The 576,716-nt window shown below is 39.2% G+C and overlaps 1 long non-coding RNA gene and 1 pseudogene across 1 annotated transcript; both read left to right on the forward strand.

The window, feature by feature from the left end:
* The first annotated feature begins 59,158 nt into the window (after nt 1-59,158).
* LOC141937781 (uncharacterized) lies at nt 59,159-429,285 on the forward strand. Its single transcript, XR_012627063.1, has 2 exons — nt 59,159-59,310; nt 429,201-429,285. It is a non-coding gene; the product is annotated as an uncharacterized LOC141937781 (long non-coding RNA).
* Nucleotides 248,275-249,871, forward strand: LOC141937829 (uncharacterized; annotated as a pseudogene).
* Nucleotides 429,286-576,716: the final 147,431 nt, after the last annotated feature.

Below are 576,716 nucleotides of genomic sequence, written 5' to 3' on the forward strand. Positions count from 1 at the left end.
AGGGGATAGACATGTCCCATGGTCCCTAACCTAGCGGGCTGCTTATTGGGCTGGAGGGTTGAACCCTTTGAACAGAGGGGATCCCCTGGCAATCACTGGCACAATTGATCAGTTGTTAGAAAGTGGACACAAAGCAGCCTCCCTGCAAATGATACATGAAAGGAAGTTAGTTCTCGGATGCAAGTCTCCAACGATGCTGCCGGTAGATCCAGAAATCATGACTTTTTTGATAAAGGGACTCCCAGAGTCACTTAAATCTATGGGGATTGATCTCCAAAGGACCATTGCGCCACTAGGCCCTGCAGAAAAGCTGGAGAGTTTTCTGGAAAGCAAGAGATATGAAATTAATGCTTAACAGATTCACCTTTTAATCATAGCTCAACTCCTTCCTACTCAAATCATAAAAAGGGGTGGACGTGGGGAGAAGAAGCACAGGAACTGGTGGATTATAGTAGAAAACATGGTCCTCTGAAAACTCTGGAGGAGAAATCGAGAGGAATCCATCAAGTAGGAGCTAAAGATCTACTCCTTTTTGCTAGTAAAACTGTAGCTGCTCCCACTGACCACGCCACTGTTGCTTACTACTCCTGTCCTAAAACAGGGTGGGGAGGACAGCCCATGACTTGACAACAGTGGTGGGCTTTAGGCATTAAAAAATGAGTTCCCAGGGATATAATGGATAGTTTACCAGTAAGCTGAACAAGTTGGTGTTAAAGTGATATGGTCCGAAACAACATGCACAGCACTAACAGAAGAATAGAGAAATCTTTCCTGTCATGCCCATGCCCCCCTCCCCACCTCCAGCCCCACAGAGAACACATTCGACAGGGAAAAGTGGGCAGGGAAACTAGAACCTTCACTTCCTAGTGGTGTGCGGGGGAATGGAGGATGGATTTATATCCGACAGCTCACTAAAACTAGTAGAGGAGACTTATTGATTACAGCTATTGCAGGTCCTAAACGTGCACTCATAACCTTTTTAATTGATACCGCGCACAGATCTCTGCCCTGACTGAGGAAGATGCACAGAGGTGTGGAGTGATTCCTTCTAAATGAAGCCTTTGTGTCTTGAATGCTTCAGGGACAACAGAGGTTATGAATGTTTCTCCAGTAAAGCTGACGTTGCTGGGAGAGGAAAGCATGGTCACTATTAGCATGGTAGCTGGGGACATTCCAACTAACATGTTAGGAATGGATGCCCTTAAAGGAAGGGGGCAGGAGGATTCAGAAGGATTGCTGTGGACTTTTGGGACATCGCAGCTGAATATCAGGCTACTTCAAACTGCACCCCTTCTGCCATTTAGCAAAGTAACTAATGTTAAACAATATCCCCTCCCCCTGGAAGCAAAGAAAGGCATCACACCAGTTATGCAGGAAATGCAGGAGCAAGGAGTGGTGATAAATACTTATTCTCCTTTTAACTCTCTGGTGCGGCCAGTGAGAAAACCTAACGGGAAGTGGAGGCTCACAGTAGATTTTTGGAGGCTGAATGCTAACACAGACCCTCTAACTGCTGCAGTCCCTAATATGGTCAAACTGGTAATAACAATTCAAGAGAAAGCTCATCCAATTATGGCAACCATAGATGTTAAAGATGTGTTTTTCATTATACTTTTGCAACCAGAAGACAGAGATTGTTTTGTTTTTATGTGGGAGGGAGAACAATTTACCTTGCCAGAGGGATACAAACATTCCCCTACATTAGCTCATCATGCTTTAGCTCAAGAGCAGGAGAAAATACTGAAAGCCGAAGGCATAGCTGTCTATCAGTACATTGTGGATATTGTCGTGGGGGGAGATAAAGAAGAGGAGGTGGGGGCAGTCCAACAGCATATAATCTTTCATTTGGAGAATTTGGGTTTGCAAATTCCCCCAGAAAAAGCCCAAAAGCCCTCACAAGAAATAAAGTTTTTTGGAATTTGGTGGAAAGGGGGAATGACATGTATCCCACTGGACACCCTCACTTCCCTAGATCAGATTAAAATGCCTGAATCAAAAAAGGATTTGCAGCACGCTTTAGGGTTATTGGTGTTCTGGAGAAAACACATCCCGGACTTTTCTATCAATGCCAGACCTCTTTATGATTTGCTGAGAAAAAGGCCCAAATGGGAATGGACTACTTCTCAGGAAGAAGCAATGCGACTGTTAATTTTTGAAGCAACAGGTCACCAGGCTCTTGGTCCTATCCACACTACAGATCCTTTTCGGGTAGAATTGGGGTTTGCCAGAACCGGATTGTCAGTACATATTTGGCAACATGACCCTGAGTGTCCAACCTGCCCTGTACGATTTTACTCCCACAGCTTTAAGGATGTCAAGTACAGATATACTGCATGGGAGAAAGGTTTGTTTGTGATTACCCTGGCTCTCATAGAAGTGGAAAAAAATTACACGTCAGCAACCAATCGTGTCCCTCCTGATGGGGTGGCCCAGAGAGCCTTGGTACGAAAATCATATGCCCAGATTGAACACTATTGTAACCTTTTCTCAGCGACTGAAGGAGCTTTAAAATACTTAGCTATCCAAGAAACAGAAAGCCTGGATGGCAGCCAGGACAAAGCTATCTCACTCATTCAGGTGGCCCCTCCATTTTCCCATGATCAGTCAGTGAATGATTGCTTTACCGACGCTTCTGCAAAGCGAAAAGGGAAAGCGTGGAAATACTGGGCAGTAGCTCTCCACACTGCTACTGATGAACAGATAATAACAGAGGGAGAAGAGAGTGCCCAGGTAGGAGAATTATTTGCTGAATGGAGTGTTTTCCAGCGTAAAGCACAAACCACTTCCCCTGTCCACATTTACACTGATTCCTACGCAGTTTTTAAAGGATGTACTGAATGGTTTCCTTTCTGGGAGCAAAATGAATGAGAGGTTAACAGAATTCCAGTGTGGTAAAAGGACAAGTGGCAAGAAATCTTAAGCATTGCTAGCCAAGGGAACTTTGCTGTGGGATGGGTAGCTTCTCATCAAGTAGATGGGGGCTCAGCAGGGAAATGGAATAACAAAGCTGATGAATTAGCAAGACTAAATCCTGTACAAAAGGACCAGATCGCAGAAGATTGGGAGCGTTTGTTAGAATGGTTGCATGTAAAACGTAATATGTATTGTGAAGCCCTTGCCTGAGGCTGGCCTGTCACTAGGGAAATGTGTAAAACCTGCATATCAGCCTGCAAACAATGCTGTACATGGCTTGAAAGACACCCCTTAGAGGATGACCCTCTGCATTTAAGAGAGGGTAAAGGCTTGTGGGATGATTGGCAGGTAGATTATATCGGCCCCTTTAAGAAATCAGGGGAAAATGCTTTGTGCTGGTGGGAGTGGAAATGACATCAGGACTAGTCCAAGCCAAAGCTTTCAATAAAGCTATGGGAAAAAAACACTGTGGAAGCACTGCAAGAATGGTTTGGAACTTTTCCAAAACCACAAGAAATACAATCTGATAACGGCTCCCACTTCACCGCCAGAATTGTACAAAATTGGGCACAAAGTGAGGGGATTAAATGGGTCTTCTGCACTCCATACTATCCACAGGCTAATGGCATTGTACAAAGAACAAATGGTCTATTGAAAAGACTTTTGAAACCACGGGCGGGAAATGGGGATGTCCACCTATGAGAAGCTGTCAAAGGTGTAAATGACAGATGGGGGGTAAATGGATGCCCCAAAAAAGGCAGTGGTGTTTTGCCCAAAGGCTCCCTCGTTAGGTCCCTCATTAAAGGGACCAGATAATTCTAGGAATCCAGCTCACTTCCCAGGACAACCCGTTTTGGTAGAACTTCCCACCGTGGGAAGTGTACCACTGGTTCTAAAAACCCCACTGAATGCATATACATGGGTAGCTTTCGATGCCCTAGGAAAGGAGCATCGGATAAATACTCACTGGATAATTCCGTCATTCTAATTTTCTGTCTGGATTTAATTTTTCCTCAGAGAGACAAGTTCTGTTGTTTTATTGTTGCAGAAGAACTCCAAGGGACACCAAGAATAACATGAATCATGAATCATTTAATTGGATTGGTAGTACTTTTCTGCATCTTCCACTAACTGTGAGAGATGAGAAACCAGGCCTGCAAGAAACTAAGAAAAGCAGCCTGAGAAAGCAAAAGTTGAGGCTGATTGAAGAAATGCCTCAAACACTCGCAAGACAAAACTATGAGTCACAGGGTGCATTCTGTGGAGGTCGAAGCTGATAAGGCTGCCCAAATAACACAGGATACAGCTGGAGGAGGGAGCCCTGTGAAGACAGGACGGCTCTGCTCTGGTGCACCTGGACAAATTTCAAGGGCCATCTGTCCGGTGAATGACCTTTGCTTCATTATCCATGAAATGCATATTAAAGTTAACACCCCTCAATATGCTAACTAAGGCTAACATGACCATGCTAATTACATCATCCCATGAAACACCTTACGCCTCCCCGTCCATGAGATACATAGGTATGTGGGTTGACCTAGGGGACGGACCCAAGGAAAGTGGGTATAAATCAAGGTGGCGGGGGGGGGGGGGGGGGGGGGGGGAGAAATGGGGCGGGGAGGGGGGGCTGGAGAGTGCAGTGAAGCGAAGAAGATGGATGCAAGCGAAAAAGACGGCTGCCTCCTGGAACCCTTGCTGGCGGGATCAGCGCAGAAACCCAGACCGGTGATCTGTATTTCCCTGTTCCCTCTCTCTCCCCCTTTTCCTTTTCCTATTAAGAAATGCAAGGCATATTGTATTGCTTGCCACAACTTGCTATATACTTAGCCAATTTTTGTGTGTTCAGTTAGTACATTGTGGGTAGTTAATAAATGTTTGGACTTGGAGACTTGTTGTCCGCTCTATTGGGGATTTGCGAATCTGAGTTACTTGTCTCCCTCATCTGAGCGGGACCTGTAACCAAAAGAATACAGAATGGCCATGATCCCAAGCTACCATTAAAAATACTAGCACTATAGGACACTATCCCAAAGACTGTCTCCCAAACTTAGCCACTGTAGTAACGCATGATACTGAAGTGTACCACCCACTTGAATGGGAATGGGACAGAAAAGATTGGGTCCGTGTCCTGACTGGAACGATTGGAGAAAAAAATCAGGTGAGATGCGGAAAAGTGGAAGGTTCTCTTCATGAGAAAGCCTCCTCAATTACCATCTCTGGAAATCTTTTGGATCCAAATTCCAACATCACTGCAGAACTCTGTCCTACTACAGAATGGAAATGTAACAAGCAGGATTTTCTCATCGTGTGTTGCTGTCAAAAGAATGTTGGTAATTATACCCTAGACCCAGGTACCAACAATGTTGAAATGACCAAATAATGTATTAAGGAACAAGGGGATTGTTGGTATAACTTTGTTTTGACTAAGCCAGTCTATGTGGTGTGCGATTGGCGACCTAATCCACCAGCTGGAGGTCTATCAGGCCTAACATTTAAATTCAAAATAAATGCTAGAACTATGCCTCCGGTGGTGTTTGTTGCAGTAGTCACACACATTGGCATAGACACCCTCTTCACACTAGCTAACAAAGATAAAGTTATACCTTCTTTTACAGTGGTACAAGGGGACGACATCACAATAAAATGCAGATTGATCACCCAATCCCTCACTGAGCCCACAAACAGTTACGGAACTGGACCACATGGCCCTATTTTGTTGTGTAAAAATCAAAACCTAGATTGTTGGCTAAATTTAAGTGCTGTGCAGTACTTCCATAAAGTTATGTGTGGCAAAAATAACACTAAATACTGGGAAGAACTCAAAATAGGTGTTGTAATGCCTACTACCCAACCAATTGTTGTGCTTAGCCCAAAAATCTTTGGAATTGGGCCATACGTAATCAGAAATATGGGCCAACAACAAATATTGTTTAACCTGGCATGGTCTCTCAAACAAGTTGAATTGCTGATGCAAAACAATGTTTCAGAAATTCAGCCTGCTTGCTCACCTTTCCTAAAGACTTCTTACAAGGGATGGACAACCCAGCTGCAAAAATGAACTCCTCACACGAGACAAACACAGAGAGACCTAACCGGTGTTTTGGGCACAGGATTGGGAGTTTTAAATAGTAACGATTCAGAGGTAATAATGAACAAATTGGCTACCTCAATTAGCGATTTAGCTAACTTACAACAGCCTTTGTGATCTTCTTTATTGACTGTGGAGACTAACCAGTGGCTGTTGTTAAATATATTACCAAAATGGGAAGAGGTAAATGTAAAGGACCATGAACTGATTGCAGACGCATTTGGTGTGATCCAAAATAACCTTTCTTTGGCTCTCAGTTGTATCCAGGCTCAACTGTGGATGCAGTCAGTAGTCGCCTCAAGAGAAAGTGAAGAAGGCACTCTCCCCACTGAAATTAAGAAAATAATTTGGCACAGTGCCACTGATTTTGAGAAGAAACTCCAATCCTAGTGGAATCTGGTAAACTTTACCTATGATTCCATCACAAACACAGCTACAAGCTTTGTGCTTACCATATATAAGGCCACCATATACTCCATTTATCCTGTCATTGCATTAGGGTTGAACCATAACAGAACTATATCCTTTTGAGCACAGATTGTGAGACCAAAAAGTGGATGAAAAATGGCAAACTGTCGATCTGGAATGTTGCATTGTACAAGAATAACAAGGATTTATCTGTGAAGGCAATGCAATTGAGGATCAAGATATTTGTTTAGATATTGAACAAAATATTTGTCATTTCAAGACTCATCCTGATGAAAACCCTGAAACAGTACTCATATATATTGACAAAGGCTGTGTATGCTTGAGATCTGTTTGTGAATTTTTTATCTGTGGATGAGGTAGTTGTAGAGCCTAAAAATTATTCAAATTTTTGTGTTTGTAATTCTACCGAAATTATTGGATGTGACTTTTCCTATTTAGCCCTGGTCACATCTCACCAGTTTTTGCAATCTAATTACATGCTGATTTATGACCTGCTGCCTGCACGCATTGGTATGAATCTCACTTTGGTAAAGCAATTACTACAACACAAGAATTTGATTAAGATTTTGGAAAAAAATAGGAACAACAGACAGAAGACCTTACTAACTGTTAATCATAATGTGAAAGAAATACACCAAGTTTTGGAAAGAGTGCAAAAGGATGCAGAACCTAAATGGTGGGACACACTTTTCGGAAGGTCGTCTACTGCTGTAGGCATCCTGAACGGGTTGTGTCACCCCATCCTGTTTCTCTTGATACTGGTTTTGATCAGTTTGGTTTTGTCAGCAGTGTTGTATATCATAACCTGAGAATGATGAATCGCTTAACACGCTTGATGTCTGTATTGAACACATATAATATTCTTGATGTCCCATCCAATATGGATATCCCCAAATCAACTGATGTTTTAAAAACCCATTAATTTCTTTTATAAAGAGATTTGATAGTGATCGTTTTAACAATTTAATTTTTGTAAATTGATCACTTTTTGTTGTGGTCTGAACTCAGCCAGTAGCCATCGCCACATGGACAGTTGTTTACTTCTCCCCCCAGTGAAATACGGGAGGGACAGAAGAAGAAATTCATAGGTTGAATAAAAAATTTAGTAATAGTAACAAAATCAACAATAACAATAGTAAGTTCAAAATGGATAAAATGCAGCAGTGACTTACCGAGCGCGGTGACAGGTATGCAGCCCATGCCCCACCCCCACCCCAACAGCGATCCAACCACACCAGAAAATCCTGCCACGCTGACCCAGAAACCGGGTGTGAGAGAGCACACATCCACCTATATACTGAGCATGACGTCCCATGGTATGGAATACTGCAATGATCAATCCAGACCCAGTCCTCTAGCTGTGCTACCTTTCAACCCAAGGAAAGTTAACACTATCATGGCCAAAACCAGAACACTGTTGTTTCCTTTCTTTATTCTCTCCCTCTCCCCCTGTCTCTCTTTCTCTTTATTTTCCTTTTCTTCTTCTTCTTTACTATGCTACCACATGCGGTCCTGACGTTCTGATGACCATGTTGAGCCACAGGGTGGTGTAAGTGTTGGTCAGAAGATCAGCATTGTCTCAACATTGTCATTAGGGACATGGACAGTAAGGTAGCTAACAACTGCCTGTTTGAAACACAGTTACCAGTACCAAGAGTGGAATGCAGTGCAAAGGTTCCTGAATACAGAACTGTGTGGTATAAAGAGTGCAGTGCTGTTCCTTGGTACCTAAGCCTAGCCGGAGCCATTAGAGATAACCACATAGCTACTGTCAAAAAAGATGGATTGTTACTGTTGCCTTAACATCGATGAAGAAATCATGAACTTTAGATGAACTTTGCTTCATTATAATACCAAAACAAACCTCCTGGTTGAAGGCTACCTGCTTCTAAGACTGACCACGCCTCGGACACTTCCCCCCGTGCATGTGTGGTAGCCTTGCTTGAGAAAGGCAGAGATCCGATAATTGAATTCTGAGAAGGACAGAGATCCCTGAGGCAGAGGAGGAGCAAAGTGTGTTATCAAGCATAAAAGATGACTTCTTGGCAATGAAACTTTGAAGCTTCCCCACCAAGAATCATGACAAATGACGATGGAGTGCTGACTGGACCCGGGACTGTTAGGACGTCTTGAGATCAGCGGTGGTAGCTATAATGTCTCTTTCTCTTCTTTCTAAACTTAACTTTACTTTTCTCTTTCTTTCCCCCATCTCTAACTATTGCGTGCCGCTTCATGGGCAACACAATAAAGATTCAATGTTTGATTGATGCAATCCCCTTTGGTGTTGGTCGCCTTAATTTTGCACTTTTGAGATCATAGTAAATGAACCATCATGAGTCCACCGAGTGGACTGTGACAGTAGGACAGTGAGAAACATTACTACATCTTTAAAACACCTTCCCCCACAGAATCACAGAATCATCTAGGTTGGAAAGGACCTTGAAGATCATCTAGTCCAACCATTAACCTAACACTGACAGTTCCCATCTACACCATATCTCTCAGCGCCATGTCGACCCTACTCTTAAAAACCTCCAGGGATGGGGACTCCACCACCTCCCTGGGCAATACATTCCATTGCCTAATAACCTGTTCTGTAAAGAAATACTTCCTGACATCTAGTCTAAACCTTCCCTGGTGCAACTTGAGGCCATTCCCTCTTGTCCTATTGCTTGTTACTTGGTTAAAAAGGCTCATCCCCAGCTCTCTGCAACCTCCTTTCAGACAGCTGTAGAGGGCGATGAGGTCTCCCCTGAGCCTTCTCTTCTCCAGACTAAACAACCCCAGTTCCCTCAGCCGCTCCTCGTACGACATGTGCTCCAGACCCTTCACCAGCTTCATTGACCTTTTCTTGTCTGTGTCGCCACGTTCTTGCTGGTGGTGCTTTTGAGGCGAGTGGAGACCATGGCTCAGGCTACAGGTGGTTGACAAGTACTATCAACCGGTGGTTCACAGGTACTATCTGATCACCCTGAGCTCGGTGGGCAGCGACCAGGTCGCTGCCCTCCCACAGGGTTCTTATCACCAAATTAACGGTGGGTGGTGCTGGTTCTGGCCACGCTAACTAGGAAGCCCTCCCAGCTCATTACCGAGGGGTGGGTATGAGCTGCTCTCCTCGGCGAGTGACCGTTGGTGTGTTTACACCTCGCTCGAAACAGGTGCCACTGGCCCTGGGCTCTGCCCACAGCCCACGCCTCCTCAGTTGCCCGCCCAGCAGCTTGCCAGTCTCCTTAGAGCTGGCTAGCTGCCTTTCTGTCTTCAAAAAGATTCAAAAGGCCCCCCAAAAAAAGCTCCTTTCTGGTCCCTTTTGCCGCGAAACCCCCCAGTATGGGCTTACCTGCACTGGAGCTGCTCTCCTCGGCGAGTGACCGTTAGTGTGTTTACACCTTGCTCAAAACAGGTGCTACCGGCCCTGGGCTCTGCCCACCCCTCCCTTTTCCCAGGCTCAGCTCTGCTCCTGATTTCTCTACCTCCTCTCTCCCCATCACAGGAGCCAGGGAATGGGAGGGTGTTGTGGGAGGATATCGGACCTGCACAACTCTATGAGAGTTATAACAAGCAAAGCCATTTATTTTTCCAGTAGTACATACTTATGCTCTCGCCAAAGCTCTTACTTCATAATTAGCAAATCAGCAATTAGACAGTTATCAACCTTTCCTCCTATCAGCATAAGACCACTCTAACACACGCTGTGCAGACCAATCAACTTCTTGTTCACGCGCTGTTCACACGGCGGTAACTTCTCACAGTTCAGTACTTTTCCACAGTTCAGTGTTGCAGCTGTCCGTTGTTTTCCCCTGCCACCTTGGCACAACTCAGCAATTTCTTATCTTTCTCCCAAGGCCTGTTTCTCATCAAAGCCTAGCTGTTGATTCAGAGGCTGTTCAAGGCTGACAGGCCAACGTCTCCCGCATGTCCCCCTTCTTTGTTTTATAGCTGCACCTGGAAGACTTGTTTCAGAGCTTTATTAATTAAGGTTTAGACAAACTTAAAAAAACACAGTATACCTAAAACAATTCTACAAAAGGCTAAAAATAAAAATAGCAGTTACAGGTATTAGTTGAAAAGAGTAGGACAGTCTTTGACTAAGTATTACAAAATAAGGAAGATACAGAATAGCACACTTACTTAATGGGGTACTAACATTCAGATCCACAGTTGCTGGAGAACCCTGGATGCAGCGAGAATTTAGAGTACCCTTCCTCACAAACCAGAAATCCTACGCGATGCGTCCATCTGTAGGTGAGGCATCCAAAATCGCTGCAAGCAGGTCCAGCCTCTAGATCAACAGGTCAAAATAACTGGCAATTTTCTTTGAGCAGAAACATCTGATTTCATCCTCCTGTTGGGTACCACCCAGAACCTGGCCACCACTCAGGGGGAAAACCAAGGGAGTTTCTAATAAGGTTAAACACTTGAGTTCTTAATTCTTAATATAGTTAAACAAAGAATGATGAATACACACATTCTTATAGCATTTCATCCTTATTAATAACTACATTTTGTCTAAGCTACATCTTTCACTAGTGACTAGTAAGCCTATATATTTCATCAAGGAGTTGCAACTACTGTTAGCATTTTCTCTTAAAAGAGTTGGCAACTGTAGTGTGATTAAGGACAGACATAGTGTATTTTGTCCTATTGCAGCAGCAAGCATTAACCATACATTCTGCTTAAATGATCAGTCGAAGAGACCGCAAACTGTCAGCACAGGGGCATCCACAACACCCACAGCTGGCTCCTGAGTATCCACCAAAAACTGCCTCTCACGCCTCAGGTATGGTCGCACACACCTTGCCGGTAACCACCGGGGACCGTGACCTGTGGAGACACAAGCATAACCTCTTCCCCAGGTTATTAAAGGATATGGTCCTTCCCAGTTACCACTTTCCAGGTTTTTTGCTAACACTTGAGCCTTGCCCTGGACTTCTTGTTGATCTGGTATCTGCAATGAGAAGTGTTGCAGTATTGATGGCACCTGTGAGGCAGGGGAAATGTTTAAAAAGTTCATGACATATAATGCCTTATTTAGCCTTTTGTGAGGTGTAGATAGATACCCTCCATCTGCCCCTTGTAATAGTTGCTTTAGCATGCTATGTGTACGCTCCACAATGGCCTGTCCGGTCGGTGAGCGGGGAATGCCGGTCAGATGCTTGACTCCCCACTGTATGGCAGGACACAAACACCGCTCCAGAAAAGGTATCAACAGACACATGTACATATTTTAATGTTCCAAATGCAACAAAGTGAGTGACGTCAGATTGCCATAATTCTGAGGAGGTGAGTCCTCGAGGGTTGACACCACTAGCTGTTGAAGAGAGGGAGTCCTTCTGTCATTCAGGGCAAGTTGCAATGATGTCTTTAGCCTGACGCCTTGATAAAGAAAACTGTTGTTGTATTGCCCTGGTGTTTTGGTGGAAATAATGCATGTGAAAGCCGTGCTTGCTTGAAGACATTTGTATTAGCCACTGTAACATGTGCATAGTAACTGGAACAATGATACACACAGGTTCCTGACCAGCAAGTAATAGGTGCTGCCTACCTTTCATGATCAGTTTGGCAAATATTTCTGGATGAGTAGTGACTGTCTTGTGCATTTGGTGTGACAAAACAAAAACCAAAACAAAACAAAAAAAAAATCCATTCAACAATAACAAGATGGTCACTAAGTGTTTCATCCTACTGAAACAGCAGAGCATCTGGCTGCTCTGAAAGGTTAAATAATATCAGTTGATACAGATGGCTGGGCACACATTGCCATGCTTGTGTTTCTGAGATGGCATTAGCTACATGGTGGAGATCTTGTTTCGCTTTCTCTGTAAGTACTCTGGGTGATGTCAGTGAAGGATCTCCTCGCAAAATATCAAACAAGCTATGCAGATCATCATTAGTTAGGCCCAAAAACAGCGGTATCCAATTTATGGCTCCCAACAGTTTCTGTAAATAATTTAAAGTCTTAACATCAGTTTTAAGTTTAACCTGTTGCGGGACAATGGTCTGTTCACAAATTCCCCAGGTACTGCCACGGCGATGATTGCTGTACCTTTTCAGGTGTTATTTGTCACCCCATTTGAGATACTGAGTCTTTGGTTAAAGCAAGAGGCTTTTCCATGATCTCCTGTGTTTCTGCTGCTATAAGGATGTCGTCCATATAATGATATATAACAGCCTGGGGGACCTGCATTCTAACAGGGCTCAAAGCCTTTGCAACAAACCACTGACATATTGTGGGACTATTTTTCATGCCTTATGGTAAAACAACCCAGTGGTACTGTCTTGCAGGTTCACTAACATTAATACTGGGAACAAAAAAGGCAAATTTAGGTGCATTATCTGGAAGCAAGGGAATGGTAAAGAACCCCAGTCCTTTAGATCAATTATTACAAGATGCCAGTTTTGGGGAATCATTTTTGGGGAGGGCATTCCTGGCTGTAACGTACCCATATCCTCCATGGCATCATTAATGTGTTGGAGATCATGTAAAAGTCACCATTTACCGCTTTTATTTAAAATAAGAAACACCAGGGAGTTCCAAGGACTGGTGGTAGGTACGATATGTCCTGCACTTAATTGTTCCTGAACTAAATCATTAAGGAGGTGCAACTTTTCCATTGGCACTGATCGACCCACACAGGTGATTCTGTTTTCCAGGTTAGTTTCAGGGTGGGTTTAGGGGTGGGTTGTGCTTCAGTGGTGATTAAGAAAAAATTTGATCCAATTTGAGTTCCCCATTGAGCCATACAGTCACAACCCCATAATGTAAGAGGGGTTTCCAATATAAATGGATGAATATTTGCTACCCGGTTTTCTGGGCCCCTTACATGAATGAGATCTTTGCTTTGAAACATTACAGCATGACCACCAACCCCAAAAAGCACTTGAGTTACCCGAGCTAACGGCCAATCTGCTTGCAGATATTACGGTCACATCCACACCAGTATATAAAATGCCTGTCAGTTCAACAGATTCTTCTGCTTTGGTGAGGGCACATTTTACCAGAGGTCGACCTTGTGTCACTGTCTGAGCCCAAAATATTTGAGAAGTACCTACTGATCCAAATCCTGAGTCACCCAGGCTTCTTGGCATACTATTAGGGGGAGCCACAGTAAAATAAAGAAGCTGAGCAATTTTTGACCCTTTTGTTACTGAACACGGGGGTCCAGGGGTGCAGGCCATAATTCTGATTTCCCCTTCATGATTGGCATCTATGACCCCTGCTAAAATGAACAACCCCTTTAAGGTTGTAGATGATTTTCCCAGTAATAATGCACTCTTTTTTTTGGTTGTTTTTTTTTTTTTTTTTTTTTTTTCCCAACAGTCTATATACTCCTGTTGGTATCAAGGATACTGTGGTATCTAATAATGTTACTGACTCGGAGGCTGCTATGTCCACGCCTGATCAGTATCGACTAAATTATTATAAACCACCACTGATTGCAATATTTTATTAGTGCCTTTTTGTTTACACTTGTGCCTGGAGGTCCCCCTATCTTCTTCCAGCATTTTAAAAGACAACCTAGGGGACTCTTTTTGACTATTCCCCCACTCTGGCTGTTTCCCATCTCGTCTACTTTACCTTAACACACTACCTGATTAAGCTGACAATATTCCCCTCAGGCAGATGGTACGAGGGTGCACTCTCCCCACAGATTACGCACCTACATTCAAGACAACAATTAACACAGAATTACTGCCTCCCGCTAGAGGAGATATTTCACCTATGACACTTAAAACACTGAGCACGAACAAACAGGCAGCCCCAGTGACCTAGCGGGCGGGCACTAGGGCGCTCTGTACTAAGGAATGTTCACTCGTCCTGCACTACCCCCCTACTGGTACAGAGTCTTCCCTCTGCTTCGTTCCTCTCTGTCCGCTTCCCTCACGGGATAACGGAACTGTGGGTCAGAGAACTCCGCACTCTGCAGCTGCAGCTGGGCTGCATCTCACACCCACACAACAATCACACAACCACACAAAGGGGCCCCTTGCACTTATTATTCACACAACATAAAATGACAAATACTACAAACATCAAAACACCATTAAGAATATATAAAACCATTGCTTGTAGATTATGTGGTGTGTCCAGAAAATTTCCCCTTCTTTGTTTTTAAATCAAGGCTTTCGGTGTACTATCAGAAAGGTTTAAAGTTAGTCCTTTTAGAATGGACAAGGGACTCCGCATACAGTGTCAGCACCTTCTGTAAAAACTGTCGCTTTTGGTGTTTGGGGGAGGTGGGACGGACAATCGCGTGGTGCCAGATGGCCGCAGGCAGTCGCTCCATGGCGGGGAGGGCTCAGGGAGGCCCGGGGCCACCGCCGCCAACTCTGCACTTCAAGAGTGTCCGAAACCAACTTCCAAGTGGTCACTAGCTCACTGGCATGCTGATCCCCCTTGGAAAGAGCATCCCACAACTGTTCACCTATTTCAGCTCATTTTGCTGGTTCAAAGGCTGTGAGGGTATCAGCAGGATAGCCGTGGTTTCTGCACCCTTTAAGTAACCTTCATACAGAAGTTTCATTATAAGTTATTGAAGTGCTAAGGCTTGGACAATAAGCCCAAGCCAGAGTTGACCTATAGATGAATCCTGTACATTTTATAACTGATAACCATTGTGCTAATAGGTATTATACTAAGTTATAGCAAACCAACTATTCTGATGTAAAAGGTGGGAATACTGAAGCTTGAGCAACAGGCCCTGAACTGAAACTGCTAACTCTGTATGTAGTCATTAGTGAAATATGCATAGAAGATGTAGCTTAAACATCATAAAACATGTCTATCTTGAATGTATCCTTATATTTCTTTATGTGTGAGCAAGATAACGGAGCCACAGAAACAGTTATCTGACCTTGTGACCTTGCTCATAAATTAATTAGACCAGCAGGGAAACTCCCTTAGCTTCTCCCTTAAGCCCTGGCCAGGCTCTGGGGGGAACCTAATGTGAGATGAAAACCAGATGTTTCCGCTTAAAACAAAGGTGCCAGCTATTCTGGCTTACTGATTTCAGGTATATAAGGCTGGGCCCGCTCACAGCGACTTTGGAAGCCTCACCTACGGGTAGACGCACCGCGTAGGATTTCCCACTTGCCGGGACAGGCTCTCCAAATCCTCGCTGTGACCGGGGCTCCCCAGCGACTGCGGATCTGGATGATGGTAAAGTATGCAAGTGGTGATGGATCTTTCTTAATCACTATTGTCTCTCTCAGATAGTAATGATTTGATGCATTACCCTGTATTTTCCTATTTGTTTAAGCGCGCTACTTTGTCTTTTCTTACTGTATGTTTTCTATATTATTCTGTTATATTATTTAGTTATTCCTAGTAAATACACCTGCTCTTTTCACTCTGGTGTCTGAGTTGAATTGATATCCCTGATCAGCAAAACAGTTATCCCTCTCATAGAGTATAAGTTATCCCTCTCTTAGAGAGTATATGCAGCAGGAGTCTGACAGTAGCCATCTCCTCTGCGGACATGTTCTTCCCCATGCTGCCCCCGATTGATCACCTCTCCCATGTGATTTTCCATCGATCAACTGTTTTCCATCCTCCCTGTCACAGCCCCACTGTAGAAAGTATCTCCAATCGGGGATCCTCCCGCAGCATCTTCTGCGCTCCATCCTGGGACATCGGGGTCACCATTTGTTGTGGGACGATATCGGACCTGCTCAACTCTATGAGAGTTATAACAAGCAAAGCCATTTATTTTTCCAATAGTACATATTTATGCTCTCGCCAAATTAGCAAATCAGCAATTAGACAGTTATCAACCTTTTCTCCTATCAGCATAAGACCACTCTAACACGTGCTGTGCAGACCAATCACCTTCTTGTTCATGCACTGTTCATGCGGCGGTAACTTCTCACAGTTCAGTACTTTTCCATAGTTCAGTGTTGCAGCTGTCCGTTGTTTTTCCTGCCACCTTGGCACAACTCAGCAATTTCTTATCTTTCTCCCAAGGCCTGTTTCTCATCAAAGCCTAGCTGTTTTTCAGAGGCTGTGCAAGGCTGACAGGCCAATGTCTCCCACAGGAGGGTGCGGTCAGTCCTGCTGCTTCATGCTCCTCAGGAGTGGTGGGGGGAACCTCTGGCATTTTCTTCCACTACTCCAGCCTGGTTCCCCTCTCATGGGAGACAGTTCTCTATGAACTTTCTCCAATGTAAGTCCCTCCCATGGACCACAGCATTTTCCTAGCTGCTCTGGGGTGGGTCACTCCTGTATGTTGCAAACCTCCCAGCTCCAAACTGCAACAGGAGGGGCTTCTTGTTCCCATAGAGTCCTGGCCTTCTTTAGACACAGTCACCTGCTCCAGTGTGGGGTCCTTCACAGGCTGCAGGTTGGCATCTGCTCCACCGTGGACCTCCATGGGCAGCAGGGTGTGTGACCCTGCTATCTCACCAGGGGTTGCAGCAGGTAGTCTCTGCACTGATGCACCTCCCCCCACTTCCTCCTCCTTTCTTCCATTGAGTTTGGTGTTCACATAAGTGTCTTCCTTGCAACTCGTCCTCACAGCTCCCACTCCTTCTCCCAGGTTCACAGAGGTGCAGCCACTGTCACTAATTGGGTCAGCCTTGAACAGAGATGGGCCTGACTTGGAGCTGGGGAGCTTTGAGAAGCTTCTCACAGGGGGCTATCATTGCAGACCCCTCCCCACTAACAACCCACACACACATACACACAAACCCAAGACAACGTTCCCTCCAGCATGTTGACTGCACTACACAGCTTGGTGTCACCAACAAACTTGCTGAGGATGTACTCAATCCCACTGCCCATGTCATCTACAAAGATGTTAAGTAAAATTTAGATTACCTAGTAATCCATCTAGTCTGTATTTAGGAAAAGCTCTTAGATCCATTTATTTCAAAAATCAACACTTATTTCAAATATTTTAGATTAAAATTGCAAGAAAAAAATGCAAGAGCAGAAAGCTCATGTCAGCTGTCTTTATTATATCATCCACAAAACATAATGTAATTTAGGGTGCATACAGAAACATACAGAAGAATATTCAGTACTTCATGTTGCAGAAATTTAACTTTTTGATAATTTATATTCATCTTTTGTAGGCAGATTCTTCAACAAGATAAATTGATAGAAACAAAAGTGGTTAACTGAAATTTGTAAGAAGCCTTATAATTCTTAGCATAATATTTAACTGAAAAAAACTAAAAGGCATAATACTTATATATTGTAATATGTATTTATGTAAAAATGCTTTTTTAAAGTTGTCCATCTGCAGTGTTTGCTACTATTAATAAACTGTCCATCTTCTTTATATTTACACATTTATTTTATGGAATGATAGGCAGAGCACATAGCTGTCTCTAATGTCAATAATATTTCATTTTCAAAAAAGAAACCATGCCTTAACTATGACATTCCAGTAAATCTTTCAGAAATGTTAGTGGGGGTTTTTTCTTCTTTTGTGTTTTCTTTTATAACAAAAAAATATTTCTAAAAAATGTGCTGCTTGTTTACTTGAAAATCCTTAAGTGAGAACTAACACCAGTGTTTGAACTTGTGGATTCATTTTGAACTTATGGATTCAATTTCTTCCTATCTGTGCAATAAACTTTTTTCTCTGTTGTCCACTTTAGTATATCATAATGCTAAACTTACACGCAATAGTAAGAATACAATTATAGGCTAAAAGACTACAGCTGTATCATTTAGTGACCCATAAGAATACTGTCTTAGCCTTCATTTACAGACAGAAATGTTAGATACTACTGCTAACTACTACTACTAGGCTGTGGCTAAGGTGTAATCCTTTTAGATGTCAAAAGGTGTGTGTGTGTGCCTATGTGTGTACATGCACATATACATGTGCCATACTCTGGCACATAGGACAGCGTTCCAAAGACTGACATGTACTTCTCAACTGTACCCCGTGGCAGACACAATACAAAGTGAAAACACATAGGATGAAGCACCGGGAGACATTTTCTTTCAGAGAGCTACCAACCATCTGTGAGCACCTGGAAAAAGTCAAAACATACTTCTACCCTACATTGTTTGGGGAAAATATGTAACGTGTTTTTCTTATGCCTTCAATAAAAGAATATCTGGAAATGAGTTTAGTAGATCTGTTGTTATAGTATCTCATTTAATTCATGTTATCAAGCTTGTAAAGATACATGAATTCACAATCTGACATGATAAAATTACCTAATTGATTGCAATCTCTGTGAGATAAAGTTAAGGACTTATTATTCAGAGAAAAAAAATACATTTAAGTAAGAAATGAAAATGGAACTTTTCTACTAATTTTTTTCAATTTACAAATAACTAAATAATGTTTAAACACTAAGCATTTATAGGTTTAGGTTTTGATTTTTCCACCAGGAGGAAAAAATAAAACAACAAAAGAGGAAAACAAAGAGTATTCTAACCATTTGGATTTTACTTTTAAAACCAAAACAAACAAAACAAAACAAAACAAAGCAAAACAAAACAAAACAAAACAAAAAGTAAAACGAACCAAACCCCAAACATGACTACATACCTCATCCAGCTATATTTTAAGAGTAAAGATTTAACTATGATAGACCTTTGAACAAAATGCCTTAAGAATTAAGAGAGGTACACAAGATCTTTCTAAAATGTTCAGCGAAATATTTAAGGGGGAAGAATTTATGCAATGACACTCTACGTAGTGGGGTTTATTGCTGGGTTGTACACACCTACCACTTTTGCATGCTTCTTTGAGGTGTCTTTCAAAGACCTTACTACCTCCTACAAAAATCTAGTGTCTTAACACAGGGCTTAGATTAAATTTTGGCAATAATGTACCTGAACTATAGAAACTAGAGTAATTTTTTAAATCAGTCCTTAGAGACTGATGATTAAATGCAAAGAAAAATGTAAAAAATTATTTTATTACTTTTGTCGCTGGATCTTCCAAACACAGAGAAGAAGCCTTTCTGCATGAGTTTCTACAAAAAGCTTTTGTTATATTTTTACTTTTAAACTATATCTCAGGAGACGCAGAAACATACCCACAACTTAATTATAACCTAGCTGTTGCCACTACAATTAAGATCTCAAATATCTTTTAAAAATTTTTGAATTTTTTTTCTTTAGGATCTTATAATGGGTAATATATAATCACCCTGGAGAACAAAAAAATCCCAAGCATGGTATCAGGATACTACACCATAGCATGTGCTAATTTCATTATACTAGTACACAGTGACAGTGTGGTTTGTGCACTTTACTAGGTTATTACTAGGATGCATATTAATTTGTACGTGTATGCATGTTCAGTTTCAGTGGCTCTGGACTGAAAAAGACAACAAAGTACTTTCTTTAAATAAGTTAAAAATCATATAGCATTTCTACAGACTGCATAACCCAGTACTGCAGGAAACTTTAACTTTTTCTGATTTTTAAACCTCTGTACATTCATGCCAATTTTAATAGTTCCATTCATATGTTTCAAGTTGACACATGAATGTTTTGCTGCACCAGGCACTTAACTCTTCTAATCCTGAGTGTATTGTACAATAAAAAACTTCAGTCTGACCCAAAGAAGGGACAACCAGAGAAAGGAGCCTTAAATTCTAAAATGTATAGATGTCATCTAAGATCTTCGCAATAGTTACTCACAATTTGAGAGCAATGTATTTTGTAACTTATAAGTGTACACATAAAAACTGCAATTAAAAAAGTAATCAATTGCAATAACATCTGTATTTTTCTTTCTTCATATGTCAGTGTCATTTTATTTATGTGAGTAAAACCAATAGTCAATTTAGAAAATAATCAACAAGAAGTAGAAAAGTACAATTTAGAGGCAGGAAATATCCACGCTAATTGCAGGATGTTTTCTCCTTGGGAATCAACTCATTTTTATGCTGGGAAAAGAGGCAGAAATTATTTTACTTTGTCAGAAAGTTATTTCCCTTGGAATCCATAGGTATTGAAAGATAAACCAGATCAGAATCACTGTTTATACTGAGTCTTATGAAACTTGTAACATTACATTATTATCAATCTAAAAATGTTTAAACAATAGCACGCATTTAAATTCAGAGCAGAAAAAAATTGTGCACAGTGTTCAGAGCAAGTGTTTAAGTAACACAGCACCATATTATCACCTCAATATTATTAATACTGTGTTGGTATATGCTAATATGCGTTAGACTTTAAAGAAACAAGAGTGTATAACATAGGTAAACTTAAAATGAGTGTAATTTATTTAGGTGAAAAGATTTCAGGAAAGAATATCTGTTGAGTAGAGTTGGGAGTTAGCTACACACCTATGCATCAGATGTGGAATTAAGAAGAAATCTATGAAGCATAATCAAGGACAATTAAAATTATTTTATTATGGGAGCGAGCATATTTCTTACAAAGTAGATGTTACTTATTACAGTAAAGATGAGGTAATTTTGGTTAAAAAAGCTGTAAAAAGATTTATTTGTTGAACAACCTCTAAAATAAAAAGACATAATTCTCCTTTTTATCTGAAATTAAAAATTAATGGGATACTACCAATTTCTTAGATACATAATAATAATTGTTTTCTTCTTTGGATAGTTATGAATGGCTGGTGGCAGAAAGAAACTTTGGTCCAAAAGACTTTGAATTGATTTAATATGAATTGAACAGCTAGATCAGTTGCAAACAATCAAACAAACAAAACTAACTGTAATTTATGCTTTTTATTTCAAAAAGATTTGTTTTAATAAATTAAGAAGCTAACTAGTCAAACTAATTAATTAAGTTAGCTGGACTGGAATACAGAGGAGTTCAAAACTCTGACTGGAAAATGTAATACAAAGGGGAAATTTATATGGAATGGTTCAGCTATCAAAATTAACACCTCACAGAAGATGTTAAGAATAAACAACGTAAGAGAAGCTTCTTACGTAAGAGAAGTGAAAGGACTAGTCACGAAAGAAAGTAAGCTAAGTTTTGGGTTAAAGGGAGATTTGCCAGAAGTAAAAATAAATGTTAGCAGAGGTAATCTTTTAGCTGATCTTCAGCTATGAAGTGCTAAGGCTTGGACAATAGGCCCAAGCCAGAGTTGACCTATAGATGAATCCTGTATATTTTATAACTGATAACCATTGTGCTAACAGGTATTATGCTAAGTTATAACAAACCACCTAGTCTGATGTAAAAGGTGGAAGTGTTGAAGCCTGAGCAACAGGCCCTGAACCGAAACTGTTAACTCAGTATGTAATCCCTAATGAAATATGCATGGAGGATGGAGCTATGATGCATGTATCTCTCCCTTCCTTTGTATATGAATAGAGTAACAGAGTCATGGAGACAGGTGTCTGTCCTCAAGGCCTGATGTGAGACCTTGTGCATAATCCGATCAGATAAGCAGAGAAATTCCCTTAGTTTCTTCCTTGAGCCCTGGCCAGGCTCTGGGGGGAACCTAATGTGAAATTTAAACCAGATATTTCCCCTTAAAACAAAGGTGCCAGCTATTCTGGCTTGCTGATTTTTAGCATATAAGGCTGGACCCACTCACAGTGACTTTGGAAGCCTCACCTATGGGTGGACGCACCGCGTAGGATTTCCCACTTGCCGGGACAGGCTCTCCAAATCCTCGCTGTAACCGGGGCTCCCCAGAGACTGCGGATCTGGATGATGGTAACGTATGCAAGTGGTGATGGATCTTTCTTAGTCACTATTCTCTCTCTCAGGTAGCAATGATTTGATGCATTACGCTGTATTTTCCTATTTGTTTAAGTGCACTATTCTGTCTTTTCTTACTGTATGTTTTCTGTATTATTCTGTTATATTATTTAGTTATTTCTAGTAAAATACGCCTGCTCTTTTCACTCTGGTGTCTGAGTTGAATTGATATCCCCAATCAGCAGAACAAGCTACAAGAATAAAGAAGGGTGAAAAAGAAAAAACATTTCTTAAATAAGCATATTCAATGTTAGCTAAGTAAACTAAATTAATATATTTTTTAATTTTTAATAGTGATGGTCATGTTGAACACTGAGACAAAGGCAATGCTTCTAATGAGAAATAAGAAGTATATCATCAAGGTGAGCCAAACTGCAAGACACTAGTGCATTCAAAGTCAAAGGGCTAGATGTAACTCCATATCATAATTCTTTAAGAATCAGCAGATGAATTCATAGGTGTAAAGTAAAAAATTGTAATAAATTGCTCATGTGGAAGGTAGTGGTGGAGAAATTACATGACTGGCAAATATAAACCAGGTTACATTATATATTGATTCAAGAAGAGGAAAGAAAGATTCAGATACTATAGGCTCATTATTCTCTTTAAAAGATCTTGCCGGACTATATAAACTAAATGATAATGTTGACAAAGGAACAAATGGATATAACATGAGTATTAATAAAATTAGCCTAGGTATTAGATGAAAATTTGCAGTCATCAGAGCAACATACTTGAGGAACAGACTTCCCACTGGAATGAGGAAGCAAAACTATTATCGAATTTTAAGATAGAGCTTGATTTCTTTATGAATAATATTGCATAATGTTATTGTATGTGATGAGGAAAGAACTTAAGGTCACTCTAGTGTAGTGCACTTAATCTCCAAATCTGATTGTATGTGATAAAAATGAATTTAAGTCCCTTCATCTTAATACATCATATTTCCAAGCCACAATCTAAAATTCTCACCAGGAACAGTGTTAAGTTATTCCTTAAGGAAAACAATCCCCAAAGTGAAAACTGAGAAAGGCATTATATACTTATGTAATTGTACGTGAAAGCAGTCACCTACCTCTGACACCAAGGTCCATATAAAAAGTGTTAAGGGAAGGACAACTGTAGTAAACGTACTGCTGTATTCCCTGGTTCTGCCTCAGTCTTATCTGACATCTGTTTTAATAGAGAATAAATAATTTTTTCCAAATATCTCCAGTAAGATACATGATGCTTAAAAAAATATTTAGAGGGAACAACATTCCCATTGCAAGAATTTTTGGTTAAGTTAAAGGATTAATTTGGCTGCTGAAAAATATAATACAGTTCCAATGCTAGTGACCTGGATGAGTACTTAGGAAATAAAATGAAGTATGTTTGGCAAGAAAGATGTGAAAAAGTAACAGAGAGTTTCATATCATAGAGGGCTTTATTAGATCATTAATACTGGACATTGTTTATTATCTAAGTGTAATATGCTCTGGGGAAAAAAAAACAAAACAAAACAAAAAAACCACAACAAACAAACAAAACCAAACAAAAACCAAACAAACACTTGATTTTGGCTAAGCCAGGCTAACATATTTTTTCTGTTTTTTTAATAAGTGAGAATGATATAGTATACCTCACATTTGCTAGTAGCCATGGTTAATGATTATGCTAGTAGCTGTAGTTGGGAGATGGTCCTGAAGGGTATAGGGGTCCAGGAAGGCTGGACGCTCTTTAAGAAGGAAGTGTTTATGGCTCAGGAGCAGGCTGTCCCCAGGTGCTCTAAGAGGAGCAGGCGGCAGAGAAGACCACCCTGGCTGAACAGGGAGCTTTGGCTGCAACTCAAGGAGAAAAGAAGAGTTTACAGCCTTTGGAGGAAGGGGCTAGCCACTCACAGTGATTACAAAGATGCTGTGAGGCTATGCAGGGCGGAAGTCAGGAGGTCCAAAGCCCAGCTGGAAATCAATCTGGCTTCAGCAATCAAGGACAACAAGAAATGTTTCTATAAGTATGTCAATAACAAAAGAAAGACCAGAGAGAGTCTCCATCCCCTGCTAGATGCTGAAGGAAACTTGGTAACAAGTGATGAGGGGAAGGCTGAGGTACTTAATGCCTTCTTTGCCTCAGTCTTTAATAACAAGGCTAGTTGTATTGGGGGAATCCAGGCCCCTCAGCCAGATAATAGAGACTGGGAGAACGACCCCCCCGCAATCCAGGAGAGAGTCAGTGACCTGCTACATCACATAGACACACACAAGTCTATGGGACCAGATGGAATACTCCCGAGGGTGCTGAAGGAGCTAGCTGGGGTGCTCGCCAAGCCGCTTTCCATCATTTACCAGCAGTCCTGGCTGACCAGGGAAGTCCCGACAGACTGGAAATCAGCCAATGTGACGCCCATCTATAAGAAGGGTCGGAAGGATGATCCAGGAAATTACAGGCCTGTCAGCTTGACTTCGGTACCCGGGAAGCTGATGGAGCAGCTCATCCTGAGTACCATCACACAACACATGCGGGACAACCAGATGATCAGGCCAAGTCAGCATGGGTTTATGAAAGGCAGGTCCTGCTTGACAAACCTGATCTCCTTCTATGACAGGGCGACCTGCTTATTGGATGAGGGAAAGGCTGTGGATGTAGTTTACCTTGACTTTAGCAAGGCCTTTGACACCGTTTCCCACAGCATTCTTCTGGCGAAACTGGCTGCTCGAGGCTTAGATGATCGCACGCTTTGCTGGGTAAAAAACTGGCTGGATGGCCAGGCCCAGAGAGTTGTGGTGAACAGAGTTAAATCCGGTTGGAGGCCAGTCACGAGTGGTGTCCCCCAGGGCTTGGTTTTGGGGCCACTCCTGTTCAACATCTTTATTGATGATCTAGATGAGGAGATCGAGTGCACCCTCAGTCAGTTTGCAGACGACACCAAGTTGGGTGGGAGTGTTGATCTGCTCGAGGGTAGGGAGGCTCTGCAGAGAGATCTGGACAGGCTGGAGCGATGGGCTAAGGCCATCTGTATGAAGTTCAATAAGGCCAAATGCCGGGTGCTGCACTTGGGTCACAACAACCCCCAGCAGCGCTACAGGCTTGGGGAGGAGTGGCTGGAGAGCTGCCAGTCAGAGAGGGACCTGGGGGTGTTGATTGACAGCCAGCTGAACATGAGCCAGCAGTGTGCCCAGGTGGCCAAGAAGGCCAATGGCATCCTGGCCTGTATCACAAATAGTGTGGCCAGCAGGGACAGGGAAGTGATCTTACCCCTGTACTCGGCACCGGTGAGGCCGCACCTCGATTACTGTGTTCAGTTTTGGGCCCCTCACTACAAAAAGGAATTGAATTACTTGAGCGTGTCCAGAGAAGGGCAACGAAGCTGGTGAAGGGTCTGGAGCACATGTCGTATGAGGAGCGGCTGAGGGAACTGGGGTTGTTTAGTCTGGAGAAGAGGAGGGTGAGGGGAGACCTCATCACCCTCTACAACTACCTGAAAGGTGGTTGCAGAGAGCTGGGGATAAGTCTCTTTAACCAAGTAGCAAGTGGTAGGACAAGAGGGAATGGCCTCAAGTTGCACCAGGGAAGGTTTAGACTAGATGTCAGGAAGTATTTCTTTCCAGAACGGGTTATTAGGCAGTGGAATGGATTGCCCAGGGAGGTGGTGGAGTCCCCATCCCTGGAGGTGTTTAAGAGTAGGGTCGACATGGCGCTGAGAGATATGGTGTAGATGGGAACTGTCAGTGTTAGGTTAATGGTTGGACTAGATGATCTTCAAGGTCCTTTCCACCCTAGATGATTCTGTGATTCTGTGATTCTGTATAACCAATCAGTATCTAATAGGCATGTTCTGGAAAAGTACTAATCTCTGATTTTTGTGTATAAAAGGAGCATGAAAACCTGCTGTTGGTGTGCCTGATTTGTGGAAAAGTCCACTGAGCACCCAGGCCTGAATAAATACAATATCTCTCCTGAATGTGTTAAGATTGGTTCATTGCATGCCGAGCACGAATCTGCTTTTCGGGTAACAGGAACACCACTGGAAGACCTTGAATTCTTCTGATTTTATGTCATGGTCTTTCCTCTCCACTTCCTATTCTGAATTTTTGTTTGTTTGTTTTTTTCTTTCATGCTTCCTTTCACAATCCCCAGACTCAACTATCTTCACAGTGTATTACATGGAATGTGTTATAAATAAATACTGCAAAAACGTACCTGTATCTTGGCCTTTACACGTTGCTTTCCACGCTCTCTATTCAGTCTCACAAAGGACCATACTTGTAGTAACATGTCTCAGGGTTTAACAAATCCAGGCTCCAGTTAATAAGGGAATATAATACTAAAATAGTGGTGATATTTTATCAATCATGACTGAAAAGAATGAAGCTACAGAATTTAGCAGATTTCCTTACTTCTGTCAATTTTTATTCTTAACATCTGGTATCTTCTGCTCCTACATGATAAACAACATATTTTCAATGGTTACTTGACTTCTCCAAAAGAAAGATTGTTTCCAAGACAAGTAATTGTGTAGCAAAGGCAGTAAGTGGACTCCTGCATCTCATCTCTTTTCAGACTAAAGACTGTGAAACTTCTTCCCAGAGTTGCATGTGGCTTTAAGCTGTGCTACAAAAAAAGGCAGTAATGTTCTGTTGGTAGCTAGGCATAACACCACACGTGGGTCAGTAACAAAAAAGATGGAGCAGCCTCAGTCTCTGTGAATACAGGAGAAACTACTGTGATTCAGCAAGAGGTTCAGCAGCACGGTCTTCCACAAGAATGAAGATACTTCCAGATGAATTGATGTTTTTCTGTTCAGTAAAAAAGGGAAAATACAAAGCTATCATGATGGTATAGTGGAAGCAGCCTTAACCTACTCCCAGAGTGTTCATGACTTACAGAACAAGCAGGAAATACATATATCAAAGTAAATAATTTTTCTTTTCCATTTAAACAATTAATATGACATTCACACAGATAATTGCTATCCATTCCTTTCATGTATGATTACTACACTGTTTGTCACAAGCTCTAACATGAGTCTCATTAACCCTTAAAGTCTCCCTTGTTGCTTAAACTTTTACCTTTTTATTTCTTCAAGTCATTTTTGAATTTCCTCATTCCCAGTGTCACATCTAATTCTATCCTAAGCTTTGCAACTAAGATTTAAAATTTAACATTATTTGCTTTGTTCTTTCCTGTTTTGTTTTCTCCTGGTGCTTTGACCTCCACAGAGATTCAGTGAAGCTTCCTGTATTCCAACAAGTTTAGGTTTTGATTTTATTTTATATTTTGGTATTTTTTCATTTTTTAGTACTTTATGAGCAAAGTTAATGTCTGTTTTTCCAAGGAATCATCCTTTTTCCTATGCTTAGCTTCAGAAACAGAAGTAAAATATCTTGTATTCTTGATAGCAGCTGTAATCAGCCTGTTTATAAGAGATTATTTTCATTTGCTTGTATGCAAACCTTACCTGTTAAAGCACAGAAACATCTACAGGTAAATGGTGGATTACGTAAGCCTAATATGAAACAAGTTACAGAATTGTTGGGAAAAATAATGAGTAAAATGAATAAAATTATTTGAACATGACAGTCAATTATTTCTTACTTCATGCTTTCCCAAACGGTTTCTTTTCATATATGATATTATCCAAATGTAATGCACTAAGCACCTGGAGCCAAATTTGCTTTTGGCACAAATTGATATCACTTCAGTTCAGTCGCAATACCTTGATAGAGGCTAACTGAAGTGACATCTTAGAAAAAATCATGTAAAAATGTTGTTGACTTCAGTAAGAAATGAATTACACCTTTAAAAGAGCTCTTCTGAAAAAAATAATCAGAAACAATTGGATAAAACTAATTTTCTTTACTTAAGAAGGAACATTTGCAGAAATGAAGAAACTTATTCAGTGCAAGTGAAAACTTATTCCAAACCCACAAAGCAAAAATAATTATTTCTTTAATCAATGTTGTCATGATTTGTTCATCCTTAATGCTTTCTTTCCTAACCCAAAACTTAACTCCTAGAACAGTTGAGGCAGATGATGTTCTGATTTGTTTTACCAGCTCTGTAAAGCCCCAAATTGCAAAATATACTATCAACACCAGACTTGCAAGTATATTCATCTGTATCATAATTTCCATTCAAAACTGAGACTTTAGCTATTGTTTGATGACTGTGTCTCTTTCTTTGTGTATTCCTGATGAACTCAGAAGTGCTACACAGAAGTTGTCATCTAGTCATCCACAATAGCTGTTCAAGAACAGACTGCAGTGAGAGATAAGTTTAGGAGAGTGAATTTTCAGTTGTTTATGGAATTAATGGATAAGACCCTCAGGAAACTTCCCTCAGGGATTAAGGAGCTGAACAGAGCTGACGTGTCTTTAAGAACATTATTCTTAGAGTGAAAGAGTTCTCAATTCCCACATGTAAGAAATCAGGCAAGGAAGGCAGTAGGCCAGCATAGCTGAGAAAGAACCTCCTGGTCAAACTCAAGTGTAAGACAGAAAATAATGGACAGTGGAACCAGGGACTTATATCGTGGGTAGAATGTAAGAATGCTGCTCAGATGTGTAGAGATGGGATCAGGAAAGCTAAAGCACGGTTAGAGTTGAATTTGGTGAAAAATAATAATAAGGGATTGTACAGGTACACTGATTAGCAAATGAAGATTAAAGAATATGTAACCTGCAATAAATAAGACAAGAGAACAAGTGACAACCAAAGTGGAGAAGGTATCATATCCTAGTCTGCATAAAGGAAGTGTGGCCAGCAGGGCAAAGGAGTTGATTCTCCCTCTCTGCTCTGCTCTCATAAGACTCCACCTGGAGTACTGCATCCAGCTCTGGCATCCTGAGCACAAGCAAAACATGGACCTGTTGTAGTGGGTCCAGAGGAGGGCCATTAAAATGATCAGAAGACTGGGACACCTCTCCTGTGGAGAAAGGCTGAGAGAGTTGGGGTTGTTCAGCCTGGAGAAGAGAAAGCTCCAAGGAGACCTTATTACAGACATTCCATATATAAAGAGGCCTTATAAGAAAGATGGAGAAAGACTTTTCACCAAGACCTGAAGTGGCAAAGTAAGGGGAAATGGTTTTAAACTAAAAGAGGGTAGACTTAGATACAATATAAGAAGAAATTTTTTTACGATGAAGGTGTGAAACACCATCAGGTTACCTGGAGAAGCTGTGGATGCCCTATCATTGGCAGTATTCAAGGTCAGGCTGAACAGGGCTTTGAACAATCTGCTCTAGTGAAATGTATCACTGCACATGGCAGAAGGTTTGGACTAGATGGTCTTTGAATATCCTTTCCAACCCAAACCCAAATTTATTGAAAATTAAACATAGAGCTTGAGGGGTCTAGAGGAAAGTCATATGATCCTGTGATAAGCTCTCTATTGTGTTCTGACAGAACTTAAAATTGGATTTTGCAATGTCCCTTTACAGTTGTTGCAGCAGCAGATAGTAGGTGGCTTTCCCCACATGGTTTGATTAACTTAATAACATGCATTAAATGAGTTAATATTGATATAACTGGTAGACTTTCTGTCCCTGTGGCAAATGACTTGTTACTGCTAGATTAAAGTTAATAAGTACTACACTGTTTTTGATCAAATGATCTTACAAGAGTAACTACAGTATAATACTTATCTTTATTTCTGAAATCTGCACAATTCTTGCTCATTTGGCTATGGAAAAAAACTTCAAATCAATTATCTTGACATGAAATCTCATGAAAACAAAAAGATAACTGTGAATGAAGAGAGATCTTTTAGGAGATTTCAAACATTTGTTAATTACTGTCTTAGGTTTTTTTAAATGACTTTACCTGACATTTATGAGGAACATATGTATAAAAAAGTATAGATGTGGATGGTGTCAAGGTGGAATAGAAGAGGCATTCACATCTTAGACACAATCATAAGTCTTAGAAAATTTTTCTCAATACCTTTTAAGCTTTGTGTTTGATTTTCAAGAGATTTGGCCAAGCATTAAAATATTTGGGTGAATGACATTTGAGTTTTCCACATCTTCTATACTTTTATTTTTTAAATATTTGAAGGTGTTTCTCTTGTTTTCTGTAATGTTAGTTGATAAACCACAAGGCAAAGTCCTTAAAGAGTCCTTAAGAGGATCATACTCACTTCCTTTTAATAAAAAAAACCCAAAACCCAAAAACAAACAAACAAACAAACAAAAAAACCCACAAAAAAACACCCCAAAACTACTATAAGGTAATTTCTTTTACATCTGTTGTGCAGTATACCAAAACAAAAGAGGTGAAACTATGTTTTAAAACTTCACACTAAAATAGATGTAGTATATACCAAACATTTAATATTTTGATCTAGGACTCCTAACATAGGACTTTCATGCCTCTGATTTTTGGAAAATGAGTGTGATCCTCTTTTTAGACATGCCCTGAAGTAATTATGTCTTTATCAATAAATACAATAATTTAGCATGGGTCATCAGTAGGGACTGGTAGATAAAAAGCTTCTAGAAAACATCAATGCAGAGCAATGTGTTTAAAAATTTTTAAAAAGGTCTGTAAGTGAAGTTTTAGATGTGTTGAGATGCAGTTGAGCAATTTCCAAGCTTTTTCACAGCTTAGTAAATCATTTATACAGGCAACCTTAACAGAAAAACATCTTTCTAAATAACATAAAATATATTGATTGTAGAATGCTTTACCTTTCTTTAAATTTACACAGATCCAGTAAAAACTTTGCTTTATACAACTGCTGTTGACTAACAGCTTTTATTCTGCAGCCTTAATTGCAAGCATTGCAAACTTGGGAAATTTGAAAACAAGGATCAGAAAGTTTGTTCTTCCAGTTGTGAAAAATTTAAAGAAGTCAGAATCTTAAGGGAAAGGACAACTATTTAGAATAAGATATTTAGAGATAATTGCAGAGAATGAATAGTGAGAGAAGAAATAAAGCTGGAGTTAAAACTCTTTTTTCTGATAATTAACCTCAAAAGTTAATCTGTCTTTTATATTTAACTATAAGTAGGCATCCCACATCAAGTTCCATTCATTTTCACAGTTAGAATTCTTAAAAAAATATTATAATTTCCATGAAAAAAATGAAGCTAGGTACTGCTGTATGTATAATGAGTGGGATTAGATTTTACCTTTGAGTTATGTATCAAAATTTATGAGCTTTGAACTAGCAACTAACTGTCACATTACAATTCCTGTAAAACATTTAGGTTGACAGCTTTTAGACTATTTCATTCAAAAAAGGAAACAAAAAGTGCAGATAAGTAATTTAAAAATGAAGAGTGTTTGTGTTACTGATATTTTTACATGCTCTAAAGAGGGAATCAATGGCAGAGAGCATAATGAGATAGTGCAAATTGTAATCTTTCATATCATTTAAATAAAGGCTATGACACAATCAGGTAATTACAGAAATCTAAAAGCCATTCCCTATTCAAAACTCTGGAGTAATATTGTATTGATACCTGGAAAAAGTATTTTTATATAAGTAACTGAGTGTCAGCTAAACAAAGATAGTGAGTAAAACACAACTGGTGACTTAAATTTTTATCTGTGCAAAGTATACATTAATTCATGCCATGTCAAATATAGTACTTCATTGTCTTTCAGTATGGGTTCCAAGAGCACATATCAAATTCATAATATACAGGGGATGTACACTGACTGAGAGTTAAACTAGTATTTCTCCAACTAAGGGGGATAAAACCAATAACATTGAAATGTTTTTGAGATATAATTCAGAATTACACTCCTTCCTATTTATATTGTACGATAAATTATTATCATTTTCATTCTAAAACAAAATCTCAAAAAAAAAAAAAAATTTCAAGTTAGAAAAACCTCACTGCAGTAGAAAATTAAGGAGGGGGAGGGAAAAACAAAGTTGTTGATTGAAATAGAACATGAAAAAAATGTCAATGTTTTATGTTTTTAAACAAAAAGTCAAAATAATGGAAAACTATTCTTTGATTCCGCAGCCTTCTGCTAAATCTTGATATTAACTGCAGATATTTTCCAGTGCTCTGTCTCTAAACAACGTGGATCATGTGAAGGAGTTGGGCAAATATTTTGATTGCAGTGTCTCACTGGGACCAGCATAACTCCACTTTCCTGTAGGAAGTGTAACATATCCAAGAACCATGTGTAAGGGACTGTATTGGACTGTATCTGTCTCAACATTGCTGTTGCACCACCACCACTTCCTGGCCTTGGCATCCTGTCGCTGTGGAGGAGTACATTCTGAAGGAGATGAATTGTCCCCGACAAAACCACGACATCCGCCTGAAGTTAAATCGGAGTGAGGAAGATGTGCAGGCCGGCACGACCAGCGCGAACACCTGGGCATGCACGCATGGAGGACCACGGGGTGGCACGTATCACAATGAGCTCCGTGGAAATGGGCAGACTCTTTGGAGAAGTCATGGGGACTGGGACAATAAAAGGACTGCATACTTCTCTCTCTGGACCTCTCTCTCTCACGCTTGTCATCACTCTTGTCACTCTTGGAGCTTGGAGCACCATCACCTGCACCGAGACCAAGCCAATGGTACATCGCTGGATTCGTGGTGGTGGTAATTAATCTCGCTGCATCTCTATCGTTTGCTTGCTTAGGGATTCTGATTTTTCCTTTCCTTTTCTCTCTGTCCTATCGCTATTACCAGTTGTTTGTATAATGAAGTTCACAAGGTTGTATGGCATCAGACCTCGTTTGTGTCTTAATCTCACTCTTGGGATTGTTTAAGAACCCTCACCGATATCAGATCGGTACACCATGAGATCTGAATTTTCAAGTAATACTATAGTCCTGAAGAAAAATTACACTCTCTTTGTACAGTTTTTGGTTTTCATTATAGAGAAACTGTAAGGTGAATTATCTGTACTTTTGAAATTTTATCTGAGAGAAAAATTAATGAATAGTTATGTAATAGAAAAAGACAAGAATTGACTGTGCAGAACTTTCTTCATCTTCAGATGTCTTCAGTTTGAACAACATCCATACTCCATTTTATTTTTTTGAATGTACTTTGCCCACCACATAAGTGCCCAGAGTGTTCTCTTTTCTCCCATGGTAAAGGGAGCAGAAGGTTTTGATCTATTATCTTTGACTTAGCCTCTGGTTTTGACTGGGAACTCTGGATAATGAAAAGTATTTTGCTGTGATGATTTTTCTTTGAACTCTGAAGAAATTCATCCAAGCTGTTGTACGGAAATATGACAATGAGTCCTCTAAAGACATTCTTATTTTTTATATCTATTTTTGCAAAATCAAAAATACTCATCGAAAGGAACATGCAAAAGTATTTATCTTTATTTTTTTATTATTCTTTCTCTTAAATATTATTTATTTCTTATAATATTAAATGGTATATATCCTTCCAGACACTGTGAATTCCATACTTCTGTCAGAGCTTTCATCACATTTTTAAAACCCAGACAAAAATACCAAAGGCATAAGACCCTTTTAATTCTGCAATAATTTGATTCCATTTGTGTATTTAAACTTGCAGTGGAAATCTAACCTGATGGGCTCCTGTGAAATATAGAGATGGATGAAAACATGTTAACTCTCTTCCTTGTGCCACAGGACTTGCCTAACATTTCTACCTAACTCATCAATAGACATGCAAAAATTAAGAATAATCTATTATGGCTAAACATTTCAGTAATCCACACCATTCAAACAATCACTGAGATTCTTTTGAATGGAAGGCTTTTCACAAATAAGGGAAAAGACAGCTTTCTTAATTTGTGCAGAGAGGTGGCCTAGTTAATCAGCACTGACTACCCTGGCTTGGTCTCTCAGTAATTAAAGTGCTTTCTAATGAACACTACTAGCTCTGTTGCCCCCATGTTGAGGTCAGGCTGGGAGATAGTACACATCTAAAGCAGGATTCTTTCTCACTTGAATACACAGGGATTTCTTCTCACTTGAAAAATCATAGTTGAATTAATTGAAACAGAAAAAAGCATTTTTGTCTGCATAGTCTTTTATCTGCAGGGCCCCCTGGGTCTCAGTGTGGGGAAATATCACTGGAGTGAACATCTTTTAGTGGGAGTAATCATGAGCATCATGAAGTGCTTGTCAGAATGGAAGACAGAATGCAATTAGGTTGGATTTACAATCGGGCCAATAATTACTATTCAGATGTCTCAGCTGTATGGAAAATAGAGGATTCTGAACTGTGACTTTTTTGTTTGAATGTGGGACATTTTCCTCCCTTTCTTGTTCTTTTTTTCTTTTAAATATTTATAAAATATGTCAGTCGTGATGCAGCACAGCTGAATAATTGTCATAGAGTCAAATGCTTGCAGATGGTTAATGGAAACAAAGAATTAAATGAACAGCAGTAAAGAAACCCATGCAAAATTAAAGAATCCTATTGCAAATTTAAAGGGCCATTTGGTTTCATAAAAAATCAAATAATATGAATATGTTATTCTCTGCATGAAAGAAATGATGTTAAATTGTTTTGGGACCTGAAAAATGAGCAATCAATGGTGTACTAATGAAATTTGTGAAAAATCATGCACTATTGAAATATGCAGTAATTGCCACTTAGAGACTACAGAAGAAGACCTGATTTTGGCAACTTCGTTACTTCCATTTACTTAAATTTTTGAAGTATAGATTTAAAACATGGTAGAGTCCTATAAAAAAATATAGAAATGATGATTAAACTAAGCAGTCTTTACCCTACCCAAACCAAGTTTCCTGCTTCTGAACGATTTTTTTGAGAACATCTTATCAGATGCAAGTAACTCAACATTTCAGTATAGCACCAAGTACAGAATCAATTTCCACATAGACCGGCAAGGTCTTAGAGTTACATTATGAGACTAAGCTCTCATCTGTCTGACATTTTTGAAAGATATAATTCATAAAACCTTTGTAAGGAGCAAAGTTATTTTTCTGGTACAAAAGTACTTATGATACCACTTAGTATCACTTGGAAGTGGATTTAAGTTAAAGATACTTTAAAACAGATTTCAACATTTCAAAACATTGTATTCTTTGTAAACTCTTCTTTATTTTTCATCTCTCTTTCCTCCTTTCCCAGTAAAGGCTGAAAATTTCCATCACAAATATTATTTCAAAAGCTTTTTTCTCAATCTAAAAATAATTATAACTACAAATAAATCAGATGTGTTAATCATACACCATCAATTGTGTTTTGATAACTGAAAATACTTTGAGAAGGGATTTTCCTCATCTAATATATTAAAAAGGAAATTTAAAGTAGTCACTTGACACAAAACAGAAACAGCAACTGCCTCCAAAAATATTTAGTAAAGAAAAAAAAAACCTTAATAACTACTATTAAATGATGGGCTTTTTTCCAAATATCTGGACAAATTATAGTACAACTTATCTTGGACTAATCATAAAATAAAAGCAAATACAAATTTTTATGTTTCCTTCTTGACACGTACCTTTGAGAATGTTAAAAATATACCTATGATTTCTTGTCTGCTATAATTCCTGCAAAGTCAATGAGTTGTTTATTAAATAGAAGCAGAGATGAAAATATTGATCTTATTTTTCCACTCTAGTAGGTACAAAGCATCTTCTCTCAAATTCTTTTGAATAAGTACATTACACTAGCTATCTAACAGAATTTAAGGTGAAAGTTTATTTACCTTTCCTGTACAGAGTTTAAAATAGAAAATAACTAAGGAATGATGAATGTTTCATTGTAAATATATTGCAAATAAGCATTTTGCCTCTCTGGATTTTACTTATAGACTTAATGTCATTTCCCAAATGGTATTGGCTCAAATATGGAAGCATCTGTATATTTTTCACCAGAATTCTTCACGTTATTCAATTTTTAAATGACAGATATACAGTCCTTGCTATGAGAAATCAATCTTTCACAGAAAATAAATGTGGCAGAATAAATCATACAATACATATAAAATTGTAGGCTTTTGCTGACCTATTATTCTTTATGAATATGATTTTGAATGCTATTTCTAGCTGTATGACTATTATTTTGAAAATGTAATTTGTGATATATTTTTGATCTTTTTAATGGAGCTGGGATTTTTTCTTATAAACCATGATATTTTTCCCCTATGCAACACTACAGTTTATTAAAAAAAAAAAAAAAATACTCTGTTAAAATGCTTTCTGTTTCATAAAAGAGAAATGAAGACGGCTTTTGTCCAGCATTTTACATCACAAATTGCAGATCTTCGTAAGGAACATGTATTCAGTAGTTTCATATGAATCCTCTACCTCTTTAATTTATTGCCAATTACAAATAGAGTAGGATAATGAGAAACAAAAAAGTTTTAGTGAGAAAACTAAAAACACCTTCCCAGCACCCTTCTTCCCAGGCTCAACTTCACTCATGACTCTTCAATCTCTTCCCCTGCAAGTGGATTCAGGGGCATGTGGAACAGGGGTAGTCATCAGTTCATAACAATTCCTCTCTGCCATTCATTTCTCCTCACATTGTTTCCCTGCTTCAGTGTGGGATCCCTCCCATGGGAGACAGTCCTTCACAAACTGCTCCAATGTAGGTCCTCACACAGGCTACAGTTCTTCACAAACTGCTCCAGCATTGGTCCTTTCCATGGGGTGCAGTCTGTCAGGAATGGACTGCTCTAAACTGGGTCCCCCATGGGCCACAGTTCCTGCTAGAAGACATGTTCCTGTATGAACTCCTCTCTATAGGCAACAGCAGGTCTGTCTTGGAGCTGGCTGAAACTGGCTGTGTCTGACATGAGGGCAGTTCCTGGTCTCTTCTCAGAGAAGTCACCCCTGCAGCCCCCCTCCCCTACAAAAACCTCACCATGTAAACCCAGAACAGACGCTTTTCTACCAAAGCTGTTTATCTTTTGAGTAACAGCTTTTTGGAATAGAAGTTCTGAACTCATCATTGAAATAAGTGGTTAGTGTCTCCAGCTTACTGCTAGGCAGGAGGGAGGTGTTACTCAATAACCATCTGAGGCTATATCACCACAGTTATTTTCAGATAAGCTGCATTAAGGTTCTGAGTATCTCTGTGTGTTTAAAGCCACAGAGGTGAACTTCCAGTACTATATTTTATTTTTCAATATCTGGAATTATCATTTAAATACAGATTCATCACACAATCTACAATATTCACAGACTTCACTTACATCACTAAAAGAATTCCACACAACAAAGTCAAAATAACATCATCACAACACCAAGAAAGGTGGACAACTTACACACTGTTTCTTGCCTCTTCACCACAATTTTCTCATATCTGGAAAAATAAAATTAAAATTTTAAATGTTTAATGGAATTCAGTTACAAACCTGCAATTTTTTGTAGATCTATTACATCCTATATACCGAGCATCTGGTGTAATATACACTAATTAAAATTAAGAGGAGTTATTTTTGAAAAGATTTGTGCTTTCTAGATGCATTTTTAATGGGGTTGAAACATTCACTTACAACACAAGAGTCTCTGGGGAATGCCATTGAACTCCCTTCCAAAAATTGTAGGAGACATTGTAGAGAAAGCTTTACTAAAATGTAACTAGTATAACTTGACTTACAACTGTTTTCTTATCCTATTCACTAAAATAGAGTTTTTAATTTGCAACATTGATTTCCAATTTCTATCCCTTATAAAAAAAAAATCTCAAAATCAATTAAAAATTATGAAGACAAATTTGGCAGGAAGTGTAAAATATTTAAATGAGCACTGAAACTTGCTTATCATCTTTTATTTATATCAGTCAAGTATCATACTTTTCAATAATGGAGATAAGAGAAAGGAAAAGATGCTGAAAGTCTCTAGGAAAGTAAAAGTGTGCTTTTATGACCAAATACTGTACTAATACAGATAGATTCCATTGGTTATATAACATATTAGCTTGCACTTTGGTTCTATGTTTCTTTCTTAACACCTCTCTTATCTAATTGTAGATCAGTCTAATCAACTTTTGCGCTAACAGATTATAAAATAAATAAATAAATGCAGATAAATTAATTACAATGTTATAGAATGCACTAGAGAAATAATTTCTTTTTCTAAAACTTCCCATTAAGAATTACTGCATGGGGAACTATTATTGTATTCAACTGTAACATGCCCAAACTCTCATGGGTTTGGCATCACATCATAATCTTCACTGTAATTGAAAACATAGTCAATACCTTCTGGTGCCCAGGTGCCTGAAGATCTCAAAGTACTCTACAAATATTAACAAAACCCCTATGAGGACATTTAAAGGATGTCTAGTGTTATTTTTACCTTTGCTATAATACAGTCATCTGGATCAAGAAAACAGAACTTTTGTAGGGATGGGTGACGTTACACAACAGTAATAGACCTTGAAGAGAAGCATAGTACTGCATTAATTTGGAATTCCCTGGTAAATTTAGATAAAGAAACTTCATTTAATCAGAGTTGAAAATTGGCTACAATTAAGGCTAATATGTTGACACATCTGAAAAATGTCTGAGGTATTAGTAATCATGAGAAGTGTTATACAAGTTTCTCTACTGTTACAAGAAATTACATGCATGAATTCCCTAATGTTTAAGGCAAAATTACACTGATTCTCTTCATGCCAGCAAACAGTTAAAAATCCACTGGATATGTTTGTGATAGAAAACAGCTTCATCCTGCTTCCAATAGCTGCATCTGTCTCTTAGTAGGATGTCACCACAGGAGCAGACAGGAGTTACTTCGTTTAAACATACAGTCATTGTTAACCTCTATAACGCATCTGCCTTTTATAACGTGTTATGTTAGTGAGTTATTGAATTACATTCATGCATTAATTCCTGTTTCTCCGAGTCAATTAACACTTCTGCAATTGCTAAAATTGTCTCTGAGAGGAATCTGGGTTGTTTTTCAAATTAGCCCTCTAGCTTTACACAGGCTGTGTAAATACATAATACTGCCTCCAAGTTCTCAAATCTCTTGCTACTTGCTGCATATATCTATGACATTCTCTGGGACATCTTCTGACAGAATTCCAATCTCTTTGATAATAACAAATTGCATGAACTGTAATAGCCTGAGGCATTTCTAGTCAGGCCTGAAAATTAACTAAATCTATCACTACAATGTGTGTCATTAAAACATCATTTCCTGTCATCGTCTGCCCAACAGTAGGGTCAGCAAGCTATTTTTAAAACACTTCTAATGCCCTCCACCCTCCCACTGATATCCCAGGATTTTTCTTATATACACTTGATCAATCTTTTCAGAAAAATCTGTCAGTACTTTCATTCAAGTTCCCAAATGATAGACTAATTTGCTTAGTTTATTATTAAATATAGAGTGCAAAAGAGTAGAAAAAATGTCCAGAATTTTCCCATCTCCAATTTTACACCAAAACAGTTATAAAAGACAATTCCATAGCAGCTATCTCTTGCAAAATACCTGTTTCACCTCTGGATATTTATATGTACACGTAAGGATGAGCACTTGAGGGCATTCACTTTCATTGTTGAGTTTTCTTTTTCTTTTTTTTTTTTTTAAAAAAACTTTCTGATTTTTTCAGATCTTAAAAAAGACTGTCTCTAGAGATCAATCCTTTTGCTGAACACCTCAATCTCCTGGTGCTCTATTGTTCCTCCTTTCATTTTGGAATGTCACACTGTACTTTCTTCATTTTGTTGTGTTCCTCTTGTAACTATGTATTTCACTTGATAGATCTGAGGAATTTTTTTTCCTGTAGTACACTTTTTGTTGACATCTTGTATTAAAAGGCCAGCTTCTAAAAGTAAATCATTTTCGAGAACAATGTCTTTCCTGGTTTGTGTCTGTGATAAGGTTCTGATACAAAAACTTTAGCCATACAGTCATATTAACTTGACAGTGCCATTTTTATTGTTTTATCTCATTATTACTTAGTTGCAATGCCCGCAACCCACAAAAAATAATTTCTTTTGACAAAATACTAGGGCCTGATACATCCTCCCAAGATATATATTTTTGTCTGTATTTCCCATTGATACATAGTGGTTAACAACTGCATTCAATTCTTATCACCTCCAGAATCTGGACCTAAATTTTCTACGCCCTACTTGTTCTCAGTAAAGTCAGGTTTGTTTGGTTCCCACATTACTTAGATCTGTAGTGAACATACTGTAGATGTGAATTTGATTTATGACTTCCTGAGATGTTACTGGAAGCAAGGGGTTCTACTTACTATTTGTGATAACATTCCTTTCATAATTATAATGTGGGAACAACAACTTCCTTCTCTTGTTTGCAGTACATCATAGACCAACCTATCCTTAGCCTGAGATGCTCCTCTAAACATCTGTATTACCTCTTCAAGCCGCTGGTGACTAAAGGCTGCAGTAAGTATCTCTATCTAGTTGACATATTTCTATATAGGTTTCTGAAACATGTCGAAATTCTGTTGCATTTCCTTCAGCTACTTATTACCCACTTTCAAACCAGTCACCTCTCTAAACATTGGTCATCAATAATTCTTTCAGGTTTATGCTAATGTCTCAATAATCTCACATCTACACTTCTATCTATTCACTTCTGGTACTTAATTATCATATTTCTTCTTCTCCATTCTACATTCCTCGTTTGATGTACCCAGTCTGTTCTTCAATATCAGAATAATTCTATGTATAAACTAACACAGATTCTATTTTTTCTTTGATATTTAGCTATGGTTTCTCAGATACACATTCTTACATTCTTTTTGAGCAATCAAGTTCTATAAGATTATCCAGTTTCCATGATCCCTGTGTTTATATTGTTAATACTGTAATTTTCCACTCTTATCTCTGCTTCAGGTACAGTCCAGTTTCATTTTTCTTTAGTAACAATATCTAATCTTGATGAGCATCTTTATTCCACTGGTCTACATTCTGCAATGTGTATGCCCCAAGTTTATGTGTATGACACACCTGTCTGTGCGACTTGCACTCATTGTGAGGATCCATTGCTCTTTGGAATGGTGGTTTGTGATACAGAGAAATTATCTACCAAAATTAGTTACTGTCACAAGAAGTTTACTGTTCACCAAAAAAAGCTTCTGGGGTTACCAGGAACTAATTTTATTCAAATTTCAAATTATTCATAACTCCACACTCTTTTTTTAATATATGTGTAAGAAAATATTTCCTCTTTGCAAATATACAGCAGACAATGCATTACCAGTATTCTTGAGAAGATTTCAGAGGATAGCCTCAGGCTTTGAGCATCCTCCAGTGTTCTGCTGAAAAACTCTCTTTAATCCAATTTGTTTTCTAAATTCTTATGTTTTCCTGCCAAATTAGGACACTTACTGCTCTACTTCTCTGATCAGGTAATTTGAGCTTCCTTACCTTATAGCTCTTTTAAAACATGTTTTTTCCTTTTCTGCTTCTTTGGCAGAAGGAGAGAAGGCAGTACATTACCACTTCTGTGTTTGCTTTGGTATTGATGGGAGGCATTCTTCCAGACTACAACAAACCTCTTTTCTTAAAATATATTTTAATATTATTTTATAGCAACTCCTTTTCCCTACCTTAAAAAATAAGGGTTGTCTTTGTATTCAATTTAAATTTGTCAGTAATCTGCTGTGTAGGTGTCACGTCCTGCTCAGATGAGGGAGACAAGTGACTCAGATTTGCAAATCCCCAACAGAGTGGACAACGGTGAGACAAGTCTCAAAGTCCAAACATTTATTAACTACCCACAATGTACTAATTGGACACACGATAACTAGCTAAGTATATAACAAGTTGTGGCAAGCAGTACAGTATGTCTTGCATTTCTTAATGGTAGTGAAGGAAAAAGGGGAAAAAGGAAAGGAGGGAGATAGAGGGAACAGGGGAATAGAGATCACCAGTCTCGGTTTCTGCGTCGATCCCACCAGCGAGGGTTCCAGGAGGCATCTGTCTTCTTCGCTTCACTGCACTCTCCGGGCCCCACCCCCTTTCCTCCCCCTCAATTTATACACACTTTCCTTGGTCAACCCACATACCTACATATCCCATGTACGGGGAGGGGTAAGGTGTTTCATGGGATGATGTAATTGGCATGATCATGTTAGCCTTCGTTAGCATATTGAGGGGTGTTAACTTTAATATGCATTTCGTAGATAATGAAACAAAGGTCATTCACTGGACAGATGGCCCTTAAAATTTGGCCAAGTGTACCAGAGCAGAACCGTCCTGTCTCCACAGGGCTCCCTCCTCCAGCTGTATCCTGTGTTATTCAGGCAGTTTTACCATCTTCAACCTCCACACCATCCACACCGTGACCGTAGTTTCCTCTTGTGAGTGTTTGAGGCATTCCTTAGGTCGGAGAGCCTCAACTTTTATCTCTTTCTCAGGCTGTTTTTCTCAGTCTATGTTTCTCGCAGGCTTTTCATCTCTCACAGTAGCCTGTGCTTTTTGCAGCACAAAAAAATATCCAGGAAACTATAATATGGGGGACAGATAAGGGGAAAAACAGAGACAATTATTAAAAGATGTTCTCTCTGGAAGATGGAGTCTCACAAAATTGCACATATAACTAACAATCACCTCCCTCTTTAATTCATTAATAATGAAAGTATATTACTTAATAATTCCTTTGATGGAATCATCCTTACTGGATAAAAATCCAGATTTGCTATAAGATTATATTCATGTATATTATATGAACAGGTATTATAAATTATATAAACCACAAGCAATTTTTGTTCCTACAGTATAGTGGTATATCCCAATTCAGATAACTGTCAAGGAAAAAAAAAATAATTTTTTTCACTATGTTGGTTGTGTGTTTAAGTTCTATTGACTTTAGGGGTACTTAAGCATATGTGTAAAAGAAGAGTTCTGAAAGACTCATTATATGGCTTGAGATCATATAAAAAATTGTGAAGTATTATTGGCTTTTTCTCCTACAACTTATGTGTGTAGTTTTGTAGAGATACATATCAATATATCTCATTTAATGATGTTAAAATTCTCTTTCTAACCAATATTTCATTTTTTGTAAAATATTCTGACTAATATGAGGCACTAAATTACTATATATATTTACCAATATATATAATTTAATAACAGCATATGTTAATCATCAATATATTAGTTAAAAATCTTTATCAGACATGGCACAATTCTCACTTGACAGTATCTGCCTAGAGAAAACAAGAGTGGACACACAATGATAGTGAGTTACAGTTTAATCTAAAAGAAAGGATATACTTTATCAAGGTCAAGACAGGGAAACTAGCAAAATAATACAGAGAAGCTTTATTAGTACTGGACATGCTATCCTTGTCCTCTCCACAGTAAACAAATGAATGAATAAACAAATAAATAACAAAGATTTACATTTGTTTCACTGTCTACTAATTTCTACCTTTCATGCAGGAAGTTTCACCTAGAATCAATTAAAGAGATAGTGGGAATTCAGAAAGAGACATAGATTGTCTAAAATAACACTCACTGCATATGGTTGAACTTTGTTATTATTCTTAAATATTCCCACAGACTGAAAATAATAAAATTCCATCAAATGGAATAGAAACAGAAAAGAAGAAATTATGTACTTAGAAAAATGAGTGTCCACAAAGATTTTGCATCTATTCATTAACACTCTGATATAACTTGAAAAAGAACAAATCATTCTTGACATTCTATATACGACGATAACAGTGAGTCCCTCACATGAGTCACACACATCAGCAAGCAGACAGAATGGAATGTTCTTTTGCTGAGTACAATATTGTTCCCACAGATCGCCTTCCATGCATGGATAAGAATACATCTTTAGAGACTCATGTACATCAAATGAAGGAGAATAAAACCTATTAAATATTGCATAATGCATACAATATTGCTTGTGATTTAGCCTAGCTTTTATCCTATTTTAGTTCATAGAAACTTCCTGTCATTTATTCCTTTCAAAATTACTTTTTCAGAATTTCTCTCCTAATATGTATGATTTTTAAAAATCACCAGTGGCATAGTACTCATGAACTCTTTTCACATTTTAAAAACAGATGTGCAAGAAACCAGACTATTTTGAAGGTAACTAGGGAAGTTCTGAGTATTATGTCTTCCTAGTATGCACATATGATATATTTTCTTTTCAATCAGTGTAATCTGATTTAAGTTTCATACTACTTTATGATACCCAGCTAAAACTTAAAAGCACTGGCTGGCTGGACCACCTAATACCCTGCAAAGTGAATAAATTCTCCAAAGTAAGCCTTTTGCCTCTGCAGATATTTAAAAGAAGTTTTAAGCTTTCAAATCAGAAAAAAAAAAAAAAAAAATGCAGAGCAATCTTTCATTTGCGGTCTCTGACTGCAGTTTATAAGCTCTTTGGGACATTATTTTGTTTCTTAAATACATTCACTTTCTGCAAGGTAAGTGTACATAATTTACTGAGATTTATACTTACTTAAACTGTTTTTGCATTGTACATTTATGCATTTCTTCAGATTAAGTTCATTCAAGAAATTTGAGAGTGGTTGTTCAGAAGCGCATATGTATGAGTGACCACATGATTCACCCTGTGTCACATTTAGACATTTGTGGAAATTGAAAATTATGAATCCTTAAATTCCAGATATCCTGTTTGTATCAGAAAAAGGATTAAGGTTAAAAGTACAGAGTAGCAAATCATATTGTATAGTTGACCTTCTCTGAATAGGAAAGGCAGTTTTACAGGTCTATTCAGTCATAAAGCTTTGTTTCCCCTCATTTCTTCCTTTGACTATGACTAGTCATGCTCATATACTCACTCTAAAAAGGTATAGATAAATTTGTGAACCAGTTTTTCAGTCACAGATCCAGTGATGATTCAGATTTAGATTTCTTCACACACTAGTTACAATAAATTTAAAATATGAGGCTTGAAAATACCCTAAGGCTACCTTGATGATATTTATCCTGAATGGGTTGGCTAATAGAAATAAACTTATTTGTAGGGAGACACCAGTGTATTCAGCATTAGCTATCTGGAAGTGGGTTCAATTATGGAATCATAGTCACACATTTCAATGAATTTCTAGAGACATTGTCTGTCAAAGCCCATAGGAAAAGTAGATTCTGTAGAAATAGTTTTAGTAGGTTTAGTTTTCCACCTAAGACACTTTATAATAAATTATCATTTTTAATACTTTAAATTTATTTGTTTACAACAGCCAACTTTATTAAGCCCAAGAATTGTTATAACAACTTGTTATCTTAATTGTCCATCATTTAATGAGATGCTGCAGCACAGAACATTCATTTCTTGAAGATAGCAGCCACAGAATCACAGAATGGTTGGGTCTGGAAGGGACCTCTGGAGGTCTAACCCCTCTGCTCAAACAGGGCCACCTTGAGCCTTTAGCCCAGGACCATGTCAAGACAGATTTTGAATATCTCCAAGGATGGATACTCCATAATCCCTCTGGGTAACCTGTGTCAGCGCTTAGTCACCCCCACAGTGAAAAAGTGTTTTCTGATGTTCAGATGGAGTCTCCTGTGTTTCAGTGTGTGCCCATTGCATCAAGTCCCATCAGGGGGCACCACAAGAAATAACCTGGCTCCATTTTCCTTGCATACTTCCTTCAGGTATTTATATCCATGGGTAAAATCCTCCTGAGTCTTCTCTTTTCTAGGCTGAACAGTTTCCACCATCTCAGCCTTTACTCTTGAAAGAAGTGCTTCAGTCCCTTCATCATCTTGGTGACCCTTCATTGGACTCTCTCCAGTATGTTAATGTCTCTCTAATACTGGGCAGCCCAGTACTGAACACAATACTCCAGGTGTGGCCTCACCAGTACTGAATAGAGGTGAAAAGTCGCCTCCCTCAAACTGCTGGCAATACTAATAAAAGACATTCAAATATTTATTTAAAGACTCAATAGAAGCCTATGGACAACCGCAACCTTAAGGCACTTCTACCTGTGAAAATATAGACAATTGTTTTTACACCCATGGAAGTAAGGAGAGAGTTCTGATAATTCCAATTCCATCATTGGACAGTGTTGCCTAAATTTCCTTAGCATCTTATACTGGGCACCTCTATTCTTCATTCAGTCTGATTCTGCACTGACACATGACACAGACAGTGCCACAGTTTCTGGTCACATCTAAATGGCACACTGAGCTTTGGAATTTCAGCACTGAAATGCACATTAGCCATGCATAAGTCGGTGCCCAAACTCAGTCAGAGACTGTAAAAAAATAAAATTTATGGGTAAACACAGTCAGAACTAATAACTGTGAATACAGACAGAACTACAGGCTTCCGAAGCAGTCCATGAGCTCTGAACTAAAATCAGTGATGTCTTCATTTGCTAGATGTTTTCCTTTTTACAGGTGTTAGAGAAATGCATGACCATTTGAAACAATGGTTACCTGAATGCACCTGATGAATGACTCTTACAGTATTTCTTACAATGAGATCAGCACTGACTATACTTTTAACACATTTGAATCCTGAAGAGATTGTAACAACCCACTACAATCACAGAAAGAGCAGTCACCATTTCAATTACACAGTGTTGGTAAAAGTGTACTAGCAGATTACCACCATCATCTGCCACAAAGCAAGGAAGGTGAAAGGACAGTGGTGAGTTGACCTTGCCTGGTTGCATATACCTGTCCCGATCCAATGTCGGGGGAGGTTTCGATACGATCCCAAGAGCGAGATTAAGACACAGGTTTTTATTATTAAAGAAGTGAAGAGGGGTAACGATAGGACAGAATGGAAGGAAAAGACAGAAATAAAGCAAGGATGCGGGATAGGACTGCAAGAATAGTCACCACCATGGATCCAGCGACGTCCCGTTGGTCCTCAGTCTTCAGTTCTTCGGTGGTGGGTGCACATGGATCTGGCTTCGATGGTGGATGCACACTGAGCAAAATTTTCTGCTGCCTTTTTAAGTTCATCGTATCCGCTGATTAACATATCTGCCCACCTTTAGGTTTTTTTTCTCTGGTCCCACAGGTTTTGTTGCATCTGACTTCAGGGCAGGAACGTTTGCCTCTTGTCAGTTCATTAGCAAGGCATGCATGGGGTCTGGCCTACACAATAGAGCCACAAACAGCTACAGGATGGGGCCAGCTCAGCACACCTCTGCCCCTTTGAGGCTTGTGTAAAGAGTCTGGACTATGTAACCGCAAAGAAGTGGGGGGTGCATCCTTCAATACACTCCTGCTTCTCTGGGCAACATTCCCCAGACCAATTCACAGGCCGCAGCAGCTTCTCTTGGAGGTTTGCACAGACTCAAGCAAGCTTTGAGACAGTCATATGACATTCAGTCTCTCACAACACCCACCAAGCCTCACTCTTACTCCTCCTCCTCTTCAGCAGCACAGGGAGAGAAAATATGATGACAAAGCTTGTGAGTCAAGATAAGAACAAAGACATTGTCCACCAACTATCGTCACAGGAAAAACAGACTTGACTTGGGAAAGATTAATTTTATTTATTGCCAATTACAAATAGAGTAGGATAGTGAGAAACAAAACCAAAACTAAAAACACCTTCCCAGCACCCTTCTTCCCAGGCTCAACTTCACTCATGACTCTTCAATCTCTTCCCCTCCAAGTGGATTCAGGACCATGAGGAATGGGGGTAGTCATCAGTTCATAACAATTCATCTCTGCTGCTCCTTCTTCCTCACACAGTTTCCCTGCTCCAGTGTGGGGTCCCTGCCATGGAAAACAGTTCTTCACAAACTGTTCCAACATGGGTCCTTCCCACAGGTTGCAGTTTTTCAAGAACTGCTCCAGCATTGGTCCTTTCCATAAGGTACAGTCCATCAGGAACAGACTGCTCCAACCTTATCCCCCATGGACTGCAGCTCCTGCCAAAAGCCTGCTCCAGCACAGGCTCTCCATATGTTGCATCTTCCTTCAGGTTATCTCCACCTGCTGTGGTATGGGGTCCTTCATAGGGTGCAGGGGAACAACCTGCTTCACCATGGTCTTCTCCTTGTGTTGCAGGGGAATCTCTGTCCCAGCACCTGGAGCACCTCATCCCCCTTTCTTCACTGACCTTGATGTCTCCAATGATGTTTATCTCACATTGTTCTCATTCTTCTTTCTTCTAGCTGTTGGACCACATTTTTTACACTTTCCTAAATATTTTATCACAGAGACACCACCGGCATTTTTGATGGGCTCGGCTTTGGGCAGCAGAGGGACTGTCTTGGAGCTGGCTGAAACTGGCTGTGTCTGACATGGGGACAGTTCCTGGTGTCTTAAAGAAGTTACCCCTGCACACACATCCCCCTTGCTACCAAAACTTCACCGTGTAAATACAAGTATTTTGTTAAGTGCAAATGGCCACTGCCATATTTCTCTTTGCTGAAAATTTTCTCCTATTTTGTAATGAAATCTAAACTATTTCTATTTTTATATTAAAAAAAAAAATTCATTAAATCAATTTTTTTTTTCAATTTTTTGTGGTACTGGAAAAAAATATATGCATAAGTGATTTGAATTTTGAAATGCAAAGTCAAGATACAGTTTGAAACTATTTGCATTTTGCTATCTGATTTTTCTTTCAACTATTTTTTGCTGTAGCACTAAAATAGGTCTGACATAAATTTTTGTGCATCTTCTCACAGCTATATAATAATTTTCATGCAGGAAAAAGTTTTTTTATTGTGGGGTTTTTCCCTGGAACATGTTTATTTGGGCTATATTTTATTTATAACATAAGCTGTATATTTTATTAAACAAACTAAAAAAATATTCAGTAACTCACTTCAGCATTTAACCTTTACTTTCCAAGGTTTTTAAAAGGTACTGGTTATTAACTACCAAATGGAAAATATGATGAAAAATAACATTGGCATATTTAATATTATGAGCTAGTTGTTATTCTTTCACTAGAAAATTTAGTCTCTTTTGACCACCTGTGTTCAAAGATGTCATAGTTGAAAACAAGATGCTTCAAAACAGGTAACAATAGGGGCTTGAAGTTACTTCTATGTATGGAAAGACTGAAAGGACTGTGACTATTTAATTTAGATACACAAGAAATTAAAGCAGATATAAGAAGGTTATACAAAGTAATAAATGGTGTGGAAAGAGTAAGTTCAGCATCCCCATTTACCCTTTCACATGAGGCAAAACCAGAGATTTTCAAATGGCAGTTATTTCAAATTGCTAACCAAGTGCTTTCCTAAATGAGATTGTTCTGTGGTCTGAGCAGTATGGCATTCAAAATGCAATACAATTTTACATTTTCTTTCCGTGGAAAGTATTTGCAAGTACTTTGTAACATTAGTAACAGAACTGGATATAAGTAGTAACGGAGAGAGAAAATAAAATAATAGGTGAGGAAGAACAGAGATCTTCCATCTGGGATTTGCAATGAACTGATGAAACAAAGTAGCAGAGTTACACAAGAAAACAAGTTAAGATCACACAAATTATACAGTACTTTCACATAAAAAACCCCATACTCTTCAAGATGATAGAGGAAAAGGCAACGAAAGGAACAGAAACAGAAACAGAAAAAGACAGGATATTGGAAACACGATGAACTGAAAGAGAGCGTTGAACAAATGGAATTTCACCCCAGCATAAGTAAAAAAATCCGTGGAGGGACGGCTCTGCTACAAAGCTTTGGGAGGCACATAACATTCACCAGTGAGGAATACCTAGACCACTTCAAATATTCAGGGACTCTGATGCTTTTAAGTGACTATCTGCTCCTTTTACAGGATAGCTTTCTTTACAGACTCACCTAGCATATATTAATTCCAGTAGCTTCCTGTGATGGGTTGAGCTGGCTAGCCACCAGGTGCACACCAAGCTGTTTTATCACTCCATCTCCTCAATTGGACAGGGGAGAGGAAAGGCTCCTGTGTCAAGATAAGGACAAGGACATCACTCAGCAATTACCATCACAGGTGAAACAGACTCAGCTTGAGGAGATTGATTTAATTTATTGCCAATCAAAAGTCAGAGTAGGAAAATATGAAGTAAAAACAAATCTCAAAACGTTTTCCCCCCACTCCTCTCTTTTTCCTTGGCTCAACTTCACTACCAATTTTCTCTACCTCCTCTACCCCAAACAGTACAGAGGGATGGGGAATGGGGATTGAGGTCAGTTCATCACACGTTGTCTCTGTTGCTCCTTCCTCTTCCTCATACTCTTCCCCTGCTCCAATGTGGGGTCCCTCCCATGGGAGACAGTCCTTCACAAACTGCTCCAACGTAGGCCCTCACCATGGGCTGCAGTTCTTCACAAACTGCTCCAGCATGGGTTGTTTACGCAGGGTGTACTCCTTCAGGAATGGACTGCTCCACTGTGGGTCCCCCATGGCATCACAGTTCCTGCTAAAAAACCTGCTCCAATGTGGGCTCCTGTCTCCAAAGGGTCACAGATCCTGCCAGGAGCCTGCTCCATCATAGGGTCTCCACAGGATCACAGGGCATATCCACCTGCTCCAACTTGGTGTCCTCCACAGGCTACAGGTCTGCTCCACTGCTGACCTCCATGGGCTGCAGGGGGACAACCTGCCTCACCATGGTCTTTACCACAGGCTACAGGGGAATCTCTGCTCTGGTGCCTGGAGCACCTCCCTCCCCTCCCTCTTCAGTGAGAGTGGTGTCTGCATAGTTGTATTTCTCACATATTTTCACTCCTCTCTTATGGCTGCTGTTGTGTAGCAGTTTTTACCCCTTCTTAAATATGTTATCACAGAGCTGCTACTAATGTCACTGGTTGGGTCAGCTTTGGCCAGCAGCAGGTCCATCTTGGAACTGACTGGCATTGGCTCTGTTGGACATCAGGGAAGCTTCTGACATCTTCTCACAGAAGCCACCCCTGTAGTCGCGCCCCTGCTACCAAAACCTTGTCATGTAAACCCAATACACCTTCTTGAAGTTGAAAAGTGATGAGACTGGGGGCAGAAAAATAACGGTTATGGTATGTTACACAGTTCTGAGCAGAGCCTTTTCCTTCTAGATTTCTGAAGAGTTATTACAATAATAAATTATTATTGTAGAGCCTATGAATATTAATTTTAACCTTAGCCTTAGGATTTGATTTTTCTTTCTTCTTTTCCTTTTTAAACGTTCTAAATTCTGTTCTGCTGAAACTTCCAGTATTCATTCTGGCTTTTTCTTTTAACATATTCAAGGAAGGAGACATTTTGTCTGCTTGTTACATCATTTATATTCTTTTGAGTTCACTTCACTTATGGCACCACACAATTTCAAGGTAACAAATTAAAATACAGCACTGTGGTAAGTTGGCCTTGTCTGACAGCCAAGCACCCACAATGATGTTCACTCACTCCCTTTCCTGCTCAAGCAGGACGAGAGGAGAAAATAGGTAGAACAGGAGCAAGAAAGCCTGTGGGTTTAGGTACATAGGGAGATTGCTTACCAGTTACTGTCACAGACAAAACTGACTCAACTCAGGGAATTTAGCTTAAATTATTGTCAATTAAATATGAATATTTGAGTATTGATTCAGGTATTGGGAAACAAAACCACTTCCCCCCCCTGCCTTTTCTGGGCTTAGCTCCACTCCTTCATTCTAGACCACTCTCCTTCCTTCTGTGAAAAGGCTATTTGCTACACTGAGTGCCTTCAGTGAGGCAATGGGAGGCACCAGGTAGCCTCACAGTCATGACTTCATGTTTTCTCTCCACTGCTCCTTCTCACTTTCTCCTTTGGCATGAGTCCTCCATGAGCTGCCGTTCCTGTCAGGAATCTCTGCTTCACCATGGAGAACATCCTCCCTCTCCTTCTTCACTTGGCCTTGACATTCACAGGGCTGTTTTTCACACTTCTTTCCCTCACTCCTCACTTCCAGGCATCATTTTTTCCTCTTTCTTAGATACATTTTCACTAAGGTACCACCAGTTTGGCTGAAACTCAGCTGTGTCCTGCAGTGTGTCCTTTGGAGCCATCTGGAACTAATGTCCAGCATGAGAGAAGCCAAAGCTTGTAGAAAAGTGACATAACCAAGCTCCTCTTTGTTTCAACATCAAGTCCAACTGTATTAACATATTTGGCTGCATGCTTTACACTCAACTATGGATGCCATTGTACATGGGTCTGCAGGCCAGCTTACTGAGCCTGGCCAGAGGCCCATTACTGTCCACAGGGTGACACCATCACAGGAATTAGAGAGATAAAGGTGAGTCAAGATGAAAAATATAAGTTTCATTTCAAAACAGGAATAATCAGCAGACATGTTTCAGTCTGACAACCAGAGAGACAGGAAGGAAAAAGTCCTCTGGAGTAAAATATTTCTGGGAGTGTTCCCTGAGCTGAAGAGACCCTTGTCTTTGTTCTGAGTTGCTGTGTGTCATGAGTAACAGTCACCAGTAAGGCTTAAAAAAAAAAAAAAAAAAGAAATATGGCAGTTCCAGTTCATCTGCAATTGTTAAAACTTTGCAAACAAATGATATTTTCTGAAACAATGTGAATAATGTATAAAAAAAATAAATAATTTGGAGGTTCCTGTTCATCTGTAATTGTTAAAACTTTGTGAACAAAGAATGATATTCTGTGAAACAACGGGAAGAATGCTTTGAGTGGAATTTAATGTTAGTGATAATATTTGTTTCCTAAGGAAGAAAACCAACATAGAAGTAGTTAGTATGCACAGTATATTGATATTTTTAGGCCAGCAAAAACCGAGATTCAAAGCCTTCTAAAATTATTTCTATTTAGTAAGAAATTAGTCATGTAGAATATGGATATTTTCATAGCATTATTCATTTATTTATAAAATATATGTGTGCAAGTTCTCCTTAGAGACAGCAGAAACAAAACCGTATGTGGGTCATGGTCTTTCTGGGAAAGCCTCAGGCTAACCTCCTTTACTCTCTCACAAGAAACAGCTTTCTTGTCATGCTCCTCTCCTGGGAATTGTGCAGGATTAGGGACAAACTACAGATTTTCAGTTGACTATTCAAGCCACATTTTTATTTCAGCTCTCAAGTTTGACCCACCTGTACCCACAGTCCCCCTCAGGCTTCATGATTTTGCCATGTGCTCTCAGCAGCCTCAGCATCCTTTCTGTCTGCTGCTGTCTGTAGTAAAGACGGGCACCTGTTCAATCTAGTACTGTCTATCCTTGCTTCCCAAATTCCTAATGGTAGATAACACCTCAGCTTTTATTTTTATTTTTTGTTAAATTCAGGTAAACTCTGGCTTTCAACCAGAGGTTTATGTCTTTTTTCTTTTTGACACTGTAGTCAGGGTAGTCCTGTGATTGCACAGTTTAGTGCTTCACCTTAACTCACACAGTTCATTGGGACTTGTAGAGGGGTTAGTCAGCAATGATATGACAATGACAACAAAGTCTGCCCATCTGTAGATGTATTCCCTAGATATTTTAGATCTGTAATTACTTTTTTCTCTTCCTTCCACTCCACCTTTTATTCCCCTCCTCTCTTGCATTATGAAGTTTTTTGCTTTAGATCACCTCCCGCTCTTTCATGCCCTTACTACAGCACAGTATAGTTCCCTTTATTGGATTAGCTCTGATGGTCTAACTATGTTGTCAAAGGGCCTCTAAGAGCACATCCAACTGAATGAATTTTTTTATCCTTAGTTTCACCACCTGATGACATAAACCAAACTGACATAAGCACTTTTTACTGGCAGCGTATCTGTGTACACTGAGGAGGTTTTACCTGCTTGACTATATCAAAAAGGTGAAAAGATTTTTGGTGGTTTTTTATCCCTAACTCTGTGATTGAGACCAAGACTCAGACTCTAGCATTCATGGCTTTCTATATTATTGGTCTTCCTGTAACGCTTTTTTCTGTATTTAGTAAGAACCATTATCTTAATTTGTTAAATCTGAATTATTTGAATTGAATATTGAATTATTATTTCTACTACATCTTCATCAGACTCCAAGTGAGTGCTATTTATTCTAGATTATTTTTGTTGCCAAAACTGATTTTTTATTTAAGTGTCAAAGCTTTTTAAACACTTTGTTTTTCAAATTAACGTCATGTTGACATTAGTTAGCTTTCAGTTTGTGGCTGACTTTATAAGGAAGGAATAAAGAAAATATGCTATGTGCTAATTAATAGTTCACTATATTTCTTACAGTAATGTAGAACAACTACCTGTCCTGGTTTTGCTGGGATAGAGTTAATTTTCTTGAGCTGGGAAAGAACATAGCCGGAGTACCCGACCCGAATTTCAATCAGGATAGAGTTAACTTTCTTTGAGCTGGGAAGGGGCACAACTGGAGTGCCGGGCCTGGATTGGCCATTGGAATATTCCATGTCATGTGACATTATGCTCAGTATATAAAGGAGGCAGGTTTTCAAGACTGATATTATGAACATGTTCTTCTCCATCCCACTGGCAGTAGAGTGCAGACCACACTTTGCCTTCACCTGGAGGGGTTTCCAATACACCTGGAATCAACTGCCCCAGGGGTGGAAACACAGCCCCACCGTTTGCCATGGACTGATCCAGACTGCACTGGAACAGGGTGAAGTCCTGGAACACTTACAGTACATTGATGATATCATTGTATGGGATAATACAGCAGAAGTTTTTGACAAGGAGAGAAAATAATCCAAATTCTTCTGAGAGGCAGTTTTGCCATAAAGTATGATAAGGTCAAGGGATCTGCACAAGAGATTCAGTTTTTAGGAGTAAAATGGCAAGATGGATGTCATAAGATTCCAATGGAGGTGATTAATAAAATACCAGCTATGCCCACACCAGCTAACAAAAAGGAAACACAAGCTTTCTTAGGTGGTGTGGGTTTCTGGAGACTGCACATTCCAAATTACAGTCAGATTGCCAGCCCTCTCTATCAAGTGACCCAGAAAAAGAATGATTTTATATAGGACCCAGAGCAACAATAAGCTTTTAAACAAATTAAACAGGAAATAGTTCATGCGGTAGCCCTTGGGCCAGTTCAGATGGGTGCATTGAGCACCAGTGTCCACTAAAGCCTTATACTGCTGAGGATCAGATGCCAGGCCATTGAATCCACATGGATCAATAAACTTGATTGTTCCTTTCCTCTACCTGGCTGGAGGCAGGGCCCCTCCAATGTTGGTCATAATACCCACTAACAACAAATGGGTTAGTGTGCTGTGCACAGGTTTCAGACTCATCTTGATCACTCACTTCTTGCGAATACAAATCAGAAGTTCTTCTCATAGGATTGTGAGCAAAGTCAAACTTCCTGCTCTGTTTGGGCACTTGATTAATGGAAACTGGAGCAGTATTTCTCCTGAAAGAATCTTGTTTTGTACTTGTTCCTCCTTCCAACTCACATACCGGCTCTTCTAGGAGGTAGGTAGGTTTTCCATCCCATTTCTTCATGTCTTCTCCATAGTCATGCAGGTCATGACACAGCTTCCCCCGTGGTGTATATCGGTTCTCTCACGTGGAGAAACGACTGCTCCTAATACTCGAGATTCTAGTCTGTGCAGGTGGGGAGTAGGACATGTCCTCTTTAAATTACTGGAAATCTTGAGATAATTTCTCCACAGCTGTGATGAGGGAGGAAGAGAGACTTTCTTCATATTGTCGTAGTTGGTGAGCCAATTCATCCACTGTTGGTCCCTCTTCGTCTCTTCAGTCCATTACTGTTAATGCATGGACATATGATGAGGGTGTGCTCTGTACAAACTTTGGCCACATGGCCCAGGTGCATTGGACTTCATCTGGATCTGTGGGTAGCTGTGCGTTATCTGGGTCATAGTAAACCATCTCCGACATGGCTAGCTCCCTCAAGCATTGAATGCCTCTCTCCATAGTGGTCCACTTACTTGGATGACATAAAAAAATCTTTCTTGAAGGGATAGCTCTCTTAGACTTGACAGATGTCGCCTCCAGAGACTGAGATTTTGTCTGTCCTTTCCAGTGGCTTTGTTGATGCCCCCATCCCTAGACAGGGATCCTAGATGCCTGGCCTCCCTACTCTCTAGTTACACACTATGGCCCTGTTATCCCAACGTCAGTGCAGTCAGGTAACGAGTTGTTCACCTAGATGATGGATGAAATCTTTTCTTATGTCTTGCATCAGGGATAAGGACTGGGTGACTATCACTGCCTCTGCACCCTCCTCCTCTTCTCTTGATGGGCCTGGTTCATCGTCACCCTGTGCACTGCAAAGGGATTTTCTTGTGCATTTCTTCTTATGTACGGGGGCAACTGACATCGTCATGGATTGTTTCTCTGGTTCAGCTGCAGCGCCTGTCCTCAGGGTTACAGTGGCTGCAGTTTCTGTTGCTTTGTTACCAGATCCAGAGCCATTCTCTTCCTCTTGAGGGTGCTGAACAGTGTTTAATAGCATTCAGTAAGCATGGGATAAGCCCCAGCACGTTGCAGTGACCTGTGTCTTTTTGGAATTACCAGAGTGACAGCATAATTTTTCCAAATATTTTACTAGTTCCTCAGGATTCTGCACCTGTGAAGGAGTGAAGTTCCAAAACACCGGAGGTGCCCACTGTTCTAGGTACTTACCCATGCTACTCCACACCCCCAGCCACTCATAATTCTCCAATCTTGGGGTAGATTTCCAGGTGATGTTCTTAAATAGTTACTTAAATCTGAACAAAACCTGAACCACATTCAGGAACACACTAGCTCCTAGCAGTAAGAAGACCATGTTAATGTCAACATTCCAAGGATATCTGAAATTCCTGAATATCTCAAACTCAGTTGTAAAAAGCCCCAGGGCTGATGAGTGCACCCTATCATAGATAAGCATAACATAGTACATCAAAAACAAAATCTTAACCCAACTCTCACAGACAGTAAACAACAGCATGGGAAATACATATGACAAGTGAGGTGATAAAATCTTAAGGACCCAAGCAATTAACATTATTACCCATTCTGTCATTATCTCAAACCTCAGTGCCCCATGTTGGGTGCCAAAATACTGTCATGGTTTGAATTCAGCTGGTAGCCAATTGCCACATTACCAGTTCTTTACTTCCTCCCCCCCACCTCCCTGGTGAAATTGGGGACAGAAAAAAAAAAAAATCATATGTTGAATAAAAAAAAATAATTTAGTAATAGTAAGAAAACAACAGTAACAATAGTAAGTCCAAATGGGTAAAATACAGCAGTTGCTCACAGACCGGAGACCAGTATGCATCCCGCCCCAGCAGTGGTCCTGACCTCACCAGAAATCCCATTGCACCAACAAGGAAAACGAAACTGAAAATCGAAACTGGGCATGAGAGAGCACATGTCCGCCTATATACTGAGCATGACGTCACATGATATGGAATACTCCAATGACCAATCCAGGCCCGGCCCTCTAGCTGTGCTACCTCTCAGCCCAAGGAAAGTTAACTTTATCCTGGCTGAAACCAGGACACCTTTTTACCTTTCCAATCACACGCTTCTGCTTGTTACTTGGCATACACTGGCTTTACATTCTTGCTGTATCATTTCATTAAATCATTTACTGCCTTCCTGCAAATTTTTCCTGGTTGTCTAGAGGGCAAGAAATCTGTAAGTTTCCACACTCCCTTCTTAGCAATCTTTGCTTCTCTAGCATGCTTCCCATGACTGCTTAATATCTTCTTTCCTTTGATCTGGTGACTTCAGTGTTTAATTTAACCTATTTACCATTTTCACAGAATCACAGAATCGTCTAGGCTGGAAAAGACCTTGAAGATCATCTAGTCCAACTATTAACCTAACACTGACAGTTCCCAACTACAACATATCCTTAAGCGCTATGTCAACCCTACTCTTAAACACCTCCAGGGATGGGGACACCACCACCACCCTGGGCAGCCCATTCCAACGCCTAACAACCCGTTCTGTAAAGAAATGCTTCCTAATATCCAGTCTAAACCTTCCCTGGCACAGCTTGAGGCCATTACCTCTTGTCCTGTTGCTTCTTACTTGGTTAAAGAGACTCACCCCCAGTTCTCTGCAACCTCCTTTCAGGTAGTTGTAGAGGGTGATGAGGTCTCCCCTCACCCTCCTCTTCTCCAGACTAAACAATCCCAGTTCCCTCAGCTGTTCCTTGTACGACATGTGCTCCAGACCCTTCACCAACTTCATTGCCCTTCATTGGACACGCTCGAGTAATTCAATGTCCTTTTTGTAGTGAGGGGCCCAAAACTGAACACAGTAATCGAGGTGCGGCCTCACCAGTGCCAAGTACAAGGGTAAGATCACTTCCCTGTCCCTGCTGGCCACACTATTTCTGATGCAAGCCAGGATACCATTGGCCTTCTTGGCCACCTGGGCATACTGTTGGCTCTTGTTCAGCCAGCTGTCAATCAACACCCCCAGGTATCTCTCTGAGTGGAAGCTTTCCAGTCACTCCTCCCCAAGCCTGTAACGCTGCTGGGGGTTGTTGTAGCCGAAGTGCAGCAGCCAGCATTTGGCCTTATTGAAACTCCTACAGTTAGTCTTAGCCCATCACTCCAGCCTGTCCAGATCTCTAAGCAGAGCCTCCCTACCCTCGAGCAGATCAACACTCCCACCCAACTTGGTGTCATCTGCAAACTTCCTGCAAGTACACTCGATCCCCTCATCTAGATCATCAATAAAGATGTTGAACAGGAGTGGCCCCAAAACCGAGCCCTGGGGGACACCATTCGTGACCAGCCGCCAACTGGATTTAACTCTGTTCAACACAACTCTTTGGGCCCAGCTATCCAACCATTTTTTTACCCAGCAAAGCGTGTGCCCATCCAAGCCAGGAGCAGTCAGTTTTGCCAGGAGAATGCTGTGGGAAACGGTGTCAAAGGCCTTACTGAAGTCAAGGTAAACTACATCCACAGCCTTTCCCTCATCCAATAAGCAGGTCGCCCTGTCGTAGAAGGAGATCAGGATTGTCAAGCAGGACCTGCCTTTCACAAACCCATGCTGACTGGGCCTGATCATCTGGTTGTCTTGCATGTGTTGTGTGATGGTACTCAGGATGAGCTGCTCCATCAGCTTCCTGGGCACCGAAGTCAAGCTGAGAGGCCTGCAATTTCCCGTATCACCCTTCCAACCCTTCTTATATATGGGCATCACATTGGCCAATTTCCAATCTGTCAGGACCTCCTCGGTCAGCCAGGACTGCCGGTAAATAATGGAAAGCGACTTGGCAAGCACCCCAGCCAGCTCCTTCAGCACCCTCGGGTGTATCCCATCTGGTCCCATAGACTTGTGTATGTCTATTTGTCGGGGGAGGCAGTGGGTCTGCCTCTAGTCGAACTGTAGAAGAATTTAACCTTGACGAGATTCCAGTGTATCCATGAGAGGCCAGAAAGTCCCAATAAGTGCCATGGAAACAAGATTAGAGAACTAAGATAAGAAGAACTGTCCTGACCGTTCAGGCGAGAAACTATTACCCAATCATGAACTGTTAGTTACTAAAGTAAACCAGTCCTGTATGAACACCTACTTTGAAGAAGGTTATAAAAAGACTTGTTAGAACAATAAAGGTGCTTTTGCAGCCATTTTGGTCATTTTCACACAATCTGATGTTTGTCATGTCCGTCTCTACTGTGACATCTATTGATGCAGTAGGTCACTGACTATGTACTCCTGAAGCGGGGGGGGGTTGTTCTCCTAGTCTCTGTCTTCTGACTAAGGAGGCTGGATTCCCTCAGTACAACTAGTCTTGTTATTAAAGACTGAGGCAAAGAAGGCATTAAGCACCTCAGCCTTTTCCTCATCACTTGTTACCATGTTTCCTCTTGCGTCTAACAGGGGATGGAGTCTCTCCCTGGTCTTTCTTTTGCTGCTGACATACTTATAGAAACATTTCTTGTTGTCCTTGATTGCTGAAGCCAGATTAATTTCCATTAATTTCCATTAGTTTTTCTCCATATGAAAACAGAGACAAGTCTTCCTCAAATTTACTGGCTTGCAAATCAGTGCACAGTGTTGTTCTGATCACTGATGACAATTTTTATTCTTCTTGTGATGAGATAATGTGCTCCTACTCAATCCCTCTTCTTCTCCTGTTCATCTTTGACATGTGTAGGATTCCTTTGTTCCAAATCTCTACTTTGTTTGACAAAGTGATCTCATATCCAAAATGATCCTGAGGGCTTTCCAAAAACTATCACTTTCTTGTTTATTCACATTAGCCAGTAAAGATTCCATTTCAGTTTTGCCAGTACATGTACTACACAAACCAATGTTTACTTTTACTTCCATTTTCTCAGTATTTATGTCAAAATATCCTTATATACTGTAAGTCTAGATGTAGACCAGCTATCATAGGAGAAATTTACCAGTTTGAGTAGGAGCATTCTTATACTATTAGGTAGAAATTCATCAGGCAAACAGTGATGTCATGCAGTGGTGAGCAGGTGCTTCTGCAAGCCTGACATATTGTCAGAAAACCAGATCTGCTTTATTGTCTTGCTCCAGCTGTCATGAATGGTACCCTCAGACAACACTGGCTTAGCCTGATATGTTACTTTTTGGTTTTGCTAGCCCTACAGTTTTATACTCTCAGCAATAACAGCAGTTTTCACTTGAGTGTCTCTTAGGCATTCTGAACTACCTTTGGCTGGTTTTAGTAACCTGACTCATTATTAAAAATAAAATAAATATATTTCCTCTGAAAGGAAACAGATTTTATTGAGTTGTTGTAGGTTTCATCTTGTATTATATTTTGGCATGACTTGCTGAATAATCTCATAGAGTATTTCAGCTCCTCTCTACTTGTAACACAGCAATTTCTGCATCATGCTGTTAAAAAAGTAAAAAGAGAAAATAAACTAATGCAATGGTCAAGAGTCTATGAATTTAGAAATCATTACTTTCAAAAGAGAACTTAAAGATAAGCCTGATAATGATTTTAATAAAATGAAAGGTGAAATTGTATCTTAAGGAAATAAGTCAAGTTAGAAAGAAATATACTTTTCCTACATTTCTTTCTTCTTTTTCACTTTAATCACATAATGTAATCACTTTGGAAAAAAGACTTTCACTAAGATTAAGTACACTGCCCTTTCTTCTTCTCCTTTCATTACAACTAAAACAATTTGTCCTCAAGCAAAATACAGTTGTCAGATAACTTATGATTTAGTCCTTAATACTTTTGTAGGGTTGGTGCATTTTTTCTTCAGTAGATAATCTTGTTTTAGTTCAGTTGTTCACAATAGCAAATACCTTTTTTAATTAGTAAATTAAAAAAAGATTTTCAGAGCTCCTTATCTTTCTAGTTTTGTTATCTTATCTGTGCATGTCTTGAAAGGAGCTAAGATAGGTATAATGCTAATTAATTTTGTATGACACTAGAGCTGTTAAGCCAGGTATTCGAATACTTTTCCCAATTCAAATGCATTCTAAAGCTTAAAGTTATTAGTGGTAATGACTAATTTAATTTACTTTGTTAATTAAACTATATTTAATTCAGTTACATGAAGGTACTTTAATAATCTTTGAAAATACGTACAACAATAATATCCAGGGATTTAAGGACAATACTGTGTTTCAAATATTGTTCATTACATTGTAGAATTACAAAGGGATAATGGCTTCTAGAATCCTCCATGAGCCTCTGTAAAAGATGATGATTAAAAACAAATCACAAAGCAAACAATGAAGGGTAAAATTAACATATAAAATGTGATTTCTGATTGAACAAGGAAACCTAGACGACAAAGTTTACAGCTACAATAGTAATAGAGAGCAGTGAAAGTAATTTTCAAAAGGAATAAATTAGTAGCTGGCAGAAACAAAAGATGGGGAGTAGAGTCGAAAGCAGAGTATAAACAAAACTTAGTTATGTCAAAGGTTGCATGTTTCCCTCAAAGTTTTTACATAAACTGTACATATGATAGGTAGAAAATGTAGACATTTCTGTTACTAACTTTTTCTGCACATAGTGCACATGTGCTCATATTGAGTCCATGCATATACATCTGAAAAATGTAAACCAATTTTTCATGTTTAATGAAAGCTTGAATATTTTATTAATTAGTAACAAATAAAACTCAATGCATTTGTGAGCAGCAAGCTGTGATTTGGATGCATTGGCTAATGCACATATCTTCGGTGCAGTGTTCCACAGGTATTAAGCTACCTGTTTTACTTGAGCAAACCAAAAACTCTTACACTCAAGAGTAAATGGTACAGACTCTTGATAACTGTGCAGAAAGAACAATGAAAGGCTTCATTTTGTTGTCAATATGAAATTCTCTTTCCCTTGGGTAGCTATTTCTGTTTTACATCTCCCATTCTCTTTTTTCTGTAAAAAAAGAGTCCGAAATACAAAAGGAGAAGGCCCATTCATTACCCTTAACTTTCCTTTATTAAATACAATTTTAAAAGACAGAAATTATATGGAGTTTTGTACATAACAAAAGTACAAAATATCACTGAGAAAGAGAAATAAGTAGTCACGTCTGGTACAGCTCTATTGAAATTTTGTCTCACTTTCTAGAAGCTTGTTAAAAAAAGTTACACATTCTGAGCAAGTTCATAGTTGCATAAAAGGATGCTTGAGAATGTCAATAAAAATTTAAGAAATCTATGTGTTTATAGCTTTATCAAGTGTGTTAAGTGGAGATGATATATCTAGAAAAAAAAAATAAAAATCAATGTCAGAAAATGGAAATAACTTAAAATTCAAAGAAGAGTATATAATCAGGTCAATGGAATAGAGTTAAAAAGAGAAACCAGTGAAGAAATGAGCACTATGTGTGGTCTAAACACAGTCATTGAACACAAAAGAGTCAGCAAATAACCTTTAGAAAATTAACAATGAAATATGAGAGTGTCACAAATATTTTTGTCCTGTCAAGCTATATTTTATATTTTTAATTTATTTGAAATACAGCAATTAGTCTACTTCAATTTTTAGTTACAGTAATTGGATGGATTTATCATATAGTCACAAAGGGTAAGGTTGTGGCTTAGCCCTCTATAGGTAAGTGTAGGGAAATAAAGGAAAAGTGTAAATACCATTATGGTCTTATATAGGCAGTATAAGGGAACACTGGCTATTTCATAGGTTTATAATTTTTAGCAACATCGAAGTGTGTGATCTGACTCCCATCTTTACATCAACAGAAAATAAGAGGAACTGTCCTAGGCCTGAGGTGCACTTTAAGGAATACAGTATTGAACTAACTTTTCTATACCCAAGAGAGCTCAGAATACAACCTTGTTTCTTACCACCCACTGTTACTGTTATCTGCTTTGTAGTCTAAAAACTATCTGCATACACACCAACGAAAAATATGCAAAATATCACATGCATCCCAGTGATTCATACGACAACATGAAGATTTTGTAGTGGTAATAAAGGAAAATCCATCACACATCACATTTTGAATTCAACACACTTGCACTGAACAACATTTCAAAACATTGTGTTTATTCCTTGGCATTATCTAATGCCAAAAAACCAGTATATTCTGGTTTTATATCAGAGTATATGAAAAGAAAAACTAATTTATATGATTTGCTGCAATCTGACATTAATCAGAACAAGAACAATCTAAAATAACTTCCAATATCTCCATTAAACATCCTTTAAAGTCATATGGAGACACTAGAAATATACGAAGCATTTTTCCCTTACATTCAGCACAATGTAAGTCATTAGCAACTACTTACTGAAAATGAAAACGACCCTTTCTGAGGAAGATTTCACTTAAAAGAATTTAAGACCCTGTGATGAAAACATGTGAAGTGCATATAAGAACTTAATGTTAAATTCTGGCCAGTAGTTGCTTAACATAAATTGGTATTTATATGAATTCTTAAACAAATAATACAGATATTGAGATCCCCATCTTAATTTATTTCAAGACAACTCGTTGTTTGAAAGATATGTTTTTGTTCATGTATTTCTACATGTCAAAGAACAATATACCTGAAACTGATTTTGAAAGCTGACAATCTAGTCTCCATGAAATAAATGTGAATATTGTAGGCCACATTGAAGGAGACTGGACATCATATGGTAGGACAAGGGGTAATGGTTTTAAACTAAAAGTGGGTAGATTCATACTAGATATAAGGAAGAAATTTTTTATAATGAAGGTGGTGAAACACTGGCACAGGTTGCCCAGAGATGTTGTAAATGCCCCATCCCTGGAAACATTCAAGGTGAGGCTGGATGAGGCTTTGAGCAACCTGATCTAGTTGAAGATGTCCCTGATCGTTACAGAGGGTTTGGACTAGATGACCATTAAAGGCCCGTTCCAACACAAACCATTCTACGATTCTATGATCATCTAAATCTGATATACTGGATTGAATACCACTATGAAATTAAAGTGGAAATCCAGCATGGTAAAGCAATTTTCCATAATGTCTGACTGTTCTGCCATAACTTTTATATGTGTCCATGAACGATGATCAAGAAATTGATCCCGCTTTAAAAAAATAAAGTGTGAGGAAACCTTTCTATTGTCATGCCAGTGAGACCTGAATGCTTTAATGTACAGGTTCACCTGGTAGTTACCTTGCATATAGATAACCACTGCACAAAGCAGGCAGCTCAATTCACACCTCTAACAAACCCCCCAGACTCCTTTTCCCAGATGTCCCACAAATTAGGCAGTAAAGTTCCCCACATTTAGAAGAATCTCATCAAGAAAGGCATGAATTTCACTTGGGGAATATACACACTTGATCAGGATGTGTGCCTTGCCATGTATATAGAGAAGAAGAACCACAAAAGGAGCAGCAAGAAAGACTAAAAGGGGAGGGGTAGAAAGTTCTTAGACAATACTGATCCAGGCAAGCTGTACAAATCTTAGTGTCTCTTTTTTGGTCTTGTGGGGTTTTTTTGGTTTGTTTTTTTTGTTTGTTTGTTTTTGGTTTTGTTTTTGTTTTTGTTTGTTTTTTATTTTGTTTTGTCTTTATGACTAACAATTTTTTACAGAGTATACAAGAGGAAAATATTGTTGCCTTTCTTTCCTAGTTTCAAAATAACATATATGTGTATAACTATTTTTATATGTATGTGTATGAGTACTTGAACAAGAATAACACTGCACTTCATTTGTACAAAATAGGGACATGAAGAACACTGTACAATACAACAGACGTATTTCAGTATAATAATTATATGTACCTACTGTACAGCTGATGAATGCATCTGAGACAGTGACATAAGCAGATAAATATTTCAGATCAAGCTGTATTATAGGGCTGAATAATAAAATTATAATACTTGACATGACTCTTTTCTGCCCTGCAAATACTCCCTATCTTATTTTTTTGGTTTGGTTTGGGTTTTTTTTAAATATGGCTTTGACTGTAGTGAATAACATGCTCATTATAATGTCTACCAAAACACTGCTTTGAGTACTTCTACTAAATTATTTACAATAAAAGACAAACTGAATGTATGACTCCTTCACATTATTGATGTGAACCCAGAATATGTTACATTTAGCGGCACTGAAGTTCATCTTCCAACATGTTGTTCAGACTGCCTAAAGCTGAAAAAAAAGCACAGGTAAGTAGTACTCTTGAAGGTGTTTAATTTTTTTTAAAATACATACAGATGCTAATAATAGGGTTGATATGAAAGCAAGGCAGATCTCAATGGATGAGTATTTAACTAAGCAGATGTAAGCATCCAGTACTCTCTGACCAAGTTCTTTTAGATATTCCACATGTAGAGGGTGTAATCATTAATATCAAATTTACTTAACTGAAGATAGTTGATGTTCAGTCATAGGCTTGCCAAGCTGATGAAAGGAGCTTTAAACTAAAGTTGCCAGGGGAGGAGAACCTCAATCCATCCCACTCCTACCAGTTTGATGTCAGTGCCAGCAACAGATGTCCAGAGCCTGAGGAGGGATCACAGGTCAACAGGAAAGCACCTGAAGAGCAGCACAAAATAATTCTAGACAGAGAGTCAGCTTCATCAGGGGCCCAACTTAAATGTCTCTATGCAAATGCACGGGAAATAAAAAAAAGGAGCTAGAGACATGAGCATGCCTGCAGGGCTATGATCTTATTGGCATCACAAAGATGTGGTGGCATGACTCCTATGTGTTGGAATGAAAGGATACAATCTCTTTAGGGAGGACAGGCAGGGCATGTGTGCATGGGGGGGGGTTGCCCTCTATGTCAATGACCAGCTGAGGTGCATGGAACTCTGCTTGGGGATGGATGAGGAGCCAGCTGAGAGCTTATGGATCAAGTTTAAAGGGAGGACAGGCACAGGAGACATTATATTGGGGGTCTGCTACAGGCTACCCAACCAGGAAGACTGAGCGGGTAAGGGCCTCTATAGACAGAGAGAAGCAGCCTCATGTTCACAAGCCCTGGTCCTCATGGGGGACTTCAACCACCCTGATACCTGTTGGATGGACAACACAGCAGGATGTAAGCAATCCAGGAGGTTCCTGGAATGCATTGATAACTTCCTTCTCCAAGTGATAAAGGAGCAAATGGGGCAAGGTGCTACGCTGGACCTTGTTCTCAAAAACAAGGAGGGGCTGGTGGGGAGTGTGAAGCTCAAGGGCAGCCTTGGATGCAGTGACAATGAAATGGTGGAGTTCAAGATCATTAGGGCAGTAAGGAGGGCACTCTGCCCTGGACTTCAGGAGAGCAGACTTTGGCCTCTTCGGGGATCTGCTTGGCAGAGTATCATGAGAACCCTGGAGGGAAGAGGGGCCTAAGAAAGCTGGTTAATATTCAAGGATCACCTCCTCAAGTATCAGCTCAGGAGCACAGCAAAGAGGAAGTCAGGTAAGAACATCAGGAGGCCTTCATGAATGAACAATGAGCCCCTGGACAAGCTCTCACAGAAAAAGGAAGACTACAGAGGGTGTTAGCAAGGACAGATAGCCTGGGAGGAATACAAAGAAATTGTCTGAGCAGCCAGGGATCAGGTTAGGAAGGCCAAAGCACTGATAGAATTAACTCTGACCAAGGATGTCAAGGGCAACAAAAAAAGCTTCTATAGGTATGTCAGTGATAAAAGGAAGACTAGGGAAAATGTGGGCTCTCTCCAGAAGGAAATGAGAGATCTGGTTACCCGGGATATGGAGAAGGCTGAGATAGCTCAATGACTTTTTTGCTTCAGTCTTCACCAGCAAGTGCTCCAGACACACTGCCCAAGTTGCAGAATGCAAAGGTGGGGACTGGGAGAATGAAGAATGGCCCACTGTAGGAGAAGATCAGGTTTGAGACCATCTAAGGAACCTGAAGGTGTACAAGTCCATGGGACCTGATGAGGTTCATCTACAGGTCCTGAAGCAACTGGAGGTTGAAGTGGCTAAGCCACTATCCATCATATTTGAGAAGTTGTGGCAGTACTGTGAAGTTCCCACTGACTGGAAAAGGTGAAACATAACCCCCATTTTTAAAAAAGGTAAAAAGGAAGATCAGGGGAGCTACAGGCCAGACAGTCTTAACTCTATGCCCAGCAAGATGGTGGAGCATATCCTGCTGGAGACTATGATAAAGCACATGGAAAGTAAGGAGGTGATTGGTGACAACCAGCATGGGTTCACTAAGGGCAAATTGTGTCTGACAAATTTGGTGGCCTTCTACATTAGGGTTATGGCATTGATGGATAAGGGAAGAGCAACTGATGTCATCTACTTGGACTTGTGCAAAGCATCTGACACTGTCCTGCATGACATCCTTACTGGAGAGACAGATTTGATGGATGGCTCACTCAGTGGATAAAGAATTATCTGGATGGTTCCCCTCAAAATATTGCAGTCAACAGCTCTATGTTCAAGTAGAGAGCAGTGACGAATGGTGTTCCTCAGGGGTTTAAACTGGGACAAGTGCTGTTTAACATCTTTGTTGGTGACATGGACAGTGTGATTGAGTGCACCCTCAGCAAGTTTGCTGCTGAAAACAAGCTGTCAACATGCTGGAGGGAAGGGATGCCATCCAGAGGGACCTTGATAGGTTGAGAAGTGGGCCCATGCAAACGTCATGAAGCTCAACAAGGCCAAGTGCGAGGTCCTGCAGATGGGTCAAGGCAACCACATGCACAAATACAGGCTGGGCAATGAGTGGATTGAGAGAAGCCCTGCCAATAAGCATTTGGTTATATTGATGGAGGGAAAACTGAATATGAGCCAGTAATGGGTGCTCATAGCCTAGAAAGCCAGCCATATCCTGGGCTGCATGAAAGGAAGTATGACAAGCAGATTGAGGGATGTGATTCTCCCCCTCTACTCTGTTCTCATGAGACCCCACCTGTGTCACCAAAATGGGATAAAAGAACTTATCGACACCAATTTGATGTAGATAAGCAGACACTCTTCTATTAATGGCCGGGTACGCAGGGGAGTCATCTCACCAACAACACACACCCAACTCATGTAGCATGCTGATTATACTGGATACAGTAATGCATATTAATCAAGTTCTCATACATAATCATGCTAATTCCTGTAACTCATTTTCATATTCCCACCTCTTTCCGGTCATACGCACTTGAGTCTTGAAATGAATCAGGGTGCCGCTTTTGTGACTACCATGGACTACTGACTCAAAAGAAAGACCCCCCAATGTCCTTGACTCAAGGAATTTGGCTCACATTGCAATTTTAATGTGCTTCGAGGTCCTTTCACAATACAACTTTTAAAATACCTAGTCTCCAGGACTATAAATCATCCTTACCAAACAGTCTAACAATGGTACCTCGTCTAGCAGCGTAACTGGTTGTATGGTTACTTTAAACTAAATACAACATCTCTATGACTACTTAAAACATTACACCACTATCTTTTATAAAAACTGATATTTCTGTGAGATTCCATTTAATTGATTAGTCTTAATCATTTCTTATCAAAATCACCAAAAATCATCAACTCAAATTAATAACAAATCAGTAACAATCAGTAACACCTGGAGTACCGTGTCTAGCTCTGGGGTCTGCAAGATAAGAAGGACATAGTCCTGTTCAGGCAGGTCTAGAGGAGGGCCACAAAGATGATCAGAGGGCTGGAGAAGCTGCCCTATGAGAACAGGCTGAGAGCGCTGTTGTTGTTCATCTTAGAGAAGAGAAGTCTCTGGGGAGATCTCATAGTGGTCTTCCTGTACTTAAAGGGAGCCTACAGAAAAGATGGAGAGGGATTCTTTTTCAGGAAATGGAGTGATAGGATGAGGGTTAATGATTTTAAACTGAAAGAAGGTAGATTTAGATTAGATATAAGAAAGAAATTCTTTACTCTGAGGGTGGTGAGACACTGCAACAGGTTTTCCAGAGAAGCTGTGCATGCCGCCTCCCTGGAAGTGTTGAAGGCCAGGTTGGATGGAGCTTTGAGCAACCTGATCTAGTGGAAGGTGTCCCTGCCCATGGCAGAGGGGTTGGAAGTAGATGATCTTTAAGGTCCCTTCCAACCCAAACCATTCTATGATTCTATGATCCTATTTTACATGGGATTTCTGTTTTAGAAGAGTGGTACAAAATATACAGAAAACAAAATAAAAATCTAACCTACACTTATCAAAATATAGTAATTGCAATACAGAGTTCAGTCACCATACCAATGTGACTCCCATTACTGGCCTCTACAGCATGCTCATCATTGCAGCTCTGGGTGTCCCCAATCACTAAGAAGACATAGGTGGGTTAAAACCAGCTCAAGACGGTTGCTCTCTTTGAAATTCTTTTGTTAGTTTTCTGGGTTTTATGCTCTGTGTTGGGCTGAGCCATATATTCATTTCCCCCACAAACCCCATACTGGTCTGGCTAACTCAGGGAGACATTTACACTCATTTAATGAACTCAAGGAGAACCATTTACACCACCACTGATCCACTCAACTGTTGATAGATGTTTACCTAACACAAAGTCACCCTCAGGCCCCTTTTGTGTTGAGATAAAGTGAGCTTCTTTGCAACAGCTGTGGTAAGTCACACCCTGCATTATTCTCTGAGCTTCACCAGCACACCAACCTACCCATCTCCTCTGAGCCTTCTTCCATGGTAGGGTTTTACTGGTGAGTCACAGCAGAAATTAATATTTTTTCCTTTAATGCTTTCTCTACTAAGCTAGACAGGTTGTTAAATTTGAGTTTTAATCAGCAAGAATAATAAAGACACTATTAAAAGTACCAGAACTCATGAAAAGATAGAAAATCATGACCTGTTGTTCAGGAAAGTGATGTAATATTCAAAAGAAAAAAAAGCATGAAAATGCGTGCATAATATGGGACGAGGTTACTGAAGTAGGACAAAAAATACAGTGCCATGTCCTTTGCCTGACAAATTTTTGTGGTGACAAATGGATATGAGTAGCTTTCAGAAAGCTGGGATACTTAGTTAGTATCTGTAGTATCTATACCTACCTTCTTGCTTCCTCTAGCTAAATAACACTGCCTTCCTATGTCTATCCAATCTGGGGAATAGTCACCAGTTTTATTTGGTGAACATTATTATGTAAAATTTTTAAGATAAACACAGCTGAAGAAGAAGTGAAGCAGATAACAATTCGGATTTTAAGCACAAAAATACTGTTTTCCTGTATGAACTTTGAGCTATTAATTATCTTATGTATCCAACTAGTTAAAGTATTTTAGGCCATGACAAAAATATGATCTTACATACATGCATATATGATTTTACATTATACCATTAGACATACGAATAATAAAATCTGTAATTTATGAAACAAAGTTATTAGATATAATTAATAATTTGTAAAAGCACATTTAATACAGATCAAAAACTTGATATTTTATAAAAAGAGTAGTGTAAAAAGCTCCCATGGTAAACAACATGAATAGAATAGAATAGAATAGAATAGAATAGAATAGAATAGAATAGAATAGAATAGAATAGAATAGAATAGAATAGAATAGAATAGAATAGAATAGAATAGAATAGAATAGAATAGAATAGAATAGAATAGAATAGAAATTCAGTTGGAAGGGACCTACAATGATCATCTAGTAACCACTTCATGACTGACCAAGTTAAAGCATGTTATTAAAGGCATTGTCTAAATGCTTTTTAAACACTGACAGGCATGGGACATTGACCACCTCTCCAGGAAGACTCTTCCAGTGTTTGATCACCCTCTTGGTAAAGAAATGTTTCTTAATGTCCAGTCTGAACCTCCCCTGATGCAGCTTTGAATCACTCCCAGGCGTCCTGTCACTGGATCCCAGGGAGAAGAGATCAGCACCTCCCTCCCCACTTCCCTCCTCAGGAAGCTGCACAGAGAAATGAGGTCACACCTCAACCTCCTTTTCTTCAAACTAGACAAACCCAGACTCCTCAGCCACTCCTCATAGGACATGCCTTCCAGTCCTTCCACCAGCTTTATTGCCCTCCTCTGGATGCATTCAAAGACCTTCACATCCTTCTTAAATTGCGGGGCCCAAAACTGCACACAATACTCAAGGTGGGGCCACACCAATGTTAAATACAACCTCTTTTGACCAGCTGGCTACACCGTGTTTGATGCACCCCAGGATATAGTTGCACTCTTGTCTGCCAGGGCACACTGCTGACTCATACTGAGCCTGCTGTCAAACAGCACTCCCAGATTCTTTTCTTCAGGGTTGCTCTCCACCCACTCTACTCCCAATCTATACTTGTGCCTGGTGTTACTTATCCTAAGTGCAGTCTGGCATTTGTTGTTGTTAAATTTCATGCCATTGACGATTGCCCAATGCTCCTAACTATGCAGATCCCTCTGTAAGGCATCTTTTCCCTCAAAAGTGTCAACGGCGCCTGCCAGTTTGGTATCATCAGCAAAACTGTTAATGGTGCATTCAACTCCTACCTCCAGATCATTGATAATTGATAAAAATCTTGAACAGAACTGTCCCTAGAATTGAATACCTGAGGAATACTGTTGGTGGCTGACCATCAGCCAGATCTAGTGCCATTCACTACACCCCTCTGAGTCCTGCCGTTCAGCCAGTTTATCACGCAGCGTACTGTGTGCCTCTCCATCTCACAGTTGGACAACTTGTCCAGAAGGTTGCTGTGAGAGACAGTATCAAAAGCCTTAGTAAAATCCAGAAAAGCTGTAACCACCACATTCCCTTCACCCACTAGGTGGGTGACCTTACTGTAGAAAAATATCCTGTTAATTAGACAGGACTTTCCCTTTGTGAATGCTTGTTGACTGTGACTGATGATTGCATTATCCGTTAGATGCTTTTCAATAGCAGCCAGTATGTTCTTCTCCATATTTTTTCCAGGAAGTGAGGTGAGATTAACAGGCCTGTCGTTTCTTGGGTCTTCCTTCATGCCCTCTTGTAAATTGGAATAACACTGGCTAGCTTCCAGTCAGCACAGACCTCCCCAGACTCCCAAAACCTATGGTAGACGATTGAGAGAGGTTCTGCTGTAATACCCACTAACTCCTCCAGTGCTCTGGAATGAATCCCACCAGGCCCCATGGACTTATGAACACTCAACTGATACAACTGATCCCTTACAATTTCAGTGTCCACAACTGGAAACCCACTGTTCCCACTGAGTCCTCCAAATCAGAGGACTGGGCAGCCCAAGGTCTATGACTATTATTAAAGACTGAGACAAAAAACACCACACTGAATGCCTTCTCTTTCTTCATTCCATTAGTCAGATGATCATCTACATTAAGTATTGGTCCAATATTTTTCTTAGACCTCCTCTTGCTATTAACATATTGAAAAAAAACCTCTCAAGGGATTCTTTGAAAATAGAGGGAAGGGAGATGGCTATTTGCTTGTTCTGTTTTGATTTCAAAACTAGTTTCCATAGTCAAAAACTCCATGTTTTTTGGACAGCTTAGATCTGACAGAGAAAAAATGGTAAAAGTTAAACTTCTTTAATATTCAGCTTGAATTCTGCCATCATTCAATAGCTGGCTGGTATTAACTTGATCTTTCCCACAAAACTGATAAGGAAACTGGGAAATGAAACAACAAAATAATAAAAAAAAAAAAAAAACAAAAAAAAACAAACTAATAAACCCCAGAGAGGTGAAATGGGAATTCAAATGCAATATGTTTTAGTAGACATTATATACAGATGCCAGTTTCCAATGTTCTCTGACCAGGTTCCTGTAGATCACAGAATCATTCAGGTTGGAAAAGACCCTTTGGATCATCAAATCCAACCATCAGCCCTACTCTACAAAGTTCTCCCCTACACCATATCCCCCAACATCTCATCTGAACGACCCTTAAACACATCCAGGGATGGTGACTCCACCACCTCCCTGGGCAGCCTATTCCACTGTCTGACCACTCTTTCTGTGAAAATTTTTTTCCTAATATCCAGTCTAAACCTCCCCTGTTGGAGTTTAAAGCCATTCCCTCTTGTTCTATTGCTAATCACCTGTGAGAAGAGACCAGCACCAACCTCTCTACAATGTCTTTTCAGGTAGTTGTAGAGAGTGTTGAGGTCTCCCCTTAGCCTTCTCCTCCTCACACTAAACAGTCCCAGCTCCTTCAATCGCTCCTCATAGGATTTATTCTCCAGGCCCTTCACCAGATTTGTTGCCCTCCTCTGCATTCTCTCCAGCACCTCAATATCTCTCTCATATTGAGGTGTCCAAAACTGGACACAAAACTCAATGTGTGGCCTCACCAGTGCAGAGTGCAAGGGGGACTATCACCTCCCTACTTCTGCTCACTATTTCTAATACACTGCCAGCTCATGTTCGGCTGCTAGTCAATTAGAACCCCCAGATCCTTTTCTTCCAGACAGCTCTCCAGTCACACCTCCCCAAGCCTGTAGCAATGCATGGGGTTGTTGTGGCCCAAGTGCAGGACCTGGCACTTGGCCTTGTTGAAGCTCATCCCGTTAACATTGGCCCACTGATCCAATCTATCCAAGTCTCTCTGTAGAGCATCCCTATCCTCATGCAGATCGACACTCCCGCTTAACTTGGTGTCATCTGCGAACTTACTGATGATACACTCTATGTCCTTATCAAGATCATCAATAAAGATGTTAAACAGAAATGGTCCCAACACCAAGCCCTGAGGAACACCACTTGTGACCGGCCACCAGCTGGATTTAACTCCATTGACCAACACTCTCTGGGACTGTCCATCCAGCCAGTGCTTGATCCAGCAGACCGTACGCTCATCCAGGCCATGAGCAGCCAGTTTTTCTATGAGAATTCTATGGGGAACTGTGTTCAATGCTTTTCAAAATCCAGGCAGAAAATATCCACAGCTTTTCGCTCGTCCAATAGTCGGGTCATGTTGTCATAGAAGGAGATCAGGTTTGTCAGGCAGGATCTGCCTTTCCTAAACCCATGCTGACTAGGCCTGATCCCCTGGTTGTCCATTATACGACTTGTAATGGTACTCGAGATGACCTGCTCCATGACCTTCCCTGGTACCAAGGTCAGACTGACAGGTCTGTAGTTTTCTGGATCCTCCGTTCTGCCTCTCTTGTAGACGGGTGTTACATTTGCTACCCTCCAGTCCAATGGGACCTCCCCAGTTAGCCATGACTTCAGGTAAATCATGGAAAGCGGCCTGGCGAGCACATCTGCCAACTCTTTCAGCACCCTTGGGTGTAATCCATCCGGTCCCACAGATTTGTGTGCATCCAAGTGGTGTAGCAGGTCCCTGACCACTTCCTCTTTAATTGTGATGACCTCATTCTGCTTCCCCTTCCCATATCCCAGCTTATGAGGCTGGGTGTCCAGGGAACACCCAGTTCTACTGCTAAAGACTGAGGCAAAGTAGGCACTGAGCACCTCAACCTTTTCCTCATTCTTTGTTACTGTGTTCCACTTTGCATCCAGTAAAGGAGGGAGATTTTCCCTAATCCTCCTTTTGTTGTTAATGAATTTATAGAAATATTTTTTATTATCTTTAACAACTGTAGCCAGGTTGAGCTCTAGCTGCGCTTTGGCTCTCCTAATGTTCTCCCTGCACAGCTTCACTACATCTTTATAGTCTTCATGAGAGACCTGCCCCCTCTTCCAAAGGCAATAGATTCTCCTTTTTTTCTTGAGATCCAGCCAAAGGTCCCTGTTTAGCCAGGCCGGTCTCCTTCCCCGCCTGCTTGTTTTTTGGCACACGGAAACAGCCTGCTCCTGTGACTTTAAGACTTCGCTCTTGAACTATGTCCAGCCTTCCTGAATATTCCAACCATGGAGGGTTTAATGTTTAATACTCTTATAGTTGATGTTACATAGGTTTTCTGATTTAGTGAAGTGATACAAAAATATATTACAGAATCGCAGAATCACAGAATCACAGAATCATCTAGGGTGGAAAGGACCTTGAAGATCATCTAGTCCAACCATTAACCTAACACTGACAGTTCCCATCTACACCATATCTCTCAGTGCCATGTCGACCCTACTCTTAAACATCTCCAGGAATGGGGACTCCACCACCTCCCTGGGCAATCCATTCCACTGCCTAATAACCTGTTCTGTAAAGAAATACTTCCTGACATCTAGTCTAAACCTTCCCTGGTGCAACTTGAGGCCATTCCCTCTTGTCCTATTGCTTGTTACTTGGTTAAAGAGGCTCATCCCCAGCTCTCTGCGGATGATAAAAAGTCAGATAAAGTCAGTTTCCTTGCAACAACTGTGGTTGGTCAAAGCCTGCATTATTCCCTAAGCTTCATGGGCATATCATGTGACCAAAATGGGATAAAACAATTTATCGACACCAATGTGATGTAGATAAGCAGACACTCCTTTATTAACGGCCTGGTGTGTAGGGGAGTCATCTCACCAACAACGCACACCTAACTTGTGTAACATGCTGATTATATTGGATACAGTAATACATATTAATCAAGTTCTCATGCATAAACTTGATAATTCCCATAACTCATTTTCATATTCCCACCTCTTTCAGGTCACGCACACTTGAGTCCTGAAAGGAGTCAGGGGGCTGCTTTTGTGACCACCACGGACTACTGACTCAAAAGAAAGACCCTCCAATGCCCTTGACTCAAGGACTTTGGCTCACATTGTGATTTTAACATGCTTCAATGTCCTTTCACAATGCAAGTTTTAGAACATCAGGTCTACAGGCCATAAATCGTCCTTATCAAACAGTCTAACCATGGTACCTCATCATTAGTCTTATTCTTTGAATACAAATCTGGTTAATGATTATTACTAGTCCATGTGGCCTTAGCCTGGGACTTTAAAAAGTACTTTGTAGCAGCATGACTGTTAACATGGTTACTCTAAATCATTCCTGATTTAAATTCAAATCACCAAAAATTATTAATATCAGCTCAAATTAATAATAAATCAGTAACAATCACACCTGCCCATGTCTTCTGAGACTACTTCTGTTGTAGCGATGTAATGGTCAGTGAGCTACTTTCCACCCCTAGGAGTTCAGTCACTCACAGCAGATGAATTAAGGATCGTATCTGAATGTGGTCCTGATATCTCGAATTTGCCTACAGTCTCCATGACACGGGCTAAAACAAACCTCCAGCATCTTCTTGTGCATGTTTTTTTTTGTTGTTCACTGAATGTGCATTCCACAGATCCCTAAAATATCTGTATGATTACTGCAAAAACAGTATTCTTACCCTTATCTAGCTAAAACTCACTTCTTCACCCACAGACAACTTCAGAAATGTTCTGCATAGGAGAAACAAAGATAATAAAATATAGGATCTTGTATAAATAATGCATATTTTCTGAATGTTATGAACTCTACCGGGATTTTGTTCAAATGTGCAAGAGTTTGGGTATTGCTTAAAGGACACAGACAAGAGTGTTGGTACTGTCATTGTAAATTTCCTTCAGGAGGAAGTCTCAGTGCTGTTCCATTTCCTTTTCTGACCTGATCCTTCCCAGTGTTCAATGCAATTTATAGCTATATCAAGGTAAAAGATTTTTCTGCTAAATCTGTAGGGCAAGGATAAGTCAAGAGTACTACCTAACATAGCCCCATATATTGCAACAGAAGAAATAATTTTTTTTACAATTTAGAATGAATTATTAAGCACCACGAGAAAAAGCTTTACTTTAATTCATTCTTCACATTTGTTCCAAGTATTACAGCACTTTACAGTACTTAATCTTCATACAAAATGTGTTTCTTCATACTCCCTTACCTTGCAAGTGAAATTGCAATCTCCCTCCTACTCAAGTGTGGTTTGATTTCATATTCAGTACAAAAATCAGAACAGAAAGGGAAAGTTAACACCACAAAAACAGTATTTGAAAATAACTGAGATTGTTGCTTTCATTAATAATTACTATAGCTTTTTGGGGGCTTTGTTTATTTTTGTGTGTGTGTTTTTTTCTGTGTTGTGACTCAGCACTAATTAGGAGATTTCCCATTTTCAGGGCATCTCTGTAATCATACAATACCAGGGTTTTCACTCACTGTGGACTCAGACACCAAGTTCCTGAACAGTTTAAATCTACAGAAAATTCTGTCTAGAAACACCCTGGCACTACACTGGAGAGACATGGAATGAATACATTTAATTTCACTGTTACATACCTTTGAAGCTCAGGAAAGCAAACTTAAAGAGAATCCAGATTTCAAGACAAATTATCATAAAAATGTGTAGTTTTAAGGGAGAGAAAATGAGATTTGCAATATTACAGAACTATTATTTCTAAAAAACCCTAAGTTTTAATCACTGAAATTCAAGACAAGAACTTTTCACAATGTTACTGTTTTTTATGTTATTTAGCAAAGACAGAATTGAGTTTATAGCTGAATTTAAATATGTGGGTAAAATTTAAATGTATAGGTAAATTTTTTTCAGTTCCAAGCAGTTAAAATGAAGCGGAATGGTTAGAAGACAGTAGTAAAGCTAAATCAATGAATTTCAGTTTTCAAGTTTTATCTAGTATAGATAATCAAGCTTGCTAATTTATTTCATGCATCCTGTTTACAGAGTAACAATTTTACCAAAATAATTTTCTCACTGCAAAGTAGAATTCACTAGTGATATTAAAATAAAGATACATTTATTCTTCCAAACTGTTTTCTACAATTATTATATCTCAATAACCTCAATTAGACTTATGGGATCCTTAAAGTTCACAATGATCTCTTAAAAAGCCTAACTCTGGAGGCAACTGGGAACACTTTCATTATGAAATGCATTTTTCATCTCAAGCGGGGAAGAACTGATATGAACAGCAAGGAGGCTTAAATAAACTTTATACTTTTCAAAAGACCACTCTTAAAGGAGGAACTTAAAGACTTTATTTAAAAACATGTAGTTTTCATTTTTTGCTTTTATGTCTATGATAGAAAACATTAACGATGTTATTTTGAATATTAACCCATTTCATTACAAAGCATTTTTTAATAAGTAATCTGTTTTGCTGGACAAATACATGCTTTCCTTTTAGGAAGTTTATATACCCTGAAGGAAGGGCCTCTTCATCAAGAAAAGTGACCTCTGGTCACAGAACACTCTTGTTCTGGTGTTTGTGAGATAGTCATTGCTAAGGAAATGTTTAGTAAAATCAAACATATAGTCTGGTAGTTAATGTGTTAAATATAGAGACAAATTTTCTAAATGTTTAACTCTTTAGATAAACTCAAAGTAGATCCTAAGTGGACTAACAGATATGGTGAAGTAAGTTATCTTAGTTCACGTATGTGGGACATACATTTGAAATATGTTTACCGAAATATATTTATCAAAAAATAAATCACCATTTAAATGAAAACTCTTGAATTATGTTGACAATTTTTTAAACAATAAAAGTTTTCAAGTAAAATGAAATTAATCACTGAGAGGTTCCACTGCAATTTAGGATTCCTGGTAGATCAGCATCTTTCATAGGCATCAAGAATTTGATCTCTCCTCATTACAAAACTGTCTGACTTCTCTAGACAGCCAAAGAGGGAAGCAGAATAGAAAATTCAATCCCCCGAACGACAGCAAAACAAAGAGGTGACAGATCAGATGATGAGTGTTATTCTAGTTCATCAGATTAAGAGAAAAGGAGGTGGTAGGTCCCTCACTGGTTCTTTAAGGAAGAAATCCTGAAATATTTCCCCAAAAGTGGTGCATACCCAAGCCTGTCACACCTAAGACACTCCTTGGTATCAAGCATGCTGAGCAAGCTGTCTACTGCACTTCTGGATGTCATATACATGCTGCCCTGGTGTAACTGAAGGGTGGATATTGTAATCTATGGGTTTCAGACTCAGCACACTGTTTATCTGTGCACAATATCTGCACACAAAGTTCAGGAGGTACCAGATGATACCCTAAGCAGCTCATCATCATAATTACAATTATTGCCAGATTGTTGCACTGCACATAGTCTGACATTCAGAGGTACCCAATGCATAATCCAAAGAAGGAAATTTCTTGTGAAGCATGGCACAGTGTTGAAGATGTAGCTTAGATAGTCTCTTAAAGTGGGATAAGAATATCTAAATATTTTAAAAATTAAGTTGACGTTTTTACCTCTAAAGTTCTCTAATGATTAGCCTTGTCCAAGGCTGGCACTGGTTTTGCTTAACATGGTACTAAATTTATTTGAGCCTCAGAGCATGTCAGGATCCTAATTCCAAGCCAATCAAGTCAGACAATTGGAGAGTCTGCCATTACCTCAATAGCCTGAAGAAAAAGTCTCACAGTTAACTGCAGGTCAATAACATAATCATGATCCTTGGAAAGCATGAACAGTTTGACTTTCACTCTAATTGCAAGAAAAGCCTTCCCAATTTTTTGACAAAATGAACAAAATCTTAAAGGTGTAAACACCAGCACCTGACTACAGGCAGTTCATGTTCTTAAGAAAAAGCTTTCATTTCTCCAGTATGCATAACATTCACATTACAGATCTGATTGCATTGTTGCCATGCTGTCCAGGCCACCAACAGAAAATAAAGCCATAGGAAGCAGGACCTGAGCCTTCACTAACATGAGGTCATACAATGCACCTAGATAACTGGTCATATATTAAAAGAAGCGAGATCTGAAATCTCACTTAGTCTTTGTAAGGAGGATTATAAATACATCAGTAACCACATAAGAATTTATTGAAAAAAAAAAAAATAGTGGTTAAAGATAATGTTCACCATAGTAGTTATTTTTCCAAATATCAGTACAGCACAGAATTTTCAAAAGAATGAGCTTGAAGCAACAGGTAACTTCACATAGGCTTATTTTCCTAAAGAGAAAATGGTATTATATCTCTCCTGAAACTAGAAGAGAATCTTAGGTTGTATCAAAGGGGTCTTTATACAAATGGCTGTTGGATCTTGCTTTAAGTATAGGGCATGTCATGTACCACATACAGCAGTGTTGGGGAGGTGTTGAGAAGATCCTAAAGTCAGAGTTCCAAAGTGCTATGCATCTCCTATCACTAGTAAGAACAGGACCTTCGCCTACATTCAGGATACATGTCACCATTCTGAATAATTACAAGAAAAAGAGAGACTACATGATTCGATCTTAACCACAGAAAAATTATTGTATTCAAAGTACAAACAAATTACTCTGGCATACAGTATTCTCAGTGATAGGCAGCCACTATTACTACTCAAACTGTAAGACCCAAAAAAGTGTCTTTTTTTCCTACCACTTGATTGTCACAATTTCACAACCACTTGTGTCTGCAGGTGCTAGAAATAGATCTGTAAGTATATAACTGTAAGGCTTACATTTCCTTTAAAAATGATCTGTGCATTTATTAATATCTAATAATACTAAACCTGTCTCATCACTACATGCAGAGATATACCTATGTTATAGAACCCAGAGAAAAGCCAGTTATGCTGAAACAGAAGAGGGAATGTGGGATAATAACTTACTTAACTCACAGTATTAACACTAACATAATTCTTCAGACCAGAATCTATTCAAGTAGCTCCACTATTAGAAGGACTGAGCTGCCTTGACCTAGTTCTCAAAGCCAATGCCATATTTTCATCACAGATTATTTTTCATGTCTAGTCTGTACTAGTCCCAATCTTTCCTTCATTTGCCATCTCCTTAATGCCTCCTACTCAAAGCAAAATCTAGACCCTCGGGGAACTTGTGCCACTTCTGCTCCCAATGGATGGGCTTTGCTCTTTTCCCTCCATTTATTTCCCATATAGCAGTTGTATATACACTGTCCGCTTGCTGGGGGATGGCTTTTAATTCAAAGAGGGTGGACTGTATTAGGGCATGGTGCTACCATCATGGTACTGCCTCTGAACAGCCTTTTTTCTTCATGTTTCTGCCCTCACAGTTATCCTGTCTTCTTTCATGCCAAAGGCTGCTGTGACAGCAGATATCAGGACAACAAGAATAATAATACTGGAATATTTTGAGACAAGGATGATTTGGAATATAATTTGTTTTCAGTCTTTGCATTCATATAATAAAGAAAAAATGCTCAAAATATGGTAGTGTTCCAATACTTAATAGAGGCAAGTTTTCTTGCATATGATTCTCTCGAAAAGTGAAAGTATAATGTGCTTCATTTGAGTCTGAGCTTTTAGGACGACATTATGGAGAAAGGCTTACAATAAGTTTGAGGATACTATCCCTTGAGATAACACAAAATCCTAGGACATAACTACAGGGATGAAAGCTCTTTGGAATGATTAAGGAATAATATAGCTAAGACAGTATAGCATAAATTGAAGTTTATTGATTCAGATGATTACATGAATTGCCTGCACACTCTGGAATCAAATCAATGGACATCCGTTTGATTGCTGTGTCACTGAACCAGTAATAATTTGCTTAAGCATTAGGCTAAAGAAACAGTAAAAATGTGTATTCCAGACAGTATAATTGTTTCTTAGAAATAATGTGATACACTCAATACAGTGATTCTTTAGGGTCTTAAATTATGAAGATTATATAACAGTTATATATAATCAGATGTTTCTGAACTGAAAAGTTGCTCTGCAATGAAGGTTCAAATATTTCTCTTCATATGAATCAAGAAGCATTGTATATATTGTTTGTGATTCTTGACACTACAGTATATATACCTATACTTAGTCCACTTACATGAAGTAGATAATACTGTTCAATTTGTACTTCATACCATAAGTAATAAAAGGCACAGAACAGAAACCCCCTTGGTATTCCTGCAGTTACATTTGAGAGACCAGGGGGAGGAAGAGCTTATAAAAAGCCTTAAGATAGGTAAATCAACATTGTTCAATAATGAGTAATGAAGCATATAGGTAACAGAAAAGTGGGTAGCCTGCACAAGCTATTAGAACATTTTGGTGTTTCTCACCCCCAAATTACTTCTTTGTCTTCTTCAATTTTTGGCCTATCAGGGCACAATCTGATATGCTGTAAACCATGAAAATTTAAGGACCAAAGAGAGCCTGTTCTTTTTTTATTATTGTTTAGTTTGATACCATTGAGAAAAACAGGACTTTCCTACATGAAAAGTGGGTGTAAACAGCAAGTGACAGCACAGTTCCAGCAACAATTTTCAGTCTTTTTGGATAAATCTAACCTAGGGGTAATACATTATGAGGGTATGGATTTAGCACCAATGTCAATGAGCAAACCTGTGTTTCCTATATTTTGGCAGGAGAAGCAACAGTACTACTTAAAAATGGGCTTTGAAGTGGGTATAAATATTAAATATTAAATCTATCCACAAAACATGACAGTAGGAACAAAAATTAGTACATATAGCTATATAGGTACAGGATAAATACATTTAGAGAGTGTGGAATGGATATATAATTAAAAAAGACTGGGTTTGATATGGGTTTTAAAAATAGACATTTAAAGCAATTAAAAGAACTTGAAGTAATCTGAACTCTGAATTCAATTTTTCTACGTGGTGTGATTTAAAAACTGTATGTGTACATACATACTTTTCTAATAACATGTGTTCATTTACTTTACTTCAAATAGAGTCATGTGCTCTTAAGTGTTTCCCAACATACATACATACATACATTTGGGCCCAGTCCAAATAAATCCTATTGAAATACACTTATGTTGAAGCAAATTTCAAACACAAAATTAATATGCCATCTCAGTAGCTATTAAAAAGAAGTTGCCGTAAGCATAGAACAGAGGAGGTATAGTCATTTCAGGATTTATCATCACCACAAAGATCTGAAAGTCTATTGCACTTTTTTTGGCCTTCTGACAAAATCTTTAAATCCACATGAAAAATATGTCTAAGTAAAATAAAAAAGGCATTTAATTTTAAGTGTTGTAGTCCTATCTTTATGTAGTATGCCATTTTTTTTCTTATCTATAAACAATATAAAAGATAAATAAGACTCTACCCATTTTATTTTGAAATTACAAAACTAAGAAGTAGCAATATCCTGCACTACATATTATATGAAAAATTACCTTAAATTCCAGACGAAAGACAACTGGACATCCAGTTTAACAATGTAAGGGTACCTAGCGCTTTTCAGTCAAATAGCTGATTAAGTATCAGTAAATTATTCAACAGGACAAATTAAGGAAATAGAAGTTTGAAAGAGAAAATAACATCTAGGACGTCATCTACTACTATTAGCATAGTAGTAGACTGCAGTAGATAAAAAAATACTACTTGCTTACAGGTAAACTAGCAATGATCATCACACAGTAAGTATTTTTTATAATGTGGACTGTTTGTATTAAGAAAATATATGGAAATAGCTTTCTGTTACATGCCACAAAGTAGGGAAGGAATAGCTTCTGAAGAAAACCAAAAGGGATGAGATTAAAACCAGTACATTTGACAGTGCTTAGTGGAATAGAAATATGCTAAGCAAGCCATGGAAAGGATTAAAGTAAGGGAGGCTGAAAAAGATAGAAGAATATAGTGCAAATCTGAAAAAGTCACAAGAGAAATTCTTTTAAAACATATTGATCATATTAAAAAGAAATACATTTAAATCATCCTGTGTAAATACTGACAAATCGCATAAATATGTAGAAAGTAGACCCAAGCGAATAATTAAAACTGTGAGAAAGACACTGAGCATCATGTCTCAAGTCTTCATTCAGTGTAACATTAACTTTCAGATTAATGGAAGCCAAATACTCTTCATTAAATTAAGCTTTCTAATGGGCAATACCAAATCAGTAGCAAAACTGGAGTAATTCCAGGAGTGTTTAGAATGCCTTCAGTTACTTCAGTGTGCAATGTTTAAGAATTTGATTCACAAAGTCTTGATATCAAAGGGTCTGTTCACTTTAGAAAAATTACATGGTGCATCTGTTACTTTGAAAACACTGGAAGTTAATTCTGGATTGTTTAATATAACATTTTATTCAAATTTGGATGTTTTGGTGGTCGAGCAATAACAGTTGGTGAACAAACCTAGGTATTTCTAAAAAGCAAAATGAAGGGAAAGATCACAGTTTTTAGTTTACATATAATCAACATTGCCAATTCCATACATAAATAGTCATAATGACTAGTGAACTGGAATACAAAGTTCAGTATGAGATGATACAACTGTTTTATATCCTAAGCCATATTTCTAAAATTAGGATTATATTTCCTTAATATCCTTGTAGATCGCATATTGCTATATTTTAGCAGCCAGAGCTATTTCACAGTCAGTGAGGTGCTTTGGCCTTGTTTACTGTGCAGCTAAAGATATTACTTAAATAGTCAATGGCTTCAGCTATCTGTCTCCACATTCAATGTTAACAGACTTCTTACAGAAGACCTTTGAGTCACCACAGAAAGAAAGACCTTCTTTTCACCCCAGTCTCAAGAATGACATGAGAAAATGTGCTAGTTCCTATGTAAATCCTGAGGCATGAGTGTAGGTTATTACATAATACAAATTTATCTTTCAATTATTATCAGTACATTTGGTCCAGAATTTGGAAAATAATAAATTTTACTGCATTTTTTTTCAAATATTTATAGTTTGTTCAGAACTTTCTTTCAGAAAATATAAATCTAATTCTTTTTAAAAGCCGGTTCTTCTTCTACCAGTTATTTAAGTGCCAGGAGAGTTATAAGAAATAAATTTTGAAACATTTTAATTTTTCTTTTTTTAATACTGTTAGAAGAAATGTGGATTTTGGTTCATTTATGCTAAATCATACAAGTAAACATCAAATAATTTCAGTTCCTTGGATTTTTTTAGATTTTTAGCTAAATAGGTGAGGGTCTCTTAAAATTAGGAATATTTGTACAGAGACTTTTTAATTAATATGTCTGTATACCTTAGTGATCCCTAATGTGACAGGTCCTGCTGTAATACTTTGTGCTGTCCTTCAAGATACTTGTATAATTCAGATGCTTAGAGTTTTCATGTTTAAACAGTTCTACACATTTTAAAGAAAGAACAACTTTTTACACTTTAGTAGTACAGTGAATGACCAAAATGGGCAAAATCCAGCTGTGATAGATGCACTCCTCCTGTTTGAACTAACTGAACTTTGGTCCAGGCAGATGCTCAGCAAGTAAGCCTAACCAAAGTTAATCCTATTGTGTGAGGCTGTCAGTGAGGACTCAGTACCAAACCCAAAAAAGTGGTTTGGCTGGAGACTGGACTGATAAGTGGCAAAAATTACATGAACAGAACAGAAAATCTAACTCCAAATCAACCACTTTACTCCATAAATATCTGCAGCCATCAGGATCCTTTGAGCCCTCCCCCTATGCAGCTCACTGCATGACAGTGAGCTCTCCTTGAGTAGAGATGCCTCTTAAGGTTACCCCTCGAGGCTGAGAGATGCCTTTCCTGACACCAGACATCGATGGTTAGTGACATTTCTTACATACGTATAACAATTAAGATATGTACAGTAAATTTAAACAATAATCTTTGTATCCCATACTAACTTTAAGTGTAGTAAATAGTACTGACTGCTAATCAATCTGTATTTTACGTGCTTTAATATATTGATTAAAACTCAATAAACTACTAGATCACATCTGTTTGAGTGATCTCTGACTCTTCTCCTGCAACACCAGCCTTACATACCAAGACTGGTTTTTTCCTCTGTTGTGATGATTCTAATAGTTTCTGTACACTCTCCTGAAATCCCATTTTAACACTGATTATGATTCTTTGACAACACATACCAAAGTTATTGAGATGTCCTTAAGGATTATGGTACTTTATTAGGAGACAGGGACTGATTTTTATTCCTATCCTGTATTTGTATGATTCACAGTACAATTAACACTTTTTTTCTACCTGTTGTCCTTAAGGACTACTACTGTTAATAACAACAGTAACTATAATAATATACAAATAGTAGTAATACATAAAATTTATTCTTGCAAGCACGTTCCTGTGACTGTTCATAAATACTAAACACTACTCCTTTATACTGTTCTACAAATATTCCTGTAAATAAGAGGATATATGCTGACAATGAAAACTGATGCATAATGAAGAGCTATTTTTTGTTGTTCCTCTGAAGTACTAGTTTTTGAAATAATTTCTTCAGATATATCCCTTTCATGAGTGCTTATCAAAGGTGTTGTCATAGTATCACCCTGTAATCCACAGGCTCATCATCAAATTCAGCAAAAAACTCACTTCAGTGATGTAGCAACAGTTTGAAGGTCATAATAATCTCTGAAGGTCAATTTCCTGAAGCAAGCTTCAGAGCTTTTGCTACATGCAGGGGTGAACTTGGTGTTTTGCTGCAGCCTACTTCGATAAGGAGCTAACTTGTGAATAATCAAGAAATATTTCTCAAATACTTCTAAACTCCACTTTCCTAATCCAAATGTGTGATAGGGTGCAGCCAATCATGGTAATTCATCTTGGAACAAGTTATTATCAGATAGAAATCATGGTGATAGGCTGAAAGGTGCTGGAGACTTTAAAGACTTCAAATGTTTTTTCGAATAGAATATGCACTTTTCTACTTGACTGCTTTCCCATGTGTCATTTATGTGTTGCAGCAGCCCCTTTTCTCTCCAAGGCAAGTGAGTAAATTGGGGGGAGAGAAACACCAGCCTCATCTAGAGACTCTACCCCTATCTATCACTCCCTAAAAATTTGTAGCCTCTGTCCTGGTTTAACCAGGATAGGGTTAAGTTTCCCCAGCAGTGGGGGGGGAGCTCTAGCCGGGTTATTCAGATACCGTGCGGGTGTCACATCCTGGCAGGTCACATTTCTTGGTGCGGGAGCGCGGTGCGGGTGGTTTTGTACATCTGCTCCTCTCACTGCTGTATTTGGTAGATATTTTGCTCTGTTCATTGCTATCACTATTACTGTTATTGTTGTTGTTTGTTGTGTTGCTATTGCACTGTTGTATTAAACCTTTCCTTATTTCAGTCTTGGGGCTTTGTATTTCACTCCCTTTGTGGGGGAGAGGCAGTGGCCGTGTGGTCTCAGACCCCGGCAGGGGCTAAACCATTACACCTCTCACCCAAACACTGTGCATGCAGATCTCTCTATCACAGTGCAACCTGTCCTTGGCCTGTATGTTTGATCTTTTAGCCTGATGGAATTTAGGATGATCTCCTGAACAAACAGTATATAAATTAGTTTACTAGAACAGAGATGGGAGCAATTAGGGATCAGTGGAAACATTACTAGCAAACTTTGTGTTGAAGTTGAGAGCCTTCAACTGCACTTTAGAAGTTTCTCATATTTGTTTTTACCTTAGACTATATCTACACAAGCTTTTCTGTCTCTTCCCCCATCCCCCCTCCCATTTCCCATGGTCACTGACTAATACCTCAGTGCAACAGTCATAGAAATGGTTAAAGTCGATGCTCTGACATATCATAGGTGAATAAACTGGAGGAGACCTTAGGAAGTCTCTATTGTAACCTCTGCTCACAATGTGGTCAGTTCTGAGCTTAGATCAGGTTGCTCAGGACTTCATTCAGCTGGGACTTGAAACCCTTCAAGCATGAAGAGAAGCTGGAGAACCTCTGTCCAACATTAATAATTTGCTTAATCATCCTTATAATGATTTCCACCCCACCCTCCATATGCGTTTGGAATCTCCTCTACTTCAGTTTACCCCTGTTTTGTCTCATTCTCCTACCAGGTAGAGCTGTGAAGAATTGGGCTTTGTCCCCTTTCCAGGACATCTGCTTCTCAGCAAGTAAGGTTGTTCTCAAGACTAGTCTAGAGACATATCACTCCTCAATAACCAACTCCTAGATTTGTACATAAGCACAAAAGAATGGTATTGTAATACATCTGAAAGGAAATCTCAGAGCAATACAAGAATATTTGTGAAAAGGGCAGCCATTAAGAAAGTTTGTTTTACTACCTGTCTAGAAATGAAAACAAGTTCAATAGTCTGACCTCTATTATTTTTTTCATTTTAAGAATAATAAGAATAATATTGAGAAGGATTTAACTTAAGAAAGTTTAGCTTCTCTCTAAAAATTTTGTTTGTGTAGCTGTGCAGATATAAAAATTAACTGTGTACAGTTGCACTGACAGTGCTAACACAGCAATTACAATCAACAGGACTTTTAAGTCCAAATCTGTAGGTGAACTTCACCTCTTTAGTCAAGTGTTTGAGAACCTTTCCCATTCTCTGTTTTTTGAGCAAGTTTGAGACACCATGGGGAAACACTGAACATGAAAGCATTCAGAATCATAAATTTTATGCAAGAGGAATGCCTGTTAGAATATCTGGTCCATTTTTCTGTCAGAACATGATATTTTCCCATTTTACTAATGTTTCATCCTGTGTAATTTTAATGATTAGATTTTAATTAAATGTCAGCCTTACCTGTCTGCGCATGTAATTCCATTTCTGCATTTTCAACAGTTACTGCTACAAATGCATTTAAAAACCAAGCCTTTCTGAACAAAACTGACAAATTAAGCATGTAAATTAGATTTGTTCAAGCAGTTTAGATTTACACAGGACATATGCTTGTGCAGAAGAGTTCGCCTGTCCCACTTTCACTATCCAACTGCACAAGGATTTTCTGAAATTTTTAGTCTTTCCTTAGACAGAAATAACACAAAATCCTAAATTTTCATAATACCTTACATTGTCATATATCTTCCATCTTATTTTTTTGCTTTAATAACTTTGCTGAATAATTGGTTTCCCTGTTTTTCTTCTCTGTCCTTCAAATATTTGTAAGCTATTATGAAGTACTTTGAGCCAGCTGGTTTCTCTGCCAGAAGGGAAATGGTAAAAGGAATAATGAAAACAGAATAGTAGGTCTATTTTGTACTCAGCTGAAGAGTCCACATACCCAGTTCTGACTGGTCTTTCAGGATAAATTAATCTCTTAATTTTATACCTCCTTTAAGTTTTTCTGAATGAAATTTTTCTACAGTTAATCAATAGGAGTTTGTTGCTGTTATGTTCAAATTTTGTGTAAAGGATGCTAATAAGCCTGTTCCTTCTGGGGCTCTACCACTCAGTCCTGAGTGAGTCACCATGTTAATGACACAATGAAACTCAGGAGTTTGTCTACTCAGAGAATTTCTCTTAATCAGTAGTGCATGATAGCTGATATTTTAGTAACCAGTCAAACAGCTAGCTAGGTTTATCAAGTGGACTAAATGTTACTGCAGATGAATGATAAGGCTGTGTATGTATACGTACTGAGCAATTACCAGATTTCATCCAGGCATGAGTCCCCCTATACAGGACAGAGATTGTAATTTATAAACCACTGTTACTCCTTGCAGTCAAGTGCCAATGATAGGAAGGGCAACTAATACAATTTAATTTGTAACTGAAGAATGATTTTTATTATACAGTACCTACTCTCAATAACCCAGGCAAAGTAAACCATTCCTCTTCATCAAAACCTTATTTCATTGTGCCAGTCACATCAAGGACATTGTTGCATGGCATGGGATCCATTTCCATTGCAAATAAGCTGCAGTCGTCATAAGTAGTCATGTGTTTCTTTCTACTACACATCTAAATGATATTTCATACAATACAGGAGATACAGTCATGACTTCATTTGGTATAGTCCATTGTAACTTTCCTTTATTATGACAAAGAAATTAGTGGAATTACTACAGTCTGAAAACCATGCAAATAACTATTTTTTATTTCTTTTTTGCAAGTTTTAAAACCTACCTAAACCAAAATAAAATCATAACTGTGAAATTTAAGATTTTTGCATTATAAATTATAAAGGCAGATTAAATTACTGAGTGCTTTATAGGCACAGCAAATAATACCTCACAATATCAAATATCACTATACTACCCTTAAAGCCATAACATTTAAAGATTTCTGTTAGACATGTCCCAGTTTATTATGTTAATGTTAAATTTATTTTAGTCATAATTTAATTTAAATTTCTGACTGGTTTAATTTCTTTAGCATTAAAAGGTTGCATGTATGAGATCAGCCCTAAAAACAAAAATACTCCATTTTTTTTAATTCTTTAAAATAATTTAAAATAACAAAACTTCTCAAAGGAATTAATCTTCAAACATGTCAAGATACTTAAAATATTAATCACATTTAGTAATTAACAAATTAACTTTGATTTTTTGCCCTTCCTGCCATTGACATTTGAGAAACTATGGTCTGCAAGCTACAATTTCTAACCTGAAAATAGCAAACCACTAGGAATATTCTCTGAAAATGGATTTTAAATGTTACTTTTCCACAGTAATTCACCATAACTAACAAAAACCAACTGCTTTATTGGATGACCTGAATAACTTCTTCTTATTTCAGAAAAGGATATCAGACCATGATAATTCTTACCAGTACGTCATTATTTTGATTCTTTATGAAATAAAGAAGATGGGAAATGAAAGGATCAACTTATTTTAGGGAGGTCAGAATCCTAGCTACCACATTCAAAACACATTTTGTTTCTTCAGTTGTGTATCAGCATCTTCAAGCTAGTTTATTCTCCCCAAACTCTTGAACTCTGCTTGCAGTCAAATCTACATCTTTGTAGCCTTGTAGAGTTAAACAAAGTGTGTAAATTTGGAAAAGCTCAGTCTCTCCAATCTGCAAATCCATGTGAAGGGAGTACTCCATGTTATGATCAACACAGTAAGACCACGCTTCCAACAGAGTGTCACACTTAGTGAGACCATGCCTCCAACGGAGTGTCACACTTAATCAGCCTAGTGACTCCTGGATTAAATTTGAGGCTGAGGGTGGACACCCTTGAAACTATTTCTCAGGCCCCCAATTTATGCTATGCTTTCTTGTCTTGCAGACACCTCATAGGATGCAGATTTTCTAGCCTTTCTAAATAACCTTATAAACTCTGCCACTAGAGGATTAAAATAGTTCACAATAATGCATGGATTTTGTAGCTATAACAGTTGTGGGATTGAAATCCATAAATAATTTTAATAATTTTTGTTTATGAAATGGAGAATTAGGGTACAAGACTGTATTGTGATCAATTCACAGTCTATTCACAGATGTCTAATGGTCTAAGAGCTCGAACAATGCTGGCTTGAGATCCTGATTCAATGCTTCTATATTGTAGTTCAGTGACTCTCAGTATCAGTTATTTCTGACTGAGAAATTCAAATACAGTGAAGAAAACCTGAAAACATAGAAATAATTAAGATTGTTGAAAACTGTGTGTGTTCACATCCAGTAAGTGAAAGTTTTCTGCAAGTTTACTTTTTCTGTATTTTGCATACAGTGTTTAAGAATACTTAAGGTGACACTTCTGCCGAAAATGCAGCGTAGTCCTTGTTGCAGACGAAAATATTAACATAGTAATGGTTTTAGCATCAAGTCAAGATTTATTAATGACTAGCAGCACTTAATCATTAACCAATTTAAAGATTTAAAAAATAATTCAGTAAAATATGTTATAATTAAAATAGCAACAACTACAGATTTGAAGATGACAAGATTCACACTAACTTACTATATGGTACCTTAAATCAATATTTACATGCATGCATATTCACAAACACAAAACATACAGTCAAAAAGACTTGGAACCACTAAAATAAATATGTATTCACACTCATGAAAATAACTGTGTATGCCCAAACACATTAGCAAGCAGAGAGAGAGGGTGGAAGAGAAACTAGATTGAAGTTAAAATTTCCCTTTTTTTGAGTTTAGAGTAAATACTCACAATGCATTGGCATTCCTCAGCAGGTGGTAATTAAGACTCGAGGGGATCGACTTCGCCCTGGCCTCCCATTGGCTCTAACGGTGGACAGTACCTCAAGGAGTTGATACATGAGAGTTGTCCTGGCTCAGGGGAAGTGCTGGTCACAGGCTCACTGCAATCCAGGAAAGCTCAGAGTCTCACTTTGGGTTGCAATTTATAGGGTCCAAGATAATTGACTTTTGTCAGATGTTTATCACTCAGGCCTAGCTGGGGCAGTGGGTTGTTCTGGTGTTCTCACCAGGTACACAAGAGCTTGATGGATGTATAATTCTGTTATTGTTTTCCTTCAACCTCATCTGGGTACTGATGTACCAAGCTGACAGGAAATGATGGACTGTTATAATCACTTCAAAGGAAAGCAGGAGCCAGATTCGTCAAATAGGTGCCTTAACATTCTGGTTCCCAACCATTAGTAGTCTTTACCTCCCCAGGTTGCTATGACCCAGAAGAGGGTTGGAATCACACCGAGCACCCAGCAACACATCAAGTAGAGAGTAGGGGGGAGTGTAATTGCATCACCACAGTCCTTCTCTTAATCCTAACTATGTGCTCTTAGTGTCTATCTCTCACTTACTCAGCAATACTCAGACTATAGCCCTAGTTCAACCACAACCATCAGAACCTAATCAAAAGAGAGGGTCAGGATGTGTGGCAAGGAATAGAAAATGAGGCTAGGGCCAGCATTTTCAGCAGTACTACAAAGTTAGATGAACTACTTCTGTTTAAAAGACCATAGGACATATTTTTCCCTTCAGTTATCTCTACTAAATTACTCCTAGTGGTAGCCAGCACAGTCCAAGAGCATCAAGATGCTTGGTGTTACACTGACTAGCATGCTGGGGAAGCTTCCTGTGATACATTGCCCTGCCAGGAGGCTCTACGTATGCCTGGATTTTTGTTTGGTTTGTTCTCACTACTCATTTTTGGTGTTCATCAGAAGTTATGAGAACTATGGGATTTTGGATCAAAATAAATCTTCCACAGTAATGTTTTGTTGCAAGCGATTCTAGCAATATTAATGTGAAATGGCCAGAAAGTGTCAGGATTACTGAATGTTTTGACTCTCTGACCTCTTCTGCAATGTGAAACATTAGCCTCATAGATCATTATAGCCATTTTGAGAAGAGAGTCCACCCTTTATTATCAAACTTATACAGCCTTTTTCTGGGAATTGGAAAAAAGCACTGACTATATGTAGAGTAGTTGCAGAATGAAACTGAATGTGATCCATGATCATATCTTTCTACTGGGGGGGGGGGGGGGTGGGGGGGCAAGAGGAAACATGAGATTAGAAACACACAGAAAGGTGAAAGAGGAGTCTTGCAAAGTAGGGTATTAAAAGCTATTTCCCTAGCTGCACAGTGTGGAGAGAAAACAGAGTTTCTGAAATTAAAGAAAAATATCATATAATGCAGTTAGTAGAATCCTGAGAACTTTAGGACATAGATTTAGACATTCTTTTCAAGATAAAAGGCCTGGATTTAACCCTCCTGCAAGTGACCCAATTGTTTAAAGAAATTTTGATTTTTTTTTTTTTTAACCAATGTTATGGGCCAATGCTGAATAAATTCTTAATTTTGTTACCTAACTTAAAGGTGTTAAAGCTAGATGAGTTAATCTGTGTTTCTTCATAATAGTAAAATTAGAGGAGATTATTTTTATTTTGTCATTTTTCATTTGCTTCTGTTTCTGAAAGGTCCTGAAGGTGGTTTTTGTTTGTTTGTTTGTTTATTTGTGGTTTTTTGTGAAATAGTTTCTTTATATCTGGTCTTTGTGTCCTTTTTTGGGTGTGAATATAGATTGGTAAGTCATCTTGATTGCATCATAAGTGCTCATTTAAACCTTTTGCCCTTTAGTGTGACAGATGTCAATTTGAAATACAAAGGGAAGCATGTACTGGGAGAAAAGAACGAGTGAACCATGTCCAAAGTGTCATCTCTATACTATCCAAGTAAATATGTAGCTCTTCCTTTGTTTTTAAAATCTCATTTCCCAAACCTGCTATTTTCAGCTCACTTAAAACTTCAGAATTAGATATTTCATAGAGTATATCCAGAATTGCACAGTCACTCTTTATCACCTGAGGATACTGGGACAGATGAGAAAATTGTTGAGTCCAAGAAAGCTGCAAATGACTATGCACGGGTAGGTGTTATTATTTGTGCACTTTTCTTTTTCTGAGGTACATAAAGGATCAGACTGATAATTCCACGAGACGAATATATGGAAGAAAGAAAATATTATCTCCTCCAAAGGGGAATATGAGTGATGCCCAACACAAAAAGACCATTAGATAAGAAATGAGTGTGAAAAGAAAGAATGTGATAGAGTAATTGTGAGCTTTTTCAAGGCTGTTCTTATGTGGGGAAATTTATCTTGAGTTTCAGCCTAAGAATAAGAAAAAGGACTGGTCTAACAGGGAAGATAGGCTATGCTCAGTTTGACAATGTTATGTTCTGCTTGACAGGATTGTGCCAGCGGGTCTGATCATGAATGCCATGTTCTCTTATAATCATGCATAGGGTGTCAAAATATAAGTGTGTGCAAAAGAAAATAGTGGAAATTAGTCTAGAATGACTTTACATTTCCATGCAGCCTGAGCTGTGTGATTTGATTCATAAGTAGTCATGTTGGCACAAAGCTGTGGACTTAATGAAAATGTGGTAGAGAAAATTTTTTGTAGTTCTTTTCCCCTGTAAATGCTGCAACAGAAAACATATTTCTTATTCAGTTTATCTTATTTTTAAGGAAATTATGTAGAATGAGAGAGAGATACAGAAGCTGGCTGTCATCAGAAAGACACATGCATATAAACCTTGAGGATGCTGGGCTCTAAAGCCCAGAATATTCCAGTTAGATGTTGCATGTTTGCATATTTCCAAATATTACTTATATTGAAAATTTGTAATTCAGGAGAGAACAAATAACAGCAAAGGGAGAGGAAAAGCCTCCTTGCAAATAACACCTACTAAAAGAGGCATTCTCTTCAAATCAATTGAAGGGACTCTTGAACTTCTATCACTGTTAACTTTCTTAGACAAGGCCAAGCAAATTAATATTTCCCTCTGTTTTGGGATCAGTTTTATCCAGCTTGGATTTCTAATTTGGTATCTCTAAAGTGAGAGAGAACAAAAATGGGAAATGAGTCATACTTTGTCAAGCTGTCAGCTATCCAAGTACTACACTCACAGTGTATACATGCTCATTACAGAATTATTAACATTTGGAAGATCAATTCTCCACCATAATTTCGTCATTAGACATATCAAAAGACAAATGACATGTTCATGGTTTCTGTAGTCACCTCTAGTTTTTAATTCCAGAACCAAAAAAGAACAGTATCTGTATTGTGTTTTCAGTCTTTCAACTACAAAGAGATACATGGTAAGCAGTCCTGATAGAATTCAGTAAGAGAGAAGAGGTGGAGAAAAGGGTTGCCTTAGTACCATGACAAAGGCACTTCACTGAGAGGAAAAGCTGGAGCACATATTGAAGAAAATAGTGAGAATATAGCAGAGATTGTGGAAGGAGAAACTTAGGCTGACTTTCAAGAAAACAGAGAATTGTTGCAATACTGAAACAGCCTTCTTGAAACTGAAATACAGAATAATGTTCAACATCAGTTATGTTCAAACTTGTTAAGCACGTACAAATTAAGTCCTGAAGTTGCACAAAACATTTGAATGTAACAAAATATTTCCTTAAACTTAAAAATTAAATACATTTGATTTTGCAGTTTAAATTTTTGAAACTCATTTTTTTCAACATCAGTGACCCTAAGGTTTTTAGACTATTTATCACTTATTTTCATTCTTACTAAACACCATAACTTCTCGGGCTCTCATCTAGTATATTTGTACTTGCATATTTTTCTCTGGTAGCTTCTTGCATTACAAGACTGTCGCCCCTTCCTTACATATTCCTGCAACCGACACTGAACACAGCAAGGCTGCAGTTATAGCCTGTTCTGTAGCTCACTCCCAGTAGACACCTCTGACATTAATGACATATACTGATGCTGGGAGTAGAATTAATGGAAAAACAATTATTGCGTCTAACTATCCCTAACTGTGAAGCAACTGGTAGCTTTTCTCATTAAGCTCAAAATGTTTGTTTGAATTTTGAGAGTTTCTAGTTGACCAAATCTCTATTTAATTTCTTTCCACCAGAAGCTCCCATAATGCTTGACCTCTTTTCAAGTTAAATCCATCTTTACTTCAGTAAGCTCTAAATGAATAAAACCCACAATGACATCTCTGTATATGTACAGTCCTTACCTTGCTATTACCCAACTTCTTTCAACAAAATCCATACTATTAGATGTCCAAACCTTATCATCTTCCTAAATCAAACAGTGACACAAACACAGCTAACCTGTTTTATCCCATTATTTTCCAGGCACCGTTCAGACACCTTCCTACCCACAATGCTGTCATATATTCTGTATGTGGTACTGCTAATGATATGGAAGATTGATAATAATCTGAAATGTCCAAAGATCATTTTATGTTTTGACACTAATAAATTACATGTTTACAAAAGATTTATCTGTAGCTGCACTGTTCAGTGCTTCTCCTTTTGATACAACTCAACCACCTAGCATATCTTAGACTAAATTACACTGTTTTGTCTACGCTAAACTTTAAGGACATCTTAGAGTATTCTAGAAGATGCTTTCTATCAGCTCACCTTTAAATCCTCTTCAATGATTATATCACAGTAAAATGCTTGACAGCAGAATATCAAATTGTGTTGAAAAATTAGTATTCAACTAACATTTCAATAAATAAGTTGTGTTAGAGAAACCTCATCTGGAGCTATGTTTGAGAAACACCAGCTCATATTATTGTGCTTTATGGAGCCAAAGCTTAATGTTAGGATACTGACTTGTCAGTTCTTAAAATAGAAGACTATATCACCAATGGACTCCTAAACCGAAAAAGTTTCTAAAAATTATGCCAGATGGACAAAGCTTGTGGTGAATAAGTTTGTAAGATCTGAAGAAGACAGATGGTCAGCAACTCTAATAGCTATACTAATGTATTTATCAGATATGATCCAGGTATAGGGGGGCCAAACAAATTATCTACTGTTGCTGATCTTGTTTAAGCCAAAGGTTGAACAGAAACAGAGGCGCTTCATTGGACTGAAAGGGATGAGGCCCACCAATTTCTGTAGTTAACAGACATGTGAATGCAATTTAGCTACTCTGACAAATATTACAAGCTCAGTCAAAGACACCATGCAGTTCGAGAACACTGTCAGCCCCTTAACACTACATTTGGAAGAACAGGTGATCATTTCCAACTGAGACATCTGGAAATAGTTTTCTGTGGATGCCCATTGCAAAGCTGAGACACACACCTTTGGAATGCATAACAAAACATATTTATTGCTTTTTTACCTGACTTCATTAAGCTCTAATGGGACAAATGTATGAATGAGAGAAATTGGAACCATTTAAGCTACATTGTGAAAAAATACAATAGTATTCTTTCAACAGAAACACGTGTATTTAGATAAAATCTCACTTCTTTGAGTCAATAGTTGCAAAGTTGACATAGGTATAGGTTGTAACGAAAGTGTAAATCACCAAATGCACAAATTAAAGTTAAAAACTTTATAATTATTGTTGTTGCTGATTCTATTTTTTGGCAGACAAAATGAAAAAATTAGTAATAATTACACAGACACATTAAATAATGGATACAGATCAGCTACAACCAAAAGAAGTACATATAGTACCAGTAAACAAGCTTCAAAAAAGAAACAAAAAGTGCCGACTATTAACTGAATGCAGTCAGATGCAAGTGAAGCTAATGAGACCAGTAGGAATGAGCAAGGCTCCAGACAACTAATAAAAATACACAATAAAATCAGACTGGGATAGCTTGAAGCATACAGAAGGGGACCACCCAACCTCCCAGACTAGGTTATTCTGTACATGAGAGACATGAAACCTGAGATGAAGCGGGTAGACTAAGAAGCAAAAGTAATAAACATGTCAGAAAATAAAAGCCATGCAGATACAAGAATGACACAGAATGAAAGTAATCCAGCAGAGGGGAAAACATTTAACATGTGTGAAAATGTCAAGCGCTTCTTTTGCATATGTCAACTAAACAATCACAAACCCTCAAAATGTGTATATAGACAGAAACTGACACTGAGCAGACCACTGAATTGGTTTGGGCTTCTGTGCAAACGACAGAAATAGAGGTAGTTTAAATGCTCATCACATTATCTATGGAGAAGCTTAAAAGGCCATAAGAATCAATATTAAAAGAGGCATTAGTCTGTATCACATCAGAATCAGCAGAGAAAACATTCGACAAGGAAACACTCTTGAAAGCATGTAGGATCCACCAAACTGGCAAAATACAGAAGTTCCCCTTCAGGCATCCAGAACAGGTACTTATTGACTCAAAAGGAACTTACTCCATGTTTAAAATATACTCCTGTAAAATTGACTGAACATCATAAAGAGCTACTCAGAGAGATGGAAGTCATGTCAATAGAATCAACATAGACCTAATAGAAATGATCATTAAAAGCAAAATAAAATTAGAGATGTGTTTAAAAGAAATGGTGTTTTCTAAGTTATTGTACAAAGAATGAAAAATCACTGAAGGATCACAGGAAGGTATGAAACGGTTTTGTAGTATGATAAAAAAATGGTCATAGAATACAGTTACATGAAGGACGATGCTGAGAACAAAGCAGATTCCCTGCTTTATATTGTCTCTCTTGTATCTTATTGACTGCCATTTCTCTTCTACTGGCAGTAGATACAGCTGAGGAGCTGAGTGTTGTTGGCAAAACTAGAAAAGTATTTTGAAAGGACAGGAATCTTCCAGAAGCCTTCATCCCCAAGTGAGGATGTGACATAACTACTCATAATCAGGTGAGCTGGAAATGCAGACAAGGGTTGATTCACATCCTAAGAGCCCCACACAAACAAGTAAGTACTATGGATCCAAATATTTAAATGAAAATAGTCTTGCAAGCTTATATGTTCAAACTGAGCACTTTGAGTCATTTGTGGGAGGAAAACAGTCTTGTTCTGAAAACCATTAATAATAAAAACAATAAAATAATAGTAATAGTAATAATAATAAGTAGTAGTAGTAGTAGTGGCAGCAGTAGCAGTAGCAGTAGTAGTAGTAGTAGTAGTAGTAGTAGTAGCAGCAGCATTATTTTACTTTTATTTAATTCTACCTTTTTAACTTGTGTGACTTTCTCATATATGATGGCAGTAGCCCAGGGATGAAAGCCTGACTTTCCCTGGGGTCATAAGCAGTTAGTGATCTCTGAATGCAGGAGCACACTGTAACTGAGTAGTAAGACAACCTAATCTCATAGTGACAAATGTGACACAATCCATAGGGGTAGAATTTCAAGAGGAATGTCCCTGTGGAACTAGTCCCTCAGCTACAGACCAGAACCATGAAGCAAATACATCTGAAGAAATAAATAACAACAGCTATTTGAACTTTCACAAACCACAGCTAACAATTACCTATCACTAGTCAAGGAAGTCTGAACATATCTACTAGGGCTGTCGTCATAAAAAAGGTATCCTTTTGCATGTCATTGTCCAGCATTTATTGTGATACTTGTTGAAAGTAGGGTTCCCCAACTTACCATATAGGTAGAAATACACTTATTTCCTCTATAGCAAGACCTTGAAATTCATAAATAGGAAGAAATCATTTTTGAGGGACATGGTGTACCGCCATGGGAGATATTCCTGCTCATGCAGTGAGATCTGCTTACCACAAACATAACCAACAACTCTACCTTGGCTTACCCAATAAAGATGGAATTTTGTCTTTTGCAGTATTTTGCCCTGGAAAGGCTCTATGTACTCAGGGTGAGTTACTTGTTCTGAAAAAAACCCTGCAGATTTTTATAGCTGAACAAAACTGAAGAAAACAAATAAAACAATGTTCCAAAGTCAACTTGTCCTTGAAGTTCTTCAGGTGAGATAGCTCTAAGCCTGAGTACCAAGGAATGAGACAATACTCTGTCCTGGTTTAACCAGGATAGGGTTAAGTTTCCCCAGCAGTGGGGGGGGAGCTCTAGCCGGGTTATTCAGATACCATGCGGACGGACGTCACATCCTGGCAGGTCACATTTTCCTGGCGCGGGAGCGCGGTGCACTCGTGGTTTTGTACATCGTGCTTCCCACTGCTGTATTTGGTAGCTATTTTGCTCTGTTCATTGCTATCACTATTACTGTTATTGTTATTGTTGTTGTTGGTTGTGTTGCTATTGCACTGTTGTATTAAACCTTTCCTTATTTCAGTCTTGGGGCTTTGTATTTCACTCCCTTTGTGGGGGAGAGGCAGTGGCCGCGTGGTCTCAGACCCCGGCAGGGGATAAACCACCACAATTTTGGCGCTCCAACATGAGGCTGGAGAAGACTGAAATAAGGACAAAAGGAGAAGTGTGTTAGAGCAATCTGTTAGGTGTAATTTTTTCTGGTTTTACTTGTATTGTTTGATAAGCGTTTACAATGTTGGCCAATTTGCTTGCGTGGTGGGTCTGGATTAATCCTTATATCCCCCATGTGTTCCCAGTGCTGGTGTTTGTTCTCGGTGGAAAATGTATCAAGGGACTTGTTTTGCTCTACTGGTTACTGTCTGCTTATAATGGGCTCGTTTCGCTGCTTGTGGGGGTGAACCGATACCTGTTTGCTGCCTGGTCTTTTGTTTGGGGTCTCAGCCCCTCTATGGGTGAGCCAGGGGAAGAGATTCTCTCGGTTTTTGAGAGTTTCAGCTATCTCTGGAGCCTCCTGGCCAGTGTGTTTGCAGCACAATGCTTTCTAAATGTCTGCCAGATCTTGTTTTGGGCCATGCGGTACGTCTCCAACAATAGCACCACCCGGAAACCTGCCCCGGGGGCAGATAGTTATAAATGGCTAGGTATGTGGGAGAAGATGGGCAAGTACCTGAGTGAGTGGTCACCCCCAACGTTCTGGGATTTTACTCCCGAACAAGTGCAGAGTCCTGATAAACTGGTGGAGTGTTTGAAAAAGGTGTGCTGCCAATCTGACAAACCCCGGGAGATGCAGCTTGCTGCGATGTGCTGGGGGCTTGCCCATGCTTACCGCATCGCCCTTAACACTGATCACTGCCCTCAAGGGGGAGAAAGAGCTGCAGGGTCTGAAAATGAGCCTGCTGGTACAGCAGCTGGGCCAGGGGGACAGGCAGTGCCAGTACCGGTCGCCTCCACCAGCATAGCAGCTGAGCCGAAGGGACAAGCAGTACCAATATCAGTTGCCCCGATACGGAAAACCAAATATACCAAAAAATCCCCTCGCAATGTACAGGGTGATAATGAACCAGGCCCATCACGAGAGCAGGAGGAAGAGCCGGAGGTAATCATCCGATCTCTATCCCTCAGTGAGTTGCGAGATATGCGGAAGGATTACAGACGCATTGCAGGCGAGCAAATTTGCACCTGGTTGCTCCGGTGCTGGGATACTGGAGCTGCTGGTTTGGAATTGGAGGGGAGAGAGGCCAAGCAGGTGGGACATTTAGCCAAGCAGGTTGGTATAGACAAGGCAATAGGGAAACAGGCTCAAACCCTCAGCCTTTGGAAGTGACTCCTGCTCGCTGTGAGGGCGAGGTACCCCTACAAGGATGATTCTCTATGTCGGTTAGGCAAATGGACCAACATGGAGAAAGGCATCCAAAACCTCAGGGAAATGGCTGTGTTTGATATGATCTATGGTGATCTGAATGATGAGCAGTCACCATTGGATCCAGATCAGGTCCCTTGTACACAGCTGATGTGGCGGAAGTTCCTGCAAAGTGGACCGGAGGGACATTCCAAAGCATTAGCAGCAGCATCCTGGTGGCGAGACAATCAGACAGTGGATGAAGTGACTATGCAGCTCCGGCACTATGAGGGAAGTCTCCCTTCCTCCCAACATGCTTTGGTTTCAGCCGTAGAGGAACTGTCTCAGAGGCTCCAGAAAATGGAACAGGACATGTCCTATGTTTCACCTGCACGGGCCGATGTCTCAGCCATTAGAAGCAGGCGTTTCCCCACCCAAGAGAAGGGCGTTAGAAGGTACACACCACGGGGCACCCTGTGGTTCTTCCTCCCGACAATGGGGAGAACATGAGAAGGTGGCATGGGCAGCCCACTTCCGCCCTAGCTGCACGAGTACAGCAACTGAAAGGGAAGACCACCATGAAAGGGGAGTCTTCCAAGAGAGATGCAGCTCCAGTGTCTAGTCAGAAACCCCCCAGACAGAATAGAATGGCCAACACTATGCTTGACCCTCTTGAAGGGACCAGGAAATCATTCCTGCAGGAGTCACTCTTAGATAAAGTGAGTGATGGTGAGCAGGATTAGAGGGGCCCTGCCTCCAGCCAGGTGGAGGAAAGGGATAATTGGATTTACTGGACGGTGTGGATCCAATGGCCTGGAACATCAAACCCACAAGAATATAAGGCCTTAGTAGACACTGGCGCACAGTGCACCCTGATGCCATCAAGCCACAGTGGGGTTGAACCCATCTGTATCTCCGGAGTGACAGGGGATCCCAACAGCTGACCCTATTAGAAGCTGAAGTAAGCTTAACTGGGAAGGACTAGCATAAACACCCCATTGTGACTGGCCCAGATGCCCCGTGCATCCTAGGGATAGATTACCTCAGGAGAGGGCACTTTAAAGACCCAAAAGGGTACCAGTGGGCCTTTGGTATAGCTGCCCTGGAGGAGGTTGAGCAATTGTCCACCTTACCCGGCCTCTCAGAGGATCCCTTGGTGATGGGGTTGCTTAAGGTTGAAGAGCAGCGAGTGCCAACTGCTACCAAGATGGTGCACCGGCGGCAGTACCGTACCAACTGAGATTCCCTAGTCCCCATCCATCAGCTGATCCGTCGACTAGAAAGCCAGAAGGTGATCAGCAAAACTCATTCACTCTTCAACAGCCCTATATGGCCAGTGAGAAAGCCTAATGGCAAATGGAGACTAACGGTGGACTACCGTGGCCTGAATGAAGTTACGCCAGCGATGAGTGCTGCAGTGCCGGACATGCTAGAGCTCCAGTATGAGCTGGAGTCAAAGGCAGCCAAGTGGTACGCCACGACTGACATCGCTAACGCATTTTTCTCCATTCCAATAGCACCAGAGTGCAGGCCACAGTTTGCGTTCACTTGGAGGGGTATCCAGTACACCTGGAATCGATTGCCCCAGGGGTGGAAACACAGCTCCACCATTTGCCATAGACTGGTCCATACTGCACTGGAGAAAGGTGGGGCTCCAGAACATCTGCAGTTCATTGATGATATCATTGTATGGGGGGACACAGCTGAGGAAGTCTTTGAGAAAGGAAAGAAGGTAATTGAAATCCTCCTGAAGGCCGGTTTTGCCATCAAGCGACAGAAAGTTAAGGGGCCTGGAAGGGAGATTCAGTTCCTAGGAATAAAATGGCAAGATGGGCGTCGCCACATCCCAATGGAGGTGATAAACAAGATAACAGCCATGGCCCCACCAACCACCAAAAAAGAGACTCAGTCTTTTCTGGGCACTGTGGGGTTCTGGAGGATGCACATCCCAAACTACAGCCTGATTGTGAGCCCTCTCTACCACGTAACCCGCAAGAAGAACGATTTTAAATGGGGCCCAGAGCAACAACAAGCCTTTGAACAAATTAAGCAGGAGATTAACCAGGCAGTGGCTCTCGGGCCAGTCTGGACAGGGCAGGAGATTAAGAACGTGCTCTACACCGCAGCCGGGGAGAATGGCCCTTCCTGGAGCCTTTGGCAAAGAGCAGATGGGGAATCCCAAGGCCGACCTCTAGGCTTTTGGAGCCGGGGATACAAAGGCTCTGAAGCTAACTATACTCTGACTGAGAAGGAGATACTGGCAGCGTATGAAGGAATTCGAGCTGCCTCAGAAGTGGTCGGCACTGAGACACAGCTCCTCCTGGCACCTCGACTGCCGGTGCTGGGATGGATGTTCAAAGGAAAGGCTCCCTCCACGCATCATGCAACAGATGCCACGTGGAGTAAATGGGTTGCGTTGATAACACAACGGGCTCAAATAGGGAAACGCGACCCCCCAGGATTAGTGGAAATGATCATGAACTGTCCAGAGAGCAAAGATCCTGGAATGTCACCAGAACAAGAGGTGAAACGTTCTGAGGAGGCCCCACCATATAATGAGCTGCCAGAGGAAGAAAAACGATATGCCCTGTTCACTGATGGGTCTTGCCGCACTGTGGGAAAACATCGACGATGGAAGGCTGCAGTGTGGCATCCCACACGAGAAACCACTGAAGCTGTTGAGGGACAAGGGGAATCGAGCCAGTTCGCAGAGGTGAAAGCCACCCAATTGGCTTTGGAGATTGCTGAGCGAGAAAAGTGGCCGAGGCTCTATATCTACACTGACTCGTGGGTGATGGCAAGTGCCCTGTGGATGTGGTTGCAGCAATGGAAACAGAACAACTGGCAACGCAAGGGCAGACCTATCTGGGCCGCTGAAGTATGGCAGGACATTGCAGCCCGGGTGGAGAACCTCGTTGTGAAGGTGTGCCATGTGGACGCCCATATACCCAAGAGTCGAGCCACTGATGAACATCAGCATAACCAGCAGGCAGACCAAGCTGCTAAGATCGAGGTGGCTCAGGTGGACTTGGACTGGCAGCGTAAAGGTGAACTATTCATAGCCCGGTGGGCCCATGAGACCTCGGGCCACCAAGGCAGAGATGCAACATATAGGTGGGCTCGAGATCGAGGGGTGGACCTCATCATTGACACCATCGCAGAGATCATCCACGGATGTGAGATATGTTCTGCAATCAAACAAGCCAAACGGGTGAAGCCCCAGCAGAATGAAGATTGATGGATGAAATATAAATATGGAGAGGCCTGGCAGATCGACTACATCACACTGCCACAGACCCGCCGAGGCAAGCGCCACGTGCTCACAATGGTGGAAGCAACCACTGGATGGCTCGAAACTTATCCAGTGTCCCACGCCACCGCCCGAAACACCATCCTGGGCCTTGAAGAGCGAGTCCTGTGGCGACACGGCACCCCAGAGAGGATTGAGTCGGACAATGGGACTCACTTCCGAAATAACCTCATAGATGCCTGGGCAGAAGAACACGGCATCGAGTGGGTCTACCACATCCCCTACCACGCACCAGCCTCTGGGAAGATGGAGCGCTACAATGGACTGTTAAAAACTACATTGAGAGCAATGGGGGGTGGAACCTTCAAACACTGGGACACACATCTGACAAAGGCCACTTGGTTAGTGAACACAAGAGGATCTGCCAATCGAGCTGGCCCGGCTCAGTCAAAACTTCCACCTGTTGTGGACAGGGATAGAGTCCCTGTGGTGCGCATGAGGGACCTGCTGGGAAAAATGGTCTGGGTTAGTCCTGCGCCAAGCAAAGGCAAACCCATCCATGGGATTGTTTTTGCTCAAGGACCTGGGTGCACCTGGTGGGTGATGCAGAAGGATGGAGAGGTCCGATGCGTGCCACAAGGGGACTTGATTGTGGGTGAAAACACACCGTGAGTTATACTGTGCTTTTGTTAATTTTTCTTTGTCAGTGCTAATTGCTAAGTGGCAGCTGGATGTGACGCACATGGTATAGAATAAAGGGGTGGATTATGTCCTGGTTTAACCAGGATAGGGTTAAGTTTCCCCAGCAGTGGGGGGGGAGCTCTAGCCGGGTTATTCAGATACCGTGCGGGTGTCACATCCTGGCAGGTCACATTTTCCTGGCACGGGAGCGCGGTGCACTCGTGGTTTGTACATCGTGCTTCAAACTGCTGTATTTGGTAGCTATTTTGCTCTGTTCATTGCTATCACTATTACTGTTATTGTTATTGTTGTTGTTGGTTGTGTTGCTATTGCATTGTTGTATTAAACCTTTCCTTATTTCAGTCTTGGGGCTTTGTATTTCACTCCTTTTGTGGGGGAGGGGCAGCGGCCGCGTGGTCTCAGACCCCGGCAGGGGCTAAACCACCACATACTCATGCAACTGCTGATTGCAGATGTCAGCTGTCAGGTGAGAACTTTAAACAGAGTACCTTTTACTCATGGAAAAGTCTACTAAACTTTTAGCTGGAAGGAAATCTTCATCAATACCCGATTTCTTTGGACAAACTCAAATGTGAAATATCTATTTTCCAGACCTTCAAAAGAATGCATACTTGAAACTCAGGCTAAAGTATCAACATATTGGATATTCACAAAATTTCAAATATTTTTGCTATTAATAAGCAATTTAAAGTCAGATCAGATGCATGTTTTTCATTCCTGCTGAAATCTGTGAAGGCAGTATTTAGCCCCAGACCTGTACCCAGAGCTTTTTTTCATCCAGAAATTTGAAAGATTTTCTGCTAATATTTCCACTCCTTTGAGCAGGATGAATTGGGAGCTGAAAAGGTGCACTAGGATGCTTTTTCTTCAAAACAAAGGACAGAAGAAGAGAGCTAGTCTTTGAACCCTAATGGACCAGCAGAATAGGTTATTTGTAGGATAAAATCAATCAGGTGTGACAAAGGAGGAAGGCAGAATAACAGATGATTAAAAAATTATTAGTCCTCTCAGACTTCAGTGTAGTTCAGGGTCAGTTCTGGATGAGGGATTAGGTGAGCAATTATATGTGAAACAACTCACTTTAAAAAAAAACCAAAACAAACAGCCAGCCACAACCTTGTTATCCTTGTGATTATTCTATGGTTTATTACAGAAGGGATCCTGGAGATTGCATACACAGTCTGGAATCTGTCTTCTTGACCAGCTGTGAATTCCATCACACCAGGAGGCCTCAGCTGCCACTAAGTGTGCATTAAAACCTCAACATTAAGTATCATGCAGCAGGGAGAAAAAGGCAGAATTGAATACATCACTCTTCAGCAAAAATGATTCACCCAGCTCTTCTGTCTTACGATTTGATGTCCATAGTGGACCTGAAATATCAAATAAAGATCATTTGCTGGTAACACAGAAGAGAGTGCCTAAAGCATATATCATCACAGGAGAGAATCTGGCCCAGCATTTACTCTCTGGTGTGCCACATCCAGCATGTGGCTGTCCAATCAAGCAGATGCTTGGGTGAACTGCTGTAACAGTTGGCACATAATCAGCAACACACAAAGTGTGATGCCAACAACAAGCAGCTTTCATGGGTCATACTCAAAAATTTCTATTGAATATAGCTAGAGAAACACCTGTGTTAAACAACATCCAGGATGAAAAATCTACTTTTCAAAATGCACTGAAAAATTCATCCAAGCTTCAGAGACTGAAAAGGGCCCCTATTGCCTTTATTGGATGAAAGCAGTACTTTCAAGGTCAGAACTGTTCTCTCTCATCTGAATCTCAGTGGAAGAACTTCTTATCAAAGAACATTAATATATGACTGCAAAATCATTTGCTTTGGCTACAAATGAACAACTGCTCAAGTGTTTTTTGCCTGAGCTACTTTGTCTACTTTATGCCTTATGATATACCTCATGTGGTCAGACATGACCAAGAGGATTGAAAACTGGCTGTAGTTTTCTGCACTCTCTAGACTCCTAGCTGGACTCCTGGCACCCTAGAAGAGCAAGACAAGACGCAGAACCATACAGAACCTCCAGTGAGATCCAGTACGGTGAGAAGACTCACACCCTTTACCTCTTTCTTCCCTGTTCGTATTAGGCATGTGGGTGCTCTGTGGTGTGCAGCACTTTCCACATTTTTGCCTCATGTGAAAAAACATGCCATCATCAGAAAATGTTAACCTTTCTTCAGGAGCACTGGATTCTGTGGAAATTCTTTCCCTCTGGTGATGGAGGCAGTCATTGTTATTGTCTACCAGGAAAAATTGACTAAATGTGATTTTTCAGTATCATCAGCCACATGCTGTTCTTATCCTCAGAGTAGTTACGTAAGCATAATCTTAACATGATAACAATTATTATTATCTAATAACAATGCAAAAATAATATGCTGTTGACCATATGAAAAAGCTGTGTGGCCTGTTTCCCATTCCAGGAACAGTAAAATCTCTGTTCCTTCACTGGAGGAAGGGCTTACAGTTCCACCTACATCCACTGTTTTCTGTGGTCCACAAATAAGATGAGAGATGTTTTTGGATTTCCCTCTTGTATGTACTGGTGACTGGTCCCACAACACCAGAAATACAAACTGCTTTCCATGCAAGCTTTCCATGCCAGTGCATTCTCACATTCCCTTCCTACCTCTTGTTCTATAATTACATTAACATGCCATGTTATGTTAGAAAAAATATAGATTGGCTTCACACAGTACATTATATCCACATCTTTATCATCTTTTTTTTCCAAGATACAGCTGAAAAAATGTGTGCCTTCTGCTTACATGTAGAAATGGGCAACCCAATTAAGAAATCTACCAATTGGAATTTTTTTTTATTGTGTTTGGCAGGACATCTGTGCAGGTTTGAACTCGGCTGGCAGCCAGATGCCACGTGGCCAGCTGTTCACCTCCCCCCCCCCACCCCAGAAATAGGGGAGGGACAAAAAGAAGAAAATTCATAGGTTGAATAAAAAGAAAGAATTTACTAAATATAACAAGAGAACAACAGTAACAATAGTGAGTCCAAAAAAGAAACGGGTAAAATGCAGCAGTGGCTTACTGAACACGGCAACCACCCCTCCCCCCCCAGCAACAACGCTACCGGAAGAGCAAACAGCGCAAGCCCAAGCCCAAGCGAAAGCCCGCGCAAGAGAAAGTCTGCCCACCTATATCCCTGGGCATGACATCACACGGTATGAAATACTCCAATGAAAATTGACTCCATCCTGGTCGAAACCAGGACAGTCTCCACCCTTTATTCCGTACCATTGACGTTATGCTCAGGTTTCCAAATACATCTTAAGGAATCACCACCCTTTAATTTTTTTTTTTTTTTTTAATCTCACAGATATCATTCCCTTAGTCTATGGGCCATCATTCCAGAATGTCTGCTGAGTTCATTTAGTCCATGACTTTGGGTTCCATCTGTCATGACAGTCTTTAAGGCTGGAGGAATGAGGTGGAGTTGGCTCAGTCGGTGGAGCAGGAGGCTTTGGATGTGGCATGGGGATGTTGCAAGGCACCAATTGCAATAACAGGGTTATTTGACAGTCCAGTTCATTGGCTATTCTCACCTAAAATCAAATCTCCCTGAGGCACACATCAGATTTCTCCATCCTTCTGCATTACCCACCAAGTGCACCCAGGTCCTTGGACAAATACCACGCATGGGTTTACCTTTACCCAATACAGGAGTAACCCAGACGGTCTTCCCCAATATATTCCTAATGCGCAATACGGGGGCTTTATCCCCATCCATGGCGTGTAGGAGGTTTGATTGAGCAGGGCCAGCTTGCTTGGCAGATCCCCTGGTATTGACTAACCAGGTGGCTTTTGCTAAATGCATGTCCCAGTGTTTGAAAGTTCCACCACCCACTGCTCTCAGTGTAGTCTTCAGCAATCCATTGTATCACTCAATTGTCCCAGAGGCTGGTGCATGGTAGGGAATGTGATATATCCACTCAATGCCATGTTCTTTGGCCCAGGTGTCTATGAGATTATTTCAGAAAAGTGACCCATTATCTGACTCCATTCTTTCTGGCGTGCCATGCCACCATAAGACTTTCTCCTCAAGGCCTAAAATGGTGTTCCAGGCAGTGGCATGGGACACAGCACAAGTTTCCAACCAACCAGTGGCTGCTTCCACCACTGTAAGCACATAGTGTTTGCCATGCCGAGTTTGTGGGAGCATGATGTAATCAATCTGCCGAGCCCCCCCGTATTTATATTTTGAACATTGTCCTCCATACCAGATGGGCTTTAACCATTTGGCTTGCTTGATTGTAGCACGTCTTACATTCACGAATTACCTGTGCAATAACATCCATACTTAAGTCCACCCCTCAGTCACAAGCCCATTTATATGTTGCATCTCTTCCCTGATGGCCTGAGGAGTCATGGGCCCACGAGCCATAAACTGTTCACCCTTATGTTACCAGTCCAGATCTACTTGAGACACCTTAATCTTAGCAGCCTGATCCGCCTGTTGGTTGTTCTGATGTTCTTCAGTGGCCTGGCTCTTGGGTACAGGAGCATCTACATGGTGTACTTTCACAACCAGATTCTCTACTCAAGCAGCAATATCTTGCCATAATTCAGCAGCCCAGATGGGTTTGCCCCTGCACTGCCAGTTGCTCCGTTTCCACTGCTGTAACCACCCCCACAGTGCATTTGCCACCATCCATGAGTCAGTATAGAGGTAGAGCACTGGCCACTTTTCTCACTCAGTGATATCCAAGGCCAGCTGGATGGCTTTCACCTCTGCGAACTGACTCGATTCACCTTCTCCTTCAGCAGCTTCAGCAACCCATCGTGTGGGGCTCCATATGGCTGCCTTCCACCTTCGATGTTTTCCTACAATGTGACAGGACCTGTCGGTAAACAGGGCATATCACTTCTCATTATCCAGTAGTTTATTATATGGTGGGGCCTCTTCAGCACGCACTACCTCTTCCACTGACATCATTCCAAAATCTTTGCCTTCTGGTCAGTGATTACTTCAAATATTCCCGGACAACTGGGGCTCTCTATTCGAGCCCGTTGTGTGATTTATACGACTCATTTACTCCATGTGGCATTGGTTGCATGGTGTGTAGAGAGGACACTCCCTTTGAACACCCAGCCCAGCACTGGCAGTCGGGGAGCCAGGAGGAGCTGTGCTTCAGTCCCAATCACCTCTGAAGCAGCTCGGACCCCTTCATATGCTGCCAGTATCTCCTTTTTTGGTTGGAGTATAGCAGTCTTCTGATCCTCTGTATCCCCGACTCCAAAACCCCAGGGGTTGACCCCGAGTATCCCCTGGTCCTCCTGAAATACAAATCAGTTCTGCTCCTTTAAAATTTGATGGCATTGAACACCAGTGTCCACTAAAGCCTTATACTGCTGAGGATCAGATGTGCCAGGCCATCGAATCCACACGGGCCAGTAAACTCGGTTGTCCCTGTCCTCTTCACGGCTGGAGGCAGGGCCCCTCCAATGTTGGTCATAATACCCGCTAACAACAAATGGGTTAGTGTGGTGTGCAGGGGTTTCAGCCTCATCTTGATCACTCACTTCTTCTGAATACAAGTCAGAAGTTCTTCTCATAGGATTGTGAACAAAGTTGACCTTTCTGCTCTGTTTGGCCACTTGATTACTGGAAACCAGAGCAGCATTTCTCCTGAAAGAACCACATTCTGTACTTCTTCCTTCCAGCTCACATACTTGCTCTTCTAGGAGGTAGGTAGGTTTTCCATCCCATTTCTTCATGTCTTCTCCATAGTCACTCAGGCAATGCCACAGCTTCCCCCGTGGTGTGTACTGGTTCTCTCAAGTAGAGAAACAACTGCTCCTAGTAGCTGAGATTCTAGTCCGTGCAGGTGGGGAGTAGGACATGTCTTCTTTACATTGCTAGAAATCTTGAGATAATTTGCTCACAGCCACAATGATGGGGGAAGAGACACTTTCTTCATACTGTTGTAGTCAGCAAACCAGTACATTCACTGTTGGTCCCTCTTCGTCTTTCCAGTCCATTACTGCTGACGCATTGGCATATGATGAGGGTGTGCTCTGTACAAAATTCCTCCACATGGGCCGGGTGCATCAGACTTCATCTAGATGTGTAAGTAGCCGTGCATTATCTGGGTCATAGTAAACTGTCTCCTGCACAGCTAGCTCCCTCAAGTATTGAATACCTCTTTCCATTGTGGTCCACTTACTTGGTTGACATGTAAAGTCGTCCTTGAAGGGATACCTCTCCCTCATACTTGACAGAAGTAACTTCCAGAGACTAAGATTCTGTGTCTCCTTTCCAATGGCTTTGTCAATGCCCCCTTCCCTAGACAGGGATCCCAACTGTCTGGCTTCCCTGCCCTCTAGTCCATGTTATTGGCCCCGTTATCCCAGCACCGGAGCAGCTAGGTAACGAGTTGCTCATCTGGATGGCAGCTGAAATCTTTTCTTATGTCTTGCAACTCACTCAAGGATAAGGATCGTGTGACTATCACTGGCTCTGCCTCCTCCTTCTGTTCTTGTGATGGGCCTGGTTCATCATCATCCTGTACACTGCGAGGGGATCTTCTTGTGCATTTCTTCCTCTGTATGGGAGCAACTGACACTGTCATGGGTTGGTTCTCTGGTTGTAAGGGACTGTGTTGGACTGTGTTTGTCTCAACATTGCTGCTGCACCACTACCACTTCCTGGCCTCAGCATTCTGTCACCGTGGAGTATGCTCTGAAGGAGATGAATTGTCCATGACGAAACCACAATATCCACCTGAAGCTCAAACAACAACATCCTTAGCAGTGTCTACCAAGCTGCACCTGCACGCGAGCCAGGTGGAGACAAAATCGGGGTAAGGAAGAAGTGCAGAGGCTGAAGGCGCCGCAGGTCAACCCCCTGCCTGGACGACCATCGTGAACACCTGGGCATGAGTGCATGGAGGAACACAGGGCGGCACGTATTACGACAAGCTCCATGGAAATGGGCGGACTTTTCAGAGAAATTGTGGGGACTGGGGCAATAAAAGGACTGTGTACCCCTCTCTCGGGACTCTTGTTCTCCCTCTTGATTTTGATGATCCTTCTGGTTCTTGTTCTCCTTCCTCAGAACTGGGACTTTGGCGGAGCTTGGAGCACCATCATCTGCATCGAGACTGAGCCAACAGTACACCGCTGGATTCGTGGTAGTGGTAATTACTCTTGCTGCATCTCTACCGTTTGCTTGCTTAGGGATTCTAACTTTTCCTTTCTTTTTCTCTCTGTCCTATCGCTATTATCTGTTGTTACGGAAAATAAAGTTCACCAGGTTGTATGGCATCTGACCTCGTTTGTGTCTTAATCTCGCTCTTGGTATCATTTAAGAAGCCTCCCCAATATTGGATCGGGACTCTGGTTCAGCTGCAGTGCCCGTCCTCGGGCTTGTAGTGGCTGCAGTTTCTGTTACTTGGTTACCAGGTCCAGAGCCCTTCTCTTCCTCTTGAGGATGCTCAACAGTGTTTAATAGCACCTGGTAAGCAGGGACTATGCCCCAGCATGTTGTAGTGACCTGGACCTCTTCGGAATTATCCAGGTGACAACATACTTTTTCCAAATATTCCACTAGTTCTTCAGGATTCTGCACCTGTCCAGGAGTGAAGTTCCAATACACTGGAGGTGCCTACCATTCTAGATACTTGCCCATTCTACTCCACACCCCCAGACACTCATAATTCTCCAACCTTGGGGTAGGTTTCCAGGTGATACTCTTAAATAGTTGCTTAACCCTGAACAAAACCTGAACCACATGCAGGAACACACTAGCTCCTAACAGCACAGTAACCATGTTTATGTCAACATTCCAAAGATATCTGAACTCCCCAAATTTCTCAAACACAACTGTAAATAGCCCCAGGACCGATGACTGCAGCTATCATAGATGAGCATCACATAGTACAACAGAAACAAAATCTTAACCCAGCTCTCACAGAAGGTGAGGTACAACATGGGAAACATGTATTGCAAATGAGGTGATAAGATCTTAAGGAGCCAAGCAATCCACATTTTACCCGTTTTGTTGTTATCTCAAACAAAAAAAAAACCTCAGTGCCCCACGTTGGGTGCCAAAACTCTGGAGGTTTGAACTCAGCCGGCAGCCAGACTCCACGTGGCCAGCTCCACGGTGAAATAGGGGAGGGACAAAAAGAAGAAAATTCATAGGTTGAATAAAAAGAAAGAATTTACTAAATATAACAAGAGAACAACAGTAACAATCGTGAGACCAAAAAGAAATGGGTAAAATGCAACAGTGGCTTACTGAACGCGGCAACCACCCCTCCCCCGCCAGCAACAACGCTACCGGAAGAGCAAACAGCGCAAGCCCAAGCCCGAGTGAAAGCCCACGCAAGAGAAAGCCTGCCCACCTATATCCCTGGGCATGACATCACATGGTATGAAATACTCCAATGAAAATTGACTCCATCCTGGTCGAAACCAGGACAACATCATTCAGCAATTCATCTTTGATCAGGTTCTGCCACTGTTGGTGGCTGACAGAGACTGCTTTATCACTAGTCTCTAGAAATAGGAAGTGAATGCTCCTAACCTAGCTAGCATCAAGCATGGTTGGCTTGATAAGCACTTTCTGCCTGTGCCTGGGTTCCCCCCTACAATTCAGGTCTAGTCAGAATCTGTGGGTTTTTTAGAGAGCAATTTATATCTCTCCTAATCACAAAATGGAGTTTCTATGTCAGACCAGAGCACTTGCAGTATGTCAGAGAACCATGAACCTGAGAAGATCCTGACAAAATAGAGTTGCTGGGTAATGATCCTGTATGTGGCCTGATCCACCAAATTCCAGTGCTCCGTATGACCCCTCTTTCTCCACCTCACAGCCCCAGAGGGTATAACTGTGGACCTGGAAGAAGATAAAACAAGAGACAGACTTTGTAGGTGGAGTAATTCTAGGTACCATAGGTCTTTAGCAGAGAAAACAGCTGTTTGTGAATTGGGGGGAAAGAAAGGACTCCTGATCTGTTTGCTAAACTGGGAGAAGGAACCATCAAGTTTGGAAATCTATAGAATAATTTTATTTCCAGCCCCACTTAATGCTGTTCAGTGCCTTTTGCTGACAGCAGTTGGAGACCACAGTGCAGGAGAAAGATTACAGAATTTTCTTGGACAATATAAGGAAGTAATAGCTCTTAGCAGACTTAATCCTGGCCATACATAACCTATGCCACATTTTCCCCATAGGTAAAATGAACTTCAGTAAAGTAATTAATGAGTATTGATAACATATTGCTCATTAAAAGAGCTCTTCTGAATTGCCTTTATAGTGTTTTGAGGGTGTGTATCTCTGCATACACCTCACACAGTATAAACACACATATGCCATACATAGGTCCTCTGTGCTAAATTACAGAACCATGTATTTAATAAAGTCAGCCTCTCATTTACCTTCCTCTGAATACTTCTGAATACTTACCAACTTCTTTATCAATTGCTTCTAATTTTCCAAACTCTTGATACCTTAATTTAAACAATTACCATTAAAATCCATAAATCAATAAATTCAATTAAATTCTAGCCATAAAATCCAGACAGGATGTGTTTTCCAAGAAAGAGTATCAGACAGTCCAGAGCTATTTGAAGGTATCATGAAACTCATAATTTCATCTAAATTTAGGACTTCAACTCCTACTAGTTATTGAGCTTCTTAATAAATTCCTTAGCTTTCAGTTACAGAAGGATTTTTTTTTTTTTTTTTTTTTTAACCAGTAGAACATTATGTTAAGCTGTTTTTTAGTTAGGGTAGCATTTTCTGCTGTTTGTTAACCCATGGTCGCATCTGGCTTCTTGGCAAGTTCTGTCAACAACTGACAGCTTAGGACTAGCATGTCTGTCAGATGGTAAGGCAGCTGCTGATGCGCTGTGCCTGTATCATTTCCCCAGATGTCTTTCTTTTTAAAATTCCCCTTAACTCTATGAAATCTGTACACCTATTTGTAAACAGATTACCATGTACTTTTATGAAATAAGGATGATAGATTTTTCAGTAATTGACTTTTCTGTACTTTTTCTGATGAACTGTCATAATTAAAGTTATCCTTGAGCTTTATTTTATTTACTTAAGACAGGTTCCGATTTATGATATATCAATTTCATTTGCTGTGTTTTCATGTTTTGAGGTTATGTATATTTTCCTAAGTGTTTAAGGGTAACACAGAAGTTAATGTATTCTAAATCTATAGAAGTTATAAGGTGTTGGACATCCCAGCTCCTTTGAAAATGAATTAAAATTTAAAAAAATAATTTGTAATCCTGTATGGTCATTTCAGCTTGTTTGTGCTCCAGAGATAGATTATCATTACTCATCCATGTATTTGATGTTGAATTGCATGTCAATTACTGGGATATTTGTCTGCCTGTTACAAAACTTAAGGCTGTCATCAAGGCATTGCTTTCCAGTTTCCTCATAGCAGCAATATTTCTGCAATGAGGGATCTTTAGTCCACATCATTCTTGAAACATTTTGTTTTTCTTTAATGTGGAATGACCCCATTAACTTACACTATAGTTTTCAACCCCACACATTTAGACTGTTAGATCAGTTGCTAAAAAATTATGTGACCTTCCTTCTTACACTCCATGTGGAAATCACCACAGGAGCAGATCACTGAACCAAAGACAAGCAAACAGTGCTGGACACTTGCCTTTTCATAAATCTGTACCTGAGGTCAGTCAGCAGCTTTTCAAGTTGATATTATGTAGCCAGACAGCATGAGGCGTAAACCAGCTGAGATGCAAAGGTAGTGAGTGACCTTTAGACTGTGTATTGGATTTGGTTCATCTGTTTTTATGCTCATTGACAAAGGAATGGTGAAAAGGCACCAAATAAGCACAAGCATCTCAAAATGAGGTGCCAAGAAAATTATTCCATGCTTGCTTTATCTAGAAAGCATTCTTTGTAGTCTTTCTTATTTCTAGTCAACCATTTAAATAAAATACAAAATCAGCACAGCAAAAATTCTCTTTTCCATCCCCCAAAGCAAAAATTGTTGCTTGACACCAGTATGGATCTCTTATGCTGGTTCATAGTGGTCGCCACGTTGATGGAGCACTGAAATTTGAGAGGCATTTCTTGAATTCCATGAAACATTAAGGGAGTGACTTGCAGAAAACAGACTCTGCGACTCGAATAGAGTTATAAAGCAGGTATGTTTACTCCAGCACCGGGATGCAAGGGGATTTCTCCACAAAGCTTGCACACCCACAGCACTTTTTACCAAAAACTTATAGAGTGTGGATATACATATCCATTGCATTACACAATACAAATATACATATGCATCAGTAAGGCTGGGTTAGTTCAAAATGCTGGTGTCAGCAGTTTATGTTCTCTTTGCACCTGCGCATTCCCTCCTGGTGGGCATCTTCGGGGGTCTTTGGGAGGAAGGCTCACAGTCTTTCTCACCTTGTACTTTTCCTCAGAGCATGCGCAGATTCTCTTAGCCAATTTCTTGAACAACAAGAGTGGTTCCCACTAGTTTACCACCTTTATCTTATCTAAAAGCACCAGTCTATTAATTTCTACTGCCCATATATGGCTATCTATCCATAAACTTGCTAAAGTACATCTGCTTTCCAAGGACATAGCTCTTATTTTTGTCGAACATAGTAATTCTTGGTAAGTTTCCACAGAACAGTCAGGGCAAGCAGGATTATTAAGCAATATTCAGAAATCATTATAAGTTGCTATAAGTTGCTATAAGTAAATAAGTTGCAAAGTAGGTGATCATTTCCTTGTATCAGAAGGGGAAATTTCTACCCAAAAGAACTGCCTAGGTTGTTGACAAATCATATAGGTAAAGCTAATTAATCTAACAATGCTATACGTGGGAAAAGAAAAAAGAAAAATATCTCTCTCATTGGCATTGTGAACTGGTTGTTTGAGAGAAATACCATGGCTTGCTTTCCTATTTAAAAATAGAAACAAACAACTCTGAATTGACTACTGAATTTCCCAGACTGTGAATTGCACTTGCAAAGAAAGACTTCCAGCTACATTTTCTTTGCTGACATATATTCAGAAACATTTAGTCTCAAGAATTACTCTGTGTCCTGGTTCAGCTAGGATAGGGTCAAGTTTCCCCAGCAGTGGGGAGGGAGCTCTAGCCGGGTTATTTGATACCATGATGACGCCAGGTCCCAGGTCCAGGCACCCAAGCGTGGGAAGAGCAGGGGCAGCTTTTGTCCAGGTCGATCCCCCCACTGCTCTATCCGTGCAGTATATCTCTTGTTCTGTTCATTATTATTACGGTTATTGTTATTGTTGTTATTCGGTTTGTTGCTGTTACACTGTTGTATTAAAACTCTCCTTATCTCAACCCCGGGGTTTGTATTTCACTCCCTGCCCTGTCTGATCCAAGGGTGGGGGAGGGGCAGCGGCAATGTGGTCTCGGGTCCCGGCAGGACCTAAACCACCACACTCTGACATTCTCCTAATGATTTTAAATGTGATGTAAGCAGATACAAATTTATGTCTTTCTGATTTGGGGTTTTTTGGGGGGTTTTTTTGTTTGTTTTTTTTTTTCCTTGATGGTGGAATTAAGGACAGCTGGTCAGGAAAGCATTCAGCTATGACTATATTCACATAAACATTTTAGCCCTATTTACAAGTAGAAACGGTAGTGTTCTGATACTATTTGCATTCATAAAGATAACTTACATAGCAATTTACATATTCAGATTACAGAACAGCTATTAATTTTTTGACAGTTTTAAAAAAGTTCTCAAAACTAGTCTTCCTAAATAAAGACATCACAAACATCAGAGACATTTGGCTTTCACTTAAGGTATGGCTATGAACTTTCTGTCCTTTTTAACTGTGTCCAGTAATTGTACTAAATATTTGAGGAAAACAATCCCCCTCAAAAACCCAGACTGTTTTGAACTCATTAACTTTTTAATTTATGCTTTTTCCACAAAGTATAAATTAGACATTGATTTGAGGCAGTTCTTGCTTTTTTCACTCATATTTATCTTAGTAAACCTGATGCTAAGGTTCTATTATACTGGAATCATGAAAAAGCATCCCTCCCAAATTCCATAAAAATGTAACTCTCTTATAAATTGACTGTTTTGTTTGAAAATTTATTAGACATGTAAAATGTTGAAGTATTTTACAAAACAGTAACTTAACTAGTCAACTAGAGTTTGCTTTAGGTTCAGCACATGTAACTCATGCCAGTAAGGCTCAGCCATTTCTTCAGACTGAAGTGATCCCTTGCCCAGAAGTTAAATCCAAAAATTCACAGTGTTGGGTGTTGTAGCTGTTGTTCAACAGGAACTTCTGAGAATTTCAGCTGAGGGTAGTCAAAAGTGAACATAAAATATTAAGGAGCAGAATTTGAATCTGACAATAACACAGAAAGAATGATTAACTTCACCCTATAACATTATCTGAACTTTGTGGTCCTAAGAGTCAGGTCAAAAATTAATGTTAAAAAGAAGATTTTTCCAGTTATATTTCCCCAGGCTTCTTTGAAGAACACTTAAAGTTCTCAATGTTTGGACATTCTTTCTTCCACCTGCGATCCAGAAATTATAAACAAAAAATAACAAGAGGAATATTTAAAAAAGTTAAAGGAAAACATTCATCTGCCATTGATTCACGTTTTGAGTAAAGACTGATTGATATAATTCTAGCTAAACCGCTTCATTACATTCTTCTCATATTATATATTAATGAAATTAAAAATTACAGTTATTCAGAAAAATTATTTAAAAACCATAGAATGTGTTGATCATTTAACTACTAAGCCCACATATATGTAGGTGTGGTTGTGAGATGTATTAATGAATGATAACTCTAGAGACTGTTTTTACATTGAAATGTTCTACTATAGTCTGAGTTATGTTCCCTTCTGCTTCTTTCAAGATGTCAAGGGAGTTGCATTTTGAGCCATACCCTTTCACTCCTTTCCCCAGTTTCAGCAGAACTGGAAACGTCAGCCCCAGGGAAGTTTGGTCTTATAGGTGTTTGTTTGTTCATTTGTTTCTTTTTAGGGGATGCTCTGGAGAGGACTTATTTCTCATGCTGTAATATAAAGGAAAGATTAGTGAAACTCTGTGTTACAATTGTTCACTGGGTATTACAGCAAAAAAGAATCTAAATAAATTGCACCTTAAAAAATATTCTTTCTACTCTCAATTCTACAAAATTTTTTCCTCTTAGTTTTTCATGTCATGATTTCATTGGCTCTTCAGTTTCCCAGAATGATAGAATTTTGTTTCTCAGATTAAATCAGAATACCCTCAGACTTTGGTGCTGGTTAGCTTTATTTTGTTTTCACTGAAAAGAAAATATTTTTCATAGCTTAATTTTTCCCCTCCATACACAGGTAACTGAAATCTGTAATCAGCTCCCTAAAAAGGCTTTCCTGATGGCTTGTCTATTTGTGAAAGATGTTCAACTTTAACTATAATTTAATTTAAAAAAAAAAAAATATATATATATAACAATTGGTTCAAATTCCTGTCTGACTCAACTATTATTCAGCCAGATATTTCTTTTATTGTAACTTCTTTTCAGTTTATAAATCCTAACCTTTGTCATACTTTTCACTTGAAATACCCATCCAGATCATGATTCTGATAAATTATTGGTAGTGGATAAGGGAAAAAAGTTAAGATTACATGTATGACGTGAATTTCCTCTGATGCATCCTTCTGTCAACCATAGGATTAAGGAAGACTTGATATAGAGGAGTCACTGTATTTTATAGGTACCAGTGAGCCCATATTTCACAAATTGATCTAGAACCTGGTTTACCCCTTTTGGTTCTTTGGCCTTCTTGTTTGTGCCAGCGTAGCAAAGTAACAATGTTTTCTATATTCAATTACTCCTTCCATAAAAAAATATCTCACATACCTCAATGACATTTTTTTTATATTGTTTTAAACAGAAAAAGAATATTTCCCACTCATCTTCTCTAAAAAATTATTAATTTAATAGACCCATAGATATCTGTCCTCTCTCTTATATGTCTTCTCAGAGCTTGGTCTCTTATACAAAAGTGGTCTTTGGACACATGCAAAGGTATAAAGTTATGATAATGCAAAGAGAAAATATTTATGTTACTGTTGCTCACCAAATATACCATTTCTGAAAAATAAGTTGTATTAAAAAATACTTTAGATGTAGTTTTCAACTAAGAAAACAAACCAAATCGCATTTCAAATGAAAATTAATGATACATTAATATTAATATGATGTTGTTTTATCAGACAAGATTGCAACTTGTTGATCCTTCCATGTTGTCAAGTTTTTCCAAAATGTCTACTGCTCAAGGGAAGTATAACTTAAAAGTATTTTAGAAATTAGGAAGGACAGAGGTTCAACTAGTAGGAAAAAGTATACATGTTTAAAAGCTGTTGGTATAGGTACTGGAAAAAACATATTCACTAAAACTCTTCTGCTAAAAATTGTTTTCTCTAAGTGAAAATGTTTCACAAGAATATGTCAAATTCACTTATGTTAGCAGAATCCTTATTGTATTATATCAATACATTAGTAACATTAACATGATAAATATAAATCATATTTAGAGATAATACCAAAACATGAATAAACAGATAAAGAAAAACTTAACATTGAAAGACCTCAGTGTTATTTAAGTTAATAATTTCTGAGTCTAAACTGTAAATTCCTTGGCATTTTTGAAAAAGAACATTGTAACCCAGAAAATAAGTAACTTTGTGAGAGGCAGAAGAATTTAATTCTGACTGCTTCTCTAAAATTTGTAAATTAGGACACTGGGTACCAGTGACAGATGAATATTCCTCAGTAAGAATGACACACAGTTGATATGCAATCCCTTTACTTTAAAATCATCTTGTTTGTCAGAACAAGAGAATTTACAAAAAAAAAAAAAAAAAAAAAACCAAAAAAAAAACCAAACCAAAACACCCAAACAAATTGCATTAAACAAAATTGAAAACTCATCGAAAGAAAGAGAGCAAGGAAGAGTGAGAGTAAGAACAGGAATTCCTCTTTTCCAGATGGAATTGTAAGTCTGAAAAACTCTAATACACAATGATACCAAGAAATAACCATTTATCTTCCCTGTGTTAACAAGTGGTTTTAATAATCTTTCTCTATTCATTATTGTAATTCATAAATGAAAGAAAAGAATACATTTTAAAATGTGTAATATGTACCCATTGTCAAAAATAGCAAGATGAAAATGAAAAAATATGCAAGATGAGTACGGTTATTACAAAAAAAGCTCTATAGTTTTTCTATTGAAACAGTGTTTCAATTAATACTGGGTTCCATACTATCATAATAGCTGTTTAGAAAAATACCTATGTAAAAGCTATAATCAGCCATTACTCTTTACTACATTACAGTTATTGCAAAATCAGTTCCAACAACATATACTGCCACTCAAAAATGGTCTTTCCATGTACCGTAAACTGGAATATTTGCGCTTATCACATACCCAATTTAGCATTTCAGATGTTTTTTAATCAAAGCTGTAGTTTTCTGAGCTATCATTTCATACCAAATGGTTAAACATTGTAAATGAAAAAGTAGATGCTAATCAGTGGTTCATATTGAGTGGAGAATGGGGAGGAGGAAAGATGTTATATTCAGGTACAACCACATTTTCTATGTCATAATCATCTGCAAAATAGCATTTATCTAAGCTCATTGTACAACGAGCTCTAACGTTTACCGGGCAAAGCTTTGGCATCACAACAGGATTTACTGTGTCTCTATCAAGGACAACACACTCACAGAGCAAGCAACAGTAACCTAGGGATTCCAGCTACAAGAGGAAATGCAGGTTGCTATGTAACAATTCATGCAGGTTTTGCAGCAGCAGATGGACATTTTGAATGGAATTGATGCCCATTTGGCTCTTGTTCCTTGCATTTCCAGAAGTCTGAGTTTTAAAACAAACCAGACATGAAAGGTGTTGAGCTTGTAGAACATGACTCTGAACATATCTGATCCTTCTCTCTCATCTTTGAGGTACTAGATAAAGTCACTCATGTTCCTACTTCTCCAAAGGTCAAAGCCCAATGCATTCCATGTACAGAAGACTTAACTCTCTTCTCTTCCCTCTGTCATTAAGTTTAATTTGAATTTACTGAGGTAGAGTCATGTTGTGAGACATGCACAAGGATGCCTATGGCTCATACAGACCATTTTGAAATCCGTGGGTCATGCTGTGACCTTTATAACCCATTTCACTGCCTCCACAGAGGATTAAATTAGTCAGCTTCCTGATCATTGCTGTAGACCTTCTGCATGAGAGTATGGGAGGAAAGCATGATAAAAAATGGGAAAACACAGGAAAACTGACAATAAAACAGAGAGGTGGGCACAGTACCTGAAGCCATCTGCTTGTAACCTGCATTTAAATAACTAGATAGATATCAATTTGACAATGACACTTCAAAAATTCTTGTGTTCAGTTTCTTGGTTATGTACATGTAAGATTCTATGGCATGCAATATCAGTTAAGCGTGCTTTCCTTGGTCTGGTTTGACAAATACAGGAGAGATGGTTTTTAGATTCCAGAAGCATATGGCTTTTGGAAAAAAAAAAAAAAAAAAAAAAAAAAGGTCTTTGCAAAGAGTAAGAAGAGAAAGGGGACACAAAGCATTTCCCTTCTTTCAAGCCATATTTTGGCATATTTACCTTCTGTGTGAACACAGCTATCTGATCTATTCAGCCTGAGGTGCTGGTATTATAGAACAGGCTCCAAATATATATAGCCATATACACAGCACAGGATGTGTCACACCTGTATAGCAGAGGTTTGCAATTTCTGTTATGGAAGGCTGGACAGAGGACAACAATTTGGCTGATATTACTAATAGTACTATCTTACTAACAGATTTACTGCTTTATCTCATCATAGCACATCATTTATAAAACTGTTTAGAAACAGATACCTTCCTGAACCTTGTAATGATGGACTAAGCCACACTAGCAGCTCTCATAACATACTATGTGAAATCATTCCCTTCAAAATACTTTAATTTCATGAAGCTGGCAGGCCCAGTGCTCACAGGCCTTTTAAGAATCACTTTCTGTCTCCCATATTGTTTCTTGTTATTGCCTTTCATCTTATGTGCTTGCCTCATCACTATCTGAAATGAATCTGAATCTTGACTTTCATTCTGTAATCCTTTTTTACTACTCTGACAGCCAAAAGATACTTTCTTATTGGCTTAAACTGAAGTTAAGGGAATGCAAGAGAGTCCTCAGATGGAGTAAAGCTGACCCTAGCAGAATAGTAGCCATGTTAAAAGGGGACTTCTAACTCAAGCACTGATTGGGAAATGACCCTAGAAGTTAATGAGCAATTGAGAGCCACAGTGAGGCTATTCTAAACTATATCAGGGAACATGATAGTCCTTGATTGTTCATTGTATTGGGAAATTTAGTGACTCTTGCTGGTTTTCTTTGTTCTGTTAAATTCACAGAATTGTGCAAAATAACTTCAAACCACATTTCAGAAAAACATGAACATACTTTGCCATCACTGTGAACTTCCCAGGAACCATATAGAAACAGATAACACACTGAGCTAGTGTCCTGCAGTCCTTGAATCAGGACTAGCTAGCTTAAGCCTGACAGAGTTTGTAATGTTCATGTAGAGTACAACTGTTACTCACTTTTGTCTGTCATACAGACCGAGATGAGAAGATGTTCTAGAAACTTTGATATGCAGTTTAAAGCAGGATACGAGCAAGGTGACTCTAAACTGGATCATTTTAACTCAAAAAATTAACTACTTCCCAGAATCCCAAATCTCAACTCCACTTAGTTGCTATACAAATCCTCAAGTATTAAAAGTCATAGATGTTTCACTAAAAATTTGCCCTAGGAGACCAGAATTTGCTTCATAGCATTCATACTCTTGCCTTGATCCACTTATAGTGCATCTTCTTTCTTTTGCCTAAGAAGATATTTAATCCAAGTCATATTCTACAATCTCCTTTTCTTGAGGTTTATATTTGACCAGGTGTTGTTTGATCAAAACTGACACACCTAAGGATAAGGATGTCTGCAAAGTACATATAAACCAATTAAGGTCAGGCATAGCTGTAAATATAAATATCAATGTCCATTTTTATATACTCAGTGGTTAGACCACTCTGAGAAAACAATGATGCCTAGAGGGAATTCACATCCACACACTAGCTGACCAACTGGGATACACAGTAGCCATTTGGTCAAAAATACGAGTCACTATCCCTGAGTGAGGGACCAAGAAATGTTATAGCTACACAGTGTAGATTTCTTACATTCTCTGATGGGTGGACAGGGAGCAGTGGGTTCTAACTAAACTTTGCAAAAAATGTTGATGTAATTTACATTAACATCAAGTTTGGTAGAAATGCACTGATAGTCTTGAAAGTAATAACTAGAACCAAGACAAGCAGGAATCCTAGTTGGCATCCTGGCCCTTAGAAAATGACCTCAACAAACACATTATTGAATCTTGTTCTACTCCATTTCCTTTCTCCCTGGTTGAATGAATGCAGTATTTCTAAAATCACAGCCTTGACAAAGTAGCTTGTCTATTCTGTCATTCAGCAGCCACGGCACTTGGGAGTGCTAGATGGGAATAGGGAATTTGACCACTCTTAACCAGGGAAAATATGACTTTTTGCCTTCAGTCTATCTGACAAGAATGGACAAAATTTAATTGTTCTGCTGTTGAGGTTCCTGTTCAGGAGGAGTGATTTCTTCAGGTGTGTTTGAAATCTGAGGAAAAAATGTTCAAATGTACAAAGACCTTCATTTCAATCTTCACCAAATTAACTAAGCTCCAGAAAGGGTGGAGATAATTTGAGACATCTCTTTCCCTATCACTTCTTTTTTGACCACCTCCAAACATTTTCTTGTTCAATGTGTTGTGGGTTTTTAATTTACTTTAATTGTGTTATATACTAATTCTTTCATACATTGCTTTATAAAATGCAATATCATAGAACACTGTTCATACATAGAATAATAAAATGTGTCCTCCTTTTCATACTGATATGCTCACACATTGCTTTTTAACATGCTTTGTACAATTATTAAAGTTAAATAATTAAAATTATTATGTATTCTTTAATAACTATTTAAGGAACAAAGACTTCCATAGTTCACTGAATATCTCACTTCAGAAAGAAATGATCTGAAAGTGATTAAAAAGCATGAGTCTCTCAAAGGGGAGTTATTAGAAGAAACACTATTTCAAAGTATTAGTAATTCTGAAAATGTAGTAAAATTCTAGCATCTGAAGAGGCACTTGTTACTAATTGCATCCAATTCTGGTTTGGTTTTGGGTTTTTTTTATTATGTTACCTGACATAATAGTGCCTAAGAGGTTTTACTCAATGGACAAGCACAATATTAGTACCCTGTCATGTGCATTAGTGTAAATCTGTTAATACCTGCTAAGTTACTTCCAACTTTTACTAACATCAATAAGAGTAAAACACGTTTTTATATAAAATTTATCAAAAATAAAAGACAAACAAAATAACCGTCTACTAATGGATTTATTAATGAGCGTGTGCATGAAGAGGAATTCCAAGCAAAATTGTAATCAATATATTAACAATTCACTGAAAGAACAAAAAACCACCGAGAAATCCTTTCCAGCTCCAATATATTCTACCAAAATGCCCAGTGTCATCTCAATTGGCTAAAGTTCTGTAAAGCTACATCATTTCATTTCTGTGGTCCTTTGTGTTGTGGTTTCACCCTAGCCAGCAACTAAGCCCCAAACAGCTGCTCACTCACTCCCCCCCAGTGAGAAGGGGGGGAGAATCAAAAGAGTAAAAGTGAGAAAACTTGCAGGTTGAGATAAAGGCAGTTTAACAGGTAGAGCAAAACCTGTGTGTGTAAACAAAGCAAAACAATGAATTTATTCACTACTCCCTGTTGGCAGGCAGGTATTCAGCCATCTCCAAGAAAGCAGGACTCCATCACGCATAATGGTTACTTGGGAAGACAAACACCATCACCCTGAATGTCCTCCTCTTCCTTCTTCTTCCATCAGCTTTTTTTTAAGCATGACATCATATAGTATGAAATATCTCTTTGTTCAGTTGGGGTCATCTGTCCCAGCTGTGTCCCTTCCCAAGTTCTTGTGCTCCCCCAGCCTATTTGATGGCAAGGTGGTGTGAGAGCAGAAAAGGCCTTGACTGCTCAGGAATAACAAAAACATCCCTATGTTATTAATGCCGTTTTCAGAACAAATCCAAACCATGCCCCCATACTAGCTACTATGAAGAAAATTATTCCAGCCAAAACCAGCACATTCTCTACCCCTTATTCTATATCATTTATATCATGCTCAGGTCCCACACTATCCAATACTTCCTTAATAACCACCCACCCCTTCCCATCCTGTCATATAATACATAGATATAATTCCCCTAGTCTATAGACTGCTCCTGTAAAAATGTCCATAAATGCCTATAAATGTCCAAAAAAATGTGCATTGAGTTCATTTACTCCATGACTTTGGGGTCCATCTGTTATGGTGGTCACTCAGCACAGGAGATGTAGTGTGTCATATGGAGTTATTAGGCAGCACAATCAGCTCAGGACAGGTCACTGCTGAATTTGCACTGCTTCTTGTGAGGTTTGTCCTCCATTGGTTCAGGTGGTTAGTGCTGTAGTAATTCCCATAACATGCAACTCAGATCATGAGTTACAACAATTTAAATATCCATTACAGTCTTCACCCCTGGTCACTTTGGGCCAGGTTATAGGGTTTAACATTGTAATTAATTCCTCCCTTTGTTCCTAGCCTGGCTAGAAACAAAGGGTTCCTACTATAGTAATTCCCACAACATTCAACTCAAATCCAAGGTTACAACAATTTAAAGGTATCTCCATTACAATCTGCACCCCTGGTGGACCAGACCATAGCATTTAACATTGCAATAAACTCCTCCCTTTGCCTCTGCTCTGGCTTGGACTTATCCAAAGGCTGCAGTCCCTTAGGAGTGTACGTGCTCCAAGTGGAGCCTTATCTATGAGTCACAGTCTCTTCAGGACCATATCAGCTGTGGCATAGACTTATCCACAGCCACAGCTGTTTTGAGGTGCACCTGTTCCAGTGTGGTCTAATCCAATACCTGCTACAGCATGGCCTTACCCACAGCCATGATCCCCTCAGAAGCGAACCTGCTCCAACATGGCTTTACCTATGGCTGCAGTCCTTCCAGAAATGTATCTGCACTGTCATGGGCTTATCCATGGCCACACGCTTTGAGGTGCTCCAGCATGACCTCATGCACAACTACTGATGCTTCAAGGTATACCTGCTGTAGCGTGGACTTATCCATAGCCAGATGCTTCAAGGTGTACTTTGTCCAGTGTGGATTTACCCTTGGGCCACAGTCCCTTCAGAGGTATACCTGCTACAATACAGACATAACCACAGCCACAGACGCTTTGAGATGTACCTACTCTGGCATGGGCTTATCCACGCCACAGATGCTTCAGGGTGTCTTGTTCCCGTGTGGATTTATTCACAGATCACAGTCCGTTGACTGGAGTTCACATTGGAGTTCCAGCCTGTCCAGTACAGCAGCACAGAAACAACAGTGATGCCCTGGTTATCTGCCAACCCAGGCATTGCTGTTATCAAAATATTTCCAAGCACAGGAGACTAAGATGATAAGCAGTACTGTAAGCAACAAAAGCAAAACCAGCCACTAACGAGCACTAGACTCTAATATACAGTAAGGCAAGCAAGTCTCATGGCAGGGACAGGAGCCTGTCAATTCATAGCTAATCAGTAATAACAGCTATAAATTTGACCTAGCACAATCCAATCAAACCTGCTGTTATCTCAAACCCTTCAAGACCCACATTGGGCACCAAAAAAGAACAGCTTTTCCAGACAGGTGTCACATCCTTCTCAATTTTGGAAATTTGAATGATCTGTTCTATATCTAAATCAATTCTATACAGATAGCTTCAGTACTTTGGTACTGAATAATCACTGTTACTAAAAATAGAAGAAAATATATTTTCTTGCTAGAAACTAAAAGAACAATCCCCAAAGGTTTTCATAAATGATTTTTCTAGATAGAGATGCCTAATTATTAGTATTTCACTTTTCAAACTATTTCAGATCTCAACTAAAGCAACAGCTTTTCCAAGGAATTCTTACACAGGACAACTGAGTTTGGAAATTAATGGTAATAATAAATTTGTGTAAAACACTACAAACAGCTAGTGCATGCAAGAGCTGGAAACCAGTCTTCTCAATGATCACTACAAAATAATTGCTTATGGTGGAGAAAACTTTCCTAGGTACCATCTAGCTATCTAGAAGGAATAAGCTGGTTTTATAAAGTCATATTTATAATTAGTAATACTAGATAATGCTAAATACATCAATCCAAAAAGCTGAAAGTTCCAGCTATGGTCTTTTCAATAGATGTCAGAAAGATATTTAACAGTACCAAGTGACATAATCTGTTTTCTTTATTAGAAAGAAATGGATTCAATTTTAAACTTTTTCACAGACTATATATTTCTTATTGGATAAAATCTTCTTTCTTACTATGTAGTGCTATTTACATTTACAGCAGTATTTACATGATCAGTAATAACAATAGTTACGATTGTCCCTAATTTTCTTATGTTCTGCCTTTTAAACTGACACTGATTTTCTGGATACTACTGATATACATTACCACCATTACTTTTTAATCTACTACAAGTACACAGGCATGTGCAGGGTTCTGTCAAATTTTTATAGTTTGATAAGATCCAGATAGATCTGAGGAGGAAATTTGAACTATGTGTTTAAAAGAAAATATATTTTGGAAAATCTTCCTTGACATCCCAGGCAGCCTTGATAAGCAGTGTTACTGTATAGGAGAAACTCTTGTTCTCAACTCCATGTAATGCCAGTGGGAAGCCACCTACATAAAGAAGTTGCATTCTCTTTAAATTTTTAGCCTTGTTAATTGAAATCCATGGACATAGTTACGTTGAACTTAACATGAGGCAGTCAGTCAGTTCAGTAACTAAAAGCAAATCATGAAATTATGAATTTGACATCAAACTGATAAAAATTTGTGGTCACTTAACAAAGGTGCACTAAAAGGTCAGGAACTTTAGTGTTCTCCTCTATCCCTCCAGCTGCAGGGAATGATGAGGAAAAAAACAGGAAGATGCAGCAGATCAATACCTGGCTCCATGACTGGTGTTACCAGCAGAATTTGGGGTTTTTTGATCATGGGTTGGTCTACCTGACACCAGGCCTGCTGGCAACAGATGGTGTACACCTGTCTCAAAGGGGGAAAAGGATCTTTGCACAGGAGTTATCAAGGCTCATTGAAAGAGATTTAAACTAGTTTTGCAGAGGTAAAGAAATAAAAACCGGCTTGCTAGAGATAAGCCTGGGAGAGACACACTAATTTTTGAGGGACGGTGTGCTAGCAAGGTCCTTCAGCCTGCTCCATGATGTGCTGAGTACACGGAGCACATTTGAAATGTCTTTATGTTAATGCCTGCAGCATGAGGAATAAACAAGAAGAGCTAGAAACCTTGGCCCTGTCCCACTGCCATGACACTGTTGGTATAAAGAAAACCTCATGAGATGAGTCCTGTGACTGGAGTGCTGGAGTGCCACGATGGATGGTTAGAGGCTCATCAGGAGGGATAGGCAGGGCAGGTGAGGTGATGGCGTAACACTGTATGTAAGGGAGGGGTTGGATTTTACGATGCTTGCAGTTGGCAACGATACAATTGAGAGTCTTGGGGTAAGGATGAAGGGGAAAGAAAATAAAACAGATATTTCTGTGGGAGTCTGCTACTAACCATCCAGCCAGGACAATGACATTAATGAATTATTCTACAAGAAATTAAGGGATATTTCTAGATCAACTGTTGTTGTCCTTATCGGTGATTTTAAGTTCCCAGACATCAACCGGGAATATCATACAGCTGATACAAAGAGGTACAAGAAATTTCTGAAGCATGTTGAAGATAACTTCTTGGTTACTAAGCTACTAAGGAAGCCAACTAGGAAAGGTGCCCTCCCAGATTTGTTTGTAAACAGAGAGGGACTTGTGGGCAACATGGTGATGGATAGCTGTCTTGGTCACAGTAACCATGAAGTAGTTGAGTTTCAAATCACTGGTGACAGGAGGAAAATAACCAGCAAAACTTTGACCCTGGATATGGGAAGAGCTGACTTTGGGCTGATGAAGGAGCTAGTTAATAAAGTCCCCTGTGAATATGTTTTTGAATGTATTGGAATTCATGAATGCTGGTCACTTTTTAAAAGCTATTTCTAAAGAGCACAGGAGCAGGCAATTTCAAACTGTTAGAGTTCGAGCAAGGAGGGCAGAAGGCTGGCTTGGCTGAGCAGGAATCTTCTAGAACTTATGAAGAAAAGGAAAGTGTAGGATATTGGAATCAAGTACAGGCAACATGGGAGGACTACAGAGATGCTGTTCACCACTGTAGGGAGAAAATTCATGTGTTCAAAGCTTGATTAGAGTTCAAGATGGCCTGTGAAGGACAACAAAAATGGTGGTTTTAATCATGTTAATAGCAAAAGGAGAATAGAATCAGAGGTAACATTGCTCCATTGCTTGATGTGCTCGGTTTGTGTGCGTGGCAGAGGTTTTTGGTAATAAGGGAGGGGGTACAGCAGTGGCCCCCTGTGAGAAGCTTCTTGAAGCTCCTTCAGCTCCAAGTTGGACCTGCCTCTGGACAAAGCTGAGCCAATTAGTAATGGTGGCCACACATCTGTGATAACATATTTAAGAAGGGGAACCTAAGAGGGGGTTAGGGAGTTGTGAGGAGTAGTGAGGACACTTATGCAAACACTGAGGTCAGTGGAAGAAAGGAGGAGGAAGGAGGGAGGGAAGCGCTGGTGCAGAAACCCCTCCTGCAGCCTATGGTGAGACAGCAGGTCACCCCCTTGCTGCCTATGGAGGTCCATGGTGGAGCAGAGATGCACCTGCAACCCATGGAGGACCCCAGTCAGAGCAGGTGACTGCACCCAAAGAAGGCTAGGACTCTATGGGAAGAAGCCCCTGCTGTTGTAGTTCGACACTGGGAGGATTGCAAGACATGGGAGAGACCCACACTGGAGCATCTTGGAAAAATGCATCCCACGGGAAAGACTCACGTTAGAAAGTTCATATAGGACTGTCTCCCATGAGAGACACCCCACACTGGAACAGGGGAAGAATGTGAGTCCTCCTCCTGAGGAGGAAGGAGCAGTTGACTGACCATAACCCCATTCCCTGTTCCCTGTGCCACTGGAGGGGAGGAGGTAGAGAAATCAGGAGCAAAGCTGAGTCCAGGAAGAAGGGAAGGGTGGAGGAAGGTGTTTTTAAGATGTGGTAATGCGTCTCACTGTCCTACTCTGTTAAATGTTTTCATTAACATTTGAATTAAATTGATGTTCTTTTTCTTCCCCTAATGAGTCTGTCTTTTGTCCATGACCTTAATGGGTGAGTCATCCCTCCCTCTCCTTATATCGATTCCAGCATCTTTTGCTTTATTTCTCCTTCCCATTCCTTAGGGAGAAAGGGTGAGTGAGTGGCTGTGTGGTACTCAGTTTCTCTCTGAGATGAAACCACAATACTTGATGAGGTTGATCACCTCACAAATAGGGACATAGACAAAGCAGAGATGTTTAATGTTTTCACCTCCATCTTCAACACTGACGATGGGCCCTGAGACTCCTGGAGCCCTGTGTTGGAAGACCATGACTGCGGATACAATAAACTCCTAGCTAACCCTGAACTTGTTTAAAAGTAGTTCTTCCAGATGGATGCACATAAATCTATGGGGCCCAATGGGATTCATCCCAGGGTACAGAAAGAGCTGGCCCATGACATCACGGGGCCTCTCTCCATTATTTTTCAACAGTCTTGTGAATCTGGAGAAGTCCCTGTTGAATGGAAGCTGGCAAATGTTGTCTCAAATTTCAAGAAGGGTAAGAAAGAAAACCTTAATAATTACAGGCCTGTCAATCTTATTTCAGTGCCTGGTAAAATTATGGAGAAGGTTATTCTGGGAGTTACTGAAAAACATTTGAGAGACAATGCAGTCAGTAGTCATAGCCAGCATGGGTTCATGAGGGAAAAGTCCTGCTTAACTACCTTAATTGCCTTTTATGATGAAGTCACCCATCTAGTTGACCAAAGGAAGCCAGTAGATGTAGTGGTTTTGGATTTTAGCAAAGCTTTTGATACTGTCTCTCACATTATCCTTCTGAATAAACTGTCCAGCACACAACTAGACAAGTCCATAATACATTGCGTGAGCAATTGACTAATGAGTCGGGCTCAAAGGGTTGCAGTAAAAAGTGTAGAATGGAGGGCCCTGGGAACTACCGACCTGTCAGCCTCACCTCTATGCCTAGAAAGATCATGGAACAGATCCTCCTAGAAGCTATGCTATGGAGGACAGGGAGATGATTCGAGACAGCCAGAATGGCTTCAGCAAGAGCAAGTCTTGCCTGACCAACCTAGTGGCCTTCTATGATGGAGTGACTATATCTGTGAACAAGTGAAGAGCTATGGATGTCATCTATCTGGACTTCTGTAAGGCTTTTGACATGATTCCCCCCAACATTCTTCTCTAAATTGGAGGGATATGGATTTGGTGGATGGACTATTCAGTGGAAGAGGAATTGACTGGATGGTTGCATCCAGAGAGTAGTGGTCAATGGCTCAGTGTCCAGATGGAGATCAGTGATGAGTCGTACCACTCAGGGGTCTGTATTGGGACCATTACTGTTTAGTATCTTCATCAGTGATGTAGACAGTGGGATTGAGTGCACCCTTAGCAAGTTTGCTGGCAACATCAAGCTGAGTGGTGTGGCTCACATGCCCAAGGGACAGGATACCATCCAGATGGACAGGGACAAGTGTGAGAAGTGGGCCCATGTGAAACTCATGAGGTTCAAAAGTTCAAGGTTCTGTACATGGGTCGGGGCAACCCTCGGTATCTATATGGGCTGGGGGATGAAGGGATTGAGAGCATTCTTGTGGAGAAGGACTTGGTGGTATTGGTGGATGAAAAGCTAGACACAAGCCAGCAATGTGCATTTGCAGTCCAGAAAGCCAGCTGTATCCTTGGCTGCATTAAAAGAAGCGTAGCCAGTAGGTCAAGGGAGGTGATTCTGTCCCTCTATTCTGCTCCAGTGAGACATCACTCAGAGTTCTGCATGCAGATCTATAGCTGTCAGTACAGGAAAGACATAGACCTGTTAGAGCAGGTCCAGAGGAGGGTGGTAAAGATGATCAAAGTGATGGAACACCTCTGCTAAGAAGAAAGGCTGAGAGGGTTGGTGTTGTTCAGCCTGGAGAAGAGAAGGCTCCAGGGAGACCTTACTGTGGCCTTTCAATACTTAAAGGGGCCTTTATAAGAACAATGGGGACAGACTCTTTAGTAGGGTCTGTTGTGATAGGACAAGGGGTAGTGGTTTTAAACTAAAAGAGGGTAGATTTTGTTTGGACATAAAGAAGAAAGTTTTTATGATGAGGGTGGTGAAACACTAGAAGACGTTGCCCAGAAAGGTGATAGATGCCCCATCCCTTGAAACATTCAAGTTCAGGTTGTATCAGGCTCTGAGCAACCTGATCTAGTTGAAGATGCCCCTGCCCATTGCAGAGGGGTTGGTCTAGATTACTTTTAAAGGTTCCTTCCAACCCAAACTATTCTATGATTCTATGATTCTAAAATGCTGAAAGGCTTCAAGGACAAGACTTATGAGGAGCAGCTGAGGTCGCTTAGTTTGTTCAGCTTGGAGGAGAGATGACTGAGAGTGACCTCATCACAGTCTACAACTTCCTCAAGGGGGGCAGTGGAGTAGGAGATGCTGATCTCTTCTCTCTGGTGACCAGCAATTGGACACAAGGAAATGGAATGAAGTTGTGTTATAGGAAGTTCAGACAGGACATTAGGAAAAGGTTCTTCACTGAGAAGGTGATCAGTCACTGGAACAGGTTCCCCAGGGAACTGGTCATGGCACCAAGCCTGTCAGAGTTCAAGGAACATCTGGACAATGCTCTTAGTACATGGTTTACTTTTAAGTAGTCTTGTGAGGAGCAGGGAGTTGGACTTGATGATCCTTACAGGTCCCTTCTATTTTGAGGTATTCTGTGATTCTATGATACCATGTACTTTTACAAACATAAAAAAAGTCCAAATAGAGAGATGTTTGTAGCACAATATTCATAAATTAATGTTAATGTGTGCTATACTGCAATTGCCACAAGAAGAGTGCTTGAAGGGGCATCTTGTAACAGTCATGAATACTTCATTAAGTGGTGATAGGTAAATATTTAGAAATATTTTACCTTGTGTTCATAAAAATTCATGTCTCATAATGAGGGGTTATGAACACCTGTAAATTTACTTTGAAAACATCATGGCTCATGAACATTTAATCAACCATTCTTCTAAATTATTTTTTTTTTTAATACAAGGTTCAGTGCTGGTCACCTAATGGTAAAAAAATAATAAAGCATAACAGAAATAGAAATGGCTCAAAGCGGAAAATGAGAGTAGTGGAGACTTAACATGATTGTGATACCTTACATAGGGACTGAGAATAATTGGTAAGAGAAGAAGGAGTATAGGCAAAGTGTAGAAAAAAACAAATATAGAGAATACATAGATTTCATTATACCTGAGAACAAAATTAAATTAATGGTGGTCTTCTTAATCAGTGAAAGTAAATATGCCTGGTGCACTACAGCTAGCAATAATAAAGAAAATTGTATTTCCCAAAGAACACTTTTGGATGAACAGGAGTAGAATGTGAAATCACACTTGTGTTTTATAATACAAAATGCTGCTTCTTTAATATATAATGTGATCCAGACCACTATAAAATTTTATCGCCTTTCCATTCTTCACCTTAAAATATTGAGCACTTGGATATTTTATAGGAGTTAATAGGTTTCATTGAGATGTAACCAAGGAACTTGTGTGTATTGGCAGGGATTAATCCAGTATGACACATCTGATCTACATGACTGAAAAGTCTCCAGAATGTCAATGGATATATAACATCATTAAAACAACTACGCAGCAAATGTCTCTAAGGGCAAAGTACTGCCACTGCTCAACACATCTAATATAAAACCAACTAGGAAAAGCAGAAGAATTTGTTAGCAAAAGCAAAGCAGTACCTAATTATTCTTCAGAAGAGCTGTACTTGTACCAATAACATCAAAAGAGTCATGATATATTAATCACTACTTCTTTTCTCCAAGAAATAGATGTCTCTTGAGGGTTCATCACGAAGCTGCTCTAGAGTGAATGGTTACAGCTGTCCTTGCCAGATTCCAGGTTTAGGTGTATATAGATAGCATGAAATGCAAAGGGCTGCAGGAGATCGATGAGATTAAGGTAAAGCAGTAAATACTCATACCAGCCACAGTAAGTCATTCCTGTGAAATAAACTAAAGCAAGCCAAATAAGAGAATGTGACAATTACCTGCTATTTACACAGTTACTTAAAAAGTCAATTATAAATTCCCATAAATAAAGGGACTTTCATGACAATTAGAATTATAATCTATGAGATAAAGTAATTCCTTTAATCTCAGTTTCAGTTAATCTCAATTTCAGATTTACTGTCATCAAAGGTGAGCACAGCATCAAAATTCTATTGTTCATCAAAACTTCATTCCTAAGCTTTATTTCCAAGAAGTATTTGAGAGTGGCAAAGAGAAATTGCACAAAATGGTCATAAATAGCTATAAATATAGCATGGTCCTTCATAAGCACAAGTACATAACATATGGCAGCTCCATAAATTGAATAACATATTGTCCTTGTTTTATGTAGAGAGGGAGTAGTAGAGCTATTTTGCCTAAACAAAGAGAGAAATTAAGCCTTAGTAAAAATAAGAATTCCAGAAAATAATTTTAGGAAAGTTACTGCTGCCTTTCTCTTCCTTTAAATTATAGATTATGCTTTATATGTTGGACACATATGTAGCCCTTTTTTTCTCAGTAAAATACATTGAATTCAGGAGTTCCATTACTAAGTGCATTAAAAAAAGATTCCCTACATTACTCCATTTAATCATGTTAAACTGTAATTACAAATTATTATTATAATCCAGTGAAATGGAAAATTTAATAGTTTTGGGGACTTGATAGTTTACTAGATTTTAGAAATTTGTGTATTCCTATTTATATCCCCCTGTCATTGTGTTTCACTGCCAAACTTTTTTAACAACATAGGACAAGTAGCAGTAGTATCGGTTTAGTAAAAGTCCTTCAGCAGTTGTCATAAAGCTGGAGAGATAATCACAATTATTCATTAGCAATATATGTAAGAAAAAATGCACATTTTCTGGTTTGTTTTGGAAAAAGCTTGGGATGCTGAGGCTGCAGACAGGGACCATATGGAGACAGCTGCTCAGGCCCTAGGAAAGAGCCATCTGATGCCAGCTAGCTTTGTGACTGGGGCAATTAACCACAAAGAAAACCTTCAATTTTGAGTTTCAGAGCTAAACTGTAACTCAGTTGGGATCTCTGAACCAGGAGGTGCCAGTGTGCCCATTGACTTCCTGTGCCCCTGAAAGGTGAGCAGCTGTGCCATCTACCCACCTCTCTGAGCCATGGTGAGGTGCAAGAGTGAGAAACAGCTCCTTATTATGGGACTCAACTCAGCACCACATTTAGATGAGGAAGGGTTCATTAAATTTATACTAACTCTGACTGTTCTGTATGTTCTTTATTAACAATACAGTTGTTTTTGAAGGTTCAGATGTCGTAAAAATACTTTGGTAAAACATTGAGGTAAAGTTATGTGGGAGACATCGGCCTGTCAACCTTGCGTCTGAATCAACAGCTAGGCTTTGATGAGAAACAGGCCTTGGGAGAAAGATAAGAAACTGCTGAGTTGTGCCAATTTGGCAGGAAAAACAACGGACAGCTGCAACACTGAACTGTGGAAAAGTACTGAACTGTGAGAAGTTACCGCCGCGTGAACAGTGCATGAACAAGAAGGTGATTGGTCTATACAGCGTGTGTTAAAGTGGTCTTACGCTGATAGAAGAAAAGGTTGATAGCTGTCTAATTGCTGATTTGTAAGTAAGAACTTTACCAACAGCATGCGAGAGCATAAGTATGTACCACTGTAACAATAAACTCTCTCTTTCCTTCTGTACTTCACGGAGAGTCCGTGCTGCAGTTGCCACAAATGGTGCCCCATGTGAGGCGGCGATAAGTGTGATCAGCTTGGATCACTCCAGTGGCAAACCCCACAGAACTTAAGAGCTGCTGAAAGGAAGCAGGAGCAAGCATCAATCACCATTGCAGCATGAGCAAGGTGAGCTGTGGGGAAGAAATGGGTACTTTAATATCCTCAGAAGAAAATTCAGTGCTTGTGGAATCGCTGGAGAACAACGAACATGTTATGAGCGATCCAGACCGAGGGGCCTCATGTAACAACAAGCTGCAGCTGTGTTCAAGGACATAAACAAGGCTGAGACGGCCTGAGAAACTACATTCCTGCCCAAAAGATAAAGAAGTTGGAATGTTGAAAACAGGGGGCCTACCTGGTGGGAGAGCAGCGCGTGGACACCACACCGGGACCAATCATAGAGGGCAAAAGGGTGCGTGAACAAGTAGCTTTAGCCTATTAGCAATAAGATAGTGGCACGTGAAGCTTTGTGATAGTGTATAAATTGCTGTGTATCCTTTAATAAAGTGGCATCAACTTGATTACATTGATCGTCTAAGTTGTGTCCAGGACTTCTGCGCCAGCAAGCGGTTCCCAAACAAGGACCTGCAACAGCCTCATCGAAAATACATGGGACTTAAACCCTGGGGAATCGGGACCCTCTCGTCGGTGCTCGCCCGAGCAGGAGAAGACGGTCCGGAGGGGGCGGAAGCCAGCCGTAGCAGGTGCTGCCCCGGCGCCTGGGAAGACGTGCGCGTAATCGTCGTAATCGTCGGGAATCTGGTCCTGATCAGGTGAGTGGCTGGGGAGGAGATGGGGTCCACGCTAAGTAAAGAAGAAGCGGCAGTGGTTAAGCTCCTCCAACATATACTCTCTAAGAGAGGTTTATCTTATGATGAGGGGAACATGAGGAGGTTGCTGTTGTGGGCTCAGCAGCACGATTTATTCCCCTCAGTGACCGCAGCCCTTGAAGTAGCTACTTGGGAAAAGATCGGCACGGCACTGTGGGATGACATTAGTTCAGGTTCTAAAGACAGTAGGAAACTCTGCACCGTGTGGAGATTGGTCCTAGAGACTCTGAAAGAACTGAAAGCGGAACAGCAGACCACTGCCTCTGCTTTCGCTGCCTGGTCAGCAGAGGCAGAAAGCGCTAGCGCTAAGGATTCCGCTACTGCTAGGACGTTCGTGGGATCCCTTTTCCCCAAGGCAGCTCCTAAAAGGAGGGACGGGAACGCCTCACGCGCAGCACCTGTGTGGCAGGGAAGTCAAGAGCAAAAATCAACAGATTCACCACCGCTTGAGTCCACCCCCTCAAACTCAAAAGAACAATCCCCGGAGCGCCCCGCCCCGCCCCGCCCTGCTGCCGCTGCCTCGCCAGAGGACGGCGCCGACCCGGCCCTGCCCCCGTCCTCGCCCCCGTCACCCGATCAATGCATGAACAATCTCATTATGGTTTACAAGATCTACACTTGCAAGAACTAACGAGAAAACTAGAGCAACTTGAAATCCGAATGAAGGAATCGGCTCAGCCTATTCTTACGGCACCGCCGCCTCCCCCTCTTCCTATTAACCCCTTTTTTCATGACACTGGGGGGGGGGGTGGTCGGCAGGAAACAGTGGCAATCAGGCCGCGGCCATCGTCGGCTCAAATGGGAGGGGGGGTACTGGGAGAGGTGGGTGGTAATGGTAATCCAGCACATCAATGGCGGGGAGTTATTCGGGATGCTATAATAGAGGGGCAGTTTAACGATCCTGGACCTGTGGTGTTTCAGGTAACAGTAACGCCACAAGGCAATGCGTGGGAGGCCTGAGATTGGAAAATGATTAAGGAGGCAAAATTAGCAGTAACACAATATGGGTTAAAATCACCATATACTAATTCAGTAATTCAGCATATTTTTACATCACATTTATTAACTCTGTATGATGTGCGCATGATTATACAAACCTTACTAACAGCTTCCCAACAATTGCAATTTTTTCAACGTTGGCAAGTGGCCTGCGAGGCTGTGGCAGCCACACCCTGTCAGCAAGGAGATCCTCTATATGGGCTGCAAGCTCAAATGCTGATGGACGCAGGCCCCTTTTGCCAGCCCAGATTGGCAAGCAGGGTTTTAACCGGAAGTGTTACAGTTAACCCAAGAATTGGCCCTAAAAACGATTTTAGCCATGCATGATGAAAAGGCGGCGCCAGCATTTAAAGGAATAAGACAGGGACCCACGGAGCCCTATCCAAAATTTGTTGGTAGACTGCATGCCGCTAGTAATGGTAATCCTGACTTAAATGATGAAATGAAAGTTAAATTTCTTGATATGCTTACTTATGATGATGCTAATGAGAAAACTAAGAAAGTCTTAAGTCTCTTACCCTCCTGCGGCCGAGCCCGGCACTGCGCTCTCGCCCCCCCCCCCCCCCCCCCCCCCCCAAAAGCAGCAGTTTTTACAGAAGCTGCTGACACTGGGATGCAGCACCCCTTGTCTGTCAACACCACATAATCAATAAGCAATGGCTATATATATTCTTAACAGTGTTTTGATGTTTGTAGTGTTTGTCATTTCATGTTGTGTGAGTAATAAGTGTAAGAGGCCTCTTTGTCTGATTGTTTTGCGTGTGTGAGACACAGCCCAGCTGCAGCTGCAGAGTGTGGAGTTCTCTGACAGAGCATCCTAGTGCCCGCTCGCTGGGTCATTGGTGCAGCCTGTTTGTTTGGACTAAATGTTTTAAGTGTCATAGGTGAAATATCTCTTCTACCAAGAGGCAGTAATTCTGTTTAATTGTTGTCTTAAATGCGGTTTTTTGTTTTACTGTGTTAATTGTCTTGAATTTAGGTGCATACTCTGCGGGGAGAGTGCACCTTTGTACCATCTATCTGAGAAGGATATTGTCATAAAAATCATTTACAACCTTACAGGGGTTGTTTGTTTTACCAGAGGTAATAGATGCCGATTATGAAACGGCAATCAGAATTATGGCCTGGACCCCTGTACCCCCATGTTCAGTAACAAAAGGGTCAAAAATTACTCAGCTTGCTTATTTTACTGCGGCTCCCCGTTATAGGATGCCGAGAAGCTCGGGTGACTCAGGATTTGGATTAGCACGTACTCTTCAAGTATTTTGAGCTCAGAACAGTGAGACAAAGTCGACTTCTGATAAAATGTAACCTCACCAAAGCAGAAGAATCTGTTGAACTGACAGGCATTTTACATACTGTGACTGTAATATCTGCGAGAAGATTGGCCGTTAGCTCGGGTAACTCGAGTGCTTCTCGGGGTTGGTGGTCATGTTGTAATGTTTCAAAGCAAAGATCTCATTCATGTAAGGGGCCCAGAAAACTGGGTAGCAAATATTTGTCCATTTTTATTGGAAATCCCTACTACATCATGGGGTTGTGACTGTATGGCTCAATGGGGAACTCAAATTGGATCAAATTTGTCTTAATCGCCACTGCAGCACAGCCCACCCCTAAACCCACCCCGAAACTAACCTGGAAAACAGAATCACCTGTGTAGGTGGGTCAGTGGCCCTCGCCAATGGAACAGTTTTGCCACCTTACTGATTTAATTCAGGAACAATTAAGTGCAAGACATCTCGTACCTACCACGAGTCCTTAGAACTCCCTGGTGTTCGCTATTTTAAATAAAAGTGGTAGATGGTGACTTCTACATGATCTCCAACACATTAATGATGCCATGGAGGATATGGGTACGTTACAGCCAGGAATGCCCTCCCCAAAAATGATTCCCCAAAACTGGCATCTTGTATCTGAAGGATTGACTTTTTTTTCCATTCCCTTGCATCCAGATGATGCACCTAAATTTGCCTTTTTTGTTCCCAGTATTAATGTTAATTAACCTGCAAGACAGTACCACTGGGTTGTTTTGCCACAAGGCATGAAAAACAGTCCCACGATGTGTCAGTGGTTTGTTGCAAAGGCTTTGAGCCCTGTTAGAATGCAGGTCCCCCAGGCTGTTATATATCATTACATGGACGACATCCTTACAGCAGCAGAAACACAGGAGATCATGGAAAAGCTTCTTGCTTTAACCAAAGACTCAGTATCTCAAATGGGGTGACAAATAGCACCTGAAAAGGTACAGCAATCATCACCATGGCAGTACCTGGGGTGGAGAATTTGTGAACAGACCATTGTCCCGCAACAGGTTAAACTTAAAACTGATGTTAAGACTTTAAATGATTTACAGAAACTGTTGGGAGCCATAAATTGGATACTGCTGTTGTTGGGCCTAACTAATGATGATCTGCATAGCTTGTTTGATATTTTGCGAGGAGATCCTTCACTGACATCACCCAGAGTACTTACAGAGAAAGTGAAACAAAATTTCCACCGTGTAGCTAATGCCATCTCAGAAACACAGCAAGAACGGCTTTCACATGCATTTTTTTCGCCACCAAAATGCCAGGGCAATACAAAACCTGTTTTCTTTATCAAGGCCTCAGGTTAAAGACATCATGGCGACTTGCCCTGAATACCAGAAGGACTCCCTCTCTTCAACAGCTAGTGGTGTCAACCCTCAGGGACTCACCTCCTCAGAATTATGGCAATCTGACGTCACTCGCTTTGCTGCATTTGGATCGTTAAAATAGGTGCCATCAATATTGCATCACTTCTCATCGCAGATACCAGATCAACAAGAAGTCCAGGGCAAGGCTCAAGTGTTAGCAAAAAACCTGGAAAGTGGTAACTGGGAAGGACCATATCCTTTAATAACCTGGGGAAGAGGTTATGCTTGTGTCTCCACAGGTCACGGTCCCCGGTGGTTACCGGCAAGGTGTGTGCGACCATACCTGAGGCGTGAGAGGCAGCTTTTGGTGGACACTCAGGAGCCAGCTGTGGGTGCTGTGGATGCCCCTGTGCCGACAGTTTGCGGTCTCTTCGACTGATCATTTAAGCAGAATGTATGGGTAATGCTTGCTGCTGCAATAGGACAAAATACACTATGTCTGTCCTTAATCACACTACAGTTGCCAACTCTTTTAAGAGAAAATGCTAACAGTAATTGCAACTCCTTGATGAAATGTATAGGCTTACTAGTCACTAGTGAAAGATGTAGCTTAGACAAAATGTAGTTATTAATAAGGATGAAATGCTATAAGAATGTGTGTATTCATCTTTCTTTGTTTAGCAATATTAAGAATTAAGAACTCAAGTCTTTAACCTTATTAGAAACTCCCTTGATTTTCCCCCTGAGTGGTGGCCAGGCTCTGGGTGGAACCCAACAGGAGGATGAAATCAGATGTTTCCGCTCAAAGAAAGTTGCCAGTCATTTTGGCCTGTTGATTTAGAGGCTGGACCTGCTTGCAGCGATTTTGGATGCCTCACCTACAGATGGACGCATAGTGTAGGATTTCTGGTTTGCGAGGAAGGGTACTCTAAATTCTCGCTGCATCCAGGGGTCCCCAGGAACTGCGGATCTGAATGTTAGTACCCCATTAAGTAAGTCTGCTATTCTGTATTTTCCTTACTGTTTACTAGTAACTGTAACCACTGTATTGTTTCTAGCATTCTGTGAAGCTATTTTAAATATGCTGTGTTTTTTGAAGTTTGCCTAACCCTTAATTCATAAAGTCTCGAAATAAGTCTTGCAGGTGCAGCTGCAAAACAAAGAAAGGGGAGATGTGGGAGGTATTGGCCTGTCAGCCTTACACAGCCTCTGAGCAATAGCTAGGGTTTTGATGAAGAACAGGCCTCGGAAGATAGATAAGAAACTGCTCAGTTGTGCCAAGATAGCAGGCAAAAACAGCGGACAGCTGCAACACTGAACTGTGAAAAAGTACTAAGCTGTGACAAGTTACCGTCGCGGTAGGGCGGAATGTGCCAGGGAATATGGGAAATTAGTTCAATTAACCTGTGAAACTGATAATGGACCAGCCTATACCTTTCAAAAATTTGGGGTTTTTTTGTCAACTCTGGGGTATACATCACATCACAGGTATACCACATTCCCCCATGGGGCAAGCCATAGTGGAAAGAGCGCATCAAAACATTAAAAGAGCTTTTGCAAAAACAAAAAGGGGGAGAGGTCTTGGCTGCTGCAGAACCACTTGCAAAAGTGGTGTATGTGTTAAATTACTTATGGCTCACAGGTGATAGGGAGGAACCACCAGCAGTAATACATAGTATGGGTCTGAAATCCGGTATAAGCCAGTGTGGAGATAGTGCTTTTGCTCACTACAAAGATGTTGCTACAGGAGAGTGGAAAGGACCTGTGGAACTAAAAATGATGGGTCGAGGCTATGCCTGTGTTATTACCGATACCAATACTAGATGGGTTCTGAGTCGATGGGTGTGACCCTGGAAAAAGGAAGTTAAGAAAGATGAAACAGAAACCAAATGAGATATTAACTTGGAGCAAGGGTTATGTTTGTGTTTTCACAGATGCCGGTTCTCGCTGGGTTCCTGCTTGGTGTGTTCGGCCTGTATTGGAACCTGCCTCAGGGTGAACGATGGGTGGTCTCACAACCAAATACCACCGCAAGCCCTGAAAATCCGTTCTCTACATGCTTGGTAGAAATACCTGTGGATACATGGCCGAACCCACTGCAGTTTTGGCTTAGCAAACAAACTAATGCTACTTCTTTAGCTTTAAGTCGTCTTTTAACTGATGTTGATAGTGTCAGACATGCTACATTACAAAATAGAGCTGCGATTGATTTTTTGCTTCTAGAGCAAGGACATGGTTGTGCTGAATTTGAAGGAATGTGTTGTGTGAATTTATCCGATCATTCAGAATCTATTTTTAAAAGCATTCAGCAATTGAATGATGGAGTCAAACGCTTAACAGAAGATGATGGCTTGGACTGGCTGACAAGGATGTTTAAAGGTTGGGGATTATCTGGTTGGTTGATAAAATTAGTCAAAACTGTAAGAGTAGTCCTTTTGATTGTAGTGACTGTGCTTTGCCTTATAGGCCTTCTGCAAAGGGCCCAGCAGAGGACTGTTGGTGCAAAATTTTTAGCACAGGAACAAAGGGTGGTCTGGATCACTCAAAAACAAAAAGGGGGATTTGTGGAATTGTTGGAGAACAACGAACATGTTATGAGCGATCCAGACCGAGGGGCCTCATGTAACAACAAGCTGCAGCTGTGTTCAAGGACATAAACAAGGCTGAGACGGCCTGAGAAACTACATTCCTGCCCAAAAGATAAAGAAGTTGGAATGTTGAAAACAGGGGGCCTACCTGGTGGGAGAGCAGCGCGTGGACACCACACCGGGACCAATCATAGAGGGCAAAAGGGCACGTGAACAAATAGCTTTAGCTTATTAGCAATAAGATAGTGGCGCGTGAAGCTTTGTGATAGTGTATAAATTGCTGTGTATCCTTTAATAAAGTGGCATCAACTTGATCACATTGATCGTCTAAGTTGTGTCCAGGACTTCCGTGCCAGCAAGTGCTTTCACTGATGGAAAGACTGTTAGTTAAAAATAAGGTCCATATTAACCCGCAAAGAGACTTTTACAGTGGATAGTAGCAGAAATACCGGGACTTAACGCGGTTACTATATTCACTGTTCTGATATGGGATGAAGCAGGAGTAAGATTATGGGACTATGCAACCCGAGGGAGTCAGGTTACAGCAGAACTCTTACACGCACGGAGAACTCTTTTTGAGATAATAAAAGGACAAAATAATGAACACGGCCAGGCTGTTAACACAGAGAATGAGAACACAGAAGGCAAGGACGCATATTTTGAACCTCGGGAGCAAGATTTATATGCTGAGTCTCTAGACTGTGATAATCTTTTATACCCTGACACTATAAATCCTAAAAGAGAATCTGACCTGTGTCCTCCCTTAGCTGGGGATGATCCGTGGGTAAAAGTGAGGCAAGAAGCTTTGGAGCAAGCAGATATGGACATGGCGAGGAAGATTATTGCTCCTGTAATTTATAAGCTGGGACGTCAGACATGTTGGGAAGGACTGCAATTTTCTGTTATCAAAGATCTTAGAAAAGGAGTGATTAATTTCAGGATTACATCTCCTTATACTAATAACTTGCTGGGCTCGGTAATGACTAGTTACACCTTGACTCCTAGAGACTGCAAAACCTTAATGCAATTAATATTGACGGGAACCCAATATGATTTGTGGCAGTCAACGTGGCATAGGCTTGTAGAAGAAAAACAGCTACAATATCTAAACCTGCTGCCTGGTGATCTTGCAGCAGTTCTTCCCTTTGATGCCTTGGTGGGTAAAGGGGAGTGGCGTGATCCTGCCCAACAAGAACAGGATACGCCATGGCATGTGTTGGATGATATAAGAGGTCTGGCATATTGAGCATTTTTACAGGTACTTGAAGTCGGCAAACCTATGAAATCATTTACCGACATTAAGCAAGGTGCAAAGGAGCCATATATGCAGTTTATTGATCAATTGAGAGAAAGTTTGGACAAACAGATCCCTAATGAGGACGCTCATCAGATGTTGCTATTGAAACTAACAGTTTCTAATGTTAATGCTGACTGTCAGAAAGTGTTGTTGCCATTGGACAACCTGAGACTTATTCAAATGATAGAAACATGTAAAAGAATTGGCACTGTTGATCACAAAATGGGGTAATGGCTGCTGCTATTGCTACTCTTAATATGAGACAACAGATCTGTTTTGGGTGTGGACAAACAGGCCATCTCAAAAAACAATGTCCAAATCAGCAAAAGCAGGTTAAAGCTCCTAATGTCTGCCCGCGGTGTAAGAAGGGTAGACATTTTGCAAAGGAGTGTCAGTCCAAATCTGATAAAGAGGGGAGGCCAATTTCGGGAAAACAATCAAAGACCGCGGGCCAGAATCATGCCAAGACACAAATCAGTCCGGTAAATCCCCAAATGCATCTGAATTATGTGCAGCCACCCGAGGGAGTGCCGACATGGACCTGGCAGCCTCTGAGTCAGTAATATTATTAGATACCATGGTTTCTTTAATACCGACAGGAGTATATGAACCATTGGGAAATGGAAGAAATACATTATTACTGGGAAGATCATCTACAACCTTACAGGGGTTGTTTGTTTTACCAGAGGTCATAGATGCCGATTATGAAAGGGCAATCAGAATTATGGCCTGGACCCCTGTACCCCCATGTTCAGTAACAAAAGGGTCAAAAATTGCTCAGCTTGTCTATTTCACTGCAGCTCCCCCTAAGAGTATGCTGAGAAGCTTGGGTGACTCAGGATTTGGATGAACAGGTACTCCTCAAATATTTTGGGCTCAGACAGTGACACAAGGTCGACCTCTGGTAAAATGTGCCCTCACTAAAGCAGAAGAATCTGTTGAACTGACAGGCATTTTAGATACTGGCGTGGATGCGACCATAATATCTGCGAGCAAATGGCCACAGCACTGGCCGTTAGATCGATAACTCAAGTGCTTTTTGGGGTTGGTGGTCATGCTGTAACGTTTCAAAGCAAAGACCTCATTCATGTAAGGGGCCCAGAAAACTGGGTAGCAAATATTCATCCATTTATGTTGGAAACCCCTCTTACATTATGGGGTCGCCCTCCCCAAAAATGATTCCCCAAAACTGGCATCTTGTAATAATTGATCTAAAGGATTGATTTTTTTACGATTCCCTTGCATCCAGATGATGCACCTAAATTTGCCTTTTTTGTTCCCAGTATTAATGTTAATTAACCTGCAAGACAGTACCACTGGGTTGTTTTGCCACAAGGCATGAAAAACAGTCCCACGATGTGTCAGTGGTTTGTTGCAAAGGCTTTGAGCCCTGTTAGAATGCAGGTCCCCCAGGCTGTTATATATCATTACATGGACGACATCCTTACAGCAGCAGAAACACAGGAGATCATGGAAAAGCTTCTTGCTTTAACCAAAGACTCAGTATCTCAAATGGGGTGACAAATAGCACCTGAAAAGGTACAGCAATCATCACCGTGGCGGTACTTGGGGTGGAGAATTTGTGAACAGACCATTGTCCCGCAACAGGTTAAACTTAAAACTGATGTTAAGACTTCAAATGATTTACAGAAACTGTTGGGAGCCATAAATTGGATACCGCTGTTGTTGGGCCTAACTAATGATGATCTGCATAGCTTGTCTGATATTTTGCGAGGAGATCCTTCACTGACATCCAGAGTACTTACAGAGAAAGTGAAACAAGATCTCCACCGTGTAGCTAATGCCATCTCAGAAACACAAGCATGGCAATGTATGCCCGGCCATCCATATCAAGTGATATTATTTAAACCTTCAGGAGAGCCTTATGTTCTGCTGTTTCAATGGGATGAAACACTTAGTGACCCTCTTGTTATGGGTTATGGATTTTTTTTGTCACACCAAATGCACAAGACGGTCACTACTCATCCAGAAATGTTTGTCAAACTGATCATGAAAGGTAGGCAGCACCTACTATTACTTGCTGGTCAGGAACCTGTGTGTATCATTGTTCCGGTTCCTATGCACATGTTACAGTGGCTAATACAAATGTCTTCAAGCAATCATGGCTTTCACATGCATTTTTTCCACCAAAACACCAGGGCAATACAACAACAGTTTTCTTTATCAAGGCGTCAGGCTAAAGACATCATTGCAACTTGCCCTGAATGACAGAAGGACTCCCTCTCTTCAACAGCTAGTGGTGTCAACCCTCGAGGACTTAACTCCTCAGAATTATGGCAATCTGACGTCAATCACTTTGTTGCATTTGGAATGTTAAAATATGTACATGTGTCTGTTGATACCTTTTCTGGAGCAGTGTTTACATCCTACTATACAGTGGGAAGTCAAGCATCTGACCGGCATTCCCCACTCACCGACCGGACAGGCCATTGTGGAGCATACACATGGCACGCTAAAGCAACTATTACAACAACAAAAAGGGGTAGATGGAGGGTATCTATCTACACCTCACAAAAGGCTAAATAAGGCATTATATGTCATGAACTTTTTAAACATTTCCCCTGCCTCACAGGTGCCATCAATACTGCAACACTTCTCATTGCAGATACCAGATCAACAAGAAGTCCAGGGCAAGGCTCAAGTGTTAGCAAAAAACCTGGAAAGTGGTAACTGGGAAGGACCATATCCTTTAATAACCTGGGGAAGAGGTTATGCTTGTGTCTCCACAGGTCACGGTCCCCGGTGGTTACCAGCAAGGTGTGTGCGACCATACCTGAGGCGTGAGAGGCAGCTTTTGGTGGACACTCAGGAGCCAGCTGTGGGTGCTGTGGATGCCCCTGTGCCGACAGTTTGCGGTCTCTTCGACTGATCATTTAAGCAGAATGTATGGGTAATGCTTGCTGCTGCAATAGGACAAAATACACTATGTCTGTCCTTAATCACATTACAGTTGCCAACTCTTTTAAGAGAAAATGCTAACAGTAATTGCAACTCCTTGATGAAATGTATAGGCTTACTAGTCACTAGTGAAAGATGTAGCTTAGACAAAATGTAGTTATTAATAAGGATGAAATGCTATAAGAATGTGTGTATTCATCTTTCTTTGTTTAGCAATATTAAGAATTAAGAACTCAAGTCTTTAACCTTATTAGAAACTCCCTTGATTTTCCCCCTGAGTGGTGGCCAGGCTCTGGGTGGAACCCAACAGGAGGATGAAATCAGATGTTTCCACTCAAAGAAAGTTGCCAGTTATTTTGGCCTGTTGATTTAGAGGCTGGACCTGCTTGCAGCGATTTTGGATGCCTCACCTACAGATGGACGCATCATGTAGGATTTCCGGTTTGCGAGGAAGGGTACTCTAAATTCTCGCTGCATCCAGGGGTCCCCAGGAACTGCGGATCTGAATGTTAGTACCCCATTAAGTAAGTGTGTTATTCTGTATCTTCCTTATTTTGTAACACTTAGTCATATGCTTTATGGCAGTGATGAGAGTGGTTGTGTGAAGAAGACGTGTGCCGAATCTGATTCTGTGTGCATCAGTGGTCAGTGTGTGCCTAACAGATGGCACTGTGATGGGGATACGGACTGTGAGGATGGGTCTGACGAGAGTGCTGAACTGTGCCATATGGGAACATGCCGGGTAAATGAAATCAGCTGTGGTCCTCAGTCAACCCAGTGTATCCCAGTGTCCTGGAAATGTGATGGTGAAAAAGACTGTCCTACTCTTTTCAACTAATACCTGTAACTGCTATTTTTATTTTTAGTCTTTTGTAGAATTGTTTTAGGTATACTGTGTTTTTTGAAGTTTGTCTAAACCTTAATTAATAAAGCTCTGAAACAAGTCTTGCAGGTGCAGCTATAAAACAAAGAAGGGGGAGATGTGGGAGACATTGGCCTGTCAGCCTTGAACAGCCTCTGAATCAACAGCTAGGCTTTGATGAGAAACAGGCCTTGGGAGAAAGATAAGAAACTGCTGAGTTGTGCCAAGGTGGCAGGGGAAAACAACGGACAGCTGCAACACTGAACTGTGGAAAAGTACTGAACTGTGAGAAGTTACCGCCGTGTGAACAGTGCGTGAACAAGAAGGTGATTGGTCTGCACAGCGTGTGTTTGAGTGGTCTTATGCTGATAGGAGAAAAGGTTGATAGCTGTCTAATTGCGGATTTGCTAATTATGAAGTAAGAGCTTTGGTGAGACCATAAGTATGTACTACTGGAAAAATAAATGGTTTTGCTTGTCATAACTCTCATAGAGTTGTGCAGGTCCAATATCCTCCTGCAACAAGATTGTCCTACTCTTTTCAACTAGTAACTGCTGTTTCTATCCTTCTGTGGAACTATTTTAAGTATGCTGTGTTTTTTGAAGTATGCCCAAACCTTAATTGATAAAGCTTTGAAATAAGTCTTACAGGTGCAGCTGCAAAACAAAGAAGGGGGAGATGTGGGAGACATTGGACTGTCAGCCTTGCACAGCCTCTGAAAAGCAGCTAGGCTCTGATTTGTTAACTATGAAGTAAGAACTTTACTGACAGCATACAAGAGCATAAGTATGTACCACTGTAACAATAAACTCTCTCTTTCCTTCTGCACTTCACGGAGAGTCCGTGCCTCAATTGCCCCAAAGGTACTTAATCAGGAGGTTTCTTCCCTTCATATTCCTAAACCTATTTTTTCATTATCACCCAGAGCACACTGGCTTGAAAAAAGTTAAGAAGAACAAAATTTTAAAAGATATTGTGTTCTTAGCAGAAAAAGCTATGAATAGCCCTGGGGATTAAATAAATATATCTGGTAGCCTGGAGCAAACAGACAACTTTATCTATTCTAGGATGTATATGATCAATAACAGAAAGTAAGGTCTGTGAATGATTGTCTTGTGCTGTTTTCACTTCTATATAAACCTAATGTGAATTCTGCATTTCTGTCAGTGCAAAGTTCACAGTTTTTTTTTTTCCAATCTGTTTATATGTCTGTAAACATAGGCCACCAATATCCTGATAACTAGGTTTCAGTTAACAGGTCATTCATCTTAATCTTGGAAAGTAGGGCTCGGCAGGATTTTCCCCCAAGATAGCCACCTGCTTTTCTTTCTCAGACTAAATATAACAGTTGAAATCTTGACAATTTGCACAGGTTAAATGACAGAAGAGGGGAAGAAGATGAGATGAACTGGCTTATAAAATTAGATGGTTCATAAATGAAAAGCTTTATAAAAATGTTAATTTTCAGAACTTACAAAATAATTTTTTTTGTTTTATTTTTTCAAGTAGTTTTTAGTTTACTAGAAAAAAAATGAAATATTGGCTCATGAACAAACTCTTCATAGGTTTGCCAAAAAACCTTTAAATAATTTATTCACTGTAAAAATCCAAGTCATAAACAGTTATGATTTCAGTGAGTTGTTATTTTAATGAAATAAAATTTTCAGATATTCTTCAATCAGTTCTGAATCAGATCATTCAATCGATCTTTATATTATCTGATGTAAATTTAAATATTCTGTTTCTCAACATGTTCCTCTAATGCTCTTTGTCAACTATTTTGAAATCTAAAGGTAATTTATTCCCTTGTGACTAATGCTCAGAAATAAAAACACAATGTTATTTGCTTGTGTAGGCAGATGGGGCTTTGTGCTTCTTTATTTGCAGATATAGGTTCTAAAAATACATGTGGTGAATTTTTGCTTAAAGTACTGCACTCTCCTTGCTTTCAGCAACATTTTTCTTTCTTTCCCAAAATATAAGGGGAGAAATTTTACTGAGCTGCAAATATAAATTTATTTTTCTATATTGTCTCATTATTTTTCATTTTATTTCTTGCCAATTTACAATGAAAATTGAATTAAGTGTAGTTCTTTCATGTTGCTTATAATTATGCTTGAAAATCTAAGTAGGGAAACTCAGTATATTAATTCTAAACTACAGATTACTAGACCTTCTAATCTAATTTTATTCAAATTGCTAATACTCTTCCAAGGTTGCTTTACTTTGCAAGTGGATGCTAAAGGCATACTTAAAATCCTTCAGGTCACTTATAAAAGGGTTGCAGTTTTTTTATTTAAGTGATATGCTTTAGCATTTTAATTTTTCTGACACAAGTCAAGTTGATTAATAAAAACTGATAACAATAACAAATGACAAACAAAAAGTGTAGTACTTTCAAGAAATTAAATTCAAGTTAATATATATAAAATTTCCCAACATAAGACAGGATCTTCATTAAGAGTTTTATCAAATAGGCTGTCAGTAATTTTATTCACAATAATTCACAGTAAAATTACTGCCAGTAATTTTATTCACAGAGTTTTCTTAAGTCTTTTTTAATTATTTCTGCTATTCCAGTTTAATTAGATTTTATTTGCTCTTCAATCAATTGTAGTCTGCTTTGATCCACCAATAGAAGTGTCTTACACAAAAGACACTTTATTTAGAATTGTGTTTTCACACTCCAGCTTTATTCCCACCCTCTCATCTGCTCCTGTTTGTTTTCTCTATCTCTCGTTTGTTGTCGTACCACATTCATTCCAGCTCTGATCTCCTTATTTCCTTGTAAATCCCACCCAAAATCCATAATTCAAACATGGTAATGATTTACTTATCAAATTTTTAAATGTTTATTTTAGGAACCTTTAATTTTTTTTTTTTTCCCTACAGCAATTATAGTTACAATTACTGCAGCACTATATGAATACAATCATCCTCTACAGCTGTTTTTATATTACGACTATGAAAGCAATTTTTTTTTGTCAGACCTAGTGGTCTTATTTCATGAATGAGGATATTTAGGACCCATTGCAGCTCCAGATATGTGGATGTCTTTATATCCTATTAATAAGAGCAGACAAAAACCTGATGGTTTCTGTTAAAAATCAATGTGATATCAATTTACTATAAAGTTTCTGGAATTAAATAGCATGAGCTGAGAAGTTAAACTAGAGTTTGGCAGCACACTTTCTTCTCAGAAAACACTGTCAGCTCTGTAACTCACAGAGAGTGCAGTTTTTCTTTAACCTCCATAGAAATATGAATTAATAAAAATCTGCTCTTTCCATGAATGTAACTATAAAAATGAATACACAGAACGTTTGCCTTTAGCAAAAAGCCAACACAATTGTTGTTGGTCAATAATCAAAACCTCTGCTATTTAAATTAAAAAGAAGAAGACATAATTAAGGAAGAGGTTTCTTATTATTCATTGATGTTATAACAGTAAAGGATGTGATCTCCCTAGCAGTAATGCTAATGTTTACAATTTCGTGGCATGTTAAAATTTGGATAAAATATTCTACAATAATTAAGATTGGTAAAATCTCTTAATTTTGAAAAAAAAAAACCCACTGAATATTTGTGTCAATTTAAAATCCTATAGAAAGCCAAATACTTTACATTTATCATGGGAAAACACTACTTTTCCCGTTCTAAATATCTTGCTATAAATGTTCCCATGTTTCAGTGAAATTATCCATGCACATGTGGACATGTCTATTACACTTATAAATCAGTGATCTCCTTAGGAGATTAGTAAACTCCTTAGGAGTTTTCAGAACAAGGACTGTTCCTCAAATGGATTTGAAATCACTCTGCCAAGTACCCAGATCCCAAACAGGGTAAAAAATTAACAGGGCACTAAAGTGCTCAGAGGGGTAACTGTGAGCAGAAATCTGACTGACCTGGGAGCAATGAGGTTGGATGTTTTTGCTTTAGGTAGGAGATGAAAGGATAAGTCTTAAGAACAGTTGTGGTTTTGGGCATCCCTATTTTGTCTAAGTCCTGCTTTACTGGGCCGAGCCTGGGGTATCACCCCTCACTCATTGCAACAGAGTTAGATTACATGCAGGACATCTTACTTCTCAAATATACGTATCTCATGGTAAGTGGATATGGGCATTATTCCAGAATCTTTCTTCAACAACGATTATATTCTCTTGAGTCTATAGTGACATATTCACAGCTGCACCACATTCCACAGAAAAAAGTTTAAAGCTGTCCTTTAAGAAAGACAGATTAGGCAATTACTTCCTGTGGTGGTTTGACCTTGGCTAAATGCCAGGTACCCACCAAGTCACTCTATCACTTCCCCCCCCTTCCCCCTTTTTTCTCAACAGGGCAGAGAGGAGAAAGAAAATAAGATAGGAAAAAACCCCCAACCCTTATGGGTAAAACAAAAGCAGTTTTAAGGTAAGCAAAACGAAGCAAAGGTCTGCGCGTGGAAGCAAAAAGAAAACAGATTTATTCTCTACTTCCCATTAACAGGCGATGTCGGGCCTTCTCAGGAAGCAAGGCTCCAATACGCGTAGTGGTTGCCTTGGAGGACCAAGGGTGACCCCACCCCCTTCCTCCTTTTTCCCAGCTTTATACTTGAGCAGACGTCATATGGTCTGGAATATCCCTTTGGTCAGTTCGGGTCAGCTGTCCTGGTTGTGTCCCCTCCCAAGATCTTGCCCACCCCGTCCCACTGTGGGGGGGGAAATGTCAGAAAGAGCCTTGGTGCTGTGTAAGCACTACTCAGCAGTAGCCACAACACCAGTGTGCTATCAACACCCTGCCAGCTCCCAACATAAAACACAGCACCATGAGGGCTGCTATAGGGGAAAACCAATTCTGGCTCAGCCAGACCCAGTACACTTCCAAAGATTAAATACTTGGTATTTACTCATTAAAAAACTGGTAGTGATTAAATATTGTTCTTTGTGACCAGAATATTATTACTGAAGGAAAACAACCAAAGATAAAAAGTTCAATATATATTTGGGTTTTTGTTTTCCTACAAATCTTCTTGCGTTTGGTAACTTTTACAGAAAAAGCACATCGTACTGTAAGCATCATTATTGTGTACTAAGTACCCAACTGACAGAACAAGTCTAAAGTTGGTCAGAAAAAAATAAAAAGCAGCAAAACTAAAACTTTAAATGAATGACTGCTTAGACAGGATTTAGTTAACATCCCTTCAGCTGGCCCACTTTAACAGTCACATAATCCTTAATATAACAGCACTCCTGAATGAGGCCTGGGTTAGTACATATGTTCGATAGAGTCACAAGCAGTACTTTTGTTCTCATATATGCTTGACAAATTCATGTTGGAGGGCAATCATATTTTTATGCAACTATTGTATAAAGACTTATTATTTCCCTGTGTCTTTCTTAAAGGTTCACTCTTCCATAGTTTGTTTTTGTGCATGCACAGCATAATGAGTAACCTGAGTCAAATTTTCCTAAGTGCCGTATACCATAAGGATAAGAATTTTAGAATTCTTTTTTCACCATTAATATTTTGAATTGCTAAACAATTCATCACAAACACATAAGTCCTTACATTCTTATTCAAACAGATTTCAATTTTCAGTGCTGTTTAATAAGGTTTTCTTGGATGAATAAAAATTTCAGGATAGAGATTTCAGTGATATGTTTGTTTCTTTCTCGAGGCTCTATCAAGGAACTTTCTCCTCAAAGTAGACAGTAGCAGTAACAACTGAATAATAATGGAGAGTCATGCAGAGAGTGTTAAAAGCAATTCTCAGAATCACAGAATCACCTAGTTTGGAAAAGACCTTGAAGATCATCTAGTCCAAACATTACCCTAACATTGACAGTTCCCAACTACACCATATCCCTGAGCGCTATGTCGACCCGATTCTTAAACACCTCCAGGGATGGGGAATCCACCACTGCCCTGGGCAGCCCATTCCAACGCCTAACAACATGTTCTGTAACAAAATATTTCCTAATATCCAGTCTAAACCTTCCTTGATGCAACTTGAGCCCATTACCTCTTGTCCTACCACTTGTTATGCTTTAAAGAGGCTCAACCCTAACCTCTCTGCAACCTCCTTTCAGGTAGTTGTAGAGGGCGATGAGGTCTCCCCTCAGACTCCTCTTCTCCAGACTAAACAACCCCAGTTCCCTCAGCCCCTCCTCCTATGACATGTGCTCCGGACCCTTCACCAGCTTCGTTGCCCTTCTCTGGACACGCTCGAGTAATTCAATGTCCTTTTTGTAGTGAGGGGCTCAAAACTGAACACAGTAATCGAGGTGTGGCCTCACCAGTGCCGAGTACAGGTGTAAGATCACTTCCTTGTCCCTGCTGGCCATGCTATTTCTGATACAAGCTAGGATTTACTTGCTTTCTTGGCCACCTGGGCACACTGCTGGCTCATGTTCAGCCAGCTGTCAATCAACACCCCCCAGGTCCCTCTCTGACTGGCAGCTCTCCAGCCACTCCTCCCCAAGCCTGTAATACTTGTGGCCAAAGTGCAGAACCTGGCATTTGGCCTTATTGAAACTCATACAGTTGGCCTTAGCCCGTCGCTCCAGCCTGTCCAGATCTCTCTGTAGCGCCTCCCTACCCTCAAGCAGATCAACACTCCCACCCAACTTGGTGTCATCTGCAAACTTACTGAGGGTGCACTTGATCCCCTCATCTCGATCATCAATAAAGATGTTAAACAGGAGTGGCCCCAAAACCGAGCCCTGAGGGACACCACTCATGACTGGCCACCAACCAGATTTAACTCCATTAACCGCAACTCTTTGGGCCCGGCCATCCAGCCAGTTTTTTACCCAGCGAAGAGTGTGATCATCCAAGCCTCGGGCAGCCAGTTTTGCCAGGAGAATGCTGTGGGAAATGGTGTCAAGGGCCTTACTAAAGTCAAGGCAGACAACATCCACAGCCTTTCCCTCATCCAATAAGCAGGTTGCCCTGTCATAGAAGGAGATCAGGTTTGTCAAGCAGGACCTGCCTTTCATAAACCCCTGCTGACTGGGCCTGATCATCTGGTTGTCCCACACGTGTTGTGTGATGATACTCAGGATGAGCTGCTCCATCAGCTTCCCGGGCACCGAAGTCAAGCTGAGAGGCTTGTAATTTCCCGTATCATCCTTCCGACCCTTTTTATATATGGGCGTCACATTGGCGAACTTCCAATCTGTCAGGACCTCCCCAGTCAGCCAGAACTGCTGGTAAATGATGGAAAGCGACTTGGTAAGCACCCCAGCCAGCTCCTTCAGCACCCTCAGGTGTATCCCATCCGGTCCCATAGAGTTGTGTATGTCTATGTGATGCAGTAGGTGACTGACTATCTCCTCCTGAATTGTGGGGGGGTCATTCTCCCAGTCTCTGTCTTCTGGCTGAGGAGGCTGGATTCCCTCAGTACAACTAGCTTTGTTATTAAAGACTGAGGCAAAGAAGGCATTAAGCACCTCAGCCTTTTCCTCATCACTTAATGCCATGTTTCCTCCTGTGTCCAGCAGGGGATGGAGGCTCTCCCTGGTCTTTTTTCTGCTGTTGACATACTTATAGAAACATTTCTTGCTATCCTTGACTGCTGAAGCCAGATTAATTTCTAGATGGGCTTTAAACATCCAGATTTCCACCCTGCATAGCCTTATAGAGTCTTTGTAATCACTGTGAGTCGCTAGCCCCTTCTTCCAAAGGCCGTAAACTCTCCTTTTTCCCCTGAGTTGCAGTCAAAGCTCCCCGTTTAGCCAGTGTGGTCTTCTCTGGTGCTGGCTGAACATTGCAAATCTGAAGTCTGGCATCTGTCTTTTATTAATTTCCATTATGAAAAAAAATTCATAGATTCCAAAGTCATTTAGGCCTTGCAACATCTAAATACATTTAAGTAGTAAATTCAGATGGCATAGCCAAATTTTTTAGGAGGTTAAGTGCAAGTATATTCAAAGATAAACCCAAAGGGTAATTCTCAGAAACACCTGGTAGGTTTGTTCTTATGTCAGTAGTTTTCTTTATGTATGTCATGATTGTTGGTTGAGTAAGAACTGCTTGAGGATGAAAAACCTGTCCGGACAGGTGAATATCTTCTAAGCATAACTCCTGAAGCACTAAAGATTACTAATGTGCTTCTGAGTACTTTTTTGTAAAATCTGAACAAGAAGTATTTGATCAGTCTTTTTTTATTTGTTTTTAATTTTAAAATTGCTTTTTACTTTTTCTTATATCATTCAGTAACAAATATGTAAGATTAGAAGTGTTTCATATGTGCTTCTACAGTGCTTAGCACAGCTCGACCTCTTGTGTAATTTGAATGCTAAAATAAATAAAACTAATTCAGAGTAATACTAATAACATTGTTAATGGAGTGCTAGATTTGTGTGATCCTGTCCTGATACTGAAATATTCTAAGAGATGCTCAACTCACAAGAATCCTGCTATCTTTCATTCTTAACTGCTATGGTCCAACTTTAAGTGCAAAACTTGAATAATTTAAACGATTTTCATATTCCTCTGGTATTTTATCAGCTCAGAGATCTTTAAGAAGATAATAACCTTTTTCACTGAAAATGTATCTTTATTTGCATTGGGGATACAAGCATTTGACACTTTTAATGGATCATACAGAAATTCAAACATCAATTTAATTTCTTACCAGTCTTTTCAACTAAACCATTCCTTTGCTATGGAGAGTTCTATACAAGTTCATCTGCTTTCAGGAACTGGTCCCAAAAGTAACTTTAAATTCTTAATCTTTTATTGAAAAGATCTAAAAGTGTCCAAAAATATTTCTAGGATCCAAACCCAGAGAATAAGGAGGAAACTGAAGCTGGTTCCCTGATAAAGTAGATCCTTTTCAATTAGTTCATGAAAATAGATGAATTTGCAGTTTCCACAGATGAGTTATATTAATCTTTTTTTTATTCCCCTTTATACTGAGAAACATATATGATTTAAGCCTGATTCAAAAGTTGATTAAGGTTTAACTTCTGTGGTGCATTTTATATTGATCAGACACTGTGTAAGGCCATAGTGCCTTGATTTAGGGACATCCATGCTTACTTAAATTCCCACATCTTTCCAGCTGAACATTCCCTATCAGTTAAGTGAGCTGGAGTTAAATGAATAAACAACCCCTGAGTGAAAATTATAAGAGGTATTTAAAACATTAACCAGTTCCTTAATCTAGTGTATAACACAACTGTATTACTAGGTGAGAGAAGCAAGTCAAACAAGATCCATAAGGAAAGCATTAGAGTGCAAGGTACACTATCATTATTCAGCTGTGCAAATCATGTTTCAAATAACACCTTGATTATGTAACACAGTTTTGTCTCTTCATTTCAAAAAGCATAAAGTAGCCTGGAAAGGCTTAATTTTCTAGGCAATAAAGTTCATAAAATATAGCACAACTGGTGTTTTGTAAAACTTGCAACTAAGCTGAGACTTACTTCTGAAAGAAAAAAAAAAAAAAAAGACTTGATGAAGTTTAAACAATACAGATTTACAAAACTATAAGAAGCACATTTAGGTTCAGTGAAGATTCATGATCTTTCTTTCTGTGAGAACTATTTACCATAAATCTAAAAAGAGACGAGTATAAAACAGACAGAAAGAGGTAGTTCATTGAGAAGTATATGACTAGTCACACTCCATATTAGAGGAAGAAATACTATGTATACTTCACTGCTTTTATTTTGCCCTTGGCATTTACTTATGGCTACTGTTGAGGACAGTGTACTGGATTGAGTAGATGTTTGACATGACCCTTTATGTACTCATCCTTTCTCATCCATCCAGTGATCTTTTTGTACTGAGACAGAGCAAATGAGCTAGGGAAGGAACTCTTAATAGTTGCATGACCACTTGCACATCTTATGGGAAATTTTGTCAAAAATATGTGTTTCTTCATCAGAATATCCTAACAACCAAATAATTATTTGAATGCTATCAGATGCTAGAAACTTGAACTACTACATGCACTTTCTATATAAATTTAACTGTCACTAGTTTAACAAGTAACAGCTCTGCTACCACTTTTTCTTTTCAGGATTTTTTTTCTTTTCCTTTCCACGAATTTCTTTCTTTGCAGAGCAGTAATGATGTCAACACAAAAAACTGGAAATCTACAACTGCCACTCCACAAACTGGCACAGACAACAGAGACACTTATAGAACCCATATAACCATGTCCATGTCATAACGATAATGTTTGCCATAGTAATAATGATAAAGACAAGCACCATATTTGAGAAGTAGTGGCAGACTGGTAAAGTTCCCAGTGCCTGGAAAAGGGGAAACATAACCCCTTATTTTTAAAAAGGAAAAAAAGGAACCTCCAGGGAACTACAGGCCAGTCAGTCTGTAGCAAGATCACAGAGCAGATCCTCCTGGAAATTATGTTAAAGCACACGGAAAACAGAGGTGATTGGTGTCAACCAACATGGCTTCATTAAGGACAAATTGTGCCTGACAAACTCAGTAGGCTTCTATGATGGGGTTATAACATTGATGGATAAGGGAAGAGCGATCGACGTCATCTACCTAGAGTTCTGTAAAACATTTGACACTGTCTCACACAACATTCTTTTCTCTAAAATGGAGAGTCATGGACTTCACAGGTAGACCATTTTGTGGATAAGGAATTGGCTAGATGGTCTCACTCTAAGAGTTGCAGTCAACGGCTCAAATTCCAAGTGGAGAGCACTGACAAATGATGTTCCTCAGGGGTCAGTGTTGGGACCAGCGCTGTTTAATGTCTTCGTTGGTGATGTGGACAGTGGGGCTGAGTGCACTGTCAGCAAGTTTGCTGACAACACCAAGATGTTGACATGCTGGAGGGAAGGGATGCCATCATCAGACTAGAGAGGTGGTACTTAAAGGGTGTCTACAGGAAAGATGGGGATGGACTCTTTATCAGGGAGAGTAGTGATAGGATGAAGGGTAACAGTTTTAAATGGAAAGAAGAAACACATTTGCAGTCCTATGACTATAACTGAATAATAGTGAATCATTATTTTCACAAGCCAAATTACATCAAAGGTTTATTGTTTATAAAGCAGTGCATTCAAAATTATGTACTTTATTGTACATATTGGGTGTGGTTTACACTTTGCTCTGCCATTTTGAAGTGTTCCTTTTATTTATTCAACTTACCTGGTTTATAGTGTGGCTGAACAAGCTGTCAAAGGGTTGCAAAACCATGGATTGTGTTTGGAACAAGCTGGAAGGCTGAAATTGTCTCAACACTGAGTCAAATATATCATGGAATTACACTGAAATACCTATTTATATCTGGGAGGTACAGTAGAGATTCCCTGGGGTTTTTTTTATATAAATTATGGAGTGACAGTACAAAATGAACTTATACAGGACACAGAACCTAAAGCTTTATGAAGTGTATCCTGGCTGGTGCTTGACCTGGCTTCAAGCACAGGATCAAACAGAGCATTATTTGAAGAACAGGTCTAAGAGGCAGATGGAAGACATCCTATTGGTGTTAAGCAGATCACACAGGTATGGCACCACTTCTAAAACAAATTCCATCAATATTCCTCAAAGGTATCTTAAGCTTAAGTAGGTGACTGAGTATCATTAAAGTCAATTCTTTTCTGGTATAATGTGCTCTACTGAATCAGAATTTTATCTATTGGAGAAGTCCGAGATTGCTTAACCTTTTAGATTATAAATATTTATGTTATGTTATTATAACAAGTTAATGAAATAAAATCAGATAAGATTAAAATACCAGCAGCAGTATCTCACTTCATATTTTGGTAAACAAAAATGTCACTTGAGAGTCATTATACCCTGTAAAGCAAGTTAGATTGTAACTTCCATATGATGACTCAAAGATTTTTGGCAGTTGGTAACACTTAAATGGGGAATCTGGTGAAAATATCACTTATTGCACTACCAAAAAAACCCCAAACACATATATCACAGCACTTTAAAAAAAAAAAAAAAAAAAAATCAGCAAATAAGGTGATCACAGCATTTAATGGAGAATTGGAATATATTCTCCTGATTGTCAGGGAGAAAACTTGTGGAATATTCAGCCAGAATCTAGGTGAAATCAATTCTTACATGTTATGCAAGAAATTGCATCCCCCTCATTCAGCTGCTGTCCTATGCACAGTGACTCTGAATAGCCTAAAGGCTTTTAGCATGTGCTACATTGTTACTGTCAAAGTCCAAAAAGCAGAGCCAAAAGATGCAGAGCAACAATATTCAGCTTTTCTCCTCTTTTGATGAGGGGTTATTATGTCAATAGATAGTGATTTGGGCAATTCACTATAAACTATTTAAAATTGTGTTTCTAGTCTGAAACACTTGTCTAGTTTCTAAAACAGAGACTCAGAAGTTCCTCTACAAGGTAATTCCTTCCCTTGATCTCAAGGTGCATTGATGGTAGGTATGAATGTGCTAGGTTAAGATACCCTCCGCTAAACTACCTCCACTCTAAATATTTAATATTAACCTGGGCTAAAGTAGTTACTAGCCTAGAACAAAATTTGTTGATCTCTTACACCTCTCACATAGATGAGTCAGCAATCAGGTGTAGATACATTGTGATAGGAGAAAAAAAGTCAGTGTCATCAAATTAGTATCTGACAGCTATGACAGGAACAAAGGGCAGAAGAAGAAATGAAAGAGTATTCAGTTAATACAGAAATCTACTTCCTTCAGGGCGGGTTGTCAATATCTGCTGGACACCATTTTTCTGGCATGCCATGGAAAAGGAAGGAAGGGAACTCCATTGACTTCAAAAGTTCAGCAGTTCCCATCAAGTGTGAAAGGCAAATGTTCCTGGAATCAGCTGATTGGAGAAGCAGCCAGCAACTTCTTGACTAGTCTGTTAGCAGGCTTTCCAGGGAGAAGAACTGAGTCAGACCTAGGTCTTATCCACCAAACTTTGACCACCATGCTCCTGTGGGACAGGAACACTTCCTGAGAACACTGCTAGGGTAAAGTGTCAGCTTGGTTTTTAAGGCAAACTTAAGTTAGGATGGTACTCTGCTTCTTGATGTAGAAATGATTCTTGTTTTCCTCACCTCTAGGAAATGAAATTATTAGTTTGACTAGACTCTGAGGTTTTAGGCAACTACATTTTGGTCAAAAGAATCAGGTTTAAGAGCTGGTAAAAGAACTTATAAATTGCTTCCTTTTACCAAGGGTTTAATTTCTACAGTGGTCTGAAAGAAGTGGCTTTATGATCAGACTGTATTGGCAGCCATTGTGTGACAGACCTTTTATACACAATTCAAGTTTCTTTTCCTTGCGTACTGGAGAACATACTCAAATATGTCTTTAGAATAAGCTTCAGGTTCTGGTACCAGAAGGCTATCTTACTAAACAGAATATTTTGTACAGCCTTCATAATGTCAACAAAATGCTGCCTTAAGTCCAATAAGCAGTAGATTTATTGAAAGTGACTTGTGCAGTCAGTATCTGGAATGAAACAGCTAGTTTCATCTTGTCCAGTTTTTACATTACTCTTCATTTTCCCAGGGAACTACAAAGCTAAAACACTCTCAGTAAAACACTTCCTTGTAAAATGATCTATCTGTCACTGAGAAGAAATACATTTTCACTGCCTTAGTATTAGAATATGCATCCTTCATTTTATTTTAATTCAGCCACTGGACCCTAATGATCAAAGTCATTTCAGAAGGTACTATCAATTATAACAGCCATCTCATTCACAAGTGAAGGATGAGGCTTTTTCGCTACTACTTAGAGACCAGTGATAATTCCCAGACCTCTGTACTCTTATAATGCTGTACCTTTTATGTGTCCCTTCCAGTTTTATAACTCCTGCAGTTTTATGACTTTTTGCAGACCTTGGTTATAATAACTTCATATTTTTGATGCCAGCAGTCCCAGGACAGTCACAATCCTATCAATCTGCTTTCATCTACTTTGATTAATTTGATTGTACAGAATCCTGACTTTTACAAGGAAATTCTGCAGAATATAGATTGGATCTAAAAGAGTTGATTTTCCTTTATGAAGTGGGTGCAGCACATTACAGATAGCAGCAAACTATGTTGGAAACAATATTTACTTAGCATCTTATCAACTCTTTTGATACTCTTCATCAAAATAAGTGGAACTGCCCTTGGATATGTTTCATATGTTTATCTTCTGTGTATAGCATTAGCATTAGTAGCTAAATTTGTTGTGTGAAGAAGAAAGTCATTAGCAAATATAATTAGAGAAAATTGTTGTCTTATATAAGGAAGGCACACTCATGACTAACTTTTGAAAGCTGGACATTTCTACTAAGTCTTCAGCTTCCTAATAATCAAATAAGGACACTTAGCTGTCTCAAGATGGCAGCTGAAGCAGGCAAGATGCTAAACAAATGCTGTGTTAAACAACGAAGACGAGAGGAAACACTGGAGACAGGATGTCTGAAATTCTACTCTGAGTTGGGAGTGGGAAAAGTGAACAGATAGTAATGACCAACCTTTTGGATTCTGCAACACCTTTCTTCCCCCCCCCCCGCCCCGAAATAATTATCCGTCTTTTAAACTTTTTTTTTTTTTTTTTTTTTTTAAAGAGTTAAATAATATAGCTCTCACAGAGTGAGGCTGTGCTACTACTCCCCCCTAGTGGTAATCCAACTAGCTCAGTTCTTCCTTTTTGCCTGGCTGGGAACATGGTAAAACCCATGTGTGCTTTTCTTATTTAGGTTATCTTCAACCTTTTTTGAAAAAGCTCTGTTCTATTGAAAATATTTTCAAGATTAATAAAGCAGCTTCTTGTATTCACCACAGAATATTTTTCTCTGTTAATTACAAGGGTCTCTAAGATCTCAATAAGTTTTAACAGCCTTCAAATTACCATGTAGGGGAGAAGACAATCTAGTCTTCCTCAGCAGAGGTCATGGCTACATAGTATTGCAACCCCTGTATTGGATCTCCCTTGTTGTCTAAAAAATGTGCTTTATATCTTAACTTCCTTTTTTCATCCTGTATTCTACAACATCTCAAGAGGTGTAAAGTGCAACCCTGTAAAGTGCAACAAATAAACAACTCTAAAAAGATAAATATTTTAACATTAGGAAGAATATGACTGTAATCTCAAATGATGTGTAATGCTAGTACTACTTGATAGAATGTCTTTAAATAAATCAGTGTTGCTAGAAATGTCTCCATAAGAATAGAATTATTTGTGCAAATTTGTTGTCAGACAAAGGGATTGTAAGTTCTTCAAAAATAAAGCCACTTTTTACTAACTGTCTGAAGTCACATATTCAAAACACGTACTAACCAGTCCAGATCATTTACTAGCCACCTTGACAGCCTGTTTCCCTCTCCTCTCCTATAATGCAGGGTTACAAGCTGCATGTGGCAGAAATGAAAAAAGGCAATTCAGAAATTGTCTATTATTGCTGTTTACATATATTTGTTTAGATTGTTATTATGATAACAACCAAGATGTCCTCTCTTTTCACCATGTTTTCTTATCAATATGTGTGCCCAAACACCAGGAAATCATGGTCCTGTGCAAGCACAACTCTAACACTGATTTTGAATCCAACTATTTCTGTTATTTCATTATCCACTGCACCTTTTGCAAAACACTCTGCCACACAGTATTTTAAATGGAAAAAAGGTAAAACAGTAAAATTACCTCTACTCACTCGCATAACTTTAGTTAGAAACATTTTTTTCCTCCTTGCTAATTTTAATGAGGTTCTCTTATATAAGACATGATACAGGAACTGCTAGGGTCTAAGCTAGAACTCTGCATTATCTTTATTACCTTTAAAGTGCTTAACTTTCAAGGATAATAACAAAACAGAATATTTATAAATCTAACATTTAGAAGCCATGAATTCCTTTCTTCTTTTAAAAAAAAAGGTCAATTCCTAGTAACAAAGTTCGAACTATTCGTTGCATCTAAAACCCCATGTGCTTGCCAGTTCAGGTGCAACCTCTGTGCAGTGTATTTAAAGACAATTACATGATCTGTTTTTTCATTTTTTTTTTCAACTGAGACACTGTTGGATGAAAAAATATTATTTTTTAATTCAAGATAAGAGTCCACTACTTTATATTCTTTGTATAATGGCATTTTGCCCTTCAGGTAGCAATTATTATGTTGTAAATTATATAAAATGATTGTTGTCAAAGAGTTGCTCAGAGAGTATAACCATGAATATTGTTAAATACCTACTGAGAATGAATAGTGTGTATTCTACAAATTCTCTCCTACATTGGCATGAACTGAATTTAGATGTACATCACAGAAGATATATAATCTTTATTTTTAATTCATGTGTACTCTTCCCTATTATAGTCAAGAAGGAAATATAGTTAATCCAAAGTATCATAGTAACTGAACTGAATACTAGTATAATACTAGTAACTGAAGACTCTCCATAGCCTAGCAAAGGTGTCTAAGAGTGTATCTATCTGATGCGTAAATACATCATCACAAATGTGTAAGATCTATATCTTTCACGTGCATATAAATAAGATATATATATAACATATAGAAAGTCATATATATATAAATATATATATATATATAAATATATATATATATATATATATACCTGAGCACCTCCAAGTCTACCCTTGGCTGGTTTTATTGCTCAGGGAACAAACTGTGAGTTATTCTCCTCTATTAAGTTAGTGGATATGCTGTGTTCACTTGGACTTAAAGTCATTGCAGATGTCTAGTTTTGTTGGCTAGCAAGTAAGGAAGATAACAGAACTCCACTCATCAAAAATTAAAACTTTCTAGCTCTAAATTGACAATATTTTCCCACACCCCAGCCCACCAAAAATACAAGAAAAAAAAAAAAAAAAAAGGGCAAAAGAAAAAGCTAGAGAAAAAAGATCTTTTTCACACATTTTAAACTGAAACAAAAGTTTTCCTATGGGAGGTGGGGAAGACACAAAAATTCACTGTTGTCTGGACTACCTATTGCCCAACTGTCAAAAACAATTTCTCTACTTTTATATTTAAAATGCTGGCCTGTATCTAAGAGGTTTTGAAGGAAGTAAAATAGGAATAGATTTGAAATGACATATGAGTATATTTGGTAGTCTACATATGAGGATAACCTAATCCAAAATCATAAATACATAAAAAAAAAGAAGCCATGCATTTTCATTTTTGTTTTCAGCTTCCTGACAGCTGTCTGAGTGCTTAGAAGCAACTGACAGTACAAATAACTTTCTAGGTACTGACCTTGAGAACCTAAAATTGAAAAATGTAGTAGGTCATCCAAGTCTCCTGTGACCAACTAACTTTGAAGATGTCTCCAAGTATGGTCAATGGTGAAGGCTCTAAGAAAAATATAACGAACTATTATATCAAGAAACTATTATATCAGCCAGCAACTGGATCTTGCATTGTCAGCGTCACACCAGGGCACAGCTCATGGATTGATCTACCGATGCTGAAAGCAACTGTGGACAGAGATTGAGATAATACTGCCAAACCTATTTGCAGTCTTTGACACAGTAGATCACAGAGCAGGAGTATCACTCCTACATGACCTACCTATCAGAGGCAGACAACCCAGTACTGCAAGTTCTCAACACAATTAAAGATGTAAAAACTAGACAGGATACCTCACTCTTAAAGCTCTTCCATGATATTTAAAACCCATGCCATACCACACTATGTGACACCATGCCATGCCACATCCCCTTCAGCTACAAGAGAGAAACAGAATATATGGGGGAGATGTCACTTCAACTCACAACTTCATGATGATAGTATTCATCTGTGAGTATTAATTATTGGTGACTTCCAATAAAAAAATCGTTAGTAACCAGGTGCCTAAAGCAATTAAAAATGGTGGCAAGAGAATCAGATTTCAGCCTGGGAAACAAGAAATTAATGGGATTTTAGGACAATTAGGGGCTTTTTAGATTTTATGAGACAAGTAAATTTTATTCTATAATACAAGAGTTTACTAAAGCATTCTGAGAATAGCAGTGGTTATCATTAAGGGCTTGTAGAAGATGAGTTGCTAACTAGAGAAAACAGAATATAATACTGTTTTTAATGAAGGGACTAGAGCAAGCTGTACATCAGCATAACTTTGTACATGAGAGAAAATTACCAGAGTAGCAAGGTGAGTTGTGCTCTATCACTCTATCACTCCCCCCTCCTCAACTGGACAGGGGAGAGAAAATGTGATGCAAAACGCATGGGTTAAGATAACAACAGGGAGATCACTCACCAATTACCGTCTCAGGCAAAACAGACTCAGCTCAGGCAAATTTATTTAATTTATTGCGAATCACATCAGAGTAGGATAATGAGAAATAAAAACAAACCTAAAACCAACTTCCCCTCACCCTTCCCTGCTTCCCAGGCTCAACTTCACTCCCAACTTCTCTACCTCCTTCGTCCAGATGGTAGAGTGGGATGGGGAATAGGAGTTGTGGTCAGTTCATAGCGCTTTGTCTGTTGCTCATTCCTCCTCACGATCTTCCACTGCTCCAGCATGGAGTCCCTCCCATGAGATACAGTCCTTCATGAATTTCTCCAGCATGGGTCGTTGCCATGGGCTGCGGTTCTTCACAAACTGTTCCAGCATGGGTCATTTCCACAAGGTGCAGTCTTTCAGGAAAAGACTGTTCCAGCACGGGTCCCCCATGGTGCCACAGCTCCTGCCAGGAGCCTGCTTCAGCACAGGCTTTCTATGGGATCACAGACTCCTCCAGGGCACATCCATCTGCTCCAGCATGGTGTAAGGGACTGTGTTGGACTGTTTGTCTCAACATTGCTGCTGCACCACTACCACCTCCTGGCCTCAACATCCTGTCGCTGTGGAGGAGTACGCTCTGAAAGAGACGAATTGTCCCCGAAAAAAACACGACATCCACATGAAGCTGGAGCAACAACATCCTTGGCAGTGTCTATCAAGCTGCACTTATGCGCAAGCTGGGTGGAGAGGAAATCGGGGTGAGGAAGATGTGCAGAGGCTGAAGGCACCGCAGGTCGACCTCCCCTGGCACGACCACCAGGAACACCTGGACATGCGCACATGGAGGAACACGAGGCGGCACGTATTACAATGAGCTCTGTGGAAATGGGTAGACTCTTCAGAGAAATTGTGGGGACTGGGACAATAAAAGGACTGCATACTCCTCTCTCGGGGATCTTGATCGTGATTCTTGATGATTCTTGCTTCTTTGAAATCATCACTTGGAGCTGGGACTTTGGTGGAGCTTGAAGCAAAGGCCCCATCACCTGCACTGAGACTGAGCCAAAGGGATGTCGCTGGATTCGTGGTGGTGGTAACTAATCTTGCCGCATCTCTACCGTTTGCTTGCTTAAGTATTCTGACTTTTTCTTTCTTCTCTCTGTCCTATCACCGTTATCAGTTGTTACGGGAAATAAAGTTTACAAGGTTGTACGGCATCTGACCCTGTTTGTGTCTTAATCTTGCTCTTGGGATCATTTAAGAACCCTCCCCAATATTGGATCGGGACACATGGAGTAGTCCACAGGCTGCAGGTGGTGTGTGCTCCACCATGGACCTCCATGGACTGCAGGGGAACAACCTACTTCACCATGGTCTTCACCATGGGTTGCAGGAGAATCTCTGCACCAGCATCTGGAGCACCTCCTTCCCCTCTTTCTTCTCTGACCTTGGTGTCTGCATAGTTGTTTCTCTCATATTCTCACTCCTCTCTTGCACAGCAGTTTTTACCCCTTCTTAAATATGTTATAACAGAGGTGCTACCAATGTCACTGGTTGGCTCAGCTTTAACCAGTGGCAGGTCTGTCTTTGAGCCATCTGGCACTGGCTATATCTAACAGAGGCGCAGCTTCTGGCATCTTCTCACAGAAGCTATCCAGGTAGACCCCCAGAACCAAAAACTTGCCACATAAACCAAATACAGGTAGGTAGCTAAGTATCTAGCTGTAAGAATAAGTTTCTCAAGAATTCGAAATTGTCAGGAAAAAGTAGTGTTACTCCTGCCTTGTGTCGTATTCTAGTAAAGTAAAAGGTATTTCAGATAGAGAGGATTAGGATGTGTTTTGCCCTTTTATTTTAGCAGTTTTTTGATGAAAAATCAGCTAGATGAACTTGCTCTAAAGTAGGCACAAGGTTTAAATACTTACATACTCCACAGAAAATATTATTATTACATCTATTTGGAAGAGGCTAAGTACTTTTGAACAGAGGGTTAAAATTAAGAACTGTTTTTATAAATTTGATAAATTATCTAAGAAAATATTGGGTGATGATAAGCTCTTATTTTATATATATATATATAAATGCATAGGAAGCAGCATCAAAATAAGTTGGAGAGTAACTGATTGCAACAGTTTTGAAAAAAGCTACCTGGAAGCTATAATAGAGTAAATCATCAATGTAGACCATGTTATAGGGGAAAGAAAAATAAATTAAAAAAAAAAAAAACCACACAAACAAAACCAGCCACAATTGTTTGTGTGTACTAAAGGAAAATATCTGTCACATAAATAACATTATATTTTTCTATTCAGTATATATTAGTTAAAGAAAAATATCTTGCTTAAAAGGCTCTGACCTTTAAAAAAGACGTGTTACTGAAGACAATTCAGTGGTCAGAGGTTCACTAAAAATACTATGAGGAAAAGAAATAAATAGATTTGATCTTCAAGATCATAGTGAAGATCCAATTGTATCTAAATAACTTCAGATTTCCTTAATCAGACAAAAACAAAAAATTATCTTTTAAGATCTTCTTCAATGCAAATTCATCAGATATACCTAATTTCCATTCACTGCTGCTGACAAAGAGTCAAGACCTTTAAGAAAATCTAGTTACGAATAAAGAAAATATGTTTGAAGAATGAAATAATTTTTATTAGAAAATAAATTGCTTTGAAAAACTAACTATGAATTTATTTCACTTTTCAGGGCAAGTACATAGTCCTTACAAAATCCAGGTGGCCCAAAGCATTGGATTCTTATTTGAATCCTCTTTAAGCAGAGTTAAATGAGGAGACTCATTTTCATTTAACTTCCAGTGTGTTCCTCTGCTTTCAGTTTGCTGGAAAGCTTTAATCTTTCTCCTATGCAGAAGATCCTGTCATGTCAAAGTTAGATGACTACAGGTCATCATGTAATTCATACCTCTGAATCTGTGTGTCAAGGTTATGCACAAATTCCAGCTGGTACCTTCTCCATATTCTGGTCAACATAAACACATCAGGCTCTATTCCTTTCAATTAAGATCAGGTTTCTTTGCCAATGCAAGGCCTAATTTTTAAAGTAATTAAGAGATGACTCTGGCTACTTCTAAGACTGTCTTCTGACCTTTGAATTACTTCAACAGTTGCTTTTTTTTTTCTCAGGCAATACAGGTCATGAGCCAGAATGAAGCATATAACAGATAAGGGTAGAAAATTTTCTGATGAGAAGTTTACACATAGGAGGACAAAAAAAACTTCATGAGGTAGTCAGGAAAGTGCACCTAAGTCTTCTATAGGTAATGGCATTCATGTTTTCTCTTCTGTTTCCTCCCCAGATTCCCCACCACATCCAAGATGCAATTAGCAATAGAGGGAAAGGAAGTTGAGGTGTGACTTTGGAGAGACTTTGTTTCTTATAGGAAATTCTTATGTAAAGGACATTCAGCTGGGCAGTTGACAGATAACTAAATAGACCTGCCTTAGTTCTTGACCAGTGCAGCAAATTGAAGCACAGGAACTCTCATGAGCTGAAGTATAATATCCACACATTTGTTGTGCAGTAATTATTTCTCCATTTAACAGCATAATCCACTGTTACATATATAACAGGAGTAAAGAACAGAGACTTTAGTGAATTAAATTTATACACAGTAAAAGAAAGGAAGGGAGCAATAAATTGTTCATTTATGCCACTCGCATATTCCATGAATGTCATATCAAATATAAAGAAAAAAAACTAACTCTCACAATTTCTTTTAGCTGCTGACATGCCTTGTTCAGAAATAATGTTCTTAGTTGTGTGATTGCAGCCACTCACCCTACTTCATACACCCACTGCTGCAAAGCAGGAACAGCAAATTAGACCTGCTGTGTATATTGCATTTTTTCTGTAACATCGCCTATAAGCTCTGTAAGTAAAGTTTTGCTCAGGAATAAAATATGTCCTCACTACTGTTGTCCTGGTTTGAGTGAGTGGCAGAGGTTTTTTGGTAGCAGGGAAGGGGGTTACAACAGTGGTTCCCTCTGAGAAGCTTCTTGAAGCTCTCCCAGCTCAATGTTGAACCCACCTTTGCACCAAGACCAAGCCATTTAGCTGTGCCTCTGTGATAATGTATTTAAGAAGATGAACCTGGGAGGAGGAGGGGGAATTATGAGGAGAAGCTGAGAGGAGAACATCTACGTGAACACCAAGGTCAGTAGAATAAAAGAGCCGAAAGGGGGGAGGTGTGCCGGAGCTGAGACTCGCCTGTATCCCATGATGAGACAGCAGGACTGCCCCACCCTGCCACCCATGGACGTCTATGGTGGAACACGTACTGATTTGTGGCCTGTGGGGCACCCCACACTGGGACAGGTGACTGCATCTGAAGAAGTCTGGGACCCCATGGGAAGAGGGCCCTGTTGTTGCAGTTCGGCACTGCGAGGATTGCAACACATGGGGGTAACCCACATGCCTGTGGGAGTGACTCATGTTGGAGCTGGTTTGTGGAGCACTGTCTCGCATGAGAGGGGGACCCCACTGGAACAGAGGTGGAATACCAGAAGTTCCCCCCACACCCAAGGTGGAAGAAGCTGCAGGGCTGACCACACCCCCCATTCCCTGCCCCTTACACAACTGGGGGAAGGAGGTAGAGATATCGGGAAAATAGCTGAGCCCAGGAAGAAGGGAGGGATGGGGGAAGGTGTTTTCAAGATGTGATAATGCTTCTTACAGTCCTACGCTGTCTGTTACATGTTGTTGTTTTTAATGTCTGTCTTAAATTTATGTTCTTTTTTTTTCTTCCCCTAACAATCCTGTCTTTTGCCTGTGCCTTAAAGGATGAGGTCATCCCTCCTTGTCTTTTCCTCAATTTAATGGGTCTTTTGCTTCCCGTTTCCCAGCGCTGGGGTGGAAAGGGAGCGTGAGAGGCATCTTTACTTATTTTCCCCTTCTCAGTGCTGGGGGGGGAAGGGGTAGTGAGCAGCTGTGTGGTGTTCAGTTGCCCTCTGAGCTCAAAACACAACAGTTGTGAAGAATGTGAGTAAAGTTGGAGTTACTCCACAGAAACTGAGAGCAGAATTTAGTTTGTTGTCTTTCCAATCCTTAAAAAAATATTCCAAGGGGGATCATATTTACAATAGAATGGCAGTCATGCCAGTCTGGCTGCTTTTCAGTTTGTTGGTTGTTCTGAGTAATTGCTCTGTGGGCTACTCATGTCCAGAGAGAGAAAAAAACCATGCTTTAATGGTTTAATAAAACAATAATAGAAAGTACAAACAGGTAAGGCACAATACAATTGTTCACCACCCACTGACTCATGCCCAGCCCATTCCCAACTAGCGAACCCAAAGAAACCCAAGATCCCACAGTCACAATCCCAGAAGCAAGAGAGAACCCCCATCCTTCCCGGCTGCCCTTCATTAATATACTGAACATGACAGTTTGAGGAAGAGAAGGCTAAGGGGAGACCTCATGACTCTCTACAACTACCTGAAAGAACATTGTAGAGAGGTTGGTGCTGGTCTCTTCTCACGGGTAATTAGTGACAGAACAAGAGGGAATGGCTTTAAACTCCAACAGGGGAGGTTTAGACTGGACATTAGGAAAAAATTTTTCACAGAAAGAGTGTTCAGAGAGTGGAATAGGCTGCCCGGGGAGGTGGTGGAGTCACCATCCCTGGATGTGTTTAAAAGTTGTTTAGATGAGATGTTGGGGGATATGGTGTAGGAGAGAACTTTGTAGAGTAGGACTGATGGTTGGACTCAATGATCCCAAGGGTCTTTTCCAACCTGAATGGTTCTGTGATTTTGTGATTCTGTGAATATTCTATTGGCCAATTTGGGTCTGGTGCTCTGGCTGTGTCCCTTTCCAGCTTCTTGTACACCTATGCATAGACAGGATATGGGGGGTTGAAGACCTTGATCTTTTAGCAACAGCCATAAACATCAGTGTGTTATCAGCATTCTTCTCATACCAAATCCTATACTGAATACAAAACTATTCTAGCTACTAACAAGAAAAATTAACTCTATCCTAGCCAAAATCAGGACACTGGTACAGCTGATCATTACATTTAACCATTGCACGTGTAAGTATATTCGATGAAATGAACAAACCTGTTTATTTTTATCCTTTATAAATATTTCTTGAAAGACATGAATATAAGAAATTGTTTATTGAGAGAAATTCTAGGAACTGGATGCTGTGACTGGGTCAGTGAAGGGTATCTGAGACTAAAGAAGTAATATTCTGTTTCCACAGTTCACTCAGCACCTGGTGGTTATTTTCATTGAGAAGAGATTCATAGTGAATTTTGCTTAACAGTGCAAACATTCATCTCAGTGGGACAATATTCAACTTTCTGGAAATATGTTAGAGTGATTGGCCTATTTTTCTTAGGTTGTTTTATGACATCTCAGGATAGATCTGGTAGGGAACTATTTATGCCAGTATACTGCTGACGGAGATTAGATTACGGGTATGTGTGAGAAGAGGTTTGAGAAGCAGCTTGATTAGAAAAGGACCAAAAATGAAAAACTTTGTAAGAAAGGCCTATATTGTCCCTTCCTGATTCTGAAAAATAAGGAGAAGTGTAAATTACTTCTTTCTGATTCTTAATTTCTTTAGTTAATTCATAGGCAGATAACAGGTTACACTGTTAAAGACACGCATAACATGTGACCCTCTGGTTGCATAATGCAAACTCACATTTTTGCCTATAAAAGTTAAATGTCTTCAGTGTGGCTGCATCTCTACCACATTCTGTTTGCTCCAAATTTCCTGCTGTATTCATATGTTGTCCCATAGCTCTCCCGTATAAGAAACTATGGGTGACCAACACACGTATTGAAGCATTACAACTACAGTACTCCTTTGCTATGGTTTTGGTCCATGTCAGGCAATGTAGTGGACTGCTCTTGAGGACAGCATGGGTTAGATTCCATTCCCAGTACATAGTGTAGATGACAGCACACTGGTTTGGATGGAGGAAGGTATTTAATGACCTTGTGGCATAATGCTACTAGTGTGTGTGTGGGCAGTTCAAACTATCCCCATAACCCTTCCTCAGTTTAATCTGAGTTAATTACTTAGTTTCATCCAGATACAGCCCTGGGCAAACCAGTCTTAATAAACAGGAGAACTGAGGAAAAGTTGGGAGCTAATAGGCAGTGTAGATGCATCCCAGAGCAATATTTGTGGTTAGAACAATGTTCACTGCCATCACTGAGCACACTAAGACATATAGAATCATAGAATCACAGAATCATCTAGGTCGGAAGGGACCTTGAAGATCATCTAGTCCAACCGATAACCTAGCACTGACAGATCCCAATTATACCATATCACTAAGTGCTATGTCAACCCACCTCTTGAACGCCTCCAGGGATGGGGACTCCACCACTGCCCTGGGCAGCCCATTACAACGCCTAACAACCCGTTCTGTAAAGAAATATTTCCTAATATCTAGTCTAAACCTTCCCTGGTGCAACTTGAGGCCATTACCTCTTGTCCTATTGCTTGTTACTTGGTTAAAGAGACTCATCCCCAGCTCTCTGCAACCTCCTTTCAGGTAGTTGTAGAGGGCAATGAGGTCTTCCCTCAGCTTCCTCTTTTCCAGACCCTTCACCAGCTTTGTTGCCCTTCTCTGGACACGCTCGAGTAATTCAATGTCCTTTTTGTAGTGAGGGGCTCAAAATTGAACACAGTAATCGAGGTGCGGCCTCACCAGTGCCGAGTACAGGGGTAAGATCACTTCCCTGTCCCTGCTGGCCACGCTATTTCTGATACAAGCCAGGATGCCATTGGCCTTCTTGGCCACCTGGGCACAGAGTGCTGCACATAGAGTTCTGCAAAATTGATGAAATGAATGTATGGAAGACCAGAATGATATGTTAACAGCATAATTAAGAACATGTCTAAATTCTGAAGAAAAAAATGAAAATTTGTGCAATATACAGACATTTGAATTCTCTACTGAATTTTCTCATTTAATTGATTATATCATCACGAACAGAAAAACAGTTAAAGAAGATGAAAGAATGAAGAGAATTATCTGGACAAGAGAGATTCTATCTAGACAGAAAATTGAAATTCAAACCATGCTTTTCTCCAAATTCGTAAGAAACAGTTAAAGACAGCGATTTGTTTTCCTATTTGGAAAAATGACAAATCTGTACATACTACCAAAAGCAAAAAAAAGAGTATTTTCTGATGCCTCTGTTGACAGCACAGTACCTACTCTCTATTTTATTACTGATGGTGGCTGTGTTCCAAGTAGGTGTTGCAAGTGTTATCGATTTACCAATAAGTAGAAGAAATTGTGTTTGATTTAATAGAAATATAAAATCATAAGAAATATTTAGTAAAAATTTTTGTTTGTTGTGGTTTGTGTTGGCAACCGATTGCTGCTTTAGAGTCACCTACACAGTCCCATACCAAGGCCGAAGAGATTGGTCATAATCATTTAGTAGAAACGTTTGGAACCTAAGTAACCAAATACAAACTGATCTGTAAGTTGATTTATAATATATAGATAGGACCAGAAGAATACAAGTAGTTATCAAAGTCTAGGATTAATAGAAACTTGGGGAAACAACCGTAACAGCTTACAAGTACTTGCCAAGGAAACTGTGTTTGTGTATGAAGCTGTGTCCTTGGGAATTGTGTTTGTGTATGAAACTGTGTCCTTGGGAATTGTGTTTGTGTATGAAACTGTGTCCTTGGAAATTGTATATGAAAAGTTCTATATAAGATGTGTGATTTTAGTGCTTGGTGCGCGTTGTTGGTGAGAATACTCCCCTGCGTGCCCGGCCGTCAATAAAGAAGTGTCTGCTTATCTGCATCAAATTGGTGTTGATAAGTTCTTTATTCCGGATTTTCGGCAACAGTTTCTGGCGACCCAGATGGGACCTCGCTGAGAGAGACCGGAGGAATCGGGGACCTGATCGGTTCCAGCCGGCACCGAGGATTTCTCAGGGATACCCATCAATCCCCGATCCGTAAGGCTCTTCGCGACGTTCCCTGGATTTTGGTAAGACACTTCTTTTTGTATTAGGAGTGGGTTAGAGTCCCACTTAGGAGAGTGTGTTAGAGTCCCACCCTTGGAAAGTGGGTTAGAGTCCCACTTAGGAGTGGGTTAGAGTCCCACCCTTGAAAAGTGGGTTAGAGTCCCACCCTTGGAAAGTGGGTTAGAGTCCCACACAGTGGGTTAGAGTTCCACTGTATAAGCCTGCCTGTCAGACGCGGCGAAAGCTGCGCAGGGTTGGGCTAGAGGATCCTCGTGTATTGGAAGCCTAGGCGTCTGCCCGTAAGACATAAGCGAAAGCTATTGCAGGGTTGGACAATTGTGGATTGGGAAACAAGAGAACCTATATGCTATAGCGTTCTCAAAGGAAGTGTCTCTAACACAAAGTTAGAAGTTTTACATGTGTATGTAAAACTGTTTTGGAGAGTATTGTATAAGAATTTAAGAATTGTATAATATTGTGTTATATACCTTTATATATAGTAACAGTTGTGGAAAGGTGTGAGTGTGTTTGTAAGTGTGAGACGTGCAATTGAGCATGAAGCGAGTGCTGAGCTCAGATCTGTGTTTCTGTTACTCCGCGAGGAGTACAGCCAGAGAAAAACAAAGCGACAGATTTGAGTGATTAATTGTGTATTGTATTGTAAAGTGATTTATTATGGCATCTAAGTGGACTCATTTGTTTAAAAGTAAAAGTATGGGTAATCTGACTGCAAATGACAAAGTTCCGAAAACTTCTCCGTTAGGATGTTTGTTAGCACATTGGGGAGATTTGCATGATGATTTGCGGAAGAGTCAGATGATTGAATATTGCAATCGGTGGTGGCCTCTGTATATTTTGGAAGATCAGGAAAAATGGCCTGTGAATGGGACACTGAATTATAACACCATTCTGCAGTTAATGCTGTTCTGTAGGAGAGAAGGGAAATGGAGTGAAGTGCCATATGTTGATTCATTTTTCTATTTAAGACAGAGGAAAGATTGGCAGAAAGAATGTAAGTTGATTAGTAGGGATAATTTAGTAATGGCTATGACTTCTGACGATAAAAAGGTGAAAAAGTGGTGTACAACATGTGAGTTGGGAAAAGATTGTTTAAAGAAAAGAATTGCTTCTGCTGAAAAGGATGAAGGGCCAGAATTAGATATATCCCCTCTGCGGAGAGAAAGGCATCGGGGGCAAGAATATAGGGAACAGGTAGAGGAACCAGAGAGTAGTGGAATAGAGGATGTGGAGGAAGGGCCGCCTGAGATTGTAATTCATACTCCTGTCTCCCGAAGAACTCGGCAGCAGGTGCAAACAATAGCTCCTCTACAGCAGGGCGTTGGTAATGATGGGCCAGTGTATGTAAAAGTGCCTTTTTCAGTTACGGATTTGATGGCTTGGAAGCAGGCAGCAGGTATATATAGAGAAGATCCTGAAAGAGTAGGCAGAGTGGTAGATACTATAATCAGAACACAGAATCCGGACTGGAGTGATTTACAGGTGATCTTGGATAATTTACTGGATGATACAGAAAAGCAGATGGTATTAAAGGCTGGCAAAGCACAGGTAGAAGTGGCTGTATTGAGTGGGACAACAGGTGGAACAGTAGAGCACAATTTTCCATCTGGGGATCCGCAGTGGGATCCAAATAATGTAGAGCACAGAGAAAGGCTGCATCGATACCAGAAGTGGATTTTGCATGGAGTTAAACATGCCATGCCTAAGTCTCTGAATTGGTCTAAATTATATGAGGTGAGACAAGATAAGAATGAATCTCCCTCAGCGTTTCTGGAGAGATTGAAAGAAGCAGCCCGAAAATATACTGACTTAAGAGTAGAAACAGAGGCGACTCAGGTACAATTGGCTTTGATTTTTATGGGACAATCGGCACCAGATATAAGAAAGAAACTCCAGAAACTTGAAGGAGAGGATTCAAGGAGTTTGAATAAAATACTAGAAGCAGCATGGAAAGTATATAACAACAGGGAAAAAGAGGAAAAGAAGACCAAAGAAAGTAGATTGTTGGCTGTAATGACAGGGACAGCAGGCAGAGGAAGGGGCAGAGGAAGAGGACGAGGAATTGGTGGAAGGGGAGGATTTATGAATTATGGTAATCAAAACTTTAATACCCCCTTAGGAGTGAATCAGTGTGCCTTTTGTAAACAAGAAGGGCATTGGAAGAGAGACTGCCCAAGAAACAGGAATGCTCAGCAAGAAATAGCCAAATTGATGGTTTTAGATGACTGAAGGGGACCGGAGGGGAACCCAGCTGAGCCTCTGGTTGTAATTAAGCTGGGAGATAAAGAAGTTAAATTTTTAGTGGGTACGGGAGCAACATTTTCGGTATTGAATACTTGTAAAGGAAAAATTGGAACAAAACCAGCAAACATAATAGGAGCAACAGGGAAGGAGGAAAATAGGCCATTTCTGCAACCCCTGGATTTAAAATCTGGAAATAAAATAATTACACATGAATTTTTGTATGTACCAGAGTGTCCGATACCCTTGTTAGGAAGGGATTTGTTATCCAAATTAAATGCACAGATTGTTTTTGAAGAAGGAGAACTTTTCTTGAAAATACCTGAATCAAAAACAGGAGAAATCCTGATGATACAGGAAAAAGTGAAAGAGCAAGAAATTCCACCAGAGGTGGATTCTGCAGTGATTCCTATAGTATGGGAAACAGATATTCCTGGCAAATCAAAATTGGCAGAGCCTGTGAAAATAGATTTAAAAGAAGGTGCAGGGACAGTGAGAATTAAGCAATATCCAATCAAACCAGAAGTTAGACAGGAGCTGAAGAAATTAATTGATAAATTTTTGGAGTACAAAATTTTAGAAGAATGCGAATCTGAGTATAATACTCCTATTCTACCAGTTAGAAAACCCTCAGGTGAATATAGATTGGTGCAAGACTTGAGAGCAGTAAATCAAATAGTCAAGGACATGTATCCTGTGGTGGCAAATCCTTATACATTGTTAACAGCGTTAAAGGAGACTCATCAGTCGTTTACAGTGCTTGATTTAAAAGATGCTTTCTTTTGTATACCTTTGAAAAAGGAAAGCAGAAAATTGTTTGCTTTTGAGTGGGAAAATCCACAGACAGGACGAAAAATGCAGTTGACATGGACAAGACTACCCCAAGGATTTAAATATAGCCCAACGATTTTTGGAAATCAGCTGGCAAGAGAGCTTGAAATTTGGAAACAGGATAAACCAAGGCCTGGACATTTACTTTTACAATATGTGGATGACATACTGATTGCCACAGAAGAAAGATTTACCTGCATACAGGTAACAACAGACCTTTTAAATTTTCTGGGACTGAATGGGTACAAGGTATCTCGGAAGAAAGCCCAAATAGCCTGCCAGACTGTGATTTATCTGGGCTTTGAAATTTCAAAAGAGCAGCGACAATTAGGAAAAGATCGCAAAGAAACTATTTGTAGTATACCTGAGCCGAAAAATATTCATGAACTCAGAGCGTTTTTGGGAATGGCAGGGTGGTGTCGCCTTTGGATCATGAACTACGGTCTGATAGCTAAACCATTGTATGAGGCCCAGGAAAACTCTCCTTTCGTATGGGGCCCACAACAGCAAAAGGCTTTTATGGAACTAAAACGCGCCTTAATGTCTGCACCTGCTTTAGGACTTCCGGATTTAACCAAAGATTTTCAGTTGTTTGTCCATGAGAAACAACGTCTGGCGTTGGGTGTGCTGACTCAGCGGATAGGAAGCTGGAAACGACCGGTCGGATACTTTTCCAAACAACTGGACACAGTGAGTAAAGGGTGGCCGAACTGCCTTTGAGCAGTGGCTGCAACAATGATGCTCATACAAGAAGCTCGGAAATTGACTTTGGGAAGAACAATAACAGTCTATGTCCCACACATGGTGATAACTGTTTTAGAACAAAAGGGGGGACATTGGCTGTCTCCGAGCCGAATGATGAAGTACCAGGTAATACTGACTGAACAAGATGATGTGATTCTAAAAACAACTAACCTGGTAAATCCTGCAGTGTTTTTAAGTTCTATACAGGAAGAAGGACAACTGGAACATGACTGCTTGGCTACTATTGAGTATGTTTATCCCAGTCGAGACGATTTGAAGGACATACCATTGGAGCGACCAGACTGGGAACTGTATACAGATGGTAGCAGCTTTATGGAGCAAGGGGTCCGATACGCTGGATATGCGGTAACAACAGACACCACAGTTATAGAAGCAAAGGCATTGACGGGTACCACATCAGCTCAGAAAGCAGAACTTATTGCTTTAATTCGAGCCTTAGAACTAAGTGAAAAGAAGAAAGTAAATATTTGGACAGACTCAAAGTATGCTTTTGGGGTAGTACATGTCCATGGAGCTTTGTGGAAAGAAAGAGGATTATTGTCCTCCCAGGAATCAAATATTAAGCATCAAAATGAAATTTTACAATTATTACAAGCAGTTCAAAAACCAGATCAAGTAGCAATCATGCACTGTAAAGCACATCAAATTGGGAACACAAAAGAAATTGTTGGAAATAATTTGGCTGACCGAATGGCAAAGAAAATAGCAAAGGAACGAGCATTCCAAATGGCATTAATTCCCTCCAAGACAGTAACCCTTCCTAGAGAAAAGCCAAAATACTCGGTGGAAGATGAGAAACTAGGTCAATTTCTGAATGCCAAGAAAAATTTAGCTGGATGGTGGATAACTCCTCATGGACGAGTAGTAGTTCCACCTTTATTAATGAGAGAAATAATGCAAACCAAACATCAAGAATGTCATTGGGGAACAGAAGCTCTAGTAACATCTTTACAAAAACAAGTTATATCAGTGACGATGATGGACATGGCTAAATTAATAACTGCAAAATGCGAAGTATGTTTGAAAAATAATCCAGTGATCAAGAAAAGAGTTCAAATGGGTAGGTTAAAATCTGGTACGGAACCCGGCGATTATTGGCAAGTAGATTTTTCAGAATTACCTAGACAAAATGGGTATCGATACATCTTGGTGGGGGTTGATAATTTTACAGGATGGCCAGAAGCTTTTCCCTGTCGCACCACACAAGCAAAAGAAGTAGTAAAGTGGTTACTACGAGAAATAATTCCAAGATTTGGAGTTCCTATTGGAATTTCCTCTGACAGAGGTCCACACTTTGTTGCAGAAGTAGTCCAAAATATTAGCAAAATTTTGGGCATCACTTGGGACTTACATACCTCATGGAGGCCACAATCCAGTGGAAAAGTAGAAAGAATGAATCAAACTTTAAAAAGACAAATAAGCAAAATCTGTCAAGAAACTAATTTAAAATGGCCTCAAGCGCTTCCATTGGCATTGTTACGAATTAGAGTACAACCAAAGAGTGGAACCTCAGTCAGTCCTTATGAATTATTGTATGGGAAACCTTATAAATCCCCAGAACCAAATCCAAACATGCATGTGAAAGGGAAACAAGATGTGTATAACTATTTACTTTCTTTAGGAAAAACTTTGACTGCAATTCGGAGCGCAATACTGTGGAACAGACCATTATCCCTTGAAAATCCTGTGCATGACTTTCAACCAGGAGACTATGTCTATGTGAAGACGTGGACTTCCGAACCTCTGCAAGAACGCTGGAAGGGACCTTTCCAGATACTGTTAACCACCTTTACGGCTATCAAGATTGCAGAATCAGATGCTTGGATACACTATACCCGGGTGAAGAAGGCGCCCACTCCATGGAAGATTACTAGCCGTGACCCAAAGACTTTAAAACTGACTCTGAAACATGTCTAATTTTTTATATCAGTTTGTGATTATTCTCCTTGTGTTAGCTAAGCAGGTGATACTGGTGTGGACTGATTCGGTGGTGAGAAACAAAAGACAACAAGACACAGAACAATTGATCAACATTCCCAAAGAAATGCCTGAGGAAAATTTGATGTTAGGATTGATTAAGGGATTTGCCAACTTGCAGAATGTTACACAGATTACTGCTTGTTTGCCAATACCAAGAGCAGTAGGTGAATCTATTCCTTGGGGAATTTTAACTATGAATTTGACCAACCTGGAACATAAAAATGAATCCACTTATTGTGAGCAAAGGCCAGTGACTCAATGGAAAGAACAGGTGAAAGTTATCAGAAAACAATGGAAATCAGTGGGCAGAGAGGCAGATTGTCTAAAACTCTTGAACCATCAGTTTACACCAACGACTCATCTAGAAGCAGGTCCAGAACAGGGATTGTTAGGGTGGTGTTCATACGATGAACAGATTAAAAACAATGTGAGTAGAAACATTATGGAATGGCAATGTAACAAAACTGGTCAAAGTACACAAACACAAGCACAGTGGAATTCTGTATGGTCGATGTCCATATTTTCTCAGTTTCAGTACATGGCTAAAACTCCCTGGTGTTTTACTTGGGACGGTACTTGGATTAAAGGTGTACTTGCAATTCTTCCTTCAGTAGTAGATAAAGGTACTACACGAATAGAAAAGGAACATGTAGTACCATGGTGGAAGTGTGAAAAGGTATATGATTGCAGCAATGCAGACTCAATAATTCAAAGAATTCCTCCCTTAGCAACTGCTCTGAAGTTTGGTTGTTACTGTCGAGGTTTTCATAATAACCTCACTTTGACAAGCATATTCACGCCCAGGAGAGGATACTTTTTCAGTTGTAAGAAATCTACCATTCAAAGTCCAGGACATTTGGTTTGGGCATTAAGTGATGGAACCTGGACAACTCACTTGCCAGTAGATGGTAAGGTGAAACAAGTTACTTTAGGCATGCCGACATTGTGTCCAATTTGGAAGAAATCGCCATTCAAAGGACCTTTAGAAGATTTAAGATTAAAACGAACCAAGAGGTCTGAAAAAGATGATGACACATGGAATGAACCATCAACAGGAGTGAAAATTGGCTGGGCTTTAGAGTCCCTTTTGAACCCTATAGCTTCATATAGAAACAGAGAATGGCTCTATCAGTTAACAGGACAAGTAGAAAAATTGGCTAACGTCACAAGGAAAGGATTTAAAGAATTAAATATTCAATTACAGGCAACTTCCCGAATGACGCTTCAGAATAGGATGGCATTGGACATGCTTCTGCTAAAGGAGCATGGAGCATGCGGATATCTTAAGGATAGCCCAGATCATTGATGCATTCATATTCCTGATGTGACTCAGGATGTAGAACATGATCTAGATCTCTTAGGCAAAATCGAAAAGGAAACAGAAACGATTCGAGAAGATATGTCCGAGGATTGGTTGGGAAAGATTTTTAGTGGATTAGGATGGAACCTGAGCTCTTGGCTGAAATCCCTAATCAAGACCTTGTTTTTGTTGTTAATTGTCTTTGTGATGATCATGTTAATTTATGCCTGTCTTAAAAGACAGTTTATTAATAGACTTGCAGCACACCGAAGAATTATGAGAGAAGTACCACATATGCCACCTGGATAAAGTCCATCACCAAAAATATGGTGAAACAAATACTAACTTTGAAAATGAAAATTAATAAAATGTGAAAGTATTGAAATAATATTCAACACTTTCAAAGGGGGGAAATGTTATTGATTTACCAATAAGTAGAAGAAATTGTGTTTGATTTAATAGAAATATAAAATCATAAGAAATATTTAGTAAAAATTTTTCTTTGTTGTGGTTTGTGTTGGCAACCGATTGCTGCTTTAGAGTCACCTATACAGTCCCATACCAAGGCCGAAGAGATTGGTCATAATCATTTAGTAGAAACGTTTGGAACCTAGGTAACCAAATACAAACTGATATGTAAGTTGATTTATAATATATAGATAGGACCAGGAGAATACAAGTAGTTGTCAAAGTCTAGGATTAATAGAAACTTGGGGAAACAACCGTAACAGCTTACAAGTACTTGCCAAGGAAACTGTGTTTGTGTATGAAGCTGTGTCCTTGGGAATTGTGTTTGTGTATGAAACTGTGTCCTTGGGAATTGTGTTTGTGTATGAAACTGTGTCCTTGGAAATTGTATATGAAAAGTTCTATATAAGATGAGTGATTTTAGTGCTTGGCGCGCGTTGTTGGTGAGAATACTCCCCTGCGCGCCCGGCCGTCAATAAAGAAGTGTCTGCTTATCTGCATCAAATTGGTGTTGATAAGTTCTTTATTCCGGATTTTCGGCAACACAAGCACATTATTTCAATCCAAAAACATATAAACCTCAATTATGATATATTATTAAAAAGTAGTTAAGTAATGTTTAATACACAATATTTTGGAATATAATGTATAGTCTGATAAGCACATCATATAAATCACGTTTTGGAAAAAAAAAACTGATAATGGAATAATAATCAGGTGAAATATTTGTCACAAGAAATAGTAAGCATTTTTACATTAGTACTTTTTAATTACATTGTTTTAATTTTTATTTTACATTGCACAGTGTTTTTCATTTTATATCAGCCAATTAAAGTGTATTGGATAAAGTATTGGAAGCTTTCATAATAGATGTTCAGATCTGTTGATAATTAACTGTTTCTGATTAGAAGATCATATTTAAGTTCTGTGTTTTCTATTACTTGCTTTTTAGAAAATTTTCATATATATATATCCTTTTTTCTTCTAACTTTTTTCTTTTTTGTTTTCTCTTTTTTATTATCTCTTTTCTCTTTCTTCAAGAATTGATGTGTTATGTACTAATGATTCAAGGAAATGATCACCTGCTTTGCAACCTATTTACTTATAGCAACTTATAGCAACTTATAATGATTTCTGAATATTGCTTAATGATCCTGCTTGCCCTGACTGTTCTGTGGAAACTTATCAAGGCTACTGAGTTCATCAAAACAAAGCAGTTTTCTGTGGAACCTTACCTAGAAATGCAATGTTCAGCAAAAATAAGAGACATGTCCTTAGAAAGGAGATGGGTTCTAACTAGTTTAGTCTTCGTAGTGAATAGATAGCCATATATGGAAGGTAGAAACCAATATACTGGTGCTTTTAGATAAGATAGAGATGGTAAACCAGCTGGAACAACTCTTGTTATTCAAGAAATTAGCTAAGAGAATCTGCACATGCTCCAACGAAAAGTACAAGGTGAGAAAGACTACAAGCCTTCCTCCAAAAGACCCCCAGAGACGACCACCAGGAGGCAACGCGCAGGTGCAAAGAGAACATAAACTGCTGACACCAGCCTCTAGAACTAACCCAGCCTTACTCATGAGTATGTATGTTTGTGTTATGTAATCCAATGAATATGTATATCCACACTCTATAAGTTTTTGGTAAAAAGTGCTGTGGATGTGCAAGCTTTGTGGAGAAATACCCTTGCACCACGACGCCAGAGTAAACATACCTGCTTTATAACTCTATTTGAGTTGTAGTCTGTTTCCATGAACCACTAACTAGATGTGACAGTAAAATTTGAGGACTAACCCCTAATTTTGTGCAGTTCTGCTGTAATAGAATGATCTATTTTCATTTAAAAAGGCAGTGATGGGGTGTCTCAATCCAATGTCAGGGGAGGTTTCAATATGATTCCAAGAGCGAGATTAAGACATAAATGAGGTCAAGCGCTGTACACCCAAGTTTTTATTATTAAAAGTGAAGAGTGGTAGTGATAGGACAGAATAGAACTAAAAGACAGAAATTAAGCAAGCATCTGGAATGGAGTCTCAAGAATAGTCACTACCATGGATCCAGCAGCATCCCGTTGGTCCTCAGTCTTCAGTTCTTCAGTGGTGGGTGCACACACAGCAAAGTTCTCTGTTGTCTTTTAAGCTCATTTTATCAGATGATTTGCGTACTAAACAAAGAGAGATGGGTATTCCACAAACTCATTTCCATGAGAGACAAGGAAAAAGGTGGAGCGTGGGTTCTGCTCATACATTGAGGGGAAACAGGGTGCACCACCCATTGTTCAGTTGAGTCAGTGGTTGCACTTGCCCTGCCCACCTTTTTTTTTGCCTCAGTTCCCACAGATCTGCTGACTTCATGCTTCTTGAGCAATCATCTGGCTTCTGGGGCAAAAATGATCCTCCTCTCAGTTCTTATCACTGGTGAAATTGCAAAGTCGTTTGCAAGGCATGCATGGCATCTGGTGTACACAATAGAGCTGCAAAGTATCGGGCTTACACAAGGGTACATTCTTTGATACATTCCTGCTTCCTTGGGTGACATTCCTGAGACTAATTACAAAGGCCACAGCTGGTCGTTGATGAGGCATTACTTACACCACCCTGTAACTCAAAGCACACACAAGCAAGCTTTGAGACAATCATTTGACATTTCAGTCTCTCACAGGAGGAGTGTTTCAATTTAAGCATCATGCCAGCAATAAATGCACAGGTTATTAAACTGTTCTTACTGTTATGTTGACAACATTTTGGTAAGGTGAAATCCACATCTCCTGTGCAAAGCCTAGTTTTCTAATTATGCATGACTCCTTTATACAATGCAGCACCTATGATTAAATCTGCAGTGATGACTAACTCAGAACTCTCATATACACACCCCAAATCACAGCTGAAAGGGTTCGACCCCCAAGGACTGGGCTGTAAATGAAGCAATTGGTTTTATTCTTCAATACCAAAAACTTATAGGACTTGAGGGAATATCTTAGCACCTATGATAAAAATTATGTTAATGCATTTCCAGAATCACTAGACTTCCATGTAACTCAGCAAAGAAAACAAGAAACATTCAATACAGTCATACAGACATGCAAAGTTGAAGGACGAAAGAACATTTTTGTTTATTTTTCCAGGAGTCTTGTACATCCTACAGACAATAAAGCACATACTATTCTTTATTAGTTGCCTTTAGAAAAAAAAAAAAAAAAATCAAGCTACTATGTACTGGTGAAGTGTTTCATTGGTAGCCCCCATTCTGAACTTTCAGGCAAAAGGTTTTCAATTCAGGTATCTTCAAGTTAAGGAATTTGAACTTTACATAAATTGTAGAAGATTACTGAGACATGTCCTTGTCCATCATATCAATGGTATAATAGGAGTTTAAAATATGTCAATGAGACAGAAAGCAGTTAGCATTTTCTATGAATAAGTCTGTCCTTCACAGTACTGAGTGCTCCTGTGCTTTTTTGCATACAGTCCTTGTTCAGCTTCTGCACTTTTCAGCTCTGTACTAGGTTCATTTTGAGCAACTGCTACATCATTTCTTGTATGCCAGAAGTGTGTTATATTGTTACTGATTGTTACTGATTTGTTATTAATTTGAGTTGATGATTTTTGGTGATTTTGATAAGGAATGATTAGGAATAATCAATTAAACGGAATCTCACAGGAATAAAGGTTTTTATAAAAGATAATGGTGTAATGTTTTAAGTATTCATAGAGATGTTGTATTTAGTTTAAAGTAACCATACAACCAGTTACGCTGCTAGACGGGGTACAATTGTTAGACTGTTTGGTAAGGATGATTTATTGCCCTGTAGACTAGGTGTTTTAAAAGTTGTATTGTGAAAGGGCCTTGAAGCATGTTAAAATTGCAATGTGAGCCAAATTCCTTGAGTCAAGGGCATTGGAGGGTCTTTCTTTTAGGTCAGTAGCCCATGTTAGTCACAAAAGCAGTCCCCTGACTCATTTCAGGACTCAAGTGCACATGACCGGAAAGAGGTGGGAATAAGAAAATAAGCTACAGGAATTATCATGTTTATGCATGAGAACTTGATTAATATGTATTACTGCATCCTATATATTTAGCATGCTACGCAAGTTAGATGTGCATTGTTGGTGAGACGACTCCTCTATTCACCCAGCCATTAATAAAGCAGTGTCTGCTTATCTACACCACATTGGTGTCGATAAGTTCTTTTATCCCATTTTGATAACAAAATGACAACTCTGACATGCAAAAATGTTTGCATAAAATCTAAAAAAGATATAAGGGAAAATGTTTCACAAGACTGTTCTTTTATTTCACACTTTTTTATATATGCAACTTTTATAAGTATGTTAATAATTTGCTGCTGTTGTCACCAAAACGGAATAAAAGAACTTATTGACACCAATGTGATGTAAGTAAGCAGACGCTTCTTTAAGACAAGCAGACACTCTTATGGTCATGGAATTGAATGCAATTTTACTCATAATTTATTTCTTCTACCAGGAATAAATCAACATTATCATCAAGAAAACAACCAGCAAGATAAATAACGTGCCAATTAATGATGTTATCCATGAACTTGAATTCCAACCTAATCCACTAAAATTTTGTCTATCTAATCTTCTGACATAGCTTCTCTAACTTTTTATCTTCTTCAATTTTTTCTAGTAATTCTAGATCATGTTCTATGTCTCGTGCCACATTTGATATATGTATTCAGCAGTGACCTACTCTATTTTTGAGGTATTCACAAACTCCATGCTCTTTAGCAAACATCATGTCTAGTGCCATTCTGTTTTGCAAAGTCATTTTTGAGGTTGCCTACAACTGAAAATTTAATTCCTTGAAGCTTTTTCTTGTGACATTAGTCAGTTTTCCTGTCAATTAGTTGATACAGCCATTCCCTGTTTCTATATGGTTCTACGGGATTCAAAAGGGATTCTAGAGCCCAACAAATTTTTATTCTCATTGAGGGTTCATTCCATGTGTCATCTAAACTTTCTAAGAATCCTTTAAAGAGAGATTTTTTCCAAATTGGGCACAACATTGGTATACCTAAAGTAATCTTTTTTTTTTTTTTTTTTTTTTTTTTTTTTCATACAAGGGCAGATGCATTGTCTAGGTTCCATCACTCATTGCCCAAACTAAATGTTCTGGACTCTGAATTGCTGATCTTCTACAGCTAAATATTGTTCCTCTTCTGGGTATATATGTTTTGGTTAAATTAAGACCATTTTTTTTTAAGTCCTCAGCAAAGACACCTATGTCTTAAGGCGGCAGCTGAAGGAGCAATTCTCAGAATTATTAGGTCTACATGGCTGTAGTTATATACTTCCTCACATTTCCACCAAGACACTAAATTTTCCTTTTTTCTCAGTGTGATTCCTTTATCATTTATTGATGGTAAGGTTGCAAAAGTTGTCCCATTCCAAATAAAACACTAGGGAGTTCTAGCCATATATACTGAAACAGAGAAAATGTAGTCATGGACCATATAGTATCCTATTGAACCTCCTCCTCCTGTGTAGTCTGATTGGTTTTGTCACACTTCCATTCCATGATGTTTCTACTTACATTGTTTTTAATTTGTTCATCATAAGAACACCACCCAATAGTTCAATATCTTCCTATTGTTGTGAAAACACAATTTAACAATTTTTCACAATCTGCTTTATTTCCTGGGGACTTCCATTGTTTCCTGATAATTTTCACTTGTTCGTACCACTGAACAACAGTCTTTTTGTTCACAATAAATATTCTCATTTTTGTGTCTTAAATTGGTCTAATTCATTGTTAAAATTCCCCATGGAACAGATTCATCTACTGCTCTTGGTATCGGTAAACAAGTAGTAATTTGTGTTATGTTCTGCAAATTGGAGAATTCCTTAATTAATCCTAACATCAAATTTTCGTCTGGTGTTTTGTTTGGGAAGTATATTAGCTGTTTTGCTTCTACTTGCCTTCTATTCCTCACCTTTAAGTCTAACATTTCCTCATAATTCTCAGTTGCATTTTGTCTTTTGATCGTTACCTCAAACCAGAATTCCACCAGCATCAGTTTCCAGATTAAAATCAAATCTAAACCAATTTCCAATCAATATATAAAGTTAGACATATTTTAGAGTCAATTTTGAAGTTCCTAGATTCCTACTGACGATCTTCCAGGAAGGGGGCACATTCTTCACTCTAGTATAGTGTATCCATGTATCCGATTCTGCAGTTTTGATATCTGTAAAGGTAGTCAGCAGTATTTGAAAGGGTCATTTCCAGCACTCTTGTAAGGGTTCAGAAGTCCACATCTTCACTTAGACGTAGTCTCCATGTTGAAAGTCAGGTACTGGATTTTCCAGGAATAGAAGTCTGTTCCATAGTACTGCATTTCGAATTGCAGTCAGGGTTTTTCCTAAGGAGATTAAATAATTATACATGTCTTGTTTTCCTTTTACATGTATATTGGATTCAGTTCCAGAGATTCATATGATTTCCTATATAGCAATTCGTAAGGACTAACTGATGTGTCACTTTCTAGTTGTACTCTGATTTTCAACAATGTCAATGGAAGTGCCTGAGGCCGCTTTAAATTAGTTTCTTGACATATTTTGCTAATTTGCTGGTTTAGGGTCTGATTCTTTCTTTCTACCTTTTCCACTGGATTGTGGCTGCCATGGTGTATGTAAATCTCAAGTAATTTCTAGAGTTTTACATACACTTTGTACTACTTCAGCAACAATGTGTGGGCCTCTATCTGAAGAGATCCCAATACAGACTCCAAATCTCAGGATTATTTCTCATAGTAACCATTTTACTACTTCTTTTGCCTGAGTGGTATAACAAGGAAAGGCTTCTGGCCATCCTGTAAAATTATCAATCCCCACCAGAATATATCGATACCCATTTTGTCTAGGTAACTCTGAAAAGTCTACTTGACAATAGTCTCCTGGTTCTGTTCCAGATTTGGGCGTACCCATTTGGACCCTTTTCTTTATTACTGGATTATTTTTCAAACACACATCACATTTTACAGTTATCATTTTGGCTAATCCTAGCATTTTGACTGATACTACTTTTCTTTTTTAAAAGGGTTAGCAAAGCCTCTACACCTCAATGACATTCCTGATGTTTTACTTGAATTATTTCTCTTGTTAGAAGAGGTGGTACTATTACTTGTCTATTAGACGTCACCCACCATCCAGCTAAATTTTTCCTAGTATTCAATAATTGCCCCAATTTATCATCTTCCGAATATTTAGGTTTCTCCTTTGAGAGAAGTACTGTTTTGGTTGAAATCAACACCATTTGCAATGTTAGTTCTTTTGCTGTTCTTCTGGTAGTCCTATCTGCTAAATTATTTCCTCCAATTTCTTTTGTATTCCCAACCTGAAGTGGTTTACAGTGCATGATTGTTACCTGAGTTGGTTTCTGAACAGCTTGCAATAATCGCAAAATTTCACGTTGATGTTTAATATTTGCTCCATGGGAGGAATAATCCTCTTTCTTTTCACAAGACTCCATGGACATGTACTACCCAAAAGCACACTTTGAGTCAGTCCAGATATTTACTTTCTTCTTTTCACTTAATTCAAGAGCTCTAGTTAAAGCAATGCGTTCTGTTTTTTTGAGTCGAAGTGGTGCTAGACAATGCATTTGCCTCTATGATTGAGGTGTCTGTTGTTACCGCATATCCAGAGTATCGAACTCCATGTTCCACAAAGCTGCTGCCGTCTGCGTATAACTCCCAGTCAGGATCTTCCAATGGTGTGTCCTTCAAATCCTCCCGACTGGAGTACACATGTTCAGTGGTAGTCAGGCAGTCATGCTCCAGCTGCCCTTCTTCCTGTGTAGAACTTAGAAAGACTGCAGGGTTTATCAGATTAGTCGTTTTTAAAACCACATCATCTTGTTCAGTCAGGACCACCTGATACTTCATCATTCTGCTTGGGGACAACCAGTGTCCCCCCCTTTTGTTCTAAAACAATTATCACCATATGTGGGACTGTTATTGTTCTTCCCAAAGTCAATTTCTGGGCCTCTTAAATAAGCATTATTGTAACAGCAACTGCTTAAAGGCACATAGGCCATCCTTTACTCACAGTATCCAACTGTTTGGAAAAGTATCCTACTGGTCTTTTCCAACTTCCTATTCTCTGGGTCAGCACACCTAGTGCAAGATGTTGTCTTTCATAAACAAAAAACTGGAAATCTTTGGTTAAACCTGTAACTCCCAGGGCAGGTGCAGACTTCAGAGCTCGTTTTAAATCTTTAAAGACCTGTTTCTGATGTGGGCCCCATATAAAGGAAAAGTTCTTTTCAGTTTCATACAATGGCTTGGCTATTTGTGCTTTATTTCTGGATACCTTGTACCTGTTTAGTACAAAAAAATTTAAAAGTTCTTTTGTTACCTTTATGCAGGTGGATCTTTCTTTAGCAATCAGTACGTCATCCACATATTGCAAAAGTAAGTGTCCAGGCTTTCGTCGTGAATCATCCTGTTTCCATACTTCAAGTTCCTTCGTCAGCTGATTTCCAAAAATGGTCAGGCTATTTTTTTTAAATCCTTGGGGTAGTCTTGTCCATGTCAATTGCATTTTTTTTTTTTTCATCCTGTTTGTGGATTTTCCTACTCAAAGGCAAACAGTTTTCTGCTTCCCTTCTCCAGAGGTATGTGAAAGAAAGCATTCATTGAATCAAGCACTGTAAACCACTGATGGATCTCTTTTAATGCTGTCAACAATGTATATGGATTTGCCACTACAGGATAAATGTCCTTAACTGTCTGATTCACTGCTCTTAAATCTTGTACTAACCTATATTCACCTGAAGGTTTCCTTGACTTGCGAAAATACGACTCCACAACCTATAAGGTTATAAAGTAGGTATGTTTATTCAGCGCTGAGGCGCACGGGGAATCGCCTCACCACAAACGTGCGCACCTCTCATGACACCTTGTCTTGGCTTTATGCTACAAAGCATCACATATTCATAATATGCCTATACATATGCATGACCTATCCCTGCTTTGTATTATAATGAGCCTGAAAGTAATTTTCATATGTTCTGTCCCAGTCTCCTCCTAGTTGCGTCTGCACAGTGTGTCCCGGTGGTTGTGGGCTGGGGTCGCAGAGATGAAGTAGCTCCTCTTCTTCACTGTTGAACTTTTTACCTCTGTTCCTTGCGTAGTCTCTATAGCCTCCTGGACTCAAGCCAGACCATAGGGTTGGTTTTGACCAGTTTTTAGGGCTGTCTTCCTATTCCATCAGGAAACATTCCCTCACAGCTTCTATTAATCAAGGTTTCTATATTGTTCTGTTCTCTGGCCCATCAACTATGATCTATTATCCTACTTAATCTTAGTTATCTTTTAACTAATGGGCCTCTAGCCCCTGCCTGATCTCTTAAGTCTTCCATCTTTATCTCTAAACTAAGTTATATCTTCATTTCTTAAGTGCCTAATTTCTATATCGTATTTTAATTTCCTAGTTCCCCATCTCATCCTAACCAGTAAAAGTGGAGTATTATATTTAGATTCACATTCCTCAAGGATTTTATATTCCAGAAATTTGTCAATCATTTCTTAATTCCCCACCTAACTTCTGGTTTAATTGGGTAGTGTTTAATCTTTACTGGTCTTGCACCCTCCTTCAATTGTATTTTCACAGGTGATGCTAATTTTGATTTGCCAGGTTTATCTGTTTCCCATACTGTAGGCATTACTGCTAGATCTACTTGCTGTGGAATTTCTTGTTCTTTTACTCTTTCTTGTATCATCAGGATTTCTCCAGTTTTTGACTCAGGTATTTTTAGGAAGAGTTCCTCTTCCTCAAAAACAATTTGTGCATTTAATTTGGACAACAAATCCCTTCCTAACAAGGGTATCGGACATTCTGGTACATACAAGAATTCATGTGTAATTATTTTGTTCCCAAATTTCAAATCCAGGGCTTGTAGAAATGACATATTTTCTTCTTTCTCTGTTGGTCCCTTTATGTTTGCTGTTTTCATTCCCAGGTTCCCTTCACAGCTATTCAATACTGAAAATGTTGCTCCTGTATCTACTAAAAATTTAACCTCTTTTTCTTCCATCTTAATTATAACCAGAGGTTCAGCTGGTTCCCCTCCAGTCCCCTTCATTCATCTAAGATCATTACTCTTGCTGCCTCTTGCTGACCACCCCTCGTCTTTGGACATTCTCGTTTCCAGTGCCCTTCTTTTCTACAAGCACACTGATTTATTCCTAGGGGTGCATGAAAATCTCAGTTCCCAGAATTCACAAATCCTCCTCCAAAGTTCCATAGGTAGGTCACTTTTCCTGATCTTCCAAAACGTATAAAGGTCACCAATAATTACAATACTCTATCATTTGATTTTTGTATAATTCATCATGTATTTCTCCCCAATGTGTTAACAGACACCCTTATGGGGAAATCTTCAGTACCTTTTCATCAAAAGCCAAATTACCAACACTCTTATTCTTGAACAAATGTGTCAGTTTAGATGTCATTTCAAAGTATTTTAAAATTCAAACACACTCAATCCCTCAGTCTTTCACTTCGTTCTTCTCCGGCTGGACCTCTCACAGGATAACAGAACCACGGATCCAAACTCAGCACTCTCTTCATGCTTATTTGTATGTCGCAAACTCATACAAACACCACTATTTTTTTTTCTGATATTTTTTTTAATACCAAAATACAAATACCAATGAAAACCTATAGCATATAGGTTTTTCCGATACACCAATTTGTCTAACCTTGCAACAGCTTTCGTTTATGTCTTACGGGCAGATGCCTAGGCTCCCAATCCAAACAGGTAACGTTTGTCCAACCCTGCGCAGCTTTTGCTGTGTCTGACAGGCAGACTTCCCAAACCAAGTCAAATAAGAAGTGTCTTACCAATTCCAGGGGGCATTGCAAAGAGCCTTGTGGATCGTGGATCGATGGGTATCCCCGAGAATTCCTCAGTGGCACCTGGAACCAGTCTGGTCCCCAACTCCTCCGGTCTCTTTCAGTGAGGTCCCAGCTGGGTCACCAGAAACTGTCACCAAAATGGGATAAAAGAACTTATCGACACCAATTTGATGTAGATAAACAGACACTCCTTTATTAACGGACGGGTGCTCAGGGGAGTCATCTCACCAACAATGCACACCTAACTCATGTAACATGCTGCTTATATAGGATGCAGTAATACATATTAATCAAGTTCTCATGCATAAACATGATAATTCCTGTAACTTATTTTCTTATTCGCACCTCTTTCCGGTCATGTGCACTTGAGTCCTGAAATGAGTCAGGGGACTGCTATTGCAACTACCACAGAGCACTGACCTAAAAGAAAGACCCCCCAATGTCCTTGACTCAAGGACTTTGACTGACATTGCAATTTTAACATGCTTCAAGGCCCTTTCACAATACAACTTTTAAAACACCTAGTCTACAGGACAATAAATGGTCCTTACCAAACAGTCTAACAATGATACCTCGTCTAGCAGCGTAACTGGTTGTATGGTTACTTTAAACTAAATACAACATCTCTATGAATACTTAAAACATTACACCATTATCTTTTATAAAAACCTTTATTCCTGTGAGATTCCATTTAATTGATTATTCCTAATCATTCCTTATCAAAATCACCAAAAATCATCAACTCAAATTAATAACAAATCAGTAACAGTCAGAAAGACTCTCAGTGGAAGTTGCAGGGTGTGATTTGCTTCACAACACTGAAAATCACATTACTCATGTATATATAAAAATAGGACTCTAAATGTCAAATTTCAATCTGATTAAACTATAGGTAGATTATCACCTGTATCTGTACAGGAATCCAGGCCACTCTTTCAACATACCCACCCAAGAAGTAAATAAATCTCTTGCTTGTAGTTTCATAATACTAACCAAATCACCTGTTTCTTGATTTAGTCATGCATCAAATAAAGGGGTTTGTTCATTACCTTGCACTGTTGTGTAAAATGTGAGTCTTTTCCTTTCAGGAATCCAAGATAAGGCTGAGAAATATTGTTAGCGAATGACAGACAGTTTTTACTTTATTAGTGGCTTTATGGGATTCAGGGTGCTTTTTACACCAACTTCAGACACCTCAGAAGAGCTCCATTCACAGAAGTTGAATGCTAAACAGAGTTAGAAAATGAAACTTTTTTGTCTTAGTTGTCACCCAAAATTGAGATTCCCTAGCCATTTTACAAAATGTAAGCACGCTTTGTTTCCATCAAACTTTCCTCAGTGTTTCTCTTCTGCTTGGTTTCTATCAGTCTTTCCTCAGTGTTTCTCTTTGTCTGTGTTATTGTTACCACAGAGACTGGAGGACCAACAGCACATAGGGTTTCAATATACAAGAATCATTGTTTTCTTGCCAGGTAAACTTCTGTAAATGCTTATCCCTTCTTTACCCCTAGAGTTGCAACCCTTCAAGCTCCTGCTTCATTCTTCCATCTGCTTTACCCATGTGTTTTCAATAGAAAGAACAAATTCTCACAACAGTTTCTCTTCTGCTTTGTACTGCATTCACCCTCAGCTCTTTCAGCCCATATCACCATCTTCAGTGGGAACATCTGTTGCAGATGAAAGTATTAACACTGTAATGATTTAAGAGGAAGTCTAGATTTATTAATAACTAACAACACTTGATCATTACAAAATAATTCAGGAAATGTTATAAAAACAGCAATTTATCTACAGATTCTAAGATGACAAGATTCACAGTAACTTACTTTATGGTATCTTAAATTTATACATATGTACATGTGCATACACAAACACAAAACGTACAAACACAGAGACAAAAGTATTCAGTTCAGTAGAATGAAGTATGTACCCACACACACCAGTAGGCAGAAAAAGAGTGGGTGAAAGAGAAGCTAACTCGAAGTAAAATTTCCCTCCTCTTGAGTTTACAGTAAATACTCACAATGCCTTGGCATTCCTCAACGGATGATAACTGAGACTCGAGTGAGTTGACTTTGCCCTGGCCTTCCATCAGCTCTGACAGCAGATGACAGACACCTTAAGGTTTTTGACACCTGAGAGGCATCACTGCTCAGGGGAGATGCTGGTCACAGGCCCGCTGCGATCCAGGACAGCTCAAGGGGTCTCCCTTGTGATTGCAATTTATAGGGTCCAAGATAATTGACTTTCATCAGATACCTTTTATTCACACCTAGCTCGAACAAAAAGGTATTCTGGTGTCTTCCAGCAGTTGCACAAGAACTTAATGAATGTGCAACTCTGTTATTGTTCCCATTTGACCACACCCCAGGCACAGGTGTGCCAGGCCGTTAGGAGATGATGGGCTGTTGTAACCGTTTCGGATCAATCAGGAGGGCAGGAGCCAGGATCGTTAAAAGGGGACCTTAGTTAGCATTCTGATTCACTAGCAGTCCTTATCTCCAGATTGGTGTATAGCTCAGGAGAGGTGGGTGGAATCACACCTAGCATCAAGCAGCCCAACAAGGAGGGCTGGGGAAGGGTGAGAATTGCACCACCACAACATCCTGAGACACTTGGCTAAACAATGACAGTAAGGAAAGATGAAAGGGAAAGGAAGGGAGAAGAGAAAGGAAGGAAAAGAGAAAGAGTGAGTAAGAGAGTGAAAGAGAAAGAAAGTAAAAAAGAGAGAGAGAAAGGTCTTGTAACATGAAGGACATTTTCACAGCACAAAAATCTCCAATTCAGACAAACAAAAATATAATCTCTTCATATACTAGTTAAATTATTTTACTTATGGAAATGTTTCACCTTTTCACTGAGTTGTTGATGCAGATTTTAGTTGCAGATCAGTTATTCAAATTCAGAAATTTGGTTTTGCTTCCAAGACTAATGTTTGCTAACTACCAAGACTATCTGTTTTTCAAGTAGAGAACATGACTTTCTCCATCCAATTATTCTTGCAGAAAAAAAAAAAAAATAAAAAAAAAAATATTGTGTTCCTCTTGATACAAGGAAATGATCACCTGCTTTGTAACTTATTTACTTATAGCAGCTTATAATGATTCCTGAATTTCTGCTTGCCCTGACTATTCTGTGGAAGCTTACCAAGGACTACTGTGTTCATCAAAACAAAACAGTTTTCTGTGGAAACTTACTAGGAACTACAATGTTTGGCAAAAATAAGAGACATGTCCTTGGAAAGCAGGTGTGTTCTCACAAGTTGAGTCTTTGTAGACTATATATGGACAATAGAAACTAATAAACTAGGGCTTTTAGATAAGATAGAGGTGGTAAACCGACTGGAACAACTCTTGTTATTCAAGAAATTGGCTAGGAGAATCTGCATATGCTCCAACAAAAAGTACAAGGTGAGAAAGACTGTGAGCCTTCCTCCAAAAGACCCCCAAAGACGACCACCAAGAGACAATGCACAGGTGCAAAGATAACATAAAATGCTGACACCAGCCTTTTGAACTAACCCAGCCTTACTCATGCATATGTATATTTGTGTTATGTAATCCAATGAATATGTATATCCACACTCCGTAAGTTTCTGGTAAAATGTGTCGTTGGTGTGCAAGTTTTGTGGAGAAATCCCCTCGCACCCTGCTGCCAGAATAAACATACCTATTTTATAACGTTCCCCGTGTTGTAGAATTTGTTTCCGCGCATCATTCTTAACAAGAATATATGTTACAAATTAAAAAATACAGGAACATGACTTTGCAGTAGAGAATCTCATTCATGAAATAATTACTTGCAAAAAAACCCAACCCACAAGTAGCTTTAATAGTAAAATAAATCCACAGAAATACTGAAAGAATGTGTTTGTAATTATATCCATGTTCCTCTTTCAAATCACTTGTAAATAGAAATATTTTTCTTTTAATTGTCTTCTTTCTCATAGTGTGACTCAAATGTAACAATACTCTATGCCTCTGCTTTCATTACTTCCATTTACATGACTCTACAATAGCAAAAAAAGAAAATAGTTACCGTACTTCTGTCTTCTGTGTCCCTGAAAAGACTGCTTCTTCTGTCCTACCTTCCTCTTCTTACCCAATCAGTCCTGCTCATATCCCTGAGTGCACCTACAGTTTCCACATCTTAATGATTTTTCCTATGCTTTCAAGTTGCTGCTCTATCACCCCATTTCAGCTCCTGATCCATTCAGCCCTCCCCTCTTTGTGAACAAACTTCTTTGTTCTTTTCACCCACAACCATCTCAGTCAATTGATTCAGGTCTGATAGAACTAAAAATGGGCCAGATAAAACTAAAATAACAGTAATGACAACATTGGTTTTCTGGGTTTTTTTGGGTTTTTGTGTTTGTTTGTTTGTTTGTTTGTTTGTTTTAATTTTATTGTGTGCAAATGATAACGTATGGTTCCATCTTCCAGCTGTTGTTTAACATTCTGGAACAAATACCCAAATATCCCTACATAGCTGAAATGTTAATTTCAGCTTCAGTTAATTTTCCCTTCCACTAAGATAAAATCATAACGTAAAAGAAAAGGTGGTTTACATAAGTCATCTGCTTTATGTTATACGGTCTAGCCAGTCTGATCTTAGTTGAACACTTTGGTTTACAAGGTAAACAGGTAAGACAAAAAGCATTTTTGGGCAGAATGGGATCCTTAGTCTTAGAAGAAGTATCATATTTTTCATCATTCCCCTATGTAGTGGACTGTGCTGTTGAAACTAGCACAAATCCATATTTATTATACTTCACTACAACATTAATGGATAGAGTTATATAGCATATGTCTTGAGGATAAATTATTTCAATTATTTTATTCTGAGGAACAATGAGAATTGCACCGATGATGCTCAAGCAATAAGAGCAACAGCATTCTTTTACTCTTTAGACAATATAATCTGTGATTCAGAAGTCTTTATACATGTAGTTTACTTGTTCACTTTGGGGATTTAATTTCTGCCCTTGCACACCAGACTACTATATGCCTTCTTCATGAAATACATAGCCTTAAAAAATGAAACTCACAACCCATCTAAATAAATAGCTGTATGTATGAGCACTTTTTGTCAATGCTAGGTTAAGGAAGGCTGGTGAAGATGTATTACACTAGGTCTTTATTCCTCATCAAGTGAAATAACAGAATCAAAGTTTTTACTTTATATATATGTTAAAAGAAAACTTGTAAACAAAACAGACATATAATACATGAGAAGTATCTGGCAGAGTTTACACAAACACACAGAAAAAAAGTAAATATGAGAGACACATTGAAATGAAGTGTTCCTATCAGTACCCTGGGAACTTGTGAAAACCTGTGAATATTACAATGACTTAGCAAAAACAAGCCTACCCATCTAACGAGGGGAATGCATTCCTACTAGTGAAATATGTATTCAAAGGGATAAGAAGGCTCTTAGAAAATTTCAACTTCCTCAACAGGGAGGGGGGACTTGATGGAATCCCATCTTGGAAAGTCTTCGCTGTCTGTGGTTGGAGAGCACCAAAACTTGTTACTATCACAAGATGGATCATAAATTGGAGTTAGTGTAGTGTATGTGTGTACAGCTGTACTATGACTAGAGACTTGGTTTGTCGTCATCTGGTATAACTTCTAGGTTTACCTTTGTTATGCCTCAGGATCAGGAGATATGAATTCTTCAGAATGATATGCATTGGCACATAAAAGGCCCAGGTCAATAGAAGCAGTGGGGACCAGCAAATAAAGCTGAATCTTTGAAATGGAGACCAAAAGTAAAAGAGGAAATTGCTAAAAAGTAAAGCATGAATTTATTTTGGTACAAGGTCAGGCACAGGTCTTGATCATTCTCATGAAAGTCAGAAAGCTGTATTTATTTTATACATATATATAATAAATTTATTATATATATATGTATTTTGATATAGCAATAAATAATGCTAGTTAGTTTGCTTACATAATGCTTTCTCAATTACCATTAGATGCTGATCTACTTCCAGATCTAAGACCCACTTCATTGTTAATAGGTCAGCCACACTGTTAATATGTTAGCTACAAAAGATATATGGAAACAATAGCTTAAGGTCTTTCAGGAAGAGATATGACCTCAGGACAGAAAATGGTTTGACAGTTCTAATATCTCTCTGTGATGAATACTGGCAAATACATTCATTCATTATTTTTATCTAATGTGTGCAGTTATAGAAGCAGCAAAGGACAAAGTGAGGGTATTATTAGACTGAAAAATGGAGGAAAATATCATAACAAAATTAAGAGAGAAGAGAAATAATGAATATGAGAAAGAATTAAACATGTGTGGTTGAATCTTCCTTTGTTGCCCAAAAGGCTCAGTTGAAGACAAGGCTGAGAAGACTTATGTCTGATTCTCTGCTCCATTGACAGAGTATGGCAGTGCAGGACTTTGCATTAATTTCTGCAAAGATGGCCTGTGAAAGCTCTTGTAATTAAACACCTTTAGCTTAAGTCTGTTGTTAAAAAAGTAAAAAGAATAACCTGCCTTTTATCTCCATTTTGGCTGTTTGTTCTGCAGTTAGGCATGAGCAGGAGATAATAACAATAGACAAATAAATTAATTTGTAAGAGTTTGTCTCTGCTAGTCCTAGCAAGAGGAAGATACATTTTGTCCTGTTGAGATGGCTTCTTGCAAAAGATGAATTTGTTTTAGAAGAATTATATTTAAGGTTCAAATGTTCAGTGTTTTCCAGGGTGAGAAAGGTTGGGATTTTTTTCTCCTACCTGTTAGGTTAATAAAATGATTTGTTGCTGCTTTGCTAGCTTAGAATTTAAGTAAACTTTTAAAATGCCTTAGGAAGGTACTAATGATCTCCATTTATAAACCCTGAAAAAATGGCAATACAGTTGTAATGTAGATTATACATTTAGTAGAAATTGCAATGGATATATACATCACAAGGTTAATTTTGCACCTGGAGAATCAGGAGACTGAAGCAGGTGTCTCTGAAGTTTCTGTATATCCAGCACTTTCTCTTTTGCACGCTGTTTTGCAACTGCGCACTTCACACATGCATATTCTGTGCCAGTGGATTTTTGTCCTGCATAGGCATAGCTCACCTCACAGAGAAGTATACAAGAAATAATTAGGATGTGGATGATCTGAACTATCAGCAACTTTAAGTGGAATTCATATGATTTCTAATTGACTGTGGTATAAAAATGTCCAGGACCTGAATGTTATTTATTTCATGAAATAACTAAAAAAAAAAAAAAAAAAAAAAAAAAAAAAAAAATCCCTTCTTAGTAATGTTGATCTTATGTAAAATCTATATTTAATAAACAGGCAGATTTTAATTTTGCATTTCAAGCATGTAAAAATAGTTCACCTCAGAAATTAGGACACATGAAGGACAAGGACAGATTGAACTGTTAATTTTAAAATATTTTTTAACATTGTGTAGTATTGACAGTATTCAGGATTCATTCATATGTGTCCAACAACCAGAAATGTAATCTTTGTGTCTTATCGTGTGATGCGTTATATTACCCACATAAAGAAAATAAACCATATGTTTGAGTTTAAAATTAATTAATTATCATATAAATTAATGCTAGGTTTAGTTTTTGGAGATAATATTCATCAAGAGAGAAAAACATTGACATTGGGCACCTGTTCTGTTGGAAGATTAACATTGTACAAGTGGTAGGTTATTTTGATTTAATTCCAAATGAAATTAGTGGCCTGAATTTGCTTTACTAAATTGAAGCAACTCTTCTAGAAGATAAATCAGAATCAGACTCTGCTGCCTTCAACCATTTTGCTTATGCATAGCTCAATGCAGGAACAGTACCAGTGCTCTTAATGCAACCATTTATATAATAAAATACTATTGAAACTGAATTAAGCAATGGCACCATTCTCCTGAAGAGAGGTATTTAAAGTGCAGATCAGCATTTACTTCCACTGTTTCTGAGGCAAAACCACTACACTTCTTGCATACTTGCAATCGTTTGTGCATGCTAGTAATTGGTATTACAACCAAAATTATCATAATTGTCATAAACTCTAAAATCTAGGAAACTGAAATTTACTATTGTAATATTGCGTTTTATCATGTGAGAATAAAGGTGTCTCAGACCAGCAAAGCTGTGAAATCATCAGTAAGACAATTATGGCAACTGTCTTGAGATCTGGACTCACAGTAGGGTTGCCTCAGATTTTAAGGACTGTATTTTATTTTCAGATTTGCTATATGAAGAGAGAATAGGATTTGTTCAAATGTGAGTGGATCAAAGTTGAGGAAGTGGCTGAGAAACAGTGACTGACTGGAACAAGAAGGTGATGGAAACGAAGTAATTATTGGAGTTTGAAGACAAGCATAATCCTGGTAAAATTTTAGTATTGATTAAACAAGAATGATGCCCTCAAGTTTTCATGACACCTCTTTGTTAGTATAAGTCACCACTCAGTGAATTATTGTTTCAAAGAATGTAAACCATCTGGAACAAATTACCAGACATATCTCCCTTCTCTGCTGAATCTCTATGCTTGAACCAGTTCATAGCCTTAGATCATACTCAGCTGAACCAGGCCAATGGAGAAGCTGTTGAAGAAACTTAGAAGAGATCATGAGATGCAAAGCTGTCCACGAAGTAGACACAATTATTTATCTATTTATTATTTATTTTTTTATTATTAGGAAATAAGCAAAAAAATCCTCAGGAGAAGAAATCAGTATATTACTAGTGAATATGTCAAAATTCATCAGTTGAGGATCCAGCTGAGACAGAGGATATTAATGTATTTTTCTATTTAAATGCATTGTTCAAACCATAAGAATTGACTGTAACTTTTTACTGTCCCTGCAGATTTTCATACCTCATATGTGGTCTTGTAGGAGATCACACAGACTACTTACATTCTTAGTGTTTTAAGAAATTACTGTCACCAAGTTGTGAGTTGCTGCCCTCTTAGCAGAGGTTTTTGTAATCAACAGTGTGAGCTGGTTACAGTCAGGCAAATGGTAGTGATTGATTTACTCCACTGCTGTTAGTTTCTGTCACCTCCACTGGAAGTGACTGCTATCTCTGATGTGATTTAAGCTACCTGTGTCCTGCTGAAACAGATCAGTTGTTCTCACACAGTCAATGCTGCATTCCAGGATAGGTGTGGAAAGTAACTTGTGACCAGCTCTGGAGAGAATCCAAATGTAATGAGTGGTAGCCTCCTAAGTATTTTCAAGTATATCACAAAAAACCTATCAGGCACTGACCTCTCACCAGGGGAGGAACCTCAATACTTTTGAAGTCATCAAGAGTTTTGCTACTGAGTGCAGCAAAGATTTGTCTAGGCATGTTATTTTTGCAGCCACTTCAGTTATTAAACTGAAAAGGTCTCTTCAGAGAAGTATAATTCAGCCATGTGCAAATTTTACTCAAAACTACTAAGTGAGAGGAGGAAGCAAAATTCTAAATCATCAAGTTATAATTTAAAGTTGAAATCCCACTCTGATTATACATTAATACCTGTAGATTAAAAATATGAAATGAAAATGATGTATCAGTCTGGGTTAGCTGTTGAAAAAATAGAATTGTTTCACAAAGCCTATTGGAATGAATTAAGCCTCAAAGTTGTGCATAGATAAGACTTTGGATTCCTTCCTCCTATATTTTCTCTCCTCCTCTCCTTCAGTCCCTAATACTCTGTAGTGGTTCCAGGTGTTATAGGATAATGTAACATTTCATTATACATTCAAACAGAAAGCACAGAATGTAATATAATGGAAAAAAGAATCATGGTTTAGCATAGTTTTTCTTGCTCTTTTTTAAAAATTCACAGAGCAGTTTGCAAATATTATTGACAGCATTTTAAATTCTAAATGCCCACTTCATTCAAGGAAAGCTGGGTAGACCCCTAACTATGCATGTGTCCATGAACAGTAAGAACTGTTTTCTCCAGGAAAGTTAGTTTCACTTCATGACTGCCTTTGTGATACATATTTATCATGATATTATGTGCAGTCTGATATTATATTTATGTACCAGGAGTAAAACTGAGCTCTCACCTAAATTTAAGAAGTTCTTTTTTGGTTATAATTGGAAGTAAATTTCTGTCCCAAATAAGAGTATTCCTATCATTCATCTGGATAGAAAGTTCATTTTTTTCTGTTAGCTTCCTTACTCTAAAGAGAGTAGATCAACTGATGGGACATTAATGAACCTCTGAAATGCTCAGAAGACTATATTACATAAAATAAAGGTATCTTTTAATGATGCAGAGTCTTCAAGAAGGAAAACACTCCACACAGACATGATTTTAATGAAGAATGACATTCCAAGTCATGTGATTCATATTTTCTTTCTGTTGTTCCAGTAGGAATAGCTGCTCCATTTTTTTGACTTTGTCTCCTCGGGTTTCAGAATTGAAGTTTACCCAGTCAGTGCCTTTAACATTAGCACTGAATTTTCTCAGAGCTCACAACAACAGCAGCTAAAGGCTGTGAGTGATTAACTGATCACCCTTTAAGTAAGCAAATGTGACCAAAGTCACTTAATGAAATAGATAATTCATGGATATTTACAATGCAGCTCTAATAGCACTACCATTACTCTTGCAACAGAAAGCAGGGCTCACTATTGAATGAATGGCTGTTGAAAAGCAGTGATCAGCAGGGAGAAAGGAAGATATTTTCAGCTACAGCTGCATTTCACACCCCTTACTCTACCTCACTGCTCCTGTATCTGTCATAATCCAAATTTCATGCCAAAATCCAAATTCCTCATTTAGTTACACCAATGTTCCTGCATTAACTCCAGCTGGCTTCCACCATGCTAACTGAAGCTGTGTAACTGAGAGAATATGGCTCAGTAGTTGGTTAGATCAGATTCTGCCTTCCCACTGTGTAAGGAACTGTGTTGAACTGTGTTTGTCTTGACATTGTTGCTGCACCACTACCACTTCCTGGCCTCAACATCCTGTTGCCATGGAGGACTACACTACAAACTGAACCTGAAGAAACCACGATATCTGCCTGAAGCCAGAGTAACAACATCCTTGACAGTGCCTACCAAGCTGCGCTTGTGCGCAAGCTGGGTGGAGAGGAGATCAGGGTGAGGAAGACGTGCAGAGGCTGAAGATGCCGCAAGTTGACCTCCCCTGTCACGACCACCGTGAACACCTGGGCATGCACGCATGGAGGAACATGGGACAGCACATATGACAATGAGCTCTGTGGAAATGGGTGGACTCTTTGGAGAAATCGTGGGGACTGGGACAATAAAAGTACTGCATACTCCTCTCTTGGAGATTCTTTGAAATCATTGCTTGGAGCTGGGATTTTGGCAGAGCTTGGAGCTTGGAGAAAAGACCCCATCACCTGCACCGAGGCTGAGCCAACGGGACATCATTGGATTTGTGGTGTTAGTAACTGATCTTGCTGCATCTCAACCGTTTGCCTGCTTAAGTATTCTGACTTTTTCTTTCTTCTTCTCTCTGTCCTATCGCTATTATCTGTTGTTATGGGAAATAAAGCTTACAACGTTGTGTGGCATCTGACCTCATTTGTGTCTTAATCTTGTTCTTAGGATCGTTTAAGAACCCTCCCCAATATTGGATCGGAACACACTGCTGCCAGCTGAACAGAGGGAAAAAACAAGGGAAAAAAAGCTCAAGCATCATTGCTATCAATGTTGGTTTTTCACTGTGGAACAATATCAACAGAAGCTGCCTCAGTAGTTCAGAAGGGGAATCTGTGAGGAGGAGTGGGAGTTGTGAGAAGGAGTTGTGAGGAGGTCAGTGGAAGACAGGAGGAGGATGGGGGAGGTTCACAGGAGCAAAGACTCCTCTGCAGCCTGTGGTGAGAGGGCAGACTGTGCCCTTGCAGCTCATGGAGGTCCACGGTGGAGCAGACACCCACCTGCAGCCCGCGGAGGACTCCATGCCTAAGCAGGTGTCTATGCCCAAAGAAGGCACTCTGTGGGGAGCCCCTGCTGTTGTAGTTTGACACTGGGAGGATTGTAACATGTGGGAGGGACCCACACTAGAGCATCTTGGGAACCATTGCATCCAGTGAGAAGGACTCACATTAGAGAAAGTTCATGGAGGATTGTCTCCCATAAGAGACACTCCACGCTGGAACAGGGGAAGAACGTGAGTTCTCCTCCTGAGGAGGAAGGAGCAGCGCACTGACTATAACCCTGTTCCCTATCCCCCTGTGCCACTGGAGGTCAGTAAGTAGAAAAATCAGGAGCAAAGCTGAGCCTGGGAAGAAGAAAGTGTTGGGGGAAGGTGTTTTTAAGATGTGGTAGTGCTTTTTACTATCCTATTCTGTTTGTTGAGTGTTGTTGTTGTTAGTGTTTGAATTAAATTGATGTTCTTTTTGTTCCTCTAGCAAGTTTGTCTTGCCTGTGACCATAATGTGTAAGTCATCCCTCTCTGTCTTTATCTCAATTTAGGCACCTTCTGCTTTATTTCTCCTTTCCACTCCTGAGGGGGAATGGGTGACCGAGTGCCTGCATGGTGCTCAGTTGCCCTCTGAGCTCAAATCACGACAATTTCTTTCAAGAAGAACACCTTTGTAACTAAGAATTGTATTAATTTAGTTTCTGATGAACAATAATTCAGCTGCTCTACACAGTATGACTGAGGATTTTACAGTACCTGGCTAGTCTGCAGTTCTAGTGCTATGAATGTTTTATATCATCAAAGCATTAATCTGAAAAAAAGAAGAAAAAAAAAAAGAGAAAAGGAAAGCAGGCAGGGTTTATTTGGTTTTGTTTTTTTCCTCCATACTCTAGCTTTATAGCTTGTATATAAGTACTGTTGTGCAGGGACAATGGTTTAGTGCTATTTGCCGTGAATTGCCTGTTTCCCACTTCTATCAAGAGAAAATTTCTGAAGTTTTGAAGGACAATCAATACCTAAATATCTATACATACATTCTTTTTTTTTTTTTTTTTTAATTCTAAGTTCTTTAGGTATCTCAACATCTCATTCACTGAAATTCCAACATATTTTTGACAAACTTAGTTTTCTGCTATCTTGTTATTCTTACCCAAATGTTTTAACAGTTTTATTTACTTCTTAGATGCAAGCAGATTATCTTATATTGGGATACATCTGGTAAATTAGCTGTTCCGTGGATAGATAAACCTTTAATATCTGTCACTGGGTCTGCTTTATTTGATTTTGGATATCTATCTAATTGCTTATAATTACTTGTCAGAGGCATCAACTGATTCTTTGAAAGTGTACTTGAACTTGATGTATTTGATTTTAAGCCCTTGACTGGATTTTCCTGATATCTACTGTAACTGAGCTGTGATTGAAACTCATTGTAACTTATGTTTTCCTTGCACACAGATAAGCTCTAGAAAGTGTGGCCAAGATTTATTTGATTTTCAGATCATCTACTACTGTACATAAAAATTATTCCTAGATTTTGTCTGTTCTTCTGTGAGAAGAGTATGCTTGATACACCAAACACTGCCAACTGGAACCTATCAAAAGACAATACTTTACTTACTGTTGTTACTTTTCATGTACTATGTTGGGCTAACAATGTGAAACAACTATTTGTTTCCACCACCAGTGACATGCAATCTTTGAATTTTCATGTTATTGCTTACATTGAGTGGAGACTTCTGTTCCTTTTCTTTCTTTGGTATTCTTTTGTTTCCAGGGATTTCTGCTGCTGTTTCTTGCACAAGAATATTGTCACCAAACATGAAGAAAAACTTTTTATGTAGACAATTCTGTAAAGCCAGTAAAATAAATGGAGTTAATGGATGCTGATTTTGCCAAATGCTTTTGCAACTAGTAAAAATATTCATTTTTTGAGACCTTTTTTTTGGTTAAATTAAGAATATTTGTCTTTATTATTAAGAATTCTGTCTTTTCCTATAGTACAAGCTTAGCAAGATGCTCAGTGTTTGTGCTCTGATTGCAGTGTTTCTGCCGAATATCCCATTACAGCTATTGTCCTGCCACAGTAAAGATCATTTGAGGGGCCCACCTGAAGATCCAATATTGTACAGGAGGAAAGAATCTGTAAACCATTCTGAGATAAGGTTCCATGCTTGCTCAGAGAGAGAAGAACTAGGTGACCAGGCTAAAAAAAAATATGGATTTCTGGTTCCCACGCTAAAAGCTAGAGTTTGCATTACAACACCATCATTTCTGGGGAAGCTTGCACACTTCATAATAGATAAGTAGTAGCAAAAATGAAGGGAAGTGTTTTCCTTTAAAGTAAAGCTACAATAGATTGTTGGGAATTTACTCTTGTGAAGATCAAAGATTTATTTCCCAGCCAGGACAATAATTCCTTGACCTAAATGAATGTCCAAACCTTCCACCTCTTTTGAGGGTGAACCTCAAGGGCTATTCTGTGGTTTTATTTCTATTCATAGATAGATAAATATATGCAAGTATAACTGGTAGAGATAACACATAAATATTAGAAACTTTTTTTCCATGAATGATCTACTTAATTGGTTAGAGGAAGTTGCTTTTATAGCATTATAGTCTATAGGCTGACAGAGAAGCTGACACCACAGCCACTGGAATATTATAAAAGAGTATTATAGGACATTACCTACAACATGGATGTATTCCTATTATTTTATTACTAACTTAAACTAAAACTTTTGGCTCTGAATCTCAAATCCTTGTCTAAACTTAATCCTGACCCAGACATCTTTCTTGGCTTCTAGTGAAACTTGAATGTACTGCTTAATCCTGCCATTTAAAAAAAAAAAAAAAAAAGAACATAAACTGAGATCTGAAAATTGGTTTTCCTGAAGACCAACCCCATTACTCAAGGATAATGCTATTGTTGCACTTCACTAAATACCAAGTAATATTAAGGCAGTTTTCACTTCAACAGGTGTTTCCAGGGATAACTATTAGTGTGCCCTCTGGAGTTTCAAATGTAGAGCTACATTTTAATTCAAATAAAAATCCTATCTGTTAATATATTTCTTAATAATGTTTATAATTTTTGTCCATGCATGTTTCCAAATATACTCTAATCTTTCATTCAAAAGCCTTAGGATTTTATGGGAAACTTTGAGTACATTTATGAGGGAGATAGCATTCCAAAACTGTTCTGAGAATTACAGATTCCTGCACTTATCAAGCATACAAGGTATCATAGATTTTCTCCATAATTTTAAGTGAAGAACTGTAATGTACAATTTCCTTTTTTGAGGGTCTTGATTAGGAAATGCACTGTGCAGACCTCTTAGGCAATGAAGGTTTTAATGCATACCGTAATGCCTCAGCAACTTTAATGATGCAGTGCATCTACTATTCAGTAAAACAGAAAGAAGCTGCCCAGTCTAATAAGTAGGCAGGGTTGGTTTTTTTGTTTGTTTGTTTGTTTGTTTTTTCCCTTAAGGCTGAAACAGAGTAAACTGGTGTTGGAAGTGTGTGAAAAGCAAAACAGCAAAAATGCAAAACTCACATTTCCTTAACACATGGTGGCCAGAAAAATCACAGGACGGGATGGCGATCCTCTGATTTGTGTTGCCATGACACCAAGGAGGAATGCAAAGCCAGATGGAGACTGTGCGGTCCCATTCTTCCACTTTTCTCAAGGAATATTTGACATGACTATGCAGATTTATCTCTTGCTCTTCCCCTTCTCTCAAGGACTGTTTTGCAGTACTCTGCAGACCTTATCTCTCATTCTTTCTCTTTTCTCATAAAAACAATGCACACCTTGCACCAAGGAATGTGCTGTGTTGTTACTCAAGAAACAATGGCTTGAGCACAGTCCCACCCACTCACACATACATACTTAGATAAATACTACCCCGAGTTTGTATCTAACTCAGAGGGACGATAATCTGATACCAAATTAGAGGGACAGATGGACAGGTTTGTGCTCCTCGCCCCCACCAAGAAGAGACGCCTTTTGGTAAGATTTGGGTCCTCAGCTACATCAAGTCATTACCCAGGAATTAAGCGTGTGTGATTGCAATTGAGGTTTTTGTATGTAGTGCTATATAGCCAACCTGCAGTTTGTGCATTTATCGTAGGCAATCTCAAAGAATCTGTAAATGTTGCATAAGAATAAACGGTACTATTCATGAACCTGACTGCTTCTCTTGAATGCAACCAGACCTACAGCATTCGGGCTGTTCGTGCATCTGGTGTCAGGCCTACAGTCATGGCCCTACTCGGCATACCTATTAGATAAGTCCAGCCACCCCTAGCCCCTCTAATCTCTGAGGACTGGCTAGAATGCAAGGGGATTCATCTCTTACCAAATTAATAAATTACCTTAAATACAACAACCGGAATGATTATTTTAACTATACCTACCCTAGAAAGATGACATCTAAAGAACCTGAAAAAACTGTTGATGCATAAAATATCTTTAGGGAACTATTTCCATCTTTGATGTATGTATCTTGAGAATTTCAGAGAAGAAAATAATTCTAAAGCATTTTCTTGAAATAAAAGTTGAAATAAAATTGAAACCTTAAGCCACTATTTTAGACTGCATTGACAGTAACAGTCCAGATATATTTTCTCTATATAAGTAAACTTTGTAGTTTTTAGTATGCTTCCCATCCACTCTATATTCAACCCTATTATATGCATCTTTCCTTCTGACACACTACTTATAATATGCTTGACCTCCTAAAACACGCATATATGATTGATGCCATCTATTCTCTAAGCAGTTATTTTTACCATGAGAATCTATCTGTAACATTCTTTCTCCTAGTAGGTGAAATGCATACAAAGTTTAGCCTATTATAGAGTAAATTAATGCAGTTTACAGATTATAAAAATATATTCCATCCGCAAATATGTTTATTACAAAGTTATGTCTTATCAGAAATTTAAAGAAATTATATCTTAGGTATAACAGGACTAGGTTTTAATTTTTTTGAAGTAAATCTAGAGCTACTACAGATCAAGCAATTATACTGTTACTGTGGATTCCACCTCATGTAAAGAAAATGCTACTTATATATATTAGGTATCTGTGCGGTATTTTCTTTATTTGAAAATTAAAATGATGCCAAAAAGACATATTTGCCTTTTTGTCAATGACAAACCATATACTTTTTATTAGCTACTGGAAAAATCATAACAAAATAAACTAAACAATCTAAAAAGAGATTTTTAATTAATTGTACAATTAAACATGTGGTAAATTTAAATCAAATTGTCTTTTTCTTAAATGTGCTCTTGTCATTCTGTTTGCAAACTCAGTAAAAGCACTAGATCAATTCAATGAGAGGCCTTGTTCCATACCCCATTGTAAATTCACTTCTTGACTATTGAGACTGATAAAGCAATGCTAGTGAAAAATTAGTTATTTTGTATGATTTTTTTATAAAATAAAGTGAAATTGAATGCAATTACTGGTTAGTATTGAAATTGTGCATTATTCCTGTCTAGAAAGACATAAAAAAGACCTTACCCCAAAAAATTTCTTAATCTAACTTCTCTTCCTAATGACAGAACAGGCAACTGATATTCTGTAAAGATTCTATAAGACAGGGAAAACAAAATCAAGACCTCTGGCTCATGCAACATCCTTCTTTCAACCCTGTGTAGAATTTAAAATGCAATTCATAACAGATTAAGGTCAGTGGATCCTACGCTATATATGCAAACAGTCTTTGAAATTTAAAGTAATTGTTACACAGTGAATGTTGTCCTGGTAAATAAATATTAAATAAAAACTTTTCTGAATGGTAAAATATTCATGGAGTGACTGCAGTATCTTTTCTGTAGCTGAATTAATTAAAGTAGGAGAAGAACACATATATAATACCTAATGCACAATTCACTATCATATACAAAAAATTGTAAGGTGAAAAATGTATTCGTCAGGGTCAGTGCTTCATATCTGTATTAACCCGTACAAATACTGAGTACATAATGGTTTAGGCATTTCTTATTCATTGTAAAAAATAGATAAGTCCTTTCATGGCCGCATATTTTTTTATGATCATAGCGTAAAAGCATTACGTTTACTTCATTTTTATCTATATGTTCAAAGCAAAACCAAGGGGTTTTTTGTTGTTTAGAATGTTTTCTTGTAAAATAATAGTATTACTCTATCAACACTGGTGGACAGACGTATTTTTCAACATTGTCTTACTTTCAACTTGTCTTACAAATAAAGGTTACCAGATGAACACAAGTTATCCACAACATGTATTTTCAGCTAGGAGGCAGATAATTATTGCTCACTGCAAAAATAATGTTATTCTACTTGCTCATGTAAAACGAACTTTAAATGTCACTTTACAGCAATAAAGATTACACAATACAGTGCAATCTTAAAATATAGCAATTACACTGAGGAACTTTTCATTAACCTAAAGGTCAGAGGCGAGAGATGATCACCAATTCTTGCTAATACAAACTTAAATTGGTTTAAGCTAAATGTAATGATCTAATAATCATGAAAATGGGGACTGTAAAAACCTAACAGCTATTGTGGTACATTTCCAAACAGAATCATGCATTCTGTAAACATAGTAAGAACAATGTCACTTCCAGCTCCTGCTTTCCCTTGCTATTGGGTATTTCTTTTTGTATATTCCAGGAAGAATCATAGCACTTAATGTAGCTGCTCCCCATTACAGGCTAAAATTACCTTTTTTAATAAACTAGCGGCAGCTTTTTAACAATAAAATGTATCATTTCAATTAAAAGAAACAACGACAAAGTGATCTTTAAACATTAAAAGAAAATTGCATTTTCAAACACAAGTGCTACAATAACTCTAAACACATTTAGTTCATAACATTTAGCACCTTATAGAATGCAGCAGTAAAAGTAAAGACAACAGTTTAGTCATTTCAAACTGTAAGCCAAAATATGCTGTCCTTGAAGTTCTGAATATCCCTTTCAGTGCAATGCAGACAATTACAGAATCACAGAATCACAGAATTGTCTAGATTGGAAAAGACCTTGAAGATCATCCAGTCCAACCATCAACCCAACATTAACAGTTCCCAACTACACCATATCTCTCAGTGCTAAGTCGACCCGACTCTTAAACACCTCCAGGGATGGGGACTCCACCACCTCCCTGGGCAGCCCATTCCAATGCCTAACAACCCATTCTGTAAAGAAATACTCCCTAATATCCAGTCTAAACCTTCCCTGGTGCAACTTGAGGTCATTGCCTCTTGTCCTATCGCTTGTTACTTGGTTAAAGAGACTCATCCCCAGCTCTCTGCAACCTCCTGTCAGGTAGTTGTAGAGGGCGATGAGGTCTCCCCTCACCCTCCTCTCCTCCAGACTAAACAACCCCAGTTCCCTCAGCTGCTCCTCGTACGACATGTGCTCCAGACCCTTCACCAGCTTCGTTGCCCTTCTCTAGACATGGTCAAGTAATTCAATGTCCTTTTTGTAGTGAGGGGCCCAAAACTGAACACAGTCATCGAGGTGCAGCCTCACCAGTGCCAAGTACAGGGGTAAGATCACTTCCCTGCCCTGCTGGCCACACTATTTCTGATACAAGCCAGGATACCATTGGCTTTCTTGGCCGCCTGGGCACACTGCTGGCTCATGTTCAGCCAGCTGTCAATCAACACCCCCAGGTCCCTCTCTGACTGGCAGCTCTCCAGCCACTCCTCCCCAAGCCTGTAGCGCTGATGGGGGTTGTTGTGGCCGAAGTGCAGCACCTGGCATTTGGCCTTATTGAAACTCATACAGTTGGCCTTAGCCCATCACTCCAGCCTGTCCAGATCTCTCTGTAGAGCCTCCCTACCCTCAAGCAGATCAACACTCCCACCCAACTTGGTGTCATCTGCAAACTCACTGAGGGTGCACTTGATCCCCTCGTCTAGATCATCAATAAAGATGTTAAACAGGAGTGGCCCCATAACCGAGCCCTGGGGGGACACCACTCATGACCAGCCACCAACTGGATTTAACCACGTTCACCACAACTCTTTGGGCCCAGACATTCAGCCAGTATTTTACCCAGCAAAGTGTGTGCCCATCCCAGCCACGAGAAGCCAGTTTTGCCAGGAAAATGCTGTGGGAAACAGTGTCAAACCCCTTACTGAAGTCAACATAGACAATATCCACACCCTTTCCCTCATCTAATATCACTAGCTGCTTTCTCTCTTTTTCCTTCTTTTTTTTTTTTTCTTCCATAAATACATAGATTTCATAGAGTTCATGGTTATTTCCAATCAAGGATTTGACTGACGGGCCTATATTCATTGACGAACAGCTGTAAAACAAATATTGACCTATGGTGAAGGCAAAAATAATTATACTACATCAGACAAAATTGTGTGCAAGTTTACTTTTAATACACCACGTATCAAAGCAACAGAAAAAAACTTTTAGATCTTTATGTATGCTGTGTAATTACTCAAAAGCCAAATACAGGGAAGGAAGTTTCTAAAACATATTTGTCTAATATAGCTAGAGAGAAAGTAGTTATGCTATGTCACATGCTCTTTTCTGAATAATTTAAGCAGTGCTATAGCAGTCTTGATAATCAGAAGAGATGATCAGAAAAAGTCAGAGATTAGAGCAAAGCTACTTTCTCAGGTGATTTTCTCCCATTCCAAAAAACCATGCCAGCAAGATAACCACTGAGAAAAATAAAATTGAGCTTTGGGAAAACCTGTTCTGCCAACTCTTTACTAGTCTGGAATTCCATGAGTTCTAGGCTTTTTCCAGTTTAAGCACAGACTACTGTAGCAAAACTAATAGGCAGCTTCCTCATAAATCCTAAGAAAAACAATTGGTAGCAATATATTTCTCTAGCAACTGTAGAATATGTCCACTCAAAAGCACATTGGGTGTTAAGGCCCAACACTTAAAGGTCATTAAACAGCATGCTAGAGAGACACTTACCACCTGTATTTGAGAGCAGGGTGATATCATTTCATTTCCATATGCATCCTGGAGATTGCTTGCAAGATCACCCTTTAACAAATGGAAATATGATGGCCCTAGCTCTGAAAGTCTTGCTTCAAAAAGCAACATAAGACATTTGAGCAAAATATACATACATAAAATGTTTGCAAGATTTCTGTTGTTTCTAAGACTTACGATCTCTGACAAAAAAAAAAAAAAAAATGGTACTACTGATCTTAAGTTGCATTTTTCTATAAATCTTAAACATTAAGATATATGGGCCAGAAAATTATTTCAGTAGTAAATTAGACAGTGAATTAAGGAAGCACAATCTGCTTAACAAATCTCCATCCATATGTACACATCACCGTTCCTCTCTGTGTTACTGCATCCATGTCACAGCAGATAATACAGTAGAGGCAGGAAAGCAAATCTTGTCTCTGACTTTACCTGGACATTTTCTACCTTCACATGTAGTAAGAAAACCTACCCTTATCCCATAGTAAACTATTTCACTATGAATAGTTCAGGATCCTTTGATTAGCCCTGAACTGACTTACACCTTGTAAATCAAATACACTTGGGATCATACCAAGGGAACTAGTGCACAAGGTATGCAATGGCTTGCATATGTATCAACAAACTGTTCTTCCTGCATCAGGTGGCAGCCCACAAACAGTCACTGCCTTGTTTCCAGGTACAGGCATAGCTATTGTGTGTTTTGTCTCACCTTCATAGCCAATGATTATGACAAATTGCTTCATAACATGGATTGGTGATAGACATTTGCTTTTCAAAGTTTCCTGTGTTTTATTCCAAATTAAAATACAGTGCAATGTAACTTGGTTACATAGTTCTGGGTAGGTGAATGACTCTCACTTGGATTCAGTCATGTGATAAAATGATCTTTTGTGTTGTAGAGAAGTTTTAATTTTGATGCACTGTACGAAGACTTTCAGAACTCATAAATAAGTTTGTAAAGGGTGAACCTGACTGTGCTTCTGTTTGTTCAGCCTTGGCAAGACATGTTTCTGAGAGATGAAGTTTTTCTTAATCTTCTATCCTTTATTTCCAGGGCTTCTTAGGGGGCTTTTTTTCTCATAGAACTAGCTTATTTATTTGAGAATAATACCTAAAGTTGAAGAAAATAGTACTTTATAATAAACACAGCAAAAATATCATCTTCAAATGCACAGAAGTGATTCTGTTGATGTGTGGGAGAATATCTGTGCTTTTTTCCATTTCTTTTTCCCTGCTTCTGCAAGTATCAGTTCTTTGTGCTTATATGCATTAAACAAATTAGCAAGATGTATCACTGAATTAAAATCTATAATATTACATAAAGTTGTCAGGTTTATGAGCTGCTGGGGAGGATGAATAACTAATATTTCCAAGTCATAGTGCCCAAGACTGTACAGATACATATAGTTGACAGTTCTCACAAAATTTTGCATTAGGATATAAGATTTTGCACAGGAGTTTGTACCACATTACTTTCTAGAAAAAAAAAAAAAAAAAGGTTCTTTTCAACCACAATCAGCAAACAAGCTCTTTTATCATGCTTCTGCTAATCCTGTGTACATTACCGTAATTTATGACAACATGTTGTAGACATAGCTCACTTTTTATGTAACTCTTTGTGATGGTTTAGCCCCTGCCGGGGTCTGAGACCACGCGGCCACTGCCCCTCCCCCACTAAGGGAGTGAAATACAAAGCCCCAAGACTGAAATAAGGAAAGGTTTAATACAACAATGCAATAGCAACACAACAAACAACAACAGTAACAATAACAGTAATAGTGATAGCAATGAACAGAGCAAAATAGCTACCAAATACAGCAGTGAGAGGAGCAGAGGTACAAAACCACGCGTGCACCGCGCTCCCGCGCCAGGAAATGTGACCTGCCAGGATGTGAGTCCGCATGGTATCTGAATAACCCGGCTAGAGCTCCCCCCCCCCACTGCTGGGGAAACTTAACCCTATCCTGGTTAAACCAGGACACTCTTAGTACAGTTTTCTGTTGTACAATTGAAGTTCTCCTGATCTGAAGTCAGGTCATTCATGTCACAAATGGGACATTATTTTAGGATATGGAGTCTTAGCTCATTTTTAAGATACTTTGAAGTGAGCATCCAAAGTACAGTTACTTGGAAAAGAGTGCAAATAATATGAATTAGGCTGTAGGAGATGAGAAATGTACACATTTAGAGAAAATGCTCAGAGTTGGGGAAGTTTATTTTTCTTATTAGGTATAATATTGATATGTTTATGTTGTAAAATCAGTAGAAAAATATGATCTACTTATCAGCATCCCAATATCTGCATACTGGAAGACAGTGTTCACAGTTTGCCTGGGTTTATCCTGGAACCACATATTGTCTTTTTTCTTTGCAGGCTTTGATGTCTAAAGCAGCACAAGAATGAGTAAACTTCTGTTCTTTCATAGGTCCTTTAATTTAGTGGATGTCCAAAATATTCAGGGGAAAAGCAATATGCAATGAACAAAGAGGACTGACTTAAAACCGAGAAATTTAGAAAGTATGAAAGTTACTACTCTGAAAGGAGAATAAGAGTAGTATTCAAAGAGAATATGAAAAAATGGCTGTGTATGCACAACTATGGGAAAATATTTTAGACTGCAAAATTGTCACAGGTTTGAAGAGGCACCAGCCTTTTTCTCCAAAGGGGGGAATGTAAACTTACATGGGTATGTGAAACACATTTAGGAATATGCAAACCTCTGAGAAGGTTACATCTTTGGATTTTTATTTTTTTTTTTTTTTTAAGAACTGGAGAAGATCCAAGAAAATCATTAAAGTAACCAATAATTTCATAAAAAATGTTTGAAAAAAACACAATGAAACCCCCTTCAATCTCTCAGCAAAGACAATAAAGAAAAGATTTAAGGATGATGTCCACAAGTCCAGAACGTACATAGATAAACAGCAAAAGCTCTAAATCTGCTACAGTGAAAAAGATTTCTGCTAATTCCAATAAGTTAGACTCTAAATGCCTGTCTTAAAGGGCTGTGTTAACATAACAAATCACAAGTGTACTCTTGTAATTTGTCTTGGATGGTTCTAGTATTCTCTAAAATTAAACATTCAATAATATGGATCTTGTGTTATTTGTAATTCACGTTAACTTTCCCTCAAAAATAACTGTAAATCTTTCTTTAAGATTTTATTTTGTCTTTTTTTTTTTTTTTACTTCAACAGAAAAAGAAAGAAACATTTTGTGCTTTATTTTGACAAAAACAAGATGATATGTATCAATTAATGCTCTGCTTTAGCAGTTATCCTGGATTAGTCGATTTCTGTGTACAACAATAATCACCTCAGAACACATGGCTTAATTGTAGCTCCCATGGATTATGAATGGAAACAATTCATGAGTAACAGTCATTGTATTATGCTAGGTTGTTTTGACTTTTGCAAATGTAAAATGTTTTCTCCCTAAAAATCTACCTATATAACATGAACATATACCAATGCACTAAAAGGTGCATAAAAGAAGAAAGGTAAATATGAAACAACATCAGAATCAGAACTGCTATGAAGCTTTAATATATGACTAGATGTCACAAAAACTGCCCTCAAGGATGTCTACACATACCTCTCGTTTAAACTATAGTGACAGGTTTTCAAATGGAGAGAAGAAATCATACACTTTCAGTATATGTGACTTTTCTTACAGATGGAAGAAACTATCAAATAAAAAGGGACAAATAGTAGTTCCAGAAAAAAAAAAAGCAAAGTGTGGTGGTGTTTCCTGTTGGCAAACAGAAATAACCCAAAAGACAGGTAGATAAGGTAGCATTAAAACTATGTAGTTCTGCCATACTTATCATCAGTAAAGTGCTTTGAAGCTCAGTGGCATTACCACCATACTTGAGGAAATACTCACCACACTCAGGGAATGAGGTACAAATGACATTAATTGGCTTGGTGTTTAACACCTTCTGTGTGGTGAACATGGACCTAAGTTTATCTATTTAAAGTCCCAAAGGTATTGTACGGAGGACAACAATTATCTAGCTCACTACATTTGCAGCACTATGTACTACATGTCATCAACAGTCATGATGAGGTTCCCAGAAGAATGATGTGTTTTATCTCATGCAATGAATGACAGGGTTTTGTGTTTATTTTAAAATGTTGTATATGTATCTGAATTGCTCAAAGATCTAGTGGAATTAGAATGGTGTTTATCAGAAAATTCAGTACCTACTCTTGGTGTTAAACCTGAGAAGTAACTTCTACTGCTTACAAGCTTGTTTGTATAGTGATTGTGTAGTTATAAAAATTAATTAAGCTATAACAATTACGATATTTTCTAGTCAAGCTGTGATTACAAAATGTAGAAGAGGAAAAAAGAGAAGAAATTATATTTGTTCAATATATAAACAGGGAAAACAGACTTGTCTAAATCAAGCATAAAACACGACTAGGTAACACCATTCAGTGGTCAGCCCCTCCAGCTCATACACAAAGCATTCTTAAGGAGTTACATACAAGACTTCACTTCTGTGGATAACTTTCTTTCTGCAGTCAAAAATACATGATAAGAGGATTAAAAATTATTTTTCTTTTTCTATTTTTGTAAAGACGGTGGATTTTTAGTTACAGGAGAGTCCGAAATCATTACAGCAAAAGGAAATATGCAGACAGATATATTAGATGCTTTTAATTGCTACAGTGAGCTGTGTTTAACAATATGTGACTTATTCTATGGTTTAGTGTACACTTCTTTCTTCCTTGAAATGGATTAAGTTAATCTTGTTCAATGGGGACAGTATCCTGCATTAAACTTGTATTTGAGTTAAAGCTGTCAGGATAAGGATGTTTGAGATGACTATTTTTTTCCAAATAATTAAATAATGCAACTGATCAAATAGCAGGCACTTATAAGAACGTTAAGGGCACCATTCCTGGTCTAACTACTCTTTTCTTAATTCTCCTGACACAAAATACATATAACATCTGTCTTGAGAAAATTCTTTCATAAAAGTCGAGTGCACAGATGTACAGATGTACAGAAATACATATGTGTCCCTGGTACTGCCAAATAGTCTAAATGTACTAAATATTAATTCTCTGTTCTCACAAATATTAGTAAAAATTTGTCTTTCCCATTTGTTACATGGTTTATTTGCAGTCATCAAGTGCTATATTACCTGACATACAAACATTGGTACAGTATAAGATTTTTCCTTTAACAATACAAAAATCATCTACGGTGCATTGAAAATGTATCACTTCTTGTTTAGGGCTTCTAAGCTTTAATCTAAATATTTTCTATCAAATGTTCCTTAAGTACTGTTAGAATATAGCAGCCTGGTTTTGCACTTACTTTGCAAGCTGGTCAGAAGGTTTTTTCATAATATTAACACCTTGAAGTTCAGACCTATATTGTATGGGCAGAAGTGGAAATGGATTTCATTTTACTTAATGAAAGGGTACAAACACGATTGTCTCTTTTCAGTTTATTGCTATTTTCTTTTTCTATATCTCAGTGAATGTGATCTCAATTATTTAACCCAATACCATAAACTACTCATCTGGAAAAAAAAAAAAACAAACAGGGACAAATAAATTAAAATACAATCACATAAGACTATGGTAATAGCCATGTCTAGTACTAAGGGTTTCATATGTTTATGCTCAATAAGTTCTCCTAGTTCATCTGGACAAACTTCAGTTTAAACCTCCTGTTCCGGGTACAGCTGTTGTTTTTTTTCATTTTTCATTTCTGTATTATGTAGAGAGAAGAAAGAAAAACCCCTTCTATTTACTCTTGTTCAGTTTCTGATGGTCAGAAGTCATCTGAAAGAAGATGCCCCTACTTAGTTATTTGATACAACCCATTAATTATACAAAATTTTCTTCTTTAATATATAAGAAATACATTTATTTTTTTTCCATTTATGTTTACTTTTCTGCTTACTAGTGTGATTATTCACTTTTGACAGTTCTGCAGTTCACAGATACTGTCACAGGCTGTTAACAAACAATATTTAAAACAATACCAGTTACACCAGACAAAAATCCATTCAAATTCTGATCTTCAGACACAACACAGTCAAACACATATTTATTCAGCAAAGCATTAAACTTCTCTTCATAACCTGCTCTGTGTTACTCAAGGTGAGTCTTCTTTTTACTTAGCATGTATGTACAGATTGCATTATGGAAAAAAAAAGTAATAATAATCTATCAATTGCATAAGCGATTTTTGAGGAATAAGAGTTTCCAGGTTTTGGCTGAGTTAATAGGAGACAGCAAATTTTACAATGTATATACCCCTACTTGTCAGTCATCTACTCTGTTGGACTTCTGATCAAGAGCTCTTTTCTAATGTATTATTTATTTTCATGTCACAGAATCACAGAATCACACAGAATCACACAGAATCACCTAGGTTGGAAAAGACCCTGAAGATCATCTAGTCCAACCATTAACCTCACACTGACCATTCTCAACTACACCATATCCCTAAGCGCTATGTCAACCCTACTCTTAGACACCTCCAGGGATGGGGACACCACCACTGCCCTGGGCAGCCCATTCCAACACCTAACAACCCGTTCTGTAAAGAAATACTCCCTAATATCCAGTCTAAACCTTCCCTGGCGCAACTTGAGGCCATTACCTCTTGTCCTATCGCTTGTTACTTGGTTAAAGAGACTCATCCCCAGTTCTCTGCAACTTCCTTTCAGGTAGTTGTAGAGGGCGATGAGGTCTTCCCTCAGCCTCCTTTTCTCTAGACGAAACAACCCCCAGTTCCCTCAGCTGCTCCTCATAAGACCTGTGCTCCAGACCCTTCACCAGTTTCGTTGCTCTTCTTTGGACACACTCAAGTAATTCAATGTCTTTTTTTTTATTGAGGGGCCGCGTGTCCTTATGGTGTCGACTAACAGAGATGCAAAAATTACAGGAAATCACATTCATAAAGACCAAATTAATTACACCTACCTGTAGGAGAGAAGCAAGTTGACATTGGCCTGTCAGCTCTGTGCAGCCCCTGAGAAGCAGCTAGGCTTTGATGAGAAACAGGCCTTGGAAGAAAAATAAGAAACTGCTGAGTTGTGCCAAGGTGGCAGGGAAAAACACCGGACAGCTGCAACACTGAACTGTGGAAAAGTACTGAACTGTGAGAAGTTACTGCCGTGTGAACAGTGCGTGAACGAGAAGTTGATTGGTCTGCACAGCGCGTCTTAGAGTGATCTTATGCTGATAGGAGAAAAGGTTGATAGCTGTCTAATTGCTGATTTGCTAATTATGAAGTCAGAGCTTTGGCGAGAGCATAAGTATGTACTACTGGAAAATAAATGCCTTTGCTTGATAACTCTCATAGAGTTGTGCAAGTCCATTATTCTCCTGCAGCTACCCATCCTTGTCATCTTGAAAGATAATATTTAAAGTTTAGCCATCATAAATGCATACTCCCACACACTTGTATATTTCATCCAGTCTTTCATTTTCTCCTAAGGATATGTCCTATTCATTGGGAAACCCATCTATAAAGAATATATCAGCACTAACAGCAACCTTTACTTAATCAACTTGTTGATTCTATACTCCCAAAGCTATAATTATATTTTATGTGCTTTTTACAGCAAATACTCCTCTTATATTTGTGTGTTTATCTTTTGGTGAACACTCAGAAAAAGTGTTATCTAATTTCCTCAATACCATAGTAAATGAAGTTAAAAAAAATTGTTCCCTATGCATTCCTCTTTTTTTAATTTCAATTATTTTTTTTTTATTTTAAGGTTGCTTTAGGGTTCACCAATTTTATATTCGCTAATTGGCTCTACACACATCTTGTAGCTTTCATTCATCCAGTAACTTTTTAAAGGTTTTTATATTCTTAGTGTCCTTACATTGCACATGCCACACATGCCTTTCCCTTGATAATTTTGACTTTTTTAATCATCTAGTTCAGCAGTGTTCTTCTTCTAGCTTAATTCTCCCCATGATGCAATTTTGCTGTGGTTTATATATGATGCACATATATCATGTGTGTTTTATTTTGTAAGTCATCATATCTCTTCTGTTACTGTTGCTGATTTCATTATTGTGTTTGACCATTTTTCAATAATCCCTTCAGCTTCTAAAATTTTAACATTTTAATAACAGTCACCAAATCACACCTGTTTTTCTGCTATTAACTCTTGCAATAACCTTTAAAATTACTAGCATATTCTTGTTGTTTTGGTTTTCTCATTATTTTCACTTCATCATGAATGAATTCTCCTGATCAGTCATGAATTGCTATTCATTCTCAGAGACTCCAGGAATTAAGGGGACATTTGAAAAAGGTGTATTGTATAATCTCAGGTTTTAAACAAACATTTTATTTCTTGTTAGGACATACTCCAAATAACTGACCTGCACAATAACTGTCATAGAAGCAGTTAACATTTTTTTGTAGCATGCTCTGGGGAATTAAATTTTATTTGGTCTTTCTTAGATATTTATCCTTTAAACACTGAGTACATTGTTATGAGTACATAGTACTGTTTAAAAAAGAGGAATAGTCTTAAGAATGTTTTGTAGCTTAATTAATGTTTTCTCCTCGAATATTTGAAAGATATAAACACCAAAGAGAGAGAAGAGTCAATCAATATATTGCTTAGGGTAGGTAAAGGTGTAATGAGATGGAATTAGGGAAGGAACATAAAGTTAAAGAACAATAAAATCTTTCTGACTCTGAGAACCACTAGCCTGTGAAATTGTTTCTTAACGAAAAAAGGTTAAGGAATTATTTCTTGAGACAAAAAGAAATATGTGGGCACAGCTTGAAGAAATGCTGTAGAGCAGAGGCAATGTCTTACTGAAAGAAAAAAAGAGCAGATAAACATTTTCCATCTTCATTTTCATCTGTGCTTTTTCAGTTTCAGTATTGAATGCTAAGATGTTTTTGAAGAAAACAACCTTTCTTCAAGCTGAAGTGACATGAAGGAGTCATTCATGGGTTTCTAGTCATCAGATATTGTCATTAAATCACTAAGCTCCATAGCATTTAAGAGTCTTTAACTCCTCTAGTCAGTCGTTACATGACTGGTGAAGACCAAATACACCATTAATACTAAATAGATATCAGTGTTTTAAATTTCATACTGCAGAATTCAAAATGTCACTCATCCATAATTCAAAAGATGTTTAAGGACATCAATTAATGGCTTGTAGCAGCCCCCTAATCCATGAGCTACAGTCCCACATAGGATTAAAGGCCAATGTAATTCAAATGAGATTATAAGGGATGTAACAATTGTATCTGAAAACATGAGAAAGGTAAAAGCCTTTCAACTTGATCCTAAGGAAAAAAAAAAGACCCTGTTTACATGAGTATGTAATTATTTTGTATGACACTACAGATCACAGTTAATAAGACAACAGGAGAATAAATTTGTCCTTGAGGGTGGAATACAGATTTACATTTAGGATATGTTTAGTGACTGTCCTACAGAACTTAATTCCATTTAGTCTGCTTTGACAAATTCCTATAAAAAAAAAGAGTTTGTATTCCAAGTCTAATCTATAAACCTTGCTGTAGTTAAATAGTCTTCTCAACATGGGTCCTGCAGTATTGTATTGACAATGCAGATCCTGGTTAAAGGATATTTAGGATATTCGGTTCTCACTACTCATTTTGTATCTTTGCTAAGTTGCAAGGTATGTTGAACAAAAAAAAAAATAGTCTTAAGAATCAAGTGCTTGTCAGAAAACACAATTATCAGAGGATATGTCTAAAAAAAAAGTAAGGCAGTTATCTGTGACTCAAAGAGTATTAATCAACTGCATCGGATCAGTGAAATACTGTGGATCAGTGAATTAAGTATTATATTATGTGTAGAGGCAAAGAACACTTTGTTCAACATATTACTGCTATAACAGATATTTAAAAAAAGATCCTAGCTACCCATTTAAAATAACTACCTATAATCCAGAATTCCCAGGGGAAAAAAAAAAAAAAAGAAAGAACAAAAAGAGAAAAAAAAAGTTGCTCACTTTATAAACAGTGTTAAAAACATTACTTATGATGACAAACCACAGGAATCTGGACTTAAAATCAAAAATATTTTTATTTATGCCAAGGTTTGTTTGCATTATAGAATATGTGGAATGAAACATTTATGAAAACAAATACGAGATTGCTTATTTTTTTATTATTAATTTTGTTCAAATTCTGTTTTCATTTGTATTGTGAATACAAGTAATTCCCCTAAAATCAGTAGTTTTATCATGTTATAAGATTGGTTTAACTATTACATTGTCAGTTCACATTGCATTCATACATGTATGTGGACAAGACCTGGCAGCCTCAAGCATGTATAAATTAACCCTTTGGAATGAGCACTTCTTTTGGATGACAAACTGTGTCATCTGAGATTCTCTGCATAGCTGCCCAGAAAACAGTCATTTTGCACAAGTTTGCTGGAGGAATGTAGCCATTTGCATAAAAACAGTGTCCACACTTCCATTTGCTGACTGAATTCTATCTGTTAAGTACTTCTCTCAGCTCAGAAAAACTATTTTTAGAAGTCTTTTCCTCCTTTATTTTATTCATATACTTCAATAATATTGTATTCTAGCCACTGAAAATAGTACTAATCTGAAGACACATTCATCTATCACATGATAGTGAAATTCCAGATTGTGGGATTTTAAATCAATTTTACTCTTATTAGAGATGTCAAGGTTAAAATTAATGTATGCTTTCTATGACACAAATTAATTCACCAACCATAAAATACTTATTATCAATCTCTGACTGCTATCTCAGTCTAAGACTTTGTCCAATTCAGTTATCACATTTCCCTACAGATTTCTACCAAGCTAATACTATAATTCTATGCTAGTAACACTAAAGTTGCATTTGGGGAAAAAACAAAACCAAAAACAATGACAAAAAACCCCACAAACAAAACCCCCACAAACAAACAAAGAAAAACAAACAAACAAACAACTCTATTAGGTCTAGCTGCACTGGAGTTAATTTTCCCCATAGCAGCCCTCATAGTGCTGTACTTTGTATTGGTAGCTAGAAAAGTGTTGATAACACACCAATGTTTTGGCTACTGATGAGCAGTGCTTGCACAGCATCAGGGCTGTCTCTTCAACATTCCCCTCTCTCACTCCCAAAGGGCAGTAGGCTGGAGGTGAGCAAGATCTTGGGAGGGGACATAGCCAGGACAACTGACCCAAACTGACCAGTGGGATATTCCATACCATACAATATCTGCTCAGCAATAAAAGCTAAGAGGGAGGAGGTGGCAGGGGGCATTCGTTATTACATCATTTGTCTTCTGGGGCAGCCACTACATGTACTGAAGATCTACTCACCGGGAAGTAGTTACGCCTCACCTGCTGATGGGAAGCAGAAAATAAATATTCTCTTTTCCTTTGCTTTCATATGCACCCTTTCCTTTTTCTTTATTAAACTGCCTTTATCTTGACCCATGAACTTTTCCATCCTATTTTCTCCCTCTCCTGTCCTGCTGAGGAGGGAAGTGATAGAGTGCTTTGGCGGACACCTGGTGTCCAGCGAAAGTCAAACCACCACAGTCCTTTTTGGCACCCAACATGAAGCACAAGACAACAGCAGTTCTCTATTAACTGTGCTATAATTATAGTGTTTATCAAGTGACAAGCTTCTGTGCCCCAAAGTTTGTTGGCTGCACTGCTTATATATTTATTTTACTGAGCTTAGGAACATGTTAGTACAAACAATGACTATGTGGTTTGCCCTGGCACTAATGGCCTTATTCTGCTGGGGAAGTTATCTTGTGGAGAGGATGAGGGAACACATCTTCTTATCCCTACCCAGGACTGATGTGGGTGCTTTTATTATGCAGTCTCCCAAGAGACTTGTTCACTCTTACATGAGCTGTTTAACACTGTTAATTAAGACTGTTAACATATTATGGGTTTTGTGGAATCTGGTGTTGTCCTGGTGTAAGAGAAGACAACTTTTGGGTGAGGCAATACTGAAATGTGCCTTGAGACAACTAGTTCCTGGGTGGCAGGTTGTGTGGAGGGATTTGGGCAGTTATCACCTCCCACAGCCTGGGATTTTATACCTGAACAAGCATGCAAACCTGGCAAACTGATGTGCCACCTGATAGAAGGGTTTCTTGCCTACCCCAATGGAAAACAGTAGCTTCTAGCATAGTACTGAGGCTTGGCCTGTACTTACAGAGCCACAGCTGAGTACTGTCAGAGGACTGTGGTGAAGGTAGGGACCCAAACCACCACTGAGCATGACTTGACTCATAGCAGGGTGCAAACTACATCTGAGGGCATGATAGTAGAGATAGGGACCAAAACTGCATCTGAGGACATCATGGCTGAGACAGGGACGCAAACAACACCACCAACTGAAAAAAAAAAACAAAACAGTCTTAATATTTTGGGTTTTGATGGTAGAAATTATCAAAATATACGGAATAGTTGGTTTTTTGGAAATTCAGAAATACATCATTACCTAAAACATTATGTCAGACAGGTAAATTAACAGTCATATGCCTAAAACATTCACAAAAATATTAATGATTTGCATTGCCTGTATTATATTATCACTAACCTTCAGATTATGCACAGTGACAGTAGTGTTGTATAATATGAATTTCTAAATACTAACAGAGGCTTGTTGCAGAAGCTGATAATGTTGTAACAGGACCATCAGGTATGTTTTCCTTACTGATTATAGATTGGTTGAAGATTGGTAGTTCCTGCGACAGAAGTGGAAAAAGCCTTGACAGAAATTCTGAATGCTTTGAATATTCTGGTCTGCTCTGTTTATGTGTACCTTTAGTGCTGTCCACTGAAGTAAAAAATGTGGTTGGCCCAAAGAGCATGAAGGACATATCTGTGTGACATATTTTCTTTGAAGTCATTAAATTAATAACTGTCCTCCACCTCAGTGAAACAGTCAGTGTCCTTTTCACAGTGCATACATGTCTCTCAGGTATTATTTGGACCATTTCCACTGTGCTTAGGAAGGGTAATAAATATTGAGTAAGAAGTAGCACTTTTAATATGTTCTCTCTCATTTACAGTTTGTTTTTTTCCTTAAATCTCTTAACTTTCTAGAAAGGATGCAAGACTTTCTACTGTAGTAAGCAAATCACCAGCTGTATCCTTGTTATCTGTCTTGATTGATGCAACACATTCGTCCCTTTCCTGTCTGCTAGGAATCTTCTTTTCTGTATTTGACTTGAGCTGTCCTCTGAGAACCTCTTTTGTAATATTCTGAAAGTTTCATTCGTTGTTTCTCTGCTGCTGTGCTGCTGAGGTTAATATTGTCTCTGGAAGACCTTGAGATGTTAATTCTAGCTTTGGTTGCATCAACACATTCCTGCTTGCTGAGACCGCTTGTTTCCTGAGCTGACAGGAGGCTCTTTGCATAATATACAAGTTGCTGAAAATTCAGCAACCACAATGTCATGTTATTGTAAATCTAGTTATTAGCTGGGCTCCCATTTTTAAAGACAGAACCTTGGCTACAGTTGCATTGATCTTAACTCAGTGTGGAGAGTTCCTGAGTTACTCCCTAAACTTTAGGTCACATCACCAAATCACATAGACCCATTTATGAAAAGAACTGAGGGAAAGATGCAAGGTAAGCAGCCATAAAAATAAAACAACAAAATGTGTGAGTTAAAACAGACGTCTGAAAAGGCACTCTGCGGTTTCCAGGAGTATGCTGCAATGTGACAAAAGCAATATAAGTCTTGTGAAGTATTAACATGCATTTTATCTTTCATTTTATCCCTGATATAAGTTAGTATAGAACAGAATTTTTTCTCACTGCTTATGATGATGACCAGCATAGGAAATACTTTTATATACTTTGGAAAACAGAATCAACATTTATACATGAAAAAGATAGATAACTATTAAACAGATGGCTAGATGACCCCATGTTTGAAAAAATGTTTTTTCCCTTTTGGTTCTGTCTGAATGTGTGAAGGAAGACCTAAAGGAACAAATTGTTAGAGCTACTGACATGCAAAAAATATGATTTTTTCTCCCTTTATTTCATTTTGGGTTTGGAAATCTTTTTCATGCTGAAAATAGTAATAGCAGACATTAAGCTTAAATACATATTTTAAATGTTTTATTTCCATTTTGAATACACTTTATTTTTAGCTAGAATGAAAATGAAAATATGGTCTGGATTTTATCTATTTATTTTTAAATGAGCTTTTTCATTCTGAAAATATTTAAAAGTTTTCAATATCGTTTAATTAAAAAAAAAATTATTCAGTGACAAATTCCCATGCAAAGTTTCCTTTCAACAAGTTGAGTTCTTCTAATAAAACCACAAAGTTAATCCTGATCAGCTCTGATAATCATCATATTAGTTAATGTATTTCTTATGGAAATAAAGCTAGTGGTAAAGCAAGGTTGCCTAGCAGAAGTGTTGGTGTCATTTTTGATTCTATTTCTGAAAATTCCAGGTGGACTGGATGGTTCAGCCTCTGCAGATTTTTCAGGATGCTGGAACATGGACAGGTTAGCACAAGAATTATGACTCCATGAACACCTTAAAGGTTCTAGCACAGGTGGTGTTTTGCACTGGGACATGCTGGTTCATTACGATCTCAGGAATAAAGACACTCAGACCCTGTAAAGTACCATTTAAAATGCTAGAGCTAACACCATAAAGAAAGAGAGCACAGATAATCTTAGGTCCCTTCTGGAGGATGTGTGGGTCAGAGACATTGACTGAACCATGCAATCTACAATCACACACTCAACTGAAATATGTCTCTAACAGCATGTCTGGTAAATTTGATGAGATAGATACCTATTTTAACCAACCATATATTTTTCTCGCTGCAGGTTGCTTGCATCTGTAGTGTGTCATGATTTCCAGTGTAGTACTAGCATCCAAAAACAGCCTATAAATAGTGCTATAGAAACAGTAATGTTGCGGAATAAAATAATGTCCAAGTACTACATACTACTTACCATAGTTCGAGAATCCTTAGGAAGAGAGGAGGGAAAAGAAATTGAACTTTAATTACACTGGATTTCACCCCAACTTTGAGCAAAAATTCTGTTTTAACAGTTTATTCTGTGACCTCTAAAAACAATACTGTTAAATGTTTCATGTTTCATTTCTCCATTTAAATATTCAGACTATGCTACTTTACCTACCTCTGAAACTATCATGAGGATTAGAGTCCATTTTGTCCAAATAGTTCAAAATACTTAAGAAATATGAAATAGTATTAATATAAGTCTGTTCTTGCTAATATGTATAATACCATTAGAATAGAAGGACTTAGATTATTTGTTTTAAAAATGCAATGAAAAAAAAAAAAAAAAAGAAGTATTTGTGCAATACAAATTTCCTACTCAAATGGAACATTTAGTCACTTGCATAATGCAATGTGAATCACTCTGTTACATGAAAGGCTTTCCAGAAAGAGCAAAAGCTCATTTCTAAGGTAACTTTTAAAAGGCCAGCAGTTAAATCTCTGATTTCTGGACAAAATTTAATGAATAAATACCTGCTACCTGGAAGATCTGTCCAGATTAGAAACCTTAAATATTTAGTAGGGTTTGGAAGAAAATTGCTATTACCAACTGACTGCAGCAACCTGCTAATAGTTAGATGTATAGCTAGTGAACCTACCAAGTAAAACACTTAGGAAATATAAGCAGTTAAATAACATTCTCTACAGGCTAACATACATAGCTGCCTTCATTACTTACTGAAGTTTCAAATAACTATAAATGTCTTCTGATTTGATGAGAAAAATGTGTTTATTTCTGTAATGCATTGGTAGGTGAAACCAAACATTTTAAAGGAGCATTTTTCCATGTATTTTTATTCAAAAATAAAATTAAGGTTAATTTAATGAAGTCTAGTAAGACAGAGAATTGTCAGATACATTCTTAATGCAGAACATATAATGTTGAAAACATATATCTTTTCTGTAACATTCTAATGAGGAAAGACACAAGAAACAGCTTTAGCCAACTGATGGATCTTCATAAAGGTAGCTTTGCACAGAGATTTTCAAAATTCAGGGACAGACGCTTTGCACAATCTTCAAACCACAGTCTAGAGCTAACATTTCCAGAGGGCACAGCACATTTTATGAGACCCCATTTAGTTTTGGGTCACTAAACCCTTATAAATGAACTCAGATGCATTTTTAATAAACTTTCAAACAATGTACAAAATCTGACTCTTTTAATAAGAATTTTACTTAGGAGATTTTTATGCATTTTAAGAAGCTCACTTTTAAAATTATTCAAATTTAATACGTAAATCTTACACCAGAAATGTCCTTCCAGATCACATTTAGAATCTGATTCCTGCTAAATTTTATAACTCCATAATCCCTTCTTTTTAATTCTAGTTGTTTTGCTAGGAATTGAGGAGCTTACCAGATCAAAATAAATATCCCATAGAGATCAAAGTAACAGAGGAAAAGTTTTAAGCCAGTTTAAGGGAGTATAATGTTAAAAGGTGGGTCCTAAACCAGCCATGTTGCCACATGAAGAAGAGTAATTTATCACATTAGAAATTATGCTTGCTATATCTTTTTGAGATACTCAATATAAAAAATAAATTCTTTTTCATGGGGCGTGCTATTCATCCCTTCATATCTCTTCATGCAATACTGTTCAAATAGGCAGACCTGGAGAATAGTTGATCTTATCCCTAAAAGGAAAATATATGCACTGTTTACCCAGCTGAATAAAGTGGTGTAGCTATGTACATATGCTTGATGATTTCAACCTGTCTTTGCAAACTGAGTTGCTGAAATATTTTCCACACAAAACAATGTTCATCAGTTAGCCTTCACAGAGAAGGGAAAACAAGGAGATATTCTCTGACTCACTGTTACAGAGATATACCAAAGTGGCTTCACACAGATAAAAAACTTGAACAAACTTTAATTTATAACCAAATCCAAACAACCAAAACCAATGAGACAACAGGGGTAATCAAAACAACATTCCAATAACATTTAACAAACTATAGATTCTATGTTCCAGTTTGGGAAGTTATTACTGGACAACACAGAAGTATGATGACATATAAGAATGATGATTCCAAAGTGTGCCCACACTCACTCACTGAAGCGGAAATCTCTCACTCAAGGGTACCCAGAAGATGTAATCCCTCACCCAGAGGGGTGAGGGCTTGCTTAAGGATATCCAGAAGTATTCACTCATCAAAGGGTGGGGGAGTGAGGGCACTCAATCCCAGAGTTTCTTTGGGTGGTGTCCCAGACCCAAGGGGAAGGCTTCCAATCAGATCCACTGCTCCAAGGAGAACCACCCAAAGGGGGTCTCTGGTGGGGGCCCCATTTTATAGCCTGGTTGGATCTGAACTGTGGTCATATTGGTCATATGTAGTCATATTGATCATATGGGGTCATATATGACCAGTGTTCCAGAAACTTTTTTTGACTGAGGTGTTTCATTGGCCGAGGGCCTTGTCTGTGGACCAGGGGTCCTGCCTCCCTTTTACTGCCATGGAGCAGGGTGTGTGGTGGTCTGCAGTCTGCCAGGGTCCATACATGACATCATCTACACTGTGTCGCCAGAGGCACGAAAGTGCTGGCAGCTGCCATGTTAAAAGCCCTAGACCCTGCAGGTGGTGGTGGTAGGGGGAGTTCCTGCCACACTCACTGTAGTTGGATTCAACAGTTCAGACCAGTAGCAACAGTACTGTGTTTTCATAATTCAGCATATCTTCAACACATCTAACTGACTTTGTTACCACAGGCTAAACTAGAAAAGTATATGTACTGAAGGCAATTATAAGACGTCACAAAGATGTCATGATGACATTTCTTGAATTTTCCAGCACAATCACGATGTTATATTTGTTGCAGTGAAATAAAAAGTCTTCCTTCTGCAATATGAGGATGTGGCAAGAGCAGGTAAACTCCAACTAAATGGAAAACACAGGACACAGAGTGAAAGATCACTATTTTGCAGGAAATAGTTACTTTTTTTTTTGCAGGGGGAAGGAGGGAAAATCGGGGAATTCTGTAAACAACAGAAACTCAGCAACCATATTCATTTACAAGTGGTTTGTTGGTTTGGTTTTTTTTTTTTTTTCACATGGCTATTGTCAGAAGTGCCTGTAATCTCATGCAGATGTGATATTGATCTTCCTGATGTTCACTGAGCAGCCAAAGGGGAAGCACATTACCAGCTACAAACTCCATCAGTCATAGTGTCCTTAATAACAACACTTAAATAATCTCTCTTGTATTAAGTTATATTGTATCTCTGGCTAGAATTCAAGACTGAACAGAAAAGGGTCCTTTTGAAGGAGTGGTTCTGTGGCCACTGTGATCATTTAAGGAAAAAGATTCCTGCTTTCTTTAGAGCTTTGTCTACATTAATTAGTCTATATTAAGCTCATTAACTTGATTTAATCCAATTAATTCTACTGGAACAGAAAGAGAAAGAAGGCCTTAATTTACTTACAAATATCAAAGAAACTAAGTGTGTTAACAGAGTACTATATGGTTTTAATGCAGGAGTATAAAATCCAGACAGTTAAAAACTCATATTAAAAGTCAGCATGGACTCTGGGACATGAAAAATTTTGTGCATTATTTATTGCATCAATGATTTCTGCATAATGGTTTATTATTATTTTGTAGGATAACATGCTTTAGCACAATGGGCCAAACTGTAGCTTGATGTGTACATCTTGATGTGGTTGTGTGTAGAACTTCTCTGAAGGTCATGATGTTTGCCAGAAAACAAATAAACTTCTTCTGTTTAAAGATGTATTTTTTAGATTATAACAGCCATCACTTTTTGCTCAATAGATGAATGTGACATCAATATCAAAATTTAAAAAATAAATATCAAATTACTATTGTTAGAGTATTCCATATGATCTTACAATGTCAGTTTCTTGGCATCTCCAAAGAAACTGCTTAGGTCCACCAGAATAAAGACAGAACAGGCAGTTATTTCCTTTAGCTGTTATTTTGAAATCAGTTGTGTAGGCTTTAAGATTCAATTTTAATAAATAGCTAGAGCACATATTGTAACCCATTATCCCTTTATACATGATTTTTTTTTTTCTGAATAACATTTCTTTGTTGAAGGTTTTGGAACACCTGATGTTGTGTAAACCTCAAGAATAACACTGTCAGTGTCAAAAAAAATGTAGTAGGAGATGTTGGACTGCACAGTACTAAATTAAAATACCACAGTCCACACTGAGCTTCTTGAGTCAAGAGCAGAAGAAAGACCAGGGAGAGCCTCCATGCCCTGCTAGATGCAGGAGGAAACATGGCAACAACTGATGAGGAAAAGGCTGAGGTGCTGTACAAGTTGGTCAGAAGATTGTCTCAACATTGCCATCAGGGACATGGAGAGTAAGGTACCTGACAATGGCCTGTTTGAAAGACAGTTGCTGATCCCAACAGTGGAATGCGGTGCAGAGGCTCCTGAATACAGAACTGTGTGGTACAAAGAGTGATGTGCTCTTCTTCAGTGCCTAAGCCTAGCCAGAGCCATTAGAGATAACTGCATAGCTACTGTTAAAAAAAAATAGATTGCTACTGTTGTCTTAACATTGATGAAGAAATCATGAACTTTAGACGAACTTTGCTTCATTATAATACCAAAACAAACCTCTTGGTTGAAGGCTACCTGCTTCTAAGACTGACCACGCCTCGGACACTCCCCCCCGTGCATGTGTGGTAGCCTTGCTTGAGAAAGGCAGAGATCCGATAATTGAATTCTGAGAAGGACAGAGATCCCTGAGGCAGAGGAGGAGCAAGGTGTGTTACCAAGTCTAAAAGATGACTTCTTGGCAATGAAAATTTGAAGCTTCCCCACCAAGAATCATGACAACGGACAACAGAGTGCTGACTGGGCCCAGGACTGTTAGGATGTCTTGAGATCAGCAGTGGTAGCTATAATGTCTCTTTCTCTTCTTTCTAAACTTAATTTTTCCCCTTTTTTTGCCCCATCTCTAACTATCGTGTGCCGCTTCATGGGCAACACAATAAAGATTCAGTGTTTGATTGATGCAATTCCCTTTGGTGTTGGTCGCCTTAATTTTGCACTTTTGAGATCACAGTAAATGAACCATCATGAGTCCATCCAGTGGACCGTGACAGTAGGACAGTGAGAAACATTACTACATCTTTAACACACCTTCCCCCACCCCTCCCTTTTCCCAGGCTCAGCTCTGCTCCTGATTTCTCTACCTCCTCTCTCCCCATCACAGGAGTCAGGGAACGGGAAGGTGTTGCGGGAGGATATCGGACCTGCACAACTCTATGAGAGTTATAACAAGCAAAGCTGTCTATTTTTCCAATAGTACATACTTATGCTCTCACCAAAGCTCTTACTTCATAATTAGCAAATCAGCAATTAGACAGTTATCAACCTTTCCTCCTATTAGCATAAGACCACTCAAACACACGCTGTGCAGACCAATCAACTTCTTGTTCACGCGCTGTTCACACGGCGGTAACTTCTCACAGTTCAGTACTTTTCCACAGTTCAGTGTTGCAGCTGTCTGTTGTTTTCCCCTGCCACCTTGGCACAACTCAGCAGTTTCTTATTTTTCTTCCAAGGCCTGTTTCTCATCAAAGCCTAGCTGCTTTTCAGAGGCTGTGCAGGGCTGACAGGCCAATGTCTCCCACATCTCCCCCTTCTTTGTTTTATAGCTGCACCTAAACTTAACTTTTCCCCTTGTTTTCCCCCATCTCTATCGCGTGCCACTTCATGGGCAACACAATAAAGTTTCACTGTTTCATTGATACAATCCCCTTTTTTTTGGTCGCCTTAACTTTACACTTTTGAGATCATAGTAAATGAACCATCATGAGTCCACCAAGTGGACCCTGATATTAAACTGACGTCACGGGCAGGATCCTGAAAGACAGGGGGATGCAGGTTGTGTGTGGTCTGTAACAGGGGAAGAATGTTTCATTCCAGCCATACCTGGCCCTGCAACCAAAAGGGTGAGAGGTGTCCAGAAAGCAAGGGGGGCGGTTCAAGATTCCTGCACACCACACACACCTAGGTGTATTGCACCTCAAACTCAAATTGAGGGCTCTGTCTATTGGGAACCAGTACAAGGATCTCTTAGTGCAAAAGGGGGAACTGTCCTCAAATAGATGAGGGTGACTACCCAGGGAAGTTGAAGGGACAAGCAGAGAAAGTCTGCACTTGTGTGTAACTAAGTTTTGACTCCCCGTGGTAGATTTTGGTCCCTTCAGTCACTCAGGGAAGAATGATGCAGCAGTGACTGCATGTGTGTGTAACTAAGCTCAGCCTCCCCGAAGTGAGTTTGGTCCCTTTGTAATAAGAATGACTAAAAAGGATGATTATCAAGACTCTCTATCAGTGAAAAAAATCTTAAGCTGTTCTACGGACTCTTGGCAAAGTATGGAGCTCAACCCTCCCCACCCAGGGAAGACTGGGCTCAAGATAATTGGACATATTTGCAGAATGTAACAGACTGGGTGATTTCTTTACAGAATGAGGCTAAAATAAAGTCAGGTCAAGGCAAAGCAATAATCTGTGCAGTTCTGGGAGCCAGCCTGGTCACAGCTGTTAAAGACCACTTTAAGCAGCGTAGTCATGTAAAACAAATCATAGAATCGCTTGGAAAATCAGTGCAACTTTTGCAGAAAACAATCTCCAACCTGGAATAGCAGTTAGCAAAGAAAGAAGAGCAGTTAGATGAGAAAAAGAAAGCAATTTGCTTGTTAAAACAACAGATAGAGGAAAAAGAGGAGATAGAGGAAGAAAATCACCTGTTAAAAGATGCCTTAAGAGAGGAATATTCAAAGACTGACGAATCGCTGGGTGAGGTAGAAATGAAGATGAGGGAAATAAGTATTTGGCAAATAAGCCCGATGTATCACCAAAAGGAACTAAAGGAAGTGAGGAAACGCTTCAGAGAAACCCCCCGAGTGAGACCTTTGATTAAAACAGAATATGCTTATATAAATGATGAGGATAATGACCCTCATATTACAACTAAAGAGATACCATATACTCCCAATGAATTGGCCAAAGTGAAAAGAGAATATGGGCACCTTCCTAAAGAATCCAAAACAGAGTATGTGTGGTGTGTATCCTTAACCGGGGGGACTGGGGTCATGGCGTCTTTTTAACAACAGGGGATAGACATGTCCCATGGTCCCTAACCTAGCGGGCTGCTTATTGGGCTGGAGGGTTGAACCCTTTGAACAGAGGGGATCCCCTGGCAATCACTGGCACAATTGATCAGTTGTTAGAAAGTGGACACAAAGCAGCCTCCCTGCAAATGATACATGAAAGGAAGTTAGTTCTCGGATGCAAGTCTCCAACGATGCTGCCGGTAGATCCAGAAATCATGACTTTTTTGATAAAGGGACTCCCAGAGTCACTTAAATCTATGGGGATTGATCTCCAAAGGACCATTGCGCCACTAGGCCCTGCAGAAAAGCTGGAGAGTTTTCTGGAAAGCAAGAGATATGAAATTAATGCTTAACAGATTCACCTTTTAATCATAGCTCAACTCCTTCCCACTCAAATCATAAAAAGGGGTGGACGTGGGGAGAAGAAGCACAGGAACTGGTGGATTATAGTAGAAAACATGGTCCTCTGAAAACTCTGGAGGAGAAATCGAGAGGAATCCATCAAGTAGGAGCTAAAGATCTACTCCTTTTTGCTAGTAAAACTGTAGCTGCTCCCACTGACCACGCCACTGTTGCTTACTACTCCTGTCCTAAAACAGGGTGGGGAGGACAGCCCATGACTTGACAACAGTGGTGGGCTTTAGGCATTAAAAAATGAGTTCCCAGGGATATAATGGATAGTTTACCAGTAAGCTGAACAAGTTGGTGTTAAAGTGATATGGTCCGAAACAACATGCACAGCACTTACAGAAGAATAGAGAAATCTTTCCTGTCATGCCCATGCCCCCCTCCCACCTCACCCCCCACCCCCCCGCCCCGCCCCGTGGAGAACACAGTCGACGGGGAAAAGTGGGCAGGGAAACTAGAACCTCCACTTCCTAGTGGTGGGCGGGGGAATGGAGGATGGATTTATATCTGACAGCTCACTAAAACTAGTAGAGGAGACTTATTGATTACAGCTATTGCAGGTCCTAAGCGTGCACTCATAACCTTTTTAATTGATACCGCGCACAGATCTCTGCCCTGACTGAGGAAGATGCACAGAGGTGTGGAGTGATTCCTTCTAAACGAAGCCTTTGTGTCCTGAATGCTTCAGGGACGACAGAGGTTATGAATGTTTCTCCAGTAAAGCTGACGTTGCTGGGAGAGGAAAGCATGGTCACTATTAGCATGGTAGCTGGGGACATTCCAACTAACATGTTAGGAATGGATGCCCTTAAAGGAAGGGGGCAGGAGGATTCAGAAGGATTGCTGTGGACTTTTGGGACATCGCAGCTGAATATCAGGCTACTTCAAACTGCACCCCTTCTGCCATTTAGCAAAGTAACTAATGTTAAACAATATCCCCTCCCCCTGGAAGCAAAGAAAGGCATCACACCAGTTATGCAGGAAATGCAGGAGCAAGGAGTGGTGATAAATACTTATTCTCCTTTTAACTCTCTGGTGCAGCCAGTGAGAAAACCTAACGGGAAGTGGAGGCTCACAGTAGATTTTTGGAGGCTGAATGCTAACACAGACCCTCTAACTGCTGCAGTCCCTAATATGGTCAAACTGGTAATAACAATTCAAGAGAAAGCTCATCCAATTATGGCAACCATAGATGTTAAAGATGTGTTTTTCATTATACTTTTGCAACCAGAAGACAGAGATTGTTTTGTTTTTATGTGGGAGGGAGAACAATTTACCTTGCCAGAGGGATACAAACATTCCCCTACATTAGCTCATCATGCTTTAGCTCAAGAGCAGGAGAAAATACTGAAAGCCGAAGGCATAGCTGTCTATCAGTACATTGTGGATATTGTCGTGGGGGGAGATAAAGAAGAGGAGGTGGGGGCAGTCCAACAGCATATAATCTTTCATTTGGAGAATTTGGGTTTGCAAATTCCCCCAGAAAAAGCCCAAAAGCCCTCACAAGAAATAAAGTTTTTTGGAATTTGGTGGAAAGGGGGAATGACATGTATCCCACTGGACACCCTCACTTCCCTAGATCAGATTAAAATGCCTGAATCAAAAAAGGATTTGCAGCACGCTTTAGGGTTATTGGTGTTCTGGAGAAAACACATCCCGGACTTTTCTATCAATGCCAGACCTCTTTATGATTTGCTGAGAAAAAGGCCCAAATGGGAATGGACTACTTCTCAGGAAGAAGCAATGCGACTGTTAATTTTTGAAGCAACAGGTCACCAGGCTCTTGGTCCTATCCACACTACAGATCCTTTTCGGGTAGAATTGGGGTTTGCCAGAACCGGATTGTCAGTACATATTTGGCAACATGACCCTGAGTGTCCAACCTGCCCTGTACGATTTTACTCCCACAGCTTTAAGGATGTCAAGTACAGATATACTGCATGGGAGAAAGGTTTGTTTGTGATTACCCTGGCTCTCATAGAAGTGGAAAAAAATTACACGTCAGCAACCAATCGTGTCCCTCCTGATGGGGTGGCCCAGAGAGCCTTGGTACGAAAATCATATGCCCAGATTGAACACTATTGTAACCTTTTCTCAGCGACTGAAGGAGCTTTAAAATACTTAGCTATCCAAGAAACAGAAAGCCTGGATGGCAGCCAGGACAAAGCTATCTCACTCATTCAGGTGGCCCCTCCATTTTCCCATGATCAGTCAGTGAATGATTGCTTTACCGACGCTTCTGCAAAGCGAAAAGGGAAAGCGTGGAAATACTGGGCAGTAGCTCTCCACGTTACTACTGATGAACAGATAATAACAGGGAGAAGAGAGTGCCCAGGTAGGAGAATTATTTGTAGTATGGAGCGTTTTCCAGCGTAAAGCACAAACCACTTCCCCTGTCCACATTTACACTGATTCCTACGCAGTTTTTAAAGGATGTACTGAATGGTTTTCTTTCTGGGAGCAAAATGAATGAGAGGTTAACAGAATTCCAGTGTGGCAAAAGGACAAAAGCAAAAGGGATACACTCGAGGTTCCTGAAGCAGCTGGCTGGGGTGCTTGCCAAACTGCTTTCCATCATTTACCAGCAGTCCTGGCTGACCAGGGAGGTCCCAACAGATTGGAAACTGGCCAATGTGACACCCATCTATAAGAAGGGTTGGAAGAATGATCTGGGAAATTACAGTCCTGTAAGCCTGACGTCGGTGCCTGGGAAGTTGATGGAGCAGCTCATCCTGAGTACCATCACACAACACATGCGGGACAACCAGATGATCAGGCCCAGTCAGCATGGGTTTATGAAAGGCAGGTCCTGTTTGACAAACCTGATCTCCTTCTACGACAGGGCAACCTGCTTATTGGGTGAGGGAAAGGCTGTGGATGTAGTTTACCTTGACTTCAGTAAGGCCTTTGACACCATTTCCCACAGCATTCTCCTGGCAAAAATGGCTGCTTGAAGCTTGAATGATCTCACGCTTCACTGGGTAAAAAACTGGCTGGATAGCCACGCCCAAGGAGTTGTGGTGAATGGAGTTAAATCCAGTTGGAGGCTGGTCATGAGTGGTGTCCCCCCAGGGCTCGGTTATGGGGCCACTCCTGTTTAACATCTTTAATGATGATCTAGACAAGGGGATCGAGTGCACCCTCAGTAAGTTTGCAGATGACACCAAGTTGGTCGGGAGTGTTGATCAGCTTGACGGTAGGGAGGCTCTGCAGAGAGATCTGGACAGGCTGGAGCGATGGGCTAAGGCCAACTGTAGGAGTTTCAATAAGGCCAAATGCCGGGTGCTGCACTTCGGCCACAACAACCCCCCGCAGTGCTACAGGCTTGGGGAGGAGTGGCTGGAGAGCTGCCAGTCAGAGAGGGACCTGGGGGTGTTGCTTGACAGCCAGCTGAACATGAGCCAGCAGTGTGCCCAGGTGGCAAAGAAGGCCAATGGCATCCTGGCTTGTATCAGAAATAGTGTGGCCAGCAGGGACAGGGAAGTGATCTTACCCCTGTACTTGGCACTGGTGAGGCTGCACCTCGATTACTGTGTTCAGTTTTGGGCCCCTCACTACAATAAGGACATTGAATTACTAGACCGTGTCCAAAGAAGGGCAACGAAGCTGATGAAGGGTCTGGAGCACATGTCGTACGAGGAGCAGCTGAGGGAACTGGGGTTGTTTAGTCTGGAGAAGAGGAGGCTGAGGGAAGACCTCATCGCCCTCTACAACTACCTGACAGGAGGTTGCAGAGAGCTGGGGATGAGTCTCTTTAACCAAGTAACAAGCAATAGGACAAGAGGTAATGGCCTCAAGTTGCACCAGGGAAGGTTTAGACTGGATATTAGGAAGTATTTCTTCACAGAACGGGTTGTTAGGTGTTGGAATGGGCTGCCCAGGGAGGTGGTGGAGTCCCCATCCCTGGAGGTGTTCAAGAGGCGGGTTGACATAGCACTTAGTGATATGGTGTAATTGGGATCTGTCAGTGTTAGGCTAACGGTTGGACTAGATGATCTTCAAGGTCCTTTCCAAACTAGGTGATTCTGTGATTCTGTGACAAGTGGCAAGAAATCTTAAGCATTGCTAGCCAAGGGAACTTTGCTGTGGGATGGGTAGCTTCTCATCAAGTAGATGGGGGCTCAGCAGGGAAATGGAATAACAAAGCTGATGAGTTAGCAAGACTAACTCCTGTACAAAAGGACCAGATCACAGAAGATTGGGAGCGTTTGTTAGAATGGTTGCATGTAAAACGTAATATGTATTGTGAAGCCCTTGCCTGAGGCTGGCCTGTCACTAGGGAAATGTGTAAAACCTGCATATCAGCCTGCAAACAATGCTGTACATGGCTTGAAAGACACCCCTTAGAGGATGACCCTCTGCATTTAAGAGAGGGTAAAGGCTTGTGGGATGATTGGCAGGTAGATTATATCGGCCCCTGACATCAGGACTAGTCCAAGCCAAAGCTTTCAACAAAGCTATGGGAAAAAAACACTGTGAAAGCACTGCAAGAATGGTTTGGAACTTTTCCAAAACCACAAGAAATACAATCTGATAACGGCTCCCACTTCACCACCAGAATTGTACAAAATTGGGCACAAAGTGAGGGGATTAAATGGGTCTTCTGCACTCCATACTATCCACAGGCTAATGGCATTGTACAAAGAACAAATGGTCTATTGAAAAGACTTTTGAAACCACGGGCGGGAAATGGGGATGTCCACCTATGAGAAGCTGTCAAAGGTGTAAATGACAGATGGGGGGTAAATGGATGCCCCAAAAAAGGCAGTGGCTTTTTGCCCAAAGGCTCCCTCGCTATGTCCCTCATTAAAGGGACCAGATAATTCTAGGAATCCAGCTCACTTCCCAGGACAACCCGTTTTGGTAGAACTTCCCACCGTGGGAAGTGTACCACTGGTTCTAAAAACCCCGCTGAATGCATATACATGGGTAGCTTTCGATGCCCTAGGAAAGGAGCATTGGATAAATACTCACTGGATAATTCCATCATTCTAATTTTCTGTCTGGATTTAATTTTCCCTCAGAGAGACAAGTTCTGTTGTTTTATTGTTGCAGAAGAACTCCAACGGACACCAAGAATAACATGAATCATGAATCATTTAATTGGATTGGTAGTACTTTTCTGCATCTTCCACTAACTGTGAGAGACGAGAAACCAGGCCTGCAAGAAACTAAGAAAAACAGCCTGAGAAAGCAAAAGTTGAGGCTGATTGAAGAAATGCCTCAAACACTTGCAAGACAAAACAATGAGTCACAGGGTGCACTCTGTGGAGGTCGAAGCTGATAAGGCTGCCCGAATAACACAAGATGCATCTGGAGGAGGGAGCCCTGTGGAGACAGGACGGCTCTGCTCTGGTGTACCTGGACAAATTTCAAGGGCCATCTGTCCGGTGAATGACCTTTGCTTCATTATCCACAAAATGCATATTAAAGTTAACACCCTCAATATGCTGACGAAGGCTAACATGATCATGCTAATTACATCATCCCATGAAACACCTTACGCCTCCCCGTCCATGAGATACATAGGTATGTGGGTTGACCTAGGGGACGGACCCAAGGAAAGTGGGTATAAATCAAGGTGGCGGGGGGGGGGGGGGGGGGGGGGGGAGAAAGGGGGGTGGGTCCTGGAGAGTGCAGTGAAGCGAAGAAGATGGATACAAGTGAAAAAGACGGCTGCCTCCTGGAACCCTTGCTGGCGGCATCAGCGCAGAAACCCAGACCAGTGATCTGTATTTCCCCATTCCCCCTATCTCCCCATTTTCCCTTTCCTATTAAGAAATGCAAGGCATATTGTATTGCTTGCCACAACTTGCTATATACTTAGCCAATTTTTGTGTGTTCAATTAGTACATTGTGGGTAGTTAATAAATGTTTGGACTTGGAGACTTGTTGTCCGCTCTATTGGGGATTTGCGAATCTGAGTTACTTGTCTCCCTCATCTGAGCGGGACCTGTAACCAAAAGAATACAGAATGGCCATGATCCCAAGCTACCATTAAAAATACTAGCACTATAGGACACTATCCCAAAGACTGTCTCCCAAACTTAGCCACTGTAGTAACGCATGATACTGAAGTGTACCACCCACTTGAATGGGAATGGGACAGAAAAGATTGGGTCCGTGTCCTGACTGGAACGATTGGAGAAAAAAATCAGGTGAGATGCAGAAAAGTGAAAGGTTCTCTTCATGAGAAAGCCTCCTCAATTACCATCTCTGGAAATCTTTTGGATCCAAATTCCAACATCACTGCAGAACTCTGTCCTACTACAGAATGGAAATGTAACAAGCAGGATTCTCTCATCATGTGTTGCTGTCAAAAGAATGTTGGTAATTATACCCTAGACCCAGGTACCAACAATGTTGAAATGACCAAATAATGTATTAAGGAACAAGGGGATTGTTGGTGTAACTTTGTTTTGACTAAGCCAGTCTATGTGGTGTGCGATTGGCGACCTAATCCACCAGCTGGAGGTCTATCAGGCCTAACATTTAAATTCAAAATAAATGCTAGAACTATGCCTCCGGTGGTGTTTGTTGCAGTAGTCACACACATTGGCATAGACACCCTCTTCACACTAGCTAACAAAGATAAAGTTATACCTTCTTTTACAGTGGTACAAGGGGACGACATCACAATAAAATGCAGATTGATCACCCAATCCCTCACTGAACCCACAAACAGTTACGGAACTGGACCACATGGCCCTATTTTGTTGTGTAAAAATCAAAACCTAGACTGTTGGCTAAATTTAAGTGCTGTGCAGTACTTCCATAAAGTTATGTGTGGCAAAAATAATACTAAATACTGGGAAGAACTCAAAATAGGTGTTGTAATGCTTACTACCCAACCAATTGTTGTGCTTAGCCCAAAAATCTTTGGAATTGGGCCATACGTAATCAGAAATATGGGCCAACAACAAATGTTGTTTAACCTGGCATGGTCTCTCAAACAAGTTGGATTGCTGATGCAAAACAATGTTTCAGAAATTCAGCCTGCTTGCTCACCTTTCCTAAAGACTTCTTACAAGGGATGGACAACCCAGCTGCAAAAATGAACTCCTCACACGAGACAAACACAGAGAGACCTAACCGGTGTTTTGGGCACAGGATTGGGAGTTTTAAATAGTAACGATTCAGAGGTAATAATGAACAAATTGGCTACCTCAATTAGCGATTTGGCTAACTTACAACAGCCTTTGTGATCTTCTTTATTGACTGTGGAGACTAACCAGTGGCTGTTGTCAAATATATTACCAAAATGGGAAGAGGTAAATGTAAAGGACCACGAACTGATTGCAGACGCATTTGGTGTGATCCAAAATAACCTTTCTTTGGCTCTCAGTTGTATCCAGGCTCAACTGTGGATGCAGTCAGTAGTCGCCTCAAGAGAAGGTGAAGAAGGCACTCTCCCCACTGAAATTAAGAAAATAATTTGGCACAGCGCCACTGATTTTGAGAAGAAACTCCAATCCTGGTGGAATCTGGTAAACTTTACCTATGACTCCATCACAAACACAGCTACAAGCTTTGTGCTTACCATATATAAGGCCACCATATACTCCATTTATCCTGTCATTGCATTAGGGTTGAACCATAACAGAACTATATCCCTTTGAGCACAGAGTGTGGGCCCAAAAAGTGGATGAAAAATGGCAAACTGTCAATCTGGAATCTTGCATTTTATGAGAATAACAAGGATAGATCTATGAAGGCAATGTGATTGAAGCTCAAAATATTTTGTTCAGTATCTAGACAAAGATCTTGAGCCTTAATTACAATCCCTCACTTTGGTTTAAGCAATTGCTACAACACAAGCATTCGATTGAGATTTTTGAAAAAATTAGGAAAAACCAACAGAAAACCTTAATAACTGTTCATCACAATGTGAAAGAAATAAACCGAGTTTTGGAAAGAGTGCAAAAAGATGCAGGACATAAATGGTGAGACATTCTTTTTGGGTGGTCACCTACTGCTGTAGGCATCCTGAACAGGTTGTGTCACCAAATCATGGTTCTCTTGATATTGGTTTTGATCAGTTTGGTCAGCATTATTGTATGTCATAAACTGGAGAATGATGAATCGCTTAACACGTTCGATGTCTGTTTTGAACGCACACAATATGCTTGATGTCCCATCCAACGTGGATATCCCTAAATTAATTGATGTTTTAGTTTGAACAATTTAATTTTTTGTAAATTGTTTGATCACTGTTGTTTCCTTTCTTTCTTTTCTCACTCTCCACCCCCTCCCTCTCTCTCTTTCTTTTCTTTTTCTTCTTCTTCTTTACTATGTTACCACCATGCAGTCCTAACGTCCTGACAACCATGTTGAGCCAAGAGGTGGTTGTGAGAGCATGAAATGTCATATGACTGTCTCAAAGCTTGCTTGAGTCTGTGCAAACCTCCAAGAGAAGCTGCTGTGGCCTGTGAATTGGTCTGGGGGATGTCGCCCAGAGAAGCGGGAGTGTATTGAAGGATGCACCCCCCCACTTTGCGATTGCACTGTCCAGACTCTTTAGACAAGCCTCAGAGGGGCAGAGGTGTGCTGAGCTGGCCCCATCCTGTAGCCATTTGTGGCTCTAGTGTGTAGGCCAGACCCCATGCATGCCTTGCTAAGGAACTGACAAGAGGCAAAAATTCCTGCCCTGAAGCCAGATGCAACAAAACCTGTGGGACCAGAGGAAAAAAAAAAAAAAATAAACAACTAAAGGCGAGCATATATGCTAATCAGTGGATATGATGAACTTAAAAAGGCAGCAGAAAATTTTGCTTAGTGTACATCTACCATTGAAGCCAGATCTGTGTGCACCCACCACCAAAGAACTGAAGACTGAGGACCAACGGGAGGCCGCTGGATCCATCCATGGTGGTGACTATTCTTGCAGCCCTATCCCGCATCCTTGCTTTATTTCTGTCTTTTCCTTCCATTCTGTCCTATCGCTTACCCTCTTCACTTCTTTAATACTAAAATCCTGTTTTGGGTATATGTCATTTGACCTCGTTTGTGTCTTACTCTCGTTCTTGGGATCATATTGAAACCTCCCCCGACATTGGATCGGGACATTAAATTGGTGTCACGGACAGGATCCCTAGAGATGAGAGTGCTGTATTGCCTCGCTGTGTTAAGTGGGACCTCTCAGGAACATCAGGGGGTGGGTTCATGTTGTGCTTGGAATTTACGTGCTGCCTCCCTGAGAGGACCGCTTCCCTGCTTTATACATGAACAGGGTTCTCAGGGAACAGAAAGCATCTAATGAAGGTGCGACCTCCTAAGAGTGAATAGGAGGAAGAGTGGATAGTAATATTGGGGGTTTTTGTGTGTGTTAATTAAGGTGTGTCCTCCTCAGAGAGAAAAGGGGAAATTTGGATATTAATGTGTGGCCCTCTCTGGACGATGACCCCTTTGTGTTATTTTTGTGTGTTAGATTAATGTGCGACCTCCTGAGAGAGAAAAGGGGCAACTTGGATATCAATGTGTGGCCCTCTCAGGACGATAGCCCCTTTCTGTTATTTTTTGTGTTAGGTTAAGAGCTGTGGCCTCCTGGGAGAGAAAAGGGGAAATTTGGATTTTAATGTGTGGCCCTCTCAGGATGATAGCTCCTTTGTGTTAAAAAAAAAAAAAAAAAAAAAGAATGGCTGCCCGGAAGGCAGCCGATGCTTGTGATTATGTCCCCTCACCAGTCGAAGTGTTAGATAAATTATATGACCTTTTGGAGGCACATCAGTCTCGTCCCTCACTCCAGGGGCAAGATTGGGTGAAAACCCACTGATTTCAACCACAGAGTGTAGTGGACAGGATAAGGGTGTTGCAGAAGGAAGCCAAGGTTAGGAGGGAGAAAGGAAAAGCTATAATTTGTGCAGTATTGGGAGCAAGCCTGGCAGCAGCGGTGGAGGATAGAAAGCAGAGGCTTTGTCAAGATGATACTGTAATTGACTCCCTGCAAATGGTAATAAAGACCCTGCAGGAACAGTTGAAAGAAAATACACAGTTGCTGGAAGAGGAAAGGAACCAAAATGTGATATTAAAGGAGGAACTGAGGAATCAACTTTTGAGGGAGGTAGATACACAGGCGGAGGTAGAGATGAAGCTTTCAGAGAGGGGGATACAGCAAATCTATCCCCAAAGAGATTTGCAGAAGGCAAAGGAAACTGTAGAAAGCCCCGCCCATGCGTACCTGCTGGTTAAAACAGAGTATATGTATGAGGATGATAACAACCATCCTCAGGTTGTCACCAAAGCAGTCCCATTTACAGCAACTGAATTAGCAAAGTTGAGAAAAGATTTTGCAAGGACTGCGAAGGAATCAGAGACAGAGTATGTGTGGAGAGTGTCTCTGTCAGGGGGGGATGGAATCTTGTTGTCAGAGAAGGAAGCGGAAGGATATTGGGGTCCAGGTGTGTTTCTAACTACTGGTAATCGCCAGGCCCCGTGGTCGTTAACTTAGAGAGCTGCGTACTGGGTTGGAGGGCTGAACCCCTTGGAGAGGCGTGATCCCCTCGCCATAACAGGTACAGTGGATCAGTTAGTGGAAAGTGTGCAGAAGGCAGCCTGTCTCCAGATGATGTATGATCAGGAGCTCAAGCCTAACCAGGGCTCCCCGATGATGATGCTTGTGGACCCAGAGAGGATGTCTCCCCTGATATGAGGACTTCCTGACTCCCTGAAACCCATTGGCATTCAATTGCAAGGGAAGATTTAAAACAACCCCAATGCAGAAAGGATGATGGCAGCTCTGGAGGGGATAGTGACCCCTGATCATTGGTGGATGGGGAGGAAAGTATGGACATGGGGAGAGGTAGCCCAGGAATTGATTAATTTTGGGAGAAAATATGGCCCCATTGGTGGATTGTCCCAAAGAACCGAAACTAGGGTTATATGGGCAGCAGAGCAAGTTAATGGGCGGCAACCATCACTTATGATGGGCCAAGATTCGGGGCTGCTCCGAGGCAATAACCGAAGAAGAGGGAAGCCCCTAACTCGACAGGGCCTATGGCATCTAGGGCTTCAGAAAGGCATTTCCTGGGACTTGATGGACAGACTCCCAACCCCAAAATTAGAAAAAATCATGCAGGAATGGTCAGAGCGAAAAGTCACTTTTGGACCAACCCCTAATGCTCCACCCTTGATAGACTTTGAGAAGGAGTTGGCCAGGGAAAAGAAGGTGGTGGGAAACTAGACCCTCCATCCCCCAAAGGTGGAGGGGGGAAAGGAGGATGAATGTTTTTAAGACAACTCATTTTGAATATAAAAGGGGATTTACTGATTACAGTTGCTGTAGGACCAAGGAGAAGGCTGGTAACTTTTTTAATTGATACTGGGTCACAAATCACTGTGCTAATATGGACCAAAGCAGAATAATGTGGAGTCTCGATTCCATCTAAGAACTTAATTGTCTTAAATGTCCTGGGAAAAACACAGTCAATGCCTGTTACTTTGGTGACGCTATGGCTACCAGGAGAGGAAAACCCTGTCAACATCATGGTGGCCATAGGATCTTTTCAGATGAATGTTTTAGGTATAGATGTGTTAAAAGGCAGGCAGTGGCATGACACTCAGGGAAACTCGTGGTCTTTTGGCATTCCCCAGATCAGGTAATCAGTCAAGATGCCCTGGGCGGAAGTGCGCTTATTGCAAGTGGCAGCTACCCTTCCCCTCTCCAAAATTACCAATGTGAAACCCTACCCATTGCCATTAGGGGCCAGGAAAGGCATAACCCCAGTGACTGAGGATCTCAAACAACGAGGAATTCTGGTGTTTACCCATTCCCCGTATAATTCATCAGTGTGGCCAGTATGCAAACCCAATGGAAAATGGCGATTGACTGCTGACTATCGGTGTCTGAATGCAAACACTGGCCCCCTGACTGCAGCTGTACCTAACATAGCCGAATTAATCACAACCATTCAAGAACAGGCCCACTCCATCTTAGCAACTATTGATGTGAAAGACATGTTCTTTATGGTTCCGTTCCAAGAGGGTGATCAAAATCAATTTGCTTTCACTTGGGAAGGGCAACAGTATACCTTTACCTTCTTGCCCCAGGGATATAAACACTCACCTACCCTGGCCCACCATGTCCTAGAGCAGGAATTGGCAATAATTCTGTCAGAAGGGGAGATCAAGGTCTACCAGTATATCGATGACATATTAATAGGGGGACATATCATGGCCTCAGTGCAGACTATGCAGGATAAAATCATCAACCATCTGGAAGAAATAGGCCTCCAAATACCCAGGGAGAAAATTCAAGCTCCTGCCAGTGAGGTTAAGTTTTTAGGCGTCTGGTGGAAAGGAGGGTCAGTCTGTATTCCTCTGGACACCCTCTCAGCATTAGATCAGGTAAAGATCCCAGAAAATAAGAAAGAGCTGCAACATGCCTTAGGATTATTGGTTTTTTGGAGAAAGCATATCTCGGACTTTGCAATAATTGCATGACCCTTATATAACCTGTTGTGGAAAGGGGTGGCTTGGGAGTGGACTCTAGCCCACGATGAGGCATTGCAACTGTTGGTGTTTGAAGCTAGCGCCCATCAAGCTTTGGGTCCTATCCACCCCACTGATCCTGTCCAGTTTGAATGGGGGTTTGCATGCTCAGGATTGTCAGTTCACTTTTGGCAAAAGGGACCAGATGGTCCTACCCGCCTGACTGGGTTTTACTCTAGGAGTTTTAAGGATGCTGAAAAATGGTATTCCAGTTGGGAAAAGGGTCTGTAGTGAGTTTGGCTCTTAGAGAAGCAGAGCAGACCATACGCCAACAACCTATAATATTGAGGGGACCTTTTAAGGTAATTAAGCCTGTGTTGGCAGCATCTCCTCCACCTGACGGGGTGGCCCAAAGGGATACCGTAAGGAAATGGTATGCTAAAATTGAACATTATTGTAATGTTTTCACAATCACTGAAGGTACCCCTAAGGTGTTTAGCATACAGGAAGAAGTGGGAAACCTTCTGGACAGGGATACTCCTCCTCCTTCAGTTGTCAGAACCGCCCCGCCCTTTTCCGAAGAATTGAAGAACATGTGGTTCACAGACGCCTCTGCTAAGCGAGAGGGCAAACAGTGGAAGTATCGGGCTGTAGCTATTAATGTGGATACTAAAAAGGAAATAATTACTGAGGGCGAGGGTAGTGCTCAAGTGGGGGAGTTGGTAGCAGTATGGAGTGCGTTCAATAGCGAAGAAAGGACGAGAACTCCAGTGTATATCTACATAGATTCATTTGCGGTATTCAAAGGGTGAACAGAACGGCTCCCTTTTTGGGGACAGAACAACTGGGAGGTAAACCGGGTGCCAGTGTGGCAAAAGGAGAAATGGCAAGAAATCTTAGATATTGCCAAACGTGGGGATTTTGTGATAGCATGGGTGGCTTCCCACCAGCAGGATGATACTCCTGCAAGCCAGTGGAATGGAAAAGCTGACGAGCTAGCCCGGCTGGCTACCTTGCAGAATGCCCAAATAGCAGAGGATTGGGAACGGTTGCTAGAATGGCTACATGTGAAAAGAAAACACTCTGGGGCCAAGGATCTTTATTGTGAGACCCAAGCCTGAGGCTGGCCAGTTACCAGAGAAGAATGTAAAACTCTAGTGTCTGCTTGTGAACAATGTTGTATCCGCTTAGAAAAACATGGCCTAGAAGATGATCCCCTGCACTTAAGGGAAGGGAAAGGGCTATGGGAGGCCTGGCAAGTGGATTATATTGGCCCTTTCTGGAAATCAGAAGGAAAGCATTACGTGCTGGTTGGGGTAGAGATAGTGTCTGGGCTGGTCCAAGCTGAGGCACTTGCTAGAGCAACGGGGGAAAACACAGTGAAAGCTTTGAAGGGGTGGTTTGGCACCTTCCCCAAACCGCATTCAGTCCAATCAGACAATGGTTCCCACTTCACTGCCAAATTAGTCCAAGAGTGGGCAGCTCAAGAGGGGATTTCATGGGTGTTTCATACTCCATATTATCCACAGGCAAACGGAATTGTGGAAAGGACAAATGGTTTGTTAAAGCGCTTCCTTAAGCTACATAAATCAGGATGGGCCGAGCAACTGTGGGATGCGGTGACTAGTGTTAATAGTCGTTGGGGAATGAATGGATCCCCAAAAATTACACCATTCTGTCCGAAGGCCCCAACATTATGCCAGCCCCATATGGCCCTGATCCTCCTAAAAATCCATTACACTATCCAGGCCAACCAGTTTTGGTCAAACTCCCCACAGTGGGAGCTGTGCCCCTACTGTTGGAAACTCCGATAAACAAATATGCCTGGAAAGCAAAAGATGCCTACGGAAAGGAACATAAGATTAACACAACATGGATTATTCCATCTTTCCAATTATAACCCACTTGCAGTTCTCAAAACGAACCGAGAATGCTTTTCTTTCTTCTTGCAGGTAAAACCCCATGGGGAACAATATTTTGAGCCACGACAGGAGATCCTTATGTAAATTTAAATTCTTGTATGATACTGATGTTCATTGTCTTATTAATATTTTTAGGATGTATTGTCTATCATCACAGAAACTGCTTTGGGTGACTGTTCTTCTCTCCCTCAGTTCCTCGGGAGGCTTCGGCTCTCTAAGTGCTAACCAAGAATGGTGGGTTAGCAATTTGAGTACAGTCCATAATGGGACAAGATTCTGGACTGAGGATGCTGATCCCTGGCAACTCCATTTTCCTGGAAAAGGTATTTATTGCCTTAACTGGACAAAAGAGAAAGGAGTACGAGTCCGGGAAAGTGTTTGTGAATGGGCTTTATCCCCATGCTTTGATTGTTATGACCCCTATTGCAGACCCTATGATTGTTCTAAATACCAAGGGAGATGGAACTGAACACATGTAAAACTCACAATAGTTGGGTAAAATGTCCTTCCCCTACAGGGGAAGGTTGTAAAGCGGTAATGCAAGATCGGTTCTTTGACATGCTGTTTGGAAATTGTCTACATGCCAATAGTACAGCTAAAAACCATGTAGTGCAGGTGTTTCAGTGGGCCACCTGGAACCCCAATGAAGTGATTAGCAGTGCTCGAGAAGCTATTTATAATTTGAATCACATTATTCAATTACAACCTGTTTTAGAAATTATCATCAGTGAGATCGTTCGTGCCCTGGATCTATTAGTAGACCAGGCCACACAAATGTGAACTGCAATATTCCAACATCGTATGGTTCTCGATTACCTGTTAGCTGAAGAAGGGGGTGTTTGTGGTAAATTAAATGATTCAAACTGTTGTTTAAAAATTGATGACAATGGTCAGGTGGTCAAACAAATAACTTCTGAGATTAGGAAACTAACCCATGTCCCTGTTCAGACCTGGAAAGGTTGGGAATTTGATCCCTTCTCATGGCTTCCTGGTGCACTGTTGGTTAAGCATATCTTGTTTTATATGTTATGTGGCTTGGCTATGGTAGTGTTTTTACCTTGTTTGATTCCATGTTTTATACAATTGATTCAAAGCATTGTATCGAACATGCAATTTGTCTCTACCGCTTTGCCCGATGGCATTAAACAGATTCGTGCCATACGTAAAAAGGCACCATCTATCATACAGGTTGTATAAATGCATGCGTTCTTTCTCACTTACAATGGCCACCATTCCAGTCACGGGGTGGTATAACAACCCACTACCTTATTTGGAATAAGCATAGCAGTGAGCTACCCATGAAGGTGCCACAATTGACAACATACCCTTTTGGTGGTTACTCTGGTAGCTCTTGCTATGCTTTCCCTTGTGATATGTATGTGTTGGTCTTGTAAGTGTCCATGTAACCCGTTTCACAGCTGTACTTGTTTTTGTGGACAACCATCTTCTCCCCCCAATTCCCAAGGGCTGGGACCATGTCCTTACGCCCAGCCTGGGACACATTTTGGTTAAACATGTGAAGTGCTAAGGCTTGGACAATAGGCCCAAGCCAGAGTTGACCTATAGATGAATCCTGTATATTTTATAACTGATAACCATTGTGCTAACAGGTATTATACTAACTTATAACAAACCACCTAGTCTGATGCAAAAGGTGGAAGTGTTGAAGCCTGAGCAACAGGCCCTGAACCGAAACTGTTAACTCAGTATGTAATCCCTAATGAAATATGCATGGAGGATGGAGCTATGATGAATGTATCTCTCCCTTCCTTTGTATATGAATAGAGTAACAGAGTCATTGAGGCAGGTGTCTGTCTCCAAGACCTGATGTGATGAATGTATCTCTCCCTTCCTTTGTATATGAATAGGGTAACAGAGTCATGGAGACAGGTGTCTGTCCTCAAGGCCTGATGTGAGACCTTGTGCATAACCCAATCAGATAAGCAGAGAAATTCCCTTAGTTTCTTCCTTGAGCCCTGGCCAGGCTCTGGGGGGAACCTAATGTGAAATTTAAACCAGATATTTCTGCTTAAAACAAAGGTGCCAGCTATTCTGGCTTGCTGATTTTTAACACAGAAGGCTGGGCCCACTCACAGCGACTTTGGAAGCCTCACCTACGGATGGACGCACTGCGTAGGATTTCCCACTTGCCGGGACAGGCTCTCCAAATCCTCGCTGTAACCGGGGCTGCCCAGTGACTGCGGATCTGGATGATGGTAACGTATGCAAGTGGTGATGGATCTTTCTTAATCACTATTCTCTCTCTCAGGTAGTAATGTTTTGATACATTACGCTGTATTTTCCTATTTGTTTAAGTGCACTATTCTGTCTTTTCTTACTGTATGTTTTCTGTATTATTCTGTTATATTATTTAGTTATTTCTAGTAAAATACGCCTGCTCTTTTCACTCTGGTGTCTGAGTTTAATTGATATCCCCAATCAGCAAAACAACATGTTACGTTAGAATATTGTTAACTGATACTGTTATTGTTACCTTTATTATATGTTTGGTTAGACTATAGTTAACCATTGTATTAATGTTGTTTTATTTGTTGCATGGTTTGGCCTTATTACTGGTTTTGCCATGTATTATTCTCTGCTTTATTCAATTAATTCAATATGTTGTGACAAATATGCAATTTATAGCCACCTCATCACTGGACAATGTTAAATATATCCATGCGGTGTACCAGCCAAAACCTTCAGTTGTGAAAATTGTATGGACAGATGTTTTTCCCTGTTTTCTTTTGCTATGTGATTTTCTCATGTTAATGCTTCTTCTTCTTGCTATATTTTTTTTTCATATTTTATACAATTGATTGCTATTTCATTGGATTAATTATAAAATGCTCTTTTCTAGCCTTTTCTAGACAACTCTCCTTTCCTAAAGCCACCATGGGTCCTAAAGCAATCTTTGAGCCAAGAGGTGGTGTGACAGACTGAAATGTCATATGACTGTCTCAAAGCTTGCTTGAGTCTGTGCAAACCCCCAAGAGAAGCTGCTGCGGCCTGTGAATTGGTCTGGGGGATGTCGCCCAGAGAAGCAGGAGTGTATTGAAGGATGCACCCCCCTACTTCTTTGCGATTGCACTGTCCAGACTCTTTACACAAGCCTCAAAGGGGCAGAGGTGTGCTGAGCTGGCCCCATCCTGTAGCCATTTGTGGCTCTATTGTGTAGGCCAGACCCCATGCATGCCTTGCTAATGAACTGACAAGAGGCAAAAATTCCTGCCCTGAAGCCAGATGCAACAAAACCTGTGGGACCAGAGGAAAAAAAAAAAAAAAAAAAAAAAAAACAACTAAAGGCGAGCATATATGCTAATCAGCGGATATGATGAACTTAAAAAGGCAGCAGAAAATTTTGCTCAGTGTGCATCTACCATTGAAGCCAGATCTGTGTGCACCCACCACCAAAGAACTGAAGACTGAGGACCAACGAGACACCGCTGGATCCATCCATGGTGGTGACTATTCTTGCAGCCCTATCCTGCATCCTTGCTTTATTTCTGTCTTTTCATTCCATTTTGTCCTATCGCTTACCCTCTTCACTTCTTTAATGCTAAAATCCTGTTTTGGGTATATGTCATTTGACCTCGTTTGTGTCTTACTCTCGTTCTTGGGATCATATTGAAACCTCCCCTGACATTAGATCGGGTCAGTGGTGTAAGAGTCAGTCAGATCAGCATTGTCTCTAACATTGTCATCAGGGACATGGACAGTAAGGTACCCAATAACGGCCTGTTTGAAACACAGTTGCTGATCCCAAGAGTGGAATGCAGTGCAGAGGCTCCTGAATACAGAACTGTGGTACAGAGAGTGTAGTGCTATTCTTTGGTACCTGAGCCTAGCTGGAGCAGTTAGAGATAGCTGCATAACTACTATCAAAAAAGATGGATAGCAACTGTTGTCATAACTTCGATGAAGAAATCATGAACTTTAGATGAACTTTGCTTCATTATAATACCAAAACACACCTCCTGGTTGAAGGCTACCTGCTTCTAAGACTGACCACGCATTGGACACTCCCCCACACACATGCGTGGTAGCCTCGCTTGAGAAAGATGGAGATATGATAATTGAATTCTGAGAAGGGCAGAGATCCCTGAGGCAGAGGAGGAGCAAGGTGTGTTACTAACCATAAAAGAAGACTTCTTGGCAATGAAAATTTGAAGCTTCCTCACCAAGAATCACGACAATGGACGATGGAGCCGGGACTCTTAGGACACCTTGATATCAGTGGTAGTAGCTATAATGTCTTCTTTCTAAATTTAACTTTACTTTTCTCCTTTCTTTCCCCTAACTATCATGTGCCACTTCATGGGCAACACAATAAAGTTTCACTGTTTGATTGATGCAATCCCCTTTGGTGTTGGTCGTCTTAATTTTGGACTTTTGAGATCGTAGTAAATGAACCATCACATGTCCATCGAGTGGACCCTGACAGGTGCTTAAAGCCTTCTTGGAGTCAGTCTTTAATAACAAAACTACTTGTACTGAGGGAATCCAGCCTCCTCAGCCAGAAGACAGAACCTGTGAGAACGATGCCCTCACAATCCAGGAGGAGATAGTCAGTACCCACTGCATCACATAGACATACACAAGTCTATGGGACCAGATGGGATACACCTGAGGTTGCTGAAGGAGCTGGCTGGGGTGCTCGCCAAGTCGCTTTCCATCATTTACCAGCAGTTCTGGCTGACTGGGGAGGTCCCAACAGATTGGAAGTTGGCTAATGTGACGCCCATATATAAAAAGGGTCGGAAGGATGATACGGGAAATTACAAGCCTCTCAGCTTGACTTCAGTGCCCGGGAAGCTGATGGAGCAGCTCATCCTGAGTACCATCAAACAACACGTGTGGGACAACCAGATGATCAGGCCAAGTCAGCATGGGTTTATGAAAGGCAGGTCCTGTTTGACAAACCTGATCTCCTTCTACGACAGGGCAACCTGCTTATTGGGTGAGGGAAAGGCTGTGGATGTTGTCTACCTTGACTTTAGTAAGGCCCTTGACACCATTTCCCACAGCATTCTCCTGGCAAAAATGGCTGCTTGTGGCTTGGACTGGCATATGCTTGGCTGGGTAAAAAACTGGTTGGATGGCCAAGCCCGAGGAGTTGTGGTGAACAGAGTTAAATCCAGTTGGCGGCCAGTCACAAATGGTGTCCCCCAGCACTCAGTTTTGAGGCCACTCCTGTTTAACATCTTTATTGATGATCTTGATGAGGGGATCGAGTGCACCCTCAGTAAGTTTGCAGATGACACCAAGTTGGGTGGGAGTGTTGATCTGCTCGAGGGTAGGGAGGCTCTGCAGAGAGATCTGGACAGGCTGGAGCGATGGGCTAAGGCCAACTGAATGAGTTTCAATAAGGTCAAATGCCATGTTCTGCACTTCCGCCACAATAACCCCCAGCAGCGCTACAGGTTTGGGGAGGAGTGGCTGGAGAGCTGCCAGTCAGAGAGGGACCTGGGGGTGTTGATTGACAGCCGGCTGAACATGAGCCAGCAGTGTGCCCAGGTGGCCAAGAAGGCCAATGGCATCCTGGCTTGTATCAGAAATAGTGTGGCCAGCAAGGACAGGGAAGTGATCTTACCCCTGTACTAGGCACTGGTGAGGCTGCATCTTGGTTACTGTGTTCAGTTTTGGGCCCCTCAATATAAAAAAAAAAGACTTTGAAATACTTGAGCGTGTCCAAAGAAGGGCAATGAATCTGATGATAGGTCTGGAGCACATATCTTATGAGCACCAACTGAGGGAACTGGGGTTGTTTAGTCTGGAGAAGAGGAGGGTGAGGGGAGACCTCATTGCCCTCTACAACTACCTGAAAGGAGGTTGCAGAGAGCTGGGGAGGAGCCTCTTTAACCAAGTAATAAGCAACAGTACAAGAGGTAATGGCCTCAAGCTGTGCCAGGGAAGATTTAGACTAGATATTAGGAAGCATTTCTTTACAGAACATGTTGCTAGGCATTGGAATAGGCTTCCCAGGGAGGTGGTGGAGTCCCCATCCTCGGAGGTTTTCAAGAGGCGGGTTGACATAGCACTTAGGGATATGGTGTAGTTGAGAACGGTCAGTGTGAGGTTGATGGTTGGACTGGATTATCTTCAAGGTCTTTTCCAACCTAGATATTTCTGTGATTCTGTGATTCTTTTTAGATCTCACAAAGGAAAATACTCTTTTTCAGTAGAGCTCAATTACAAGAAAAGGTAGTTACTGTATTTCATTTTAAATTGTGTACTATAAAATAGTATTTGCTGTGCCTTTATTTCAAAAACCTATATAATTTTAGACTTGGAATTACCCATATTAATCTAGAATGTAAATAGTGTTAGATTAGTGGTTAGATTAGTGAAGGTAACTCCATTCAACTCTAATTCACCTTCATTAGTTAACAAAAGCTTTACCTCTATTATAATTTTAGTTTGTTCCTTAATTCAGTGTACTGGGTCTGGTTGAGCCGGAATTGGTTTTCCCCTGTAGCAGCCCTCATGGTGCTGTGTTTTATGTTGGGAGCTGGCAGGGTGTTGATAGCACACTGGTGTTGTGGCTACTGCTGAGTAGTGTTTACACAGTACCAAGGCTCTTTCCAACATTTTCCCCCCCACAGTGGGACGGGGTGGGCAAGATCTTGGGAGGGGACACAACCAGGACAGCTGACCCAAACTGACCAAAGGGATATTCCATACCATATGACGTCTGCTCCAGTATAAAGCTGGGGAAAGGGAGGAAGGGGGTGGGGTCACCCTTGGTCCTCCAAGGCAACCACTACGCGTATTGGAGCCCTGCTTCCTGAGAAGGGCCGACATCGCCTGTTAATGGGAAGTAGAGAATGAATCTGTTTTCTTTTTCCTTCCGTGCACAGACCTTTGCTCTGCTTTGCTTATATTAAAACTGCTTTTGTTTTACCCACAAGGGTTGGTTGGTTTTTTTTTTTCCTATCTTATTTTCTTTCCCCTTTTTGCCCTGTTGAGAAAAAAGGGGGAAAGGGGGGGAAGTGATAGAGCGACTTGGTGGGTACCTAGCATTTAGCCAAGGTCAAACCACCACATTCAGTAATAAGAATTAAACAGAAATTAACTGCAATTTTAAGACCAGGAAAAAAACATACCTTTTCAGTCAGTAAACATGAACTTTAAGTGGATAGGATTTATTTTCAGCATTTTGTTCTTTTAAGTTTGTAAGATCCTTGTTAATCTCTGAATTGTGTTATGGATCAGAGCTGAAGGTAATAAAAACATATATAAAGAACTTTTTCCCCTTGATATTATTTTTTTCTTCTTTTGATACTGTGTTTATTCTTAAATGAATCATTCATGTCCAGCATGCAGAATGAGTATGAAACTACAGTTTACTCTAAACCTCAGAAAAGTAGGAGACTGCATTTACTTGTTGCCCCTAACTAATCTGTTTACAATCTCAGTCTAACACTTTGGGAAACATAAGCTACAAGAAGAAGCCAAGTTACATATAATCATTCCTGTGGGAGTTCAGTGGCACTATGCTGTCACAGATGAAAGTATTAACACTCATGATTTAACAGAAAATCTAGATTTATTAATAACTAACAACACTTGATCATTACAAAATAATTCAGGAAATGTTATAAAAATAGCGACTTATCTACAGATTCTAAGATTACAGGATTCACACTGACTTACTTTACAGTATCTTAAATCTATGCATATGTACATGTGCATACACAAACACAAAACATACTAACACAAACAGAGACAAAAGTACTTGGATCCAGTAGAATGAAGTATGTACGCACACACACCAGTAAGAGTGGGTGAAAGAGAACCTAGCTCAAAGCAAATTTTCCCTCCTCATGAGTTTAGAGTGAATACTCACAATGCCTTGGTTTTCTCTACGGGTGATAACTGACCAGGGTTTGGTACCTGAGAGGTGTCCCAGCTCAGGGGAGATGCTGGTCACAGGCCCACTGCGATCCAGGACAGCTCAAGGGGTCTCCCTTGTGCTTGCAATTTACAGGGTCCAAGATAATTGTCTTTTGTCAGATCCCTTTTGCTCACACCCAGCTCGAACAAAGTATTCTGATGTCTTCCAGCAGTTGCACAAGAACTTGAATGTGCAACTCTGTTATTGTTCCCATTTGACCACACCCCAGGCACAGGTGTGCCAGGCCGTTAGGAGATGATGGGCTGTTGTAACCGTTTTGGATCAACCAGGAGGGCAGGAGCCAGGCTCATTAAAGGAGCATCTTAGCATTCTGATTCACTGCCGTTAGCAGTCCTTATCTCCACAGACTGGTGTATGGCCTGGGGGAGGTGGGTGGAATCACACCTAGCACCAAGCAGCCTGACAAGGATGGGCAAGGAGGGGTGAGAATTGCACCACGACATATGCCAGATTATACTACACACGGTCCTTATATTTCAATAAAATGTTTGCCTCCTGTTAGCAACTTTTGGACATGAAAGAATATAAGACCATTAATATTGATATTACCTTAACTAGTAATTTCTGTTAATTTTCCCTTCCTAATATGTTGTCTGTATAATTATTATTTTAATGCAGATTTTAAAATGTCCAAAAGCGAGAAAGTAATTTTGTAAAATTCTCACCAAACCTCTTTATACCAAATGAACATAACAAAATTAATCATGAAATATAACTCTGTTTAGGGCAAAATTCAAATAATTCTTTACGAAGTGAGTGATTCTGCTTGATTCAGTGTGCTTTGATTCAAACCTGAAAAAAATGTGTTATGTTTGTTATTTGACGCTCTTTTGTATAGTGTGAGAGACTGAATATCTGTCTATGACTGTCTCAAAGCTTGCTTGAGTCTGTGCAAACCTCCAAGAGAAGCTGCTGCGGCCTGTGAATTGGTCTGGGGGATGTCACCCAGAGAAGCAGGAGTGTATTGAAGGATGCACCCCCCATTTCTTTGTGGTTGCATTGTCCCGACTCTTTAGACAAGCCTCAAAGGGTCAGAGGTGTGCTGAGCTGGCCCCATCCTGTAGCCACTTGTGGCTCTATTGTGTAGGCCAGACCCCATGCATGCCTTGCTAATGAACTGACAAGAGGCAAACGTTCCTGCCCTGAAGCCAGATGCAACAAAACTTGTGGGACCAGAGAGGAAAAAACCTAAAGATGAGCAGATATCCTAATCAGCAGACTTAATCCTAATCAGATTAACTTTATCCTAATCAGATGAATTTAAAAAGGCAGCAGAAAATTTTGCTCAGTGTGCATCCACCATCGAAGCCAGATCCGTGTGCACCCACCACCGAAGAACTGAAGACTGAGGACCAACAGGACGCTGCTGTATCCACCCATGGTGGTGATTATTCTTGCAGCCTTATCCCACATCCTTGCTTTATTTCTGTCTTTTCCTTCCATTCTGTCCTATCATTACCCCTCTTCACCTTTTTAATAATAAAAACCTGGTTTGGGTATGATACGGATAAATGATTACTTGTTTTAAGACTTATTTACTTATAGAAAACTGCTTAGCAACTTCTTTACTTACTTATAGCAAGTTACAGTATTACTTATAGTATTTTTTAATATTGCTAAGAATCCTGCTCGCCCAGACTGTTCTGTGGAATTTTACCAAGGACTACTATGTTCATCAAAACAAAGCAGTTTACTGTGAAAATCTACCAACAACTGCAGTGTTCAGCAAAATATCATGTTTTTGTCCTTGAGGAACAGGTGTGCTCTAACTAATTGGGCCTCGGTAATGAGTAAAGATAGCCATATATGGATTGTAGAAGTTTCATTGGTTCCCTTAAATAAGACAGGATGAGTAAACCGGCTGAAAAACATTTTTGTTGTTCAAGAAATCAGCTAAGAGCATCTGCACATGCTCTGGGGAAAAGTGCAAGGTGAGAAAGACTACGAGTCTTCCTCCCAAAGACCCCTGGAGACGACCACCAGGAGGCAATGCGCAGGTGCAAAGATAACATAAACTGCTGACATCAGCCTTTCGAACTAACCCAGCCTTACTCATGCATATGTATGTTTGTGTTATGTAATCCAATGAATATGTATATCCACACTCTATAAGTTTTTGGTAAAATGTGCTGTGGGTGTGCAAGCTTTGTGGAGAAATCCCCTTGCACCCCGGTGCCAGAGTAAACATACCTGCTTTATAACTCTCTCTGAGTTGTAGAGTCTGTTTTCTGCAAGTCAACTTTAAGGTGAATATTAATATGATTTACCTCCTCCTGATGGGGTTCACTTTACTCCTGTGTAGTCTCTTGATGTTCATTTGCAAAGCTGATTAAAAAAAAATCTGAATTAGGATTACAGTAAATGAATCCACATAACAAATGGCTGCATGCAATGGAAGTCAGTACTTGTCCCACAGTTAATAAATTCTGACCTCAGAGCAGTATATGCACGAGGGACACACAAACAGAGAAGACTGCAGAAAACAGCTAGACACAGACAGAAATTATCTGGCAAGAGCAGAGGAGAAAAGTATGGAGCTTAGATGTTCAGAAAGCCCCTAGCATTTAGTCAAGGCTTTTTTTTTTTTTCCATCACATATGTATTGCAGTTTGTTCAACCCTTTCCTGAGTAGAAAAATTGGACTGTGGAGATCCATAAACTTCGGCATTTTTTTAAACTTTTCCTGTTAATCTTTACTATTTGCTCAAGCTTTTTTCTGTTAACTGTTAAGACACCTGCCCTCAGGTCCTCTGTGGAACACTGCTCTGAGTTCACAGGTAGCTGGCTGTGGGCCAAACTCACTATTTCTAGACAGTTTTTACTCTGATTTACTCCCTGGCCTGCAATGTGCTCCTTATTGTTTCCATTATAATTTCTTTTTATTTAGTGTATTGCTTCCTCACTGATTCCATTTAGGTACTCATTCCAAACTGATTCTCACCCCAAATACACACAGAAAATCTGTCAAACCATCATTCGTTACTATTGCTTGTGCACTGTAATTATCCCCTCATTCATGTTTCTCTTGCATACTTAGAGTGCAAACTCTTCCAGATGGGGACCTAGACATTGATATGTGCTCATACCCAGAGAGGAGCTGTCAGATTTTATTTTTGAAGTACTTAAGAGTACTTGATTCTTTCACTTTTATATTAAAAAAATACAAAATATTTATGGCAAATTCCTGAGTCTTAGTAATTTCCACAAAGAAATAGTAGTGCCAACAGTATCTAACAAGGAGTCTTCCTTAGCACATGTAAGGCATTTTTACTGAATCACTGGCATCTTTACACAGCCATACATCCTGCTGGTGCTGTTCTTTTATACAGTTTGAAACAATCTGGATCACAAGAAATCACATGAAAATAGAGACAGCGTATTTTGAAAACTTGACTCCAATTAAAAAAAATATAAAATCCATTACTGGTCAAATGTAACAAAATAGTTCAATTTCAGAAGACTGAAGAGGTGTCTGGAAACTCTTTTGTGTATTCCCTATTTAAAACATCTTAAGGGTGTGAAGCAGTAATAGTCAAACCAAGTATTATTTGCATTTATGTTATCCTTCCACCTTTGCTGCTGAATATTTTAAATAGTTATAGAGCAGATCTACAGCAGGAAGCTTAATAGGGATACTGTTTCCATAACAACAAATAGGATTTCAACAAAACCACAATACTCAATGGTTACTGTTCTTCACAGCACATAAAAGCAGTTATTCAAAATTACAAGCAGTGTGACACTGAAAAAATAAATTAAGACAAAACGTGCTAACAATTCTGTTCCGTATTTTGTAAATATTTAACTCATAAATACTTGAGCAGAAGCGATAAGAACCCAGAAATTTACTGTATTGTATATGTTAAGCTAAATCATGACTTGGGAGAGGAGAGGGTTTTTTCTTATGTACAATTAAATGAAAAGACAGTAACACTGAGACAAGCCACAGAAACAAGCCATCTAGTTAGGTATAAATTGGGTCACACTATGGATAAATGAAAGGTCTAATTCTGCCTTCAGTGAGAGTCTTTGTTTTTAACTTTTTAATTTGCATTCATGAAAAAGGGTGTTCATATTTTTTGTATCTTTTCAATTTTATGATCTTTATCAACTACATTATACTTTGTACACTTTGTTTTATTCTGAAAATGCCAGGATTTACTACATGTTATTTTATCTCTAGTGTATATATTTTTCTTTTCTTTTCTTTTCTTTTCTTTTCTTTTCTTTTCTTTTCTTTTCTTTTCTTTTCTTTTCTTTTCTTTTCTTTTCTTTTCTTTTCTTTTCTTTTCTTTTCTTTTCTTTTCTTTTCTTTTCTTTTCTTTTCTTTTCTTTTCTTTTCTTTTCTTTTCTCTTTTCTTTTCTTTTCTTTCTTTTCTTTTCTTTTCTTTTCTTTTCTTTTCTTTTCTTTTCTTTTCTTTTCTTTTCTTTTCTTTTCTTTTCTTTTCTTTTCTTTTCTTTTCTCTTCTCTTCTCTTCTCTTTTCTTTTCTTTTCTTTTCTTTTCTTTTCTTTTCTTTTCTTTTCTTTTCTTTTCTTTTCTTTTCTTTTCTTTTCTTTTCTTTTCTTTTCTTTTCTTTTCTTTTCTTTTCTTTTCTTTTCTTTTCTTTTCTTTTTTCTTTTCTTTTCTCTTCTTTTCTCTTCTTTTCTCCTTTTCAACATTTCAATTTCTGTTCATGTTTTCATATAATAATACTGCATGTTGATGAGTGATGATGGGAAATTAAAATAAGAATATTTTAGCACCATAGGCAGTCCTTCTGCTGCTTGGGTTTTTTTCAGGGAATAACATTTATGTTGAATTGGTAAATAAAATTACACAGCTTTGTAGTATAACCTTTATTTTCTATCTTACTTATTATGAAATGCACAGTTTAACTGAGTTTAAAAATTTAATAAGATCTGACTCATTAGACATTTCCCAATGCAAATTTCAGAAATACAACCTACTTGGATGATTCTAATATCATACTGACACATCAGAACTAAAGTAGCCATACCCTTAGTGACATTTGAGGGCAGTTTGGTATGAAAAAGGTAATATTCGGTATCTCTTCAATTAATAGAAATGTCAGCTACTAGTGTTCCTTCATTAGAACATCAGATTTCAGGTGTATATTTTTGGATCTGATTTCACCTGGTCATTATGGGTAAGATGAAACTGACCATTCTGCAGAAATCACTTGTTCACACTCAGCCTGGGGAAAAATGCTGGGAAGTCCTCGAAAAGTTCTCAAGTTCCTAAAAACAAAAAGAGATGGAAGCTCTTAGAAAAGGGATTGCAATGACATTTTATGATACTAACCATGACTGGTCTATTCCTACTGGGCTTCTACCTCCTAAACTATATGTCGCAAAGAAAAGTGGGAACCACTATTGACTTCTCTCTTGTTTTCTGCATTCACAGTATCACATGGTTCACATAAAAAACTTCTTGATATTCAAGCAGTATATTAGTTATGCTCCTGTCAACACAGTACAGAGGCCTCATGATTGCACAAAAACAGATAATCAGGAAATAGGAACTATGAAATGTTGACAAAGTACTATGCCAAGATTAATCACATTCCCACATCCTAAAGGAAATAGTGAGAAGAAGAAGAACATCTCATTTTGAATAGTGGAGTTGTTTTAAAGAGAGTCAGTGAATTCTACCCACAGGTTTTGAACTCTGTGAGATATATCACAAGAGCATCTCCATTTAAGAAATGGATCAAGGCATTCATGAAATTTTTGTCTGTAGTATGAGTGACAATAAGAAAGGCCTGAAACATTTAGGAGTGTGTTGTGAAAGATGTAGTAAAACTGTGCAAGGAGAACATTAGGAGAGCCAAAGCGCAGCTAGAGCTCAACCTGGCTACAGCTGTTAAAGATAATAAAAAATGTTTCTATAAATTCATTAGCAACAAAAGGAGGATTAGGGGAAATCTCCCTCCTTTATCGGATGCAGAGAGAATCATAGTAACAAAGGATGAGGAAAAGGCTGAGGTGTTCAACGCCTACTTTGCCTCAGTCTTTAGCAGTGGAACTGGCTGTTCCCTGGACACCCAGCCTCATGAGCTAGGACATGGGGAGGGGAAGCAGAATGAGGTCAGCACAATTAAAGAGGAAGTGGTCAGAGACCTGCTACATCACTTGGATGCACACAAGTCTGTGGGACCGGATGGGTTACACCCAAGGGTGCTGAAAGAGTTGGCAGATGTGCTCGCCAAGCCACTTTCCATGATCTACCTGAAGTCATGGCTAACTGGAGAGGTCGCATTGGACTGGAGGGTAGCAAATGTGACACCCACCTACAAGAGTCGCAGAAAGGAGGATCCAGGAAACTGTATAGATGTCACTTTGACCTCGGTACCAGAGAATGTCATGGAGCAGATCACCTTGAGTGCCATTACAAGTCATATAATGGACAACCAGGGGATCAGGCCTAGTCAGCATGGGTTTATGAAAGGCAGGTCTGCCTGACAAACCTGATCTCCTTCTATGACAAGTTGACCCGACTGTTGGTTGAGCAAAAAGCTGTGGATATTGTCTACCTGGATGTTTGAAAAGCATTCAACACAGTTCCCCATAGAATTCTCATAGAAAAACTCACTGCTCATGGCCTGTATGAGCGAACGGTCTGCTGGATCAAGCACTGGCTGACTGGATGGTCCCAGAGAGTGGTGGTCAATGGAGCTAAATCCAGCTGGTGGCTGGTCACAAGTGGTGTTCCTCAGGACTCGGTGTTGGGACCATTTCTGTTCAACATCTTTATTGATGATCTTGATAAGGACATAGAGTGTATCATCAGTAAGTTCATAGATGACACCAAGTTAAGTGGGAGTGCAGATCTGCGTGAAAACAGGGAGGCTCTACAGAGAGACTTGATTAGATTGGATTAGTGGGCCAACGTTAACGGGATGAGCTTCAACAAGGCCAAGTGCCAGGTCCTGCACTTGGGCCACAACAACCCCGTGCATCGCTACAGGCTTGGGGAGGTGTGGCTGGAGAGCTGTCTGGAAGAGAAGGATCTGGGGGTTCTAATTGACGAGCAGCTGCACATGAGCCAGCAGTGTGCCCAGGTGGCCAAGAAAGCCAACGGCATCCTGGCTTGTATTAGAAATAGCGTGACCAGCAGAAGTAGGGAGGTGAGAGTCCCCCTGTACTCTGCACTGGTGAGGCCACACCTGGAGTATTGTGTCCAGGTTTGGGCACCTCAATATGAGAGAGATATCGAGGTGCTGGAGCGAGTGCAGAGGAGGGCAACAAAGCTGGTGAAGGGCCTGGAGAATAAATCCTATGAGGAGCGATTGAAGGAGCTGGGACTGTTTAGTTTGAGGAGGAGAAGGCTGAGGGGAGACCTCATCACTCTCTACAACTACCTGAAAGGACATTGTAGAGAGGTTGGTGCTGGTCTCTTCTCACAGGTAATTAGTGACAGAACAAGAGGGAATGGCTTTAAACTGCAATACGGGAGGTTCAGACTGGACATTAGGAAAAAGTTTTTCACAGAAAGAGTGGTCAGACAGTGGAATAGGCTGCCCAGGGAGGTGGTGGAGTCACCATCCCTGAATGTGTTTAAGGGTCGTTTGGATGAGATGTTGGGGGATACAGTGTAGGGGAGAACATTGTAGAGTAGGGCTGATGGTTGGACTCGATGATCCCAAGGGTCTTTTCCAACCTGAATTATTCTATGATTCTGATTCTGTGATTCTGTGTTATTTAATATAGGCATCCCAAGGTTCAAATTCTTATCATGATACACTGATTTTAGCAAGGCAGTTTACAGATTACCACATGACACAATGACCACAAGAAGCAAAAGTCTGGCATTGTGAATATTGACAGTGATCAATTTAAATTCATTTTGAAATAAATTATTGCTCTGTTAACAAGTTGGAATATGATGTGGACTAAATTACTGGCAAGACAATTTCTGTCATATATTTCTCAGTTCAAGGTTATGTGAAATTTAAATTGTGAGAATTAATTTGGTATTAAGAAAATCTTGTGATTTGACATGCAGAGCAATTTAAAACAGAAAAATAGAGGAAGGCAATTAATAAAGGCTCTTAAAATTACTGAAGATTATTTAGCAAATGCAGCAAAATATATATAGTATTAAGCAGGAAAAAAAGAAGAAGCAAAATTTTGAGTCATAAGAATAAAGCTGAGTTAGTAGCAGTTAATTTTAAAAACTAGTAAAATCACATTTAAAGTATTGAACACTGCTCATGTTATTATGAATAAAAATATACCATTGAGAACTTCGATTAACTACATTTGGCACATAATGTGTACCCTAAGCAAAAGCCAAACAACTAAGTTTAGCCTTAGCTTTCATTTGGGCTTTTTGTTTCTATGTTTATTTCATTTCTGGAACAACAGTAATATTAAAAAAAAAAAACAAAACAAAACAAAAACAACAACAACAACAACAAAAACCCAAACAAAAAAAAAACAAACCCAAACAAACAAAAAACCAACAAAACAAACAACAACAAACAAAAACCCCTAAAACAAACAAACAAACAACAACAAAAAAACCACACACCAAAACCCAAAAGCAGACAATAAACAAACCTAAAAGCCAAAAGTCACATATTTGGAAGGAGTAATTAATTCATTTAGTTTTATTTATTTTATGATAAACAGGAAAAGTGGCCACAAAACTTGAACTATGTGAAAAATGTCTCCATCAAAATAAAATTCTTTGGTCATCTGCTACTTAAGAATTAAGCTAATCATTCAGCTACAAAGTTCTGAGAACACTTTTTTTTTTCATACATCATCCTGAAGGAATACATATAGAAAATGGAATGGTCTGGTAAAGAACTTAGTAAAATTCAACAGGTGAAAAAAAACAACACCTAAAAATACAGCCAAAACCCGAGAAAACTGCAATTGCACTATCTCCTGAATTTCTCATCTAAATTTCTAAACAGCACAGAATGGTAGTTTCATAAAACACCAATTTGTTGTGTATCCACTTTGTGTGAAACTAAGGAGATATAAGAGGAGACATATTCTTGTTTTCTCTTAACAATTTTAAACAACAAATTTTAAGACCTGAACCTGTACCAATTAATTTTGATGAAATAAACCAAAATCTCTCAACCAAATATTAACAGATCACATAAAATTACTAAGCAGGGTTAGAAAAAAGAGAGAAAAAAAAAATCTTAATAACAGGATTTTACATAAATAGTTGCTAATACAATATCTACTTCCATTTCTCCCCAAAGAAATAACAGCAACCTGAGAAATTAATTAAATTGCTCAAAGGATAAAAAAATGAAATCATAGCACTTGTCATCCAGATGTAGTTACTACACACTCTTAATCAAATATACACTGCTTCAGAAGGTACTTGAAAAAGTAACTTGTTATTAATAAAAAAGGTGACTATTGTACTTGAGAAAGATTAAAAAAAATAGATGGAAGAAACTGACACTAAACCCATGATACTTTAAATTTAGATCTCACATAAAACCCTGAATTTTCACTGTTCCTGGAGAGGTGATTATTTACTGCATAGTTAAAATACAATCTAGGTTTTAGCTTAGCTATGTATACATAAGTCATAAATGTTTTACTAGGTAATGAAACACACTGAGTCTGAAGAAAGAAAAAGCAACAAAGCAGTTTATTCATTCTTGTGGACAGGAGGGTGAGAGAAAAAAAATTAAAAAGAAAAAACATGTCAGGTAGTCAAACAGCTAAAACCTCTAATGGAAATCTCACATACAAAGAGAATATCACAGAGAACTGGAAAGCACATTGTCTTTGGGGAATACATTAATCTTGGAATTCCAAAATAATGTAAAGCAGTGGTCTAAAAACATTTAACAGATGGCAAAAGAGAAATATAGACTTAAAAAAAAAAAAAAACACCCAACCAAAAAACAACAAAAAAACCAACAAAACAGCAATCAAGGTAGACACAATATTTTAAAAAAGAATCAAAAACTCATCTGGTAGGAGACATACAGTTTCAATGATTTCTTTGTTCATAATGAGTTTGGAAAACCAAAATAAAGCAAAAACCAACTGTATTTTGACAGGTCCATGATTAAGAAGATAAAGATACTAGGAAAAACATATTTTAAGAACAGAAAATTGTTACAGAAACTTCAAAACAAAGCTATATTAATACATTGGCCATTACAACAATAAATGTAGATGAAGCATAATGAAAACATGAAAAGTCCAGAAAACAAGTCAGATCAGGAATTTTGCCTACTGATATATCTCATCTAGAATACTGTATGCAACTCCTGCTGGGGAGACAGAAAGTTTTCCTTTTCTTATTCAGAAAGATTAAAAAAAAAAAAAGAAAAAAAAAAAAAAAAGAAAAAAAAAGAAAAAAGGGCTTAGGTTAAAAAAAAAAAAAGGATGCTCAATTTAATTACAAATACAGTCTTTCATAGGAGAAATAGAGGCAAAACTGAGGATATTTCAAGGCAACCTTTAACAAAATAGTGGTGAAACCTATCGTTGTTGGTTTATAATTTTTTATGGTAACAGGTCTCTATTAAAATATGTACAATGTATCCCACCATCTGGTTCTCATCCCTGATGTTTTGGCTAAGCAGATTTGAAGTTTACTGTCTAACCCCACAGTCTCCCAACTGTCATCCATTACTTGCCTATTATTGAGATGATATCTGTTTTTAGGACACAGAGGCAGCAGTTGCTGGCAGGTGATTCTCTGCTTCTGGTTTATAGCTTTCACAGAGTTGCCAGTTAGAGGCAACACAAATGTGCAACCAGCTTTTTATTCCCTTTCAATAGCAGGTGACAGATCATCCTATTACCCAGAATTTAGGGGTTTATAGAGTTACAGCTTGGAAGGGGTGTATTAAAAGATTGAATAAAAAATTGAAACTGGCTCACATGTCTGAATACTGATTCAGTAGCTAATCACTAAATATACTGTGCATTTTTGGAAATAATATTACAGAATTATTTATTTATATGTGCTTATGGAGTAAAGGACAGCCAAAAAAGTTCTCCACGTCTAATTCAAAAGGTCCAATCTCAGGGCATAATATAAATGAAGATGTCTGACAATCAGGACTGGATCATTTTTTGCAGAGACAATACTGGAGTTTGTGTTCAGTTCCAAATTTGAACTTTAAATGGAGAAAATTGAATCCAGTTATCCAATTTGGCCTCACCTCCTACTGGGACTTTTCCCACCACTGGAAACCAAATAAATCAAACAATTTGTTAGTAGCGCAACTACTGCACAAGTGACAGCTACAAGAATACATCGAATTGTTTTTTCAATATTCTTTAAGAACAAGTATTTCTGCAACAATTATTTAATTTTTTTTTTCAAAAATAATATTTTTAAAAAGTCCAGGGTTTTGTTTGTTTGTCTTTTAAAAATTATTTTATAGGGGGAAGAACACCTATTTCTTTCTAAACAGTTTTAGATAAGCTGGGATTTTTTACACATTCATCTCTAGTATTTCTGATTATTTTCCTTAGTTCTGTTTTATACCTATTAATTTAAGGGAAGAGAAGAAAAATTATTATGAATGATATGATACAGGCTTTTTATGGCAAAGTCAAATAGGTAACATCTTTATTACCTATGTACAGAATTTATTTTTTCCTGACAAAGTATAATCTAATATACTTCTCTTTACCGATTTTGACCCAGTCCATGCAGCTTCCATGTTTACTGTTTGAAAACAATCTGTCATTTTACAATACCACATTGAACCTTATACAGTCAAAACCACTAGATTTGTCAGTAGCTCTTTCAGCCTGAAGTTTGCCTTCAAACATGAAAAACAAAAAATAACTACTGTTCAGTAGTATTGGGATAAAAGTACTGGTATTTTCTTAATTCCTTGTCCATATCTTGTCAGGCTTACTTGGCTACTTCATGAAGTCAGAACGAAGATCCTCTCTGCTCAGAGTTAAATCTGAAAGGATGCTTCCAAGAGGCATATTGGGTGAGATTTTCAAAGATGAAAGATGAGAAAGATTCTGAAAATCCATATGAATCAAAAATCATAATTTAAACCTAGCTAGGAATATTCTTACATTACAATATGCATCTATAAATAACTGATTGAGCTAGCTGTAATGAAACAGAGAAAGCTTTATATGTTGGCTAATTCACACTGTGTCTTCAAATGAAAATTAAAAATGTGAGTGTCCTCTAACTTGATGCAAAGTTTGAGAATGTTAAAGTTCATCTTTCAGTTATTACTGCTAAGCTCAAAATATAGCTTAAATGGATTTTCCAGTCTGTGATGAAATTTTTAGCTTTTTGGTTTCTTAGCTCTTCCATGGGGTCACTCAGAAGAAAATGAGTTTAAAATTTTGAAATCCATTAGATTACTGAAAACAAATGCATGGTGTTTTGGTTACACCTGTAAAATAAATTTTACTTGACTTGGAAGCAAAGGTTAGATTCTTTCCATCTTATATTTTGCAAATGGCTCCACCCTACCTCTAAGTACCAGACTTTTAGGGCAAACTTTGAAAAGTGTGTTGACTAACTTCTGTAAATATTAAGGTTTTTTCAGGAGTTTTCTGAGACATGAATCATTGAACCATCTTCAGACATGATTATGACAATTGTAGAAAATCCACACAGCGTTCCCTGCTGCCTGACTGGGAAGGTCCTGCCTGCGAGAGGGGAGCCCCCATCTCTCCCAGGTCCTCAGGACCACACCCTAGCTCCATCTTTGCTGGTGGTTAAAACTCAGTCCAGGGACACCTCTTTAGTTGGGTTGCTGATGTAGACACCCAATGCACAGAGCAAGTCTGGGTCTGATTCAGATTAAAATAAAAGTTGCAGACACGCTTGTGAACAGCAGTCTTATGGATCTGTTTTATTTCTTCTGGCTTTAGATTAGAAAATCCTGATGAATAGAGGAATTTTTCTGAGTGGCAATTGAGGTCATTTGATTGCAGAATTTATGAAACTACCAGAGCAATTTGTTTAGTCAGTCATATCAATCTCTGCAAAGACTGAGACAAGACAAGAAAAATTAATCAATCTTAAGCCTTATTATGCATATTTCTCTCTCTAATAGTTTCCAAAGGTCTTTTGCGGTACCACAAGAATACTAACTACATAAATTATAAAATAAATAAGGAGCTAATGCTGAAGGGGGAGGGTGGGCGGGCAGAATCAAAGCATAGTTTTATATTTAAAGAAGACTGGAGACAGATAGGAACATATTTTTGTCCCAAGTTGGAGTTGCCCAGAGATGCACATCAATCAAATCAGCAAATCAAATACACCTCTTTATGGACACTGATACCCTCTTTAATAATTCATCACTATGTCTCAAAACAAGTGCATGCCTTACATTGCATACTGTCCATGTGATTATTTGGATTTTATTTCAATTTACTGCTTAGTAATAACCTCTTAATCACTTAGGTCATTCTCTTATTTGTTTTCACCTTATTTTCAGTTCAAGTCCTCTCATTTTCAATGTTTTCTGTCCAAAAGAGCTTACTGGTAATGATCTTCCCTTTACAGATCCTTGTTCATCAGAATGATACTTAGCCTAATAATTTCTTAAGGTGCCTGTAACAATCTGGATGCTCTTCAACACACAATTTGAATAAAAGTTATTTCTGATCTCACTCTCTTTGTCATGGTTCTTTTACCCTAACCTTCCTTCTGAGCCATGCATGTATATGGGAGCTACATTCAGGATTTGCCTGTCATGCTGCATAGCAAGGTATCATGTAGGCAGCTGGATGTCATAGATTCACAATAGCTCTTACAGCTCTGGAAAAAGACTCATATCAAACAATGTGCAAATGATGACAGTCTGATTTATGACCACCTTAACATTTTCTGTCCATAGATTTCAGGGGGTTTTTTTCTGAAAAAAACCCCTCCAGGAATCCAATATTTGAAAACTGTTCATGTAACACAGGAGTAGTAGTTAGAGGTTTAGAGCTTTGTCACTATTTTTCTCCAAAAGTGACTAATTCAGTAGATCTATTTGATTCTTTACCTATGATTTTCCTTTCAAAAAATGAAAGAGTTTTGAATGTTCTTTTATTTTGTCTTTTTTTTTTTTTTTTTTTTTTTTGACAGTCATGGCCATATTTTCATTCTAATAAACTTTAAAGCTGATAATAATGAACTTTATCCCTAATTTCTCTAACAGCCTAACAGTTATTCTCATCTTTTTTTTCTCATTTCAAAACTAAAAAACTTACTTTTTAAGTACTGGTATGTTTAAAACTTACCATTCTCTTGACAATTTAGATAGTTTGAGAAATACAATGCTTGTTTCCCTTATTGTCACATTTCTTGAAATATATAATGTGGATAAATCTTAGATGATAATTTGAATTTTGGACATTTCATACAAACTTGATATAAAAAATCTTCTGAGATTCTGCCCTGAATTTTCATGTTTCTTGAAGATGCATTGTTTTAGGGTATTTGATGGATTTGTTTTGGTTTTGGTTTTGTTTGTTTTATTTTGGTTCTTGTCTTTTGTTTTGATTTTTTTTTTTTTGACAATACTATTCTACTTCTCCTAATTTATAAAAGATCTTTTGTTTGGAAGAAAAAATTCCTCACCTCCCTGTCTTTCTCCCAGAATCTGAAAGTCCAGACTTTGCCAGTTTTCTCCTATCAATTTTTTAACTTCAAGTTAATAAGAATAGATCAAGCCTACAGGAGAGGAAGAAATACTTTGCTCTTTCCTATTCCATAATCCTCTTAGTCTAATAACAGTGTTGCCAAAGACATAGTTTAGAGGCTTCAATAATCACTCTTTAACTTCAGATTTGATTTATGAAGAGTAAGTAAATTAGAGGCATCAGTATTATGTATTGAAGGTGATAGAGAAAATATCATCAAAACATCTTCTAAGTGGTTATTTACTGTAGCAAGATGTAACCTATTGTACTCTGGCAACACACAAAAATTTACCACCTCTTCAAACATCCAATCATTTTTGAAACCACATGTAAATAGAACCTTAATATAACGTGAGCTTGTTGCAGGATCAGACAGTATCACCCTATAATGCCATTCTATTATGTCTGGCTTAAAAAGAAGGGAGACTATGTTTAAAAACTTCACCTTCTCTTTGCTATTTATGTGGTGTTTCTAGTTGTCTTTCAGACAAGAGTACCTTACTCCAGGTATTTCCTTAAAGCACATATGAACCAAATAGACCTTGAAAAGTTTATACAGGTCCTTGGTACATCTGTACGGATCAATGTATCTTCTCTTACAGTCTCCTCCAGTGAATCAGCTTATAGTTAAAGATTAGATCATGAGGAACATGGCCTCATAATAGTGGTTTTTGCTAAAGGAACTTGGATTAACACGTAGTCTCATGTCTATAATGCTTCCTGCTGTTTCATCTTGCATGGACTGAAATTATTTCCTCCTCCAATGCATCTCTGACTGCAAAAGTCTAGGAAGCTCCAAGATTTGTAATGTTCTAAGGAAATCTATAGCTAATAAATGCCAGATATTACTGGGGTTTTTTTTGTTTGTTTGTTAAAATATGATAGTAAATTCATTAGGAATTGATGGAAAATAGTTCATTTTCTTTGCAGTGTAGAATTAATGTTTCTTCTTTGAATACCATTTCAAAGAAGCACACTCACAATACAAGGAAATGATGACATGACCTCTCTCTAGCAAATTCATGCTAAATATTCTTTACCAAATTAACACTGAATTGCAAGAGCTGAGGAGGTTTGATCAATTTCAGCCACTTATTTTCAAGGTTGAGTTAATTAGATTCTTCGGGCTTAGTTTTAAGAACATAATTTGGGACTACAGCAGATTGTAAATGATTCTGTTGAATTTTATTATAAAAAAGATCCACTGCTTCCTAATTGAGTGGGTATTAATAAAACAACCTAAGAGAATTAGATTTTGTTAAAGTACTCCCAAATGTTTTCACCACTCACTGCCCTGTTTTCAACAGAAAATAAGGCATTTCAAACTGCTCACAGATGAGAAACAAATGGGAATGAATAATTCTAATTGTCTAGTCAGATAGATTCCTGAGACATATAATTAGAAATTATTGGAATAATTTTTAATAAATTACATTGATTATGCCTAAGAATGTTTGCACAAGCTTTGTGTGTCAATTTGAGATAAGCTTGTTATTTGAAAATCCCAAAGGTCAGAATTAATCTAGGAAACTTTTGAGTGAATCCCTAGCAGACATCGTATGTGAAACTTTGTCTTTCTGTTATAATATAAAGAATCTATAGAAAAATAGGGCTATTTCAGGAGGAAGATGGAAGGCCTAAAGCAAACTTTCAGAATTCAGATAACATAGATGATGAAGTCAGAGTAACTAGTTGAGGTGATTAAATGGGACTCTGCAACTGGGGATGAATACAGAGAATTTATTTGGTATTTTCAGGAGCTGATTTATGTTTTCACACCTGCTGTGTGGGACATGAGGAAACCTATCTAAAGGTACTGCATCATGTTGAGAAACAATATATTTTTAGTTAGCTCCAAGAGGATCATCTTATAACATCAATGGGGATAAACAGCCTTTAGTGTCTAAAGAACAGCCTAACATTTTGCACATCCTTTTGGAGAAATCAGTTAGGGATGCTGGATGCAAATATGGTCCTGTTATGGTAGAAATTTGATGGAAATTGCAAGAAATCTAATATGATTTCTGTTGTGACCAGCTGCAGAACATTTTTTTTCCTCTTTCCTTTTTTTTTTTTTTCTTTTAACCCCTGTAGGTTGAAAATTGTTTGCTAAGGGATATTAGGAAAGACTCAGATGATAAAGATTCTTACCTAGGTTCCAATGGCAGAATTCCGGTCATGTGCCTTAGGATTACTATATGAATTTAAAAGTGTGATAGATATAGCTGACTGACACATTAAAGCATAAAGCAATTTGGCATAAAATAAACCCCCTTGAATTCCAGCTTATCCTCAGATGTCAGAGGGGCTGGGGGCGTTAGGTTTAGATTCTTTAGATTAGTCCAGTCGCGTTCAACTTACTGAACTATCAGGATTATGAACACACTAATAGCGAACTGCACTTTCAGTTTAGTTGCACTCCATGGACTCACACGGCCAGACTTCAAGAGTTTGACGGCACCCAATGAGAAACTTACAGCTAGCTTAACAAATAATGCAGTTTATTAAAGCAACAGAAATACAGGTTCTTATGGATTGCACTGTCTGCAAAAGCATGTGCAAATATTGAAATTATAAATAATACAGTGCATGAAATTAAAAAGTGACTCTATATACAGAGATTTCTAAGTTTTCCGAGCGAGCACTTAGAATAGTCCAGATCTTACCCAAAGGCATCCCTATGGGGGGGAAAGAGAGGTTCAGCCCGCCAACTGATCCAGGAGTCAGAGGCAGTATCTTCCCTGACTTGTTCACAATGACATCTTCCCCCAACATTCCCCCTTGCTCAGGCCATTTTTATACAATTTTTTATCTTCAAGGTAGAGTTTGAGTGACTCTAGTCATACATACCTTTTTATGATTATCATAAGTGTTGTGATTATGATTAGTGTAAGATTCTCTCACTTTGCTTTTAAAGGTATAGATTAACAAAAATTCAGAGCACAAGCTCAGTGAGGGGTGGTCACACTTTGGAGTCAGGTAGCCTTTGGGATGAAGGTGTGTTTTGGTATTATAATGAGACTATAATAAGCAAAACTTGTGCAAAGGACAGCATTTTCTCAGAATATGACAGACTATTGGTCCAGGGTGGAAAATATGCAGCTTATTAGTACCACAATACCATAAATTTCACATATCTGCAGTGACTCACAGTGCCTGGCCATGGAGTCTTCACTCCAGTTCACCCTCCATGCTATTTTGCAGGCAACATCATCCCAGGAACCACTGTGGAATAGATTCCTTGCATACCAGTTGTGCTCCACCCTGGAAGCTTCTTCGATGTTATACGTTTCCTTAATGTGTGAACAATGCTGTACCTTTAATATAGGTTTGATTTCTAAGTCACCTCCAGTAATTATTCCACACTGACACAATACATATTCAATATGAAGAGTTTATATTTTAGGCCTATTATGATTTAACAAATTATCTTCTCCCTATTTGCTTGGACAACTAGTGTTTCGCATGCAGATAATTGAATGTTCTATATGAGATCTACAGCTAATGAGTTAAAAAAAAAAAGCTAAGCTTGAATTAAATGCTGTGATAGCTAACATGGTTTTGGGGGTCCAATGTTACACCTACAAAAAGACCTTTGACAGCTCTGTGATGAAGAGTTCTGATGAATTATCACTGACTTCCTTACATTAGTTTGAAGTACATAGCAGAACTTAAAGAGTTAAATTATATTTGTAAAATGCAAAGATCAAAAATATTTATTATGATTCTTCTATCTGATCTGATCTGATCTGATCTGATCTGTGAAGATTATATTCTGAACAACACCAGTAAATACTGCTGTAGAAGTGCCATATTTCACTGTTTATGAATGGAAAACCCAGCCCATCAAGAGAAAGATTCTAGACGTATGGTGGAAGTATGTTAGTTTTAAATACTTAACACGAAGGAACTGAAGAAATTTGTTTCTGGAATCATGATGCTTCTAGATTAGGTAAAGAATTCCTTAGCAAATACTCAAATCACCCTCACTGTAAAAAAACCCATATGAATGCAATGTAACATTCTAAAATACTATTGACATGTTTATGTGTAAAGAAGCTCCATTTATTCATATGATAAGACATTTTCTATAGCTGCTTCATTTTGGTTTTAGTTGCAGATCCCAGAAATATGGACCACAGTGATGTAAGGGTAAAGGTTCTCTGTTTTTAATCTGGAAGTACTGAGTCTGAGCCTTTTTTGCAGGAGTACTAAACCCTGGTCATTGTCTGCCCTGCTACAAACATGTTCATCTGGGCTAAGAACTCGAAGGCATCTGGATGTGGTACTAACTACACAGGCATGCCATGTATTGCTGGCTACAAGAGACTGGCATGCTTTAATTATGCTAACCAGGTTTTGAAACTAAAGGTTTCTGCAGATACAAGAGGGAATATCAACTTATAAAGAGTAGATACTGTTGGGCAGTTGAAATCTCATGATGCTTAATTTCAGATAATCCAAATCCACTGAGACATCTTTCTTGCTAATGAAAATGCTGAGGATGTCAACTATGCACAATGAATCCTACAGGGGTGGATTGAAGAACGTGATGCACATAAATAAGAATTCATTAACTCTCTATATATACTAGCTATTGGGTTACTGCAGTTATATTGGAGTATTTGGGCACTTACTCTTGCATGATTTATTTAGCTTACTGGCAGAGTTGTTAGAAAATTAACAAGTGAATCCATACAATAGATCCAGATAAAGCATGTGGTAAAGTGGGACAACACCCAAGCTAATAGCTGTGACAAAGCTAATTTCAGAGTTTGGATAAAGTTACCCAGCTGTTTTGCCAAGGCTGAAAGCTCAAATAACAAAAGAATTTTAATAGTTAGGAAATGATACTATAGAATAAAACAGGATTCAGTAGTTTCCATGAATTATTAATAAGGAGAAATAGTTAAGCTTTGAATAAATTATACTGTACTTAAACTGTTTTTTGTTGATTTCTGAAGCTTTGTTCCTTTTAGAAATAAAAACATTTTGTTTAATGAGATTATCTGATCTCCTTATCTACAAGTCACAGTTCTTGACAGGAAACCTGGTGGTAGCCAGTGAGGTTTGATGAGTTATTATAAGTAGCTGACATTGAGAGAAAGGTGTGATTCCAAGTAGAAGTGAGTAAGAAAAGGGTCTTCTATGTGGAGAATATAGAAGAGTCCTGAAAGACTTGAAAATGTTTCCCTTGAATCAGGTTGTAAGCTACAGCCACAGCTTTGTTGTGCACAATTCCCTCCTCTCTGCTACTTGATTTCCAAAAGAAAGAAATATTTACATGAGACTTAGCAAATACATATTTTAACCACGTTCCTGATGTAAAAGATTAGTGGACAGGGACTGTGGTTCTCATTACAGTTGTGCAGTCTAGACAAAGCTTCACAAACCAGAGTGATAAAAAAACAAAAAGACCCTCAATCTCCTACAGAACAATTAATTATCTAAAATGTGTTTTTTCTCTTGAAATGAAAATATTTGCTTTGTTCTGAAGGTTTTCTGTAACACAAATTTTAAACATAACATAAATTCAGAATTGAATTTAGTTCCCATTTAATTTTCTGGTTTTACCTGCAATACACTCATGCCCCAAAGTACCTGCAGATGAGAGTTTCTAGAAATAAAGCCTGTTAATTTCTACATTACCTGTGTGAGTTTTAGCTGGTCATTTCTTCTATTTTCCTTTTTAGCTAATCCACTTTTCATTTAAACATACAAATACATAACTACATTTTACATAAGAACCAGTTTACCAAATTATTTGGAGTTAGGCACTAGAGGGGCTAGGTGCCTTATTCTCAGAAGTAAATAATGCACAAAGCTGTGTGGCTCTTTAGACTGTCATTGTATATATATTCAGATCTCTCTATTGTTTAAAAACTAGGTTGAGCTGTAGATAAGGAACTAAATATTTTCATGTCTCATCTTCTCGTGACAAAACCTGTAATGAGAACTGGGAACTGCACAGCTTGAGTCCATTCCTGTGACAGTTACAAGGGGAATAGTAAATGTCAGGAACAAAAACTTACTGTTTTAGGTTTGTAATCATGACTGATGGAGGTCAGGTGCTGCAATGAAATGTGTCCTCACCATCACATAAGTGCATTTTAAAACAAATTTGAGACCTAACACCAAAGCAGAAGGAAGATGAATAAGTTTCAGGAAAATTATTACAGGCAATACAGTTAACATCGCAGTTCTTAATTCATGGAGAATTATAAAGCAGTTCTTAATTCACTGTAATTAAATCAAGACATGGTTACTTACTTGTATGTACTTCTGACCTGAGGTGAAGGCCAACAGTAGAACAAACAAAAGAAAATAAGGCAGATGAAAAAGCCATGGATTAAACACATAGTTTCTTTACTTTGTGAAATCTATTCAAAATCATATACTTTGTTAATCCTCCTGCCTAAAATACATAAGTGAATTTGTAGGACAATTAAAATGAAATTGATTTAATTTCCTGGTTTTCTAATAACTCTGGTTTTATTACTAGGTTTAAGTTTCTGAAATCAGTGTTCTCTTAGTTCTTTTCTATACTAATAGATGAAGATTTTTAACGTTATAGTAAATTAGTTCACCCTAACTGCTAAAGTGATGACAGATCAGAAATGGGAATGATATTTTTAAACTTTTTTTTCTACTTATTCAAAAAGCTTGTGGATAATCCTCTTTATCCACTCTCACTTCTTCTCTGTTTGCTACAAAGTAAAAGAATTCCTTGGTAGAGTACCAGCAATGTTCCAAAGCTTTAAAGTGTAATAGTGAAATAGGGCTGTTAAGTCATTTATCACAAAGAACAAGAAGACTAACAGACAGCGGAACCAGAGGTACGATGATATCTTAGAAAACTAGAGATTTCTTAAACATTGCTGCAAAGGTGTTAGACACCAGTAATGTGTCAGTTTGAAAAAAAAGTAGGTGTCTTGATTAAAGCATGATTATCATTTATTAGATGGAAAAAGAAGTATTCATTCTTTCAAATTTCAACTGCAGTGCTTTGGATAGCTGTCTGGAGGTAGGAACTTGTGCCTATATACAGAGTTAAGTGAAGGGAGTGGCTTTATGCATAAGCCCTTCATTGTGAGCAGCTTTAAAGCTGTCACTTCTTTAGTTGCTAACACAACTGTTTTAGAAGTCTGTTGTCTTGGGTCTGCTAAAACCAAGCCATGAAGAAATCCTCATGTGATTTATTGCAGCAGGAGTAGGGAAGAGCTGTTTAGATTGTAACTGTACATGCAACAATGTAGATGATGTTCTGAAATCCACCATGGTGAGCTACCTCATGTACCTTTAACTACGAAGTGTCTACCCTGTTTCCATTGCTTTTCCTGATCCTGATGGTTTCGAATACAGGTATGCCATGTCAAATGCCATGACATCTTCAGAAAGGAAATCCAAGCTGTTGTTTTCTCCAAGAAAGCTGTCACAAAATGCCCACTCTCTACAGAGGTCCCACTGGGTTTTCATCCCTGGGCTGCTCCATATCTCACCAATTCACCCTCTGCAAACTGGTTAAGAGTATATCTCAGCAACTCTCATTCCTTGTCAAGACCTTTTCCAATACAAAAACCTCCTACTTGCTTCCAGTAAGCTATCTGATGAGCTAGTTGCTGATGAACTGCTCTGCCCTTATTTTTCTTGGTGAAGAGGTGACAAGTACAGCCATTTCTTCCTGTCTTTTCTGAGAAACAATGTTACACTGTCCCCTATTAAGCCATTTCTTTCATAAAGATGTATCTCCATATTATCTCTCTGACTTTTAAACTATCTAGATGATTGCTTTAAGTTACATCGACAAATAGTTTTCTATTTCTACATGGGAGTACAATTCAATCTGTGTTTGTAGAATTTTTCATATCTTCTGTGGGCCATACTCAGAATCCTAGAAAGGTTTGGGTTGGAAGAGACCTTAAGGGTTATCTAGTTCCAAGCCCCCTGCCATGGGCAGGGTCACCTTCCACTAGATCAGGTTTCTCAAAGCCCCACCCAAACTCACCTTGAACACTTCCAGGGAGGAGGCATCCACAACTTCTCTGGACAAACTGTTCCAATGTATCACCACCCTCACCATGAAGACCTTTTTCCTTACATCTAATCTAAATCTACCATCTTTCAGTTTAAAACCATTTCCCTTGTCTTATCACTATACTCCCTGATAAAGAGTCCCTCGCCATCTTTCTTGTAGGCCCCCTTCAAGTACTGGAAGGCTGCTACAAGATGTCCCCAGAGCCTTTTCTTCTTCAGGATGAAAACTCCCATATCTTTCAGCCTCTTCTCATAAGGAAGGTGCTCCAGCCCCCTGATCATATTCATGGCCCTCCTCTGGACCTGCTTGAGCAGGTCCATGGCTTTCTTACACTGTGGGCCCCAGACCTGAACACAGTACTCCAGGTGGGGTCTCAAGAGAGTGGAGTAGAGTGGGAAAAACACCTCCTTCGACCTGCTGGCCATGCTTCTTTTTATACATCCCAGGATACAGTTGACTTGAGCTGTGAGTGCACATTACTGGTTCACAGTCAGTTTTTCATCCACCAATACCCCCAGAAGCTTCTCCACAGGTCTGCTTTGAATCCACTCATCTCCCAGCCTGTATTTATGCTTGGGGTTACCTTGACCCAGGTGCAAGACCTTGCTGTTGGCCTTGTTGAACTTCATGATGTTTGCAAGGGCCCACTCTCAAGTCTGTCAAGGTCTCTCTGGATGGCATCCCTTCCCTCTACTGTGTTGACCACACCACACATGTTAGTGTCGTTGGTAGACTTGATGAAGGTGCATGGGAACTTCACTGGACTGCCACAACTTCTCAACCACAGAACAAGGTGCTCTGTATCTGAGTGTAAGTCTAGATTTGATCCATTAAGTAATTACTCTGTGACATTTTATATCAAATCTGAAATCAAACTTATTGCTAGAAGTTTGCATTTCATGAGTTCCAATCTTTCCCTTCCCCCTCAGTAATATATATATGTATAAAATTACAAGTAAGGCTGTTCTGTCACTGAAAGCAGCAAACTCATCTTTTCAAATCTCACATAAGCCAAACTAATGAAGTGACCAGGTCTCAATTTAGAACAATTGCTTGTATTGAAAGAAAGTTCTTGCAGCTTACCCAAGCTGATGGTAAATGAAATTACTTAATACTAATTTATTTAATTACTTCTTCTAAATAAACTTATAGGGAACTACTAAAAGGGTTTTGTTGCACTCTTCTGGCTTTCCCAATATAGCTCACCACTAACATTACCTTTGTGGCAAATGTTATTAGAAAAGTCAGGTCCTTTTACCTTGCAGTATCTGATAGCTAGATTGATTGTTGCTTGGACAGAATATAACTTTTTTTTATTCTAGACAGGAAACTGAAACACCTAGTGTTATTTTTGTCCTCTTAGTCTCTAACATAATTTTTTCTTCCTTTGTACAAGGCACATGTTTCTTATCAGGCAAGCAGACATACAATAAGGGTATCTTCCTGAACTCTGTATAAAGAAATTACATGTTTTGCCAATCAAAACCAAATCCATCAATATGACAGAAAGAAACAGGAGAGATAATTTAAAAATCTCTAGCCAATCCTTATTATCCTTTAAGACCCCTAAAACTTTCTTATAAAATGAGGAAGTTGCTGAGATCACATTCTCACATAAATTCTACTGGGCTTAGATTCAGTTAATTTTAAGTCATATATGTCGTGCTTGGTTTGTGTGGAGAGATTTTTGGTAGTGGGGGTGGGGGCTACAGCAGTGGCCCCTGTGAGAAACTTCTTGAAGTTCCCCTGGATCCAAGTTGGACCCACCTCTGGCCAAGGCCAAGCCAAGTAGCGATGGTGGCCGTGCCTCTGTGATAATGTATTTAAGAAGGGAAATGGGAGAGGGGGTTGGAGGGACTTTGAGGAGTTATTACGAGAAGGATACCTATATGAACACCGAGATCAGTAGAAGGAAGGAGGAGGAAGAGGGAAAGGTGTGCCAGAGCAGGGACACCCCTGTATCCCCTGGTGAGATGGCAGGGCCACCCCCTCTGCCACTCATGGAGGTGACTGGTAGAGCAGAGATCCACCTGCAGCCTGTGGAGGACCCCACACTGCAGCAGGTGGCCACACTAGGCTGAGACTGTATGGGAAGAAGCAGCCCCTGCTGTTGTAGTTCGACACTGGGGGGACTGCAACACATGGAGGTGAACCACACCGGAACATCTCAGAAAGAATGCATACTGTGAGGAGGACTCATGACAGAGAAAGTTTGTAGAGGACTGTCCCGTGAGAGGGACGTCATGTGGAGCAGGGGGAAGAACATAGAAGAGTGTTTCCCCTCCACCTTGGAGGAGGAAACGGCAGACTGACTGCACCCCCATCCCCTGCCCCTGCGCTGCTGGGGGAGGAGGTAGAAATATTGGGAAAAAAAGCTGGGCCTGAGAAGAAGGAAGGGGTAAGGGGAGATATTTTAAGATATGGTAATACTTCTCATTGTCCCGTCCTGTCTGTTAAGTGTTGGGTTTGTTAGTGTTTGAATTAAAATGATGTTCTTAGTTTTCTTCTTCCCCTAATCATCTTGGGTTTTGTCTCATGTAAATGGATGAGGGACACTTCGCTGTCCTTATCTTGACTCCTGAGGCTTTTTCTTTCATTTTTTCTCCTTCCTAGCACTGGGGCAAAGGAGTGAGTGAATGGCTGCATGGTGCTCAGTTACTCTCTGGGCCTAAACTATGACATATATATATATAAATCAAATTATACATTTAGGAGGTTATCACAGTACAGATATACTGTGTATTGAATTCTACTCAGTATCTTCTTAATATTTAACCATGACTAATCACTAACTCTCTCTTCTGGTAGACATCCTCTTGGGTATTTAATAAATAATGTCAAACCATACTAAGATATTTGATATACTCTCCTTACTTTTTTTTTTTTTTTTTTTTAAACTTTCCAGCATTGGCATATCTACTTCTTTATTCTGAAAATTGGAATACTTGAGAGGATCTCAAACTATCTGAAAGATCAGAGCATTGTGACCTGAAGATTCTTTCACATAATTTTATACATGTGAAATGTTTAGAATTTGCTAATATCTTTTAATTTCAATTGTAAAAATTTATTTAGATTTCCCTTCCTGTTGTGTTGCCTATTTCATTCCAGTATTTTCTTGATTAAGTACTCTCATTCTCTTCATACCTATCCCACTAAACTTTTTGTTGAATGGTCTACTTTGTCCCAATTCTGGGACAGCTGAAGTGTTTCTCCTCACACTTCAATATCATTTATTCTTCAATTTCTTTTTCCATTTCCTTGTTTGTTTTCTTCAGATCTGTTCCACTCAAGATTATTCCTTCTCTACATGAATTTTTTTTATGCTACTGGCAAATCGATTATTAACTGCATTTTGTTGAAACCATACATATTTTAGCACTTTTTTCCATAGTCTTCTAATACTTACCATGTAATGCTCAAACTAACAATATAAACATGATGAACCAATTGGACTATTCACAAGTAATTTCAGTCTCTCAACTTTGAATGTCCATACTATGTTGTTGGCATCATTAGGTGTATGTAGGGAGATTAAAATACAGAGTGAGCAATGTAGTGTACTTGTAGTACCTCAGGAAGATTAAACAAGGAATGGGAGCCTGAAATTGAGCCTTACAGCTCTTTACAGAGCACTAAGAGTCTGGACAAAAAACAATTCAATGGTTTACCAGCAAGATATACTGAGTGTTGATACTTCTCAATGTATAGAAAAGCAGAATGCTTTTCTGAATCCAGGTCTTCTAGCTCAGCCAGGCAGGAAATACAGGGTCAAAACTCTGGTGGTCCATCAAACTTCTGTCTAGGAAAGACAAAATACAGTGAGAAATGCAAGATGTCCTCCAGAGCAAGGGAAATATCACACACTTTGGAACTTGGTCAGATCAATGAATAATTTATTCATATTCAAAATTAGCATTCACATGTGTACAACACAATATATGTATAAACCTTGCTATTTCAGAAATACGGTATCAGCAGTTGAGGGTAGCAATAGTCCTTAGGGATATACCCACAAGAAAAAAATATGCTGATTAATACCGTTGTATAGCTTATTTCCACTTGAATCATGTAAATGGTAATGTTAAATGTAATCAGGAAATGTTTCCCCATTTCCTGTAGCTGTGATTTTCAGTGCTTAACAGTTTTCATGTTATGATAAAGTGATATATGTAGATGGGCCACATAGGCACAGTGTGAACTCAGAGGCAAGCCAGACCTCTACCTACAGTTTCTATATGCCTTTTAGACCACACTTTAGCCAGGAATTACCTGGCTGATCCATCTCAACAGAGGTATTTCAGAGCAGGGCAGTGAAACACCATCACACTATTTCCCTGAAGACAGAGTTGTTATTAATGACTCTATCTTAGTGCCACAAACAGCAGCAGTTATGGCAATCACTCAGATTTACACATCTTCTGTACAACCGTTTGCAGTAAGAGAGAGGTTCAACCCTGTGGTGCCAGGTGCTGAAGCCCCCTGTGTCCAAAAGTTCAGTTTTGTATCTAGTTGTTTTGTGTAATGTTTCGTTTCCCTTATACATTTAATCAACCATAACTTGTTACAGTTTATGCTGCTAGACTATAGCTCTATTAGCCATTGAAGGCTTGTGCCAGAAAAAACAGTGTCAGGTTCATCATTGTGCTTGGACAACAAAAATAGCTGCACATATTGAAACTGCTAACAACTGATTGAGAGCAGCATTAGGGTCAGGATAACTAATTCTCAACAGCTGTTGAAACACTCTACACATGTGTACTAGCAGTATGCTAAAATACCAAATACCATGCAATAATGCCAATAAATAAGGTTACCTGATAGTTTTTAAATTTTCATGTATGTTCTGGCCTTTCTCCTCTTTTTCATACAGAAGATTCTAGTCAGATGTTCACTCTCAAACAGAACATATAAAAAACCTGACTGAAAAAAAAAAAATCTGGATTTTTCATGTTTGCTACAACAGGATAATCATGTGGTATTTTTACCCGAAAAGCAGATTCATGTCCGGCGTGCAATGAACCAACCATGACACGCTCAGGAGAGATATTGTAATTTATTCAGGCCTGGGTGCTCAGTGGACTTTTCCACAAATCAATCACACCAACAGCAGGTCTTCATGCTCCTTTTATACACAAAAATCAGAAGATAGTACTTTTCCTTAACACACTTATTAGATACTGATTGGTTAGTGATTATCATACAATTATAATACGGCTCACCTAATGCTTCTAATATTATGCATGCTCAGGGGAAGAGTCTTAACCTGTGCAGAGGTCTTTTTGACCCGTGGGTGAGTTTTTTAGTATTATAATGAAGGCAGCTTACTTTAAGGACACCCAAAAGTTGGTTTCATTGCCACATTAACTGATTGATTAATCACTTTGTCAAGTTGTCAAATAACTCATTCTCAACACAATTCTATACATTGTCTTTATGGTCCAGGATGTTCTAGTCATTTTCTAGGCTATGGCTATAGGCTAACAAAGCCTATTCTTTACAAATTTCAATGTCTCACCTGACCAATCCTATGATTATCCCCAGGTGTGCAGTAGCTATTGTTACTAGCATAATCATTAACCATGAAATTTAGCAAATATGAAGTATACTATATCAGTATAGCTTCAGATTATCTCACATTAAATTACAGAACAGGTAGTTGGGTATTATGGTGATGAGTCAGTTATCTTTGAATTTTATAAACCTTTTTTTTTCAGCATTAGAAAGAAAGCAATGTTTCTGAGAAGTTTAATGCTGTTTCACAGGAACAAATTCTGGCTGTCTTCACAAGATCTTGTATTTGAGGATTATGAACATATGCATTATACATCACCTGATGTCAGCGGAACATAGCTGGGTTTTGAGACTCCAGGAAATTTTTAGAGCAGTTATGAGATAAGCAAATAATTAATCCAAGTGAATCTTTCATAGCTTCTTGTAAAGGTTGATATATATATATATTCCAGGTCAATTTATAAAGGCATTAATGAAAAAAAATGTTGATTTTAAGGCCAAAAAAAAAGCAGTATATTGTGAATCATAATTATGGAATGTACTTAAATCTTGTCAAGTTCTTGGGTTTGTTTCTTCTTCTTCAGAAATTTTAAAAGGTTCCTGACCATAAAGTGCATTGTTTAACAAAAGTATATTCAAATTCGTTTTGGACAGTATAGAAGAGCAGTAAGACTTCAAAAGATTGAAAATGTAAATGAGAAAACAGATAAATGCAGATTTATTGAGAGCAAAATAAAAACATCCTTTTGTTGTCAGAGAACAGAAAAGCTGAGAACTAGGAGAAATTAGAGAAAAAAAATCTTTTGGTTTTTAATCCAAACCTATGTGATTGGAAACACATTTTAAAAAGTATTTTTAAATACTTTTTAAGTATGTTGATTTCCATGTGGGCAGAATAAGCAGTGACTGATAATTATGTTACAACAGTCCTGGGTATAACTGACAGATTTTTTCCCCCTGGAAAACTCTTCCATAAAATAAATAAGAAAGAGTTTGAAGAAAAATCCAGTGTGATGCTATGTATTATGCTACATTTACAACTCTGTTGTAACCACTGCAATCTTAATTCATTAATATGATACAAAAATGAAATTAAAAACAACTTGTGTTTTAGAGGAAAACAGAAAAAAGAATAATAGATATTGCTATATCTCAGGCCAGGTTATATATGTTTGTTGCAGTTTCAAATGGAATATTATTATTACCTAAATTGGACTGTCTAGTCTTCTAAGAAAAAAAAGGAAGCACTATAAAATATTGTAAAAACAACTTTGCAGCAGAACCTTAAAAATGAAATATACTTGATAATTTCATACATGACTTGCAGCCTTCCCTATCTGTGGCAGAAAAAGAAAAATAACATTCAGAAATGTGTTTTCCTCTTCTAAAGATTCTAAAGAGGTTTTCATGTTTATGCAGCCTTGAAAGTTAACTCTTTCCCTTTCCTGTTCTCTACAGTCATTTTCTCTTAATTTGTTTCTTGGCTTTGTCCTCTAATTTTCCTTTGTTCCTTTATTGGCTCTCTTCTTTACTCTCTATGTTGCAGACTGTCATGACTCTTAGAATTTGATCATGTGGTGACAAAAAATACTTTCTTCTCAATCCTGTTTCTCTTATTCTGTGGCATCCTATCTGAACCATTTCTGTTGGGTTTTTTCAGTGATAATGATGTTTGCTTTCTGAGACTTGAACCTTGCATGCTTGAGTTGAAGTCTGTCTACTTGTTGAAAACCATTCTGGAATGCCAGAAGGATAGACTTTGCTATTTTAGGCTGTTGGGGATAGTGTACCGTAAGATTTTGGGCAAAATATAGAGATTTTTTTCTCTTACTAAATATAGATGTATTACACAAAGCAGAGGTGTGAGATCTTAAAATGAATATGCAGCAGAAATATTTCCAAAACCCCACCTTGAATCTGGGCATAGAACAGACATGTCAGGAACAAATTTCTCCACTCATTCAATTTCTGAGTCAGATGAGTGCATTTATTACTTAATGATACATAGTATTTGGTAAGTCTTTCAAAGATCCACAGGCCTTTGAATCTCCATGCTCTTACTGTATTCTGACCTTTAAAGTCACCAAACCTTAGTTCCACTGGAACAGAGAAGACAGAAGACAGGCACTGTCTGCAGGGAGTCAGTGACAAACGCTTTATCAGGGTTTAATTAGTTTTTCCCCTTTCCATGTGAGGATTCAATACACATTTGATATCACATTGTATTGAAGGACTTGGTTTACATGAGCTCAAGAGACTTTTGTGGGGCAATACATCACTCAGTGGCAGGGTGAAATCGAAGAAAAACATCTGAAACACAGTAATATAAAGAGGATATTTAAAACAAGTAATTAAACATTTGATACATGGATTTCCACTGTTATCCTTCAGGTTGTGATACTGACACCAGAGCTAACCTCACTTCTTAATTACTATATCTCACATATAGATATAGTGATGTTGAAAGTTATGTCAACAATTCAAGAAAATATAAAGCAGAATAATGCTAAGAACTATCTTTTATTACCACCACAGACCTGCATCACTAGACTCAAAGTCAGTATGATCAAGCTCTCATATTTGTGCAGTAAAAGAATTTATACCACTACAGGAAGATCTGTGCACAAAAAATATCTTATTTTTTGCCTATTTGGCCTGCTTTCTCCTTAAGAACGGTGACTGATTGGAGCTATACTGGAGCCAGTTCAAAGATAGATATTTTTCAGACATCTCTTTCTTACACAATCTTACACTGTTAAGAACCCCAGGGGTCTTTACAACTTTATGGTTATGCACAAAATACTTATCAATAAAGTCTACTGTAGTCTGGTATTAAAGCTTTAAATGTCCTAAGATAAAGATTTAAAGGCTGGCAAGATCACAGTCACAGGTACTCCAGATGCACATATCTTGTGCTTTATATACTCCAGTCCTCATCAGTACTCTCCACTCCTTATTTATAAACTGAATCTTGGTACTATAGTATCATGGCTCTGTTCTTTTCTCACAGTCTGGCAACTGCCTTGCTGAATCAAAGGTCCACTAAACATGGATCAGTCACCAGAAAAATTGAAATTCAGGCATTATTGTACAGACATGGAGAAGTAGTCTGAGGATCAATTAAAGTGAATAGAAAAGATCCCAAAGGGCTTTGGCTGTATATAATTAAATCTTAATTATGACTAAAAGAGTACTCCCAAAGAGGTTTTAGTTCACTAAGGATCTAGGGAGTGGACAAATATGTCTCGTGGTGAAATCTGTCTTTATTAGTGCTATGATCTCTTTCTAGCACAGTGGTCCTCAGCAGGCTATGGTGAGTATGCTTCGTCATCCATTAGTCATTTAAATTAATCATTCCTTAGAAATAATAAAATTCTGATGCATCACAGGACACTGTCACAAAATATTATACCTTGTCTCAGCTTTTAAAGTACATCTATCAAATGAAGCTAGGGGAACCAGGAGTGAAACCAGGTTGAACACAAATTAAAGCATCCTTGCATGGCAGGAAGTATGGTGCCAAATAATTCCTGCCAAAGGATGTTGTGAAAAAATTTTCCAGGAAAGGCTAGGCAAATTCAAGAAACAGAAATCCAGTGGGGGTTACTAAGGACAGAGAAGTCATGTTAGGCTCATATATCCTAAGATGAAAGCAATTATAGATTGTGAGAGAACTAGACAGTGGGGAGAGTACCAGCTCCTGTTTTTTTCCACTCATAGCTGGTTATGCTCATTTAGGAGACCTTGCAGACCTTTGCTTCTCTATGCAACATGAGGAATAAAATATGATAATTTTTCACCTAAGTGGAACTATCAGGCAGATAATTTGGAAATATTAACATCAGCTATGTTTAAGGTTGAGAAATAATGAATACTAAACAAAAAATATTGTATCTTTGTAGATGAAAGTTTTCTTTAAAATATCTGGTAATTTAAAGAGGGAAAATGGAGTCTAGACTCATATTGCAATGAGATTCAATACAAAAGTAAAATCTACTATGATTAAGACTCTATCATGTAACTCAGGACTTTTATAAAATAATCAGAATTTTAAAACTGCTGCTACAACTTAGGGGAAGAAATGCAGTTTGAGAAGCTCTGAATCAGACTAATAGCAATTTTATCTAATGACTTAGAACAGTGTAGGGAAACAGTATCGATGAAGGTTGTCATTTAATATGATCCACATCTTCCCATGCAAACTACATATCAGCATGAGACTTCAAACCTTACTGATATTCTTCTTTCTGTGACTATTTTTGACAGTCTTTTCTTCCTGATATTGTTTAATGCAGAGATTTAGGTGTCTTTGTGGCATTATTTGTAGTTAAATTAATAGACAAAGATTACTTCCCTGATGTTTGTTTACTTCATAAGTATTTGTACTCAATTACTAGTTACTTTTTTCCTTAAAATGGCCTCTGAAGTGAAACTTTGGTCTTCAAGTTCCTTCATTGTAGAAATAAATTTTAAAATCATTTAAAACCTAAATATAATCTTTAAATTAAGCTAGATGTCAGCTCCATAAGAAGAATAACATAGTGTGGTGGTTTAGGCCCTGCCGGGACCTGAGACCATGCTGCCGCTGCCCCTCCCCCACCCTCGTACCGGATGGGGCAGGGAGTGAAATACAAACCCTGGGGTTGAGATAAGGAAAGTTCTAATACAACAGTGTAACACAGACCAAACAACAACAACAACAACAACAATAACAATAACAATAATGAACAGAACAAGAGATCTACCGATACAGCAGTGAGAGAAGTGACCGCACAAAAGGGCGTCTACCAAACTTCCCACGCTTGGACGCCCGGACATGACGTCAGCATGGTATTGAATAACCCGGTTACAGCTCCCTTCCCACTGCTGGGGAAACTTAACACTATCCTAGCTGAACCAGGACATAATCCACCCCTTTATTCTATACCATCTGCATCACGCCCAGCTGCCATTTAGCAATTAAAAATACAAAAAAAACAATTAACAAAAGCACAATATAATTCATGGTGTGTTTTCACCCAAAATTGAGTCCCCCTGTGGTACGCATCGGACCTCTCTATCTTTCTGCATCACCCACCAGGTGCACCCAGGTCCTTGAGCAAAAGCAATCCCGTGGATGGGTTTGCCTTTGCCCGGCGCAGGACTAACCCAGACCATTTTTCCCAAGACATCCCTCATGCGCACCACAGGGACTTTATCCCCGTCTACAGCACGTGGAAGTTTTGACTGAGCCGGGCCAGCTCGATTGGCAGATCCTATTCTGTTGACTAACCAAGTGGCCTTTGCCAGATGTGTGTCCCAGTGTTTGAAGGTTCCACCCCCCATTGCTCTCAATGTAGTTTTTAACAGTCCATTGTAGCGCTCGATCTTCCCAGAGGCTGGTGCGTGGTAGGGAATGTGGTAGACCCACTCGATGCCATGTTCTTCTGCCCAGGCATCTATGAGGTTATTGCGGAAGTGAGTCCCATTGTCTGACTCAATCCTCTCTGGGGTGCCGTGTCGCCACAGAACTTGGTTTTCAAGGCCCAGGATGGTGTTCTAGGTGGTGGCGTGGGACACTGGATAAGTTTCAAGCCACCCAGTGGTTACCTCCACCATTGTGAGCACGTGACGCTTGCCTTGGCGGGTCTGTGGCAGTGTGATGTAGTCAATCTGCCAGGCCTCTCCATATTTATATTTCATCCATCGATCTTCATTCCGCTGGGGCTTCACCCGTTTGGCTTGTTTGATTGCAGCACACGTCTCACATCCGTGGATGATCTCTGTGATGGTGTCAATGGTGAGGTCCACCCCTCGATCTCGAGCCCACCTGTATGTTGCATCTCTGCCTATGTGGCCCGAGGTCTCATGGGCCCACCGGGCTATGAACAGTTCACTTTTACGCTGCCAGTCCAAGTCCACCTGAGCGACTTCGATCTTAGCAGCCTGGTCTGCCTGCTGGTTGTGTTGATTTTCATCAGTGGCCCGACTCTTGGGTATATGGGCGTCCACATGGCGCACCTTCACAACGAGGTTCTCTACCCGGGCTGCAATGTCCTGCCATACTTCAGCAGCCCAGATGGGTCTGCCCTTGCGTCGCCAGTTGTTCTGTTTCCATTGCTGCAACCACATCCACAGGTCATTTGCCACCACCCACGGAGTCAGTGTAGAGATAGAGCCTTGGCCACTTTTCTCGCTCAGCAATCTCCAAAGCCAATTGGGTGGCTTTCACCTCTGTGAACTGGCTCAATTCACCTTGTCCCTCAACAGCTTCAGTGGTTCGTCGTGTGGGATACCACACCACAGCCTTCCATCGTCAATGTTTTCCCACAATGCGACAAGACCCGTCAGTGGGCATTTCGCTTCTCCTCCTCTGGCAGCTCACTATATGGTGGGGCCTCCTCAGCACGTTTCACCTCTTGTTCTGGTGACATCCCAGAATCTTTGCTCTCTGGCCAGTTTGTGATCACTTCCAATATTCCTGGGCGGTTAGGGTTCCCTATTTGAGCCCGTTGTGTTATCAATGCAACCCATTTACTCCACATGGCATCTGTTGCATGATGTGTGGAGGGAGCCTTTCCTTTGAACATCCATCCCAGCACCGGCAGTCGGGGTGCCAGGAGGAGCTGTGTTTCAGTGCCAACGACTTCTGAGGCAGCCCAAACTTCTTCGTATGCTGCCAGTATGTCCTTCTCAGTCAGTGTATAGTTAGCTTCAGAGCCTTTGTATCCCTGGCTCCAAAAGCCTAGAGGTCGGCTTCGGGTTTCCCCAGGTGCTCTCTGCCAGAGGCTCCAGGAAGGGCCATTCTCCCCGGCTGCGGTGTAGAGCATGTTCTTAATCTCCTGCCCTGTCCGGACTGGCACGAGGGCTACTGCCTGGTCAATCTCCCGCTTAATTTGTTCAAATGCTTCTTGTTGTTGCTCAGGGCCCCATTTAAAATCGTTCTTCTTGCGGGTTACGTGGTAGACAGGGCTCACAATCAGGCTGTAGTTTGGGATGTGCATTCTCCAGAACCCCACAGCGCCCAGGAAAGACTGAGTCTCCTTTTTAGTGGTTATGGGGCCATGGCTGTTATCTTGTTTATCACCTCCACAGGGATGTGGTGACGCCCATCTTGCCATTTTATTCCTAGGAATTGAGTCTCCCTTCCAGACCCCTTAACTTTCTTTCGCTTGATGGTAAAACCAGCCTTCAGGAGGATTTCAATTATCTTCTTTCCTTTCTCAAAGACTTCCTCAGCTGTGTCCCCCCATACAATGATATCATCAATGAACTGCAGGTGTTCTGGAGCCCCACCTTTCTCCAGTGCAGTATGGACCAGTCTATGGCAAGTGGTGGAGCTGTGTTTCCACCCCTGGGGCAATCGATTCCAGGTGTACTGAATACCCCGCCAAGTGAACGCAAACTGTGGCCTGTATTCTGGTGCTATTGGAATGGAGAAGAACGCGTTAGCAATGTCAGTCGTGGCTTACCACTTGGCTGCCTTCGACTCCAGCTCATACTGGAGCTCTAGCATGTCCAGCACTGCAGCACTCATTGCTGGCGTAACTTCATTCAGGCCACGGTAGTCCACCGTTAGTCTCCATTTGCCATTAGGCTTTCTCACTGGCCATACAGGGCTGTTGAAGAGTGAATGAGTTTTGCTGATCACCTTCTGGCTTTCTAGTCGACGGATCAGCTGATGGATGGGGACCAGGGAATCTCAGTTGGTACGGTACTGTCGCCGGTGCACCATCTTGGTAGCAGTTGGCACTCGCTGCTCTTCAACCTTAAGCAACCCCACCACCGAGGGATCCTCTGAGAGGCCGGGTAAGGTGGACAATTGCTCAACCTCCTCCAGGGCAGCTATACCAAAGGCACACCGGTACCCTTTTGGGTCTTTAAAGTACCCTCTCCTGAGGTAATCTATACCTAGGATGCACGGGGCATCTGGGCCAGTCACAATGGGGTGCTTATCCCAGTCTTTCCCAGTTAAGCTTACTTCAGCTTCTAATAGGGTCAGCTGTTGGGATCCCCTGTCACTCCGGAGATACAGATGGGTTCAACCCCACTGTGGCTTGATGGCATCAGGGTGCACTGTGCGCCAGTATCTACTAAGGCCTTATATTCTTGTGGGTTTGATGTGCCAGGCCATCGGATCCACACTGTCCAGTAAATCCAATTATCCCTTTCCTCCACCTGGCTGGAGGCAGGGCCCCTCTAATACTGCTCACCATCACTCACTTGTTGTAAGAATGACTCCTGCGAGAATGATTCACAAGTCCCCTCAAGAGTGTCAGGCATAACGTTGGCCATTCTATTCTGTCTGGGGGATTTCCAACTGGACACTGGAGCCGCGTTTCTGTTGGAAGACTCCCCCTTCATGGTGGTCTTCCCTTTCAGCTGCTGTACTCGTGCAGCTAGGGTGGAAGTGGGCTGTCCATCCCACCTCCTCATGTCTTCTCCATGGTCGCGGAGGAAGAACCACAGCGTGCCCCGTGGTGTGTAGCTTCCACTGCCCTTCTCTTGGGTGGGGAAACACCTGCTTCTAATGGCGGAGACATCGGCCCGTGCAGGTGGAATATAGGACATGTCCTCTTCCACTTTCTGGAGCCTCTGAGACAGTTCCCTTACAGCTGAAACCCAGGCATGTTGGGAGGAAGGGAGATTTCCCTCATAGTGCCGGAGCTGGCCAGCCACTTCATCCACTGTTTGAGTCTGGGTGTCTCGCCACCAGGATGCTACTGCTAATGCTTTGGAATGTGCCTCTGGTCCACTTTGCAGGAACTTCTGCCACATCAGCTGTGTGCAAGGGGCCTGATCTGGATCCATTGGTGACCGCTCATCATTCAGATCACCATAAACCATATCAAACACAGCCAATTCCCTGAGGTTTTGAATGCCTTTCTCCATGTTCGTCCACTTGCCTAACCGACATAGGACATCATCTTTGTAGGGGTACCTCTCCCTTACACCAAGCAGGAGTCACCTCCAAAGGCTGAGGGTTTGAGTCTGTCTCCCTATTGCCTTGTCAATGTCAGCCTTCCTGGACAAAGATCCCAGCTGCCTGGCCTCTCTCCCCTCCAAATCCAAAACACCAGCTCCACTGTCCCAACATTGGAGCAGCCAGGTGAAAATCTGCTTGCTTGTAAGGCAGCTGAAATCCTTCTGCATATCTCACAACTCACTCAGGGATAGAGATCCGATGATTACATCTGGCTCTTCCTCCTGTTCTCGTGCTGGGCCTGGCTCATCTCCATCCCCTACTATGCGAGCTGACTTTTTGGTGTATTTCATTTTCTGTATCGGGGTGACTGATACTGTCACTGCTTGTCCCTCTGGCCCAGCTGTTGTGCTGGTGGAAGCGACTGGTACTGGCACTGCTTGTCCCAGCTGCTGTACCAGCAGGTTCACTTTCAGATCCTGCAACCCTTTCTCCCCCTTGAGGGCAGCGAGTAGCGTTAAAGGTGACATGGTAGGCATGGGCAAGCCCCCAGCACATCACAGTGAGTTGTGTCTCCCAGGGTTTGTCAGATTGGCAACACACCTTTTCCAAATACTCCACCAGTTTATCAGGACTCTGCATTTGTTCAGGAGTGAAATTCCAAAACGTTGGGGGTGACCACTGACCCAGGCACTTGCCCATCTCTTCCCACACACTGTGCCACCCACAACTATCTGCCCTCGGGGCAGGTTTCCGGGTGGTGCTATTATTGGAGAAATACCGCATGGCCCAAAACAAGATCTGGCAGACATTCAGAAAGCATTCTGCTGCAAGCACACTGGCCTGGATGCTCCAGGGATAGCTGAAACTCTCAAAAACCGAGAGGATCTCTTCCCCTGGCTCACCCATAGAGGGGGTGAGACCCCTAACAAAAGCCCAGGCAGCAAACAGGTACCGGTTCACCCCCACAAGCAGTGATGCAAGCACATTATAAGCAGTCAGTAGCCAGTACAGCAAAATAAAACCCTTGATGCATTTTCCACCACCACCAAACACCAGCACTGGGAACACACAGTGGATATAAGGATTAATCCATCCCCACCACACAAGCAAGTTGGCCAGCATTGTGAATGTTCCTTATCAACCAATACAAATAAAAACAGAAAAATTGCACCTAACAGATTGCTCTAACACACTGTTTCTTTTTGTCCTTATGTCAACCCTCTCGAGCCCCACATTGGGTGCCAAAAAGGCTGTGGTGGTTTATTCCCTGCCGGGACCCAAGACCACGCTGTCACTGCCCCTCCCCCACCCTCGTACCGGACGGGGCAGGGAGTGAAATACAAACCCGGGGGTTGAGATAAGGAAAAAATTAATACAACAGTGTAAGAACAACAAACAGAACAAGAACAAGAAGAAGAACAAGAAGAAGAACAAGAAGAAGAACAAGAAGAAGAACAAGAACAAGAACAAGAACAAGAACAAGAACAAGAACAAGAACAAGAACAAGAACAAGAACAAAGATAGTAATAACAATGAACAGAACAAGAGATATACTGATACAGCAGTGAGGGAAGTGACCGCACAAAAAGGCATCTACCACCCGGACCTGACGTCAACATGGTATCGAATAACCCGGCTAGAGCTCCCTCCCCACCGCTGGGGAAACTTAACCCTATCCTAGCTGAACCAGGGCACATAGTTATAGAGGAAGAACAAAGCAAGAGAAGGAAATAAGCTTTGAGGAGAACATTAGAAAAAGACCAAATTTTAGCTTTCTAAATCAGAGTTTTATTTATAAACTTTTATCTGGTAGTTGTCATTAATTTGTTTTATGTCTATTGGGATCCTGACATGTTGAGGCCTTTACAGAAGACAGTATTCCCAAAGAATGCTGCTTCAGCATTACAAAAAGAGGTAGCACACAAGTGACAGTACACCTTCTTCAAATAATAATCAAAGGAACCTTGACTAGAGAGGCATTGAAAACTGGTGAAAGATAAAGCTCATTGTAGTGTTCAGAAAATTTCCGAAGAAATTTCATTTTAAAACATCTAAAAAGACTCAAACTATAATGGAAAAAGACACTTCACATATGTCAAACAAAACCAAAATTATCTATGTTCTTTCTGATTTTCTGATTTATATCATTTCAGTCTTTTATTTTTACAAGTACATTTGTTTACTACAACATAGATTCCACTCTCCCATGTGCTTGCAGTTCTGTAGTTCAGACCTGTTGTAGCAGCCATAAATGTTATTGAGTGACGCTAGGTTTAGATGTTTGCACTATGATCTATTAGATAACTACAGGTGTGCTAGTTAAGTGCAAATGCCTGGGTGAAAATAACTATGCAGATCTAATAATATTGGGATTAAATTCACTACATTTTTTATAGTTGTCCTCATTTCATTTGACCATTAATTTTATGAATATTTTCATTCATGTGTTTAATAACTTTTGCATTATTTTATAATCAGTGAGTACAAGTGAGTATCAGTTCAGTGTGTGTATTGATATGGGTAAACAAGGTTATTATAGTAGCATCTGGTTTTAATATCTTTTTTATTGTCCTGAAGTCAGCTTGGGAAAATATTGAAAGCAGGTTTTCTAATTAGTTTAGCAAGAGCTTAGTTTCCTCCTCAAACTTCTAGTTGAAACTTTTATAGTATTACGCACTATTGTTATCAAGATAAAAATCAGTACTGAAATAATTGAAGCAATGTAGTAAAAAGTAACATTTTGAAATAAAATTTAATCTTAACATGATGTAAAATATTTCTGATCTGAAGCTTCCAAAATCATTCATCCATCTATCTAAATTTTTACACCATATGACATTACATTTTACTTCCATATGACTTTTTATAAAGGAAAATTACTGTTATCCAGATACATTTTTCATTTTAATAACTAGAGCTTGGTTTTATTGATTTTGATTGGCTTAAAAGAAGAATCAAGATAAGGTCTTCTTCATATTAGATAGAACTCCACCTTCTGCTAGAGAGCTCATACTAACAATAACTTCCAAAGAATTTTAGATCAACAGAGCTAATTCTCTGGATCCTCCCATTTTGGGATATTACTTATTTATACCATTTTTCCCAGCAGACAGAGGATCAGACCAGAGATAAACTTCATTTTTATATATAGTACATTATATATATTAATAAAATAAAATACACAATAAAATTATATTTTAAATATAATTTTAAAATATATATTATGTAGTATTAATAAAAAACATATTAATAAAATAAATAAATGATAAACAATATATGCACATTAATAAAAATTTAAACTTAACTTTTTCTTATTTTTTAATTTATTCTCTCTTAGTATAAAAGTACCTCAGCTGTAATGTCCTACTTCACAATGGGCTTACACTTCCAAATCCAGTCATGTAATAATATGAATGTGGACATCATCTAAAAGTATACATTTGTTATTAATGATCTTACCCTTTCCTGGCCTTGAAATCTATTGATGTTATTTGATGTGCACAGAGTCTTTAATCTCTTAATTACCTGAGAAGTGATGTTCCCATTTTTTTTTAGGTAAATGAATTTGAAATTATTAACTTTTCAGATCAACTGTCACAGTAAACATTTTCTATTATTTACAATGGATAAGATTGTTTTTTAATTAAAATGACAGTTGTGGTGTTACTCATTAGAAAGTGGAATAAAGTCAACTCTGAGGTTTTCTTGTGATGTTGACAGTTTAATAACCATTTGTTGCTAAATCTTTTCTAATACTCTGACATTTTTGAGCAGCTCTATTATTTTAAGGCTATATGAGGATATGATAAAGAATTCATCTGTCTATTTGTAATTATTGTGGCAAAGTGCTAATATGTGGATTATGTTTAAATTATGTAAAAGGAAGATGGGGGAAGGAAGTATTTATGCTTGTTTATTTGTTATTTAGAGGAATTTTTGTTGTAGCACTCATCTTCACAGAGTCTGAATGCCAAAGTTTTCATGTTTTTTATACATATAATACTCATGTGCACTTAAAATAAGAAAGTGCTTTTACATTTTTTTAAAAAAAACACTTTTAAAAAAAGTGTTTCCATGAGTCAGCAATGTGTGCTTGCAACCCAGAAAGCAAGTCGTATCCTAGGTAGCATAAAAAGAAGCATGGCCAGCATTTTGAAGGAGGTGTTTCTCCCCCTCTACTCCACTCTCTTGAGATCCGACTTGGAGTACTGCATACAGCTCTGGGACCTCCAGCACAAGAATGGCATGGAGCTGTTTGAGTGGGTCCAGAGGAGGGCCACAAAAATGATCAGAGGGCTGGAACACCTGAAGAAAGAATGAAGAAAGTATGAAGAAAGTCTGAGAGAATTGGGGTTGTTCAGCCTGGAAAAGAGAAGGCTCCAGGGAGACCTTATTTTTACCAAGGCCTGTAGTGACAGGGTAAGGGGCAATACTTTGAAACTAAAAGAGCATCAATTTAGATTGGATATAAAGAAGATTTTTTTTTATAATGAGGGTGATGAGACACCAGAATGGTTTGCCCAGAGAAGTTGTGGATGTTCCATCATTGGTAGTGTTCAAAGTCAGGTTGGATGGGGTTTTGAGTCCCTGCCCCTGGCCAGGAGGTTGGCCTAGATGATCTTTAAAGGTCCCTTCTAACCCAAACCATTCTATGATTCTATGTTTCTATGAAAAATACCTATTTTAAAAAATTTTAAGAAATGGGGAATTGGTACATAACAACATTGGAGGTCTTTAGGTTACCAGGGCTTTTAAAATTAAAGAACTAAATGAAAGCAGTTTTCACCTGTGAATTGAGCTGCTAATGTCAGCCTCACTCTTAGTGGAAAAGTGTCCACAAGTTCAATATAGCAGACAGCTATTGTGTCAGTCTCATTAAAATACCAAATACTGAGTGGACTTGAAAGTGATCCAGTAGTTAGTTCCTCCAAGTTTTGATTTACATTTGTTGCTAGAGTAATTCCATGTCATACCCTGTTTCACCAATAAATCAATATCCTCAGTCTCTTCTATCTACCCAGCAACTTTCATAAACATTTTATTTTCTTTTTTTTTGAAAAATAAAACAATTTTGTCCCACACCAAGCTTTACATATTCATACTCTTACTGTTAGGCACATGCAAGATGCAGTAGTATCATGCAAAAAAAGATCCAAATGTACAAAATTATTCCACTATCCACTCACAAAGTTGCATGCAAACTGTCCTAAGCATAGATTTCAGACAGTTTTATCTGCAGTTATGTGTTTGATTGTCTGTTTTCTACTTCTATCTAGCCCAGATTTGAAATAAATATTTATCTACCTAAAACAGTCCTATCTAGCTTTACAAAGTTAATATTCCTCCTTCCATATTTTTAGATTGGAGTAAGACGTGATTTTATTTTATCCCTCTTTCATATGAGTTTTGAAGAGTGAATAGTGGGTGTATCAAATCCTGACCTTATTTCACACGACTATATATCTACTGTTTTATAATATATATAAATCTGAACTTCTATGAATTTTCCCATCCCTGTGTAGCTGCTCTCTGGAATTTCATCTCCAAACAGCAGCTGCAGCTCCCTCCCTCTGTGTTGTCATTAACAAGTAGTCTTGCTTTTGTTTTAAAGAGGAAAAGTGAAAGGCAATTTGTGTTTTATATGGTACTTCTCAGGTCCTGAGACGTGTCCAAACTATAAAGGTATTCAGTTGTGGAAGAAATTTTAAAGTCAGAAAAAGGTTCATTTTCTGTCTGTAGGCATAAAATGCAGTATACTGACTCAAAATCAAATGTCGCTGTTTTTATGTATTCATTCAATATTCAGGAAATCAAATCTTATCAGACTTGACACATTTGAGAACTAGGCAGGTATAATTCCTGTTGTCTCTCTCTACCCTTTTCCCCTTTGTTAATCTCTTTTTGAATTCCGATTCTAACCCCAGGAAGAAAGCAGAAGCACAGCATAGTTACCATTTACAAAGCCATGAAAGTCATGAGGAAGCTTGGTTTATTAATTCATTCTTTCTTAATATGCAGCATGGGTGAATGTGTGCTGAAAGACATTGCCTAATAAAAAGAAGTATTTTTTCCCCACAAAATAAAATTAGGAGAGTGAAAATAATTGTCTCTCAAGCAAGATGATTATCTGGTTTGTTTTTGATTAAAAGTGCTGAGATCTTGGCTGTAAATATACTGCATCAATGGTGGAGTGCTACAAGATGATGTTGTTTGCATATTGTAGCTTTGTATAGCACTTCAACAACTGAATGTAATATTTTTGCTCTATATAACAGAACTATGTATTCTATAAGCAAAAACAATGGCCATAAATAGTCTGAGGCTGCAAACAGTGAAGAGACATAGTGATGTTATTTTCAGGAAAAGAGAAGACTAAAGAAAACCAACATTGCTAACAGATTTAAATCAAATATGACCTGCAGTCTACATCTGAGATTGTTGTCTTAATGTTTTTTGAAATGTCTAAATCTAATCTCCAATTTTGTCAAGATATTGAAGTGAGTGCATCTGTCATTTGATGGTATCATTTAAAAGCTGTGAATAATCCTTAAGATTACTTCCTATTTCTGATTCAGAGAAATAGAGAGAATGACCAAACTTCCAGGTTTTGCCAGAATTGTCCTCTCCAATATGATTAACAACAGTAGTCTGATAGGAAAATGAAAATTTTTAACGTACAAAATAATGAAGAATAAAGAGTCCAGATGTTTAAACCCCAACGAAACTTGAAGTCAAGGCAGAGATTTGTAGGGAGTAATAATGAATACATATAATGTAAGTGAAACAAACAAGAAACAGATTTTTGCTTTCATTTTAATACTGAAATGCAATATTTCATTTTCCATCTAACTTTCTGTACAGTTATTTATTTAATGAATAGTGTCTCATAGAGAAGGAATAAAATGTTCCATAGAGGTATTAGTATGCAGATCATAATCAAATCATATAAATCCAGCTCTCTATCTTATATATCAGCATACCATCATCAATAAATGCAATAGAGGATGTATAGAAAGAGGAAGAGAGGGCAAATTCTTTGGAGATTTATTGAACAGGTAAACCTGGGAGATTTGAGGAACAGACTATGAAAAGCAAATCTAAGGAGGATACAGTTTTGCAAATATATGTATGCAGGCACAAATTCTACTGCAAATTGTCTGTCTGGCTTTACATTATGAACCACTGAGTCATTTTAGACAGGGGAGGATAACAAATGCAAATGCATTTTAGGAATGCTGCTGGAATGATGATTCCCTGCTTGCATTGTTTGGTGTTTTAATTGATATGAAAATCTTGATTATAGCCTCAAGTACTGAACAAATGATGATGTACAGCTATTCTTATTTTATAAGACTCACATTTGTAATAAGATCATTTTAAGCTTTCAGGTTTCTGCACCGTATGTTTAGGAATTCAATGACCATATGTTCTGATTTGAGGGGTAAAAGTACACAATCAAGCTTCAAAAAATTATCTGAAAATGTATTATATTTCAGCTTAAGAAATTTGGAAGAAATGCTACCTGAGATGACTGATCAGTGAGATGATCAGTGGCCTGATCCCAACATGTTCTCTCCCTGTTGTGGATTTAACACTGAGTGACTATTGCCTGACTTTAAAATATGAACTGCAGAGCAATTTTTTAAAGGACATAATAATAAATGTAACAACATTACCAGAATACTGCTGGAATGTTGACTCCCTGCTTGTGTTGTTCAACATTTTAATTGATCTTAAAATATTGATTATACCCCCAAGTCCTGATCAAATGGTAAAACAGGCTATTGATATTTTCTCAAATTCAACAATTAACAGTAGAATAATCAAAAGATCACTTTTCACCTAGGTTTTAGAATTTAGGATGAGACTCATGCTGTCTGTTTTAGGTGGCCAGCCCAAGTTTTGCTAGTCTTTGTAAGGAGCTGCTCCCAGTTGACTGATTAACATTCCGTGATGGACTATCCAGTCAATGGAAACATTTAAGTCCTTCAGAAAATTAACTCCGTATTTCTGCTGAGAACATGCTAGGCACAGGAGTATATCTACTATATCACCTTGTGTGATGTTTCTTTCCAACTTCTATGTCTTAAGTATAATACTGATACAGAGAAATGATTACTTGTTTTAAGACTTATTTACTTATTTACTTATAGAAAACTGCTTAGCAACCTATTTACTTACTTATAGCGAGTTATAGTATTACTGTGGTGGTTTAGTCCCTGCCAGGGTCTGAGACCACGTGGCCGCTGCCCCTCCCCCACAAAGGGAGTGAAATACAAAGCCCCGGGGCTGAGATAAGGAGAGGTTTAATACAACAGTGCAACAGCAACACAACAAACAACAACAATAACAATAACAGGAACAGTGATAACAATGAACAGAGCAAGATATCTACCAATACAGCAGTGAGAGGACCAGCTGCCCAAAACCACGCTCTCACCGATTCTTCCCGCGGTATAGCGCCCCGAATTGATGTCAGCATGGTATATGAATAACCCGGCTAGAGCTTCCCCCCACTGCTGGGGAAACTTAACCCTATTCTTGCTAAACCAGGACAATTACTTATAGTATTTTTTTTAATATTGCTAAGAATCCTGCTTGCCCAGACTGTTCTGTGGAATTTTACCAAGGACTACTATGTTCATCAAAACAAAGCAGTTTACTGTGAAAATCTACCAACAACTGCAGTGTTCAGCAAAATATCATGTTTTTGTCCTTGAGGAACAGGTGTGCTCTAACTAATTGGGCCTCTGTAATGAGTAAAGATAGCCATATACGGATGGTAGAAGTTTCATTGGTTCCCTTAAATAAGACAGGATGAGTAAACCGGCTGAAAAACATTTTTGTTGTTCAAGAAATTGGCTAAGAGTGTCTGCGCATGCTCCGGGGAAAAGTGCAAGGTGAGAAAGACTACGAGCCTTCCTCCCAAAGACCCCCCGAAGACGCCCCCCAGGAGGCAATGCGCAGGTGCAAAGAGAACATAAACTGTTGACATCAGCCTTTTGAACTAACCCAGCCTTACTTATGCATATGTATGTTTGTGTTATGTAATCCAGCGAATATGTATATCCACACTCTATAATTTTTTGGTAAAATGTGTAGTGGGTGTGCAAGCTTTGTGGAGAAATCCCCTTGCACCCCAGCCGAAGTAAAACATACCTGCTTTATAACTCTATTTCGAGTTGTAGAGTCTTTTTCCATGAATCAATACCTTTTTTAAGTTTTATTGGAGTTTCTTTCTATACATATCTCTGGGCACAGGGACGAATTTCTCAAACGATGACTTGTAGACACTTAAGTTTAGGCCAGGGAGACTGAGAAAAATACTTTGGTCTGTCTGAAGCATGTCTGAACTACAGCAATGTGTCAGGTCACTCAAGGTCCCAAAATATGAGTCCTTTTCTGAGTAACATCATTGTCATCCTGAAACAGAACCTCTTAAAAGGCTGCATTCCACAGCTTATTTCCACCTATGGCATAATGTGAGAAAGATCATCGACGTGACTGGAAGCCTAGAGGTAGGTGTGGCAGGAAATCTAACTCTTGATGGGTTCAATTCACAGCCTAAGAAAAAGCACCATCTAACAGATTAAATGAAGGAAGGGAAAATAATTTGCAACCATTCTGCACTATAAAACCAAAACTAGTGTGCTCAGAAACAAGGGACTGCCTACTGCATCTGAAACCTTAATGGGAGGCAAGAGCTCTGGGATCCAGTTTCTGCTCCAAGGATATCTAGGGTTTTTTGCGTTTGTTATTGAAGTTTTTTTTTTTTTTTTAATATTCTATAAATCAAATTAGAATAAAACAAAATAAAAATAATAATTAAAAAAAAAAAAAAAACAAGGACTAAAGGTAAAGAGAAGAACATAACAAAAATTGTACAGCTACATAGTTGGCAATGACTGAGATCACTGATGAAAGGTTAAAAGGGACAGAGGAAAGTATGTAGCGACAAAGGACAATTGTGAGCACATTAGCACCATTAAAACTTTTTAATCCACAGGAACCCAGCAACAGTTTCAGTGTATGAAAGATTAAAACCATGGAAACAAACCAAGGAACAAAATAAAGTTTCCTAAAAACACAGACTGCAGAAGAAGCAAGGTGGGAAAAATGTAAAACATATTTCAAAAAGGAGGCTAAGAAAATAAGCCTCAATATCTTAACTCAGTTGCATACATGTCTTAAACATGTATACAGTTGTTTTATTATAATACAGAAAAATACTGATACAGGACTAAAACTACTGTGGGAACAGAAGAGATATGTAAGTCACCTTTCTATTTTGGGAGAGATAAGAAGGAGATATTTTTATAGTATCTGCTTTGATTTTCTTAACTCTTCCCCAAACCTCCTTTCATACCTGTAATAGGATATGAGATCCTAAGATACAGTATAAATATTTCTTTCAAATACAGGGAGAGAAGGAAATGATGGATGAAGATATAGGAAGTATTAATAGAATCTGGGTTTATAACCTAAAAATGTGGACAAGTGACGTTAAGTTCAGCTGCTAATACATGATTTATAGTTCATTTTTTGCTATTTAGAATTATGACACCAACATCTCCACAATTTCTGAGAAGTAGTTTATACACTTACACTCTAATATTTAAGGGTCAATAAAAATGAAAGGAATTTTCATCAATATTACTTTCATTTTATTTGATTGAATTACTTCAGCAGTACTTTACAATTTTACAACTTATCAGGCCAAGCAATAAAAAATTATACAGAAAGTGACACTGTAGCATACTTTCATTTTCAGTTTCAGGTTTGAATGAGCTTCCTCTGCATGCTTTTTTCAGTTTTTCCTAGCAATAAAATAAAAAATGTAAAATGAATGACTAATCAAAGATATTTATAATATTTGAAACATAATTTTAGGGTACTTTTTAAATTATATTAGAAAATTCTTTACAATGACTAGTTTATGTAAAGAACTCTGGACAACACCAGCCTGCTCTACAGCACTGTGAGTACCAGCACTGTTTTCTTATTCTTGACTCTATTTGTTTGTACATGTGGTCATTTACTTTGCTAATTCTGCAACTTTGAGAACAGCAAATAATTCCTATAAGACCCAAAGTCAAGCCATGAAAAGCAAGCTGTCCAGACAGATGATAACTTAAATTTGTAGTTTCTTGCATCCCAAACATTGTCAGTACACAATTTTGACATTTGCATGTCATATTCCTGTAGGCTTCAAAGTAGTTATAAGCAGAAAAATGACCCTATATAAATGTCCCTGTATCTGTGGTTGTAGAAGTCCTTCCCACTTATTCCTGTTCTCTCTGCTTCATCACTTATCACCAGCAAGATAGATGTTAAATTCCATTCCAGATTCTGTACTTTGGAAATGGTGATGGGAGGGAGAGAGGGGTGTGAAAAAAGAACTACTTGGATCTAAGGGGTCATTTTATGCTTGGATGATGGATAAAGTCATTCAGATTGGAGAGGAGTGGTCTGGTTACTACTGAGCCACTTAATTTCATGTTTAGTATAAACTTCATGCAGAGCAATGAGCTATAAAATTACCAAAGCGATGCCACAATTAGCTTTTTCTCTTGCTGGTCTGCTTGATATTTGAGAAAGTGTATTTCTTTTTGCCAGTTTTATTTAAATGCAAAGATTCATACAACACAAAAATTTATCAGACCATCTAGTTCTTCACTCTTCCAGTTCTTCACTCTTCCAAGGTGAAATTGTTTCCTGCTGTATATCTACCAATGCACTGTCCCAATAGATGTATAGTTTAGTCTCATTTTAAATATCCTCAGGGTTGTTATTCCACGGCCTAGTAGATCAAGAAGCTTTTATGTGAAATTCAGCTTGAGTTCTACCTTTCTTAATCTCATCGCATTGCTCAAGATTGATGCACCCTAAACTAATGTAAATATTTCTTCTCTTACCCAGCAGTTAAACCTCTCCAGGAGTTTGGGCTGTCATCACGGTTTTTTATTAGTTATTACTCACAAATACTATGGAGGTAGCCTCAAAGTTTGACATTTAATCACAGGAGAAGATATTAAAAGTACTAGCTGTCCAAATCCAATATTGGGGAGGGTTCTTAAATGATCCCAAGAGTGAGATTAAGACACAAACGAGGTCAGATGCCGTACAACCTTGTAAGTTTTATTTCCCGTAACAACTGATAATAGCAATAGGACAGAGAGCAGAAGAAAGAAAAAGTCAGAATACCTAAGTAAGTAAACGGTAGAGATGTAGCAAGATTAATTACTACCACCATGAATTCAGCGATGTCCCGTTGGCTCCGTCTCAGTGCAGGTGATGGGGTCTTTTCTTCAAGCCCCAAGCTCCGCCAAAGTCCCAGCTCCAAGTGATGATTTCAAAGAAGAAAGAATCATCAGGATCAAGATCCTTGAGAGAGGAGTACACAGTCCTTTTATTGTCCCAGTCCCCACGATTTCTCCAAAAAGTCCACCCATTTCCACAGAGCTCATTGTCATATGTGCTGCCCCATGGTCCTCCATGCACACATGCCCAGGTGTTCATGGTCATGCCGACGGGGAGTCAACCTGTGGCATATTCAGCCTCTGCACATCTTCCTCAACTCTTATTTCCTCTCCACCCAGCTCACGCGCAAGCACAGCTTGGTAGGCACTGCCAAGGATGTTGTTGCTCTAGCTTCAGACAGATATCGTGGTTTCTTTGGGGACAATTCATCTCCTTCAGAACGTACTCCTCCACAGCGACAGGATGCTGAGGCCAGGAATTGGTAGTGGTGCAGCAGCAATGTCGAGACAAACACATTCCAACACAGTCCCTTACACTAGTCAAGGTTCTGTTCCAACTGCAGACAGTAACTACTGTTATCCATACGGGTAATAAGTGTTCTGAGTGTATACATCCAGTTTTCATCTCTTACTGTACTTACAATCCCACAGAATACATTCCTTCAATTTTCCTTTCATACTTTATTATTCTTACATTTATTTCATTCTTTTTTTCTACATTATGAACAGTAAAACACAAGCTAAAAAGCCAAATTGCACAGTTATTGTTTCAAAGACGTTATACGCTAAAACGATAAGTGACATATGAAAGAAGTTACAGAGTGAAAGACCATCTACTGTACAATTTATGTGCTAAAGTTGTGTAATATAAACTGACAAATAACTCCCAGCTTCACCTCTTAACACATTAACTCCTTCTCAATTTCAAGAGTGAAGTGGAAATCAAACAGTTGGGCAAGAAGAGCACTATGGTAAGTCAGGAAAGAATTGCTGTGTGCCTAGGAATGACTGTAGAACTGGTGGTCATGGCCAGTAATACTGATCTTGGCTTTTGTAGTGTGGACCAGGTGTTAAGACAGATCAACAGATTAATAAGACAAAGTTAACACTGGCTTTGGAGGCAAGGAGGGGATTACTGACTTTAAGATTATAAAAATTCAGAGGAGACTGGAAAGGGTGACAGGCTCAGGAAATGGGAGTCTTATTTTTTCTTACACATTGAAGGAAAGTTAACACTTGGGAGTATCAAAGAAAGGGTATTCACAGTAATCAGATAGGAGGTGATGAGGTCTGATGTAAAGGTTTTTGGCTAAAATAAAAATTCTTGCAGGACTAACTCCAAATCAGAGAGAAAACAATCCCACTGAGGATGACAAAACAATCCTTGAGAAATGGAACCAGGGTCCACGAAGGCAAGTTCCTTAAATGTTAGTTAATAATACACATGGCAAATGGAGAAAAATGTTCCTCCCTTCTACTAAGTGATGACCTGGTTTTGCTTAAGTGGCCCAAATCTTTTAATAACTTTCTCTCCACAGTAAGCTTTTGGAGACTCATATCTAGTTTCAGTACATACCTGTTTTCGAACATTACCATTATGTGCCTTCAAAATGACTGCTTCCCTTTTCCAGGAGTCTTAAAAACCCTTTTATTCTGAGCTAAATCTCTTTCACTACATGTTTTTAATCATTCTGTAGCATTAGGTTTCCAATGGATACTAAGAAGTCCCTCTAATGTAACATAATTTGTGATTGTCATTAAGATGTTATTTACTGTCTCACTGAGATCATAAATCAAAATGTTGGCGATGACTAAATGTTACATCATTCCAATAGGCTCCTCTTAAGTTCTGACTATTTTTTAAAGGTTTTTTTTTGTTTTGTTTACAGATTTTTAGTATGCCTGCAGTCTACACCAGCTTCAATTTGATTCACAGTAGATGTATGTACCCATCTATTATGGGTATGTATGGATGTGTACTGTTGGTGGGTTTTGTGGGTTTTTTATGTTTTCATCCTCTGTTCTTGTGTTTTTCTTTTTTTTTTTTTTTTTTTTTAACTGATGACTGTTGACCGTTTTGTCTGCAAGAGCCTTCAGTTCCCTCGTTCATTGTAAATAGTTGCAATAATGTAAAGTGGCATCTCAGATTAAGAGAAATATTTCATTTACTCAATATGGAGCAGATTGTGACCAATATACAGCTTCTGCTACAGGTAGGAAGAAAACCTGCATTAGAGCAGAAAACGTAGATGGGCTTTTAGACCATATGGTGTTGCTGTGCTCATTCCTTTTCTCATTGACTTCCTGCATGCTACAATCCTCTCAATTTATCAGAAAATAGCACTGATATATTTAGCTTAAAACTGAAGGAATACACTGTATGTAGACTCTTTGGCCTACATCTTAGGATAAACTGACTTCTTTTCTCTGTCTATTGTTAAGCCTAACAGGTATATACTTCCTACCCAGAATGCTAGTACACTTTGCAAATAATCATTGTCTGTATCCAAACTCAACACTACTTACCTGATGGAAATTAACTGAAAAAGAGACAGGGAGAACTTCAGTGCTTTTTCTCTGGAAAATGATGCAAAGTTGAACTTTGAATAAAGATGAGTGAGTAATGATGAATGAATTCTCATAAAACCATTCCTCCTTTTCTGCAGTAGAAGTCATTACTGTCTACAGCTGGGTTAGGTATTGGAATTTACAGGCAGCTCCTCTTTAGGATTTATTAATTTACAGTTATCATTTTGCAGCTATACTTAAAACCACTGCTTCTGATGGATGAAAGGAAATAAGAGAAAAAAGAAGTACACATCTAAATTCTCCTTTGTGACTCCATCCGAGGTGCAAAGATTGAACTTATGGTGATCTCAAAACACCATGAAACATGCATAGAGACAAAATATATTTAGCATTTCTGTGAAGTAACTCCTTTCCAACCTTGTACCTTTTGTTTGAGACCTCTTACACCTTTTATTTTCTATTTTTAAATAAATAAATCAATAAATCAAAGGGAGAAATGGAAAAATTAATATTAAACCGAGTCATACTGTCAGTATAGTCTGTAAGTGTTCAAATATACATCCTCTCAATGTCCAGACATAGCTATTCAGAACACACAGCCTTTCACTGCAAAGTAAATGCAACTTTTTCAGTGAGACAATGCAATATATCTGTTCTGTCCATAGTATGTATTGTGTCGTGGTCTCTCTCTGTGACTGACCTCCAGTTATAACTTACCCGTCAATGAAAAAAACACTTTTGAAATGAAAGAAAACATCCTTTGAGCTCAGAGCAAAGTAAAATGTAGGACTGTCTAAAGCCTGCCCTGGTTCTGGCACCTTTACAAGATGCTTCACTCACACAATCTATCTGCAGGCTAAACTACAAAACCCAGTAATGCATTTTTGCAAATATTTTGATGGCTGATTTAGTCTAAGAAATACAAAGAACAATTTAAAACACCTATACATGAGATCTAAAGTAAAATGTTATTTATTGTGTAAGAACTGGATTTTCAAGAGTTAGTGAGATTGTTGTTAATAAGGGTAACCTCTGAAAAATGACCCAACTAAATTAATGTGACATCTATAATACAGGTGAAGTATGATTATTTACAGAGTTTGCCTTTTGTGCACCTGAAGAACAGTGAAAATAGGGGATTTTACCATGGAACAGCCAGTTAAACTGGGAAATTCCACTTCTTCAGTGGGATAACCAGAAATATACAGTTAATGCATAGGATCCCTTGCAATCATCTATCATATCACTCACTAATAGGTCATTTCAGAAAGCAGCATGTTAACTGAAAGACTTTAACAGTCTTAAGTGAGTCCTTATTTTAAATCTTCTTTAGTTCAAAGTTCAGAATTTATGGGCTTGGCAGATCACCAATACAATTTTATTTCTAACCTTCAGTATCAGAATTCAGAGGTTATTGCCTTAAGAAATAAACATAGCTTTTTCATTCTAACCTAAGAGTCTATCTGCCACCTAATAAGCAGCCAATAAATCTACCCAAAAATCAGAAGCTAAAGAAAATGTCTGTGCATATGTAATAATGGCATAGTAACAGTAATAACAGGATATAAAAATGCTTTCACTAGGACAGCAATAATATGATCTCTTAGAGTTAGCACCCACAAAGAGTTCAGCGGGGAATTACAATAAATGGTGTTTTGAAAACAATTATTAATAACAACTGAATTCTATAGAAAATACAGAATTAATTTCCTACCAAATGTTATTATTGACTGAGAACACTAAATAAAACCAAAATGTTTGCTCCACAATTCAGATTAATGGACAAGGAGAAGCCCTTCATCCCAGGGGGAAACACTGCAGTACAATTTAGACAACATAATATTTATTTTGCAGGTAGCTATACATCTCTTTTCTAACTGTAAATACATGTGTAGTTGTATGTATGTTGATATACTCATAATGTAAACTTCATATCTGTTTCCTAATCATGTTGACAATATTCCAGTTGATATCAACCCCAATTCTTTCAGTCTTAACTCTTTCTGCTTCTCCAAATATTAATCCTATTTCTTTTTACCCATTTTTTCACTAAACACTAAGCCCTTTTCCAAACCACTTCACATAGCTGTACCTTTTACATTCTCCACTTGCACCTTTTACATTCTGAAATCTGGCTTTGCTCCTTGCTTTTTGTATCAGCTAAATTCACTGATCCTTCAACCCCCAAACAGCCATCCTCTGTCCTGTTTTCATCTATTAGGCCTTCTTTTTTTCTGAAAGGTCTCTACTAATTCCATCTTCTTTCTATCCTAAAGAGAGATATTCTTCTGCAGCTATGTCCCATATGCTGGCCTTAACTACAGACTCCCTGACTACTAACACAGTTATGCTTTCCTTTGTCCTTTTTCTCCTGTTACCATTTATGCATGAACATATTTACACTTTTGGTTTGCTGTCACAAAACTTAGAACAATGGACAAAGCATCCACTATAATGTGACCACTCCTTATCAAGCTGATTCATAACAGTGATCTCACTGTTACCTTGTGTTTCCCTTTCTGCTCTGTTTCACTCATTTATGTCACTGGTCTTGAACTTTTTATTGTAAGCTCCAGACTTCTTAATTTTCAATGGACAATAAGGCTTTTCCAATTCACTTCCTCATGAAATAGGCAACTTAGGATAGGTGATATGCATTACCTTTTAGAATCATCTCATTCCTCTTACTATAAATGAGCTTGGATGACTAGCTGGACAAATATCTAGTCAGCTAAATTAAGTGCAGTGATTTCCCTCTTAATGAATGTAGTCATGCATCTTTTAAAAAACACTCAAATTGTCGTAGAATCAAAGAATGGTTTGGAAGGGACCTTTAAATTTCATCTAGTCCAACTCCCCTGTCATGGGCAGGAACATCTTTCACTACAACAGGTTTCACTAGTAGAACTTCCCTTGTGAATATTTAATATTCCCTGACAGTATACTGCATTTAATATTTTTATAGTCCAGCTTTTCAACTGAATGCAGATTTAACTTGTGTCTAACCTATTATTGATGCTTAGAAGCTGACAATGAAAACTGATTATTGTCCAAGAAGTAATGAATCACCTTGTTGTATAATATGTGTATGGAGTCTTAGGTAATAAGGTAGAAAACAATAATTTCCATCATACTGTTCTAGTATGCATTCTTGTACTCTCCAAAGAGTTGCTGAGATGGAAACTACTACAATGCATAATGATTTCCTCATTGTAAAGTATCATGCTAGTTAACCCACACTACACAGTCATACAGATTTAAAGTATAATTATACATTTAGAAATTTAGAAAGGACATTTCTTTAAAAACCTTAATTCTTTGTTTGATCAGCTATATTATATCAATTTACCCAAAGACATTTTGTACATAAGCACTAAAAGCTTCAAAAATACATATGCAGAACTTCAGTCAGAATAATATGTACCCATAAATTCACTTTGTTACCTAGATTTTCATGTATTGAGGTGAAGATTAATTTGCATTTTCATTGGTGTATATGAGAACACAGTGTATCCTGGAACATGGACCTAGGTGGACATGAAGTCACATTACCAGGAACCACAATTAACTTCTCAGCTTTCTCATCTGACTCTTACCACCCTAACAAGAGCACAAGAAAAAAGGGATTTTGCTTCTGTCTCTGCCAGCCACTGCTGTCATGGAGATGTGTGTGATACCGTGCAATTTCTGTTCTCTCCAGCAGTGAGAGTATAAATATCACTGTAACTTGTCAGACCAGACCAGGAGCTGGACTTTAATATTCCTCTCAAAAGAATGCCTGAGGAAAAGTAAAAAATTACTAGCATATGGATTTCTTTCCCCTGGTATGACTAAGCTAAATGGTGCTTTTATCTATATGGCAACACTGAGCGGATGTGTCTTCCATGAATCTCTAGTCTTCCCTTAAATTAGTTTAAACTTTTAGCATCCACAACATTCTTTGGCAGGGAGCTCCACAGTTGCAGAACGCACTGCATGAGACAGTACTTTCCAGCATTTATGTGTGTTATTTGATACCATTTAATTCTTCTACTGCAAGAGACAGTGTGCATCTTTTAATCTGAAGCCCATGTTAATCTATAACTGGAATATGGATTTAGATTATTATTAAGGGAATATGGTCATTTTTGCATTTAAAGCACATTTTGTGTTGTCAGTCATACCATAACACTGGAAGAAAAATGCATTTTACATCTTACAAATATGAAATATCTCACAAAAATAAAATGACCCAATCATATTGAAACACCATGTTTTGAATGCTTCATTTTTGAAAACCATTTCCTTTTGCTTTGTTTCAGGGCAAATCTGAAATGCAAAATTTGCATCCCCATGTGTCAGAATCTCTTCAACATACAAGGCAGTTTAAGGAAAACTATCTCACAACAGAGATATTAATCATGTGGAAGTACTGCTGCATTAAGACAGGATGCTCTTCAAATTAAGGAAATAGGCAAGCAGACAAGAAAGGAAATATTTTAGAATTTTGTCATTAATTTCAATGAGAACAAAAAAGAACACTAAAAGTGCCCAGCAGATATAACTATTGGTCTTGATCTCTAAAACTGTGTTTAGAAAGTATAGGCACCTGGCTGTATTACTGAGAGTGTCAATTTGACATATACTCCATGTTCTCTGGTGCTACCAGTGGCTAGAGGATGGCTCATCGAATATTTTAACTCCAGACCATCTCTCCTGTGAATATAAACATGAAAATAGAATTCCATAGCTATATGAATTTTGACATGTCTCAATAAACTACACTAGTATAATTCACCTAGTCAGTAGACCCCAGTGTTTACTGTTTTCCTTCAAAGGCTTTTCTGTTTATACCAGTTCTGCCCATTTCATATAAACAGTCAAAGTGCTAAGGTTTGGACAACAGGCCCAAGCCAGAGTTGACTTATAGATGAATCCTGTATATTTTATAACTGATAACCATTGTGCTAGTAAGTATTGTACTAAGTTATAACAACCTACTTATGCTGATGTAAAAAGTGCTAAAGCATTGAAATACTGAAGCCTGAACAACAGGCCCCAAGCCAAAGCTGCTAACTTAGCATGTAATCATTAACAAAATACGTAAACTTGCTAGTGAAAGATGCAGCTTAGACAAAATATAATCAGTAGTCAGGAGCGAATGTATCCAACTTTCCTTTTGCAGCCTTGTTCAAGCTGAGAACCCAAGTATTTGGCCTTGTTAGAAACTCCCTTGGTTCCTCCCCTGAGCCCTGGCCAGACTTTGGGTGGAATCCAACAGGAGAATGAAGCCAGAAATTTTCTGCTCAAAACAAAGGTGCCAGCTATTCTGGCTTGTCGATCTCTGGTATATAAGTCTGAGCCCATTTGCAGCGACTTTGGAAGCCTCACCTACGGGTGGACGCACTGCGTAGGATTTCCCACTTGCCGGGACAGGCTCTCCAAATCCTCGCTGTAACCGGGGCTGCCCAGCGTCTGCGGATCTGGATGATGATGATAATATATGCAAGTGGTGATGTATTTCTCTTAATTACTATTCTCTCTCTCTCTTGTTTAGTAATGATTTGATGCATTACCCTGTATTTTCCTGTTTGTTGCTTTAAGTGCACTGTTCTGCTTCTTCTTAATTTACATCTCATGATGAATTGCTAGTATAATTTTCAAAGCCAGAACCAAGTGAAGATGATAAAGAATAGCTATATTCTTTTTACAAACTATCTATGTGAGGAGTCTTACAATGTTACTGTCTGATACATAGCAATCCAAAAAACACATCAAGTCTACAAAAAACACTAAAGTTAAAAAACATTCAAGACAATTAGCAATGTAAAATGATTCACACTAAACATGGCTACTTGGTACTTTCTATTGTTTCTGATTAAATTTCTTCTTTAGTCACAGTTTTCTCTTATTGCTCCTGGCTTCCACAAGTCAGACAAACCCACTTTCTCTTTATGGTGCCAATAGTTTCACTTGCCTTAGCAAACAGCTGCAGAGTTGAGGGTTACTGGAAGTTACTCCCAGTTCTATTCCACTGTAGTGCACCCATGTAATCAGGAACCATCAATTTTGTTGATTTTATTGGGTAATTTGTAGTGTTCTTGTAGTAAGATTTTATTTGCTTCCAACTAGTTGAAGAAAGAGACAGCACCTCACAGCTGATTCTTACTGTGGTAGAGAGAAGTAACTTCATATTCACAGGACAGGAATGGGAATTTTACCTTCTGCCCCTGTTGACTCTCTTCAAACACAAGAGAAACTGCAGTACTAACAACAGCTGCTACTACTGCTGATGCATTTGGTGTCACAGTTGCTCTGACACTACTCCTTCACCTATATCTACTGCCTGCAATGAAAACTTGTTAAAATCAATTAAGACTTTGTACATCGGCTACCAAAGGCTTTAAAGTATACATTATTTCTGCAGTAACAGTAGCAACATATCTCTATTTCTCCCCTCTGTTTTGCAGTACTTACTTGACCGAATATTTTGAATTATTTTCTTTCTTGCTAAATACACCAGGTATTTTGCCATACTTATTCTATTTCATTACAACTGTTTCTCTTCTATCCCTGAATTTCTTGTTCAGGGAAATTAATACCCTTCTTCATGATTCCACCTCTCATAATAGTACTTACATTTTCCTCTGAAGGCCAAAATCAAGGAAGAAAATGAACAGTCATGAAAAATATTTTTAATTAGTAATGGTCTTCTGCGGTATTTTTCCAACTCAGTATTTTTCCAGAGACCTTTGTTTACTTAGTATATGTCAGATTAATGTTAATTGCTCAGATGCATTTCTGTCCAAGTCATGTTATATCTTCTGGCCTTCCAGTGTCTTACTGTACCCAAAACCTACCTACATGATTCAAAAAATGGCTCTTTAAAACACTGGCAGGTCACCTGATGACTATAGAAGTGTAACTCACAGACTAGCTTATATCCTACCCATAACTTGAGCATTTCTTATTTATGAGCCCAGCATGATCTCCCGTATTGATTTGGGGTGAGCATGGTGCTCATTCAGTGTTTATTTTTATTAATTCTTTGAAGGACTGCTCCCTATCTGAACTGATGAACTGGCTTATGGCCAGCTGCTCTCAGTCCTGTCCTGATATAAGCACAGCATTATCTATATAGAAGAGTGAAAAGATGTTATTCTGAAAGAACTCCCTTTTATTCATTTCAAAAACTAGTTTTCTGTGTTGTCAAAGAATGAAAAAGAAGTTGTTTTCCTATAAATATCCTAAAATAGAAATGTCACCTATCTCTTGTATGTCCTAAAATTCTGTGTCCCCTTTTTTTTCAATGAAGGATATCCTAATGGCTGCAGAAACGTTCACTGCAGATTTTCAGCTCTTCCACATAATAATTTCTCACGTTGTAAGTTTAATTGTCTCTCAAAAGCATGTGACATTTTGTCTGTTTTGAATGCCACAATGTCAGAAACATCAATCAAAAGTGATAACATCGATCATGCAGCTGCAAAGCAGTTGGATGGCATCTGCCATAATGCCTTACAGTGCTACAGTAGTGTGCCAGAATTTTGATGAATAAGGATGCTGGTTTGTTCCATAGCAGTTAATCATGACATCTCTTAATGTATCATGTTTTTAAAGGTATAATATAAAGCTAATAAATAGGTTAGCTTCTATTCTTCATTCAGTTGAAGTCAATTAAGATATTCTGAATGTAAAATGTTATAAGGGAGAAGATAAACAAGATTATTTTTTCTGTTTCACAAATGCAATAGATTTCATTAGGATATTTTATTTTTAACATACTGCTGCTGTTAACCATGCCACTACCAGTATTAACACCCAGATTCCATAAAGAGCAAAATTAGTGGTAGAAAAAAAAAAAAGCACCTTTTTTTTGGTTACCTAAACCTGCATCTGAGGACAGAATTTGTCCCAGTAGATGTAAAAGTAGGTTTTATTTATTTCTGTAATTAGAAAGATATATTCAAAGATTGAGGCTCTATCCTAGCATAAACTTGGTTTACTGGCTTACATATCAGCCAAATGCATTCTATATTTCACTGAGCATGTAAAAAACTTATGAAATTTATTACCACAAAATATAATTAAGGCCCAGGATTCTAGTGTTTCCTTATAAAATTAAGTACTTTAATGGATAAAAATTTGCTGCTCTATTTACACATCTTGTTAAAAATTAGACATTACAGAAATCTATGAAAGGTATACAACTTTCATGTTTGCAACATTACAGATATGTGTATGATATATCTGTATGGCATGGAATTGTCATGATATAAGTAAAGGTGCTGTTCCAAATACAAAGCCAATTTGCATGTACACTTGGCAGTATTGTGTTAACTCTTTTCTTTTCATCTTTTGCTAGTTTGTTCTGCTAGTACCTAATAAAGATTCTTTATACCTATGCCAGGCATCTTCTTTACTCATCTAACTTTAACTTAAATGACTTTTGCACACTATTGGTCACATCTCTTATCGTTATCATAGATAAAAGACTAGATTAAATGGATTGTTGTTCTGAAGAACAATTTCAATGTAAAACTATTTTATTACGAAATACAACTAATAGAAAACTTTTTCAAATATTCAGAAAGCACAGCAACTTCAGTGGCAGCAGTAGCAATGAAAAAAATAATCTCACACTGAAAGAAACCTACACAAACAAAAATGGTAGATAGTGGCTAGTGATTTTTTTCAGGTTTTGCTGGCAAACTCAGAGCCCAGATGCTAAGCACTGGAAAATATTTATTCCAACAGCAGCATCTGGTACTTTGGCAGACTCCATAAGCAATTTTGTTTTACAGTTCTAAAGCTGCTCTTTGGTCCATTACATGATTAATCTGATTGGCTGATTTGTTCTCCTGGGTGCCATATGCCAGGAGCTAGAGATGCGGTGAACTGTTTGCCCATTATACTTGCATTGAAAAGCCAGATTAAAAAAATCTGCTGAATATGGTGCACTTTACTACAGTTCACCAATTAAACTTATGACAATGAGTGACTTGCCTTAAAATAGTGCCAAAGACCTTCTGGGAAACAGTAAAGAGCATCACGTGCCAAGGTTGGCAGAGGCAATACCAACCAGATAATGTTTCAAATTATGTCACTGGATACGTAGTAGATTCTGAAAGCATTGGTTGGTTTTGAGCTTTTTTGCCATCTGAATGCATGGAGGTAGCTTCATATAGACAAGGAATTGTATCAAACAGAACAGGAAAAAATAAGATATTTGTATTTCTTACTTTTTAGAATAATTTTAGGGGTTAAAGGTGGGCATACCAATGAATTGTGTGCTGAGCCCTTTAAAGTCAGAACATAAGCTGTAAAAGACAAACAACAGAAAAACATGTAAAAATATTGCTCAGGATTTTCAGCATTATGAAACAGAATTCCAGCTGCAGGAAGTGAATTTGTGAGTACTCAGCCTTCCAATAAAAATGGCCTATTAGTTTATCAGTTCTTTAAAAAGTGAAAAGAAAATAATAATATCATAAAGGGCTCATATTACTAGATATCCACCTTGAGGAATTTTCCAGTTTTTCAGCAATCTATCTACACCAAACTGGGATATCAGATAGATGTAAAATTTGCATCCCAAATAACCCACACAGTGGAAATAAGTAGTGTGCTGTAGTAAGAAGGAATGTTAGATGAGGTGGTGTACGGGTTTTTCATTTGAATGTGTGTGTTTTAACAGGGAGAAATTATGTTTCTTTTAACCCATCACCAGTTTTCATAAATGTAATTTCTTGTAAAGAAAGAGCTTATGTGATGCATTCTTAGCAATAGTGTTTGCTGTGCAAATAAAACCTTCTAAGAGTCAATAAAAGTGGAAAGTGAAATGCATAAACAGAAAGAACTATAATAGAAGATATTACTACCTTATTCTGTGTCTAAACATTGTAACCTTTGAGGCATTTTGTGCTATTACAGGAAAACTAGATATTAGATTAATTAAGTCAGTTAATATCTTTAAAACTACTCTTGAAAATTAATAGGTCAAATATGTCTGGAATTGATGGGAAAAAAAAAAAAAAAGAGATATGTTTACACCTAGAAAAAAACAGCTATTCTGAAAAGCTGTGGAACTAGTTCCGTCACTATTGACACCGAAAAGAAATTAACCTGCCTATATTGGGCAACTAATAGATTAAATTCTATATTCCATGCAGTCTTAATTCGGTATTTCTTTCGGATCAAGAAAGAAAACATTTTTCCTTAATTAATTACAGCGAGAGATTCTGATCTCACTAGTCTCAAAGTGATTTTTCACAACAAATTATCCAACTGTGTCTTGAATAAGATTTCTGAAAATAAACTGTTGTTCTGGCTGCCTGTTCCTCATAGTTGTAAACTACTAAAGGTCTATCTATTCCTATCTGAGCATAAGGCACTGCAACGTGACACTAAAATTGTTCTCAGCTGTATTCAGATTATCAGGTCATTTACCACCACATGTTTATTACACTGGGCATTTCCCACTGCAAAGCTTTACGGTTATATTAACCTGAAACATTTCAGCTAGTCATTTTAGATCATGAGCCAAGCCATAATAATCAGTGGCAAAGGTGAAAGTTGACCATCATTCATTTAGAATAAAAATTGCACAAGACTTAAAATTAATAAATTTAAAAAACAAAAACAATCCCAAACAAAGAGGGGTTTGTAACTAACAAGCATAAAGAGTGTTTTCCTCCACCTTCATGTCTTATGGTTCCACTAATCCCGCATCTAAAAAGGTACAAGCTCTGGACAGAGTTCTTCCTATGTTTGGACTCTGGGATCTTTTTCTGCTAGGTGTTCCCTAGTGCTGAATAATACATCTGAGTTAATGCTTCATTTTTTTTCTCAGTGGAAGCACTAATTTGAGTCTTTCTACCACCTAAATTCCTGTTTCCACAAACTTTATAGTATCATGCTGCTTTTAAGGATCTCTGTGGCAAATGTGGTTGAAATTAACCAACAAAGAGCAAAAATTCTCAAACATATAGGTAGCATGACTTTATACACTTTTCTCCTTCGCAGACATGGGACAAATATAAGGGATGTGCAATTTTGGGGGGATGTGTGAAGGAGAGAAGGAAGTATTTTCAGTGACATTTTGGGTTAGATGATACTTCATTCTGAGTGCCAACTATTTGTGAATATGTAAACCTTCTTAAAGAGATGTGTAAAATAATCTGAAAAAAAGCCAATCTCCCCTCAGCTCCCCAAAACTACAATAATCAGATTTATAAAACAGTGAGTGAGAAATCAGAAGGTTTTTTTACTAATCATAGTTTTGTATATTTATGCATAATTCTGCATATCCTATTGTATATCCTTGTGTGGGTCATTTCTTCCTCTCTACCCTCATCTCATCTCATCATGTACATCTCATCATGTACATCTCATGTACACTGCCTTTTGCTCAGGCTGTATGTGGTTGCATAATGTCAGGCCTCAGTATGCTTTTTGTTCAATATATCTCATGCATTAGGATAGAACTGAATTTGCATTAGAAACTTGATACATTTGGAATCTTTTTCAAACTTGCAATTCAGAAAAAATACTCAAAATAGATAAATAAGATGCTTGGACAAATGCTTCAGCAGCTGCAGGAGCATTGTGGAAGTGGAGGGAAAGGGAAACAAGGGTTACAGTGAGGGAAATTTCCATGACATGTCTCAGAGCATGTACCACAACAGATAGTGCTAACAGAGAAAATGTGTAGGTAGAGAGTCACAAGCCTCTTGACTGCTCCATGCTAAACCCAGGTTGCACTTAGTCTCTTTTTATAGTTTCTTCAAGTCCATGTTTTCCCAGACACAGAATGCTTGCATTCACACAGCCTCAGCATACATATCATTTTCAACTCAAGACTATTTATGAAATAAGATCATAAACTTAATTTTACTCAGATGAAATACATGAAATATGTATCACTTTCACTGTTCCAGGGCTGCACATTTATGAGACAGCAGTACACATTACCCAGGAGCTTTACCATATTTGAAAGGGTTTTACAAAAATAAAAAGTTCAAAAGTCATGTAAATTACAGCTATCATGACACGCCGTCTTAATCCTGTTAAAGCCTATTATTATACTGTTGTAATTCTAGAGAAGACAAGAGTTTCCCCTTTTGTCTTTATTTTATGTCAAGAGGATTTTGAACAGTGAGACAGTGGCATACATAGCTCCTTGGAATTGCTCCTTTTTGAGTTTACCATTCAGGTGAGTGAATAAATACATCTGAAGATTACAGAGTTTTGTTCAATCATGGTTGCTGTGTGAATTCCATTTTTTCCCACCTGTTTGATTGATAATGTATGAAAGCATCAAGACATTTGATTGTTTCCTTCATGAGAAATAGCAGTGAGACAAGAAAGTGTAACTCGTGAATGCTCTGGTGTGCTAAGCATGAAATAATTGAATAGGAGGTTAAATTACCACTGTAAAAGAAATTCAGCACAGTGCAGAGGGCCAGTGTTGGATCCATGCATCACCTCATTCCAACAAAAGCATAATTTTGAGGGCCTGTGTAGGATGACAGCTCTACCAAAATTCCACTCACACTTGAGGAAAGGCACCCCATACACATCAGACTTGAGTGAGTCTGTCCTTCCTCAGTCCTAGCTGCTACACATGTAAATTGGATGTGAGATCTAATCTAGTTCTCTGGGCATTTTTTTTGTAGTCAATGGAGTAAGATGGATAGACACAGAGCAGAGAACAACATGAACATTTTAAAAACTGTGCTGACAACCTCCTGGGTGTTTTATTTCTTGATTAAACATAAAGAGAACCTGGAAGAGGAGTATATACCTAACTTCTCCCTAACTGGTAGTAGAAATTAAATAATACTTTTGTTTCTGACAGATTTTGCTTGCCCCTTGAACAAATACAAGTTTTACAATATACTTTAAAAATAAGTAAAGAGTTCACAGGAGATTAACTAGTTAATAATAGCTATATCTTAAAGTAGGTATTTATGCATGTGGTTTTTTGTATGTGCTTGGATTAACAAAACAATAGTTGTAGCTTTCATTTGTTTATTTATCTTTTAAATGATGTAAGTTTTGTCCCATATTGGTGGCATGATTATCATATGTTCAATCAATAAGCAGAACTACAGAGTTTTTAGTTTTGAGGAAACCCAAGAATGACATCATACAGGAGTCATCCTTTTCCTTGACTTGACAGCAATAATCTTGAAAAAAGATGGCTTTTGAATGTAACTTTACATAACTTGCATTGTTCACCTTTAATTAACAATACTGTGCAAACTCACCCTCAGTCTTAAGCTGCAGAAAGTTGTCTAACCTTGCTACAGGTGTCCAAAATATCTGCAGAATACTAATATTACCACAGTGAAACATGAGGAGGAACAAGCGTAGTACAAAACATTCTATCTCCTCTCCAGTCCTATAGAGATTTCTGATACAAAAAATGTATAGAGTGGCTTTATCTTCTTTTTTATGTTGAAGACCATTCCTCAAAATAACAAAAAATAACTGAAGACATAAGGGGTCTCATGTTACACTGGAGTTAGTCAGGCAGTGGTTGAACGTCTGTGGAGTCAGAGACCTTATGGAAGATGCCTAGTCCCTAGAAATCTTCTGATGGTCTGTCAAGGAACTGATATAGACTCGATTCTGAATGAATCATAGAAGTGGAGAGCATTCTAAAAACTAAAATTTTTAGTAACTAGTAAATTTACTAATTTACTAAAAATTAGTAAAAACTAAACAATTTTACATGTCAGAAAAAATAATATTTGAATAATGTTTTGATGAAAACTTGGGCATCTTTGGACTTGACCTTACTTAAATTTTAGTCACAGTGGGAAAGGTTTAACAAGCATAACAGCAAATTAAGAATTTTTAAAAAAGAAATTAATTTTAAAATATTTTAGTCCCTTCAAAAACAGAGAAAAATATCTGGTTCTGTAGTGGGAGGGGAGATTTAATATTTGGTGTGGCAGAAAAGATCATCATTAGATTATGCAGTTGTTTACATAAACTCTATGCATCATGGACCATAGATACTTGCATAGCAACTAGGATTGTGGATCCTGATCATGATATCACACTTTACCATAAAGCAATAATAAGAGTATTTAGGGTGATGCAGGTATAATATACTCTCAAGCAGTGCATGCCATAGTCAAAGGAAAACCTTGTCTTTGTACTGCACCTGATGTTATCTTTCCAAGTTTCTCATAATGTATTTTGAGCTTTAGTTAAAATATTTTTGTAGTGTATCAGTGTTTAAAAAAAAATAAATAAAATCATGTTTTTCCTGCAAGGGAGATGTCTTAATAAAAGTGAGTGCATTGGTAGTATTATTTTTCATCTGCACATGGTAACCACATGACTCTTCTCCATGGGAAACAAGTCACTGGAAATGAAAACTCACGCTGTTCAGTTCCAAATTAATCAGGAAAAGTGAGTGTAATTGGAGAATAGAACAGCTTCTCAAGGGAGGTAATCGAGAAGTCACTATGGTTGAAGACACTCGGGACATTAATGATAATGATGATGTTGAGTGACCCTGTAAAACACAAGGAGACACATAGGATGACTCATGCACAGTGGTAACATTACTGACATTCACACAGCTGAAATATTCCTCTATTTTGGATTTTTTAAAATCAATATGAAATCATTCAAGTTACATTTTTATTTTGAATAAACTTCTAAAACTTATAAAGGGATTTTAGTCCTGATACAACATCTCAACTGAGAGGAGATGAGAAGGGGAAGTCTTACTTCCAGTTTTCCATCCAGCCTTTTTACAGTTATTACTTGTTTGATCCATATCCAAATGTGGAAGTACTTTCGTCAGTATCCAGATACCTGATTGTAAACTAGTCTCCTTCACTTAGGTTAAAATTAATCTAGAAAACTAGTTCTGATGTAAATATCTGTATTTTAAATGTCTGGAGGTAATATAAGTCTCATGCTCCTAGGCTGTATTTCCCAGTGTTTTCACATCCTCTAACATCACCTAAGTGATCCTCAGATCCAGCAGTGGAGTCATGAGGGACATCATCTCCTAAAGACTGGAGCTTGCCAGGGTGTTTCTGGAGAAATGCTTCCTCGAAGCTTCTCACTGTCTCTAAAGGTAAGAAAATCCATGTGAAGTTGTCAACAGAATGTCCTATTTTTCCTCTGGGTCCATAAACCATTCAATATTTTCCTTATATCTTCCTATTCTATTTACATAAAAACATAAGTTTTGAGGAATTATGGTTTTTAATTCCCAGATGAATAAACCATACTTACTGTTATTTCACATCATTCTCCCATCTGCTTTTTGATTCCACCAGAGACCACCACTGCATGTGTTTCCATGTCTTTATTAGCTATCCAGGGTCGTCATTTAGAAATGGGTCACAACTTAAAATCACCATGGATAAGTAAACAGCTGAGTGAAATTCAAAGAAAACGCACAGCACCATACATTAATATTCCTTCCATAATGACATTTACCAGCAACAATTACATTTCAAGTTCAACGTTTCATTTATCTACTCATATGAATATACAAGTATATGCATACAAATATTAACATATAACTATATTCTGAATCTTTTCCTCTAATTCCTGAAATGATCTACAAGAACAGAAATTAAAGATGCTAAAAGATATGTTACTTTTCAGAAGCAGTATTTTTATAGGATCAATTCTAATGAAATTTCATTTTCAAGTCTTTTCTAATTTTTTTTTTTTAATTTTTGATTTACACTCTTTAACTATATCATAGTTTAAGCACAGTTTTGTTGATTTACCCTTCTAAAATGACACAGAGAATGAAGACAAGATATCCGTAAGTTTCAGCTAAACTTGTAAGTGTGTTAGAAATATGATGATGGATATTTATTCTTCATAATGGAATTCTAAGGTCAACTGAAGGACAAGCAGAAAGAAATAGTAACTACATTTGACAGAAACTTTTACATAAATACTACATGCACACCTGCACACTATAAGGTATATCTCATGCAGGCTTTTCTTCTGAAGACTGTCATTAAGAACTAAATTTTTGTTTTAAATTGCTTATATAATGAATATGACATATTCACTTCTGTCAGTGACTATCTCTTGGGTCACCGCATCTTGTGGTTTGTCTTAACACCAGTCACTACCTGTTTTTCCTTAGTGTTTCATTCCCAGATTAACAGTTTCAGCTGAAAGATCTTGTGCACTGGTTCACAGAGAGAGAAAGCAGTTGCTGAGGCAGTTCCTGAGGAGAGGGGCTCTGAAGTGGAGGACAGCAGCGGCGGACCCTTACAAACACGTCAAAAGACCCGCGGCAAAACCACAAGCTGAGAAGGCAGAAGCCCAGGGCAGAGGGAGAGCCTCAAGTTGCCCCCCTCCCCGAGGGGGGAGAGCGACCTGTGAACGAGGGCAGTGGGGACTCAGGGCGGGCAGAGACCAGAGTGACAACACCCAACGCCCCTCAGGTACAAGAGCTCCCCAGGGAGGCGGCGACCAGGACGGGCAAACAGGGCGTGGCGCGGCAGTTTGCGCGGCAGTTCGCACGGACAGGGCATAGTCCCTCTCCTGGGTCTAGAGCTCATCTGAACTAGTTTCATTTTATCGTCCTCCATGAGTAGACTGAGCTGTGGTCTCCACTTGAGTCAAAACCACCACCAGAAATAATGCGGCGACCCAGACGGAGCTGCAATGCCAACATGCAGCGGTCCAGGACCTGGACTGAAGGGAGTGCCTGAGCCTGTCAATCCTGCTGGAGGGCAGCAGTGACAACACCCTGTGTGTGCTGTGATCAGCTGGATGACCTGCTCAGACTGGTGGAGGAAATCAAAGAGGAGAAAAACTGGTTTGGCTGGGTAAAAAACTAGCTGAATGGCCAGGCCTAGGGAGTTGTGGTGAACGGAGTTAAATCCAGTTGGCAGCTGGTTACAAGTGGTGTCCCTCAGCGCTCGGTTTTGAGGCCACTCCTGTTTAACATCTTTATTGATGATCTAGATGAGGGGATTGAGTGCACCCTCAGTAAGTTTGCAGACAACACCAAGTTGGGTGGGAATGTTGATCTGGTCGAGGGTAGGGAGGCTCTGCAGAGAGATCTGGACAGGCTGGAGTGATGGGCTGAGGCCAACTGCATGAGTTTCAATAAGGCCAAATGCCGGGTGCTGCACTTGGGCCACAACAACTCCCAGCAGCGCTACAGGCTTGGGGAGGAGTGGCTGGAGAGCTGCCAGTCAGAGAGGGACCTGGGGGTGTTGATTGACAGCCGGCTGAACATGAGCCAGCAGTGTGCCCAGGTGGCCAAGAAGGCCAATGGCATCCTGGCTTGTATCAGAAATAGCGTGGCCAGCAGGGACAGGGAAGTGATCTTACCCCTGTACTCGGCACTGGTGAGGCCACAGCTCGATTACTGTGTTCAGTTTTGGGCCCCTCACTCCAAAAAGGACATTGAATTACTCGAGCGTGTCCAAAGAAGGGCAATGAAGCTGGTGAAGGGTCTGGAGCACATGTTTTATGAGGATTGGTTGAGGCAACTGGGGTTGTTTAGTCTGGAGGAGTCTGAAGGGAGACTTCATTGCCCTCTACAACTACCTGAAAGGAGGTTGCAGAGAACTGGGGATGAGTCTCTTTAACCAAGTAACAAGCAATAGGACAAGAGGTAGTGGCCTCAAGTTGCGCCAGGGAAGCTTTAGACTGGATATTAGGAGGTATTTCTTTACAGAATGGGTTGTTAGGCATTGGAATGGGCAGGGAGGTGGTGGAGTCCCCATCCCTGGAGGTGTTTCAGAGTCCAGCTGATGTAGCGCTTAGGGATATGCTATAGTTGAGAACGGTCAGTGTTAGGTTAATGTTTGGACTAGATGATCTTCAAGGTCTTTTCCAACCTAGAAGATTCTGTGATTCTGTGAAAGCTGGAACTGCTATACTCACCAATAAGTCTCTATAAGCCTGGGCCAGATCATTTTAAAATTATAAATGAGGAACTACCTGGCTTGTAGAAATGAGCAGAAAGTGTCTGTTGGGAGGCACTGTTTCCTAATTCTTTCTCTGATAATGATTTACTAGGAAACTGTCTGCAAGTATTTTCACTTTTCTGGTTTTGTTTCTCTGTCTGGAGAGCTGTAATAATAATCCTTGCCCATCCTCAATAATGTCAAATATATTTGTCAGATAATATTTCTGTGAAGTTTACACAGAATGCATAAGGACTTGGTGAAGAAGCAAAATGTGTTTGACTTTTTTTGTGCTTTCAAAGGAAAGAAAAACATGCCTCTGTTTCTTGCTCACATAATAGCTGTTGCCTGTTTGTTTTCAGAACCAGTTTATGACAGGCACGATCTGGGGACTTAACAATATTGTACGGATCCATACATTTTCTGAAAGACCAGAGTTCCTCACATCTTGAGAGAGTACAACATTAGATAATCAGCTGTACTTTTCCCAAAAAGTATGTGGAGATTTAGCAGCATTACTTCCATTGGCATTAGTGGGATTTGGATAGCTCAATTACAGTGCATTGCTTTAAATACATGTTCTTTACACACTCCAAAGTCATGACAATAATTGTTATGTGGACAATAGAAAATGGATGGTAAATAACATTTCCTGCAAGAGTGATTACTTCTTGGTTCAATAAACATTGTTCACCTTTAGAGCAATTAGGGCAACTTGTAGGACTGATTTTTTAGCTGCAGTAAGGAAGCACTTAGCATAACTAAAGAACAGCAAAGGCATAACAGTAACAGAACATTGTCTTGGAGGCGCTTTGCACAGTGAGGTTTTGTGACAAATCAGCTCCAGAAAATTCAGGGTGGCATTCATAAGACCTAATGTTACCCATCTCAAAGCTGAGTTTCTGGATGCAGGCAGCAACAAAAAACACTTTATAATCTGATACTGGGACAACTGTGTCCAAAGTGGATTAATTTAACAATTTTTAGTGGGATAATGCATTTTCTTGATGCACGTGTACAGCCATCAGAAATGAAGCCTCGAAGGAGATTATAGTCCATATCATCCACCTATTTCATAATGACTAACTTGGAATGAGTTTCCCACTTGTACACACAGCATAGCAAGATTGAGGACACCCTTTGAGTTTTCTGCCAACTAAGTGGTTGCCCATGACTTGATATCTATGTATGTCTGTGATGTAAGCTTGTAAAATAGTTCTGAAATCAGAGCTAGGAATAAGTTTGTTCTTTGCTGGGAAAATGCAGAGAGACAAGGGAGTACATGATACCTCCCAGTTGTCAGAAGAGAAGGATGCAGTGACCATCTCACTTCTCAGAAGGAAAAAAATATTCAGCATCCACACAGATACCTGAAGTACACACCTGAAGTTAAGTATCTACAATCAATATTTAAAGACTTATAAACAACCTGAATTTTCCTGTTGCTATGGATTCAGTGAAAAAGCAAGTAATTCTGGTATCTAACTACAGAACTCAACTTTAGAAATTTGAATTTGATAGATATAGTCTTGTGGTTCCTTCTTAATGCTTTATACAGCAACAAGAAATGCAATAGCAGAGTACAGAGCACAAACAACCATACTTTCAGAACATCAGGAAAGAAACAGCTTCCCTCAGAATTTTCCACAAGCACAATCCATCCCTCACTCTTCCACACACCTGTGTGCAATAAATTCCCCCCAGACTTCTATAAAAGCCCTTCTGTAAGACTTGTTCTGGACCTGTCAGTGAACAAACTGCTCTCCACTTCTACTGGGAGTCATGTTTTGTGAAGTTTCCTTGAGAAAAGGATACTTTCAAACTTACCATGTCTGAAAATTTTAGTTGAGACAAGAGCAGATCCTGTGATCCATTCATATGTGCTATTCAAATATCAAATGTACTAGACTGTACTTTAGTCCAAACATAGGGAGATATTTTTAAAGAAAATTTTCACAATTTTGCCATAGTACATTGGGAGATTTTCATTTAATTCTATCCTACAACAGCTGTGTTGATAGCTGTACCACAGGGACTCAGTAATAAACCTCCAGAATATCTTGTCTTTTGCTGTTTCATGTTGTATTACAGAGTCTTTATGATAGGGGTAAATTCTTCTGCTAGCCTGAGCAGGAGAGCTACAATCTCTATCAGTTCACCATGATTTTTATGAGTTATTAATACACAGATAGTCTAACTGTATGGAGAACCTACAATTAGACATTGAGGTACCAAAATTAAGCCACAGTTATTTGCACAAATAGTTTTTAATATAAAAAATAATAGAGAAAAATAGTTTTCAAAATCAGCTCCATTGCAGTCTTTATTTTAATGTTGGAAAAAAGCATATGAAGTCACTGCAAAAGTCTGTAATCATGATACATGGTTCAGCACCACCAGTGCCAGTGAGCATGAATTCTTATTCTGAACACAACTGACTGATTTACAGTGTCATTTTTCTTCCACAAAAGGAAGAATATTGCTTAGCCCACCAGAAGACAAAGACATTTCTACGTGTCATTGCGAATGAAATTTTTTGAGCAGGTTTTATGTGGAGAGACTAGTGTATATCAAAAGACTCCCACAGGCTGTTGAAACTGTAAGATCTTAATGTCCCTGGCCTGCTTATGCCTTACAGGAGGCATAAATATGGCTTAGGAATTAGGTAGAGTCATAGCTTATGCAAATCTTAAATTGTCAATTAGACACCACTATTGAATCAGTAGCAGAAACTTCAAGGACATATTTGTCTGCAAAAGAAAGAATTAAAATAGACGGTCCCTACTGACTATCCCCTAAGATATACAGAATATCTGTGATTCATAACACTTGAGTAACCATGTCTAAAATCTTTGATCATATCAAGTCCAGGGTTTACTTTATGCTTAAGTGACTGAGACAAATACTACTTAGAAAGCACCTTGTTAATAAACTCGTATTTGTAATGACATTTATTTCCTCTTCTTTGATGGGGTTGAACTGAATATCACTAACCATAGGGAAAAGGGGAAGCTTCCATAATCTGCCCGTCTGTCAGTCATTGTAGACCTTCTTTAAGGTGTCCTTCGTTGTCTCCATGCACCACACAGATTTTGCATGCATGTAGAACTTTTATAAAGTAAAAAGGTTTAAAAATCCTCCTGAAGTTAATAAATACTTCTCAAGTCACATACAGCTTGTAGTCTATAATGCAAGTCAGTGGGATTTTTCTCTACCACTGACAAGTGAAAAATTTTCGCAAAGAAAAATAACAAAGATTTCCAGTTGACATAGCATTCTGGTATCAGACAGTAGCATAGGTCCATCGCTGGATTTTGGATCTGTCTTTTTTTCTTTGAATAGTAAAGATGATGATCAACAAATTTATTTGCCAAAATAAACTAAAGGATAATTTTCTGTGATAACAAGGAATTACTGTATTAAGAAGTACAGTTGTCTAATTTGAGTTAAAGGTGGCATATGATAGTCCTTTAATATCATTGTAATTAATCTAGTATTGGGTTTTACTTGATTTTCTCTTCGTTTATAGTACTGAATTACTTTGGTCCAGGAGAGACAGCTATGCATGAACAACCATTCTATGATGAATTACATACCTTAAAGTAAAGCATCTTTCTTGAATAGCAGCAATACAATACAATGATTTATAGTCCTTCTCAAGCAAATAAAGGTACAAAGATTAATGAAGGGGTTTTGAGTTTAACAAAATTTAAAACATATTTGGATGGTTCCTCATATAAATTCAAACTCAGAAAGTTACTTGAGGTGTTCCACAAGAAGAAAAGCTAATGTCAGCTAGCCTACAGTGACAAATAATTTTTAAATTGCCTTGTATTCAATTTTCACTTTATTTTAAGATTTATTTAAGATTAGCAATGGCAATATTAAAAAAAAATAAATTAAAAAATAAACAAAAAAACCAACCAACCAACCACCTCTGTAGAGCATCTGTCAAGATGACAAGCACGCTGATCTGGATAGACCAGCATAGCACAATGATTATAAGAACAAGCAAAAGTTGGGGTGACAAAAAAAAGTCCTGGAAATACCTTAGAGTGGAGAAGAGAAAGGTAGCTAAGAAGAGGTAGTTAAGATGTTCTTCAAATGCTCAGAGTAGAAGCTATGCCAAGTTTCATATCTAATCATGGATTAGGACTCAAAGTCATTTTGCTTTCAAACATGATATCATATTTACACAATTCTGCAGTCTCCCAGTTCTGGGTTTTTACTTCATTTTTGTTTTGAGAAGCTTTAGCTTCTCTTTTCCTATGTCTCTGTGACTGCAATATAGTGTAAGAGTACACAAGCTAAATTTAAACAAGCTAGCTTAAGTTAGTAATTGTCTAATCTGAGTGTAGCTACTGCTCCATGGACATCCATGCAGTTCTGCCAGGAACCTATTAGGGAAGGTGTGAGTCCAGGCTACAATCTCATGGCTTCTCCTGAGTATGTAAAAAAATATTAAAAAGGAAATATCCTCCAGCTCCTTTGTAAAGCACTGCTCCAGGCCACCTACATGTTGAGAAAGAGCTTAGTCTGTAGTACATTCTGCTTTCACATTCTTTCTTTTTTATCAAATCCATGTATAGAAGTTTTACTGTGCTTCCTTTTTCTACAGTGACTATCAGAATAGGTAAGGTATGTAGGTTTCTTTCATGAATAAAAAATGCCAAAGAAATTATGTGAACAGTGGGAAAAAATAAAAAGAAAGTATGAGAAACAGTATACCAACAGACCAACAAAAATACTAGAAAACTTGGAACTCACTCATGAAAGACATTAGAAATGCCATATGTTTTCAGGTTTAAAAGAAATATTCATTTTATCTTGATGTTTAATAATTAAAAAAAAAAAAAAAAAAACACCATAGAATCATAAAATTGTTTGGATTCAAAGGCGCCTTTAAAGATCACCTAGCCCAAGTCCGTTGACGTGGGCCCAGATATCTTTTACTAGATCAAATTGCTCAAAGCTCCATCTAACCTGACTTTGGACACTGCCAATGACGGGGCATCCACAGTTCTATGGACAACCTGTTCCAGTGTCTCACCACCATTATCATAAAAACTCTTTCCCTTCCCCCTTGTCTTGTTACTACCAACCTTGATAAAAAGTCTCCATCTTTGTTATAAGCCCCCTTTATATACTAAGAGGCTGCAATAAGGTCTCCCCAGAACTTTCTCTTCTGTAGGCTGAACAACCCTAACTCTCTCAGCCTTTCTTCATAGGAGAGGTGTTCCAGCCTTCTGATCATTTGAAAGGCCCTCTTCTGGACCCACCTATGTTATTCTTGTGCTGGGGACCCTCGAGGTGGACACAGTATTCCAGATGGGTCACGAAAGTGGAGTAGAAGGAGAGAATCAATTCCCTTGACCTGCTGGCAATGTTTCTTTTTGGGCTACAAGTGAACATTAACAGGTCATACCCAGTTTTTCATCTCTCAGTATCCAGGTATCTGCAGGGCTGCTCTCATCTATTCATCCCACAGTCTGTACTGATATTGAGGATTGCCTTGACTCAGGTGCAGGACCTTGCACTTGTCCTTCTTGAACTTCATGATGTTAATGATGATTCAAAGGCAGAAAGAAAGTTAAAATGCTTTCTCTTAGAAATTATAGTCTTTAAACAAGCACACTGTCCATGGACAGTAAATTCTAACTCAGTGTAAATGCAACCTGCACAGGTATCTTCAAAGGGCAAAAAATTCAAAATTACTAGAAGAATGATGTTCCTTGAAATAATGAAATATTTAAAATAAGCTAAAAATTTAGCTATAAGCAAGAAATATGTGTGTGTGTGTGTGTGTGTGTGTGTGTGTCTATATGTGTACATAAGTACATATATCAACATGTAACTCATGCGTATGAATATGTTTTATATGTGCATCTCTGCATATATATGTAATCATATGTGTTCTTACATTTGGTGGGATGTCCTACATTCATTCACGGACTCTAATAGCAGGCTTATTTTATAGGTCCACAGGTGGAAAACTCATGGCCTGGATTTAAGCCCTAGAACTTTACAGCAACAGACAGCAGTGATCGTTTACTTTGTTTAATGTACATCATCTCAGTCCTAAAGCAATAGTCTTAATTTCTCATTTGACTCTAAAGGTGAACAAAACCTGTATTATGTTCCCTATCTTTTTCATAGCAATCCATCCTTGACCAAAGGAGACCTTGACCGGGAGAAGGCCTGTAGATGTGTTTTAAATCTATGTGGGCTCTGATAACTTCCAGATTGTCCAAGAAAGAGCAACTTGTCTTTCAATCACTTGTGGGAGGACTATGCCCAAATGAACTTGCCCCAGTAATCAGGAATCATCTATATACAAAAAATTTTTACTTCTGGACCCTAACTAATCAAACCTTGTACTGTCAGATGGATTTGCTTGTCTGTAAATCTTTCCTTAGATTTGGTAATCTCCTAGTGGAGCAGTTAGTCCCTAGACTGATGTGACTGGCTTATCAGTCTGAATACTAGCCAAGTGCCGGTTCACTTGTGCTTCATATCTTAAATGTTCTATAGTGGATAGCAGTAAATTTATTTTGACATGTTAAAAAAGTGTATGATTTCTGTAAGAAGGAGCCAGCTCTGATACATCTACATCTGAGTATGGAAGCCATGTATATGTGAACTTTATTCCTGGATGAAGGGAATAACTGCTTTATCTACAGATAGGCATCTCTAGTCTTCTCCAGGAGAGGACCATTCTCAGATTAAGGAACCAGTAGAAAAGGGAATATGCCGGGCAGAAGCAGTGGTACTATCCTTTGAGACAGCCTTAGATAAGTCTAATGAAGTGCCAAGGCCAGGGCCACAGATAGTAAATCATGAGCATCATGCAGAGCCCCATTGATATATATGTGATTATTGGAGTGGGGAGAGTTGGGGGCATGAGAGTGTAGGAAAAAACATGGAGAACTGAAGCAGCACTTCAGGAAGGACTGTAGGTGGTTTCTTGCTTTTACATATTACAAGTTTTCTGAAGCAGCACTCTGAGCATGTTTTGGAGGAAGTTGTTAAACTGGTGTGTCTCTGCCAGTAGATTTCCTCAAGCAGGACACTGGTGTGTCTCTGCCAGTAGATTTCCTGAAGCAGGACACTGAGAGGATACTGTATACAGAGGGATTTTTGCACATGGGAAAGTAGGTTACTGACTTGGAAAAGAATTTTAGCATCAGATTACCACACTGGACAGCCATGTGGCTGCCTGGTATTCTGGAAGCAGCAGATGGAGTGGTTTTGTGGGAGAAAATAAAGGGAAATTACCAAAGGAAGGAGGAAGAGAAGGAAGAGGGAAAAGTGAAGCCATGGCATGTGGGTGTTTTGGAAGGGAGGACTTCACTGCTTTCTGTGCTTGGCTTTGTCTTTGATCCTTTTTTCCCAGGAACCTTCCCAGGCTGCTGAAATTCTTATCTTGTGGTCAATCTGGTGCTATCAGTGAGTTTAGAAACACACCCCAAGAAAAAGCAAATAAATGTTTGGCATGAAATCAACAATGATGTTGTCATGTTCTCTGCTTGTCACGAAGCAGCTTACGCAGGCCCTGCAATTTACCTGAGCTCTCTTGCCTCTAGACACTGAAAAAAATTTTAAATGTCAAATCTTTCATTCTACCTGCTTCTGTTTGGAGCATACAGTTTCTAAATCTTAGAGGCACAAGCCAGTATGAGTACTCAAGCAAGATGAAGAATTTAGATGCTGCTAAGAGGTCAGGTCTTGTACATCAGGTAGTTTTACATGATGCAGACAAGAAGGGCTACAGCTTAGAGTGTGAAAAGTCTGCTTTGTTAGTCTGCAGAGCTTGTTGGGATTGTAGGCTTGTTGCAGTTACTCCATTTTTAATACTGTGTGGTCAGGTCTAGTGAGCTATGGAACACTTTAAAATGGGTGCAAGAAGCCAATTCCGGGTCATTCACACTGCAGGAATTTTCAAGAATGAACTAGCCAGGTAGCGAAGACAGGAACTGACCACAAGTCTATTTGCTATTCTGCAGCTTCTCTGTCTCCTTTCTTTTGGTTTGACCAGAAGTGCTATTGCATACTTGAAGTAATTTTCCTAATAAATGTTAACTCTCTTTTTCCTACTAAAAATTTCCCAGTGAGTTGAATTTAAGAAGGGTCAGACAGTTTGTGGTGATGGAAATAACATTAGTTTATACAGCTAAATCAAAGGTTTTCTGAAAATATCTAGATCAGAAGTTGGGTATTGCTGATGGAGAAAGAATGAAAACAATAGACAAATTGCTGGGGAGCAGTGTAGCTGGCCTGAATATATGCAATATGTTGTTTTGTTCAGGACTTTTATTTCTGCCTAAAAACATATCTTATTTATTACATTTTCAGTTTGACTCCATCAAAATTTCAGCATAAGTTTCTGTTTAAACATCAGGTGCTTAAAAATTTGACACTTGAAAAGTCCCACTAATGTAAAATGAGAGTTCTTCACCAATCTAGTGAGATTTTATCAGTAGGCAAGATATATCAAATTGGGCAGTACTGATAGCAGATGAGGAAAATTCATCAGTATTCAGGAACAAAATATGACTAACTCCATACATTCTAGTTGTTTGTGAAATTTTGAATGATATTAGAAGATGTTGCTTGAGTGAAAATGTCAAAAGCCTTACATTTAGATGTCACTTTTTTCCCAGACTTTTGGGTTAAAATTGCATTTACAAAATCAAAAGGGGCACAAATTAAAGTTGTAATTGTCATTTAAGTCCTACCAGACATTTGGATGAACAAGTATATGATTTCATGATTTATGCATGGCACCACAGTTCTGGTGATGTATTTTAGCTGTGCACAGACTGACAGACAGAGAATTATTTGTACATGCTTATTTTAATAGGAGGTGTGAAATCTTAAAGCTTTAATACACATTCTTAAGAGACAAACATTCAAAAGATGCCATTTTCTTCACACAGAATGACAGTTTAGAATTCAGACATAACACATGCTAAATCTTGTTTATGTTAATTTAATGTCAGATTTCCAGATTCAGATTCTTAGGATCATACATTCAAATGAGTGATGTAGTTTTCAGATCAGTAAGAGCCAAAGGCTTTCAGAGTCTCCTAAGATCATGTTTTGTTTGCAACTACACCCAGTTCTACATACTTATGTTTTAAAAAAAATGAACCAAATTAATAGAGGGCATTTGCTAAATTAATAAAAAAAAAAAAAAAAGAAAGTGCAGTATATAAATTTATGACTATTTTGCACTACTTGAAAGCTGATCTAGCCAAAGTCTTCCTGAGCAATGGTCACCAGATGCACCAAGATTATTATAATCCTGTGAACCATAAAGTGCAGATAAGAAAGACAGCTAATGGGAGAAAAAGGACTGAATACTCCTTTCAGTAATGTAAAAGATGTCATCTCTGGTACATTTTTTCAGACCTGTCATTCAGTACAATAATTTCTCATAATCTACGCCATCACTCAAAAACTGACAGTCTTTTCCAATGACGGGTCATTGTTTGTTCTGTTCCAATCCTGTAAATGATGTCACCTTTTCAAACAGTACTGAGTGTTGAGATCACATTATATAGGTTTCTGGATTAATACATCCTCTAAATAGGAAATTCCTTTTCTGTGTATAGCGTGTATAGCCTCTGCAATTGCATGTATACATGCAAAGACTCAGTTATTGAATGTTTTTGTGTATTTTTTTACATTAGTTTTTTATTCCAATATTGAAAACCCATAGGTTGACATGATTCCAAGAAGGCCTTTTAAGCATACAGCTGATCTGTATGTGGAAATATTAACAAAGAACCACAAATGCACCAATAAGCCAAAAAAAGCAAGAAGCAAAAAATATGTTTGGGTATTCTCAGGTCTTGTTATTTTTCCTTTTTGCTGATATAATGTCTTGCATGATCTCTTGCTAGTTATTTTCTGTGTATTCATTTCAACGCACTAAACCTTCCACAACTTTAGTTTTCTCTGCTGACGGATTTGACTAGTATTACCATGATACATCACTAGTATCATCACCATGCCTATATTGCCTTGTCTCTGTAAATTTGCACTAAATCAGCATGCCATGTTTTACAGAGGATAATGAAAATGAATAATCCCTTAAAAGACATCCAATAAAGCAATATTTGTTAATATGGTTAATATAATGAAACTTTACTGTAATTGCTTCCAAATAGTTGAACAGTTTTGAACCACACTTTGCCAAATCATTCATACCATATAAATTTAATCAAAAGTATGCCTTAAAAAGTATGTCAACAGGATTGGAGTCTAATGTCACCTCAGGATTTTATAGCAAAGATCTCTGCATATGTAGTCTCTTCTTAATAATAAATTCATATGACTGAGATAAGAATAGAGTAACTGGAACCTACAGTTATCTACTGTTCCATATTAAGAACTCTGGGAGAAAATTTCCTTAAACGGCCCAGTTTCATAGTTCATTTGATATTTATATTTTCATGCCCTCACATAATATTGACTCTCATGTTGAAAACAATGCAAGAGGATATTTGTGTTAAGGGATTTTAAAAAAATAATTTAAAAATGTATGTGAAAAGTTCTTACTAACATTATATTTCAGATTTTTATTAAATTTAAACTCATGGGTAAATTTGACCTGACAAAACCCTATAAATTCTTAGCTATCATAATCTGTAGACTAATAAATTGTCTTTAGAGCTGTGACTCTGGTCTCAGTGGTACTGCTCAGACACTGCCTAGCTTGGTTGACTTCAGCTCAAAAATATTAACTTGATTTTTCTAAAAGAATCAGGATAAGAAGAATATTTCTTAGTTGTTGTAATCTTATTTCAATGCATTGCTTATCTTGTTAATGATATTTCAATACATATATATGATTTTATCATTTTTTTAGAGACAAATAAAGTCAGATTGACTCCACTAGAAAAAAAATAAAATAAAATAAAATAAATAAAATAAAATAAAGTAAAATAAAATAAAATAAAATAAAATAAAATAAAAAAGAATAAAATAAAATAAAATAAAATAAAATAAAATAAAATAAAATAAAATAAAATAAAATAAAATAAAATAAAATAAAATAAAATAAAATAAAATAAAATAAAATAAAAGGATCTCTGATACCTGTCATGCAAGTTCATTGGCTTGATAATAGTTAATCAGTAAAATATGTCATCTAAATTCCATCAACTTAAGCTTCTTAGCTACCATTAAGTAGTTTTACCTATATATTCTTCACAATCGTTTTCCCTTTTTTTATCGCTAGTTAGAAAAATACACAGAATAACACCTTCCAAAAAATATTCAGCAGTCCTATAGCATCAAATATCCAAACATTTTCAATGTTTTTCTGTATATCTCAGCATGAAGCAACCCTTTTATCAACAGATCTATCTATCTCAAATTCTACTTATTTCAGTTTCTGTTTACTACTAAGTTACAGTGTTTATGAGTCAGCGTCATTTATGTGTAATCTGACACATTGTTTGAATTAATTAGTGTTCTTGTTATCATTATTTTCATCATTTTGAAGTAAAAGTACTTCAATTTGTTGCTTGAAATAAATAGCTTCTGTTCAGTGTAATTAACTTTAAAAAGTCATTTCAATGAGAACAACAAAACTGTCCAGTTTAAATTCTAGGCTATGCAAAACAGCAGTCTCCCTTCACAAGGGAGAAAAGACACTAACGATATTTGTACAATAAAATTTTGGAAAATATCAAATATACCACTTTAAAATAGTTGAAATTCTGGCCTCTTTCCCTTTCCTTTTCTTAGTGGTTATTTTATTTTCCATTAAGTTCAATGAGATTCAAAAAAGTTTCAGCAGCACTTTATAGGGATTTAAAAAAAAAAAAAAAACAAACACAAAAAGGAATTCACTTTTGTGTTTTGATTTTCAAACAAAAGCAGTTTATCAAAGTGTATTACAAAATTTATGTCTTGCACTTCCCTGATACTGGCAATATTACAAAATTATGTGAGGTTGGGAAAAAATCTACACGACAGTGAAGATGGCAGCTGGAAGAGTGGTTACAGGACTTTTTTTCAACATTCTGAAGCTTTCCCAGCACCCCTGGGGTGGACCGTGCAGCCGCTTCTACTGATGTATTCTATTTTCTGCAACATTTTGTTTTTAATTTGTTTCTATGCCATTCACACCAGTGTCTAATGTTAACTTGCAACAATTAAAATTAATTCTTTCCTTACTACAAAGTTAATTACTTCTACTTTCCAAGAGAGAAAGATATAAATTTGTACTACTTATGTGGGGGATGCAAACTGCACAATAAAATTTAATTGTTCCCTCAGAGTGTAAGAGTAATATGTATGTCTAATATTGTAGCAGAAAGTTCATTGAGCTCAACAGAAAAAAAACAAAAAAATATCTCAAGAAGGTCTTCTTCCATAATGAATTTAGCTGTAACTCTTACTCTTAATGATTCAGGATCAATTATGATATCACACTCCAGATCACACATATCACATCTTGTCATGAAGATTTTAATTTCTCCTTGACCCATATCTAGCCTCCCTATTATTCTGTCCATAAATTGGTAAGCTTGTTGAGCCTTTGATCTGGTAATATATTTCGTTGTGTCTACAATTTAAGCACCTGAGTAATTCTGTTGATGGCTGGATCCAGGCTACCTATGACTCCCCAGAAGACTGTATAATCATCACGACACTAAATAATGACCAGGTGGTTAGGGGCATAGCACCCATTTGACACATTTCTCCTACATGATTTTTAATGAATTACTTAAACTATGCCTTAAATTTGTCCTCAAAACATTAAAACTCTTGTTAAATACATACTGTAAGAATGTGGTCTTTGAAGTTTGTGAGGCAGTGAAATACTAACTTAATAGGGTCCACAGAGAAACTAATAATAATTCTGAACATTTCAATCAGGGTTAACTAAAATAGACCTTACATTGTAGAGAATGGGTGTTTAAAATCTGTAGAATGCTTGAAATAAATGAGTTAGGAGATTAGCCTGGTCTCCAGGGAAAAGGTATTTATGCCTAAAAATGATGCAGGGAACTAAAAGGTCCTACTTAGAACTGCCCTAGGGTAAGAATGGCCATGCAATGTGAGCCATTAGTAAAACATGCCACTGCAGTAACAAAGCAGGGACGCTTCCAAAAGCACATCCCTTCATTTGTGTGGCATTAGTTTTACTGTGACAGCACTGAAGGACTAAAACCAGTGAATTGTATTTAAAAAAAAAAGTATTTTAAAAAAATCAGCAAATAGCTCTCCTTTCTCTCTTGATATATACACGTCAATACAGGTTTACACATACAAACATATTTATGCAGATATGTTTGTTTGTATATGCAGATATGTATACACATGCATACATAGATATATGTCTGTGTCCATTTAGTTAATCAGCTTCCAGTTCCTTTCCCTAAGTCACTATGTTTATCAACAAAAATTGTATGGTTTTAATTCTTGCATGTTCTTAAATGTTCTTTCATGATTCTTAAATATCTACTTTCCATGGAAAATGTGTGGCACATTTTCACAGGGAAGAACAAAAGAAAGAGTTTGCTGAACACATGTACTGATGAGAAATAAAATCTTTCCATCCAAATATATCACACAAGCCCCTTGTAGGAATGGATTTTCTCTGATGCAAAGCATTTGGGTCAGCACTGGTCCTCTGTATCCACTTATTATCATGAAACATTACAATGCATAATGGTAAATTTAAACTGATCTAGGAGATTGAGGATATTAACATGAAGACTAAGGCTTTTAATTTAGAGGCACTTTCATAGCATTTCCTTATTGTTTGACTTTGCTTTACTTTCCACATGTACATGCACAGACGTGTGCATACTTGCATGCAGTCACTCATTGGTACAGATGTGATTTTTGATAAATAGCTCTTTTTTCCTTTTTTTTTTTTGATGTTTTCAGAAAGTTTAGTTCTAGTTCAGAGAGATTTTAAATGTATGGTTTTCCTTCTGGTTTTAGTCCTGAAAATGGAAAACTGTTATAGTCAATTCACTACAAGGAGATATTAAATATTGGGTTTTTTTCTATAATGTGACTCTCTGTAATAAGTATTAATCTTACTTTTGAAACTGTGGACACCAAATCTAATAAAAATGTGGGCACCGGTGCTAATAAAATGATATAATTTGTATCACTAGTGTTAACAATTTTTAAAAAATGTACTATGCAATTTTTTTTTATAATGGACAGTTTTAATTTTGTGAAGCAAATTCTAAAATATAATAGCTCAGCTCTCCTATAAGGCATTTTTCTAAGTTTTGGTCCCTGACTGCTTGAAATTTTAACCTCTTTTTGGCTTAAGCACTGTAGCTTGGCCCACCAAACCAACAACTCTTAGTTAAATAACAGAGACAGTTATTCCCTGCTGCAACATCTCCTTTCCTGTCTGAGTGCTGAAGAAACACTGATGTGTGGTGAGGCTGGGACTGATGGAGGCATGGAGGGGACCTCAGGGTATCAGCAGAGGCCCCTGAGAGGGACAAGAGCTGAGGGGCCACGATCTTGTGCACCAGGCTGTGCATGCGATTTCAGGATCAGAGGCAAGAAGGAAAGTGGTCTCAGGTCTCAGGCGCTGACCTCTGCTGTCAGTGTCAAAGTTTGGACAGAGTAACTATTTTTTTTTTTTTTTTTTTTTTTCAATTTGGGGTGTATGAGGAACTTAAAGAGCTGACAAGGGGATTCTTGACTCATCACACAGCATAAAGTTTGGGCACAAACCCACTCACTGCTCTAGGGATGGGGCTGGACTTGGCAGAGCCAGACAGCATGATACACGGCTTAGATTTACAGGCAGCTCCCAATAAGAATTCGGTCTTGTCGGTAAGTGTAAAGGAGGAAAATGAAGGGTTGTAATTTTTTTTTTCCCTTAAGTGATGTCAGGCTTTCCATTTCCACTGCACCAATTAAGATGTCATGTGTAATGTGGACTTGAATTTTTTTCCTTGAAATTCGTTCACTCTATAGAGGAATAAATTTTCTTTTCAGAGAACTGATGGCTATCAGCAGAAGGAATTTGTTGATGAGAGGTGGGAAAGAAAGTTCTAAATAACTATTTGCAAGCATTACTGTTCACAAAAGTGACTGGGGTTTTTTTGTGACAACTCCACAATTCTTTTCAGCAGTTTTTCACAAACTGTAAATTGTAAAATATAAGTGATTTTTTTCTCCAAGAAAGTTCACACATAATGAGTTTCTAAGTTATTTTCATGCTGTTTTCATATGGCATTTCTTAACAAAAATAGTCTCAGTCAATCCTCTAGAAATCTCATTAGTTTTCTTTTTCCTCTTTAACAAGTTTCTCATTATGTTAAAAGTGTGGTTTACATGGCTGATCACATGAGCCAGCAATGTGCCCTTGTAGGAAAGAAGGCTAATGGTGTCCTGAGCTGCATTAGGAGGAGTGTTGCCAGCAGGTTTGAGGGAGGGATCCTTCCACTTAGCCCTTGTGAGCCACACCTGGAGTACTGTGTCCAGTTCCCCAGTACAAGAGAGGCATGGACATATTGGAGAAAGTCCAGTGAAGAGCTACTAAGATGATGAAGAGACTGGAGTGTTTCTCTTAAGAGGAAAGGCTGAGAGAGCCGAGACTGCTCAGCCTGGAGGAGAGGACACTCAGGGGGAACTTATCAATGTATATGAATACCTGAAAAGAGGGTACAAAGAGGATGGAGACAGGGTTTTTTCAGTGGTGTCCAGTGACAGAACCAGAGGCAATGGGAATAAATTGAAACACAGGAGGTTCCCTCTGAACATCAGGAAACATTTTTCACTGTGAGGATGTTGGAGCACTGACACAGGTTACCTAGACAGGTGGTGGAATCTCCATCCTTGGAGGTAATAAAAAGATGTTTGGATATGGTCCTGGGCACCTGGCTGTAGGTGGTCCTGTTAGGCAGGCGTGTTGGACCGGATGAACTCCAGAGGTCCCTTCCGGCCCCAACTATTCTGTGATCACATTGTAAATAACCAAAGATATGGATGGCATGAAAAATTTTAAAGTACAGTGTAACAACAAAACATAACTGCATGTAATCTTTAAAAGATTTTTTCTGAATGATAAAGCCTCCTAAAAGTTGAAGCCTACTTATGGAGAGCATGCAAAGAGAATAAGTGCAAACTTAATTTCTTATATTTCTTGCTTTAAACAATTTAGCTCTCTGTATGTTTGGCAGAAGTATAAAGCATGACCAAAGAGATCTTCCTGAAACTTAAGAAAGGCTTTCAAATCTCACTAAAGACTTCAGGAGATGAGGGCACTGAACTGCTTGTAGGATCAACTTGAAATCAGTGTAACTATTCTGTGAAAATGACTCAAAATCCTTCAGTCAAGTATATTGTCAGTAATTATGTATTGTAAATAAGCAGCAAAGTATGTATCTGAATATAGAACTTCCTTACAAAATACTATTGGGAATGGTGCATATTTGACTGAGCTAGCCATTGTTTGGGATATCTTGCAGCAAACTGTAATACCCAACACTGGCATTGTAGGTGGAACGGGTTTCTTAACATCTTAGTTTCCAGTTTACATTAATTTTATGTTGTGCGTATGTTTTCCACAAATTTAAGCATGGTTTGGTTTTCTGCATATTCTTTTCTAGACACAGTTAAAATACCTGGATGAAGACACTGTTTCTTGAAAGGCAAAAATAGCAAAAATGCTGCTAAGTTATTAAGTTTGATGTCCAACTTCCCTCTCAGAAAAAATTATTGTTCCAGCAAAGCAAAACTTGCAGATCTTTAAAGTATTATTTATAATTAAATTGTCTTGATGCTGGCAGTAACATGAGATAACTTATTCTGAAAAAAGATTGTAGAAAAATAACTTTGAACTTTTTGGCAGCAGAAGTACCATGTCGCCTTTATCTCTTCAGTGAACTGATGGTCTTGGTGAGCAGAGAAAATAATCCTAATATAAATACATGACATTTCAGGCATACCCTTTTGATAGGGATTTCCCCTTAATCATTATAAAGAGTCCAAAAGGAGAAATTGATTAATCAAAAAATCAGTGGCAGGAGTAAGTTATGGTGCTCTAAGTATTCCAACCAATGGCAAAGCAATTCTGAATTGAAAGTTGCAGCGCCCACAATGGTCACAAGCAAAAGGATTAATAGTAGTAGTGTTACTCCTATTCTGTTATTCAACAAGTTTTGCATCTGTGTCATTTATCTGAAACAATTTTTCTCACAGTTACATGGTAAAAATTCAGAGAATCTGCTCTGACTTCAGTTGCAATTTGCATCGGTGTGACTGAAATAACAAAATTAACTTGTAACACTTAATAGTGGTTGACAGAAGGGCAGGAAAAGCAAGTCTCTGTTCTCTAGTTAATACAAGTATAGTACTGCTTGTTGTATTTTTTCCAAAATATAAACTCTCCAATCAATAAAATATGTCCAATGCATATTTTCCTTTGGCTCAGTATCTTTATAAGTCACATAAGATAAAACCATGACTCTGAAAGCACTGATCACTGGTGACCGCTTAAATCAAATTGTTCTGAAATTGGCTATACCAATCCATACAAATGAAAAACTGGATCAGTCAGGCGATAAGTTATTATTTATAACCTCATTTGTTTGTTTACAGTCCTGAATAAAAAATAGTTACCTCCAGAGTGTGAAAACCCAGAGCTATTTCCAGAGCAGACTGGAAATATGATCTTGAATCTAATGGACTTAACCCTTTAAAGAAAGTTTTTTTCATTATGAACCAAAAAAATTATCTCTTGATGTAGTTCTCTAATTAAACTCCAGATAACACTGAGTGACACTTATTTTAACAGATTTATGGGTCAATCAAATATGGTTAGAGTATGGGCTTGTTTTCAAAGGGAAAGCATTTTACTAATGGACAAAAAAATTTGCATAATCAGCTTGACAGAGGGTGGAGGTCAAAGATATTTTGTACTTCTTACTGCCACTCTTAAAGGTACAGATATTCTTCATAATGAAGAGGAAACAATCTTTGTCAATCCAGTCCTTGATTTAATTGACTGGTGGACCTTGAATTTTTGGTTCAGGGAACTGAGTAGAATTCATCTACTCTGCACAAGAAATTCTAATTTGAATTTGATCTGTTTGTCACAAGTGTTAGTGGAGAGGAGCTGACAAAAGCCAGACAAACTGCATGGGTGCCATTGTAATTCCTGACATCAGGCTTGGTTGTAGTAAAATTCTGTGCAGAGTTTTTAGAGCTGGGTCAGGTTTCTAAGGTTACTGAATTTTTGCTTATCACAACTGTAGGGCAAAATTGTACAAACAGATGGAAAACAAAAGTCCTTTTTAGCTTGCCTAAATTTTCAGTGATCCCTGACACTCAAATCTTGTGGTCACCTCCAGGACTTCTTCTACTACCACTGTTGGGCACTTGCTCTTTAAATCTACAAACAAATAAATTAGGAAGGAATTTTGCATAGGAGGAATTTTGCATAGTAATTATCCCTTTATTCTGTGAAAAGTAATTTTACAAGTATATTGCAGAGTACAGTTTTGGCCACCAAGAAAACTGAAAATAAACCTTTTAGATGTGGTCATGATGGACAATATCTGGCAGTTGTTGCAGAAACAGTAATAACATCCCTGTGTAGATACATAACAACAAAATTTTTAATTTCATAATTACATACTATTTTTCCTTGCCTGTGTTCAACGCTCACTTAATGAGCCCCTACTGCAATGATTCATTTTATCATCTTCATTCAATGTGGCCCTGGGCATATTTACTGCACTACTGTGTTATATATTGAATTATTGATTTCCTAACATGTTTTTCTATAAAGAGTCATTGCTAAAGTATGTGAGTGACAGTATTATTAATTAGAAATGATATAGGAAATATTCATTAGTTTATCTTCACAACTCCTGGCATACTTCCTGTTTTACATGCAGGCTACATCTACACTGTTTAGCCTTGGAGTAGTCACAGGCTCAATTATGATATTGCCACACTGCCCAATCTAGGAAATCTACAGCTGGGATATCTACAAATCCCATAATGCTTTCTCTTGTTAAGTCATTCTGTAAAAAAGTCTCCACTGATCTACCTGTCTTCCATGAAATATTGCTGCAAGACATTCTGGGATATAGAGGAACAGCTTTCATGGTGAGTAGACACATCTATGATCATACTGGTGCATTTACACAGCTGCGAGTGCATATTTGGACCTTGGAGAAAGGGTAGCCTTTGGACACTTCATATCATATATTATCTTACATTATCTACTGACATCAGCTGCTGAAAGCACTCAGAACTTCTTGCAAATTACAAACCTTGGGCTTAAATGAGGAGCTCACAAAATAAAAAACATACATGTTGTGGCAACCTGTGAAAAAGTTGAGCTTAAATGAAACACCAGATATTGCAAAGAAAACGCCAGACAAAGGGAAAACAGTCTCCAGATCAATGCTTACATTTCTAAGTGTAACTCTTTGTTTCTTGTAAGTCCTACCTCATTGAATGCCTTCAAGTTTTGGGAAAGGGGTGAATTAAAACATTTTGAGATGAGGTCGGCTATTGGTTTTGGAAAATAGATAATAGATTGCTGGTCAGAAATATGTACTCAAGGACATTTCAATAAGCAGGAAACATATCAGTCTAAATTAAAGTGACTTAGATAAGTAATTCCTATTGTTTCCTTAACAGTATGTTAGTCATGACTGAATATGCACCCTTTAGCAGTGATAACTGTGTACAGTTGTATCTTTGTAGGCTTCAGAAATCTGCAGAAACAATGCAGAGTAGTGTAAAGTACTTTAAGTTTGCAAACAATTAACTTTTGCCATTCAAAGTCAAGATATCTACTTTACTATCCACTTCCCATGGTTTGCCAACTTTGTTAGCCAGCTTCTGCAGATGCCCTTCCTGGCATCAAAACCCAGGAGCCTGCAGGAAACAAAAAAATGTTAGATTTCTCCTGATGCCCAGGAAGGCTTTGTTTGCTGTAGGAGAGAGCTGTGTGCTTTGATAAATGCCACTGTGCTGAATCAGTGTGGTGGGCAGTTTAACTTTGTGACCTTCCTGAAGTTGATGGTTTCCCCCATAGACTGTCTTTGTCACAGCCTATAACATAAACTGTCAAAACTACTAAAGTAAAAGAGAGCTATATTTATTTTACTGTTGAGTCATCCTTCCTCTGTGCAGATATCAGGTGTCTTGGCATTCTCCTGGACAATTTCATATACTTTACTGTTTTCATCAGTTGTGTGCAGGGGTTTTTTTATTTGAGGGAGTGCATTCTTTCAACAGCCCCATTCTGTCACCTTGATATTTCACACATGTCTTTAGTGTCTGGGTCTAGTTTCTAGAAAAGATTCAGAACAATTTTGTAGTCTCTTACAACATAAACACTGCTACTGTTACATTTACTGTATTTGGAAACACAGCGTCAGTTTTTGTTTCAGGGAATTGTTTTTGGAGCAGTATTATCCCCAGCAAAAAATAAAAGCAAAATGCAATCTACCTGCATTTGGGGGAAAAAAACCCAACCCCCCCAAAGGAACTTAAACTAAAACAAACCAACCTTCTCCTACCACTGCAAATGCAACTTCTGAGGACCACTGTTAAAGGGCTTAAATATCTCACATCTAGGTTTCTAAGCTTGAAAACTGTCTCAGAGCTTCTCAGCAGTGTAGGCGTAGTCAAATCCTCACCTGAGGATGAGGACAAAATTCTTAGGACAACAGCACGCCATTTTTTGAGACAAAGAGGTCTACAGAAGTCTGTGGTTAATTAAAACAAGTGTCTTCATCCCTCCCATCTCAGCCCCCAATGCATTCTGAATCCCTTCTCACTAGCAATAATATATGGGGTATTCAGGATAAGTATTTTTACATTAACTATTTTTCAGTGTTTCCATGGGCATTGCCACAGGCTTTTTGCTGCCCCCAGCAACCTCAAGTAACTCAAGTTACTCAGCAGACTCAAGTAACTGCCCACTTTCTAGTGCTTAAGGCCAGCCTTAAGACATCCTATTTTCCTCAGTCAGCCGCTGTTTGTAGAGTGAATAGTATTATATCAAACAGTGCACTTAGATTGTCTGAGCTGGAGGACAAAAAAAGTTTGAAGCACTATGCTCTGGTCACTGTCAGTATCTGAAGCAGTGGATGATCATACTGAAACTACTAGATTTGCCATTAAGGGGAAGATACCTTTACAGTTTTGTTATCTCATTACCAAACACAACAAATGCTTGTCATGATAAATAAAAACATATTTACTCTAAAACAAGCAACTTTTCATGTATTAGTTTTGAGGTTTCTTTCCCCGGATCAGAGAACACAGATTTAAATTTATTATGGGATATAAGGGCTCTAAATGAAGCAGGTTAAGTAGCTATAGCAGAGACTATCCTGTGTTCAGCATCTTCAGGCACCAGGCCTACAAGGACAGTTTAAATTTTCCACATAGCATTGTTCAAGACCTCTGTGCTTACATGGATTTAACACCAAAAATTTTCTTCTGTATTCACTATAAATGCATAATCTCTGATATGTTAGCTAGTAAAACTAACAAATGCCTCTGCTTCACCTTCTGCTTTTCCCCTGCCTTTTCCCCTTCTCCCAGCATATAGTCATTTATTGAATCTTAAATTGGCTTAATGACTTAACAGGTCCAAGATATATTTTTTTCTTGGTAATCTGTATCTACTAGACCATCACGTCATGGTTCTTCTTTCCCAACATAAGGATGGAGGGAACAAATACGTAAATTTTCCAAACTTTTTTTAATAATTTCTTTTAAAAAGAACAATATGACATTTAACAGAAGCAGAAAATATCAGAAGGCTGACAAAATCACCTTTTTATTACATGCACAGGGTAGTTTAATGCATAATATTATCCAAAGTGTTATGACCCAAATGCTGTGAAAATTGCATGCTGAGCAGAGAATTTCTGAAATCCAGAAGTAATCTCAATTTACAAAACTGACAAATAGACAAAGGCTGCCATAAAATCCATATGCAATGTAGATATTGTCTTTTGAATCTCTTTCCCCAATATATTCTAGTTTAATTTCATTGAAGAAAAATGACAGACATCGATGCTCTGTCATTAATAAAGAGCACTTTTATTTGTAGCTGAGTAATATGTCAAACCAAGGACTGGTGGTCCAACAGTAGTGTATGAACATACAGTGTTTATTTGTTCATGGAATGTACATATGACATAAAGTACTTAAATTTTACACAATAGTCTGATAAATAACAAACAATCTTATAATCTCTCATAAACTATGACTAATGGTGGAACACTTCTGTTGTTGATTTTGTGTCATCTGAATGTACATACACATGCCTATGTGCATAGGGATTACTGTATATGCATACAACATATACCCACCAATGAATAATACCATTGTAAAGAGAACTCAAAACTCTGTGGCACAAATAACATTTCAATAAATCCCATCTGAGCTGCATCTATATGTTAACCTGCAGGGGCTCCATCACACAGGTGGAAATCCCCAGAATAGGAAGCACAGTAGTTTCACATGCTGCACCAAGCCTCCAGGAGTGAGGGAAGTCCGGTAACCATCTTTTAGTGCTCGTTGTTGCTTTCCCATGGTGCCACAGTCCCCGCAGCAGGACAGCATCGCAGTTCCCACAACTAACTCTTATCCATGGTGTTCTGTACATTGCCTGGCTCACTACAGAGCAGGTAAGTACTTTATCATGGAGTAATTTAAGCTGATCATGTGGAATTGTTTGCAAAGAAAAGGCCTGATAAATATTCACACCCAAAACCATGGTATATCAGAATTACATTTAACTGTAAAGGAACCTAAATTCTTTATGATGAGAAAATACAAAAGAACGAACCCAAACAGTCTTAACTTGAACTCCACTTCTAATAAGAGTTAATCTTTAAAAATCAGAATTCTTGGAATTATAGAATCATGGAAATGTTAGTCATAATCAGATGTTATTTAGTGGTTTTTGCCCAATATATTATCATGGCAAGAAGGAGAACAACTATGTGAGGTGACCACATGAAGCATATTAAGTTGCGTGGAAGGGTACATGTGGGGATTCTAAAGGATTTCCTGCAGGGAAATCGGCATGTGAGCAATCCTGCATATGAGCAAAACTGGAAAAGCCTCAGCTTCGACAAGGATGTGATGACGAGATGACCCTGAAAGAATGAGGAAGAACCCAGGAAGATAAACAATTCAGGGTGTGGGTCTGGGTGCAGAAAAAAGTTTGTACAATGTCAATGTGGCAGTTCTCATCCAATCAGAAGAGAGCTTAAGGAGCATGTGCAAAGCTAACTGTCCAATCAGAAAGAATTATACCATGTGATTGTATCATGTGATTTTCACCTGCATTATAAAAGGCTTGCTCCACCATAATAAAATTAGCATTGCATAATCACAGTGTGATCGTCCGCAGGTACACATGTAGTCTCAGGCACAATGCAAAATGGGGGAGCAAAGAGACAACGATGGGAAAGAAACAGAGCATCCTTATGCAGTCATTTATTGTCTCACCTAGCCCAGGGAGTGCAGCCTACTGTGATCTTGTATAGCAATGCAGGATCCTGGTCAAACTTTAAACATCCTCATTTGTTCTTACCTTTCTTACATGTATATAGAGACAAAATGCAGAAAAAATATGTGTATGTGTAAAGAGGAACAACTTTGAAACTTTTCCCCTATTACTAGTAAAATGGTGAAATATCTTCAGTAGGATTTCTTGTTTTACATTTTTGGGACCTTTGTATCTTTCTTACGTTTTATTCACCTTACAGAGCTTCTTGTAACAATGGATGCTATGTGCCTACTGCCAATATGTAGGCATACAGCCTGATTTCGCTGTATTTTCCTATAGCTAACTGTTCTGTGAAATAACACTCTGAAAACTTGTTTCAGACACTGAGTATGAATAATGTTCTCTACCACATAACTGGCACACTGTACATATCAGGAACACACTCTTTCTCACCACTTCTCTAAAATTAAAGAAAATTGTCTATTGTGTAATGGATGTACAATAGGTTTGCACAACAAAGATGGGATCCAGGATAGCTAATGTAGGAAAATATTTTTTCCTAGCATTTCTTTCTTTGTCTTGCACCATTGCAGTTTTTTATTGCAAGGGACTAATGTTTTTATTCTCTGGGAGAAAGCAGTGTAGCTTTTTCTTTTTTTTTCTTTTTTTTTTTTTTTTTTTTTTAATCAGGCCTCAGGTCTGTGATCCTGCGGGTGCAGCTAGCATTTCCAAAGACAGAATGGATGTATCACTTGACAAAGAAGCTACGCAAAGTACTTATGTCATATACACTTTGTTCTCCTTTGCCTTACAGTTCTGATTGTTGTAAAAATCAAAATTATTCAGGGCATAATAACTGCATGAAGCTTGCTTTCATACACGATGACAACAACATGCAATATGCAATTGCATGTAATAACTACATACATAAAAAAAACCATCTTTATAGACAGCAGAACTGCCCCTTTCTAGGTCAGCGATAGCCATAGTGAACAGTGTTACATTTATCTGATATTCACAGTAATTTTGTAACTGCGTCTTTACAACAAAAAATACCTTTCTTTTGACAGTTTCTTTTAATAAAAGTGGCATTCTGATGTAACTGACATTGATCATTATGTCGCATATCATTGAGTGAATTCTCAGTAAATTTTAGACAACATAGTTGTTACCTTCAGCTTCACTATTTGCATACATTGCATAGTTGATTATTAGAGCTAAATTTTCTGAAGAACAAAAACTAGCTATACTATCATCTATTTCTTTTCTCAGCATCACGTGCAGAGACATATTGATTTGGATGTTATCTTCTCTGGACATATTCCTATGCAGTTTCAATCTAACAAAACTTTACTAAATAACAGATACATGCATTTAAATCTCATTTACAGAAGAAAAATACATTTGCTTTTGGAAGCCACTTGGTAAAACACTGATTATCCTTGCACAGACTCAGGCCAGGTATTTGATCTAAATTCCATTGATTCATAGCCTTCTACCTGGGTGGAAATACATATTTGTGACTTGGTACAGTGGATGGGATATGGAGTCAAGAAGATACAGTAATAAAGGAAACCTGAGGGACAGCTATTAACTTGTTCAGATACTAGCTTCATAAAGCAGGCAAAGGGCTAGTAAGTGTCATACCTGAGGACAACGTGAGAGTGATTCAGAACATACTACATAACTGTGTTGTGTGTAAGTCATTTAGAATTCAATATGTCAAAGTACAGAAACCTTGTGGCTTTTGAAGAATGGTGCCAGAGTACATTCGCATTCTATTATTTCCATATTATGTCCTGTAATATACTAGGACCTAGTAATGACTACACAAAGCAATTCCAGATAAGTTATGCTTGTGGAAACACACATATGTGACTGCTGCTCACAGCAACAGCCTTATACCTGTCCAGCTAAACTACAGTGACATATACCAAGTACTTCAACATGATATTAAGTTGTTTATGTCTCTAACAAATGTCAAAAATTAATACTATCAGGCTCAAACACTAGACGTTGTTTTTGTAAAGCTCTGATACAACAAACATCACCAAGATCTCATTAAGCTCCACTGTCGAGTGGAATTGCACTTAATCTTGTCCACAGGCAGAGCAGACAAACGTAGCTCTCAAAGTGCACAATGTGATGCTTCTGCCTCCTTAAGGCAAGTAAACTTAAATAATTGTATATGTGCTGTAATTTGTCTACATTTTCTCAAATATCTTTCTCTATGAGCTATTAAAGAGTGATTATAACAAGAGGCTTGCCTAGTGTAAACTGACACAATGATAAATCTAATCTATTACAAGACCTATGAAAAAATAATGTTTCCTTTAAGGACCTCAGAGACTACGGCAACCAGAAATTTTTGAGCAATTTGTATTGGAAGCTTTAAGACAGCAAGGCACAAACTGAAAACAGATATAGTTAACACTACTAAATCTTGAAGAAGAGCTATTAGCAGGGAGAAAAAAGGTACAGTCCCTACCCATGCACTTTAGGATGACATACTGCTCAGTAACCTCAGTAGGCCATGAGATGATTATGTGAAAACTATAGCAGGGATGAGCTATTATCACTTTCCATTCCTTTAACCTTTGTCAAGAGACCTGACTGATGTTCGGTCATTTGCTCCTCTCTTTAAATTTTGTCTAAGGCTCAGATATTAGAATTTTAATGACTGCTTATAGATGTCCTTTGAAACTGAATTGCATAGGGTAATATTTTGACCTAGACTGATGTTCTCAATTTTCACTTAACTTTTAACCTCTGCATCTTTCAATCGAGTTCAGCCAGACACAACAGGGATAGTAGAAAAGTTAACTTGCTAAGCATAAAAGGATGAGGCTTTGTCTTCTTGCTCTCTATTTAAAAACTTAATATCACAAGGCCACAGAGGCACATGGAGTATAAATAACTATAATTACTGAACATATAAAAATTTTAAGGCCTGCTGCTTTCAGTAGTTTCTGGTGATTTCTAGATTATAGAATAAAATGTGTGCTCCAATTGAAAAATGAGTGCAGCCAATTAAAAAAAATTACTACTCTGTTGCAGGGTAACATGGTACTAACCTAGCATACATGTTTTTGAAGAAATTTCCAGATGCTAGTCCTTTTTGTATCACACTTAACTGTGCATACAGTTGTCACCCTAAAACAATCTATCCCTGATCATAAAAGCATTCAAGTACAAATGCACATTTTTAAGTAGAGACAGAGAATATGAGGTCATGTGTTTTCTTAATAGAAAAAAAGAAATAGGGTATTGCAACACCAACTTCTTCGTAAAAATCTGTTTAGGGAGAAGTGGCACTGGCAATTATACTTATTTATTCTTCCTGGGTATGGCATGTCTGGTACACTGTAAATTTGGATGACAAAAGAAAAACCATTCTGTTTCTGATTGTCCTCTAGCAACTTTTTAAAATAGCTGAAAGGTTGTAGTTGGAAAAGGACTAGTGGAGAGTCTTTCATTAGAACTACAGTCATAAAAGGTCTGACTAAGCATTTCCCAGCTTGTTGTTCAGACAAGTAAAGTAACTGAAATCTATTGTGTGTTTACTGGACATGAACAAATGAAAGGAAAATATCTCTGTGAATAATTGTTAAGATTCAAAGAAATTGCCACTATCAGAATGGCCACAACAGCACCAGTATTTTCTGGAAAAATAGCCAGAATTATGACCTAAAAAGGCTATTAATGTCACCTGAAAGCTCACCTGTGTTTCTCCATATAATCTGATTTTTTAATAAAAGATATAGTCTCCATTCTAACTTTATGCAACAATCTTTATATCATCACTGTAACAGCACTATTGCTACCATCGTTTAAAGCAGCTAATGAAGAGCAAATACTAGCCCACATGTGCTGTTTGTGTACTGAGTAGAAAAAATACTTTTGTTTATTTAATACACCTTCTCCAACATTCAGTGTATTTATTAGACGCAGTCATAGCTCTAAATGCAAACCCTGTGGACAGAGTGGAATACTTCATGTGCTGAAGTATTTCAAATATATTTGCTGGAGCAAGATCACAGCACGTAAATCAGCTCTTGAGGACCCCAAGTATGCAACAATACCGCAGACTGCAAATTTTGATACAAGTCTGTTAAAGATCTTGAATTATTATTTAGGAAACTGCTAAGAAAATTTCAATTACACTTTCCAGAATTTTACAATACAGCTGTGCACAAATCAAAAGTGAAGAAAAGGGAAAACACGGATATACAGTTTGTTCAGAAATATTTATGGATTTCCAACTTTTCCTCAATGAAATGGAAGAACACCGTGTCAGAGGCAGAGCATGCTGAGTGCTTGTTACTAAGCATCACTCAGAATGGCTGCTGCATTTTAATAAGAGCAGTACTTCCTACAACATGACACTTCAAGGCAACAGAAACAATGAAATATGCTTTATATTGCTTTTGTCAGAGAGCATGTACTCTTCTTAAAAAGAAGTAAAAAAATATTTTGAAGATTATTTAAAATATTTTTCTATTGTTTTTCTCACTATGCTGTTCATTCCCCATTCGTTGGTAGTGTTCACTTGGTTTTGATGTTTCTTTCTGCTTGTACAGTTAATGTACCTGAGCTAGGTTTTGTACCTTTATGTTTATTTATAAAATCCTACACATTCTGAGAAGGCTTATTTATCACAGTGAAGAATGCAACTGCCTTTGAGTTTAACTTTTGGGCTGGGCACATTTTCAATGCTTTCTTTGGTATTCTGTAGCCCTGTGGGTGACAGCTTTCTCCAAAGCACTTTCTAATGTAACATCACCTGTAGTTTCCCTCATGCTGCCAGTACAAAATTATGCAGAAAACTCTCATATGAAGCTTCCTTAAAAAACTATAGAAACTTCTCATATTCTGCTATTTATATGTCAGTAAAAAATGTTAGAGTTCACGTTCTGTTCTGCTGATGAAATTTCAGGCTTTCAATTATTACAAACCTCTCCAGATTTTGACATACTTTAACAAAGTGTTGATTTTATCATGATGCATTGGTTCTGCAAAATTGTATGTATTTGAGTGCTTAAAACCACTGGTTCAATATTAACCACAAAGCAAGGACTTTATTGTATCAGAATCTTGCTCAGAATATGAATCAGTTTTCCACAGCTGTGTAGCATAAATAACTTGCTTTCAACACATCCAACCAGCACAGCTCCATGGCATGTGTACACTACCAGTGACTGGGCAATGTGTGTTTTTATTACTTTGTCTTGATTCTGATCTTCCTCCCTTTACTATAAATAAATTGAAATTAATCAAGCAATTATAGCATAAAACTGATACACGTTTTATGAATCAAAATCAGGCTTATTTCCATGACAGGGTGTCACTATCCTTTGCATATCATTTGCTTCAAAGGTTTGGGCTAGTCATTTCTCACATGCACTTCCATCTTCTACTTCAGTATAATCTTCCTTCTTCTCTTAACCTGTCGTATTAGATATTTTTTCCTATTTATCTGTACAATGGAAAATCAGCTAGACTATATGTTGAGACTTTCTTAACAGGGAAAACTAAATCAGTGCCTTTCTGGCTTTTGAAATCACACAAGTGGAGATATCCATCTTACTGCACCTAAAGCGTCACACGAGCAGCTTTCCTGACATATTGGAATGCTTATGTTCTATTATTAATCTCAGCTGAACAAGGGATTCCCTTTTAGTATTTAATTTTGTGGTTAATTTTGTGGGGGAGTTTAAATTTTATGTTTAACTTCATTATGCATACAGAAGGACAAAATTACCCAGCAGTCAGAGGAAATCAAATTTTTTGAGGTCCTTGAGGCTTTGTATGTATCACAGACTTTTATCAAGCCAAAATATCACAGTGCTAGATATTGATTTATATATTAAATTTGTAGTGTGTGTTAGCCTGGTCATTATAAGACATCCTTTTTGATGATGCAAATAATTCTAGGCACAATTTAAATTATTTGACATAAAAGTATCTTATTAATTTGAAAAAAACATCTGTCTGAACGTCAAATAAACAAATGTGTATATCAGTTATTTAAGTTCATATATTTAAGCTGAAAAGAGGTCATTCACATAATGCTGCCACCATTATCTCTAGGTTGATTTTACATTTGCTCCTCATCAATCTTTCATTGTCATGTGTTTGTAAGCATTTATTCTATATCCTCTTGCTAGCTGGGTTACTGTTAGAAATCAGTGTTATTTCCCAGCTGGCTTTACTAAAATCACTGGGCTTTGATTGGAATTTCTGCTTTCAGTCATGGTGAAGGCTGACTAATGCAGAGGTTGAACAGTACTCTACCGTTTTAGTAACAAAAAATAAAAAATAGAACTGGGAGGGTTGGAGGGACTGGGGGGGGAATGAAGAGAGAAAACCTTCAGTGTTCTCTTGACTAGTAAAAGCAAAATATTTGTATTCCAGGTATATGTACTTCCTCTTCAAGAAATTCTAACTATAACATAGTAGAATAGCATATACTATATACTGTCTCTATTTCTTAACAACGAAAAATAAAGCAGTGTCTTCCTGGTTTAGGTGACACCCATATCAGTACATGAGGTAGAGATGGCTGGAGAGTGAATTCAAGCCATAAGCATCTGATTATGCATATTGCTTCACTGGTAGCTTATTCCTTGGAATAGTTTTGGTCCACGCCAGCTAACATTTTGGGGAGACAGGCAATACAAAACAAGGAGGAGTGGCTGGTAGACAAGATGTTCGTGCTTTGATTCCAATGGACCATGAAAAACTGGAGAAGTGGGCTGACAGGAAGCTCATGAAATTCAACAAGGGGAAGTACCAAGTCTTGCATCTGGGGAAAACACCCCAGGCACAAGCACATGCTGGGAGTAACCCATATTTTTCAGGATTGCAAAGAAAACCTGGTGGGCAAAAAGTTGATTATGAGCCAGCAAAGTGTTCTCATGGCAAAGGTGGGCAGTAGCATTCTGTGCTGCATTAGGAAGAGCAACACCAGCAGCCTGAGGGAGATGATCCTTCCTCTCTGCTCAGCAGGGGAAGCACAGCACCTGTGGAGTGCCACATCCAGTTCTGGTTTCCCCCGTACAAGGGAGCAATTCCAGCAAAGGGCCAAGAAGCTGATTAATGGATAGGAACATTTCTCATGAGGAAAGGCTGAGAGACCTAGTCCTGCTTGACCTGGAGAAAAGAAGGCTTGGCAGATCTCATTAACATCTGAAGGAAGGATGGAACCAGACTCTTCTCACTGACAAGACAAGAAACAATAAGCACAAATTAAAACACCAGGAAATTCCATCTGAACACAGGAAAGCACTTTTTTTTTCTTTTATTGTAAGGGTCGTCAAACACTAGCACAAGTTGCCCAAAGAGGTTTTAGAGACTCAGTCCTTGGACTTAGTCTAAACATGACTAGATACAGTCCTGGGAAACCTGCTCTTGCTGACCCTGCTTAAGTAGGGCAGTTGGACTATACAGGGTCTCAAGAGGTCCATTTCGAACCTAAGCAGTTCTGTGATTCTGTGGAGTACAGTTTAGGGAAGTACAACCGATATTCCCAACAGGCAGTCTGTATGAAACTGCACTATGTTAGGCTCAGGTCTCCATGGTTCTTTAACAGTATACCTTTACTCTTTGCAATACTCCCCTATACATAGGAATGCAACATCCCAGGGCAGGAAACTAATGCAATAAATTGATCGCCCTGGTGAGTGGTGGTGTAATAAAAAGGACTATCATTGACCATGCCTCTGCCCCTCTCCACAATCCCAGAAATGATGTTAAGATTATCTGATCTCCACATTCACATCATTTCAGGTATTCAGGATCTTGAAAAGAAAACATATAAAAATTTGCAGCTGTGCCTTAGGACCATTATGTGAGGCTCAGGAGAGATCCAAAGCCAGTTACTAATTTGTGTGGATACAGACAGGTTGTGATAATTAGCCAGAACAATCCCAGGCTCTGTTTTATTTGGTAATAGAGATCTGTTTCAAGCACATTCTCTTGAGTACTTCAAAAAAGGAAGAGGGTTTGGAGGAGTATCCTTTGTGCACTGTGTCTCCTGTTCAACTGTGCAGTCCACTAAGCCTTAAAAAATACAGGGAAAAGCTCACAAACAAACTTCAGAATCACCCAGATTTTTTAAATTATTTTTCCCTCCTAAAAATTTTCCAAGATGCCACTCAGACTAAACAAGACATTGGACTAATTTTAGTAGGCACATTCCCTCACAAAATATCGATTTATCACTTCTGTAAAGGTGGCCTTTTACTTCACTTTTCATCAAGTATCTAAGTTTATTACTTTTTTCCAACCTGTTTTTGTTTATTATAATTTACGATACATAATGATATTACTGCTGCAGTTAGGTAGCAAAGAAACTTTTAAAGTGCAAAAAACCCTTCCTTCCTTCCTTCCTTCCTTCCTTCCTTCCTTCCTTCCTTCCTTCCTTCCTTCCTTCCTTCCTTCCTTCCTTCCTTCCTTCCTTCCTTCCTTCCTTCCTTCCTTCCTTCCTTCCTTCCTTCCTTCCTTCCTTCCTTCCTTCCTTCCTCCCTCCCTCCCTCCCTCCCTCCCTCCCTCAAAGTTAACTGGATAAAAGTGTACTTGGGGCTGTTCTCCAACATTATAGATGCAAAAGACCAAAAGTAGGAAACTAACCTTTATACAATTTTTCTAAGAATTATCATCTTTAATTCAACCTTATAATTTTTAATCCTGATGGTAGTTAATAAAGGAACCGGTTTCTGTGTCCTGCAGGTGTATGGTGCAGTGTCACAGAGGCCCTCCTGAAATACTGGAGAATAGATGCTGGTGTATGCCACCATACACAGATCTGGGAGTAGTCTCTTGTGTTTCACCTCTTTAATTGTACTCAGTGCATGCAGACAACATTCTGGATTATATTCATCTCAACCTCTGAAAAACAAACAAACAAACAAACAAACAAAAAACCCCAAACATTCAGAAAACAGTAAATGATTTCTCATCTGTTTTCCTTTTAGAAAATATTTTAACTTTTATTTCATCATTAATGTTACCAATGAGAGCATCTTGTCCAGATTCAGTGTAAGTAAGTAACCAAGATTTGGACTATTTTTGCCATAAATGAAAACCAAAATGAGTTAAAAAAAAAAGTAATACAAGAAATCTGAAATAAAATTCTACTTATACTGTAATTGAACACATGTAGCAGATAAATACCTCTAATGTGTCTTGACAAAACAAATTTTATTTTGAATAGCACATTCACTCCCGAGAGAATTCAATATTCCTTTTATTATGTTTTCCTGCCACATATTAAGTTATACAAAACAGAATATATTCATTAGGGTATTTGTGGTATTTACTCTAATTTTTCATTACTAAGTAACAGCTCATTAGTTATTATTATAATAATTATATAATTATTATATAAATTTGTGCTTTGGAATACAGAGAAAACTGAAGACCTATAGAAAGACTATGTTTTCAGATGATCACCTTGATATAAATGTCTACGTGTTTCATGTTGTTTGAATGACATTAATTTTTGTCTGTTTTTTTCTTCTATAAATATTGACACAGCTAGATTTGAAAGAATTTTAATCTATTCCATTTCTTGTTTGAGATTTATTAAAATATGCCATTACATTACGTTATTATTTCACAAATTTCTTATCTGAATCCTGCAGTATTTTATTTATGTTCATAACTCTTATTCTTCCATACATTTGTTCTAATCCATTTTATTCTTTAACTAAGAGACATACAAGATAACATTTTCTCTGAAAAACTAATTTCAGTAATACTACCACAGTGAAACATAGCTTTGTTTTTTAGCACCTTCCCACTTCCTATATCCATAAATTCTCAAATTTTAACTCACAACCCGAAGAATCATCTTTGCTTTTTAAACTTAATCATAAGCCACACAGGTAATTGGCATAATGCTTAAAGTAGCAAGTTATATGTGATTATATCAGTGTCAGTTCTTGGTGGCATTAATTTACTGTTGTGACACTGTAAGTACACCTGGAGCTTCACATCCTAAACATTTCCCCTTGTCTCTGATAATTAATGCATTCCATAAGGAAGAGCACTTAAGATTTATGAAAACAGGCTGGTGTTCCCAAATAACATTACCACTTTGAATCTTTTCTTTTACAGGAAATAGAGACATCTTTTGTGTTGACTCCAATAGCAACTAGGTTTTCTTTGCTCTTCAGGCAGGTAATTTCTGCCAAATCATTTTGGTGGTGATAAACAGTTACCTGCCTTTCTCATAGAACCAATGAAAATTTTGTTTATACTGGACTAGGAGAACTTTATTCTCTTGAAGGACTTATGGTGTGATCCAGCAAAAACATACTAAGAGACCACCATACTTGTGATTATTTTTATTAGTTAATGAGCCCCAAATATGCTAGACATTCTCCTAACACAGAAACAGACCCAAAGTCCTGGGTATTTTCTGAAGGACAAAGACATAAGTTCTTTTCAGCACTGAAAAATGTGTAATCTAAAAAATCTACAGAAGCTGCAGCTTTGTGAGTTGTGTTATGTTAATAGTGATATTGTATAATAAAATTTTTAGTGTATGAGCAGCAGTCCTTCCTGCAGTCCTCTTGGTAAGGTTCCGTACATAAGGCAACAAAACAGGGACACAAATGTTGATCACACATTACAAAAAAGGCCAATAATGAGAGGGGTGGGGCAAAGAAAAAAAAAAAGTAATATTACTTTTTTTCCCTGACATTTCTATTCCTCTTGAAGTCCTCAATGGATTATCCATTTTGTTTACATTAGAAGATTTGCTGATTTCTTATTCATTTGTTAATGGATGCTAATTGATATTGATCTCAATGCCTTGTTTATTGCCATCTTCTGGGGAACAAATTATTCTAAGGTGATATACCTGGAGTGAATTGTGGTCCTGGATGCAGAATCGATACACATAGGAAAGTCTGAAGAAACAGTTCTGCTGTGAAGCACATTGTAGTTAAAAAAGATTAATTTGGAAGACACGGATAAAAACATAGGAACAGGACACCTACAAGAAGTGATAGGAGATATCACAGACATTAGGAAAGAACAAGAGAAGGTTGCTGACATCACAGATGGTAATACTTGGAAGTCAGCTCCCATCCCTCCCTGTTTGGAATCCTGGACCTGTCTAGGATCAAAGATGCATGTACAGGGAGGATGACGTTCTTCCTTACTTGTTCTGTATCTTTGCAACTACTTAGCAAAAGCAAGAGAGTTAGAAAAGAGAACAGCAGTCAAAGCTGCACTTTATGTTAGAGTAAACGACATGCCAGACCTGCCTTTCCAGGCATAGCTTAGGCTTGAATGGGTGTTGCTACACAGCACAGAATATTCCCAATTCAAAAGGTTAAATATGTTGCTAATTAGAATCAAAACCTTTGAAAACTGAACACTGAATAAGTACTCTGGAGGCTTTCTTGTCTAATCAGAACTGAGAGAAAACTACAGTCAGAACACATCATATTCATTTATGTAAATTAAAATTAGGGGAGTTTTACAATTATAGCACGTTGACCTAATAAGCACCTGCTTATTAGAAATATAACTATATATCTGTGCTATTTTGACCATGTGTAGGGCTGTGCCACTGCAATGTCATAGTGCATGTGAGAGGTGCTTCCATGGAAAGCCACTTACTTTTTTGGATGGACAGATTCTGAAATAGGCTGCTCTTACACCAAAGCAGACCAATGTAATGAAAGCAAGTCCTTCTTTGGAGAGTGGTAAGTATAATGGAAAAAAAGTAATATATTTACTGGGCAGTAATAGAATATTTCCTAATAGCACTCAGTATGAAGTATTGCTAAGTCTTTCTTAAGGAGTAATGGAAATGCTACGTCAGTACGAATAAGAAAAGATTATTTTCTCCAGCAATAAAATGAATGATAAAATAGTTTATTACTGTTGCCAGAAAATTTATACTGACAGGTATATCCATATAATTCATTGCATGACAAAGAACATTGTATTGTCTTGTCAAAGAAAACCATCATTTTAATTTAAGATGAATTGTACTTTAATAGCTGGTACAGACTTTACATATCATAGATCTGAGTAATGTAATTGATTTAAAGATAACAGCTAAGACAATACTTTAACAATTACATGTTTAGTACAACTTAGTCCTTGATCAGGATTGCTAGCATCCTGAAGAAGTTATTTGCATGAACTGATTCATTTTACAAAATTAATATACCTTCCATAATATCAAGCTTTAAAGTTTAAGAATACCTCAAGGTATCCAAGTTGCTTCACATACAGGAGGGAAAAAATAACTGTCATCCTCTGCGCTGTAAGAATTGTTCTAGAAAATTATGGTCCTCTTGGAGAAATTTTAATAACTCATTTTATTTGAATCATGCAAAGCAATTTATTAATAGAAATAACTCCTCAAAGCGTCTCACTTTGTTAAGCAGAATAAGGTTGAGTCAGTAGGGTACACATTTGTGTAATGACATGATACATAAAAATGGAACTCTCATAATCTCTTTGACCCAGGAAAAAGTGTGGTGTGAAATCATTTCCAAAGGGAATAAACATCTAAGAAATCACCCATTTTCATATTTAGGAATGGCTTTGTTTTCAATTAGGTTGAAGCGATCCCAGTGCATGCTGTTCTGGCATAACTGAGAGCAAGATCGTTTCAGAGCTCAATAATTGTCCAGAGGAAAATTGACAAATATAGAGGAAGTACTTGAAAAACAACAAAAACAAATAAACAAATAAACAAAAAACAGCAACAAAAAATAAATCTAGCAAACAAAAGTCTTCACTTTCCAGAGGTTCTCTTCTGCTAGCTCAATATTTGCACTGGTGAAAAAAAATTGAAGAGACATTGAATGCTCAGAATAATAGAAGACTTAATAGATTGACCAGAGTGGATATTTCTCTCTATTTCTTGATAACTTTTGCTTATAAAATGCAAGTGTGGAGTAGGTTTTAATTTATTTGATAAAGTGCTCAGCTGCTTCTCTTCCTCACCTTAAGATAAAAAGGGTGTTAGAAAGAAAGAAATATACTGATACAGTAATGGCAATCCTTTTCTTTTGCACATTGTGATTGTCAGAAACTAATGAAAAACCAAATATAACCATAATCCTTAAAGGCTCCAAATCACATTAAGCCTGATGCAAATTATCTTAGGATAGGATTGTATATTTAATGGTATCCATTATAATAATGAGAAAAGACATGAAACAAAGTGGAAACAGGCACTTACACTGTTGGGTTTAACAAGTAGGACATACAAATTATTAAATTAATGCAAGTTCACTGAAGTTATTCAGCAAGGAGACTAATTTTTAAAACAATTTCAGATGCTTTTTAAATATATGTTGGGTTCTTTTTTTTCCCATTTCTGCTGAAATTCATAATCTTAGCAATTGCAAAAATTTTTTAAAAAGCAACTCATTTTTAATATTATTACGAAAACTGAAGTGTTTCTATAAGGAAAGACAGTGCGTTTTATATCGCAGGATGTCACTGCAGAAACCAAATTTAGAGGTCAATCTTTTCAAGAGACCCATAAAAATTAAGTAAAGGAAGCAGGATGGTAACTGAATACAAAGTTTCAACTAAATTTTTCAGTAAAGATTAAATTCTCTAATGTATTGTGCATATAAGTATTTAAATCCTCAGTTTATTTTATTTTTACTATATTTCCTCAGTCCACTAGCCAGCTGTTTTCTCTCATCTGCAGAAAGGCCAAAATGGATTTTCTGTGGGATGCTCAAGAGCTGTAGCCCGGTTGTATGCCATAGCACAAAGACAATGACTGATCTGCAAAACCACAGTGGGACTGCCTGTTGCCTGATTAGAGACTACTGAGCGTATATTTATGACTAGATGATATTTGTTGTGAGGAAAAGAATGGAGCAAAGAACAGAAAATAAGAACAGAAAGTTGATGTAATCTCTTCTGTAACTAGAAGTCCATTGTCATTCTCTGGCAGTGAAACACCTAGCTTAGTGCCAGGGATTTTAATTCTAATAAGGCCAGATTGAATTTATTTTTCCTGGACAGCCACATTAAATTTATTAGTACTAAATTAATTTAAAAGTAAGAAAGGTTTGAGTAGTTAGAGATTTTCTTCCCAATAGACCTAAAACTGAGAGAGAAAAACGAAGCACTGAAGCAGTGAGTTACACAAAAATACTTGTCCACTTGTGACAAAATTAATTCAAAGAGGCAATACTTTGGTTTTGAATTCTGTGGGCAGCTAAGGAGAGTGTGGGATGCCAGGTATTAAAAGATGTATTCCTGACAGGTCATGTATTTTTAGGGAAAGACAGTTCCAGGCCAAATAACAGAGTTATGTTTATGCAAGTGGATCAGATCCTTGGCTGGTAAAAACAGTAATAGCAAAAGCTTTAGCAGTAGTAATTGCATTGTCATTGTATTTAGAGAAGATTATTTTAGGATTATCAAAAGGCAAGGATCTCCCACAGAAACACAGAACAGAAATACAAAATGAAAGAACTGGTGAGTGTGAACACTTTTCCTGCTTGGAAGAGTCTACAATGCAAGCATGAGGATGAAGTAAAAGAGGAGCACAGATGCATATAGGAATGTGAAGAAACAATAAGCCTGAATGGATCATTGTGATAGGGCACAGACACCACGCATGAGTGCTTTAGCCTCGGCATATCTTTGTAGGCACTGCTCCAAAAAAGGATTTTAAGGGTTTGAAAACAAATAATAAAGGCATTACACAGATATTCAAAGACTTCTGCCTGGATGGGGAGTGCTAAAGTGGAGAATAGACTTTTTATTTAATAATTAATTTGAATATACTGATATATATTTATATCAGTACAGTCTCTGACATTAAAGTATAAATGAAGACAAAACTGCTTACAAAATCAGTGTTTCTCTCTTTCAAAAATTCAGAAAATAGTCTCCTCCCATAGGATTGTGAGCTGCCCATAGAGACATACATTTACATGGCTATGTCAGAAAGCCTGAAATGCTGCAATAACGTATAATATGATGCTAGGCAAGCAGATCCTGAATAGGCCAAAGTCTGCTCTCCTGAAGCCCAGTGCTGTGGTCCTGCTTTTTGCCATGCTCCCTCCTCATAGGATCATAACCCCACCATCTTATGGTCACTGCAGCCAAGGCTGTCCCTGACTTTCCCATGCATGACCAGTTCTTCCTCGCTTGTGAGTAACAGGTCTAGCAGAGCAACCTTCCTTGTTGGCTCCTCAATCGTCCATGTCAGGAAGTGGTCACCAATGCGCTCTAGAAAATCTCCAAAATTGCTTAAATCCTTCTGCGTTGTCCCTCCAGCAGATATCAGGGTCGTTAAAGACCCCCATAAAGACCAGGGCCTGGAAATGTGATGTTCCTTCCAGTCATCTGAAGAAGGCCTCAGTTACTACTTCTTTCTGGTCAGGAGGTCTATAGCAGATACCCACTGCAACAGCAACTGTGTTGGTCTGCCTGTTAATCTTCACACACAAGCTCTCAGATGGCTCCTTATCCATCCCTGGACAGAGCACCATGCACTCCAGCTGCTCTCTCACATAAAGGACAACTCAAAGGGCCACTCCTCCTAAACTTCCTGCTCTGTCCTTCCTAAGGAATCTCTATTAATCCATCACAGCACTCCAGCTGTGTGTACAGTCTCACCATACTTCCTTGATCTCAGTGAGGTCATAGCCCTGTGACTGTGTACAGACTTCTAACTCCTCCTGTTTGTTCTCCATGCAGCATGCATTAGAGGCATTTCAGAGAGTGTATTGGGTTTGAGTGACAAAGTTTTGGTAGCAGGGTGAGCTACAGGGGCAGCTTCTGTGAGAAGCTGCTAGAAGCTTCCCCTATATCTATTAGAGCCAATGCCAGACAGCTCCAAGATGGACCCACTGCTGACCAAGTCCAAGCCCATCATGCAATGGTGGTAGCACCTCTGTGATTATATTTAAGAGGAAAAAACTGCTGCACAACAGCAGCCAGAACAGAGAAGTGGGAATATGTGAGAGAAACAACTATGCAGACACCAAGGTCAGTGAAGAAGGAGAGGGAGGAGGTTCTCCAAGTGCTGGAGCAGATATCCACTTGCAGCCCATAGAGGATCCCACACCAGAGTAGGTGGATGCACCTGAAGGAAACTGTGACCCCATGGAAATCCTGTGCTGGAGTAGGTTCCTGGCAGGACTTGTGACCCTGTGAAGAGAAGCCCCACACTGTAGCAGGTTTGCTGACAGGATTTGTGACCCCATGGGAGACCCACATTGGAGCAGTCCATTCCTGAAGGACTGCACCCCATGGAAAGGACCCACAGGGTCCTGCTGGAGCAGTTGTGAAGAACTGTAGCCCAGGTTGGAGAAGTTCGTGGAGGACTGTCTTCTGTGGGACGGACCCCAGGCTGGAGCAGGGGAAAAGTGTGAGGAGGAAGGAGCAGAAAAGACAATGTGTGATGAACTGACTGCAACCCTCAGGGGGAGAAGGTAGAGCCTGGGAAGAAAGCAGGGGTGTGTAGAAGGTGTAAGATTTGTTTTATTTGTCATTATCTTACTCTGATTTGATTAGGAATAAATTAAATTAATTTCCCCACGCCAAATCTGTTTTGCCTGTGACTGTAATTGGTGAGTGATCTCCCTGTCCTTATCTCAACCTATGAGTCTTTCATTGTATTTTTCTTCCCCTGTCTAGCTGAGGAGCAGAAGTGATAAAGCAGTTTGGTGGGCACTTGGTGTCCAGCCAGGGTCAGCCCATGACAGAGAGGCACACAAGTGTGCTGATTCCTCAGTAAAGTCTTGAGGGCTTTCCCCACAAATTGCAGGCACTTCCTTCTTCACATGCCTATGTTCAGATTGTACTTTAGCTCTGTTTTATTGACGACTGTGTCCCTTCTGCTACCATCTCTCCAGGCCTTTGGCTTGGTTACCCCACCCACAGCTTCTTTACTTGTTGAGGAATCTCTCCCTCCCCAGTCATTCCTAGTTTAAAGCTCTCCCTACCAGGTTTCTTACCAGCCATACCAGGCTGTTGGCAAAGATGTCTCTTTTCCCACGTAATCAGTTGGATCCCATCTCCTCCAACTAGCTGTTGACCCCCAAAAAGGGTTCCAAAAGTGCTTTTATTCCCTTTATTTTCAGCTTGAAATATTATATGCCAGTTTCACATGCTCAGAGACTGCTAAATCCTTCATGTTATTTTCAGACAATACAAAGTGTTTGGGTTGATTAGTTGAATTTATAAGAGGTATGTACTTCTCTTATCAGGTTTCTTATGCAGTATAAGTAGTTCTCTGTATAAAATATTAACCAGCACAACCTTTAGTTTTAAAGGAGATACTGATTCTACAGTTACCTCTGTTCTCTCAGTAAACAGACTGGAGGTCTTGAGTATTCATTCCTAAACACATTGTTTCCACTGTGAAAGGACAATATGCAATTACCACATGCAGAAACACTCTGGGCAAACCATTACAACTGCAAACTAGATTAGACATTTGTTTTAATACCTCTTCTTGGTATGATGTGAGCATTAAGATTACAGAATTCCTATAGCCAAACTTAAATAAAGACATCAAACTCCATATGCGGTTTTATTCATAAATCCAGACGACTCCTGCAGGCCTAGGTGCAAATAAAACTAAGGCTATATTTTTGATCAGTGTAGCTACCTATGCATTTCCCATCAGAAATAATTCTACATAAGCTGGTAAAAGGATTAGGTTTCCTAACACATCACTTTCCCTCTCTTCTATCTTTATTACAGGTGTGATTCTACTTCCAATAAAGTCAGCTATATTTTCCCTGGTATTGTAACAGAAGTGGAATCAGACCAATCACTTCAGCAGCCCTCCTAACTTTTGTGAACTGCAGCTGAGCATAGAGTTTGGGAGGGACACATGGGGAACTGTGCCATTACAAGGCGCTGAATTAACCTGGAGCAGAGTGGTGCTGTACAGAGTGTATAGCGCAAGTGCTGGGTAGCCAGAGCCCTGAGGAAGCTCACCTCTCCTACACATTTGGGTTTGCCAAGCCTACGATCAAAGACACCCTTAAACAACTTTCATACGTATGGCACACCAAGCTGTAAAATAGTTAGCTCAGGAAACATGGTGTTGCGATAGCAAAAGCCCCTGTCTCCAGGCTACCATTACTGTTAGCTCTGCAGCTAGATAGTTTCTATTTAAACCTAACACAGACTTTAGCCCCATCTTTGAAAGGAACATAGGTATGCAAGCACTGCTAAATATCAGAAAGAGGAAATGTTCTTTCCAACTGAGATGTGACAGAAAGAAGACATTTTTAGAAACTGATGTTACCTGGCCATTCAAGTTTCTGCTGACTACAACAGGATCCAAGTGTCTCAATATCTTGATGAAAATGGACTGTAATTTTTTCAGAGGCAAAGCGTTTGCGAGTGCTTTAAGAAAATACCTATTTACAGCCATAGTTCAATTTAAACCATGTGTTTTTCAACATTGGGCTGAATTCCTGATGGAATTTAAATAACTTTCAAAGAGAAGGAGATTGTTGCTCCTGAAAATACAGTACACAATTTACTACAAGTGCTTGTTTTGCCTGCCTCATGGTTTTTTCTCCTTCATCCTGTGTCATTCCTTCCTATCACTGGCTGGGTACAGCAGAAACTCTAGCTACCAGCAGTGAAAGGCAATGATCAAAATTTCTTGCACACCTGCAAATCAGGTAATCCTCCCCTTTCCCACATTATTTTCCTCCTCTCCCCCACTTTTCTCATCTGTACTAATCATGTCCACTTGACAGATGAGTACTGAGTATTGATTTTCAAAGTAAGTCTTTTACAGAGTGGAAAAAATAAAAAAAAAAACTTTTAAGATTCAGTCAAAACTGTCATTTTTTATGATGTCTTCTCTAGTGTGACATGTAGCAATAGTTACTGGCATCTGAGTAGAAATCACGTCCATGTAGGGTTTGCATTTACTGAATTTTTCTGTGACATTTTCCATCAGGTGCAGAAACTAGCAGAACTTTGGATAGAAGGAGCACCCTACTTTTAAGCAAACTAACGTATTTAAATGTAGAGAGGTCAACCTACTAAGGGATGTCTAGAAGCCAAACACTGCTAAGGGCTGCTTAGTGTGCCTAACAAAATCAAGGCAGACTGATTGTACATATAATTCTGCAAGAAGGCTCTATGTCCATTTCCCATTCTAGCTAGACACAAGAGGTGTGATTAAATAGGCAGCAAATATCATTGTAATGATGGCAAATAAGCCATTCCCTTGTGTAAGCCACTATCTCTTGTGTATGATCTCAGTTTCACCCTGCATAAATTGTTACAGAAAAATTTCATTGCCTGGAGGCTTGAAAACTTGAAACAACCAAAGGCTTAGATGAAGTATGGCACATCTTTATACTCACTGGTTTGCAAAGTTATTTTACACAACCTTCAGAAAAGTGCCTCTAACACATGAAATGATGTCCAGATTTGCGTTTTCTCACACTCTGTGGGGGTCAGGCTTTTCTTCAAGTTCTCTATTAAGGAGAGTTTTTGGCTTGCTTTCTGACCAAGTTAAATATTGTTTCCCTTTATTTCCTATTTTTATTCTTAATTTTCTTTGCATGGTCTATACACTGTATGGAAACTTGCTCAACTGCTAAGGGATCTTGTTCAGCAATAATTTAAAAGGCAGAGTCACATATTGCTAGTTACTCAACTTTCCTATTTTTAGTCTGAGAACTTTGCTTACAAACTTTGTTGCTGTATTTTAGGAACTTTAAATTCTGATGTCTGCTTGCAGTTCAGGGACTTTGCCTAAGGCAGGCTTTTTCCTCCTGTTCCTAGGCAATTGCTCTAGCTGTCAGTACATTGTCAGGTAGCTAGGGCAGCAGCTAGCATCTAAGACAGCTTCTTAATGAAAGACCCATGCTGATCCTTCTATTTATGCATTAGATCATTGACTCATCTAGGACTTACCCTAGACCTGCAAGGTACAACAGTCTTGCTTTAATCAGCCAGAGCTCCTAGCAATAAGCAGATAGCATTCATAGTGCAAGAGCCCTCTGACATGCCGCACACTGCACTGCTTTCTCCAAACACAACATAGTGCCCCAAACTATAATGTTTATTAATGGAGATTTCTGAAGAAAGCTATTACAACAAATATAACCTTTCAGCAGAACCATGCTATCCACTTACAAACAGGCAGGGAACGTGCAGGAAGATGGGCATACAAAAGGTATTTTCAGTCTCTAACCTTTGGTAGGTAAATCCCAGTAGTGTCTCCTAAAACAGGGTTAAATTTGATTCTAAAGACATACCTTTACAGAAACACATGCACTTATATATCCTTATATTTTTATGTGCTGGGTTTGTGTGGTGGGGTTTTTGGTAGTGAGGGATGGGGCTACAGGGATGGCTCCCTGTGAGAAGCTTCTCAAAAACTCCCCTGGCTCCAAGTCAGACCCACCTCTGGCCCAGGCCGAGCCAATTAGTGATGGTGGCTGTGCCTCTGCAATAATGTATTTAAGAAGGGGAACTTTAGAGGGAGTGGGGATTTGTGAAGAGGCATTACAAGTACACCTATGCAAACACTGTGGAAGGAAGGCAGAGGAAGGGGGGAGGTGGGCCAGAAAAGAGAGTCCTCCTGTATCCATAGTGAGACAGCAGGGCCACCTCCCTGCCACCCATGGTCCACAGTGGAGCAGAGATTCGCCCAGAGCCTGTGAAGGACCCCTGGAGCTCTGTGAGAAGAAGCCCTGCTGTTGTAATTCAGCACGGGGAGGACTGCAGCACAACAGGGTGACCCACGCTTGAGCATCTCGAGAAGAATGTATCCTGTGTGGACGACTCACAACAGAGAGAGTATGTGGTGAACTGTCTCCTGTGAGAGGGACGCCATGTGGAGCGGGGGAAAGAATGCAGAAGAGTGCTTCCCCCACCATTGCAGGAAGAAGTGGCGGACAGACTGCACTCCCCATTCCCTGCTCCTGCACTGCTGGGAAAGGAAGTGGAGATATGGTGAACAAAATTGAGACAGGCAGATGGGAGGGGTGGGGGTAAATGTTTTTTTTTAAGATGTGGTAACGCTTCACACTGTCTCATTCCATCTGTTAGGTATTATTGTTGTTAGTGTTTTCAATTAAAGTGATGTCCTCTTTTCTTCCCTTAACAAGCCTGGTTTTTGCCTGTGACCATGAGTGTGCTACCCCTCACTCGCTTTATCTCAATTCCTGAGCCTTTTGATTCACTTTTTCTCCTTCCCAGCACTGGAGGGGAAGGGGTTAGTGTGAGTGAAGGTCTGTGTGATGCTCAGTTACCCTCTGGGCTCAAACCACAACATTTTATGATGAGACTAAAATTGACTTGATTGCTACATAATTACAATGCCTATTGGAACAACAAGAAAGGACACTGCAACTATTTTCATCTGTATAAGGGTCAGGGGAGGATTGTGGCTGAGTGCTGAACGTACAATATATTTATAGGGCTTCCTTCAAATCAAGATTGTTTGTCTTTTTCCCTTTCCTTTGTGGATATGTCACTACTAATGCTAAAGGGAAAGATTTTTCTACAAACAGGCAAATAACTCTGCCTTTCTAAACAATGTTCATTAGGGTGTTTACTATATTTTGATGTTTCAGCTGTGTGTCTGTATGTGAATAATTTCACAGAATCACAAAATTGTCTAGGTTGGAAAAGACCTTGAAGATCATCCAGTCCAACCATCAACCCAACATTAACAGTTCCCAAGTACACCATATCCCTTAGCACTATGTCGACCCTAAACACCTCCAGGAATGGGGACTCTACCACCTCCCTGGACAGCCCATTCCAAAACCTAACAAACCGTTCTGTAAAGAAATGCTTCCTAGTATCTAGTCTAAACCTTCCTTGGTACAACTTGACGCTGTTCCCTCTTGTCCTATCGCTTATTACTTGGTTAAAGAGACTCATCCCCAGCTCTCTGCAACCTCTTTTCAGGTAGCTATAGAGGGCGATGAGGTCTCCCCTCAGCCTCCTCTTCTCCAGACTAAACAACCCCAGTTCCCTCAGCCGCTCCTCATACGACATGTGCTCCAGACCCTTCATCAGCTTTGTTGCCCTTCTTTGGACAAGCTCCAGTAATTCAATGTTCTTTTTGGAGTGAGGGGCCCAAAACTGAACACAGTCATCGAGGTGCGGCCTCACCAGTGCCAAGTACAGGGGTAAGATCACTTCCTTGTCCCTGCTGGCCACGCTATTTCTGATACAAGCCAGGATGCCATTGGCCTTCTGGGCCACCTGGGCACACTGCTGGCTCATGTTCAGCCGGCTGTCAGTCAACACCCCCAGGTCCCTCTCTGACTGGCAGCTCTCCAGCCACTCCTCCCCAAGCCTGTAGCGCTGATGGGGGTTGTTGTGGCTAAAGTGCAGCACCCGGCATTTGGCCTTATTGAAACTCATGCAGTTGGCCTTAGCCCATCACTCCAGCCTGTCCAGATCTCTCTGCAGAGCCTCCCTACCCTCGAGCAGATCAATACTCCCACCCAACTTGGTGTCATCTGCAAACTTACTGAGGGTGCACTCGATCCCCTCGTCTAGATCATCAATAAAGATGTTAAACAGGAGTGGACTCAAAAACCAAGCCCTGAGGGACACCACTCATGACCGGCCGCCAACTAGATTTAACTCCGTTCACCACAACTCTTTGGACCTGGCCATCCAGCCAGTTTTTTACCCAGCGAAGCGTGTGCCTTTCCAAGCCACGAGCAGCCAGTTTAGCCAGGAGAATGCTGTGGGAAATGGTGTCAAAGGCCTTACTAAATTCAAGGTAAACAACATCCACAGCCTTTCCCTCATTCAACAAGCGGGTCACCCTGTTGTAGAAGGAGACCAGGTTTGTCAAGCAGGACTTGCTTTTCATAAACCCATGCTGACTGGGCCTGATCATCTGGTTGTCCCACACGTGTTGTGTGATGGTACTCAGGATGAGCTGCTCCATCAGCTTCCCAGGCACCGATGTCAAGCTGACAGGCCTGTAATTTCCCAGATCATCCTTCCAACCCTTCTTATAGATGGACATCACATTGTTTTGCTGATTAGGGATATCAATTAAACTCAGACACCAGAGTGAAAAGAGCAGGCGTATTTTACTAGAAATAACTAAATAATATAACAGAATTATACAGAAAACATACAGTAAGAAAAGACAGAATAGTGCACTTAAACAAATAGGAAAATACAGGGTAATGCATCAAATCATTACTACCTGAGAGAGAGAACAGTGATTAAGAAAGATACATCACCACTTGCATACGTTACCATCATCCAGATCCGCAGTCACTGGGGAGCCCCGGTTACAGCGAGGATTTGGAGAGCCTGTCCCAGCAAGTGGGAAATCCTACGCGGTGCGTCCACCCATGGGTGAGGCTTCCAAAGTCGCTGTGAGCAGGTCCAGCCCTATATACCCAAAAATCAGCAAGCCAGAATAGCTGGCACCTTTGTTTTAAGCGGAAATATCTGGTTTCAGTCTCACATTAGATTCCCCCCCAGAGCCTGGCCAGGGCTCAAGGAAGAAGCTAAGGAAGTTTCCCTGCTTATCTGATCGATTATGCACAAGGTCTCACACCAGGCCTCAGGGACAGACAACTGTCTCCATGACTCTGTTATTCTATTCATATACAAAGGAAGGGAAAGATACATTTAAAATAACTACATCCTCCATGCATATATCATTAGGGCTTACATACTGAGTTAACAGTTTCGGTTCAGGGCCTGTTGCTCAGGCTTCAACACTTCCACCTTTTCCACCAGAATAGGTGGTTTGTTACAATTTAGCACAATACCTGTTAGCACAATGGCTATCAGTTATAAAATATACAGAATTCATCTATAGGTCAACTCTGGCTTGGGCTTATTGTCCAAGCCTTAGCACTTCACACATTGGCCAATTTCCAATCTGTCGGGACCTCCTCAGTCAGCCAGGACTGCTGGTAAATGATGGAAAGAAGCTTGGCGAGCACCCCAGCCAGCTCCTTCAGCACCCTCAGGTGCATCCCATCCAGTCCCATGGACTTGTGTATGTCTATGTGATGCAGTAGGTCAATGACTGTCTCCTCCTGGATTGTGGGGGGGTCGTTCTCCCAGTCTCTGCCTTCTGGCTGAGGAGGCTGGATTCCCTCAGTACAGTCTTGTTATTAAAGACTGAGGCAAAGAAGGCATTAAGCACCTCAGCCTTTTCCTCATCACTTGTTACCATGTTTCCTCCCGCGTCTAGCAAGGGATGGAGGCTCTCCCTGGTCTTTCTTTCGGTGTTCACATGCTTATAGAAACATTTCTTTTTGTCCTTGATTGCTGAAGCCAGATTAATTTCTACCTGGGCTGTGTATTCTTCTCCCTCCATTTCTTCATATCTACCTTTGGAGAAACATTTTTATTTCTCTGCAACTATGTTCATCCTTTATCATGATAGTAATTGTTTCTCCTAATCCTCTATGTTAGTTTCTCTGTATGCTTTATATATCACAGTTGTATAAGGATCTGTTCTAGTTTGTTTAAATTTTTTCTGCTTTTGCGGTGGTTTCACTTGAATACGATGAAAGTCTTGCCCCATTAGTATCAGGAGTATTAGCATTGGTTCTTGAACTAATCTGTAACTGAACTGAAACCATGACCTATCTTCCTTAGGCACTTCAGAATGTTTTTGTTCATTATCATATATTAAGTAAATAACAAAATGCTGTAAATCTTCAGACATGAAATGCCATCTCTATGTAGTTAGTTTGATGACGGATTTCAGTGAGCCTAGGATTTCAGCCAGTATTTTTAATGCTAGAGCTTGACTTCACATCTCAATTGTAAACATTTATATTTACAGAGGTTGAAACTGAAGTGCTGAGCTAACAACATTTTATGGCTTCAGAAATGCTCTCAGTGGATCTTAAAAATTTCAATTTGGCTGAGGGATTATATGTATATTTTATCTAGGCATGTAAAGGCATAAGTATATCTGACTGTAAATGTGGTGGGTTGACCTCAGCTAGCAGCCAAGCACCAAAACAACCCCTTGTTACTCCCACCCCCTGCAAGACAGTGGTGGGGGGAGAGAATAAGGAGAATGAGACAGGCAAGACTAATGGTCAAAACAATCACTGACTAGTTGCTGTCACAGGCAAACCAGATTTGACTTGGGGAATTTAACTAATTTCTTTGACAATTAAAAAAATAAAAGTACTGATTGAAGTATTAGGAAACAAAACCAGAAAAACACAAGCATTTGCACACTTAGGGAGAGCACTGCTCCTTCTCCTTTCTTGGGCTCAACAGCACTCCTTCAGACTCCTCTCCTCGTTCCTTGCTATCAAGGCAGGTTACACTCAGTCCTTTTGTTAAGGTCTGCTTCCTCCAGCCACTCCAGCCCAGGACCTCTCCAGTCTGGTTAATGGAGTCCAGCCCAGTGCCCAGGAACCCAGGTTCTCTGTCCAGGCTGAGGGATGAGGGTGGTGTTTTCCCATTTACAGGTTCAACTAGTAAAGAAACTGAGCACTTGTCCCAGAGATATACACACACATAGAGGACACTGCCTCAGAGGAGATGCTGCCTCCCACAACACCCCTACAGAGGACTCGCACAACCACAAGGGCAGACAGCCCAGCCCCCTCCTCCTCCTGGGCTGGCAGAGACAGCAAGTCGCTAGTGCAGCACACATGGGACACTCTCCAGGTTCACAAGCACACACATGTTTGTGGATCCCCCGAACAGTGTCAAGGTCTCTCTGCCCACTTGGCAACCCTGCCCCAACCCCGGTCTCACTCACTGACAGGTCCATCTTGAAGTTTGCTGGTGATTATACATGCACACCCCATGTACACCAGATTTGGGGAGGATACAAGACACTGACCCTTCTTCCAGCCACCAGCGCTGAGTCCATCACTCGCTTCATTTATGGCAGTGCTCCTGTCACGTCCCGCTCAGACGAGGGGGACAAGTGACTCAGATTCACAAATCCCCAGTGGAGTGGACAACAAGTCTCCAAGTCTAAACATTTATTAACTACTCACAATCTACTAATTGAACACACGATAGTTGGCTAAGTATATAGCAAGTTGTGGCAAGCAATATAATATGCCTTGCATTTCTTAATGGGAAGGGGAAAGGGGGGAGATAAAGGGAATGGCGAAATACAGATCACCAGTCTGGGTTTCTGTGCTGATCCTGCCAACGAGGGTTCCAGGAGGCACAGGAGACATCCGTCTTTTTCGCTGGCATCTGTCTTCTTTGCTTCACTGCACTCTCTCTCAGCCCCGCCCCCCCCCCCCTTCTTGATTTATACCCACTTTCCTTGGGTCCGTCCCCTAGGTCGACCCACATACCTACCTATCCCATGTACGGGGAGGGATAAGGTGTTTCATGGGATGATGTAATTAGCATGATCATGTTAGCCCTCGTTAGCATATAGAGGGGTGTTAACTTTAATATGTATTTTGTGGATAATGAAGCAAAGGTCATTCACCGGACAGATGGCCCTTGAAGTTTTGGCCAGGTGCACCAGAGCAGAGCCGTCCTGTCTTCACAGGGCTCCCTCCCCCAGCCCCATCTTGTGTTATTCGGGCAGCCTTATCAGCTTCGACCTCCACAGAATGCACCTTGCGACTCATAGTTTTGTCTTGCGAGTGTTTGAGGCATTTCTTTGATCAGTCTCAACTTTTGCTTTCTCAGGCTGTTTTTCTTAGTTTCTCGCAGGCCTGGTTTCTCGTCTCTCACAGCTCCCCAGCAGCTCATTTTGGGACACACAATTCCTGACAAAGAGGTCAAAGACTTCTACCTACTCCAGTAGCTCATGCTAGGATCCTGAAGGGAAGCTGCTACAAGTATACTTGAAATTGCTAATGTACAGGGACCTGTAAAATAAGACATTTAGTTTTAACATTAGACATCACTAGTGTTTTACTAGCTTTTATATTTTCCTGTATTTTTCCTGTATTTTACTCTAATGTATATAATTTCATTTATACTTTTTCCTAACTACCCTTTGTAGTCATTACCCACTGATAAGATGTTTTGAAATCTTTAGCTCCTTGCCTAGTAAAGATAAGACAGACCTTGGACAGTCTGAAAAACTCCTGAGTACATCCCTAATAACAGGAACCTAAAGGAAACATGAACAAATGCCTAAGAAGATGCCAGTGTCGAGATAAGTGCTGAAAGCTGAAACAAACAGGAGCTGAAGGACGGATGAAGTAACTCTCTGACCATATATGGACACTAGAGACCTAAAGTTCACTAACGGACAGTGTGCAAAAGGCTGTGGGGACCCCTTAGGAGGGGAGAAGACCCTCACTCTATTTTTACTATGCATGCTCAGACTATGTAAATGAATTCTAATGGTAGCATAAGACTGCCTTTTCTAAGAAATCTAATGCATATGTATGCTTTTTGTGTATATTAGTCAGAGTGTTTTGTTAGTAAGCGTGGCACTTGTGGTGGAGCGATCCCCAGTGCTGCCCAGCGCTGTGAATAAAGAACAACTGCTGAACAGTTATACTCAATTCTGACTGTTGAGTGAAGATCTTTGTTTCAATCCCCCTACTTGATACAGTCTCTGACAACAGACCAGGAGTACCCACACCCCAGATCTGACTCCAGTGGCTGACACCAGATTCCATTTGCGCACACACACAGGTCTCCCAGGTGTCACGGATGAAAGTATTAACACAACAATGATTTAACAGGAATTTTAGATTTATTAATAAATAACAGCAATTGATCATTTACAAAATAATTCAGAAAATGTTATAAAAATAGTGACTTATTTACAGATTATAAAATGACAAGATTCACACTAACTTACTTTATGGTATCTTAATTTATACATATGTACATGAGCATACACAAACACAAAATGTACAAACACACACACACAAACAGAAGTATTTGGATCCAGTAGAATGAACACGAAACATACAAACACACAGAGACAAAAGTATTCAGATACAGTAGAATGAAGTGTGTACCCACACACCAGTAAGCAGAGGAAGAGCGGGTGAAAATCAAGCTAGCTCAAAGTAAAATTTCCCTCTCGAGTTTAAAGTAAATACTCACAATGCCTTGGCATTCCTCAACGGGTGATAATTGAGACTCAAGCGGGTGGACTTTGCCCTGGCCTTCCGTCTGGAGCAGACGACACCTTAAGGGTTTGGTACCTGAGAGGTGTCCCAGCTCAGGGGAGATGCTGGTCACAGGCCCGCTGCGATCCAGGAAAGTTCAAAGGGTCTCCCTTGTGGTCGCAATTTATAGGGTCCAAGATAATTGACTTTTGTCAGATACCATCTGGTGCCTTCCAGGAGTTGCACAAGAACTTGATGAATGTGCAACTCTGTTATTGTTCCCATTTGACCACATCCCAGACACAGGTGTGCCAGGCCATTGGGGAGGGCTGGCATGATGGGCTGTTGTAACCGTTTCCGAGCAATCGGGAGGGGCAGGAGCCAGGCTCCTTAAGGGGGTGCCTTAACATTAGCAGTCCTTATCTCCACAGATTGGTGTATAGCTCAGGAGAGGTGGGTGGAATCACACCTGGCACCAAGCAGCCCAACAAGGAGGGCCGAAGAGGGGTGAGAATTGCACCAGCACACCAGGTATCTTGCACTCAGTCCTTGCAGCACACACACAGACCTAACAGAGATTGAGATTAGGCAGACAGGTAGTTAAGAAAAGTTTTGATAAGCATATGTAAGAAGATAGGACAGACTGTGGTGATCAGGCACAGGGGTCTGCCAAACAAGTGTACTGACCAGCCCTTATTTACATGCAACTGGACCCCTTTACACCCCTTTGTGTCTATCCCCTTTTTGCTCCTCCCTGCTCTGCCTTCCTCTGCACATCCCTCCATGGGTCTGTACAGCTTTATTGATTCTCACACTCCTCACAGTCTGGGACCCCTGATACAAGGAAATGATCACCTGCTTTGCAATTTATTTACTTATAGCAATTTAGAATGATTTATGAATATTACTTAATAATCCTGCTTGCCCTGACTGTTCTGTGGAAGTTTACCAAGGGCTACTGATACTGTGTTCACCAAAACAAAGCAGTTTTCTGTGGAAACTTACCAAGAATTACTATGTTTGGCAAAAATGTTTCTTGTCCTTGGAAAGCAGATGTGTTCTAATTAGTTTAGTCTTACTAACAAATAAGATAGACATACATGGATGGTAGAAATTGACACACTGGTACTTTTAGATAAGATAGAATGAGTAAACCGGCTGAAAACACTCTTGTTATTCAAGAAATTGCCTAAGAGAATCTGCACATGCTCCGAGGAAAAATACAAGGTGAGAAAGACTATGAGCCTTCCTCCAAAAGACCCCTGAAGACAACCACCAGGAGGCAATGCGCAGGTGCAAAGAGAACATAAACTGCTGACACCAGCCTCTAGAACTAACCCAGCCTTACTCATGCATATGTATGTTTGTGTTATGTAATCCAATGAATATGTATATCCACACTCTGTAAGTTTTTGGTAAAATGTGCTGGGGGTGTGCAAGCTTTGTGGAGAAATCCCCTTGCACCCTGGCACCAGAGTAAACATACTTGCTTTATAACTCTCTGAGATGTAGAGTCTGTTTTCTGCAAATCACCTCAGATTTGCAGACTTAGTTGCAAAGTCCAGGTGGATCTTCCTCAAAGTGGTGACTGTAGTTTCTTGACAGCCCATCAGCTAATGTGACTAACAAGGTTTGTTTCTTGTCATTGTCTCCATGTTTGCTCTGTCAGGTGTGCATCTTGGTATATTTTGGTTTCTGGCTTCCCCCTTTTCCCTTGGTTTCCCAACTGACAAAGTCTGCAATCAAGATAACCTTGCTGGAATAAACATTCCCACATTCTCACATGCCCTGATCAATTAGTGCAGCTGACCAGGTTCCTATGACCATTGCATCCCTTATCACTTGTCTGTCAGATTTGTGTCTCTCTGTGTTTTCATTTATGGTTTCCTCCTTTTCTCAATATCCCTTTTTGCATTGAAGAAGGTCCTTGACCAGATGCCATTAAAGGACACTCTCCTTCCACATATCCTTATGCCCCTCAGCGAATTAACATGCAACGCAAGTGGAATTGCAATCAGGATGTTGTGGTTTCTCTCTGCATCTCCTTCCTTCTTCATTCTTTTCTTCTGCTCCTGCATGGGACCTCAACCTGCTGCAGTTCCTTTAGGGGTGCATCTGCTCTGGCACCACACAGAACCTGCATCACCTACACCACCTTGTCCTCCACCCCTCCTTCTCTTTCTCCACCTCCACTTCCTCTCACTTTACTGCTCCATGTGCTGTTTCTTACTCTTTTGTTCCACCCTCCTCTCTCTCTCCAGAGTTTTTCTGCTCTTTTTCAAATATGTTTCCACAGAGGCACCACTGCCTGGGCTGAGGGCCTCAGCTGTGCCCTTTGGTGGGTTCACTAGAGATGGCTGGAACTCTCTGTGTCAGGCACGGGGCAGCCTCAGCCTCTCTTTACAGAGGCTGCCCCTGCAGCCACCCACTGCCAGCACCTGGCCAGCTGCACCCAGCACAATAAACCTGAAAGTTTGGAAATAATCTTGATACAACAAGACTATTACAATTTTTTTAAAGGTTGAGTGGATAGCATACCTTTTTTCTCAAATTATGATACAAGTATTGTCTTGTACTTCTCTCAGGCTAAGCTCTTCTCAGGAGTGAAGTCTGATTACCACCAATCCCAATTAATCTCAATTCAGAAATGTGTATGTGAAAAGGTATAAAGTGTGGTACATTATAAATAAAGTGACATTACCTAATCAACATTGAGAGTCAAGCAGTTTTCCAGGAAAGTGTCCCAGACTCTGTCCTTATTGAATTAGTATACTCTCCTCAGTGTTTCATTTATAAATCAGAGACTAACCACCTGCACAGATTCATTTTCTAACAATACTTACTTGAATCACTTTCAAATTGTTCCAAACTTCCTCCTTGATTTTTTTTCTTTCCCTCCTGGAACACAAAAAAATGACCAATTAGTTTCACATTCTGGAGAAAAAAAAATGGAATCTGACAACCTCTGTGCCATCTGCCTGAAGCAAATTTGCACTGTTGAGTTATATCAGAGGATTTTAAACTTGAAGTAATGGCATACCCTTGACCACAACAGAATGAATGGCTCTGCTAGAATTGCAAATGATGTTATGCATGTTAGCAGTAAGACACCATTGATATCATAGTGTAAAAAACGAATATAAAGTAATGACAAACATGTTGCTACTGTCAATCAAGGTTGTTTGTGGGTTACAATGAGGGCAGAATTTGGATATCTGATACTGCTCTGAAAATGCAATGTGGAGTATAAAATACTAGGCAGAAATGGAAAGTGATCAATAAGAAACGTCGCCTGAAACCATTAGACAAGCAACATCAAACTGAGGAAATCTGTAAAGATAAAATGACAAATCACTTTCATCAGAGTTTGTAGTCAGTATTTATGGATTCAGATACAATGATAGGTAATGTACTAGATTTATGTAATGCTATTTATTAAGGCTCTCATTTTCCTATCTCCTGCACAACATTACTACAATATGTCATATTTCAGAATAGTTATTTTACACCCTCAGGTTTTTATTTAAAATAAAAATGCAAGTTGTAACTTAATTATAAATTCATGAATGATGACATGCAATACTTCTGAAGGATTCCTTTAGCACAAAAGGACCAATACAAGACCTACACATCATCTGACAGGTTTTGTGTTGCGCAGTGTCACTGCTATGATATGAAGGGAGACAGGTCATGCCTGACCTATGGTTGATATAATCATAGATTGGTAAAAAATTCTTGAAGTGTCTCACAACCTTCCATCATTCAAGTTAAGAACAAATGTTTTCCATCAGACTGATAGTATTTTCACACTGCTTTCATTAAACTGTCATTTTAAAAACTGCTTCAATTTCAGCCCTCTTTCTGCTTTGTTAGTTTTAATGTATCTCTCTGTACTTTGTATGACAGGAGAGGTTGTCTTTGTTCTTCTTGTGTATAAATTTGCAGAAATTAGGGCACACCGTTACCTACATCATCTGAATGTGATCATACAGTTGCAAACAACAGGTTTGGGCAGGAATAGTCTTAAGAATTTGTACTTATTTACAGTCTATTCTGAAAAGTTTTATCATGTATTAAGGCACTGTGAATTTAAACATTTATGCAACTTTGATTTGAAAGAATCGGTAACTTCAGTATACCAATGGTGTAGAACATATTGTTCACTGAACACAGAAAATTAATGTTTCAACTTGTCCTAAACAGACATAAAATAATAGTCAAGAACAACAATGTTACAGCAAGCACAGCAAATAAACTGTGTATAATTGAACCAAATGATCCTTTAGAAAGGCACAGGCATGTGTGTCCCAATGTTGCCAAAAGCTGTGGATGTAATTTTTTCTTCCAGAAATTCCATTCATGTTTTTCTTGGCCTCAGACATTTTCTGTTCGCGTAAAATGTTGCCCTGAGGAGCCATGAACTTACAAAGAGAATAAAATACATGGCTCATAAGAAAAGTATTTTCAGAAATTGATCTACAACATAAGACATGGGAAGTTGTGTCAAATACATTCAGCGCGCACACACACACACAATTATTAATAATTCATTATTAATAATTCATTATTAATATTAATAAATTTATCTTATTAATTGACATTCTTATTTCTCTTTCATGAAAACATAGAATAATTTGAAGTGAATCCTAAGGTCTTGACAGGTTTAGAAGAGTCTCTTTACGTTCTCCTGATCTCAGGGATATAGCATAAAGTTTAGTTCCTTGGTGCAAATCAGAGAGCTGCCCACCCATGCATACATATGTTTGAACAAAAATAAGGAAAATGCAGCTTAGGTGTACAGTGGGATGGCATTGCTCTCCTTCTTACAACCACACTGAAGCAGGGCTGATGGAGAAGCTAAGCTACTGGCCTCTCTCCAGATCTGCTTCCACAGAGAGTCACATTCTGTATCTACATTCTGATGCTACCAGGATACACTTTGCAGCAAATATAGACACAGGTAGCCTTAGTCCAGAAGCAGCGGCAGCTAAGTGCCAAGCACTAAGCAGTTCCTTGATATACATCAACCTACTTCTATGCATGTACCTGTTTTTAAAACCATCTATGGATAACTGGGAGGAAAAAAGAAAACAAAAAGAAAAAAATAAGACAAATTTTAAAAGAAACATTTGCCTGCATGTCTGGCTTCTATTCTTATCAAAAAGATTAATCAATACCAAGGATTCAAGTCTACTCCCAGAAGTTCTCTTTTATGTTAAGTTGAGTGATGACAAGAGTTTCTTGCCTCATAAGGATGTTCTGAAGATGTATAGATTTTAATAAGTGCTCAGATACTCCAATAATGAGGAATCAAAAGGAAAAAGATAAAATTCAAGCTAGTGATGAGAACAGACTTACTGAAAATGGTCTCCTAGTTTTCACTGGAAGTATAAGAAATGTACATAAAGAATAAACCTCCTTTTGTTTATTTGTTTGAAAAAAATATAAACTTAATAGATAACAGAAACAGTAACTGGGTTTTTTTGGTTAGTTGGGTTTTGGGGGTTTTTTGTTTGCTTGTTTCTCTGAAGCATCTGATACTCTTAAAGATTTAATTGTAATCGGTCTTGATATGAGTGTTGTCACATGTATTGAGATCTGATTAAAGGACTGTAGCTCATTTTTATTATTAGTCCACCATTCCACTAAGTCACTTTCCCTCCCTGTTTGCCACAGATTGAAAAAAGACTTAAGAACGTACTTATGAGATGAAAATAAATTGTTTCAGGTATTATATTCATTTGCTTAAGGCCAATATCTGTTTCACTTTTGAGAAGTATATGCTGGGACCCTTTCTCCCATGTGCAGCCTGAAAAAATTACAGTTCTTAGGCTCAAAAATTTGGACAGTCTTGCACAGACTTCATAAATACTCTCCGTGTCTGTGCATTCATAACTAAATGTAATATCCCATTGCACCACAGTCCAGCAAATATTTACCCATAGGAAAATTTTTTTTAAAAAAATATTTTTTGCAGTAGTTTAGCAACCAGTAAACTTCTCTAATATCCATGTAGAGGGTATTTCTTACAAATTCTGAAGAATTACATGAAAACTCTTTCATACAAAAAAAAAAAATCTTAATATAAAACCTTTTTTATGAGATTAAATATTAATGGAATTTCTCCCATCTTTGAGTGAAAACAAGGTGTAATTATTGGTTTCCATGTATTTGTCTCTTTCAGGAGTCCTTTAATTTGATTTTTTATATATATCTCTATTTTATATTTTAATTTCCTCATTGTTCTCCTTTTGTGTAAGTTAAAATCCTTTCATACAATTCAATTTTATAGAAAATTTTCACATTCTGTCTTTATTCTCACTGCAGGTTTTTTATCAACATTTTTACCTCTTCTTTGAACACATTCAATTACACTATAGGGGGTTTACCCATATATCAGATCCTTTATGCCACAATAGAGAGACTCTGATATGAGGTTCTAAAGTTTAATGATTTTTCGCACAGTATTTCTTTAATTCCACAAAACATAAGTTTCACTGATGGCCATATTTCGAAAACTAACTTATTGTCTTCATTCCTAACATCCAGAATTATTTCAGAGGTTTCCAATGTAACATTTCATGATTTGAATTAAATGAAGTTCATTCCTCACCCTGCAGTTCATACAGACACACTGATACCCACCCTGACAGTTACACTAGCTGTAAGCTTCTGAAATAGCAAAAAACTGCTTTTCAATTTATGATTTTTGCTTTTCTTCTCCAGGAACTTTGAAAAACTGTCAGCAATATTCACTTATTTTGTGTGTGCCATTTTTACGACTGTTTTTTGGGGTAACTTGTCATAGGTACACAGGTGACTGCAGCTCACACATTGCATAAAATATAGGTCAGCTGATTTGTACAAATTTGTTGAATTATGTAATCTTTTTTGATATATGATGTCTGAGAAAAAATTAAGAATCCTTTACATACACATGCAAATAAAAATGGTTTGTGTTACCCAGTTTGCAGTAGAAGTAAAATAACGGTCTTACTTTTCTGAGATGTGATGGTTTAGCCCCTGCCGGGGTCTGAGACCACGCGGCCGCTGCCCCTCCCCCACAAAGAGAGTGAAATACAAAGCCCCAAGACTGAAATAAGGAAAGGTTTAATACAACAATGCAATAGCAACACAACCAACAACAACAATAACAATAACAGTAATAGTGATAGCAATGAACAGAGCAAAATAGCTACCAAATACAGCAGTGGGAAGCACGATGTACAAAACCACGAGTGCACCACGCTCCGCGCCAGGAAAATGTGACCTGCCAGGGTGTGAAGTCCGCATGGTATCTGAATAACCCGGCTAGAGCTCCCCCCCCACTGCTGGGGAAACTTAACCCTATCCTGGTTAAACCAGGACAGAGATTAACTGTAAAAAAGGAGGGGATGAGAAAACAGATCTAAGTCATTTGCTGAATAGCTGAGATGTATATATTCCTCTCATTGTATTAACTGTCATGAATCTTCTTTGCTCAGAGCAAAGCTCTGCACAGGACACGATGTGAACAGGTGCCTTGCCAGAATTTTAGGGCAGCACACTTATTACCGAGCTACTGCTGCCTGATGATGATGACACACTGCTGCTGTCATCTGAGCCTTGCGCGTCATGTTCATGTCTCAGCTCCACCTTTCAAATAATTTTGGAAGAAAGTGGGACTACATCCCACAGAGATGTTTATGCCCCCCACCCAGTGTGCTACATAAAAGTCAGCCTGGCTGTGAAATTAAAGAGCTAAGTGTAGCTGAGTAAAGAGTCGTGGCACTGGCAGAACATTGTCATGAGCCAGAGAGATGAAGGGATAGATTTTGGACAAAATATTCTGTAAAGAGTATAGAGAAATACATACTTTTTGAAAAACTGACACTGTTTCTTTCAATCTTGTCCCTGTATTATTAGAAAGAAAACTAGGTAAGGGAATTTGAATTAAAATTCTGATATAATTAAATACATTAAAATAGATAACTCAGTAGCAAATACAAGCAGTCTGGTGCTTTATGGTAAAATTTAAAATGGGACAAACTAAGACTTGGTTTTCAGTACCTGGACAAGGCTAAAATGTTTAATGAAGTTCTATATTTTGTAGATTTCTTCACTTTCCAGCAGAGTTAACTTACTTTGAATAAATTGCCAAATTTAACTTCTCATATACATGCCTCTCTTAATAGGATTCTCTAATTAATCAATTGAAATTTTGGAATAATTACATCAAAGATTATTTGAGATACATGAAAATTCCCTTTTTATATTTATTTAACACCATAGTTCTTTTTGTATTATTTATGAGTTAATACTGATGTTGCGTTAGTCATCTCAGAGAGATTCATCCTACTTGCATAGTTCCTTCTGATGAACTGGGTGCTTCTTTTCTAGCTTCAAATGATTTGGAGGAAATATTTTCTGTGTATATTGATTGAGACAGAAAAATTTTCCTTTCTCACCAGCTCCTACCAAATGAAATTGATTAAAGCTTTCAGTCTACTATGTATTTGAGAATATATAAATTTGGTTAGTTGTCACCATTCAGGTGTATAGCATCCATTTATGTAAAGGCTGACAAGTGCTCTTAGACTTATCATCTGCATTAAATATTACTCTTTATTTAGCTGCTCCCTACCAGTTTGTTCTTTTACTTCACAGCTGGGCTGGCTTTTATGTAACAGCCATAAATATAAAGGATTTGTCTTTTAATTTATCATTTCACTATTCTAAGAACAAAATAATAGAAAACAATAAAGCAGATCTGTGAATACCAGCAGGCACAGGTAATCATAAACATACCTAACTGGGTAGCAAAGGGATTTCTGGTTATGGTAGCACTGCAAGTAAGATGTACTTCCAGGACAAGCTGAGTGTCACTGGGCCCAAACGGTATGTCCTTTAGTGAGTGTCTACAACTGGGATACTGCATTCCATAGTCTGATGTGTAGTAGAACTGCAAAACTGAAATATAGACAGATTTACTACCCATGAGCACAGCTGAGGGTCTGAGCCAGATTTTAAAGTTCTACCCTCTCTGGAAAAAAAAAAAAAAAAAAAGACAATACCTAAGTACGGTTTAAAGCAAGTTTTCAGGCATCTCACTGCAGTGATTCCAAACATTTCAATTCTGTTAGTTACCGTTGCAATAGAGAACAAAAAAATAATCTTCAGTCTTGCCATCCAGAAAGCAAGGGTTATTATGACCTTCAGGTTAACAATGCATATGGCAGTGCTATTTTTAACTTAACTTGCAAGTGTTGTACAGAGAACATAATTAAAACCACAGCCATTAAAAATCAAACCCTTACCAACAGTTACCTCAGCCTGTCACATGAAAATGCAGGAATACTAACTGTGGTTTAACTATAGGAACCAGATGTTTTATGGGTAGATGCACATTTCAGATAGCATTGTGTTAAGAGCTGGTGTGAAAGGTTGACTTCTACCATTAATCCCAGTGCCAATACTGTAATTGTTTGGCAGAACATAACCATAGAAAGTTAATTTCATTTCAGAAAAATTTAAGGTTATGTCATCCATTACTTAGACAGAAACAGATAATCCAGGAAGTCCTTAACAATTTAGTGATATTTCAATTTACTGGCATCTTTTTCCTATCTGTGAGCTGAAATGCTTTGGTAAAACAGAATCTTATGTGAAAATAAAATGTAAAAGGGTCAGATCAAGGTAAAGATATTGAGTAAAAATATTTAATTAAACATTGTTATTATCAATAAATACATTTACAAAGATCCGAGGATCTAATTTTTACTTAGTTTGCTCACACATAAACTGAGCCAAAGGAGAAACATTTCTAAGTTTGCATCTACAAGGTGAATGGAGAGACAGACACTCAGACATGCTTGAACTACATACAAATTAAAGTCCTCATATCAAAAGGAAGAGAAAATATCATAAACATTTTCTAAAACAATAAGTCCTTAGAAAAGAGGCAAACCTCTACCATTCCAAATGATTCTGCAACTTTCTAAATACTTCGTAAAAAAGAGAAGAAATATACCTACAAGACTAAAGAGCACCATATTTTAACATTCTTGAAAAATAGGAAAAGTACAGTTCTGTAGCATTCCAGAAAGAGGATACAACTCATTAAGGGTGCTTATGAGTGTAAACAGGCACTTTCTGGATATATGGCTCCCTCCCGTTTTAATCAGTCAGTTAGAAACTTGAATTGTGTCAGTCATTTTGCATATCTGACATCACTTATTGAAATATAGCCCCAGGGGTTTGTTCTGTTTTGTTTTTTCCAGGAGAAGAGTAACCTTATGAAATCTCTGTTTTTCTAGTCCTGAAACCACCAGAAAACACTACCCTAATGGAAAACACTGCCTGAAACCATCTAGTTGCCTCTCCCAGAAACTAGCAGCACAGGATTAATGGGACACTTTTCCACCTCTGGTATATCCCCTATAACTGGGAGAAATTAATGAGAAAGAAAGATTACCTTCTTTTCCTTTCTGCTTGAGGTAACTTTTAATCCTTTTTGAATTACTGAAAACTGGGAGATTTACAGAAAGCTGTTTGGTTTTCAAAGTCCGCTCACGGGTCCCAGATATCTTGTTATCAGCATGAGAGTGTTTCAGGTTGACATGGCGCCTGAGTATTTGGTGTAGTTGGGATCTGTCAGTGCTAGGTTAACGGTTGGACTAGATGATCCTCAAGGTCCTTTCTACCTAGATGATTCTGTGAAATTCTGTTGAAACCACACTAAATAAATAACTTCAAAAGACAGCACTAGTGTGTCCACTCAGACTGCAGCACTGAAAACAAAGTGTAATAAATTATGCCTCAGTGCATGAGGCAGTGAGGTACCCCCACACGCAGTCTCCATCCTCAGGCATTAGTCCCTTTTCTAGTGTCAAGATTAAAAAATATGTGATCTTTCACAGGTTATGCACTCTGCCTCTTCTGAAATAAATTAAGAATGCCAATGGATGTATTCTAAGTAATAAGTAATAAACAAGTAGACAGTAGACAGAATCAGCTGGCCAAACTGTAATTTTCAGTTTAACACTGACAAATATACAGAACATATAAACATATAAACAGAAGGATACAAAATTCAATTTATTGCAGGTGTCTCTGTAAGAAACCAATTTACTCATAAAAGCACATTTTAAGCAGCTATTTGATAGATAAGATGATCTTTGACTAGTTGAAGCAAATAATGGGAATAGAGTTTTATGAAAACCAAGATTTTGGATATGAATATCTCCAGGTTTTAGGGAAGTTCACACTGAAGTTGAAACTTCACAGCTACCTGTTTAACAGGAGACTTGGACCCACAAGTTTTTCACTGTATTTCACAGTATTTCACACTGAGATTGGATGTTTGGGGCTTCCACTGCCTTTCCCTACTTACCATGGACCTCTCATCAAACCAGAAAGTGGATCAATATCTGCAGAGCAAGTAACTGTTATTTCTGTGTAGCAACAGTCTGCTAGATATAACAACCAGTAAACAGAAATTAGCATAATATAATTCTAATTTTTGCAGAACTCTTTGTCTCCTTAACCAATTAGAAAGTCTTGGGTTTGATCCAATATTAAAAGCTACAGAAAATGGTGAATCAGGTATCAGCCTATAAACTGGTGACTAAAAAACAGCTTTCAGTTTATTGAAGTTGTGAGGGTCACGAAGGAGCTTTCCCCCTGCTTTTCCCTGTGCTGACCTATTACAGGTGGTGTTGTCCTTTCCAGACTGTGAAAGACTCTTTTCTCCTCCAGCAGTCTTGGTGGAGATGGGGAGAGCAAATCACCCACTCTGAAGTCTGATGTTTAACCAGCTAGGCACATCTCAGTAGTGAGTCACGAGCACACCTTTTTATTCCCTGGTGTGACCAGAGGACATCAGAAAGCAGCTGGCACAGCACTGAGCTTCGGTTGTAAGCTCTGCTGAGAGCAGAGAGATAAACTTAGGTGCAATATTTCTAAGTGGGTTTTTTCCTGGTTTCTTGTCACCTGGGACATGGAGAAAGCAAGTCTGCACTAGACAATTAAATACTGCATAACAGCCCTAATAAAAGGAGGAAGAACAAGTATGGAAGCCATATTCTTGTTTTTCTCCCCTCATAGAACAGATATGGACAGGTCAGGATGTTATTCTATCCTAAGCAGCAGTTCAGGAAACACGTTTCCTGGCATTGTAACACAAGCTATGTCTTCAGAGGAGGAGTTTCTCTCATTTATTTCAGGCCTAGCATGACTTTGCACTGTTAAAGCTGGACAAAGAACTATGAGCATCATCTGTCCCTGGGCAAGAACTGGACAAGAATTTTCATGTCCTTGAAAAAGACTGCCAGACTTCCAAATCAGAAGTGTATGTAACACATGAAAGCAGCCAAACAACTATCCTCCGAATCCTTGCCAATTGAAATAATGTATCCTAGCATTCAAGCTCAGCTGATTTGGAGAGTTCAGTGACCACTGCCCTGGGTTTCTAGAGGAAATTGTCACAACATTCTTCATATGAGTGTTACTGAGTATTACTGATTTGTTATTAATTTGAGCTGATTTTAATTATTTTTGGTGATTTCGATAAGGAACAATTAGGCCTAATCAATTAAATGGAATTTTACAAGAGTATGGGTTTTATAAAAAGATAGTAATGTACTGTTTTAAGTAGTCATGGAAGTACTGTACTTAAAGTAACCATACAACCAGTTATGCTGCTACAAAGTCCTTTATAAAGTCTGAGGCCAATGCCACGTAAGCTGGTAATAATCATTAACCAGATTTCTATTCAAAGAATAAGACTCATGACGAGGTACCATTGTTAGACTGTTCAGTAAGGATGATTTATGGCCCTTTAGACCAGGTGTTCTAAACATTACAATGTGAAAAGGCCTCGAAGCATGCTAAAATTGCGATGTGAGCCAAAGTCCTTGAGTCAAGGGCATTAGAGGCTCTTTCTTTTAGGTCAGTAGTCCATGGTGGTCACAGAAGCAGCCCCCCCGACTCATTTCAGGACTCAAGTGAGCATGACCAGAAAGGAGTGGGAATGAGAAAATGAGTTATGGGAATTATCATGTTTATGTATGAGAACTTGATTAATATGTATTACTGTATCCTATATAATCAGCATGCTACATGAGTTGGGTGTGCGTTGTTGGTGAGACGACTCCCCTGCACACCCAGCTGTTAATAAAGGAGTGTCTGCTTATCTACATCAAATTGGTGTCGATAAGTTCTTTTATCTCATTTTGGTGCCATGAGGAGGGGCTGAGAGACCTGATTCTTTTTTCAGTCTATAGAAGAGAAGGATCGGGGGAACTTACCAACTTCTGCAAACATCTGATGAGAGGGAATGAAGAAAAGCTGAGAGCTGGGACTCTTCAGCCTGGAGAAGAGAAGGCTGAAGGTAATCTTATCAATGTATATAAATACCTGAAGGGAAGGTGTAAAGAGAACAGTTAAGCTATATTCAGTGGTGCCCATTGACAAGACAAGAGGCAGTGGACACAGACTGAAACACAGGAGGTTCCCTCTGAATATAAGGAAATGCTTTTTTACTGTGAGGGTGGTCGGACACAGGACCGGGTTGCCCAGACATCCTGTGGAGTCTCTGTCTGTAGAGATATACAAAACATGGCTGGATACAGTCCTGAGCAACCTGGTCTTGCTGACTCTCCTTGAGCAGGACAGTGGGAGCAACTGATCTCAAGACATCCTTGCTAACATAAACAGTTCTGTAATTGGGTGACATACCAACTTCAAGGCTGTGAGGCAGTGCATCTCAAATACATCAAAAATGCTGGTTTTTTTCTATGCAACCATCTGTGTGCGTGAACTCTGGCCATCTCAGATTTATTCCATTTCCACACGTCAACTTGCGTTCTGAATAAGATGCATTAACTGAATGTGTTCTTGAATAATACAGACCTGTAGTATAAATCTAGGACATTCAGAATCAAATCTAGGACTTCCTTTTCTTTTGGTAACTGGCTGATGCCAAAAACATATTGATTTTGTCTTCTTCTTTAGGAAACAAAATTTTCCATATTTTGTTGAAAATCTAAGAAAAAATCTCACTTAGCTGAACAACAAGTGACCTGGCCAAGGAAGATCTCTTTAACATAAAAAATCCTAAAAATGTAATTTATTGATTTTGTGCACTTACATTGTTCATCATGGTTCAGCTGCCCTATGTTTAAAAGTTTTGGTTGTGCAATAGAGCTTTAGGTTTCTCACTGTACTAGAGTTTTTAAACCAGAGAGGCTGATTCAATGGGAAAAAAAAAAAAAGGGCAAGAAAAAAATTTAAAAAGCCACATTTTGCTGGGGAAAGATGCCAAGACCGTTACTTTAAAATATATAAAGAAAATTCATGTATACACCATTATTAAGAGTATTTAATTTCGTTGTCTTTTCTACCACTCCTATAGCATTTCAGTCATGGAACAGAGTGCAAACAAATGTTAAATGCTTGATTACTGTCAGAGGTAAAAAAAAAAAAAAAAAAAGTTATTTCTATGTACTGCCTGGAAATTGCATTGGTAATGGTAATATCTGCCTACCCTTCCTCTTTATTTTCCTCTGCTACAGAGAGGAGAGTTGATTCCACACCCTGTAAAAACTTATCTATTCATAAATGAGTCGTGAACTGTCTACAGTCAAAAGAATATTTTCCTTTTTAGGTGTGATTTACACTGAGTCAGTGCCGGCTGGCTGCAGGAAAAAAAGTTCTGCAGTTCTTCAAAATTCAAAAATAGTCTCTTCCCCACTTCTAAGAATATACCTGGGCTACCTGTTTATGAAGAAATTAGAATAAAACATGAGAATAAAATCGGAAATGGTGCTTGTGGGTTACCAGTTCCTAAAGTATGTTTTGTTAGGATGTGTAAAGTGAAATTATAAACTACATCTGAAATTATACCTATAACATTTATGAAATGTACATATTTACATATAGCACACTGATACAAACATACTTTGCTTAGCAACTGACTTCCCAATTAGGTGAGACTTCTAATTCCATGTACATTATCCTCTTAGTGATGTATCTTTATGACATGAAAAGAATCTCTAAGATCCACATCACAAAGAGGCCATTACAACTTGTTAGTGAATTGTGTATAAAATATGTAACATTCATCATCAGATGGTTTATAGGATTTCTTCTGTAGAAAAACACCTCACAGCAGAAATTTGCCTTCACAATGGTGAACACTGATAGAAAATAAATAGAGCTGTAATAACCTGTGGTCATCATACACTTTTATACCTTTACAACAACATATTTCTGGACTGAGCTTAAACCATGTTATTCTCATTTCCCTTCTTGACCAAATGGTAGGAATGCAGTTAACTGGAAATGATGGTTCAGCAACAAATGGAATCTCTGAGGGACTTACAGCTTTTAAACCTTGGAGGTGAAAGAGCAGATAGAAAATATTACTTTTTAAAACCCGCTAAAAAGTGAGAGCTTCTGAAAAATAAGCCCATAGATGGTACTTCAGAAAGATAAAGTGAGCAGTGTCCACTTCAGAAAGCTTACATTTAAGATAAGGAATTACAAGACATATGAAAGGATATTCACTGGTGTTACTGGACAATGGGTTTTGACTTCAGTGGACAAGAAAGAATAAGAAAGACTAACAGGGTGAACAGATCATTCAGTGAAACATTGGAAATAACACGGGTTTATTTTTCAAAATTCAGCTGGAAAAGTGAATTCTCATAATCAGACACTGAAAATTTAAACCAATCAAAAATAAAGCAAGTCCAAATGGAGAAAAAGGTGACACAAAGAAAAAAATTAATAAAATTTCTATTGCTCTCTTTACATATTACTCCTCTCATTGACTTATAAATGTCAATTTAGGTTAATTAATAAAGTACTATTTCTATTATGAGACATGTTAGTTTGAATAAGAATAGTTAGCTTTCATTTATGCTACATAATTATAGAAGCAGTACTGTACAGGATGAAAATTCCTGGGAGTTAAATGATAGGAAATCTTCTGTGGTTGCAGTTTCTAGAAGACAGTATAAAAACAAAAATGAGCAAAAATTCCCAGTGATACAGAGAAATGATTACTTGTTTTCAGACTTATTTACTTGTAACAAACTGCTTAGCAACTTATTTACTTACTTATAGCAAGTTATAGTATTACTTATTTTTGAATATTGCTAAGAATCCTGCTTGTCCAGACTGTTCTGTGGAATTTTACCAAGGACTACTGTGTTCATCAAAACAAAGCAGTTTACTGTAAAAATCTACCAAGAACTGCAGTGTTCAGCAAAATATCATGTTTTTGTCCTTGGGAAACAGATGTGCTCTAACTAGTTGGGTCTTGGTAATGAGTAAAGATAGCCATATACAGATGGTAGAAGTTCCATTGGTTCTATTAGGTAAGATAGAATGAGTAAACCGGCTGAAAACACTCTTGTTATTCAAGAAATTGGCCAAGAGAATCTGCGCATGCTCCTGGGAAAAGTACAAGGTGAGAAAGACTACGAGCCTTCCTCCCAAAGGCCCCCGAAGACAACCAGCACGAGGCAATGCGCAGGTGTAGAGAACATAAACTGCTGACACCAGCTTCTAGAACTAACCCAGCCTTACTCATGCATATGTATGTTTGTGTTATGTAATCCAATGAATATGTATATCCACACTCTGTAAGTTTTTGGTAAAATGTGCTGTGGGTGTGCAAGCTTTGTGGAGAATTCCCCTTGCACCCCGGTGCTGGAGTAAATATACCTGCTTTATAACTCTATTCGAGTTGTAGAGCCTGTTTTCCGCAAGTCACCAGCTGTAACGGTGCATGTTTACAGTGGTAAAAATAAAAGTCTGTCTATCTCTCATGGATAGATCCATACTCAGGGAACAAGAGAAGATATACTAACAGCTTAGTAAAAACAGTGCACCCTATCAAACAGAGTAGATAGACTCAAAAACAGTAAGCAATTTTCATCCATGAGGCTACACAAAGACAATTACTTTCAATAAATTCATAGATGATTATATATTGGGTATTTCATCTGGATTATCCATAAATGAGTCAGATACTTTAAAAAATCGTTGAGTTTGTATACTTTTTTTTTTTTTTTTTTCCCCAACCAGTATAGATTACTAAATTCTTAGATAAGACATGGGAAGTACTTTCATCTTAATGTGGTATAATTTAGGATAAAAAATATTTATGTTGTTTAAATCATGCTTATGTCCCTAAATGGCAGTGTTTGGCAAATGCTGATTTCTTAATTATCGCCATTTCATGATCAGAGTATGAGCTAAGTGTCCCCAAGAGGTGTGGGCTCTGCAGTATTAAGCATTGCCCTAAAGTCATTGTACCCTGTCAGAGCAGCATCTACTAACCTGAATTTGCACAAATGGAGAGAGAGCTCAGCACCTTGGGATGGGATCCACCATAAACAGAATGCTGCTTTGGAAGGTGAACAGAAGGACAGCTGACAGGAGGGACCATTCAGTCTTCAAATACACTAGAAATGATCATGACTCTTAAGGTACATCACATCTGCAAGCAAACCCTAAACTACTGAAGAACTTAGAAATAGAAAACTGATACTGTCTAAAACCTCCCAATACCTCCAGGTTTCTGCAAGGGATGGCTGAGAAGAGGTTTGCGGGTCAGAACTTTTGACTGACAAACTTAATGGGAACATTAGGAGGAGTTTAGCACCTGAAGCCTTTTGTGCATGAAGCCCCACATACCTGAGGAATGAGAGGTGTTAAAGTTTTTATGTAATCTTGGAGAAAAGTTTAAAGGTGAAATATACATGCTTGAATATTTGGTGAAATTTGTTCAATACAAATAATGAGTTTTCAGAGTTAAGCACATTATACTTCAGCACATTAAATTTTAATGGTGTAACTTACATGACTTTTTTCCAATCACGAGCTGGAATTTTAACCTCAAGTCTGAGTGTTACAAACTATATGTGCTTTTTTCAGTCCCCTGTGGTAATATAGGTCTAAGTCTCAAGCTATTTCAGGGGACTTTGAAGTGGTTAGTGATTTACATATGGCATCTCCACATAACCATAGAATTACACTTATTGTTTTTATGGCAAGAATGGATTACTTTGGTACAATGTTCAGCTCTACCTAAAGCTTTTATCTTGAGGGCCAGTTAATCTTGTGTCCTTTCCTGCCCTGCTACAATTTTAAGGCTGTCTCAAGAAGGATAAATTTCATGTCATTTTCTGTTCTTATTACAATCTTCACATTGGTATAAGAATGGATTAATTTTGTTCCATTTTCTGTCCTCATTACTGTCTGTTATGAGAATGGATTAATTTTATGACATTTTCTTCTCTCATGATAATCTTTGTTATGGGAATGAGAATATGTAATGAGAATGAGAACATATCAAGCATTAAAGGCCTGTGAGAACTCATAACAGAGACTATAACAAGAACAGAAAATGACACCCAATCCATTCTTGTGACAATCTTAAGACTGTAAAGAGAACTCAGGGTAAAATTATGTTCATCCATTCATAAAAGTTGTTATGGAAATGAGAATTGAAACAAAGTTGATCAATTTTTGTGACAATCTGGGCATTGTATCTGATGTCATGGTATGCTTTTAAATGTATGGTGCGTTAATGGAAAGAGACATTGCAAGATTGTCCAAATGGCCCTAAACAAGAACATGCTGTTTTCAAGATTTTGGTAGATAAAGTCAGTGTACTCTGAGTCATAACTGCACAATATACTATCCAGATGTCATTAATGGAAAACAGGATCCACGGAGACCTTCAGTGGCAACCCTCCCATAAACTTCAGTATAGCCAGGAATTAATCTCAAATCCTGTTCTTCATATTCATCCAGAAAATAGGAGCCTTTCTTGTGCGAATACTGCAGTTCTTCCTCAGGATCTAAAACATCAAAATAAATATAATAAAAATCCATGCTAAAAAAACTAAAAAAAATTATTTCCAAGAGCCAAAACTAGATCTGCTTACTATCTTAGTACTTATTTACATTAACAACTGATCCAGAAATGAAAACAGTAGAATTTTATGTCAAGAGTTTTCTTATCCCAATAATTTAAAACTAAATATGACTACCAACATCTTCAAGATTTTGGACTAGATGTACTAGCAGAACTGAAAGAGATGAGATGCATAAATCAAATGAAGCCTTTTGAAGTCACTGGAGATGCACAAACTGAAAAATTAAATTTAATTGCAATGACTGCCTCAATAGCTTGCACCAAGTGGAAAGCAAATAATGGATCTGAAATTTGGCAGTTTTCTAAAAGGTAGACAGAAGTTTGAAGCCAGATGGAAGAAAAAGAGTAAGAAAAAACAAGGAAGAGTTACAACAGTTTACTCTATTTTCAGTTTAAAATATCAGTGTTGCATCCAAATATAGATATGGCTGCAAAAGAAAGGTTAATACTAAAACTCAAATATCACGCCAATAGTAACATTCCAATACTGCTGTTAGCTGGGATTTCAACTCTGATCAGTAAGAATGGTTGGTGATGTCACTTCAAATTCAACATGGATACCTATGTCTGAGATTTGATCACAGCTTCTGTCCTGGTATGTCCTGGGGAAATTTCATTCCAGCATCTCTAACGTCTTCTGTTAAAGATTAACCACCTTCTGCAACAGAAAACTTACTGGAAGGGTTATCAGCCAGGCTGTGTAAGTTTTAAGACCAACACACCTGACAGTTGTTTCACAGCCTTAAAAATTTGGAGGCTGCATTTTACTAAAACTGTAATCAATGACAGTTTCAAACAAAACTAACAGCAACAGAAATAGTAGAAAATCAGCTTACCATAAAACTAGTTGTGAGCAAACCAGTAGACAAGCAGGAAAAATCAGTAAGAAGTGGTGGAAGAAACTATGTAAAGAAGAATAAATCTCTTATTTAAAGACAGATATTCAATAACAGTGTAAAAAACACACAGAGAAAAATAACATCCTCTCAGCTGAACAGCAATGGAGCTTTACATGCTTGCTGCACAACTTGTAGAAGTTTAAACTACTTTCTGTTTTTATACAATAGTTTCAGATCTGTGCATCTTCCCCATCCTACAAGATGCGTTACAAAATTACCATAGGGTATAGGATCACTCTGAACTTAAATTATGACAGTGATAGTTCCCAGGACATGCAATAGTAGATATGAAAATTAGTGTGGACAATAATATATTTAATTACTATTTATCTTGCTTCATGAGTTAGTGGGAAATTTTATAGGACCTTTTTAATTAATAAAGTCACAGGCTGAGTTCACTACATAGATCTTTTTTTTTTTTATATATAGGTCAATATTTTTTATTATGAGAAAGTTTTAACTGGAGATGTTTACTCTGATTACATTATCCTAGAGAAAGAAAACCAATAATTTGTTACATGTTGGTCTATAAGATATCAAAATCAAATGCTTTTGGGTGTTCTGTTCTTTTCATTAATGTAAGAATTTCAGCTCAGATTCTTAAAGATATTTAAACATCTATGTCCCCCTGATTTCAGTGTGAATTAGGTGCCCAAATGTCTGGGACTTTCAATGGATATGCCTCATTTGAAGTCTGAATTCTAATCCTTCAGTATTACAAAAAATGTCATAGCACCACTTACAGATGTTCTTAAGAAAGTCTTCGTTTTCTGTCTCAAAGATCATAACAGCAGGTTCTAATTAAAAATAATACAGAAGCATAAACACTTTCAAAAAGTTAAACTCTGAGCCTTTCAGCCTCTCACGGCACATCATCATGACTGTTGTGAGATGGGTTCCACCTCTGTTGCCTTGGTGAGATATCTTTGGGCAAATAATGTCCCACTATCCTTTCTTCTTCCACTTCTGCATGCATAAAGGTCCTTTATTTCACCATAGTTTGCATTTAACTTCATGTAACATTTTGTAAATCCCCGCTATGAGCTGTGTTGTCCTCAATGGGGCTATCTGCAAGAGGTGAGAGTCTTACTTAGATATCTAATTAGTATTCATGTTTCCAAAAAGTTTGAAAAGAAACCTATTACCTCAGTATTTAGAATCACTAACTCCTAGTCTCTAATATGTAATGTGCATGTCAGAATAGCATATTATGGTAGATTAACATAATTTTATCTTAACTTTTACCCTGCCAAGTAATCTTCATGTCTGCATTTGTTCCTTGAGGCAAAATTGATTACTTCAGTCCTATTTATTCTTAAAGCAAACCTTATTTTATTAATATCAAAGTGATATATTCTTTTTTTTTTCTTTGTTTTCTTCCCATGAAACAACTCAAGAACCTAAAGCAACACAAACAGTTGCACAAAGAATTTAAGTCTCTCAATGAGATATGGGACGTAAAAATACACTATTTTGTAATGACACTATTCAGAACCCTGCTGATAAACAACATAGCAAAGAGAAATAGCAAGCAGCTGCCATTTCACCAGTAATTTCCCCATTACAGTTAGCAGTAAATGTTTCAGCTTTATACATTTATGTAGATACATGATGTTTACAGTTAAATAATGTTTTTCATGTATTTTCTTCAACAAAGATGAACAACTGTATTGGTACTCAGTTAGTCTATTCATCCAGAGATTTCCAAAGGAAAAAATATCAATAACAACAAAACACCCTATATTTCTTTAACAACTATCTGTTTGAAGGCATTGGAATTCCAAGACCAATACTCAAACAACATACGTGCTCCTTTAATCATATTTTTGTTCAATTCCTTAATTTTCTCAAGCTTTTTTTTCTCTATTATTTTAGTCCCCTTTCCTTTCAGTGGATGTATCAGACCAAAGAGTTGATGTATATATGACTCAATATTTGATATTTTTCTCTCCATAATACCATAACGATATAACTTGTGTATGTAATTTTCTCACATTTTTTTATACACAGTCTTTTGCAAGTTATGACTGCAACACTGTCAGCCAAAGTTTTACTTAGTTTTTATTCTACTTCTTTTGAGCAGAGGGGAGATCTTTCTTTGGTAACATCAATTATTTCAACATCACATTTTTTCATGCACATATATTAAAATTCATTTTAGAAAAAATCCTCCATCTTCTTTGAGATTTCTGATCTGAATGCACGATTTAACACACTATTATCATATGAAGAAACTTTCTGACTGCTGTGCAAAGTCAGTTTAATGTCACATGGAAGCTCATGCAAAGTGATATCATCTGCTGCACTTCCCCTTCCTCTCCCCCCCAAAAATCAGATGTTATATTGTTTACAAGAGTATTTGCAGTTTGATGTTTTCCTGTTTCATTGATTTTTAATGTCTAACCTTTCTGTCTCAAATCTCTTTTCCAGTGTTTTTTATTCTCCCTAATGTTCAGAGGCTTGTCAACATCCAGTAAGTTTCCATGTGGAGTAAGAATCTCCTTTGTTTGGCAAGTTTCCCTTATACTGGTAAGGCTTTTTTTCTGCATCTCCTTCACTCTCTGAATCTTTTGCTCTAGACTTCTTATCAAGGATTGAAAAATTGTAAAATTGTCTTTTAAGACTCAGATAATTAAAAACTCTTGTACATTCCCCCCCCCCCTTTATAAAAATCTATTTGTCATAGAATTCCTTTTTTGATGTAAGATAGTATTTCTCACAGAAGTGTAACGTGGATTCATAGTTATCTTTCTCTGCTCAAATTTACTTCAAATTATTAACAACATTGGTGGTTTCAGCTCTAGTTCCAGTAAAATGTAAGTCTATTGATACAACATTTTTATTCATGCCGACTGCTTTTAGAAACAGAATAAAGCACCATTTTTACCATTATCATTTATCTACCAGATCTTCAAGGGTATTCAGCTTTGGAGGGCTTTAATTGACCTGTTCTTTCATCTGAGGTATTCTCTGTACAATGCTCTCAAACCACACAGTTCAGAAGATGCAGAAATGAGGTTTCTGTGTCTAAGTTCCTGCTGATTGGTACTGTATAAACTCTCTATAATGTCACAGCCAGTCTCAAGTAGTTCCTGCCATTTCAGAGTTAATGATACAGGGCTCCTTTTATCTTCAAGATTATTGACTTTTATTCCTACAAAACCAGATCCTTTAACCCTCCCACTTTGTGAGGTTTTTCTCCCTAGTCAGCTGACCAGTGGTGCCAGCACATTTCTTAACAAAATCGTGCATGTGTCTGCAAATCTGAGCACTAGCTCATCTGTAATGCACACATGTAACAAACCATGGGCCCTCCTGCTGCAAGGAAAGGACAGCTACACCACTACTTGTGGAACAACAAAATGACTGCTGGTACTGCTGCTGCATGTTTTCTAGATCTTGTTAAATAACCTGACATGAGTAAGTTCACCATTTAAAAAAAAAAGAAAAAGTAGGAAATAAATATTTTCTCTTTTAATCTTCTCTTCCTGTAGAGCACACAAAAGAAGGAGCTAGTTTCATAAGACATGTAGCCATGAGCATGTTTGTTGTGATCAGTGGGAATTTAGGTCTTTAAAATTTGCAAGTCATGGATGGGTCTGTGCTGGCTTGGGAAAAGGTCACTAGCAATAGTGTGTAAAAATTACCGAGGAATACTGGGATGATTTTCGTATCATCAGACATTATATCAGACATAGCTCAAGTCAATACTATGACATTGTCTTTGAAACATGCCTACCTCCCATTGAATTCAGATGCATAAGAGCTTTCTTAATCTCTAAATGACTTAACACCATATACAAATACTAAAAATATATTATTTCTTCTATTTTTATATACTCTTTTATTATGGCAAAAATGTTATTAATAAAACCAATTGAAATGGCATTTTTATTCTTGGTACTTGTACTACTAACAAAAAGATACATATTGAGCCATCCCTACATTTTCTTTTGGAGGGAATGTTTGTGGGTTTTATTAAGGCTGCTATAAACACTCTATGTTGGCTATACAGTTCTGGTTGAAATTTTATTTTCAATATGAAAGGACAAAAGAGATAATTTGAAATATGAATTGCATTGACACCCCACCAAGAATAAATTTCAGTTAAATCTGAACATTTGGGAAGTTTTTATTGTTTTGATTTAACTTATTTACCCACTGTCTACCTGTCAATTTTCCTTCTCTACCAAATGCCAATCCCAGCTAATAAAAGACAAACTGTCATTAGGAAAATTTTTTACAGTTATAGTTTCTGGTTTCTCCCTCATGTTTGACAGGAGTCCCTCTAAATATTTGTAAAATCACTCCATCTTTTTTGTCATATTACCTCTTTTAAGCACAGACTAATAGAATGTTGAAATTTACATTTCACAGAATTGTCGCATTTTTTAAATGAAATGCATAAGCAGAGGGCAAATCTGCTGAATTTCAACACAGGCATCCAAAGAATATGAAAACAGTTGTTCCTGTTTCATGGCAGTGTTGCTGCATTGCACCTACAACTTGATCCTTTTCATTGCTTGTATGAGTTAAGTTTGTTCAGCTGTTTCTGGGTCTACTGTGTCTCAGCCAACTGTAGTCACTGTTCCCAGTGCTCTGGGAACACTTTTGTCTGAATCCTTTCTTTCAATGAAATATTTGTTCTTTGGACCCTGGAAAATTGTATATCAACTTCCTTAAGTGCCTTCCCACCCTGTAACTGCTTCCAAATATTTTTGCATGCTTCTGTTGATCCTCAGCTTCTTGCTACTCATCTCAAATCTGACTTATCTCTCTAAGTGGACTAAAGTCCTGTTCGCATTTTCATCTAGACAGATTTTCTCTTATGACAACATGGTTCTGTTTAAGGCTTGGATTCAGTGTGGTAACATGAATCCAGCTGAATCGGTAAGATACATGGCTATCAACCTCAAGGAGAACATATGCATATGTTTCTTCCCCTGTCAAGCTATACCTATAACATTTATTAGGTTTCATATTATTATATTAAATGCCCACCATATTTATAAGGTTTTCCTAAGAGACCTTTATTAATCATCATGTGAGAATATTATAATTTCCACTTCCTCTGTTTCCATTCCAGTTTTCTTGCATGTGAGAGAGCTAGACTGGAGGAGAAAAGCAAACCTTCCTAAATACAATGTGTGTTACTTCTGCCATGTCTCTCATGGTGTACTCAGAGACCAGTCACCTCTGTGAAGAGACTACTGATCTGTGAAAACAGGTTAGCTGCTGAGATGCAATCTCACCACTTTCTTGATGGCTTCTCCGAGGTTATTCATCAGATACTTCAAAAAACAGGATTTCCCAGCCCAAAACTGAGCAGGGAGAAAAAAAAAAAGAAAAAAAAAAAAAAAAAAAGGCTGTCTGGCAAGCTGAGCACAAGGCTTATCCTGTCAGGAGTTGGGCCAGCAGTAAGAAGTTGATCTTGTTTTAAGAGACAGCACAAGAATGAACTGATTTACTAGCTGGGATCTACAACACCAGACCAAACTTCTGACATGGACTTACTAATAGATTATAACTCCAGCAAGGTTTCATGTAAGACCCATAACACATAGCAAAAAATTGACCTTCTAACTCATGATAGGAATAAGAGTACAAAATGGAAGTTACAGTGTGATTCTTGGATTTTCCACTATGTTCCAAAACATTATGTGTCTACTTTTCTCTACCCCAAAAATATCCCAAGTTTTATGTTGTACTACAGAAAAAAAGACAGAAAAACAACCAGTATTATCTCAGATTTTATTACTGTTTCAAACTGCAACTTTAGTTTTCTTATTAGTATGTTCAATTTTCCACTCCAGACTTAGTAATATGTGATGCATTCTGAAGTGTTTCACATAAGTAATAACTTCATTTGTGTTAAGCAGGCAACAGTTCTATAAATCCTATCTATAATTCCTTCCCTATTTTTTGATCCATTTAATCAAAGTTTTTAACAAATTAAAGAGAACTAGTGCAGATTTTCTATAAATAGTTTATGTACGTAATGGAAAATCTTATTTTAAAAGAATAAAAAGAAAAATATGTGGACTTATTTGTAATTTATCACTAATAACCTTTAATAAAGTTGTATTCCAGCTTTTTCTTCAGTCAAAAAGACAAAGTCAATGTTGAGAGACAGAATGTTGAATCATATATATCAAAGATGAAAAGTGATATCTCTCAGGAGGGAATGATTTGAGACTACAAAATCAGTTGTGGGAAGGTTTAACACAGGTGAAAAGCAAAGTGCTAGATCCACCAACTAATCCTGCTTTTTATAATGTGTGACATTGGTGGACCATGAAAGCCACAGAAATTACTGTGCATCCTTTACACAGCAGAACTCCTAAGACCACCTTTAGTATAGGAGTGCCTAGATGGATGTTGGGATTTTTTTCTTTACCTCATTTGTTGTGTGCTGTATAATGTTCAGAAATCAGAGGGGCAGGGAAGGGGAGGGAATGACACACACACTTGCTTGAGGGGGTTGGAAGTGATGAGGAAAAATATCACACTTTAACTGCATTCCCCACAGACAATGACAAAAAAGTAATTCTACATTTTCCCACCAGACTTCATCATTAGTACACAGAGGACTGTTTTCACAGTGCTGAACAGCTATGCTTTACACCTTCTTTGTTTCAGAATCAGCATTCTCACACCTACTGATTTCTCAGAAGAAGTTCTTCAATCTAGTCAATTATCTTGCTTTCAGAATAGGTCTTCAGATCCATGCATTTACACTACTTTTAAAGGAGGTTAAGAAAATTTCCATACAATATTCTTACTGCCTATGTTACCGATTGTTACTGATTTGTTATTAATTTGGGTTGATGATTTTTGGTGATTTTGATAGGGAATGATTAGGACGAATCAGTTGAATGGAATCTCACAAAAATATCGGGTTTTGTAGAAGATAGTGGTGTAATGTTTTCAGTAGTCATAGAGATGTTGTGTTTAGTTTAAAGTAACCATACAACCAGTTACGCTGCCAGACGAGATATCATTGTTAGACTGTTTAGTAAGGATGATTTATAGTCCTGGAGACTAGGTATTTTAAAAGTTGTATTGTGAAGGGGCCTCAAAGCATGTTAAAATCGCAATGTGAGCCGAAGTCCTTGAGTCAAGGACACTGGGGGTCTTTCTTTTGAGTCAGTAATCTGTGGTGGTCGCAAAAGCAGCCCCCCGACTCATTTCAGGACTCAAGTGCACATGACCAGAAAGAGATGGGAATACAAAAATAGGTTACAGGAATTATCATGTTTATGTATGAGAACTTGATTAATATGCATTATTTTATCCAATATAATCAGCATGTTACACGAGTTAGGTGTGCAACGTTGGTGAGACGACTCCCCTGCCCACCTGGCTGTTAATAAAGGAGTGTCTGCTTATCTACATCAAATTGGTATCGATAAGTTCTTTTATCTCATTTTGGTGACACCTACATCAGTTTAAAAGTTTGGGTTTTTTTTTTTTTTCTCTTCCCTGCCTTGCTGAAAGAGATAGCAATCATTTATCTCAGCAAGACATTTTTCTTGAAGAACAGTGAGCAGGTAGAGATGACACCAGTGGTCATTTAAGCTGATGCAACCTATTTGTCAATAGCGAGACAGGGCAGGAGGTGATACAGATTCCATTTAATTTTATTACAGCCCAAGAATTTTTACCCTCCCAATGTATCGGTGGTATTTTTCCTTATTTGTATCATAAAAATCCCTTGTCAATTGACTTTCTTACAGACAGACAAGATACTGCGTCTTTCTCCAACCAAAAGTAGAAATAAATCTCTGTGGGAGCGTAAGTGGCAAGCAAGGAACATTTGAGCTATTATTTACTTACCACTTGACAAAGACAGAAACTGGAACATTCTTTAACATTCTTTTAATCATGGAAGGTCACGGATGCTCAATCACACTGAGCAGACCTATTTACAGAAAAACCCTTTAGGTCTCAGGACTCATCTGGCAGAGATCCTTCAGTACCTCCAAATAAAAGGCACAGATATCTGTTACAGCACACTTCTCTCTGTTTGAGGGAAGAGTGCTTACACCTTTCCAATCTATATTAATGTCTCTAGTGCAGGACTAGATAGGAGATAAATAATGCGTGTTCATTTTGCATCTTTGTTTTCCTACAGTGATCTGTATCATGCAAGGGGTTTTCTATCAGGTGCAGCTGAAATTGGTGTTCAGTCCATGTATTTTGTGCTGCTTCATTAAAATCCAAAGGTAGTTCAAAATGTAGGCAGACATAAACGTGTTGAAGTAAAATCTCTCTGTACTCATTCTCCACATCTGTGCTTACTACTAAAAGTAATTGAAGTGCCTGTTGAAAACAAAGACATCCAGGCACTTCAAACAGTAAACTATAGCATAAATACATGGTTTGTGACTATCAAAAGACTGTCAAAATAAGAAAGAATAAATAAAGTTTACCAATAGAACTGGTAAAGAAATGTGAATTATACGCAGCCAGCAAGTCCGCAACTCATAAAAGCAGACCATCTGATAAAAATAGACCACATCAGTTTCATTTCACCCAAGTACAGAGGACTAAGTGAGTAAAAGCTGTTGTGAATTGATCTGTGTTCTTATGAACCTCTGCAAATCGAGACTAACTCATGCCCCCTGTCTTCTAACTCTCATCTCTAAATATCCTCTGATATACCATACTTTTACCCATCTAATGACAGCTTCTAGCAGAAACAGTGAAACTGATGCAGTGATACCCTCTCCTGTAGGCCACAGAGAATCAGAGAATACAGCAGTATCTTCAGAACACATCTGCACCCTTTTTATCCTGGAGTTGTCCTCAGGGCTAAGTGATACCCAGCTGCCCTAAAAGAATCATACCAACTTTGAACTCATTGTGTTTCTTGTGTCCTTGTCCTGGATCACAATTTCTCCAGGAATTACCAGAGAAATCTGATTTTCAGCTGATTGGAGTTTACAGCTTGTCCTAAGCAGAACAGTTTATCTCATTTACTAGGAAGACATATCAACATTCTCTCTTTAGGACAGCATCTGCAAATCAGTCGTAAGAGTCTTTTGCTTTGCCCATGACTGATATAGAAGTCCATTACTCCACATACCTATACTCAGTTGTAATACAAAGAATTGTATTTGCCTTTCAGGAAAAAAAAAATATCAATATATGGAAAGGAAGCCTGAACTAAGTAGCAAATCATAAATAAAACAGCTGTGCCCTGTATTCATTTTCTTCCCCTCAGATTTCTATTTTCCATATAATTATTTGTTTTAAAACTGAATAAAAACCAAATTTAGAAAAATGCTTGTTCACTGAAAATAGATTAATTGTCCCTTAAATGCATGTTCAAACTGCTGGAATAAACCCTATATTCTGACATTGAATTTGAAGAAGCACTTCTGTACTGTAGAGATAGTATTTGCATCATTTAATGAAAGGAATGGGATAACAATTACTTTCCCTTAATGAATAGGTAAGTAAATTGAGCTTGAAAATCCCCATAAATAGCAAGTGTGGAAGTTAGATATTCCCACAAGAGGCTTAACGCAAACATCAGTCCTTTTATTTGAAAAAAAATCCAATAATTGTTTTTTTAATAAGAATGGATTGTACATTTTAGTTGGAACTAAGACACTCTCCCTCCAGCCTACCAGCTTTCTTTTACTTATTGGCCCCAGAAATAAATTCTGAAATTATGAAGCCTCCATTTATATGGATTACAGATGAAAGATGAACAGTAAATATATCTGCTTCAATGATTTTCTTTAGTTTTGACCTGTTCTTCAAAGTAAAATCAATACAAATGGGGCATAAATAGTGACTAAATTCAAATAATTTGTCTTTCAAAAATCCAGTGGAAAATGCTTTTCAAAAAGGTATATGAATGAATGTCATATGTGAGTGCCAAGGGGCAGGATTTAGTCCTACCCTGAGTCCGCTTTTTAAAGAGTATTTACAGAGTTTTATTGTATAATACAATAACTTTACCAATTTTAGTAGTTGCCTTACATTATAAAAATCTAAAGTAATTTGTTGCTCTGCATTCATATAACATCTAAATTGTTCTTCACTTTCACAAGTTTTCTGCCTCTGATTAAAAAAAAAAAAAAAAAGGTGTCAGTCATCATATTTACTTTAAAATATATCCTCAGTCTCAAAATTATTTGAAAACCCATTCTGCAGAAATGCCAAATTTTGGTTAATCTGTCTCGTTTAGTTAAGTCATGCTAGCTTATTTTTGGAACAATATTGCTGAAATTTCCAGATAGTCAATGAGTTTTTGTCTAAGACACCACACTCAGACATGAGGATTTATTGTTTTTCTCTGTCACAAATTCTAGCGACTTTGGGCTGAACATATAATTTTGCAGTGTCTCAGTTTCAAACTGTAAAAAGGTGGATGAGGTCTAAGGCAAAGTGTACTGATTCCTAGAAAAACTAGTGGGGTTAGAAGCCCAAGGTGTAAGAAAACTCTATGTGTCTGGTGTACAGAAAGGGAACTGCATGGAAGCAGTGACTGAAACTTGTTCATTCTGCATTTATTGTTTTCATCATACTTAGGTTTAGTGATATTTTATGGACATGTTTGCACTATGTGCAATTCTGGGCAAGTTAATGGTGCCAAAAATATGCCTGGGATGAGTAAATTTCCAATGCAGCTGCTCAAAGTTTTAATATGAAAAAGTTTCCAGATAATAGGAGATGAAGGTGGTGTTTTCTGTCAGTTAAGAGTTGAAGATGGGCCTACGAGTTTTGGTATTCCTTCTGAAGAGCAAAAGCCCTTGAAGAAGCAGAAAGACCCATGGAAAAGAAGAGTTGATATAGGAAATTACTAATATGTGAAACCTTGCTGGGTAGATAACACAGTTACAGGACTTTACCATGAAGGAAAAGCTGTAAGTGGTAGAAAGCAGACTTGTCAGTTGTCTCTCAAAGGTATTAGCACAGGGTGCTTGAAGCCATCAGCAAAAGAGTAGCTGCTTGTCTCATATTATGCTGTTTGTCTTGCTCTTGTTTTCATTCCTCTCTCCCTTAACATGCTGTTTTGTTAAGGACATTTGATTCATCACCTGTCAGTGGAGTCTAATAGTTCATTTAACAGTCAGTTTCATGTAATTTCCCCGATTTCCCAGTGAGTTTTCCAACATTATTTAATAATTATAAGTAGAAATCAAACTCAGTCCTTGTTGTTGCCAGTCGGTGGGTAGAATAACATACACAATGACTGTTTACTTAGGTTGATATGGTTTCTAAACGCATAGTGCTGAATGAGACAAATAGTTCTTTTTGCATGCACATAGCTGGTATTTGTCAAGACCTAGCAGGACATCCAAACAGCTAGTTAAGGTAGCTGGTGGAACTGTACACAAACCTAGACCTTATCTTTTCCAAAAACCCATTCCCAAAGATTTGAAAGCAGAATGCAAAGTAAATTGCAGTGAAGTTTCCAGTATGTTCTCCTAGTATTATGCTGGCTCCTTAATGGAAGGAATGAAATTAGTCAGCTTCTTTACACAGCTCTCATGGGCCTGGGACAAAAAGATAAATGCTAATTGGAGAAAATATAAGCTTAGTTAAATTGAAATGGAAGGAAAAACACAAAAGATAAATGTTTGATTTTCTTTCTTTCATTGTTTACTTTATTTGATATTACTGTATATAACTTGTATTTATTTGTTTTTATTTGTTTTTATATTTATTTGTATATTACTGTATATTACAGTTGGACTGCCACTCAAAACAGAGTTTATCACTGTTTATTAGGAGACTTGGATTGCCAAGAGATAATTTCAGGTGGATTCCTATGCTCCTTATCTTTTCTTTCACATGACTGTGGGATACCTCTTATCCTCAAGGAAAAAACTTGCTGAATTTCCCCAACATTCAACAGTGCATTTCCAAAAGTCAAGCTTGTTAAAAAATATCAGTATGCAAGAGAAAAATAATTGTATGAAAAGTTTGTTTACATCACTAAATAAGACTTTCCTAAATACAATTATTCTGAACATTTTCAGATTAGATCATGGGGAAGGAACAAAACTTTTGTTTCTCTGTCTGTCTTTCTCCACAACCCCTACACGTGTCCTACATCAAAGAAAAGAAAAAAAACGTGTATATAAAGGTACATGTACATATATGTGAGTTTCATATCTATTATATATATATATATAACTTTCCCATAGGAACTCATCATATCATCCCATGGCAGAAAGCTTCAGTCAGTGGTGTTAGAATCTTTCCTCTGCTCTCAGCTCTGAGACATTATTCATTCCAAGTATTTTGACTTCCTAATGTTTTATTTAGATTACTCTGTTTTCCAAACCACTTTTTCCAAATACCTTGACCCATAGTATGAATCTGATATGACTATATTTTTTGAAACTTGGTCTAGCCAAGGTCTAAAACATGATCAGTTGAGTATGTTTCAAAGATTTAATTATTATAGCAGCTGTGTTCTAGAGATCATTCTGATTGATTAAATAGTTTCTTATAAGCCCTGTATGTTGTTTACTGAGGAAAGCATATATGTAGTTTTCTACTTGGTGCAGTTTTCTAAACTGGAAGCTTACTATCTTTACATTCCTTGGCAATAAACTATTAATTAAATTACATGTAAATTAAATACAGCAATATTCCACCTGTCAAAATAAATATTAGACTCTCCCAGTTGTGGTCCTTTCTTTCATTCATATGCAGGGTAAGATATACCAATCTCTTTTTTTTTTTTTTTTCCTCCTTCTCTGTAAACCATGCCTTTCATCAGAACATTTCTCTTCTTGCAGCCTCTTTCTTGCCTTTGTTTCTGGGTAAGAGCATGCTGGGAGATGGCACCTTCTCCCTGCCCCATCACTGCACGAACAAGCACGGCTCTAACAAGTCTAAATCCGAACTCCTGGACAGCAAAACATTCTGAGTATGTGGCACTGCCTCAATTCACCTCAAAAGCCATTTTATGAGCAGCTTCTTGATAAATAATCAGAACTGGGTATATATGTGCTAAGTTTAATCTGTTTCAAGGTGTTCAGAAACACAAGACAAATATCTAGTCTGCTACATTTACATAAATCTTTTATATTATTACTTCTTTTTTTTTTTTTCCCTAATAATTTTATTGCTATTGCTCGGTTTTCCACATGACAAATGACACAGGGCATCTAGTATTAGAAAATTTCTGATAAAGGAAAAATGATTGTATATGAAACCATCTGTTCCATTTTTTCCTAGTGAAAACTTCTTACATGGAAAGAGATTTACCCAACAAATTTCTTCAAAGATTTGTGCTAAGCTTTAAATCAGCATATTTTTTATCTCAGGAAAATTAATCACTTAATCAGTCACTCTGCAATCTTTGAACAACTTTATTATGTGTTATAAAAATTATGAACAGCTTTATTATGTGCTTTCCTTCACTGATTATTTAAGGTCAAGTACAGTTCTGTGCATTTGCTAATACCACATGTGGGTGCTTGGAGTTCATAAATATTACTTGTCCTTATCATTCTGCAGTTAGGACCAGTGAATCTATTGATTTTAACATTAACAGAACTGTGAAGAGTTTTTAATGAAACTAAAAGAAATTAATAATTGTCTCATTTAAAAATATATAGTCCCTTGTATTTTCTAACTGTTGTTATTTCAGCAAATTTTATGGTGGAATTTCTAAAAAAATTCCTTTGTTATTCCATTAGCCTTTTTATGCGGGTGCTTTCTCAAATCATATCTAAATTTGGTCCTGGGACCATTTTAACACAAGGTTTTAAAAATGGAAAGTATTAAGATATATCACATTATATATGAGGTATTTTCAAACTATCCGTTCAAATAAATCCAGTGGATGAGATTCAAAATTTCCATGTGTGTGTCCCCATCCCTGACTATAAATTGGAGATGTTGCTTTTACACTACTCCACAGTGATGTTATCAAGTCCTCAATAAAGACAAAAAAGACTTTACAATGACAACAGTTGATTTTTCAGGTAAAATAGCAACTGCTACAATATGAAGAAATAGATAATTCAATTAATATTTTTAAAAGATGGTCTAAAAAGGATTTTACTACTTTTTTTCAAAACACCTGATCCAATTCTAATGTCAGACATCTTAATTTTTTTTTTTCTTTCATCTCTATTTAAATTATCACAGGACTGAATTCTATTGTGCAGTCTACTTGACTCTCTGGTGGGCCCTTGAAAAGTTATCTATGAAATCTGTGACATATTGAACACTGTATTATGACCTCTCTAGTTTTAATCATGTTGTCTTAGGATGGCCCATCTTATAGTCTGATTTCTATTAAACAGCACTGATAGTTTCTTTTTGTAAGGCCACCACTAAATTTTCAGTTTCTAACACCATTGGTTTCAGTTTTGTTGAACGAGCTCTTCGTTCCTCCCAGCTTTATTCAGCCAGAGATGAATAAAAAGGTGTAACATTTTACCTTCGAATGGTGGGTTATCTGTTTCTCAGAGAGATGTGGGAGTATTCATTTCCTTATACAAAAACTTTTGATACCTTATGTGATATAGAAAATATATCTCTGCTGACCCATAATGAAGAAAGATTAATTTAATTTGTTTTAGATGCAGAGAAGGGCAACTAGGACTTTTGAGGAAGAGAAAAATCCATTTTATGAGAAGAAACAAGAATAATTTGATTTTCACTCCATATAAAGGCATGATCTGAGTTCTGCCTAGAAATGAATCTCCACAAGTATATAACTATTCTGCATAATTGAATCTGTGAACAGGTATAAGAATGGATGCATGGGATAGATATTAAGAAAAAAATCTTGTTATCAGAGGATTTAAATTTCAAAGACACTTGCCTCCATACATAATTGAGCTAGTATCTAACAGAAATATAGCTGATTTTAAGATGGAGGTTAAGAAATATTGTGAATGGTATTTCCATTTCCCTGATTCATGACAAGGAATAGAACATACTGAACCTTCAGGTCTCATCTTCTCATGACATTTAGCTCTCTTGCTCTTCTAAAACAGGAAATTCAGTTGGTTGATCATGGTTTTTGAGATATTTGTTAACCCATGTTAAAGTCCTAATGTGTGAAAGACTGTTAACATATGACAGTTCTGTTCTTACATATGTTAAGGGGTAATTAAAAAAATACACTTTTTATCTGCAGTTATCCCTTATATTTTTTCAGAAACTAAATACAAGATCAGTTCAGAAAATTTCTTTTGCTTTGAACACTAAAGCATGAAACATGTAGAAAATGCTAGGAAAAGCAAAATCTGACTTTTGCAGCAGGGTATCTGTGACCATAGCAACAGCATAAAACAGTTGTCATAATCAGCACCTAAGATCCATGGGAGACTGGTCACCTTAGAGACATGTAGTGAGAAGAGGAGGTGTGATTCAAGATGGAGGATGGCCAATGCAATGCCTTCTCCAGTAACAGTCAGTTGCTTTCCTTTGATAATATTTTGAGATGACAGGAGGAGTAATGATTTCAACATGTAGTATTCTCTATCTTGAAATGGGTTGAAATCCATCTCCTCACACAGACATCATGGCAAAAATATCTTAGCAATGTTTCTTCACTGAATGACTAAGGACTCTGTAAGATTTTAAAAAATCCACAAGCTAATGAAACAAACAGTAAGTGCCTTCATGATATTTTCTCTTTCTAATGTTCTCCAGTAGAGACAGGTCACTCAGATATATTGTTTTCTTTTTGCTTTCAAACAATGGGCTACACATTCAGAAACTGTTTATTCCTCCAGCAGTATATTCTTCTTTTCTGTGCTCATAACCAGCAACTGTCATTTCTGTGCATGTGTGTGCATATGTAATTTATATCATATATTTGCATATAATTACAATAGTCAATTACATTTCATGTAATACATAATCTCATAGAATCTCACAGAATCATCTAGGTTGGAAAGGACCTTGAAGATCATCTAGTTCAACCGTTAACCTAACACTGACAGTTCCCAACTACACCATATCCCTGAGCGCTATGTCAACCCGCTTCTTGAAAACCTCCAGGGATGGGGACTCCACCACCACCCTGGGCAGACCATTCCAACACCTAACAACATGTTCTGTAAAGAAATGCTTCTTAATATCCAGTCTAAACCTTTCCTGGCACAACCTGAGGCCATTCCCTCTTGTCCCATCGCTTGTTACTTGGTTAAAGAGGCTCATCCCCAGCTCTCTGCAACCTCCTTTCAGGTAGCTATAGAGGGCGATGAGGTCTCCCCTCAGACTCCTCTTCTCCAGACTAAACAGCCCCAGTTTCTTCAGCCGCGTCTAGTAAGATGTGTGCTCCAGACCCTTCACCAGCTTCGGTGCCCTTCTCTGCACACGCTCGAGTAATTCAATGTTCTTTTTGGAGTGAGGGGCCCAAAACTGAACACAGTAATCGAGGTGCAGCCTCACCAGTGCCAAGTAGAGGGGCAAGATGACTTCCCTGTCCCTGCTGGCCACGCTATTTCTGATACAAACCAGGATGCCATTGGCCTTCTTGGCCACCTGTTCAGCCGGCTGTCAATCAACACCCCCAGGTCCCTCTCTGAGTGGCAGCTCTCCAGCCACTCCTCCCCAAGCCTGTAGCGCTGTTGGGGCTTGTTGTGGCTGCAGTGCAGAACCTGGCATTTGGCCTTATTGAAACTCATGCAGTTGGCCTTAGCCCATCACTCCAGCCTGTCCAGATCACTCTGCAGAGCCTCCCTACCCTTGAGCAGATCAATATTCCCACCCAACTTGGTGTCATCCGCAAACTTACTGAGGGTGCACTTGTTCCCCTTGTCGAGATCGTCAATAAAGATGTTAAACAGGAGTAGCCCCAAAACCAAGCCCTGGGGGTCACCACTCGTGATCAGCCACTAACTGGATTTAACTCTGTTCACCACCACTCTTTGGACCTGGCCATCCAGCCAGTTTTTTACCCAGCGAAGCATGCGATCGTCCAAGCCACAAGCAGCCAGTTTTGCCAGGAGAATGCTGTGGGAAACGGTGTCATAGGCCTTACTAAAGTCCACGTAGACAACATCCACAGCCTTTCCCTCATCCAATAAGCAGGTCGCCCTGTCATAGAAGGAGATCAGGTTTGTCAAGCAGGACCTGCCTTTCATAAACCCATGCTGACTGGGCCTGATATCCGGTTGTCCTGCATGTGTTATATGATGGTACTCAGGATGAGCTGCTCCATCAGTTTCCCAGGCACCGAAGTCAAGCTGACAGGCCTTTAATTTCTTGGATCATCCTTCTGACCCTTCTTATAGATGGACATCACACTGGCCAATTTCCAATCTGTCGGGACCTTCCGGTCAGCCAGGACTCCTGGTAAATGATGGAAAGTGGCTTGGTGAGCACCCCAGCCATCTTCTTCAGCACCTTCGGGTGTATCCCATCTGGTCCCATAGACTTGTGTATGTCTATGTGATGCAGTAGGTCACTGACTGTCTCCTCCTGGACTGAGGGGGTTCATTCTCCCAGTCTCTGTCCTCTGGCCGAGGAGGCTGGATTCCCTCAATACAACTAGTCTTGTTATTAAAGACTGAGACAAAGAAGGCATTCAGGACCTCAGCCTTCTCCTCATCACTTGTTACCATGTTTCCTCTTGCATCTAGTAGGGGATGGAGACTCTCCCTGGTCTTTCTTTTGCTACTGACATACTTATAGAAACATTTCTTGTTATCTTTGACTGCTGAAGCCACAGTGATTTCCAGCTGGGCTTTAGACCTCCTGATTTCCGCCCTGCATAGCCTCACAGCATCTTTGTAATCACTGTGAGTGGCAAGCCCCTTCTTCTAAAGGCTGTAAACTTTCCTTTTCTCCTTGAGTTCCAACCAAAGCTCCCTGTTCAGCCAGGGTGGTCTTCTCTGTCGCCAGCTTCTCTTCCAGCACCTGGGGACAGCCTGCTCCTGAGCCATTAAGACTTCCTTCTGAAAGAGTGCCCAGCCTTCCTGGACCCCTATACCTTTCAGGACCGTCTCCCAAGGGATCCTTTCAAGCAGGTGCCTAAACAAGGCAAAGTCATCCCTTTTGAAGTCCAGGATGGCAGTTCTGCTTAGCGCTCTCCTGGCCTCTCTAAGAGTAGAGAACTCTCTTGTTTCATGATCGCTGTGCCCTAGTCGTCCTCTGATCGCCACATCCTCCACCAGTCCTTCTATGTTCACAAAGAGGAGATCCAGCAAGGCACCTTCTCTGGTTGGTTCGCTCACCAGCTGCATCAGGAAGTTGTCTCCCACACATTTCAGGAATCTCCAGGACTGGTCCCGCTCTGCTGTGTTGCATTTCCAGCAGATATCTGGGAAGTTGAAGTCTCCCACAAGAACAAGGGCAAGCAATTGTGAGATTTCTCCTAAATGCCTACAGAATATTTCATCCACCTCTCTTTCCTGGGTGGGTGGCCTATAGTAGACTCCTACTACAACACCTGCCCTGTTGACTTTCCGCCTGATTCTAACACAAAGACACTCCACCCTGTCTTCACTACACTTGTACTCAAAGCAATCATAACAGTCCCTGACATACAGTGCCACCCCACCACCTCTCCTTCCTTGTCTGTGCCTCCTAAAGAGCTTGTAGCCATCAACAGGCGCACTCCAGTCATGGAGACATCCCACCATGTTTCTGTAATAGCCACGACATCATATTTTTCCTGTTTCATCATGGCTTCAAGCTCCTCCTGTTTGTTACCCATGCTGTGTGCATTGGTATACATGCACTTCAGATGGGCTGATGTTTTGCCCCCTTCCCCCTTCAAATCTAGTTTAAAGCTCTGTCAATGAGCCCAGCTAACTCCTCACCCAAGATACTTTTCCCCCTCCAGACAGGTGCATTCCATCTAATGCCAAAATATCTGGTGCCCTGTATACCAACCCATGATTGAAAAATCCAAAGCCCTGACTGTAACACCAGTCTTGGATCCACAAGTTCATCTGTTGAGTTCTCCTGTATTCTTCTTCATCCATCCCCCCAACTGAAGGGATGGTAGGAGAACACAATTTGTGCCCCTAACCCCTTAACCAGTTTCCCCAAGGACCTGAAATCTCTCTTCATTGCTTTAGGACTTCTCCTAGTAATGTCACCACTACCTACCTGAAAAACCAAGAGAGGGTAGTAGTCCTTGGGTCTCACTAGAGCGGGGAGTTTTCCCTGAGGTTCTTGACGCGGGCCCCAGGGAGGCAGCAGACTTCCCTATGAAGTGGGTCCGGTCTGCATATGGGGCCTTCGACACCCCTCAGAATGGAGTCACCCACTACAATGACTCTTCTGGGGTTCTTTGTAGAACTGCTTTAATACCTGTTCTAAAAGACAGAGATGTCTCTCTTACAGAGAGACTTACACAGTCCCTCTGGGTAACTGAATATTCCTTCTGTTACATTTTTGTTTATTAGGCACACAGAAATAGTATTGCTATTCTCAATGTAAGCAAGTGCTTGCCACAGAAAAATAATCTTGCAAACAAAGAGGGACACTATGTGGGATGGGCATATTCAAAGCGTGAAACGGAAAATGAATAAAAGTAAAAAATGAAAAGTAGAAGTGGAAATGAAGGAAAATGTGCTCATGTAGTGAAAAAACAATCTCACATGATAATAAAAACATGAGAACAAATTCTGGTTCCTATTACATCCAGGCAACTAAATTTGTTCTGAAAGTCAATTCTCTGTAAAGTGTTTAAGTTTGGACTGCTGGTCGGACAAAGTACAGATTATGGGACAGATTTTTTTAACATCTTTGTTGGTGACTTGGCCAGTGGGCTTGAGTATACCCTCAGCGAGTTTGCCAATGACACCAAGATGTGTGATATGGTTGAGTGAAGGGATACCATTCAGAGGCACCTTGACATGCTTGAGAACTGAGCCTGTGCAAACCTCATGAAGTTCAAAGCCAAATACAAGATCCTGCACATGGGTCAAGGCAACCCCACACAAATACATATTGTGCAATGAGTGGGTTGAGAACAGCCTTGTGGAAAAGGACTTGGGTGTACTGGTGGATGGAAGAGTGAATATGAGCCAGTAAAGTGCACTCGCAGCCTGGAAAGCCAACAATATCCTGGGCTGCTTCAAATTGCTGAGGAGATGGGCTCTGAATAGGAGAGTGGCGGGGGACCCTTCTGAAAGTGTAAAAAAAACCATGGCAAAACCGCAAGCCAAGAAGGCAGAAACCCAGGGAAGAGGGAATGCCTTGATCCGCCTCCCACCTGAGCTGGAAGAATGAGCTGCAAACGAGGGCAGGGGGGATCCAGGGTGGGCAGAGCCTATAGTGACGATGCCCAACGCCCCTCACGTACAAGAGCAGCCCCCTGGGAGCGCAAGTGACCAGGAGTGCGACAAACAGGATGAGAAAAAAGGGCGTGGTGCATCAGAAGGGTGTGGCACGGCAGTTCCCACAGGCAGGGCGAGCAGACAGGGCATAGTCTTTCTCCTGGGTCTAGAGCTTATCTGAGATAGATGTCATCTTATCGTCCTCCATGAGCAGACTGAACTATGGTCTCCACTCAGGTCAAAAGCAGCAACAGAAGAAATGTCATGACCCAGACAAAGCTGCTACACAAACATGCAGTGGTCCAGGTCCCAGGCTGCAGGGAGTGCCTGAGCCTGTCAATCCTGCCAGAGGGCAGCAGTGACAACACCCATGTGTGCTGTGATCAGCTGGATGACCTGCTCAGCCTGCTGGAGGAACTCAAAGAAGAGGTTGAAAGATGAAGAAGTGTTAAGGAACACTTAAGAAGTTAAGAAGTGAAAGGGAAATTGATTAGTGGAGTAGCACTTTAGCACCCCTGAAGCAAAAGGAGAAAATGCAGGCTCCAAAAGAGTCAGGTAGTCCCTTACCCTCTTGCTACCAGGCAGAAGGAGGGGACCTAAGAGATGGGGGAGGCTGAAAACAGGTCCCTGCTCAGGGAGGCACGAAAATCCCCTCCTGCCCTCCCTCACCTTCCATGGTGCCCCTTCACAATAGATATGGGGCCCTGGAACTTGTGAATGAAGCAGAGAAGGATGAAGAAGATGAGTCAAACAAGGAGGAAGACCAAGGTCCACCAAGGCCGGGTCGCTCTAGACCAGGTATTAAAACCAATTCTAAAAAGAACCCCAGAAGGGTCATTGTAGTGGGTGACTCCATTCTGAGGGGTGTCGAAGGCCCCATATGCAGACCGGACCCGCTTCATAGGGAAGTCTGCTGCCTCCCTGGGGCCCACGTCAAAACCTCAGGGTAAAAATTCCCCACTCTAGTGAGACCCAAGGACTACTACCCGCTCTTGGTTTTTCAGGTAGGTAGTGACGACTTTACAAGGAGAAGTCCTAAAGCAATGAAGAGAGATTTCAGGTCCTTGGGGAAAACGGTTAAGGGAATGGATGAAAAAGAATACAGGAGAACTCAACAGATGAACTTGTGGCTCTGAGGCTGGTGTTACCTGCAGGGCTTTGGATTTTTCAATCACGGGTTAGTGAACAGGATGCCAGACCTTTTGACATCAGATGCCACCTGTCCTGGAAGGGGAAAAGGATCTTGGGGCAGGAGTTAACTGGGCTCATTGACAGAGCTTTAAACTAGATTTGAAGGGGGAAGGGGACAAAACTGGAACTCCTAGACATAAGCCCCAGGGTAGATTACCACAGTTTGAGGGCTGTTGTTCCAGCGATGACCCTCACCCGGCCATCTCAGTGTAGGCAAGGGATGGAGACATGCAGCACAACAAAGGTGCAAGGGATATTGATGGATCAGTAACTGTGGTAACACCTGTGAAAGGTCAGGCCAGACTTAGGACCTCTAAATGCAAAAAGGTGGTGGGGACATCAGCCCATCTGAAGAGCATCTATACCAATACACACAACATGGGTAACAAAGAGGAGGAGCCTGCAGCCATGATGAAACAGGTAAATTATCATGTAGTGGCTATCACAGAAACATGATGGGATGTCTCTGATGACTAGAGTGTGTCAATTCATGGCTACAAGCTCTTTAGAAGAGATAGACAAGGTGAGGCGGTGCTGTATGTTAAGGACTGCTAAGATTGCTTTGAGCACAAGTGTAGTGAAGACAAGGTGGAGTGTCTTTACGTTAGAATCAGGGGGAAGGTCAACAGGGCAGATGTTGCAGTAGGAGACTACTATAGGCCATGCAACCAGGACAGAGAGGTGGATGAAATATTCTACAAGCACTTCGGAGAAATCTCACAATTGCTTGCCCTTGTTCTTGCGGGAGACTTTAACTTCCCAGACATCTGCTGGAAATGCAACACAGCAGAGCAGGACCAGTCCCGGAGATTCCTGGAATGTGTGGAAGATAACTTCCTGACGCAGCTGGTGAGCGAACCAACCAGAGAAGGTGCCTTGCTGGGTCTCCTCTTTGTGAACAGAGAAGGACTGGTGGAGGATGTGGCGATCAGAGGACGACTAGGGCAGAGTGATCATGAAACAAGAGAGTTCTCTATTCTTAGAGAGGCCAGGAGAGGGGGCAGTAGAACTACATCCTGGACTTCCAAAGGGCTGACTTTACCTTGTTCAGGCACCTGCTTGACAGAATCCCTTGGGAGACGGTCCTGAAAGGTATAGGGGTCCAGGAAGGCTGGGCACTCTTTCAGAAGGAAGTCTTAATGGCTCAGGAGCAGGCTGTCCCCAGGTGCTGGAAGAGAAGCTGGCGACAGAGAAGACCACCCTGGCTGAACAGGGAGCTTTGGCTGCAACTCAGGGAAAAAAGAAGAGTTTACGGCCTTTGGAAGAAGGGGTTAGGGACTCACAGTAATTACAAAGATGCTGTGAGGCTATGCAGGGCGGAAATCAGAGGTCTAAAGCCCAGCTAGAAATCACTGTGGCTTCAGCAATCAAAGATAACAAGAAATGTTTCTATAAGTATGTCAGTAGCAAAAGAAAGACCAGGGAGAGCCTCCATTCCCTGCTAGACGTGGGAAGAAACATGGTAACAAGTGATGAGGAAAAGGCCGAGGTCCTTAATTCCTTCTTTTCCTCAGTCTTTAACACCAAGACTAATTGTACTGAATGAATCCAACCTCCTCAACCAGAAGACAGAGACTGGGAGAATGACGCCCCCTGCAATCCAGGAGGACATAGTCAGTGACCTACCGCATCACATAGACACACACAATTCTATGGGACCAGATGGGATACACCCAAGGTTGCTGAAGGAGTTGGCTGAGGTGCTCACCAAGCCTCTTTCCATCATTTACCAGCAGTCCTGGCTGACCGGGGAGGTCCTGACAGATTGGAAACTGGCCAGTGTGACGTCCATCTATAAGAAGGGTCGGAAGGATGATCCGGGAAATTACAGGCTTGTCAGCTTGACGTCGGTGCCCAGGAAGCTGATGGAGCAGCTCATCCTGAGTACCATCACACAAAACGTGCAGGACAACCGGATGATCAGGCCCAGTCAGCATGGGTTTATGAAAGGCAGGTCCTGCTTGACAAACCTGATCTCCTTCTACGGCAGGGCGACCTGCTGACTAGATGAAGGAAAGGCTGTGGATGTTGTCTACGTGGACTTTAGTAAGGCCTATGACACCGTTTCCCACAGCATTCTCCTGGCAAAACTGGCTGCTCGCGGCTTGGAAGGGCACACGCTTCGCTGGGTAAAAAACTGGCTGGATGGCCGGGCCCAAAGAGTTGTGGTGAATGGAGTTAAATCCAGTTGGCGGTCGGTCATGAGTGGTGCCCCCCCAGAGCTTGGTTTTGGGTCCACTCCTGTTTAACATCTTTATTGACGATCTCGACAAGGGGATCGAGTGCACCCTCAGTAAGTTTGCAGATGACACCAAGTTGGGTGGGAGTGTTGATCTGTTCGTGGGTAGGGAGGCTCTGCAGAGAGATCTGGACAGGCTGGAGTGATGGGCTAAGGCCAACTGCATGAGTTTCAATAAGGCCAAATGCCAGGTTCTGTACTTTGGCCACAAAAACCCCCAAGAGCGCTACAGGCTTGGGGAGGAGTAGCTGGAGAGCTGCCAGTCAGAGAGGGACCTGGGGGTGTTGACTGACAGCCAGCTGAACATGAGCCAGCAGTGTGCCCAGGTGGCCAAGAAGGCCAATGGCATCCTGGCTTGTATCAGAAATAGTGTGGCCAGCAGGGACAGGGAAGTCATCTTGCCCCTCTACTTGGCACTGGTGAGGCTGCACCTCGATGACTGTGTTCAGTTTTGGGCCCCTCATTCCAAAAAGAACATTGAATTACTCGAGCGTGTCCAGAGAAGGGCAACAAAGCTGGTGAAGGGTCTGGAGCACATGTCGTACGAGGAGCAGGTGAGGGAACTGGGGTTGTTTAGTCTGGAGGAGAGGAGGCTGAGGGGAGACCTCATTTCCTTCTACAGCCACCTGAAAGGAAGTTGCAGAGAACTGGGGATGAGTCTCTTTAACCAAGTAACAAGCGATAGGACAAGAGGGAATGGCCTCAAGTTGCACCAGGGAAGGTTTAGACTGGATATCAGGAAATATTTCTTTACAGAACATGTTGTTAGGTGTCGGAATGGTCTGCCCAGGGCAGTGGTGGAGTCCCCATCCCTGGAGGTACTTAATAATCAGGTTGACATGGCGCTTAGGGATATGGTGTAGTAGAGGACTGTCAGTGTTAGGTTAATGGTTGGACTAGATGATCTTCAACATGTTTTCCAACCTAGATGATTCTGTGATTCTGTGAAGAGAAGTGTGTCCAGCAGGTTCAGAGAGGTGATTCTCTCCCTCTGCTCTGCTCTTGTGATATCCCACCTACAGTGCTGTGTTCAGCTCTGGGACACTCAACATAAGAAGAACATGGACCTGCTCAAGTGAGTCCAGAGAAGGGCCACAAAGATGATCAGGGGGCTTAAGCACCTCCCTTATGAGGACAGGCTGAGAGATTTGGGGTTGTTTAACCTAGAGAAAAGGCTCCAGGGAGATATTATAGTGGCCTTCTAGTACTTGAAGGGAGCCTACAAGAAAGACAATGAGGGATTCTCAGGGAGTGTAGTGATATTACAAGGGGTAATGGTTTTAAACTGAAAAGGGTCAATTTAGATTAGATATAAGGAAGAAATTCTTTACTGTGACGGTGGTGAGACACTGGAACAAGTTTCCCAGAGAAGCTGTGTATGCCCTCTCCCTGGAAGTGTTCAAGGTCAGTTTGGATGAGGCTTTGACCAACCTGATCTAACAAAAGGTGTCTCTGTCCATGGCAGGGCATGTGGAACTAGATGATCCTTAAGGTCCCTTCCAACACACACCATTCTATTAGTCTATGAATCTATGGACTTTGCTCCACTGATATCAGCAGAATATCTGACCTAGTGGACGTAACATAATATTGAAAACTCATTGGAAACTAGCTGCAGTGCTAAAAGAAATAGATTTTAAAGTGTTCTTTTTTCATTACTTTATAAAAGTGACACATATTTTATTTAGGTTAGCAATCCCATACTTTGCTGTTGTTTCACACTGGGATTGTGTTAGAGATTTGTTACCAGGTCAACATCTAAACACAGGGAGTTTGTTTATTGATATTCCTATTAACAAGTCTGTTTGGAGGATTTTTTTTTTTTTTACTTAATTTCCTTTCTTGCAGGGAAATCTTTTAATAATCATGAAAAAGCCAGGCATACTGTCTTCTTTTACAAATATTGTGAAAACTTGTGATTTAGTGATTTAATGTGAATTGATTTCCCCTAAATAAACATTAAAACTGATTAAATAAATGAAGTCTCTTGTCCTGTGTATTATATTTATTTATGTATTCTGTATAATTATTCATATCAATAAGGGGGGAAAAATCAAAGTTTTTGCATTTTTCTAAGTTACAAACCATATAAATATATAAAGAATTTAAAAAAAAAAAAAAAAAAAAAAAAAGATTATGGAATTGTAAAGAGGCGGAAAATCGCATGTAGACCTGGATTGTAGAAGGTGTTGAGCCTCATCACTGTAACTGAGGTCAATGGAAACTATGAATTTGGAATATACACAAAAAAGCTCTTACCATTTTCTTTGTAATTCTTTGGACATCACATCTGTATGCTGTCAAATAACAGATTTATAACAGAATCACTGTGAGTGTGTGTGTCTTCATGTGTGTGTGTGTGTGTATATGGAGGGAGACAGGGAGCAATCAGAAGTATTTCAGTGTTTGTGGCCATGTAGCTTCACTTTTTTATGTAGCTGTATTCATTTCAGTGTTTTTTTATGACATATCAAACATCAATATTACAAGCTGACAAGCAGAGATAAATAGTGTCAAAGCTCTTTTTATGATATTTTGTATACTTTGGAATCTCATTTTTGACAGTTTAAGGCTAAAGTATCTTACATTCCCAACTACTTTATTAAAATACACAGATGAATGGTGCAGACACATTCTTAAAAAAGAAAGCACCTCATCATCAAAATCAACACACATCCACACACACACAGACACTCATACAGAGTGTATCACAGTGACGTAAACTCACAAGTTTCCCTGCAGCTCTGTCTTTTATTGGAAAGGGTAATGACTGCCTCTCCTCACAGGAGAAAGGAAGGAAGGAGCTATGGGAAAAAGCAGCAGCTATAGCCTGATTTAATAGGCTAATATTGCCTGGAAAATACCTATTTCTGAGGGTTTTGTTCACTTTATTTGCATGTCTCTAAGCTTCAACATGTCAACTTTCAGAGCAAAAGAAAAGTGCTAACTTTTCTTTTGCTCTGAAAGTACAATATTATAGTAGTAGAAGAGCAATCATAATAGAAATAATTAATAATGGAAATGCAGGCAGCAACCTGTCATCCTCAGACCAACCAGAAATGCCTTGAAGGAAAAATAGATGCAGAAATTTAGAATGCAGCAATAGAGAATAAATACAGAATATAGCCTGACTGTCTGGATTTACTTCAGATCAATATAAAAATTGAATTCTGTACATGAAGACTTAGTTCAGATCAGAGAATTATTTACACTGTAGAAAAGGGAGCTTTTATGACTTCCACTATGTCCTCCCATTAGTGTCGGGGGAGGCAGCGGGTCTGCCTCTAGTCTAACTGAAGAAGAATTTAACTTTGACGAGATTCCAGTGTATCCATGAGAGGCCAGAAAGTCCCGAGAAGTGCCATGGAAACAAGATTAGAGAACTAAGATAAGAAGAACTGTCCTGACGATTCAGGCAAGAAACTATCACCCAATCGTGAACTGTTAGTTACTAAAGTAAACCAATCCTGTATGAACACCTACTTTGAAGAAGGTTATAAAAAAGCTTGTTAGAACAATAAAGGTGCTTTTGCAGCCATTTTGGTCATTTCACACAATCTGATGTTTGTTGTGTCCGTCTCTACTGCAACACATTAGCACCAGACAGTGTAGCTTACATTCTGGTGAAATCACCACATCCGCACATCGGCCTAGTCAGAGAAAAGATGCTCCAGTAAGAGAAAGACCCTTTCATAAGTTTTTTTTCCTATAAAAATGGTGGTTTAATCCACCATTGAAAAACATGGATTTTTACATTAATGCATACGTCATTCTCTGTGTACTTAAATCTTTCTCTAGGAGACATAAGCCCCTACTTCCATGTGCTCCTACATAAATGCCCTCTGCTAATCATAGATGTGATAGCACCACTTCTGTCTCACCAAGAGAAGTGAGTCCCTAAAAACAGAAAAACTGGGCAAATTGAGACTCTGTAAAATGAACCTAAGACCACAGAAATCACCTACAAAACCTCAGAGAACTCTGGTTATACATGACATAAATAAGATATGTCAGGCCGACCCTGATCTATGACATTTCTCAGAAGGTCTAGTGACACTCAGACATTTAGAGAGGCCTTAATTAACCTTCCAGCAAATACACATGAAACTAAATTTCCTTTTAAAAAGGAAAAAATAGAAATAAATATTATCACTGAAATCAGATTACCATGATTATACCAAAATTTTCCATTAAACAGGGTTTCCAAATAAGGAAAATACGGGCCAAAATGCATAAATGCAATTTTGCATGGCAAAGTCTAGATATTGAAGGAAAAAAAAAAGTCACAGTCCTTTGACTAAAAAAGACAAAAGCCTCCCTCTTCACAAACCACAGAAGAACATGAAAGAATAGGTCAAAAGTACTGATGGAACTAAGAAAATCATTTTTTCTCTTATTTGGCTTTTCTAGATAACTGCAGCTGAAGCTGGGAGGGGTCAATGAGGGAAACAGTTTGCCTGTGGCACCTTCCAGGACTCTTTCACAGCATCTTCATTGAACTCATCATGGTAGAAAGTTACTCCCAAAATAAAGTGACCATTTTATGAGCTTCCTAATGCATGAGGCTGGGGGAAAGCTGTCTAGTAGTGCTTCATTTGTGCAACAATGTAAATGTACCTATAAAGAAGAAGGATGGCTGTATTAGTTTAAAATATATTGTAATAGCCCATAACATGTTTGAAAATTATTTACCTCAAGAAACTACATTAAGAGTAATAAAGAATCAAATTCTTACTAACAGCCAGTAATGAAGCAGTCTTTCTTTGATGGTCAGGGACAATGGAAATAACTTAATTTCTACTGATTGCCTATGCACTTCTATTTTCAGTCTTTGGGAATACTTTTGTGACTGGCCCTGTGCTAAATTATTTGCATAAAATCTGATAATAATGACAGGGAAATTATAGAAAAGAGTCATCTATTTCTATGCTAATTAATAACTCTGCTTCACTAAGGAAAAACTGAGACTTCAACACCATTGATTCGCTCTAAATACAAAACAACAGTACAAGATACTGCATGTTTTACAGGTTTTGTGGTTTTGTGGCATTCTGAAATAAAGTTCTTAATAACTAGACTCATTAATGCTAATGGTAAATCTGTGAGATTAAATATTTCCATAAATCATTTTATTAATGAAACAGAGGGCTCATTAAAGAACTATTGAACTACTAAGCTGCAATATTTCAGTATCAGCATTTTATAAACATTTCAATTAGCACAAGTTGACAACATAGAAAGGGAGGCATAAAATAGTCTATCCACTGTGTAGGACACAGACTGTTGGCTCAGCTTGTTGAGAAATAAAGGATAATGCTTCAGTGGGATCATAACTGCATAGCAGATTGAACATTTTAAAAAATAAATATATAATGCATCTCTAATTTGTGCCTCTCAAGGACCTTCTGAAGGACTGTGTGTTACTACTGTTCACTATATCATTTTACTATTATCCTTAGAAGGATAACTGTCAACCTGAAAGGAATTTGAACAGCTGAGGACAGAGAAGTGCATACTTAAACACCAAAAGAATAATGATACCTTAAGAGAACAAAGTGAAGAATAAAATGCCCTTAGTAAGAATGTTTAACATATGTAAGTAGTGAAAAATCATAGCTAGAAGTCTGCACTTCAAATGTGTTGTAACAGATTTGAAAGCAGAAAATGACCACAGAGGAAGTGCTGGGAGAATGTCAGACAATATAGTGTCCTGATTCTTTTGAAATTCTTCATGTCAAAACTTTACTTAGCTCTTTTCATGATAATTGTCATGTATGTGCTCTGAGGCAACAAAATAGAAACCTGTATGAGGTACTAAGTAGAGAGAAAAAAGTCTGTTGGGTAATTCAGTTTCACCCCCAAGGTATTCTCTGTTCTTCACTTCTGAATTATACTAATGTGAAAAGGAGTTGATGTTGGCTAAAGTAAGGAAGAGAGAGATTCTCATGGTAGAAAAGATAAGAAAAGGTGTACTTTCAGAATCTGGAATTCCTCCACTAGAAGAAAACAATTCCATTCAAGTCTCCAGTTTCTTGAATTATAGTTGATGGAGGGAAAAATAACTTTTTATTTTGAGCTTAGTGTATCAAGAAAATAATGCAAGATATTCTTTTATTCTCTTCAGAGTTCTGAAATGTGTATTTTTATCTAGTAGAATCAGGACCTTCTTCTTCATTGCCATCTTGTTGGCCCTGCCTTGGACCTATTTCTCTGAATGCCAGTAGAGTTTCAACCCATGAGGCCAAATTCATCTTTCATGTAAGTGGTATAATTCTCTGAAGTTATAAGGACAACAAAAAGTTACTCAAAAGCACAAATAAATCTGGTATGAACATATCATCAGTGTAACTCTTTTCCAAAGTTCTTTTGTCTGGCAGCTCAAGTAGTCAGTTGCAGGGCAAGTTGTACCCTGATATAGTAATCTCTCATTGTCAGTTCTCATTGTGGGAACATGAAGGGAACATGGTCTCTCTCTTAACTGGCAAGATATTTTTCATGCTTAAGTAGCACAGAGGGTTACTGAGACATCGGTTTTGTTTTGGGTTTTTTTTTTATTAACTCAACAATATATTTTATTCACATAGATAAATGTCTTCAAGTTCCATGAACTTTAAAATCTCATATACTTGTACGATTAGAAAATTATATACTAAACCACTTTCAGGAAGTCAGGAAGAAACTTTTATTTGGAAACATTATAAAAGCACATCATTGATTTAAAAAGAATCTTTAACAACCTTAAACATAATGTGAAGAAACAGTCATTGATACCTTGATGTTTAGTTTTCATAACTAGGTAAGATCATGTAAAAGACAAAACAAGGTTTAGGCATGTAGCCTAAAACACCAAAATCTTGATAAAATAGAAATTTTAGCTTAATTTATATCAAAATCAGAAACAAACCATTTTCCACTTTAATATCTACCTGCAAACAAAAGCCAAAATATTTGGCTGATCTGTTGAAACCTTTCCCAGTTATATTAAAATCAGCCTGAGTTTGCTGTGATGTATTTTGCATCCCTGGGTTTAAAAGCTTAGCAGAGAATCTGGAATGTCTCAATTATTTTAATTTATATATACATGGGCAAATTTTGATTAATGTTTACAGTATTTATCTTAAATATTTAAATGTATAAAAGAGTACTTAAATCTAAAAAAGAGTACTTAAATCTAATGAGAACTTATAGGGGAATAAACTTAAAAAGAGTGCATAACAGCAAGGTTCCAGAAATTAACAAGGTCAAAAGATATTAATTAAAAAGTAGAATAGATCCCTAGTGATACAGGTACAAATGAATAAAAAATTTGGCTTAAAAAAAAAGTAATGATTAATAACTAAACTACTTTGTGTTTATCATGGAATCATAGAATCATGGAATCACAGAATGGTTTGGGTTGGAAGGGACCTTCAAAGATCATCTAGTCCAAGTCCTCTGCTATGGGCAGTGACATCTTCCACTAGTTGCTCAAAGCCCCCTTCAACCTGATTTTGAACACTGCCAAAGATGGGGTATCCACAACTTCTCTGTGCAAACTGTTCCAGTGTCTCACCACCCTCATCATAAAAAAAATTATTCCTTACACCCAATCTAAACTGAAACTCTTTTAGTTTAAAACCATTGCCCCTCATCCTGTCTCTACAGGTCTTGGTAAAAAGTCTTTGTCTATCTTTCTTGTAAGCTTCCTTAATGTATTGAAAGTATCTAATAAGGTCTCATCAGAGCCTTCTCTTCTCCAGGTTGAACAAGGCAACTCACTCAGCCTTTCTTCACAGCAGAGGTGTTCCAGCCCTCTGACCATTTTTTGGCTCTCCTCTGGACCCATGCAAATAGCTCCATGTCTTTCTTATACTGTGGACCCCAGTGTGGTGGTGCAATTATTACCCCTCCCCGCCCCTCCTTGTTGGGCTGCTTGGTGCTAGGTGTGATTTGACCCACATCCCCGGAGCTATACACCAATCTGTGGAGATAAGGACTGATAATGTTAATGAGCCTGGCTCCTGCCCCTCTGGATTGCTTGGAAATGGTTACAACAGCTCATCATCTCCTAAGGGCCTGGCACACCTGTGACTGGGATGTGGTCAAATGGGAACAATAACAGAGTTGCACATTCATCAAGTTCTTGTGCAACTCCTGGAAGGCACCAGATGGTATCTGACAAAAGTCAATTATCTTGGACCCTATAAAAGGCAACCACAAGGGAGACCCTTTGAGCTCTCCTGGATCGCAGCGGGCCTGTGACCAGCATCTCCCCTGAGCTGGGACGCCTCTCAGGTACCAAACCCTTAAGGTGTCATCTGCTGCCAGAGCTGACAGAAGGCCAGGGAGAAGTCCACCCGCTCGAGTCTCAATTATCGCCTGTTGAGGAATGCCAAGGCATTGTGAGTATTTACTCTAAACTTGAGAGGGAAATTTTACTTTGAGCTAGCTTCTCTTTCACCAGTTCTTTCTCTACTTATTGGTGTGTGGGTACGTACTTCATTCTACTGGGTCCAGATACTTTTGTTTCTGTGTGTGTGTTTGTATGTTTTGTGTATGTGCATGTATATATGTATAAATTAAGGTACCGTTAAGTAAGTTAGTGTGAATCTTGTCATTTTAGAATCTGTGAATAAGTCGCTTTCCTTTCAGCATTTCTGAATTATTTTGTAATAATAATAAATTGCTCTTAGTTATTAATAAATCTAGATTTCTTACTAAATCATTACCATGTCAATACTTTCATCCACGACACCCAGAGCTGCACACAGTACTGCAGGTGGGGTCTCACGAGAGTGGAGTAGAGGGAGAGAATCACCTCCCTCGACCTGCTTGTTATGCTTCTTTTTATACCAACAAGGACATGATTGGCTTTCTGGGCTGCAAGCACACACTGACAACTCATGTAAAATTTTACATAGAGCAGTATCCCCAAGTCCTCCTCCACTGCTCTCAATCAATTCATCTACCAGTCTGTACTGATATTGGGAGTGTTTTGGATGGCTTCACTTCTTTCTACTGAATCAGCTGCACCACTCAGCTTAGTGTCACCTGAACAAGGTGACACCATTGGACGAGGGAAAAGCTGTGGATATTGTCTACCTGGATTTTCAAAAAGCATTCAACACAGTTCCCCATAAGATTCTCATAGAAAAACTGGCTGCCCATGGCCTGGATGAGCAAACAGTCTGCTGGGTTAAGCACTGGCTGGATGGACGATCCCAGAGAGTGGAGCTAAATCCAGCTGGCAGCCGGTCACAAGTGGTGTTCCTCAGGGCTCGGTGTTGGGACCATTTCTGTTTAACATCTTTATTGATGATCTTGATAAGGACATAGAGTGTATCATCAGTAAATTCTCAGATGACACCAAGTTAGGTGGGAGTGCTGATCTGCGTGAAAACAGGGAGGCTCTACAGAGAGACTTGGATAGATTGGATCTGTGGGCCAACTTTAACGGGATGAGCTTCAACAAGGCCAAGTGCCAGGTCCTGCGCTTGGGCACAACAACCCCATGCATCGCTACAGGCTTGGGGAGGTGTGGCTGGAGAGCTGTCTGGAAGAGAAGGATCTGGGGGTTCTCATTGACGAGCAGCTGCACATGAGCCAGCAGTGTGCCCAGGTGGCCAAGAAAGCCAACGGCATCCTGGCTTGTATTAGAAATAGTGTGACCAGCAGAAGTAGGGAGGTGATAGTCCCCCTGTTCTCTGCACTGATGAGGCCACACCTGGAGTATTGTGTCCAGTTTTGGATGCCTCAATATGAGAGAGATATTGAGGTGCTGGAGTGAGTGCAGAGGAGGGCAACGAAGCTGGTGAAGGGCCTGGAGAATAAATCCTATGAGGAGTGATTGAAGGAGCTGGGACTGTCCAGTTTGAGGAGGTGAAGGCTAAGGGGAGACCTCATCACTCTCTGCAACTACCTGAAAGGACATTGTAGAGAGGTTGGTGCTGGTCTCTCTCACAGGTAATTAGTGACAGAACAAGAGGGAATGGCTTTAAACTGCAACAGGGGGGGTTCAGACTGGACATTAGGAAAAAAATTTTCACAGAAAGAGTGGTCAGACAGTGGAATAGGCTGCCCCAGGGAGGTGGTGGAGTCACCATCCCTGGATGTGTTTAAAAGTTGTTTAGATGAGATGTTGGGGGATATGGTGTAGGGGAGAACTTTGTAGAGTAGGGCTGATGGCTGGACTCAATGATCCCAACGGTCTTTTCCAACCTGAATGATTCTGTGATTCTGTGATCTACACCTTTGTTTTCTAAAATACAATAACATTAGTGCCTTATTGCTATGTACATACTCCTAGAGAAGAACACCCACTTTTTTTTTGTGGTATTGTTAAAATCTAAACACTTTCATTCAGTACCAGAAAATTCACTTTAAGTGTCTAAATTCTCCAAAATAATGATTACCTTTTAAACCTCCACAACCCTATGCAATGAGATACTAGAAAATTAGGTAACTATCCAGTCTGCTGCTGCTGTTACTAGCCTTGTAACTATAGTCTATTCCCAGAATCAGAATCCTGCTCCATTGAGGTACTATACAAACATGGAGAAAATTTCTGGACTAAATGAAACAATGTATTTCTTACTTGTAGCCGCTTCTTGCAGTGGCTCTTGCAGACAGCCCTCTTTCCCCGCTCCAAATTTCACACATATGAGAAGGCACACTGTCTCTCTCTCCTGTAAATTTAGGGATATGTGTGAAAAGTTTTGAAATAGTTTCATTGCCATTGAAATTACCATTAGTTTGTGATTTGCAGTAAAATAAGGCTGTTGTCTTCAGAAACCACAAGGTGTGATTTCTCTTGCAATTAAATCTATTGGCAGATTTTGTTGAAGCACTTTCCTTTCAACCTTGACTATGTTTATACAGAGGTCCATCATCACCTTTCCCTCTCCTTGCAGAAGCGAGTGTTATGAAAATGTTTTATGAGCTACAGTGTTTTTCTATTCTTTGTGTAAAGTAATTCTTAAAAACAATAGTGTCTAGAAGCAATTCAGCCAAAGCTATCTCAAGCCAAGTTTTTACTATGCAAATAACAGGAAGTTAATATAAAACCTAAGTAAACTAAGTGGCAGAACCCTAGAATTATAAGATCCAGTAAGTGATGAAATAATTTGTTTTCTGATAATGAATTATTTGGTGTAAATCACATGAAAATGTTTCCATTTATAAAGAAGTTAGGGTGAAAAAGAACTCAGATTGGAAGCCTGACGCTGTAGTCATTAGTGTAGCTTGATATTCCCACTCTCAATTTGTTACCAGTAACAGGTCTGTAAGTCCTGGGCTGCTTTCTCCTGTTACATCTCAAAGCTATCAGGGTGGGAAAAATACTGACATATAATATTTCTCATTGGCTAAGTCTCAAGATGAAAATTGCCAGGCAATAATGTTGAAAAAGGATATTCAATTTAGAATACATTATTTCAGTAGATAAAACTAATTATATTTAAAGTTGTAAGTTATAGCAGTCACTTATCGGGCCCAGGCACAGACACTCCTCAGTGAAAGAAATTACTTAAAAGAGAGACAGGAATATGAAGGCCTAGATTTCCTTTTAAGGAAGAGTTCCTCTTTCTACATTGTGTCATTCAGTGCTACATAAGAGACTGAAATCCTTATTCTTTTCTGCTCATGAAGTCTCTGTATAACCAAGTTGTGACTAATATATTAAAAGATTGCATTATTATATACTTAGATTGCTAACATTAAGTTCCCGGTCTTCCATTGAAACGTATTTCACAGACCACAGATATGTTGCCGTAGAAACTTCCAGAATGTGACATCATCAATATTGATGTAATATTATTGTTGAAATCAATATTACTGAGGTTAAAAGGTCAATTTCAAAGTTAACAGCCTTGAGTGGAGCCACAAACTGTTAATGCTGTTGAATAAGTTGTTAATTGTTCAGAAATCTAAGCATTTTAATGCTATTACCTACAAAGATGCAGCCAGCTGCCTAAATCTGATTCATGTAATTGAAAATACTGCTGACACAAGTTATATGTACTCATTTGTGCTTTAAAGTTCTATGTCTGCTTTCACCTAGATCTTATGCACTTGTTTTTTTGGGGTACAGGCTATTTCCTGCAGTACTGCAAAGAAAAATGGAAATGTGACTTTTCATCATGATAAAGAGAATATGGAAGGGTCAGAGCAGATGCAGGCTCAGAATTCTCTCCCCCACAAAATTAATAAAAAATCTAAGCATGTACTCATGTTAAATATTCACAAAGTGGTTTTAGACTATGCCTCTGCCACAGCTCAACCCTTTTCTCAACTCTGGAGACAAACTGGCATGTTCATTTTTTTGTATTAGCACTGTGACTGTTGTGTCTGCAGATTTCTACCAGTGCAAGCAGCACTTATGAACTAAAAAGCCACAAAAGGAAGGTGTATAGGCTGCAAGGATTCTTTTCTTCAGAAAACAAAATGTTGATCATGGTGAAAGTTTCAGGATTCACAAAATTCTCTTCTCTCTTCTGAATTCACACTCCCTCACCACATGAAACACTGGACAAAGTCATCATAGCTAATTAGTGAGTACTAAATGAGGCAAATCCCATATAGCTATGAAGAACATCTGGACCCCAAATATCTGGTGAATCAAGCAACTGTGCCTGGAATAACTCACCCTGGCAATGGATGCCTGCATGGGGCAGGCCCATCTTCTGCATCCAGGAGCTCTGTCATCAGCTCCCAAGGTCAGCAGGGATCTTGCATGGATGAGCTTTCTCTTCCCCATGAATTTCATCTTACCTCTCCCCCCAAATGCTGTTTCTGAGTTATTCAAGAACACAGAGGAATCAGCCTGAAAATGGGCAATAAATACTTCATGGAAAAGCAAATTCTGTACTTCCACATCCCTTTAAAGTTTTCCAAGTACACTTATCTCACTAATTCAGCTTCTAGGAAAATGCCTTGGTTTTTTGATATTGTGAAGCACAGTAGTGTTGATAATGGGTGTAATGTCAGAGAGAAAGTAAAGTGTTTAAGATAAATTTGTACCAGCTGATCTCTCATCTGGCCTTGGAGATTTACACTGAACCGAACTTCCAGATACTGCAAGACATCATTCAGAAAGAGTGCAACACCCATACTTACACATAGAATAATTAATTAGGAGAACTGAACATGACATTTTGATTTTGAAAAATAATTTTGATGACTGTCAGACAAGATCTATTATATGTGGTAGTCAGGAGAAATGTAGAAATAAACTTAGAGAGACTAGTTTAGGAAGCACCTGCTCTAGCAAAAACTGTGTCTACCGTATGTGTTTGGCTGATTGCATACCTTGGAAACTACTGAGGCTAGAGCTTAAACAAAAAGAAAAAAAAAAAACATGAAGCTATCCTCATTTGTATCAGTCCTTCTAAAAGGGCCAGAAGATATCCAAGAAAAAATGAAAATAGGAAAAAATAGATTATAATACAAGACAAAGGGTGGGGACAAGATACAGATTAGCTGTAAAATAAATTTGGCTGCATTACTGATGGTTGTAGTGGCAGCTAATCACACAAAAAAAAAAAAAAAAAAAAAGGCTGACTGAGAATCCTACTCACTTTTGATACAACTCTCTGCTTCCATCCAGCACTAATGTCTAGAAGCAATCCTGACAAGCATGCTATAGTGGAATTTTATTTTTAGTTTCAGTTACTGGCATTTCTTTAATGGTTTTTCTCCTGCCCTGGTTTTTCTGTAGGTATGCATTTTTTTATTCATATAATCTCTTCTTGGTCAATAATTGCATCTCTCTGCCAAGGGACAGCTCTTTTTTTACATTTATGAAAAGGTGTCTTTGTTCCTTGCTGTCTTTTATGAGTCAGCCCACATGCTCTTGCTCCTGAGATCCTCTTTCACAGAATCACAGAATCATTCAGGTTGGAAAAGACCTTGAAGATCATCTAGTGCAACCATTAACCTAACACTGACCGTTCCCAACTACATCATATCCCTAAGTGCTATGTCAAACCGACTCTTAAACACCTCCAGGGATGGGGACTCCACCACCTCCCTGGGGAGCCCATTCCACTGCCTAATAACCCGTTCTGTGAAGAAATACTTCCTGACATCTAGTCTAAATCTTCCCTGGCGCAACTTGAGGCCATTCCCTCTTGTTCTATCGCTTATTACTTGGTTAAAGAGGCTCATCTCCAGCTCTCTGCAACCTCCTTTCAGGTAGTTGTAGAGGGCGATGAGGTCTTCCCTCAGCCTTCTCTTCTCCAGACTAAACAACCCCAGTTCCCTCAGCCACTCCTCATATGACGTGTGCTCCAGACCCTTCACCAGCTTCGTTGCCCTTCTTTGGACACACTCGAGTAATTCAATGTTCTTTTTGTAATGAGGGGTCCAAAACTTTCAGATTGCTTCCTATTATTTTCTCCCATATTTTTCTGGAAGATAGAAACATAAAATGGGTTTTTCAGAATCATTTCTTGTCCTGAGTTAAGAAAAGATTGATATGTGTTTTTTTCTCAATGACTTCTCAATGTCTGATGAATTAGAGGTAAGGAAACAAAATGGTTAAAATACAGTGACAGTTTCACACACAGAAGAATTTTCAGGTTACTGCAGTCACTTTTTTTAGCTGGGATATACAAAGTAAAGGAGCAGAAGGCCATTCCAGTGGATCTGTGGAGGATAAAGTACAGCTTTGTTTTCCTTTGTGCACTGTATATGATTAAGTCTTCTCAATGGAGGATTCAATCTCTACTAAAGCACACACAGTGTGTACTTTTCAGAGGAGCATAAGTATAATTTGTGACCTGTGAATTAGTCTTATTACACCCCTATTGAGAAAGATATTTGTGAAAGGATTTAAACAACGAACTACTACAATCACTTTCAAATTTTAGAATACATATTCCACATTATCCTCATTTTTCTAATGCTGTGTAAACAGCTAAGAAGTGCTTTTTGTTGTTGTATGTTTTCTAAGCATATGTGACACAGGTCTTTTTGTATCCAACACAATCTGGCGAAATGGGATTGTGAGATAATCTAGAAGAATGGTTGGAAGAAAACCACTCATAGATAATAATATTTGGTCATGTCCTGGTTCAACCAGGATAGGGTTAAGTTTCCCCAGCAGTGGGGGGGAGCTCTAGCCGGGTTATTCAGATACCATGCGGACGTCACATCCTGGCGCGTCACATTTCCTGGCGCAGGAGCGCGGTGCACTCGTGGTTTTGTACATCTACTCCTCTCACTGCTGTATTGGTAGATATTTTACTCTGTTCATTGCTATCACTATTACTGTTATTGTTATTGTTTGTTGTGTTGCTATTGCACTGTTGTATTAAACCTTTCCTTATTTCAGTCTTGGGGCTTTGTATTTCACTCCCTTTGTGGGAGAGGGGCAGCGGCTGCGTGGTCTCAGACCCCACAGGGGCTAAACCATTACAGGTCATCTAATGTGGCAGCTTACCAAACTTCATAAAATAGTGTTGTTAACAATTAAGAAGTGTGGGCTGGAGAGATTATCAGAGTTTTGCTATTTCTCTGATAGTTTACCTTTAAGATTTTTGAATAAAATTGTCTGCATTTGTGATTTGTAAACTCTTTCAGCCTGAATTCCAACTTTTCTCCATGTCACATTCCACTACCCCTTTTTCCCGTTTATCCACTCAGGAGAGACCAGAATCTATTAAATCTTTCAGTCCCTGTGACCTGGTGTTCAACAGTAGCTGTGATGATGTCCCCAGCTTTTCTCACACACTGGACAAGAATTTCCAAAAGTAAATAATATCAGCTGCAAAAAAAACCTAGCCTAGCCAAGACTGTGGCCTATTTTATGAATAAACATGACTCTAATGGCGTAGTTGCAGCTCTGCAGGCTATTTACACTGAGAAGAATGTTGTAATAGCACTTGTTTCTTTCTAGATCATAGAAAAATACATGAAAAATGGGAATCGTAGTGTGATATGATGTAGTCACAGGAGTAGATAAATTTATTTTCTGTCATTGGGACCCACTATTTAGAAAAAAGAATAGGTTTACATAAATGAGTGTGTTTCCCCTTCACATGGATGTATCTGATCCCAAAGATCTCCACGGCTTTTAAGAGAGTGACCCCAGCTGGAGTACTTTAGAGTGTCTGCTGATGCTTTGATATGACTAATATTCACTTCTTAAATAAACTTTGCTTCAGGAAATCTTTCTCCTTACCTCCTTCCTCCAGTGTTTCCAAGACTGTTTTTCTTTTTATAAAGTATTTACTCCAAAATGAAATGAAAATGGCTGTGGTTAGTGGATGAAATAAAATCACAAATGACTTATTAGAAGCCAAAACCAAGAAACTTGGCAATTAATCAACCTCACAAATTAATCCTTACTGGAAGAACCACACCTGTGTTGTTCTTTTCCCTTGGAAATGGAGGTTTTCACAGAATTATTGCTTATTTTGTCTTTCAAAATGTAATATGACCCCAACCATGGTTTCTTTCCCCTCTACTTAATGTAAACATTCCAGACATTATTTTACTAAATGTCTCAAACTAAACATTCTCTGTCAATTACAGATGATACAGATCTGCTAAGATAATGAGTGCTACTACAATGCCTGCTGTAATTGCAACATAGTCTCCAGACCTGAAAAACTCCAGAGACTTTTAATACATAAAAAGCCTTTCAGCTATGCAGGTGTGGAATTCATTACAAGTTGTTTCTCCCCGCTCCCCCCCCTTCCCCCCCCCTCCCCTTATGCACTCTCTTTCCTCTCTCTTTTTAAAGGGGGAGAAGTCCTAAATTCCTTGGAAGTGTGCCATTGCCTTGGGGTTTTGCAGTAAGTTGAAATATCATTTAAAGTTTAAGCACAATGTTGCTTTAAAAACTCTGCATAACAGAGAAAAAAGCAGGAAAACGTGACGAGAAGGGCTGTTCAAAGAACAACAACAAAATGGTAACATTTCTGCAAATGTACCACTGCCATATTTTTCTTTAAGGGGAAACAATCAGCTTCAGAATGATTTTTGCCATCTCTTTGTAAGGACAACTGACCAAAGTACAAACAACAGTTGGATGGGATTTTGGTTTGGTTTTTTTTTTTTTTTTTTCCCTTGGCATCCAGAAATATGCTGTACAAGAAATTATTTATTTGAATAGACTTTTTATCCAGAAAGACAAACCTTTTGTAACAGTTTAAAGCTGGTAACTGATTCAATTATTCCAGGAGTTAACTCATTTCTTTGTTCTTGTATCAAAGCGTTTATTGTTATAAGACTTTCAGAGTGCCTGTAGATAAACCTGAAACAATGCAGAGTTATCATATGCAAAGTCTCAGTTTATGCTGAAGTCATATGTAGAACAGATGAGAAGGGGACCATGAAAGGGAAGTGATTCAAAGATACTTTTTTTTAGTTTCACTGAAAAGGCCATTATAGCTTATTTAAATTACACTGACTGTAGCAGCCAGGTAGGACATCTCAAGTCTGTCTTTAACTGACCATGCATGCTTCTCTGGCTCTGTGACGCCATGGGAACTTATTTAGTGTGGGAGAACCTTCCGTTACCCTTTAAAGATAATTTTCTAGCTACTTTCTGGCTATTATGTGGGAAAAAGTATAGAGGGACAAGAACAGAAGCTGAGGTTTCAACCCAGAATCAATACTTTAATAATTATTTCATAGAAACATGCTGTAGAATAAAAGAAGAGAATGGAAGCCATAATCTATAGAAGCACACAATATTACATGACCTCGATGATGGAGGTTTTCTTTACTCCTCTACATCTAGAACACCTATGCATGAAATGGGGTTGTGAGATAATCTAGAAGAATGGTTGGACATAGGCCTAGCTTTCAACTGCTTCTATGATTTCTTCTGAAACACCTAGTCCTGCGTTGCAGTGGGCCACTTCTGTACAGTGACCAGAGGGACTCTGGAGTTATGCGACTCTTGAGATTAATCAAACTTCACTGTTTGGTTTTTTTTTTGTTTTGGTTTTTGTTTGTTTGTTTGTTTTGGGGTTTTTTTTTACTGGTTTGTTTAATTACAAACATTTTATTGAGAAAAATCTCTTGAGATTGTACATACGATTTACATAAAAACATTGTGAAGCAGACAGATCAAAGGATCAGATGAAGTAACATTTAGCTGTAGGTAACAAAATAATCCTTGTAATCCTTCCCACAAATGGGAAAAATAATGGCAAGTGTGAGAACACTCGTCATTCATGCTCACAATATGTTCCCCTCTAGTCAGAGGAAAGGTTGCTCAACAGCCTGTTAAGGTGATGTTTTTGCTTAGTTTCATACTTGGTGTCACTAGGTGAGGCTTCCTTATTATAGACCCTTTAAAGTTCCGCTTTCTATAGTATGTAAGCAGTGCCAAATCTATGAGCCTCTTCCCAGGTAAAACTATGAGATCAGTGGGAATTTTCTTTAAATAAAGACTTCAGGATTTGATCAGACCCCAGCGCAGAACCTGAGAAATTCAGTCAACCTGTCTGTTGAACTTAATGCAAGACATTTTTGTGAAAATTTGACTCTGGCACTTTAAAAATGGTAAAGCGCAGCTATTACATTTCAAATGGTCCAGGGTAGAAGACAAAGAACCATTTGACTAATTTAAAAGAGCTAAGTCATCAGCCAATGAAATATGCATTGATTTTAAAAATAAGAAGGTCCTTATTTGTCAGATCTTGATCTAGTACCTAATCACTGACTTCAGGACATGCATTTTATTTCCCCAATTTCTGGATGGTGCCAGAGGTCATTTAGCTTTCAGGCAACACACTTTCCAAAAATTTGTCAAAGATATGATGGCTGAAGGTCTGGGAGAAGCAGCATTTGATATGTTCCTGCACATAACAATTTAAAGATTTTCTGGATTGATGAGAATTAACTGAGCATAGAGGTGACACAAAATCTGTATCAGTCTGGTAACCATAAGATAGACCTGTAGTCTGGTCCATCACATATATAAGATTCAGGTGACCTACAGATGCTAGCTGTCCCTGTACCATGCAGCACCAGGATCCTCTGTGAAGGCTCTGTCGGCTTCACAGCAGGGGCACAAGAGCACTTCAAATGTATGCTAACTGGTACAGACTAGATGTGGGTGCACAATAAGACCAAACATAGGGGCAGCTCTGAGTTTTCTTCACTGTCTTTCTCACATATTCACTCATGACCACACAAGAGTGTCAGGCTGAATCCACATAACCTGTGTTACATGGAAGTTTAGGTGCATTGTGGCTCACATTCATGGTTCAAGCCTCTGCTTGAAATAAAAACTACTGGGCCAGGTCATGTACACTCAAGCTTTCACTTGTTTCCACATGTACTACATACACACACCAAGAATTTTTATGGTTTTTAAGCCTGTGCCTGTGGCAGGTAATTTTCTAAGCCTGAGTGCTACATCCACTTAAAGTGTACAGTGATGAAATTATACCCAATGAACCGTCATGGGTTTATGAAAGGCAGGTCCTGCCTGACAAACCTGATCTCCTTCAATGACAAAGTGACCCAACTATTGGATGAGGGAAAAGCTGTGGATATTGTCTACCTGGATTTTCAAAAAGCATTCAACACAGTTCCCCATAAGATTCTCATAGAAAAACTGGCTGCCCATGGCCTGGATGAGCAAACAGTCTGCTGGGTTAAGCACTGGCTGGATGGACGGTCCCAGAGAGTGGAGCTAAATCCAGCTGGCAGCCGGTCACAAGTGGTGTTCCTCAGGGCTCGGTGTTGGGACCATTTCTGTTCAATATCTTTATTGATGATCTTGATAAGGACATAGAGTGTATCATCAGTAAGTTCGCAGATGACACCAAGTTAGGTGGGAGTGCTGATCTGCGTGAAAACAGGGAGGCTCTACAGAGAGACTTGGATAGATTGGATCGGTGGGCCAACTTTAACGGGATGAGCTTCAACAAGGCCAAGTGCCAGGTCCTGCGCTTGGGCACAGCAACCCCATGCATCGCTACAGGCTTGGGGAGGTGTGGCTGGAGAGCTGTCTGGAAGAGAAGGATCTGGGGATTCTAATCAACAAGCAGCTGAACATGAGCCAGCAGTGTGCCCAGGTGGCCAAGAAAGCCAACGGCATCCTGGCTTGTATTAGAAATAGTGTGACCAGCAGAAGTAGGGAGGTGATAGTCCCCCTGTTCTCTGCACTGATGAGGCCACACCTGGAGTATTGTGTCCAGTTTTGGACGCCTCAATATGAGAGAGATATTGAGGTGCTGGGGTGAGTGCAGAGGAGGGCAACGAAGCTGGTGAAGGGCCTGGAGAATAAATCCTATGAGGAGCGATTGAAGGAGCTGGGACTGTCCAGTTTGAGGAGGTGAAGGCTAAGGGGAGACCTCATCACTCTCTGCAACTACCTGAAAGGACATTGTAGAGAGGTTGGTGCTGGTCTCTCTCACAGGTAATTAGTGACAGAACAAGAGGGAATGGCTTTAAACTGCAACAGGGGGGGTTCAGACTGGACATTAGGAAAAAAATTTTCACAGAAAGAGTGGTCAGACAGTGGAATAGGCTGCCCCAGGGAGGTGGTGGAGTCACCATCCCTGGATGTGTTTAAAAGTTGTTTAGATGAGATGTTGGGGGATATGGTGTAGGGGAGAACTTTGTAGAGTAGGGCTGATGGCTGGACTCAATGATCCCAACGGTCTTTTCCAACCTGAATGATTCTGTGATTCTATGATTCTATGATCATTAACTTGCCCAACACAGAAATCTCTATAGCATAATCTGGTAGTTTCGTGAACCTCTCAAACATTGAATATAAGGACTTCTTGACTACATTTGTTCTTCATCTCATATATTAGATAGTATGTTAACTATTCTATATTTGCATGTTGCATTACATAAAGCTACTTGCGGGTCCACTTTCTTCCAGTAAGTACTAAGGTAAATCTTTGAAGGCAAAGTTCCTGTGATTTCCTTGACCACCCAAAGAGGATTTAAACTAAGTATTGAGAATTACAAACAGGTTTTATTCATTGAGATTTCCTGTTCTCTATGGAAAAAGTACAGAGAAACTAATTTAAATCCAGAGCTGTAGGTTGGAAAACTATAGAGGATTAGCAGGTATCTGGAAATCCTGGGGAGTTTTAGAGGATCTGGTTTACGTTTTGTAAGGAAAATTGTAAACAATCTAAAGATTTTCACATGTGAATGAGCATTGAGTTCAGACACTCAAGTGCAAATCTGAATTAAACTATCCCTGTAGACCCAGGTCACAGAGCAAGGCAACTGATCCAGACTTTACTTCAGGCAGTTTTTACATTTTATGTTCCCTGCAGTACCAGCTACCAGACACTCCAGAAAGCCCATACTCAAGGCAGGAAAAGTCACTGGGTACAACATGCTAGCAACATATTGATATGATTCTTGTGCAGAGTATTGAGGAGACTGCTTCAGGTGCTAGCTGCATCCATTGCAGTCTCCCTTTTCTGTGTCCTTCAACTGCCAGCACTTCTGAGTTTGACAGGAGAAACTTAAAAACATATACATTTTCCCTCATTTGAATTACTTGGCGAATGTAACATCACAGTCCAAAGTTTATGTGACTTTCTGTGTTTTGTAAATTACAAGTTTTCAACAATACACTCATTATTTTAGAAGCCAAAGTTTATTAGGACTAAAAAAGAGATATGAAAGGTAAAAAAGAAGAAAAGAACACTGCTAAAAACCAAGTGGCTAATATTAATTTCATTCTCTGCCTAATGTTTTTTTCTTTTGTATTTTGAAAAGCAATACAGTTAAAGGGATGTGTTTGGAGGGTGTGCAGGGTTTGAAAGGTGTCCTTTTTCAGACTAAGAAGTAATTGGAAGCTTCATTTTAACAAAAAAAACCCCAACAATGTAGGTCACTGATCTAATGCAAGTACTGATTAATAATAAGTGGATAGATTGAGGATATTTGCCTCATTCAAAGGATGAGTATGTGTCTACTTCACAAATTTCTCAGTACATTTGACACTAAGAGGACACCTCACTATTCAGAGAAAAGGCATGAGACTAGATGAACAAGACAACTTGTCTATTTTCTGCAGACAGCTCTTCCCTCTGGAACTGTAACATATATGTTAGGGAAGTAATTCCCTCTCCATGTTTTGTAGAGATATATGTGATTTTTGTCTCCAACAAAACCCGCTGTCTATCCTGAGCAGTAACTACAAACAAGAACCCAGTGCTAATGAGCTTAGAAGGTAAAGTGCATTAACAGGTTCATGCACTTCTCGGTTTGTGAATACAGCCATGACAACTGTTGTTGTATTTCATCATTTACTTGCTGTTTTTCCATAAAGTTGTTAGACTAACAGCCTTGAAGACTTACTCCTGTTTTCCTCAAGCACATTTATCTTACAGTTATTTATTACCTGTAAAATTTACTTTAATATAATGTTTGCTCACCATTACACACCATTCACCTCCAGGTCAGGTGCTCCATTAGTGGAAAGAAGACAAGGGAGCCTACAAAAGTCAGTTTTCTGCAGCTTATTATTGACACTCTGATAGCAGTTTTTCCAGAAATGGAAAGGGCGAGGGCAAGGCCAAGGGCAGGGGTAGCAGAAGGAAGGAAGAATTACGGACAAGAAGAAAAGAGACTTCTAGATAAAGCATAAAATACTACCCTTTGATCAAAACGTAGGACCCAATTTGCTGTATGGTGATTTTTAATTGCCAGTTCAGAAAAACAGCTGTGATTCCAACAGTGCTTCCTCCGAACCAACTGAGATACCAGCATATAGTACCAGAGGAAGAAAGGAAAGCCAATAATAATTTATTTGGGGTTTTTTTTAAATCTAGTCAGATCATTTAGACTTTATGTCCCCACTCTTGTACCTTCAATTTTACCTCCTTATAAACTCATGCAAATCCAGTTAATGGAGCTTTATTATAACTGTGTCCTGGTTTTGACCAGGATAGACTTAACTTTCCCTGGGTTGAGACCACAGCTAGAGCACTGGGTCCTGATCAGTCATTGGAGTATTTCATTCCATGTGATGTCATGTCCAGGGTATACAGGTGGGTGCGGCCTCTCTCTGGCACATGCTGGTTTTGGGTGTCCAGTTGTGTGTTGTTGTGGGGGTGGTTGCCGCTCTCAGTAAGCCACTGCCGCATTTTACCTGTTTGGTTTTGGACTCACTATTGTTACTGTTGCTCTCTTGTTATATTTAGTGAATTCTTTCTTTTTATTCAACTTACGAATTTTCTTCTTTTTGTCCCTCCCCTATTTCACCGGGGAGGGGGGAGGTGAATGGCCGGCCACGTGGCATCTGGCTGAGGCTGAGTTCAAACCTCAACAGTTTCTGGCGTTCAACATGGGGCACGAGGGTTTGGGGTTTTTTTTGAGATAACAACAAAACACGTAGAATGTGGATTGCTTGGCTTCTTAAGATCTTATCACCTCATTTACAATACGTGTTTCCCATGCTGTTGTTCACATTCCATGAGAGTGGGGCTAAGATTTTGTTTCTGTTGTACTATGTGATGCTCATCTATGATAGCTATAGTCATCTGCCCTGGGGCTATTTACAGTTGTGTTTAAGGAATTCAGGGAGTTCAGATATCTTTGGAATGTTGACATAAACATGGTTGTTGTGCTGTTAGGAGCTAGTGTGTTCCTGCATGTGGTTCTGGTTTTGTTCAGGGTTAAGCAACTATTTAAGAATATCACTTGGAAACCTACCCCAGGGTTGGAGAATTATGAGTGGCTGGGGGTGTGGAGTAGAATGGGCAAGTACCTAGAACAGTGGACACCTCCAGTGCATTGGAACTTCACTCCTGCAGAGGTGCAGAATCCTGAAGAACCAGTGGAATATTTGGAAAAAGTATGTTGTCACCCGGGTAATTCTAGAGAGGCACAGCTCACTGCAACATGCTGGGCCCTAGTCCCTGCTTACCAAGTGCTATTAAACTCTGTTCAGCACCCTCAAGAGGAAGAGAAGGGCTCTGCAACTGGTAACCAAGTAACAGAAACTGCAGCCACTACAACCCCGAGAACAGGCACTGCAGCTGACCCAGAGAACCAACCCAGAACTAGAGAACCAACCCATGATGGTGTCAGTTGCTCCCATACAGAAAAAGAAAAACACAAGAAAATCTCCTCGCAGTGTACAGGGTGATGATGAACCAGACCCATCACGAGAACAGGAGGAGGAGTCAGAGACAGTGATAGTCACCCAATCCTTATGCCTGAGTGAGTTGCGAGACATAAGAAAAAATTTCAGCTGCCATCCAGATGAGCAACTCATTACCTGGCTGCTCAGATGCTGAGATAGCTGGGCCAATGGCATGGAACTAGAGAGCAGGGAGGCCAGGCAGCTGGGATCCCTGTCTAGGGAAGGGGGTATTGACAAAGCCATTGGAAAGGAGACACAGAATCTCAGTCTCTGGAGGTGATTTCTGTCAAGTGTGAGGGAGAGGTATCCCTTCAAGGAAGACTTTGCATGTTGACCAATTAAGTGGACCACTATGGAAAGAGGCATTCAATACTTGAGGGAGCTAGGTGTGCGGGAGACAGTTTACTGTGACCCAGATAATGCACAGCTACCCACAGATCCAGATGAAGTCCGATGCACCTGGCCCATGTGGAGGACGTTTGTACGGAACACACCATCATTATATGCCAATGCATTAGCACTAATGGATTGGAGAAACGAAGAGGGACCAACAGTGAATGAACTGGTTTGCTGACTAAGACAATATGAACAAAGTGCCTCTTACCCCATCATCACAGCTGTGAACAAATTATCTCAAGATTTCTAGCAATTTAAAGAGGGCATGTCCTACTCCCCACCTGCACGGACCAGAATCTCGGCTATCAGGAGCAGACGTTTCTCTACTCGAGAGAACCAGTACACACCACGGGGGAAGCTGTGGCATTGCCTGCGTGACTATGGAGAAGACATGAAGAAATGGGATGGAAAACCTACCTACCTCCTAGAAGAACAGGTATGCGAGCTGGCAGGAAGAACAAGTACAAAACACAGTTCTTTCAGGAGAAATGCTGCTCCGGTTTCCAGTAATCAAGTGCCCAAACACAGCAGAAAGGTCAACATTGCTCATGATCCTGTGAGAAGAACTTCTGACTTGTATTCACAAGTGAGTCATCAAGATGAGGCTGAAACCCGTGCACACCACACTAACCCATTTGTCGTTAGCGGGTATTACGGCCAACATTAGAGTGCCCTGCCTTCAGCCAGGAGGAGAACAGGGACAACCGAGTTTACTGGACCATGTGGATTCGATGGCCTGGCACATCTGACCCCCAGCAGTATAAGGCTCTAGTGGACACTGGTGCTCAATGCACCCTAATACCATCAAATTTTAAAGGGGCAGAACCCATTTGTATTTCAGGAGTGACAAGAGAGTCTCAACAGTTGACTGTATTGGAGACCAAGGTGAGCCTCCAATAGAGTGGAAAAGAGTGCAAAAACACCCCATTGTGACTGGCCCAGACACTCCATGTATTCTTGGTACAGATTATCTCAGAAGAGGGTATTTTAAGGACCCAAAAGGGTATTGGTGGGCTTTTGGCATAGCTGCCTTGGAAACAGAAGGAATTAAACAGCTGTCTCTGTTACCTGGTCTATGAGAGGATCCTTCTGTTGTGGGATTGCTGAGGGTCAAAGAACAACAGGTGCCAACTACCACTACAACCGTGCACCAATGGTAATATCACACCAGTCTAGACTCTGAAAATCCCTATCCATTCATCATCTAGAGAGCCAAGGAGTCATCAGCAAGATGCACTCCCCCTTTAACAGCCCCATATGGCCAGTGCAAAAGTCCAATGGAGAGTGGAGATTGACAGTGGACTATCGTGGCCTGAATGAAGTCACGCCACCGCTGAGTGCTGCTGTGCCAGACATGTTAGAACTTCAGTATGAACTAGAGTCAAAGGCAGCCAAGTGGTACGCCACAATTGATATTCCCAACGCATTTTTCTCCATCCTTCTCTCTGGCAGCAGAATGCAGGCCACAGTTTGCTTTTACCTGGAGGGGTGTCCAATACACCTGGAATCAACTGCCCCAGGGGTGGAAACACAGCCCCACCATTTGACATGGACTGATCCATGCTGCACTGGAACAAGGTGAAGCCCCAGAACATTTACGGTACATTGATGACATCATTATATGGGGTAATACAGCAGAAGAAGTTTTTTAGAAAGGGGAGAAAATAATCAGATCCTTCTGAGAGCCAGTTTTGCCATAAAGTGTGGTAAGGTCAAGGGACCTGCACAGATTGAGTTTTTAGGAGTAAAATGGCAAGATGGATGTCGTCAGATTCCAATGGAGGTGATTAATAAAATAACAGCTATGTCCCCACCAACCAACAGAAAGGAAACAAGCTTTCTTGGGTGTTGCGGATTTCTGGAGACTGCACATTCCAAATTACAGTCAGATTGTCAGCCCTCTCTATCAAGTGACTCAGAAAAAGAATGATTTTGTATGGGGAGCAGAGCAGCGACAGGCTTTTGAGCAAATTAAGCAGGAAATAGTTCATGCAGTAGCCCTTGGGCCAGTTCAGACAGGGCAAGATGTTAAAAATGTGCTTTACACTGCAGCCGGGAAGAATGGCCCTACCTGGGGTCTCTGGCAGAGAGCACCAGGGGAGACTTGGGGTCGACCCCTGGGGTTTTGGAGTCAGGGATACAGGGTATCAGAAGACCACTATACTCCAATCGAAAAGGAGATACTGGCAGCATATGAAGGGGTCTGAGATGCTTCAGAGGTGATTGGGACTGAAGCACAGCTCCTCCTGGCTCCCCGACTGCCAGTGCTGGGCTGGATGTTCAAAGGGAGTGTCCCCTCTACACACCATGCAACTGATGCCACGTAGAGTAAATGGGTTGCATTAATCACACAATGGGCTCAAATAGGGAGCCCCAGCTGTCCAGGAATATTGGAAGTGATTACAAATTGGCCAGAAGGCTGAGATTTTGGAATGACACAAGAGGAAGAGGTAGCATGTGCTGAAGAGGCCCCACCATATAATAAACTACTGGATAATGAGAAGAGATATGCCCTGTTTACCAACGGGTCCTGTCGCATTGTGGGAAAACATTGAAGGTGGAAAGCAGCTGTGTGGAGCCCCACACGACGGGTTTCTGAAGCTGCTGAAGGAGAAGGTGAATCGAGTCATTCGCGGAGGTTAAAGCTATCCAGCTGGCCTTGAATATCACTGAGTAAGAAAAGTGGCCAGTGCTCTACCTCTATACTGACTCATGGATGGTGGCAAATGCTCTGTGGGGGTGGTTACAGCAGTGGAAATGGAGCAACTGGCAGCGCAGAGGCAAACCCATCTGGGCTGCTGAATTATGGCAAGATACTGCTGCTTGAGTAGAGAATCTGGTTGTGAAAGTATGCCATGTAGACGCTCATGTATCCAAGAGCCGGACCACCGAAAAACATCAAAACCATGAACAGGCAGATCAGGCTGCCAAGATTAAGGTGTCTGTGGTGGTTTAGCCCCTGCCGGGGTCTGAGACCACGTGGCCGCTGCCCCTCCCCCACAAAGGAAATACAAAGCCCCAAGACTGAAATAAGGAAAGGTTTAATACAACAGTGCAATAGCAACACAACAAACAACAACAATAACAATAACAGTAATAGTGATAGCAATTAACAGAGCAAAATAGCTACCAAATACAGCAGTGAGAGGAGCAGATGTACAAAACCACGAGTGCACCGCCCTCCCGCGCCAGGAAATGTGACACGCCAGGATGTGAGTCTGCATGGTATCTGAATAACCTGGCTAGAGCTCCCCCCACTACTGCTGGGGAAACTTAACCCTATCCTGGTTGAACCAGGACAGTGTCTCAAGTAGATCTAGACTGGCAACATAAGGGTGAACAATTTATGGCTTGCTGGGCCCATGACTCCTCAGGTCATCACGGAAGAGATGCAACATATAGATGGGCTTGTGACCAAGGGGTGAACTTAACCATGGATGCTGTTGCACAGGTAATCCATGAATGTGAGACATGCTACAATCAAGCAAGCCAAACAGTTAAAGCCCATTTAGTATGGAGGACGATGGTCAAAATATAAATATGGGGAGGCCTGGCAGATTGATTATACCATGTTCCCACAAACTCGACATGGCAAACACTATGTGATTACAACGGTGGAAGTAGCCACTGGTTGGCTGGAAACTTATGCTGTGTCCCATGCCACTGCTCGGAACACCATTTTAGGCCTTGAGAAGAAAGTCTTATGACAGCATGGCATGCCAGAAAGAATTGAGTCAGATAATGGGACACATTTCCAAAACAACCTCATAGATGCTTGGGCCAAAGATCATGGTACTGAGTGGGTATATCACGTTCCCTACCATGCACCAGCCTCTGGGAAAATTGAGTGATAAAATGGGTTGCAAAAAACTACACCGAGAACAATGGTGGTGGAACTTTCAAACACTGGGACGTGCATTTTGCATTAGCAAAAGCCACCTGGTTAGTCAATATGAGAGGATCTGCCAAGCAAGCTGGCCCTGCTCAATCAAACCTCCTACATACCGTGGATAGGGATAAAGAGCATTAGGAATATGTTGGGGAAGACCATCTGGGTTACTCCTGCATTGGGTAAAGGTAAACCCATGCATGGGATTACTTTTGCCCAAGGACCTGGGTGCACTTGGTGGGTAATGCAGAAGGACGGAGAAGTCCGATGTGTGCCTCAGGGAGATTTGATTTTAGGTGAGAATAGCCAATGAACTGAACTGTTAAATAACCCTGTTATTGCAATTAGTGCCTTGCAACATTCCCCTGCCACATCCAAAGCCTCCTGCTCCACTGACTGAGCCAACTCCACTGCATTCCTCCAGCCTTATAGACTGTCATGACAGATGGAAACGGAAGTTATGGACTAAATGAACTCAGCAGATATTGTGGAAGGATGGCCCATAGACTAAGGGAATGATATCTGTGAGACCTGGGGGAAAAAAAGGGTGGTGATTCCTTGGGATGTATTTGGAACCTGAGCATAACATCAATGGTATGGAATAAGGAGTAGAGACTGTCCTGGTTTTGACTAGGATAGAGTTAACTTTCCTTGGGTTGAGAGAGAGCACAGCTAGAGGGTCAGGACCCGATCAGTCATTGGACTACTTTATACCATGTGATGTCATGCCCAGGGTATACAGGTGGGCGTGGCCTCTCTCTGGCGTGCGTCGTTTTCAGGTGTCCAGTCGCGTGTTGCTGTGGGGGGGCGGTCGCCGCACTCAGTAAGCCACTGCTGCATTTTACCTGTTTCCTTTTTGACTCAATATTGTTACTGTTGTTCTCTTGTTATATTTAGTAAATTCTTTCTTTTTATCCAACCTACGAAATCTCTTGGTTTTGTCCCTCCCTTATTTCACCGGAGAGGGGGAAGGTGAACGGCTGGCCATGTGGCATCTGGCTGCCGGCTGAGTTCAAACCTCAACAAACTGCTAGTGGAAAAATATGAAGTGACTTGTGGCCTTTGAATGCCAAGACTTTTTCAGGTGCATCCAGGTGACATTGTTCCCTGTTCTGTTCAAACTTTTGTGAGTGTTTGTGTGACTAGAAATGCACAGAAGACAATTTTTGGTAGTGAATATCTGTTCAGAAAACCAGTCAATGAACTTATAACCAAGACTACTCAGCTCAGTGAGTGACAGAGCAATCATCTCATTTTCAATCCTTGCCTTTATTTGTTTAACAGCAACAAAAACTTCAACCTATAATAATGTCTTGTCATGCAAAGACATCTCTCTTTTTGCATTACTGTCTTCGCTCTGAGAACAGTGTTATTAGCTAATTGAGATAGTAAAATTGGCAGAAAGAGAAAGTACAAAATTACATGGTATGTCTTTGAACAATATTATTCATTTCTCTGTAAGGAAGAATAGTTATAAATACAGATTATGCGTATACTCAATAATAACATTACTAACAAAGAATGCAATGCGTAGGATAACAGAATGATAACAATGCTATGCAGCACATAGGATACCAGTCATAGTAAACTAGAAATATCCAGGTGTTTTTCCATATTGTAGTGGCATAGATTATGCACATCATCATGTCACTTAAGGCCAGTACAGCACTGCTTAGCTGCACTGTTCTTTAAGAAGGTTCTATAGTCTTATTCTGGCTCCTGAGACACCCTCAGGGAGTTCCTTGGAGAAAGGACTGAACCCTGTCATATTTATACATAGTACCACTGTGTATAGTCAATCCAGTTACTCTATCTGTGGCTGAAAGAGAACTTTGCCTTTTCCCACTTCACTCCTGTCCAGATATGACCTGTGCTCTGCTACCCATCTGACTTCACAGTAAAACACTATCATGAACAGTAGGAAACTTCCTCCCCAACACTCTTTTTATCTTAGATATTTAGCCATAATTTGGTGAACATTTAGATACTTAAATCTTTTAATATGCAAGTTTACCATGTAAGTCCTACTGACGACACGAAGTTGGGTGGGAGTGTTGATCTGCTCGAGAGTAGAGAGGCTCTGCAGAGAGATCTGGACAGGCTGGAGCGATGGGCTAAAGCCAACTGTAGGAGTTTCAATAAGGCCAAATGCCGGGTGCTGCACTCGGGCCACAACAACCCCCAGCAGCGCTACAGGCTTGGGGAGGAGTGGCTGGAGAGCTGCCAGTCAGAGAGGGACCTGGGGGTGTTGATTGACAGCCGGCTGAACATGAACCAGCAGTGTGCCCAGGTGGCCAAGAAGGCCAATGGTATCTTCACTTGTATCAGAAATAGTGTGGCCAGCAGGGACAGGGAAGAGATCTTGCCCCTGTACTCTGCACTAGTGAGGCCACACCTCGGTTACTGTGTTCAGTTTTGGACCACTCACTCCAAAAAGGACATTGAATTACTCAAGCGTTTCCAGAGAAGGGCAACAAAACTGGTGAAGGGTCTGGAGCACATGTCATATGAGGAGTGGGTGATGGAACTGGGGTTGTTTAGTTTGGAGAAGAGGAGGCTGAGGGGAGAACTCATTGCCCTCTACAACTACATGAAAGGAGGTTGCAGAGAGCTGGGGATGAGTCTCTTTAACCAAATAATGAGTGATAAGACAAGAGGTAATGGCCTGAAGTTGCACCAGAGAAGGTTTAGACTGGATATTAGGAAGTATTTCTTCACAGAACGGGTTGTTAGGTGTTGGAATGGGCTGCCCAGGGAGGTGGTGGTGTCCCCATCCCTGGAGGTGTTTAAGAGTAGGGTTGACATAGCGCTTAGGGATATGGTGTAGTTGGGAACTGTCAGTGCTAGGTTAATGGTTGGACTAGATGATCTTCAAGGTCCTTTCCAACCTGAATGATTCTGTGATTCTGTGATTCTGTGACTGCTCAGAATTCCCAGGAAGACTTACATTTTCACCAGTCTGTAAATATGTATCCACATTCACATTTAGCATGCTAGAATTGTTGTGTGTCTAATGAGCTGCCCAGGCAATATTTCTGATAATCCATCAAGATTGTCTGTTAGACATTCTTTGGCCTAATATTAGACCTCTCCAGCAAGATCAAACATTCAGGCATGGTTGCCTAAGAAGCCTAAAGCAAACACAACCTGTAGAAAAAACAGCTGTTTACATATTCATGGAACCCTGCTCTCAGATAAATGGTGTGAACAATAGCCTGGGTTTTTCTTAATCTCTTCTGTTGGAGCACTTCCATTTTACACAAACATCTATTGGAGCAGGACAGCTCCCATTTGTCAGGTGAATTCACTAATAACAAGTATGGAATCAATCATTCACCCTCTGTCTCTCCTCAGCTAATGGATATTTATTTGTGCGACCAGAAAGAACTATGATGGGATCAAAAAAATGGCACTGCTAGTTCATGGTCAACTTGGTGTCCTACCAAGATGACTCCCAGGTCCTTTTCTGCCAAACTTCTTTCCAGCTCGGTGGCCCCTAGCATGTATTGGTGGCTGGGGTTGTTCCTCCCCAGGTGTAGGACTCTGCACTTCCCCTTGTTGAACCATATGAGGTTCCTGTCAAGTCCATTTCTTCAGGCTGTTGAAGACCCTCTGGATGGCAGTATAACCCTCTGGTGGTACAGCTACTTCGTTAAGCTTTCTGTCATCAGAAAACTTGGTGAGAGTACACTCTGTCTCATCATCTGCATCTCCTTTTACAAATATACCAAAGGTAGCCAAGTCTTATGGTTTTGAATCAAGTGTCTGACTCCAGCAGAAGCATCAGTATCCCCAGACCCTTCCCTGGATAGAGCTCTCACTTGCCAGATCCAAGGCTGCAACGATGTAACCTTCTCTCTCTCCTCTTCTTCCTAATGGCAAAATATGACCTCTGAGAAGATTTCACTGATCTTTAGGAACTAATTTGTCACCCTGGAGCCGTACATGGTCTCTTAGATATAATGGTGTCTCCATTACGATCCAGGTTCTGGATCTGCTTCATTTCAGATGTCTCCTCCTCATTTCTACAATTTTGTTTCTCATTTACAATTCCCAATAGTTCTCTCAACTTAAACTGAATTGCTTAATGCCTCCTACTTGCCTGAGAACAACACACTAGGGAAACAACATCTATAGGTGCTATGTAGGTCAAAAAGGCTTTATAGGTTCCTGGGGAACATTAAGAGCTGGACATAATTAGAACAGTTTGAGTTCTAATTTTAGAACAGGCATTGGACAGACCTATATCTACAGTAACACAGAGGCTTTTAAAAAACATCACTTTACCTCTGTGGTCAGTAGTATGAAGCAGAGTAAAGATGAGCCCAAGGATATACTCCCTTTTCCTCTGGTTTATGATCTTATTACAGATCTGAGATAGGGAAAATGCATGATAGTACAAAACACAATGATGTTAAGATACCTAAATAAATTGTGACATATCATGTTGGATTTTAACTTTATCCCTTCAAACAAAAGTCTAACCTGCCCAAAATAGTTGGAGATAACTCTTACTTTATGATACGGGAAAAAAAAAAATGTTCATTTTGGACATATGACTGCATAACAGGAAAAGAGAACTCTTTTTCTGCATTAAATATGGTTTTAGTTCATTGTTTCTTTTATAAAAATAGCCTGTTTCACATTTCATGTTCCCAGATTATATAGCTCATGCTTTGCGGTAAAAATGGTACGAATGGGAAGTAGTTTATGTTCTGTGTTTATATGGGAATAACAAATCAAAACCAGGCCAGTGTTTCAATTTGAAAAGCCTGGTTTTGTTGTATATCTGCTCAAATTTTGAAATACTGAAGCATTATTATCTTGGGTTTGTACCGATATTCAGAAAAGTTATCAGGTTCAGATCCTCAGCCAAAGTGCTGATTTACATTCCAGTGACACAATTGTTCTTTCTATCATTTTACATTTCCTTTTCTTCTTTCCATTGTCTCCCCTACCACCCCAATGAAAACCACTGTACATGAGCAGTATAAAAACTTTATTGTACACATGCTGAGAAAGTTTATAACTGATGAAAAAATAATAAAATTAAAACTGGACAGGTCTGAGTTACAGTAATGTATTAAAATGAGTTATTAGGATTTTCCTCTCCTATGTAGTTCTATTAAAATGTTCATGCATTCATTTTTTATGTTTCCTTTTAACAGAGGTAGTGAAAGCTATATGTGGAAAATGCAAACCCAAAGAACTGGCAAGCTTTACATAAAATTCTAAAATGAAATTCAAAGTAACACAGAGGCTTTTAAAAAACATCATTTTACCTCTGTCGTCAGTAGTATGAAGCAGAGAAAATTAAAACTTTTAAGATTCCATATGTGTAATACTTTAAAATTGCAAATACACTTACATTTTAAAACAAAATATTTGAAAAAAAATTGCTCTTTCATTCCAAATGTAAGATTCAATTTTGTTTGCTAAGCTGAAGTTTCCACAGCGTCACCATGCTGACTCCCAAATTTGAACATCTATAATTAGCAAATAAGAAAGGTGCAAAAGAAAGTCTGATGTGGGAATGGATATAGGGATGGGGTAGAGAGAAATTAGTCAGAACACCAAGGACAGAAGGGTCTAGAAAGCAATGTCTATCACAGAAGTTAAAATGAAACCAGAAATGATACACATCCCATGTTTTTCTTCTATCACAAGTGTCCATGAAACTTACTGAGGATATTTTTTGTCATTCTACTGCAATATCTAGTTCATATAGAAAACATTGATGGAATCAACACAGTATGCAAACTAGAATTTCTGACCTCTTCTGTTTATGGAAAACTACATCCAGAAACAATAATAATGCTGGAAAATTAATTACTGAAACTCAGAAAATGTCTGTGTATAGTATCAGTACCCAGTGATTTATCCAGATTTCAGAAGGGGCTAAACCATACCAAAAGGGAAGACAAACTGATCCCAAAGGGGGACTTAACCAGAGGTGGGAAGAGAAACTTACAAAAAGTAGGTCCAAAGGGGGACCAATAAGATAACAGATGGAGTCTCATCTCAAAAATGGTCATGTCAAGGAGTCTAATAACAGCCATTCATCTGTGGGGGGAGTCCAAGATCTCACAGAAACTTTGTGTGGAATTCAACCAGATTAGGAAAAAAAAAAAAAAAGTACATGCAACATGGGAAGTTCTGAGAAAGATACTCCCTTTTGGATAAAAATTAAGTCCCTTTTATATCATAGAGATAATAGGACATAGGACTGCACAGCTTCAAACTGCCAATAGGCACTGTTAATTTCTATTTTCACCCATAACCTCCAATTATGATGATGTTTTTGGTTCTTTCAGACCCATTTTATTTTTCAAGACTGTTCCCACTGTTCCACATGATAAGTTACTCTTGCTTTTTAATGGTTTTGTGCTTATTCATGGCAGCTCAGGATGTCTCTGCTTTCTAGGTATGGCAGCTGTACTTTGAAGAGGCCAGCTGCACCCTTCAAGGATGTTTCTGGTTCCAGAGCTTAGTTTCCAGGCTCACGGCTGCCAGGCTGGGAGGCAATTTTCCTGTCAGTATTTTTCAGTAGAACGTTTTCTTCTGTTCACTACTTTTTCTCTTCTAACCAGGCAACCTTTATGGCTGCTCACAACAGAAGGCAACAGGTCTAGGAGGTCTCTTTGGCCCTTGGGCAAACAATTTTTGTGTTCCTAGAACTGCCTCCTTGTCCTTGTTAATGCCCTGTCACTTCTCCTTATTCCTGGATCTTCACACTTAGTGAAACAAAAAATGAGTTTCAGCTGCAAGCATCTAGAGGTATTTGGAAATAATGGGGGCAGCACAAGGAGGAGAAGGCATTAGAGAGAAGAAGGATCTTTTTAGCCCACTGGTCCTTTACTATTCAGCAGCTCCTCTTCACTCTCTATGCTGAGATGTCAAGCATGGAAGATGAAGAGGAACGTTAGAAAGAGCTAGAAAAAGTCAACGAGTCAAGCCACAAGGTATTGTCTCTTCTATCTTTGGGGAAAAAACAAGATGAAAAAGAAGTGAAAGCACTCCACAAGGTTCCAACTTTTGTCAGCTTTGCCCCAGGCCAATGAAATTCAATGTGATTTAGGTAGGAGTTAATTAACATCTGAAAGCAATTTGTTTAGAATGAAAGTCTGAAAAGAGAAAAGAATATGAAGAGAAGACAGTCCAGTCAGACATAATAAAAACTGATATACATGTAGTTTAGCTCCAAAAACATTTATAAGATGAGCCAGAAAAAAAGCAGGTTTTCCACAAGTATACACTGCCAGTGAAAAAATAAGCCCCACTTTGATTCAGGCATGACTGCTTTTCAGTATTCTTTTGCTGTGACTTGACCAGAATTTTTTAAGTAGAGATGTTTGTCTTGTTGACACAATATTAGTCTCAATGATACGTTTCAATGAGGTAATAAAAATGCAGATTCCACCCTGCATTTTTGTTATGTGACATACATCACCCTTTTGTGGACTTAGAAAATATTCTGTGAAATTTAAAGGCGTGAAATTCTGGACCCAGTGAAGTCATTGGTCCAGTCCCAACATCAAGCCCAATTTACAAAATCTTTTCTATCTTGGTATTTGTACCGTATCGCTTATGATTGCTCTGTAGAAATAATTAAAAAAAAAAAAAAAATTAAGAAATACATTAATAGTTTAAAATATCAAATAAACTTGAGAAATTTGATCTTAGTTCACAAATAGAAGTGAATTTTGATTAATAAATTATTTGTTATGAATAATTCACTGAGTTCTAATTTAGAGTCAGCTCACTTTTTCTATACAAATGAAAAGAGAACAGTAGAGAGTGATTTGTAATTTACATGTTTTTTAAAAGTTTGATATTATTTCTCACTATTTTTCCCTCTGTTTCCTCACAGTTATTTTCATTAGCAGACACCATGCCATCTTGCCTCTGGCCATAAGCACAGAATTTAGTGCCAATATATTATTTACAGAGGTTGATCAAGTCTTCCTAGTGTGGGAAGACAAAAGGTACAAAGCACCATCTTGGCCTTCAGAAAGGCAAGCATGAATGCTGAACATGAATCAGATGAAATTTAAAATGAGATGAAACTTTATCCATTCTGATTCCTTAGTCATAATTTAAAAAAATTTCCTCTCATAGCTAGATGAAAAGTGTTTTATTAAAAAAGCAGACTGTACACTGAAGTAGGGTTGAGATTATTTTACCTTTTAAGCATATTAACAAGATTTCAAATGTTCACATTTCCTCTAACCTCTGAATAAACAGAATGAACAATCTGGCTAGCTGCTCTGCACTACATATTAGAGTGTTAAAACAAAGGAACTAAGGTGCACTTGATATGTGAAAATGATGAATAATTATAAAATGCATATGGCAAATGTGATACAAAGGTTGAAGTAAAGTTCACCACAGGAGTAGCTGCATTTTGATAGAGTCAAATTACACCTTTCTCTGTTTACCTGCTGGGTATATATAACATCCAAAATGGATTACATACAAAAATGTTAAGATTTCAATGTCAACCACTCAAAGGCTGGGTAATTCTTGAAAAGAATCCCCATAACCTTAAAAAGACCACTAGTGACCAAAGTGCTGGCTAGTGTTCCATTATAAGGTTGCCACGTCAAGTTTGCCCTTACTGGTAGTGGCAAAAAGAAGTAGTTTCAGTTTAATTTTTGTCTCCCACAGGTAAAACTTCAAAACTATATACAAAACTTCAAGTAATACTAGAGTTTTCTTTTTTGTTTGCGTATAATGAAGTCACATTTTTGTTGTCTTTCTTCAAAAGCTCTGTAACTTGTATGCATCCTGTCACTAGTCTTATATACCAATATAGTGTTCTGAGATTCTTCACCAGCACTGCAGAAATCTAATTTTCTCCTTACTGGTTCTTACTGTATTATTGTGGTCTCCTCTAAAAAGGCATCTCTCTCTCTCTAAGTTACCAGTTCAATTTTGTTATTGAATATTGCACAGCATGTTCATTGGGCTTCTCTGTGTTGTATCATTCTCAGATGACTGGTATGGACAAGAAGTTTGTCCTCCCAAGAAGCTCTTGTAGCTCTTCCTTGCCGATGCTAATAAGGTCTATGTTGTGTTGGATCACCCTGTATACCTTTGTTGTACTAATTTATTGTGTTAACACCTTGCTATATTAAATAACACCTGTAGTAGGTCCATAATACAGAATCAGATTTTTTTTAAACTTTAGTCCAAGAGCTCCAGCTTTTTCTACAAGTGTTTATTTTGCCTGCTTATGGTTATCCATTGTTTTTCCTTCACAATTAAAATGGAAGTTCAGTGAACTTTACTGCCTTCTATACAATTAAAAGATGGTAATATTTTCCTGTGAATTACCTTGGGTATTATCTGAAGAAACTGTTCCCCAAAAGAGATGTTAAGAGTCTGAAAATGCAAACTTTGTATTTCTGTTTCATTGTCCAGAGCCTTGCTGACTCATGAAACCTCTAAAATACTTTGCATGGATCAACCTTTCCAGAATATTCTACTCATAGGTAGTGGAAATATTTTTGTCTTTTCATCCTTTTATTTAACAATATTTTAACATATTTAGAAGCCAAAGCTTCACTCATTTTTCCTCATTGCTTGCTTCCTTTGCTTTCACTAGAGTGACCAAGTAGTATAAAAACCTTTTCTTCTTCTTTGACTTGTTCTATAATTCCCAGAGAAGAGAACCTATCAAATTTCTCTTTTATCCCCTTCCTTAAGGTCAGAAGAATTTTCATGGAGCAGAGGAATGGGCCCCTTTAGTTTTATTTTGTACTTCATTGACAGTTTCCCTTTTTCTGAGAGCAATTACTCTTTGAACTTGTCTACAGTTGAGGAATCAGTCCTACCAGTGCGAGCAACCTCTTGCAAAAACTGCGGACATGACATGTTTTGAATCCAGTAATTGTTACTTTTTCTTCACTGCTGTTATAAATTGAATACATGCTCTTCCTCAAGCATTTCACACAAAACTCCCTTTGGAAAGATTAGTCTTTAAGCCTTGACTTTCACCTATTTCCTTCCTACTGCCCAGTTTTGGTTTTTCTCTTAGTACTAATTCACTGTTACAAATATAACTGTATTCACCTGCACCAAACTTACTAGACTCATTTTCTGCTTCAACACTGCCTGCAGCTTTTTTGAAGGGTTTCTTTGAACTAATAGGCCTCTTGTTATCTGATTTGTCCATGCTGTTCATGCTCTGCTGGGGTTTGCAAAATGATACATTGCATTGTAGTTCTTTCATCTTTCTCCAAATACTGTGTATTTTCTTGTCTGGCGATTCATGTGCAGATCCATGTACTGTCATTTTGTGAACTCTGATTCTGAGCACTGCATGATTTTTGCTTCTCATATATTTTTCTGCAGTATTTGGGCCCTCTAGGGTTGTTGTTCTTCCTAAGCAATAGCTTGGAAAAGGTGATGGTTTTGAATCTTTTTTTTCTGGATGGTTTGTCAAAATTTAATTCTGTGTTTTCTAGCAGACACACTTGAGATATTTAGTCTTAGATCCAAACTGGGTTCGTGTCTTTTGTCTGGGACTTAGGTCTGTAAAATTGCACCACTGATTGGCCTCAGACCATTCACAGCCTTCTGTGTTGTGTTGAGTGTTTCCTTCTTCATCAGACTGCAGTGTTTCTTAAGTGTTGTTCAAGATTTCTCTACTTGTCCCTACATTTCTGGGTGCAACTCAAAGGGACTCCTATTTCCCCCATGATTCCACTCACAGTCTGTTTTCCTTCCCCAGTTTGTTTTCTTTTTAGTCCAAGCAATATTTAATGATCATTAAGAGTAAAAAGCAAGAGAGAGAATTTCTCCCTTTGGAAGTCTGTTCTAACTTTGTGTAGCGTGAAACATCATACTAGATCGATTTGTCTCCTTGCTTTATTAAAAATACATGTTCTTCATTGTAATCTTTCTGCTTTTAGTCCTAATGTCTAGGGGCATGTTGGTTGTGGTAGATAATTTCATGACAGTTTCTTGGAAAGCTGGTTAAGTACCATCCCTGTAGGAATTAGTCATAGTAATTTTCGGGAGTCCTTGCAGCATCATGGAAATATGAGAAGATGGAGCAGACCCAACAACAGGTTGTATCTTTAGGGCATTTACCTGTCTACCTGTAATTCTTAGAAAATAATTTATAAATGGTATTTGTAAATACCTTTCTCAGATGTTGTTTCAGATGTTGATATTTTCACCAGACATGACACTCAAATATTGATGACTTGACCAAATACGGTTGTTATTCATGTAAACAACAAAATGCATTTTCCTCAACTTGTATTGTCTATACTTCTACTATCAAGCAAGCATGCAGAATAGAGTGGCAAAAATAGTCACTACCATGGATCCAGCGGCGTCCTGTTGGTCCTCAATCTTCAGTTCCTTGTTGGTGGGTGCACACGCAGCAAAGCTTTCTGTTGCCTTTTTAAGTTTATCATATCAGCTGATTAGCATATCTGCCCACCTTTAGTTTTTCCTCTGGTCCCACAGGTTTTTGCTGACTTTATCTTTCTTGAGCAATCATTGGCTTCTGGGGCAGAAACACTTGCCTCTTACCAGTTCATTAGTAATGCATGCATGGTGTCTGGCATAAACAATAGAGTTACAAATGGCTACATGATAGAGCCACTGATAAACATTTGGTTTCATCAGTCCATGTCTCTCCCTTTGAGGCTTATCTAAGGAGCTTGACAAAGCAAATGCAAGGCAGTGGGGGGGTGCATCCTTCGATACACTCCTGCTTCCTTGGGTGACATTCCTTAGACTAATCCAAAGGCCACAGCTTGTCCTTGAGGTTTGCACATACACAAGCAAGCTTTGAGAGAGTCATTTGACATTTCAGACTCTCACTATAGTGAAAGATGAAAGAGTAGAAGAAAAAGTGAAAGTATGAGTTCAGAGCTAAAAGGTTCGAGTAGGAAAATAGAGCAAGTTGTAAAATTATAGATTAACCTCAGTAGAAAATGGATTCTCTCTTTTTACCATTGAATCTTTTGATTAATGGTACAAATAAAAACCCATGTTTTTATGAACTAGAACTTCTGTTGGAAGCTGTTCCATATCTGCAACTCCAAGCTATTCTTGGTATTTATGTTATAATAATTATAATAGTTGCTGAGGAGAGAGGCTCTGAGGAGGAGAACAGTGGCTGGGGACCCTCCTGAAAGCATCAAAAACCCACGGCAAAACCACAAGCCGTGAAGGCAGAAGCCCAGGGAAGAGGGAGAGCCTCAAGTCGCCTCCCCCTGAGCGGGAAGAGTGAGCTGCTGCTAACGAGGTCAGCGGTGAGTCAGAGTGGGCGGAGACTGGAGTGATGACACCTCACACCCCTCATGTAAAAGAGCAGCCCCCAGGGAGTGCGAGTGACCAGGGCAAGCAAATAGGACGTGGTGCATCAGAAGGGTGGGACGCATTAGTTTGCGTGGCAGTTCACGCAGGCAGGGCGAGCGGAGGGTGCAGTCTATCTCCAGGGTCTAGAACTTATCTGAGCTAGTTTCATCTTATCATCCTCCACGAGTAGACTGAACCATGGTCTCCACTCAGGTCAAAACCACCACCAGAAAGGACGTGGCGACCCAGACAGAACTGCCACGCAAACATGCAGCGGTCCAGGTCCCAGGCTGCAGGGAGTGTTTGAGACTGTCAGTCCTGTCGGAAGGCACCAGTGATAACACCTGTGTGCGCTGTGATCAGCTGGATGACCTGTTCAGCCTGGTGGCGGAACTCAAAGAAGAGGTCGAGAGATTAAGAAATATTAGGAAGTGTGAAAGGGAAATTGATTGGTGGAGTAACACCCTAGCACCCCTAAAGCAACAGGAGCAAATGGAGGATCCAAAGGAGGTAGGTAATCCCTGATCCTCTTGCCACCAGGCAGAAGGAGGGGACCGAAGAGATGGGGGAGGCTGGAAACAGGTCCCCACTCAGGGAGGCATGAAAATCCTCTCCCGACATCCCTCAACCTCCATGGTGTCCCTTCACAATAGATTCGGGGCCCTGGAACTTTTCAGTGAAGAAGACAAGGAGGAAGAAAATGAGACAAACAAGGAGGAAGACCAAGGTCCACCAAGGCCAGGTCATTCTAGACCAGGTATTAAAACCAGTTCTAAAAAGAACCCCAGAAGAGTCATTGTAGTGGGTGACTCCATTCTGAGGGGTGTCGAAGGCCCCATATGCAGACCGGACCCACTTCATAGGGAAGTCTGCTGCCTCCCTGGGGCCCGCGTCAAGAACCTCAGGGAAAACTCCCCGCTCTAGTGAGACCCAAGGACTACTACCCTCTCTTGGTTTTTCAGGTAGGTAGTGGTGACATTACTAGGAGAAGTCTTAAAGCAATGAAGAGAGATTTCAGGTCCTTGGGGAAACTGGTTAAGGGGTTAGGGGCACAAATTGTGTTCTCCTACCATCCCTTCAGTTGGGGGGATGGATGAAGAAGAATACAGGAGAACTCAACAGATGAACTTGTGGATCCAAGACTGGTGTTACAGTCAGGGCTTTGGATTTTTCAATCATGGGTTGGTATACAGGGCACCAGATATTTTGGCATTAGATGGAATGCACCTGTCTGGAGGGGGAAAAGTATCTTGGGTGAGGAGTTAGCTGGGCTCATTGACAGAGCTTTAAACTAGATTTGAAGGGGGAAGGGGGCAAAACATCAGCCCATCTGAAGTGCATGTATACCAATGCACACAGCATGGGTAACAAACAGGAGGAGGTTGAAGCCATGATGAAACAGGAAAATTATAATGTTGTGGCTATTACAGAAACATGGTGGGATGTCTCCATGACTGGAGTGCGCCTGTTGATGGCTACAAGCTCTTTAGGAGGCACAGACAAGGAAGGAGAGGTGGTGGGGTGGCGCTGTATGTTAGGGACTGTTATGATTGCTTTGAGTACAAGTGTAGTGAAGACAGGGTGGAGTGTCTTTGCGTTACAATCAGGCGGAAGGCCAACAGGACAGATGTTGTTGTAGGAGTCTATTATAGGCCACCCACCCAGGACAGAGAGGTGGATGAAATATTCTGTAGGCATTTAGGAGAAATCTCACAATTGCTTGCCCTTGTTCTTGTGGGAGACTTCAACTTCCCAGACATCTGCTGGAAATACAACATCGCAGAGCAGGACCAGTCCTGGAGATTCCTGAAATGTGTGGGAGATAACTTCCTGACACAGCTGGTGAGCGAACCGACCAGAGAAGGTGCCCTGCTGGATCTCCTCTTTGTGAACAGAGAAGGACTGGTGGAGGATGTGGCGGTTGGAGGACGACTAGGGCACAGCGATCATGAAACAAGAGAGTTCTCTATTCTTAGAGAGGCCAGGAAAGGGCTAAGCAGAACTGCCATCCTGGACTTCAAAAGGGATGACTTGACTTGTTTAGGCACCTGCTTGAAAGGATCCCTTGGGAGATGATCCTGAAGGGTAGAGGGGTCCAGGAAGGCTGGGCACTCTTTAAGAAGGAAGTGTTAATGGCTCAGGAGCAGGCTGTCCCCAGGTGCTGGAAGAGAAGCCAGTGCCAGAGAAGACCACCCTGGCTGAACAGGGAGCTTTGGCTGGAACTCAGGGAGAAAAGGAAAGTTTACAGCCTTTGGAAGAAGGGACTAGCCACTCACAGTGATTACAAAGAGGCTGTGAGGTTATGCAGGGCAGAAATCCGGAGGTCTAAAGCCCAGCCAGAAATTACTCTGGCTTCAGCAGTCAAAGATAACAAGAAATGTTTCTATAAGTATGTCAGTAGCAAAAGAAAGACCAGGGAGAGTCTCCATCCCCTACTAGATGCAAGAGGAAACATGGTAACAAGTGATGAGGAAAAGGCTGAGGTCCTTAATGCCTTCTTTACCTCATTTTTTAATAACAAGCCTTTTTGTAATGAGGGAATCCAGCCTCCTCAGCCAGAAGACAGAGTCTGGGAGAACGACCCTGCCCACAATCCAGGAGACAGTCAGTGACCTACTGCATCACGTAGACACACACAAGTCTATGGGACCGGATGGGATACACCCAAGGGTGCTGAAGGAGCTGGCTGGGGTGCTCGCCAAGCTGCTTTCCATTATTTGCCAGCATTCCTGGCTGACCGGGGAGGTCCCGAGAGATTGGAAACTGGCCAGTGTGACACCTATCTTTAAGAAGGGTTGGAAGGATGATCCAGGAAATTACAGGCCTGTCAGCTTGACGTCGGTGTCTGGGAAGCTGATGGAGCAGATCATCCTGAGTACCATCACACAACACATGCGGGACAACCAGATGATCAGGCCCAGTCAGCATGGGTTTATGAAAGGCAGGTCCTGCTTGACAAATCTGATCTCCTTCTATGACAGGGTGACCTGCTTATTGGATGAGAGAAAGGCTGTGGATGTAGTTTAACTCGACTTCAGTAAGGCCTTTGACACCACTTCCCACAGCATTCTCCTGGTGAAACTGGCTGCTCAAGGCTTGGGTGATCGCACGCTTTTCTGGGTAAAAAACTGGTTGGATGGCTGGGCCCAGAGAGTTGTGGTGAATGGAGTTAAATCCAGTTGGCGGTCGGTCACGAGTGGTGTCTCCCAGGGCTCAGTTTTAGGGCCACTCCTGTTTAACATCTTTATTGATGATCTAGATGAGGGGATCGAGCGCACCCTCAGTAAGTTTGCAGACGACACCAAGTTGGGTGGGAGTGTTGATCTACTCGAGGGTGGGGAGGCTCTGCAGAGAGATCTGGACAGGCTGGAGCGATGGGCTAAGGCCAACTGTATGAGTTTCAATGAGGCCAGATGCCGGGTGCTGCACTTTGGCCACAACAACTCCCAGCAGCGCTACAGGCTTGGGGAGGAGTGGCTGGAGAGCTGCCAGTCAGAGAGGGACCTGGGGGTGTTGATTGACAGCCGGCTGAACATGAGCCAGCAGTGTGTCCAGGTGGCCAAGAAGGCCAATGGTATCCTGGCTTGTATCAGAAATAGCGTGGCCAGCAGGGACAGGGAAGTGATCTTACCCCTGTACTCGGCACTGGTGAGGCCACAGCTCGGTTACTGTGTTCAGTTTTGGGCCCCTCACTACAAAAAGGACAATGAATTACTCGAGCGTGTCCAGAGAAGGGCAACAAAGCTGGTGAAGGGTCTGGAGCACATGTCGTACGAGGAGCGGCTGAGGGAACTGGGGTTGTTTAGTCTGGAGAAGAGGAGTCTGAGGGGAGACGTTTTTGCCCTCTACAATTACCTGAAAGGAGGTTGTAGAGAGGTGGAGATGAGTCTCTTTAATGAAATAACAAGTGATAGGATAAGAGGGAATGGCCTCAAGTTGCACCAGGGAAGGTTTAGACTAGATATTAGGAAGTATTTCTTTACAGAACGGGTTGTTAGGCGTTGGAATTGTTGCCCAAGGAGGTGGTGGATTCCCCATCCCTGGAGGTGTTTAAGAGTCAGGTTGACATAGCACTTAGTTATATGGTGTAGTTGGGAACTGTCAGTGTTGGGTTAATGGTCAGACTGGATGATCTTCAAGGTCTTTTCCAACTTAGATGATTCTGTGAGTCTGTGATTCTGTGAAAGGGCATCACAAGGGAACTGAAATGGAAGGAGAATTCAGTTGGTGGATCTCTGGTTATTATTGCCCACCAGAGGTCACTTTTTCAGACGTAGAGGTACTAGTTATCTTCATAAATGCAGAACTCTTATCTATATGTGTTTCATTATGCCCTATATGTAAGTTCTCTGACCCACGTGTTCTTTAGCTTTCTTTAGTCACTCTCTCTTGAGAATCCTGAAACATTACCAGCTATCTTGAAAAAAATATGTTGTATGGTTTTTGAATGTTATACTGAAATTTTACATTTTGTAGGAGGTTGGGACATTCTCTCTTCCTTAAGGAGATAGCACATTTTAAAAGTTTATTTTCATATAACTTTGATTTAGTCTTTCATTTAATGCTCTGTGTTACACTGTATGTTGCTAACAGGTATTTATCAGCAACCTTTTCACAGTCTATGCAAAACAGTCAAACTGACCTTCTGTAACCTAAATTATGTGCTAATCAAGAAGGTTCCTCCACTTTGACTTCCAAGTTAAAAATATGAGGAAGATTGTTTAACACCGTTAAATCCTGGCTTTTGAAAGGAGGTTAGCTCTTTCAAAGAGGAACTAACCTTTAGCTAACACACTCCATTCTGCTCACCCTCTCTCTACTGTGGAGGAGGGATACCTCATTCACCATGGCTGAGATTGAGATAATTCTCTTTTGTACAGGTTTCTTTACAACTGAAGCTGTTCATCTGTGCAGTGTTACTCTCTTCCCTTACAGCTTTTGAATGGCAGCTAACCATACAAATGGGGATTTTAGGAACATTGTCTTAGCCTACTTATAGTCTCTAAAAGACAACTTTGAAATAGGTCATACATATACTAAATCTTTGTTGTAATTGTTGTCCTCATGGAGAAAAACATTTTAATTTGATATTGAAGTCCATTTAGTCTGGGAACACAAATAGAGAACTGTGTCATTAGTCTGTGGGATTTAGGTTTGTTTTATCTTTACAGGATACATCTATATTTCCTGGCCTTGTAAAATTTTGGGAAAGAATTAGACTATTTTACTCCAAAATTCTGAGAGTATTGTTTTTACAGAGACACATATTTGAGGTTTTAAATAGCTGGGGTTTGGGTGAATAAACCTAACAGGTAGGAATAAAATCAGTGTTCACGATTTCTCTTAAAGCCTAGCAGGCACTTGACATGGCATGGCAACAGTGAGGAACATACATGAATGTTTGGGCATTGTGTTCCCAGATGTTGCCACCTGTTAGCAACAGCAGCTGCTTGAAAAGGGGGCATCAGAGAGTTCACTGGCATTAGTGGAAATGATATCGTGAATAGAGTGCTTCAGCTTGCTATCCCTTGTGTGCATATGGAGTGACATAGATGGCTATGTAGATTGATTTAAATCCCAGAAGAGTGTCTGAAGTGAAGACACTCAGCTGAACTGCTTGTCTGGCTGAGAGGAAGAGGTGATCTCTGAGTGGTACTTGAAGCCCTTTCTCTCAGTATTATTGTTACACAGAACATTTATTAACTAAATCTGCCTCATTGCTGTCAAAATTAGCATGCTTGCTCATGTTTCTGAAATTCTTCATGCTCTCCCTCAGGGAAAGGAGATAGAATTGCGTGATATGTGTAAACAGGGATTAATTTAATCTCCAGCCAAATCCACACATTGCCAAGCAACTGAAGTTTGCATAGGATTATGAAGGCAATATAATTAGATTCTGTTAGACATGTTGCTTTTTGAAGCTACATGTATTTTTAGATTTTTAAAAAAATTAATCATATCTCCTGATTCAACATTAAAAAGAGAATAAGAAAAAAATTAAGTTTGCTTTTTATTGCATATACAACGGGAAGAAAAGTTGCTTGGCATCCAGGAAAGGGAGTAGATTTGATGTGATTCTAAAAGATGTCTCAATCCTCTCTGCAAAATAGCAATTGTCTTGCCAGGGGCATATGTTGAAACAATGTTCATAACTTGGGCCATCTTGCTCATTTTGATTCCCAGCACAGTTCTTCACTTGATTGAGTGACATTTATTCTGCAACAGTTTATGAACTCCAAAATGGAGGAATCAACGTGTGTTCTTAACAAAGCAAACTAAGATGAGTTTTCTCGAAACTTCTTGTGAAAACTTTATCAAATATTGTGATGCTTATGTGTTTCCACAGTACATACGATATTAACGCTATCTCCTGAAACTTGTGAGCCAAGACGCAAATGCTTAGAAAAAGCAGTCTGTTACAACAGAACACCATGTTAAAAATCATATAATAGATATCTGACCTTGAATTCTGACCTGATATTTGGCCTTGAATTCTAGGACTAGTATTAAAACTATCATATTACTGATAAAACTAGTCTTGAGAAGGAATGACACTGAGACATGTGAAATCCAAATTTAACACATCAATTAAAAAAATTTAGGTAATCTAGGACTCAGGCCTGACCCTCCTAAAATCAGTGAAAAAAATGTCTCTGAGTTTTATTGAAAGTAAGAAAAAGCTTGTATTCTTTTATTGTTTTGTTGATAATTACAGTCGTTTTAGTCTGAACTCAGCACAAATGTAGAAGTAATTCGTGATTAAACACAGATAAATAAAAAATAAAATAAGGTATATACTGCATTTTTCATAGGTAAACCATGTCATGTATTGTCAATCTGTATTTTAGATGATGAACATGAAATTAATCTAACCTGTCATTGGGAAATTATTTACTATGAGGTCACTTATGGAATTTATTATTAAATACAGTGAAAGTAAGGAAGAATTGTAGAAGAACTGTACAGTAGGTAAGGACCTGGTAAGAAGCAGGTCTGGGTTAGAGTCATTTGTGTTACTAAAGAAGCTGGTCATGGGACTAGTTTCTAGCAAAGACACGGAAGTATTAAGGCCATTCTAAAAAAGTACTGGGGAGACAATTTTAAATAGTATATTCAAGAAAGATGAATTCAATCTCATTTGATGAGAGGAAAGAGAGCCTACTAGAAAGTGAAAGAGCACAGCTTGTTTCGGCTATCAAAACAAAGACTATGAAGAGATATAACAGATGTTTATGAATACAGTGTGAGGGATAAGTTAACTATGAATAAATTGAAACTGGGATGTTTGTAACCCTTAAGGGAGTGAGATTCTGAAATGATCTTTCAGTAAAAGTAGTGAGAATGAGACACAAAGCTATTTTTAAAAAGTAATAATTATACTGGAATATAGACTGTGATTGCCTGTGATATCAAAGGACTTAAACAGATGACCTAGGAAATCACCTCCAGTCCTGTGTTTTTGCACTGAGCATTCATGCTAGAGGAAAAAAGTACTCCCTCTCAGACAGATTTTAGTGTGAATGTCGAGGAACACATGGTAATTTTCAATAGCAGATTCACAGTCTATATGTTACTTAATCAAGCACAACAATGTTTTAGAGAGATCTTTAAAATAAATAGGTGTAATCTAAAAAAATATTATATCTATATAATAAGAATATGTAATAAACAAATAAACAAATTTGCAATAAATTTTTTTTAAAAAAAAAAGAAATTTTACCCGCCTCCTGATCCCAAGGTCTCCATAGCAAAATAAATAAATCGAGACACTATTCTGACGTCTGAATGTTTTCACTAAGTATGACAATGAAGATTACAGCTCTACTCTCTACAAGCGTTCAACTCACCTGTATGAAAAACAGGCTCCAGCACAGAGAAGGGAGTAGATTGTTGTCATGTTGCCTGGTCTGCATGATACTCCGGACAATGCTTTTGATATTTTATTGATTCTGTGTTTTGTGCCATATATGTCCCAAGTATGCTTATACATGTTGAATACAGCTCTCAAGTTTAAATGAATCTACTGAGAAGCTCTCCTGGATGTCTTTAGGGTATAGAGACAGAAAATACATCTGTCAGTGGAGGCCTTTTCAGCTTTGATGACTGCTTATTGCAAACAAGAAAATCTCCCTCTGCCTGGAAAAACTTTCCCCCTGGCTGTCAGTTGCCATCCAGAAGTCGACTTTGAACGTGAATTTATCTTGCACAGTCATTCAGCAGCTCAAGGTTTTATACAGTGCCTGGACACAACTTTGAAGTAAATAAGAATCTTTCAACCAAAAATTAGCTTTGGATAAGGCTTAAGGTATTGAAATTTATGGCAATCTAACGTTTAATTTTTAGTCTCATGTTTTTAAGGTTTACCTGCATTAAGCCTTTGAATGACATTTCAGCCTCCAAGTTAGTAAATTCTGCAGTCTCAGTTACCATAGACCCCAAATACTATCCAACCTCTTTGTTTGAAAGTGTTTTCTCCTAGTGAATGAAACTTTTTTCCACTGAATTAGTCTTTAAGTGGATGCAGTCGTCCTCATTTGCAATTCCATACTGCCCTGAGTTTCTTCATTGCAGTTCTTGTTTCAGTATCCCAGGCGAGAGCCTTATCCTCCATGCCAACATGAACTGACATTATACCTGTCTGGTTTGTTATGGAATATTTTTGTCTCCTGTTTCTTTTGTTGTTTTATTTCTTCAGTATACATTAAGTTTTGATTCAATAACAAGGGTGATTATTCTATGTTTATCTTTCACGGGTTCCATGTCTACTGTTTTGCTTTCTGGTCCTCTTGGGGAAGACACAGACCCTGGAGATGACGAGTCAGACAGCTGAAATGTCAGCACAGCATCTGCTCAAGAAAATAAATAAGTACAGAATACATATTCTGACTGTGGGAGTCAAAATTCATTTTTTAACTAGCTTTAGGCTATTTAGAGTGTGCTGCAAAATATGTAAGCAGAACTGTGTTTTATACCACTGCTTTACTTAAAATCACATCTTTGCTGCAATGTAAACATAGACTTATATCCAATATTTATGGGAAGATATCACTGGAAGATATATAGTATTCTTTATTTCAAAAAATATCATACTGTTTCTCTGGTTTTGAATTTCAGAGTATGGATACGAGTTTAATCTCATCAAATCAACTTCCTCTTCCAACTCTCCCTTGGTTTTTTGGATTTTGGGGTGGTTTTTGGTGTGAATATCGTGAATTTTGGCACTTTATTTTTCTTTACAGCTCTTGTATGCAATAGTTGTGAGAAATGTTGGACAGGAAAGTGAAACAGAATGAACAGAGATCCTTGACATGGCAAGACTCTGTTATGTTCATTTTCTTCCTATTCCAACCAGTTTAACTGTAGACAAAAGAAAGGATTTTTTGACTTTTCCTTAAAGGCAAGATGGACATTACATTAAGTTCTGTATAGCACAAGAAGAGATTTTTCTTCCATTGTGTAAGGATTAACCATGTTCTAAGAAAGGTAGTGACAGCAATATTGAGAAAATAAGGCTGAATTATATAAAAATGAGAAAAAAGCATCACTTTTCTTTATTTCTTTAAGGAAAAGTGTGGCATTATGGATAAAGAACAAGGTATTTATTCTATTCTTCAGAAAACATTTTTTTTTTAGAAGTGTGCACTATTCTAAAATGGTGTGTAAGTATCTCCTATTGCTTGTAATTTTACAAGATCAGCCAGAAGTGTTGTCCAAGTGGCAGCCTGCAAAACTATGATTAGCCATATTTCTCTCTTGAGAGTGGAAGAATGTCTGTCTTTATGTTATTATCATCTGAGGTACGTGTTTAGTATAATTTCCTTATATCATACAGAAGTTGTCTTTCCAGTTGCAGTGGGAGTAGGTGACAATGAGGGAAAGGGGAATTTTGACAAAATGAGTATGTATTTAAGAAACTTACCTCTTAATCAATATGATACTGAGATTTCTTCTGTTATAGTAATTATAGTAGCTATTGATGTTGTAAAATAAATAGCTTGGTCCTTTATCAAATTGACATTTTCTAAATTTAATTGATTTTGACCTCATCGAATGTATTAATTGTGCAAATTATGGACACTTTTTCTTATTTTCTATCTTAGCTTCATTTTTATTCCATAGACTTAGTTGTTACACTAAAAATGTCAGCAGACCTCCTGAAGACAGGAAGTGAAATTCATTTCAATCGCAAACCACATTAGTTCAGAGTGAAATCAAACTTATTCTCACATTTATTAAGGCAAACAAGTCCTTGTGAAAAATTGCATATTTTTAATAAGGGCAATTTCAGTGGTTTCATTCAATTCTGACAAACTTATAAATCATTTGTTGTCTTTCAGCCATTGCAGATTGATCAGTTCATGTGAGTAAATGTGGCAGCTGAATACTGCTGAAATCCATACAGCAATATCTCTGTTACCATGATAAACGCAACTTGGCCTCAAAGATGTGCAGTTTGGTTTGTTGAGGCTTTTAGTCTTTGGTCTTGTTTTGCTTTATTTTAAGCATGACTTAGACTATAGGAAACAAGAGGAAAAGCCTAGCCTAAAAATTATTTTGCACTCTTCTCCTCGTCCCTGACAGTACAGCCAATGATAAACACATTTTCATCATGACATTATCCCCACATTTTCTTTCAGTTAACACTTAAGACAGAGAGGAAAATATAACTTTGTTTAAGACATTGTTTGTAATACACAGAGGAAGTAGGATAAATGTTATTCACTTCTAATATTTAGATAAGAAACCCCTCCAAGTTCATCAGCATTTGTAGGACTCACCATATATGTAACACAGACTTTCCTTTCTGTGGGCTAATTAAAAATGTCAAATTTTATGGAAGGTGTCTTGCTGTTTATTTTCTTGGATTGCAAATTGTAAGAATGTTTTCAATAAATTATACATGCTCACAGCAGGGGAAAAGGTGCAGAAAAATGTTAATAGAGATGCAATCAGACTAATAAGGACAACATTCAACACCCATAATTTTGCATTGACAAAATTCTTTGGAAACTGAATTTTCAGAAAGTAGAGACAGAAGAGTGAGCTTATTTGAATGTTTCCAAATTTCAGATAGTATCCAAATACAAATCACTTTTCAAGGCTGCTGAATATATATTTAGGAACATTCAATAGCAATAATTTGTGTCTATTATTTCCTACTGCCACTCAGGTATCTCAGTAATTGAAATGCTGAGTAACAGTTTCCCTTCTCAATTCCAAGGATACGCTTTATAATCTTCTTTTTAATGCAGTGCCTGAACTTAGAAAGGTTGTTTACTGCCAAATGTCAGTCCATTGCAAAATGTAGCAATAGACACCTTCTTGTTTTACACATATTACTAGATAAAATTTTTGTGGACAAATAAAGTTGTTAAATGTTTGTCTCCTATTTCCTATTAAGTAAAAAAAGAGAATAAAAGAAATCCAATAAAAACACCACTTCTGGCCCAATCTCCCACTGATACCAGGGCAAACCAAGGTCTTGCTGTTAAATTCAGGGAGAGAAGAATCCAATTAGGCACCTTCTACTTCAACAGAAAACTCAACCTAAAAGCAATTTCATAGAGAATGTGATAAAAAACTTAGTTCATAATTTGAAGCCGATGTAGACTTGACAACATTCGGCATTGCAGCTTTCACCCAGATCAGCAGTTTACACCCATTCCCATTTTAAAATATGAATCCTTTTCTTTGCAGGGAAAGCTTGCCAAACTATGGAGATTTATCCTAGCATGAAATCACATTGGCAAACCCTGTTCTGCAGAGGTATTTGCATTACTATGGCTGCATTGATACAATAAGTGCCTTGAAGCAGACAAAAGCTTTAATATAAAAGTCAATGGAAAAGATTGTTTTCTTTTTCAGCAAAACTTTGGTGCTGCAGGAATACATAACTCTGGAATATTTTTCTGTCCACTCTGTGCTGTTCACATCAAGGTTATTTTCAAACCATTTGTCTATGTAACATTGGACATTCCTGTAATGCACACAAGCTAGTAGATAATCTCCTAAGCGTAGCTACTCCAGGCACCACTAAAGATCTGTTCCTGTCATGGAAATATCTGTGCTTGCATCAGTTCAGATGGTGTGAAGAAAACATATTTCTTCTCTCTAAGACTCTATCTCTAGCTAAAACAAGCATTCAACCAGTCTCTCACCAGTCATTTCAGTTGACTGTTCTCTCTGTAAACACCTAAAAAAACCCCATGTGTTTTGTCCTCTCTGCTGCTTGGTGGGTGGGTAAGAGGAAGACTCTGAGGGTAACAGGGAATAGTCTCCTTGAAAATGAGAGCTGACTATTTGGAGGAATACAAAAGAAAACAGATATCGCCTGGACAAGAACTGTGCAATATTCAGTGGCTAGAATGAGAGCAAAAAGCTCATGAACTGTAAAAACATTAGTCAATTCCTTACATAGTTCAGACATAATTCCTGAATAATTTAATCAGTGCTTTTAGGCTTAGTTGCACCCTTGACAGTGTTAAATGAGAAGACCTTGGCAACGAAGGATCTCTTGGTTGAGCAGCCAGGCCTTGAATCACATCCTGGGTCTGTCTTCTTGGAGTGCTCAGCCTGCAGAGTGCTCAGGGAACTTTGATATCTTTAACAAGTGGTTTAAAATCACTTCAAATGCCAAAGCATCTGGTGTGTGCAATAAGAAATGTCCAGTACAGCTTAAGAAACTTCATAATGAACACTTAATCTCCTGGCAGCTTTCTTCAATCTCCTGTGAGTAGCCAGGTAAACAGACAGCTGTGAACATTGCTTCATTCCCCTGACTTTGTTCTGAGTGAACTGGGAGGGATGGTGGGAGGAATAAGTGGCTATAGCCACTATGATCTTTGGCTGTCACCCTGATTAGTCTTTCTTTTCCAGGTTTTGCATGGGCTGCCAGCCTAATGTCTATCTGTGCAGCTGAGGTTCAAATAAGCTTCTCTACAGAAGGACTATGCATGAGCCACAGGGATATGAAAGAGGGAAGAGGTTTGTCCTGACCACTGATCTGTAAGGGAGTCTTGCAGTTACTTTGATTAATATATATGTTAGTTGCAGGTATGCCAAGTCTTGGTGTAAATCTGGATATCAGCTGCCATTTGTTCCAGACTGTACATTTCTACGCAAATTTTACCCATGCCTAAACATTGAACCATACACCTGCACTGCCTCTTTAAAAAGCAAGACACTTGCCATTTGACAGCTGTTTCCAGATATTAGTTTGCTTTGAGTAGCTTTTTTGATTCCAGCCTTATGCAAGTCACTGATCATAGATGTCCTTGCTTGTGTTACAAAATTCTATGGTGTGAAAGAGATGAAACAGCAAGCATGAAGGAACTATTGGTTAATGTACAAAGGCAAATTCATAAATCTTGAAAACTGTCTCTTTAATGTCCAGATGAATCTCATAAGGTCTCACAGAAACTTTGAAAATTTGGGTTCAGATTTCTACAGTATCTTCTGCCATATGATTAAAAAGGAGATGAAGAATGTTCCAGTGTGAACAGAAGATGTTGGCAGTGCTTCCTGTATACTTTACACTCACTTTGCTTAGGTTCAAATACCTATGTAAGCTAACATGTCAAGCAGCAGGGATAGAGTTCTCTATTATTTTAAATGTGTTTGTGTGTTGTATGTACTTCAGATATCTTTGACAGTATTAGCTACATAGTTAGATAGTTCAGTAAAAAGCTCAATAAGCAGACAGATGCCAGAATATATTAACTATCCATAGTAATAAGAATTGCATCTAAGAAAAGTTATTCAATGGCAAATAATTCTGGCAGAAAAAAATTTGTCTCCTATCAAAACAAGTATCTTGGTTTCACCTGGAGACCATTATCCTTTGAAAATGTCCTGTGAAAGATTGCAGTCAGGATCTCACTAACCACATGAATATTTCATTCCTTTCTGCTGATGCCAGATCTTAACAGCATCAGTAAGGTATGATCTTCCTTAAAGTTCCTAGCAGCCTTTCAGATATAACACTTTACTGAGAAACATAGGTTTAATTCTTCCCAGCTGGAGGAATGACCCAAAGCTAGGTTTTTAACTGCCTGCTTTCTTCATGGCATTGTACAAAAGATGGGCAGTGTCAGTAGATATGTGTTAACTTTACTTACTCTTTTGAAATAACATTTTTTGGCTTCTAGGATTATGTTCTGGACTTTGGTTCCAGCATGCTTACAGGTGATTGAATCTCAGATGGGTAGCATTTCAAGGGTCTTTTATGTTAGATATTACATTGGTACTGTTCCAAACCATTAAACTCCTGTATTTGGATTCCATTCTGTGAAGCAAGTGATTAAAAATTTTGCACATCTCAGCCTAATTTATTGAGGACTAAATCCTTTCTTCATTTTAGTGGTAATCCTCCTATAATTTCAGTAAGGGTTGACAAAATCACTGTTCTGCCTATTGCACCTACCTAGCAAATCTTTCAAAGTTATTGCTTGAGAAAAATAAGCCATAAGAGAAAATAAGTATGAAGAAACCCAGTAGTACGACCAATATTCCTTTTTAGGTCTAAAGAAAGAAGCACAAATTTGCAAACTACTGTTCAGATCAGCTTTAAACTCAGTATGTAACTTAAAAATAGCTCAACTGAATGTTACAAAAAGATCTAACCAGTACAGGTAAAGTTCTATTTTTCTGAATGAAGACTTAATTCAGTGTCTTCTTCATCATGAACCACATGGGTATTACTTTTAAAGAATTTAATTGTAAGCTTCCAACATGCACCAATTTACTCTGAGAATTTGGCCTATAATCACAATACAGTTTTACAAAATAAATGATGTGAACTCTGATTTCAAATGAGAGGAAAACATTGAAGCTGTGCAAAAGCTGGATTAAAAGTCAGGAAAAAAATAAGTTTATGTTATAAAATTTAGGTTTTAATAGAATTTACACCTTTTATCTCTTTTTTATAGACTGCTTTGTGTCTGGTAAAATTAAACGGCATTTATACACTACGGTAGCAGGGGTTGCCATATTTGGGGTGATGTTAAACTCTCTCACAAATCATTATTGATTTAAAATTACTCTGGTTAGTTTCAGATGGCTGGAAAAGGCTGCAAGTGAAATAAATCTAGATGTCACCTTTGTGTTCTTAGTCCAGCATTGACCTCATTATGGAAGCATCATGCATAGGTTGTGTTGGCAGACTTTGTTTTAAAATAGGAAGCAATCAGAGAATAATGTCCAAGCACAAAAACTGCATCTGTAATCCACATGAGGGCACCTGGATTGCAGATGTCATTATTTAGCATCCTCAGTTCTTTTTGATGAACTATCAAAATATACTGACACTTATAGAGCCACAATTAATATTTGAGAATTGTGTCATGGTTAGGGACATTTATGTTCTTATAAAAGAAATGTTATAGTTGTCAGAAAGGCTAACAAATCCTGTATTTTGCTTGCTGGATCAGAATTGCTGTAAGCATTAAAAATGTCTGTTAATTATAAATTATATCTCTTCATTCTTTACAAACATTACCTAAATCTCCAGTAGTTTTACAGCTCTTTATAGGCTCATAACATCTCTGGGCGGGATTGCAAAAGATACACTGTAAAGAATAACACAACTTTTAGAGCAAATCCAAACAAAGTACACAGGAGGAACATTTATCCTTAGATTGTCTTCCTGTCTTCCCTCTCAGGTTGGAGAATATATAGGTTGCGCTATTGTTCTTAAAATAATTCATTATTTGTTCATTTTAAAAAATGGCAACATAGATTCACTAATTTGATAACTAGGTGTCCACCGAGGAAAGTATATAACAAACAGAAGATGAGAATTTATTTTTTTTACTGTTTTAAACACAGATGTGACAGCTACTGAATCTTCTGGAGTCTGGTTGCATAGTTTTTGGTTAAAATGGACTGCACTGGGGAGTCTAGTGAGAGTAATGTCCAGTCTCTGGCTGTTAATCGGACTTATGTACAGAGCAGCTATTCACTTTATTATTCTGCACTTCTAACCTGAAAGACTTCTATATATGTCCAGGGAAGGACTGCTTAAAGACAGGGAGCTCCACTGTCTAACACTGAACTGTCACTAGACTCAGACAGCAGCTGAGCAGGGTGTTTCACGCTGGCTATTTTGAAAGTTTAGATACTATTGTTTTAAGTTGTTAAGCCCTTTTTTTTTTTTTTTTTTCATTCAGCCCTTTGTGTCATGAGAGGACATAAATAGGAATGGATGCAATATAATTGCAGACTAGACCAAACTAGACTATTTCAGTTGGAAGTGACCTGCAATGACCACCTCGTCCAACTGCCTGACCACTTCAGGGCTGACAAAAAGTTAAAGCATGTTATAAAGAGCATTGTCAAAATGCCTCTTAAACACTGACAGGCTTGGGGCATCAATCACCTCTCTAGGAAGCCTGTTCCTGTGTTTGACTACCTTCTCAGCAAAGGAATGTTTCCTAATTTCAAGTCTGAACCTTCCTGATGGATGAAGATTTGAGCCATTCCCAGGCATCCTGTCACTGGATCCCAGGGAGAAGAGATCAGCACCTCCCTCTCCATTTCCCCTCCTCAGGAAGCTGTAGAGGGCAATGAGGTCTTCCCTCAGCCTCCTTTTCTCCAAACTAGTTGCTCCTCATAGGACATTCCTTCCAGCCCTTATACACATTAATAATGCATAGACAAATCACAAATTACCTGATGGCTCTTTTATTCATATCCTCAGAACACAACAATGTAGAGACATTGAATGTATGTGAAAGTTAAAGTAATATACAGAAATAATCATGTGATACCTATTTCCCACTAACTCATTGCCCACTAGCTATCACAAAGGAAATATTTTTCCATTTGGACAGCTATATAACTAGCTAAAACATTTAAAATTATGTTGGATAATATATTTCTGTTTTCAGAATGGGGACATATCACCACAATTTCACATATTAAGTTAATGTTATAAATATTTCCTTGTACCTAAAACATCTAATAATTAGACAAATAGGAGAGAATGAGTTCCTGAGCACCTGCATTCTGAACTATTTTCTCTTTTGTTAAGAATTACACAAAACTATGGATTGGGTGAAAAGTAGTGAATGGGTTAAAAAGAATAATCCTAACCAAAGAAATCATTGTCACATGAAATGTTAGGGCAAATGCTAGGTCTGATTGTTTTCTGTGTGATGATTTTATTTGTGATGCTTTCATCTTGCTTTTAACAAAGACTAATGTAAACTCTGTCACCTTTTTGATAGATATTGATGCAGTAGTAATTGTTCTTTTTTTTTTTTTTTTTCCTTCCCCAGACGAGATTATTTTGGAGGAGGAAATATTAGTGCATGTTCCAGTCAAGAAACACTGGCAGTACTTTTGTAACTAAAATAGGTCTTTATTTACTGATTTTTTCAAAAAATGATCAGCAGTAAATTCCAAGAAAAGATAGTTCAGCTGTCTGATTGGTTGATGTCAATATTATGTGGCATAAGTGAGGAGTGAGGCAAATGGAATTGAACACTATGAATGGATAATAATGTCTCACAGCAAGTTAAATGTTGAGGCACTGTAAATGAAGTTACATAAAGTAAATGCTTAGGTGAGGCTGAGACATTTATTTTCATAGTAGGAGACTATTCTCCAATCACAAAGTTTAATTCCACTGTCACTGTTGTAACTACATGACGGATTAATATAAAATCAGTAAATAAATGAAAGTGGCTTTGTGGATCAATAGAAGAACTATCTGCACCAAAACCCTGCATTTTTATTCTCTCAGGCTACATGAATCTTCCCCATTCCATTCATGCTGAAGCTAGTTTAGTTAGAAGTAAGAGATAAGACAAAACAAAAACTCTGAGGCGAAGTTCAAAGCAGTGTAAATTAATTTTTTGGTTTTTTAGATCACATCTATAAGTTTTTCATATGAGGAAAAAGGAATAAATTTTACATTAGTAAGAGCCAAATTCAAGAATAAAATGTGTCATTAAAAATGTTGATAGAAGAAGCCCAAACTGGTGGAACAGACATGTGGAGAGGATCAGAAGATGTTAGTGCAGATTCACCTCCAAATTTTAAGTCAGGAAGTGACTTTTTTTTTTTTTTTCCCCAGAGAAAGTCATTTTTAGGCGTGAATGAGTTAATTTGTGGACACTGGAATTTTGAATGCCTGTGTTAATGACAATGAAGTCACCTAGAGGTCACTAGGGTGAGTGAATAAAATACATTTTCTTCCCATTTGTTCTACTGTTTTCCCTACTGCTATTTTCCTGTCTTCTCACTCTAATCATGGGATGACTTTGTCTGGTGGCAGCTTCAGGAAGAAAACGCATGATATGAGGCATGAGCATGGCCCTACAAAGAGAGGCTTTTTTCTCTGGTTGAATGGTGCTGTCCCTCTGTAGCTTCCTTTATGGGTTTTGGACCAGTGCAGATGTCTTTGTTCAGAGGGTTGGGTTTCTCAGTCTTCCTAGGGTTATTGACTTCAGAGGACATCTGCTGTTTAACACTGTTTGAAAATCCAGTTCCTGTGTGAGCCACTCAGGGTTGGTATTGTTGGCTGGAGGTCTCTCCAGCCAGATGATGGTGTGATGTTGGAGCATAGAATCATACTCACACTAACCTGAATCTAACCAGGCTGAGCAGTTCTTATAAATGACATGATTTTCTGGACAGGATGTAGAAGAACTCGCATGGGATTTCTGCCCCGTGCAAGAGCTTCTTCACCCTGCTTTTAGAGTAATTAAAGCTAATACCACATATTAATTTGATTGTCCAGGCCTGAGGGATTTTACTTAGAACGTTTTTCAAAATCTTGCTAGATGTCTTTTTGCATTTTATATAACTGTCTATTAGACATTGTGGAAAACATTATATCCTTTCTACTGCTCTCCATTGGTAAGTCTAGAGATGAGAAATTCAAGTTACCTCAGAAAGTGTGGTGTGGCTTCAAAGGGTCTTGCAAAAGTGACAGCCAATGTATTGAGTGACTCAGGAAGTTTGGCTTCCATTTTCGTCTGTGCTGCTGAGGTGCTTTAACATTTAGCCTTTCTGTGCTTCAGTGTCAAAATACAGTTTATAATTAGCATGATGGGATGTCATGGTTTGAGCCCAGATACCAACTGAGCACCACGCAGCTGCTCACTCCCTCGTTTCCCCCAAGCACTGGGAAGGAGAAATAAAGCAAAAGGCTCAGGAATCAAGATAAGGATAGGGAGGGATGACTCATCCATTATGGTCATGGGCAAAAGACAGATTTGTTAGGGGAAGAAAACAAACAACACTTTAATTCAAACACTAACAACAATAACACTTAACAGAGTAGGACAGTGCGAAGCTTTATCACATCTTAAAAACACCTTCCCCCCACCCCTCCCTTCTTCCTAGGCTCAGTTTTGCTTCAGATTTCTCTACTTCATCCCCCCTCCAGTGGTGCAGGGGGAAGGGAGTGGGGCTATGGTCAGTCCATGACAACTTCCTCCTCAGTGGGGAAGACTCCTTGCATTCTTCCCTGCTCCAGCATGGTGTCCCTCTCATGGGAGACAATCCTCAACAAACTTTCTCTGTCATGAGTCCTTCCTATGGGCTGCAGCCATTCCTGCGCTGCTCTGGTTGGGTCACCCTTGCATGCTGCAGTCCTCCCAGTGCTGAACTACAACACTGGGTGCTTCTTCCTCCCATAGAGTCCTGACTTTTTTCAGGCGCAGCTGACTGCTTCCGTGTGGGGTCCTCCACAAGCTGCAGGCAGATCTCTGCTCCACCGTGGATGTCCATGGTGGCAGGGAGGAAGGCCTGCTGTCTCACCACAGGATACAGGGGGCGGGTCTCTGGTTTGGCACACTCACTCCCTTCCTTCTCCTTTCTTCCACTGACCTTGATGTTCACATAGGTGTTCTCCTTGCAACTCCTCCTCCCAGCTTCCACCTCCTCCTCCCAGGTTCCCCTTCTTAAATACATTATGGCAGAGGTGCAGTCGCAGTCACTAGTTGGCTCAGCATTGAACAGAGGTGGGTCTGACTAGTAGCCAGTGGATCTTTGAGAAGCTTCTCACAGGGGACCACTGCTGTAGCTCCCTTTCCCACTACCAAAAACCCCACCACACAAACCCAGCATATGGGATCTTCAGATAAAAACTTTATGGATTTGAAAATATCACTCTGGTGAAGGCTAAAGTAAATTGTTCTTGTTAATAGAATGTTATTGTATACTTTTAAAAATACCTACTCTTCCTGCTTTGTGATCTGAAAACAGACCAATAATTTTTTTTTCATTAATCCATTTATGGCAATACCAGTTTCAGTTCTGATAGTATCAAAATATTTCACAGCCAGATGTTTATGCATAAAGACAATATTTTATTTTGATAAAGATACTTGCTTATCTATATAAAAACCATCTAGGAAAATGTATCTTTCAGCTTAGAGAAGAAAATCTGCTTTTGTTGACTTTCATGATATTTTGAATTTCACTTGGGACATGTTTCACTTCTCTGTGTTGATCAGGAAGCAGCTAGCTGAAAGGACAAACTGCTGTATGTGAGTGAGGGGAAACACAAAGAGTATGAAGAACACACACAAAAAATAGGGAAAAGGTTGAAGTGGTATTTTAAGCAGTCAGCTTTCTCTAGGAAATACTAATGCAATCGCTCATTTAAAATGTCACCAACTGGATATTTTGACAAAGGTGGAAACTTTTTTTTTTTTTTTTTTTAGTGGAAAAGTTTTCATCAGAAAAGGAGCAGTATCAGGAAGATCTGGGACTTTTGGTCGTTAAACAAAGAGTCAGAATCACGCTCTTTACTTTTGGTCTTCCTTTGTGGTTTTTGGAAGCTTTTACTGATTTTTTTTTTTTTTTTTACTAAAACCTGAAACCATTTAAATGAGCTTGTGATTTGTTTTCTTAAACCCCAACTGTGTATTACTTGGGCGCAGGTATTCTGAAGAACTTCTTTGTGGTCTCCTAATGGTTTGGCTTTCCTTCCATCTGTCAGCTTAAGCTTGGTATAACTTTCTTCTCTCTGAAAAGGATTTGGCTAGTGTTCTTGAACTGTTGGTCAAAAAGTAACCACTGACTTGCAGTCAGACCTATCTTTTATTTTACACACTGAGAACAATAAAACAAAAACAGAAGAAATATTCATGGGAGAGCATGATCTCTTTAATTCCTGTGTAACAGTCCGTATTGAACTGAAAAGAAAATTGTAACCTATCTCTAGAAACAGCAAAATGCTAAAATTGTATATATTCAGTAAACAGAAAACCACAGCAGGCATAGATACACTTTAAACGTTCATAGATCGTGACTGAAATTATATATTTAGTGACTGTATGAGTTTCAATCACTTCTAGAGTCATCCATTAAACTAAAATGAAATTCATTATTCATGAATTCATAGATTTTAGAATTGCTGTAGGACTTTAAAGTAAGTATTTTCCCCTGGATTGTAACCATGAAAATCCATTATCTCTGGCTTTTTCATTTAAATAATTTTTTTTTCCAAAAAATGAAACCTTGCAACGAACATTGAGTTGAGCTCCCCCTGCCTCTACATTTGTTATTGAGGCATAAGCTAAATCATATCATTTGGAATTCTAGTCTTATAAACAGCTAAAGTTTCACTGCAAAAGCTTTTCAGCTAAATACTATGAGTGAAAATTATGCTTCTGGTTACTGTCTCTGAAGTTTTCATTCTTTTGCTGATTTTTTGACTTGATATTAGTAGTGTTATTGCTAGTGCTATCAACTTACAACTCAGCTTAAATTTAGTACCAAACTTTTAGAATGCCATTTATACCATCTGCTGAAACCTTAAGGTAAACATATATGCCTGGCAATAATTCACACAGGAATATTCCCTATTAGCCTGTGTTAGAAGAGTAATCTTCATAGATATAGTCTCATTCCATTCTCCAAATTGGTTTTGAATTTGCTTGTGCCTGACTTCAGTTACTAGAGCAGAGTAGAAAGTATATTTTGAAAAACCTCCTGTCTCACTTCCCAGAACTGTCAATTATTTTTTAATATTTTAAACAGGAAAACTCACAGCCATAAGCTGTACAGTTATCTGTGATCTACTGGCCAAATCTACTTGATTAATGCATGATTGCAACACTTCTTTCCCCACTGGCAAACTTCTTTCCCTCCAGTGATTAAAAAATTATTGCTTTGTACTCTTAAGCACATACTCTGACATCTTTATTATTAAATTAATCCAAAAGACAAGAAAAGTAGTATATGAATTCCTCCACATTAAGAAGCTCTGGTGTTTACTCTGAAGCACAAGAACCTGTACAGTGGGAACTGAGATGACTTTTGTCTGTCCACACAGTGGGTTCTGCAACAATCATGTTATTGGGTCATAATAATTAGGATATGGATTATTGTCTGATTAGTTTGTTTAGGGTCTGATTACTGTAAGAGAGTTAAACTGCCTTAGAAAGCTGATATCTTGGTATTTCTTTTCATATCTCCCATTTATAACTGCTAAATGTGTTTGTGTCTTTTTGTGTCTTTTTGGGAGGGGACACAACCAGGACAGCTGACCCGAACTGACCAAAGGGATATTCCATACCATATGACGTCTGCTCAGTATAAAGCTGGGAGAAAGGAGGAAGGGGGGGGGTGGGGTCACCCTTGGTCCTCCGAGGCAACCACTACGCGTATTGGAGCCCTGCTTCCTGAGAAGGCCCGACATCGCCTGTTCATGGGAAGTAGAGAATAAATCTGTTTTCTTTTTGCTTCTGCGTGTGGACCTTTGCTTCACTTTGCTTACATTAAAACTGCTTTTTTTTTACCCACAAGGGTGTGGTTTTTTTTTTTTCCTATCTTATTTTCTTTCCCCTCTTTGCCCTGTTGAGAAAAAAGGGGGAAGTGGGGGAAGTGACAGAGCGACTTGGTGGGTACCTGGCATTTAGCCAAGGTCAAACCACCACACTTTTTTTCAAAAGAGGAGTCATTTAATGAGAAAGGAGATAACACTACAAATGTAAGAGTTAGAAATGTGGGAATAATTATACATCAGGTCTGACAGTTATAAGCCTGAAGAATAGCTAAAATGATGGAAAGAATGAACATAAAAAGAAACAAAATTTTAGATAGATTTTAAAGCCAGTTTTGAGGAAACAGCATCAACAAACAATCAGTACCTGACACGACATGTGCAAGTAGATGAATTATTCTCATCATTATGACTTTATAGATAGGTTCAGCAGAGTTCCTGTCTCCTAGAAGGGGGACTGTGAATTAGGAGGGTCCCTCCTAAGAGAAGGGACTCTCTCTGTAGAGGGGAACTTAGAAGCCAAATGGAAGAATTCACTGATTAATTTTAAAAAAGATACAAAAGGAAAGCTGTCACCAAGACTTCTGAAGCCCAACTCTAGCAAAACTACCATTTTGATAGAAAATAGTACGAAGTAAGTATGAAGAGCTATTAGTCCTGCAATGACTTCCTTGTTCCCACCCCTATTTTTACCATGCAGGTGTTGCATAACATGTGGGAGACAGCTGAATGCTGAAGAGGCTAATATAGGAAAACTTTACATGTAGAAGAATAATTATTCCTAACAGCCTTCTTGACCTGACTAGAAAATAAGGCAAAACAAGATGTGTTGGTATTCCCCTGTTGCCTCTTGGAAACCTATTAGTAAAATTTAAAACATTTTGCCTTTATTGAAATAAGTAAAGAAACTACCATGGACCCTGCAAGGGTGAGGATTATAAGTTAAATGTCTTATAGCTCCAAATGGTTGAAAAACCTTAGTTACATGCTAATTGTTTATATTTATTTAATATATTAACATATATTTTATTTAATACCTATTTAATATGTATTTAATATATATTAATATATATATAATAATTTTGGTATATTATGCTCTAAAAATGCTGTAACAAATTCGATTTTATTCAGTAAGTTTTGGAAGAGTTTTTTACATTTTACAGCTCTGTTTTACCAGCATATTAGAGCAAGAAGTATTCCACCAGCAAGACCACAAGGCACTATTCAGAGTATGTAAGACAGCAGTTCATACATCTACTTGAACTGTCTCTGGCAAGTCTGTAAAATGTCATATAAAGTATCTTCAAAGCAAAAAAAGGACAAGCTATTATGTATATGCAAAATATTCTCTTCATGGATAGAAAAAGTCTAGGAAGAAGTCAGGTAAAGATATTTATTATGTAGTAAGATGTCCGTAGTGTGTGTTATGCTACCTCTTCAGAACTTGCAGCAGAAACATAACTACCTTAAGCACATGGAGGCATGTACCAATTGTTCCACAATTTTTGATGAGGAGCAAGCTGGTATGAGAAAATGGTACATAAATGACCTTGAATCTCTGCCTGTCGTTTATCTCAGACCTTCTATTCCTTTGTTTAATATTCAGAAGAGGTTAAAAAAACCTGCTCGCCAAACTTTAGCTCTTCTGCTTTCCTAGGGAGGCACTGTGTCCTCTATTATTGCATTCTACGGCAACAGGTAGATGACATAGCCAAGTAATCTGTTGCCTATGCCTTACTGCAGTCTTTTGCCCCTGAACAGTACTCTTATGTTTATGTCCCTGAGGGCACTGTATATATTTGAAATTCCAGAGTGTGAGAGAGATGTCCTTATTTTTAGAGAGAGCTATTTATCACAAAGGAAGAGAAAACAGTTGGTCCGTGCTCTCCTTCTATATATTCTCTTGTGATTTTCTTCTTAATGAGATCTAAATGCTAATGGAGCAAATGTCTGCTGAAACCCAGCCCATCAGGGTTTTTTGGAAAATAATTTACAGAATGATTATCAGCTTAGTATACCTTAGTAGAATAGATTGACTTTTTTTTCCTCTTTTGCAATAAAACTCTCACTGTGTCCTTGTTTGTAACTTCTTTTGAATTCTTTGTTTTTCAGTAATATCAAGGAATAATTATGTTATGAAAATGACTTAATGAAAGTGACACATTTTAGGTTTCTTTTCCTCTTCTTAAATAATCCATGAGAAAATTGATGGGGCTTGAACTACACTTAAGAAAAGAAACGTAAAAAGAGGAATAAAGTGTGTGAAGCAATAGTTTTCTCTCAGTGTATTTTTTTACTAGGAAAGAATGCTAGACATTGCATATAAATTTTATTTACTACTGCTCAATAGAAATAGGGCCAGTCATTTTGGAAAAGAAAGATGAAAAAAGTATGTAATTTAAAAGTAGAGCTGTAACTATTTTTAAAGTGCTTCTAATATTTTTTTTTCTCCTTTTTTTTTTTCTTTAGTCTTGCAGACAATGAAGAAGAATAACAAATATCTAAGAGAATATTTTCTTCTAAGTTTTTTTATAGGCTGTCAATACTGATACTTTTCTAATTTTCTATTTTTCATTGAAATCATAACTTTTTCTGCAACTATATTATTTTCAACTTAATCAGATTTTTCATAGCAACAGGCTTTTCACTAAAAAGAAATGAATTAATTCTGCTAAACTTCTCTGACTTGATTAGTATAGGATTGCATTGTAGATGTTTATAGGTTATGTGTGACAAAGATAAGGTCTTAAACCAATTGATAATTTGCATCTTCAGAAAACTGTTTTCCGTGGTCCACCATCAGGATTTATGACTGGTGTGTCTGGGCTTCTACCTTCACTGTCTTGTATTGGACACCAAAATCCATTTGGATGTGCAAGCTTCAAATTTTAACAGGACTTGTGCTGATGTTAACCCATCTTAAGAAATCTGTATGTTATATTCAGCAAGACTCCAAAGACCAAGTTACCACTTGAACTTAAGCATAGGTAGTGGAATGGGAGATGGTCAGTACTGGTTTGTATAGCTCAAATTTCAGAATCAGTAGTAAATTTATTAATTCTGAGGGTGTGGTGTGTTTCTAAGATAGAATTTATCCCTGCCTGCCACCATGTGACTTGATACAGAAAAGCAGATACTCCAAGCAGTGTTAATGCAAGAGATGCAAGGAGGTGGCTAAAACCTGCTTGGTCTCATCTTGGCTGCCATTAATTCATATCTGTTGAATGTGATAAAAAGATTCAGGTGCTCCAAAAAGATGACCCATTCTTCTAAACTACAAGTGAAAGGGTATTAGGAAGTTTTAGAATTGTTTTCTCTGCCTTTCAAGAATATGTCCCAGGTAACATCAATAAAGGTAAAAAAGAAGGGCTTCATGGCTCTTTGGACTTGCTGATCTTTAATTTTTATATTCAACTTTCAGGTGAAAAAGGTTTGATCTTGTTTAGGCCCTTAATTTCAGGTGAAGGTTTCTTGGATAAAGGATTTTCTTTCAGTAGGAAGAACCTATGGCACAGGAAGAACATACAATATCCTTATGCCTAACTGAGACAGCTCTCTGAGCTTTCTGACTTCTGTGGATCTCCTTTGTTGGACTCTAACTCATAGAATCATAGAATAGTTTGGGTTGAAAGGGACCTTTAAAGGTAATCTAGTCCAACACCCCTGCAATGAGCAGGGACATCTTCAAGTAGGTCAGGTTTCTCAGAGCCCTGTCCAAACTGACCTTGAATGTTTCCAGAGATGGGGAATCTACTGCCTTTTTAGGCAACCATACTCTTTATAAAAAGTTTCTTCCTTATATCTAGTCTGAATTTATATTCTTTTAGTTTAAAACCATTACCCTTTGTCCTATCGCAACAGGCCCTACTAAAAATTCATGTGCTGTTATATGGGAAATCTATATATAAAATGCAAGACTGTATTCAACTTGATGGCAGAATACTTAAAAATTCGTTATTTCATTACTGAGCATTGCTAAATATTCTTTCAGTATTTATGCTGATCTAGTCTTTTTTGACCTTAGTACCCAGTTTTGGGATAGGAATGATATTGCTCTTCCAACTGAAAGTGTGTATACCATTCTCACATAATATTAAGAGGCAGGAAGAAGATACAACATATAGAAGTACCTGTCAATATTGAATCCACATGTTCTAAAGGAAGAAGTGAAAAAAAAAGGATTATATATCACAGATCATCATCTTCTGAAACAAATTATTAATGTAAATTTTAAATGGCGGTTGTAGATTAAGGTTCTGAGACACTGGGCATCTAAGATCAGACTCTAAAATACATATTTAGGCATCAAATTGAATTACTTTGACCTCTGAATTCCTGTTTGCTGAACATTTATTTAGTCATGCCTTAAGTCCTAACTATGGAATTACAAGGACTTTTTTTTCTTTTTCTCTTCTTTTTTTCCTTTTTTTTGGGTTTTGTTTAAACCTGCTTGTGTAAACACCTCTTAGGTTATTCTCCATGAATATATATATCCTTCCTCATCCACCTACATACACATTACTACTATTAACTATGGCTAAATTGGTAGCTGAAAGAATGGACCAAAATTGGTTATATCTGTAGTTCTGTTTCTCAGGTAAATGTTGAAGTAAAATAGCCTTACACCACTATAATGTTCAATAGAGGAACCTTCTACCTGTATGTTGATGTCACTGCACCAGCAACAAATACAGCAGAAAACCTATCACTCATTTAAATTGTGTGGTCATTTTGTAAGTAACCTTGCAGTAATTGTCACTTCCTCCTATGAAAACAAGTCTCTGACAAGGCCATATCCTGTATGGTATGCCCTTTGAGGAGCAGATATTTGAGAATGTAAATTTGACCAGTGTAAAACTTTTGTCGTGTACAGAGTCTAACAATAACATTCAGTCAACATTTATTTCAGCGCATTTTACACACTGTTTTTCCAACATGAGATTTCTTTCCTTTTGTCTTGCCATAATTCAACTGAAACCAATGGGATATGTGCATTCAGGGCAATGGTTGAATAAGTAATCATGGCTCCAGATGAAATGGGTTTCTGTATCATGCTGTTTTATTATAATTTAATCAAACAGATGTATTTCTACTTCATCCTATGCCTATCTGATATTCAACAACCTGTAAACCTGCTCTAGATATATATTGAGAAAATGTAATTTCTCTTCTACGCGTTTCAGCTAGAGAGTTTACGAAAAGTGTAAACTATCATTCTTACTTTCATTGAATGCTTGTCTTTCTTTTTTTCTAACAAAAATAAATTTTTGATTTGTCTAGACATAATAACTTGAAATCAGTTATAAAATCCACTTTCACCAGTTTTAAATATTGTGGGCACTCTGGACTATCAATCTAGTTATAATTTACAAAGAGATTTTCTTTCTTTTAATGTTCATTACCAACTTAAAATTCAACCTTTCCTCACTGAAAGAGCTTCTAATCTTCACCTAGCTAGAAGAATGACAGTGGCTAGACATATGTGACAGTTCATACATACCTGATTTTAAGAAAAAACATAGAAATCAAAATTCTGTATAATCTTCAGAACAGATGAAATGTGAGAGTTCCAGCAGCATTTTATTTTCTGAGTTCCAGCAGCATTTTATTTTCTGATGTGTTTACTTAAGCCTGAATCTTAACAGAAAACCTGAGAGATCTCTACTCTCTTCATCTCAGAGAAAATGTATAAGGAAATTGTCAGTTTTCAGTGGAGACTATTAAGAAAATCCATATGCTTACTCTAGTAATTTGCCCTACTCCCTCCCTTTTGTAAAAACCCATTCTATCTGCTGAACCAGACAAACAAGGTCTCTTTCAAGCAGCAGGTAAATGAGAATGTAAATGCAGCATTCTGACTTGCACTTTCTTGTTTTCTTCCTGGTTTGTTCTTGTTCTGTTACACCAGCATCTGTTTTGTACACCAGCTTCATCCCTACACAGTCTCTGCAGGAAACAGAAGTGGTCTGAATCTTTTAATCTACCTCATGACCCCTATTTTAAAATAAATTCAGACAAATTCTGAAAATACCTGATCTATAGCTGAGTTGCCAGGAACTCAGCTCTCTGGATTTTGGTTCAGATATATACATAGCATGAACTATTTTAGTAGACAATCCTATACTACTACCTTTCAAAAACTGTCTCTATGGATCTTTTCTGTACGTCCATTTTTGTTTTAAATGAAAAGACAGAACAAGATTTCAGCACAAAGGAAAATGCTTGGCAGCAGTAGAAACTTTGCCTAATGTCTAGCTGCCATTTATTGTGATGGCCACAAAATTTAATTCTGGTGAAAGAACATGTAGTATTACAAAAGCTTATTTTGGTTATACGTTATATAAACCTATCACTGCTTAACTGTTCAATATATGAGGTTTATAATTTCTGTAGCAATCCACTGGCCTTATTTTGCTTTGAGCAGTCGGTGTTGTAGGCTACTTTTGATTCCTAATGCATATAATTACCATGTATATTAATTTCACCCGTTATCCTCATTATTTCAGCAATTTTCTTGTAGTCAGGGTGTTAATCAGCTCCATAGTGTGGGTGCTTAGCAACATCTAATGGGTCAAGTGAATCTTCCTAGCATTTCTACTGTATTATATCTAGAATGGAGCAAATGGCAAGTCAGAACTTTGAAGACCGATACTAAAATATGATCTCCAATGGTTCTGCCCATTTAAAAACATAGACACAGGCAACTGGAGTCAATAACATTGACAATTTCTGAAGTCAATGAATTTCATATCCCTACTACCTGCTAGATGAGAAATCACATCCTTATGTTTTATTTAATGTCCTGAGGTTTTGTAGTGGAAGGGCTGGAAAACAGCTGACCTCTCTCTGTTCTGTTCATGACACTTGTGATTATCCCCACTGGTCCTCTCAGAATTCTTTCCAGGCGTGGGTGAGCCAAGGACTTATACTGACAAAGTGACATTCTCTGTTTTGTTTCTCTTGCAATATGATTATTTTTTTGATAATTACTGTCACTTTGTTAATGATTCATACCTATAAGGTCTTATTCTTGATCAGTAATGATCAGTTCCAAGACACTGTTTTGTATGTGGAGTGAGAACTGGGTGGAGTAGTGTTCTCTTGTGTGTTGCTTTATGTTGACCTAAACTGAAAATTTCCTCTTTACCAAAATCAGAAAAAGGTCAAACCTTTACTATGAAACAAATCGGTTTGTATTTTGGAGCAAAACAAAACAAAAGAAAACAAAACAAAACAGAGAAGTACTGGTCCTTCAACCTTTCTAACTGCTAACATGGACAAAACTGCAGAAACATTTCCAGAGATGTGAAGCACCTAAATTAGAGATGTAACTGAGATTTATGGCTTAAAATCAGGGTCTAAAGGTTCTATATCCTAATGCCAGAGTATGCAAGGGAAAAAAACCCTGAGGTTAGTTTAATATAAAGATGTTTACAGTGGGCATTCTGTGAGGTCTGCTAATAAATACTGTTTTTGTAACTACTGTGTCTTATTATTAGTTGTATTTTGATAAGAGATTTGAAGCAAATTTCTTATTGTAAGATTTTTTATAAAGGAAGTTGCTGTTCCATGTGAAGGTCTTGTGTGAAAGAGGTCACCTCAGTTGTGAAAATAATGATAATAGATTCAATGTGACTTGACCTGAAAGATTTTCAAAGCATGAGAAGTAACTGTAAAAAAGGCAAGAGGGAGAGAATTTATTACCTAGCACATTTGTACATTATAGTGCAGTTCAAAAGTCAGTGTTTGTTGTTACTAGTTTTTTTTTGTCAGAAATGTAGATGCATGAAGGAGTGTAAGAAATTTCATATTGTGGTTCTGATTGACACTTGAATATCCCAGGCCACACTCCTTCTCCCAAGGTTAAGTGAATTTTCCATTGTCAAATGGCATGTGCCAGATGAAAAGGTTTAGTCAGAGAGCTCTGCTTGCTATGAAATAAGCAATCAATACAAAGGCAAATGTACAAGTATATGCAGACAAGTACTTTAATCCTGAGAAATCCCATATTGTGTCACTATGTGGCATCACTCTCAGTGACAGATGCCTTAAGTTAGAATATTGATAAATAACAAGGTAATGCAGAAAAAGGATGGGCAGACTTGTCAATGGAAAGCAAGAGAAGAGAGATAGAATAGGGTCTGAGGGGAAATCCATAAAGACTGAGCAGTCTTTGTGATACTCATCAAACAAGAGAAATAAGTTAGGAAAAAATATAATAATTTTGTTTTAGAGAAAAAATCTGTTTCCAGAGAATTAGAAGTGAAATGTTTAGGTCACAACTGACTAGGGTATTAGTTATGAAACTGTGACATATAGTCTGTATTCAGCTGTGCAACACCATGTTGTGCAAAGAAATTTAAACACATGAACACTGAACACAGTAGAAAGAAGGTTACAGGAAATTGATTGAACTCTAATGGCTTTTCACTGTCGGTTAATGTCGCTGTCTGTTTATGTGAATGATAGAGACTGACCAGTGAATAATGCTCATGTGGGCTAGACAGCACTTAGTGATTCTCTCTGTATGTGAGGTAGTGTTACCTGCTGGAGTATTTATAAACCTTGGTTGATTCACTGAATCCCATCACTACAAGGTACAACCTATTGATTCCCTTTGGGAGGTGGCAATAGTGGAAGGACAATAATTTTACCCCGTGACACAAGTCATATGCAGGCTGCTAAAATAGCTTACTAGGCTCTGCCATTATAAATCTACTTGTACATAAGAAAGAGGTAGTACTCATTAGCTCAACATTACAAATATGAGGACTCATGCTAGGCCAAACAAAGTCAGCTGAAGGGGCAGCAGTAAGCTTTGTGATTTGTCTCTCTGTGAAAGACAGCTACAATAAGTTCTCCTGACATATTGCTCCTTAAGGTGTTTGTAGCAAAATCTCTCTCTTCCTCTTTTCATTCTTAAAGAATTATGTGGTTTGACTGGATCACTGTCTACTCAGTTTGCTTTATATACCCTTCTCCTAGTTATGCAACTGCAATTTCCCCTTTGTAAGTCACTGACAGTTTCATGGGCTTTAAGTAATAAGAAGTGCCACTGCTCAGATTCTTGGTATGAATGAATCTGTCTCAGCAGCTCAGAAGCTCTCTAATATTCTGCTTTACTACATTGTCAGTTGCCCAGTTATTCCAACTTTCTATCTGGTGATCATCTGCTCTTCCCTAAGTACCACCAACCAGAATGTAGAAGACACATAAAGAACACACTCTTACTTCTAAACAAATACCTAGGTTTGATACTTGTGATTATTTTATCCAGTGCAATATAAATGTGGAAAAACAACAGTGAATGGAAGACAAAAGAACAGTCCAGTTGTTATTCTAATTACATTTTGTGACCACTTATAAAAATGTAGATCTGAAGAAATGTTAAGGAATACCAGGGCTTTGAGTGCTAGCCCAGACCAAGAACAGATTCTTTTCGATCAGTATTGCACAGATACATAACGTATTTTGATTGATGCTGTTTTAATTAGATTTTGGAGCTTAGAAGTATTGAATTTTTTCCAGAAGATATGATAAAATATCAGATTGGAAATATTATTGGTTTTTGTACATTCTGAACTTCAGTAATATCCTGTGATTTCCTTCCTTAGAGAAATATGCAGGACATTGAGAATTTACTAGATGTCAATGTATGCACTCAGTTTTGTCAAATCTTACCCACCAATCTCTAAGATTTGTTTTCAGCATTTTCCTCACCAGCTTATTTGGATATCGCTGACTAGCAGTGCTGAGATGCAGTGTATCATCCCATGCACAGCCCCAAGTGCCAAGTGCAACTGGTTGAACTGAGATGCATTACACTGATCGGCTGCAATGGCTGTCCTGAGACCTGGAGGTATGCTTACAGTGTGCCTACACTACTTAATAAGTCAGCTTTTTTCTCATGAGACATGGCAGCATGGTCAGGCTATTTTACATAGTCTGTGTCTTCTACAAGGCTGTATGTGGTGTTCTTGCAGGCCTGCGAGGTAACAGTTATATCCAGTGGGCATTTCAGTTTAAAGTGGCTGAATTAATGTGAGGGCTTTTTGGCAGCCCTCGTGTTATGTTTGCATAACAGTGAACTGAAGGCTATGTTGTGTGCCTTGAGGTGCGGCATGAAGGAAGACAGAGTTGTCTAAAGATACAGAGCCTGCTAATAGATGGTCTGAGTGCTCTGCAGGAGGGGAGCAGGAGCAGCTATGGCTGGTGTGGTTGTATCTATATTGCCCTCAGGGAATGGTCTTGTGGATGCCATCTCCTGAGGCACAGCTGGACTTCACATCAGGGAGACTTGTAGTGGTTTTCTTTAACAATGTAGATGTAGCCTCAGTAGATTCTTCACTCAGAAGTCCATGGTATCCTGCCCAGTCAGGTAATATTATTATATACTGCATGATAATTTTTATCATGTGGGAAGAGTCATAGAAGAAAATTCAAATAGATTGATGTCTGTAGAACTCATCAAGATTTCATGATCACATGTCAGATTGCATCAAGGAGTTTTTGATGACAGAAAAGTGCATGAAATAATAATATAAATTATAAAAAAAGTCTCACGTAACACAGTGGCAGCTTGACTGATAGACTCACATTGTGCTGGTAAGACTACATGTGATAATATAATTAATGATGAAAGAATCCACCACATTTTAATATACTTAGTAATTACTTATTACTTAGTAATAAAGTAATTAATGTAACATTAATTTATTTCTTATTTTATTAGTATGGTTGTTACTTTTTTTGTGACAAAACTCTGTGAACAATTCCTGGAAAAGACTTTTCTTGTTATTTGAATTTAATTACAACTTTATTGTATCACAGAAATAAATGCACTTACATCCACCTGACCCATAGCTGAATTTTCAAATTTCTGTTTCTCCACACTGCCTGTCCCATCTTGCTTGCTCTCTAGGATTAAAGAGCTGTCTTCTACGCTAGGCATGGCTACAATTTTTTATTATATTGTTCCTGTGCTGTTCATTCTTTAAAGCTTTAAAAATATTTAGGCCTGCTTCAGTATAAAGATAAAACAATTATATCGTTAGAAATAAAAGATTTTAAAATTAAGATTGTTACCTTCAGTAAAAATAACTGAGCTGATACATTTAAAGAGGAAATTCAGCTTTCTGATGTATTCATATAAATTGGCAGAATTGCTCTGCATTTACACAGTTCTACTATAATATCAAGGGTTGTTTTGTTGTATATGCAGCTAGGGATAATCTCAAACTAGCACATTAGGACTAACAACCCTCAGACCTATGGTAATAGAAGTTGATGAAAGAGACAGTTTTTGGTTCTAAATATCACATACAGGCCAAGTAAGTTTCTTACACAGATGTTCATACCTAAGTTTAGAAAGGCATGTGGGTTTGAAGTTTGTTTTGATCAATTTGCAATACAAAACGTGCCTTTTGCAAACTAAAGAGGTAGGAATGAAGCTCGCAAAAAATTTAGTGATAGTCTCCAAGCTAACTAACAGACCTGCTCTTCTACTAAGGACACAGTCATAGTTAAAGCACATTAAATATTAGATATGTGTAACGATGAAAATACCATTTTGCTGTAACTTCTGAGTGGAAGTGAAAATGGAATATGTGAAATTTCCCTGCCATTCTCTCCAGCTCCCTCCATTCTGTTATAATGTCTGCATGCTATTTCTTCATATATTCCTAGTTTTCAAAAACTATCTAGCTTTTAAAACAGATATATCTCTGTAGAGTGTGTCATCTTTCCAAAACCAGGGTGTTTCAGCCTAAATACACACTGCTGAAAACACTCGAATCAGATTTGTTACATTTTTAAAATAGGTAAAAAGATGAAAATTGTTGGGAATGAAATTCAGTTTCCCTGTAATGTGGTTAGGGAGGTTCATATTCAGATTATAATTTAATTGCATGTGTTATATATTTTTAAATATCTAGATGTTTTTTTTTCTTCACACTCATTCAGGAAATTTTAATCAAAGCTGGGAACAGACCCATGAACTACCATCTCCCCTTGTAGTTAAACAAGCTGTGGAACCATAAATGGCATCAACAAGATCCCAATATAGGCAACAAATTACACAATGCCAGATTTATGCAAGATATCTTACTAACTCTCCTTATGCAGAAATAACAAACATCTTTGCCTTTCTTTCTGTGTATGCTACCAGGATGATCCCTTTCTACCAAGAAAATGGCTTGCTAGCCATCTCCATCCCATGGTCTTATTATTTTTATATCATTTTGATTCAGCTGACCTCAATGATTTTATTTCTGATCTTCTCTTGATGGAGTAAAGTAACAGCAACATCTTCATCTATCCTGCCAAACCCTACAAAGTTTATGCAAGAAGGCAGAATGGAGAATGGAAAGACTATGTCCTCTCCAGGGGTGCATAAGAAGCTGGGAGGAGCCATAGCTGGGGCAGCTGACCCCAACTGACCAAAGGGATATGCCATACCATGTGGCATCATGTTTAGCAACACAAGCTATGGGGAAGAAGGATGAAGGGGGAACATTTGGAGTTGTGGATTTTGTCTTCCCAAGTAATCATTATGTGTGATGAAGCCCTGTTTTCCAGGAAATTTCTGGACACCTGTCTGCCAGTAAGAAGAAGTGAACGAATTCTTTATTTTGCTTTGTTTGTGCATGCAGCTTTTTATTTACCTATTAAACTGTCTTTATCTAAACTCAACAAGTTTTTGCACTTTTACCCCTCTGACTATCTCTCATCCCAATATGGGGGAGTGAGCAAGCTGTTCTGTGGGGCTTAGCTGCTGGCTGGGGTTAAACGACAGCAGTTCTTTTTGGCACCCAAGATGGAGCTTGAAGGGTTCAAGATAAAGGCAGATTTGACTGGATTGTGCTAGGCTGAAATTACAGCTGTTATAGCTGTTTAGCTACCAATTGGCAGGCTCCTGGGGCTTGTTTGCCCGTGGTGATCCTCAGCAGCTATACGTAAATGCACTGGCAGAGTTAGATGCTCTAGAATTATGAAGCTCCCCTGGACCGATGGAGCTCCAAACGCTGCAGCAGCAGGAGAAACTACAGTGCTATTAGATGCATCACATCCATACTGTTCCATGTAGTTCAATGGTTACAAGATATGCAAAACTCTGAAGCAAAATGGTGAGATCAAAAAGATCCAAACTTCTGATTGTTAAACAACGCTAGCAGAAGAAATCACCATTGCTTTTGCAGTTTTCTATTGCTAGTTTTTAGCTTGCATTTGAAACTGAAACTAACAAGATGAGTTTTACTTAATTCCTTTGTAGCATAGTTCTCTAGTGGACAGATAGGAGAAGCCGGGGTCTCTCAAACCTGTTATTAATTACAATATTTATTAAAATATGCCTGTTAATACTGTTTGTGAGTTTTTTGTTTTCTTTGTTTGTTTTAAGAACTAAATCCTCTTATGGTATGGATATTAGTATTCATACTAATAATGTAAACTCCCATGCACATGATACCTGGCCTCATGTATGCACACTCTGCAATGAGACACTATAGTGGAGAGCTTATCCTGTGACATTCATTCCATTGGGACAGTGAAACTTCTGTTATATTTTTTCTGTACAATGGATCTTACTAGTTCAATCCATCTCTCGAGGAAGTTAAAGTATTTACAAAAATATAGAAATGATGCTGTCATCTATCACAAGGCCATGTTATTTTTCTCAGGGATCTGTATCAAGAGTTGTAGCTTTTTGAACAGAGCCTATCTTCTTTATGGGAAAAAGGCATGCACTAATTCTGAAACAGTGACTAGCACAGCTGCTGTTGCATGCTAAATGGCATATGTTGAATTAGATATACCTCCTCATCTGAATAACCTGGAAAACCAGAAGAGATCAGAAAGCAAACCTTTAGTCTTCAAATCCAAGGCTTTATAAGTATAGACCATCCATTGCTCAGGGTAGTTCACACAGTTTGTGGTCAGACTATGGGCTGGGAACAGTCCTCAAAACTACCATTTCCTATGCATACAATTTACCAACATAACACATGTTCTTCAGTGTCCGATTTCCATTCAAATGGCTTATCTCCTCCTGCACTGACATGCTTCCTGGATACTTTATTGCCTTGGGATGCTGCCACCACCAGCTGCTGCTCTACAACATTTTTGAATGTGAAGATAGCAATAAATGGTATTTATTTGGGATTTTTCAGGTTTTTTCTAGGTGGCAACAGCTCATGGTCTCAGTGCTGCAGACTCGTACTTGAATCCAGATCTGACTTACTACAACAGCAACCATGAATCCAACTGAAATAGTGTAGCTTGGAATGAAAATTTTTTCTCCTGAGTGCATTCTGTTCCGTGTACCATATTCTTAACTAATGAGTCATTGACATAACATAACCAGTGGACCACTCTGTGGAAAACAATTATCTTCAGCTTAATTAAAATATTTTAAAATAAAATTGGCTGTTGTTTCAGTGTTCTGATTTTAGAGTTCCTACTTTCATCCTATGTAGAAATCTTTGGAAGAAAGTAGTTAGATTTCTTAGAAATTAAGATTGTCTTCCCTGGTCCAGATTCTACCACCTTTTCTAGCTCTAACTAACATCAAATAATAGAGTTAACCAACCTGTTGTATGGTACACAAGATGAACAAATCTCTCAGTTTTTAAGATACACTATTTCTCTGCAGTAGACTTCTAGAAATGAGTTTGAGAAAGCTCATAACACTACTGCTGGGGCTGTACCTGTTGGTAGATAAAAGTAAGACTGCAATTTCCTGTGCTGTCAATCTGGCCTTTTCACAGACCCTAAATGAAATGAAAGATAGTCAAACATTTATTCACAGATAAGAAGCTAGCTGAAAATCCAGATTTAGAAAATATCCCTTAGTATTGATTTGACAGTCTGCTGATGTAACAAGAGAACTGTATGTTACAAAAACCAAACATAGTAGGGAGAGTAAGAAAGAATTTTGCAGAATAATTGCTGATTAGTTCTCTGATCATTCCTCTTGATTTTACCAACATGCTTTATGGCATAAAATGCAGATAACAGTTCTTTACTTTGTTACTTTCGAAATTCAAAGGCTGTACATTTCACTTAAGAATAGCGATGGCAATAATTGTAATTTCTGAAAGAGACGTGAATTGGATCAAAAAAAGTTATGTGCAATTAATGGTGATGAGAAGGTAATGATTTCAGAAGACCCTAACTCCGCCTGTGAAGAAGAGTTACTCAGTGCAGAAAACTTTACTAAACATGTTAGACTTTTCTCTCATGAGCATTGTACTGGGTCTGGTGGAGCCGGAATTGGTTTTCCGCTATAGCAGCCCTCATGGTGCTGTGTTTTATGTTGGGAGCTGGCAGGGTGTTGATAGCTCACTGGTGTTGTGGCTACTGCTGAGTAGTGCTTACACAGTACCAAGGCTCTTTCCAATATTTTCCCCCCTCAGTGGGACGGGGTGGGCAAGATCTTGGGAGGGGACACAACCAGGACAGCTGACCCGAACTGACCAAAGGGATACTCCAGACCATATGACGTCTGCTCAGTATAAAGCTGGGAGAAAGGAGGAAGGGGGTGGGGTCACCCTTGGTCCTCCGAGGCAACCACTACGCGTATTGGAGCCGTGCTTCCTGAGAAGGCCCGACATCGCCTGTTAATGGGAAGTACAGAATAAATCTGTTTTCTTTTTTTTTTTTTTTTTGCTTCTGCGTGTGGACCTTTGCTTTGCTTTGCTTATATTAAAGCTGCTTTTGCTTTAACCACAAGGGTTGGTTGGGGTTTTTTTTTTTCCTATCTTATTTTCTTTCCCCTCTTTGCCCTGTTGAGAAAAAAGGGGGAAAGGGGGGGAAGTGATAGAGCGACTTGGTGGGTACCTGGCATTTAGCCAAGGTCAAACCACCACAGTCTTTTTTGGCGCCCAACGTGGGGCAAGGCAACGGCAGTTTTATATTAATTGTGCTATAGCTATAGCAGTTATTAAGCGGCAAGGTCTTGTGCTGGTCACGGGTTTGTTGATTACGCTGTTTATCTTTATTCTGCTAAGCTCGGGAACGTGCTGGAAGAAATTGGGAACATCATGGGTGGTTTTATTCTGCAGGCTCCCGAGGTACTTATTCATCCTTATGTTAGCTCTTTGATACTGTTCGTTAATGCTGTTGGCCTATTGTGGTTTGTGTGGAGCTCGGTATGTTTTTGGTGTAAGAGAAGGCAAATTTTGGGTGAGTCAATGCCAAAATGTGCCCTGTGGCGGCCTGTCCCTGGGTGGCAGGGGGAGTGGAAGGATTTGGGCAGATTCCTAGGATGGTTATCACCTCCCATAGCCAGGGATCTTACCCCTGAACAGGCAAGCAACCCCCCAAAATTGACACAACACCTGATAGAAGGGTGCCTTGCCTATCCCAGTGAAAATCAGCAACTCCTAGCGCTGTACTGGGGCCTGGCCTATGCTTATCGAGCTGCAGCTCAGTACTCTCAAAGGACTGCGGTTGAGATGGGAACTCAACCACCACCAACAACAACAAAGATTGCCCCAGTAGTAAAAAAGAAACAGTGGACAAGGAGAACAACAGGCCCATACCCTTGATTAATAAGGGAAGAGAAAGAAGAGGAAGAAGCTGGTCCTTCAGCAAAGGGATTGGAAGAGGGAATAACAGAACTCAAACAGGAGGCAGAAACTACCCGGTCCCTGACATCATCAGAACTGCGAGATCTGCGGAAATACTATAGCCGCCAGCCAGGTGAGCGGATTGCTGCCTGGCTGCTTCGACGCTGGGATAATGGAGCTGATGCTCAACAACCAGAAGGTAAGGAAGCCCAACAGCTGGGTTGCCTTGCTAGAAATCAAGGAATTGAAAGGGGAATTGGAAAAGAGACAGCAATTTGCAGTCTGTGGAGATGGCTCCTTTCAAGTGTTAGAGCAAGATATCCTTTCAAGGAAGATCTTACGGACAACTCCCCAGGGAAGTGGACTACTGCAGATGAAGGTGTCCAGTACCTGAAAGAATTAACAGTGCTGAAAGTCATCTATGGTGATCCAGATAATGATGAAGCCCCTAAAAATCCAGAGAATGTCCTGTGCACATGGGCCGTGTGGAGGAAGGTGATTAAAGGTGCACCATCCTCATATTCTACCAGCTTGGCCGCGATGTTACTACCCAGAAATGGATGTGGGAGAAGGACTAAGATGTACACCAACTGTGGAGGCAGTCTCTTCCTGGCTTCAGAACTTTGAAGAGAGTCTTGGTACCTCCTCATCTCTACAGGCAAGCGCCCTGGATGTCAGGAGCACCCCAAGAAATCAGTGTTCTTCCGCCCCAGTCAGAGGGAAAGGGAACCCCAGGCACGTGACACGTGTCAAGCTTTGGTTCTTCCTGCGTGACCAGGGGGAGGACATGAGGAAGTGGGATGGTCAACCCACCTTTAAGTTGGAAGCTCATGTACATGAATTGTGAGGAAAGACCCCTGCCAAGAAGACGACATCCAAAAAGGTTGTTAATGTAGCTGGTGTAAAACCACAAGAAAATAATCAACGATCTCCCACATACAGGAAGACTGAGATCTCCTCCCTTGACCCTGATGAAGGAATCTCCGGCCTGGCATGGCAAGGGTCAGACAGTGAATACACCAACCAAGAACAAGAATAGAGTGCCCCTGCCTCCAGCCAGGAGGAGGAAAGGGATGATCGAGTATATTGGACATCAAATCCACAGAAGTACCATGCTTTAATCGACACTGGGGCACGGTGTACGTTACTACCATCAAGTCATAGAGGGGCAGAATCTATCTGGATCTCAGGAGTGACAGGGGGATGTCAAGAACTACCAGTACTGGAGGCCGAAGTTAGCTTGACCGGGGACAAGTGGGAAAAACATCCCATTGTAACTGGTCCAGAAGCCCCTTGTATCTTGGGCACTGACTACCTCAAGAGGAGGTACTTCAAAGACGCAAAAGGATACCGATGGGCTTTTGGCGTGGCCAGTGTGAACAGAGAGAAGGTCAAAAAGTTGTCTAATCTGCCTGGCCTCTCAGAGATCCTTTTGTTGTGGAACTGTTGCGAATTGAAAAACAACAGGTGCCAATTGCTACGAGGACCGTGCACCGACGGCAGTATCGCACAAAGTGAGACTCTCTGGCTCCCATCCAAGAATTGACTCGTCAACTGGAGAGCCAAGGTGTCATCAGTAAGACACATTCGCCTTTTAATAGCCCAATATGGCCGGTGTAAAAGTCTGACGGAGGGTGGAGGTTAACAGTAGACTATTGTGGCCTGAACAAAGTGATGTCACCACTGAGTGCTGCTGTACCAGATATGTTAAAGCTCCAATATGAACTGGAGTCAAGGGCAGCCAAGTGGTACGCCACAATCAACATTGCCAATGCATTCTTTTCAATTCCTTTGGCAGAAGAGTGCACGCCACAGTTTGTTTTCATGTGGAGGGATGTCCAGTACACCTGGAATCGACATCCCCAGGGGTGGAAGCACAGCCCCACTATTTGTCATGGACTAATTCAGAGAATCACAGAATCAGAGAACCATCTAGGTTGGAAAGGACCTTGAAGATCATCTAGTCCAACCGTGAACATAGCACTGACAGTTCCCAACTACACCATATCCCTAAGCGCTATGTCAACCTGACTCTTAAACACCTCCAGGGATGGGGAATCCACCACCTCCCTGGGCAGCCCATTCCAACGCCTAACAGCCCATTCTGTAAAGAAATGCTTCCTAATATCCAGTCTAAACCTTCCCTGGTGCAACTTGAGGACATTCCCTCTTATCCTATCACTTGTTATTTCATTAAAGAGACTCATCTCCACCTCTCTACAACCTCCTTTCAGGTACTTGTAGAGGGCAAAAACGTCTCCCCTCAGACTATTCTCCACACTAAACAACTCCAGTTCCCTCAGCGGCTCCTCGTACAACATGTGCTCCAGACCCTTCATCACCTTTGTTGCCCTTCTCTGGACACGCTCGAGTAATTCAATGTCCTTTTTGTAGTGAGGGGCCCAAAACTGAACACAGTAATCAAGGTGCAGCCTCAACAGTGCCAAGCAGAGGGGTAAGATCACTTCCCTCTCCCTGCTGGCCACATTATTTCTGATACAAGTGAAGATGCCATTGGCCTTCTTGGCCACCTGGGCACACTGCTGGCTCATGTTCAGCCGGCTGTCAATCAACACCCCCAGGTCCCTCTCTGACTGGCAGCTCTCCAGCCACTCCTCCCCAAGTCCGTAGCGCTGTTGGGGGTTGTGGTTGAAGTGCAGAACCCAGCATTTGGCCTTATTAAAACTCCAACAGTTGGCCTTAGCCCATCACTCCAGCCTGTCCAGATTTCTCTGCAGAGCCTCCCTATCCTCGGCCAGATCAACAATCCCACTCAACTTTGTGTCATCTGCAAACTTACTGAGGGTGCACTTGATCCCCTTGTCGAGATTTTCAATAAAGATGTTAAACAGGAGTGGACCCAAAACCAACCCTGGGGGTCACCACTCGTGACCAGCCACTAACTGTATTTAACTCCATTAAGGACCTCAGCCTTCTCCTCATCACTTGTTACCATGTTTCCTTCTGCGTCTAGCAGGGGATGGAGACTCTCCCTGGTCTTTCTTTTACTGTTGACATACTTATAGAAACATTTCTTGTTGTCCTTGATTGCTGAAGCCAGAGTAATTTCTAGCTGGGCTTTAGACCTCCTGATTTCTGCCCTGCATAACCTCACAGCCTCTTTGTAATCACTGTGAGTGGCAAGCCCCTTCTTCTAAAGTCTGTAAACATTCCTTTTCTCCCTGAGTTCCAGCCAAAGCTCCCTGTTTAGCCAGGGTGATCTTCTCTGTCGCCAGCTTCTCTTCCAGCACCTGGGGACTGCCTGCTCCTGAGCCATTAACACTTCCTTCTTAAAGAGTGCCCAGCCTTCTTGGACCCCTATACCCTTCAGGATCTTTTCCCAAGGGATTCTGTCAAGCAGTTGCCTAAAAAAGGCAAAGTCATCCCTTTTGAAGTCCAGGATGGCAGTTCTGCTTAGCCCTCTCCTGGCCTCTCTAAGAGTACAGAACTCTCTTGTTTCATGATCGCTGTGCCCTAGTCGTCCTCCAACCGCCACATCCTCCACCAGTCCTTCTCTGTTCACAAAGAGGAGATCCAGCAGGGTACCTTCTCTGGTCGGTTAGCTCACCAGCTTCGTCAGGAAGTTGTCTCCCACACATTTCAGGAATCTCCAGGACTGATCCCACTCTGCGGTGTTGTATTTCCAGCAGATGTCTGGGAAGTTGAAGTCTCCCACAAGAACAAGGGCAAGCAATTGTGAGATTTCTCCTAAATGCCTACAGAATATTTCATCCACCTCTCTGTCCTGGGTGGGTGGCCTATAGTAGACTCCTACAACAACATCTGTCCTGTTGGCCTTCCGCCTGATTGTAACGCAAAGACACTCCACCCTGTCTTCACTACACTTGTACTCAAAGCAATCATAACAGTCCCTAACATACAGCGCCACCCCACCACCTCTCCTTCCTTGTCTGTGCCTCCTAAAGAGCTTGTAGCCATCAACAGGCGCACTCCAGTAATGGAGACATCCCACCATGTTTCTGTAATCGCCACAACATTATAATTTTCCTGTTTCATCATGGCTTCAACCTCCTCCTGTTTGTTACCCATGCTGTGTGTATTGGTATACATGCACTTCAGATGGGCTGATGTTTTGCCCCCTTCCCCCTTCAAATCTAGTTTAAAGCTCTGTCAATGAGCCCAGCTAACTCCTCACCCAAGATACTTTTCCCCCTCCAGACAGGTGCATTCCATCTAATGCCAAAATATCTGGTGCCCTGTATACCAACCCACGATTGAAAAATCCAAAGCCCTGACTGTAACACCAGTCTTGGATCCACAAGTTCATCTGTTGAGTTCTCCTGTATTCTTCTTCATTCCATCCCCATAACTGAAGGGATGGTAGGAGAACACTATTTGTATCCCTGACCCCTTAACCAGTTTCCCCAAGGCTCTGAAATCTCTCTTCATTGCTTTAGGACTTCTCCTAGTAATGTCACCACTACCTACCTGAAAAACCAGGAGAGGGTAGTAGTCTTTGGGTCTCACTAAAGCAGGGAGTTTAGCCATGAGGTCCTTGACACGGGCCCCAGGGAAACAGCAGACTTCCTTATGAAGTGAGTCCGGTCTGCATATGGGGCCTTCGACACCCCTCAGAATGGAGTCACCCACTACAATGACTCTTCTGGGGTTCTTCTTAGAACTGGTTTTAATGCCTGGTCTAGAATGACCTGACCTTGGTGGACCTTGGTCTTCCTCCTTGTTTGTCTCATTCTCATCCTCCTTCTTTTCTTCATTCAAAGGTTTAAACATCTACAATTCATCGATGACATCATTGTGTGGGGAAACAAGGCAAAAGAAATGTTCAAGAAAGGACAAAAAGTAATTGAGATTCTTCTGAGAGCTGGGTTTGTCATAAAGAAAAGGAAGGTCAAGGGACCAGCACAAGAGATTCAGTTCTTGGGAATAAAATGGCAAGATGGATGCCGTCATGTGCCTATGGATGTGGGCAACAAGATAGCAACTATGTCTCCACTGACCAACAAGAAGGAAACACAGGCTTTCTTAGGGCTTGTGGGATTTTGGAGAATGCATATTCCAGGGTACAGTCAGCTTGTGAGCCCTCTCTATCAAGTAACCCGAAAGAAGAACCATTTTGAGTGGGGTCTTGAGGAACAACAAGCCTTTGAGCACATCCAACAGGAGATAGCTTGGGCAGTAGCTCTTTGGCCTGTTTGGACAGGACCAGCTGTGCAAAATGTACTTTACACATCAACTGGGGAGCATGGCCTCACATGGAGACTCTGGTAGAAGATACCAGGTGAAACTTGAGGTCAACCATTAGGATTTTGGAGCTGAGGATATCGAGGATCAGAAGCAGACTACACTCCAACTGAAAAGGAGATACTAGCAGCATATGAGGGGATTCAAGCCACTTCAGAAGTTGTTGGTACAGAAGCACAGCTCCTCTTGGCACTGCAATTGCTTGTATTACATTGGATGTTCAAAGGAAACATTCCTTCTATGCACCATGCAACCAGTGCTACCTGGAGTAAATGGGTAGCATTAATCACGCAACGAGCTCGACTGGGAAAACCCAACTGTCCAGGGATCCTGGAAGAGATCATGGACTGGCCAGAAGGTAGAGATTTTGGAGCATTGCCTGAGGAGGTGGCTCGTGCCCAAGAGGCACCGCCATATAACGAGTTACCAGAAGATGAAAGGCGTTATGCTCTGTTTACTGATGGATCTTGTCGTGTGGTAGGAAACCATCGGAAGTGGAAAGCTGCTGTGTGGAGTCCCACAAGACAAGTCATTGAGGCCACTGAAGGAGAGGGCGAGTCATGTCAGTTTACAGAAGTAAAAGCGATCCAACTAGGCCTAGAGATTGCTGGATGAGAAAAGTGGCCAGTACTGTATCTCTACACTGACTCCTGGATGGTGGCTAATGCCCTGTGGGAGTGGCTACAGGAGTGGAAGAAGACCAATTGGCAGCACAGAGGTAAACCCATCTGGGCTGCTGCCTTGTGGCAGGACATCGCTGCCCGAGTGGAAAACGTGGCTCTGAAGGTACGTCATGTAGATGCTCATGTGCCCAAAAGCCGTGCCGCCGAAGAACATCAAAACAATGAGCAAGTAGACAAAGCTGCCAAAATTGAAGTAGCTCGGCTGGACCTGCACTGGGAGCGCAAGGGTGAGGTATTTGTAGCTTAATGGGCCCATGAAACATCAGGGCATCTCGGGAGAGATGCAACGTACAGATGGGCTCGTGATCGAGGGGTGGACGTGACCATGGGGGCCATCACACAGGTCACTCATGAATGTGAAACATGTGCTGCAATCAAGCGAGTCACACGAGTAAAGTCTCCCTGGAACAGAGGGCAATGGCTGAGTTTTCAATATGGTGAGGCCTGGCAAATTGACTATATTGGACCACTGCCATGAACACGCCAAGGCAAGCGCTATCTACTCACCATGGTAGAAGCAACTACTGGTTGGTTCGAAACGTACCCTGTAAATCATGCCGCTGCCCAAAATACCATCTTAGGTCTTGAAAGGCAAATTTTATGGCGACATGGTACTCCTGAAAGAATTGGATTAGACAATGAGACCCATTTTTGAAATAATCTTATAAACTCGTGGGCAAAGAAACATGGCATTGAGTGGGTGTATCACATCCCTTATTACCCACAAGCATCTGGAAAGATTGAAAGATACAATGGACTGTTGAAGACTATGTTGAGAGCATTGGACAATGGGGGATGGAAGTACTGGGATATAAATTTATCAGAAGCCACCTGGCTAATTAACACCAGAGGATCTGTTAACCCTCCTGGTCCTGCCCAAACAAAACCCCTTCATACTGTGGGAGGAGATAAGGTCCCTGTAGTACACACAGGGAAATGGCTGGGGAAGGCAGTGTGGATTGCTCCTCCCTCGGGAAAAGGCAAACCCACTCGTGGGATTGTTTTTGCTCAGGGACCTGGATGTACTTAGTGGGTAATGCGGGAGAATGGGGCTATTCAGTGTGTGCCTCAAGGAGATTTAACCTTGGGGGGAAAATAGTCTGTGGGATGAATTGTATATTGTAGGAAGTGATGGAGGAAGTAGGAACGACGAAGAGTGAACCAGATACATGCAATGATGACCCAAACCTAGCCGGTACTGGGGTCCAACAGTCAAACATACTGCTCCTGTCCTGAACATCCATCTTGACAGATGGGAGCCAAGTCACTGAACATCTGGAGGAGTGAAGAAAGTTTACGGAATGGATAAATGAGTGTTATGTGGGACCTGGGCATGACGTAAATGGTATGGAATAAGGGGTGGAGACTGTACCGGGTCTGGCTGAGCCGGAATTGGTTTTCCGCTATAGCAGCCCTCATGGTGCTGTGGTTTATGTTGGGAGCTGGCAGGGTGTTGATAGCACACTGGTGCTGTGGCTACTGCTGAGTAGTGCTTACACAGCACCAAGGCTCTTTCCAGCATTTTCCCCCCTCAGTGGGACGGGGTGGGCAAGATCTTGGGAGGGGACACAACCAGAACAGCTGACCCGAACCATACCATATGATGTCTGCTCAAGTATAAAGCTGGGAGAAAGGAGGAAGGGGGTGGGGTCACCCTTGGTCCTCCGAGGCAACCACTACTGTATTGGAGCCATGCTTCCTGAGAAGGCCCGACATCATCTGTTAATGGGAAGTAGAGAATAAATCTGTTTCTTTTTTTTTGCTTCTGCACGTGGACCTTTGCTTTGCTTATATTAAAACTGCTTTTGTTTTATCCACAAAGGTTGGGGTTTTTTTCTTCCTATCTTATTTTCTTTCCCCTCTTTGCCCTGTTGAGAAAAAAGGGGGAAAGGGGGGGAAGTGATAGAGCGACTTGGTGGGTACCTGGCATTTAGCCAAGGTCAAACCACCACAAGCATTTACTGGAACATTCTCACATGGATCATAAGGATTTGCAACATGATTTTTTTTTTTTTTTTCTTCTCCTTGTTGGACTTTCTTGAGATATCTGGAATTAAAGGTAGGAAAATCATTGTTCTAGGTTACAACTAATTTCTTCTGTTTCAGCCCGTCCCTTACACCTCAAATTTAGAATTGTCTTGTTGCTTGTCATACCTGTGTTATTTCAGGTTAATTTTCAAGAGAAAGCTTTATTTTAACCTCAAATACCTCTGCCTTGTAAACTTAGATGAAATTGCTTGAAAATAAGTATTAAAGTAGTTCAAATGAAGGAAGGATGATCATATGAGGAGTCAGAATGAAGATATAACTTCTATTTACATATTAATGCACACATGATGTATGTGATAATTACATCTCTTTTTAAAGCATAACCAGCCATAGTAAAACCAAATTGCTTGAAAAGAGACATACTTTAAAAAGAAAAAGTATAAAAAAAGGTAGAAATTTAAGGTAATGGTCCTGAATGCTATAACAGTACATAAAACAGTAACTGGTTTACAGACATAGAACAGTATCAGGTTTAGTGGGTCATATGGCATTTGTTAACCACACACATGTTGTGGAAGTAATTTCAAAGGAATATATGCCAAATGTTATCATACAGTTACTCTGTGGTTGCCATTACTACAACAAATCTGGGAACATAAAGAACTTGTAGCTATCTTAGATAAAGCTTTGTCACAGCAGTAAGTACAAACTCTATTTTTAATGCCATCTCCAAGCTACAAGTTATGGAGCCAAGTAAGTCAAGGAGATCAGAATTTTCTCCTAGATGGTTATTGTAACTTCAAAATTATGCTCAGCACAGAGTGAACACAATATAAAACTAAACAAGACTGCACTGCATTTTCAAACATGAGATTTTGTTCCTGGAAAGCTTTTACATAAGAACCTTGTTATGTGGTTATTTATAGGAAGCTAGCCTTATTTTTCAGGAAGTGGAGCCAAGAACAGTGCAGTGACAGCAAAAATAAAGGCCTGTTGAGCAGAGTGGACTTCTTGCATACCTTTACCAGAGGCATTATTTGAAAAAAAGGTAGGATAGACTTCAAAATTTTTGCTTACCAAAATTATAAAATTTTGATCTTATGAAGTATTATTGTATGTTTTATAGGGCTTTTAAAATATTTTCTAAAAACTCTTTTTGTTTCATTTCATACTGTGACTAAATAGTTGTCTAGGTGACTCTCACCTCTTTCTCCATTTTTTTTTCTCTTATTCTTCAGATATTTGAACACTGAATAAACTCAACAACTTCATCTAAATCTTGACATGAGGCAATCTGCCCTAGCTGAGCTAATTGGACATGAAAACTTCATTAATATCAGCAAAACCAAAGAGAGAATTGTACTGGGAATCTAAAAGTATTGATCTATGTGAAAGCTATACTGCTGACCTCTCTATAATTTTATGCCATGATGTAGTTTGCCACAAGGTAGACTTATTTTCAACAAGCTTCCACTAAAGATTTTTTTTTAAAAAAATATATGCTTACTGAAGGGATGTAAAAATATTATAATATCCACCTGTTTGGTTAGAAAAAACAATCTGTAATCTCAGAAATGAATTGTTATTAAGATGATAATACATTATACCATCAGACATTATGTGATATTTGGAAGTCAATACAATTTGTATTATTACTAGTTCCAGTTTCCCTATGCTGCCACGTGTTGTCCAAACTCATTATATGACAATGTGGTCAACAAAAAAAATAACACAACTTACAACTGAAATTGTACCACTGTGGATGTGGGAAATGATCCCTCATGGAACATCAAATATTGTCTGTTGATGAGTACCGATAACCTCTGTGTAAATTACATAGGAGAGATGTATAAATAATGCATGAAGTGCTGAAAGTTGCTTAAAAATAAGACCCCCAAATACATTTCCTCACTCCATTAAGCAGCAAATAATATGAGTCATGTTTCTTTCTTAATAGTCTTGCTGCCACCCAGCTTTCATTTTTCATTAAGATTCCTGCTGATGCTGCTTTAGGTGCAACATAACTTAATGAGACTGAAAGAAGTAGAAGGACTTTATCGCACTTCACTTTTCCTCTATTATAACGACTAGTTTATCAGAGTTAATATCTGCCATAACTGAGGATGGACCTGTTTCCACTATGACTCTTTTTGGAATAATAAGATCAAGATGGATATGTATCATCTAACAACAAACTTCTTTTTCTAGTATTGCTTGGTCTTTTGCTTATTGTGACCACACCCAGATTTTTTTCTGTATAACTTTCTGGTTTGCTTTTTAAGTCAGTATATAGTATCTTAGGCTAATATAAAGAATATCAATGAGTTATAATTGGAGTGTAACTAGGGTGAATAGAGCTTTTGGCTCATGCCAGTGATGGAGCTTAGTATTGGTAGTATCTGATGATCAAGAAATCATTGTCTAGTATTTTCCACATCTCCTAAGAAAGCTAAGAATAAAACCATGTAACTCCTCACACAGATGTGAAAACTCTAAGTACTTACAATAAACCTATGCTTCATTGTGAGAGAAAGCAGGCTCCTGAAATGGTTATAATAACAGTATGTTCCATCTCATACTGTCATAGACATAGTAACTTTTTGTCCCTTTTCTGAGAAAATTGGTCTTAGGTAAAAGATGTAGTGGTAATTTTTTTGTTGTTGTTGGGGGTTTTTTGGGGTTTTTTGGTCTCTTTGTACTCCTATTCCTAAAGGATCTCTGGCAGGAATTTCCATTCTGAATATGTAGACTGTGTATTTTAAATTGGACACAGTTGTATAGGTGGCCACCTTCTAAATGCTTCAGCATCTGTATTACTGAGTAAATAGAAAGACTTGAAGGATTGTGTTCCTGAAAACTTTCTTTCCACCACTGCACCAGTAGTTTTAATAAAAGAAATGTCCTTCTGCAGGAGTTTTTAAGCACTTAAATGAAAAGGAAAGATTTCCAGAGTTTCTCAGCATTGTTGTCCCTGGTAAAAGTTGTCAGATTCCCAGAAACTTTGAAAATTAGGCTAAGGCATCCTAACACGATAGAGCGCAGCATCGTCATACTGGTATATAAGGCTTTTCAAATGATCTGGTAAGTCTATCACGTATCTTCTTATTGCATAGTTCAGTGTTCTGTAGAGCATGTGCTACAGAAGTGGTATAGCTCCCCAGGTGGAAGGCAGTAGACTGGTTAATTGACCCTCAAACAGGTTTTGTTAGACCTTTCTCTAAGCAGGACTGTAGAGCTCTGCTCAGCAGGAGGGAGGTCATTTTCACACAGGTATACCACTATCACCACGTCTGGTGCTCTCTTACGGTTCCAGAGTTTGTGTTGCCATTATAATGTTCTTCCATGCACCATTAACATTTAGAATGGTACCTGTGGTCATTCAAAAGCCTGGATGCACATCTGCAAGCATAAAACTTCTGAAAATGTTGGCTTTTCTCAGCTTTCTGTGATTTGAGGCAAAAGATATATTTTCAACTTTCAGTTCACCTGCCATGTAAGTAGTACAAGATGAGTTATATCATTGAAGGTTTTTTTCATGATGAAGCAGATTCTTAGTGAGCAATAAATTGAAGCCAGTTCTGTCATTCTTAAAATTGGAGATTTCTTAGGAAAAGAAGCTGAATATCTAAAATATCAAGTGAATTAAATCCTCTTTCATTTAAGCCAATGTTTCTTTCTTTATCTATAGATTAGCCACTTGGTTTTCAGTTGCCAAGCGACATTAATAAAAGAGCTAATTTGGTGGTGTTAATGATTTAGCCAAAGCAAACATATTACTCAAAGAGAGGAAAACTGCTGTCAAGACAGGTTTTGTTTTCCTTAGGCAAATTAGTTATATACTAGTGAAAGTTTATTTACTTATTACATTATGGTATATTGGAAAAAAGAGAGTAATACATATTCATTTTATATGTCCAAGAAGCTGTATTCAAATTTTCCAAATGCACAGAAGGGGAGATGAAGGGAATGTTAACAAAGGGATACTTTATCTTAGTGGAATTGTTCCTCTACACTCCCTGCAGAGCCAAAGAAAAGAGATAGAGCACAGAAAGCAACTCATCGTTTAAAGCGAGGTCTTCAAGAAGCCTCTTTTGTTGTCCAGTGAATAGGGAGGGAGCTGGACTACAGTTAGCTTTGGTAAATAACCCTGTTCCCCTCAGCAAATCAGTTATTGTTTTGACTTAAGGTAACTTGAAACACAGTATCATCTTTATATGTTTATATGTTATGGATCTTGATTAGGAATCTGGGCTGTAATTTGCCAAGGCACGTGGAAGCTGGGGGGAATTCAGTGACCAACACTTAATAAAATTCAAAGATATTTAATCCAACTCTTACTGAGTCCAAAGGGATAAAAATCTTTGTGTTTGTATTCAACATGTGCTTAACATTTATATTTCCGAAAGTCTTTGTTTTTCTATTTTTGAACCATACTCTGCAAAAGACACCTTTTCAATAAACATGGACATCTGTAGGTAAAATGTCTCTTTTTAAACTGAGTAATCCATTAATTTAATCTCTCTTCATTTTAGTTTTAATTTCTTAACGAAATATTTGGTTTTAATACTCAATACTTTTCTCAGAGATTGTTGCCTGGGGACTGGTAGCCAATCAGTTGGGAATTTCTAAAGATAGTTAGCTATTCCTGTTCTGTTATCACTTAGATATGGCAGTCTAGTTTTCAAACCCATAAATCAAAGATATTTTTGTACAAACTCAAAGCTACCTCTCCAAAACATTTTACCACTCTCCCCCCATTTTAAATACTTAAATACTTCAAATACTTCCTCATTTTAAATTCTCTAGCCCCAAGTGTTTATAGGAGAAGACAACTCTCAAACCATAGCATGACACCATTTATGTACTGATGTTTATTGGACAAAATTAATACTTCTTGAGTTGTTTTTTCCAAGAATAAAATCTTGAATGAGGAGCTCCTTGTGCTTTACTGAACAGTATTTGTTGCAATAGTCTAAGTTCAGAAAATACTAGAAACCTCACAAGTGAAGTTATTACCACACAATCCTCAGTGCAAAAAATGTTGTGATTTTTAAAAATATTTATTTGGCTAAGCTCTGCTACAGTCAAGTTTCCCTCACCTGTAACCAGAATCCTTCTATTGATTCCCAAGTGATTCATGAGGCCTTTAGTTTTCCCTCAAAAAAATATTTTTAAGGAGAATTTAAATATGTTCCATTATTTAGGTTTCAGAGAATAATAGCAAATATTTTACTTGCTAAACTGTTACTGTATTGTAGAAAAGGTAACATACTGTAGTTAGAAAAGATATTCTGAGGGGATAAAATCTAGGGTTCAGGGAAAGAATTTAAAACTATGAGAAATAGAGAAGGAAAAAAGAGTTCAGTAGGATCTAATTTTATAACCTTGAAAAAATTATTTGTGAGCTTTCTAAGTGTTTTGTTTCTTTGGTTTTTTTTGTTTCTAAAGTCCCTGACAAATTTTCTTGTTGATCAGATTAGGACTGATCCTAGATGATTCTGTGATTCTGTGATTCTGTGATTTGGTCCAACCATTAACTTAACACTGACAGTTCCCAACTACACCATATCCCTAAGCTCTTAAACCCCTCCAAGGATGGGGACTCCACCACCTCCCTGGGAAGCCCATTCCAACGCCTAACAACCTGTTCTGTAAAGAAATACTTCCTAGCATCCAGTCTAAACCTTCCCTGGCGTAGCTTGAGGCCATTACCTCTTGTCCTATCGCTTGTTACTTGGTTGAAGAGACTCATCCCCAGTTCTCTGCGACCTCCTTTCAAGTAGTTGTAGAGGGCGATGAGGTCTCCCCTCAGCCTCCTCTTCTCCAGACTAAACAACCCCAGTTCCCTCAGCTGCTGTTCATAAGACATGTGCTCCAGACCCTTCACCAGCTTTGTTGCCCTTCTCTGGACACGCTCGAGTAATTCATTGTCCTTTTTGTAGTGAGGGGCCCAAAACTGAACACAGTAATCGAGGTGCAGCCTCAACAGTGTTGAGTACAGAGGTAAGATCACTTCCCTGTCCCTGCTGGCCACATTATTTCTGGTACAAGTGAAGATACCATTGGCCTTCTTGGCCACCTGGGCACACTGCTGGCTCATGTTCAGCCAGCTCTCAATCAACACCCCCAGGTCCCTATCTGACTGGCAGCTCTCCAGACACTCCTCCCCAAGCCTGTAGCGCTGCTGGGGGTTGTTGTGGCCAAAGTGCAGCATCTGGCATTTGGCCTTATTAAAACTCCTGCAGTTGGCCTTAGCCCATTGCTCCAGCCTGTCCAGATCTCTCTGCAGAGCCTCCCTACCCTCGAGCAGATCAACACTCCCACCCAACTTGGTGTCATCTGCAAACTTACTGAGGGTGCACTCGATCCCCTTGTTGAGATCATCAATAAAGATGTTAAACAGAAGTGGCCCCAAAACCGAGCCCTGGGGGACACCACTTGTGACCAGCCACCAACTGGATTTAACTCCGTTCACCACCACTCTTTGAGCCCAGACATCCAGCCAGTTTTTTACCCAGCGAAGCATGTGCCCATCCAAGCCACGAGCAGACAGTTTTGCCAGGAGAATGCTGTGGGAAACGATGTCAAAGTCCTTACCAAAGTCCAGGTAGACAATACCTGCATCCTTTCCCTCATGCAATAAGCAGGTTGCTCTGTTATAGAAGGAGATCAGATTTGTCAAGCAGGACCTGACTTTCATAAACCCATGTTGACTGGGCCTGTCATATAATCTGGTTTGTAGATGAAACAGTACAAAAGAAGTAATCTTGTGGATTTTCTGAAGATCATTGTGACATGTTCAGGACTCTGCATTGTAAAAAGCTGGTGTTTTAAGATCCAGTATGTAACTTTGCTCAAATTCCTTGGCTTTCTAGAAGTCGTCACATTGGACAGACCACAGATAGTTTCAACAGTAGCAAAGTCAGAATAAAGACCAGCACTAATTATATCCGTAGTAGCTCAGAAATCAGAGAAACAAAGAGTGTTGAAAAGGGAAATATGGAAACTCAGACAGGTAGATCATTTTTGGGTGACTGTATTTTTTCAAGTGCCTTTGTTTTGTTAAATTGAAACATCTGAAGGCATATCCTGCTTGCTTAGAGACAAAACAAATAAACAAACAAACATCACCACCCTAAAATCCAGAAGAAATTATTAAGATTTATTAATTTAGAAGAAAATTGTCCTACTCCTTTCAATCGCTCTGTGATACCTATGTAATTTGTTCTTCATTCCTTGACACCCCTACAGTCAAAATGACACATCTTCCAATGCAGATTAGTCATGACTGTTTCATAGCACATATAATAACTAGCCAACCAAAATGACACAAAGTTAAAGAGTGTATACTATATCTCCAAGCTTACCATTCAAAAGATCACTTACAAACAACCTATCTCTTACATGGCTTTATCCATGTCCTCTCTACTCTATATTTTGAGTGCTCTATTTCTTCTTTCATTTTATTTTGCTCTGTTTTTCAGCAATTCCTCATCACTATGTTCCCCCTAAAGCTTTCTGCTAAGATGAAATACTGTAAGGTGTTCACACAGTTAAAAAAATAGAGCCAGTGAGGCTGATTCAAATGCCAAAGTATGCTTCTAGAACAAGGTATGTTTAGCTTTGGGAAGAAAGATTATATGTGATTATATCTAGAAACAGCTTATCTTTTGGCCTGCTTCTACCTCTGGATAATATCAACATAGTTGAGGGTTAAAAGACATAGAAAAGATTAACAAAAATACAGTAACCTTATGGGCTTGTCTGGAGTCATTCACTCCTCTCCTGCTTCCTTAAAATATAAAAATGCATTTTTAGTAAAATGTGAAAAATATGGATAGATTAATGATATGAAATTCATATAACTTAATAAGCATTCAAAATCCACTGATGTCATATGAGAAAGGATGTGTTATTAAAACCACGTCATCAATGACAAAAACGATATACGTTTTAGCTGAGTGCTTAGTTTTCTTTTCCTGGCTGTTTACTTGTTTGTAAAGTTCATCAGTTTCTTTATAATTATAACCATGGCAGGTAAGTGATAACCTAAGTGGAGTATTATGATTTTAATGCAGGACAAAAGGAACATGATCAGGTGAACTCCTTTTTATCTCTCAAATAAACCAAAAATAAAGCAGAGTACTATGTACTTTAGCAATTGAAAGTTTCCTACTGTTTTATTTTGACTTAATAAGTAGACCCATTTTGAAAAGTAAGTATAAAATATCACAGTTCTCTGCTAGATGCACAATAGCTCAGAGTTTCTGATCTAACACTTGGTGTGTGATCAGAAACTGGAAAGGACAAAGGCCCTTCACCTTGGTAATGGCCGTTCTGTATGGTCTTGCAGTCACTACAATGTCTGCACTGCCGACAGTTTTTAGTGTTGCGTGTAATAAATCCACAGATGTCCCAGCTCTCAGGTTGGATTTCCACAGTTCATGCCTTTCTCCCACTCTGTGACTCACCACAGCCCACTGGATACCAAACATGACTCCCTTTCGGTTGCTGTGGGATGCTCCAAATGACTGAGAAGCAAATTCTCTTAATACCTTATTTGTTCTTCCATCTGTAGATCACAGTATAGCATAGAATAACATAGTTTGGAAGGCACTTCTGGAGGTCATCTGATATATTTCGGACAAAGGCAGAAATTAAAAAGGAATCCTGTAACTGTTCAATCTTTCATTGGCCTGAACTTTACTTATGAATAGAAAGGAACATGTCTGGCTTGTAGCTTATGCCCTCTGTTCATATAAAAGTCTTCCCAGACTTGTAACTTGGTCACTCAAGGTATCTTTACTTGGGTTCCTGCAGCCTTATCTCCTCACCTTCTATAGAGGTTATGCATTTGTGGTGGTGCAATCCTTACCCCCCTCCCCCGCCCCTCTTTGTTGGGCTGCTTGGTGCTAGGTGCGATTCCACCCACATCCCCCGAGCTATACACCAGTCTGTGGAGATAAGGACTGACAATGTTAACGAGCCTGGCTCCTGCCCCTCCCGATTGCTCGGAAATGGTTAAAATGGCCCATCAACTCCTAAGGGCCTGGCACACCTGTGACTGGGATGTGGTCAAATGGGAACAATAACAGAGTCGCACATTAATCAAATTCTTTTGTAACTGCTGGAAGGCACCAGAAGGCATTTGACAAAAGTCAATTATCTTGGACCCTATAAATGGCGACCACCAGGGAGACCCTTTGAGCTCTCCTGGATCGCAGTGGGCCTGTGACCAGCATCTCCCCTGAGCTGGGACGCCTCTCAGGTACCAAACCCTGACAAGGTGTCGTCTGCTCCAGACGGAAGGCCAGGGCGAAGTCCCCCGCTCGAGTCTCAATTATCGCCCGTTGAGGAATGCCAAGGCATTGTGAGTATTTGCTCTAAACTCAAGAGGGAAATTTTCTTTGAGCTAGCTTCTCTTTACTCTGTGTGTGTGTGTGTGTGTGTAGGTACGTACCCTTGTTTCTGTGTGTGTATGTCCGTTCTGTGTTCATTCTACTGAATCCAAACACCTTTGTTTCTGTATGTTTGTCCATTTTGTTATGTGCATGCATGTGTATATATGTATATATAGGTACCGTTAAGTAAGTTAGTGTGAATCTTGTCATTTTAGAATCTGAATAAGTCGCTTTTCTTTCTTTTAGTATCTCTGAATTATTTTATAATAATAAATTGCTGTTAGTTATTAATAAACCTAGATTTCTTACTAAATATTACCGTGTCAATACTTTCATCCGCGACAAATTGGCGTAGTCGGCAGGATGACAAGCAAAATCACCAAATACTTACAAAAACACGGTATCCAACCAAATCCCACCTTCCCAGAGGATTGGGCTTATAATAATTGGCACAACTGGGAAGAGGTAGAAAAACAGTTAACTATTGCTAGAGGTGCAACTAAATTTGGAAAAAATAAAGGTATGATTTGTAAAATGTTGGGAGTGTGCCTGGAAGCTGCCTGTCATGAACGAGAGAAAGTTAATCGTAAAATACAAAATTTACAAGATGAGATTACAGTGCACAAATCCACCAATCTGCTGTTATCGATTAAAATAGAGCAGCTGCAACAGCAATTTAAGGAATCCCAATTGAAACAACAAAAACTGGGGGAACGTGTTGAAATGATGCTAATGCAGTCTCCGAACCCCCCTGATATTGTTCAAATCAGAAAATTAATTGTGTCCCCTGAAGACTGGGATGGTAACATTTGGAGTGATACACATAATGACGACTCAGACGAAAATAATTATTTGCAGCCGCCTGAGTCTCCCCCTCTTGCAGTCAGACCAATTATTAAAACAGAGGAAACAACAGGACCTCGGGGTGGTGTGAGAAGTTGCATCAGCAAAACAACCCCTTTTGATCCAATTCCAATAGCCAATTTACAAGATCGTTACGGCCGTAAGCCTGGAGAAACTGAAACTGAATACCTATGGAGAGTTTCTCTAAACGGGGGAGATAGAATTTTACTAGATGGCAATGAAGCCACTGGATATTGGGGTCCTGGTGTCTTTTTGGATGCTGGTCCCAACCCCCCGAATGATCCCCACTCACTAACAAGCAGAGTGGCATATTGGGCTGGTGGCATTGATGCCTTAGAGAGAGGAGAACCTCTGTTAATACCTATCAAATCTCTAAATGACCTCTCTGCAGCTTTTACAAAAGCTGCCTGTATTCAAGCCATGCATCAGCGTAAACCTACTGATGTTCCTCTTTCGGCAACTGTAGCTCCTGCTATACTTAAAGTACTGATAAAAGGAGCCCCTGCCATGCGCAAACCTTTTCTCATTGCAAAACGGGATGAGATCCAGAGAGACTTAAATTATAATGAATTGGTAAATCTAACACAAACTATTGGAAATAGTGGGGAAGAAGAATTAGAACCAAGAGTATTACCCACTTGGGCAACTTTAGTACATGAAACTGTGAATCATGCCCGAGAAATAGGATGGGATGAAATTCCCAATGAAACAAAAAATATAGGTCGCACTGTTAGGCAAATTAAACAATTGCATCAAAATAATTCTCAGGAACAAAAACCCTCTGACCGACAACGTAGGGGTCAGGAGTGGAGAAATGAACTGTGGAAGCAAGCATTGTCACTAGGAATTCCTAGAACCGCGATTCAGAGACAGCCTACCGGGGTCATTCTGAGTCTGATTCAGGCATTTCAAAAAGGTATCGCTCCAAATGCTCCAACCCCCCCCCTCCCCCCGTCGCCAGCTCCCAGAGAAAAAAAAAGATAACCCTTTCCTCCCTCAAGAGGATCAGTTGCAAAGCACAGGATCAAAAAACTGATAAGGTCCGGACGGCAACTGGGCCTGCCAGTCCGGCAAGTAGAAGCTTATCAGTGGATAAATGAGAACGGCCCTTACATTTTAATTCCAGTTGGTCCTCAAAATCAATTAATAAAATTTTTGATTGATACTGGTTCACAAATTTCAATAATTACACAGCGAGATGACAATAAGCTAGGCATACGACCTGGCCGGCGAAAGGTTAAAATTACCGGAGTTACAGGAATTAGCACTGTGTGCCAAACAGCAAAAGTTAATTTACTGCTCCCTGGCGAAAAACGTGTAACATCTCTTCGCTTTGCGATCAAGGAGCATTATGAAAATATCCTGGGTTTTGATGCACTGAACGGCCGGACCTGGCGTTTGCCAGACGGCAGTCTGTGGTCTTTTGGTTCAATTGCCAACCCCAGCCATAATAAAAATCAACAAACTGCCACAGTGCGTGTACTCCGTGCAGCTCCAGCACTTCCCGAATCAAAAATTACTAATGTCCCACAGTATCCAATTTCTGCTACAGCACGAACTGGAATTTCTGAAGTAATTGCGGACTTAGAAAAACGGCAGATTATTTCCCGAACTCACTCCCCATACAATTCTCCTGTCTGGCCAGTCCGCAAACCAGATGGGAGGTGGCATTTAACAGTCGATTATCGGCGTTTAAATGCCAGTACAGCCCCATTGACAGCGGCAGTTCCCAACATTGCAGCTTTAACTGTTACACTGCAAGCCGCTGCACATCCTTGGATGGCAGTGCTAGATGTAAAAGACATGTTTTTCATGGTCCCTTTAAGGGAAAAAGATAAAGAAAAATTTGCATTTACTTGGGAAGGTATCCAATATACCTTTAACAGACTCCCACAGGGATATAAACACTCACCCACAATTGCCCATGCTGCACTTGCTGAACTTTTACAGACAGTTTCACTCCCTGCAGATGTAAAACTGTATCAGTATATAGATGATATTCTAATTGGAGGACCCTCTCCTGACAAGGTGGGAGAAGTGGCAGCAACAGTTTGGCAAACATTGCATGAAGCAAAAATTGAAATTCCACCTGAAAAATGTCAGGGACCAAGTAAAGAAGTGAAATTCCTGGGCACTTGGTGGATTGCTGGAAGTGTAGCAATCCCACCAGATACTCTAAATAAAATAGAACAATCAGAAATGCCCCAATCTAGAAAAGAATTACAACAGCTAATGGGCACTTTAGGATATTGGAGAAAACATGTACCTGGATTCTCCATCATTGCCCGCCCACTTTATTCACTTTTACGAAAAGGAAAATCGTGGAGATGGGATTCAGAACATGAAGAAGCAATTAAAACTCTAATACTGGAATTAAAAACATATCAATCCCTAGGACCTGTTCATCCTCGTGACCCTATTATAGCAGAATGGGGTTTTGCAGAACATGGTACTTATTGTAACTTATTTCAAATCGGCCCTGATGGGCCAAAGAGACCTTTACTGTTTAGCTCAACTGCATTTAAAGAGACTGAACAAAGATACTCAGAGTGGGAAAAGGGTCTTTTGTCTCTAGTCCGTGCAGTTAAACAAGTTGAGAAAATACGTCAAGAACAAGCTGTTCAGACCAGAGGTCCCTTTAATTTATTAGATACAATCCTAAAAGGGACTGCTCCCCCAGAGGGAATTGCACAAAAACCTACAATTAGGAAATGGTATGCCTATCTAGTGGGTGTGGCAGATGAAATGCAATTAAGTGAAGGACACACAAAAGTTTCTAAATTGCAAATGCCTATTAATACTGACCCCCTAGCATTACAACAACCATTCAAACCTTCACCAATTTTAGATGCACCTCCCTTCACTGAAGATTCACCAACCGAGGGTGTCTGGTTTTCTGATGCCTCGGCAAAAAGAGTGGATGGTAAATGGCAATATAAAGCTGTTGCATTAGAAATCAAAACAGGCAAACAAGTTATTGAAGAGGGTGAAGGCAGTGCTCAAGTAGGAGAGTTAAGAGCAGTTGTTTTGGCAGCACAAAATGAAGCAAAAGCCATTTATGTAGACTCTTACGCTGTCTGGGCAGGTGCCACACAGTGGCTTTGTCAATGGGAAGCCCTAAACTGGGAGATAAATAAATCACCAATCTGGAGAACTGAAGACTGGCAATTACTATTAACCATAGCCAGAAAAACACCATTCCAAATAGGATGGGTAAAAGCTCATGCTAATGACCATAAACCAGCTACAAATTGGAACCAAAGGGTGGATGAATTGACAAAAATTAGGAAAATAGACATTGAAGATTCCTCAGACCCCACATGGTATCGACTAGGAGAATGGTTACATCAAAAATTAGGCCACACAGGTCGAGAAGCACTTTACTTTTCAGCCCAAAGCCGGGGATGGCCCCTCAGTAGGAAAACATGTGAAACCATCCTCACTGAGTGCCCCCAGTGTAAATTAAAATTGCAGATGGACCACCCTACCAAAGCACCACCTTTACACATTAAAGAGGGGAAAACTTTGTGGTCTACTTGGCAAATTGATTACATTGGTCCTTTAAAATCCTCTGCTGGGTACAAATATATCTTAACAGGTGTAGAAATAATATCTGGACTCCTTACAGCTACCAAGTGCCAAAAGGCTAATGCACAGAATACTATCTGAGGCCTTTCCTCATGGTTCTCAATTTTACCTGTCCCTGATTCTATCCAAAGTGACAATGGCTCACACTTTACTAGTAAAGAAGTACAGGAATGGGCAAAGCAAAAAGAAATAAAGTGGGTATTTCACACACCTTATTACCCACAATCTAATGGTATAGTTGAACAAGCCAATGGACTGCTGAAAAAATATCTTAAACCTCATGAAGGACAATGGGACAGACGTCTTTCTGAAATTTTACAGCAGTTAAATAATCGGTATGGTCCCTATGGAAGTCCAATTACTCGAGCCTTCTTAACACTTTCTTCAGAAACAAACCTAAATAATGAGCACACCTGGTCCTCAATGAAAGCAGGACAGCCTGTGATGGCAAAAATACCATCTGTAGGAACAATACCAGTAATCCTGGTCAAACCACGAGGATTTCTAGCATGGGATGCTATTGATAATAATGGAATAAAACATAAAATCAGTACTAGATGGATTTATCCAGCATCCTAAGGGGTAACCTGTTCAGCTTCCCCCCCCCCCCCCCCCCCCGAGACCGTTCTCTTTTCTTTCCTTTTCAGAAATAACCGACTCCACCAACGACAATGTGGAAGCAGACACCATACCCAGCAAGTCCACCAGTAGCACTGTGGGAACAACCCTCATCTTCAATATGAGACTCTTCACAGCATTGCACCTACCCTTTCTCTCCCTCACCATCATACCTCGATTGCTACAACAATGGTGTCTATACGGCTCTTCTTCTCTCTTCCTTTTTCTGCTCATGAGAGTAAAGACACTTACAATGGCTCACACATCAAATCCTTGGGATCTTGCATTACTGGGATACACTGGAAGCATCAAAACACTACAAGGCAGGTCTAATTGGTCAACTTTCCCCACTACACAGAAGGTGACAGGATTATTGCATTTGTCCTCACTATATGCAATGCTTCAGTGTACAACATACACCCAATCCTTGCATTAGGACTAAATCACAATGGAAACATACTCTGTCCCTCAGAACATAAAGTATGGGCCCACCAGAAGGAGGGAAAATGGCAAACAATTGATGTAAATGCATGTACTGTGCGAGAACAACGAGGCTTCATTTGTGAAGGAAATACTCTTGAGGCTCAAGACATTTGTCTTGATACTGAACAAAATATTTGTCACTTTGAGATCCACCCAAATGAAACCCCTGAAAGCGTAGTCATAAATGTTGGAAAGGGATGTGTTTGCATGCGAACACGATGTGATTCCTTATTAATAGATGGTACTGTCCATACGACTCCTCCAACATCCTGACTTAATCGACCTCCTGCAACAAGCACAGAAAACTGGACAAAAGACTCTTATCACGGTCCAACATGATATAGAAGAAATACATCAAGTATTAACAAGAGTCAAAAGGAATGGAGAACATCAGTGGTGGGAAAGCTCATCTGGATGGTCACCCACCGCAACAGGACTGTTTAATTCTATGTTCCACCCGGTCATGATTTTCTTAATTCTAATTCTAATATGTTTACTGCTCATAATTGTATTGTATATTAAGGTTTGGAGGATGGTTAAACAGATTACTCAGTTACAGAAGTATCCTCGTATGTACACCATCCCAAAATAACTTTTTTTTCTTTTTGAAGCTAATCAAACACAAAATTTCCTTCAACTGTAATTGGATTATGGCATCCTCTGTTTATAGGCATAGAGGCAAGAGGCAACCACACTGCCACTCTATGGACAAGATAAATTGACTTTAGTCACGGGGTGGATTGTGGTGGTGCAATCCTTACCCCCCCCCCCGCCCCTCTTTGTTGGGCTGCTTGGTGCTAGGTGCGATTCCACCCACATCCCCCGAGCTATACACCAGTCTGTGGAGATAAGGACTGACAATGTTAACGAGCCTGGCTCCTGCCCCTCCCGATTGCTCGGAAATGGTTAAAATGGCCCATCAACTCCTAAGGGCCTGGCACACTTGTGACTGGGATGTGGTCAAATGGGAACAATAACAGAGTCGCACATTAATCAAATTCTTTTGTAACTGCTGGAAGGCACCAGAAGGCATTTGACAAAAGTCAATTATCTTGGACCCTATAAATGGCGACCACCAGGGAGACCCTTTGAGCTCTCCTGGATCGCAGTGGGCCTGTGACCAGCATCTCCCCTGAGCTGGGACGCCTCTCAGGTACCAAACCCTGACAAGGTGTCGTCTGCTCCAGACGGAAGGCCAGGGCGAAGTCCCCCGCTTGAGTCTCAATTATCGCCCGTTGAGGAATGCCAAGGCATTGTGAGTATTTGCTCTAAACTCAAGAGGGAAATTTTCTTTGAGCTAGCTTCTCTTTACTCTGTGTGTGTGTGTGTGTGTGTAGGTACGTACCCTTGTTTCTGTGTGTGTATGTCCGTTCTGTGTTCATTCTACTGAATCCAAACACCTTTGTTTCTGTATGTTTGTCCATTTTGTTATGTGCATGCATGTGTATATACATATATAGGTACCGTTAAGTAAGTTAGTGTGAATCTTGTCATTTTAGAATCTGAATAAGTCGCTTTTCTTTCTTTTAGTATCTCTGAATTATTTTATAATAATAAATTGCTGTTAGTTATTAATAAACCTAGATTTCTTACTAAATATTACCGTGTCAATACTTTCATCCGCGACAGCATTTTGATTCCCTTCTTCACAGGCAATACACATTTGTCACCAAGTACAAGTTGAAGGAGTTCTTCAGCTGTAAAACAGTAACTTTTTGAGACAGTGCTGATGATCTATACCAGGAATTTTATCCTTGTCTGATTACTTTCAGTGCTAATTTAGAACTGTCTTTGTTTTAATGTTGAAACATTCAAGCTGGAAACACACAAAACTGAAGGAGGAAGTACTTCATATTAATATATAATGGAACAGGCATTTCTTTTCCCATTGGATTCTGCAGAACTGAGGTACATTTGCAGTTTCTGTCCTCAGAACAAGGATAAAGGTGGCATCTTCCAGCATGCTTTCCTAATGCCTCTCACTTTTAGTTAACAAAATCTGCTTAACATGAGTAATAATCATCAATAATGTAATTGCTAATAGACTCTAGTAGCAATGTTAGACATTAGTGTATGACTGCTGTATCTTTTCCACAATAACCCAGGCTTCTGACATGAGGGGAGAGGTGTAGACCTTTGCAACAGTGTTAATATACTAGATCATTCCAACTGTGTATTTCCATGGCAAACATAGATATCTCCTTCTGACTTTTTAAAAATCTAGAAAAATATATAATTGGAGTGATTGGTTTTTATAGATGTACCCTTGTAATGCTGCTGTATTTGCATTCATATATGTAGTGTTGAGTGTAGTAAGGACCAGACCCTATTGTACTGGATATGATTCAGATATAGAGGAAAAACGTAGAGATAGAAGAAAATAAACATCTGCTTGAGGTGGTAGAAAAAAGGGAACAGAAGAGGACTGAAATAGAAGTGTGTTACGATCAAGGTGAAAGGTTTGGAAAATGATCTTTGCAGAAATATTCTGGATGGGTATAAGCAGGAAGAGAGTACATTTGGCAAGGACATTGAGTTTGCATGGAAAGGTTTTGGTAGTGAGGGGCTGCAGGGGTGCCTTCTGTGAGAAGATGCCAGAAGCTTCCCCCAGGTTTGATAGATCCAGTTCCAGCCAACTCCAAGATGGACCTGCTCCTGGCCAAAGCTGAGCCAACCAATGATGTTGGTAGTGCCTCTTTGATAACATATTTATGAAGGGATAAAAACTGCTGCACAACAGCAGCTGTAAGAGAGGAGTGAGAATATGTGAGAGAAATAGCCCTGCAGAAACCAAGGTCAGTGAGGAAGGAGAGGAAGGTGGTCCAGATACTGGAGCAGAGGTTCCCCTGCAGTCCTGCGGCAAAGACCGTAGTGAAGCAAGTTGTCCCTCTGCAGCCCATGGAGGACTCCACGCTGGGGCAGGTGTATGCCCCAAAGGAGGCTGTGACTCTGTGGAAAGCCCACACTGTAGCAGGCTCCTGTCTGGACCAATGAACCCTTGGAGAGAGGAGCCACAACTGGAGCAGATTTGCTGTCAGGACTTGTGATCCCATGGGGGACGCACAGTGGGGCAGTCCATTCCTGATGGACTTCACCCAATGGAAAAGACCAAAGAAGGAGCAGTCTGTGAAGAACTGCAGCCCATAGGAAGGATCCAAATTGAAGAAGTTTGTGGAGGACTGTCTCCTGTAGATCGGACCCCACGCTGGAGCAGAAAAAGAGCATGGGAAGGAAGGAGCAACAGAGACAATGTGTGCTGAACTGACCACAACCCCCATTCCCCATCCTCCTTGCACTGCTTGGGAGAAGGAGGTATAGAATACTGGGAGTCAAGTTGAGCCTGAGAAGAAGGGAGGGGTTTGGGGAAGGTGCTTTCTGGTTCTGTTTTGGCTTTTATTTCCTTGATTAATAATTTTTCACCATTCTAGTGTGCTGTGATACAACAGATATTGGTTCACTCTTACAGTATATCTTTGCTTATCTATTGTGCAGTGAAAAATTGAAACATATTTCAAGCATCTATCACAGTTTTGTAGAGACTGAGATTGGTATGCTGATTTCTTTTTGCATTTCTCATCTGACTGGAAATATATTATACAAGAATCTGAAAAAAAAATTCAGCAATTTGTTGTGCATGCATGATCTAATATTTTCCTATAACAGATAGTCTTACTGTGTGATTTATGAGAGTCAGCTTTCACAGCAGAACACAAACCTATCTAGTAAATATACGAGGTAATAAGAAATGAAAACATCTCTTTGATGATAGAGAAACATAACTTCATTAATGAAATTCAATGTTTTCTCTATTTAGGCTTAAACCACTCAAACTCCAAAAGCTAAAAAAAAAAAAAAATAATTATGTTTTCTACATATGAACTGCCTCAGCAAAATCCACAAAGGTAAAGAGCTTCCAGTGTGAGTAGCCTTCAAACAGAAGAAATACAAAAATTTAAGCTAAAATTGTGTTCCTCTTAAATCCAAACTCTGATTGAAATCAGTAGGGCCACAATTGTTTCCTGGACTAAAAAGACTATGAATATCACTGAATAGTGTTCTCAATACTGTGTACCTGATCTTTAAAAAAAAAAATGGAGAAAAAAAAGAGATTCAGACCTCTTTGTTCTGGGAATGAGTCCTGCTTGAAAGCAGAGACCGTAGTCATCTGCAAATTTTGCCAAATCTCAGTTAATATCTGTTTTAGAAAAAATAGTTTAACATTAACAAACATTATAATTGTACCCGTTTAAGTACCGTGGATCAGGCTACCATTAACTTTTTCTGAAGCTGAAAACTGTTTAATTATTTCTACTGTTAGTTTGTGGGTTGATAACAATTTACTAAACCATACCAGTCCTTTTTATCTCAACTCATGTCTCCTACCATCTATAACACTTCCTTGTCAAAGGCTTTTCAAAAATCTAAATAATACATTGTCATTATCCACTATTTTCCTGACATGCAAAAACAATTTCAGTACACCAAGTCTTGTAATATGGTTTCATAACAGTTCAAGGCAATCAAGGTCACTGAGCTAAACAAATCCATGTATCTTGACCCTTTTTTTGTAGTCATCAATTGCAGCTGTCCTTTTTTATCTTTGGAATAGAGTAATGTTTGCTCTGACTAAAGCTCTAGATTTTTCTTGGGAAGGTTCACTCAGGCAGTAGGTGGATCATGTGCCCTGGAAGAACTAATTCTCGATAACGTCCCTAAATACTTAGCTACTAAAGTTGCTGTCCATATAAGGCCTATTTCTGATGTCCAGAGATATCTTCCTGTAGTGTCTTGATTGATTGAATATTTTCTAAAGATTATGAATTTCTTCTGATGTTTATCTGCATATATGCATTTCTAGCACGAGTGGACCAGGAAATAAAGAAATGGAATCATACAAATTTTAGCTTTGATATATGGAAAAAAGATATTAAAAAATATTATTTTAGCCAAATCATGAACTAAAGTCTTCCTTTTTCATAATGTTAGCAAACATACAGAAAAACTTGTCATAAAGTGTGACTGCTCCTCAGAGTGAGATAAGGACAGAAAACAAAAGGGACACTGGGAAAGTCATTTTACTGCTTGGCAGTTTACACATTTTTCTCCCAATATTGATCCCCTTATAAAAATGTGACTAGTTCTAAATGGTTGTGGAAAGGAGATCTAACCTGTGTTCATACTATTGCTCCTTGACAGTGAAAAGACTAATTTTGAGGAAATATATTCTGTTACAGAGTATAAAAGACTGATGAAACACATATAAGATAGGAAGTCTGAACTAGTAATTTTGTTTTATAACTTTGTGGTTATCACTGACTTTTCCCAATTCTATCCACGATGGGACATGTCAAATTAAAAGAAATTCTTTCTAGGTGGGGAAAGTACTTCAGAGCCACTGGGTGCTAGTTGACTAGAAGAAGATCACTGGGACCAACATCTCACTTAACATCCTCAATGTAACATACTGAACAACCATGAAAGAGGGAAAATTTTCAGTCAGCCTAAGCCAGATTTGTGACTTGGATATAAAAAGACTCTGTAGGTTGTTGAATTTCCTTTGAGGTAGTTTCGCCTGTTTTCTATACAACTGTGTTTCACAAACTCTGAAAATGAGACTTCGTGTATTCTCTGTAGGGTATGCATTTCACATCTTTTTCCCCTCTCTTATATTTCTCAATGTATATCTTCTTTTTTAAAGAACACAAAGATGGAGGATGTGTGATCACTTATGCATTCATAATTATTGTTAAATGTTTCTTCATGTGAAGAACAAATACTTTCACAGATTTTTTTTCTTTTAAAAGAAATAATGAAGAAAAACGTCTCAATGTCTTTCAAAAAACCTATATTCAACTAAACACAAAATTACTCTTTGTAAGCAACAGAATCATCAAACTGGAATATAATCGAGTATATCATCAGATATATCAAGCTGAAAAACTATAAAGCATACGATTTACAACCTAAAATACACCTTTTTTTTGGTCTCAGATGTGTATACTGTTTAAATTGAAACACATTTTTCTTTCTAGTTTAATCTCAGGATGAATCTATTTCATAAAAAACACAGTAAGAACTGTAGTATACTTCTATGCTCCCAAGTACAGTACTAGTGCACAAAGAAAAGCCTTTCAGTATTTCATTGGCCCATTTCTTAAATGCAGTATAAAGTTACACTTGTGCCAGAAAAATATTTGTTGAGGATGTGGTGGCAAAAGCTAATAATTAAAAGCTTTTACCATCTTCTAAGACTGAAGTCCTAGCTTGATAAAATGGTGATGGTCATTTTTATCCAGATCCCACATTTATTCTGTGCAGGTCCAGCTAAAACTTGAGAATAAATACTTATTTCTATGCATAGATTCTACAGATGAATCAAGACTGACATCCACAACAAATAACAATTTCCATCATAAAATGGGGAAAAAGAGAGACTGCTCCAAGAAAATTTCCAGCAACTGACAGGGATAAGCCGTCTGGAAGATCTGAATGAGTAACCATGTCTTTCTCTGATGATACACTGAAAAATCACCTGTCACATCAGGTGAGGAGAAGACTAGACAGTACAGTTTTGAAACGTCCAGTATTTTTAACACTACCTTTGCTGAACTGAACCACCATCGTATATATTTTTGTAATATATGAAGGAGTATTCAGAAGCAAATTTCACTAACACAGCCAGGTTTAGTCATTTATTTTCACACCTGAATAGATTTTTCTAGCAATATATTATTGTTAGTGAGAGTAGCTTGAACAATTCTAGGTCTGAAGTATCTATTGATTTGATTATATGCACAGTTTTGCTTAATATTCAATTGTATTTGAGGTAGCAACTTTGTACTAGTACTTACCTTCATAGTTTGAACCAACCAACAGAAATACAGATACTAAGGGAAGTTATTCAGCAGAATTGTTGATGCTGACAAGCATTCAGCCTGTTGTGGATGGACAGTACTAAATAACATCTTAGTAATGGATTTTTGCTGGATGCAGATGACTAAAATTAGTATTAGATGCCAGCACTCATTTGTGATTCTAAGAGCGGCTTGTTTTAACAAGTGACTGTGTTTGGGATCTCAGTGGACAATTCAGAAATCAAATAAAATGAAAATCAATATAGTTCCAGAGGTGGTTTCTCCTTAGTAGATTGACCTATAAGGCTACAGTGTGGACAAGTTTGAATGACTAATGTTCATACTATCCATAATTTTGCAGAAAGAATATTTACATTTTCTAGCTGGCATTCTGATACCTTCGAATTTGCAGATGCAGATTCACAATGGAGTGAAACCATGAAACCAACAGGGTGAAAGCAACACATTTTATCAATATTGGGCAGTATGACATCATCCTTCCTTTTAGATGTTTTACAAATATCACTTTTTAATCTCTTTGATTGTTACTGGCCTATATATTGCCTTTCCTGAAGAAATTTTCTTTTGTTCTGCATTTAGAAATTTAAACCATCATTCTGCAGTGTCTTTGTAGTGTGCTACACAATTGTTTTGGTTTGAGACTCTGAAGTTATAAAGATCTTATTTTTGCTTTGATAGGAAATTAAGGTAAATACATTTAAAAAGTCTATTTAAAATAAAACTTAGAGCAAAGAACTCTTTTCCATTAAATCAACTGCAGCAATTTTAGTTACTCTTCTTGTAGTACAAGAACATTTTTGTACACAAAAAAGTACATATATAATCATATAGATTAATAGTTACAGGTGTATCTGCTCTGAAAACATGCAACCATTTTCAAAACTGTTTTTAAAATATTTTTGAACAGTCCAAAATATTAATACTGTCTTATAAACATAAAGTTTTCTGTTTGTATGGTGTATATCACCAAGTCATAAGAGAGAAGAAATGACACAGGACTGTCCCTGATCCTTGTTCTGCTCCTAGTGAGTTGCATTACTGAGGCAAATAAAATGAAAAAATTTTCTGTATTTTACCAAAGTAGAGGAATTCTCAAAATATATAGAATTGATATAGCCAGCTACTATACCATACTCATCTTTGGTTCCTGTGACAAGCTTGGCTGGCACAGGATACTCTCAGGCTATTGTCAACAGAAAAGGACTCTCAGGGAGCTGCTGCAAGTTGGCAGAGTCTGAAATACCACCTGTGCTCGTTTAAATGTGGCTAGTGTATGCACAAAATTTGCCCCAGAATCAGAAAGTTATACCTAGATCCTTGATGTACTCTATTTCTCAGAAGAGAGTGGAAACAGCACATAACTTGTCTAATGTGAGTTCAGTGAATAAAAAATATTTAATCCAGTAGAAGCCACACAAGAGCATAGTGTAGATTAGAGTGTGTTCTTGTGAGCTCTTAATTGAACAGCTGAAGACAATGATCAAACTCATGACTAATCATGATCTGTATGAACCAGGGCAGAAAAGAAAAAGAAAAAAAAAAAAAAAAAAGAAAGAAGACTTCATTTGCTGTAATAGTCTATTGCAGTGAATAATTTGTCTAGCTCAGGTGTTAATTTCTTCACATTGTTTTATTCTGCTTCACTGTCAAGCCAATATTACCGTTTTACTTTGCCATTCACTTTTTACTCCTAATGGCTAACATCAGTGACTCCTGAGACAATGTCTTCCAGTGAGTAACTACCCAGGATCCACCAGAATTCACTGTTGCCAGATGTTTGACTAGACAGCAACAGGGGCTGACAGATATGTGAAGTAACACACAATGATTCAATGATTCTCTTTTTACAAGGCATTTCTGTTGCAAACTTGTAGCATGAGCAAACAGAACTGAAACTCAAACACAAACTCGGTAATGACTAAACAGTGTACTGATAAGATCTTTGGTTATTGCATGTATATGAAATAGAGAGGAATAACTCCTAGACCCACTTGAACTTCCTGATATGGACTGACCTAGATTATGATTTGTTTTACTCTGTGGGCAGTGTTAAAGCCCAGCAATAATCTCTAATGTAAATTGTTTTATATAAGAATTAATGCTAATTAAACTGTATCATAATAAAACTTCGAAAAGTTGCATTTGTAGACAAAAGCAACATTGTTATGTCCCTGGTTTCCCTTTAACTGTCAGCAAAATGAGATGTGCAGTACCCTCCTCTGAACTGCCTAAGTCTAAAACATTGCATCTGAAAGGACCTGTCAGAGTGATGTGGCACTTGTAGCCCCATAGATTTTTATGAAGTATATTAAATTCATGTAAAAAATTAGCTGAGGTAGCCAAGTGTTAACTGATTGTTAATCTTAAAATAAACTGCTTCTTACTTCATAATTAATAAAACCAAAACATGCCAGATAGTGGTAAAGATGAACATGAAAAACATAGAGTAATATCTACTATTTCCACAGCTGCTGTACAGTATGAATATAGTGAAAATTTTAGATTATCAGACAAGTATTCTTGTAGGCAACATGTTGTCTTTGTTTTGTGATTTCTTTTACAGTTCTTTAAACATAAAGATTGAACAAGACACAATTATTTTGCGTTCAAATTATTTACTTAATGCAAGTGACAAATTCCAGCAGATAGAGTCACTTGTTTTAAGTACCAGAAATGCTGTCCTCAGTCCCCAAGAAAATTACTTCAACAATTCGTCTCAAGGTGAGCTAGTGATTTTCTCATGTTTTATTCTAATTACAGCAATAACACTCTTATGTAATATTCATCCTTACTGACTTTGAGCTAGATCCTCTTTCCAGAACTGGTTGTCAGGATGGGATTTCTGTGAACATTTTCCTGGTTAAGTATCTAAGAAAAAGTGCCTAGACAGTTTCAGTTTGAGCTTTTATTGTGTTGCCTTTCTTAATAGTGTCCTGAAGTATGGTAATTTTTTTATAGAAATCGAAGTATGACTCTACTCTTTAACTTCTGATGTAATGAATTTGCGGAATAAACGAAGAGGAAGAGAAGTTTCACTATCACATTGGACTATGCATTATCTTCAGCTCTTATTGAGCCATAAATTGGAATAAGAACCACTCTGTACATACTCAGGCAAATAAGGGTTATGAAGAGTAAAAGAGAAGATCAAAGCAAGGTCTCAGGTAGCTGATTCTACTATCAATAATTTGCCTAGATTTTGTCCATCATCTTGAGAGCTAGAGTAGATGATTGGATAGAAACATTTGAGGAAGTATCATTCCTTGGTGGAAGCATTATCTTGTATTCATTATTGCTTTTTACCCAGAACACATGGAAAGGAATAGCAGTCTTAGTCCTAAACTTTCCCTGGTTTGGTTTTTGTTTTTTCAGGGAACAGTGCTGCTGTGTCTTCCTACTTAGATGTATGCAGTGTAATGACTTGCTGTAATCATGAGTAACATAATTTTGGCTTGTGAGGGTCTGTTAGGTAAGACATGTTCAACAAAAAGTCTGTGCTGATACATTTTATGCCACAAGGTCAAACTACTACCTGATTCCTTGCCGTTTATGTACAGTATAAGACAGGAGAAGAAAGAGAGTGGGCCTGTGAAGGAGTATCAATACACCTCCAGAATACATATGCTTATAACACAGCTTCCATATATGTAAAAATATATTTGTTCTTGAGCTACAATGACAGGGACACAAGGGATATGAAAGAAAAAGTACATGTTCAGATAACAGTAAAAATACCTTGCATTTATATAAATTTCCTTCATCAACAGCTGTTCACATTTTTTACAGAGTTTATCATCATTATTCCATTTACCAACAGAAGGTCCCTCAGCAGGTCAGAGGCAGAGCCAAAACTAGAATACTTGCCCTGTAGTCTATTTACTGGGTTATGTTCAATTCACTTAAGCTTGTATGATTTAGGTTCTTTTTTGGTAGTCGTTTTTCCACCAGCAAACAAAAAAATCCACTATCAGTTATTACAGTGGTCTTGTTTTGCATTGCATCATTGTAGTGTGGAATCCCTTTTAGTCCATCTCTTCCACTGTATGGTACCTATGTATTTTTATGAAGAATAACATTATTTTAAGTGCTGTGTTCATTCTGTCATCAATATTTTCATAAGGTACCAAATAACCTACTTTTAATTTTTTGTCCTGGAATTTCATGGTTTATTTTTCGATCTAAAATATAAAACCAAAAAAAGTACTCAACTCTGGTTAATGTTACCATTCTCATTTTATCTAATTTAATACTTTTTTCTTCTGGCAATATGAGGAAATCTCATAGCAGAAAACAAGGTATTAAATACATTAATCAACAGCCTCAGTTACTCTTCATTGTCTAACTCTTTTCTGTCTACCAAAAAATGATACTTACCCACTTTTACTTACTAGGCCTTGCTTTTTACAGAAATCTGTTTTTTTTCTTTAGAGTTTCTCAACCATTATCAGTAAATTTATAGCTCCTAAAACTTTTGATGAACTTATGTAGACACCGTGAAGTAACTATCTAAACCTACAGGAAATGCTAAGGTTCCAAGCACATCTCCAAATCCCTTGATAGATGAAGCCTCATCATTGGTTTAATGAGGATAAAAAAAAAAATTATTAGAAAATGAGGGTTTTTTTCTTCCTAGGAAAAAAAAAATATTCCCAGGCAAAAATTTGAAGCTGAAACTTTTTGGACAAACATAAGAAGTGTTTGGCCAAACGTGAGATATTTCAGCAGTGGCACCTCAGTGGGACCTGTAGTCTAGTTCTTTCATGCTCTGCTTTATCATTGTGGTCTAGTTAGGCTGGCTGCAGAGGAATGCAGGAGAAGCAGTGCCTACTGAGAGAGGCATTCCCACTGGAGGTCAGAGCCTCTTCCAAAGGGTGACTGAGGCTTCCCTCCAGGTAGTACAGATCAATTTAGAGACAGTTTTGGGATATTTTATTTTCAGAGGGTGTTTTTTTAATAAAATGAAGCATAAGCTGAATATCTTGATAGAAAGCACTTTTGTTTCTCTCCTTTTCTCTGTTGCAGGTATGAATTTTCTTTTTTCATAGTGGAACAGATTTTTCCTTTAAAAAAAATCAATTAGCACTGTTCAAGAATCTTCCCTGAGGCAATATTAACTCTAACTGAATTTATTTCATTTACATACATGATGTTGAAAACAAAAACCTGGTTCTTAGTGTCTCACTGTGATGTGCATCATGAGGAAATTCATATCCATCCTATATTAGACATTGTTTACACTGGATCTGTCATGTATTTCAATTATTATAAATCTCTGTACACTGTGTTTTGATCATGAACAAAATCCAGATACTCTTTTCTTTTTCTAGCCATATTGTGTGGAAAGAAAAAATAAGCATCTGGTGCCCTCAATGTTAATCAAAAGTTCATGTACATTGAGTGAATTTACTGACAGTCAAAAGATAGATCTATTAGAAGAAAAAGTTTATAAGGGAGTTTCAGTACATCTGCTTTGTTAACATTGTGAGAAATATACTACATATTTCACTGTGATTCTGGTTCTCTGAATCTTTATTTTCTTTCTTAAACTGGAAGATGTCAGATTTGGGGAGACTAAGCATTGCTGTTATTGCAAGAGGAGTGCTGTACATGTAGTCATCTGTCTGACTTTTCCTGCTGACCTTAAAAGGACCTCAGAGTCAAAAAGACCTCAGGAGGCAAAAAGGACTTCAGAGGCCTTTTTCAATCCTGTGGCGTTTCAACCCTGTGGGTCGAAAAAGCATTTTTCATAAGTTTTCTCCGGGTTAATACATTAACCATAATTAATACATGCAGCCTGCAATTGTCTTTGGAGTGTTCAGTTTATTCTGCTATATTTATGTGAGGTAGCTAGAACCATTCTGAAAGACATAAAAATGATAAATTTAAATTACAAAAGTAATCAAAGATTTTTTTAATCCTTTCTTCTTTGTCCCAGATGTTTTGCTCCCTTGTTTCTTTATATATATATATATGTATATACCTTCTTTAACAAAGTAACACTGACAGTGACATATCTGAATTTTGACTCTCTTCATTCTAGTGTTTCAGTCTATTGGTAAAATTTATTCTGTATGCAGTCTTGGCTTCTTATTCAATATCAGTTCATTCTACCTACCAGTTACCACCATAAACATAGTCTCTTGGTACGTATTATTAATTAGTATTTTATCATCACTAGAAAAGAAGGAATGAGATTTCAGGGGCACTAACATAATTTATATGATAATCAATGAATTTATTCCCTCAGTGCCCTATTCTCTTTGACTACTCAAGAGTAAAAGTAAAAGACTAATTCAGTCATTTAGAAAGGATTCCCAATTGAATCATAAATATATTCCTGATACAAAGCCCAGAAAGGGGCATAATATACCTTTTCTGTAGCCTTTACAGGTGATAAAGGCTCATGAGAAACCATAGTAGTTTTCAACTGGAAGTCTTTGCCCTAATCATCGTCATGCTTTGCCTTAACCATTCAAGAATCATACTTCTGATGGATCTCTGTGCCCTGGTTTTGGAAGTGCTCTTTCTGACTTAACAGGTAATTACAGGGCTTTTATTACTGCTACGTATTTTGGAGTTAGATTGTTAGTTTTCCTGGAACTGCTTCCTAGTTCTTGCAGATCTCAGTGCATTTAGCTGCCTACTCTGAGAAGGGAGGATATGACTTGGCACATATTTGCGTGTAGTTTCTGGTTGATGTTCTCTAGATGGTAGGTGACACTTAACTAGAGCTTGTTGGAAGATGAATTTGGTATTGCTTTTCCATCTCATGGGAAATATTCCACCCTGGGACATGTGTTAATAAAATGAAACCAAACCCAAAAACTACAGTCATTAATTTCTGGGAAAAATGTTGTCCTGATATTAAAGACTGACTATAGTTGGATAGGTATGGGAAGGTTTTGTCCAAAATGGTTTTGCTTGCTGACTGAAACCTGAATCTTTCCTTTTTTCAGCTTTTGATTGACTATTTAGTTTTTTTCCTTTTTCTTGTTGAAACAAAACAGACACTTTTGAAGGAAAATTTAATTTAACAAAACTCATTTGAAAAGTAGTTTCAGCATATAATTTTCTTTTAGCCCTATATACAGCACTAAAGCAAAATAATAAAACCTTAATAACAGATTCCTCTAATGGTACATTTCACAGCTTACTAAGTGATGGATTACTACTATTCATCAAAAAATATGTAAGTATTTTCTGTGAGTTTTACTTTGCCTAAATAAATTTTCTCCTTACAACTTTTCTACCTAGAGTTAATATAAGCCTGTCATACATGACAGTTCCCACTACACACAGTTCCTGCTACTAGAAAAAAACCTGCCCACCACTTAAAACACCCTAGCTGGTGTTTAGTTCTTCTCTATCAGTAGAATTTGAACAGAGATTTGCTTGTTCCAAACAGTTGACTGCAGTGCTTAGTAACCCATTCCTTTTTCAGTTTTGTTGGTTTGATGTGATATCATCAACCATGTCATGTAATAATATTGGACAGAATTAACTAGGCATGATGTCTTGCAGTGATGACTCCTCAGCCTGGGAAATTCTAAATGACATGCATTGACAGAAAGATCCCTTATAATTAATGTGTTTTTCAAACAAACTGCAGGGAAACCCTTCAAATGATTGGGGAAAAACAGGGACAAATTAGAAATCATCTTCTAACTATAAAAAGCATAAGCTATGGTGGCCAGAGTGTGAGCTTGCACACACAACGTTTGCACCCACATTTCTGCATATGAACTGCCAGAAAACATACCTTCTGTTTAAATAACTCTATTAATAGCTTAAAAAGTTTGCCAAGGAGGCAAAAGGAAAGGAATTTCAATTTATGTTTGGTTGAAAAGGAGAGGTGGAAACTTACTAGCTCTCTGAAAAGTGTAGAAACTGCCACAACTTTCTGGGACCTCAGGGGAAATATAGCTTGTGTTGCCCACAGTTCCTTCCAGGCTTTTGTAGCTCACCAGTGAAACCTAGATAAATGTTCAGCTGATGTTTACTTAGTGAGTTAATTTTTTGCTTAAAAATTATGTAAATTATATAGCTTAAAAATGGTGTGAAGGCAAGGGAAATGAAGTAGTGGCTGCCTGCTGCTATGTTATGGGCATACTGGTATTTCCAGCACATGCTTGAAGATATGTAAACCTCATACTGTAGAAGTAAAGTGAGCTCCTGCTGATAGTAAAGCTGAAGAAATAGAAGACCTTACTCTGTGCCGCTAACTGGTGCTCTACTGGTTATTACAGTAATGCTGAACAGGGCTGAATTGTTCAAAATTATAATACTGGAGTGATTTTTGCCTTGTGAAAGTAGCTTCACAGTGCAGAAGACTCAACCCTTTGGTGTTTTAGTATTAGTATTGATATATTTCCATGTTTCAGTATTGGTATTTATGTATTTTAGTAATTTTTTCTGTTTATGTTAACCCCTGCTCACCCTCAGAATTAGAAGGAATAGTATAGGCAAGGTCTTTGTTCCATAGCAGTAACACTCTAAGCTGTGCATCGTCAGAAAGCATAGAACTCATTTGGATGGAAGACCTACAGAACTGTGCAATATACCAAGTTTTAGTGGAGGGCAGCATCTATGCACAGGTCTTTTATGTCTGTGATAAAGAAGTGACAGACCTGGGGGTATTTTTGTGTATGCCCAAACTATTCTTCTGCTTTGTTTAACAAGTTCTTGTCCCTCCCTGAACAATCAAACCTTTACTAAAATGGTCATTAAAACAAAAATATTGTTATTTTCTTCTTGTAAAATCTGAGGGTTTTTTCTTCACAAAATTATGAAACTGAGTTACCCTAAATACATTCTAGAATTGTATTGAAATTTTTTTTTTTTTTTAACCATTTTTCTTACAGCCTAGTATTTTCTCTGATGTTTATAAGAAAGCATTTGTTTTGGACCCAGAAGTATTGAGTATAGGCAATTCCCAGAGATTTACAAATTTAACACTCCATCAGATCTTTCAGACAAGATAGTATGTCCTCCAGCTCATAAGAGAAATGAATGGAGGTTAAAGACCTAATCCAGGGCACTGATTATGTTGTTTTCATCTTTCTTGCACATTAATAAGGCCCTCTTAGAAATGTATGTGTTGAGGACAGAATAACGTCAACTTTCACAGGCTCTGGTATGTTTCTCAAATGATATGTATGTTTAAGATTGTTCCCCCTCCTTCTCACTATGATTTATGAAAAAAGAAAAATGAGTTTACCTGGGTACTATGGAAACTCTCAGTTCTTCAGGTGTGTTTTCAACTCTATGTAGTTTATTTGTCAACTGAGACTTTCATATTACCCCCATTTACATCAAGATCACAGATAACTCTTTTTTCTTTCAAATCATACCCTTGAAGTGTACTTTGTGAAGGTATTTGCATTTACTACTTTGTGTATCATAGTGTTCAAGGGGGTGTTATTTCCTTATAAAGCAGATATGAGAAAGAAGGAAATTGTTCAGTGCTGTGATTTCTATCATTTAGAGTAAGGGCAAAAGAGAAGAAGGAAACACTGGCAAATCAGATCTCTATTGGAGTGTTCGGTATGACAGCTTCCTAACTTCAAAGACTTCCAGTACTTATTAGAACATTAATCTACTGTGAGAGTCACTGAAATTGCAAAATGAGGCCATCAAAATGTACTGGAAATGGCAAAATATGGACATTTTAAATTCAGCAATACTTAAATACATTGTACAAGAAAGTGAGGAGCAAGATACTGGAAAAAATAAAGAATATTCATACCCCATAATTTTCTGTAAATTGAGGTCATATTGTTTTTGCTAGTTCTTAAGTTGAAGTCCGACACCTTGCAGAAGGATAATAAATATAATGGACATATCCAGTTTGTTGGTACACCAGTAGGAGGCTGACCTAGATTGCTTCTTTGGAATAAAATTTCCAGGAGGAGAGAAAGAGACTGTGTTAAACCAAGCCTTTTCCAATTTACGTCAGTGAAAGAGAGAAGGGTACACTTCATTACCTGTGTTATATGTGTCCACTTTTGGCTTGCACTGTCTGAATAGTCTTTCTTAAAAGGCCACTTGGGGGATATAAACATATACATTTTCAAACTCAGTGCACTTTAGTGGTCACAGAAGCTTTTCCACACAAGTTTGCCAAGGCAACACCAGCTGTTATTAAGGCCTCCCGTGTGTGCACAGAGACAATTCTGCCAATTTATATATTATGTGGTCATTTTCAGATACAGACAGATGACCAGTAAAGACAAAGCAATTCTAAACAACATGTAACTTTACTACATACAGTGATACAATCCAGTTCTCAGTAAAGGTCTCCAGAAGTGAAAGGTAATTTTATGGATCTTATACACATGACTGAAGACATTTTTTGCGTAATTTACACAGGATATGAGTCCAACCATATGAAACTTATTTGTATAAACAATTTATGCTCCTGTAAATAATCCTGTTGGCATTGCCTGAGGAAAGCCTACTTGTGTAAGTAAATATTGTTATGAATTTTACATACAGCTAGACTATATTAAAAATCCTATTGTTGTCTGGATCTTCCCTGCCAGTCTGTTTCTTCATTTATCTTAACCATCTTACCTTTTATACTGAGAAGTTGGAACTTTATTTTATTTTTACAGAACCCAGCTTAATGGAGCCATCACATAATACAAAAATATGTAACATATAGTAAAAGAGAATTTTGTTAAGTAGCAGAAAATAAAAAAAAATTCTTCTAATATGAAGCTTTCTAGAACAGAAAAGCTAAAAATTTCATTGCAAACATAAAAAAGACCAAAATTCTGTATTGTAAATTGCATATTAAAATATACTGGGATTTGAGTACAGAAATTACCATGTATATAAAAAACTAATGAGACAAAAAGAATTTCTCCATCTATATCTTCATTCTTCCTGTCCATTATTACATGTCCACATGATGAAATAAAACTCTTGAGCTCACATGTTGATGTTTTACATCCAGCCATCTGCATGAGAAGCTTAGTTAATGTCCTAGAGCTCTATCTTAAAAAAAAAAAAATAAAGAAAAAAAAAAAAAAAAAAAAAAAAAAAAACAAGAAAAATTATAGTCTGATGAATTGTAACAATAAGGCTGGAAACTACCAATACTCATTAATGAAGAACACAGAGGAATCCTGATTATCCATGTAAGGCTTTTTTATTTTGCACTTCAAATACAGTGAAATCATAATCTCCATCATTTTCTCATAATATTGAACACATTGCTCTCGTAAATGCATCCTCCTTAACATAATCTGAAACATCTCAGATTTTATTCACAGCTCATTGAGAACAAAAAAGGCCAATTATAAGTGAGATTCAAGCTAAGTAATAAAATCCCAACCTATACTGAGAGAAGATGGCTGTATACTCTATCTTTATTACAAAGTATAAAACCAATTTAATTTAATCACTTTGAATTACTAAGTGCTGCCAGACAAATAGTCAAAAAAGTATACATTAGTTAAGGCAATGCATATCTTATAATTTATTCCCTGAACTGCACTACTACTCCATATTTATTATATTTTTATACAATAGTTACTGTTATGGAAAGAGCACTTAAAATAAGGTTTCACAAGATCTCCATTGCAGTTAGAGTGATACAGTACTAACACATTCTGCCTGTGCTTCTTCAGTTTGTCTCAGATGTAACCCAAATTAAAAAAAATAGTTCCACCTCATTCTCCATGACTTTTTAACTTGAAGTATGTATAAAAGATTCTGAAACATATTGTTTCACCCTGATTAGACATGTCAAGGACATATAAGCAATGGACTTCCAGATTCTCTGTCAGAATCTGGTCACGCAGCCATGAAAATAGATACTAGCACCTCCACAACTGGAAAATGTCTCTAGCTATTACCTATGTGGCTTCCATGTTGGCCACTGGTAATGGGCACTGCATTTGCATGCACTAGGCTTGCATACTATTTCTTCCACCTGAGTGTTAAAACCTGGCAGAAATTCATACTCGATATCTGGTCATTCTTCTGCTGTGAACCTAGGTATGAACACATACTGGCATGCTGCATATGAACTTATATGTGGTTTCATGGTCTTTGTGTAACAGCTTTGCCCCTGACGTGTAGGTTTTTGCCCTTGATATTGTAATAGTACATAGTAACATTTAAAGAAGTCTTCCACTTTGATGTCTTCTAGAGATTTAAGTTTTGTGTTTAAAATAAAGAGTGTCCTGGACTTGCTTCCTGTCTGAATGTGGAGAAAACATATAGGAGTGGTCACTGTCACCAGTGAGGGACTTCCCATCAAATTAGCTACCACAGGGCAGCAGCACCAGTGCAGAGCACCACATGCAGTGACTTATACCAGTGTATTTTTGAGAACGGATGTTTTGGTACCCAGGAGCCAGGTACCGACTAGAACTGTATTTAATAAATTAAATAAATACATTCTATTATGGACTAGTTCTGTCATTAATCACTGTAAAAAGCCACATGTGTTTTGGTGGTGGGTCTCTGAGAGCAGTTACTCTGGAAGAAGAATATGTCCCTTAATAAATCAGAGGCCTCTTTAGGAAGAAAAGACACCAATTTTGAGGAAGATATAATTTTTGCTTCCATTAATAGTAAGCAATAAACTTTTTAATAATTGAAATAAGCCAAAAATTATTGTTACTTTAGTTCAGGTTTCCCCAAAGTTCTTTATTTCCTTTGTAGGTAAACCCCTTACCTATGAAATAAAGTATTTTAATAGTTGTAGTTCTCCAGTAAGATATCTTATTCAGAATGGAAAGTACTGAGCTAGCATGGCATGTAATAACAGCGTGTTGGCACACAGAAGAGTGGAGCTTTGTCTGACCAAGTCAGTGAACCAGAAGAGAAAAGCCCCCTTGGGGCTCAGTATATGGAATAATGATAGATTAAGCAGGGAGGAAAAGATACAATTAAAAAGCATTTCTCCCTGCCTCTTAAGCTGACATTTCTGCCCTGCCATGCCTTGCGAACTGCCATGGACACCTATCTAGTCATGAGAAGCTCTTCATATATTTGATTGTTCTTGACATGCCAGTCAGAAAGTTACAGTATCGTGTCGGAATAACTGAAACATGGTGGGACAACTCACATGACTGGAGGATTGCAATGGATTATTACAGGCTGTTTTGTAAAGACAAGCAGGGAAGAAGAGGAAGAGTTACACTCTAAGTTAAGGAGAAGCGTGAATATGAAGAAGTCAGCTATGGTGATTGCGGAAGCCCTATTGCTCTGCCGATCGAGGGTGTCAATTAAACTCAGACACCAGGGTGAAAAGAGCAGGCTGATTTTACTGTTAATAATTAAGGGATATAACTAAGTAATACAGAAAATAAGCAGTAAGAAAAAAACAGAATAGTACACTTAATTATTACTACATACAGTTAAGCAAAACAATGCACCTAATCATTACTACATGATGGGGAGAATAGTGATTAAGAAAGATACATCACCACTTGCATATGTTACCAACATCCCAATCCGCAGTCGCTGGGGAGCCCCAGTTACAGCGAGGATTTGGAGAGCCTGTACCGGCAAGTAAGAAGTCCTATGTGATGTGTCCATCCATAGGTGAGGTATCTAAAGTTGCAGCACATGGGTCCAGCCTTATATACCAAAAATCAGCAAGCCAGAATAACTGGCACCTTTGTTTTGAGCAGCAACATCTGGTTTCATCCTCCTGTTGGATTCCACCCAAAGCTTGGCCAGGGCTCAGAGGGGAGAACCAAGGGAGTTTCTAACAAGGCCAAACATTTGGGTTCTCAGCCCTGAACAAGGTTGAGCAAGGAGAGTTGGATACATTCTCACAACATTTCATCTTCACTACTGATTACATTTTGTCTAAGCTAAATCTTTCACTAGTGAGCATACATATTTCATTAATGATAAGATACTAATTAATAAATGCTAATGGTAATACAGATTTTACTTATCAGCAGATACTAATAATGGATAATATTTGGCTGTGAGGTTCATCTAGAGGTCAACTTTGTTTCAGGGCCCATTATTCAGGCCCTAGCAGATACACCTATTAAATGTCTCTGGGTCAAGATCAGAAGGGTCATCTCTAAGGAGGATCTTACAGTAGGCATCTGCTACTGATCTCCAAACCAAAAAGATAAGGACAATGAAGTGATATTTGGGTTACTTAAGCAAGCTTCAGCTTAAGCAAGAAGGCTGTGGTGCAGCAGTTCATGCAGGCAGGGCGAACAGACAGGGCATAGTCCTTCTCCTGGGTCTAGAGCTTATCTGAGCTAGTTGTCATTGTCCTCCATGAGTAGACTGAGCTGTGGTCTCCACTCGGGTCAAAACCATCACCAGAAAGAACATCGCAACCCAGACGGAGCTGCCAAGGAAACATGCAGCGGTCCAGGTCCCAGGCTGCAGGGAGTGCCTGAGCTTGTCAATCCTGCCGGAGAGCAGCGGTGACAACACCCGTGTGTGCTGTGATCAGTCGGATGACCTGCTCAGCCTGCTGGAGAAACTCAAAGAAGAGGTTGAAAGATGAAGAAGTGTTAGGGAACACTTAAGAAGTTAAGAAGTGAAAGGGAAATTGGTTGGTGGAGTAGCACCTTAGCAACCCTGAAGCAAAAGGAGCAAATGGAGGATCCAAAGGAGGTAGGTAATCCCTCACTCCCTTGCTACTAGGCAGAAGGAGGGGATCTAAGAAATGGGTGAGGCTGAAAACAGGTCCCTGCTCAGGGAGGCACGAAAATCCCCTCCTGTCCTCCCTCACCTTCCATGGTGCCCCTTCACAATAGATATGGGGCCCTGGAACTTGTGAATGAAGCAGAGAAGGATGAAGAAGATGAGTCAAACAAGGAGGAAGACCAAGGTCCACCAAGGCCGGGTCGCTCTAGACCAGGTATTAAAACCAATTCTAAAAAGAACCCCAGAAGGGTCATTGTAGTGGGTGACTCCATTCTGAGGGGTGTCGAAGGCCCAATACGCAGACCGGACCCACTTCATAGGGAAGTCTGCTGCCTCCCTGGGGTCTGGGTAAAGGACCTCATGGCAAAACTCCCCGCTCTAGTGAGACCCAAAGACTACTACCCGCTCTTGGTTTTTCAGGTAGGTAGTGACAATATTACCAGGAGAAGTCCTAAAGCAAGAGAGATTTCAGGGCCTTGAGGAAACTGATTAAGGGGTTGGGGGCAAAAATTGTGTTCTCCTCCATCCCTTCAGTTGTGGGGATGGATGAAGAATACAGGAGAACTGAACAGATGAACTTGTGACTCCAAGACTGGTGCTATCATCAGAGCTTTGAATTTCTCAATCATGGGTTGGTTTACAGGATGCCAGACCTTTTGGCATTAGATGGAATGCACCTGTGCCAGAGGGGGAAAAGGATATTAAGGCAGAAGTTAACTGGGCTCATTGACAGAGCTTTAAACTAGATTTGAAGGGGGAAGGGGGCAAAATTGGAACTCCCAGACATAAGCCCCAGGGTAGATTACCACAGTTTGTTGTTCCAGCGATGGCCCTCACCCTGCCATCTCAGTGCAGGCAAGGGATGGAGACATGCAGCACAACAAAGATGCGAGGGATATTGACAGATCAGTAACTGTGGTAACACCTGTGAAAGGTCAGGCCAGACTTAGGACCTCTAAATGCTAAAAGGTACTGGGGACATCAGCCCATCTGAAGAGCATCTATACCAATGCACACAGCATGGGTAACAAAGAGGAGGAGCCTGCAGCCATGATGAAACAGGTAAATTATGATGTAGTGGCTATCACAGAAACTTGGTGGGATGTCTCCAATGACTGGAGTGCACCAATTGATGGCTGCAAGCTCTTTAGAAGAGATAGACAAGGTGAGGTGGCGCTGTATGTTAGGGACCGTTATGATTGCTTTGAGCACAAGCATAGTGAAGACAGGGTGGAGTGTCTTTGCGTTACAATCAGGCGGAAGGCCAACAGGGCAGATGTTGCAGTAGGAGACTACTATAGGCCATGCAACCAGGACAGAGAGGTGGATGAAATATTCTATAGGCACTTCAGAGAAATCTCACAATTGCTTGCCCTTGTACTTGTGGGAGACTTTAACTTCCCAGACATCTGCTGGAAATACAACATCGCAGAGCAGGACCAGTCCCGGAAATCCTGGAATGTGTAGAAGATAACTTCCTGACGCAGCTGGTGAGCGAACCAACCAGAGAAGGTGCCCTGCTGGATCTCTTCTTTGTGAGCAGAGAAGGACTGGTGGAGGATGTGGCGGTTGGAGGCCGACTAGGGCACAGCGATCATGAAACAAGAGAGTTCGCTATTCTTAGAGAGGCCAGGAGAGGGGCAGCAGAACTGCCATCCTGGACTTCAAAAGGGATGACTTTGCCTTGTTTAGGCACCTGCTTGCAGAATCGCTTGGGAGACGGTCCTGAAGGGTATAGGGGTCCAGGAAGGCTGGGCACTCTTTAAGAAGGAAGTCTTAATGGCTCAGGAGCAGGCTGTCCCCAAGTACTGTAAGAGAAGCCAGCGCAAGAGAAGACCACCCTGGCTGTACAGGCAGCTTTGGCTCCAACTCAGGTGGAAAAGGAGAGTTTATGGCCTTTGGAAGAAGGGGCTAGCCACTCACAGTGATTACAAAGAGGCTGTGAGGTTATGCAGGGCAGAAATCAGGAGGTCTAAAGCCCATCTAGAAATTGATATGGCTTCAGCAATCAAGGACAACAAGAAATGTTTCTATAAGTACTTCAACAGCAAAAGAAAGACCGGGGAGAGCCTCTATCCCCTGCTAGATGCAAGAGGAAACATGTCAATGAGTGATGAGGTGCTTTTCCTCAGTCTTTAATACCAAGACTAGTTGTACTGAGGGAATCCAGCCTCCTCAGTGAGAAGACAGGACCTGTGAGAACGACCCCCCCACAATCCAGGAGGAGACAGTCAGTGACCTACTGCATCATGTAGACACACACGAGTCTATGGGACCATATGGTATGTACCCGAGGGTGCTGAAGGAGCTGGCTGGGGTGCTCACCAAGCCACTTTCCATCATTTACCAGGAGTCCTGGCTGACCGGCGAGGTCCCGACAGATTGGAAACTGTCCAATGTGACGCCAATATATAAGAAGGGTTGGAAGGGTGATCCGGGAAATTACAGTCCTGTCAGCTGGACTTCAGTGCCCAGGAAGCTGATGGAATGGCATTGGAAAGGGGTGCCTAGGGCAGTGGTGGGGTCCCCATCTCTGGAGGTGTTTAAGAGTAGGGTGGACACAGCGCTGAGGGATATGGAGTAGTTGAGAACAGTCAGTTTTAGGCTAAATGTTGGACTAGATGATCTTCAAGGTCTTTTCCAACCTAGATGATTCTGTGATTCTGTGTTTAAGATCAACAGAACCTGGTTCTTATGGGTGACCTCAACCACCCAGAGATTTGTTGGAACAACACAGCCACTCACACATCAACCGTCAAGTTCCTGGAACGTGTAGAGGATTGCTTCCTCATACAAATGTTAGATGTACCAATCAAGAATGAGGCACTGCTGGACTTGCTAATCACAAACCAAGCAAACCTACTTTGTTAGTGATAGCCTTGGCTGCACTGGTCACAATATTGTGCAATTTGGGATCCTGCTTAGGATGCTAAATGTTTGTACTAAGACAAAGATTTTAGAAGAGCAAACTTTAGCTTGCTCAGAGATCAGTTGGGAGGGATTCCATGTTAAGCTTCCATGGAGGATAAAGGAGTTTTTGAGTGCTGGGCATGTAAGGGACTGCGTTATCTGTCTCAAACATTGCTGTCGCACCACCCCCCATTTCCTGGCCTTGGCATCCTGCTGTTGGAGGTATACGCTCTGAAGAAGACAAATTGCCCCCTGACGGGACTACCACATCCACCCAAAGTTAAATCGGGATGAGGAAGATGTGCAGGCTGGCAGAGGACCACGGGGCGTCACGTATTACAATGAGCTCCGTGGAAATGGGTGGACTCTTCAGAGAGATTGTGGGAACTGGGACAATAAAAGGACGGTGTACTCCTCTTTTCATGAGCATGCTATTCACCCTTGTCATCTCATCCTTCCTCGGAGCTGAGACTGTGGCGGAGCTTGGAGCTTGGAGCACCATCACCTGCACCGAGACCGAGTCAACAGGACGTCGCTGGATTCGTGGTGGTGGCAATTAGTCTTGCTGCATCTCTACCGTTTGCTTGCTTAGGGATTCTGACTCTTTTATTTTCTTTTCTCTCTGTTCTATCGCTATTACCAGTTATGTGTACAATAAAGTTTACAAGGTTGTACAACATCTGACCTCATTTGTGTCTTAATCTCGCTCTTGGGATCATTTAAGAACCCTCTCCAATATCGGATCAGGACAGGGCATTTTTTAAGAATGCTCTCCTGGAAGGATAAAAACAGTTCATCCCCTTTAAAAGTAAGGGAAACAGATGGAGCAAAACACCCCCTTGGCTTAACTCTGAGTCTGCTCAAAATCAAAAGAAGCATACCAGAGATGGAAAAGTGGATGAATACCCCCTGAGAACTACAAGGGCATTGTCAGGATGTGCAGAGATGCAGTTAGAAAAGCAAAACCTCAACTCAAATTGAAATTGGCCGGAGATGTCAAAAACTACAAGAAAATGTTCTTCAGGTTGTCTTGGTTTGTGTGAGTGATAGGGATTTCTAGTAGCAGGGGAGGAGGCTACAGCAGCAGCCCCCGTGAAAAACTTCTTGAAACTCCCCCAGCAACAAGTTGGACCTGCCTTTTCACCAAGGCTGGGCCAATTAGCTGCACCTCTGTGATAACGCATTTAAGAAGTGATCTGGATGATGGGATCAAGTGTACCCTGATGGATTTTGCTGACAATACCAAACTAAGTGTGGAAACAGACACTTCAGAAGGACACCCTGCAGGAAGTCCTGGATAGGCTGGAAGAGTGGACTATCAAGAACCTTAAGAAGTCCAATAAGGACAAGTGTAAGGTCTTCCACCTGGTAAAACAATCAAGGAGTGCAACACAGTCTGGGATCTACGTGGCTGGGAAGCAGGTCTGTGGAAAGGGACCTGGGGGTCCAGGTGGACAACAAGCTCAGTATGAGTGAACAGTGTGCTGCAGTGGCAAAGAAAGCCAGCAGGATGCTGGGTTGCATCAAGTGCATCACCAGCAGAGATAAAGAAGTCATTATCCCACTCTACTCAGCACTTGTCAGGTCACGCCTGGAATACTGTGTTCCGTTTGAGACCCTGCTATTCAAAAAAAGAGGTAGAAGAGAAGTCTTCATTAGCCCTCCAGCCCTAATGATTCTGATTAGATTGGCTAATGAGGTATAAAGATGGCCATTCCAAGGAATCAAAGTTACTATAGATGTCAAGAAGATTCTTTTTTTCCCCTTCTTCCTATTTTTTTTTTTATTATTTTATAAATAAATGTGCCTGTTTGTAGTTTTGTCTGGATTTATAACAAGTCTGGTGAGCTAAGCCTTTATTAAAATATAGGAAAAAGTTGGATATGATTTCCGGACACTTAATTAAGGAATGTACAACCACTTTGGTACGAACTAAATTCCTATCAATAATCCAACTCTCTTTGTAAGATCATGCTGACAATATTCACCCTAAACCTTGCACAGTTATGCTGGTTGTTGCTTTTCTCTTCCCCATAAGGAGCACAGAGAACTGAAAAGTGGAATTAGATTTAAGTCTTCTGCAGAGGAAGATACTGAGTCTATTAAAACCAGTTTTCAAGGAAAAGCTTCCCGTTTCTCCCCCTAAACAAGTACACCTACTCTTAAGACATATACAAACAAGCTTGCCCTCAGAAAGAAAAAAAAAAAAAAAACATGAGAAAGGAATAAAAGGGAAAATCAGTGTTGCAACAAGTTAAACCAGCTCCAGATGCTCTCAGGAATTTTTGGGGGCATGCAGAAATGCCATTGTGCTCATTAAACTCCTAGACAGCACTTTCATTTTCACTATGAAAGCTGTGCTGACCTTGCCAGTCCATTAAACTCTAACAAAGGTCGCTGCAGGTTCATAGTTCCAGTTATGACTCAGTTTATAGGACTTTAGCAATAAATACAGTTTGACTTACTTCACTGTGGGCTGATCTTTGTTTCTGCATTTGCCAAATAAACAATGTGTTGGAGGTGGAAACTCAAATGCCTTTTATTTCTTTCAAAACTAGAAGACTGGAAACACCTCAGCTAACATGCAGTTAAGATTCACAAACAGGCTTTTCCTCTGGGCTTCTCTTGAAGCTAATCAATTCTTTTTGACTGACATGAAAACTTTATATCAGGACTGAAAGGAATATCTGAAAAGGAACTAAACAAGCTATATGAATTTGTGCATAACGTAGCTGTACATAGTGTGTGATAACATATCATTATTGTCTAGCAAAGAGAAGAGAACAGGTAGGTGGGTAGGTACTGTATTAATCAAATGTTTAGGAACATTGTTTCTGTCCAGTTCCCAAGAAAAGCAGAAAGATATTTTTGTGTGTATAGGGAATAGTTAGAGTGATTATTAAAATAAATCTATATTATACGTGTCTCATCCCACATGGTGGATTACAAGGGGGGTGAATCTTTTGAATTCCCCGAGAGCCTGTGTGCAGGGGGAAGAGCTGGTTTCTGCTCAGCAGAGCCACAGGGCAGGCCGAGTCACAACAATGACTCAAAGAAACAATTGTGTTGCTGACTTTATTAACTGACCACTTTAGTGAATGAATGAAGACAATTTGGCAACAATCAACAGATAACCATCAGGGAACGAATAAAGGCATTTTGGCAATGACACTATTTTCCTAATAACCGGTCAATGATCAACCAATCACAATTCAATTTATACAAAACTTATATACATTAATATATGTAAGAAAAAGAGAGAGAGCGAGCAAAATGAGGAAAGAGAAAAGAGAGGAGGGAGGGATAGGAAAAGGGGAACACTACCCTTGGATTCTGTGTTGTCACACAGTAGCCAGCTTGGTCTGTAGGTGGTGGGTTGACAAAGACACACGTGGAGTGTTGCCTTTATATAGTCTTTTTTACACATGTGCAATAGGTTGTTCCACAAGGTTCTTATTTTGTCTGGCTTATACGTGCACAGTTTGGAAAGTTCTGTCTCTGGGCAACCACAGGAAGGAGTGGGACAGAAATGGCCCACCATTCCACCTCTGCAGAGCTTGCTCCGCTTTTCCCCCACAGGGCATTCCACTCGAGTTGTTTGAGACATCTGCTTTACGAACAGTTTCTTGTTTATGAACAGTTTGTGACAATATGTATTTGTGTTGTGTTATAAAATGAGGGGAAACACTGATAAATTAGAAAAAAAAATGTGGCAGAAGTTCTATGAAATTATCAACTTTTGTATATTCAAAAATGTTGAATGAAAAACTATACTAAATCAGTTCATAACTTTTACTTTCAGAACATCTGCTATAAATCCTAACACTTTTCTGTAGTAGAGGTGCTTACATTAACAGTTACTGCAAAGCTCATCAAGTAAAAATGACTCATAGCATACTGTGTGAGTGCTTGAGTTTATTTTTATAATTAGAATAAGAAAACTCTGGAGAACAGCATTAGTGGGAAGTATGAATAAAAGGAAGATATAATCTCTTTTCTATGATTTGTTATTGTCAGAAAGTATGTGTTAATGCGCTATTTTCCATGCAGAAGTTTTGGACAAAGTTTTATGAAGTTGTGGAATGATTTCAATTTCTAAACAAATAGAAATGTATATCTGTGAGAATACTGAAATACCACGTGATAACACTGCTCTGATTTTTAATGTATTGCAATTTTATGTCTAGAGTTAATATATAATTGCTATGACTCTTGTCTTGTCCTACAAAGAAGCAAATATGATGAACTTAATACCAGTAAAGTTCTCTGTTCAGCCCAGGAGTTTGAATAACTTTTAAAATTTTTTTTCATAAGGGTCGAAGAATTTCCAGAGTATGTTTGCTTTATGTCTCTTACAGAGGCATTCAACTAATGATTCATACAGAACTTGCATATACAATTTCTGAATGGTCATTAAATTTTAAGTCTGAAAGGTCTAGAAAATGCAACATGGTCATGCAGAAAAATGATGTATCTTCTTGACAGGTCTGTAGATTTCTTGCTTATAAAACTTCTAAGATTAGTAGTCAACCCTTCGAACTATACATGATATGACATATACTGAAATTCAATCAATAATGAAATCTGAAAAATCTCAAAAAAAAAAAAAAAAAAAGAGTGAATAGCTATAACTATATCCCTCTCCTCCCTTCCCCCCAAAAACATGTTAAATGTTTATGTCAGGTTCATTTACAGTTAAGGAAAAATACTGGTATAGGGAATAAAACTGCTTGAATGCCTTCTTTTTCTATTAAAAAAAGGCAGAATAAACTATATCATGGATAACTTACCATGAAATAAGCATGGTGGTATTAAATGTCAGAAAAATAAGACTGATTGATATTGTAGTGTTAGGGTTTTGGGTTTTTATCATCATAAAAGCTGAATGTCTTCCTTAAATATTTTTCATAAATATGTTTTAAGTCTAAAAAAAATCTTATTTTATTCACTATTTTTTGGCCTCATTTTTCTAAACATTACTATAATCTGATGTTATGTTTGTGTGTTTTCAAGTTTGTCAAATTTCTGATGTTCCTGCTTTTTGGTGTTTCCAGGAGAAATATGAGAAACTATGTTTTACAATCAAAATATCAACACAACTCAAGTGCACAAATAAAGTTCAAATATGGTTTACTTGGTTTTTTGTGGGTTTTTTTTTCTTTTTTTTTTTTTCAGCTGCTCTTACTGTTCAAAACCAGATAGTAAATAGAATGAGTCCAAACTCACAAAAAGAATTTTTCAAATTTAAAAACCCATAACAGTCAAACACATTCATACAGGACCAATAGTAAGTAGAAATACACTATGATACCTTTTGGAAGCAATAAGTACTTGCTTAAGTACACTGAATTCAGGAGACAAACCCTCACTTACTGAACATTTGTGTATCAGATGTGACTGAACTCTTCAGATTCAATCTGTTGCATTTTACACCACTTTTTGTTACTGAATCTAGACCAGTAGGCACTGTAGGCATAGACATGAATGAAACTAAAGAAATTCAGGCAAGAATGTTAGAGTGGGGAAAAAAAAAACCCTCACATAAAAATTATAACCAGTAGGAAAGTTCATTAATCTGTGAATATTACTTCCATTGTGCTCATAATGTCCTGTTGTTTCACTGATGTATTGATTTGGATACAAGATACTAAACCTGGATTTTTCTTATGCTTTTAAGTCATACAACTAGAAAAGAACATTCTCTTCAGTTCAAAATATTGGCAGATGGAATGGCAAAAGTAGAGTGTTATAAAAGATCAATAATTGCTATGGTATACAGAAACATAACTGAGTCACTTTTATACCCTGGGGCTATAGGAAGCATATGCCACTTGACCTCAGGGTTTTTCTGTTTCCTAGGGGTGACATTCCCTATAAGACACTGGCAGAAGTTTTCTTATTACTCAGGTCTTTTAAAAACTCAGAAATTGCTGTTTCTAGTGAGTTGCATTGTGTAAGTGGTCATATTGCACATCTGTCTATTTGAGGATATCATGAGCATATCGTGATGAGAAAAAATGGGGAAAGCAATCAGATATTGCCAGCATATTTTTGGAATTATTATGTATCTGTTCCAGTTTGTTCTGTATTTTCTGCATGTGTATTTTTGGTCTTGTAAGAGAGAAACAATTACAGCATTCAAATGAGATGATGATAAACAATTATCAAGTCTCAGTCAAACACACAGCTTCACATCCAAGAAATCTGGTTGAACAGGAGCAGAAAAGAGACAGTCAGGCTGAAGCAAGTCAGCTCCTCTGCCACAAACCCCCAGAATATTATCACCATTGTATTAAAAACACCATATATAGACAATTGATGGGACTTCAGAAAATAGCAGCAACCTTTAGGAATGAACACCTTTTAAGATGAGCCCAATGCAACCTGTGAAATTAATTATGAGGTGAGTGTCCTTCTCTGAGTTGTACATGTTGGAGACTAAGCCCATATTGTAGAAGCAACAGGGCACATTATCCTTTCTGCTAGAGCATCAGCTGTCTGTCATTGGAGGTGAGTTTTGACATGGCTCAGCTGTGTAACTTTGGCACAGGCTGTTGAGGAAATTGCCAAGCTGTGAGGAAGTTGATAAAATAGAGCCATATAAGACAGGTAACATTACAGGCAGAGCTAAGATTGTTCAGATAGGGCTAGTTAGCAGCCCAAGGATTCAAGAGGAAAAGCACTCCTGTCAAAAGATAAAAATTCCTAGGGTAAAAAAAGCAAACAGGGAACTGGAAGATGGCAACTCAGCAACACTCTTGCAAGGAGCAAAGATGTTGCTATCCTTTCCCTACCTGACTGATGTCTGCCTGGCCAGGAAATACTCACCAGGGGGTTTCTTCATAGGCATATTAGTGCTTAGTATTGTTTTTCTCTAGTCCTAGCCATCTGTTATGTTCTTTAGCCAATAGGGAGTTGCTTTGTACTTTTAAGTTGTGTTCAAACTGCTGGCAGTGTCCCTTCTCACATGGGAAAATCTTCCTGTATATATTAAAAGGACCTAGGAAGAGAGGGTTACAAATAGATGGTGAATGTGGGCAACAAGGATCCTTTGGCCTGGAGTGGAGTCATCTTGGATTCTTCAGCTTGAAAGCTAGAAGTGTGAAAGCAGAATAACTGAAGCTGAGTAAACTTGTATTTTGAAAGGAAAATGTGTAACCTATGGTGGCACTTGTGGTTACAGTACATGGTAGAGTGGTGCTTCACCAACGTCTCTATCCATGACTGTTAAAATTAAACAAAGAAACCCAACAAAGGTTGTGACAAAGCAGCAGTATTGTTTTCCTGGAGTTAATAGGCTATATTAGCTCCAGTATCATCATCATCTACTTTTGCTACACATAGAATATATTTTCATTGTTAAGAAATAGGGTGATAAGGTTTCCAAGTTTGGTAATAGGGTTTCTTGCTCCATAACCTGGCAGGGTTGGATGGCTTCTTTGAACTATTTGTGTCTCTTTCTGCTTATCCTTGAAAGGTAACCGAATGACTATTACAATATTTTTCTTCTTTGAAAATAATTTTTGCTTGTTGGTTGCTATTTTTGTGGGTCTGATTCTCTGTCATATAAAGGACATTTTACACCTATCTTAAGGCCAGTTCTAGAAGTCATTGGAGAGAGCTGGCATTACTATAAAGGAAGTGAAGTATTTTATGCTAATAATATATTTTATTTATGTAAAGAGTGGTGATACAATAAAGAAAGACACAGGTAAATGAAACTTTTCTGAAAACAGTGTGAAGGTTTAAAAAAAAATCCTGCTGTAAAGTCACTTCATTGTTCTGTCATTCATATCCTTCTAATTTCTAATCCCTAAATTCCATTAGGCAGTTTAAACCATGGAAACTCCTTCTCCTATTTTGCAGGGTTTTTAGTTGTAGCAAAACCAAGGGTGCAAACTAAAGAACAGTGAAAACTGTGAAGCTTTTCAAGGCTGTGATTATATGAGACATCAAATAAAATGCTCCATGTGTTACATGACAGAAATGCAGAGGCATTTCAACCTTAGAAAGAGACATTGAATAAACTGGGAGAACCTTTGAAGAAAAAGACATGGGATAATCTGGTGGATTTACTTCTCTAATCTAGTTTTGGGTATTTAAAGGGATGTTTTTCCCTTCTGACTTCGGATACTCTCCCACAGAGTACTACATAAAATGTTTTATCTGAAAGAAATACTCTGATTCAACATTTCAGGTAGTTAATTCTATCTATACCTCTAGCCTACCTCTAAGTAATTCTTTTCTCTTCAGGGTGTTCATACTGTTCTAGTATGTGCACACTTCTATGGTATCAGTGTTCTGAGTATCACTTAAGTCTTGATATGTATGTTTGTTTAGTTCCTTCACTTTTCTCATAAACCAGTCTTTCAGCCATCCATTCTTCTTATCTCTGTCCTTTGAGTAAATAACTTCCTAACAGTTGTCTATAACTGAATTCAGTATCCTGAATGTGGTCATGTTGGAGTGGTATAGACAAGACCTGTTATCGCATTGCCTCTACAGAGCATCCCAGAACTACTTTGGCCCTTCCAGTACAACATTATGCAAAATCATGACTAAATTTCTGTCTGCTACTATCCTCAGATCTTTACTGGCTCTATTGCTCTCTTAGTTTTTCTGTCCCTATCTGCTTGTTTTTATCATTTTTTCAAGATCACTTTTTTCCTAGACATACTATCTAACATCTTTTCAATTTGAATCTTTTTTTATTACTTTCTACCCACACTTCTATTCTTGTCAGATTTCTATATCTCATTGCTCTCCACAGAAACATTTATAACACTTGCTAGTTAGGCTCATCATGCAGATTTCACTAGGATGCCATCTTATAGAATCACAGAATCATCTAGGTTGGAAAAGACCTTGAAGATCATCTAGTCCAAACATTAACATAACACTGACCATTCTCAACTACACCGTAACCCTCAGCGCTATGTCAACACAACTCTTAAACACCTCCAGGGATGGGGAATCCACCACCTCCTTGGGAAACCCATTCCAATGCCTAATGACCTGTTCTGTGAAGAAATACTTCCTAGCATCCAGTCTAAACCTTCCCTGGCGTAGCTTGAGGCCATTACCTCTTGTCCTATCGCTTGTTACTTGGTTGAAGAGACTCATCCCCAGTTCTCTGCGACCTCCTTTCAAGTAGTTGTAGAGGGCGATGAGGTCTCCCCTCAGCCTCCTCTTCTCCAGACTAAACAACCCCAGTTCCCTCAGCTGCTGTTCATAAGACATGTGCTCCAGACCCTTCACCAGCTTCGTTGCCCTTCTCTGGACACGCTCGAGTAATTCAATGTCCTTTTTGTAGTGAGGGGCCCAAAACTGAACACAGTAATCGAGGTGCAGCCTCAACAGTGCCGAGTACAGGGGTAAGATCACTTCCCTGTCCCTGCTGGCCACACTATTTCTGATACAAGTGAAGATATCATTGGCCTTCTTGGCCACCTGGGCACACTGCTGGTTCATGTTCAGCCGGCTCTCAATCAACACCCCCAGGTCCCTCTCTGACTGGCAGCTCTCCAGCCACTCCTCCCCAAGCCTGTAGCGCTGCTGGGGGTTTTTGTGGCCAAAGTGCAGAACCTGGCATTTGGCCTCATTGAAACTCCTACAGTTGGCTTTAGCCCAACGCTCCAGCCTGTCCAGATTTCTCTACAGAGCCTCCCAACCCTCAAGCCAATCAACACTTGGTATCATCTGCAAACTTACTGAGGGTGCACTCGATCCCCTGGTCTAGATCATCAATAAAGATGTTAAACAGGAGTGGCCCCAAAACCAAGCCCTGGGGGACACCACTTGTGACCGACTGCCAGCTGGATTTAACTCCGTTCACCACAACTCTTTGGACCTGGCCATCCAGCCAGTTTTTTACCCAGTAAAGCATGTGCCCATCCAAGCCACAAGCAGCCAGTTTTGCCAGGAGAATGCTGTGGGAAACACTGTCAAAGGCCTTACTGAAGTCAAGGTAAACAACATCCACAGCCTTTCCCTCATCTGATAAGCAGGTCACCCTGTTGTAGAAGGAGATCAGGTTTGTCAAGCAGGACCTGCCTTTCATAAACCCATGCTGACTAGGCCTACTTATCTTCTCAGATCATTAAAAAACGTTTTGAAGACTAGTTTTCTATTTATACACATTTATACACAGTCTTCTAAAATGGCAAACATCAGCACTCATTATTCCTGGTCCTTCAAAATATTTTTGGCCTGTTTTATACAACTGACATTGCATTTCACATTTCTCTCATGTTGCCTTCTTTTCAGGTTGTTAATAAACTTTAATCATTAATTATAGTGATTGGAATATATTGTGATATTCCCATTATAGTTATAAATACGTTCTTTTGTATAATTCAAAACTACTTGAATTTCTGAACAGAATGTTTCTATACTTTCCTACGATATACTTATTTGAAATCTGAATCAAGAAGCTTAAACAAATGTGATCCCTTAATTTGATTAATTAGCTAACATGGATTTATAAGTCTTAAGTTTTGCAGTCCATACCGTAGACACTTAGTGAAAGTTTTAGAACAGAAAACTACATGTGACATCTCTCTGTATATGCAAAGAAGGAATTGTTTTACACATATTTCCAGTTGTCCTGTGCATAGGGAGATGGGCATGTGTTCAATAGAGCTGAACCTGAGTAAATCAGCTCAGTAGATTAGGAGTGACATGAATTGATAATGTGATATTAAAATTTGTTTCACTGAGTTAAAAAATATGAAACCATTGGCAAAGCACAAAATATGAGCTTGGAAGGAAAAGTTCGTTATATTTTCAGTGTCATTCAAGAACATGTTCACATGACACACTTTTAAGAAATGGCCTCAGGTTGCACCATGGGATGTTTAGATTGGATATTAGGAACAATTTCTTCACCCAAAAGGTTGTCAAGCATTTGAACAGCCTGCCCAGGAAAATGGTTGAGTCACCAAAGCTGAAGGATATTTGAAAGACATGTAGATGTGGTGCTTAAGGACATGGTCTAGTGGTGGACCTGTCGGTGCTAGGTTAACAGTTGGATTTGATGATCTTAAAGGTCTTTTCCAACCTAAACGATTCTATGATTCTGTGATTCTATATGTGTGCATCCTAACATACATACAAGGAAACATGAATGAATTCCTATTTCAGACATACTAAGATCTTAAATGGAGCTGCCCTAGCTTCTCACATGTGTGCATGTCTGGTCTAATTTATAGTGATGTAACATGTTAAGGTTTTTCCTATCCAGCTCTGAATAGTGGAGTTAGGACAACATAATTTATGTTTAGGAGTCCCTACATTCATGCTTCATGTTTACACAAACAGGCAAAATCACTGCAGTGAGTTGAACCTGGCCAGCAGGTGAGCCCCCATCGAGTCACTCACTTAGTCCCTCACAGTGGGATGGGGGAGAGAATCAGAAGGATAAAAGTGAGAGAAACTCATAGGTTGAGATAAAAATAAAGTAAAACAAAACTGTTCGTGCAGGCAAAAGCAAATAAAGAATTCATTACCTGATCCCCAGCAGCAGGTGGGTGTTTAGTTTTTTTCCAGGAAAACAGGGCATCAGCATGTGTAATGGTTGCTTCAGAAGACAAATGCCATAACCACGAATGTCCGTGCTTCCTCTTCCTTTCCCTGAGCTTTTATTACTGAGTGTGATGTCATGTGGTATGGAATAGCCTTTTGGACAGTTTGGATCAGCTGTTCCAGCTGTGTCCCCTCCTAGTCTGGAGGGGCATCTTAAGAAACAGAGAAGACCTTGATGCTGTGCAAGCACTGTTCAGCAACAGCTAGAACACTGGTTTCTTACACTACTCTGGCAACCAGCCTAAAACACAGTATTATATGGGCTGCTAGGAAAATTAACTCCATTTCAGTAAGATCCACTAAAATCATAAAATACTAAAATTCAGTTCAATTATTCAAAGACTAGTAAACATCAGACTCAAGCCTATTACATAGTCTTAATGTTTCCTCTTACATTTATACTGTTAATATATGATATATATCAACTATTGTATTTATTATTATATGGATGGATGGTGTAGATGAAGTCATGTACTGTTTTATTCCATAGAAGTCCTGCTATTTCAGTGCAATTAAATCTTTAAGATCAATATGATAATAGGATCTGGCCCTATTTTTATGCAATGACATATTTTACCTGTCTCAGAATGATTTTCATATTGTGCATCTTCAGCTGATTTCTATGGCACTTTATTAAATATAAACATTGACTTCAATCTCAGATCATGCTGGGTATGTTGTCAAAGAAAACCACAAACTAAACTGCTGCTTTTCTTGATACTTATGGGTTAACTAATGCCTATAGAATGTACCACTTTCTTTCTAATTTTAACTCACCTGCATTCTGTTTTCCCATTTGCTTCACATTGTACAACTAATAGAGCTTCTCCTATTCTGAATGTTTCCTTCTTAAATTTAAATGGAATTAATGCTGTGAAAAGTTCTCTTTAAACGATTAGGTTAATAATCTGGAAATTACAGCTACCCAGATAAAACACTATTACTAGCATCAGTCTTAATATTTATTGCAATTCAATGGAAACCTCTGTGTGTGTGTGTGTGCATATGGTTACCAGTTTCCCAGGTCATAGTTCTAAGACATCCTAATTGTAGCCATAACTATGATTTATCTCCTTTTTATTTTACCTATGGAGACTTAGCAAATAGTGAACATGTTCTTGATTGTAGCAACATCTGTAGATATTTCCAGGGGTCATATCACAAGCTAAGTGCCTGGCATAAATTGTGGATTAATTAAAATTTGTGTTATAGCTGTGTGGACATCTCCCATTATTGTTAAGTTCTCATTCTCCTGAGTTTCTGGCTTTTCTTTCAGCCATATTAAAAAAAAAAAAAAAGTAAACAGATCGTTGTTCTGAAAGGTTCTATCTTCCATATTTTATCTCTATATTTACTTACATTGCAGTCAATTTTCCTCTTGAGAAACCTTGTCTTGTTGAGAAGATAGCATGTGATTCATTACCTGGGACATGATTTTATACTGGATATGCCTAAAATTAACCATGTGCCTAAATGCAAAACTGTCCTATCATCTCCCATTTTGAACTCTCCTATTAATTCCTCTTTAGCATTTGAATTGCAAGTCACGTGAAAAATACAGCCATACTTTCCTAGATAAGTATAAGTAGGAATATATGTTAAAAGCATGGATGTAGTCATGGTTTAGAAGAGACTGGAGATGTTCCAAACATAGGATTTACAGGTAAGAATGAAGTACCTGTGGACATCATGTATGTCTCTTTCCTGGCACTCCAGTTCTGCACATGGATATGTAATCCATCACTATGATCGCAGTCACATATATGACTTTTTTACACACCTGTGTTTCAGTAAATATAAAAATACCTTCTCCCACATTAAATCCCCTTCAGCTGTCAGAGCACAAAAATCAAGTGCCATAAGAACTACCATGAGTTCAAAGGTGTGCAGGATCCCATAACTCTGTGCAGATGTATAATTCTTCATAACCTATGTAACCTCATAAAGACTTTGGGGTACATTGAAAAGTATTCCCCCTTAATAAGTATTAGTTTACGGACTAAGTTGTTTTTCTGGACTTGATTTTTTCAGTAAAGACGGGAAGCATAGATCTAAGTGTGGCATTGTCTTAATTCCACTGACTTTACTGTGGTTACACCAACTGCAAATTTGGCTCAGTGTCAGTGCAACTGCTGTGGCTTTATGTGTTTCTTAGCTTAATTTTTACCTTGCAATTTCTGGAAGCATTTCTTTAAGAAGTCATATCTTCAGGACTGATAATAACCAATTTGATGACACATTAAATTTTGGAAGGGGCAGATAGAGCAGCTACATTCAGAGGGACCCATTTTGAGATGTAACTTAAACTCACAATGAGGGGATTTACTTTTATACATAAATGTCCCCGAATCGCTTCCTTATCCATGTTGCCAGTGCAAATTGATCACCAATTCAGCTATATTAACCCTTGTGAAAAAGTAGGAGACAAAGTTAAGCAATGGAAGGACTGGTAATATGAAATAATCTTTCAGCTCTAAATGTAACTATTCAAATTCATTTGAGGCTGATGGTGTCAGTAAGTCATTATTGTCTGAATAGGTGATTGTAGACTAAAAGAAATTATGAGATGGGTTCAGCCTGGATGGAGTTTAATACAAATTATATCCACTACCTAACATGGTTAAGGCAACATGCAGAAAAGCTTTATCATTTAATACTGAATTTTGCTGTGTCCCCTGAATATTTAATCTCTTATTTAGCTGTGAGCTGGCTTTTGTCCGGGTCATTCCCCTCACGGCTGTATCCGTGTGGTATATCTCTTGATCTGTTCATTGTTATTACTGTTCTTGTTCTTGTTCTTGTTCTTGTTCTTGTTCTCGTTGTTGTTCGGTTTGTTGTTGTTACACTGTTGTATTAAATTTTTCCTTATCTCAACCCCCGGGTTTGTATTTCACTCCCTGCCCCGTCCGGTACGAGGGTGGGAGAGGGGCAGCAGCATTGTGGTCTCGGGTCCTGGAAGGGAATAAACCACCACAGCCTTTTTGGCACCCAACGTGGGGCTTGAGAGGGTTGAGATAAGGCAAAAAATAAGACAAACCCTGACCAGAGTGTGTTAGAGCAATCTGTTAGGTGCGACTTTTCTGGTTTTATTTGTATTGTTTGATAAGGAACATTTGCAATGCTGCCCAACTTGCTTGCGTGCTGGGGATGGATTAATCCTTATATCCACTGTGTGTTCCCAGTACTGGTGTTTGGTGGTGGTGGAAAATGTGTCAAGGGTCTTGTTTTGCTGTACTGGCTACTGACTGCTTATAATGTGCTTGCATCACTGCTTGTGGGGGTGAACCGGTACCTGTTTGCTGCCTGGGCTTTTGTTAGGGGCCTCAGCCCCTCTTATGGGTGAGCCAGGGGAAGAGATCCTCTCGGTTTTTGAGAGTTTTAGTTACCCTTGGAGCATCTAGGCTAGTGCATTTGCGGCACAATGCTTTCTGAGTGTCTGCCAGATCTTGTTTTGGGCCATGTGGTATTTCTCCAATAATAACACCACCCGGAAACCTGCCCCGAGGGTAGATAGTTGTGAGTGGCAAGGTGTGTGGGAAGAGATGGGCAAGTGCCTGGGTCAGTGGTCACCCCCAGCGTTTTGGCATTTCACTCCTGAACAAATGCAGAGTCCTGATAAACTGGTGGAGTATTTGGAAAAGGTGTGTTGCCAATCTGACAAACCCTGGGAGACACAACTCGCTGTGATGTGCTGGGGACTTGCCCATGCCTCCCGTGTCATCTTTAACGCTACTCACTGCCCTCAAGGGGGAGAAAGGGATTCAGGATCAGAAAGTGAACCTACTGGTACAGCAACTGGGCCAGGGGGACAGGCAGTGACAGTATCAGTCACCCCGATACAGAAAACCAAATATACCAAAAAGTCAGCTCGCACAGCGGGGGATGGAGATGAGCCAGGCCCAACACAAGAACAGGAGAAAGAGCCGGATGTAATCATCCGAACTCTATCCCTGAGTGAGTTGCGAGATATGCAGAAGGATTTCAGCCGCCTTCCAGGTGAGCAGATTTTCACCTGGTTGCTCTGATGCTGGGACAGTGGAGCTGGTGTTTGGAATTGGAGGAGAGAGAGGCCAAGCAGCTGGGATCTTTGTCCAGGGAGGCTGGCATTGACAAGGCAATAGGGAGACAGACTCAAACCCTCAGCCTTTGGAGGCGACTCCTGCTCGGTTTAAGGGAGAGGTACCCCTACAAGGATGATGTCCTATGTCGGTTAGGCAAGTGGACCCACATGGAGAAAGGCATTCAGAACCTCAGGGAATTAGCTGTGTTTGATATGGTTTATGGTGATCTGAATGATGAGCGGTCACCAATGGATCCAGATCAGGCCCCTTGCACACAGCTGATGTGGCAGAAGTTCCTGCAAAGTGCACCAGAAGCACATTCCAAAGCATTAGCAGTAGCGTCCTGGTGGCGAGACACCCAGACTCAAACAGTGGATGAAGTGGCTGCCCAGCTCCGGCAATATGAGGGAAATCTCCCTTCCTCCCAACATGCTTTGGTTTCAGCTGTAAGGGAACTGTCTCAGAGGCTCCAGAAAGTGGAACAGGACATGTCCTACGTTCCACCTGCACGGGCCAATGTCTCAGCTATTAGAAGCAGGCGTTTCCCCACCAAAGAGAAGGACAGTGGAAGGTACACACCACAGGACACCCTGTGGTTCTTCCTTCGCGACCATGGAGAAGACATGAGGAGGTGGGATGGACAACCCACTCCCACCCTAGTTGCACGAGTACAGCAGCTGAAAGGGAAGACCACCATGAAAAGGGAGTCTTCCAAGAGAAACATGGCTCTAGTGTCCAGTCAGAAATCCCTCAGACAGAATAGAATGGCCACCATTATGCCTGACCTTCCTGAGGGGACCTGTGAATCATTCTCGCAGGAGTCATTCTTACAACAAGTGAGTGATGGTGAGCAGGATTAGAAGGGCCCTGCCCCCAGCCAGGTGGAGGAAAGGGATAATTGGATTTACTGGAAGGTGTGGATCCGATGGCACGGAACATCAGACCCACAAGAATATATGGCCTTAGTAGATACTGGCGCACAGTGCACCCTGATGCCATCAAGCCACAGTGGGGTTGAACCCATCTGTATCTCCGGAGTGACAGGGGGATCGCAACAGCTGACCCTATTAGAAGCTGAAGTGAGCCTAACTGGAAAGGACTGGCATAAGCACCCCATTGTGACTGGCCCAGATGCCCCGTGCATCCTAGGTATAGATTACCTCAGGAGAGGGTACTTTAAAGACCCAAAAGGGTACCAGTGGTCCTTTGGTATAGCTGCCCTGGAGGAGGTTGAACAATTGTCCACCTTACCCAGCCTCTCACAGGATCCCTCGGTGGTGGGGTTGCTTAATGTTGAAGAGCAGCGAGTGTCAACTGCTACCAAGACAGCGCACCGGCGGCAGTACCGTACTAACCGAGATTCCCTAGTCCTCATCCATCAGCTGATCCATCGACTAGAAAGCCAGAAGGTGATCAGCAAGACTCATTCACCTTTCAACAGCCCTATATGGCCAGTGAGAAAGCCTAATGGCGAATGGAGACTAACCGTGGACTACAGTGGCCTGAATGAAGTTACACCAGCAATGAGTGCTGCAGTGCCGGACATGCTAGAGCTCCAGTATGAGCTGGAGTCGAAGGCAGCCAAGTGGCACACCACGTTTGATGTTGCTAACGCATTCTTCTCCATCCCAATAGCACCAGAGTGCAGGCCACAGTTTGCATTCACTTGGAGGGGTATCCAGTACACCTGGAATCGATTGCCCCAGGGGTGGAAACACAGCTCCACCATTTGCCATAGACTGGTCCATACTGCACTGGAGAAAGGTGGGGCTCCAGAACACCTGCAGTTTATTGACGATATCATTGTATGGGGGGACAGAGCTGAGGAAGTCTTTGAAAAAGGAGAGAAGATAATTGAAATCCTTGTGAAGGCTGGTTTTGCCATCAAGCGAAAGAAAGTTAAGGGGCCTGGAAGGGAGATTCAGTTCCTAGGAATAAAATGGCAAGATGGGCATCGCCACATCCCAATGGAGGTGATAAACAAGATAACAGCCATGGCCCCACCAACCACTAAAAAGGAGACTCAGTCTTTCCTGGGTGCTGTGGGTGTCTGGAGGATGCACATCCCAAACTACAGCCCGATTGTGAGTCCTCTCTACCACGTAACCCGCAAGAAGAACGATTTTAAATGGGGCCCTGAACAACCACAAGCTTTTGAACAAATTAAGCAGGAGATTGCCCAGGCAGTGGCCCTCGGGCCAGTCCGGGTAGGGCACGAGGTTAAGAACATGCTCTACACCGCAGCCGGGGAGAATGGCCCTTCCTGGAGCCTCTGGCAGAGAGCACCTGGGGAATCCTGAGGCCGACCTCTAGGCTTTTGGATCCAGGGATACAAAGGCTCTGAAGCTAACTATACACTGACTGAGAAGGAGATACCGGCAGCATACGAAGGATTTCGGGCTACCTCAGAAGTGGTCGGCACTGAGACACAGCTCCTCCTGGCACCCCAACTGCCCATGCTGACATGGATATTTGAAGGAAAGGTTTCCTCTACACATCAAGCAACAGATGCCACGTGGGTTAAATGGGTTGTGTTTATAGCACAACGGGCTTGAAGAGGGAACCCCAGCCGCCCAGGAATATTGGAGGTGATCACAAACTGGCCAGAGAGCAAAAATTCTGGGATGTCACCAGAACAGGAGGTGACACATGCTGAGGAGGCCCCACTATATAACGAGCTGCCAGAGGAGGAGAGTGATATGCCCTGTTCACTGACGGGTCTTGTCGCATTGTGGGAAAACATTGACGATGGAAGGCTGCTGTGTGGAATCCCACACGACGAACCACTGAAGCTGTTGAGGGACAAGGTGAATTGAGCCAGTTCGCAGAGGTGAAAGCCATCCAATTGGCTTTGGAGATTGCTGAGCGAGAAAAGTGGCTGAGGCTCTATCTCTACACTGACTCGTGGGTGGTGGCAAATGCCCTGTGGAAGTGGTTGCAGCAATAGAAACAGAGCAACTGGCAGTGCAAGGGTAAACCCATCTGGGCCTCTGAAGTATGGCAGAACACTGCAGCCCAGGTGGAGAACCTCGTTGTGAACGTGCGCCATGTGGATGCCCATATACCCAAGAATTGGGCCACTGATGACATCAACACAACCAGCAGGCGGACCAGGCTGCTAAGATCGAAGTCGCTCAGGTGGACTTGGACTGGCAGCGTAAAGGTGAACTGTTCATAGCTCCATGGGCCCATGAGACCTCGGGCCACCAAGGCAGAGATGCAACATACAGGTGGGCTCAAGATCGAGGGGTGGACCTCGCCATTGACACCATCGCAGAGATCATCCACGGATGTGAGACGTGTGCTGCAATCAAACAAGCCAAACAGGTGAAGCTCCAGCGGAATGAAGATCGATGGATGAAATATAAATATGGAGAGGCCTGGCAGATCGACTACATCACACTGCCACAGACCCGCCAAGGCAAGCGCCACGTGCTCACAATGGTGGAAGTAACCACTGGATGGCTTGAAACTTATCCAGTGTCCCACGTCACCACCCGGAACACCATCCTGGGCCTTGAAGACCAAGTCCTGTGGCGACACGGCACCCCAGAGAGAATTCAGTCAGAAAATGGGACTCACTTCCACAACAACCTCATAGATGCCTGGGCAGAAGAACACGGCATCGAGTGGGTCTACCACATCCCCTACCATGCACCAGCCTCCGGGAAGATCGAGCGCTACAATGAACCGTTAAAAACTACATTGAAAGCAATGGGAGGTGGAACCTTCAAACACTGGGACACACATCTGGCAAAGGCCATTTGGTTAGTCAACAGAAGAGGATCTGCCAGTTGAGCTGGCCCAGCTCAGTCAAAACTTCCACGTGCTGTAGATGGGGATAAATTCCCTGTGGTGCACATGAGGGATGTGCTGGGAAAAATGGTCTGGGTTAGTCCTGCACCAGACAAAGGCAAACCTATCCACGGGATTGTTTTTGCTCAAGGACCTGGGTGCACCTGGTAGGTGATGCAGGAGGATGGAGAGGTCCGATACATACCACAAGGGGACTTGATTTTGGGTGAGAATATACCATGAATTATATTGTGCTTTTGTTAATATTTTTTGTTATTTGTTAATTGCTAAATGGCAGCTGGGCATGATGCAGATGGTATAGAATAAAGGGGTGGATTATGTCCTGGCTCAGCTAGGATAGGGTTAAGTTTCCCCAGCAGTGGGGAGGGAGCTCTAGCCCGGGTATTCGGTACCATTCTGACGTCAGGTCCAGGTGCCCAAGCGTGGGAATAGCAGGGATGGCTTTTGTCTGGGTCGTTCCCCTCACTGCTCTATCTGTGCGGTATATCTCTTGTTCTGTTCATTGTTATTACTGTTATTGTTTTTGTTACTGTTGTTGTTCCTTTTGTTGCTGTTACACTGTTGTATTAAATTTTTTCTTATCTCAACCCCGGGGTTTGTATTTCACTCCCTGCCCCGTTTGGTCTGCGGGTGGGGGAGGGGCAGCGGCAATGTGGTCTCAGGTCCTGGCAGGGCCTAAACCACCACAGGCACCTACACAATTCTCATTAAATTATTTTTTTTTTTTTAATATCCAGCCTCAGGTAATTACTTTTTATCAGTTAACACAGCTTACATGAATTATGAAAAGTTTATGATGAAGGATATTAGTAAAATGTCCCTTGAAGTCTGACCTTACCAAATATGAAAGGGGCTGGAAGTGGCTAAGCAAAACAAAAAACAACAACAGTAATGATAATGATAATCTTATAACATTTAATAGCAACAAGCCTAACTAAACAACCAGATAAAATAATCACAATCATCTAAATAAAATATCTGTCTCCAAATACTGTGATAGACAACCAATTTATTAATGAAACAACATACCCATAATGATATGACTTGACACCAGAAGCAGAAAAAGTCAAAGAATAGAAAAATTTGAAGATATATTAACACACTATTTTTGCTGTGAAGCCATGCTAAAAATATTACACAGTTATCACACATTTAGAGAAGTAATATTAACAGATGCTGGGTTTTGTGAAATAGATGATTTAACACCACTTACTCTTCTGTGGAAAAAGTAAAGCAAATGAACCTGGCATGTGAAGGATTAAAACTAATTCTTCCCAAACTTTTCACATACTGTTCTCTTCTTTAAGTCTCCTGTGTAAAAACAAAAAAGAATCTTTCAAGTTTTTGCTTCTCATTAACAACTTTGATACAGTCAAATGTTTCTCATTTTGAACCTCATTGAATGAAGGAAATGCAATATTTCAGTTACAGTTGGACTAATCTCTCTGCATTTACTACATCTCTAAATTTACTGGTCTGTGTAAATTTCTGATGAGAGCACTGAATGAACTTGATAAAATTAGGCATCTTTGGCTGAGTTGCTCACATCAGAATTATAAGTTTAGATGACAAAACTAATTTAAAGAATGGACATTGCCAGTCCCTGCTTTATAGCAAAATACGTGCTACCAAAAGTCAGATGGCTGACAGCATTATGAAAACACAACAAATCAGAAACCAACAGGGTCCATTTCTAAATTAGATTTATAAATTCAACAATATAAGAGCAAGCTACGTAGCTGGCACCACATCAGGAAATGGTCCATGTTAGGGAAGAAAAAAAAAAAAAAAAAGAAAAGGAAAAAAAAAAGTGATCGTGACATTTTTCCCCTGTATTAAATTAACACAAGCATTTCACTCCCCATCTTTCATCTTTGTTTCCATGACCAAAGCCTCTACAGAGGCAACTAGTGTTCAGGGTCATTATGTGAAAGATACTTGACTTAATGCAACAAATGCATTTGTATTTAAACAAAAATAGAGATGCTTTCCTGCTCAAACCAAGTGATAGAATGTGTTTTATTAGTGTGGTATTAAATAATGAAACAGTATGAAGAGGTGGAACTGTAGTTAGGCTGAAGTAGTATGAATAAAAACTTAATAATTTTGCTCTTCCTTGCCAGCTGAATATGTGATTATGGTGGGAGGGTGTAGCAGTTACAATACGTATTAACCAAGAGGTCCATTCACTGGGCTTATCAATATAAGTATCTCTAGGATTCCTTACCTTGTGTTTAAACGAGTACGAAGCACTTCCTGTAGTGAAGATGCCTATGTTAGGTTTGTTACTATTAATTTAAAGCCCATCTGTTAACATTCACTGGATTCACATTGTTTGGAAAGCTAGTTAAAAAGCCTATGGAAATTAACTGTCTCTTCCTTCATATACAAAAAGCTGTACAGCCACATCAGTTCAGTGCTTCACCCAGGTTGAAGAGCCCTACTACTGACACTCAGGTTGTGTGGCCTGAGATCAGTATGTCACAGCTGTGGATGTCCCTCTTCTGCTACTGAATTCAGAGTTCATTCATGTCTCTGTAAAGAAGCGCTGCATTGCAGCATGTAGGTGTATCCCAGACAGTTCTGTTAAATAAGTAGCTCTCTCTAATGTGACAGTCTTTGAGGACAGGTAAGGAGTGGGGTCTTCATGAACCTTTAGAAATGTGAGCAGTCTGGAGTCCTGTTATGTTGATGGAAAGGCTGCCCCATCGTATCAACCTTTTGGGTGTTTGTCTCCTAAAATGGTGGGATAATTCTGTGTCTGGAAATACAACTTTTCTGTCTCTTTATCAGGAAGCTGACCTCCCCAATGGTTTGGCCTTTTGTATCAGTCCAGAAGTGTGAAATAGAGAGCAGTGGTAGTCTTTATTGACCTTTATTGGGACAACACTATGCAATATTGCCAGTAAATAGGAAATGTGTGATAAGTGAAAAGAGAGGAAAAATAGAAGAGCCTGCTATTGAAGAAAAAGACACGCTCTAGAAAACAAAGAATCTGTCCTACTGTAGCAGAAGAAAGGGTTGCTTGGCATCATTAATACAGCCATATAAGTAATTTTTCATAAGTATATCTGGTGTCATACTGTTGGTAAGTTTGTTCACTCATAATAAGTTTGTATAACCTGTAATAGTATATACTTACTTGGCTGTTCCTGTTATATTGATTGTTGCTATATAATTCATTGCTGCTATTATTCTGCTGCCATATTAGTGATTGGTGCCGTATTATTGATTGCTGATAGCAATTTATGATAGCTTTATGTATATATACATGTATACACTTTATTAATCATAGATCTACTTGCTAATGGTGATTTTTGTGGTGGTTTACTTGCTAGTGGTAATTTTTCTGGTATTTGTGGTAACTTGCAGTAAAGTAGAGATATATAAAGAGTAAAGCCTCTATGTCCTTGTGTATTATGCAATCCTACAAACCTACAGTCACAATCTCTACACAGCTTCAGGCTGGATAAGCCTTTAGGTCATGACACCATTATTCCACCATCTGTTCAAGTCATTGTCAGTAACTTGGAGATCCAACAAGTCAAGAGTCCTCCTCTGTCTTGATCTACCTTCTCCTTCCTCATCAACACTTCTCTCTCCTTCCTTTAGTTAATTTGCCAGCAATTCATACTCTCTCTTCTCCCAGGCTTACCAATCAATTTTCTGGCACATGAATGGTTTTCTTTCTCAATCCATCTTCTGCATCTCTGACCTCAAAATTAATTCTGTCCACAGGACCCCTAATGATTACTTTAGTCTATCACCTATTCAGCCTTCAGTGCATCCTGTAATTTAACCAGCTCCACAGTCAAACATCTCCTCTATTAATTAAATGCTTAAACTAGAATTCCTACTATTTTTATTGTCATTACTACCAAAATAAAGACAAAAACATTTGGCAAATATCTTCAGTCTTACATAAACTCACTTCATTAGAGCTAGAAAAAGTTCTCTGCAGTACAACACAGTATTTTAAATTCATTTGGAACCTATCACAGGAATGGATTGCATTCTCTGGGACTTAAATGAATATGGCAGACGTTCAATATATTCTCACATGCTTTGACATTTCAGCGTTCCAGCAACTGGCCTCCGGTATACGTAGACAGAGACTTGTGCATCCTGCAGCCGCAGGAATCATTTTCTGAGTCTTAGGCTAATAAACCAAGAATTATCTGATGCCATGGGCAGTGACATGAAGCCACTTTCTGTTGTCAATTTTTGGCTAAGATATTATCATCTGTTTAGCAGACTTAT

The sequence above is a fragment of the Strix uralensis genome, chromosome Z (assembly GCF_047716275.1).
Source record: "Strix uralensis isolate ZFMK-TIS-50842 chromosome Z, bStrUra1, whole genome shotgun sequence".
Lineage (NCBI taxonomy): Eukaryota > Metazoa > Chordata > Aves > Strigiformes > Strigidae > Strix > Strix uralensis.